Genomic DNA, 572,822 nt, shown 5'->3' on the forward strand with positions numbered 1-572,822 from the left:
ACTCCTACCACCCCTGGGTGCCATGGCCCAACTTACACGTGGGAAGTTGTGGCCCAGAGGGGCTCAGTGACACGCAGGGGTGACAACTGAGGTACATGCTCTGTCATGTCTGTGCTGGCACAAAGCATAAGAAACTGCTTTGCTGATCAGTTGGAGCAGGGACATCCTTTGGATGCTGGGAGTAATGGACAGAGATGAGAAGGCAAGATGTAAACAGATGTTGTGCTAGTGCCCAGAGAACTGGAGTTATTAGGCACTGCATTGCACTGAGGCCATTTTACAACTTCTAGCTCCTGAGCAAGCTGTCACAAGTCACTTGAGTGTATCTGCACTGAGCTTCATTGTGTGCTAAAACAGTCAGCTGCTCTCTCTCCCCAGCCCAAGCTAGTGACTTAATTTGTGGTTTGTCCTCGCTCTGAATCACCCTTACTTAAATCATCCTATACCACATACACTGAAGTCCTTGCAGATCAGTAGCATTTTGGATTAAGACTGTTATGAACCCCTGATGATGCTGATTTATCTCTGCTCCCACTCATGTTGTTTTTGTGTCTTCCCCACTGCAGATCTGCGCAGGATGACCGCTGGTTTCATGGGCATGGCCGTGGCCATCATCCTCTTTGGGTGGATTATCGGCGTCCTGGGGTGCTGTTGGGACCGAGGCCTTATGCAGTATGTGGCAGGGCTTCTCTTCCTCATGGGAGGTAAGGATGTTTGAAGAAATGCATTTTTCTTGTTGTTTTCATGTTGCCACTTTCCATATGTCCCTCCTTTTCTAAGTCACTGAAAATATGTTTTCGGAGTTGTTTTGCCTGATCTGGACTTGGTTTCATTCTGAGCTCCTTCTGGTGCATATCAAGGATCATGCAGTCATAGTTACATTTAACTTCCATCACAAAACTTGTCTGGAGTGTCTGTAACTCATGGTAGTACAAAGGGTAATCTGAGTGTTTTAGTGCAGTACTCCCCTGTTGGATGTAACACTGTCACTTAGCAAGCTCAGTAATAAAAATCCAAGGATTATGCAGATGTTATTCCCATTACTATCCAATTCCACAGTGGGACACTTTGATACCTAGAAACTGTGCTGAGAGTTATAATCTATATTTACTACTCATCAGTTGCTCATGAGTCAAATGTAACCTTTAGTTTATATTTCTCTTTCTTTGCTGTACCTATGAAGAGCATTCTCTGTGTTCCTTTTTCCACTCTACATACACTTTCTTGTAGACTTCTCTCTGTAAGAATAATTATCAATCTAGCAGCCTTTTCTCCCACTTGTTCCTGTTTGTACTTGCCTTTCTCAAATATGGATGAGAAGGACCATTCCCTAACGAGGTCTAATCAATGCCTTGTATAAGTGTTGTGATGGTTTCCTTCCCCTGCTGGTGATTCCTCACCTGAAGTATTTTGTGGTTGTATTTGCTTTTTTCATGCTGCATCACATTGGAGACCCATGGTCATCCTGCAGATGGGTGAGACATGCAGACCTTTCTCCACCTTTGTACTTTCCTACTGATGCTCTTCCAATTTACAGCAGAGGTTTGGTTTATTAACCCCCAGGTCCATACCCTGACACACTCTGCTTTTGAACTTCTTCCCATTCCTACTACAACAGCCCTGAAGGTCATCCAGCATTTCCCATGTAATGGACCAGCCTTCCTTACTACAGATGCCATCAACATTTCTGTTAGCAGCAAATTTCAAGGCACAGTTACTTGAAATGAAAGGTGTGAAAGTCAAGTCCCAAACACAGCTCTGGGTGAATGCCTCGAAGTGAACACCACTACTTCTGTTCTCTCTTCTTTTCTCTGCTGCTGATTTTTGTTTAGCTGGGTTTTTGCCCTCCAGGCAGATCATCACTTCTGTGCATTTTATCATCTGTTTATCTATACTGTGGTGTGACACAGATCAGTGTGTGACATAGAGGAGAGATTCTGTAGTCCCAGAAGAGGAGTTAAGTGCTGGAGTAACAAGTATTTATGTTCTAGTGGTGTTGTGCTGGTGACATTAGACATCAGTTCTCTCTGTGCCCGCAAACACATTTGAAATCTGCTAGGACCTTGTGCAAGCACACACTGGTCTTCATTGGGATGTCTGTAAATGGTTTGTTGTGGGTGTCAAAACATTATAGGCGATGGTTTGCCAGATAAGCTCGGTGTTTCTTATTTATTTAAAAGCCTAGTTTGCACAGGGGCCATTTTGCTCTAATCTGCTCAGATATCTGTGTGGTATTTAACTTACTACAGCCCAACATTCAGATTAAAACATTAAGAGTATACTAAATAAGTACAGAAAACTTACATTTATTAGAAACTAGTTATGTCTTGTTTGCTATTCGGAAATTATCATTATATATGGGTTGGTTTCCAGTGCAGCTGCAGAGATTACCTGTTAGCTCCAGGTTATTTGTGAGGGATTTGAAAGAGGACTGATAAAGTTTCCAGGTGAAAAGAGATTCAGTTTTAACTGTGTGTAAGGAAATGGGTCACTCACAGCTTACAAAGCCATCTTTTGGGGTGCTCAAACAACACACATTTCAGTGGAGATGGAGCCAAGGTCATGCTACTGGGAGCAGCCTCAGTCATCCCCATGGAACAAGCTGCTCCTTCTCAGAGAGCAGTGGCTCTGCAAAGCTCTCTGGAATCGTGGGTGCTGGGACCATCCAGCTGCACAGGAGCTTTCAGTGCAATGCAGCCGAATGTGTTATTTTTTTTATGGACTATGCAATGAGACCACGACGTGGGGTTATCTCTGGGCTAAGCAAAACTATTTCTGGACATCTAATCAGGTGTTAATGCTAAAGGAGAATGTGGAAAGAATGGGAGAGGTTTGCAGAAGAACTACAAAAATGTGGTTTGAAAAACAAGAAAAAGACAGCATGCCACAAAAAGCCAATTGCTTGAAACTGTTTACCAGAAGGTTTGTAATTGACTTGAACACAGAGTGGAAGTACCTATGCAGTGGGAAGCCATCTGATAGTAGCATGCTCTTTGCATAGACAAAATAATAACCAGATCCAGCAGTTGGAACACAACACTAATTTAAATGAGAGGCACCAGATTATTTTATCTGCCAAATTCTGTCAAGATGTGTAATATTATAAATAAAGATGTGCTGGGAGAAGATCAAACTTATTTTCTGCTTCAGTGCAGACACATGGATCAGTATTACCCAAAGGTTACCCTCTTTCTTGTTTTGCACAAGTCAATAGCAGCTGCTAAACTGATTTCTTCTAACAGCAAGTGGGCATAAAGTAACATCTACAAACTGAAGCAGTCAGTTAATAAAATACACAACTAGAGACATCTAATCTAAAAGTCAGTAGCTATCAATGTTTTCAGACTGTGTCATGTGTTACATGGTCATTCCTTTTACAGCCAATGAGTCTTTTAATTTAAACTCTTTTATTGCTGGACAGCATTTGAATACAAAACTGTTGCTTCTGTCATGCCATAAGTGCCGTCAACATATTACTGTGCTGTTTCTTAAAATGCATGGAGACAGAGTGCCTCTTAGTTTTGCCTTTTTCTCAGATCCAATAATGGGAAAACTGCTTTGGAAGGTTTCTGCCATCTGACCTCATTGCAGCTGAGAGGAGACTGTGTTCAACTGGTAGCCATAGAATCAGACTGAAATCTAACCTTCCCTTCCATTTTCAACACCACTTGTCTTGGCTACGCTTGTAGCATTTGTTCTGGTTTTATTTCTAGGCAAATAGCTCTTTTTCAATGCTTAAACATTGCCAGCTTAACATATCTATGGGGTTTGTCCCTTATTGCCCATAATTCTTTGAACAGGAAATCTCAACAGAGCACTGAGAAGCGTGCTATAATAATCTAATAAGACCAGACATGGTTTGCTTGGACCTCTGGTTCTTTATTATATTTACCAAACAGTCCTCTTGCTAACCCATGTGGCAGTGCCTCATAAGGACTTGCTTAACTTTGCTTGATCTAATTTCTCAAGCAAATTGCTGAAACAAGTCATTTACGAAATGCAGGCCATTATTTGGTTTTTAGCTCATCCAGAATCCAGGACAAGTAAACTATGATTTAGAGTCTGTTTTACACTGCTATTCTGCATGTTTTATAACAAGCTAAAATTATTAATAATTCATCTTTTCTGTTTAGTCCAAATGTATCTGTATCAACAGCAATCACAGATCCCTTATGGCTTCCACAGGTCTTTTGCATAATTTTTGGTATTTATTGTACAATTTATACTTGGATTCCTTCTCTTGAACAACAGTGTTTGCCTGACCACAGTAGGATTTTTTTTCAGTCCCTCATCTTCTACAGAGCCAGATGGATACTGTAAATTATGTTTAGCACTTTTTATCTCACTTTGCATGATGGTACTGTTGCACAGCCTCCTATACATAGAATTACACTATTGTTACTCTCCAGTATTGTCAGTATCATTTTAGCCTGCAAGGTGGGAGAGTTTCCCTTTTTGATAGTTTCTTCATATGGAATTGTGCTCTTAAATTTCACTGTGATCAGTTCATTTTATTCATCTTACTTGAGACTGCTTAATTCTATTACAGAAGTGGGTCACACTCAAATTATACATGACTCCAAGCACATCCTCTTGCAGGTTCTTGTGTTTTCTCTTCATGCAAATTAGCGAAAATCTGTGCACCAGTAAAAGCTCCAGTAATTTTGTAATTTTATAGTAATTTCTGGAACCTTAGGAGCATCTGTAACACTACTTCCAAACGTCAGAGTCCTGTGGCAAACGTGATGCTTTCATGCTCATAAAGTACCTAGTCTAACAGGGATTCAGTTAAACATCTACCTGAGGAAATGCATGTGCGATATTTTATGTACTGTGTTTTGACCAAAGCAAATTTATTTGCACCAAAACTATGCCTTTGCATTTTCAGGTCTAGACATGGCCACCTCATCAGTTCCCAGGAAGTGGTGATTGCATTTTCTGGCTTTGAGCAGTTCTTTTGAAAGTATTCAAGTCTTTGACTAGTTTGGGTTTATTTTCATGGCAAACCTGCAGTTCTTTTGGTTGGTGTCATCACTCCCTCGACATCTAATTTAGCCAACATTGTCAAGGTCAAATGTCAGCTTTAGTTCCAGCTCCAAAGAGCTGAGATGCTACAAATTGGCACACTGGTAACTCTATCAAGGCAAATTCCATGGTCTCCAGGAATCCCTTCTTTCAGCTCTCCATCAAGTTGTTTGTGAATATTTCCTGAATCATGATCACTAGACAAGCTGATCCATCTAACCCCAGGTTTTTCTACCTACTCTCCAGCAAATTCATCCACAGGATTTTCTTGTTTCAGCATCTCAGGTTTGCAGTCATGCAAAGCCAACCTCACCACATCTTCTGTTACTGTATTGCTTTATAAAATCATCTTTTAAAGACAATCTCTGATAGCCTGAGGTTTTCCCAGCTGATTTCAGTTGGCTGTTTTGAAATATCATATGGCTTGCATTATTTCTAATTTGAGGGCAGGGCAAACTTCTTACCTAAATACTTCAAAGCCTTTTCCTCCTCATCAGTGCCTGCTGTGGGGAAAGTGGGGTGGCTGCCTCCTGGTGGCACGATCCAGTGTTTTGGCAGTAATTTCATCCTCCCCCTCTCTAGCTTGTGCATCTCCCTGCTGAACTGCTGTCTGTTGTCCCAGCTGGAAATACAAAATGGCACTTCCAATATCATGTTCTGGTACTTGCCTCAGCACACAATTATCCCTGGCCAGTGCAACCTCACTTGCCTTTGCAAATGTATTAAAAGACTGACAAAGAATGACGTTTTATAATACTTACCAGAGCTCTGTCCGTCAGCTGCACATCCATGTATTTTCCTTTTCTAAGTCTGTAATTTGTACTGAGAACACATTTCAGTGAAATAGTTAGGGGTTTTACTGCATGCCTAACAAGGCAGCCCTTCAGGGAGAGACTTCTGCGTTGTCTTATTTCGTTCCAAATTTACTGCAAATGAATGTAATAAATCATCTCTGCACTTGTTTACTCTTTTACCTGTTTTCTTCACTCTTATCAGGTCTCTGCCAGTTTTGTCTTGTGACATACACTTTAGGATGACTTTATGGTTTTTTTCCCCATTTGCTACCAATTTCCTTAGAGAAGCATGTAATTTTACTAGCCTTGCAAATATTCATTATTCTTTGCAAAGTCAAGTGAATTTCTTGCTGTAACCTTGCTTTGAGCCAATTAGAGATTTTACCATTAATAATTCAGTCTCTAATTAGTCTATTTGGAAATTATTCCAGCTGTTAAATGCCCTCTATGTGATTTGCCTTCACCATCCAGTTCTGTAATAAAATGATCTGGAGTCTCATATAGCAGCTCATTTCTTGTCTTTGCCTAGTGATATTTTTGCCTGAGGTACCAGGCTTGGAGCTTTGCTTGGGAGTCTGAAACTTCCTTTTCTACTGTCACTGAAAGGCCTGGAAGTCATGCTGTACACATATAGTAGTAGTATGGAGTTCTTCTGGCTTGATTTTTTGTTCTAGCATTTGCTTTCAAAAAATCAGAATTTTTTTTCATCCTCTCCTCCCTTGTTGCCAGTGGTGATCTGCCAGTCTGAGGGCTTCCAGTGCCATTTGCCAGTTCCACTTTTGCCACTAATTTGGGCTTTTTCTGAGCCCCTCTAAGAGTGCTGCAGAGACATTACTCTCTGTAGCTTGTCCATACTCAGAGGACCTAGGTCAGGGTTAGAAAAGATTTAAATCTTTCCCACAGCAGAGGTGATCACCTGTTCATTCCAATGCTGGCTGCTGCAGTAAAGATAAGCAGGCAGGAAAGATATGTGAGAGGGAATAAAAAATTAAGTTATGCAGGTGTGTTGGCATAATGTAATGTTTTATTTCAGATATGCAAGAGAGAATTTTTTTAAAAGAAATAAAGAAAAACCCACTTATGTATGCTATGAGTGTGTTCTTTTTTTAAATTTTAAACTAGGGAGATGTGGGGTGCGGAGGTTCAGGGACATCACACCATAACCAATATGATCCAGTGAAGTGAAATGTATTATCCCTAAAAAGACTATGTTTATAATAAATCTCTACTGTCCACGTGTCTCTAGCTAATACATGATTGGTTAATCCTAGCTGTTCATGCGTCTCAATTAGAATGCTGATTGGATCATCTAATTTTTCACGTGTCTTCCTGTGGTCATCTGGCCCACCCATGACTCACTTTTTTCTTACTTTCCCAAGCTTGCTGACAAACTTGCTGAGTCCTGATGACTCTTCTTCTTGTATCCTATTCAAGGATATACCAACCCCATTTCTGAATATGTCCATTATTCATTGTTTGTGAATGTGTCCATTGTCCATTAGTACAAGCAGGCATCTGGCTTGTGCATCAGCTGAATATGGCCATTGTCTTGCAAAAACTCCTCAATCTGCAAAAAACTCTCAACAGGGAGAAATAGCTTTTAATAAGTAATTTCCAGCCTTCTCAGAAATACTTGCAAAATATTCCTTTCCTCAGTCCAGGGAAAAGGCAACAAAATGCTTTATTATCCTCACAGCCAGAGGATGGACAGATCATTTAGACTGGGTCACCTTCCTGTCCCCAGCTGTGCCACGCTTCACGTGGGGCTGTCGCCAGGTGCCAGCAGGGATGGGGACACACCCGGGGCTCTGTGCCAGTGCCATCAGCTGTCACAGCACGACTCGTTGGGCCCAGGAGCTGATGGCCAGGCTGGGATGCCAACCCCATCAGAAAGTGGGGCTTCAAACCAGGAGCTGCTGTCGGTGTAGCTGTTGCACACGTCCGTATCCTCTTCACTCCCACCTCCACAGAGAGCCTTGTCTTCCAAACCCCCCAGCTGGGCTTCCTCCACCCGTGGTGTGCATGTGTGAGGAGATGACAACAGAGGCATCTGTGGATTTGCAGCCATGGGTTGTTACCAGCTGTTGAGTCATTTGAGTCTCAAATTTAACTCACTGTACTTTGAAAATAGCACGGAACGGTAGAAAATAAGAGTGTTTATTCTATGCATCTGTGGTCCTGCCATCTCAAAATAATCCTTCCATTGCTGAATAATTTAACAAAAATGGAACAATTTAATGTAGCAGGTGTAAGGCAAAGCTCTGTGACTGACATCTCCTAGGCAGCTATGAAGTACCTTCATAGTAGCTGCCAAAGAGAAAGATAAACAAAGGGAGAAAGTAAGAGCCATTCCTTGGAGATCATTGGGAAATATGATATGTCCCACAGGGCACCTAGGATTTCTATTTTTCATTAATAATCAAGGTATCTACCCATTCTTCAGAATGTTTACTTGTGGTGACATGATCAACCACAACACTGAATATGGAAGGTATTTCCTGTGATCATATATATATATATATATATATATATATATATTTTATACAACATTATTCTTTGAAAGTTCAGTTTCTTGTGCTTCTTCACAAAAAAAAGGAATAGTTTTAGACAGTTTACATCAATTACTTTTTTCCCTATGTAAAGGCAAATATGAATGCACATGTGTGTGCACAAGTGTATGCAGACAGATCTTAAACAGCAGCCTGAGATCTTTAGAAAAACCAAGATCTGCAGTAATTTACTGGAATGTGAACTGTGAAGCTTGGGATAAACAGTTTTCACAAAGGCATAATACCTTTGGCCACTTTGAAGAGTATTTATAATTTAAAACAAGTTGGAAGACTAGAAAAAAATGAGATACCAATCATGTTTTATTCCTGTGGGAGGTTCTAAATTAATGATGACTGCAGAAGGGCTTAAAAATTTGGCAAAACTCCCTACAGACCACTGTGAGAACTTATTTATGTGGATTGACCTCCAGATGGAGACACAGGCTGGTTTGTATCAAGAGATGTCATAAATGGGTTGTGAAAATGTTGGAGACCAGGCTCAGCACAACAAAATGATTCCCCCCTCTGCCAAGCCTCCCCCACCACACACGTGAACCCTGTGGCTCCTACCTGTGCTTTTGGCTAAATTTTGCACTATGCTCTAAAGTGATTTAAGGCTTTGAGTTGGAACAAGCTTGAGTTAATGTACAGCATTAATAGCCTTTAAATGTTTAAACCTCTCCAAGGCTCTTGATTGTTTAAAACCCTCAAACATATGACAAGGGTGTTGTGGAAGGCAGAAAAGGAGCTGATGAGGGTCTTTTTGGACCTGTGAGGAGAAGCAGAGCTCAGAGCACTAAAGCAGGCTTTATGCCCATCAGGAAGTAATGTAACAAGGCCAAGAGCATTCATATTCAGGAAATAAGAGTCAACCTGTTTCTAAAAATATCCTTTTCTGTTTTTAAGGATGTGTCCCTCTTTATGGGGAGTAACTGAGGAAATTTGGGTTCTTAACTGTGGAGAAGACAGGTTCAGGGGAGACTATTCCTCTTTACAACTACCTGACAGGAAATTGTAGCTATGAAGGGGTTGATCTCTTCTCTAAGTAACAAATCATAGAACAAGAGGAAATGGCCTCAAATTGTGCCAGGGAAGCTTTAGATTGCAAAAACCTCTGCACCAAAAGTGCAAATAATAGCAAAAGTGCAAGTAATAGCAAAAATCCTCTGTGTTCAAACAGGCTGCCCAGAGAAGGGGTCACCATCCCTGGAGGCATTCAAGAGCTGTGTAGATGTGGCACTTAGGAACATGTTCTAGTGGTGGATTTGGCAGTGCTGGGTTAACAGTCAGACTTGATGATCTCAGAGATCTTTTCCAACCTAAGCACTCCTATGATTCCTTTAAAACATCTCTCCCTGCACAGTTTGTGGTGTCTCTCACAGACCTGGTTCGAGGTCATGTTCCTTGGTCCCATTTTAGGCCAGGTTTCTGGAGTCTGAAGTATGGATTTTCTTTTCTCATGTCTTTCAAAACCAGGATACTGACAGATTCACATCCAGACACGTATGTGTGGATATGGGTTCTCTGTACATACACGTGTCCTGATATGGGGTAGAACTAGAACTGCTTCTTCATCCAGACCAGTGAACCATCCAACAGTGTCAGCAACTGTTATCTCTTGCTTTTTGAATGCTATCTAATTTCCTATTTTCACTCAAAAAATAAATATTTAGGAAATCACTCAGGCAGACATACATTCCCTTTGCCATCTTTTGAGGTTAATATATTGCCAGGATGGCCTGTTGAGCATTTCCCAGCTAGAAAAAAGTTGCTCAGCAGATGGCAGGACAAGGCTTAAAAGAGCTGGGGGTCCATGTTACATCTTAACTGCTAGTACTTCTCTCTCCTCTCTGGTGCACCAACAACACATTTTGCATTTATTTACTTATGCTGGCACTCATTTTGAAAAGGAAATAGGAGACTCTGGAAATAGGAAAGATCACTCACTTTTGCAATACAGACATCTGTGTGTCACTGCCTACCAGCAACTGAAATACTCTTTTATAATTTCATGTTATAATACTCCTCAAGGGGAATCATAACTCTCATTTACAGCATAAGTTCAAATGCAGAGTTATCTCTTTTGTCTCATAGAATATTATTTTCACTAGATATTATTTTTTTTCTAGTACCTCAGGAATATATCTGATTCCTGGGTGAATACCTGGCATTGAAATGTTGAAACCTGAGGTAACATCTCCATAAGAAAACAGGGTTGGGATATAAATGTGTTTTTTGCAAGTCAATAACACAACTGTACTGCAGAGTGTAGTCATTTAGAAGTATTGTTCTGTGGGGCTTTTTTTCCCCTGGAAGGAAAGGCTCAACAAGAGAATTCATTGTCAATTCCATAGCATTTGATCTCCATGGAAACATTATCAGCTGACTTCAAAGTCAACCTTCAAATGTGTTGTGGGTTGTTTTTTTCCTGTGGCTCATTTCTGATGCTCCTAGATGTGCACTTGCAGGCTGTGGGGAAAGAAATACCAACACAATTTCATTAGCCTTGTACCTGATCATGAGAGGGCACTGGCACTTAGGAGAAGGAGAGAAAAAGCTTCTTTAATGAGGTGCAGAGATCTTATAGTCTGGAGCAAAAGACAGGGCAAGTAGTGTATGCGCACCTCTAAATTCATTGTTTTTCTGTCCTAGCTCAAATCTATCTCCCTGAACTTTGTGTGCAGTAAATTAAGGAGTCAGCTCTGTCTGGCTTTTCAGCAGGAAGAGCTGTTCATATTCCTCTGTGTGTTCATTTTAAGTCAGCTATACTGATTTGTAATTTCTCCCTCACCAGGATGGGAGGTACTGGCAGAAGCATCAGTACCTTCCAAAGTTACGAGAACAGACAACTTCACGCAGTCGGTGAAGGGCATGCAATCAAGTTCCTTCTCAGGGATGTCAGTAGGTCTTTGGGGGGCTGACAGAAGGTAAAATAAAGTAGGAATAAAGTAGAGGAGACAGATTCTGTAGAAATACAAAAGACTTCCCCACCCACAGCCCTGGAAAACAAGTTCTGTGTGTTTTAAAATTCAGTGGTTGTCCCATATCCTTTAGTAATGTCACGAGGCCTTTGATCTGTTGTTGGCTTCTGAATTCCAATGGCAAGATGCACCAAAGCCAAAGGAAGACAATGAAAACAAAACTGGCATTTATTAATGGGTTGGTCTTTTTAAAAGGAAATTTTGCTGAGCTGTTTGCATGCCTGACATAAAAGTGGAAAGACTGCACATGCAACAGAAGGAAGATTAATACTGGCATGATTTGCTAGACAGAAAGAAAACCTTACAGAGAGAATGGGGAGGAAATTTCTGTGTGTGGCAGATCTTTTTGTTAAATGCAGAGGCTGCAGCAAGATTTAGATTCACTTTCTTTGCTCCTCAGGTTGTCAGCTCAGAAAACAACATTCCCCTTGGGCAAATCACTGCCGCACTTGCTTGGTCTAATCTGTCTGGACAGAGTCCAACTGGACACTGGAAACTGCATTTAAAAAACAACTGGAAAAAACTATAAATGAGTAGGGCCTTCCTCATTTCTGCCCAACCTGGCTCTTCCAGGGCATACAGAGATGAGTCATGCCAATGTACTTGTATGGGCTACAGAAGATGAGCAGGTATTTCCTTTGCCACAGGAAAGGAGATTTCAGCATGGTCCTTTAGGACTGTACAGTGTCAGTCTAGTTTGTTGTTTGCAGGCATTTATGTGGATAATGTAAGCTTCATAGGGGTGCCCTGCACTAAGTGGTTCTTGCTGACCAGAGAAAACTGCATTTAATTTTGATTTCTGACTATTCTCTGTCAGTAACTGTATCAGCACATATAGAAAGGATTTTCTCTTCCTAACAGGTCAACTCAGGGAAACAGTAATAGAACCCACAGACTTTTGTAGTAAAGATCCTGAAAGCTGTACAAGCAAAGAGTCCTTTGGTCACTTGACAAAAATGAATTGATGGGCTTTTCTCCAGTACCTAAAGGGGAAAATATCCAAATCAGGTAGCCACCACCATCACCCCAAGTTCCCAATGACTTCTTTAGTACTGCCTTCAGCAAACAGAAGGATTAAAAAGGCATGTGACTAACTATCCTTTTAGACCTGAAAATATTCCCTCTAGAAGTATTTACAGTGGCACACAGTAGGCAATATGGAAGAAGGCTGCATTGAACTTACTTGTGTTGTACCTGTTCTCCAGTCTTGTCTTGAAGAACATCTATTAGTAGACTTTTCAGCAATTTAGGATTTCCTGCACAAGAAAGATTACACAAATCCTCTGAGGCTCCTTCTGAGAGATGTCCAGTTTTTTGACTGGAAGAAAATGGTCTTACATACTTAGAGGTGTAATGAACTCATTGCTAAAAGACCAGATGCAACATGGCGCACAGATTCCTCATACTACAGACCATGTCCTGTGACAAGGCAAACCCAACCTGACTCCACAAGTGTCCCTTTAGCTCTGACAAATGCCTAGGGTGGGAAACACCTGCCTAAGGAACAGCTTGATACTAAACGTATGTGTTGTCATCTGAGGCAAATCTGAGGTGTGGTGGAGTCACTTGAGTTTCTTCAGACCTCCAGCGCCTCTTTCTGTTTAATCTTTTGGCCTCTGCCTGGGTCATGCTGTGAGCTCCACATTGCAGAGGATGAAAGACCCTGCCAGAAGCCTCTGTATATGTTGCCAAGCATGGTGCTTGCCAGCACACGGATGGGATAATTTTTCTAACTTTGGATTAGAATTTTTCTTCATTTTGACACTGAGGTGCTTTTTTTGCTTTATGCTCCAGTAAAATTGCAATAATATCACAGTGCTACAACTGGCACAATTTTTGCTGTCTCCTGTGTTGTGGATGCAAGTTCATGACTTGTTGTGTTTGCTTAATGGCTGTAGTCAACCCACTTTATTAATGCTAGGTTATTTTGGTTGGGTCATAGGAATCACCATTGCTAAAGTACTCAGAAGTTTATTCACTCGGGCTTTGATCTGAAAGCTTTCTTCTCTGCCTAGTCCAGCAAACCTTTGTGCCTTTAGCTAAGTAGTGTTGCTTTTGCCTTACGTGCCAACTCACAGCTCCAGAGAGTGCTTGCTCATCGCTGTAGCTCACTGGCTGCGGCTGTGCACAGCATGGGCATCCACCCCCTGTGCAGTCCCATGGCCCCGAGGGACACAGTCACGGAAATGTCACCATGTGCAAATTTGCAGTGTGAAATATGGACTGACACTTGTATCAGCAGAGCAAACTGGAGTTCAGCCCTCAGCTGCTGTAGCATTGTTCCTATATATGAGATAATGATTTGCACAAGCCTAAGCATGGTCCCCATTAAGTGTTTGGGGCTGTAGCTGAGGACACATAATTCTCTGGTGCCATAAGAAATTACAGCTTGTGCAGCAGCAGTCCCTAGACAGGCACATAGAGGAGGTGGCACACCGCAGGAGCACAGCTCTGGCATTTTCTGGGCACCTCTGGCACCTTGTGAGGCAGGAGGCCAAAGGCCAAATGCAAACCACATTCTGAGAGTGGCTATAATGCAATATCATGACAGAGCCTGCAGTTTATCTGGTCCATGGTATAAGATAAAAATGCATTAAGTCCCAACCCAGGTGGGGATGTGATCTCACAAGGACACCGCACTAAATCTCCATCACCCAGTCAGATTTATCCTTCCATCTCCGCTTTTTTCAGAAGGGCAATTTTCCAGTAAACCCCTTGCTATTCTGCAGCCTATTGGTGATGCTGCAAGCTTCTTCTGCTGGAACAGTACATAATTAAGCAATAATTTATATTCTATGCGTGTATGCACAGAGCAATAAAGTGTTCTCAAGAGCTGCGTGCCGCTGAAGCGTTTAATCCGTGCACAGAAGGAGTTTACTGCAAAGCTGCGCCCTCCCTCCAAAAGGTTTTTGTCATCACTGTATTGGGAGGGAATTCGGTGTATTCTTCAATAATTTCATTTGATTTGGATACAATTTAAATAGTTAATGCTACACACTCCACTTTAGGATCAGACCTAATTTTATTTGTTTGTTTGATGTACCTTGAAAATAGTAAAAGCTAGTAGGGCAGAGAGAAAGTAAGATAATGTTTCACTTGTGAGATTTTTTTTCTCCCGTAGCCCTATAATAACAGAAAGTGATGATAATTAAGTAAACAGCACTCCTTTCAAAGACATTAGTGGCCACAAGAAGCTACTAGAAATACTTTAAAAGGCAGAGATTTACATTTATTTGAAAACTGCATGGTTTCAAAGGACATCTTAAAATCCATACCTTTGCAGTTCTCTTTTTATCTACCAATTTATAAGTAATACTTGACATTTCTATATGCTTTAAAAAATAACAGAAGGTGAGAAGAATCAGTTTTTGGGGTTGTTTACTTTGTACATCTGACAGCACAGTTTGTGAGTCATTTCTATCTGTTGTGGGGGGAAGGGAGGGAATGAACATCATTTTGTCAGATGCGAAGGAAATGATTTCCAAATCATGAGACAAATGATCTGTAGGAGGAGGGTCTCAGAAATGGGCTTGGTGCCCAGATCATTTTAATTACTGGCTTTTTGGATTTCCCATGCCTTCATATTGGTGATGTCTCCTTCAGGTTCCAGTCAGACACCTCCTCTCTAATAATAAGGATGAGGGTGTTTAGATGTAGCTCCTGCCAGCAGGGTCTGTTTATGCCTTAGCACCACGAAGGTTCCCCTTCATCTGCAGTGCATCTAAAAAAGGCACCAGTTCTTGTCTCAGGACATCACAGACCTTGGGAAATCCTCAAGCTCCATTGCTCTGGAAGCTGAGCCAGGTCTGTGGGTGAAGGACGTGGCTTCTGACATGGTTCAAGGGGATACTAGCATCAGGGAAAATTCAAACAGATTTGCTATGGATGATTTGAGCCTGTTTGTGTTTAAATCAGTTCACTCACAAGCAGTTTTGCTCTACCCTGGAGGTGAGGTTTAAAAATTGTGAGGGCATTGCAGACCCTCACACAGCTGGGCTGATTGGAAAGAAAGGGACATTTACAAAAAAGAAAACAATAATTCCTTGCAGCAGAGGCCCATGGCACTGCTTGATATAATCATGCTTGAAAACAGCTACAGCAAAGGGCTCTGACTCATAATCCACATGAAATTAGGCTTTGACCAACACTGACATTACCTTTCCCTGCCATCCCTCTTCAGACCATGTCTGCCTCTTCAGCAAGTATGGCAGGACCCCAGTCTTATATACATATAAAGGAAACAAGTTCATCTCTGTCCTAAAAAACCTTCCATTCTAAATTAAAGGGACATCCAGTGTAATTTTTAATATTACTCTTTAATATATAAGAAAGATGGGCAAAAGATAACCAAGAGGTATTTAATAGCTCAGGTTCTCAAACCACTGATGATCATCAAGCCATTAGCAGGACAGGGACTGCCAGAACGGGGCCAAGATGAGGGGAGGCTACCTGACAAGGAGTCAGGATGGAGGTTTGACTACATGTCAAACAGCAGTTTCTGTGGCACAGACACAGCTTTACATGAAATTTCATCTCTCACTTGATTGAAGCATTTTGCAGTGACACGTGAATTACCTGTCAAAAATCCCACTGTTGCCGTGTCTCATTCATTAGGTTTCACTTTGGAGGATGAAGCGTAAATCCCAGCACAAAGAACTTTGTGAGTTCTGCTCCCCCTGACTGCTGAAGGACATTTCCCTGCACAGCTCATGTACCAGTGAGCTCTTATTGATACCTGCCATTCACATTTTGTGTCAGGGCCATGGCTGGACCACCAACATTCAGGTCTGGTCATGTGCTTGGACTACAGCTATGGGGAGTGTTTTTCACAAAGAAATTAAAGTTCGTATTGATGCAGTTTCCAGGGGATCTGAGGCATTAATGCACATGTAGGAAGATACTTCACTGACAGCAAAAACTTGGGAGAAAACTGCAGAAGGGTTCAGTTTGACTTCTGGGGAGAAAAAGGATCCTAGGATTGGGAATGCTCATGACTTCCTGCAATGCTGCTGCCTCTGAAGCACTGTGTCTGTAGTGCAGAGTGTCATGGGCAGCAGCAACAGCCTCCCTCTTCTTGCCACCTCGGCTCCATGTCTTACCTGGACTAGCAGAGGCTTAATTTCCATGGGTAAGCTCATGTTCTGCATCCCTTTTACCCATGACTCCCTCACTACAATGGCCAACAATTGTGCAATTTGCAAGGATGATCTTTTGTGTTCTGACTGCCAGTTCATGAGGAAAAGCTACTGAACAGTCATGAGGTAGGAACCTTACTTGGTTTTCATCAGTAGCCTTCCTGGTGAGAGGCCAGATTAACTATAGGCAGGAACTTCCTTGCTTGGCTGAACACAAGCAACACATAGGACTCATAAAATGGCCATAAAGATTTTTCTAGATGGCATAAAATGGCATTTTTTGTGTCTGCAATGAACAGTGCTAGAGAGACAGATAAGTCTGTGTTGTACAAGACATCCTGCAGAAGCACTGGGGGATGACAGGCCGAGGACTGTGCTCTGCACTCTGTGACATTGTGCATGGCAGCCATTATTTGTCACCATGTGTTAGCACATTCTCCAGAAAGGGGCCAAGCTTTTCTTAGAGAAGTCTCATGCTTGTGATTTGCTTAGTTCTCTAGTGTTGTTACATGCTCCTCTTTGTTGTTCCTTTGTTAAGGGGCGGAATACCCTCAGCAAGGTGGAGTGCCAATGTACTGGGCACTGCTCAAATACAAGGAGTAAGCAACACTCATTGCACTGAAGAGCTTGTGAACAAAACAGCCAAGACAAAGCGTGAAAGCACGGGGAGTATTTGAAATCCAAAGTTATTTCCCTCCCTTTTGCACTTAGCAAATGCAGCTTTAGTCTGGCCACACAGATTTTCCCACCCACCTCTCTTAACAATCTTATATTTTGAGAGAGCAGAAATTACCATGTTCTGACTAGCAAAGAAAGGCCTTCCCCATCATTTTCCAACCACAACCATTTGAAATAAGCCACAGAGCTCAGTTCAGATCACAGTGCCTCCGAGGCATCATTTCTTCCCCGATCCCACAATGTTCTAGTCATTCTGACATAGAACACAGGGAACAACTGCATTCTTGTCAAACATCTTCATATTACTGAATAACTTAAGTAACATAGTAAAGCATGGAAAGGACACGTGGTTTTTAATCAAACAACCTGATTTTTTGACTAATGGACTGTGGGATGGTGATGTCCCCATTTACCCTACTCTGTGCTTTGAAGTAGTATAGTACAACTCCAGAGCTTGGGATCTCACAAGGCTTTTGCAAGAATCCAGATCACTGGTTGCAGACTGCTGGGGTGCTGGTGGGAGGCAAGAAGACTGTTTTGAATGAAATAGGCAGAGTACCTACTGCAGCATCTCACTGGTCCTCACTGGTGCCCAGTGGCACTCCCATAATATTTGTGAATATCCCAGACCATCTGGCAGCTGTACCCGGCATTAGCATCTGACCTTTACAGCAGAGACTATCTACAAGTGACATTCCAAAATACAGTGGAGAAAAGGCCATAGCAGGCATAGCAGTGATCAGAAGAGGGAACCATAACAGTGATCTCACTGCAGGTCCATGATAGAGATTTGCCTGTAGATTCAATGCCTGTGTGATGTTCCTGCTAAATAAAGGAAGTGGGTATAATGGAAAGTCCGCACATTTTGGTGATGTGGGTATGTTCCTGCAAATGCTCCCAGTTTCTGAATCGAATTCCATGGGAATTCACCAAATAATCTTACCTCTGTGTTCAGAGTGGGGAGGGTCAAATTCATTTATTCAATGCAACCGCAACTAAAAAGAGCAAAGCAGCAGAGAAACAACAGCAAAAGTGTTGCAGAAGGGAAGCAGAGCCAGGGGCAGGAAGGAGTAGAAGCAAGGACATCTGTTCAGCAGAAGACAGGAGCTTGTCATTGAGACTGGGCAGATTGCGACTGCTTTGGAAGATTATGCTGGTTTAGGGACAGGACCAGGAAGAAGAGGACATTCCTCACCAGCAGCTGTAAGTGAACAGATGCAGGATGAGCTGCAGAGGTAGCACACGTCACACGCTACTGATGCATGCATGAACAGAGGGACGACGCACAGGACTGACTCTGTGTGTCCTGGAGGCTGCCTTCTGTACCCAGGGCTCTCCAGGCAATTCAGAGAGGCCCACAAAGGGAGGAATTAGAGAAGAAAAATAAAGTACCAACTTCAGGCTGATGTGAGTCGTTATCTCTTGTGGCAGGTGTGTAGCATCTGTATCTATCCATTATTTGGTGTGTGGGTGGCAGTTGTGGCATTTCAGGAGCTCAGAGTTTAGCTCTGATGAAGCTGGAGGCCAAAGATCAAAATTAAACCCATCTGGGTGGGATAAAGTTCAGCCTCATCTGATATGTGTGTCTTTCCATAACACCACCTGACAGACTTAGGAAGTTTGTCCTCGCTGTGTTCTCAGGAAGAAATAAGAAATTAAATATTTCTGCAGAGATGGAAAACAAGAATAGGATATTTTGAAGATTTCAGCAATGTGGCAGAGGGCATCTGGATTGAAACTGGAGTCATGCAGAGGGCAGAATCTGAGTTTTGTGAAGGATTTAAAGATTTTTTTTTAGTGATATTTAAAAGGAGACTGTATAATGAAAAATTCTGTATTTTGATATAAGAAAAGCATGAAGAAAATCTCCCACGTAAGTTCAAATGTACATTTCAACGGAGCCAGAACATGACAAGTATATTGTAATATTCTATAAAGCCTATCACTGAGAAATTGGAATGAAACAAAAAACCCAAGGTTATTTTTCCTCCCAAAAATGTCAAAACAAGATTATTCATTCTGTATTTACTCTGTAAAGCAAAGTTTCAGAAAAATCAATGGTTCCATGGAGCATTCTGGTTCCCACAGGAGTGCTCATAATGAAAAAGTGTTCCTGTTGAAGTTTCTCCATACAGCTCTGTTCAGCAGCAGATCAATATTCAGGGCTCTGGTGGCACTCAATTCTTTCTCCACGGAGCCTCCAGACTAAGACACTCTCTATACAAACGTCTTCCCTTAGGCACTTTCTTACTGCTCACACCAGCTCTTCTCGTGCAGCTTGGAAAGGGGTATGTCTATCACTCTTCTAACCTCTCTTTGTTTTTCTCCTCCCTCCTTCTCCCCTTCCCGCTCTCCTCCAGGAACCTTCTGCATCATTTCACTGTGCACGTGCGTGGCTGGAATCAACTTTGAGCTGTCCCGCTACCCCCGCTACCTGTACGGACTGCCCGACGACATCAGCCACGGCTATGGCTGGTCCATGTTCTGTGCGTGGGGGGGCCTGGGCCTCACTCTCATCTCTGGCTTCTTCTGCACTCTGGCCCCTTCTGTCCAACCTGTCCCCAGGACCAACTGCCCCAAATCTAGACCTGAGAACGGGACAGTGTGCTAAAACAAATAGCAAACAAATACACACACACACAAAGACGTATATATATATATATATATATGCCTAGGTATGCGTATACATGCATATATATGTATATATAATTATATATATATAAAATCTCAAATTAATGCCAGTGCCAAGGTAGAGCTGAGTCCAACATGGCACTCACATCTCCACTGGACTCTGTGTTGCTTCATTCTTTCTCACAGTGATGGGAAAGCTTTTCTCTCACATGGCTCTTCCATCCAACTCTTAACTTCAGCATCATACCTTAGAGGTCAAATGAACCTACAGTTGCACCTACCTACTGCCATTTGGGAAGGGGAACAGGGGATCCATGTGGGGAATCTGGAACCAGAATCTGTACAGCACATGGTGGGGGCAGAGGCGTGGGGGGGATGACACAAAAATCGTGTCCATTGCAGCCAGAAGGGAAAATGTAAACAGCAAGCAAATGAAGCATTTGAGCCACTTCAACAACATACCTCCTCAAGGCCATTATCAGAAACCCACCCACGTTCTTTTTCTTTCTGAAAACAAAATGACACAAGTCGTGTCATTGGTTTTGGGGTTTTGTTGGGTTTTTTCTCCTTAAAACGCAGAAAACAAAATGGACAGAATGTGTGAGGAAAAGTAGAAAAGCATTTTCTCTTTGCCTGCCAAACTTTAGAGAGAAGCAAACCAGTGAAAATAATAATAATAATAATTAATAATAATAAACATCCAAGAAAATAAAACCAGAAAACAATAAAAATCTCCAAGAGGACATCTCAGCGGACTTTCCAACAATGTGGTTTTAATCTTCCAGCTGCCTTACATCCAGGCTTACAACTGAGGCTGAACTGCTAATGTAAATGCAGCAGAAGGCCTTTTGAAAATGCTGTGATACATGTGTGTATAACTTTTTCTTCCCTCTTACTTTATTTATTTTTTTTAACAAAAAGAAAAATTTAAAACATTGCAATGTGATTGTCCACCAAACCATCCATGCTGTGTTTGTGGCCCAAGACTGAGGCACCCCAGCGGCAGAAGAGTGAGGAAAGCCATCAGGTCTGAGACAGCGCGTCTTCTCTGATGGATTTCAGCAGGTTTTTTTTTTTTTCATGGAGCTTCTGAGAGTTCAGGATGGTGGATCCAGGGGAAGACTGACCAAGGAGAAGGGAGGTGGGGGAAGGCCTGGTAGCTGTTCTTCCCAGGGATTTGATGGAATGGGATTTCATCAAGTTTCCGGTTTGGATGTTGGAGACAACTGAGCAAAAGCCATTGTGGAGGAGGAAAAGGGAGCTAATTTCTGTAGAAGAGAAGTAAGAGATGCCTCTCATTGTGTTCATGTATGCCAAATGAGACCTTCCCACATCTTGTCTTTGGAAACTGCCCCAATTCAATGGACATCTCCTCTCTCCATCTGGGAGAACTGTGTACAGATGGATGTGAAAGGGTCAGATGCAGAGAACAGAGATCCATTTCCCATGAGCTTAAGCATTGTATGATATAACTGTGAATCTGCAAATGGAACTCTCTCTCTTTTTTTGGTCTTTCTCTTTTTCCTGCTACTCCTCTTCCTATTGTCTCCTTTTTCCTTCCCTCTGCTCTTCCCGTTGTTCAGGTCATAGGTCCCAGAAGAGCTAAACAAACAACTAAGTCTGAAGAGGTGGTTGAAGGCCATTAGAGGAAGAAAAGCATTTTGGCTGTGAGGACAGTGGGTCCTTGCAGGGTACCAGTGGCTGAGGGGAAGGTAGGGAAGAAGGGCCAAGGGTGTAGCCAAAGGGACTCTGAAGAACGATGACTGAATTGACATGTGCAAAAGTGAGGGCACCACTGACAAATATGCAGGCAAAGGGAGACAGGGCAAAAAAAAAAGTCTCCCCAAAACCAATTGAACCCAACATGCTCTTAATTCAGGGATAGTACCAGTAATCCTTTCTTACCTGATAGCTGCATGATATCAGTCCTCATTAGTCAATAAAAAGTAATCCTCTCCATCTAAAATATCTCACCAGGAGAAGGAGCCTGTGCCTGCTGCACAGAAATGCAGGCTTTAATTTCCAGGTCATGCCATTTACACAGCTGGCAAGAAACAGTATTGCTTCGTTCAAAAATATCCAGCTAACAAATAATTCTTACACATGTAGTTGTATTACAGTGCTCAAAGAAATGAAGTTTCTGGAGGGCATGTTGGAATAGAGTAGATTTGGGTTTCTTCCATTCTTGCTCAACTACCTAGCCTTTGTTTTCTGTTGTCTACGGTTTCCCCAAACATGCCAATGCCAGCTGCTAAGTCAGTGTGTTTCCACTGAAGTGCCATCCCTGTCAACTGAAGTTTCACAATTTCATTTTACATCAGATGTGACCAGAGAAATTACTTATTTATTCAAGTTGAAAATATAAGCCTTTTGAAAAAACTTCCTTTTTAAGCAGATTGGTTTATTTATTTTTTCCTGGGAAGGTTTTCAAATAGAGTGGTTTTGAAAAGTTTTGAAATCATTTGACTGTGCAAGTGCCTATTTGGTAAGGAGGTTGATGAATTACCATTGAACAGAAGAAGGGAATTTAAAACAGAAATAGCCTTGGAGAGCTAAATGAAGGCTGAATGCAGAAAACCATAGTTTCAAAAGAAAACTATAAAAAAAAATGTTCATTTCTTCACAGCATGAAAAATTTTGGAAAAACCCCCAACTTATTGGTAAGGAATTATACAGCTGCTTAATTAAAACAGCTTTGAATGCAAACTTTCTTCCTCCTCTGCAGTGCTGAATGTGATAGGAAAGCTTTTTCATGTAAATACAGATATCTGGAGTGACACAGGTAAGCCAGAGTCACAGAGGTACCTATCTGGAGTCTACCATCAGGCCCTGTGGCAGGCAGAGCAGTACAGAAGCTCCTGTGATGATGTATCCTTGTGTGCTCCTTGAGTGTTCACAGGGTGGATTCTACAGATACAGTTTTGAAAGAGGTATAGCAGTAAGATTTAAAGAAATGGAAGTAATTTTGCTGTTTGATGGATTTTCAAAGGTTTCCTTTTCTTCTGCAGCTGGCATAAAACCAGTTTTGCCTTGATGAAGTATTCTCTGATGGTGTTGGTTTACAAGCTGTATATAAGCCTCTGTGTCTGTCTGTGTGTGACAGTGGGTTATGGTTATTTTATTAACAACAGAAAAGTGTTGACCCTGAATCTTTGGGCCAGTTCTGTGATTTTCCACTTGCTTTAGCATAGTGTCTGTAAGGCCTGTGTGGCTATGAAGCATCTTAAAATCTATGGGAATGTCTGAAGCAGCAGGTGATCATGTCACCTTATTCTCCAGCTGGATCCCCAAAAGGATCATTTGTCCAAACACCAGTTCTCTTATCACTGCTTTAAGTAAGGGCAGAACCCTTTTGGGAGATTGTGAATTTCCCCTCTGTGCTTCTCGAAGACCTGGCAGGAGTCCTGTGTGCTTCCATACCCCTGGATGGGGGTCACAGCCCCACCACGCCTTCTGAGTGCTCAGACTTGTCTTTAGGGCAGGGTTGATCCAGAATACATCCAGATGTAAATTTGTGAAGGTTAATGTCTCCATCTCTCCTGAGCTGAAGCACACTCACAGCTTCTCTGAGTTTCTGCATTTTGGGGGAGGCTTTGAAGTATCTTTCTGAACAGAGATTGAAGCTTTTTGACTAGTGTGTTGTTTCTTAGTTGAAGGAGCAGCTAATTAGAAATCTGTTATCAGTGATCCCAGCATTAAGGGGCTTGACCCTGTCCCTCAGATCTGCTCTGGCCAAGTGCCTAAGCATGTGCTGTACTTGGAGCACGTGACTAATCCCCTTAAATTTGGTTGACTATTCATACGCCTAAAGTCCAGAATGTGCTTTCTTGGATGACATTCAGCTTTCTGCAGAGTCCGGCCCATGTTTTTCTTTTCCCATCCTTCCCCTGTAGCTAAGGCGACACTCTGTCCTAGCCTGAGCAACCAGTATGTTCTTGGTCTCCCTTTCTGTGAGGTGGAAATGCAGGATCCGTATTTGGCAGGCTCTTTGCCACGCAGAGCCTTTCATGGTGCACTTCTGGGACAACACATCTCTATTCTCCAGAGACCACAGAGCCACTGGAGTGCAGTGAGCACAGACACCCTAAAATGCCCATCCTAAGGATGCAGGATGAATTGGCTCAGCCCACAGTGATCTGCAGGCTGAGGTTTTGTGTGTAGTGGCTTGATTGTGTTGCCCTGTGACTGTGAGGAGTCAGCTGCAGGGACAGACCTGCTGTCTGTCCCTGCTGGGACATTGTACACCTGAAGGGGCTATGTGGCAGCAGCACAGGTGCCCTGTACCCTATGTCCTATAGGACACCTCCTTCTTCAAGCTAAAGCTGTCTGTGTGTTGAATTTCCTAACCCATATTAGCTGCCTGTGTATATTATCAATCCCTTCTTCCTCTCTGCAAACACACAACTAAACAGTACAGTCCCTCATCTAAACAGTACAGTCCCTCCAGTTCTTTTTCTAGTTGGGCTTTTTTATTTCTACCCCAGAGACAGTCACAAGTGATCACAAACCACCAGTGACCAGAGCAATTTCTTTGAAATACTGCTTTTGAAAAATTGTCATTACTTTTCAAAATGTTACTCCAGCTGCAATAACAAATGAAAAGGGGGAAAAAAGCATCCTCAGAGTCCTCTAAACAGAGGATCCTTATCCTCCCAGGAGTGAATTGTGAGAGTGCAGGTATTCTGCTTTCCTGTGGATGCAAGTCATTTGGGACCTTTTTTAGCTATGGCACGTTAGCTGTGTAGTTCAATGGATGGTGAAAAAAAGCAAAGTTGATGAAGGAGGGGATTGATGTGCAAGGGCTATTTCAGCTTCCCAAGCATTCCTGGAAGACTGTGTCTCCATGGCTGTCCATTTACCCACCATGCAATGCCTCTGAATCAGGCTCATCCCTGGAGCCCCACTGATAAGCAGAGCTCAGAAGAAAATCACTGTAATCTGTCCTTAATTCCTGAGCGCCACGCTAACTGCCAGCAGCGAAATGGAGGGAAAATAATATGTTACCAAGTATAGCTTAAATAAAGACATGCATTATTTGGCCTCTTTCTTCTCTGTGTCTCTACATAGGCCTAGAAGGGCTACAGGAGTGTCAGGCACATTCACATGAACCACCACTGCATTTTTTTTGCCCCCAAGTTTCCCATTCCTTCCTGGTCCAAACCACTGTGCTCATCCAGCCAGCAAGGGAAGACTCAAGGTGAAAAACTGAGACAGCTCTGAATGATTGCCAGGTACCAACAACAGACAAAGAGTAAAAAGTGGGCATGAAACACAAACAGCATGTAAAGATTAGTGACAGATGAATTTCCAAGGTCAGGAAATGAAGTTCAAAAAAGCCTAAAGTTTGATTGCTAACTCCAGGCCAGATCCATAAAATCTTGATTCTGCCAAGGTGAAAACTTGAAAGCTTTCTAAGGTGAAAACTCAAAAACCAGGGCTTAGCTCAAAAGTTATAGGCCACTGTTTCCAGTCATAGCCAGGAATATAATGCAACTATTCCATAGTCTGTTGAGGTTCACAGAAAGCTCAGATGCCTTAGAAAATATTTTAGTGTTGTCTTGGTTAACACCAAACATGAGATGTGTGCTTACACACCTACACACAATATCTTATCCTTGGCTTTAGAAAGAAAGTCATCAGATGCTACCTCCCCTCCCTCCCTGCCATTCCCCCAGTTCAACTTAGGGTTTCCATCCTGTATGCCCCACTAATACCCCAATCATACAGCCTTCTTCAGAGCCATAATTATTAATTGCAACATTTTGACAAGTGCTGCTGGTGCCAAGGGGCTCTGACAAGCTTCATGTTGACATCAGTTGGAGAACTGTAGCCCGATACAGTGCTGTCAATTTAATTACAGTAGGCTTTGCACAAGTTTAGGATTTAACTTGAGAAAGAGTCTGGACATCTGCCTCAATATGGGTCACAAGAGGGAAATTAAATTCTGGTCACCTCCAGTAAAACACTCCAGAATCACAGATCAATTGTCCTTCCCTTGTTCAGGGAAGACTTTCAATGAAAATATCAGTCTCAGATAGGTTATCTCCAGGGAAAAGTGGGAGACTGAAAAAAGGGAGACCCAACAGCAGTTGCTTCAAAATTGGTAGAATTCTGTGAGGGTAATCCAATGTCACCCTCAGCATCAGCAGCAGGAATTGTCATTCCCTTCTAGGACTGCACTTTTATATTCTTCCTTTGCTGATTAACAGTCCTGCACAGTGGCAAAAAGTGACTTCCAAAGTTTTCTTGCACAGGGTTTGTACACATGGGCACCCTCACTCCCTTGTTTCCTTAAACACACACATGTGCACATCCCACATGATGTGGATGCCAGGAACCTGTAAAGCTGTCTTATATAGAGAGAAAATACATAGCAAAATGCAGCATAATTGTTCTCTGTTCTTTTATACTTAACTCAGGAGTTGCAATGCAATTCAGATGCCATCTGTGTCCCTGTTAGGTTGTGCCTGCAGATCACATGCAAAATCTCTGCTGGAGACGCATGAGGAAGCACAAGACAACTGGGATAAATCTGGTATTTTCCATCAAAAAGTATTTGGATATTTAAGGAAGAGATGCCCATGTATCCCCTTCAAATCAGAAATGTTATGATCCCCTAGTGTAACAATTTCAGGACACTCCTGAGCCTGCAGAGGGCTTGAGCAGGCTGCTGGCAGCATCAAGGCTGTGGTTAAAGCTCTGGGCACAGCAGGGAGCTTCACATTCCGTGGCTCTGAGCCCTACCTGTGGCAGCAGGACACAGGAATAGCTTTGTAAAGGCAGTTCCTTCAAGTGGCCTTGTTACTTGCCAGCGGGTCAGAAATTCTCAAGCAGCAACAGCGATTCTGCAGTGGGTGAGATAAAGAGTAAAGCCTTCAGAAACCTGGGGGTTTTGCCCCAGTTTCAAAATGATGTAGACTCCAAGGAGTGTGAATCAGTCATGGCTCAGTTTCCTGGGGCCAGATACACAAAACAGCTTCAGCATCCAATTCCTCTTTAGACAGTGAATAAAGCACTAAATGCTTTTTGTGCCTAATATTTTTTTAAAAAACTTATACGGTCCTAATTTGCTTAAGCTCTCATGATGTTTTATCTCAAGAAGAGTTTTCTTCTGGCTGTAAAGCATAAGGCTGTATTTTTTTTGCAAAGAGTTATTCATTAACAATATAGATCATAAGAAAAAGGTTTCAGTAATCAGAACAACAAAAGTGCAGCCTTAGACTATTCAGTTAGAGTGTACTGAATTATTTATAACTCCAGGGCACCAACAGCAATCACAGATATCTAATTTAAACTGTTACTATTTTTACTTGGCAATTTCCATCACTTAGAGTGTTTATATCTATGTATTTGCAGTTTGATCTTTTGCAGGACAAAATTTCCCCTTCTTACACAGAAAAGCATATTTGGGAACTTTGAAGGGTTTTTTTTCTGCAGTAACTTTAATTATTTTAAAGAACTTTGAGGCTTAGTATGATAGACTTTACAACTTTCAAAACTCTAAACTGTATCTAAAATGGGCTTGAACTTTCAGTTCTTTCTCAAGTTAAATTCTCTTTGATTACAGGTCACTGGGATCAAGAAGAAATTTGTTTCATTAGTAGATGTAACCTGGGTCCTATTTATGTGTATATGTGATGAGGGGACTTAGGTAAGGGGGCTGCACTTCAATGTCAGCCTACTTAAGGATCTTCTGCATAGATGTAGGAAATGTCACTGCTAAGTCACTCCAACTTTCTACCAATCTCTTTTTGTAAAAAACAACCATTATGCTTGTGTGTGGCTGGAATAAAGAATTATTAAATCTAGCCCATAGGCTGACACACATATACTTGTAAATATGTGTATATTTGTATATATATTTGTAAATTTATGAAAAATGTCCATATCTTCATGATTGCCTGAAATAACCTGAGGTTGATGTACAGAATTTCAGGCAAAGGACTGTTTCTTTTTCACAATCCTCACGTATCTCAGATTTAAACCAAAACAAACTAAAAAGTACTATTTCCCAGTAAAATCCTCAGTTTGCCATTGCACCAGTTGAGGAGGGGTACCACACTTAAGTCAGCAGCACACACATCTACACATGTACATCCAGTCAAAGGACTGGGTCTCAAGGGCTCTTTTAAGGAAAAGGAATGGACTGAAAAAGCAATGGTAGAATTTTCATTCAGCATTAGCTCTCTCAATTGACTCTCTTGTCCTTTATTAGGAGGCCCTTTGTACAGATGCTCTTCTTCTCCTTAGGTGTACGTTTGGGAGGAGCACCTTTGTGTGTGATACTGAGCCACTGAAAGGCCAGGATTTTCTGACCCTGCCTTTGTCCCCATCAACCTTAGACACTTCACTGAGTTCATGATGTTAGTGGGCTCATCTCCCTTGGCTTCTTGTACAGGTAGTAAAGAGAGACAGTTGTTTACAGGTGGTGACTTAGCAAAACTGACATCTAAGCTTTAGGAGCTCCTTCTTGCTTCATGCAATGATCACTCACCTATCTTGAGTGATCCCAAGATCTTCAAAGATATTAAATCCTGGTGAGGTGAATCAGGTGAATCAGGTACCTAGTGCAGGGGAGCATCCATCTGGAGATCAGCTGTGTCTGTGTGCTTCTGGTGCATGGCCTGGGCTTGTTTGTAAAACACAGGTTTGAATTGTGAAAGCCTGTTGGAACAAAAGGAGATGTTCACAACAGCCTTCCTCTCCCAACTGCAACATGACTGCAAAGGATAGGGCTTGTCCAAACCCCTGGAAATAGCATTTGAGGTGAGTGCCTTGTGGTGGCACCCAGGCACAGATGACTGGGTGGTCCCAGTGCTGGAGGTCAGAGATCTTTGGTCTGAACTCTTCACCTTTCTCTACCAGTCCTGGGCATTGCTGAAGCAGTGCGAAGAGTGAATTTACATCTTGAACAGCTGAGCTGTTCAAAGGTTACTTTTCTTGCTTTATTCCCAAACTGCCCTGAAAAAGTCATCTAGCTGGTAGTGATAACCAAAAACTTCTCCTCCAAGATACAGTCTGGGTAGTTTCATATTCTTTTTTTTCAATGTTAATAACTGCTTTACAAACAGCTTACATGGAGATTAAAGAGATTGCAATTTCATCCCTTATTGTTGGGATTATAGTTGTCCTCAGAAAAACCAAACTGAGGACTCAACAAGAGGATGAACTGTGGCTGCATAATTCAGAAAGCTGCTCTGACAAGGCTGAACATACGTCTCCATCTCATGGTGAGAGTCTCTCAGAGCCAAAATTTGGAATTGCATATTGATAGCAAGTCTATCTAGAAGGACCAGCAATTTAATCTAGTATTAGAACTTTGGAACTCTTGTATAGTCCCATGTATTACCTGAATAAAACAAACACAGTCAGAGGAGTGGGAAAATTAAACTGATTTCTGAAAACTCTAAGGCTAAGTGAGCTTTGGATCTTGTGCCAATGTATGGTCACTACTTTTTGTTTCTACAGCTAAATTTAAAGTCAGTGACTCAACAATCTTCACCTATCTCTAAGAACAACTTTATTTTTAAAAATACTGTTAAGGTTTTGACAAGAGGGATTTCAGGGAACTGTAAAATGAAGTTTCAATACTGTGTACTAGTACTTAAGGAAAGACTTTAGTTAGAAAGTGGAATATAAAGCTGAGTTCCAGGGATGAAATGCTATTTTTCAGCATGGTACTACCTTGCCCAAGCTGTAGTGTATCATCCTAACATTCTTCTCCTGTTCTCCATTTCCCTTTTTTGAGGAGTAAGATATATATCGCTGTCTCCCTCTCTTCCTTTTCCTCTCTGTGTGTGAGAATACAGACATGCTTCCTGTAGAGACATTTTTCTCTAAATTTCATTCCATACCAGCTCTTGCATATGTGACTGTTTTGTTATTTAAGATGTCTGTGAAAAAGAAATAAAGGCTTTAAGAGTGAACTCTGGAAATGAGGTGGAGCTTGAGAATATATCAAATTTAACGATGCAGCAACATTTTCTGCAAGATTTTTCAGAATGTTCCTAAATTCTCATCATCACTCTCCTGCCCTCCCTCTCTGTGAGAAGGATGAGAAAGGTACTGGGATGTGGGACTCTCTAAGTTTGCTTTTTAAGCTGTTGACTCACTGTGTCCCACAAGGATTTTACAGGTTTTTCAGAGTTTTAGTGTCAAAAAAACCCCTCCTTTTAAAAGGTGATAAAGTCAATGCACAATACCACGTGGGAGGAGGTTCTAAGGGGTGACTCCATACCAGTTTATCTTTGTTTCCCATTCTTTACGACCGTCCTGCTTGCCCAGCCATGCACATTCTCCTCCCTGCTGGGTTCACTTTGCATAGGTGTGGCTTGCCAAGAGGGGCCTGCCTGACCTCTCAGGCCCATGATGCACTTGGATAACTTTGTCTCAGAAAAACCTGTCTCAGCTCCTAATGAAAGCCATAACCACTCCTGTGACCCTGCCACAGGGAGTGAATGCCCAGGCTCCATGGGACAGAGCAATGCCTGGCACTGGGGTGATCCTGGGGGTAAGGAAGGAGAATTGGTGGAGCTCTCAGGCCATCAGGGCTCAGTGTCACCTTCTCCTGCAAGCTCCCCTGCTGCTCATGAACCTCTGGGCCAGTTCAGCACGTGGGTCTCACTCTCACTCTCCCACTTGTGCCCAAGGGAATTGTGTGTGGATGTGCAAACACTCCTGTGTGAGGGCACGAGCGTTGGATACAAGGGGCAGTGAGAAACCAGACACAGTGGACTCCCCACCATCCACTGCAGGTGCATCTCATTAAGATATTTATTTTTCAGGGTTTCTTCTGCCTCAAGTAATATTCAGCCTAACCACATGCTACCACAAAGTTTTTGGAGGGTTTCCCTTTCTTGACTTTCTCATTGGTCCTTTTTTCCTTATGATTTTTTTTCTTGCTCAGAAGAAATGAAGTAATTCCCATAATCATCTTTTGATGATGATAAAAGTTGCAGTCAACACCGTTTCTAATTGACAGTTTGGGAGGCTTAGATAATAATTCACTTAAATGCCTGCAAATTGAAGCATGTCAGCACTTTCCTAGGACATTCCCAAGTAAAATAATATGACTGGTACAAGGCATTTGTCATGCGGGTACATCTTGGCCAGCTGTTTATGTTTCCTCTAAGTGCAGTACACACATCAAAGCTGGATTGAGAAAGACCTAGAATGCCACAATACTCAGGCATATTTAGAGAAATGCAGCAATACATCACATTTATGTGGCATATTTTCTCTATAGAAAATTTTACAAGTATGAGTCCCATCAGACCTGTCTGAGGCAGGTAGGTATTATAGCCATTTTGGAGATGGGAAGCCAAAAGCCTGGGAAAAGACCTTCTATTTAGTGGTTTGATGCCCCCTCACAAGTTCTACCAGCTGCAGGTGGAGCCTTCTCTTTTCAGCACTTTTGAAAATCCAGACTGTAGCTGGGTTTACTCAAGTCTGCAGTGGCTGTAAATGTGAAAGCCAGGATTAGGACACTCAGGATCCTGATTTCTTCAGAGCACTGCTACAGAGCTTTGATCCCACAAAGCACTTGCCTAATTTCAAGCATAAATTTCCCATTAAGAATGCTATTGCCATGCTTAAAGCTAGGCACATGCCTAAGTGCTTTGCTAGACTGGGAATTACATTGAAATATATAAAACTTCAACATGTTTTGAAAAGTCTAAAACCATGTCTATTTCTGATTATGGTTTGGCCATTGTAAAGGATATTTGGACTGTGTATGCAGCTGCTCAACCAAGTGGAGCACTTTTTAGCCAATACACACAGAGTTTTATGACTTTTGGGTAAGAACATCCAGTTTCAGAAGTAATAGAATGACATGTCCTGTGAGGCTGGGACTCTGTGCTGCTGTAAGGGATGAAGTGGCTCCTGTGGCCATCGGTGCTAACAACACATCAACAACCACTGACTATTTTGTTAGGTTGTTCTGGTGAGATGTGAGTGTGGTGGCTAATTTCACAAGTAATGTGACATCAAGTGTATTGTACTTTTCCATTTCTTCCTGTAATCTGTTGCAGCAGAGGTGAACAGAATTTGTTTAACCATGAAACACCCCCAAATTTCTTGTCCTGTTAATCCAAGGTGCTAATCTGCAGACACATGGGTGTTTGTGTATGTGCATCAGTGTTTGCAGGACTGTGGCCCTGAAGGAACATTTCAGTGGCAGGGTTGAGATCAGGGAACTAATAGGGAAAATGAACAAACCCCTATAACTTTGAAAGACAGGAGTTGCAGAAAGCGTCACAGGACTTTGCCGAAAAACTGGTTACATCTTACAATTTCCCTTTTGTTTTGATTTGTTTTGGTTTTGGTTTTATTCAGATTGGCACAGAATACTGTATTTCCATCAATTAAAATCTTGTCTGGTAACTAACTAAACAACTTGTTCATGGAAAATTAAAAAAATAAATAAGTAAACTGTCAGTTGTGGAATGTAAACTGATTAAACAAATAAAAAAAATCATGTTGTGTGTTTTAAGAGGTTGTGTTTGCTTGTGTCAGGAATGGGACTAGACACCTCTGACCATCCCCATCCTCACAGAAGGATGGAGGACAAAGAGCAAAACTAGGAGGTGGGTGGTGTCTGAATTATGGGGTACTGGAAATGCTCTTTGAAAACTAACAATAATAAAGATTAGATGGCTTCTGATCAGGATCACTGTACAAGATATTACAAACACAAGCAGGATCTCAATGGGACTGTTTATGAGGAGGTTTTCTGTCTGTCATAGAAGGGATTGATTCCTGCTGGAACCTTGATGTTAGAGTACTGCATGTACTCTAACACCATTAATCTCTTTTTAGAGCCACGTAATGTGTTGAAGTCTGTGATTTGATTGAAATGTATAGAGATATCAGAGTAGTTTAGCTCCCACCTTCCCCCAGCAAATAAACAACTAAAAATAAATATGGATTGGAGCCTGTTGGGTTTCCAGTGCTCAGCTGTAAGGGCTTCAGGAAACCTGGCAGACACAACTGCACTGATTTAGTGCTTCCTCACTGCACTTGTGTCCTCGGGCTGACAACAATGCAGCAATCATGCAGCAGACAGATAATCGTGCATCAGACACACATTTTCTGTAGGGCTTGGAGTGTGCAGCCACAGTCAGGCTGCAGGTGTCCCAGGGTGAACACCCAATGTTCACGGTATTCATAAAAGGTATCAAAACTACCTCAGATGTATAAAAAAGAAATTAAAAGAATTAGACAAAAGTGCTTGCAACTGTCCTAGCAGAAGAAGAGCAAAAGAGTGGATCAAACAGAAAAACCCAAATAGTATTTTTTTTAATTACTGAGTTTTAAATTAACTAATCTAGAACTAAAATATTTAAAAAATAATGGCAAGGTATTTTTAAACATGATTATTTTGTTGGTTATGGTGTTAAATATCAAAATTTTCTGTGTTGACTCTTTTTACCCGATTGAGGCATTGTACCTATAAAAACCTGACAGTCAAAAATAAGAAGGCACCGGATGGTTCTTCCAAAGCTGACTGTTTTTCTCATGACAGACTATGGTTTGTAGAAAAACAAAGAGTCTCCTGCAGTTTTCAGGATGGAGTCCCTCCTGCCCCCAAAGAGGTCCTGTCTAAAACACCAGCGGTAGCAAGGAACAAAATGAAGAATCAGAATGGAGAAGTGTAAAAGACAATTCTCTGCCAAAAACCCCATCAGTACTGGTGTAAATTCCTTGACCTCTTCCCTGGCACTAATGGCTGAGGAGGGGAGACATCTTGGTGATAACCTACACACAGAACTCCAAGAATGTGCCTATTTTTGTCACGTTTCAAGGGAACCCACTTGTATTGCCAGTGCTTATGACCTGTCTGCTGCTGCGAGTAAAACCTGTAGGGTGAAGCAGAGCAGGAGCAGGGAAGAGCTGGCTGGGGGTGCAGGAGCTGGCAACCCCCCCAGAGCAAATGAAGGGAACAGAGGTGTTAGAGCGGCATATCCAGCACCACGAGGTGTCAAAACCTTTAGGATGAAGCTTCTCCTCTCCTTGCGCACTGCTGCCCCCAGGCACAGCCGCCCCCCGGGCATCCTCATCCGCTCAGGGACAGCGCTCAGTTTAGCGGCGGTGCTCGGGGATGCTGGGCTCTGCTCTCTGCCATCGGCAGGGGAAACGTGATTCATCAGACCTAAAAAAAGAAGTCTGCGGAGCCTGCTTTGTGGCGAGGGAGAAAGCAGGTGCCCTCTCCTGTGGCAGGGACGGCATGGGGAAGCCTCGGGAGCGTGGCCGCAGGGGCAGAGGGCTCAGCTGCTCAGCGCTCCTACAGGGAAGGCGCAAGAAGAACATGAACTTTAAAAGCCAGCTGGCCCTTGAAGGCTCAGCTAGAGATGCTGTCATGGAAGGTCTTGCATTTTGGAAAAAAAGTGGCCTGACTTCAAAGATTTATGCATAAAAGTCCAGGTTTGCATTAGGCACATGAGGGCTGAATTTTAAGCTCACCTTGCGTTGCTGCTCTGTGCAGTGCCCAGGCTGCCCAGCCCTGCTGCTGCCAGCTCTGTGCTGCTTTCCAGCCTGCTGCTCGTGTCTTGGGCTCTGGCCCTCGGGCATGAGAGGACACATGAGAGCCACAGGGTCACACAGAAGCCTGCAATGCAGCTAGATAAAGCAGACAGCAAGAGAAGGGAAAACTCATTAACTGTGGTTCACCGCAGAGGAAATGAACAGAGGGATTTCAATAACCCAGTATCACACAAGCCACCCATAGAAGAGCAGGGGTTTGCTGTGCCCTTGTCTCAGTCAGGAAGGCAGGGACTGAGGCTCTCATACACAGACATTGTCCCCCCACAATTCTGGGCACCTGGACTTGGCAGCTCAGTTTGGGAAGTGTAGCAGGAGTGCTCATCTCTCAAGGCCCAACTCGTGTTTTGAATTAGCTCCATCTATTCAAGATTCCAGCCAGTCATGAAGGGAAAAAACTACCAAATTAGGAGGGAAAATAATGCAAAATTTGAGAATTAGGTTTAGGAGAAAGACATCTACTTTTCAGCTTCATCTGCAACACAGTGGGGCCTCAGCAGATTGAACAGAGGGACAGGCAGCAACAACTCCAGTTCTTCATAGCAGAGAAATCACCTGCTGTGTCCCTGAGGAGCACCCCAAAGTTCAGCTTCCCCTTTGCTATGAGTATCTGCTAATGTTTTGTGCCCACCCAGGGGTGAGGACCCCCTCACTGGAATGCAAGCTCTGTGTTTCAGAGGCAGGATAATCTCACGGTGACCTTTCCTGTCAGACACACATGATAACTGCAGCAGGCTGGGGCTGCATGGGGTGAGGATGCTGGTAATGAAATGCTTTCATAGCTCGACACTCATTATTCTGTTACATTATCGGGCTCTTCCCCAGGGGCCCTCTAAAGAGTCACGCCTGAGCTCCTTTCCTGCAGAGACCAAAACCAGACCACCTAACAAGCTACATTTACTAAAATTTTTGCTCCCTCCCTGCTCAGAGGGAGCACGGTCTTGTTCATTTGCATGAGACAGAAGTGGAAGAGCTCCACCGGCTCAGCTCTGATTTTATCAGCCTGCTAACCCACATCAAACAAAGCAGTGAGCCTGTGGCCAGGCAGGAGTGACAGAGGCTGCTGCCATCCCAGAGCTCACCATGCAGGCCCCTAATTGCCCCAGCATCCCCAGCATGCCTCAAACACAGTGTCCCTGCTACCCTGCATATGCTATTGACTTGCAAAGACTGACCACTGACCGCTTCTTCTTCAGAAACCGCACTTTTCCTTCGACTGTTTAATTCCCTGCTATTTCTTCCCATCCTGAGATAAACCCTTGGCCTTCTCAGCTCTGAAATTCAAAGCAGACCTCACCGGGAGCAGGCTGCTCAGAGTGAAGCTGGCACTGCCTGTGATAGCAAAGCCCTCTCACAGAGCCCAGCTCTGTAGCAGGAAATGAGCTGTGGCCCAAGGGCATGCCCAGCAGCAGGAGGGCTCTGCTGCCAGCAGATATGGCTGGAGAGAGGTCACAGAGCCCAAGCTTTGGGCCATCATCTCTGCCCTGCTCAGTTCCCCAGAGACACCCCTTCCAGTCAGAGGGAGTGGTGGCTATTTCAGGAGGTATTTTACAGGAGAACTGAAGGCATTAGGTATCCTGCTTTGGCTTTTGCTTACTGTTCACAGCAATACTTAAGATGCATGCCAGAAACATAAAGGGAGAAATAATAAACCCTGCCATAAGGAGCATGTGATTTGGAAAAGCAGAGGCAGGCGGAGGGGGAGAGAAGGGAATAAAACACAAAGGCAAAGTCTTCATAGCAGCAGTTGGCACTTGGAGCTGGCCATATATATTTGAAACCATTATGCACAGAAAGCCACTTGGTACTTCAGTGCCTTCTAATGACTAAATAAAGTGAGCACACACATGCAGGTAGACAAGGTCCTCAGCAGGTAAAATATGAAACATGAAACAACTCCAAATATCCACCTTCACAGTGATGCAGATTCCCTTCTTTTCTGTTATGTTTTCTTACAAGCTTCCTTCAAACCTGTCAGAGCAAAGGAGGCTGAGTGAAACGTGTTGCCCTGTGCATTGAACAAAGCTTCAAGTTCTCAGTTTCACATTTGGGGTGTTTCTGACAGGCTGCAGTTTCTGCTTCATTTAACCTAGCTCATTCCCTTGGGAATTCTCTACCCACCGTATTTGCAGCAAGAAATGCCATGTGCTGAGGTTTGTAAAGAGCTTTCAGACAGAATAGGTGACTGCTGAGTCCTCCCTTCCTTCCCCTCTGTCAGATAGAGATTCATGCATTACCTCGCACTCCTTATCTCTTCCCAGCTACTGATTTTCACAAATAGAAATCTAAATATTTTTGAAACTTCTAATGCTCCATCAAACTCGTTTGCAAATAACCAGTGGATCCAGAGTTTGATGGGGACAGATGGGCAGACATGAAGTGACAGAACCTTCATTTCCTTAGGAAACCAGTCTAAAAATATCCTGTTCAGAGCTCAGCTTTTTCCGTAAAGATGCGCAGCTTCCCGGGAGGCCCAGCCAAGTCAGGGGACGCAGGTGGCAGCAGCAGCTCTGTGTCCTGGGTGACACCTTTGCCCATCACAGCTGTCATTGCTGTTACTGCCATCAGGGCTTCCTTTCATCTGGGAGGCTCTGTTGGTGTTGAGATCTCTGCTCTGGGACCAAGTCCCAAAGAGGAGCCCACCGGGGAGGATGACAGGGGAACTCTCACGGCTGGAACGGAGATCCACCTTGTCTCTGAGTCAGGATCTGAATGCTCCCAAGGTACACCTGGCAAGTTGAAACACATCTGCAGAGATGGCAAGATGCCCTGAGGGAAGCTGTATCTCAGGACAGGGAGTCAGCCAGGCTTTCCTCCCTCCTCCAGCTGTAGCCCCATCCAGAACAGCCTTGCAGAAAACCTTACAACCCACCTGCCAGCCTTGCTTTGCCTACAAGTAAGAAGGGATTGAGGTTAACATCTGCAAGAGCTTATTGTGAAATCTACTGAGGTAGTGCTGCTCAAATGTTGCCAGGTGGCATAGTCACAATCTGCATAAAACAGTCCCTTTTTGCTGTTTTGCCAGCAACAAATTAATTTTCACCAGCCCCACAACTTCTCTGCAGAGCTAGATTCAAGCTGCACATTCATTAGGAGCACATTCATCTATTCCTGAACACAGAATGTGCTCCTGCAGCCCAGGGGCTCCCAGGACTTGCTAATGGGAATGCAGGAGGTTGTGCCCCAGGTTCACTGCCTGGTGGGGAGGGGACAGGGGAGGAGGAGGAGGGAAGCTCTCCCTTCAGGCAGTGCCGAGGTACCTACCAGCACCTGGCTCCTGGAAGTGTTCCCAGCTGGCACAGTGGATGGCTCTTGATTGTCCTGTCACACCTTTGCTGACAAGTACTTAAATTGAGCGAGTTCATCCCATAAAATTTAAGGAAGAAGTGAAAGGACAGAAAAATGAAAAGCAATGTATTTTTCTTTTAGCACCTCTCTTTTTCTCATTTTCTCCTGAGGTGTCAGCACCTTAAATAAAAGGCCTTTTACTGCCTCACTGTTGTCTGCATCCAGCCACAAATAGCAATGCTGGTGCAAATAGACCAAGGTCTCAGCTTGCCAGCTCTGCCCTCAAGGTTGTCACCTCTGTGCAGAGCCCTTCGTTCTCCTTCCTCTCTCATTTGTCCTTTGCTGTCACATTTGCTCCTGCCAGCTCAGAAAATGCCCTCTGCTTGCAGAGATCCAAGGAGGTTGAGGGCAAACTCAGTTCCCAAGGTCTGCAGCTCAGCTTCCATCTACCAAGAGAATGTCCAGGAGGAGCCATGTTACTGATTTCCAGTTCCTCATGAGTCATTTCCAAATTTGCAAACCACAGTGAGAGCTGACAGTGTTGCTGTGTCCTGGCTCCCTCTTGCAGCCCCAGGAGGGCTGGCTGGAAAGGGATCTCCTACAAATTCTGCATCCTGGGGAGCCCACATCAAGCTGTGTGAGGGCATTGGAGATCAGAAGCCAGCAGCTCCAGACAGAGGAGATGGGGAGGATGGAACGGGGTGCTGAGTGGAACCTCCAGCCAGGCAGAGCACTGGGCTGGCAGATGACTCCCAACATGTAGCAAACACTTTTTTCCTTAAAGGTGACTGCATTTTTGCATTTCCTGATTGAGCCCAGATGGGATTGCAGCAGAACTAACACTGGCAGTGTGTGATGCAGGATGTGAATTACAGGGCAGCTGGCCAGAGAGCTTATTCCCTTTGACCTCTTGTTCCTCTTTACACACCACAAAACTTGTGTCTCTTTGATCAGCGTGGTGGGAGCCCCTGGGACCTGCCTCATTCCTCCTAAAACTGGCTGCATTCATCATCTGGGATGCACTTCTCTACTGGAGCACAGTCATAGGCAAGTACAGCCCAGACAGGAGGGTCACACAGCAGGAATGGGAAAAGGACAAGATATTTACAGGCTGTCATACCATCAGGGGTGGGATATTGTGCTCCAACTTCCCATTTTATTCTTTCTTTATGGATCCAGGAAAGTTTTATGTTTTTAAAGACTCCTATTTATTATCTCTTTGCCCATTTTGCTAAAAAATGTACTTGGGTGTAGCTGTATTTCTATTATATTTGTAGTAGTGGTACTGAATTATTGAGGTAAATGCAAACTTGCTTATTAAAACAAAAGAGGATTTTAATTATTTGGAGGAATACAAACTAGGAAGGCACTGGGCCAGCACAAAAAGGCAGTGACCAGTAGCCTCTTCTGAGTCCAAACCAAGTCCAGGCACCTCTCTCTGCCTTGGCCCTGTCCCACACAGCAATTTGCACATGCACATAAGCATGTATCACACCATCCCCTCATTGATTTAATGGCACATAGTATACTTCAGAGGCTGGATTTCTTCTACTACCATTTGGCAGAGCATACCAAAGTGGCCAAAAATTCATCTGTGATGCTCAGAAAAAAAAATTCCAGGCCAGAATGAACATAAAATAAAAGAGTAGAGCTGATAAAAACAGTGAGGTTGGCTGAGGATATTTTTGATGTACCCAGAGAAGAAGCAGTCATGTTTCCATCAGGTGTGCAATGTACCCATAAAATGTTCCACCTATATTTTTGTGCATTTGCAGATGGAAAAAATCACTTCTATTCCTCAGCAGTTATTTTACCAGTGAGACAAATGATGATCTGTTGTTGGACTAGAGAGTACAGATCACAGCTAGGGACAGGAATTGTTTTGATACATGTTCAAGTGGCTTCATGCAGGTGTAACAGACCTAAATATAAACTGGCACAGCTTATAGGCAAGAACAGCTTGAAAATCAACCCACCTGCACTTCATGAATGCATTTCCATTTACTCCCCTGAGCTGAGGATCAAGCCCCATATCTCTTAAATACAGATGGCTCAGAACAAATCTGTGATTTTGCTTTGCTCAGTGCAACATCAGGAGCCACTCACTACATGTTGAGAAGAAAGTGATGGCTTCCCAGTCCTATGCAAGCCCACTCAGGATGTCACCTGGAAGCATCTGACATACCCAAGGTGTTGGATCACTGTCACAGAGTTCACCTGGCTTGTGCAGGGACTGGTGTTTGCCACAGGAGCCCAGCAATGTTGTCTTTTCTAAGAGGTCTCCCTGCCCACAAGGGGAAGCTTCTGCAACCAATTCTGGTCCTGACTGTGCCATTTTGTGGTAACCAGGTCCTATAAAATGGCCAGACACTAGAAGAGAACCTTGTAATTGAAATTTTTTGAGCTCTTTAAACCTTTTTAGAAAATAATGGGGAAAAGTCTATGAAAACAATCTGATCCAGAATTATCCATCACTCACTGTGAGATTCAAACCTAATTTGATTGCTGTTACTGTATGTATTTTTATTGTTCTCCATTTGCTTAATGAATGTTGCAGTTGTAGTAATAAGATTATTGGTAATATGAAACAGATTTGCAGAATGATGAGAAGATAATAAGATGATACCTTGAGGGTGATTTCTGTTTAAGACACAGTAACTATGTTATGGAGTAAATAAACTTGGCAAGAGAAGATACCAATGGCTATTAACCTAAGATACAATTATTCCCAAATTACCAGGATACACATTTCGTTACAGTGACATTACCTGTGACTGATTCTTGGTCCAGGCTCTCCCATCCACTCTTGAGGCTGTAGGACAAAGCCTTGCCCAGGGTGTGGATGGACAAGCAGCCATGGTTCCTCACAGCCAGGATGTGGTGGCTGAGGTGGGACCCAGCAGACCCTTCACGAACACCTTGGGTTGGGAATGGTGAGGTCCAAGTGATCAAACTGTGCCTGGCTTTTGAGAGCTGGGCCTTACATCCTGCCTAGCTCCCATTACTGCTGTGTGATGGCCACAAAAGCCTGACAGGGAGGCTTGGCCATCAAAGTTCTTACCTTAAAGCCACACATTCCTTTCTAATTAGATGTTTAGTGACATTTCAGGATCAGTATTAGTGCAAGGAATCTGCTGCCTGGATCTGCAAGGCTGACTGGGGACAAAGCATTCACATATCCATGAACCTGCAGATCCTGAGGCTGCCCAGCTGTTCTGGCTGAAACAACAGGCTCACCATCCCCTTCCTCCCTCCCTCCCTTCTTGGATCTAGGCATGTTCACACAACCAACTGTGCTCCAGGTGCCAAACTCCACTAAGTACACAGCTGCTTGTGTCCCACTCTTTTAGGAAGGTGATGGGAGCAACAGTGCACACACACAAGCAGATGCACAGCTCTGCAGCTTGTTCTCCACCATCAAGATGAACCAGCTAAATCTCTTGCTTGTTTTGGTACACTTAGTGAATTTTGCCAGCTTCCTTAGTGCCTTTAAAGGTTTGTGTAATATTTTCCTGGCTCTTCACTTAAATTTTTCAGTCTCTTAAGGACTATCATGGATCCATTTTGGTCCTAACTAATGAGAGTTTCTACAGAATTTTAATAGCAATTCTGCTAATAACATTCATTTTCTCTATAGTCTCTCTCTGTCATATTTCTGGCAATCTCAGTCTGTTTTCTGTTCAAGGTTGGGCAAACCTTTGGATATTCCTTTGGAGAGTAGGTTTGTTGTTTTTCAAAGTCATATCATTACACACAATGTAATTCTAAGCTGTACCTACTGCATTTTCACAGAGGTAGCTGGGAGTAGCTCTAGGCCCCCAAAATGCCTACCAGCTGTGTATTTAACTGCAAGCAGAAATTCCCAGGATGAAGTGGTTTGGCAACCTCAGTAGTGTGACATGCCCAATTTCAGCAGACACAGTTTTCTGTGAAAAAAACCCAAAATCTCTTTATTTACTAGAACACACCAATATCACGTTTCATTGGCATCTGTAGCACAGAAGTCATTGTTTTGCAGCTTTGAGCAAAGCTTTGCAGGACCATTAAAAGTGTCCTTGGAGAAATGAATGCATAGCTTAACTCTTGTGCTGTGAACCATTGGAACTGAGTGCCCTAATAAACTCCTTCAGTTTCTCAGAGTCTGTATTAATATTGACACTGCACATCCATTAAACATCAGCAAGCAGCAGTGCTCCAGGTGGTAGCTGCAAGCAGCCAGATTAGGGGCAAATGTTAGCAGCCTTCCCAATGAATCTTCACATATTTTCCTCATCTATGTGGACAGGCTCTCCCTCATCATCTCACCCATGACATACTCATTGCAGTTTTTATGTTATGTTATTTATTCCAGCATTATTTGCATTATCTAGAGTTTTCTGTTTTGTTTGCTTAGCTTTGTCCCAGAAGAAACTGTGATTTGTTCCTACAAAAATTAATGTGAAGGGTCTGACATCATCCATTCAGTGACGCCACCAACATCCCCTCTTTGCCTCTGGTTTAAGAGTACCTTTCCTAAAGATAAGAATTGCAGGGAGCTCATAGCACAATGCTAAGGGAGTTGAGATATTTTCTGGGTCAATATTACAAATTATGCCTTTTCCAGTATATTGCCCATTTATTTTCCAGTTTTTTCACATACTTCTTTGTGCTTAATAAGCTTATCACTGTCCATTCTGTTTCCATATTTACTTTCTGCTATGTGTGACTCTCCTACAAGTATCTTCCAAAAGTATTTCTGGCAACACATATGCTTCTGTATAACAGTTAAAAAATAAATGTCTTATTTATTTCCAGTTAGATAATTTCATCTTTGGCTGCTATGCTGTACATTTCCACTATGTATAATTTTCATCTAAGCATGTAGTGCTGTCCTTGTTTTCATTACCCATCCTATATATTCCTTCTGTTAGTATGCACATGTTTTTGTGAAGCAAAGTCAAGTCTGGTGTTCCTTGCCTCTTTCATCATGGAATGGACATTATCCCAATTTATGCTGCTTGCATAAGTCCATACACTGTTCTACATGTGTGACATCTTGAGTCTTCTGTTTCTTGTGACCTGGGTTCCTCCATGTATGTGTAATGGCAGAGCCCTGCCCATCCTCTGCAAGATTCACTCTGTGAAGTGATTGCTGTTTCTTGGCAAAGCTTATCATCTCTGTTAATTCTTAATTGTAAATCTCCTGTTAGAGGTTTAACACTTCATTCTCTCACTTATGGTGTTTCCTTAATTTACTTTACTCCAGGTACCTTATAGTATTCGGTATTTAAATTACTCTTCCCATCTGTTCTTAGCAGGGGAAAGCAAGAAAACCAAGCAAAGATGTCATATAAATGAGTCAGTAATGCCTGTGCATTTGGAGAGCGTGGATAACAAGTATTGGCTCGTTACTGTGGTTCAAACCACTTTCATTTAATGTAAAATACATGGCTGTTCTAACCGAGCCTAGTCAAGTCCCAGAGTCGCACACTGCCCTCAGCAACATCTTATCAGAGATCCTTAAAGCAGCATATGAAGTGAAAAGAATGTCTAAACAGCTTGAGAAGCAAAGCCAGTCTTTGAACTGATACCAGATCACAATGTGATAGGAATTCAAAGAATATGCACTGTATGCAGGGAAAGAAACAACATGGGATTTAAAAGCAGTGCCTGTGTCAGTCATAATTAGCATGTCAATTAACAACACAAAAACAACAAAACCAGTTCATAAAACCATATCACTTAGCAACTTTCTGGAAGATAAATGCAATGTGAAACTGTTCAAAACCAAGCTAGCCACAGAGATTGTTGAAGTACATTTGCTGAAAATGCAACAGAGTTTGTAAAGAAAATGTTTGGAAGAACTCTCTAATGTTTTCTCTAATGCTAAGGAACCAGTATATATGACAGGGTCTGTAACTCCAACAACTGTTTTCTCACAGGAAAAGTGATTACCTTCAAATAGTTGAAAGCTATGAGAAAGTAAAATATCAGATTTTATTCTGATTTAACTGATTTTACTGAGAGAAAAGAAAACAAAATACAATTACTTGAAGACATTAAGACTTTCTGCTTCACAGACTGATGAAGTGGCCAGTTACAATTTGTGAGCAAAGATCCTTGTCAGTTTAAGATGCAGAATGTATCTTTTGGCAGGGACTGAACTAGACCAATTTATAGTAACTCAGTGGGATTATATTTTTTCTAAGTGGTCCTATTTTGCACTCCAGCATCCAAGACAAATTAATATTCTACCTTCTACAGCAGCAAAGGTATTTGGTTGGTGAAAAGGAATGGGAGTGGTTCATCATTACAGTGATGGATTTTCTCAGCCTGCCTTTGCCTGCAACTGCTTCTGTTGATCCCCAAACTCCATCAAAGGACAAGGATAAAACAAGTCACTGTCACAGAGCATTGCCACTGACTTTGGAAGGAGTGAAACTTTGAGCAAACACAGTAATGTGCCGAGTATTTGATCTAAGATGTCAGCCAGATGTGTTCAGTGGGCCATGGTGATGCACACAATTGAGTCAAAGGAAAATGAAAATAGAAGCATTTAATAGAAAACCAACAGGGAATCTCTTTCCTTCAAACTATGGCTGTTGCTCTTTGATTACAATTGCTCAAGGCCCCACTCCATCTGGTCCATAGATTAGGATGTCACTGCCTCAGTGAAAAATGAACCATTGCTGCAGATATATTAGTAGTTTTCAGAAGCTCTTCTGAATACGAGATCATCTGGCCATGAGATATAACCAGGATGGTATATAGCAGCATCTGGAGTTTTGGGTAGGCAGTATCTCAGAGTGAATATAGAGAAGTACATGTAATATTTGTGGATGCACTGAAATCAAGAAACACTGGAAAAGCCGCAACTTCCTACTCTCTCTCATCCAGCTATACAGGGATAAAAGGAGAGAACGTGACTTATTTCTTTTGTTAAACAATGAGCATTAATCTCTGCCAAAAAGCAAAATGCCTGAGTGAGGAGTCTCGTGGGTTACATCCCTCACTCAGACTCAGTGCAGAAGTGACAATACCTGCCTGCAGATGTAAGGCAGGAGAGGTTTGGTGCTGCCAGCCTGCTGGGTGGAAGCTACATCCCTTCCAAGTAGGTGCTGCTTAGACAGGAATGCACATCCTGCAGGCAGGTCAGGCTCTCTCCTTCTCTCTCCTTCCTGCTATCCTACAATTTTCTATGCTGAGTCCTCTAATATGTAGCAGTACCAAAGTAACAGCATGAGCTTAGAGAGGAGTGACCTTAGCCTCAGTCAGCAGAACTTTCTTGAGGGTAGGAACCTGTACCAGCAACAAAATGGATGTCTTTGATGTAGCTCTCACTGAGACCTTCCCTGAGAAGCAGAGTGTAGAATCAGCACAAGAGCTGCTAGACATTTCTGTGCAGGGGCTTGTGCTGCTAGGGGGATGGAGAGATCCCAGTCCCAGGGCACTGGCCTTGCTCCTCCATTTGGAGCAGACCCAGAGGAGATCTAACTACACTCAAAGCTTAGGGTCCAGGCCTGCTCACGCTGATGCCTCAGTGGCACCTGCATTTACTGAATCCAAATGGTTTGGGAGTGAGTGTAGAGCCTTCTGAGACATGTCTCTGCTAAAGGAACAAGTTCCTGACAAGATTGCCACAGAGCAACTTAATGGGTTTCTGCTGCTGTTCAAAAGCTGTGAATATCTCTATTCATTCCCTTGGAAAAAAGGTTAATAAACTCAGAGAATTAGGTAATATTTCTGTGTAATAGCTTGGATGTGGGAAGAGGGGGCAGGGTGCAAAGGTCATGGGTTTTGCCATATAAGTACGCTAGGCACGCTCCTGAATTTCCTTCTAGGGAGGGTGAAGCTCAGGTCACATTCTGCTTACAGAAGAGCCAAGGAAGAGCAAGGAGGGGGAAGAAGGGAGGGATTATTCCTGTGTAGAGTTTCTCTGAGTTACCCAACCAAAAACCCTGCCAATGTGATTCAGTTCTTTCTCCAAACCAGTGGAGCAGGCACTGACTGCAGACATGACTGCCCCAGGGAATCACACCTCCAGGCAGAGCTGGAAACAAGGGCAAGAGAATCCATCATGAACTTTCTCTGCTCTCACAGGCAGGAACTTTCTCTGATTGGCTTCAGTGGCTGCAGTGCTCCTCTCTCTTACATAAATCATTGGCTGGGGTAGAATGGAGTGGGACCTGGGACACACTGTGGAGGAGGAGATTCAGGCCCTGGACACAAAACCAGAAGAACAGAAGCAGAGAGACACAGACTGGGAAGAGAATTCAGCTAGCCCAGGGACCCTCCTGGGCAGGAAGGGAAAGAGCTCTGTCTGCAGCCAAGCCTAAAGCCTATGCCTGTGGTTGTGGTTAAGAAAAGATGGAGGTGGATGTGCCTGAAAGGCAGGAGCTCCCATCCCACGGCCTGATCTGGAGAGGTATCCAGTTAGTGCATCTCACATCCACGAAGGAAAAGGGCTCTCCCTCAGCTTAAACCATGCTTGGTGTTCAGGTGTTGTAGAATGAAAACAAAGCAAACTGTAATCTCTCTTGCTGGGTCAGAGACATGGAAATATTTAGATTCCATTTCTCTCCTCATCAGCTGCACAAAAGCCTGAAGGTTGTGTGAGGATTCTCTTCCCTGTCACTCTGGCCACAGGGATATTAATCATGTGAAAAACAGGGACGTGGGCAGACTGGAACAGACAAGGCTGCCTCGGTCTGGCAGGAACACGGACCTGCAGCGCTGCAGTAAACACACAGCTCCTGCAGAGCACTCCATTTGGTCTCTTTGCAACACGAGCAGCTATTTGCATTTTACTTGTAAGAAAGCAGCTGAAGAGACAGAATTGCCATGATGGCACGGGATGTGCTGACAGCACTGCAGTTCCATACCCCCAGAGCATTGATAAATGAGTCTCAAATGCCAGAGTACCCAGCAAGCTGAGGGGTCCCAATTCTCCATTGCTGTAAGGATGACAGAAGGACTACAGTGGACTGGGGAGGTCCCTTTTTTATGCAAACATAGGCACAGATTGTGCTGGACAGAAATGGAGACTAAATGATTTTCTGTCCTTATCAATTGTAGGGCATTGCCAAGCAGTAGACAGAAAACCTCTCTACTGTCTCTTTTGCATTGTGAGGCTGAGCACTGAGATGACTGAGGATGTGACTTTTCCAAAGTAACAAATAAGCATGTGCCTGAAGCATGATCATGTATCTTCTCCTGCTAGCAGGCTTGGAACTGATGGTAGAGACAGAATGATAAAAAATTACTCCTCATACAAGGGTCAGACATGAGTAACTAGGATGAGGTGTTCACCTGTCTTCGTACACAACTTGTGAGATAATTTTAGGTCACACTTCTCCAGTCAAGTTTTAAGAGTTACAGAGCAGCTTTTTGAATTAGTCTGTTTTTTACAAAAAGCACCTAGCAATCATAAGAAAACAAAATCACACATTCCAGCCTCCTCTGAACAGTGTTATGAAAAAGAGAGCAGGAATTTTACATGGCCTAAAAAATAACTACAGCACATAATCTAGAGGATGCTCAAGATCAGTCCTTTATCCTCTCATTTTCCATTGCACACACTCTAATACCTGCTTCTATTGATCTGACATGCAGAAAACTAGGACAGCTAAAAGAGAATTACCTGGTACATGCTGCAGCATGGCAGGTGTGATCTACCTTGAGGGTGATCAGACAGCCACAGCCAAAAACTAGGACATATGTGTTTGCCAGGAGGGATTTCAGAATGGCCACTGCATTCTAAGTAATGCAAAGTAAAAAGAGAAGTGCACAATCTGTGATTGCTGTCTGCACTGTCTCTTTCTTCTAAGAGCAACTCTCTTGCCCCACATCAAAAATCAGCAACCCAAAATCTCACATAGTGTCACACAGTCCCAGCAGGGAGCTGGGATGGGACCTCTGGATCTCACCCTGTCCAACCACCCTGCCCAAAGCAGGGTCAAGTCCCTCTGCTAGGGATGCTGAAGACAACTAGCAAGTGAGGTAAAATTTCTCATTTATGCTAACTCTGATGTGTTTTCATGGTTATGAACACAGGAAAATTGCCATTCAGCCATCTTAGAGATGCTCAGGTCTTTCATACATTTAAGCATTTTTTCTGACTGCTCTGAACATGTATTTGAATACTAAAGAGGGTTTATTTTAAAAATTCAAGCTTGTTTTGGAAACATCATTAATGAACGTAACTGTACTCTGTAGACTTGGTTGCAAAATAGGAAGTTATAGATGTTTGTAAATTATTTGTGGCACCACATGAGAATTATGAATTTGAAAAGCATTTATCAGCACACAATCTTTTCATAAGTGAAGTAAAGGATGAGAGTACTAATATCTGAGGCTATCATTGCTGTTAGCAGTTGGCCATACCACCTGAATTCTCTAAAAATGTAGGACAAACACCAAAAGAAAGAAAAGTAGGACATTTAATCACTCTGCACCACCTGGAACATTCAGCCCTGCATCAAGTACACATACTCAGCACACTGGGATGCAGTGCACAGATGAACCTGGAATATTTAAGTGGGAAGCAATGGCTACTATATGAGGCTATGCCTGAAATATTCATCAGGAGAAGATAATTTAATGTTTTCTTATTTAAAGGAAAAAAAATCCCAGATCTTCTGCTCTGCAAAATAAAGGGAAAAGAAAACCCAAAACATAGTATGGATATTAATCCCTAGGGTTTAATCAGCTTTTCTTATCACTAACAGCAGAGTGTCTTCTGGACCATCTTCTGCATCAAGATGATTTTTGCAGAACAGACTTTTGCACACCCAGAATCCCAAATTTAGCCTTAAGCAGCCACCTTATGTTACAACTCATATCCCATCCTGACATTCTTAAGAGAAGGATTTGGAGAAGCTTAAAAAAAAAAAAGAAAAAAAAAGAAAAAGCCATTTTATTGACTTTGATGTTTTCGAATTGCTAAAATGGCATTTTGTAAGAGGGAATAACTCAGCACCTTTATGAAATCTCTGTGGCTGTTCACTGTCTCTCATGTGTCTTGAGAAACTTTGGGGAAAAGTGCAGGGAGCCCCAGGACAAGTGGGAAGGGGGCAGCCACCAGGACAGTGATTGGGAAGGAATCAATTTGTGCTATTTGTAAAAAGAACATTAGAAAGGGATTGTTTAGGGTGTCAGGATCAGGTATTGCACCAGGGGCTCATCACACTGCAGCCCTTGCTCAACCACAAAGTGTGTTTCCTAGGAGACTCAGGAACTCCTCTAATTTGCATTTTATGCCAAAGGGGGAACAATTGTCCAAATGTTCTTTTGGTAAGTGGAAAAGATGAGCAGGTGCATTTTATTGAACTGCAATTGGTGAACATGGGTGTGGGTATGTGAATTCCCGGTCTGTGTTATTTTCTTAGCTGCCTTTGCCCATTTCCTTCAAACACCTTGTACAGGGTTGAGAGAGGCCAGGAAGAATGAGACATGAGCAGAAATTTGGCTTGTTGTGGTATTTGCAGGGCTCTCCAGACAGAGGAGGAATTGAGAATCTGACTCCATGTTCTTAGAAGGCTAATTTATTATTTTATGATACTATATTATATTAAAGAATACTCTACTAAACTATACTAAAGAATAGAGAAAGGATACTTACAGAAGGCTTAACAAGATACTAATTAAAAACCCATGACTTTCTCCTCAGAGTCCGACACAGCCTGGCCATGATTGGTCATTAAGTCAAAACAATTCACCTGTTGGATAAACAATCTCCAGCCACATTCCAAAGCAGCAAAACACAGGAGAAGCAAATGAGATTACATTGTTTTCCTTTTTCTCTGAGGCTTCTCTGCTTCCCAGGAGAAGAAATCCTGGTGAGGGAATTTTCCAGAAAATATGACAGTGACAGCTTGTGTCCACTGAGGAGTTTTATACATTTTCTCTGTGTAATAATATTCATTGCTTTAACCCAGTTTAAGACTCTGTACTGACTGGGTGCAGCAAAATAGAAGGGCTACCAAGGACCAGGTGAGTTCTCTGGCTTGCTCAGGTCCTGCTGCTGAGGAGCCAGCTCCTCAAGAACACAATGAATGTGGCCAGGCTGGCAGAGAAGCTGTGGGAGAGTCTGCTTCATATCCTTGCCCCTGCCAGCCTGGTAATGATGGGCTGCTCTGGGGTGCTGCAGGCTGCTCCTCCCTGGGAGCTGGGGGGCAGAACCTCAGGGATTGCTTGAGCTCATTTGGGGTTACTCAAACAGGAAAGCACAGTCAGCACAGACACTGCCTTTGGACTTTGCTGTTCAGAACATCCAACCAGGACTGCAGGAATACCATCCAGGACAGCTGGACATGGGTGGACCCATCACACACAGGTCAAGGTCTCCTGGACAGCTGGACATTTAATGTTTTCTTATTTAAAGGAAAAAAATCCCAGATCTTCTGCTCTGCAAAATAAAGGGAAAAGAAAACCCAAAACATAGTATGGATATTAATCCCTGGACATGGTGGACCTATCACACACAGGTCAAGGTCTCCAAAGCCCCAGAGATTTGCACTTCTCAACTGGAGAAAAGGATTGGAGACCTTGGCTATCAATAGCCACAGACAAGGACCTCTAGGGATTAATTGGTGAATATGAACTGTCATTGTCTGCTTTATTCTCTGTATTTATTTGCCACACCTGGTGCAGGGCCCTGAGGTGGAAAAGTCAGGAAGGATGCTTCAACTGTTCTAGATGTTATAAGAGGTTATGTTAATAATAACTAGGGTTTGTGAAAGACAAATTGAGAAATAAGAAGAGGAGGGATTGAGAGGAAAGCTCATGTCTTGACCATCAATTCCATGGGTGAAGGTGTGGGTCTTAATGTCCCTCCTGACCTTTTTGCAGCAGGTTTGTTGCAGAGCCCAGACAGCTTGGCTCCTGAAACAGAGATGGGTTTGCACAAGATTGAGCTTCAGAACTTTGGGGTAAAATGAGAGGTTCAAGGGGGGATATGTTGCATGTGGTTTGGGAAGGCTGTACCTTCCTAGCACCCCGGCCAGTGGGGAAAGGAAGAGGGCAACGTGCAGGCCAGGAGTTCGGGGTAAAAGGAGGCTGCACCCTCCAAAGCCTCAAGAGAGAAAACCCCACAGGCATGCCCCAGTTGATTCTCCCCCTTTATTCCAATAAAGTTGCAGGACTCCTCTGTCTTCTTTTGGACAAAAATTTCTGGCATTTGTGGCTTTTCCTGACAAAAGTTTCACTGAAATCCAAAAGGAATACATGTACTGGCTTCCCTTGATCAGCTGGGTGGGTTATCTTGTGAAAAATAGTTAATACTAGTTAGAACCTCATGCTGGGAGAGGCTACCAGCACTAGTTTGTCCCAAAGCTTTTTTCCATGCTGAGGTCAGATCTTGCCCCTTGTTTATGTTTCCACCTTCCCCTGGCAGGATGTTCCTGCTGTTCATGGCTGCATGGCATCCTTGTGATGTTGGTGTTTTCCATGCATGACTGCAGACATTTCTCCAGGTTCTTATGGCCATTTTGATGGTTAGGTTTAAACAGCAAACCCCCTGTGATAAACACCAATCACTTGTTTTTAAAATTTTAGAAGTTTAATAGTAATGAAATGGTTATAAAAATAGTAATACATATAGAGTAATAATAATTTGGACAATTTGCATTAGGACAATATGAGACAATAAAGACAAAGAGTTACAGACAGTCTGGGTACCTTTTTCTGGGCAACAGAAGCCCGAAAAAGGACCCACGTTAACAAAGGATTAACCCTTAAAAACAATAGCCTGTTGCATATTCATACACTTCATACATGATGCATAAATTCCATTCAAACACAAGATTCTGTCTGGTCAACTTCTTCCTCTGAATCCTGACAGCACCTCGAGGCAGGAAGAAGTTCGTTTCTTCTGATAAGAGAGCAATAAATTCTTTTTCTCTGAAAGATTTAGGTGTCCTGTGGCTGCTATCTTGCTGCGAGTCCTTTCTTTAAAAAAGAGTATCTTACATAGCGTAGTTTCTATTTTAATAATTTTTATAACCTAAAAGATATTTAACACAGTACTTAAGAGAATTAATACAGCACTACTTTTTAACACAACACATATAATATTCATTTTAATATTTGCGAAAAGCCAATCATAAAATACATGCATTATTCACACCCCCCCTACCTCCTGGACAACATTTCTTCTAACTGCATTTTATGGAATATTTGGAATGGAATATTTTCGGTTTGTTGTTTGTTTGTCATTTTGTTTTACTTGTGAGTTTTGATTTTCTTTGGGTTTGTTGTTGTTGTGTTTTGGTTGGTTGGTTTGGGTTTGGTGGTTCTGGCAAGTTTGGGGTTTTCTTGGGTTTTGTTTTTTTTCTTGGGGCAACACCATGGATATTTTTATCGATGTGGAAAAAAGACCTATTCATTTCTGTCCTTCGCCACGCTCCATCTCCATCTGCCCGTGCTCCCGGCAGCGTCAGCGCCGGCAGCCAAGAGCCTATGGCTACAAGTTCTCTCGGGGGCTGGAGCGGGGCAGCGAGCGCCGGGACTCTGGGAAGAGTGAAAACTCTTTTCCTTGGGATTCGCGGGATTTTTAATTTGTTTTTTTTGTTTGTTTGTTTCCGTGACGCCGGGCCGGCTGCGTACGCGGAACGCCGGGGCCGCGGGAGCCGTTTCCAGCCGAGCCGGGCCGGGCACGGCAGCGGCCCCCGGCGCGGCGGGGCACCATGGCGAAAGTGCTGGCGGCCCTCAGGCACCACTGGAAGAAATCCACGTTCGGAGCCTGCCTGCTGGGCTGGGGCGGACACTGGCTCTATGGGAAGCACTGGTAATGCCGGCTGGGGCCGGGCCGGGCCGGGCTGGGTCAGGCGGGGAGGCGGGAGGGAGAGATGGAGGGAGGGGGAGCGCCTAAAATGGGGTCGGCTCTCGTAGGGCCCCGGTAGGCGGAGGGGATGGATCTCCCTCCCGGATGGGTGAGCAGGAGGGGATGGATCTCCCTCCCGGATGAATGAGCAGCAGGGGATGGATCTCCCTCCCGGATGGGTGAGCAGGAGGGGATGGATCTCCCTCCCGGATGAATGAGCAGCAGGGGATGGATCTCCCTCCCGCTCAGCAGCGGGGCCGTGGGAGGCTCAATGCCTTTTCTGCCTTCCCACGCCGGCCGCGTTGCAGGGCTGGGGCGGGTTCAGGCGGGAGGTTTAAACAGAGGGGATGTGGGGATGTCTGGCTGGCATGAGCGGTGTTGGGGCCTCTTGGGGAGGAGAGGTTTTCTGTCTTCTAACCTAGAACAGAATGTCGTGAGCCACACGTGTGCCTTCAGCTGGCTTTGAGCCTGTGCTACAGGGATTACTGGAGCCAGGCCTGCAGGGTGTGCTGAGCGTGGCCCATGCCAGCATGGTGTCCTGTGCCTGTGGGCTTTCCCTCCTCCTGTTTGCTGTAGTCCCTGGCTACAGGGTACAAAAAGAGTCCCTGGATCTTTCTGAGCCCTGGCACCGACAGCCTTGAGCTGTCCCCACCCCCGGTGCTGTCTTTGCTGCTTTCACCCACCCGGCTTGGAAGAAGCCTGGCAGCTGCTCCTCCCTAAGTTATACCTGGTGGTGTTATTGGCACTGCTTACCGGGGGAGTAAATGTCCCTTCCAGTAAGTAAAATCCTCATTTGTGTTTTTTAAAAAGCTGAGTTTATCTTTTAATCCTTGTCCTTGGGGATTATGGGTAATGCGTTTGACTGAAAAGCAGGTGTAGCCAAATTATTTTTAAAAGCTTTTACTTTTGGTTCTGCTGCTTATTGTCACTGTCTTAATGATTTTTAATTATTTACTCAGGTTTTTAACAGTGCTCTTTTCTGCTTACATTGCAATGCTGCCAAAGCCTCGATGGAAAAGTTAGGAAAATAAATCTGTTTATGTTGTTTTTATGCTCTCTTCACATCCTTTTACCTAGGGACTTTGGCATTAAATCAGCCTTTGTTTTACATAGTACATCTGCTTTAGTTGCCTGCTTCTTACCTGAAGCACTGAGGCTCAGTGTCCCCTTTGTATCTGTTGTGTCTGGGAGTTCCTGTGCCCATGTGCTGTTGGGTTCAAATGTACATTGATTTCTTGTGTGGTAGTGGTGAAATTGTGTTTGGATCACTGAGAATGTGGAGCGTGCCACAGGTGGTGTGGTAGGGAATAAGGAGAAAAATATGAAAGGCAAACAACCAAAAAGGGAATCTTTGGTATCTAAATTGTGGTGTGTGGGGGTTGTTTACCCCAAGTGTAGGCATGGTGTTTTAACCCAGATGATGTACTGAGGGCAGAAAAATTTTACATATCCCATCCTCCAATCTCCCTGTTGTCTGTAAAGGAAAATACACAGCATTTCCTTAGGAGGCACTGGAAGTGCAAGGAATGAAATCCTGTGATGACAGACAGCTCAGTGAGACTTTGATGCAGGCCACAGCTACTGCTTTCAGAGTGTTAAAAACACCAATCACTTGTTTTAAAATTTTTAAAAGTTTAATAGTAATGAAATGGTTATAAAAATAGTAATACAATTAGAGTAATAATAATTTAGACAAACTGAATTAGGACAATATGAGACAATAAAGACAAAGAGTTATGGATGTCTGGGTACCTTTTTCTGGGCAACAGGAGCCCGAAAAAGGACACCCATTAACAAAAGATTAACCCTTAAAAACAATAGCCTGTTGCATTTCCATACACTTCATACATGATGCATAAATGCCATTTAAATACAAGATTCTGTCTGGTCATCATCAACTTCTCCCTCCAAATCCTAACAGTGCCTTTGAGGAAGGAAGAAGTTCATTTCTTCTGATAAGAGAGCAATAAATTCTTCTTCTCTGAAAGATTTAGGTGTCCTGTAGCTGCTATCTTGCTGCGAGTGCTTTCTTTTAAAAAGAGTATCTTACATAGCGTAGTTTCTATTTTAATAATTTTTATAACCTAAAAGTATATTTAACACAGTACTTAAGAGAATTAATACAGCATTACTTTTTAACACAACACATATAATATTCATTTTAATATTTGCGAAAAGCCAATCATAAAATACATGCATTTTTCACAAGAGTTTTAAACACTGTTTGGAAACACTGACAGCTGTTTAGCAATTTCTGAGCCATTCCTTGCAGTTGTTTTATCCAGGTTAGAGAAAAACAAGGAATGACAAGAGCCTGATGGCAAGAGTGTAAAGAAAAGTTCAAAGGTGCTCTCAACAGCCCTTTGTGATACTCTGTGAACAGTGAGGACCTTACCTTGTGGCAGGTGGACAGCAGGGAGTAGGCCAGGATGCCTCTCTGCAGCTTGTGGGGATGGCTTTTGGTGTGAGTGTTTTTTGTACATTCCCTGTTCCCAGTTTCTGTGTCTGTGTCCCAGTTGTGCTGGGGAGCCTAGGAGGTGCCTTTTGCCCCACGCACAGATGGCCACAGACAGCACTGGGAGAGGAGGAGGTTCATGAAGGATCTGTAGGGGCTGGGTTGGCCCTGAGGTTTCTTGTTATCCACATCAGAGGCTCAGCTGCTGTGCATGAGCCATACCTGACTAGACTGATATTTGCCCTTTGAGAACGCATTTAAAGTGTAGTGAGGTCTTGTGCTTTGGTTTCTGGCATCACAAGTTCCTGATGAAGGGCCTTGCTTTAGCACAGCATTGGCTCAGATTGGCCTCTGACTTCCTGGAAGTAGCTGATGTTGGTCATTTATTTGCAGCCAAAGAAAATTTTTGTTTGCCATCCTGCATCCCTCTTTCTGTCCTTGTGGGTTTTCTAAAATACTGTTCTTGCAGGAGAAGGTGATTTGCTTTTTTGACTTTTCAAGGTTCCTTCTTCTTCTGGATGCAGCAGCCATGATGCCTGCATTAAGTGGAGCTATTGTAAATAACAATCTGTCCTGCAGATAGATAAATGGCAGCTCTTCTCTAGTCAGTCTCTCCCAGCTCTCAGGGACAGAAGAGCTATGCAGTACTTCCTTAAGACTTTGGGGGATGTATGGACAGGAAGAGTGTTACCTTTTCCTGGCTTGTTCCCAGTGCCTCTTCCCTGCCTGGAAGTGGATGTGGGAGTCCCCCTTGCATACCCTGAAGTCTGTGCTGTGGAGCCTGGTGTGGATGCCCTGTGCTCCCTGGGGTGTAAAGGGAAGACGGGGCACTGCAGTGTGATGGATCATCACTGAGTTGGTCTGAAGGTTGTGGATGGCAATAACTGTAAAGGTTGCTTAGTCTTACCAGGGCTGCTTAGTCCTGGTACTTTCTTCCTGCAGTGTTTAGTTTCTGGATCAGTGTATTAGCCTTTCAGTTTGGGGGTGTTGGTTCAAATACTGACTGATTTAAAGTAAGGAGTTTTGAATGAGCAGGAAGAATTAAAGTAGGAAACCTTTTGCTTTTTCCCCCTCTGCCATGAGTTATTCAGCCCTTCTGAGCATGGGATAGTGCAGAAGGTGCCTCTTCACAGGGCTGTCAGTCAGGAGGTGGCAAAGGTTTTTCATGTTTCTAATGATAGGAATTATGTCTGGTTGAACTACTGTTAACTAGAACCTCATTGCCATTCTTGCAAAACCATAAAGCATCTTAAAATCCCTTTTATTCTTAGAAAAGAATATGCTTTAAAGATCCATTATCTTGCATTTGGGATAGCAAACACTGGTGCTATCTGAGAAGTAGCATCAGTGTAGCTACATGTGAGGTTGTCTTGATTGCATGAATTTATATATTAGGCTCATTTTAGTCTATAGCATATCATGTTGCAGGTACAAGGGACACTTAATTTAATATCCTAGATCAGAGCTTGCAGGGTATGCAGATTGTCAGATGTCTGCTCATACACAGGAACATACTTCTGCTTAACATACACAGGTGAGGGTGATTACAAATAAAGATTGTTCTTTACCATTTGATTGTTCTAAAATTTTCACCAAGTTTGGAATCCCTTCTCAACTTTATGTCCTGGGTCACCTTTCCTGAACTGAACTGCAGCTGTTCTTTGTAGCCCCCGGGGTTGCAGTGAGTTACCAGCTCTGCCAAATCAGCACAAATGAAATCTCCAGCATGATGGACATCAGATGAACTGATTGTCAGATTTAACCAGACTGTTACAGTGATGTCACTGTATAAGTGAACATCACCATGTCAGGATGGAGACTGGATATTCTGCTGAGGCTGTGGACTCATCACATACTTAGTTTTACCCTGTATATATTAAAGTATTGACATTCTCAGTAGAAAATGCTGGCAAAGCACCTGAGCCCTTGACTGCCTGCCAGTAATCCTGAGTGGTGCTGTTATCTACAATTTGAATGTTAGTCTCTGTGTGTTTGCCAGCTGATAACTCACTTTGTCACCTTTCTGCATATACTTCCTGAGTAGCTGACTTTATTTCATCCAAACTTTGTCAAAAAAACAGAGTATAAATTCTGAGTCTTAGGTAAAGCTGATGAAACCTAAGATTTGTCTTTCATGTCCTTCCAAGGCCAAGATGGAAGTAAACTGCTAATACCCAGTAAAGAGGATTCTGTGCTCTTGCTGTATTAGAAGCAGCCAAAAAAGCTCTCTGCTAAGATAAAATCTTTTTCAGGAGTTCTGATATAGCTCCTGAGGACTGATCCTGTGTGCACAGCTTTGGTCAAGTTTCTCCTCACAAAACTGTTTGATGCAGTCACTAAACTTTAAAGTTTTTAGACTTTTTCATATTTGAGTATATTTAATAGTCTTAGATTTAATGCTGATAACCCATTTTGGAATGAGATCCTGAGCTTCTTTACATTTGTAGTGTGATCACTTTTAGGGGAATTGCTTTGTTTGGATCTAAGACAGATCCTTGCTGCAGCTGAGAGCCTCAAACAGCTTCAGCTCAGCTTCACTGTCCTCTCCTTGTTGCATTCATTGCTGCCCTGAGTGACTTTCATCATGGGAACTATCATTCCACCCTGGCTTCTGCTGGCTCTGAGGCACAGAACTCAGCCTCATCTTGAGCAGCATCCATACTAAATTGTGTGCATCTTGTGCTCATGTGTAAGAGTATCAATGCCCTATTCCAGCTGAAAATGTTCAGGACAGGAGCAGTGGCCAGCTGTCCTGCCCTAGGGGTGTTGCAGAGGAATCAGAGGAGGTCATACAGATGTTGTGTTCTCAGAGCCTTGTGTGCTGGCAGCCTGGCATGGCTGGGAGTGGGGAGCTCTGCACAGTCACTCTTGTGTCCCTTCTGTGTTGGTTCCATCCTTTGGTGTGGTGCTCTGTTCTCCACAGAGTCTGTGCTGCTGTGGCTGCTGGCCTTGAGGCTGTGCTGGGAATGTTCTGGCTGTGGGTTCAGCCTAGGACAGTCTCTTTCTTCCATACCCTGCTGCCACTGTTTGTTCCTCTCCGTTTCCCAATTTTTTACTGCTTAAGCAAGTTGGCCCAGCTGTAAGCTGTGTGATGCTTAATTCTCACAGCAGGAAGACAGCCTTGAGTTTTCCAGCAGATGCAACACTGTTTGTCTGTTTGGCTTTAAGGCCAAATGCTGTAGATAAGGCCTTAGGGGAAATGTGAAGTAAAAATTGATTTTTAGTTTGCTGTGGATATGGTGCAAGTCAGAAGAAATCTCTTTGTATTCTTTAAAGCATTGGAGCAATTTCCCTCTGCCTCCACCTGCTCATGTTTGAGGATTCTTGAAAAAGCTTTGTAACTACCTAATAGTAGACAATAAAGTACAAAAAAATCAACAAAATCTTACGTTTGTTATTAAAGTCTCATCTTTTCTGGGAGCTGGTGAGCAGTCATATTTTGAGAATGAATACATACTGAGCCAGAAGGCTTTAAGAAGTTACCTTTTAGCTGGTTTTCACATTTTTCTAGTCTATTTAGTGATTGTATGACCTGCAGAGGACTTGCAGGGCCAGTTGGGGTACTTTAGGTGAGCCAGTGAGGTGAGTAAATGCAGCAGCTGTCATGCAGGAGGGAGACTGCTGTTCTGAAAAATGCATCCCTGTTAGTGCACGTGTACTGTTTTTTCTGGAGTTTGAATCTAGTTAAGTGTTGACATCATATTTTAAGGAAATGAAAAAATTCCTATTACCTGGCATCTTTAAACCAAACCTGGGACATCCTTGACAAATTCAGAGGACTTTGAAATATCCCACTTGAATTATGGGATTCAACATTATGAGTATGGCTGGGATGGTGTGGGATTCTGGGTGCTGTGCTGCTGGAGAAGTGAGACAAATCACCTGGAAATTGCTGGGTGGTAAATGATTCTTCTAGTCTCAGAATCTAGACTTTTCCTTTGACACCAAAATGGTAAGTGTCAAAGTAGGCTTCTTCTGTCTTTTTAAGTGCTTCAGTGCAGGAGAAAATCAGCATAAATGTTGACATCTAAACTGTCAAGCTTAATTTTCATGGGTAAAACTCACTGGGGTGAATCCTTGACAGTTGTTTTGAGGATCTTTGAGGTTGAGAAAGAGAATACAGTATTTTCAGCTTGTATTTGGGAAGTGTTTCTGGACTTAATTTTCAAGACAATTAACACTTCAGCATAAAGCTGGGGGCACCAGGAAAACAGCCTGGCTGACAGTGTGACAGAGCTTGACTTCTGAACAAAATAGCTTCAATGTGAAGTAAACAGATAACGTGGGTTTGGATGGGATTTGTTCAGAAGGTTAGGACAGCAATTCTCAAAGACATCAACTGTGCAGCAATCATTTGATAATGGGGGCTCCTTGATATCCCATAATATTTCAATTTTATGTATTGAAATAACAATTATTTTCTATTTGCTTTGGCCACACGTAGTCACAGAGGAAGGTGAAAATGTCCCTGTGTGAGGGCTCATGCCCTCAGTGGCACAGTGTGGACTCAGCCTGTCACACTGTCTAGATTGTCTGGAATTAGCTGTGACACTGCTGTTGCACAGCCTGGAACACCAAACTTTGCAGAGTTATTTTAGCTGGTGCATTTCCATCATATTACTGCAGTCAAACCCAAGGCTGTTGCTCCTCTAAGTGATATTGCAGGTGCTTAATACAAATTATCTACTCCTTTGGTTTTAAGGAGCAAATATGACAGCATGCCTCTGAGGAATTCTTCATCAGACATTCCAGTTACTTGTTATCCTGATGAGTTATTATTCACATATTTTCTTTTTCCGTGCTTGAACTCTTCCTTTGTCTTTTCATTATTACCAGGAATAAATCTGTGGCTTTTATAGTGTAGTTATTTTCACAGAACCCAATTTTATATCTCACCTGGAAGTCACCCTACTTCTCTTTTCATGGCACTGCAGCATCTCTTGGTGATGCCAAAAAGAGCAGCTTATGTAGTTCCAGTGACAGATAAATTCTGTAAACCAGTGGAATCAAGTAGATGGCACTTGGGTTTGGCCTTGCCTTGCCTTCTCTTCTGCCATTTCCATGGCAGGGTTTGGCCTGATGAGCCACACTTTGGGGCAGAAGTGTGCTGTTCTCCCAGCCACCTGTTTTTGTCTGGTTGGCCTTTAATCCTTTTGGTTGGTACAGTGTTTGTTTTGGTATGCTGACTGTAAGTGGGGGTTTTTGTATGTGATATTTTGAGACAAAAATATATGGTCTGGCCAGGTGCTAGGCAAGGACAAGCTGGAGGATGGAGAGTTGGAATCTAGAGGACAGGCAAGACACTGGGCACAGCAGAACAGTGCTTGGCATTTTGTCTGCAAGGTGAAATAGGGCATTTTTGGGGCTGGGGAAGGAATAGACTTTCATTCCTCACTCAATAGCTGTGTCTCCAGTGCTTGCTGTCTATATACCCTGGCCAGTGACAAGTCAGGAACATATTTCTGAACAGACCATCTGTGACATACCTAACGCTGAGCATCTCTCTTTTGATTTTACCCTTCACTTAATGCAATGAATGTTTTTCACCTCTCTGAGTTACTGTTTTGGGCCGTGCTCAGACCTGGGTGAGTGGGAGGTGCTGCATTAATGTGTATTTGGCTTGCAGACTGATGGAAAGGGCAGTTCACAGTTGTAATGCACAAAGTCCTCTCTAGAACCCTTCTGCACTGCCAGAATGGTAAGTATCTTTAGTGCAAACACCAGGCAGCAAGAGCACTGGAAAAACCCACACCTGAGCTCTGGGGCACAGTTTTGTAGTAATTTAATAAATAAATCACAGTTACACAGTGTGCCAGAGCTTACATAATCTCAGCACACTTGGCCTCCTGGTCTTTGTTTTCTGCTTTTGTTTTTTGTAGAAAGAATGTTTGTGTGCACATGCAGAAAAAAAGAATATGCATATGTGCATCAATGGGGGTGTTTTATCCTTAAAATGTTTTAGGTTTTTTTCTGTTCCAGTGTTGTCAAACCGTGTGTAAAAAGGGTACATACCTACATTTAAAAAAAATGAGCAAATTGTTTTAAACTTACACAACGTAATGTCCCCTCTCTTTTCTGTCTTACCTGATAGTGATAACCTGCTACGAAGAGCTGCATGCCAAGAAGCCCAGGTAATACTGTTTAAAGTAATAAAATTTGATTAAAATCTGCCTCTTATCTTGGTTGTGCAGGGCTCCTGAGATTTTCCCAGTGGGCCTTTCCTACGTGACAAGCCTTCTAATGATGCCATCATCTGTGTTCTTTCCCTGGATGCCCAGGGGTGCTGCCCCTTGTGTGTACTGGCTGCTGCTGCAGGGGAGGGCAGCATTATCCCTGGGGTGATCTTAATTGCTGCTGGAGTACCCAGACCTCCATTGCAGCATGTGCAATTGCTCTGTGCCTGTAAACTTCAGTCAGGGAGGTGACTTGTTGATAAGAGTGAAATCCCAGCCCCACCAGGAGGGGTGGATGCTGGGCAGAAGCAGCACAAACCACTTTGTGTCAGTGCTCAGCTGCAGAGACCCTGCCCTTGTCTGTTTGACCCTGAGTGACTTTATCAGGGATGCCAGCTGTGATGACTGACTGACCCAGCTCTTTTGGGACCCATCTCCTGGGAACTGAATGGGGACAGCCTGGTTGCTGATCAGGGACAAGAAGGCCACTGTTCAGGGGGGAGAGTTACTCTCTCAGGATACTGACTGTTGTATTTCTTAGCTTGTGTCCTGCATGGGCAAACAGCAGTCAGCAAACTCCCATACTGCAATATTCCCACAAAGAAATCTCATCCTTAATAAGCAGTCTTGTGGAGGTGTAAGTGCTGCTGCCCATGGATGACATCACTTCTGTAGGATTTTAAGAGTTTTTACCTCCCACAAATAAAGTTTATTCTAAACCTGCTTCTTCATGACAGATCTTTGACATTTTGCAGGGTGTAACACTGCTCCCATCATTGCTATGTACGGGGGCCTGAGTAGAATGGTGAAAAGTATTTTTTTCAGTGAAGAAGTGTTGTGCACCTGAATTATCCCAAATTTAGCCTGTCTGCTGTTGAAAGACTTTCACAGCAACTTGTCTTGTGCAGTGGGTCTTCATGCCAGAATAGATGTAAGGGAATTCACTGCTCATGAAAAACCAAGGAAAATCTTTCCCTGAAAATACTGCTTTCATAAACCATACTTGTAATGGTTTATGTTTATGTTTTCACTATTCATTTTTACTACATAATAATAATGTGATAGAAGTTTTTTTTCTATCACAAAAAATAACCATTAATACCTCAGTATTTGAAGCATCCTGACCAAATTAAACCAAAGTTTTTAAAAGGAGCTGATGAAGTGGTTTGTGTGTATTGTCAAAAAGGTGTAAGTGCTAAGGAAAAGACTGGTACCAGCAGATAGTTCAGTTGTAGAAATCCTGAATTTCCCATTTCTTAAATCCAGTTATTTAGAGACAGGTTCTATTCCATTATGGCTTATTCTTACAAATGAAAATACAAAAGCACTGTCAGTAGAGCTTCCTGCAATTTTAGTTGTTAAAGCCTGAGAAAATGTCCTGCAGAAGACTCTTGCATTAGAAAGGAATGAACCAGAAAGCCTAGTAATCAATTCTTGCTGCAATTTCCATTCTCACTGATGTGTCATTGCCAAATAGTGCTTGAAAACACACAGCAGCACTGCATTAAGGCATTAAGTGTCTGGTATGTTCTTCAGAATAACAACAATCTAAAATTGTTTGTAAAATGCTACTTGCTTTTATAGTGCTGTATATAAGTATCAGAAAAAATAGAGAAAAACTCACCAAAGAAAAAGTTCAGCTTGAATGAAGTGTGTGTGAAGTTCTTACCATTTCTTACATTGGATTTTTAGGTTTTTAATCCTGTTACATTATCAAATTGGTGAGGGAGCTGCCTGCCTGAGAGGGAATCCGTGACAGCAGTATTTCATGCAAAGGTTCTGCCATGTGTGTCTGAATTTAAATACATCAGTTCATGATGACAGCCTTGGTGTGGCAAATGATTATGGAAAGATTCTATAATGAAGAACCCATTTATTATATTTTTAACATTTTACACCTCTGTCTCTGGGATAAGTCAGTGTCAGCTGTGACTCAGTCTTCCTTGGCAGATCAGTCTTGCTGGTTGACCTTGTTGTTGCTGAACTCTGGGCATGTGTAAAGAGGTGCTGTTTAGCTGGCAAACAATTCACTCAAGGATAGTTTCCTGTAAAAGAATGTAGTTTCTTTGCTGGTATTCATAAAGCACTATAAAAGCTTTGTATAAAGGAATTTTCAAAGTTGTAGAATAGTGGTTGTCATTTTAGAAGTCCAGAAATGTAACACCTGTAAGTATGCATGTGACCAGAAAGTGAAAAAGGCACTGACTTGCCTAAATTATACCTTCATATATATATATATTTAATAACCATTTTTATGGTATGACTGTAAGTTGTCTTTACTTATGTTCTGCTCTGAAAGACTTCTAGAATATTGCATTATTATTTTTTTATTTCCTATCTTACAAATCAGCATTTGCTTTAGAAATGCCCCTGTATGTAACATAATTGTCTAAGTATATTACATAACGAAGCAATTATGTCATTACTAATAAAATCTTTATGAGCCTTGTTGGGTTGTTTAGAGCCTTGCTAGATTGTTTGGAGCATGCAAATACATCATATTGTGCCCCCTAAGCAAATAATTAGTTGTTTCTAACAGCTGTAACATACTAGAGGGCCCCTATTCCCCAATTCCCACTCAACAACTGCAATATAATAAGTTGGTCTGTTTTCTAGCTGATCTTTGAGTAAAACTTAAGTGCTATTGATTTATTTCACTTTCTTCGAAGATTTCTTTACTCTCAGCAACGTCTCTCATGCTTTTTCTTTCCTGAAGAAGAAATTGGGATGTTTTAAGCAGCACAGCCAGCTGTACCCTTCTTTAAATTGAGGTTTCCTGTAGGGGATAGAATATAAGAAAATAAAGACAGTGTAGAAAGTAATCTTACCCCTAAGGAGTTGCAGCTGGGCCAATTATCAAAGATTAGGAGCAGGCCTGACTTTAACAGGCCACAGCTGTAACCAATGGGAAGAAGAGTGCTATAAAAGAGTGGAGTGGCTGGGTGAGAAGGGAACCGGAGTCAGTGGCTGCTTTGTGAAGAAGAAAGAGTCAGTGCTCTGAGGAGCTGCCCACGAGCAATACCAAGAAGGTATGGAACTCTTGTGATAGGGGACAACAGTATGGAACCCCTGCAATAAGATAACAGTTCCCTGAGCAAGGTTTGCACGTGGAATTAATAATGAGTTTAAGAAGCTAACAGCCACTAAAATGTACTGGGTTTTGTGTACAATATCACCTCCTTCAATATTAAAATTCCTGCTAGGGGGTTAACTTCCAAGGGAAAGGGGAAAAAAAAGCCAGGAACAGTTGGCTGGGCCATGTTCAGCATGGTAGTCTTTGGTTCCTTCTCTTTGTGGGGCTTCTGGATGGTATTGCTGGATACCTTGTATTCCTTGTGTTCAAATCCAGTTTGATTTGGTGTGTTAGTGAGGATGCCTTTAAGTGACCTTCTAGAAGCTTATAGAGCAGGATGTAACGTGTCTGGAAGCTTTGCATTTCCTTGCCTGTGCTGAAGAGCTTTGGAAATAGGTCCAAAGTGCAAGAGGCTTTGTGGAGAAACTCTCAAAGAATTTAAAATTGAGATACTACTTCAGAATTGGATTAAAAGTTGAGGAGGAATTTAATGATTTTTAGAGAGAGAGATTAGCTTTAAAAAAGTGTAAGAAACAGTGGACTTGCTTATAGGTCATGGTGGGTTCTCTTTGTAATTATCTTTCCTGTCTTCAAAAACTGAAGCATACAAAATACTAAAATGAGTAGAATAGATAGAGAAATTAAAGTTCAGAAGTTGGAAAGAATGCAGAAAGAAGGTGGCTGGCAGGTGTACGAGAATTACCTAAAGAAAGAAAATCCAGTAACCTTGGAGTCAAGGAGAGCTCCGTGGATTTCTGCCCATTGCAGAAAACCAGAGGTTGACAAAAATGAAATGGTGGTGGAATTGTAAAAATGAGCTAAAAAGTACTTATGACAGTGATGTGAGCTGCTGCTAAGAGTGTGGGTCTTTGAATAAGAGACCTGTCCAATGGCTGAAGATGGAAGTAATTTGAATGTCATGAGGCTTGAAAGCCCATTGACATTTGTAGAGATGCATTATTTGGAACTGTTTTAGCAGTCTGCTTAAAAGATAAACTGAGCCCTGCTCTTTTTCTCTTCCTTAGGCTTTTGGCAACCAGCTGATGCCTGCCACTATGCCATTGAAGAAAGCAACAGTCTTCCTCAACCCAGCAGCTTGCAAAGGGTAAAATTCCCCCTTCCCAGCACTCTCATTTGAGGCACTCTTTCTGCATTTTTTGCTCTGCTATCCACTATAAAAGCCAGCCAGATTTTTGAGCTCATTTTTGCCTCCCTCTGATGCCAAGCTGGTGCTATGTAACTATGCCAAACTTTATTTCACCAAAAATATTGGGATGAGAAATAGAATTAGTTGCTAGAGGTGGAAGAATTATTTCTAAACACACACAAGTATATATGTATATTTTGTTTTTTCTTTAATCCTGTGTTTCGGCCTTTGTCATTCCCTCGTATGTAGAATTCCTTTGTATTCCTTCCAAACTTTTGCATGTGATACGTTTCCATCCTCAAAAACTATAGAAGTAAGAGATGACCTTGATTGCCTCAAGACTTGAAGTTGGCAAGAAGGTATCTTACTTCTGTGGGAACCTGCCCTTGAAAGGGATGTGCCCACAAACTGAGAGGCTAAATATGGGCTTGGAGCAAGACCCCTGGAAGAGGTCAGCTGCTATTTTTACATGCTCGTTAGCAGAAAAACCGTAATCTTGGATGTGATGTATGTCTGTTTCTGCTGATCACATAAGCTTTGGAATAGTTGCATTTTGTGGAGGGGCAGAGTTATTACTACCAATATGAGGGGAATATTATAGCTGACATGAAAGTGCTCAGACTCACGTGCTCTTGTGAGTCTGGAAAATGCATAGTATTGACCAAGTCTGATGTTTCTACTTGTAAACAATTTATAGTTAGTGATATAATTCTTTGTTATGCAATGACAGGCATAAAATTATCAGTCTACAACAAAAAAAAGTCAACATTTCGCTTCTAACCTTATTAAATAATATGTAGTAATAAATAATCGGGTTTTTAAAAATTAGTTCTTAAAGCCCACATGGGCTTCTTTGTGGTCCTAAAGGCTAGTGCTTTGTAAGTCATTAATTTTCTAATAAATTTCTTTCTGGAGGTCTTAATTTGTTTTAATGGATTTTTAAAATTATATTTGGCGAAAGTTAGATAGCCTCTTGTGCACTTATTAAAACTGCAACAAAACCCTGACATCTGAGATATGAGACTGGAAATGTAATGCATTTGAACCACACGAAATCTCATCTTTCCTGTCTGTCAGGTTGAGTGACTGATTGTGGAGATTGAATGCTTGGTTTTAAGTAGGTTTCTTCTTGCTATTCATTTGTTTCTTTCCTTTTTAATTTTTTTTTTCAGCCTCAGGCATCATTAAACAGTTTTTACTCTGTTATTTCTAGCAAAGCTGGGAACCTTTTTGAAAAGAATGCTGCACCAATCTTGCACTTATCTGGCTTGGATGTAACTGTGGTTAAGGTAAGAACTGATACGTCCTGCTACAGTAGAAATATTGACTCTCTTCTTTCTCCTCTTGAAGAATTGAAATTCAAATCCATATGCATTTGAAATTCTCAGTTGTCCTGTAGACATCTTACAGGAAGAAAGAAATACTGTGATATTAGGCCGACACCTAATATTTTTAATTCACAGTTGGTTTTCAAACAGTGTAGCGAGGTTTTAATTTTCAACTAAAGCAGTACATATGCTTGTTTGTCTGTCTCAAGCAGCCCTTCTATAATTCATGTTTGAGAAAAAACTCTAAATATTTGAGTGCTGGCTAGTGGTGCGTGCCCATTGCTGTTGAATTTGTCATTTCTGCCTGAACTTGAAGAATTGAAAAGTGAGGAATTTTGACATCCAGTTGAACTGTTCAGATTAATTAAAAATAACCTTTTATCTTTACACTGAAATTATTTCTGTGTCTCTCCAAATAATTCAACGTTCTCACCACGAAAACAGAACACTGAGCTCTAAATGGTGTGAATAAACACACAGGTTTCCTTTGGAAAGAGAAGAACAAGGAAACATTGAAGGGATTCTGCTCTTTCTGCAGTTTTTTTGAGGCTGTGATATGTGGATTGCTTAATAGTCAGTGTGTCCTAACAGCAGAGTACTCTGATATGCGTCTTTCTGTCTTGGAATCTTTTCCACAAGGTTTAGTATTAAAATGCTCTTTTTATTACTCTCTCTCTCTGATCATTAAATGTACTTAGTCCCACCCTAAGAGAAGAAATCATTTTGTAAGACTTAAAACTGATGCTTGGTAGTGTTAGACCCAACAAGCTGGCAAAACAGGGCTGGGCTAGGAAGTGAGGCTGAGATGACTCTGTAAAAGACATGAATTTTTCAGAAAACAGTTTTAATGGTTTAAAAAGTCAGTACTCTTTACTGCTAAATCCATTGTCAGTGGCTTTCAGGCACTGGCCTTTTGTGTAGTTGATGCTGTGTTTCAGGAGATGCACTTGAGCACTTTGGCTCTAAAAAATAGTGGGAGTTTTTCTGCAAGTGATTGGCTCCTGGATTTGTTTCAATGTAATATTACCTGGAAATAAGATGGTTGCTGTGGTATTCTAGATCTACTGAGTAAGATTTGCTCTGATATTTCATTTAACCTCTGTGTGTGCGCATCTGTGTGTGTGTTTACTTGCACATATTATATTATGCATCAATCTGGTTTTGTAAGTTGGAAAAAAAAACTCTGAATGTAAGTAATATACAGTACTGTGTGCCTATATAAAAATAACTATTAACCAAATGGATAGGTGATTATTTCTAGGAAAGAGATATACTAAAAATAGTCATTTGAGTGCTCATGTTTGGATCTCTGTTTCTTCAGACTGATTACGAGGGACAAGCAAAACAGCTTCTGGAAATAATGGAAAATACAGATCTGATAATTGTTGCAGGAGGAGATGGCACAGTCCAAGAGGTACTGCAGGAGCCTGGTTTGTTGAGAATCATGGTTGGGCTGAGGGCAAGAAGATTGAATCTGTGCAATGCAGCAGCATCATAACAACTGTTCCTAGAGATCTGTGCAGTTAGAATCTGTGTTTTTAGTAAATGTTCTAATGTTCTGGGGACAGAACACTCTGCTGGTTGGTATTAGTCTTAAGAGATGATGGGAGGGGGGACAAAAAGAAGGGGTGACATAGCTGTCTTCCAGAACTTTATTCTGGAATGAGCAAACTCTTTGGAGTGACATGATTCTAACTTGTTCTTTCTGTGTTATGTAGTTGTAGTGGTTTGATTTTCAAAGTTCCTTCCTCTCTATAAACTCCCCAAGAGGAATGCATATTTTGCTAAGTGGGAATCAGATAATTTAAAAATTACGTGGGAATGATAACAAAGCTTGGAACTTATTTAATAAATGCCTATTGTCAAGATGATTAATGACTGGAGCAGAACTGGGGGATACTCTCTTTTTCAAGACTGTATTTTATTCAAGCAGTTCCTGATTTCTAACTACTGATTTCATAAGACAATGGCTTAATGAATACAGTGACCTTAAGGAAAAGAGATCAGAATGCATCTCTAGGTCATTCTGGCCTTGTGTTAATTGCACTGACCAGTGCTGGTTTTGCATTATGCAGAGCATTATTCAGTGTTAAAACATTTACACTGGCATTGGTTGTGGTACCAGCATGTACTCAGGCACACTCATAAACCTGCTGTTTCCAACATGTTTGCAGGCTGAACATTCCTCCTTTCCCATGTAAAAAACTGTAGCACCTTCCATAAAAGAGTAGCTGCTCCTTAAATCTCAGAGATTAAATGTGGTTAAGAACTTCATCTGTTCTTATTGTAACTGAAAAATAAAACTCTTAGAGCATTTCCCGTGTTTTTCAGGTCATAACTGGACTTCTCCGTAGAGCAGACGAGGTGAGAAGTTGTTGTTTTAAAAACTGTGTTTATTTCTTGGAGTGTCTTATGCATCCACTGTGATCTCTTGGCCTCAGCTGCCTCCAGCAAATACTTTGCTTACTACTCTGGAGCCAGCTTTCTGTGCAGCCATCCAGCTGGGCTACTGTCCTGCAATGCTGCCTGCTGTTCTTTGTTCCCTTTCTGAGGGAATGCAGTGACTCCCAAGCCATGGCTTTGGGAAGTTTCCAGCGTCAGAGCAGGGATTGTGGAGAAGCCAAATGCTCAATTTTCAAAGACCCATGGACCAGCTGTGCATGCCACTTTGTTTGGCAGAAGCATTGGGCAGAAGTACATGTTTTTCTTGTGTTTGTACAGGCTCGAAACTGAATTCAGTTATGGTCACACTCCTACTGCTTTGGGACTGCTTTGCTGTTTCTTCAAGCAGTGCATACCTACCTATGCAGATGGCTGTACTAAGCAAATTTTAACCTCTCAAGGTGGATCACTCTGAATGGAAATGAGAGAGATTTTTCTTCTTCAAGTGGGAGGACAGTGTTATTGAAGAAAGGAGGGAATCATTGTTCCCAAAACCTTCTGGCAGGAGCTGGCTAAAACTCAATTAAAACAATCCAGACAAGATTATGATGATACCCTTGGCAGCTAGAATTGTATCTGTTTAGACATTTGCTGCGTCTGAATGTGACAAGGGGGACTCTGAAACCAAGTCAATATTTTTAAAGGAAGGCTAGTTATATCAATTCTGGTGCATCATTGTTTTAAATCTAATATTATTATAGTTGGATCCTGAGACTTTTATAATCTGACAATAGTGAAAGCAAAGTTTAGAGGCTTTACTGGCTAGTTTGTCTTTATTTTTTGGCTTCTTATCTTGATGTAGCTTGGATCATTTTGTAGTGTAGGGAATTCTGCAATCCAGCACAATTATGGGTGGAATACTGCATTGTAGTATTGCCACTGTGTCACTTCATGTTTTTGGCCAAGGAATTCTTGTCCATCATGTCACTGTGTCCTAGGAGTAGAGATCTGTGCTCGAGCTCCCTCTCTCTGTGCCCTGCTTCCCTTTTCCCTTGGGGGTGTCACACCACTGTTGCCTGGATAAGAGCCTGTGCAGGGTATTCCAGAAGCCTTGTTCCTAGCAGCCAGGGGAGCAGAGCTTGACTGCAGGAGCTGCCAACAGCCTCTCATCTGCACACTGCAGGCAGTGCTGAGGAAAATGAGAGCAGGGTGTTTGAGACTGTTAGCACCTGCAGGTGACACAGACACAGCAGGGCAGAGGGCGTGGGTGTGCAGTGAGAGGGAAATTCCTAGGTGGCTGCAGATTGGCTGTGTCTTGGTGCTGCTGGCAGCATCCCCCAGGACAGGCATGGTGCACTGGGGTATGGGGTAGCTTACCTTGCTTTGCTGACACGCTTCAAAAAGCAAGATTTGAGATGAGGTACAGGGTAATAACCTGCTCCTTCAACAAGCCCTTTTGCTGTACAGCTGTAGAGAAAAATAATATAGTCAGTGACTTCCAAAAACTAGACCTCTGCTGCTTCATGATTTGGATGGCAGAGGAATCAATTAATTTCCTTTCCTTAAGTGACAAAATCTCTTTGCTGTGCAAGGTTACTCTGTCAGAGGGGGATTTCTGCTGTGGTAAATGGGATTCAGAGCCTGTGATGCCTCCATCAGTATTAAGAAAGATGGCAGATTGCTGACAGAATCCATGCATTAGTTGGGATGTGGCTGCCAAAATGCATGTAACAATGCCCTTAATGATCACAGAGAGCTCTTTCGTACCCAGTTGGCAGTGGTGGCTTCACAGATTTGGGTGCCATGTTCTGAGTCGTTGTGTGAGGAAGTGCCTGGTGCACAGTGCCAAAGGGGTGATGCCAGACACAGCTGTGATCTCCACGCAGGAAGCTTCATGCAAATGTTAATTTATTCTCCTTATGTGTCCAGGCTGCCTTCAGTAAGATTCCTATAGGATTCATACCCCTTGGAAAAACTTGCACTTTGAGCCACACACTGTACCCTGAGAGCACAAATCAAGTCCAGTAAGTATCACGTAGTTCTGAAACATGGTTGGTTGTTTTCAAGAAGCAGTGCTTCTTGGTAGCTTGATGCTTTTCTTTTTCTTCTGTGTTACATAGAAGTTGGCAGTCTCTGGGCAGAGCCTGATGATTCTCTGGACTTACCGGAGTTAATGACTTCCAAAAACTGACTAAAAATTAAAAGAAGGAAATGTATGTATTATTAGATATCATTTGCTGTGGCTAATTTCTCTGTGATCATGTGATGCTCAGAGTTTAAATAGGGATTAAAAGGATCAGCCTCTTAGGAATAGCAGAAAGTGTATGACAAGGATATAGCAAGGATTTGACAAAATAAGCCAAAAATAAGTCCTCTTTCTGACTCTTCTCCACTCTAAGAATTCTAGAAACTGGTCCACATATAGGCTGGTTAGGACCTGCAAAGTAAGGTATACAGCAATATGGGAAAGGTTGGATCCCATTACTGACTTTTGCAGGGCAGGGGTGACTTTTCCCTGTGGTGGGACTGATGCTGGCAGTAATCCAACAACCCAATTCTTCAGCATCCTCATTATGATCCAGTCTGGTGGTATCTGTTGTTTGCAGTTCAGTTTGCTGCAGGATTGTTTTGTCCACTTATAAAGAAAAAAGGGAGTCCATCTTTCTTTTCCCCACACTTCATTTCTTTTCAATTTTTCCCTTCCTCTCCTCTTATAATAATAAATATATTTCTTCTTGGTCCTGAAATATTTTCACTCTCACTCTCCCAGTAACTCATTAACATTGTTCTCTTTGTGGAGCCCTTGTTGGTATCCATCATACATTAAACCCCATGAGTCAGCTGGCATAACATCCTTCCTTAAAACTACCAGACTGCTTTGAAGCTCAGAAAGGTGGACAAGGCTGTCATCAGCAGATTAAAAATAATAATTTATGTTTGGGTTCTAAAGAAGCTGTTTGAAATGGATGATCTTCCTGTGCCAAGGTAATGAACTGTGCAGGTGGGACTGCAGCACACTGGAGAAGTTGAAGGTATTTTGGTCAATAGGCTGCTTAACAGCCCGCACCAGTGGCAGAGCCTGAGTTAAGAAGTGCAGAAGTGATATTTTTCAAAGAAATATTTGGGCTTTGGTTCCTTCAGCACTCTCTTAGGAGTGTAGGAACTCTAAAGGTCTTAGAGAAAGATAAGAGCTGGGAGAGAAGATGGGCTCTGAGAAGAACAGCTTCCTTATCTGTCTCAGTATTGTAATCCTGATGAAACCAAGGACAGTTTCTCCCACTGATTCACATGAATATTGGGTCTGGATCTGAAAACTGCATTATTTTCCTTGTCCAGCTGAGACACTAGAAATGTCTGCAGCATGGAAAGTAAATGTTACCCAACTTTGAAAACAAAGAAGGGGTTTCAATCAAGCATATGCTCCAAGGTTTGAACATAGACTGTCTAGTGGGCTTAGACACTTTGGTTACAAAATCTTTACAGCTTGAAGTGACCAAGTGCCCTGGCTACTGCCCACAACTTACTGGAGACCTAAACAGTATGGGCACTGCTGATAGGTAGATTTACATTGATTAAAAACTTCAGAATAAATTAACACATACTAATGCAGTTCAATCTCAGACACATGAGTTGAGACCAGTCATGCTGTCCCAGGCTGTAATACTTGCTACCACTAAAATAAAACCCGGATTTGGATCCTTAGTGTGTTAAGTATCTGAAACAGGAGGCAACACAGTTGGCCTCTGGCGTCTCAAGTACTCAAAAAGAAGGAATATCTCAAAAGCTTAGGCTGATAATTTCCTTTTGCTGTTTCTGTATTTTGCTGTTTGTTAGGTTTTGTCAGGTGTTGCAACCACCCATTTTGCTTTCTGATTTCAGTGAAGTGCAGCGCGTTTCCCTGGGGTTTTTACTTTTGCTAAAAAAAAGCCCTACTTGGACTCGTAGTGAAATTTGCTGGGAAAAAAAAAGTAATTTTAAAGTTTACTCATTTCTTTTATTCCTGTTTGTTTTCCTTTGCTTTTTTCCTGTTTGTTTTGCAGACATATTACTAATGCTACATTGGCCATTTTGAAAGGAGAGACAGTTCCACTTGATGTCTTGCAGATCAAGGTGAAAGCGTCTACTTATTTGGAAAGCAACATTTCTAAAGCTTTCCCATTCTGATGTTTTTATGTTTATGGTTTTCCTCTGTGTCTTGCTGTTAGGAATTTTAGTTTTGATATCAGCAGTTCTGCTAGCAGTCATTTCTCCACCATGTGCTATGGCATCAGACAGTCTAAACAGAAGAAAACACTAGAATGCCTCAACATTGCCTTTCTTTGAGACTCAGAGAGTATTGATGAATACAAAACTTATTACAGTGGTGTTTCTATAGCAATGGTGAGAGCAGTAGCTGTCTGCTGATTTGATGCATTCATGTGGATTGTGAAGTTAATAGCTTTCTTTGACAAATGGAAAAATACAAAATTGGAAAACCTTTGACTATGCCTCGTATGGTTTCTGAATGTTATTTTTCTGTTCAGTTGTAGAATGGACATTTCTGCAGCAAGAGTGTTGTGTTGCTGTGCAGAGCTCCTTGCTTTTGGCTAACAGTCAAATCCACGAAATGAAATGGCCATTGCTGGGTGTGCAGTCAAACTCAGGCTACCTGTTCAAAACTTCACCTCTTATATTCCTTCCTGGAGCAGATGGAGTGTACAGTGCTTAAATTCTGCTAAGCTTTATTGTTGTTAGCTTGTTGTCATACCTCTTCTGTTAAATTTCTGTGTAGGAATTTAACAGACGTTTTTATGTAGCTATGCTGTTTTTGTAACTTCAGAAAATAAAGTTGGAAAAAAAGGTAAGAGAAAGCAATTTTGCAATGTTTGTTTTTTTTTTCTTTATAGGGAGAAAAGGAGCAGCCGGTGTTTGCAGTCTCTGGTTTAAGATGGGGATCTTATAGAGATGCAGGAGTTAAAGCTAGCAAGTAAGAAAATACTATTTTTTGAAACAGTCCCCTTTTTAGTATCTGTTGCCTAAAAAGACACATTCCCCTCTCTCATTTAAGTCTTTTTCTGAATGCAGGCATCTGACAGGCAGAGGCACCCACTCTTGCTAGATCTTTCATTACACACATGGGAGTGTAAGATGTATCAGAATTCTTGTAAATTGAAATAAATATTTGGTGCTGACCTGTTCTTTTAAGTATTTACTTTCTTCTTGCCTTGTGGTATCTGCTTCTGGAACTTTATTCAGATTGTAACAGGGGGAAAATCTCTCCCTTGAGTAAAGTCTAAGTAAAGTAATTGGCCATTGTTTTTCATCATCTGCCAATGAAAAGCTGTGTGTGTACTCTGAAACTCAATTCCAGCAAGGGACATCAGATGCAGTAGAAATGCCTTCAGGTTCCTGCCAGAAGTGGCATGGACTGTGCTATCTGATGACTGTTCTCAGGATGCTAAACTCATAATTACTGGGCTTTTTCCAGATGGACACATAACATGTCAGTGTCTGTGTATCCAGTGACAGGTATTATTTGCTGAAGGAGCAGCAGAGCCAAAGCAGCTCACTCCCCAAGCTCTTATGGAGGAAATGCAGCTATAAGGAAACACCATGTGCTTTGTGAATGAGCTGTCTTTGTCAGGAAGGAAGGCGTAGCAGACCTCTGGAGTTTGTCTGGCAAATGTTTGAGTAGGTTTAAGAGGGGATGGGGGAGATGCAGTAAATAGTCAGGTTGTTTGTCCCTGGGAGGCCAGGGACATTCTTAGTGGGCTGTGTAGGTGCTGACTTGGCTGTGCTGCAGGCTCTCCTGCTAATTGCAGCCCCCAGTTCAAGGAAGTGCACTTCTCTCTGCTCTGCACTCCTGCTGGGCTTCCTGCCCATGCTCTGCTCTTCTCCTGGTGTCAGCCTTCACATCTTTCCCTGCAGCACTTCCCTTTTGTAAGAGTCCTTTGGGCTCAGTGCTGGAGGCATGACAGCACCTTTGGTACATGAGGCACATGAACATCCTCAAGCCCTGCTTCCTTCCATAAATGTTTTTGAATGCAGAGAAACGTGTCCAGCTTGGAAAGCACTTCAGCAACAAATGGGCAAGTGCTCAGAGTCTGCTTGGATCAAAATCCTCGTGTGCTACTCCTGGTTTTATACCTTCCCACTTCATCCACTTTTGCTCCCTGTGAGAGATGGGTTATTGGACTAAAAACATTTGGTGTGTTCCAGTGCAGCAGATCTTAAACTGAAAAGAACTCAAAGGGAGTTAAGCCATAAGTCAGAGTTCCAGAAGTGTGTCTGACAGTCCCTCTGCTAATGACTGTGCTGCTGGAGACCTGGTGCTGTCTTGTTACTATTTTACAGACAATTTCATGGCTTGAGGGGAGTGGTGGCACATTTGCATGCCTTAATGGTTAATGAGATCCTTAGATCTGCAGAACTCTTGAGCTGGTGGTGTTCAATGTGCTTTGTTGACCCTCTTTGGTGAATGACACTGATCAAAATGTGTGCCAAGCCTGCCTAAATACAGTCACATCTTTAGATTCTGTACAGTGCTGTGTGGCTGGCAGGGTTTTTATTTTGTAAAACTCTGATTTTGGTGTGAGAATCCTTTGGGACTAATGAATGTTTGCTGGTTCTTTTGTCACTGAAGCTTTTGGTTTTTGTTTGTTTCCTCTAACCTTTGGAAATTTGCTGTATTGCATATTGTTGAGATGCATACCACCAGCTGTTAGACCACAGACCCTTGAATCATCCCCAGTTGTCTTACATAGCAAAGTAAAATTCTGGTAGTGAGATGTCCTGCTGCCTGTAGTGAAGATTATACACTGCATTTTGGTGATGTGTAACTCAGGATAGGGATGTCACTGCTAGGCTGCTAATGTGTAGAAACTATCTTACAGAATCAAAAAGCTAAAGGTTGTCAGGGAGCACTAACTCAGTGGCAAACAAGTCTGTATGCTCTGACTTCATGCAGAGTTTCTCCCTTTCCCAATATTGACTCCTAGATATCTTAGAAGTTCTATTTCTGTTCTTTTTCCAGGTACTGGTACCTTGGGCCTCTGAAAACCAGAGCAGCTCATTTGTTCAGTATATTTAAGGTAAATATTAATTGTGAGGAGAGTGTTTGGGAAATGAACAGGCTGACTTTGCTTTTTATAATATGTCTGCAAGCTTTCCTGAAGGATTCTGGTAACAAAATAAAATGGGACTAAAACTCAACTTGTTAAAAAGCCTACCAACTGATAGATTTACTTCTGAAGAGAGAAAGGAGAAAAAAAATACTTGTAATTTTTTTTTTAATTTTTGCTCCAAGATCACCTGGGGAAGCCAGTAACCCCCTGTGAAACTGGTGAGCAGCAGTGATGAAGTGCTGAAGTGCTCCACATATTCTCAACAGTCTTTGTAATAACATTTCACTCTGATTTATTCCTCTGGCAGAAGGGGTCTATAATTAGACTGCTCATGCACATTGATAATCAGGCTTCCTTGTGTAGTAAAATGAACATGAAGATGAATAGCTTTTATCTCACCTTAAACTTTCCTGTTGCTTAAAATTGATCCTGGAAAGATTAAAATTTGACCTGTGTTAAAGGTAAGGCATTTTCATTCACATGGTTTTCCTTTTCTCTCAACATATAAGGAACCTCCTGAAAGGCAGGGAAAATGCCCAGGAGCTGGTACAGTAGATCAAATAGTGCAGTCTAGCCATGCTGTCTGTGACAATGCCAATGCTTCCTTTATAGGCAGCTCCTGTAAAGGGAGGCTTAATAGTAAAGTATCCAGAAAAGTTGGGATGGCTTTCCCCCCTCTCATCCACAGAAAATTTGAGGTTATACTTCTGTGTTCTGGCATTCTAGGTAAAAACCTATTCTTCTTTTCTGCCCACCTCCTTTCTCACTTTCTTTGAGTCCTTAGGTTCAGCTGGGGCTGGTGATAGTGGCTTTCTCTGGTGAGCTATTAATTGTACATTAAAAAGATCTGTTTAATTTGCTGAAGGTTAAAGAGAAGTGCCCACTTCTTCAGCCATTTAGATAGAAAACTTTCTACCTGATCTCACCTAGTTGTGATATTCACATTGCTTTATGTGCCTCTTATATTATGATTTTGTTAATTTCTACAAGAAGTGTCTCCAGCCTGTTGAGTTTAATCTCTTCCTGGCTTGTGTTTGCTGCTCCACACTTCTTATTTTCTGGTTTTACTGTGGGGGGTCTCTTGAAACAGGATGATGCATGGCTGAAAAAAAGTGTAATTGGAAATAGCACCTCTCATATTGGTAGGGGCATTGTTATGAGTGTTATCATCCCTTCTAAAATACACAGGCTTAAATTATCACAGCATTGCTGCTTTTCCATTTAATCATTAATATTTATTGTTTGTGTACTGCCCTACTGATACAACCTCTGTTTGTCCTGCTTATTATGGAAGTATTCCTTGCTCTCAGAGGTGGGAGGTGAATTAGTTTACCAACCTGTGCTATATGATCCAAAACTACTTCTGAAATTTTGTACCTGGAAAAATAATTGTACTGAGTTCATGTGGGCTCTTGGCTGTGTTGTTTTAGTGTATAAATTAAAAAACTATTATATGATTCCCTCCCTAAATCCTGTGTTTGCGGCATTTCGGAAATTATTTTCAAAACAATGACAGGAAGTGAATTTTGTCAGTGTCTGGAAATATTTCAAAAGCTAAGATTCTTCTGTAGCCCTGGTGCTGGAATCTGAAATATCACCAAGAATAATGTGTTAGTACTTTATTTTTTTTAAGATGCTTTAGGGAGCTCACATGACTTGCCTTAAGAGCTGTTGTGTTGCTGTTCAGAAGCACCTGACTGTCAGGTCAGGATTGTTTGAGTTGCTGGCAAACAAAGGCCTGTCAGGTTTTAGTGCCCCTTGGCTTCACACAGCACTGTAGGCTTTGTCTGTTTGCACTGGATCCTGCTGAGCAGTTGCTCTTGAGGTTGCCTTTTTTGCCATGCAGAAACCAACTGTGCTTTCAGACATTACTGGTGACCTGGCTGGTTTGGGTTGTTCCCTCCAGCCAGAAGCAGCTGTGTCACCCTGCCACACATCAGCAGCAAAGGAAACATCCCTTCACCCTCTGTTCATCAAGGGGAAAATGTCCTTACTTCTGTGCAGGGAAGGATTAGATTAGTGGATTTGGGAACTGTGGGTAATCTTTTTGAAACTGCAGAAATGTCGTTTCCCCAATGAACCTGGAGACTGGTGAGCCATAAAGTAGGCTGAGGCAGTGAGGGGGCCTGAGTAGCTCTGCAGGACTGTGTGTGAGTACACAATAAATAGGCTACAGGACTAAACAGAATAAACAGGACATGTCCTAAGCAAAATTTCCTTTATCTTCTGTCTTTTCTTTCCATGTAAATCCAAGGAGTGGCCTCAGAAACATCAAGCTGCTCTCATGTATGTGGGTCCAACTGAGAGACCTCCAGAAGAGCCAGAGGAGAAATCATCCAGACCTCCTTTGTATGTGAGGCTTTACAGACGGCTTCGATCGTACTGGTCATCCCCAAAAGGTGGGCTGGCTGTGCTCTGGCATCAACTCACATGCAGGCTCTACTCCTCTAACACATCCAGGGGTGTGTTGTGTGGAGGGCATGTCTGCTTCACTGCTCTCTTTTTTGTTACTGTTATTTATCTGTTTGTTTCCTTTTTTTATTTATTTAAACTATTGTTTTTGTCAAGACTGTTATAGAGGCATCTGTTAGAAATGGAACAGAGTAGTCTTGCCAGTGTTTGTGGTCTCATAAGCAAATACTCATTTGTAGAGAGCCCAGGGCATTCCCTGGACTCACAGTTGCTTTTGCAGTGGAGGCATCCATTGAGGATACTTGGCACTTCTGGGTGAGCTTCTTGAAATCTTCTTCTAGCAGAATGGCTTCTTAGTGAGCTGGGCAGAGAGGAGCAGCTTTTGTTTTTCCAGGGTGGGGAGAATTGCTGACACAGAGCAACAAATGTTGCTTTAAATGGAACGGTAAAATTTGGGCCAGGCCTAAATTTCTCGTAGTATGTGAAATTCTTTCTGTACCATAAATTTTGTGTTCTCTGAGCCTCTCTTGGGTTGGGCTGCTGTCTGGGCAGTGCACATGGCAGGCCACAGGAGGAAGGAGGGTGGGTATTCTGCTAAGACCTGGTTCCTCCTTGGCTAGCAGAGGTGATTCATGTAGGAGCATGAACCAAGTGACCTGGATATGAGAACTGAACTGTGGAGCTGCCTCCTGTAGAAAATGTATTACCACAGCCTCCTGAACATTGGATTCCTGGTGTTTTGGTAGGGTTTTCTAAATATTCCTGTCACCAACCCAGAAGATATGTTAATCTCTGGACATAAGGATTCACAGGGCTGTGATGTACTGGGCTTGACAGTCTTTTCTGATACTGTGCAAATGCTAATGGTATTTTTTCTTCAGTACTCCTAAGCTCCCTTTGAAATTTTTAAGATTTTGACATTTTAGAGAAACAAAACTACTAACCAGAATGGCTCAGACTGATTTTTGTGTCTGGCATCTGCTTCATAGTGATCTGTGTAATTAAATTGTGCTTAATGACTGATACCTTCTCTTCCTGCTATACAGAGTTCCCCCAGGAGGTATCCCCGGAGGACTGGGAGGAGCTGAAGCTGTCCACCATTGAGCTTTCCATTGCAACTCGGAACAGGCAGCTTGATCTAGCAGTAAGACCCTAACATAATGGGATTCCAGATGCTGCCTGCCCACAGAGTTTTCCTGTCTTGCTAAACTCCCATTCTTGGGTGTATATAAATAACATTTATGGCTTCATAGAAGAAGAGGTCCATGATCGAGGCATGGGCAAGTTTCAGATCCAGTGTGAAAGCACAGGAGACTAAAGTAAAACTGGGATGCAGTGGGATCAGAAAGAATTTGTACAAGGTTTCAGTAGCCAAACAGAAGTTTTAGGATTTCCTGTGAGTAAAAAAAGCACCAAGAAGCATTCCTTTCCCTCTTCACTTATGTGAGAGTGATTCTCTTTTATCAACTGCTGCTAGAAGGAAGCTGAGCCTGAGTGTCTGGCTGGAATTTTTTATTTTTCTCTCTTTTTTTAGACTTGCAGAGTGGAGTTAAAAATAATTGGTACTAGGGAAAGGACATGGGCTACACTGATTTGAAGGAAAGGAAGTGCATGTAGTTGAAAGTATAGAAGCATGGCATCAAAGGAACTGTTCCTGTCATAACCTTCTCAGCACGTTCATGCTGTTCATTCACTGTTTTAGAACTTCTCTTTGGCTTATGCCTGTGTTTTGGTGCAATTTTACTGCTGTGAAAGCTATTTGGATAGATGTCAGCCTTTAATTTTACAGGAAAATGCTTACACAGTGATCCCATACTTGTGAGCTGTCCCGCATTTCCTCCTCAAGGGTGCAGGAAACCCTGCTGCTATACCCAGGCTAACAGGAGGTGTTGAACTTTCTGCAACATATTTCTTCCTTAGAAGTCAGGGTCTTTAAGAACATGAAAATGTGAGTTATATTGGTATGTTATCTTGTAGGATCAGACCAAAAGAACCCAAAGAGGCAAATTTAGTTTTTTTAAAATTCTCCTGGTTTCTCCTTAGAATATGCCACCATGAACGTTAGTTTGTTCTTTGTTGTGGTTTATGATTTGGACTGTCAGTGTCCTAGTAATGGTAGAAGCTAGACAGAGACTTGTATTTGGGTATTTTTTTAGTGGTTTCTAGGTGACACTTGAACAGAAGAATTTTGGTTGTTGAACTGGATTGGAGCCAGTGATGTAAAGTAAAAACAGACCTACCAAGAACAGAAAAAGTATCTGATTGCCACAAACTCCCTTATGCTCTTTCTGTGGTTTTGTCTGTTTTGCCTCCCTTAGTCCTTCAAGAGGCATTTTAATATTGGTTTTGAAAAGAAGGAAATGATGTAGGATTCTCAGGTCTCTTGCAAAACCTAGAGAAATGGACAAGTTCATGTTAGGCTAGTTGTACTTTCCTGTTTCTTGAGTTGGGAAGTATCTTGATATTGCATCTTTTTTTTACAAGTGTGGATCCCTTATTACTACATTCAAGTCCCTCTCTTGAAACCATTGTCCCTGTAGTCCTCAAAGCTGCCCAGCAGCTCTCTGGAATCAATACCAGGCCATATCTGCTGCCAGCCAATCTGTGTCTCACCTCAGACTCATGCAGAGGCTGCCCCATTGAAGGGAAGCTGATAAAGCCATACAGGTGCAGCTCAGGCAGTGCCTCTGCAGAACAGCAAAGGAATAAACCAAGTTAAATAAATAGATGCATTTATTTTTACTCCTGTCATTTTGATTGCATCTGCACACTGCAACTTTTGCCAGAACAAAAATATTAAAATACATTAAAAAAAAAGCTGTATCTTTTAATCAAAATTGCTTTCCTGAAAAAAGCTGTACTGTGTACTCAGTTTGAGGGCAGGCTGTAAATAGGAAAGCTAAGTAAGGAGTTTAAAGGATTGTTACCAAGCACACTTTGATTTCCAATTTGTATTGTTTAAAATTCTCTTACTGTGGTGTTTGGTGGCCAAATGTTGTATCATTGTACTATTGCTTAAATTCATGAAAGACCCATTGAATAGAGATTAAATAAGAGCCTAAGAGATCTGCTATTGTCTTTAAATATAACAAGAAGCCAAGTGTGTGACTCATTATTTTGCTTCTTGTGATATTTATTGAATATTCATTAATGGGAAAATAAAATCTGTAATTTCTAATTCAAATCTCAAGTTGACATTTGAATAAAGCATGAAATGCAGAAATGCATCTTCTGCCTCCTTTTGGGGGACAAAGGACTGGCCATTGTGTGAACATATTGCAGTATCATGGGTGTGGCATTTTCAGATGTTAACTGCTTGGTTCCTGAATCCTTTTTTGCACAGCGCACTAAGGACTTCATGGACATTTGCATCGAGGCAGAGAGTGTCAGCAAAGGGGAGTTTGTTCACAGAGGGTGAGTATGGCAAGGCTGCAAAAAGGGGGACAGGGTCTCTGGAAAGTGTGCTGGTTTTCTCTCATACTGTGCTGCAAAATTCAGAAGCAGAGGACTGCAAAGCACACCAGTCAGTACTGTCTCAGGGACTAGGACTTTGATTCTTTGAAATTCTTACTCATCTTCTGTTTCTGTAAACAAGGCAGAACTCCAGAACCTGGAGTATTCAGAACCTGGAGTTCTTTCTAGCTTCTGAGTTTGCTATATCTTTCATCTTTTCCCCTGTTGCTGTAAGTCAGTACTGCTTGGATATTACTGTCCTTACTGAGTTTTATAGGCAGCTGTGCAGACTTAGCCCAGAATCTTTTAGCCCTAGCTGCTCAGTGGATTGAGAGGTGGGTCATAGAGCTGGTTGTTGTACTAGTGGTACAAACTGGGAATTCTTGAACTGTGATTAGACAGGCCCTCCTCTAAGAAAAGAGCTTCCTTATCTCAATAGCTCTTGGGAGAAATTAGGTCTAGGCTGGAAGAACTTTGGAAGATGTGACTTAAACAGGGACTTTAAGCAAATGTATTGGTCCTGCTTGTATGTGGAATAAGAAAGGCTGCAGGTATGTAGAAGCAGTGTGTGGAGAAAGTGAATGTTACTGCTTCCTTTGTGCTGTGATGTTGTCTTGCAGTGTGCTTGTTCCTCCTGCTCTTACAAGAAGCAAATCAGAGCTGCCTTTTTTGGCTCCTTCTTACAGTCCCACTCACAAATACATTGAATCTTCAGTGCAGGTTTTACCAGCAACAGATTTTCCTACTGAATCCACGGGAGCTCCTCTCCATATTACCTTTTAATTTGCTATTTTCTCAGTCTTCGAGCTCCCTCTAGTGAAATCAATGGGGGGATTTCAGTGCAGTTTTAACTGCTTGTCATCACTCTAATAATTCCTGCAAGATACTTGTTTATGATACTGATGTCAACTCAGGCCTCTTATTTGAGCCTCCCAGCAGCCCCAGTAGGAATAAAATCTTCAGACCTGTGCATACACTGTAAGGCAGGTTACCACTTGCAGCTGCTTTCAAATTGCATGAGCATGTGGACTGTGGTTGCCTGGGACTGATTTGTTTGCTTTGAAGGCTACAGAGGGAAAGGAGGATGCAGTTTTCCTGTTAGAAGCAAGAGGAATCTGGTCTCATAAAGGAGATGTTATTCTGGGTTCTCAAACACTTTATTGGCAGAAAAAAGTAGATGAGCTTGTGTGACTTGAGGCAGGCATATTCAAGTGTATTCCCAGTGTAAATAATACCTCCTGTGTTGACTGGACATGCTTCCTGCAGGAGTGTGGCTCATTTTCTGACTGCAGTTACAGTGTCGTGCAGAAAAAGCCTCTGAGGAGCATTACCATAGCCCTGCTGTTGAGAGCTAATTAGAGGCAGTACTGAAAGCTTTGAGCTGTTCAAGCAAAGTTCAGAGAAACAAGCTCTTTTGATTAAATAGTGCCAAAAAGCCTGTAGGTAACAAAGAAAGACAAAGAGAGGTGTGGGGGGGTGGGAGAGCAGTTGGAGGGGATGGTTAGTTCTACAGAGAGGAGTCAGAGCAGAGCAAAGGTGCCCTGTTTTTTCAAGGCAGAATCAGGGTGTTCTGAGGTCCCACTGTGCCTTTGCCAGCTGGATTTGAGTTAAGCCTATTATCAGAGGCCCCCTATTGCCTGGCACCAACAGGGTTTGTCTTTGGAAATGTGTGAAACAGCTCGCTCTTTTTTCTTCCTTTTTACTGCATAGTTTAAATACCAGAATTTGGGGGGTTGAAAAAGGTTTTTAAGGGAAATACCTTATCAGTGCAGGTAACAAGAGGTTTTTATATTGAGAGGGCACTGACATGAGCTGATGAGAAGTGATGGGTCACACAGAGAAAACCACACATCCAGCAGGAAACTGCCATGGCAGTGTGTGGGTGTGAGGATGCATCAGTGTGCTGCAGGGCAGCTGCTCTTGGATTTCCAAGAAAGGAGGAAGTCATCCCAGGTGTATAAAAGTGCCCTCTGGCTGTGGATCAGATCTGTGTGAACAAGAGCATCCACAGCAGCCATAGAGCTGATGTTTAGATAAGGGGGGGGAGAAGAAGAGTTGTTTACAATGGAGTGAGTTGTTTACAATTGAGTGCTTACTAAGGTGTGCTGCAGGGAAGGAGAGCAGGCATGGAAAGTGTGGCATCAGTAATCCACATCCTGGTAGCCAGTTTAGATTCTGTGTATGAAAGTGTGGAGAGCTGTCACTCCAGGGCATGGTTGCAGTTATCCTCCACAGTGCACAAAACTGGAGTTCTTTGTTAGAGATCTTACTCTGACTCATTTAACATTGGCAGCTTCTGGACATGAAAATGACATTCCAGTTGTGTGTTATGTGCAGTAGGTGTTGTGGTTCGCTCTCTGCCTGTATTTTTGTGGTCCAGCATAGAGTGGGATGCAACAAGCAATGGAAACTTGCTGTTAGACTTCTGATCTTGTTCCTATTTCACATTGCTTGTTCCTATTTCACATTGGTCTTGAGTGAGGAGCAGAGTCTAAGGGAAATTAGTTATGATTTCTTTTCTGCTGGACCACTAGAGAGGCAATCACTGCAGGTGGAGTTGTCTTATTTGCTTCTATGAGTGTTCTCCTTTGAATGATTTTGAATTCCATGTTTTGGCTCTTTTGAGTTTACCTTGACCCCACAATTACATCTCTATAGAGCTTCATGTGCCTTCATTGGCCAAAAAAAAAAATCTGTTCACTCACTAGAGTATGCCTTGTATGTATCTAGGACCTTGTATGATAAACTCCAAGCAGGTTAAACTTAAAGTGAGGAATCTTGCTGCTTGTTTGTACAGCACTGTATAAACTGACAGTATTGCATGCCATTAATGATTTATAATTTATATTGCTGGAGGATGTTTAATTCCCTCACAGTCACTCATCAATCTTTTAGTGTATACATATTTGATTAAAACCAAACTTTCCACATTAATATTGCTTCTGTCCTTCCCTGCCCTTTCCTTAGCTTTTTTTCCTTTGTCTTTGATTTTCATCTTCTGTTTCAACCTCTCTCATGTTCCTTCTCTGGGATTTTCTGTGACTTTAGAAGCACTGCCTTCTTTGGGGCATAGAAGACTTGGTGTACAGGGAGATTCTGACATGCTTTTGTGAGTTCTTTTCCTAGGCAATATTAAAATACACCCTTCTTTCATATCAGTCTAGAGATGGAAATTTGGAGACAACAGGCATTGCCTGTCAGAGAAGTATCTATGATAATTCCACCATGCTTGAGAGTTGTGGTGTATTAACACTGTAATTCTCTGCTGCTCTCTTTGCTATTTGTGTGTTGCTGTCTGTCTGGAGAGGGGCCCACACTGAGAGGTTGCTGCCTGGGGTGCAGTGTACCCTTTGCCAGTGGTCAGTCAAAGGTTTCTGTGTGGTCAGTCAGGAGGCCAGAGGAAGGTCAGCACAGCCCAGAGCTTGTGCTCACTCTGCAGCAGCACTTGTGGGGAAAAGGAATCACAACTGACTGTCTCTAACAGCTGAGACAGTGACAGGACAGCAGCCTTAGCCTTGAAATGGACCATGTGGCACTTGCAACACCTAGCTTTCCAAGACAGGAAACTGCATTCCATGTGGTCCCCTTTGACATTAGCAGATGTGGGAAAGGAAGCAGCACTTACCTAAGTACAATACATAAATAAAAATCTCACAGGTAGCAGAAGAGAGAAACTGTCAAAACTGGGTATGTTGTTTGGAATGGATAAAATGATGGGGGTTTCTTCATGAGTCATAACAGAAGCAGCTGATAAGAAATGTCATGCTGATTGGTTTTGATATGAAAAATGTGGGGGTTTTGTTTGTTTTTAGATAGAATTATAATGACATTGAACCATTAAGTTACTATGTTTTTTTGGCTTAGGTCTTTTAGGTTGCTGGTAAGTTTAGTTGCATGAGCTATGAGGAGATGGTAGGTCGCTGCAGGAAGTGCATAGTTCAGCATGGAAGTGAAGAGCACAAAACTGTGCTCAGTGTTCAAATATAATTAGTGAGCCTCAGAGCAGAAGCTAGTTGGAGGCTGTCGGTGCATTATGATATGCATTGACTGCAGCAGAAGAGGGAAGGACTCTTCTACTTTTTCAGAGTTAAACCCATAAATATTTGTGTATATAACCTCTAAGTTTACCAAATGCATAGTGATTTACCACAACAAAATGCCATCCCTGAAGAAGACTGTTTCTGAGAGAAGCATGTCCTTACCTTACCTCTCCTTTTGTTTGGACAGAAGTCAAAAGATGCGTGAGCCACACATGTGCCCTGAAGGGAGTCAGTGCATCCAAGCCAGCAGATGCATCTTGCAACTTCCAGAGGTGAGAAGCTGGGAGAGCTGAAAAACTCTTTCACTTTGTTTCTTGTACCTGTTGATGCTGCACTTAAGAAATCTCTGCTCTAAATCTGGGAGATGGATTACACTGCAAGTGAGACACTAAGTTCCACAGTGCAGCCATGAGTCCCTTGCTACTAGGACAGACATACTCAAGTTCCCCAAGTAGTCTGTACACCTGATGGGGGAGCTTTGTTCTGCCAGGAAATAGTGGCAGATCTTTTATGAAGACAGTCATGATGGTTAAAGGGTCTCTTACTTGAGTGTCTTGCATAGGAATGGGAAGTTCCACCTGAACATTAGGAAGAACTTCTTTACTGTGCAGATAACCAGGCACTGGAACAGACTCCACAGAGAGGTAGTGGAGTCTCCCTCACTGGAGATACTTAAGAATCACATGGACACAATCCTGAGCAATGTCCTCTGGGAATGACCCTGCTTGAACAGGGAGGTTGGACCAGATGATCCACTGTTGATTCAAACATTCTGTAATGCTGTGATATGCAGATCATCTTCTCCTTAGCACTGAAGATGGGTGCATTTTACCCTAGAAGGCATTGTGCTGTAGAGAAGAAGATAAATATTAGAGACAAAGGAGGGTGAGACAGGGCAGGGGAGCTGAGATCAGTATAAGGAAGTGCCTCTAAACTTTGAAATGATGAAGCTGAGAAAGAAGACAAGGCTGTGCCTGCCTGTTCTAGATTTAGATTTGTCTTTTCCTGCCTCTGAGCTGTTATTGCAGCCCTGGGAGGACAGTTTCTTGTTTTTACAAGGACATTAAATCAATCTCATAGACAATTTCTGTTTTCAAGTGATCTGTCATTTGGCAAAATAATTCCATATTAAGGGATAAAGAATTTGTTGAAAGGTAAAAAAATCTGTTGCTACCAAATAAAAATCATGAATTATGATGTCATGATTAACCAGGATCCTAATGCTTGCCCTGAATTCAGATCATGGCAGATTTGTGATTCTGAAGGAATACTCTGCAGTGCTGGGCTAAGTACAGCTGGGCCATAAGTAAGGGTTGTGGTATAAAATGAGGTCTTCATACTGCAGCCTGCTAAGATCTTCAGAACATGGGTGCATGGTACAGAGCAGTCCTGTTTGACTCCATGGCCCAGCTCCAGTGAAGGAACTGGAGGCAGCCCAGATGAGTCTCACCAGTTCATGTTGATGGAGGTGGACTGCTTTGCTGTACCTCTGACTGCCAGAACTTGTACTGGTTCCCCTCATCTGTGGTGCTCTGGTGTCCCAGTTCTCTTGGAGTTTGTTTGAGTACCCACAGCCCTTCTGTGAGTCAAGGGCACACAAAGCAGTCACTGAAGTTGTTTTTAGGTAGTCAGCCTGCCATTTTGATGAATGGTTTTAATCACATGGGGACTTTATCAGCATTAAACACTTGAGAAAATTCTACTGCTGAGTAATTCGTGGCCAGTAATTACTTTGCATCTCATGTTTCAGATCAATATAGTAAAACAATGCTGAAAGGGGTTTGTAACATGGATTTAATAGAAGTTACTTAACAGGCATTTCTGCAGATTAGTTTATGTCACCACTGGAGACCCAAGATCTAAGTGCATGTAATTGTAGTTCCAATAGAAAAGAATCCTTCAGTATAAACAATGTGGGTCATTAGAGCTTCCTAGTGTTTAATTATCACTAATTAGTAACTAAGTGAGGTAACATCTCATGCACCAGACTCTTAATACATTCTGTGTGGTGAAGGATAGGTCTCCCTGTGTTGTGGAGAGAAAATGGGCTGGAAGGCACAGGCAGGGGGTCATCTTGGTTGAGACTGAGCTAAGTATGCAGCTGTTTTATTAGTAAAATCAGCATTGCTGAGATAACATTTGATGTTTAACTCCCTGCACACAGGGCACTGAGGGATCCTTTGGCATTGATAATGAGGAGTATGAAGCGATGCCTGTGGAGGTGAAGCTCCTACCCCGCAAACTCCGCTTCTTCTGTGATCCCAAAATAAGAGAGCAGCTGCTGCAGGCAGTGGTACAGTGAAAGTTCATGGCAGAGGGGCCAGTGTTCACCAGGGTCTGACTCTTCAAGGCACATGAGACCTAACCAACCTGATTAACCCCAGTAGACTAAGAAGCCTTTTGGCTATTTTTATGTGCAAGGTACTTCCATTGGAAGTGTATGATTTGACTGGTCTCAAAGGGGTTAAAAATGCAAATGAAAATTCTGAAAAATGCATGTGAACTTGATGACATCATCTTTCCCCCTCCCCTAAGAAGTCGTCATTTACATCATTTACAGCACTACAGGCTGAGTGCTGTGTGCCAGATGCTACTGCTGTAATGCAATTGTATATTAAAGTAAAATTTAAGTATACTTGTCCTTGTGTTCTAAGAGTTTGGGTTTACTTTACCCATGTAAAAATCTTGCAAAACTTGGGATCCTGGGAAAAAAATATTTGGGGGGAATAATGCTAAGGAATTCTATGAAATATTGGAATTGCCACATTAAAATAGATGGTTGGTTATTGACTCTGTCACAAAATAAACTGGAGGTTGGTGATACAAAGCTTTGGAGCAAGTTTAAAAATTCCCCATATGTATCTTGATAATATATTTGTTAATTTTTTCATCTTGCCAGATTCAACAGCACAGAGTTCCAGTAATTATATAGTAGAAATGTATTCCTTTGACCAATTTAGGTATATTTCACAGAAGCAAATTGGAAAACATTGACCCAAAGCTGTATGAAGTACATTTGGAAAGACTCTTTAACAAGCTGAGTGAGTCAAAAAGACCTTTTTTTGTAAATATTCCTTTTATTCCTGCAGTAGTATAATACCAGTAAGGATATCCAAATAAAGTTTATTATTTATTGTGGCTGATTGCTCTTCTCTAATGTAAACAGTGCTCACCACTCCATATGCAACCTCCATCCACTTGAGCCTCAGTACCATAATTAGTTTTGCTGCCTTTATGAGCTTTTGTTTATAGCTTTGCTTTTATTGCTGAAAGCAAGTATTACTGACTTAGGCAAGCTTATCTGTTGCCCTTGTTCTAACTTAGAAGTTCATGTGATTCTGCCTTGCTTACTGGAAGAATGAAAAATGTCCTTATTTTTCTGATGCGATTGTCTGTAGTCAATGTGTTACGCTGTGGTCTGGTCTAAGTTCCCTTGTTGACTCTGCTGTTATCATAATACAGACCTAAGTGAGTTGGCTTCCAGCAGCTCTGTCAAGGACTGAATCCTGGCAGCCTGTGCTCCAACAGCGTCCTCTGCTGGAGACATCGTAAAGGAAAAACGCCTTGAAAGAGGAAGCAGGGTTGGGTTTCTGCAAGATGCTGAAACCAAGCTGAAGGTTCTTCCCTGGACTACTGCAGAGACACAAATTAGCTAAACTGGGTGACCTTTAAAGTCCCTTCCAGCTCTAGCTGTTCTGTAACTCTTGACTGAGACTGAAGGGAACAGAAGCCTGCTAGTTCCTTTTCATAGTTATGCTGGTGATAGGACCTGGTTTGTGCTGTCTGTGTTTCGGTTTGCAGTAATGAAGAGTGCTCAGTGGAGCCCTGGGTCACTCTCCAAGGAACATGGTGGTTGTGCTTTCCTCTTTTTGCTTGCCACAGAGACACCTGGGACATGGCTCTGCAGCCCCTGGCTCATTCAGAGTCAAGGGCAGTTCTCACCATTGGAGTTTTCCCTCAAGTTGATGTTTCTGTAATAAAATCAGCAATGTGTTTTTTCTCCAGTGGCAGGAAAGACAAGGCAACAGCCATTTCAAAAAGGTAAGCTTTTAATTGTATTAAAAAATATCCATGTTTTTAGTAAGCAGTTTCTCTACAGAGCCACAGGCCTATGGGAGCAACCACACATCTGCAAGATGCAAACAACATCAGAGCTGTTAGAATTACACCCAGCCTGCTGCAAGGGGTGAGATGGTGAGAACTGGCTCCTTGTTCATCTGTACCATTTTACAGGGAAAATCACTCGTTCTCTTCCATAGCTCCCATTGCAGTATGATTCCTTGCTTGAGGGTAACCAAGAGATCCCTTCAGAATTGGTGTTGCTGATGCTGTTCTGATGTTGATGTACCAAGGATCATCTGAGACACAGGCAGGTATTTAAATATTCATATCAGCATAAGTTGAGTAGCTTGTACAAATACCATTCAAGTAGTTTTTTTTCCTTCCTCTGCAGTTCAGAGTTCTTCCAGTATAGGGTAATTCTAGGCCTCTGAATTGCAACGTTCAGAAGGGAGGTGTGAGACAGACACTACATAAAATAGGCAGGGGCTGAACCCACTATCTAAAGTGTTGAGGAAAGGACTCAGTTCTCATCTTTCTGGCTGACAGCAACACAAAAATCTTTCTTTGTAAAACTCCAAGACAGGAAGGAGGAGTAGAATCCTAGGTCCCACTCAAGAAAACACTTATTCTGGCTTCAACTTACAATCCATTCTAGGAGGGCTTAAAATACTGTAACATAAATAAAAAGGAGGGATAACAATCTAATGATGGACCAACTCAAGGCACCTGTTTATTTTGACCACATTTAAACATTCCCATTTGAATGACATGTTCTGAACCAGGATTTAAGATCTGGTTAACAGGGATTTAGTTCCCTCAGTTTTAGACAGATCACACTGTTAAGTCAATACATTCCAGTCCCTTGTAAAAGACATTTATGTTGTCCTTTCTCAGAATCACTACACTCCACTGGTTTTAGGAAGGTGGGAAGAAGACAGCAACTAACTTAGAAGTAATGACTAGGATGAGAGTTTGGGTTAGTGTGCATGCTTTTTACCTAGAATTCTGCTTTAGGATAGAGTGCTCTTGCCCTGCTATTCCAGGAGCCACTGTCTTTCCACCTCCCTGAGCAAAGCATGCCTGTCCCTTGTACAGTCTGTGACCAGGAGGGCCACAGCTACTCCCAGCCTTTTGCTCATGAACTTTGATAAGTGTTAAAATGGGCTATCACCATAACCCTGCTTTACTGAATAACCTGTACAGGGAGCTACTTCCCCTTGAAAAGGTGATGGAACTTTCTTCTGCCCAAAAGGATGGTGAGCAGGCAAGCTCAGCTCCTGTGACAGTGGTGACCATTGGCTGTAAGATACACTGCAGTAAGTACTTCATGTGTGCTAGAAAAAAAGGAAGTGGCAAGTCTAAGACAAATTTGAATTCTGATTCCATAAAGTGCCTTTCTCCTAGTATCCATTATAGTTCTTTATTTGCTCTATGCAGCTTGGCCTAACCTTGCAGTGAGAAGACTTTTGGATGATTTAAATGTCTGGCATGGTGTTGCTTGTTCAGCTAGAAAACCAAGCTTTTATGTCTCTCATAAGCTTTACCCTCCAATGCAAAACAAGTAGTAATAATTCATTGCTTGATTATGCATTTCTAGTGCAGCTTGATTTAAGATGCAGTTAGGAAGCTCTTGTTCTCCTGGTTCAAGTCAAGCAAGTACAAGCTGAGAACCTGCACTGGTATCCAACAATTTGAGTTTTGGAGAACACACAGGGGCACAGCACAGACCTGGTTACTGTAACCACCATTCAAACCTGGGCTCTGATCACAGCAACTGACCAGAGGCATTACACCCAAGAAACTGAAGGCACCACTGTAAAGGCAAAGGGAGAAGACAAATCAGTAATATCCTGTCTTATGCCACATTTTCACTCCTCTTTTGATCCAAAACATACCCAGTAGATGTCTCCCAGCTGCTACTATGCAGCAAAGCACCAACTGAGTGCTCAGCAGGGGATTTTGAATATCTGTACGTAACAGTTTTACCTTGAATTATGGTATCTTCTGGAAAGATAAGACTCAGTTAAACTGGTTCCACAGAACAGTCCTTCATGTCCCAAGCTATAACAATTTGTTTCTATTATGTACCCATTACCCATTTCTTGAGAGCTTTCCACATGACGAAAATAAAAGCACTATCTTTTAGAAAAGGAGTGCAGGTGAAAGCACTTCTGCAGCTAATCAAATAAGAGGCTTAGGAGAGAAAGGTCTTCTTGTTCTGTCTTCTGTTGGACAACTTCCTGACTTTTGCAGCAGTTGCCTGCCAAGAGAGCCTTGACAGAGAAGCAAAATTACAAGGAAGAACAAAATTACAAGGAAGAACAAGATAGGCTGCAAGCATCCAATTGGATGTAGCACATGGATGCTGCTGCAGCAATCTGCTTGCTTTGATGCTTCTGCACCCATGCTACTGCTAACAAGTGAGGACCTGATTTCTGGAAAGCAGAGGTTTAATAAATGTCAAATAGGAATTTCAGGAGCTTCTGTGCAGTGGACTATGTCAGTGCAATCTACTAGATCTCATGTTCCAACACTGCTCTAATGCAGGGTGTTGGAAAGCCTTTGACTGCAGTGACTGTAAAATTTCAACATTAAATCAAAGGTTTCTGTTTAGTTTAGCAAAAGAACTACTGACAAAGAAAATAGAAAGTCATTAACAACTGATTACAGCTAAACTATGTAGCAAACCTTCCAGAAAGTGAGAGGAGGAATTGCTTGTGACTAGTTTCAGTTCTGGTTTTCTTCTGATGTCTGAAAAAGTGACAGCAGTACAAGGGCAGTTCAGCTGTACTTCCTCAGGGATCATCACTGCAGGCAGCATGTTAAAATGGAAGTGGAAGTTAGAGGAAAAAAGTGTGGAGGTTGTGGGCCACTTTTATACTTCAGGTGTAAATTTTACAACAAAGCCATTTCTTAAGGAAAAGAGACTGCTCTTTCCATTAAATGATACTCAGCTGTTTTTACCTCTCCATTTTTCCCCAGCCTTCTAAGGATGATGTTACAGTTGTTGTGAGCAATTGATAGTATGAACAACAGCATATGTTCTTCTGTACAAAAACATCCCAAAGCCTTGAAAAAGCAGCTAGGGAAGTGACTGCTCAGACAGGCAAATTGCAGGAACAACTGCCTCCTCCTTTCCAGAGGGAGACAAACCACAGAGGGTATGCTTGGAGAACATTTGCTTCACCTGTTTCAAAAAGGTGCTTGCCTGCTTTAGACTGGTTCAGGCTCTGTCTCATCCTATAAAATGTTAGGACAAACAGATACATCAGCTACAGTTTGCATTCCTACAGTGCACAGAGAGCCCTCCAAGGGTGCTGAAATCTGTAATGATAGAAGCAGCAACTTATCAGCTATAGCCACAGTTCAGGAAGAACAGTCAGCTTAAAGCTGATACTGCTACTGGCTGAAGGGTTTGGAGCAAAGCTGTATGTCACATGTGGAACCCACAGTAGCATTCTTGGATTTTGTATGGCCAAGGGGTTACTCTTTACTGGGATAGCCTCCTTGGAGGTAATGACCAGTCCTTCAGGAACTGAATCCTGTTCTTTCAACAGCATAAGAAAACATCTGTTTCATCTGGTTCTACAGCTCTGCCCAGAAAAGAAGATAGACTTGCTTTTAAACATTGCTCCTAGCAGCTGTGCCAGGTAAGAATACCAAACTCCAAGGGAACCTCCTGCAAACTTCAGTTGTTCCAGCTGAAAGGTCTGTTCTCTGTCTCACACAGCCAGGGATAGCAGCAGGCAGTGCTGAAGTCTCAACAAAAGGAGGATTAGCAGACAGTGTTAAAGCAAAGGAGCAACAAGTCCCATTAGCTACAAAGGAAGGGCTAGTAACAGTAGTTAAAGCATTCTTATTCTACCCCCTCCAGCCCAGCACCATCCAAGCTGAGGCTGGACAACAAAGTGACTGCAAAGTGGCTCAGTGGTGTTGGTCCCTGTTACATGGAGACCATCTTGCTGGTTTGAAGATTTTAAACCAAAGCAGCAGGTGGGATGCAACTAAAAGCCAAAGGTGGTGGTGGGATGGATTGAGGAGAGAGGCTGCTCTTCTCCAGCTAGGAGATAGGTCCATGCAGTCTCTACCAGTTTAGAGCACCTCAGATGCTGGAAGTGAAACTGTGCTGCTCCAGTAAGCAAAGTCAGAAGATCCTGTAGCATCCCCGATCCCAAACTTGCTTCTGCCATTTACAAAGAAGGGTGGCTTGACTCCAATTCACCTTAAAGTTGGGTGAGGAATGTTTAAAGGAGTTCTGGTTCTTATCATTGGTTTAACTGTCCCCACCAATAAATTTGGTAGGAGCTATTTATGAGATTGGGCCATTAACAGCTTGTGCTAAAGCCCTCTTCAGTCCCCAAGTGGAAGGGGGATTGATAGGAGGATTTTCCAGTCAAGTCTGAAAGCTCAGCTATAGCATTTCACATTGGTTGTCATCAAAGTGCTTCCTGAGGTCTTCAGCCCTCAGGTATCCAGGCTAGGCCAAAACCTAGCTATCACTGGCAACAGTGAGATTTGGTGCAAAGGTGCCACTGGTCCTAGCTAGACAAAACAAAAAAACACAAAGGAAAGGGAAAGGAAGACAAAACCAAAAGGAACCTCAGAGCAGGTACTCACTGGGAAGTTGAGTGTGAGAAAATAAAATCACATTTTGTTTTAAAATTATAAATACTCTCCATATAAAGTTATTAAATAACTGTGGCTGTGGTGAGTTCCAGTGATCCTCCTAAGCAATGTCCGGCAGTCTTTAAAGTGATCTTTGCTCCCCATCTCTCTTGCCCTTGGTTTAAGTGCAGCAGGGGTTGTCAATGACTAGCATGACATCAATGCCATACACTTCCAGGAGGTCCATGAGGAAGCTTCGATCCCCTTGGGGATCCAGGCCCATGCCTCGTGCATGCTCAGCTGTCAGGGTCTTGTCCTGGCTGGCTGACACCTCCATCAGCGTCTGGAATATGCGGTTGTTCTGCTCCATGAAAAACCTAAAGGGTAAAGTTAGCAAAAGGGATTGTACACACTCTCCAAAAAGACAATGTATTTACCAAACTGGCAGCAGAGCCCCAGAACTGCACTGAACCCACTTCAGCCAGAGATCCCACCTTGGTGGGTGGCGCTGTAGTACTTTTCCCTTCTCTCTACGATGACCCAGAATGAACAAAGATAAAGCAGGAACTGTTAATTGACAGTGATGCTCCTGTCTGTGGGTGCCATTTCCCTCAGAAGGAGCCACGTTATCAGCTAAAGTGTGATCTGTGGTCACCAAGCAGGTACATCACACCTACAGCTCCCATAATGTGAAGAAGGAAATAGCGTTGTCACCCATCTGATAAGCCAGTGGGTAAATAAATTCTCCATTACTGGTGCAGAACACCCCAGTGAGAGCTACTCCTTACCTGTTGCTTTCCTAGAAACATGCAAAGCTATTCAGAAAGAGCTCTGGCTACACCTGTGAAGCTCAACAATCAGAGCTCTGCCCCCACAGCCCTTCACAGAGTCTCATTCCATTACTTCTCACCTGCTGCAGAGTGTGAGTAGCAACAGGCACAGCAGGGCTTCAGAGGTGGTAGCATGTGGTTTTTATCTAATTCTCTACCTCCCACTCTATACCCAGTTCTGCTTCCTCTCTTTGCCAGGTATGAAGTCAGCCACATCAGTGGGCCAATCCTTCACATGCAGGCCTGATCTCCACACTGTACCAACCCCCAGTATGGTACAGTGCCTGCTTCCATGAACACTGTCCTTTCCAGAGCCAAATGTTCTGGCAGTAGTGCTTATGTTTGCAAGGGCATTCTTACATTTCTGATTGTGTTTTTTAAAATTTGCTTCTCCCTTCTGGCACATAAGCAACCCCAGTGGATACTACATTTTGGCTTCTCAAAATGAAAGGAAGGTGATCTGAAGAAGAAGAGCCAGAGTATGGTTTTGGAACCCTTGAGGAAGAAAGCTAACTATGGAATTATGTCAAGCATGCTGTTTCATAATATGCCAAACAGTGCAACACAAAATCAAGTGCAAAAGGCTCCCTAAAACTAGCAGTGTCCAGCTAAGTATTAGAGGTAGCCACTCACAAGATAAAAAGGTCCTCTTCACAGGAGCTGCAATCCTCACCCACTTCTTGAGAATACATTAACATCTGCCTGAGAGAAGGGAGACAAGTTAATTGCACGTTCCTACTGTGAACCTCAAAGCTTTATGAGACAACCAGAATCTTCAAGAGATGAGCTGAACCAGTGGGATATTTTGAAAATACTACAAGGAGGAAAGTACAAAGGAGCAGTGTCCTCTTGATTCCACATCTCCTGTCAGGAGCACCCAGACCTCTGTGATTACCTTTGGTCATTGAGCCGTCGGTACTTCTCCTTGTCAGCATTGTTAATTTTCAGGAGTGGTTGCAGATGTTCGTGATGCGTCTTCACATTCTGGTTGTCCACATAGACATCATAGAGATCCCGTTTCTGCTCAAAGATCTTTTCTGTTGTACCTGCCAAAACCAGAGAAGATTTTCAGAGCAGCATGTTGCTTTCCCAGCAGAGCAACTGTTCTCTCTTGCTTGCATAGTTAGTCATTCCATGCACAACCTATTTCTCATCAGTACTATTCCACAGTCTGGTGTCTCAAGAGTTTTTGCAGCCTGAAGCTAAAAACATCACGCCTAATCCATCATACTTACAGGCCACGTATGATACTTCTGTCTCCAGCATTTCTATGTCTGCCACATTCACATAGAAGAATGGTTTGGACTCTGGGACAGTTCCTCCAAGACCAGGCAGAGAAACATTTGCAAGGCAACAACAGCAATACACTGTGGACAAGAGAAGTACATCCTGAGATGCTTTTGCTTTCCCTCAAGGCACTCTGAACCCCAATTGCCCAGTTCTCCCACAGGCCTCTAGAAAAACCATGGTCAGAGCTCTGAAATGCCCTTGAACACCAGAACTTCTCAAGTGATGACATCTTGTTTTGCATAGGAAATAATCAGTTCTCCCATAGGAATCCCACATTTTAGAATCCACACATTCAGTCAGTGCTCTTATTATCCTGTGCTGACAGGAACTGAGTTTGACAGTGCCAGATGTGTCCTTACTCACGAGGCCTGAAGAAAAGCATTTGGTAGGAAACGTGTAAATGCAGCCTGAGCGGTGTCTTCACGAGGCATGGTCACAATGGATTCTGAACACCTGCATGATGTCTGTCCCCTCAGTACTTGCAGGCAATTTCTGCAATGCTTCAGCCTACTAGATCAGAGCTCTGCAGTGTCCCTGGAAACATACCTCTGTAGCAGACAACTCCAACTGGGGGTGGTGAAAATATCAGTATGCGCTTGCGCAGCAGGGCAAACTTCCAGAGGACGAGGATCTGCTCACCGAAGAATTTGATGAACTGAGACATACAGCCAGCAGGGTGTGTGATCTGCAGGTGGAGCGAAAGGGAAGAAAACAGCTTAGAGGTGAAGCAGGGACACATGCACAGATGCTAAGTCTAAATGTGGGAGCAAGACCAGCACACAGCTTGCAGCGGTCCAAGTAACAAAATCTTATCTAAGCAGCCTGCAAAGCGCGGGAGTGACTGCTTACATAAAGGAGTTTGAGGCACCAGCAAGGAGCAGCAGCCCTCTGCCCATTCCTGCAGGCCTCAGGCACCTGCCTCACCTTCATCTCTGGGTACATGTATCTGTGGATGGAAGGCAGCCAGTGGACAGGTTGCTGAGAGCTGGGGGTGCCCTTGCTATCAGGGAGAACTCCTTTCTTGTCATCATAGAATGCCTCTAGATGGGAGTAGTGCCCTGGCATTTCCAGCTGGTGTCTGGAAAAGAAAGGAAAAAAGGGGAGATCTGTAGTATCTCCATACTATTTGTTTAGTGCCTTGCCCCCAGCAAACATCTGCTCTCCCAGCTAAAAGGGATCCTGGGTGCCTCAGTTGCACAGATTCATCCAGGAGGGCTGAAGAAACATCAGGACTACCAGCTCTCAGTGCAGCCAGAGAACACACACACACACTGACACAGGCAGTGAGCTGGGGTGTGCATAGCACTGGTCCTGTTTTAAATACACTCAGGTAGGAACAGTTTTCTACCATCACCATTTCTGCTGCTAGATCCACTCAACACAACTGAAGCACACAGCTAGCCAGGAGCATCATTACACAACTAGAAGCCTTTTGTAAACCCGTAGTAAAATAGTTTTCAAAAGGAGAAAAGGGGAACTTCTTGTTTTCTCAACTCTCCCTGTGACACTTAGGTCTGCCTACAATAACCAGGGTTTGGGTATCATTTGACTAGCCTGTTAAGGAAGGAACAAACTGCTGCTAATCAGTTCCTTGTCTCCTTCACACTGTAAACCTGTAATACTTTCTGCAGAAATAGCCAGTCAAGGAAACCACAGCAGAGCATTGTCACTGAATTCTCACTTGCCTAAAACTGCTCTCCATAGAAGGAACATCATTACCTCTCCCAGGTGGGGAATGGCCAGGCTCATTCCCAAGGGAACTTACCTGACCTGGTTCTCCAGGAAGTGCATGTACCTATACAGCAGTGTGTAGGAAGGGGAGAGGATGCCCACGGACTTCATGCGGGCACCACGCTCTAACTCACTCTCCACAGGCATGTTGGCAAAGCAGGCCAGGCCAAAACAGAGCCCCTTCCTGAAATAACTGCAGACAAAGGTTTGACAGAAGGGTTAGTGTTACAAAGAGGGAAGAAGAAGAAAGGTAACTGAGGGCTGAAATTGCTGATTTGGGAATATATTTTCTTGTGTAAGGAGCTCCCTGAAATCCCACCCTGCTAACTGAAGGGCTGTGGACAGGCCTTGGGTGCCCCAGTCTTCTGAGTAGCAAGACAAAATATTTAAGGCAAGAGCTCCCAGGAGTTTCCACTAAAGCTCCTACCAGCCACGTCACAGGCCAGTAAATATAAAATAAACCAGTAACTTAGAAGGAAGACCAACAGAATGCATGATTCAGTCAGAGCAGAGCCGTTCCTCCAAGGAAGAAGCCTGCAGTGAATGCAGGTCTGAGTACACTACAGCTACTTGGTCATATTTTGGGTGCCAGCACATTGAAGCACACTCTGATTATCAGACTGCAAGAGTTCAGTTCACATGCCTTTAAGAAAGTAACTGTTATTCCTGACCAAAAGGAACTGTGACACTGCAGTTCATTGCAAAACATTGCTGCATTGCAACATTGGGTTAGCAGAATGCAGAAAATTCCTCTCTTATGTGTTTCCACTGAAGGAACTAGCAAAGAAGAAAGTGAGACCTGTTTATAACAACATTTAAAGGAACCAAAAGCCCTGTCAGAGTTAAGAACATTTTTCTAAGTCCTGGTCCTGCAAAATCCTTCCCATTTCAGTTCTGCCATTCCTTGCCCTTCACCCTAGGCCTCTGCTGACAGTCTCAGTAGTGGCAGTCCAGATCATCTGCCCAGTACACATTAAGATTTGCACAGCAGCGAGAAGTTGGCCTGCCCCAGTTGGTCTCCACAGGCAAAGCAGACATACAGCAGATCCCTGCAGCTGGCTGGTACTTAACATGATACTGCAAGTGTCTGAAAAGTATCTTTGGCACAGGTAGAACAGCTTAGCAAGTCGGTTTCTGCAGGACCCTAGCTTCCTAGAAGGTATTTTCCTTGCATGTTCTGAATTAAGAGCTGGTGGTTTAGGTGCACAGCCAAGAAAGGAAGAAGTAACATAGCTCAGATGTACTCACATGAAATCTGACTGGATTTTGTGGGACCCACTTGCCATGGATTTGAATTCCACACCTTCCAAATCTATATCTTGGGGTAAACACCATTCCACCATGTTGCCTGCAGAGAAGCAAATTAATTTGGGTAAGCTTGAATACAGTACCCCTTTCTAAAATGCACACATCATCAACAGCAAGTTGTTGCTTTTCTAACCCTGGGACACCTGTTAACAGTGTCCTAACACAACTCCTGAACTCCCAAATTGTCACAGGCAGTACATGACATACAATACTCCACACATCTCTTGCAAATGTTACTTATTGTAGCACAACACACAGACACTGCAGGACATTTGGGGCCACTTCTGAAGCTAGTGATATTTTGTGGATTTATCCATGATAAGCTCACTTACAGAGCAGCTATGATTTTACCTGATGGTGCATAAGCTTTGGTCTACACAAGCATCTATCCCATAAGAAAGAACCAAAGGACAGACTGTTGCTCTTTAGGATGAATTTCTGGGATAGCTCACACTACCACCAGTATTGTTCTTTGCCTGTGCTTGGCAGGCCTGGTCAAACAGAAACCCCTAAACTATCATCCAAGTCATCACTTCTTCCCTGAAACATCTCCTATTTTCTTTAGGATAGGAGGAGTTACCTGAAGCTTTATATGGGGACTGAGTTGATCCAAGTACTGCAATGTGTTTGTGCATGCTAGAATAACCAACAAAAAAGTACATAAATTACAGGCTAGATCAAGATCAGCAAACATCTGTCACCTGCCAACCCAGCCAGAAAGCATGCAGTTGTTCAGGGGAAAAGGCCAGGCCTGAGGAGCCTGATCCTGGAACAGATGATATCAGAAAGGTCACAAAATGTCCCTAAAGCAAATGAAGTCCAACAAGTTTACCACAGACCAAAAAAGGGGCGACTTCTCACACTTTCCCATGACAGCACTTCAGAGCCCAACCTGCTCACCTGGACATTCCCACTGTACTGAGATGTGCTCCAAATTTACCCACCAAGTTTCTGTTCTCTGTCAGTCTGCCCACAGCATTTGAAGTCATGTGGCTTAGTTTTAAAAACAAGGCAAACAAACCAACATTCTTCAGGATAATGCAATGGCAGGTGCAGCACAAAGGTGCTTCCTACTGGTTCACTCCTTTCCCTGCCCTTTGGGGTGAGCATTCCAGCAGTGCTTGCACAGACAGCATACATTTGGAGGGGCCTTACACTCAGCTAAGACTCTTGAAGATATTTAAATCTGCGGCCTCATTTCTGAAGTCTGTCTTTTGTCTCATTACTCATACTGCACAAGTATATGCCTGCACAGGAATAGGGCTTAGCTACTGACATTTAAATAGGCTATTTTTCTTCTCACATAGATGCTGTATTCACTAGACCTCCCCCAGCCCTGCCTGGCAAGGACTTCAAAAAACCCAAGAGCGTTAGGCATGGCAACAGGAGGAGCTGTGCATCCAGGAGCCCAGTGGCAGTGCACAAGCAGAGCTCTCCTGCAGAGCCGGGGAGCAGCAGCAGCCTCGTGACCCCGAGCGCAGCCCTGTGCAGTGACAGGCGGGAGCACAGAGCTCTGCTGTGCGGAGCCTCGGCCTCTGAGGCGTGTGAAAGGCTGGCAGAGAGAGCCACTGACATCATAGCAGCCTGCACGCTCCCCTGGAGGGCTGCAGATTATATATAGATGGTGGCTTTTGTTGTTTGGGGCTTGTGTGAGCCTGTTTGGTTCGCTTTTTAAAGGCGCAAGAACCTTCCTTGAAAGCGTGAGGAAGTCAACTCTTGAGACTGTTGCCTCATAACCATGAAATTGTGGTTAAGGCCAGATGTGCTTTTAAGCATCCCTTATTGGTCACTACCTGTAGATTCATAGATCAATAGGTGAGAGTGCCAGCAAGAGCAAAGGAAGATGGGCTTTGCTCAGTTCAGTCACAAACACTGTCAGGTGTCACATCCCTGGCAGAGGTGTTAAAGCGGACATTGCTCAAACAATGCCTGTTCTGTAGCAGCAATAAGGAAAGGATGCCTTGAAACAGATCGTTACCCTGCATGTGACCTCAAAACCAGCTCACTTATCACGTAGCTATTTCTTTTTCTGGGATCTGTCAGGAGCAACCTGCAGCTGTGCTCCTGGCTGTTCCTCACGCCACCTTGCCCCATGAGCACATGAGTGACGTGGCAGTCAGAGAACAAACGCCGAGATTAAAAAGCAGGAAAGTCAGTCTGGCGAAACAGGAGAGCAAACAAAGGAGAGACTTCACCCAGATGCAACAGGACTGCCAGTCTACCCGAGAAACCAGAGCAGGGAGGAGGGAACAATGTTGTAGAAAAACAGGAAGCACTGCCCTTCCCCATGGAGAAAGCAGCTCTCATGCACACAGGAAACTTTCCAAGTGAGAGTCACCCAGCATTAGGGAGCAGACTAGTGATTCTGCTGAGAGTCAGATCTGCAGATCTGATCTCCCGGAAGCTACCTCCCACCTTCAGGTCAGGTCTGAGCCAGCACTCATTTTCTAGTGTGCAAAGTTAAGGATGTTCTTCCTCTTTCCCTTGTATTTCCCCTTTCCACTGGATTTTCACATTCTCCCACAGAAGATATTGGCACCAGCATTTGGGGTCATCACCTGTCACTCCTCACTATTAGATGTTTGCTGAGGGCTTTAGGGTCCCCTGCTGTGCAGTGCTACCATGTTGTGCCAGGACAGGAGAAGCAAAAAGTGAAACCTAAACATCACACTCACTCCGTTTCCTGCACAGGAGAAACGAGGGACAGAAAAACAGAATATTTGCATGTTCACTGGTGAAAAACACATTACTTCTCTCTTTTCCCTCCTTGTCTCCATTACTCACAGACCCTTTAAGCTAACAGACTGTGTGGGACCTCTACAAAGGTGACTGTTATCAGCTGTCCCACAAGAGCAGTGAGGAGAGCTCCTTCTCAAGTGCCACAGGGTTCACCATGCTGCGGGTGAGACCAGCACCGATTCCGAAGCTGCCTCTGGCTCTTATGTCAGTCACTCACATGAGCGCTGACAGTGACAGGGACACCGGAACTGTAACAGTGACCTGGCAACCCCATAACCTACCTTTGGAAGCTCATCACATGCAACTGCTGTACACTAAGCTCCTCTGTTTCAAGCCCATCTAAATTTTGGAGGGAAGTTGTTACATTCTTTATTAGCATGGTCACCACTTCATGCTGCTCCAGTAAAACCTCTCTTGCCCACCTACTTGCCTGTGGTTGGGCAGACACTACCTGGCATAACAACCTGCACAGCCACCACCAGAAATTCAGCTGTTCCTGTGCCTCAGCAAGCTGCCAAAGGAGGTCCATGCTTTTACTAGGCAGGCTCAAGGAGGTTTCCAGCTCAGACACTAACTGGATGATTTCCTTTAAGTCATACACAAGGACCAGCTACCCTTACAAACATTACAGAAGTCCCTCACACTATCTGATGTGGTTTACCAGTAATTCCTGTATTCTCTTTTTGACCTTAGCAAGTTCACACCACTGCACTTTCATGATGTTTTTCCAAGTCCACACCCTCCACAGGGCACTTTGCTCCCCAGCTGTAAAGCTGACATTTGCTGGTGAATTGCTCACAGTCCTATCATCCCTGCTGGGTAGCAGCAGGAGGCTGAATCTTCCTGGACTTGACAGACTACTCCCAAGGCTGATGACACCCAGCATTAACTGCACATCAGATGTGAGAAGAGCTGTTGCCCAACTTTCCCTGGACTTCATTCAAAGCAACAGCTGGTTCAGAAAAACTCCTGAGAAAGCTCAGCTTTCTGCCAACTCTCAAGAAAATCTCACAATTTCATAGAAGGCATATGCTGTCGGATTGAAAGGCAACCTGCTGTTGCTGCAGTCACCCAGACTCTCTCATGTTTTGGATACTTAGGAAAAACACCTCCATTTTCCATCTCCTGGTGGAAAGATGACATCCAATCTTATTTCAGATTTTTATGAGTGAATGACCTCTAGACTGAAGACACTTCCCTCTGGTGCAGTATGAAAGGGTAACTTCTCAAAATCCTTGGGTGTTTTGGGACACAGCAACCATGCTGTCTGACAGTGGGCACTGCTGACACCACATCACTCCAGCAGCTACCTCCTGTTCTCTACTTCCTTAGGATTTTCAGTTCAGGACTGGCATTCAGTCTTCACTGCCAAGGCCCTCTTGTGAGCAGGATGTCAGGTACTTTCCCCTTCCACTGATGAACTAACCTCACTGTGCTTTACAGACTCCTGTCTCTTGTACTTTTGCTGTGGATCTACTAAGGCAGTGCCGGTCTAGAGAAGAAAGAGGAGCTCAGTCTCACTCCTGGGCTCCTGAATCTCTCTCTCTTGCCTCTGAACCCCAGGTTGGTGCCTGGCAGCCAAAAGACCCAACAATGTGTCTCAGGACATCAGACCCCTCTGCACAGTGGTACCTGTGTTCACAGGTACAAGGCAGGTGCTAAGTTCCTATCTGTGTCCTAAGATCCTGTTTGGTGGATACTGTGGGAGCACTGGGACTAGGAAAACAAAGTTAAGACATTTTCTGAAATGCTGACTTACAGGTTTGAAATTAATAACCTCTGTCAGTAGTGATACAACAGCACAGTCCAACAACACTGAGAGTGATGGATATGGCAGTGAGAAGTAGAAAATAAATTCCCTTGCCCCTCTCCTCTGCCCTTCTGGATCGCAGCACTCCTTCAAAGCACTAAGTCCCAGAGATCCACCAGAGGCCAGCCTCTAAACACACCGGTCACCAAGAAATAGGCAGCTGAGCTGCTGCTGCTGGTGATCATGCCCTGCGAGCCTGCCGGATTTACGCCTGCCACAAACGCCATCCATCACCGATAGCTGCGGGCAGGCCTGCGCCACTCCACGGAGACAGAAGGATGCTCTCAAGATGCTGCTAACAGGTTGGTGCCCTCCAGGCAGCGCTGGGCAGAGGCTCGGCCTAAATCTGTGCGGGGCACAGGGGATGCCCCAGCACCGTCCACAAACTCCCTGCGCCGTGGAGAGACACCCATCCCTCTCCTCCGAGCGGCACCAGACGCGGCGCCTTCCTCCCGCCAGAACTTCTTCTCGGCGGGATGGAGACCAAAAGCAATCCCCTTGTGCTCCGTTTTCGGCAATGCCCACGGCCCCCGCTCCCGACCCCGGCAGCCGTGCGGTGAAGCCGCGGTCCCGCTGGGGGCGGAGGGCAGCCCGGCTCCCGCGGCCGCTCAGCGCGGGGTCCGGCCACGCCGCCCGGCGCGGCGGGAGGAGCGGTCTCTGGGGGGCGGGATGCGGGCAGCGCTCCCCAAGGGAAGCCCGGTGCCGGCCGCATCCATCTTGCTCCAGCGGCACCAGGAGCCCCAGGCCCGGCCCCCGCGCCCCGGCCCGCCCGCTCCCGGCACCGCTCACCCGTGCGGGGGTCGAAGGTGACCACGAAGACGGCCACGATCTGGTCCTCCTCCGCCTCGGCCCGCTGCGGCCCCGCCGCCTCCGCCGGCCCCTCGCCGTCCCACGGAGCCGCGCTCCAGCCGCCGCCGAGCCGCCGCCCGCCGCTCCCGCCGCCGCCGCTGCTGCTGCTGCCCGGCTCGGCCGCGGGCGGCGGCGCCGACACGGCGGGGCCCTCGGCCCAGAACAGCAGCGGCGCCTCGTCCGAGCGCTCCACCATGGCCGGGCCGGGCCGAGCCGGGCCGAGCCGAGCCGAGATGAACCGAGCCGAGCAGAGATGAGCCGGGCCGGGCCGTGCCGAGACGAACCGAGCAGAGATGAGCCAAGCCGGGCCGAGCCGAGATGAGCCGAGCCGAGCGGGGCAGAGATAAACTAAGCTAAGCTAAGCTAAGATAAGCTAAGCTAAGCTAACTAAGCTAAGCTAAGCCGAGCCGAGCCGAGCCGAGCCGAGCTGAAGCGAGCGGAGCCGAAGCGAGCGGAGCCGCACCCCCCGCGCCGCACCGGCGGGGGGCGGGAAGCGAGGGGCGGGAGCACGGGGGTGTCACCGGCGGGGCGGGGCTGGAGCAGCCGGGGCAGCCGGCGGAGATCCCGGCTCGGAGCTCTCCGGTGCCGGCTCCTGGAGGAGCTCGGGGGCTGCGGACAGTCCGCCTGCCCGTGCTTCATCTCCTCGCTCCGGGCAGAGCCAGCTGCCCGCCTTCTGTCCTCCCCCGGCTGTGACAGCAACGCCGAGCCGCTGCCTCCCCCAGCCCCGTTAGCGCCGTCCTGCTGGGAAAGCCACGGGAACTGGGCAGAGCAACGGGGGCAGGCTCGCACCCCCTCAAATGGCTGTGGCGGAAGCTGCGAGCCGCAAATCTGAAAGAGTCAGGGATAAAGAGTCAGGGATAATGGTCCAGTATCAGTACACTGGTATGTGTACACACACACACACGTGTATGTATATATATATGTGTATATATATATATATATATGCACACACATATGTACCTATGTGCTACAGAAGGATGTGAAACAGTTCTGGGCGGAAGAAGCAGATTGAAAGATGGGGGCAGAAGCATGACCAGGGCATCTACAGTCAGCCAGCTTTTTGTAATTACCGTCCTCCTTATGCCACCACCAATGTCATTAAGTGTCACTAGGATTAACTTGGTTCCCTAGGTCTTTCTGATTAATTGAATTGCCCAATTAAGCAGGCCACAATTAAAAGGAAGATACTGTCATAAAAGCCTCAATTGTCTAACTTTTTTCCTGTTGAGCAGTTCTGAACGTTCAATACCCCATTAAGAAACCCGTCATCCAGTTTCCTCAGCAGCGGGGTTTGGTTTTTTTCTCTTTTTTTTTGGTAACATTAGCATCCATTTGCTGTGAGCTTCATTTCAGACAGCTCCAACACTGAGTGGGCATTTTGTTTCACAAAGCCCATGCACAAGTTTACTTTGCAGAGCTATAGACCAGAGTAGGTGGTTTTTAGCAGATGGAGTTTTTCAGAGAAGGTGACTGGTAAAGAAAAAAAGAAACAAACCCTGCACAATATTTTGTTACTGTGTAAAGAAAAGCCAGATTCTGCAAATACTTGGCCACATGCTTTGCTTTAACTGTATAGACAGTGCCAATCTTCATTTGGATGAATACATTTTTGCATGTTGGTGACGCTGAAGTGACAGCTCGCTTCTATCTTCATCTCCACAGTAGTGCTGCTACAAATGTCAAGTGTCTGTCCCCCAGCAATCCAAGCAGGAAATAAATCCCAAATAGGAATTTCTTCATGACCCACACGAGCTATTTGTGGTGCAGAGCTGTTCCTGGTCCCCTCAGCACTGCAGTCACACCAGTATTGCCCCAGCATGAGGGAAGGGATGCAGTGGGAAGAGCAAGCAGTGACAGGGAGCAGGGGCTGCCAGTGCTGGCTCTGAGATGTGTGAAACGTCATCATGCTCTGAGCTCTGAGTTTTGCTGAAAAAACCCGTGGGACAAGGGACCTGGGGGTACCAGAGCAATTGATATGGCTTTGGCCAGCAATCTGGGCCTGCTGAGGGGACACTCTTTGTTGGATACATGCAAAAAACAAAGACCACATTTTCTACTGTTTTATTATTTCACCAAAATTGAAATGATTTAGGCTGGAAGATAATATTACCCCTTTAGAAATAAAAACTGTACTTCAAAAGAAAATGAACACCTTTTCCCTCCAGCTGAGGGCTCAGGAAATTGTCATCAGGTCTTTGAACAGTCAGGAAAAATGTAAATGAAAGTGTGGTAGCTTTTATTTTTAAAATGCAAGATGAACAAGCTGGGCCCTCTTTACACAGCAGGTCCAAGTTTCCTCCTTTACATATCACATCCCTCTTTAGAACAATGGATAGTTCCTCTAAATTCTGAGGGGGAGAAAAAAGTTTTAAAATTGTTTAAGGTGGGATTGAAAACTGGTCTGAAGGAATTTCCTTTCTGGGTATTAAAAACATGTAGTCCTGGGGACTAAAGGCATTTTTTCTTCAGAATGAATACATTTCAATTTACTGTTTCAGGTACTGAACATCTGATGGATGCAGTCAGATCCCAGCAGTACTGAAGTGGCCCTGGATCTCAGCTGGCCAGATGCTGCAGACACAGCTTGTCACAGCAGCCAGCGCTGGCACTGCCAGGCTTTTGGACCTCACTCAGGATAAGGCACAGGGAGATGCAGCAGCTGCATTTCAGGCTAAGAGAGGCTGCATAGCAGCAACAGCTCTGTGCCTGCAAGAAATACTGCAACTCTGGGCCAGATGCAACCAGCACTGGGCTCCTGGCATGTCCTCCTGAGGCTGTTTTGGTGAATTGGATACAAATCATTTCTCTGTCAAATGAATTGTTCATCACAGTCTTAAGAAGCAGTTTCAGAGACTCATAAGGCCATAATTTTCATTTAAGGAATGGGTTAGGAGAGCACAGAGAGCTCATCCCTGTGTGGCCCTGTGTGTTCTGGTGGGAATTGCCTTGATGTGTGCAAAGGAAAGCAGGTGCTGCTTCTGCCAAGCACCCATCTCCTATGGGCAGCAGCACTCCAATCTCTGCACATCCTTCTGGCAGCTCTCCTCAAGGCTAAGAGAAAAGGCTGCTGTAACCTTGTCCCCAATTAGTTAAAACTTGCTCTAGTCCCACTTTGAAACACAGGTTGCCAAAGGCTCAGAAGATTCCTGGTTTTTACAAAGAGCTGCAGTGAGGAGAGACACTGACCTGAACAGAGCAACCCCACCTCTGGGGCTGCCTTCCCAGCACAGCTCCTCCCTCCTCTCCTTTGAAACCCCAAATGGGAAGCTGTACCCAGACCTGTGTATGGCTCCTGACTCTCTCCTGAAGTCTTATAAATGATACATTCATAAATCTGTACTTATAAATTAGGCTAATGTCCTCTCCATGCAGGCTGCAATGCTTGCCCACACTAACACATAACTAAATGCAGGAAGTGAAATTCAGATTAAAGGATGAAACACAGGGCCCCATCATCACAGGGGCATACAGGTAAAAGGTAAAGCCTACAAAGGCTGGATCTCTGATGGGATTATGGAGCAGACAGGCTGTCAGCAAACATCACCCCCCCTTCCAGACCCCAGGAAGCTGGAGAAGGGATAAGCATGCAGGAGCAGGGAGATGACAGACTGAGAGGGAGTCGAGCTCCTTTCAGAGCTGGTTGTTGGCACTGCAAATCCACATCCAGAGAGAATTCCTCATGCACCAGGCAACTGTGGACAGGTGCTGCCAAGCTCCAGATGTTTCCCATTAGCATTGGCTCAGGTGTGGGGTGGTTATAAATGGCCCAGGGCAGGCGAGAGGCTGTCTGTGGGGTGTCTGGTGACTCCCTGGGGCACCCTCTGCTTTTACATCTGTATGTAGCATGGATTTTTTTTTTTTTCCCTCCCTCTGGTTGAGAAATTTAATGTAGAAGAGAGTGAGTGGAGGCTGTGTGTGTTATTCTTTAATATCTGTTTCCTTGTGTGATGGGAACAGGGGAGAGTGGAGTTCTCTTGGAAACTTACTAGCAAAGGCAGTGGCTTCTGAGTTGTATCTGACTTATGCCAGTAAGGCAAAAAGCAAAAATCTGTTTTTACGTGAGCAGTAGTGGAATGGCTTTGTACCTGGTAATTCTGGGGTGCTCTTCATTAACCAATGCTGTCTGGTTACACTGATGAATGATCAAGGTTTCTGTGTGTGTGCGATTGCAGAGTGTGGTCAGCAGAACTGATGCCCTTAATGAAGCGAGGAAGAAGATGGTTTATCTGTAAATAATGCTGCCTTTCTGTCTCCTTAACAAAACAGGCCAGTATCAGCTCTACTGCTCTGTTTCATGTGCTAACATGGATGACTGGGACAACAACAATGAATTCATCCAGCGACTGGACTTTTCCAGTTGTGGTGAAGAGAGTGAAGAAAGAAGTGTAAATGAGGAGGACTCCCTGAACTTGAGCCCCCCCAGAAGCTCAGAGTTCCAGAAATGGCAAGAGAGCAGTCCTCTGCCAAAAACCCCTCAGAGAAAGCTTAGTGAGATTTTCCTGAGCAGAACAAAAGCCTGGATGAGTCCCACCCTGAAGTCTTCCCCATCTGTGAGCAAGAGCTGGAGTAAACCTGAGACACCACTGCACATCACCTGGAAAAAGCTGCAGCTCTGTGACACCCCACACACTCCTAAGGTAATGGCAGGTCTGGGGTGCCTCTGTAGGAGAGAAATGCATCTCCCTTCAAGAAGCTCGTGGTTTGGGGGGGAGCTTGGAGGTAGGGAGCTGCACTTGCTGCTCTGTTCAGCACATTTTTGGATGCTAACAGGTTTGGTGTTGAAAATTGGAAGTGGCATTATGGCTGGGATGTGTACTTCACCTGGCAGGAGTGGTCAGCTCCAGCCAGCTTGTTGTCTGGTGCCACAGTGTTCCTTTTTGTGGGAAAGAATTGCTTAGCAGATCTGAAGAAAGCAGGGCTTTGCTCTCAGGGCAGCAAATCTCCTGTGGAAGGGTAGCAAACCAATGTAAGCTTGTGGAGGGGAGTTAGCCTCTCTTCACCTGTGTCACTGTCCTAAAATGTAACTTAGCTATCGAGCCAGTTTCTTGGGAGAATGATCCCAGCCCCTGTTTTATGTGTAACTTCTTGGAGAGAGTAGAATACAACTGCTTTTTGTCTTGAGTAAGCACAGGTGGAGACTTGGCACCAGCTTCTCTCTTCCTAGATGATTTCTGGTGTGTGCATGGCTCCAAGCAGTCCAGACCTGCAGTGAAGCGTGGCTGTTGCTCTTCTCTCAATGTTCCTGCTCTACTGATAGATTGTTTGCTCCTTTCCTCAAGTGGTACACAGAGGATCAGTGCTTTAATGCTTCTGAGCTAGGCTGTGACTTCTGTCCTCCTCCAGAAACCTGACTGTGTGGAGAGAAGGATGATCCTCTGGCTTTATATGATTGACTGTGTGGCAATATTTCCTGAGGAATGGCCTGCCACTCTCTAAGGGAAAGCATCTAAAGGGCATGCCTCAAAAAATTTCCTGCAGTGACCCTTTATAAGAAATCTCCCTAAATCTCACCTTAACATAGGTGAGAAGTTGTCCTTGCTTTGGATGGAGTTAATTTTGTCCTAGTAACTGGTACTGCATTGTGATTTTGGGCTTCAGGACAGTGTTGCTAAAACATGGCTGTTGCTGAGTGGTGTTTACCCAAAGTCAAGGACTTTTCAGTTTCCCATGTTCTGCCAGTGAGCAGAAGCACCTGCAGCTGTGTGGCTCCAAAGCCAGGACAGCTGCCAGGAACAAACCAGAGGAAAGTTCATACCATAGAATGTCATGCTCAACATATAAACAGAAGGAAATTAGCCAGGAGGGGCTGATTAGGGCCCAGGGATGGGCTGGACATCAGTCAGCAGGTGGTGAGCAATTGTGAATCACTTGTCTGTCTTGGGTTTTATTTCTCTTTTCATAGCAATAATAATGATTATATTTTGTATTAATCATTAAATTGTTCTTTTCTCAACCCACAGGCTTTACCTGTTTTTCCCTATTTCTGCTCCCCATCCCACTGAGGAAGGCATTGTAGCTGTGAGCAAAGGGTTCAAAAGCAGAGGGCTGGGGTTAAACCACAATAGAGGTGTATAAAAATCTTCTCCAGAGCAGATGGGCTGCAGGTAGGGAATGCTGCTTTCAGGGTGTGCATTGTGTAGGTAACATGTTGGCTGAATGATTCAAAACTTGTAGTTTGTCATGTTGTAGCCCATAAGCAGCAATCACATGAAATCAACCATTTATTTTCCTTTCTCTCCTGGGATAAAGGTCTTGTATTCCAAGCATGCTGCAAAAGATGGGCTCTAAAGGGCCTAAATCTGCCTGTAGACAAATCTGGGAGTTTTGGCCTTAGACCATCTGAAAGTGATAGAAAGGATGAGAGAGCAGAGCCCTGTCTAAAACTTCAGGCAGAGCCACCAGAAGTGAGTGGAGATGGGGCTCCAGGATTGTAATAGTGAGACCACTGTGGGATTGAAAAGATATAGAGTGCCTTGATCTTCAACAGGGAGACTTTGTGTTCTTAAAGGGCTTTTAACTAAAAGAAAGCACAATGTTAAATGATCCTTTAGACTGTAAACCACTCTCTTGAAGCTGAAACAAGTCAAAACCAAATGTATTTTTTTAAAAGCTCATGGTTACTGAAGGAGTCAAACCAGAGAGAGCAGATTTTTGTCTTCAGCTCAAGACTGCTGAATATACTTTCTATGGTCCAAGGTTCTGGACCAGTGAGTGAAACACAATGGCCTGTGTTCTGTGGCAAGGTGAACTACAGAAGATCCAGATCTTCTTTCTGAATTTTAATTTCTGAAACTCTGGTTTTTACTTGTGAGGAGAAATGGGTTCATTTTTCTTTGCTAGTAGCCATATAAAAAAATATTTCTAGCAACTTCCTCTACCCTAATGCTGCTAAGTGCTGGGAAATCTGGCTGGTGTTCTAGCTCATCTCCTGACAAACCTGTCCTGACTGAACTGATGCAATGGTCCATGCCTGGCAGAACTAGGTCTTCCATTTTAATACAACATAGGATGCAATTTCTACCTCTCTGTAGGATGGAAAGGGGAGCAGCTGGCTCCTCTTGAGGACTGTGATTGCCAGAATGGCTCTGCAGGCCTTGCCCAAGTGAGCAGGGAATAGACTATGAAAGGGCTTAACAAAGAATGGAATGCTTTGTGGAAAATGAAAACTGTGGGGACTAAACTAGGGACACAGGGATTTAATGATTCAGCTCTGCCAAGGAAGGGAGCTGAGTTCTCCTTGAGTTACAGGAGAACAAGAATTTTATTCTGAAATAACAACAAAAAAAATGTCCTGGTTTATTTGCCACTTATTTTTTCCTCTCTCAACACAGAGCCTGTTATCGAAGACAGCTTTTCCTTCATCTGCAACAAAGGTCCCGCCCAAAGGCCTCCGACACCTGAGGCTCACTCCCCGTGCTGAGCCTGAGGACTCCTCCCACGCTTCTCTTGTCAACATTAACCCCTTCACACCTGAGTCCTATCGACAAACGCTCTTCCATCCTAATGGGAAGAGGAAGGCTGCAGGAGAGCTGTAAGTGAGCTTCTCTTAGGCAGCAGACTGAAATCAGACTGCTGGAAGGGGATAAGCAATGGAGATGTTCAGTATCTGGACTTATTTGCTAACAATGAATCATCTGGTTCTGTAGTATTCGTTGCTGTAGAGTAAATGTTAGCAGATGTATCAAGGTAACAGAAGTATAAATAAAAATCAATCATTGCCTCTGTTCACAAAGGTAAGTGGGGGATCAAGAGCTCTTTTCAGTGCTATGGCTGCAGCTTCAGCAGGAATAAGGAGGCCAGGGGGATGATGCCTCTGGAAATGCCACTGTGTCCTGTGGGCAGTGCTGAAATTGCTTTGTGGAGGCCTCCTAAGTGGGAACAAAGAATTCCCAACCTGGGACTCCAGTCTTTAAGAGCACAACTAAAAACTTGTCTATCAACTCTATAAAATACGTGATTAGGCTGTGAAGCAAGGTTTGGAGGCTCATTTGAAAGATGTTTTCATTTCAAACCCAGTTGGATTGCTGCACTGAAATGATACACCCGACTTTCCTAATCTTCTGTTATAGGAAGGATTCTCACCCAGGAAGCCAGATTAAAAAGGAGCTGCCTACAAAGGTGAGTGTCTGTACATTTTCCTCCCACAGAGTGGATAAGGTGTTTGCAAAAGCTTGGTGTTTGATAGAATTTATTCTGTTATTGGAGTAGAAACCATGGCACCGTGCCAGAGGATGAATACCTGTGACAGAAAAGGTTTAAGCTGAATGTTTTGTTAACGTTTGTTCGCGATGACAAACTTGGAAAAGGTGGAATTGCTGTTTCCAACTGCAATAGCCAGGCTTATGGAAGGACAACGGTACCCTCTAGCCGAGCAGACTGGGATTGCAGGCAAATGAGCTCCCTGGAAAAACTACACCTGCAGAGCAAATCTGCCCCCAGGCAACATCCAGGCTGCCACAATTATTGTTTTACCTAGAAGAAAGCCTCAAGTAACCTGTGAATTACTGGAATATTATTCTGCTTGATTGCACATGAGATTGAGTGTGTAATATAGGTATAAAATTGTGTAGCGGGAGGTATTTTTACTGCCAAGCTTCTTAAGATAGTGTAAAATACAGCTGCCTTATGAAATGCAACCTGTTGGGAAGGGCTGCTGTTTCATGTGAGCCACACTTTACTGGCTGTGAGGACCAACTCTTACCTTCTCCTCTGTATCATAAACTACAGCAATCACAGCAGTTGCTGTGGAAGCCACTGAGCAACATGAGCTGCTGTCCCTGTAAGGGATGGAGAAAAATCACCTAGATCACTCCTGTTGTTCACTTCATGCTCCAGTGCTTATCTTTTCTTTACTTATTTCCCCTGCCAGTAGGCATCACTCTCCCAGCAGCACCAGCAGTTCCTCAATCCCTAGTGGCCATTATTGTAGCAATAATTATGTTCCAGCAGTTCTGCCAGCTTTCAACTCTTTGTGGAAAAGTGCCTCTGGGTGAGATTTCAGTGAGAATACAAACAAATACCCTGAGACCAGCTAATCTGCCATGAGCCAACAGCTGGTGCTTCAAACCTGCAGAGCCTGAGCTGATACAGAATGGCCTTGGCTGCAGGCAACCTCAGCTGCCAGGGCAGAGCTGCTCTTGCATAGCTGGGGTCACACAGAGCCAACACACCAAGCTCCTCTCCTGAGCTCAAAATGGGCAATAGATCTAAGGGCTTCTCTAGTCCTGTCTTTAGACCAACACCTTGTTGTTGCCTGCTGTTCACCCCTGAGTGACTCCATCAGCTGTGGGAACTGGTCTGGGTTATCAGGAGAAGGGATTTCATGGCAGTAACCCAAGGAGCTTAGGCATATACAGCCAACTAGACTAAATTTCTCCTTAACTACAATTTCTACCTCTATGGCTAACAAATCCTGATTATATAAAACCAACCAGCCTTGCAGCTTGGCCAACCCAGGGAAGGTGGCCTTAAAGTGGTCAGAAAAAACACAAGTGAAAGGTGATTTCAAGAACTGAAATGGCTGTTTCAAGAACTGGCCACACACCTGCACCTATGCCTGGATGAGCACCCAGAATGGGAGAGGGAGCAATGGGGGTGCTCAGTGACAATAAGTGTTACACACTTCTAGGACAATGACAGCTATTGGGGCTTTCAGCTCCTGTTTGCCTTTGCTGTTTTTGTCTCTTTGCAGAGATACGCTCTGAAGGCGAGCAATATGGTTTCCCGCTACAAGAAGGAGTTCCTGGAACTAGAAAAAATTGGTGTGGGGGAATTTGGCTCTGTCTACAAGTGCATCAAACGCCTTGATGGATGTGTTTATGCCATCAAACGCTCCAAAAGGCCTCTGGCAGGATCCTCAGATGAGTGAGTGTGCTTGCTGGAATCTGCCAGTTGAAGTGATGGGCATGTTCTTGAGAGGTGTGATGGGAAGGAGGGAGTGTGGATCTAAAAGCATCTGATGGGTGGCATGAGCAAGAATTGGCTACTGCTGCACACAAGTAACAGCTGGGAACGTGGGGGAAGATACCACTATACAACTATGGGATGTAAATGTCTAGGGAAGGAAGAAGCCACATGCGCTGCAAAGTGGGAGGATGGAATACCTGAACACCTTGGGTCCATGCAGAGAGTTTCTTTACAATAACTGTCAAGAAGTTTATTTGACAGACATACTGCTGTCCCTGCCTTGCTGTATGGCCAGCACTACTCTTATCCATATTGACCAGCTTGTGGTGTCCTGTAGCTAAAGCAAAGTCTTTGAAGCTGCTGCTGCCTTTGCCTCTTTATTAAAAGACTTGTTCAGCAATTTTTTTCTTTAACAGCTGCTCAGGGCGTTTGAGCAAGGGCAGGTTTTGCCTCAGCAGCTGGGAGAGCCAGTCTGTCTGTCAAAACCTGAGAGAAAGGGGGAACAGAGGGGTTCAGGACTTTGGCAGGGCTCCTCTCCTGGTGCCTGGTACCCTCTGGCAGCCTGTCACCTCAGCTTTTTCCCTGTGTGCCCCCTAGGCAGCTGGCCCTGCGGGAGGTGTATGCCCACGCCGTGCTGGGGCACCACCCCCACGTCGTGCGCTACTACTCGGCCTGGGCGGAGGATGACCACATGATTATCCAGAATGAGCACTGCAATGGTAAGGGTGCACCCTGCTCAAGGCTGACATCCCAGCATGGGCAAAGATCCCTTCTTTTGTACCTTCATGTGGGTGTTGTGGCTTACAACAAAGCAAACTGCCCTGGGGCTGCATTTCTGTGGAGAATCCAGTAAGGGCACATAATATTTAGGTGAAGCTCTGAGTGTGCTAATGTTTAAGAAGCAGTGGAATTTTGTACTGCTGGGATTTGAAAGCTGTTTCTCTGTTTTGGCTGGCCTGGAAAAGCATTCCCCATTCTGATGCTCAGTGTTGTGCTGAGACTGTCCAGGTAACACCTGATATGAATGACTCAAGAGCTGCTGACTCAAGGTCCCTGTATCTTGGCAAAACCTCCTCTTAATGGGGGTGGACAGTGACTGGTTGGATGAAGGTACCTTGAATCCTGACTAGAAAAAAGGGGTTTACAGCTGCAGAGGAATGGAGCAAATGATGAGGCTAAGTATAAATGGGCTGCTGCAGGCAGGGTGGCAAACTCTTACTGAAGTTTGCCCTTGGCAACACCACTCCTTGAGAGAAATTGGAAAAGATGCCTTTAGCTGCCAGAGTTGCTGAACGCAAATATGTAGTGTTCATCTTTGGACTGCAGCTGTAGTCTTGGGGCTCAATGAAGAGTGGTGACAGCTGTTTGGAGTATTGCTCTAAAATCTGGTGGAGGCAAACACAAACTGTGGTGCTCATTGCTGCAGCATCAGTGTACTGCTTGTGTCTGGTGGCTGAACATCTGAGGCTAAAGGAGAGGTGGTCAAAAGTAAGCTGATGGAGACAAAGGCTATGATAGCTTCTAGCTCTGAAATATCCAAAGTGTCTTGATGGAGACTCACAAAACTGTGTCAAATGTTAATGCTTTTCAGTCGAAGATCTGCCAGTGGGAACTGAATTTCCTTGTTCCACCATTCCTACACCTGCTTTCTGCATCTAAGCACAGCAGAAGCAATTAATTTTTCTGTTGTTCACTTGCAGCAGCACCAGCATCATTAAGAGGTCAGCCCTCCTGGCAGGATGTAGAGCTGTAGGCTGGAGGTAGAACTGCAGTTGGCCATCCTTGTTGAGCAGCAGGCTGGGCGTTCCAGGGCAGTGGGAAGGCTGCAGCCAAGTGGTGATGGCCAGGTTTGCTCAGGAGAGCACACAGAGCTGCTGGGGTTGGGGGTTTGTCACTAGCCAGCCTCCAAGTGTTCTGGGCAGCTAAACTGTTTCAAACATGCTGTTCCATAAAACCTCTGTCAGGTCTCAGGCTGACTGTTTTCCTCTAGGTGGGAGTCTCCAAGATGCGCTGCTGGAAAATGCAAAGCTTGGGCAGTATTTCCCAGAAGGAGAGCTGAAGGAAATATTGCTGCAAGTCTCCATGGGTCTAAAATACATCCACAACTCTGGCCTTGTGCACCTGGATATCAAACCTAGTAAGTAGAGTGCCCTTCTCCTTTGTGGAGGGTTTCCTAGTGAACCCTCAGGGGTAGGACCTGTAATAAATCCTTCTGAGTGGACTGATTGTAGTACTCCAAAGAAAAGAGGACCTTGCCCTTGTCTTGTGTATGGTGCTTTGTTTTTTTTTTTTTTTAATTTTTATTTTGATTTGTGCCTTGTGCCACTACTGCTGCTCTAAATTTGAGATTTTTTTTTTCTGATCGTTGGCAGCATTTTACTCCTGTCTCCTGACCTTTGTAATCCTAGCTCATGGGAATCACCTGCATACTGATGGAGCAAGTAGGGCTGCCAGGGAAGATGGGCACTTCCTTATTTACTGTCCTGTTGCACAACACTTGTCTTTTGTGTGTTTAGCTACCTTGGGGGGGATTAAGTTCCTGCAAAAACAGAAACACAGTTTCCTCTCTGCAGGATGGTCACCTCCAGGGCAATGCTTCTCCTCTGTCACATAGTTAATATTCTTAGAGGGGAACTCCTTTTTCCTGCTGAAATTATGCTTCTCCCATAGAGGGCAGAGGGAGGGGGAAGCTGATTTCACTGGGATATTTTATGCACAAGATAGAACTGTCTTATGCCAGCTGTGTGGCTGAATGTGAGCTGGGCAGAAAGCTGACTACTAGGTGGGAAGCATGTGCATAATTTCTCTGGCTGCAAAGCTTAACTACTTTGACAGGTGGGATTTTGACAGAGTTGTCAGGCTGCTGCAGCCTGACTGCTGGTATATCATATCACCTTACTGCTAAACTTCTCTGTCTTGCAGGTAATATCTTCATCTGTCACAAGCTGGCAGTTTCAGGCCCTGCTGGGCAGGAGGAGAGTGACAGTGAAGATGAGTTCTCTCCTGGTGTGGTGTATAAGATTGGTAGGTTTTAGCCTACTTTACAGCTGGCCTAAGATTAGGGCTGCCCGTTACTGCCTGAGACTGCTGTGTCCTCTGGCTGAGGAATCTTGCACACAGAACTGATAGGATAGTCATGAATGCCCCAATTACTCACCAGGATTAATTCCTGTAAGAAGACAAGTCACAGAAAATTCATGTGCTTGTTTCCAAGTGCAGATTCCTGAGTTAGGAGCAGGCTTGCTCTCTTACTCAGTATTTCTCTGTTGGTGCCTATAAAGTGCAGGCTTTTATTGGAGAATGACTTCAGTTTGCTTCATTACATTTCAGCTGCTTGCTCTTTGTCTCAGGTGACCTTGGACATGTGACATCAATAACAAACCCTCAGGTGGAGGAAGGAGACAGACGGTTTTTGGCCAATGAAATTTTGCAAGAGGTAAAACTGTTAGAGCAGGGCAGTGGGGAGAGATCAGCTGTAGAGCAGTCATTAGTCTGACTTGTTCCTCACCTTATCTCCTCTTTCATCTCTCTGGTCTGGCTGTGAAATCTGTGAAATTAGCACTTTATCGTGAACAATAATGGTGTGAGTCTTATCATGTAAATACTTAGTTAATATGTAAATACTTCATAAGTAGCTATCATTGGATTATTGCAACTATTCCCCTTGAGGGATCAGTGAGACAAAACCTTTATCAGTTTAAAGACATTTGATTTGCATATCCAGCTGAGATGAAACTACTGGATGTGATTATTGAGGAATATATTTACCCAGACAGATGCGTTGTAAAACAAATGCTGAACAAATAGTGGTGGGAGGCACAACATATCTCTTAAACTGACTGCAGTTTTGACACTCCAGCCAACAAATGGAAAGGGAATCAGAATTGAACAACCAGCTTGGATGTGTTGTTCAGATATTTAAGGGACAGTATCTGTGCTGCAAGTGGATTTAGGAACTATTGGGCCAATGTATGAGATGAGCCTTCAGTTTGAGTTGGGCTTGGGTAGCTTATTGCCTTGTGGTGGAGGCTGGAGGTACACATGTGTTAGGCCATCCTCTGGAGTTACTGCAGTGATTCCAACGTGGCCTGCAAGGTCCTTATGGCTGGCTGAGATCCAACGTGCTGCTGGTTAGTCCTACTGCCTGCTGCCAGTGCTTTCATGCTGAAGAGCAGGAAACAGCTCACTGAAGGCAGTGCTACATACACACATTTGCTTGGCTGTTTGTTTTTGAGCTCATACCACACCTCACCTTTGCTTAGTGCAGCAAGATGTTCCTTTCTAACAGCTTTCCCTTCTCTCTGCAGCAATACTGCTACCTGCCCAAGGCAGACATCTTTGCCCTGGCACTCACGGTGGCTCTGGCAGCTGGGACAGCGCCACTGCCCCACAATGGGGCCCTGTGGCACCACATCCGCAAAGGCAACATCCCACCCATCCCCCAGAAGCTTCCCCACCGTTTTCTTGAGCTCCTCAAGGTGAGGATGACAGGATGGTGGCTTTTGCAGCTGGCATGTGATGGGAGTGTTAAACTCTGAACTCCTTTGCCTTCTAGCTCATGATCCACCCTGACCCAGCACAAAGACCTTCTGCCACGGCTCTCACCAAACACCCTGTTCTCCGTCCTTCCTGTGGAAAAGCTGTGCAGCTCCAGGAGCAGCTCAATATGGAGAAATGCAAGACTGCCATGCTGGAAAGGTAGGGCTGGCTTGGGCATGAAGGGGAGAAGGTGTGGGCACGACCATGCTGGCCACCAGCTTCGAATGGAGGGTGGTAGTGCTAGGAGAATGCGCGTGCAGAAATCCCCAGCCAGTTCCTGTGCCTGGAGCTGGGGGGATGATGGGGATGTAAAACAGGGACTTGCAGTGCCCAGGCAGCAGCTGTGCTTCAGCTCTGGCTTGGAGGAGCTGGCTGAGTTTTAACAGTGAACTCGTGCACTTCCTGCAACCACTGGTGGTGTAAAATGCTGATACAACCTGCAGCCAGTGGGCAGATGAGGAATTGATAATGCACTGAGATAGTGGGCTAAGCATAGAAGGAAGAGAAATATCAGGTGGTGGCAGATTTCCCTTGTTCCCTCTCACTGCTGTTGGCAGCAGTGTTTTGGAGTGCTGGGATCTAAGAACTGCCCCACAACCCCTCTAAGTTCAGTGCTCAGCTGGGGAGGAGGTTTTCTGTGCAGACAGAAGAGTGAATGATCTGGAAGAATAGCAAGTACCAGAAAGGGATGAAAGGCAATGGAAAAGAAGCATCTGCCTTTATTTAGGTATTATATATGTATGAGATGACGTTGATCTAAGTTTCAGCACTCACAACTATCTGAAACAATGGGAGAAAAACTGAGCCAGGTGCTCCCCATACTGGTGCCAGTGTGTTGCTGACCTGATACATGGTTTTCTTCTGGTAAATCTTCAGAGCTCCTATCTTTTCAAACAGGACCTCTAGGGACAGCTACAGTAATCTTCGTGTTACCCTCTGGGCTGAGAAACTGCCCCTTTCGAGCAGAGCTGGAGTAGTACAGTAACCCTCTAATGCAAGATTGTTCGTAGTTTGCTTCTGTAGCTGCTGGGGATTCATGCCCATGACATGACATGGCTTTCTTGCTTTCCTCTTCCCTCGTCTCCCCCCTGCAGGGAACTTAAAGCAGCTCGCCTTGCCCAGAGCCTCATGAAGGACCAAGCCTTAGGAAGTGCCAAGTTACAAGAGTCTGAAACCTCTTCTAAGCAGAAGAGCAAGCGTCTGGTGGGAGGGAAGAGCTGTCGCTCCTTTAGCTTTACTCTGGGTTTCTGAATTTGTGCTGTCCAAAGACTGCTGAATGATGGCCCTGTGAAAGCAGAGGGTCTGCACAGACCAATGCCCCATATTCTCCCTTCCTGTTTGTTTTTTTTTTTTTTGTTCCCCTGTTAGTTATGAGATGTTGGCTGAGAAAAGAATGACTGACTTACAAATGTTGGATAATGGGATTTAACGTTGTCCTTACTCTTTTACTTGCTTAATTTCTTGTGTAATTGGCCTTGCTACAGACTCAGTGTAACTCTGCTGTGACAAAAGAATGACATTTTCTCTACTCACTTCCCTCTTTCTTGAGTTGGGCCCTGTTATTGGTGACTTTGTGGTCTTAACACTTGGGCTGACTGTGTTTTTAGAGGGGTGATAATGGCTGTACAGGGAGACAGCATCTACAGCTGGCCCCTTCTAGGATCAAGCAGACAGAGACTATGGCAGCCAGTTTTAGCTACGCATCAGGAGCCAGGCTGGTTACACACAGCTGTCCTGGGGGGCTCAGGGTGCAGCTGGAGTGGTGTTTCACTGAGGGGGGACACAGAGTCATAGGAAATACTTTGAGTTAAGGAGTGGGAGTTGAAGAAAAACATTCTTTCAGATTTTTGTAACTGGGTGTGCTCTAACAGACTAGTTAGTCCCTGATGCCCGACTCGCTTTCTGTCAATCGGGGAGGATTCCTTGTTCACCTGGGGGAGGCAGCTGCAGGGTGTTGGTAGCTGGGTCTGTCTGTACCCAATTCCCCTCCAGTACCTCGCACACGGTGAAGCTACCTGCCTGTGAACTGCAGCCTTTCGGCAAAGAGGAGGGCAATTACAAAGGGCTCTTTCAGCTTTTTGGAGTTGCCCATGTTGATGGTTGTATGTATTTCGTATTTGAGATCTCATACACGCTTCCCCCTCTCCCCGCTAAATGTAACTTTGGGGGTCCTTGTCGCTTGTTTGTGTTGGTTGGACAGAGCGCTGCACTGCTATGCGAGAGCACTTGGTAACTCGCTCATTTCCAGCTTTTACTGGTTTGTTTTACGATGTTGCACATGCTGGCTTTTAACTGTTCGAGCCTATCGTTTAGTGCGAATAAAGGTTTTATCATTTTTTTAACGGATGATGGAGTGATGATATTTTGTTGGTTATTTTTGTTTTTTCCCCTCCTCGACTTCGGGGTCCCGCGGGGGCTCGGGGTGCAGGCGCTGCTCGGGTCTGGGGCGCGTTTCCGCCCGGAACCCGCGGCCCGGCCCTTTCCTGTTCCGGCCGGCCGCGGGCGCAGCGCGGCGGCGGCGGGAGCGGCGCGGAGGGCGCGGGGTCGGGGCTCCGTGGGGCGCTGCTTCAGCCCTGCTTTTCCCTCCAGGCGCAGGCTCGGCGGCAGCATGTGGCGGCGACCGGCGTGGCAGGTAGGGCCGTGCGGGCCCGGCGCCCTCGGGGCGGCGGGGGAGCCGCGGCTCCAGCCCCTGTGCCCCGCCGGGAGCCCGGAGCGGCTCTCCGGACACGGAACAGCGCTCCGGGAAGGGGAGGGGCGGACAGAGCCGAGCGCCCGGAGCCCTCGGCCGGCCGTGCCCGCTGGGCCGGGGCCCCGGCGCTGGGTCTGCCCTTGGGGAGAAAGAGCTCTGGAACCACCTGATCGGGGAAATGAGCCCTTTTTTCCAGTTTCTGCACGTGGATCTCTGGCAGAAGTCTTTCTGGGCTTTCCCCTCTCCCACCCCCCGCCTCTCTTCTAAGATGGAATATTTGCTGCGATATAGCTTTCCCCCTTGTACTACTAAGAATTTTGTGTCCTCGATTTGCCTTGGGAACAAGGGTGTCAGTGCATCCACTGCTCATTCCAGGGGATGGATGTACTTTTTGCAGCAGAACCATCAGACCTGTTTGTTTCTAAAGGCTGAAGCTCAAACAACTAAACCCCCACTCTCCTACAATCTCCTTCCCTCTTATTTACATATTACAGAAAAACAGTAGTTACTGCATGTCTCAAAAATAATTGCTGAAGGGGTACCTTTGGGCCACACTTTTTTCTAGGCACTCTTTGATTTAACCAGATGTTCTTTAAGCAATCTTACTAGCTTCATTTGGCTGAATAGATTTCTCTCCTCAGGTCCCCCATTAGTTACCTGGCAAAGTCCATACTTGCAGAGCCTCTGCAAGGGCTCAGAAAATAAGTTGTGAAGGCTTGTGAATGCTGTTCCTAGTTTGTGTCTTGGAAACTGACATTTCTCTGTTCCTTCAGGCGCTGCGCCAGTTTGTAAGACATGACTCTGACACGGTTAACTCACTGGTACTTGAAAGATGTAAGTACCCCTGAGATGCAATTTAGTTGTTACACTCATTGTGTTTATCTCAGTTGTAGGACATCTGAAATAGGGCAGGAGAGAAGCAGTAGGCATGGTGGCTCCTCAGTTTAGCACCTAAGATTGTGTTTCAAGCCCACAGTCTTGAGTGGCTTCCTGTCTGGTCTCTGTCAGGTGAAGCAGCACTTTAGGGGGAAAGAAGAAAGCCGTGATGAAGACTGCCATTCTATAGGGCAGATAGTTGTGCTTTATCTGTGGCAGTGGTTTGGCTCTGCTCTTGGCATGGTTTCTAAACCTGCCTTCAGGTCTCTTGTGTGCTTGTTTCTCACACTCCTGGGGCACTTGTGTGTGTGCTCCTGCCCCAGCAGGGTTTGCTGCAGGTGTACTTCAGCCTTCACTATTTACTTCACATGCTCATTGTGCACAAGGGATACTTCCTGACCTCTTCCAGTTGTCCTTGAACATGGAGAAGGAAGGGATAGACTGTGTCTGCCTAGGCCTGGTAATGGTATAAAAACTTGACTCACTCATTCAGAGGATGGAGTACAGTAATGCAACTTTGTTTCAAAGGTACTGCTGTGCATTGTGCTTTATCATTATGAAACAAATAAAAGCCACATCAATGCAGTTTAGTCTCAAGTGATACATGGATGTATCTGGGAAAGAGATGGAACAGAAAGGATAAGGAACCTTTGGCTTTTTAAATCAGTTAGTTCACAGTGATAATGACAGTACAGACACAGTCAATCATCTGCTGGGGCCTGAAAAAGCCAAATGTCAAAAGAACATGAAAGTGCTCAGGAGGTGCAGAAAGTTGTGATCTTGGCCCTTGAGAAAAGCTGCTGACTGAGGGCTTGCCATGCTTAGAAGGATCATAATTCACCTGTGTGTTTGGTCTCTCTTGTTTCAGCCATGAATCGTGTTCAGCTGCTTGGTCGGGTTGGACAGGACCCTATCATGAGGCAAGTGGAAGGAAAAAATCCTGTTACCATATTTTCCCTTGCAACCAATGAGATGTGGCGGACAGGAGATAGTGAAGTGGGCCAGGGAGGTGAGTCTGCACAGCAACGTGTCCCAGGTCACGGCTGCAGGGCCAGCAGCAGCACACTGGCAAATCTCTGGGGTGCAGGAAGGTTCCTTTGAGCTCAGCAGAGATGCTGGTGCATTTGTGTGTGTATGTCTCACTGATGCCCAGCAGCATATACTGATCTGCTGTTGCCCTTCCTCAGGAGGAGAGGAGAGTGTGCTGAGTGGGCAGTTTGTCACTGGTGGGGGTGTGTCAGAGGCATAGCAGGTTCTGTGTTCTTACTTGTATTTCAGGATGAGAAAAATAAAGAAAACATAATTTTCTTATTGATTCTGTCATCAGTTTGCATCTGCAGCTGTCTCATTCTCTAGATTCTATTCAGTGTGGAGTGTTTGAGGGTAAAAATGTGGGTGTTAGAATGGTGGGTACTACATGAGGGGAAAAAAATTAATACCATGAGCATTGTCTTACAGAAAAAGCAATGTCTTGGTTTGAACTGTGCTTCTGCACAAGAATTTGTTTGGACAAGGATGAGTGGAACATTTAATTCTGGAGTGAAGTGAGAGATGGAGTGCTACTATACTTCTGTTTTCAAATCACTTCTCATAATTTGAGAATATAAATGTGTTGAAACTAATTTCGGAGTCTTGTGTCACAAAGAGGATTTGGCATCCAGCTCTGTTACTTCTGTGTACCCTAGGTGATGTCAGTCAGAAGACGACATGGCACAGGATCTCTGTCTTCAGACCTGGCCTCAGGGATGTCACCTATCAGTATGTGAGGAAGGGGTAAGTGAAAAACAAATGTGGGTGAGGATTTAATGCCTTCATAATGGATTACTGTAATAATTACGGTGACCAGGAGCTGTAATAAGATACAGGTGGCATAAAACAAGTTAGCAGAGCAGCTACAAACAACTGATACAAAAGCCTGTGTACCTTGAATCAGATTCTGAATTCAGCCTTTTCATCAGGAAGTGTAGTGATAAGACAAAGAGTCATGGGCTCCAAGTGAAAGAAGGGAAATTCAGGTTGGATATATGGATGTAAACCTTACTGTCAAGGTAGTGAGGCCCTAGCACAGGTTGCCCAGAGATGCTGTGGATGCCCCATCCCTGGAAGTGTTCAAAGTCAGGCTGGATGAGGCTCTGAGCAGCCTGATCTAGTGGATGGTATTCCTGCCCATGGCCAGGGCTTTGGAACATGTGGTCTTTAGGACAACATTTTAAATTCAATCCCAAATTGATTACAGAGTGGAAAACAGCAGCACAGTTCTCTGACCAAAATCAAATTCTTGTTTTTTTTCAGCTCTCGAATCTTTGTTGAAGGGAAGATAGATTATGGTGAATATACAGATAAGAACAATGTGAGGCGACAGGCCACAACAATTATAGCAGGTAAGGAGCAAAGCACCAAGGTGCCCTTCGCCCTTTTAAAATGAAAAGAGGGTGGAGGACCTCTGAAATGAAGCTTGGTTTGTCTTCATCCTCAGTATCCACACTCAGGGATTTTGAGAGAATGGATAGTGTTTACCAGCAGATTTCCTCTGGCACTGCTTGTAAACACACAGAAAATGAGAATATCCAGTTGCAAACTGTTGGTGTCATTTGCTTATCCCACAGAATGGATAAGGAGTAGACTTGTGCCTTGAGATACAACAACGAAAACAAGGAAACTCAACTTCTTCCTTGAGCCTTTAAATACTGAGCATCCTGCAGCATCTTTATTGTGGATAGAGCTGCTCCTGTGTTGCTTTTGAATAAGGGATAAATTAATTGGGTAGTAAAGCAAACATTTCTGTTACAGAACTATGTCTAAAAAAACTAGAACAGAGGAAAAGGAGAGGGGGAAAAAAAGGAACAGTCATATTCCTGGATTTTTCTGCAGCCTCTTTAAATGCTAGTAGTGCTATCAATTACTGGAAGGGAGAAGCAATTCTCTTTTTTAATTAGTATTCTCCTAATGGATTCTTGTTCAAGAGGCCTAGTCTCAAGGCACTTCAGAAATTCCTTAGGTTTGATGAAGTAGGAACTTCCCATAGTCCTACAGGCTGTTTACATGGTATATAGTATACTATATAGTGCAGAGTGAACATGACAAAAGAAAAGGGAAATAAGCTGTAACTGATGGAGATTGTAGTCAAAGAATTAAACCATTATTTTAAAATGTTTTTAGTGTCTTTCACTGTTCAGCAGCTTTTCATCAGCTTTAGCACTTGTTTCATGGTACATATGGCCACCTTGAATTGTCTGCTTTCAGGGGAGGTAGAGAAGGAGCCTTGTATTGGACACTGTTTTGTTTTAGCAACTATTATTCTGTTCCAAAATCCACATCTTAGCAACTTATTTTAACACAAATACCTGGGCTTCATGGTGTGAAGGCTTACAACAAGGCAAAACAATGCTCAAGATTAATTTTTTAAATTTTTTTTCAGATAATGTGATTTTTCTGAGTGATGGCTCGGTGAGAGAAAAGGTGTGATGTCCTTAGTGCTTGGATCCAGGCCATTTCATTCCTTTGGTTTTTCAGTGCTTCGTAACTCTGTAGTCACATATATTGCTGTAGTTTCTTTATGAAGTAAATAAAATGTTTGTTACCTAGAGGGTATTTCTGTGTGTTTTGTTCTCCCATGTGCTTTCTCTCTGTTATGATCTTTTGGATTACTTTTTTTTTCTTCTTTAAAGAGAAGTACCCTAGGCAGCTGTATCAATTCTTGATGAATATGTAAATGGGGAGTCACTCTTTGCATCTTCAGCCAATTTCAAACCTTCTGTCCTTGTCTGCCTTAATCTCTCTCCTGTCTTGTCGGGCCTGCCAGCTTGATCCCCTCTCACTTTTAGCATCCCTCCTCTGTTCTATAGGTGTCATTCCCTGTTTTTCCTTCTCTAAGCCAGCTGGACAGTGAGTTTAAAGCAGAACCATTGGCTTTGACTAGTGCTCAGCTGGAGATTTCTGTCACAGACCCGGAGAAAGCTTCCTGTGCATTTGCATCTGCCCCTCTGCTGATCCTCGGTATTGTCTTTCACGAAGCCCTGCTTAGGTCTTGTTTGCTGTGGTGTTTGGTGTAGGATGACGCCAGCATTCCCATCCCGGCCCTCGATAGGGTGTTGTGCCCGTGCTTTGCCATCAGGAGGAGCTGGAGGAGCGGCTGCCTTGGCTGTGCCTTCGGGCACTCGCGTGGAAAGCGTGAAAAACATTCCGGGTCCGGGAGTCGCAGTGTGGGAGTGGCCCTTGTTCACCGCGTTTTGTTGTCACAGGAATTACTGTGTTATTGGCAAGAAGCTGCTCATCTAAAAGGTGTTTAATTCTACTACACAAAAAAGAGAAAGGGGAAATTCTCACTGTAATACAACGTGATGCAACAGGGAAAGAAAAGTATTAGAAGTGGCAATTTCCTGTCTTCAGAGCTGGTGGGATTTTGTATCTTATCTCTCTCTGATCCCATCTCTTTCGGGCGATTTTGATCTCATCTCTCTGATAATGTGCAGAACACATTAATGTCTGCAGCTCTTTCCCCTACAAAATGCTGAGCGTTTTTTAATGCCCTGTGCACATTTTCTAACAAAAACTTCAATTCTTTCAATTCAGCATCTATTTCTGGTTGATGTTAAAGCTCTGACAAGTATCTGAGCCCCTGTCACTGGCATAGTGGGGTGTCAGATGTATTGCAAAGGCTTAGCTACTTCAGTGGGTTGTGATCCATAGGAGAAGGTATTTTTAAATAGAAAATCCTGCCTTTAATTCCTTTAACTACTTGTTTAATCTGAGCCTGTTGTACTCCTGTGAGAATTGTGATGGTGCTCTTGCACAGTAGTGATCCAAGTAGTTTGTGCACAAATTTTTCCTGTTTGTCTTGAGCTTTCTGCTAGGAGGCCTTGAGCAGATGTGCTGAGCTGTTCATTCAGTGGTCCCTTAATTTGCACTCTGCTGTGGTGGTGGAGCTCATGGCAGTGCCTGTTTTGGTGTCTGGGAGCTGCCTTGCTCCTCCAGACTCAGAGCAGGAGTGGCAGCAAGGATTCCCTTCACCACCACAACGAAGAGGCCAGAACTGCCAGAGCTCTGCAGCTGCTGCATGGCTCCTGCTAATCTCTGCCCCTGGCTCAAGCTGGAGACAGGGGCAGAGCTAGCACAAGGTATTAGGATTAGGTGCCAGCAAGGAAAAATATTTACTCAAGAACTCTGAGTTTTCTTGCCCTTCCAGTTCTATTTAAAGTAGCTAGTACACTTCAAAGATTGCCCTGCTACAAAGAACACACACTGACTTTGAGCACACACTGGAAGCAGTGTGCTGAATGTTCAGCACAGCTTGGCAGTAGGGCAGGCCTTCCCAAATGATTCTGCATTGCCCTAGTTACAGCAAAAATAACCAGTGGCAAAGGCTTGCTGTTCATCTTGTGTCTGCTCTGCCACTCTGGGGCAAAGTTAATCTGTAACTAAGTCATTTCACTTGTGAGAAAATCCTGTGTGAAATCAGCATTCCTATAGCATCTGGTTGGTTTCAGAGTTTTTTTTTTTTATGGATAGGTATTTGTTCTGTGAGGAAATGGAATGGGAATGGTATCACCTGAGTGAAATACAGTGATTCCTTGTTTGTAACTAGGCAATGAGTGTTTTCCCACAGTGTGCCCTAGAAAATGGCATTCTGCTTTTTCTTGTCAGTGTTAGCATCTTGTGTAAACCTGATGAGGCAAACCCTGGCTGCTTGCATCAACCAGGATATTTAGAAGCGTTTGACCTTAACAAGGAATTTATTTTATGTATTTATGGAGATAATTACAAAAGATAAATATGGGTGACTTCTTTTTAAAATGTCAGCATGTTCACCAAGTATTTGGAGCGTTTCTGAGCAGCTCTGAGGCAGAGCTATTCTGGTCTGCAAGGCAGCTCCATGGCACTCAGTTATTTCTGTCAGCCTGCTGTAAGGTCTAGGAAACACTCTTCTCTGCTTGTTTTTGTGGCTGGTGTGAGGAAGACACCACAGCATTGTGCCTGTGTCACACAGCAAAGACAACCTTGCTTTCAACTTTATTTCTCATTACTCTGCAGTAATTGCTCTGCTCACAGAAATAAGGAGGCTTGAAGAAGTAGGAGAAGATGCTTCAGCCAAAGAAATCAAGTCCTGCTTCACCAAAATAGCCCTCTTGTTCTCCTCCTGTGTGTTCTGTGGGTTGGGGGCACTGTGTCTGTTCCCAAACACAGCTCACACTTCAGTTCAAGGCCAGCAGTGCCTGTGCGGGCCTGGTGAAAGCCCTTGCAGAGGGACAGGAAAGCCGAATTGGAGCTTAGAGAAACCCCTGGGTACAACAGCAAGAGATTCTGGTAAAGGGAGCCTGTATTTCTGTCAGTGTACCAATTATGTGGGTTTAGTAACAGGCTGTCTGTAGGGCTGGCTATCCCACTTTTTTCATGTGTCAGAAAAGGAATGAAATGCCAGGATTGTGGGAAGAAAACTTTACTATTCTCAAGCTCACCTTCTATTTTTAACTCTGAAATTTCTGTGGTGGAAGCCTTTTTGCCAAGTAGTTGAGCATGTCTAAATGTACAAACTAAGGCTTGGTGTCTGTTTATCTTAGCAGTGGTGAGCTTCTCAGCACAGCAGTGTGATTTAAATCTCATTTACACAAGAAATTTGCTTTGTTAGTGCAAGTAAAGTCTGCACAACACACAAAGAAATAGCTTTCACAGGGTTTCTCCTGAGACATCCTCTTGTGGGGAACGTGTGCCAGTGTGTGTGAGATTTTTCTTCTGCTTGTTGCTTAGTCCCACGTAAAAAATTCAGCTCATTACCATACCTGGCCATTTAATAAAAATCTCCAGTAACAACTGTGGTTGGGAATTGGCTGCTAGTTTATTCTTTGTATTCTTAGACCTGAAATTTGTGTCCTGCACTCATTAAGAGGAGCTGAATTTGTTGAAGAAATCTCTAGCTGTGGCTGTTTTCTGTTGCTTTCAAGGGCTAAGATTTTTAAGGGTAGCTGCTCACAAACCTGGCAGTTTTCATTCTGTGGGCTCTGTTGCTGTTTGCTCTTTTCTTGCTGGTTGGTTTCTCAAACTGATTTGAACAGAGTGGCTGTAGAAAAAGGATGGTTATCTTGATCCTGGTTGTCACAAGTCAGAAAAATGTCACCTGTAAATATTTAATGAACCTTTGTGCAGCTGACCTGATGGAGAACTGAGTAATGATGTGGTTGCAGGAATTGTGGCTTCTGTAACCCGGATCTGCAAGGAGAGCACCTTTCCTTTGCCAGGCTTTGTATTGTTCCTTGCTTTGTTCTTTGATGTTTTAAGTGGTGTTTGTTTGGAGCTCTGCCTTAGCAGCCTCCTCTTTCTTAGCTGGTTTGGTTTTCTGTGCGTGTTTTCTGTGTGGGCTTTTTGCTCCTTGTAGAAAGGGAGGAGAATTCTCAGTATAAACAAAAGCTGAGCTCTTCTCTTTCCTATATGTGCAGACAATAACTCCCCACCCTTTTAAGTTCTTGTAGAATTTTGGTCAATTTTTGCACTCTCCCCCCTTGTGCTGCAGGGTGAGTTCAAACCCAGTTAAGAAGAGTGGGGTGAGGAAAGGGTCTTACACAAAAAAGTAAAACAAAAATGCTCTCAGAGTTACATGAGTTGGAACTTAATAATACTGTTACAACTGTTCTAAGAGAAAAGTAATGAAGCATGGAGAAACAGCCTTGATTTTTGCAGGCTGGTAACTATTGAAGTCCACCATTCAAATCCTCCAGGGACTATGGGATAAAGTTAGGGTAGCTGTGTCTGTATCATGTTCTTGTAGGTTTTAAGGTGCTTTCGCCAGTGCCTGATTGCTGGTGTAGTGTCAGTCTGTGGGCAGCAACATGTGACACATTGTGTTGTATCAGCACACTGAATAATTAATATTCTCTGGAAAGGATTACTTTCCTCCACTTTTGTCTCTTCCTTCTTGGTGCCCTGTATGTGCTGCCAGCCTCCAGCAGAACCTTGCTATTTCAGATTTCCTTTCCCACGAAGAACTGGTGCTGCAGCACAAACACATCAGTGTGGTCTCTGTGCTGTTGGCTGCCACCATGCAAAGCAAACTGGTCACATTTCCTTACACAGTCTTGGGTCATTGTTTCAGAGACGTTGAAGCTCAAAACTTACATGTAGCCTTGAAGACTAATTTTAATAATGTGTCAGTGATTGGGCAGGATGCCTGTTTACCAATATTCTGTTTTATATTTTATATTATAGCCCCTGAAATGGATAGTTTTGTGTGTCAAAATATTTCAGTGGCCAAAGAAGTCTTCCAGCACACTTATGAATTCTCAGCAGCACTGTGTCTCACAGCAGCAGCTGTGCCTCAGTACCAGTGATAAAGAGAGAGCCCCTGGGGAAGAGCAGAGGGGAGAGGGACACAGCTTTACATGGTGCAGGAAGAGTGGAAACCACTGGGAAAAGCAGTGTGGTGTTTACCCAGGGTGCCTCAGTTTGTGTGAGTGATTTACCCAAGAGGGAAGGACAGAAGTGTGTGCCTGTGCAACTTCTTCCTTAAATAAATACTTCTGCCTGAGAAATGTGTTTGGGTGAGAAAATTCAGCCCAGTACTCAAACACCAGTCCTTGGGAGCCCCTTGTTCTCATCATGCTCAGCAAAGGAAGCTGCACTCACCCAGTCAGGACCACCTTCTTCTAAGGTGGCCTTTGTTCTGTTGGTTTACAAGGCAAACACAAGTCTAAAAGTCCCTTTAGACTTCTCATATGGGCAAAACAGTCATTGAGTGCCCCAGCCCCCAGAAATTATCTAGTCATAGAAGTGATTTTAGAAGGTGCTAATGTCAGCCAGCAGGGTGATGTAGAGCCTTTTGCTAAAGGGATTATCACAAGGCCTCAAAAGCTTTGAAAGGAAGAACACATCCAATGAAAACACGGAGGCTCCTGGATCAGGAACTGACCTTTACGAATTTCACAATCTGCATCTCTGGACTGGCACAATGGAATTGCTTTGATAACAGTGCCTGGCAGTACAAACAAGAGGTTTGTACCTCTGCTTGGGCTTGCCAAAGTGGAAGGTTGCAATTCAGGTACTGGTAATTTGGCTTTTCTTTGCTGCTGAAGGCCAATATCAGACTGACTTCTTTCACAATAATGAACTTAAAATAACTAATTTTTGCAGGAGATCTTACATAATGTAACTTCTGTTACACTTTTTTTTCCCTAATCAAACTCCAGCAGTTTAATAAACTATAAAGCAATGAAGGTGGTGGAGTCACCATAATTTTCCCTATTTTTGTTGCTGTTGTGCCTATTAAGTGCTGGGCAATCCTTCTGGCTTTGTTTTCCTCAGAGGGTTAGTCTGGGCTCTGCAGAGTGAGGCCTGGATGAGGTGCTGGCTCTGTGAGTGGGTGGAAGTGGCTGCCACAGAGGTGATGTCTCAGGGGAGCTCTAGGAGAGAGGGAACACGCCAGGAATTGCAGTACTGTTCCTGCATAAGGCAGCTTGGCAATGTCCATTGGCGCTGAGCTGAGCCCTCAGCACTCGGCCGTGCCTGAGCTCAGACAAGCCCTGAGCAATGCCCAGCTTTTTGAACCCGAAACATTTGGCAACTTGTCACTTTTTAAGAACAATGGACAGTCAGTCTTGCCCCGGCCTGGCAGCAACACAAGTCTCAAAACACCATCATTTCCCGTTGCCTGGGATTATTTTTGCCGCCAGTTGATGAACGCTCTGGGCCCGATCTGAGGCAGGCACCAGCGGCCTCGGTGCGGCTGCCCCGAGCGGTGAAGTTGTGGTTTTCAGAAGGTGCGTTCTGACCTGTCCTCACTGAACAGGCACCCCCGTCCCCGCTGCCCCCTCCCGTCCCGTCCCGTCCCGTTCCCTCAGTCCGGGCCCCTCTGTCCCGGGGCCACCGCGGGTCCCTCCCTGAGGGCGGCCCGGCGCGGGGCGGGGCGGGGCGGCGCGCGCCGGCCGCAGTCTTGTCGCTGCCCCATTGGTCGCTGCTCCCGCCGCTCCGCCGCGCCATTGGCCGCGCGCGCCACGCCTACGTTCGCGGCCGCGGCCTCTCGGGGTCTGCGCGCCCATTGGCCAGCGCCCCGCTCCTCTCGCTCCCGATTGGCCGGCGGGGCGGCGGGGGCGTGGCGGGGGTGACCCGCCCGGCCACGCCCGCGCGCGGCCGCCGGCGGAGGGGACGCGCCGGGGCGGGGGCGAGCGCGCGGCTCCGCGGCCCGGGGCAGCGGCGGGGGCAGCGTCCGGCGGCGGGGCGGCGGACGGACCGACCGACCGACAGACAGACAGACAGACCGACGGTCCGGCGCGGGTGCCTGCGGCCGCCATGGAGGTGTGCGAGAGCGGCGGGGAGCAGCCGCCGCTGCTGCACTGGGACCGCAAGCTGAGCGAGCTGTGCGAGCCCGCAGACCCCGAGACGCTGCTGAGCCGTACGGTGAGGAGCGGCGGGGGCGGGCGGCGGCCCCGGAGGCCGGGGGTGGGGTGGTTGGGCCGCGTTCCGGCGGCCGTGGCGGGATTCCTCGGGCTCCCCGTGTGTGCCCGGCGGGCCCCAGGGTCGGCACCGAGCGGGTCTGGCCAACAGGTGCTCCCCGCGCCCCTCGCCGTGACTGCACCCCCGAGGCCGGGCTGTCCTCGGGCAGGCCTTGGGGTCCCCTGTGCGTCGGGGGGGGAGGGTCTCAGCTCCCTCTCCTCCGAGCCTGGCTCCCGGTAACCGGGGTCCCGCGGCCCCCGCTCCGTCCGGCGCCGCTTCCCCCGCCCGGCCGGGGCTCCCTCGGCGTTGCCGCTTCTCCCGGGCGGCCGCTCAGGAGTCGCCGGCCGTGTCTTCTTCTTAAGGACCGGACTGTCCCGGCTCCATCCCGCTCCCCAAGCGCAGGAAGGAAGTGAAACAAGTTTCGATGTTTTTGTTGTTTGTTTTTTGGCTGGAATCCCCATATTTTGGCTTGCGTAAAACGCATAGCTAGGACAGTTCCGAGGAAATGGGTCTGTTGGCTCGCTGTTACTCAGGAGGGAGGCTTCTCGCAAGCACAGCGATTTAAAACCTCTGCAAAGCCCCGTCGGTGTAAATCCCGAGTGGAAGTGTGCCGGAGCACCTCGGGACAGCGGCGTGGAATTCTCCCCCACACGCTCGGTGTGGCTGTCGGGCACGTGCTGGGATGGAGATCCAGAGGGACGCGGAGGTGGCGACATCCACGCGGGATGTGGCAGTGCCCCGGGGCTGGCGCCCCAGGACGGGCTCCGCGTCTCTTCCTTGCACCCTGCAGGAGGGTGATGTGCAAATGCAGCCCCGAGCGAGGCGCCCGGCTCTCCGTGGGAGCAGCGGGGATCCCGCAGCACTGCCCCCGTGCTGATCTTGGCGTTGGTCTTGTAAGGCAAACAAGGAAAACCTTATTTGTGGTGCGTGGTAGTGTGATCCGGGATCGTGTCCGTCACAAGCTCCAAGCCTGGTCCCAGCAGGAAGCGAGCCTGCTGCACGCCTGACGGGTCTTTAAACAGTGTTTGGCTTCTTTGTCTTTGAAAGTCTTGGGCTTTCTTGCGCAATGTGTGTCTTCTGATAGATCCGGGGAAAGGCAATCCTGTCATGGTGGCTTGGGCTTTTAAAAGCCAGCAGGAGCACTTAGCAATGGAAAGCTCTTCCTTCAAACAGCTGTTTTCTTGTGGCTTTTTTTCTTTATCAACAAGAATGTTGTGAATGAAATGAGAGGCTCTTTGGAGAGGGTTCCCCTTCAGATTTTATGGTTGTGCTGGCATACTTCCTCTTGCTCTGTTTGGATCCTTGTGATGAGGATGGAGTTGCCACTCTTAACTTTTGTTTTCTTACTCATGTTCTCATGTCTTCTTTAATTAGTGCTTTGAAGGAGATCTTACACTTGGGCTAGAAACTGTAGCTGCAGTGACATGTATATGTCTTTTCTGCCCTATTTCAAGGAGCCTGAGAATTAAGTGTGTCTTGATAAAGAAAACATCCTGTTTGTCTGGTGGATGGAAATAGGATGCTTTTCCCTTTTCTGTTTTCAAGTTTTATTGGGGATTTTCAGCTTGGAATGCTATGATGGTGAGCATTTTTTAAGGGACAGTGTGTAGCTGGATCTGCAAAATATTGGGCTGTGATGACTTTTGTTGGGAGGAACACTGACATTGATTTGTTTGTGTTTGCTGTCTTGCTGATTGGGTCTTTTTAGAAGTTTAAGATTTCTTTAGAGACCCTCTTGAAGCCAAATAAAAAGCATTAAATCAATTTCTCTTTTTGGTTGTTCTTGGAATTCTTCTGAAAAAAGTTTCAGAAAAAAATGCCCAACTAAATGCTATAAAGTAGGTTTAGTGAGGTATTGCAATCTTTAAAGAAGAGAGGAATGTTTATGAAATTGACATTCTTTAGAGTGAAAAATTTCTTTTGTGAATGTGCTCTGCCATGTGGAGGAGAATACCATGCTTAATACCATAAAACACAAGGTTTCTATTTACCTCTGGCCAAAACTTCACAGAATCATTTGAAAAACCCAAAACAAACAAACAAGCTCTCTGGATGAAACATCTGTTCTTCTCCTGGGCTGTGCTTTCCTTCTGGGAGGACTGGTTTGACCCCGTTATTCTGCTGTTTGCAAACTTACTGCAGGGTTTTTCTGGAAAGATTGGGATGATGAGGAGACCCTTCCCGTGCCCCCTGTGCAGGAGTGCCCACGCCCTGTGCTGGCTGTCACCATCACAGCCAAGGAACAAGGGTCCTACAGCATCTTCTGCTCCTCACACACTCCTCAGGTGCCCCTTAGCTGGATGTGCAGGTCTGCATCCAAGAAAACTTGGGAAAAGCCTCTGGGACAGTCAGGGCAGCCCTGGGAGCACAAGCTGGACTGGCAGGGGCAGGAGGGAGAAGATGATGATTGAGGGGAGAGCTCACCAGCAGGAAGAAGGGTCAGTGTCATTCCACCTGCGTGTACGGACTGGTGAGGGTGAGAATTTTGTGCCAACTGCTTTTTGTGTGTTTTGAGTTGAAATTTAACCTTTCTATGACCAAAAAGGCTGCCCCTGGCTCTTGTTGATTTGACACTAGCAGACAAGTGTGAAAGTATGCATACACTTAAAAATTGACCTCTATTTTAAACTGTTCCAGCCTGCCTTAATTACCAGGGCTGAAATCCAACCTCCTGGGGATTTACATTTCTCTTTAAGAGCTGATGATTTCACCAGTGCCTGGAGCTGTGTGAGGAGCCCTTCCCTCACCCCACTGGTGCTGTCAGTGATACCATCAGCTGTACCTGGAGAAAGTGGGGCCTCGAGGAGCTCAGCTCTGCTATTGGCAGGCAGCAGTCCTGGAGGTTAAAGTCTCATTAAAGTCCTCACCTGCATGGCAGATAGCTTTATAGCAGTTATTTTTCCAGAGTGGTTTCCCATGGAAGCGAAGGCTGAAAGGTTTCCCAGAGGCGTGTTCATGGTATGTGTCACGTGTCTGCATTATATAATCAATCTTCAGCTGTGCTGTAGCTTGTTGTGACTCTGTTGGTAGTACCATGTGCTGGCACTGTGCAAGGCAGTGTTGTTATTATTATTAGTGTTATTATTGTTAGTTTGTGCTTTTTTGGTGGTTGAACAGAAGAGAAACACAACACCTGCCACAGTCCAAGGGGAGCAGAAGTGTGGCAAAACCTCCAGCTTCTTGCTGCTGCTGTTACTTTCCATAACACACAGGTGGGCCTGAAGTGTGAGAGCTCTGCTGGAGGCCCTGGGGCTCCACTGGAACTGGTCTGTGGTTGGACATGGCCCAGCTGGGACCCCGTCTTCTCTGACAAGTGCCACATCTGATGTAGGTGGATAAGTCTGACAAACACGCCATGAAATGCCAGCTACCTGTCCCATGGCTGGATGGGGGCTGAAAGGCAGGTGGTTCTTGGACATTTTTATTTCCCCCCCCCCCCCATTTTCATGGCTCTTTTAACCCATGGGATGCCGCTTCCAGATGGTAGCAAATGCAGCAGAATGCAAGCATGGATGTGATCATGGCATGGCACATGTAGAACTGCAGCTGCCCTGCAGGTATGGGGGACAGCAGCTGGCTCACGTATTTAGGACTAAATTCCTAGATGTCATGTCCTGGTTGTTTGGATGAGTGGTTAACTGGAAAGTAACTTCAAGTGCCAAGTAGCCCAAATGGGTTATTTGTTAAAGAGCCTGCCTATTGCACTTGGAACTCATGAAAGCATTGAAATTAGTGAGATGTCACACTGCATTGAAATTGGTGAGATGTCACATTGCTGCTGCTGTTGCCTGGGTGGTGTCTGAGCCCTGTGATCCTGTTTCCATGTCACTGGGGATGCTGTGGGCAGCTCAGCCCTGGCTCAGGGGTGCACTGTGGGTTGGAATGAGAGGAGGAGGCTTCCCAGGCTGCAGCTAGCAAGTTTCTGTCTCCCTGTGAAAGCAAAGCCAAAGGTGAAGGTTAATGGTCAGGGTTGTGATTGTCATCTAAGATGAGCTGGGGAAACTCTGAGCTGGCCTTTCCTCTCCATCACAAACCTCTGAACCTCAGCGGAGCCCGCCTGGTGACTCATTTCCTCTGCCACAGAAACGATGGTTGCTGCTGCTTTGTGTGTCTAATGACTTCTGCAGGAAAGCTGCTTCTGGATGAGCTGCCAGGGAGTGCCTCGAGCTTTTGGAGCAGGGCAGTCGTTATTTTAATGGATGGCAGGGCTTGATTTTTACAGTCTGTGTGTATTTAATTGAAAGCTGTGGTTGCTGCAGCGGGTGTGGATGTGGAGCTGGCTGTATCTTATTGTGTGGTGGCTGCATGTAGCTCTCTGGTGTCAGTATAGTTGGATCCAATTTCTCTTTCATTTGGGTAGGGGGAGAACTACTTCATTTATTTGCACGTGGGGTTTGGTCTGTTGCCCACAAACCATAAAGCTGAAATCCCTCATTCTTTCTTCTCTATACACCTGCAGCTGGCTTTATGTAAAATATTTGTACAGTCAGTACTTGGAAAGATTTTTCCAAAATTGCAGTGAGGAGGGGAAATGAGAAAGTGAGATTTTTAAATAGTTGTATACAGAGCTCATACAAAGCAGTAGTGTTAAATTTTGTCAATGACTTTCCATATCAATAAAAAAGTCAACATCACAACTGCTGAACAGCAAAATTAGTTGTACATGGTGCCTTGCACTGAAAACCATTTCTCCTCGTTTTCTTCCCTGATTTAAATAAGAAAACTATTCCAGTTTGCCAAGAGACATGTCACTTACTTGTAATGGGTCTAACTGATCTACAGTTCCTCTAAAAGCTGAGATAAACACAAGTAGGAGACCCTGAAACTTAACCCTGCTGTTTTCTGACAGTTAAAATTAGAAAAATGGGGGTATTGAGTTGCTGGCTGTAACCGTATAGTGAAGTGCTTGATCTGCAGTGAAGACAGGAGCTGGAAAAAATGTCAGTCTGTCCTGGGACCAACTTTGAAGCGTGGTAGATAGGAATGAGCCAGCATAATGTACAAACCCACTATTTATTCCTTTTCCTAATGGACGTGACTGCTGTGCACTGTGCTGTGTAAATGTTTCCTTTGGAAAGGCAGTCCTTACACATGGAGCAGGTTGTGCACGATAGCAGGGCTAAAGGAATTTCACTTATGGTGTTACCAGACAGGGCTTTCCTGTGTCTGGAGTTGTTCAGCTTATCTACAGGGCTGGTGGGAACTTGTGCTCTTTGCAGGTCTTTGTTTGCAATGTGAAGAGCCCCTTCTTAGCTAGGGCTAAGTGAGTTTCCCCTCTCATGGGATGGGGACTAGTTTTTTATTAAAGCAGTCTCGCTTTTTTAGGATTATCTGTGTCTGTAGAAGAGGCCAGTGTGTGTGCTGTGCCTTGCTGGCTACTCCTCCCTCCAAAGAGCTGGGACCTCTGTGTCATTGTGAGCTCATTTTCTCTTGGTCCCTCAGCTCACAAGGTCCCTCTGAGGTACTTGGTTGTTGCTTTGAAGACACTTTGAAAGTAGCCCCCTGTCTCTGACCAGGCAAGTTTTACTGCTGGCTTTGCACTTGCAGACAGGTGCTGCATTTTTGTGCTTTTTTGTATCCAAATGTTGGTTATCAGGCCTTGCTGTCCCTACTGCTGTCTGCAGACCTTCCTCCCTGCATTCCCAAAAGCTGTTTTCCAGTCTCTTCATAATACTTGGTTTAAACATCCATCATCTCTGTCTTTGGCTGCTTCTCTCACTTCTGGAGAGGGATCATTTTGTGAGTGAGATTAGCAATTACTGATAGGTGAAACTGCTGTCAGACACAGAGTGTCTGGCCTGGCTCTGTGGCATTTGTCACAGGCTGTCTTGGCTGCCAACCTGAGCCCCTTTAACTCCTCTGATTCCCTAGAGCATCTTGCCCTTTTTCCAAGAGAAATAGGTTCCTGGTGGGTCCCTGAGGGGTGCTCTAACAGCAGAGCTCTTAGTCTGTGTTTTCAGGAGGGCACATTCTTTTGTGCTGTTGCTTCCTATTCATCTCTCTCTGAATCATGGAGATGCCTTCTGGCTGTGTTTTTTTGTGGGTGACAAGAACTGACAGTGCAGTTCTGCACCTGGATGTAACCACAGGCTGTTGTGGCAGCTGCCTGCGAGCTCATCCAGTTTTGAAATGACTTTTTTTGCCAGAAATTAGCTTTCAGGTTGATCAGTTCCCTGACACAGCTTGCCCTGTAGCAGCCCAGGTACTGATGCTGATGTGAAAGGGCAGGTAGGAATATTTGGCTGGGGAAGGGGTAGTGGAACTGCATTTTGAGCTAAAGGAATGTGCAGTGGGAATAGTCAGAGTAGATTTATGAGTTCTTAGATGCTTAGATGCAAGCCTGATGTGCATGTGTGTATTTATTTGATACCAGCAGACTCTGATTTGGATGTCACTGGAAAGAACAGGGTTTGCCTGGAAGAAGTATTTGTTCAAGGGTCAGTAGGAAAAAGGCTTGTTTGAGAAGGATGTGGGTATGTAGCAGAAAAACAGACAGACCTGATTTTCAGGGAAGCACTGATGTTGGATTGGTCCATGGCCCCACCACCCCTCCATGATGTCAAGTCCTGGTGAAAAGTGGAGGCTGCCTTCGATGCTAAATTATTTTTCTTTCATAAAAGCAAAAGGAATGGCATGCAAAGAATAAGCTTGGCTTAGGGCCACAATTTTTCTGGCAAATATGTTGCCCTTTCACCTCTCTGAAGTGAGTAATAGGCAGTAGAGAAGACAGGTGAAAAAGGAAAATGGTGGGGTTTAACAAGGCATAGCTGAGGTGCACATCCAGTCTGAGATGCTGAGCTTTTCAGAGCAGGGACTTTCTCCTCATTTCTCTGCCTGTGAGCTGTCAGACACAGATCACAACTGCAGAAAAGAAAGTCACTGGATTGAGTGGAGTGCTAAATGTGTGCAGGAAGGATATACATACTCTACCAAGTAATGAGCATTCCCTCTCCTGAGGGTGAGTAGGGAAGCAGAGAAGGCAATGTGGGAAAATAAAGTATGGTTAAATGGGATAGACCTTAATTGCTAGAGCTGTCCCCACAGGTGCCATCCATCCAAATGTGGAGCTGAATACTGCCAGTGACCTCTCTGTGTCTTGGAAACTATGACCTTCTATTTTTTTTGCCATCTGCTGCTAACTGGCTTTCAATCTTCTGTATGTGATCTGGCTCTGCCGTGGCGACAGGCAAAAATCTAATGGAAAAACGTGACACCCACTTCATCTCTCTCCTCTCTGCCAAAGAAAAACATTTCTCTGCAGCTGTGCTGGGGCTGGCTTTGTCCTTTCATGCAATCTGTCAGTCATATGGGGTGAGAAATAGACACCAGGCTGCTCTAATAATGCCTTAGGGAGCTTTGGGTGTTTTAGGGAGCTCCAGGCCTCCTTCCTTGCCAGATTGGATGTGTCCTGAGCAGCAATGCAGGGCACAAATTGCTGGAAGCTCCTCTCTCTGTAGTGTAGGGGCAAGGAGCAATATTCCTGAGGAGCTTTAGTGGCTCACCTGGGGCTGGGCTCACTGCACTCCTGCAGCTCTGCTGTGGTGAGCCCAGGCTGTTTGGTGACCCTGCAGCACTCTTGCTGCAGCTGAAGTTGCCTGCAGAGCTAAGGAGTGTGCTTTTTTGGGTGAGATGGGCTGATCTCCAGGAGACACGAGGAAAGCCATTTGCCCTTGTTCTGCACTAAGGATGTTGAGCGCTGCCCCTGATTTTGGATGTGAGCAGAGTCCTCAGCTGTGGCAAAATTCTTTGCAGCACATGGTGACTTGTGAAGCAAGAGAAGCATCTTTCAGTTGCTGTGCTTAGGAGTACCTGGTTTAATTTCTCTTCTCCAAAGTTTGGATGCTGTGATGGGAAGGTCTGTAGAAAAGAGTGGAAAAAGAGTCAGGCTCTTTACACCACAGCATGGCAGGAGGGTGAGAGGAAATGGACACCAGCAGAAGTGAGAGAGGTTCAGACTGGTAAGGAAAAAGGGCTTCACAGTGAGGATAATTGAGCACTGGAGAGAGAGCTGCCCAGGGAGACTGCACCACCTCCTTCCTTGGAAGTTTTTAAGACCTGACTGACTGAGCCCTGAGTAAGCTGGTCTTAGCTTAGTGTTGTCCCTGTTTGGGTAGAAGGCTGGGCTAGAGATGACTTGAGCCCCGTTCCAGCTGGACCTGTGCTGTGGTTCCTTTTACAGCAGTCTGGTCTCAAGGCACTGACCTGTTCAGATGGAGACAAGGCACTGCTGGGCACCAGGCTGGTTTGTTTCAAGGCTGTTTGTCTATGCTACCTCATGCCTGTGTTATTTCCTTTCTGTGAATAACCCTGAAACTGTGGGTGTGGAAAAAGACCACCTCATGGATTAGCTCATGTGAGTAGCATGGAGGAGATTTTGTAGACCTAAAACCTGAAAAATACCCAACCAAAAAAAAACCCCAAACTCCAGTCCTTGAATACCAAGCAGATCTCTGTTCCTTCAGCCCTGCAGCAAATTCTGTCCACAAGAGAATGCTTATTCCAAGGCTGCTTTTTTTTTTTTTTTTTTTTTCTCCAGTCTTAGGAAAAAAATAGGTTCTTTTGTTGGTTTCTGTAATCCACCTGCAATGTTTTGGTTTTGTGGGGGTTATCTGAAGACATGTGTGTTCTCATTTATGGAGCCTCTGGTCCCCACAGGAGAGATTTGTGTACATGTAGAAGCAAAACTCAGGAGCGGCAGAGAACTGATCTTCTGTCCTGGATTTTCTCACCAGTGCTGGAGCAGTGATGGCAGGGTTTCCTTAGAAAGCCTGGGGTGTTACAGACACAGTGATGCCTTCAGGAGGGGCCGAGACTAAGAACTTAGAACTAAGGCTCTAGTATTTCCTGCAGCCAGACACCTGGCTTTCTGGGATCTGTCCTGGCTAGAAAAGGATGAAGACTGAAGGAAAATATGATGTCTGAACTCTCCACTTTCATAACTGCTCATATGAGGCAGCGGCTGACTTTCTGCAAAACATCTGTCTTTCTCATCATGGGTGTGACTGGCCTCGTCATCAGCACTGATGGTGTGTCTTGTTGGAGCTCCTTGGTGCTGCAGCTCCCTTCCCTCCTCCTCTGTGCCTCCCCCCTGCACTGCTGGCTGTGTGACTCAGGCCTGGCAGTGGTGTGGGCTTTCAGGCAGGCTGGTAAGATGTATTTGTTAGAAAAAGGGCATAAAGCAGAAGGGTTCTTTTTAGAAAAAGAAAAGCAAAGCAAACTGGCACTGCCTACATATGGCTCTAATGCCTTGCGTGCTCCCTGGTGAAATGCCACAGGGACTGAGGGCCCTCTGGGGATGTCCATTATGGCTGGCTGTGAGCCATCTGCCCTTCCTCTCACTGGGAAGCATTTCCCCTTGCCTCTCCAGATGGAGAGAGTGCCATCCACATGATTCAGTGCCTGCTTGCCTGGCTGACCCCTTCCCTTATGGTACTCCTGCAGGGAGGCTCACTGGGAGGGGGCAGGAGCTGGCAGCTGCCAGGGGGCTCCAGATGTGGGTGGGTGTGGCTGCAGGGGGCTCCAGATGTGCATGGGTGCAGCTGCAGGGGGCTCCAGATGTGGATGGGTGCTGCTCCCTGGGGATCTGCAGCTCTCTCTGCTGGAAGGCACCACTCAGGCACGACTGCCTGCAGGAACAGGCATGGCAGGAATGAGCTTTGGCACTCACTGCTTTTAAGGCATGAGCTTTCTGGATGCAAAATTTGTCTCCTCCTCGAGCCTTAGTGCTTTTGCAGCTCTTTTTCAATTCAGCTTGTTTGCTTCTCATGGCTTTCAGGGGATGCTGTCGCTTGCCAGGAGGATTAAAAGAGAAGAAGTAGTATTTTGTACTTGCCCAGGGTGACTTGTGACTTCTCACTTGGCTGTTCTAATTCAGAGCAAAATTTCAGCTAAATTTCCATCAGAAAAGTGCTCTGGGGAGTCTGCTCTGTGACTTGGGAATGTTTCCCTATTGCCATTGCTTGTTTGTTGGGTTGTTAGAAATATGTTAGAAAAACCACAGGGAAAAGATGAACTTAATTCATGTTGCTGTTTTTTTCTCAACTACAAACACTGCCAGATCAAAATGAACACAAAAAGTGTCACTGACTTTCAAAAATGTGCAGTTAAAATCTTGATTACTTTTCTAAAAAGTTTAAAGTTTTGTGTCCAGAACATCTTTTTTTAGATTTAATGAAAAAGAACCGTGCTTGGGAGAGCTTGCTGGCAAGATTAGTTGGGGATGGGAAAAAGCCCTACTAGGTTTTAAGATGTGGTTTTAGTGCTCAAGAGGGACATGGTGTGGTGGCAGGGATGGAGCCACTGGAGCTACAAGGAAATTGTTTCAAATTCACAGGCATTTGAGGGGGAAAAGGGAGCTTGGAATTGTAAGCAAGAAACAAGAGTCTGCAGAAACTTGAGTTGCTGAAGAGGCTTCTGAAGCAGTTATTGAGTGCAGAAAGCTGTGAAGTCTGGCTGTAAAGGAGACTGGGCTGTGGTTGGGGATGGCAAATTAACTGTGCTTCTGCTGTTGTGGGGATGAAAGTGTTGAAAAGTATGGTTTGGGGAGATTCTTAAAAACCTGGCTCTTGCAGGTGTCAGTATGTCACAGTTTGGCTGAGGAGTTTTCAGTTCTTGACACCTGGATATCTGAAAGAGGCTCATTTGGGAGAATTCCAAGAACAGCTGCAAAAGTAAGGGGTTGAAGTAGCAGGTTTGTGAGAAATTATTACAAACATTAAATATGTATTGCTTTAAAGGTGGACAGGTGTTTGGAGGAGTTTGAGGAAGTGATGTGATCAGAACAGTTTATATTAAGCTAACATTACTATTCTTGAGGCATCTTTCTCAGTTTCATGTCATGTATGCAATGTCATTTTCAGTAATTGTACCAGAATAGAGTGTCTGAAAACTTTGATTTCAGCTGTGGTTCTCATAACACACAGATAATGAATATTTCTGTACTTCCAGCAGGATCCTTTCAGAGCTTTGTGCTTAGATTAAAATTATCATAAAGGGGATTAAGAATCTTAAGCTATATTATGCTGTGCCTTTTTTAAACTGCTAGTGTCCTCTGGTAGTACCTTTTCTCTTTTTGTCTGATCTAATGCTTACTAGAGAGGGGTAAAAAAGAATTGGTGTGAAGTAAAGAGAAACTGAGGATGATCAGCAAAGAATATCCAAGGGGAAAACACAATGTTGGCAAGTGTAAGGGTAGAAAGGTGCCTACCTTTCTAAATGGTGTCATGTGAAAATTCGCCACTGTCAGTAATCAGGTTACAAAATGCCTTGGAACCAGTAAATCTAGAAAAAACTGGAAATCCAGATAGGCTGGAAGGTCCCAGAGGGGAAGTTTGGCTTGTTGACATTGATTTTTGTTGGCTCATGACATTATGGGGAAATAGCTGAAAATCTTCAATTAATAGAGCAAAGGGGAGGAAATTAAAACTATGCACTGGAGATCCTGGTACCAAAGATATGTAAAAATACTTGGAATCTTTTAGTATTCCACCGTTACAGAGTGCAATAATACAGATAGGATTTAACCCTAGTAGATAGAATTTAATGGAAAGCAGATATAGTCAGACAAACCTGGTTACATTCTTTGAGATGAAAAAAAATGATAGTAAATGGAAAAATTTTGCAAGCAATTGGCTATTTATTTCATTGTATTGGCTGAAAGATTGTACCACAAAGTGTATGGAATTAAAGGACTGACTCAAAGTATTGCTAACAGAGAATTGGTGTCAGAGAATAGACTTATTGGGTTCTGCAAAAAGAACCAGACAGGAGGCTTCTCAAGGTTTTCATCCATGATCTGGAAGCAAAGTTATGTGACTAGGAACACAAAGATGTGTCTACCTATGGGACAGGTGAATACAGGTGAATTGGAAATCAAGACTTGGAATGCATAACAAAAAATGTGCTAAAAAATGCTTGACTTAAGAAAAATGCTCATTCCTCAATCTTTGAGGCACACCCATGTTCTCTTCTGGCAGCTATATTTCAACAAATTATCAGATCCTATATAAGGGTACCTTATGGAAACAGTGGATTAGAACAGGGAAGATTAGGAAGGTTTCATAGTCCTTTCTAGCTTGAAAGGCTATAAAACTTTATTGCTGGGTCTGTTGATTCTGGATACTTCAAGGCAGAACATACATCACATGCATCACAGCATTTGGTCATTTTCCTGAACTGTTGATTTCAGTGAAGTTTAAGTAAGTGCTTTAATTGCTTCAAGCTGGTTTTGAACTGCTTGTGTTTATCACGACACCTCTTGGCACATATAAAGGAGGAAAATATGCAAGGCAGATGGAGAAGGATAAGATTTCAGCTAGAAAAAAGATGTTAGTCCCAAAATACAGGGCCAACTTTATGTATGTTCCCTCTTGAAGCTGCGTACCAAAGGTGGCCTTGTATAGAGTGGGTAAAACACACGTGATTGGTGTCAGTGTGCCAGGGGTCTTCAACCCTGACAAGGCAAGGGCAGAGGAGAAGCAGAAAGCAAGGCAGTTAGGGTGAGGTATGAGGAAGGAGGGAATGTGTGAGAAGATGGGATAAATATACAGGTAAAAAAGCAAAGTTTGTAGCTTTTATTTTAAAGGTATAAGTAATGGAAGGTGGTAGTTGATATGGTACCAACTTTTACCCCAGTGTTTAACAGTGGAAGATTGTTCTTGTCCCTCTGTCTCTGTGCATCACTCTACAAGCCTGTACCTTTCTACACCATCAGCTGGAGGAAGATTAAAATCCCTTGGCTATGGCAGCCTTATCTCATTAGGGTCTGTCCAGAACTTCTGCAGCATTTTAGCAAGCCTGGAGGTCTCTGTGTGATCCAGGGTCAGTCTCCTCATAGTTTATAGGGAAATAGTCTTTAATTTTGACATGCAGATTGAAACAGGAGGAGAAGGGGTCCTGGGACATTTGGGAAGGGTGAGTAATTTTTCTCCCTTGGCATCTCTGTATTTAGGCAGCTGGCAGACAGAAGATGGTGCCTTAAACTGCTTCCATGACATGGCATAACCTTTTGTAGTGGTAATGCTGTTTTGGTTTTTCTCTGGAATATGCTAGAAGCAAAAATATTTTGTTCCAGTATAGTGTGGACAGCAGATGTGGTTTGAAAGTGTCCAGAAGCTGTACTGGAAACACAGCAATGACCAGGAGAGTGCACATCATCTCTAAAGCAGTGTTGCTTCTCCTTGTGGCATGAAGTCCCAGTGTGCCTGTGGTGTGTGGGGAAATGCTGCTGCACTCGTGGAGTGGCCCCTTCCTGACCTGCTCAGCATGGAGTGCCTCCTGGAGAATGTCTGGCAAGGAATGAAGCTCCTCAGCCTGATGATCCTGTCAGGCTGGTCAGGCTCCACCAGGAGAGGCTGAAGCTACGTGCTGCTGGGAGTCACCTCCAGAGCCTGTCTGGGGATGGAGTAAATGAGCAATGCTGGTCGTTCAGCACCACTTAATTTGTGGGGCAAGTTCTCCTCCTGTGACCACCTTCATCATTCTGCTGTGCAAAGGTGACCTGTGGCAGTGGAGCCACAGGACAGGACATGCCTGGCTTTTCAGAGTCCTGCCAGAAGGCCTTTCAGGGGTCTCTCCTGACTTGCATATCCTCTCTTGGTTGAGCCCTCCTAAGGCACTTTCCAGCAGGTGTCCCAAAAATCCTCAGTTCTGCCGAGATCTCCAACAAGAGGTGTGGTGTTTGAGGCAGGCAGGCTGCATTCCATCAGTTCAGTCAAACAACAGGGAAAAATGGGAGTCAGAATTCTGTGGAGATGGGATGAAGTGAGTGAGCAAATGCCTGAGAAAACCTGGGCCAAGCAGGGGTGTGAAGAAGTGTGGAGGCAGATGGGGTGAGGAAATGTGATGAGTTGTGTGCAGCTCAGGCTGTGACATCAGAGGTCTGCACTGCGTGCCAAGGAGAGATGGCTGTGCTGGTGCTGGGAGACAGCTCTTTGACCAGCTCAGTCACTGGCAGATGCTGCACTCTGTGAGCATCTGAGGCAGTGCTGTGACAATCTGAAATGTGTCTGGGTGATGCTTTGCTTCAGAGCTCTTGCATTAAGCAGAGATATTTGACACGTCTCAGACTGGAGCTGTACTCACACAGGAGCTGATCTTCCCTCTGGACTTCGGAGGAGGGCCTGGTGTAGAAGCAGCCCTGAGGTTACACATAGCCTAGTGCTGTCTCATAGCAGCAGGGAGGAGGTTTTTTTTTTGGTCTCTAAACAGATTGTCAGGGATTTCTCTGAAGTACAAGAGCACAATTAATATAATCAGCACTTTCAGGTTCCTCACTGTGCTTATTTGCAACACAGAAACACTTAAACCCTCTTTTGTTAGCTTAGCCAGGGGCCAAGCAAGGACCAGGCTCCTTCAGCCTCCTGTATTTTCCCCTGATTTGGTGTGAGGAGTGGTGCCTGTGGTTGCATTGCTCCTTTGGGTTTGTTCTTGGAATCTCCCTGCAAGCCGGGCTGTTTCCAGTTAGTGACGCAGCGCTTCAGGGAGCGGAGCCAAGGCAAATGGGATGTTCCCCACTCAGGGAGGGAGCAGGGAGCCTTAGGACCTTATGGTCAGTGTAACTGCAGACACTACATTCAAATGCTTGAGGTCACTGGTAACTTCTCAGAGTCTCCTTTTTAGCAAATTGTCTTTGTGACCTGGTTCCTTTATATCCTCGTGTTCCTTTGAAAACCAAACAGGAAAATAAGGTTGGGAGGAAGGAGGGGGTTTTTCCATCCCTCTCTGGCAGGGAGGAAAAAAAGGGTTATAAAATGTCTTTTTTTAAATAGTTTCATGTGAGGAACATCTCTGCCTCATTTAGGTGTTCTTCACTGTAGCCCAGTGCACAGTTTCTCACACCTCCCTGAGGGGCAGGCTCATATGAAAGGGCACAAGTGTAACCACAACAGGGAGTAAAAAGGGTTTCCATTATCTTACTGGGAAAGGGTATAGCCAGAGAATCTGTTGAGGGGATCCAGGGAAGGGGCAGAGAGATGTAGAAGAGCTGAGAAATGTGTGCTCTTTCAGCCATCTCCTGCCCTAGAAACCATACAGTGTAGGAGTGTGTCACTTCTGCTCCTTACCTTGCTGGTAGGTGCTGGTGGTCTTGTGGAGCTCTCACTGTAAGGTTTTTGTGTGTCTAATTCAGACCTGCCAGCTTGTGCTGAATATGTTTCAATAGGAGAACCTCTTCCCTTTCCAGATTAAGCTTTGCAGAGCTCTTCAGGGGGTTCAGACTAAGGGACAGGGCATAGACTGAACAACAGCCAGTTTGACAGAATTTGGGAGGAAAAACTAGCAAGAAGCTCTCTTTGCTTAAAACTTTAATAAAGACTACTTGGACCAGGACGAAATTTAAGAAAACAGAAACTGTAATTTCACTTAAAACAAGAGTTATCACTAGAGCAGGCTGGGTTCCTCTTATTCCATATTTCTAGTATATGCATGATGAACCTGTGACTTAGCAGCAGAATGTTTATCTGCAGGCTGTGCTTTTTTATCTTTCCCTGGCAGACATGATGCGGTTGTGTGTACTGATGCCACTGTGAGAAGCTGGGCCTGCTGGTCAGGGGCACCTCTGGGAAGTCTGGGGTGCTTGCTTTGGTCAAAGGCTGACTGATAAAGTATAGTGCAAGCTGGCTCAGCCACTTTGGTTTGGATTCTGGCTGGGCTTGGAGGGGTTTAAAGACAGGGAAAAAAAAGAAGACAAAATGTGCCCTTACCAGGAAGTGATGCAAACCTCAGAAGATCCAAATTTGATTCCCTCTTCAACAGGGGAAGGAGTGTACTCAGCCTTAGCAAGAAATTGTCATCTGTCCACTGGTGTGTTGTTTTTCTTGGAGGTGTGCAGTATTTTGGAGACAGTTTCTTGTATTTTGGGAAAAGAGTGGGAGTGCACCATCCAAAGCAGAATATATCAGAATGTGGCACTGGCACATTAGCAAAATAATGTTTAGCTAATGTAGCTTAAGTAACTTAAAGAAATTTCAGTGGAAGGTGCATGTTTTGCTTAGTTAGGATTATGCATAACCACAAGGAAGGTAAAGATCTTGCTCGTTAATGCAGTGGGATTTTGCTAGATGGAAGCATATGTGAAGAAGAAAACATGGAAGTGTGAAACATTTTGAAATCTACTCCTGAAGGCAGTGCTTAAAATGTGCCTTGATAACTCTGTAAGAATGAAATAATTCCTGTTATGAGTTTCTGATAGTTACCTGCCAGCTCTGACCCCACAGTGTTCTTGGGCAGCACGGGAAGTGCTCTGCTCAGGAATCTGAGATGTGCAGGGCTGCTCCTGGTCCTTACACTTGGCACAGGTGCTGCCTTGCACCCCAGACACAAATTTGGGATCTTGTGGGAGGGCTGGAGCACCAACAGCACTGCGGCAAGTGGCATCCCAGGCTTGTCAGGCTGTGTAAATAGGGAGGGAGGGGTTTGTACCTCTGAGTACATCTGTGGTGTGGGTGGGTACAGACTCAGCTGCGGGAGGGCGGCTGAGAGAATGTTTTACTGCTGCTGTCACAACTATATATGGAAGACCAGAAAAAAAAAAAAACAAACCCACTGCAGTGGTCAGGCCAAAAGAACTTCAGCTGAATTTTATTTTCCAATTGCTAAAGCATGGCTGGATTGTTTCTCTAGTAAGAAACAAAGTCAGGTACTTTGTGTCTGGTGGGTGGCAGATAGCCCAGAGATGAGTGGATTGCTCAGTTTGAGGCTGATCTGTTGCCATCATGAAGTACGTGGCTACCTAGAGTAATCTTTTTTGGTGGGATTTGGGAACATTACATGCCAGAAGCAGATGTTCCCTTCAGTAAGAAGGGTTGAATAGTCCTGTGTGTGTACTGTGACAAAAGTGTGCACAGGTTTTGGAGGAAGCAGCGCTGCTAGTGCCCTCCCAGAGCTTGCAGTGGCAGTCCTGTCAGTACAGCTTGCAGGATTTTGTGATTTATGGGAACTCTGACACCTCCAGCCGTTTGGTGACTCGGAGCTGGGGAGAGTAGCCTGTGAAATCTACTCGGCACTTAAATTGTGTTGTTGCAACATCGTAAGAGACAGCATGTCCTGGTCAGGATGCACTGTAGCCCCAGGCATTTCAAGATAATCCATGAGATCATAAAGATAGAGAACCACACAAACCACACATTCTTCTCTAGGAAAGAGCTGTTCACCCTGGAGATAGTACAGCTACTCAGTGCAAACTTGGACAAGATGTCCAGATCAATCTGCTTTTTTTCCTCTCCTATGACCATGGCATGACAATTTAGTGAAATTGGACTTCAAAGTGCATCGTCACTCAAAGAAATTTTGTGAAGCTTTTGATAGAGCTCAAATTGCTCATTCCATGATTTTAAGAAGAATTCCTAAAGATATCTTTTGTCTGTACCAGTTTTGGTTCTTCTTGAGGCTGAAGACAGAGAATCTCTTTCCCAGACTTATACATATGAGGATAGGTAGGTTTGCAGATCCCTTATAGGAATACTCAAGTTTTTGTTGCATTTTCAATGCCAAATGCTGCTCTAGTTGGAGGAGGTCACTTCTTGCACTACCTTATCTGGAATATAGATGCTAATATCCCTCACTGTGTTTTATGGAATAATTATAGAAAATGAAGAGTTGCCCATATTGTTGGCAAAGATTCGCTGCAAGAATATGGGGTTTACTTATTTTTTTTTTTATGGAGGTGTATTTTTCACTTCAGTGAAGTTCTGTGCACCTGACCTCAGGCAGAATGGTCTAACTGTTGCAATTAAATCACCAAATCCTGTCATTTGTAATACCTGTAAAGGGAGCAGTGCTCTGTGCAAGGCAGTGTGATTTAGATGAAGCAGCCTAAACAACCTACATCATAATGTCTCATTTTATAAAGACTTACACACACCACATGATGCAGGAAGAATGTATGATTTTTTTTTTATCATGTCACTGTAACATTCTGCATGAAAACACTGAATTATTTACATACTTCTACATTCTCTTATGTTTCCAAGAAGAAACAGTCTGTGAGGTGAGCTGCTGCTATAAACAATGCAGTTCTGAGAGGTGGAGAGAAAAAAGAAATCCAAATTTTGCTTGAGTTGTGCAGGGCTGAGTGCTTGGGCTGCTGCTGCTCTGAAGTTGTGGAATCTCTCTGATTTCTTAAATGAGGTCAGTCCTGATTGACCAAACAGCTGGAAATAAAGTGGAAATCACCCACGGGAGGGAGAGCAATAAATGAACCACTGGTTAGGTGTTCTGGCTGTCCACTTCAGAGCTGCTGGCATAACTGAACCTGGAGTAGCTCCCTCATACTGCTCTGCCAAGGTGGTCTCTGTTAGCTTGAATAACCCACGAATCCATCCTGGTGGAACTGGGTTGGAGCAGCAGATGTGGAGTGAAGCTGAGAGAACAGTGACCTCTGGGAAGGATGGTGCCTTCTGTTGAATATGAGGAATAAACCAAAAAGTTTCTGGCAGAAGGGCACATATCTCTGCATGTTATGGCTGTTAAACATTTTTATCTCAGAATTCCAGTGACACAGCAATACTAGGATTGTTTTGGTGGTGGCCTTTTGCGTGGTCTACTGATGCTGTGGTATGCTGACAAGAGGCTGAAACAGATAGGATGGAAAGTCAGGCTATAAGAAATTGCATATTTATGAACTCCTTCTGCATTTGCAGTCTGGTGTGATGGCTTCAGATTGAGTCTTGCAGTTGAAATGTGCCTCTTTGTTGTGCTCAGCCTGAGTTTTAATGACAGAGCTGGCGTAGCTGAGTAGTTTGCATGTGACTTTGCCAGGACTTGCTCAGTTTTCAAGATGTGCTCTCATCCATTGGATATGAGCAGCATTTAGACTCTTGAGCTGTTAAAGATAGGTTGCCAAAGTATGTTTCATAGCTTGATATTGTTATAACACTCCTTTCTGCATGTGTGTTTTCAGGCACATCGAAGTTTTCTGAAATGTGTTCTTTCAGCTTTGTTCACACTGGTTTGTGTCGTCTGAGATCCCTGCTTTCTCCACCACTATCAACAGAGCAAAATGGTTTCTCAGAGTTTGAAAAAACACAAGTGTTACCCAAAAATGAGGGTAAGATAAGATTGTGGTCATTTAGGCTGGAGAGCATCCCTTCAAAGTCTAGGAATAGGCAGAGGAGCATTCCATCACTATAGCCTGCCTTATAATTGCTCCCCTTTCCCATCCACTTAAAAGCAGAACTCGGGAAAGAAATAAGAGGGACAAAAAAGAAGCCGACCCCAAAACGTACCCAGCCAGGGCAGTCTGAGACGGTGGAAGCAGAGGCATGCAATTAAAAAAAGCTGCGTGCGCCGGTCCTAGACATTCCTGCAGCTGCAGGCTCCTGGCGCGGTGTCCGGGTGGGCTGGATCGCTGCCAGCCCTGTCTCGGCAGGGACTCGGGGATGGGGGACAGGCGGGGGTTACTGCTCGTGCTCCGCAGGGCCATGGACTGCTCCTGCCTCTGCTCAGAAATGTCTCACTGGCCGTGTTTATGTGCCTTGCGCTGGAGGAAGAAAGAGCCTCAGAAATGCGTGTGCAAGGCAGATGGAGCACAGCTCCCCTCCAGCGCAGCCCACCTCTCCCCGCTCTGTGGGGGCGGGCTCCCAACAAATGGCTCTGTGTTCCCTTGGATCGGGAGGGACAGGGCAGGCCTTTGAGACCCTGCGACCACCGAGCTGTGCGTGTGTGCATAACTTTTAAGCGAACCCTGCGGAATCCACGTGGTTTCATTCTGCCAGAGGGATGATGTAAATCCAGGGAGGGGTTAGCACATCGGTTGCTGGTAGTTAAATATAACGGGTGAGAGCATGGCTGGGACGCTGGTGGGTGAATTGTGGGGATGCTCTCGCCTCTTTCCAAGGACAACAGCTCTGTGTTTGTGCTTTGGGCTGAGGCAGGCCTGGAGCCGCTCTGGGCACACACTTGGTGTCTTTGCACAGGGCTGCTTTTCCATGCTGCTGCCAAAGTTGTCCCTTTGGTGTCTCTGCTGGGGACTGTCGTGGGAAGAGGTGCCTGGGCCTCATGCACCAGTGTTTTAGCCTAACCCTGCCCAGGAAGGCGAGTTAAGCTCCTTGTCCCTTCCTGAGAACAGGAGGGCAGGGGTGAAGGCCTGCTCCTGCCATCAGGAGAGTACTAGTCCTGGCACGATGGTGTCTGGCACGATGTTATCTTAAACCAGGGCTGTTCTTCTGGACATTTTTCTAGAACTTGTTTATCTGAGTTTTTGGGCAGTGACTAAAGGCTTCGGGTATCTTGGGGCTTGATAGGTATTGATATAAAAAGCATCTGGGCTGTTCTGGTGGCTGTTGGTGAAATATTGTCCCTTTCCACAACATCCCCAGGCCTCTTCCCCATCAAGTGTGCTCTTGTGCCACCACTGGCAGAGGCTGAATGACCACAGGACCTTTTTGCTGCTAGAGGTTATCTTGCCAAGGATGAAGCTTGTGTGTGTCAGTAGTGGTGGCTTGCTGCTGGTGTTCCTGCACCAGTTTCACAAGTGTGCTCTTGTTTTGGAAAGAAAAGACTTATTGCCATGGGAATTTGAGTGTTGAAGGACAAGATGCAGAGCTGTGCCCATTCCTCTTCTGCTCTCCAGTTGTGTCTTTGGGTTTTGTGTATTCTTGTCTTACCACTGAAGTCTTCAGAAGGTCTGTGTTGTGGTTCTTCTAAGTCCTGGTAGGGACCCTCTCTGTAGTCCTCGTTAGGTGCTGGATTTTCTCCCTAAACAAAACACCGACTTCAGAGTGTCCCAGGAGAGCACCTGAACATGTGCGTGGACATCCCTTAGCAGTGAGAGATTTTACAGCCCTTGGCGGGGTCTGTAGCCCGTTTGCTTGTTGGCCCAGTTGCCCCTCTTGGAGGTGGAGAGTTGTGGTGTTGTCTGATAATACAGTGCATTGCCTGACAATACTGTGATATGGTGTGAAAAGCCCTGTCCAGCTTTTATTCCTCTAGGTACAGCACTGTGTGTAGAGCTTCTATCTTATCAACAGAAAAGCCAGGAATACAAATTTCTACACATCAAAAAAGGCTGATTCTCAGCATGTATCCTTGTTTACTGCTTGAAGTTTTAAGAATGGGTTTATATCAGGATCAGACAAATCATCTGCTTGAATAAGAATGGCTAGAGCACTAAACCTTTAAAAGCATATCAGATTGTCGCTGCTTTTATTTAATATTTTCATTTTAGTTAGGAAATATGCAGTTTGAGTTGTTATTAGCATGGGAATCTGGTTTAAATCTATTTCCGTGTTCTGTCCTGACCTTTTCTGGCTGGTTTAACAAATCCTGTGAATAGGGGAGTAGGTCTAACTGCAGCTACATGCACCAGAGATTGAAGCACTGTAGGCAGGATGGGGAGATTGATGATGTCTTCTACTCCTTCCCCCCATCCCACCCACCTGGTAGCTTGTAGAATGGCACATATGGGAATTATGCTAAAAGCTGGATGGTCCATTTAAACTTCTATTATCTCCATCTGTTTGCAGGCTTTTCTGGGTGTGCCTGGCTGTCCCCATAAAGCTCAAACTGGAGGCTTGTGTAACAGAACCCTTTGATGGAACAAAACTGTTAGGTCTTTCTGTAAAATGGCCTACTCTGTTCCTTTTACAAAATGATACCCTACTGGACCTTTTGAAATGTTACTAGATATTTTTATTGCACTACTGGAAAAATAAAGATAACTTAGTGGGGAAAAGAGGGGCAGCTGCTCTTTCCAAAAGAGCTATTTCCCTCTACTGTCCTATGCTTGGGTTCCCAGCGTGTGCATGCTTGCAACTGTACAACTCAGTAGCAATTCAGCTTTCAGAAACCCCAGAAATACTGAATTCTTCTCCTTTGGCATTAGTGCCAGCCATGCTCATTTTGCCTTGCCAAAGACCAGATTTTCCAAAGCCATCTGAAGCCACAACTTGTTGGTAGAACAGAGCAGTGCTTTTAAATCCCTTGCTGTTTGTGCACACCCAACACTTTTCTGGGGAAGTTTGTGGACTCTGCAAACTCAAATATATTTCACGTTCTTTAGTTTCCTTTGTTAGACTTTAAAACTCTTACAACTAGAAAAAAAATTAAAAATAGAGGTATAGAGAGGAGGATGCTCAGCAATTCTGAAAATCTGATGGTTTTAGTTTTGGCATGTCTTTGTATTGTATTGCATAAGATGTGATTATTGTGAGCCTTGATTTATAAAATCTTCTAGTTTGTAAAACTTTGCTTTAGTCTCTGGAGAGCAGAAGCTGCTGAAGGGTCTGGAGTACAGATCTTCTGAGGAGTGGAGGAGGTTGCTGGGTTGTTTAGCCTAGAGAATAAGGAGGCTCAGGAGAGACCTTAGTGATCTCTACAACTACCTGAAAGGAGGTTGGGTCAGTCTGTTCTTCCAGGTAACAAGCAATAGGAAGTGGCCTGAAGGTGTACCAGGGTAGGTTTAGATTGGATAATATGATAAAAAAATTGTGGAAGGGGCTGTCAAGTATTGCAACAGTCTGCCCAGGAAAGTGGTTGAGATTCTATCTACACATAAACATCATGAATGTGAAGCTGTCTTGGCTAGAAGGATGTTGGAATGCTTTACACAGGAACCATTTGTTCTTGTATGTTAGTTTGATGAATTGAAACTTGTGTGGCTTTGATGTGCTTTTTTTGATGGAAGCAGAAGAAGACACTCTCTGCTAACCTGAACGCCAGGTACCACTTTCAGTTCACTGGGGCAACATCAGTTCAGTGCTTGATCTCCTGGCACACTGATGCCTGTCCTGGCAACTTGGCTTAGTTTCATTTCATGATGCTGAATAGAAGTGGTGTGAAGTCAGTCCTGTCATCTGTAGCCAGCTCCAACCCCCACAGGAAGCAGCAGTTTTAGGATCACTTCTGTTTCTTCTTTTTTCCTTCTTTTAGTTAAAGAACCTTCCTGATACCACACATTTGTCAGTGTCCCTTATGCAACAGCTTTCTGTGTAAAATCCGCTGCAAGTTTCAAATTCCTCAAGAGTCCCATGGTGTTCTGGTCTCCCTCCCTCCCAGCCCAGATGGTCTGTGGCAGATGCTCATCTGAAATGTTAGAAAAATGATCTATATTTAATGCACACAGACACACAAGCCCACACACACATACACATGTATATAAATCTATGTATATATAGTCCTAACTGGCTCTGGAGTTACACAGTGCTGATAAGCAGTACAAGGTTCCCCTGATTATTTTTCTGGCTCTCTACCTGTGTTTCCCTAGAGCCAAAGAGACTCATTTAGCTCTGGGAGAGTTTTCCTCCCTCTGGGTCTCTCTGCTTGAGCTGTGTAATGCCAGGGGCTGTGCTGGGTTGGTCCCTGGCAGTGGGGTCTCGTGTGGCCATGTGCCACAGGTGCCTTACAGGCTGCATGGAAGAAATCACAACACCTGAAATTCCTGAATGCAGATTTTCATTTCTGAGCTCCTGAGCTTGCACTTTGCCTCTGGGTAGCCTCAGAGCCTGAAGTGTACTGTATGTGGCATTGGTGAGGTGACATCTTGGATCCAGCATTTGCCCTCACGAGAGGAAAGACACTGAGGTGCTGGAGCAAGTCTAGAGAAGGGCAACAGAGGTGGTGAAGGATCTGGAGCACAAATCTTATGAGGAGCAGCTGAGGAAGCTGGGGTTGTTTAGTCTAGAGAAAAGGAGGTGCAGGGTGACCTTCTTGCTCTCTTTACATCTATCTAAAAGGAAGTCATAGCAATGTGGGTTGGGTCTCTTCTCCCAAGGACAAGTGGAAATGGCCTCAAGTTGCCCCAGTGGAGGTTTTAGACTGGATAATAGAAAACTTTTATTTATTGACAGGGTTGTCAAGCACTGGAGCAGGCTGTCTAGGGATGGGATTGGATTACCATCCCTGGGGATTTTTAAAACATGTGCAGATGTGGCACTTACAGACCAGGTTCAATGTTGGACTTGTCAGTCTCAAAGGCGTTTACTAACCTAAGCAATTGCAAGTACTTTTGTGCGTGTGTCTCACTCCTGGCCCTTGTGCAGTGTCCAGTGCTGTGCCCTGCAACAAGGTGCTTTCTCTATCTCCAGCTGGCTTTGGTTTTCTTATGATCCTGATAATTTTGGCATTGAATGTGATGCAATCTTCCATGCCACTACCCTTGAGACCCCTCCCTTGTGACTGGAGGGTATCTCTTCCTTACTGCCCTTGGGTGTGTGGAATGAAGAGGCAAAGGGCGCCTTTGCCTCAGGGGACAAGAGGCCCAGGCTGGCCCAGGTGCTGTGTGATGGCAGCTCCTGCCCAGCCCTCTAACCACCAGGCCATACTTCTTTCCTTAGAAGAAGGAAAATATGTTGGTCAAGTCTGGAAAAACATTTTCCACCCTACTCCCCCCGCTTCTGAACTGTGGGGTAATGGTTGCACAAGCAGGGGCTGAGGGGCCCCTGGAGGCACTGGCTGGGTGCTGGGACAGGCCCCATGTCCGTCCCCTGTCCGTCCCCAGGCACACCCCCAGGCTGGGCCTCCCCTCCCTGCTCCCCCATTCGGGCACCCGGCCACCTCTGAATAGCTGGAATAGATCCTGGCCGTGGCTGGCAGGGGTCTGAGCTGGCGCAGGACAGCGGGAATGAGCCATGACGTGTGCCTGTGCTTATGCAATGTCTGATACTCCCCTGCGCCGTCTCTGTCCCCAGCACGCTGGCAGGCTCCTTCTGCAGCCTCAGGAGAGGCATCTTCCACGCTGCACAGCTCACTCACTCACTCACTCAATATATCCAATTAATTAAATTTCAGTGCCACAAGTGAAAGCGGCTTTGTTTGTGCATTAGGGTTTGAGGAAGATGCTGTGCAGAGCTCTGTGTGTGTGTGCTGGCTGCAGGTGTTGGCTGGAGCACCTTCTGCTGGCATTAATCTTGTAATTAATCTTTAAAACTGGATCACACTCCTCCTTTCCTTAAATGCTCCCTCTTCTTTCATTCTGTCAGCTGGCTGCTTTTAAAGCTTTTCTTTATCAAACTAAAAAAGCTTTAAAACCTTTTTTTAAAAAAGCTTATGTCTAATGTAAAATAAGAGCACAAGTAACCTTGTTGTCACTGTGTTTGAACAGGGTTGAACATTACACGCTTGTGTTTGTGCTCTTTGTCAGATTGAAAGCAAGAATAAAGTTACTTGCCTTTGATTTCTCTGCTGTGGGCAGGCTTCTGCTGCTGCAAACTTGGCACTTGGAAAGGATGATAGGCCCTGAAAGAGATGCCCAGACACATAGAGCTTTACTAACTAGAAGACTTAGAAAAGATTTTGAAGTGAGCAGCTGCTAAATGACTTCTTTTGAAGCAAATTCCTTCACGTGGAAGCTCCCTTTTAATTTCCCCATGCACTTCAGCATTCCTCTTGCTTGGGCTCATGGGGAATCTCCCATCAGCACTGAAACTGGCCATCTATTGGATATGGAAATCAAATGTGGACTCTGAAAATTATAACAGTGCTCTGTGCTTGTGAGTTCCTTGCAGTTTGTCACAACCACTTGCTTGTGGTGTGGTGTGGCTGCAGCTGCCACTGCTCTGTGTGTGTGTGTCCTGAGGAACAAATTAGTTTCAGAAGGATAGGGGAGAGTTTGCATGTGTGTGTTTGCATTTCAGTCTCTGATAGAGAAACCCTGAAGTCCAGTGCAGGCTTGCCAAATCTTTCCTCCTCTGAGACCCTCTCCCAGCTCGCTGTTGAGGTGGGGCTCTTGCAGTGATGACAGGTAGCAGGGGCTCCCTCTCCCAGCTAGCAGCCCTCTGGTGTGGGGAGGAAAGCTGACTCACTTGTGCAGCAGAGCTGGAGAACCTAGCCTTAAAAATAAACAAGGGCAAAGGCTTTCAGTGGGCTAGTGCTGTGGGATGTGCTGGCCACCTGGAGTTTGCTGAGCGCTGTGTTTGGAGCAGGCTTTGGGCGGGGCGTTGTGTGTGACATCAACAACCTTTGGTCTCAAACCTGCCTTCCTGAACTGTGTTCCCCAGCTGCCTTCCTGATAAGCATATCAGGTTATCTGGAATACAGGAATGCAAAGCTGCCATCAGCAGGTTTCCCAGCTCTGGCTTTGCATCAGTTTCTCCAGAACACATTCTAGTAAACAGCCTTGTTTGGCTGCCAGAGGGCCAAAGGAAACAATTATGATGAATTATTTTAACCTTATGTAAATCAAGGGCTATAAAAGCTCTCCAGATTGTTTGAATTCCTGCATATCTTTTTAGGGCAACCTCTGGTCTTCAATTAAGAATGGCTTGGCTCAAAGAATTCACACTGTTCCTTCATGATTGATTGTTCTCCCTTTTTTTAATATTGTGAACCACAATGGATGGATCTGGCTCCAGATGGTAAACTGAGCTGCAAGCTGGTAGAGCCATCCTCTGAAGTCTTATTCCCTGTTTTATTACTTAGGAACATTCATGTTCTGCATTTGTTTCCACTTTGATAAGCTGAATACGTTGGTTTCTTCTTTTCTATTTGCTTTTATTTTGAGGCAAGATTTCCCTTCCTGTAGTGATTCTTGTGATTCTCTGAACTTTCTCCAGTTGTTCAACTTCCTTTTTTTATGAAATTTGGTAGCATAGGAGTGGAGCCTGGCTGTGGCCAGTAGCAGCTGCATGCACCATGAGCACAGAGCAATTTGCGCTTCACACCTCTCTGTCTCCTGAAGTCCTCAAACTCTGGTTTTGCAGGGAGCACAGACTTGTGCAGCAGGTTGTGTGATTGGGGTGAGGCTGCAGTACAGAGCTGTAGCTGGGGGTTGAGCTTTTCGGGCACACTTCTTTTAAATATGAAAGAAGTTTCTCATTTAAGAAACAAGTTACAAACAAAAGAAGTCCTAAATAAATAAAAAGGGCAAAAATTTCTGCAGTACCTCCCTGCTGTTCTTTCAGTGCTGGCCCCACAGCATGGGATGACCATGCAAGATTTCCCAGTGCTTGGCTGCACTTGAAACTGAGTGAAACCCCAGTACTGGCTGAGAGGCTGAACCTGAAATACAGCAGGGATCTCTTGCATTTGGAGCATGAGCACACATCTGCAGGAATTCCTCCCCAGGACCCAGTGCTTGTGGGACCTGTCCCACAGATGTTCCTCAGCCATGTCCCCGAGTCCTGGGGTCTTGGCTTCTGATTGTCATTGCCCAAGTGTGACTTGGAGCCTTTGGTTTGCACCATAAGATACTTTGTTTTTTGTTTTTTTTTTGTTTTTAAATTTACCTTCATCTTTACTTAAGGCATGTTTCTTGTTTATGGCTGCTTACCAAGTTCTCTCTGTTTTGGTTTGGTGACCTGACCTTTTTGTTACTTGCTGCCCCTGCTGATACTGCATTATCTGCAGCCTTCAGTGGTGGTGGCTTTTCCTCTCAGGTCACAGTATTAGAGTCTGGGGCCAAGAACTGATCCCTGTGGGAACCCACTGAAAATGTGTGGCACAATCAGCTCATTTGTGTTTCACATCTGGAGATTTCTGATTTCCTTGTCACACTGAATGGGGCCTGTTGACTTCATTTCACTCTGGCTTTGTTTGTATAGCACCAAGTCAATTGCCTTACACGACAAGGGGTATTAAGCTTGTATGCTTGTAACATTATTTCAGAATGAGAGAAAATGTAAGAAGCTTGATTATCAGTTATTGTGGAATAGTAAGCATAAATTAGATTTCCTTTTGGAAGTTCTTGGGCTCTTCACTACTCTCTTCCCTTCTCCATCTCTTCCCTTCCTCAGAAATGAACTGTAGGTAGGTTAATTTGCTGTTACTTTGGTTGCCTTGTTTACATTTAAATATTTTTGTATTTTTTCTTACAGTCCATTAATATTGTCTCCTACTGAAAATAGTTTCAAGAACTCCTTAGAAGCTCTATTTAGACTTTTCAGATGGAAGTTTTCTAGGTCTACTAATTAAAATGGCCAACTTTGAGTAGCTGTTTTTATATTCTGTTCCATTATTGTTGGAATAAAAGTCGTTTCATTACCATCCTGTGGGATGGCTGTATCATCTGGTCTTATATAAAAAGCAGTAATTCAGAACCGCCCCCTCCCAGGAATATTCAATTAAACATTTTGATCTTCTTTTTTCTCCCCTCAATAACTGCAGCCAAGCAGTGGCCTGATCTATAATTAACATTCTTCTGGATCCTGAGAAAGTCAGAAGCAATCTTTCTCCCTCTGAATTGCATTTTCTATTAACTCTTTCTTGTTTTCTGGATTCTGATTTACGTTAATTCTCGTTAATTTTTCCTTTCTTTCAGTAGCTCAAGTATATAACACTTCTGTTCCCAGGGCAAGCAGGTTTGTTTTCCCTGTGTGGTTTTCTCTTCCCCTGCCATGGTGAGGTGGCAGTGGTTTTGCCTTTCAGGTGGGGAGGAACAAATGAGAGCAAGTCCAGAGCAGTCAGGAGAGAAAACACTGTAATATGCTGAGATTTAAATGGCAGTGCACAAAAGTCAATGACACTTGGCAAAAATACGCAGCTGGGGATGGAGGAAGTTCTTGCACAATCTTAATATGCTGCTTATCTGTCATTGGTTTATTTTATCCCTTCCCAGGAGCTGTGACTTTGACTTTTCCGGTTGTTTTCCTTCTGCTCCCTTGTTTTTCTGGCTCTGCTCCTCCAGAGTCTTTGCCTGCAGTTTGCAGCTTCCTTTCCAGTTCTGCTGCTCTTCTTTATGTCCTGCCAAGGGGATGGATGAGTAGCTTGGCCTCAGTTTCACCTGCTTGGGGGCAAAGGCCTGGAAATGGAAGGTACAGAGAGGAGCTAGAGATGAAGGAGAGGGGTGCTCTGAGTGGGAGAGGGCTAAAAAAAGAAGCTGAAGTGTCAGGTCACAGACAACTGATGGCAACACTGGTTTGAAAGTCTCCCCTGTATTCCCAAGATTTGTGAGGAGAGAGAGCCACCATACCTCTTGCTAGATAACCTTTCCACAAGTCCCTGCATCTCTGGAAGGAAGCAGAGAGGAAAAACAAGCACAGAAGTTTGTTTTTAAGACCTGGTCTTAGGATACAGATGTTTCCATCTATTGCTGTCTTGGGTCCTGAACCCTAGTCCAGTACCACTCATGGTTTATTTATTTATTTTTTATAAAACTGAGTGAAGTAATGTTTACTGGCACTGGGATAAAAGGCTTGTCATAGGAAATTGGAATACCAGCTTTCAAGTGTGGGGTATCTTAAAATGATTTTTCCAGACACATGCTTGTAAGTGTATATTTATCTGATCTTTTTCATATCATGTCTCCTTTTTTTACTTTCTGCAGATTTCAGCAGGGCTTCAAAACAAACTTTGTCTTCCTTTGACACAAGTAAAAACCAAGTGACCCACCCACACTCTTGTTTTGACATGGAATGAAATGTGTCTTCCCTCAGAGGAAGGGTCCCAAAGTACCAGTGCTGATGGAAGCGCTGGTCCATACAAAATGAGGTATCAAAACCATTTCTGTGGGTTCCTGTGTGGATTTCTGCAGAGTTAAGGCTGTACAAGTGCAATGTGGGTGTCCTGAGGTGTCCATCTCATGGTACAGAGGACCACTGGGGGTGGCTTTAAAAGGCAAGGCTTTTTGCTGTGGGATGGGTAGGGCTGGCTCATCTGAAGCAGCTCCAGTGTCATGGCTTCAAAAACCATGTTCTCTTTCAGGTGCAGGGTAGGGATGTTCTTGCTGTTGTCATCATCAAGTACTGTCACACTTCCTTAGCTTGCTAGGGCAGCAGCAGGTTTGACATTAAACTTGCTGCAAAGTTGCAAACTGGGAATGTTTTGTCAGTCAGGGACGTGATGATACCTGCTGCTGATGAAGTCCTAGCTCTGTGTGCATCCATGGTGCCTGGGCTTAGTGGCAGCTCAGGGCAAGGGTTGAGAGGTACATCACATCAAACCCCAGGATGTTTCTACTGAAAGCAAGGTAGAGAACTTGTTTGGAAAGGTGCTCTTCAGTGTGGTTGTTTGTTTGACTGTCTAGTGAGATCACTGGAAGAGTATTAGACACACAACCAACTTTTTTAGTGCGCTGTACTTAATGTGTAACCCTCAGTGACAGCAGCACTGAACACAAAGTCCTGCCAGTGTGTTCCTCCTTCTGCCCTGATAGCAGATATCTGTGTGATAGACACAGGTCCTGCTGGGCAGGGTCTGAACCCTCTGGCAGCTCAGCTCATTGCTAGCCAAAGGCTGCTGATCCTTGAGCTCTGCAAGGGTTGGGCAGTTCATCCCCCTGGGCAGGGCAATATGACCTGTTGATTTCTTTACATTTGTTTCACAGAAGCACTGCATTTTTTATTCTCCCTCCACTGTGCTCAGACACATGTTTCTTGAGTTCAAGAAAGGCTTATATGTGCATGGTGTGTTTTTTCTTTTTAAAACTATGCACACATCTGCAATTTCAACCATTATGTGTATGGATTTTTGGTAGTTTTTATAAAAGCTAATTCATATTTTCCATAATCAACTAAGGGTGTCTGCATCTAGGCACTTGATAGTCTGACTCTTCAAAGCTGAAGAGTGCCTAAATAAACATCAAGGAGCTTAAATTTGTGTCTTTTCAAGAATAGAAGTTGAGGCTTGAAAACAAACAAACAATGCAGCAGAACACCCCCCCAACCAGTACTATAAATCTGTAAAACAAAAACTAAACTCTTTTGTGAAATAACATGCCCAGTCTCTCCTTAAGCTGCCAATACTAATCATAAAGCTCGACTTATTTTATAATAACAGACAGCTTTAATTAAAGGGCAGGATTCTGATGGGTGGTGTGTAGGTTTGCAGCCAGCATTAGGAAAAAGAAGGAATGATGGCTCCTGCAAGCTGGAACCCTGCCATTTAAACTTTGCAACCATTAAAGAAACACTTTTGAAGGAAAGAATTAGGATTTTTATTTTAAATGTCAAGTGTCTTGTCAGTCAGGACTAGCAAGCACTGCTGATAGAGCAGAAGTTGTTTCCTACCTACACCAGTCAGGCTAGTGAAAGATCCTCCTTTGAAAGATACTAATTTGGTCCTCAGGGAGGAGGCTGCTGAGAACACTTTAAACATGAAACAGCTGAACTGGAAAGCATCTGTGTTCTGTAGGAGGTCCCCTGCACTAATGGGAACCTAAATGTGAAATTATGATTTTTCTGAGGTTTCCTGGCAGTATCAGTGGTTATCTTTTCCTCCTTCCTGTTACAATTTTAAAGTCAGCTGCGAGTTGGACTTGATGATCTTTATGGGTTCCTTCCAACTTGAGATACTCTGTGATCTCTAAGATGCATGCAGGACTAGTGGATTTTGTTTAAAATACAGGAACTGTGCTGGCTGTGCCCTTTACAAAGGGCTCATCTGTACCCATCAACAAGGGATGCTGTTGCAGGAGGCCTGAGATGTATTTTCTTTGCTTTCATCCCCTCCCATTTCCATGTTGAGGGAAGATGTTAAATGAAGTCAAGTGCAGTGTGCTCAAGTGGTGTAAACTCTCCTATATTGTTAAGATCTGTCTCCTGTCAAGAAGGAGCTGGAGCAACCATGTCCTTTTAAAAATGGCTGTAAGTTGAACCAGGTGTGCAAGAGCAAAATGTGTTATCCCTGCTGCCAAGCTCTTGGACAGCAAAGAGGGCCATAAATGCCCACCAATGAATTGTAAATTTTGTATGCAATCTGAAAACTTTCTTCACTGTTTATTTTTTGGCTTAACCCTGTGAGTTATATAGAAGACACTAGTTTGATGTGAAACTTAAAGTAAATCCAGGTTCCTTCCATAGAGCCTGGAGGTGCAGCTGGGGTGTAACCAAGCAAATTAATATTATCTCACAGCAAATATTTATGACTGGCACTGCATGGCTGGAGCATGGGAAAAAAAAAAACCCAAACAAACCAACCAAACATACTTTTCTTCTCCACACAGCTTTTAATACATAACTGGTCTCTTTAGGTATCTTGTGTGGGGGCTAAAAATCCTTGGAGACCCCAGTGAGTAAGTTTTGGAAGCTGAGCTCCCCTCCCTGTGTGGTGTGAGCCACGCTGGCTGGAGGTGCCAAGGAGAGGCTTGCCCCTACTCTTGGTGGCTTGTGAGATGCAGATGGGTCAGTCAGGCCTGTCCTGCAGCTCTGCAGTCACTGGGGTAAGGAGTTGTGACCCTGCTGCTCACTGGTGAGGGGAAGGGCATGGGGACAAGCAATGGAGATGTTCTGTGTTCTGTGCTTCTGCTGCTCAAGCTGGCAAAAAAAATAAGGCATTGGGGGGGTGGGGAAAGAGCTGAGAGGAAAAAACAGCTACATCTGACCTGAGAGCTTAATCCAAATGCTTACTTGCAATACAGAATTAGTAATGTACTTTGAGGTCTCAGTCAGGGACTCACATGGGGGAGCCTTCTTGAAGGGCTTCCAGCCCACTGACTCACTGCTCTTGCCCCAGTGACTCACTCCTCTGGCTTTGGCTTCTTGGGAAGGGGGTGGGAAACAGCAAAACATGCACCCAGCCTGGTGAAAAGTTAGGCTAGATCCAAGAGCTATGCACTGGGAGAAGGGCAGGGGAGTGTGAGAAGGATTTTCCTATTTTGCATGACTCCCAGGAGACTTGGGCTGGAAGGAGCAATAGCATCCTTTTCTCTTCTTGCAGACAGTGGACTTAAAGGACTGAGCTTGAGGGTTGTTTCTCACCCTTGCCTCTGCTGCACAAGGGCTTCTTTCTTTCTTTCTTTGATTTCTGTTTTTCTTTCTTTTAACCCATATTTAGTCCTCTCTGTTTAAGAGTTTAATTTAGGTTTTAGTTATCTTTTTAAATACAAAATACTTTTTGGTGGGGGTTGTTAAAGGAAAAAGTGAAAGAATATTTTGGAAGACAGGCAAAGGAGTAAGCATGGTTCTTGGAAAATCCCCCTGATAAATTAAAAAAATGCATGTCTGCTTTGCTGGTTGTGGGGTGGAAATATTTGAGTGTTTGCAATGGAAATGTGTGCATACATGTGTACATAATGGGGTGGATTATAAGATTTGCTCAGCATGAACTTCAGCATTTCCAACTGTGTAACCTGAGCAAGTTGGGAAGATGTGCAGATTTAATTACCATGTAAATCTATTAGCTCTGAATTTCCTGGCATTTGTTTTGCTGATGACACAACCTGTATGTTATTCACTTAGTGGATTTTTTTAAATCTGTCCACATTTTTTTTTAGTGCTTAAAGTGAGTAAATGCTGGTGTGAGAGTCCAAACAATTGTGTCTGCTCTTACAGCGGAATTCATTGCTGGTTTCAAATACCAGTTTTGTGTTACTCTTCATATTCTCCCACAAATGAGAGAATTTCAGTATAGTTACTGAGGAGACATTAAATGATTTTACAGTATAATAAACACATAAAACCCAGGCTTTTTCTCACAATTCACCTCCAGGTGAATGGTAAGATTTTTTTTTTTTATGAGTGCCTGTTGTGTACCTGACAGCTCCTCCTGTGGAGGGGTGACAGATCCCTTCAGGATGGGGGGATTTGGGGTGAGCCAGGAGGGAGCCACTAACTCCCAGGAGGGTGTTATCTTGAATTTGTGGGTGTTTGTAACCCTGGCATGTGGCATGGCTGCCTTGCCCTGGTCTGCTGGGAGAGCCAGGGTTGTTTTGCAGTGTGCAAAAGGTGCTGTCACTGCAGCTCCCCTCTGGCATGGCTCTGCTGGAAAAGGTGGGATTGTGCTGCTACAAGTGGTGTGTGGCACTTGCAGCTGATGCAGTGCATTTTCCAGGCTCAGCAAAGCCTGCTACTTGTTTAAAAATTTAAATATCATTGGGAAGTGTCATTTTGGGCTCTTGACTTCTCTGCATTCCTTTTTTAATGAGTTCTTAAAAGGTCAATTTTCTGAAAATGACTTCAATATTTAGGCATGGTAACATCATCTTCAAACAACCACCTGGGCTAATGCTGTTCTCATCTGGCTTCAGGTCAGCTGGTGGAGAAGCCAGCACTGCCATGCACCTAGCAAAACTTGAGTGTTTTGCTTCACAGACCCTCATTTGATCAGAAAAGAAATAAAAAAGCCCCTGGTCCCTGAGGCAGCTGGAGAAAAGGGCCTTTGTGTGGCAGCAAGGGGCAGATGCTGTGCAGAGCTGCAGCCCGCGGCACGGCTGGTGCGCAGCCAAATGCTACTTTCCAAGAGCTGCCCAAAAATCCCCTGTGCACCCGGATGTGAGAGCTTTCCTCTGTTTGCTCACTGCAGCAGCATGGCTGGAGGTGTTTGTGTTCCCCAAAAACACCCAGGATGCAGGCATGAGCCAGTGTCCAGGCAGATGAGTGCTGAAACTCCTCAGGGCTGCCATTTCCTTCCTGTGTGTAAACAGCAGTGCTGCTGTTTTGTTTTTCTTTTCAGGGTTCTGGGGGAAGGGGAGGTGGAAGATAAGGTTACATCTGTCCTAAATGCCTGACTTTTTACAGAGGTTAAAATCCTAGCTGAACACATCTCTTTGCTATGTGGTGAAAACAGTTTAATAATTCAAACAGACTCCTTGTACTAACACATGTCTGCAATTAGTGCTGGGGCTGCCAGTGGGGTGTGAGGATAGCAGGAATCTGGCAGCTGAGCTGTCTACAGAGGTATTAAGAACAAAAAGGGAAAAGAAGGACAAAAAAAAAGGCAGATTCTCAGTGCAAGTGCTCTCTCCTCTGTTTTTTCAATTTTTGTAAAGGTGAAGTCTCAGGGTGAAAGATGCCCAGCTGAAAGCTGTAGACAAATAATTTGTTTCTTTTGCAAGCAAATTTATATACAGGTTCTAAGGGTCAAAGTCTCAATTTCCTTCCCAAATTGCCCTTTCCTGTTCCTGAGCACAGGGGTGGTTGCTACTGTGTCAAAATTGAGGGTTATTCTGGGGCTTTCCACTATGGAAGTGGCTGATGACTGCTGAGGTGCATGTTGAAGCAGAGAGGGGAGGAGGAAGAGGAGGAGGAGGAGAGGGGCTGGCAGTGGGAGAATGTGCTTTGAAAAGAGAAGGAGCAGCTTAGGTGTAGGTGGAAGTTTTGGGGAGCTGGAGGTCTGGCTGCCCCCAGTTGGTTTCTGCTTTAGCTGCTGCTCAGATGCCTTTTCTTCTTTAGTTCTCTAAGCAAACATTCAATGAGACAATTGTTTTATTTGGGACAAAAAGTGATCTAGCTTTAAGCATTCACTGTAGTAGAGAAGTGTATAACATATGAAAAATTCCTGTAAGTCAAGGAGTGTATAACATCTGAAAAATTCCTGTAAATCAATGATTTTTTAAATCAGGGAAGTCCACATCCCTAAAATTGTCTGTTTGCTGAGTTCAGTAGCTGCACAGTCTGACCTGTGGCAGTCTGTATTGGCCAGTGTACAATATTACATCACAGATCATTAAAAATAAACTTGATACTTATAATGAAACTAGAAAATAATTTTAGAAACCAGCCATTTATTTGCTTTCAGATAATTCTATTTTAAATGCATATTCTTTTCTTGCTCACAGCTTGCTGCTTTGCAGCTGCATGTGAAAAGGAGAAAGCACAAATATTGACAAATGTGTTTAACATCCTTCCTACCCTGAGGTCCTTTTTCTCTCTGGTTTTCTGAAGTTGAATGTTTGTTTCCTCCTTTGCTTTTCCTGAAGTGGTTTTAGTAAAATTCCCCATTCAGAAAGGAAAAAAATAAATAAAATCTGATGGGCCTAACTTCAGTCAAATGGAAAAGTAAAATAACATTTGATAAGATTTTGTTCCATATCAAAGCAGTGATAGACAGAAGGCTAATAAAAAATCTTTATTTGTGAATTTGCCAAAAATAGCTGAGTAGCCTGTGACCGTGTTTCTGTAAGCTGAGTCTGTTAAGTTATAACATCTAAATAGTCAGACTAAGTCAGCACATGGGTATGATATTTTCAAGGATGACATCCTGAAATTGGATGATGCTGGTGGTGAAGCAGCTGCATGTGGAACTATGGTAGAAGTACTGCAGCAGCCATATTCCAGCATCTGTATTCATCAGTCAGAGTGATGCATGCAAGAATTACAAAGAAGGAAATGCTCCAGCTTTAGGAAAATATGTAAACAAATACAATTGACTCTTGCCATTGCTCCAAATGAAAAGAAATGTGTAGAGTGGGGGGAGAAGCATTGTCCCTAAGAAAGGCACTGCTTTTTTATAGGTTCATCCTTGACTTCTTTCCTGGATGGGAAGTACTTCTGTGCCTTCTTTACACATTAATGGCTGCCTGCCCTGTTTTATTCAGTGTCTTTATTGATGTACCAGGATGTTCAACTACTCTTGTGTATCCTTTTTCTTTGCATAGTGAGGTGGTGTAGTGGGGTGTTTATACTTTTATCCTTGTTGGGAAGCACCTGGTTGTGAAGTGCTAGTGAGTCCTTGGGTATCAAAATTAAAATAAAAGAGGCTTTCTAAGGTGGTCATGACCCTCTTGCAGAGTCCTCTAAGAGTTTATTAGTGTTATGACTTACAGTAAGTAAATATGAGGCTACAAATCTGTTTTGCCATTTGTAAAGGCTTTTCTTGAGCTAGTTTGTTATTCCAGTATAGCAGCTGTGGTCCTGTTTATTGCCTTGTATTCAGTCAATATTTTCTTTTCCTCGTTGTCAGTCAGAATTGACTCAAGACTTACTGATTTTCAAAAAAGGCACAGTTAGCATTTGGAGGAGGTGCTTGAACATCCAGGAGCTCTGTGAGAGCCAGCTGTGCTCAGGGTTTTCAGCATGAGGCTTCAAGGCCACAGGTGCTGCTGGAGCTGTGAAATGTGAGGGTGTGAGCACACTGCTTCCCTTGTGGGTTTGCACAATATTGACTTGTTTAATTCTCAATTTAGCCTACAGGAAGCTGAATCTTGAATTTCAGTGTTTGTTTCTGCAGGAGAGAGCACGATGAAGAGCCAAGATCAATACTGCTTGCAAAAACTAAACAGATCAAACAAACTTGGACTTTTATAGCATCATGCCTGAGCTGACAAAGATTCCTATATAAGATAGTAGATAATGGCTCATTGTTCAGAAAATCTCATTACAATTCACTGTGCAAGTATTTTTATCCAAAAATAGAATTCTTTGTGTCAATGAGATGAACAGGAATGACTTGTTGCAGTGCAGATTTTTCATCTGACAAAGATGTAGTTTTCTGACATTGGAAAGAAGATGAAGAGACAAGGTTTTTGGCTATTGATGGGAACTGCATTGGAGTTTGGAGGAAATAGATTGCAAGGTTTGGTTTGTGCTCATTTTGAATAATAAACAAGCATGGAATTACTCTGCTACATACAGATCTAACGTCCTGCTGGTGTAAGGAATTCAGTGCAACAGACAAAGTGGTAATTAGTACTGGCTGTCAGGAGCTTTAGCTCTGGGGCCTAGAAGCTGGGTATGGGCTCTAGGTGGAATGCTACTTCTAAAATAGATACATAAATCATCCAGGAAACCCATTTTACAGCAAATGTGTTAATTGCTTGGCTGTGGATGTGCATGGACCCGTTTTCCTGGAGCACACGGAATGTTCTGCACAGCTAAAACAGTCATATGTGGTGTCAGTCTGTGCTGGAATGTGTTTCATTTTTCTTCTGTGCTTCAGTGAACATTAACCCCTTATATTCTATTCCATACACAATATGTTCTGGTGATAGATCCTGCAGGATCTTTCATTCTGTCTGAAGGAGATGTGCTTTCCCATTTTTCCCACTACAGCGCACCACAGTGAGTACCTTTGGTGTGGCAGGAGGAGACTGCTTCAGGACATGAGTACCATGCTTCCATTTTTGTTGCAAGTTTAATGACAGGCTCTTCTGTTGTAATGCATGCCTCTTTTGTTCTAGCTGTAGCTCTTCAGCTTGAAGCAGTGATTGGAGGAGGTTGTTAGACAGGGCTGGTAGATCCTGCTGCTGACTGGCACGGATGACCCATGGCACATACAGAATTGTTCTCATCTATTCCCTCCTGTTGTTGGCACTACAGACAGCAAGGAGATAAACTTTCCCCTGCCTTTTTGTCTCCACAGCACTTCACAGAGTTCCTGGATGAATTTTCACCTGATGTCCTAGGCCAGCTGTTGAATGACCCCTTCTTGTCTGAGAAGAATGAGATCATGGAGGTGGAACTGTCTCCAGCATCCCCAGCACCCCTCATCCAGGCTGAGCACAGCTATTCCCTCTGTGGGGACTCCCGACCCCAGTCTCCCCTGACCCACATCTCCACTGATGACAACTTTAATGAAGGTACAGCACACTGAGCCCATGTTCATCTGTTGTGATGATGCAGTAATGAAATGCTCCTGGTGGAACTGTGGCTGTGGAAAATAGTGATGCACAGAAATTGATGAAAACCCATAGCATTTTTAACAGCTACCTGTAATTCAGCAGTTATAAACATCTGGAGGGGAAAAGGGGGAAGGGCAAGAATAGTGGGAGGAGGAGATCCAACCTTCTTGTTCTGGTGTGAAGTGGTTGGTGGAGGAGCATGACCATGAATATCTGGTAACTATAAGGAATAATTGCAATGCCAGACTCCTAAAAATTGGTTTATCTTCACAATTAGTTTTACAGTACAAAGCAGTGGAGTGTTAAGCTGCATTAGAATAAAAGGGAGAAAGATTAGTGTTTTTGGCTAAGCATTGACTAGCTAAACTGTTTGTGAAGATCCACCAGACAGGTCTTCAGAGGCTGACAGTTTTGTAGTCCAAAGTGCTCAGTTGGAACAAGATGAAATCTTACTGAGATTTGACAAGAGGGCAACTAATAAAACCTGTGAGAAAGATTTTTCAATGTGGGACAGGATTTTTGGAAATGATTGGGAAACATAATCTACAGAAATTTTTCTTTTTCCTAGCTAGTTTATAAGAATATTTTAAAATTAACACATATAGGAGATATTAATTGTGGAAGGGAAAACAAGCACAAGGAACATCAGAAACTAAACTTTTCTGGAAGTTAATAGGGGGAAGCTTCAAATTAGGCTAAAAGTGAGGGAGTTTCCTTGGGGGAACATTTCTGAAGAAATTCCTACTGCTGAGACCACTGTAATAGAGCTGTAGTCAAATGATGTTTGAAAATGCCGAGAAACATTAACAAGTGGGTTTAAAAATAGAAAATGAATGGAAAACATTTCATCTTATGTTCACTCTGCAGAGTGTTTCATAAGAGAGGAGGAGGAGGAGGAGGAGGAGGAGGAGTTGTTCTTGGTGTTTGGGAATTTATTTAATCCTAACCCCAGAATCGTGCTCACAACCTTTCTGCGCCTATTGACTTCAACAGAGTGAAGTTCAGAGAAGTACTTAAGGAAATTGCAACATTAGAGTGAACCTGGCTGTCTGATAGATATTCAAAGACATCACCCTGATGATTTTCCATTCCTTGAATCTGTGAGATCAGGAAAAGAGGATTTTGTGGATGGCAGTACTGCAGGGCTTGACACTGGGGATTGAAGGCATCTCTGTTATTAGAACAGTGAAGGTACACAGTGCTCCTGACAACTCCAGTGAAGGCCAGTCCCCTGGGTGGGGTAAGGGCACAGGTACTGGGAGCACCAGTGTCCTTTTGGGGAGCAGAAATACAGGGTGTGGAGGGGGAGGTCTGTATGCTCCAACCCTCTGCTGCTGGGGAGCTGGGAGGGGTTTTGTGGGGTGGCAGGAGCTGAGACATATCCCAAAAATATCCCAAAAATTTGCATTTTCCAGAAACCCATCCCAGTGGGCAAATTGGTGAGGTCTTGTAGTGTTTTTGTGATTTCTCCCTGGTGAGGGATGGTTTTTGAGCTTCAGCATGCAGGGAGGCTGAGAAAAAGGCCGGCCTTGCTCAGCACATGATCTTCAAGACAGGTTTAAGTCTTATGGTGTCTGTTTCCATCTTTTGTTTTCCCCCCCTGTTGCAATAGGACACGAAATGAACGACACTCACACTCTGAGATGTTCAAGGCAAAAATCGCGCGTTTATTTCTGGGCTTCAATATTTATAGAATTCCAAAAGTGACCATGGCTTGGAGGATGAAATTGCTACCTCTCCAACCACACTACTCAAACCAACAGTCCATCAATTCTCTCCTCCTCCAGAAAGGAATGCAAACCAATCATTATTTACATGAAAAGTGCATGAGAAACTCCATTACAAAAATGTAAACATCAAAAAGCTTAGCAAAACTTTAAAAGAACAGAGCAACATCCCCCCTGCCCCAAGTCTTCACAACCTCATTGAAAATATTATTTAATGTTTCCTCTCAGACAATGTTATTTAATGTTTCCTTTCAGCCATTATGGTGGAGTAATTGGTTGCTCTGATTCCATTTTCCTGCCCACTCCTGCAGGGGAATGAGTAATTTCTGCTGTGAGTTGTTTCTTGCTGGCCTCTGCTTGGCCATTACTGTAATTTCTGCAGCTGCTGAATTGACCTATTCCTGTAATTGTAAATTTTATATGAAGTTTTTCTAAAAAGAGCTAGAACTGTAAAATTTAGGAAACTCATAAGTCTGGGTTTAACTTTTCCGAGAAGTTCTGTTAAGTTAAAGGTGAGCACACATTTAAGTGTCCATAAAGTCAAGGTCCAAACACTGGCTTCCCCCACTTACTCTTCTGACTTCACTGTTTTGAGGCCATTTCCCCAACTTTGTGCAGAATAACTTTTCTGAATACTTGCAGCCTGTTGCTAGTGTGGGCTTTCTGAAGGTGTCAGTTTTAAACCACATGTGTACAAGACATCTGCTACTTAATGCATTATTTGGTTTCTTCCCATGATGAGAATCTATTCTTAGATTCAGTTTTGCATAAACTTTAAAGATATTGGAGAGAGAGATATACAGGCTTGACCAGCCTGCTTGCAGCTGGTTGATCACTTTTGTTTGCCTGAAGTGGTGAATAAGGAATATGGCCTGGGGAGGGCTTCAGACTGCAACATGAATAAGGAGGCTGTGTCCTGTGTACAAACTATCCACACCAGCTGCACTGCCACCTCTCCTCCACCAGGTTTCTGCTTTCTAGTTTTGAGCCCTGGGGTTTCTGAAACAACTGCAGAGTGGCTGTGGAGAAGGACAGTGGGTAGCTGTGGAGTGGAGAATGCTCTTGAAAGGACATGAAGAAGCTGGGAGGGCAGACTGGGAATAGGGCTGATGGGTAAGGGAGATCTCATTGCAGCCTTTTGGGGCACAGAGTCATTTCTGACAACTGTAAAGAAGTAGGGAAAGAAGCCTGGTTTTCTGTTGTAGTCAGTGCAGGTTTGTCTTCAGTTTTCCAGTCTCTGCAGCCTTTTAGAAAGGGAGGGCTGTGGGTCAGACAGCCAGGAGCAAGGCAAGACCCAGGTTTCAGCCGGCACTAGGGTTATTCTTGTGACTAACAGGCTCAAGAGTGTAGGCTCTTTCCCTGCCCTCCTGTGCTTGATCTTGTTAGCTATGGGCACAAACTTTGGGATTGTTCTGTCCCTTGTTTTGGCCATGTGAGATGCATGGATGACAGAGCCTGCAGCATCTGTGTGGGGCTGTTCATCCTCTGAGATCAGTTCAAGTGCTGGGGGTGTGTTGTGGTGGGTGTGTGTTTGATTTTCCTGCTGGTTTTCACTTTGTGAGCCTGGCAGGGCAGAGCAAATTGGCAGCTGGCCAGTCACTTGGATGCTCTGTCTCCTCAGATTGTGCCCAGGTTGCTGGGTGCATTCCTTCCCCAGTCCCCAGAGGGCTCTGCTTTTGAGGCTACTCTGGGTCCCCACTTGCCCCTCCTGTTGGTGCTTTCCTGCTCAGGAATGCTTTGAAGTTACTTTTGGATTTGAAGAGGCTTGTCTTGGCTGAAGGTTTGACAGACTGATTGCTGAAATGGTATGTTTGTGTTTTACTCCTAGCTGTGCCAAAACTGGGGCTGGCCCCAGAGTATAACCTGTATTGTTACTGAGTTTTTTACTGCTGAGGTTATGATTTTCTGTAATGTGCTTTTCAAACTCGAATTTTCTTTTTCAACTTTTAAACTTCAAGTCCATCTCCATACATGGTTTGAAAAAGAAAAACACAAACAAATAAGAAACCCAAATGAACCAAATGAAACCCCCAGCACCATGGCTCCCACTTTTCTCCCTTCAACAATAAATCCATCCCTCATCTCAGGCAGGGCTATGAAAAAGCTTTGTTTAAGTATGGAGTTCACAAGCAGTAATCAGTCATGTGCTGTCTCTGGGCTTGAGGCTCACGTTGGTCTTCATGTGTTTTATTTGTGTCCATGTGTATGCACACATTTAATATACATGTATATATGTGAGTCATAAGAGTTTTATTATTTGTATTAGGTTATATTACATATCCTAATTTATTTTCTATATATAGAGAGGTACAATGTCCTGCTACTGTCTGTTTTTGTCCAAATACTGAATCGATGTAATGTGAACAATGAAAATGGGAATCGCTGCTGCCCTGACTTTAAAGAAAACAGAAATGAAAGAACAAACTCACTTATGCTTTCAAAAGTTGCTGTCAAAGCCACACTGGTAATTTTTTAGAGCATTTTCCTACAACTTGTTTTTGTGTAATTTTTTTTTCTTTTGTGTGTTTATTTAGGAAATGAGGAGAAAGCCATTTAGTGGGAGTGGCCTGTGTTTGTATTGATTTTTATGTGGAAAGGTAGCAGTCAATCCTTGTCACCATCTGCAGTGTTAAATTCATAGAAACATAGAATACTCTGTGTTGGAAGGCACCCATCAGGACCATCAAGTCTAGTTCCTGGCCCTGCACAGGACACCCCAAGAATCACACCATGTGCCTGAAAGCATTGCTCTGTATGAGAATAACTAAATTCATACCAGAGTATAAGATTTTTGAACTTCTGTATATCCAAGGTGCACAGTCTCAACAGGTCACTCTACATCAACCCTGTAACTCCTCCTTGAGCAGCAGCATGTCTGAAAAATGCTAGTTTTGATTTAGAGGTGGGCGTTTACTTGTGGTTACTGTTAATTGTCAGGTTTATTTGCAGTCTGGCCTCCTTTAGCTTCCAGTTACACACAGATGAGATCTCATTATAGCCTTTGTTTCTTTTAAAGAACCATCTGCTCTCTGAAACCTCTTTCCCTAGGTGTTTGTAGGCTGTGATTAAGTTCTCTCTTGACTGCTGCTTGGATACAGTCTAAATGAACTGTACATCCTTGATGTTTCCCCCTAGGTGGAATCTTCTGGACCTTCATCTGTTGCTGTGCCTTTCTCGATACAGGGACCTTTGCAGTTTCTTTTTCAAACTCTTTGTCAAGTGACTACAGGAACCGATTTCCCAGGAATAGTTTCCCTGATGATGCATGTTATGGGAATACTCCTCCCACTTCCAGTCCTGCTGTTTGTCAAACCAGTGATCTCATTTTTTCTGTAGTGTTGCACTGACAGCTTGTGCTCACTTAGTTATGTACTGTGAACATCAAGTCCGTTTTCATGTGTGTTGAAGCCATAATACAGATCTGCCTTCACAGCATCTGTGTGGGGTGTGAGGAGAAAAACTGGTTTTGTTTGACCACAGGGCTTCTGTGGATAACTTTCTCATACCTGAAAAGAAAAAAATCATAATCCTATATAGGACATTTAATGTTATCCAACTTTTAGGCTGTAAATCCAGCTGCCACTTCAGTCTGTGCCTGACTCCCATGTATATAAAGGTGATATGTTTTTGTTTCTATCTTAGTAACTTTGATAGTGATGCAAATTATCTGTGGGTTTTACATGGACTCCATGCTGGTCAAAGAGGGGATGCTGGTATGAACGATGATCATTTGTTACGAAAAAAACTATTTCTGCTATGCATTGTAATTACTGTGTTTTACTGCTGCTTATCTTTGCCCCTTTATTTAATTTTCCCTTCCTGGCACTTTAGAAAGGGCCCCAATGTTTGGTAGTCAAACAGTCTCTCTTTTGTCACAGCCCTTCTGAGGGCATAGGTTTCGTTATTTGCGGTGGGAGCGTGTGCGCGCCGGGAGGGGAAAATGCCATCTGGAAAATCTGTAACAGGAGCTGTTTGTGGATGAATGTGGGCTCTCACCTCCCAAAGGAGAGAGGGGGAGAGGTAGAGGCGTTGGAGTTCAGTATTTCAGGCATAATGAACGGGGCTTGTGTCTGACAGGGAGTGCTATGTGAGCCCAGAGCTGGGCACTGCGAACCATCCAAACCCAGGGGAGTGAGAAGGAAACAGTTATTTCTCCAGAAAGGTCCAATTTGCCTTTGGGAGGCTGGAAAGGCTCAGACTGCAAAGCTGGGCGCACTGAACTTCCTTCCCTGCAGGTAGCATGTCCAGCAACATGCCCAAAATGTATGCATCAGGAGCCCTTTTGGGCTCATGGTGCAGAGGTGTTTCTCTGACCGATCAAGCAGACATTTTCCCTACAAACAACTTGTGAGCCTCTTCCAAGAGGTGCTTTCCCATTGCAGTTAGCTGGCTCCCAGCTGGCAGCTGTTCTGTGGTGGTGACACCCCTAGGTCCCACTGTATAGAGGCTCTCCCCTCAGAGGGAGGATGCAGGTGAGGACTGGACACTTGTCCAAAGGCCAGCTTTGCACACAGGGACCCTTGGTGCAATTTGAGCACCCTCTGCATCAAGGTGTGTCATTAACATGTGGTGAGCTGAGCCTGAGACTGCACATGGTTGTGCAGGAGCCAGGTGGGCTGTGCATGCAGCCCTGTGGTGCATGGTGACAGTGTAAGGTCTGCCAGAGGGAATTAGTTGAAACCCTATTGTTCAAATCTGTAACACAGCTGAAGAGGGAGGTTATTTAAGTGCACTTGGCTGGAGAACACTTTGACTCACTCATTAGGGAACTTCCTGCATTACCTCGTTCAGAGATGGCTTTTCTGATACCTGTGCAGAGCACTTTGATAGTCTGTGGTCACCTTAAATTTTCAGTTTTGTTTTTCTCCAAGTTACTTTATCCATCACTTGAACAGGGAACTTTACCAAAGAGGCAAAAGCTGCCTCTTCATTCTGGTGATACAGATAAGGATATATCCCTTGATGATTCTAGAGGTCTTATTTGCACCCTGCTTTGAAATGACATTCAGTGCATGCATCTGTTCTCTGTGATGGAGATCTGTAATGCTGGTATGGGCTTTTATCCACCTCAAAGATTTGGTTCAGTGGTACACCCTTCATGTGGGTTGTTTACATAGTGGTGCTATCATACTTTTTACTGCAGGGGAAAAAAAGGTGAAAGCCATGTTGTTTTTCTGGGTACTTGCATTCTCTGTACTTGAGAGGAGTGAGGATGAGATGCAGAGTACATCTGTCATTTATTTAAAAAGGCACAATAAATGCACATGCAACTTAAATATCCAGCAATAAGTGTCTCTGTAAACTCTAATGAAGAATGCTGAAAAGAATGTGGGGAGCAAGGGACACCATTTTAGTTATTTTTGTACATTTTCCTGTACATCTATCAGAAAGGGTGAAATTTAGTCAGTGTTGGAGAAGATCTACTTTTTCACAGGAAAGGAGGTGGTATGTTGGACAAGATTGAAGAATTAGTTGGATAGAAATAAAAAAGGAAAGCAAAACGTTCTGGGAACTCTGATATTAGAAAAACTGTACAGTTGAGGTAAGCATTTTTCACCTTGTTTTCCACTTTGCCTACCCTGCCTTTCCATACCATGTCCACAGAACAAGAAGAGAAACAAAGTGTTGCAGTTCTTCTGAGAGATATGAATATCCTAGAAAGCTGCACATGGTCTTATTAAGAGACTCTGTAGAATTTTTAAAATATGTGTATAAATACAGATATATTAAAAAATGGTTTTTTATAAACACAGAAATGGTATCTGTGAATTCTGACATGTAAAAACACAGCTGTTGTTGGTTGTGTGTTTTTCACGTGTGCCTAAATCACACACACTGATTACAGCTGCAGTGCTTAGAGGAGCACATTTCTGTTGACAATCATCATCACAGTGTGTGAGGTGTGCACTGGAAGATGTGTGCTAAACAAGTCTGCAGGACAAGAGGCACAAGCTTGATGACAGAATAAGCACACAAAAGCTTTCTGAAGAAATGTAATTTTAGTCTTGGGCACAGGAGATCTTACGTACATGTGTCACAAACCCTGGGTGGCTGTGATGAATGGGTTTTTTGGATAGCTGAGTTGAAACTCTGATGTTTAACTTGCAGCAGTGGTAGGTGCTCACAGCCCAACCTGAAAGCATGCTGGATTTTGATCAAGTGTGGTAACAGGACTAAATCATCTGAAAAACCCAATTCCAGTTGTCTCCAGTTGGCCACTTTAAATTACTATTTACTTTTTGGCCTTAGTCTCCCCGTGTCTCACTTGAATTTTCAGCTCCACTGTGAAAATGAATTCAGATTGTGCAGTGTTTCCCTAGGAGGGAATTAAATAGCCCTGTGGGAACAATTTGGATTGTATTCCATAAAGGAGAGGTGAGGCTGTGCATGAGCCAGTGCAAAGAACAAAACATGGAGTATCTTCTCAATTAGTGGAGCACCATGCATTCTGCTTGCTGGATAAAGCATGGGTTCTGTAGAGAAACTGTTTGGTCATTAAATCATTCCTATTTTTAGGTGTATTTGATGTGCAAAAGGACACCAAGTTAAACATTCACAGGTATTTCTTAATACTTGGGTGCTTTGCAGCCTGAATGTTCAGTTCACATGTGCAATTTACCAGCACTAGGGCATTGCAGGTAGAAGTGTTAGCTGGGATTTTGCCAAGTACTGTGTGGACTCCCTAAATTACATGTTCCATGTGCCAAAATGCCTAGCATTCATGGACTTGGGAAAGTGTAGGTAAAGGGGAATGCTACTCATCTAAACAGTCATTGCATGATAGAGTTCTGAGGTTTGTAGAAAATTTCAGCTGGGGAGGGAACTGACAGGCAGGATCACTTATTTAACAGTGAATTGTTTTGAAGCCTGAGAAGAGATTTTTCAAGAGAGCCAAAGTGACAATACTTAAGGATGTGTATTTTCTTGGCCATTTGGAGAGCCAGATCTCTTGTTTAGGCTTTCTTGTCTCAATATCAGAATGACTTGCAGCATATTTTGTTTCACCTTTGAGGATGCAATGTTGCTCTATTCCTATTTGTCTAGAATTCATATGATCATGAAGGTCATAGTCTCAGCTTCTTGTTTTGGACTGTGGCTCAAGAGTTCACATGTACCTCCTGGATCACGTCAAATATAAACATAAACACCTCTAAGTTCTTGACACCAGTCATTTACTCTTACCACAGCACATCTTGCTTGATTTGGTTTGGAGAAGACACCTTTTACTCCAGTGGGTCTCTTGAACCAGCTCCTGTTGTCCTTTTCATTCCAGTATTTCACATGCACCTTCTTTCTTGTTCTCATTATTCTGTGAAACCTCTCTCGTGGTTCTCTGTAACCCTCTATGAGAAATACTCTTGTCTTAGGTAAGAGTAGAGGGTGTACCATACCTCCCTGTATGACCACTGATTTATTAGCCTGCTCCATTTTTCCTCTTTGCCTAAGTTTTTCTCATTTTGTGTTAGGTTCAACATGTTTCTCACGTTGAACATAACACAAATTGAACATTCTCATGTTCAACATGTTTCTCATGTTGTGTTTGTCATTCTCAAGGGCTTTGGGAGAAGGGTTGCCACTTTGCTAGTGCAGTGCTTGGCAGAGTACACTAAGATGCTAAGGGACTATTGTAAGAGTAAACTAAGAATGATTTTCAGATAATTTCAGCCTGCTATGCTCAGGAAGAGGAGGAAAGAGAGTGAGAAATCCCTTGAAGCAGAGAGGGGTTGTTGGTGACTTCAGAAGCTAGAATGTGTCAAAACAAAGTAACTTGTAGCACAACACTCCGTGATCCAGGTAGGGAATGTGGAACTCCAACTTGGAAAAAGGTGTCAGGGGAAGGGGAGGAGAGTATCAAGGTGATATTTGACCAGTCCCCCATCCCTTCCTTTCAGGATTATTCATCTGGAAGGACAGCTGTCACCATGCATTGTGAGAGGCAGTGTCAGAGGAGTGCCAGATGCAGTTGTTCAGAATTATCTCAGTGCTAAGCGCAGCATGTTGCTGTCCTGGCAACCTCTGTAACCCTGCAGACTGGTTAGACTGGCTTAAAGCCTGGAATAACTCTGAGCATTTATGCAGATCTAAGTAGTGATGGCAGGGATGTCAGGTTAATCAGCAGAGTTGGCTTCCAGAGGAGTAAAATGATGGATTCAGAGGAGTGAAGTGACCAGCCAAAGCCAGCATATCTTGCTGTCTTAAAGCAGCTGAATATTCATGATGAGTCTGGGGATTAGATTTGATAAACATCATAAAGTGCAGCCTTAGAGGACATGCCCTGTTGTACTGGTCACCCATGACTGGATTTCCCTTCTACTTTCATGGTGATACAAGTTTAAGAAAATTAAGGGCTAATTACTGGCCTCATTAATAGCTCTAATTTATCCATAACCTTCAAAATGGTGCTGCCCCAGGGGTAGCTCGACCCAGAGGTGCAAGAGGCAGCAAAGAGAGGCTCTGCCCAAGGTGATGTGGGGCCAGTTTTGACCCGACTTATCCAAACAGGCATTTGAAAGTTGCATTTGCCAAGGGATTCTGGGTTTCCAAGCAGATACCACTTTAAAGATTTCACCTGAACAATGCATACACAGCAAGGTGGGAGGGAGCTGCTGCTTTTGTGTTGTGACTAGAGAAGCTCAGGGAGGGTTGAAAAAGAGCAATGTCCTCTCTCTGAGTTAATATTTAGGCAAGCCTACCTATTTTTTTCCCATAAATACTTCTATTTTTGCATTTTTGCATTTCCCAGGAAGCTTTGGGAGCAAGCTCTCCAGAAGTTTAAATATGGTGTTTAGCCCTTGCTCTGCAGTTAACCTGGCAGAGTGCTGGTCTTGCTGTTCTTGAGCTTCTGATTACAGGATACATATTTTTCATTTTTAATTCCTTGGTGTGTCTTTACTCAAATTACCTCCTTCCTTGCCAGTGGTGGAGGTTAGGTCCCACCACAGAGTAATTACCAGCACTGGAGATGCACATTCTCCTCCCTTCCTCCAGGCACCCAGCTTCTGCCCAGTGCCTGTATGCTCTGTGTGTGTGTGTGGTCTTAATAGCAAGGACACACAGCAGCACAGGCTGTAAGCCCACTCTTATTTTTGTTACCTGTTTGCAGCTGAGCTCTGTTGACATCTCACCAGCCTGATACACTCAGCTGTGAATGAAGGGTCTTGTGCAGCCTTGCAGAGTGCTGGTGGCACAGCCACAGCCCCATGGCTGCCTCCCAGGATGTTGGTGCAGCACACAGTTAATTCAGAGCTCTGTTGCTTTTACCAGCCCTACAGTGTATGGTTTTGCTCTCTCTCTTTTAATTTTGTATATGCAGTAAAGAATCTGTTTGAAGGCAGTAGAAAGCTTTGAAAGAAAGATCAGCACTCTTCTTCCTTTTGTGTATATTTGCTTTGAGATTCCAGCTGCTGTATTTAATGGATATGCCTCTGACAGCCACTGCTCAGTCGTGGCAGAGGACTGTGCCACATGCAGCTGGGATGCAGTGCCCCTGCTATAGGATATTCTCCTGCAAGAGGAAAGACTGGAGTCTTTCAGCTGGAACAGGAAGTTTTCTAAGGCAGAATTGCAATTGACAAAAATGCATTTGATTATTTTGTATTTTTAAAGGGTTGTTAATAGCCTTGTGGAATTGTTTCAAAGGTTGAGTCTTTCTAAGTTCCTAGTACTCTATTACACTTCAGACCTGGGAAAATAAGTCCTTTTTCAGCAAGTAAAACAGTGAATGCAAATGGAATGGAGATGGGGAGCTAAACTTGCCGTGCCAACCTTCTTCCAGTTCTTGACAATGCTGGGCAAACCCTTCAGCTTTGTCTATAAAAGAATTGCATGGCTTTCTCTTGACTAGGGAGCTTTCACTAAGTGGAGTTAGGGGATAATTCTTCTGACACGTGATGCACGTTTCATTGCTGCCAGATAAAATATGCATCCTGTGCTGTCACTTCCCAGAGGCTCTATGGAGGAAATCAGCATGATCACCATGGCACTGCTGCTCCTGTGAAATCATCAAAGCCTATATCCTCTTTTGCACATACTAAATGAATCCTTGGGGGGAAAAAATGAAGTTAAGTAAAATACTTTGTTTTAAAGAGTATAATCCCACCATTTGAGCTATTTGCTGCCTGCAAGCAGTAGAAGAAGCAGAAGTCTGGCTAAAGGCTATCTCTAGAAGGAGGAATAAAACTGAGTCAGCAGGCATTAGGCTGTTTAGGACAGGGCTCTCTGGCTGCTTTACCCAGAGCTTGTTTAGTCTTGTTCTGCCACGCATTAGCAGCTTTCAGCAATGCACAGTGATTAGTGCTGTGTCTTTCCTCGCTGCTCCTCTGTGTATCCTGGGGCTAGGATTAGGTTACAGCCCTGAAATGGCATGGTTGTCTGCATTGACTGAAAGCTGAATAGTAAGGGCAGAGTTTTGTTGATAGACTAAAATGTCTTCTGTGTTTGTTTCCCTTCTCTGGAAGAGGAATGACATTATTTTCATTTGTAGTCTTTCTGTTTCTGATCTAAACATGTGGTGTCCAATTTCCTTCCCTGGCAGGTGACCTGGAAAATGAGGAATGGTGTCTGGCTACAGAGTTTACTCCAGCTGCAATAAAGACTGAGCCAGGGCTTTGTGAGACATCAGGCCTTGCTCCCTCAGTCAGTCTCACCATCACGGCCACGTCGCTGGAGGGGGAACAGCCTGAGCTCCAGACAGATGCCCTGGTACTGCAGACTCTGCTCTCTCTGCACACTTAGCTGCAGCTTCTCCTAAGGCTGTTACCAGTGGAGCCTCCTTGGTGCCAGAGCTTGGCAGCTCAGGGTGCACACTGCAGTCTGTTCCAATGGTTTTTAATGTTTGCTGGTGCCCCACTAGTGCTGTAAGAACTTGTTGTCTGCATCTTTAGCTCTTAATGTTTGGATATATAAGTTTGTCTTCTATGCTAGCCCCAAAGCGTGGGGCTCTTGGGTTTCTAGAAATACTTGAATAGTTTCTAATGAACCAGTTGTGCCTGAACTGCCTAATCCACTTGCTCTATGGAGCCTGTGACAAGCTAAGTGTCTTTGCTAAGACCTTGCTTTAATGCTGCTGTGCCTTCCCCTTAGCAGAACAAGACTCCTTGTTTGGATTGATTGGAGAGTTTCCCTGTTTGCCTGCAAAGTAACTTTTGCCAGATTTGTGAAGCTCTGACATTTCAGGCTGCTGCTACTTCCAGACCCAGCAGCCTCACAAGGAGCTTTGTGATACTTTTCTGACCACAGCTGGAGCAGCCAGTGGACATTCTAAAAGAGCTTAGTTTGGCTGTGGTTGGGTTAAGGAGAATGAAGTGCAGCAGCTGGTGGCTCACCAGGGTCCCCAGCCAGCAGAGGAAGAAGCATGGCTGTTGTCAGCCCCTAGCATGCAATGTCAGTCCAGGCTGGAGGGAGTTGTTATATGCTGAAAATAAATGTTTCCACTTGGATGTGGATCAGAAATAGGTGCAACAGAAATTATTTTATGAGAAACTGAAAAAAGCTAAGCACAAGTTTCCCATAATTTTCTCCTGGCATGAATGTGCTGTTCCCAGGACACAGTCCTGCTGTAGCTTGGGATGCTGTGATTTGCAGAGTATTGGGACCTGCTGGTGGCTCACTGCTGTTGCATGGATTAGTTACACAGGTTACTGAGAGAGATTTTGGCTGCAGTTAGCCTGCTGGTGTGCCAGTCTGGCCTCCTCAGGCCTGGCCCTGCAGCACACAGACAGGCTCTGGGCAAAGCTTGGCAGCCTGGTGCCCCAGCCTGGTCAGTGGGGCAGGCCAGGTGTGTTCCAAACTTCAGACAGCAGTGACTGTCTCTTTTCCTGCTCCTCAGCACTGTGAAAGGAACCTGCATCCCAAAACCCAAGGTGCTCAGTGACTGGCACCTTGCTCTTGCTCACAGATGACAATGGCCTTTATTTAAGAGGCTGTCCCTGACTCCCAGGGGTGTTCCTGTCCCTGCTCAAATAGACCCTGCAGTCTAGCAAATCCTAGCAGCAGCTCTGTTGCTAAGAGAAGTAATTGGAGTGGGTTACATGTTAGCTTTCAGTCTGAAATGTCATCTCTGAGGCGTAATCTTTTATTTTAGCTAAATATAGTAGTAAGAAAAGCCATAGTGGGAGTAGTCAGGGCAATATTCTCTGTAGCCTGGTTTAGCAAACTGTGTGAAGCAGTTAAAGCTTTGCCTGTGGCAGAGCAGGAGGAGAGGAAACCTCTCCATTTATGGAGAAGTAATCCTTGTGGCCTTCTATTAAGACTTTAAGATGTGTACTCCAGGTTTTCATGCTGTTAATTTCTCTTTTCTAGATGAAACCACTGATCCAGAAAGTTCTTCCAGAGATTAAATTGGAGCCCCATGAAGTGGATCAGTTCCTGAACCTCTCTTCTAAGGAAGGTCTGTTAAATACCAAATGAAAATGTAGGGCTAGATGTCCAGCAAGTACAATAAATGTACTTTACCCTGATTAAATATTTGGATTTCTCGTTCACCATGTCAGATTTTAGGCTGAAGCTGTCATTTTATAGGGATTCAACTCAGGCTATTGAAGAGCCAGAGTCTCTCTGAGCCTTTATGGGAAGTTTTTTTTCTTTCTTTCACCCCCCCCTTTTTCATCACAAAGAAAATGATCCCTTTTTCTCTGTAGGATATTAATAATTCTACTGAAGGGAGCAAGAATTATTCAAGTACAAGATTATTTAGGATAGAAAATAATTCAATTTGAGGAGACTTAGTTAAGATATAAGAAACTTTACTGTTAACCTCTGATGCAAAAGCAGGATGTGAATTTATATGAAAACAAAAGTTAGGTGAATCTGTTTGTAGCAAATTAGTTTTAAGAACAATCATTATCTCTTTGTACTTGCACTCTAATGTGAAAGGAGGAGCAAAGATCCCTACCCTGAAAGCTAAACACAATTAAAGCCATGAAAATTTGGAAAAGCCAAATATTTGGTGTGAGATCTGAGCAGATAACTGCATTTCAGTTAGAAACACTTGATATTCTGTTAGTGAATTAATTTCTGTGGGTAAGGAGCACTGCTCCAGGGAGAGAAGCAAATGATGTAGCAGGTGGATAAAAGGATATCTCAACCCAGGTGTAGATTTGTTTGCTCACTTTGTGGGATTAAGGGCTTTTCTGTTTTTCAAATATGTTTCTTCTTCTGGCAACTGCAAGAGCTACTGTGTGAGATAAAAAGAGTATTATAGTGTTTTTTTTTACTATTTTTCTTCCATCCTCCCTTACCACCCATTTGATCTTTTCAACTCAAATTTGCAAAGCATAACAGAAGTGGAAGGTGGCAGATCAGCCCTGTGTCTTCCTACTTCAAAATTCAATTGCTTTAAATTTAGCTCAGAGAAAGAGTGACTCAGTTATGGCTATTTTGAGCATCTGCTAAATTGTCCATTTAGTAAGAGTGAGTGAGACATGCCCTGTTTCTCTTGGTCCAGACCCTTTTGATCATAAGCAGCACTTTGGCTGACAATTCTAGAGCAGGTTCTTTTGGCTGCAGCTGAGGTTATCTTATGGCCCTGGATAGACACTGTGAGAGAGGTTCCTGTGGTGGCTGCCTGTGCTGCTCCTGCTCCATCAGTGCCCTGAAGCCTTTGCTGTCACTAGGTTGTCAGTCACTTCCCAGCTGTGCCAAATCATGTCCTTAGGAGGCCTTTCTCTCCTTCCTGATCATGTAACTCCTTGGATGTGATCCCTTCCCTTGCAAATACTGGCAGATTGTTTAATCCATGGCAGAGTTAGAAAATACTATTGTTTTTGGAGGGAAAGTATGCTGGCTCACAGCCCCTCTGTTAATGTGGTTTCCCAGGAACAGGGAACTTGTACTTTACATTATACATGAACCTCAAAGCATTTGAAGAAGGAGCTGAAGTGTAGGTAGAAGTGACTGGAGCATATGCACAGAGCCCTGTTTTGTCTGTCAAACCTAAAGATAGCTGCTGCATTTCATTCCTTCTTTGGAGACCTGCATGCTCCAAACCTCTTCCAAGTTGCCACTTCTGCTTGATCCATTTTTCAGGAGACACTCCTAGTCCTGGGAACTGTGTGGTGGTGGCGGCTGTAGTGGCAGTGTGAATGGACACCTTAAACCCTTGTGTTACTTTGTGTCTCTGTTGCCATGTAGCAGTGGATCCCCTGCATTTGCCTCCCACCCCTCCGAGCAGCCACGGCAGTGACTCTGAGGGAGGGCAGAGCCCGGCTCGGTCGCTCCCTCCTTCCAGCCCAGTGCAGCTCCAGGCCACGGCCAAGGTCGCGTCGCGCGCAGCTTCGATGCTCTCCAATTCCCCTCTCCTGACTGCACCACATGTGAGTTGAACTGGCTTTCTCCATCTGTGTGTCTTTTTTTTTAATTTTTTTCACTTTTTAAATTACTGGTTTTGACAGAGATTTGCTAACTTTCTGTTGTTGTTTCGATGAATTCATCTCTGGTCAAAACTGCAGATCCGGTAATTCTTGCTCACTGGTCTGTTCTGTTCCCACAGGGAACAGCATGTGCCTCTCCTCCAGGTTGAGACAGGGTTCACCAGTGTTATTAGGTTTATCCCATCATGGACTGTGTTTTGCCTCAGGGCCCAGCCCTGCTGGGTTGACCTGTCTCTGGTAGATCTGCATCTGTCCTCTTGTCATGTCCTTAGCAGGTGGTGATCTTTAGGGAGGGATTTTCAGTGGTGTTTCTCATGTGTCTCTGTCCCTGTTTGAGCCAAAGGCAGTTATACTGTCGGCCTCAGTGTGGACAGAGCTGGGCCAAGAACAACTCTTTTGAGGGAATCCTGTCCCAAAGGTTTGAACTCAGAATGGAAGTTACCTGTAAGGTCTTCCACACATTCCCGATAGCAGGAGGCTGTTCTAGTAGGCTTAGTCCTGTCTGGAGTGGGAGACCTGCTGCCTCTCCTCCCTAACAACCTTTTCTTCTAGGACTGTGTGCACTTACTGTTTCATTTTATTTTATTTTATTTTATTTCTATGACCCTTGAAGAAATTACAGGGGACTGGCCCCCTCATCCTGACAGAGGAAGAGAAGAGGACACTGATAGCAGAGGGCTACCCAATCCCTACCAAACTACCCCTGACAAAAGCAGAGGAGAAAGTCCTAAAGAAAATCCGCAGGAAAATCAAAAACAAGGTAAATGTTAGTTAGCTTTGCTGGGTGGGTCGTGCTTGTCCTTCATTTTAGAAAATGCTGCAGAATTCTGCAGTAATGGTCCCTGGTACTGTTGAATGCTGTAAGTTGTCTTTTAACAAAGTGCTTTTCTTTGTTCCTAAACACATCCATCAAATTGTCTGTCAGTGTGAGTGTGCCTCAGTGTAGGTATTTACCTGAGCCCATTCACAATAGAGTATTTAGCAGGCAGGGTATCAAGTTGCTGTGGCTTGGCTCCATTTAAAAATCAGAACAATACTACCCTTATGGTGGGCAAAGAGCTCTGTGTTCTTTGCATGGTGAGGAAGGTGTTCTTTTCTGTTTCCTGTTTTAAAATATTACTCTGTATTTCAATGCACTAGTCTTTTGATCACTGAATTCAGTGACTTGTAAAGTTGATATCAAATATGCCAAATGCCCTGGGAGTTAGTTTGTTTTTTTTTTTTCCTTCTGACATGGGGAAGATCCTAGTGATAGGGAGGAATGCAATTTTTTTCAGACCTGGCCAGCTCACTTGTTCTAGAGGATTTTAGCACATATTTCGTGGTTACTATATTCTGCTACCGGTTTTAGCAGATAGAGGTGTAAATTTGGACACACTAAATTGGAATTTGGTCTTGTACTGTGTTTTTTCAAAATTTTCTGAAGTGATCTTGTGCATTTCATGTACCACTTACCTAGAATCAGTCATTTGTATTGAGGAGAAATCTGGAGGCCCTTTGGTCAAAGCCCTGGCTTGGAAAGCAGGGTCGGCTTAGAGAAGATTGCTCAGGATCTTGTCCAGTCACAATTTACTGCTGCAAAGGATGATGAGTCCCCTGTGTCTCTGGGCACCATGTTCCCATATTAGGACACTCTTGTGGTAAAAAAAATAAATAGAATCCCTAATGTGTGACTGGAATTTCCTTTGCTGCAACTTGTATTTGATGCCTCTTGTCATTTGCTGTGTGCCTCTGAGAGCTCTGACATCATCTTTGCTGCATGAGATAGTTGAAGACAGCAATAAATCAGATTCCCTCCTTGGCCTTCTCTTCTTCAATCTGAACAAGCCCATCTTTTTCTTCCTTTTCTAAAATGTCATGTGCTCTGGCATGCTTATTATAGCAGAGCCCTGCCTCTGGGCCTGCTTCTGTACATCCCAGAGGATTTGTTTCTGAGCCATGGGCTGCACTGCTGCACTCAGCTGTGGTTTTGCAGCCCCTGAGCAGAGGGGGAAGAACCACTCCTCTGGACCTGCTAACTGCAATTTCCTTGATGCAGACCCACGTTTGGCTGGCTGCTTTTCCAACAGGGGCACACTGCTGACAGTTGTTTGACTTGTTCATCAGGACCCCATGCCCTTGTCTGCAAAGCTGCTTTCTAATACATTCATGGGCTTTTTCTCTCCTGGATGCAGGACATCATCCTGAGATCATCTTTTGGTATTTGTACTGGGATATTCTCTCCGGATGAATCTGATTTCTTTTTTAAAGTTAGCAGGGGATGATCTTTTTTTGTGTGATTGAAAGGAGGAGCCTTGCTTCAGAATGTGGAAATAGATCAAGTCAGTGCTTTGCTTGCCAGGAATAGAAATGAGAACAAGACAGATGCTTGAATCCAATAACACTGGGGCTTTTTACCAGTTTATTAATTTGTCTCTGATGCTTTTGTTTTCTCTGCAAATATTTGGTGTTTTTCATCCTTTTTCCTTAGATCTCTGCCCAGGAAAGTAGAAGAAAAAAGAAAGAATACATGGACAGTCTGGAAAAAAAGTAAGCCAGCCTCCTTCCTGTTTCAAGCAGGCCAATAGCACTAGCTGTGGGACTGGGAAGGGATCCAGCTGTGGCTGCTGGGACAGTTCCATGCACAGAGTGCCAGCTGCCATCTCGTGGCAGTGACTGAGAAAAGGCCCTGCTGCTGGCAGCTGCTTCTCGGGGTCAGGACCGTGCCTGCCTGCAGCGGGTCGCTAACGTGCCAGCAAACACTTCACGCCTTAAATTAGGCAAGACCCAGCTGCATTGGCCTTCACCTCAGGCGACTGTGTTGGCCAGTGGACTGGCAGTGTTCAGGGAAAGATGGATCCAGAGCGAGTGAACTCTGTCTTCCAGTGCAGATGAAAACAGAAATAGGAAGTGGTTGAGTCAGGACTGCCTGGGAAAATAAGCAGGACTCGGGAAAATAGCATGTGACCCATGGACTTCCCTTAGCAAGCAGGACCCAACCCCCCAGTTAGTGATTTATATCCCAAATTAATCTTTCTTCCAGGAGATGAATATTCTAGTATTACTCTTACGCAATTCACCAGATGGTTCTGTTAAAACTCTTGTACCATCTTTGGTGATATCCTTGATGTAATTTCCATTTTTTTCTTGTCTCTTTATAGCTCTGCCTTGCTTCCTCAGAGTTACTCTTCTGAAATTCCACCTCATGCATACCAGATATCAAGGATATTTTCTTTTCCCTTTTTTCTTCTTGAAGCTATTCAGGATGGTTCTATTTGTTTTCTTAGGAGTCACATATTTTACTTGGACCTCTTACATGTTGTATGACAAAGTCCTTTAGTTTGGGGATTTCAGGGGTGGTTTGGAAATGGGTAGTATCTTGGGACAGTCTTGAGCACTGTACTTAATCTTGTGGCTTATTAGCCCTCATAAACTTGAAATTGGAGGCTCTGATTTCAGAAGCACGGCATTTGCCAGACAGCTAATGCAACTTTTGCTTTGTGTTTCACGCTATAAAGTGTGATTAAATATTACGACTAAGGTTCATTGGTGTAATTGTTTCTTAAAATGCAGGCAAGATCATGGAGCTCTCAGTGAAAGCAAGTTTGGCTTGTTTTACAATCACTTGAATAAATAACTGATGTTTTTATATTTCTCTTTCATTGTGCTGTCTCCAGAGTTGAGACCTGCTCAAATGAAAACAGTGAGCTGCGTAAGAAGGTTGAAGTCCTGGAGAACACTAACAGGTAAGGTATGGATGTCATCAAACAGAACTTGGTAGTGGGATATCTCCATGCAAAGTGAAAATCTGGAGGTTAAGAGATCAACTGAGGTGTGAATAATAGCTGTGTCTGATAGGGTTCATGTCAGAGAAAGATGTGGAATGCCAGTTACTGTGACTGCAGTGGGATGTAAAGCATGGAGGTTTTGATGTCATGTCTTAAACTGCCTCCCCAGCCTGTGGTGTGCTTGAGAAACCTTTTAGCACTCTTCTCTGAGTTCCTCCACTGCCCAAGGGAATGTAATTAGCAATACAAAAAAAACCAAAAAAGCCTATAGTCTAGCTCTCCCAATTGTCTTTATTTAGTGAATTTTGCCAGGAAGTCTTAATTTGAGACATGACACTTCCAGAATTAACAGTGCTGAAACTCAAGAGTCATTATTACTTCCTTATGTACTACTAGATGTCATTGCAATTATTGTGCACCCTTCTAACTATCTCACACCCCAGAATTTCCTTCATTTGGAGGGGAAAATCATCTTCTTGCTTCTTCATTTCTGAAAAAATGGGTGACTCAGTGGTGGCTTTTTCAAAGGACACATGGCAGAAGATGTTGAATAGCTAAGCTTTTAATTTGATGTTAGCTGAGAGAGCGCAGTGTCAATCCTGGCTTATGCTCAGTGGCAAATTCCAGTGAGGAGGAACCAGATGAGCCCACCCTCAACACTTCCCAGTTAGAGGCATTTGCAGTGGTGGCTGAATATTACCAAGGAGCATGATGGTGACACTGATGTGTGGGGGGAAGCTGGGTTTTGAAGATAAGAAAATGGAAAATGGCCCTAGAGCTGATCTGGCAGCCAGTGCATTGCTAATTGAGTGGCATGTGTTGTTTCTAATCTCTGGATCCTATCTCTGATTTCATGAAGCCAGACCCTGTAGCACTGTGACTTGCTGCAGAGTGTCTCCCACACACTGCTCATGCATAAAGACATCTGCTGCTTGCTTGAAGAGAGCCAAGCCATTTCTGTGCCTCTTATATCGTCCGCCAGGGTTTGACATAAAAAAAACCAGCAACTATTCTGTAGGTGTGGAGTAGAGATGTCCCACCCAGAATCTGTCCCAGAAGGTACTGAAGCCAATTTCTCTTAAGAAAAGCTGCAGCTGTAGATTATCCCCTTGGGGCAACATGTTATCAACCCTGGAGTTGTTCTCCCCAGTTAAAATAAATTTGGCCTGTTGTTTTCATCTCTATGCTGTTGAGGATTCACTCACGCTTTGTTGTCTATCCTTTCAAAAAGGACCTTTGGCATCTTACCTACTATTTGATTATCTTAATTCTTTCATGCTAAATGCTCCAGAAAGTTTTAGGTAAGTGATATGATCTCCAAATCCTTCATACTTTCCCCATGTGGGATGAGTTGCATTGTTTCCTTCCCTCTGCAATAGCATTGATATTGATCTGTAATCTCATGCAGAGAAGCAGATGTTCATCCTTCTGCACAGAAATTCTTGTAACTCATGGCAATGCTGTTTTGGCTATTTAGATATCAACTGTGTCTAAAATCTGCTAAGGCTTATGTGTGAAATACTGAGAAATTTGTTAAAGTGCCTGCTTTCATCAAACCTCAGTTTTGTAACATATCATATTATAGAGTTTTTCACCTTAATTCCAAAAAGCCACTTTTCCTCTTTACTGTATAATTGTGCAACTGTCTCATTCAGAGGATGGTTCCAGGCCCTGGTTTAATGTACATGATCCACATCCTACAGTGAATGCAAAATGTCTCATTCCCTCATTGGTATTTGCACAGAGCTTTGGCATGACATCCAAAAACTGTTCACATGTTTCAGAACTTGTCTTCACAGCATCCTATAGCTGGAACTTTCATCTCCTACATACAGTCAGGAATCTAAGTTTGGAGCAGTGGTGGTCAAAATTATTTAGTGTCAGTTTGGTGTGTCAGATACCTGATTTTATATGTTTAGGACTTTATTTCTCAAAGTACCTAGCACAGTTATGCACACATGTATCTTATTTAATATGCCCAAAGCAGAGCCCTAGTTGACTTTAGCTGTAACTTTGAGTATTCATTTCAGTAAAAAATGAAGACATTATTGAACATATTATCTAAAATTAGATCTACAAACATCAAAGCTCTTCTCCCATTGTGAAAGACTGTAAGAGTGGAAGAAAGATACCAGGAGAATAAGATTATGTGTTAAAACAATGCTTTCAACTGTAGATGTAGACAAAGTTGGATTTTTACCTTGTTGAAAACTTGGGCCTACCTAAAAGTTAATGAACATGTGTTACTGTCAGTCACTATCATGTTTGTGTAGTCTGGCTGGATTGAGAGGAACTGAAGAGCAATTTCCAAAACATACAACTATTGAACAGCAGCTTCCTTTCAGTATGTGCAATCAGATTTTAAGAGTATGTTAATCTATATATAGAAAACATTTGCATAGATACATACCTAAGACTTCAGGGAAACCCTGCTTGCATTTCAAAATCTGGCTCCAAACCATGGAAACACGAGAATTTTTTTTCTGATAAAAGTTTTCCTTCATTACTCTCAGTAACATGGAAAAAAATTAGAAAATTCTTCCTTGAAAGCCAGCCTTAGCCTGAAAATCTCGGTTTGAAAAGATGTAATGTCAAAGGTGTGGGTGTGGTCAAAAAAATTGCATCCAGGAGCATCTCCCTTGGCATTCACACATCTTAAAAGACAAGGCAGGAGGCTGGGGATCAAGATGCCAGAGTTTTTAATTCTCATTACTCTGAGTGGGTGAGTGCAGCATTTTTGTCAGCTTTAGTATTAGAACAGTAGCATATGTTACCTCTCCTCATTTGTGTGACTCAATCCCTTAAAAGAAACCCATCCAAGTTCCTTCCTAGGCAGTTTTCTCAAAACTAAGGAAGCCCATTATTCCATGCTTACCTGTTTTGTCTTATAGCCACGAGTGAGCCATTGGTTTGAGTAGCATCTTAGCATGTGGGACACTGCTCTCTCAGAAAGCAAAGGGTGGGAGAAGAAGCTGGTGCTGGGTATTGAAGTAAGTTGTCCCAGTCACCAAGAAGGCTTGTCCCACTCATATTTTGGCACTGAGACCAAAGGCAGAACCTGCCAGTGATCCAGAGGGTTGCAAACATTCTCTGACAGTGAATGCAAGTGGCTGCCAGAGTTACTCCCATGGAGTAACAGCAGCCAGCTGTGTAGATCTGCACTAACAAGCACCTTAAAGGCAATGCCTTGTAAATAAAAACAGGATATTCTTCCATTCCTTCAACTCCCAGTCACCTAAAGATCAAGTTGCACATCACTCTGACCCACCAAGGGTTTATCAGCACCAAAGCTGCCAGACTTCACTGATTTGATTGGGTGTTCATTCATTTGAGACTGATAAAGTCATTTTAGCAAATTGTTTTCAAGGAGTAAAGGATCTAGGTTTAAGTTGAAATGAGATATATTGCACCTAATTTCAGACCACCCTTGCAATAGTTGACAAAGCTTGGCAGCCCTGGAGTAACTCCTTACTTACTTACTTACTAGGCTTTTATGCGGAAACATCTTTTATGAAAAAAATAGTGGAGATTTTCTTTGTAATTCAAATGAGGGAAGATTGTGGATTTAAGTGGTCTTTTAGTTAAAACTTTGGGGTTTGTCCCCTTTGCTACAAATGGGACAGACAGAGAAGAATCTCTGTGTAGAATTAAAAGACAGAATATTTTTGTCTCTCTCCTTATCAGAATTGGGTTTTGTTCCTCACACAATAGGAATAATCCTCTAAAAGCTTTTGATTAGGATAAAGTGTTTGGTGTCCCCTAGAAGATGTCGTTTGGTTGTTTTTTTGTTTGTTTGCATCAATGTTGGATTTTAAACAGAAATACTGACTTGAGGAAGTCTCCCAGGTGCTTCTGTAGTGACAAGTTTTCTCTCCTTAATTAAAGTATCGCTGGAAGCAGAAGAGAAGGCTTGACTTGCTCCATACTTTGGTAGTGAAAAGGCCTCTTCTGAAAATGAATATTTGTGAATACGCACCAAAACCAAGCCATCACTGACAGACTGAGTTTGCTGGCAGCATGTAGAAGGAAGTGCAGGAGTCTTCAGGCACTTTACAGCTTTCCTTGAGGTGCTTCCATTGGCAGGGAAAAGCGTGAAAGCACACTCACACCTCCTACAGAATTGACCCTCTAATTGAATATCCCTGGGAAAAGTGTCAGACACAGTGAAAATAATCCCTGTGGATGCAAACCCCCTTAGCATGCTGTCTTGGCATTGCATTTTCTTCTGTTAGGACTTACCCATTCCACTAAAAGCATTGTGGCCTTTCTACTGGTATTTAGAGGGAGCATCAGAGATCTGCTCCTTTTGTTTGTCTCTCCTGGGCTAGATCACCCTTGCAGCTGTCCAGTCACAAGCTTTTGCATTGAAATCTTTTGACCTCAGAATCCAGATTCAAACAGAGAATAAATGCCCCAAGGTGTGTCTCATTTTGGCAGTGGCAGGATAAACTGATGTCATCTCTGATCAAACTTGTTTCTTGTTCTTGCCTCAGTTCTTGCTCACAGTTTGCAAATGCACCTGTATCCTGTCAGCTCCAAACACTGAGTCCTTGTCTGTTGAGAAGGAAACAGTAGCTCTGCTCAAACAGATAAATGACTGGGGGAAGAAAGACATTTTATGTGAAGGTATTTGGTAAATAAGGTGGAGGATGAATCTTCCTCTGTCTATAGAAGACCTCAGAATACCTGCCTAATTACACTTTCCAAAGAGACTGTTTTGTAATCAGCTCTCTGGGCCCACTCTGCCCAACAGGTTTTTTAAACTGAGCATGAAAAGGCAGAGATGAACAAACTGAGGAGAATTGCCTCTTCTCTGTTGATTTCCTCACCAGCCATTAGCTGTTTTCTCACTGACGCCTCCACAAAAAGTGGCAGGAATGATCAGCATTTCAAGGCTGCTGCTGCTGCTGCCAGCCCCCAAGCTGAGGAGGAGGAGGAGGAGAAGGAGAGCTCCTTCCTCTTGTGAGTCAGGCCTGAAATGGGGGAAAGATTTAGTCTTCCAAAATAGCACAGAAAGTTCAGGGTTGGAAGGGCATTGCTGTCTAACCCAGTTGGTGGCACGTGGTGGGAATACTGTGGGCAAGGTGTTCTGTGCCAGGAAATGATGTGCACAGGTCTGGTGAGCCCTGTGCCATGCAGTGGATGTCAGGAGGAACTGGGGAGAGATGCCAAAGGGAGCAGGGAGTTAGGATGGTCTCATTTAGGTGGTGGACACTGTTTGTATCTCTTAATTTGCCTGTGGTCTCTGTATTACTGAATAAAGGATTGTAGTGGGCATATTGCTCTCTTTTTAAAATACTGAGTTGCAGAGTAAGCCGTGCTCTCAAGAGCATTCAAGATATCCTTTCTTAACAAGTTGAGAAGGATCTGCTGGCCCAGATAAATCTGTGCTGTGAGAATGCCTTGTGCTCGTTTCAGAATGTATTCCTGAAGTCCTTGAATTCATTAAACCCTAATTAGCAGGGAGCATTGATGATTAAAAAAATCTATGAAAATAGGCAGACCAGTGTATATTGAGCTGTGAAGGCACCTCTGGGTCTGTCCCACAATTAGCTTTTAGCCAGTTTGGTCTTAAAATACTCTTTCTATTTTCTCTGACATCCTGACCTTGCCTCTTGCTTTAGCTTTTGACGTAACAGCCTCCAAAACTGCCTGGAGTTTCTGTGGGGTATCCTCCACAGTAGATTGTGAAACTTACAGGAGAAGTGAAAAGTAAACTTGGGAACAAATAGAAAATTTAGCATCTTGATACAAAATTATACTATATTTGTGTTGAGGACAGGCATTTGGGTTGCTGATAGATTGTTAAAAAGACTTATGTGAAAATCCTGTACCAATCATACTTTGAGATCATTCCCCATTTAAATTACATGTGTTCTGACTGTAGTAATTGATGCTACAGCAGAAAAAGCAAAAACAAACAAAACAAAAACCAGTCAGAAAGGTTCTTCTGGTCCGGGACTGTTGAATCCAGCCACAAGAGGATTGTCAAAGACACAGAGTACCCACTTGAAGCATCTGCAATTGTTGTCAACTCTGCAGGATTTAACAAATAGCATTAAAGTGTTTGATTTAATAAGTGAATGTGAGAAGTGAAGTCTGTGCCTATGTCTGGTTTTAAGTTCTTCTCTTTAAAAGTCAGCCAGCATGTGTTCTAAACAACTAAATAGCAAGATTTTGGGAAAAGGGGCTTTTGATAACCAACTAGATAACTGACTAGAGAAGTTGAAGGTTTTTAAAACTAACTAAGCAGTTATAAACTTGATTTTGCATCTTTAAAAATAATGGCAAAACTCCAGCTGAATTCATGACATAGAGTCAGGTTATATATGCAGCTGGTCACTTGCATGCAGAGCAGTTTCAGTTGTTAACGTGCCATTTTGTATAGAAACACTGAAAATACAATTTTTATTTATAAAAACTTACTGACAGTACTAAAGAAGTAATTGTTCAGGGACATAAGCTGAGGGAAAAGCAAAAAATCTTGAACATTTCAGTGCTATAACATATAAAAACTTTGTAAAATTAAAAACACTCCTTGCTAGTGATTTTAAGAAGACTTTAATTATCTCTACCTTATCCTAAATGCTGTATTATTGCCATGTGTGGAATTTGGAACAAAAATCCATTTAACCAACAAGCCAGGTCAGTGTGTGTGATGCTTGTTTGTTATCTTTGCTTTGCAGAACACTTCTGCAGCAGTTGCAGAGACTCCAAGCCATGGTTGCTGGCAAAGTGTCCCGCTCGTGTAAGGCAGCTAGCACACAAACAGGGACCTGTCTTATGGTGAGTATTCCTAAGCCTGGGAATTCTGAGGGAAGGAGAATCTCTCTCAAGGCACATCTCTTGTTCTGCAAAGCCTCTCAATGGCAAATTTGCAGCTTAGGGAACTCCTTTTCATGATTTAACTCTTTTTCATAATTTTGAGGGAGGTGAGACTTGTGACTGATGAAGATTAATGATTGTGGGAAGGTACTGAGTTCTGGAGGAGACTGGGCCTCTGCTTTTGGTTGGGTGCTGCAGCGATGAAAGAAGGAGCAATGCTCTTCCAAGGGACCCACTTTATTATTTCCTGCAGTATTATATGGTGGAAATGGTGTCTAGAGTTGTAAAATGAAAACGAGGGTGACCTTTGAGGCTCGTACTTTTGATACTAATAAAAATAAACTTGCTCAACCAAATCAAAATATGACTGAGGCTGTAAATCTACCTCTGTCCTATTTCAGTAGTAGTAGTAGTCAAGATAAGAAAATGAGTAGAATGAAACATTTGCTTTTCCCTCCTTACACTCAGCTATCAAGTTCCCTTTATACCCAAAGTGCTGTAAATTGATGGAAATAATTTACAAGGCATAAGCTGTTCTCCCAGTCTAGCTTCACTGTCACTTGGAAGCAAGACTGGGGCCAGCAGCAGAAATAACTTTGGAAATCCTCAGCAGTGCCTGTAAAACACACATGGCAGCTTTATCTGCATTTCAGCTTTGTGAGTAAAAAAGGCAGCTGGTCAGACTGGTGCAGACATTGAAAACAAACCCCAGTATTGAGATGTGCCCTTTGAAGCACTGAATTGTTATTGTGTAGGTGCCTTTGGTAGGTGTGCAGTGGTGAGGATGGCCCCAAATGGTTTGTTCTGATAAAGTATCAGTTCTCATGTGCGCATGTGGGTCAAGTGCACTCACCTCTCCTGCCTCCTCCCTTTGCCAGATGGTGGTGCTGTGCTTTGCAGTAGTTTTTGGCAGCTTCTCTCAGAGCTATGGGCCATATCCTTCTGCTACAAAGATGGTGTTGCCCAGGCAGCATTCCTCACCAGAGTCCTACACAGATTCCATTGGTAAGTGACAGCTATTCCAGTCTTGCTCTTTGCTTGGTTGTATTTAGGCACTTGTTTTCCACACCCATTCCCAGCCCCCTTCTCAAGCACCTCTTGCATTTCTGCTCCTTAAATGGCCATTTTTTAATATATACCTGTGTTTTTCTAAGAAGGATAGCTTGGCAAACTATGCTGATGGCAGCAGACTTCATAAAAATGAGCAAAATATTTTCCCCACTAGCCTGCTTGGTACTTCTGTTTAAAGAATTTTTTGCTTCTGTTTGAAGAACTAAAGTTAGTGGTCTGTGAAGGGTAGCAGGGTTTCTACTCGGTAGCAGATGTTCATACTGTTAAAATGCACAAATTATTTCTTTGCTGTTAGTATTACATAACCATAATGAACCAATATATTATCAAAGTTATTATTTAATTTTGTTCTTGTTTTCTGAATAATTTAGGGATTTTGATCCCTACCAAGACCATTCCTGTGGTTTTTTTCTTCAGCTCTCAAATTGCCAGTTAATCACTATGAAAAGAAAAGGCCTTTGCAGCTTTGGCTCTGCCTTAACAGTTTCCATTTCCTGAAATGACCAGGTTGTTCTCATTTTGCCTTCTGTCTTTGTATGCAGTGAGGTCAAGGAGCCTCCTAATTTATGAAGAGCCTCAACAGCTGGAGGAGCCATCCAGCCCAATCTCCTTTGCAGATCACAGTGACAGACAAACAGACACCTCCAAGTTCACAGCACTGTCCCTGGAAGCTGTGCCAGGGACACAGCAGGATGAAATCATGCAGTTCACAATAGCCAACGAGACAAGGCTAGAGAAATCAGTGCTGCTGGGCCTGCAGCAGCACAGGTGAGTGCAGGGTAGGCTGCTTGTCACACGGGTGTTCTGTGTCACTCTTGTTCATGCCTGAAGGACACAGGTTAGGCAAGCAGCTCAGCTATGCTGTAAGTAAGCTCAGCTAAGCTTACTTACATGAAGTAAGAGTTTGGCTTTTATCTGGAGAGCCTGTAGGCAAAGTCACTGTTGCTCTGGAGAACTGTTTGCATCCTAATTGTAGTAATACAGCTACCAAACTTGGTGCTTCTGCCAGAAACCTAACCCCTGTAAGCCTGTTAGATGGGCCTACCCCCTTTCTTTAAAGCACTTTCTTGTATGCTTCCCAAAGGAATAAGCTTTTGGCAGTTGTATGGAAGTGTGAGGTTGTGATTCACTGGAATTTCAATGAGGTTAGGGCATGAAGAGCTGGAGTTTCTCACAGCAGTGATTTTACTAAAGCATTACTGCTGAAAGTTTGCAGGACTCAGTCTCAAGAGACAGACATCTACAATTATCTGACTACTTAAGTTCCCACACTGAGTTCCCTCACTTTTAGCATATATGTAAGGGATTTTTTTTTGTTTGCTTTTTTTTTTTAGCATAAATGTAAGTTTTTCAGGCCTCTGAAAAGAGAGTCACTGGTTTAAATATATGTGCTTTCATCTGCTGCCCCTTTGCTTGCATAGAACCAAAGAGATGACTACTTCAGTATAATTCAGTATGTTACCAGACTCAGCTAACTGACAAATACCTTGCTGGTATATACTGAATTTGGCTCTTTAGCATTAGCCAAATCAAGCAGGATATGTACTTAAAAAACTTACTGTTAGCATTAACCTCTGGTTTTTTGTTCCCTACAGAGTCAACTCGGAACTAGAAGGAAATGAAACACTGAAGATAATTGAAATAGACAGAAGAGTCAATGCCACGTCTTAAAAATAAAAAAGAGTGACTTCTTGACTTCCCTCCTTCCCGCATATTTTCAACCAAAGTTCCCCTGACTTGTCATCCTCAGTGAACCAAAGTACAAAAGAGAGGGAGTTCAACTTCTGCATTGACTGATGAGGCTGTGACTACAGATGGGATCTCTTGTCTTTGTAACTCCCTTCCTCACGTCACACACAGTCCCTGTCTCTGCTTTTATCCCTTTCCTGTCTAACACTGCAAGGGCAGCACTGAATTATGATGGCAGATGATGCCAGCAGTGTGCCAGTGACTGGTGGGTGTGTGTGCCTGTAAGTGCACACAGCCTGATCTGAGCACAAAGACATTCTGGAGAAGGGTGAATTGTGCAAAACCAATGGGAGCATGTGGGTGATGGTTTTCTTGGGAGAAGGTAATGGAGATAGAGAGGAGATGCAGCATGATGGTGCTTAGAGTCTCACCACAGCTCTGTGCCTGCTGGTCTACAGCCCTAGAGCCTTTTGGGGGGATGGAGAAGCACATGTGCAGCCTGCTGCTGAGGCAGGGCCCTGACACTGCTGAGTTCACAGCACAGGCAGGAGAGGGCTGGTCCATGGGGCTGCTGAGTTGTCCTCCCCATGCTCTTTTCCTTCTCCCCTCCAGTCTCTTTATTACTTAGCAGGGTAGGTTTCTCTGTGCATTGAATGCAGTCCTAGTGAGCTTCCCTGCTTCCACCCTTGAGAAATTAAGCAAAGATAGTCACTGTCTTACCACACACTGTGTGGGAGAATTACACTAGTTTAACTAAATCTGTTTAGAAAGCAGGTTTTGTTACATTTATGCAATATTTTAGATGGATGCCCTTTAGTCTGCTTAAGGCTAATCTATTTAGCTTAAGTCAGTTCCTTCCCAACAAATTAAATCAATGTAAGGCTTAAACCAGAAGTGCCTCCTGAGAGGACTGTATGGATTTAATTTATTGGCTTCTAGCTGGTTGATGAAAATTCTTGTGTAGACCCGGTCTCAGATTGTCTTGTGTTTTCCTTTCCTTGCCATCTTCCTGTTACTGTTGTAAATAGTATTTATTAGCTTTGAAACATTCTGTTCAGGTAGTTGCAGTGAAGAGAACTGAGCTTTCCTAACCCTGCAAGTGATCTGGGCAGACCCTGAAATTGGACAGACAGACATCACTGAATGCCCATTTCCTCCCCTTAAGCTTGAGTTGTCCTAAAATAAAGCCAGGTGTCTTGTTTTCCTCTTACCTGCTTTTCCAGAGGTGTGATCTGAGACCAGCTGCTTTGGGTACAGATAGGCCAGCCCATGCCTAGAGGTGGTGGATCCTGTATCAAGTGTTTGCCAAGGCAGCCTCTGACCTGAGGAGCTGATTACATGGGCAGGGGACCTGTCAAAAGAGGAATGAGATGAGCACATGAGGGGGTGAAGTGACTGCCAGGCTCACTGAGAAAGCCAAGAGCAGCATTCAGGTCTGGTCCTGGTTCCAGTCTTCTTCTCCATGCTTTGTTTCCTTCTTTTCCCATGGTGTTGTCTTCATGTGCCCTCTCTCTCTCTCAGTACCCTGGTCATGCCTTTGCCTGAGCTGTGCTTCTTGCAGTTTGTCCTTGCAGGGGCATCGTTGAACTCAGTCCAGAATTTGAGCAGGGTTTTATCTGGTTCCTACAGAAGGACACTCCTGCTCCATTGAGGATGGATCTAATGTGAAAATCCTAATTCAGCAGGCTAGCAGAGCTACTTAACAGTTTACCAGAAGAAGTCAATTAAAAAAAAAAAAAGGATTTTGAAGCTCTTTTTTTCTTTTAATTTTTTTTCCTAATGTTAAATAAGGGAAAAACTAACCTAGCCTTACAAATAATTTTTTACTATGTACAGTAGATATTTCTTGCAGCTATTCTATTTTGTAAAATATTGAATTTATATTTTATTACAGCAGCTGTTGCACCAGCTCCTTCCTTGTTCTTCATTCTCCTTAGACTTTCTTCCTTCAGCATCCTATTTGTCACCCTCAGGCCTGACTCAAAATCCAGTGAAATGAATGGGAGGGATTTGGTGAATTGGAGAGGACTGTGGATCAGTCCTCCCTGTGCCATTTTAAGAGGGTGTTTCACGTCAGTGACAGTGAAACAAGTGCCTGACTCCATGGGCTCGTTCTGGTGTGCAGATTGGCTCTTCTAGGTAATGCCCTATTCTTCAACCCAAGTGCCTTATTATTTTGCCTGAGGTGACAGTGAGAGGAGAAATGCTGTTGTAGTCTTCTTTGCAAGTGTTCCCATCTTGGCATGGGTCATCTGTTTCCCTTCACAGTGATCCTGCTGGGTTCTCTGCATCATTCCAGTATCCATTAACAACGTCTGTATTTGTTTTTTTTTTAATGGTTTAAGACAGTGATCACTTGTGAGTGCCACAAGGGGTGGCTGCATTGCTCAGCCACTTGAGGTCAGCAAAGTGACAGGAGAAAGCTGGGATTGACCCCAACTGGTCAGTATAAGTGGGCAAGGTCATAGCTTAGAAAATTCCTTAAATGGTCCTTTTTTTTCCAGAGCACCCTTGGTTTGCTGCCTTTGAGGGCAACCAAGTGGTTGAATGTTTTTCAGAAGAGGCCCAGGGTGTGAAGCACAGCACCACTTAGCAGCCTTGCAGTTTGCAGTGTGCAGCCTGAGCTCCTGCCCATTGCCAGCTAAATGGATCACCTCCCATTCCAGATACAGCTGGCTGGCTTCACTGTGTGAAAACCAAAGTGGAATTATTTCTCAGCTCTTACAGGATACATGATTTTGCACAACCAAAATAGCTCCTCCTCTCTGAAGCCTACTGCACTGGCCACCATTAAAACTTAGCCCTTTTTTTGGTTTTATTTGGGCATACTGGTTCAGATCTGTTTGGAAGATAATCAATGATGTTTTCATCCTGAGCATTTGAAACTGGCCATGGTCTGGGTCAGGCCTCTGTACTAATCCATCCAAGCCAGTATGGCCATTCTGGTTTCTTGTAAGTATTTGATAATCTAGTACTATAATCTTAATTTGTATGCTCCTTTAAGTTATTTTTAGGTACTCTTCTTTAGGGAATCTCTTGACCTAGCACACACATTGCTTGGGGATTTATTGTATTACATGTTAGTTTATAGTAAGGAAAAGCTCTGCTTCACTTTGCTATGTTTGTGATCATTTTTCTTCAGGGGCCTTAAACAGAACAGGTTTCTCTGCCAGGGGCCCAGGAATCCCCTGCCATCACCTACTCACAGGCTGTGGTGTGGCAAGGACCCACGGCCTCCAGAGGGAGTTTGTGCCCCTGTTCTGTGCCTAGCAGGGGACAGGAGAGGCAGGACGAGGTGCCATTGCACTGCCAGCCTCAGCAGGCAGGGCTGGGAATGCTGATGCACTGCAGACCACATGGAGAGGCAGCTCCTGTGCTCTGGGTTAAGGGCATAGGAGTAGTGAGGCATATTCAGGGAGGATGCCAATGAGTGCTTTTAGTCAGTTCAGCTCTATTACTTGAGGCCTTAGCCTTCTGCCAGTGTGCTTTTTCTGCTCATCAGTGACTTGGTGCTGTGGAATCAAATGTGTGTGCACGGGCAGGGTATGCAAAGGCCTTGTGTGCTATGTAATTTCCATTTCCAGTAGAGGACTTAAGTGATAAAGTCCTCAGCTGTAAGGGTATGTTGCTCACCAGCACAATTTTATACACAGTAGTAAACTTACCTTTTGGCCTGTAGCTTTAGAGCATGTTTAGATCTGCTGGGTCTTTGCTTCTAGGGAGATAAGCTATGAAGGAATATAGGGCATTATTATATATATATATATATATGTATATTTTAAAAGTCTGAATCACAGGGCATGTGACGTTTCTAACCTTGTTAGTAGGGTGTAGATAGTGTTCAGTTCTTTTCCCCCCAGGCTATTTATAGTTCTTTGCTGCACTTCTTTCATTTCTTTTGTACCACTCAATATTTTTCAGCAGCACAGACTGATGGATTAGGCTGAGGTTCTTAGGCCAGATCCCAGCTGATACAACCAGCATGGTTCTCACACACTGCTCTTGGAGGCTGCAGGTCTGATTTATACTGACAGGGGACCTCTTCCTCTACATCTCTGTGTGTAACAGTGTATCTTAATGTGTTCTTGATTCTTCTGCATAGACCAAATATTCATCTAAAAACTTTTTTTTTCCCTGCTAAAGAAACCAACCCACCTCTCCACTCCCATCCCTCACAGCTATCAGTGGTGAATTCTGTCTAGACACTTTTAGAATGTAGGTCAAGTGAGTGAATGATGCTAATTGCTACGTTGGGAGGGATTTCCACTGAGTATTTGGGCTCTAGATTCTAGCTAATGCCAAGAGGCCATTGTTCAAAACCCACGCAGCTCAGAACAGAGGAATACAGAGTATTTTTATACTCCTGGTGACTAAAATATTTCTTTCTCCAGTCACTAATTAAAAAGGGAACATTTTGTATTCTGAAGGTGAAATGATAGGTCAGTACTTTGTAGCTACTAAAGTTGTCCCAGCCTATATAACAATGTAGTGCTATGATGTGTTGCTGCTTTGCACTTTCTGGCATTAAGGTTTGACAACTTTGGGGGTTGCAAAGGGGAATGAACTGATGTATGTGTTAAGTAAGGTCTTTACAAAGAAAATGTAAGGATTCAATCCATCTTGTAGCTTTCTCTTGGCCAATAAGGTGACATTGGGCATTCAGAGAATTTGGTGATTGGACATTCAGAGAATTTGTTGAAGGTTGGTCCTGATTAATACTGCATTGCTTAGGTGATCAGCATCCATTGGAGACTCCAGAATTGAGAGGGAAATTGCAATTTGGTTTTCTCATTTTTATGTCAGGTCTTTTTCTGTTTTACCAAGGTGTGAGATATATATATGAATCAAATTTCTGTGTAGAAAAAAGTGCATCATGCAGGAAACTCATTTCTGATGCTGCTTGGATCTGATGCTGAATGGAGTTTGGATATTCTTTATTAGCAGTAGTCTCTTGTCTGCCCTACAACCAATCTCCAGATTCTTCCTCCAAGAGCTGCAACTAAAGAGATGAGAACAGAACATAGGAATGCTGGATTTGTAGACCTGTCTTACGGAAGAGGCAGGTGAAGGGACTCCTTGCATCACAGGGAAGCCTTCCAGTTCTTGATTCCATAAAGAACTATCAGCAGTAATAGCCTAAATCAGCAGTGATAGTCTCTTTCATTAGTTACCTGCTAGGTTTAGGTTCACTCCTGTTCCCCTTGCTCTTTAATGCTATGCAGTCCTGTTTATGCATACCTGACCTTTATGTTATATCCCACTTTACCCTCTAAACAGCAGGTGAAAATCTTTCTGAGCCTTAGCAGTCCATAATGAAGGGAGTGGAAGAGAGAGAGGGAGAAGCAGAGGCAGGTACTGAATTTTGTTAAACAGAACTCTGCTCATATCTGACTTTACCATAACAGACTTTAATTCAGTGATATAATGGTATCTTGCTTTCTTCATTTGTACAGTTAGAGAATGAGCGTGTGTGTGTGTGTGCATCTGTGCACATGTGCATGGTGAATGATCAAAAGGTATCAAAACCCCACAGAGTTTTCTTCATGTAGTAAGTGTTGCTAAATAAAGGCATCTACCTGAACACACAGGGCACTTTGGGCTTGCTGCAGCAGAAAGCCCAGGCATTTCTCTCTGAAACCTGTTCACATTCCACATCACTGAGCACTTGTTAAACTGTTGTGTGCATTGCTCTGAAGACTGTCCTGTGATTAATTGTCGACTGAATGTTGTTGCACTGTGTCATTTTGTGTGTGTGCCTAGATTGTCTGGCCTTTCTAGAGACCAGTTCTGGCTTGGTACAAAAAACTAATTATTTTATATTCTGGTATAATTTTTGGTCTGCAGAATTATGGCTTTGAATGCTTTTTTTTATTATTATTTTCTTTTTTAAGTGGTGTAAATTGCCTTAAAAGGTGGCCCCTGGGAGCACTGTTGCCCTAACCACCCTCAGGCACAGTGAGATGCAGTCGAGGGGAAGCAGTTTCCTCTCCGAGGGTGCTGCAAGTACATCCCAGTCTCCCTGAGATTCATTGGCCTTCCAAGGGTAAATTACCTGCTGGTGCTCTCTTGAAGAGAAGTATCCATGGCCAATTCCATTGCCTTGGGCTGTGCAGAGCAGTCACCCTGCTGTGACCCCCCTAGGGCCCTTCAGCTGGTGTTTGCCTTTCCCTCTGTTCATGTGAGTGCAGTATAGGTTTGTGCAAACATTTAAAACTCTAAGAGGACAGGGACAGTGATACCAGTGCAAAAGCACACCACTCCCCCCTCAAAACTCCTCTGTAAACTTCACTGGGGCCTCTTCTGACTGCAGATATCTCTATTCTCTTGCCATGTCTATTTAACTCTGTGTCTGTGTTCAGTGACCTTTCTATTTTTGTACAAGTGCTGTCATCTGGATACAGTCCCACCTGATTGTTCACACTGCAAACATGTCCATTGGGTGGAAAGAAATTGCTGTTTTTCCTTTTTAAATCATCTGCCTGATTCTGTGAGAGAACAGACTACCTGCTTTTTTCGCCTAAATATGTATGTAGTGAAGTATGTTATGCTTTTCATTTCTTGCAAATAAATATTTTCTGTAGAAAAAAGCAATTGCTACTTGTTTGATTTCCTGATGACTGCAAAAAATCTGGGCCCTCAACTTTCCCAGGTGTGCCAGCAATGTGTCCATTTAGTAACTGGTAATTTAGTGATAGAAGAGGAAGGATGTGGGGTTTTACTGAAGTTTTACCCTTCCCTTTTTGAGGTTAGCAGAGAATTATATCTCAGTCAGGGTGCAAATCAGGGAAGGCCAACAGCATTTAACAGTGATAATGACACTCAGTGCAACACTGTGCTACAGTCCCATTATCAGTAAATTCTCTGTACAAGTGGGATGCAGGAGGGCTGATGCTAAGGGGGCATTGCTTCAGCCCAGGGACACTGAGGAGCTGTCACCTGGAGTGACAGGGCTGGCTGGGGCTGATCTGGGTGGGCAAACAGCCCTCTGGAAGGTGAGGCCTTTCCCTGCTCTGGGCTTGTTCAAACTGGAGTGAACTCTTGAAAGAGCACTTTCTGCTTTGGCTTTTTGGGATTGGTTCTTCTGGTCTCAGCTCCTTTCCTTAGGCTGCCTCACCCCTGAGATAATTTGGGAGATTTCTGCAGCAATTTGGAATTTGTTCTGCCTGTGTGAGCACCCAGCATGACACCCTGCAGCCCAAACCCAGCATCCAGCCAGGGCACAGAGCTGACCTCTGCTGCTTTGATAGACATGGAAAAGGAAATGCCTGATTCTTTCAGTCTGGGGACTCTGTGGCTTTGCTGGTTGTCACCATGATATTTTATGGAAAATCCCTTTGCCAGGATTTTTCTCCTGAGAAGCTGAGAAGCCTCAGAAAAGAAATGTAAACCATAATTATCTGATTGCTTGGAATGTGGTTTGGAGGTTGCTTACCAACAGGTGCATCTTTGATTGGTTCCATGTGAATTGTTTTAACTTAATGACCAATCCCAGTCCAGCTGTGTTGGGACTCTGGTCAGTCATGAGTTTTTATTATTCATTCTTGTCTAGCCTTCTGATGTATTCTTTTCTCTGTAGTTTAGTATCATTTTAGTATATAATTTCCTTTAATATAGTATGATAAAATAATGAATCAGCCTTCTGAGAACTTGGAGTCAGATTCTCATCTCTTACCTCATCCTGGGGACCCACAACACCACAACAGCTGATCATCCAGGGACCTGGACCATGGATGGCCTAGTGCCAATGTGAAAATTGCCCTGTGCAGAGCTGGTATCACAAATATACAGTAATTTGTTTTATGCCAGTTTTCTACTGGGAGGGAGGCCTCATAGATGAGTACCATGCATCCCTAGAACAGCAACCAAGAATTTATCTTCCACAGGAAATACTAGCCATGAAAGGAATAGTTCCAGCTTAGCTGAAAATGGGAGTGAGACAGGTGGCTTTGGTGCATCCTTTCCAAGGCCTCTTAGAGAAGGCTGCTCTAGAGTTTGGGGAAGGCAGCATACCATGGAAATTGGAACACTGTGGCCTGCACTAAATTTCTGGCTGATGTGGATTTTCAGAAATGCCTTGATTTGGGGCTAATGACATTAAAGTAGCAAAAGAAATTGGCAGTGGGGAAAGAAAAAAAGAAGCTCTTCTCCAAGGATCTACCCTGTGTGCCTCTTGCTTTCCAAAGAGGCAGTTTAACTTGCCAGGACTATTGATCCAGGGCACTTGTTTGCAGCATCAAGCCATATATAGCATTTTTAGAGGAAAATCGTTAGACTGTGACTGATTGGGAAAGTTACCCTCAGCTTAGCTTTAGCTGAGCTCAGTTCCTCCAAGCAAACAAAACACAGGCCTGTGATTAGCCATCAGTTAAGAATGTCCTCAGATCTCCATGTGACCCTTGAAGCATCACAGAGCAGGTGATGCTGCAGGGAGCCTGTGACTGAAAAAGAAACCCCCACACAATGGGGAAATGCTGTGTGATGAGCTGTCAGCCTCCCTACCTATCAGCCTCCAGGGCATGCTGTTCTTGGAGAAGCATCTTGCTGTTTGAATCCAAGGCTGGGTTTTGATACTCCTTTTTCAGGCTGATTCCTGTTGCAGCACAGGAGTGAGGATGTCCAAATGCAGCTCGTGATGCCTCTCATGGCATGTTTGGGTAGAAAGTATTTTTTAGAAAGTAGAAAGTTTTCCTTGTGCTGTTAGCTATTGTTTGTACCTGTGTTACAGCAGCACAGACTTAACCCCCCTTGAAGGTATTTCATGGAAGATTCATTCCTGATGCTCCCTTTCCTGATTTGTTTGCTTTAGGATTTTTTTTAGAAACATGGGCCTCATGCTTGTGGCATGCTGGTGAATTTGGCTTGCCCTATTTATTCCATGCTTCAGATTCCTGGTCTGCAAAGCCAGTGGTAGCTTCCTCCTCACTGTAAATCACACTGAGATTAAGCAAAGCAAGGTGATTCAAAGGAGATAGCAATTGGAAACAAAAGCATATCGCCTTTCTAATGAATAATAATGCTTGCATGTCTTGTCTCCCTCCAGTTTGTGCCTCAAAAAGACAAAGTGATTTATTTGATTTCTCATTCTCTTGGTGTTTCCTCCCTGTGGGCTTCAAATGGTTATGCTTTCATTATTGAATTAGTCTTACACTCTATTTGCACGAGTTCTATACATTAGTATAAAATTACTATTTTTTGTCACTCCAGTAAGAAGGAAATTAAAGTTCTAGCCCCCGTCTTTACTGTGGCACAGCTAAGGGAAGATAAGAATAAGTTCATGACTGTTGGGTTGTCTCATTTTCTCTGTCTAAAGCAATGCTTAGGGTCTGGTTAGCCCTCTTTTTAAAACCTTTTTGATAAAAATCTGTGTTTGATCTGCTCAGCTGAGGTGGGTCCCTCCTTGCTGAGCCTCAGCATCCCTCAGTTTCCCAATGGATGAGCAGCACTCTACTAAACCTTCAAACGTTGACCAAAAGGGAATGATGTTGTGGGTGGATCCAATTTATCAACATTGGATCTGGAAAGGGAAGCTGGCCATTTATGTCACATTTAAAAAAAATATTTACAATTGGAGGAGATGCAAATACATGCATACACATGTCTATGCGTATAAATTTATTTTTATATGTTTTGTATTTTTTTTTCGTGAAAGCTGAATGTTGGAGGCTAACCTGGGGATGAATTTTGTGTGAAATTAAGGAATATGGAGCATTTAAAGTAGACTGACTTCTCCCTGGCTAGCCTGGCACACTGAACAAGTAAGGTTGCCTCATCCTTTTCCTCCCCAATCCCCTTTTTCATATATCCATCTCTTTTCTATTAGAAAAAGAATTTTCAGTCCCTCCTGCTCACAATAAAACTTACCACAGTGCACACAGTCTATGCACACTGGAGTATTCAAAATGGGATTTTACAGGCATGTGAGTAATGCAATAAACCTTCCCTTGGCTTTACTCCAAAAGGCTGAAATCCCTCCTTTCGCTGCAGCTCCTCCATCATTCCCACCGTCCACCCTGCTATTCATGGCATGCAGTGTGGTGAGAAGTTCCCACCCAGGAAAAAGAGCTCCCCACCTGCTGAACCTTGTCAGCTCTCCCAGACAATCAGGGGAGGCGCCACAGAGTGGTGTGGGGTGCTCCATTTAACCTCCATTTAACAGCACTTTGGAGATGAGAACCCAGACCTGGGAGTTCGGATTTTTTTGTTTGCATGATAATTCCAGATACTGGCAAAACCTGCTAAAAATCTATTTTTGTGCTCATCCTTTCCCTCCTGGCCCAGTGGTATGTCTGCAGCCACACCTTGGAGCAAGCGTGATACTCCTACAAAGTTTCCACTGTTGCTGCCTTCCTGTACCCACAGGGATTGACAGCTCCACCACAGGTGTAATAGCATAAGCAGGGCTTTCCTTCACGAGCCTCAGACTCTCTCATAATTGCTCATATTCAGAAAAAAAAAAGGCAAAGGAAGTCAATTTAGCTCTTCATATTGCAAATGAGTCATGCAAATTGCAGCAGTCAGAGGAAAAATAGGTAATCCCGGAGCAGGGTGTAAATTTGGTCATGTGGATAAAAGGGTTATTGACAAGCAGGAGCTGCAGGAGAGCTTGTGCAGAATGAGGAGGTGGCTCAGTGGCATGGATGTTCACTGGAGAGGGGGTAGGAATTCCTGATGAGTTGTTAGGCTCTGCTCCAGATGCTCTGGGGGAGGTGGAGCCATTTGCTGGGGCACAGGCGACAGAGCTGCTCTCATGTGGACCAGAGGCTGAGAGAATAAAGCTGTGAGATGATGCACAGTGTTCTGCTCTCCGAGTGCAAAATTAATTTGCAGTTACAGGTTTTTTAGCAGATGCCATTGGCATCTTCTCATAGCAACAGGCCACACAATTTTCACCAGTGACAAAACCTCAAAATAGGACCGATAAGAGAGGAACTCATGGTGCCACTCCCTACTCTTGGAAGTGACTTTTGGGCTGGTTTTGAACTGCTCTTTGACAGGTCCACCCCAAGATGGTTTCCTTTGGTTCTGCAAAAAATATTTGTCACATGGTCTTAAATTGAATGTTTTCACAAGGAAAATTCACTGCTGATTTCCCTGGAAGTTCAACTGGAGACTTTCCAGCTGAGGTCCCAGCTCTCAATGGAAAAGGACCAATGGTTCCAGTGGAGCTCCATGCTGGTTTGGAGATCTCTCTGCACACAGCTCAGAGGAGGATCCAGACCTTTCTTTTACAGTCCTGCATAAGAATCTTAGTTTTGCTTCTAATAAGCAAGGGTTTTACATTGTTTGATTATGCTTTACGTGCTTCACTAGTAATTGAAAGTAATCTGGGAATGTATTGGAAAGGAGCGAGGAATAAGGAATCTGTTGACTCTCATGAACCTGATTGGCACAGGGCTCACACAGAAGAGGCACGGCTGCTTAGGGAAGCCATCTGTGGAGCACAGGAGTTACTGAAATCTCTTCCTGTAGGGTTTGCCTTCTCTCTAGAGTTTAACTGTTCATGCTGCTTTTTAAATTTTTTTTAATGTCTTTCTGTTTTGGATTGCATTACCTCAGGGAACTTTTGCATACAGAAAACAAAGCACTGTCTGTGCATAATTCCTGCAATAATTTCTGTATACCCTCAGACCTCAACCTTTTCTGTACTTTTCAATCTTATTGTCACCTCTTGTGCTGAAACATGCTGACACTTTCCTCTGAAGTTTTCCTTAGTGTCCCCTAATGAAGAAAAGGGAGAAGCAAAGAACAAGGTGGGAGTACAGTTAACTTTACCAAAGGGCACCGTGATGCTTGCCACATGTCTCTGCCGCTGGGCGCTTTGAGACTCAGTGCACCAAACTGAGATCACAGGGGGAGCAAATTGGAAGCGATTGGCAGACGAGGGCAGCGCAGGACAGCCCTTCACGGGGCTCCTGTGCTCGCTCGGAAGGGGCTCGCTCGGGAAGGTGCTCGCAGTGTGACGGGAAGGGGCTCGCTCGGAAGGTGTTCTCTCGGAAGATGTTCGCGGTGTGACGAGAAGGTGTTCGCTGGGAAGGGGCTCGCTGGGGAGGTGTTCATTGGGAAAATGCTCACTCGGAAGATGTTCGCGGTGTGACGGGAAGGGGCTCGCTGGGGAGGTGTTCGCTGGGAAGATGCTCGCTCGGACGGTGTTCGCGGTGTGACGGGAAGGTGTTCGTTGGGAAGATGCTTACTCGGAAGGTGTTCATTGGGAAGATGCTCTCTCGGACGGTGTTCGCGGTGTGTGTCGCGGGGCGCGGCCGCGGGGCGGGGCGCGGTCGGGCGCGGCCGCGGGGGCGCGGCGGGGGCGCGGCGCTGCCATTGGCCAGCGGCCGGCGGGGCGTGGCGGGGGCGTGGCCGGGCAGGAGTTTCCCACAATGCCCCGCTGCAGTGCGGCCGCCGATGGATGCTGCGCGGTCGCGCTGCCATTTGCAGCCGCCGCGGCTCGCAGCGCGCCCCGCGGCCCCGGGAGCTGCGGTCCCCCGGCCGCCGCTGCCGCCGCCCCCCAGCGCCTGCAGCCGCCGGCCGGGCCTCCCCTGCCCCCGCCTCCTCCTTGTCGGCCCCGCTGCCCCGCCGCAATGAACCCCCCCGCCGCGGCCGGCGGGGAGGAGACGGGGGCGGCGGGCGGCGGCGGCGGCTGCCGGGGGGCCGAGGGCGGCGGGGAGGCGGCGGGCGCCGCCGGGATCCCGGAGGAGCAGGGGCTGTCCGCGGCGGACGAGTCGCTGGAGGAGAAGCTGCGGAGCCTCACCTTCAGGAAGCAGGTGTCCTACAGGTGGGTGCCGGCCGGGCGGGCGCCTCTCGCTGCGTGGGGAGGCGCAGCCGGGTCCGGCTGTGCTGCCCTCACGCCGCTGCCTGGCTGCAGCACCGCCGGACCCGCCTGACACCCGAGGGGCTTCTTCTTCACCATCGCGAACTCTGAAAGAGCTCTCCCAGATCTCAAGCCAGCGAGCGAACTGCTCTCAGCCCTGCTGCTGCCGTCAGGTTCAGGGTAGCGGCAGCGCCAGGGGAGATGGGGAGCGTGACGGGGAATGTGGGTGAACTTCGGAGTTACTCCGTGCCAGAGTCGGGGGTCTTGCCCGGCTGGCTGGGGATTAGAGCTTGCCCTTTTCAGTGGAAACACAGCCGCCCGTGATCCCGGCGCCTCCAATCGCTCCTTAAGGGGATGGGAAAAACCTTTCTGGCGGCACCGCTGCTCCCGGCAGGGGTTTGGCTGTGGGGATTCTCCCGGAGTGCGGTGTCCCCTCCCTGCCCGCTCCCCACCCGCGCCGGCCGCCGTTGCGTAAGCCCCAGCGGCTGATAAGATAGGGGGGCTGATAAGATAGGGGGGCTGCTGTGCCCAGGCGTGGCTGCGGGCTGGGGACCACCAGCGACAGCCACCGGGTGGCCTGAGCAGGACGGTACTTTCATAACCAGGGTCCTCCGTTTTCATGGCTGTGCATTTGCTTCACGTGTCTGATGGCAAATAAATGTTTTTGTTGCTCCTGTAAATACACCTGCGCGGAGGAGCCGTCGGTGGGGCTGGTCTGTTCCTCTGTTACCAGCAAGGAGCTGCTAATTGCCAGCATCTGCCCAAACGGATTGCTGGCTGAGAAGGTCCGTGCCAAAAAGTTTTTGAGTCTTACCTAATTCTAGTTGCAGAGCCCCTGTGGAGGCAGCACGCCATCAGTAACTAATGTTGTAGTGTGCTTAGGGATGAGCTCTCTCAGCTGGGAGGACAGAAACCACAGAGCTGTTACTGGTCCCTGCAAGAGAAGGGTGTCTCTAGCCCCAGGTGAATTAGCTGAAGACTCTCCCTAGCCATGGGGATGCTTAATGTGCTGTCAATTTAGAGCTGGGATAACTTAGGAGCTGGTCTAAGCTCTGCATGTGGCAGGGCTTAAAGATGATGTAATTAAACACTCTTCATAGCTGAAGTTTTATATAATCCTTGATGTGCGCAGAGAGGCTTTCCCCACCAGGGCTGATGGTCCCAGCAGTGAGTGTGAAGTTTGGGATGATTCATCCTAGACTCAGTAAGGTGAGCAATGTGTGAATGAAAACTTACTGGATACCTCTGAAACAAGCATTGCATCAGTCAGCTCTGGGTACTTTTGCATCTCTACCCTGACAGTTTTCTTAGCTTGTGCCATTTAGGGGCAAATCCCTTGCAGGTAAAGGCAAAGTCTGAGGTGAGCTGCTGAAATAAAGTGGCTGCTAACAAGACAGGTTTGCTCTTGGGACAGAAAGCAAGGAGTTTGCAATAAGTCTTCTGCTTTTTTGGGGGGTGGCATGGATAGGGAAGAGGAGACAGTAAAATCTGTTTCTAATGTTCTGCTGTCTAGATTGTTGAGAAATGTGTTAAAGTTGTGGGTATTCTTTAAGTTTTCTGCATGGTCGATATTTGTAAGGGTTTCATGTTAGATGCTTTTAGGAGAAAACGCAGGGGTTTTCTTCTCCTTCTCATCTCCTTCATCTATGCAAGCGTACAACAAGTCCTGAACTTTCAGATATCAAAGCCTTTTCTTAAGCACCTCTTGATGCATATCACTCATTCTACTTGACTTAAGATACGTGCAAGAAAGTACATTTTCTTTGCATCCGTGGTTCTCCACACCTTTTCCTCATTTATGGCCGGTTTCCTACAGATAATATTCACTTTATCATTTATCCATAATGAGAACAATCTGGATAGATAGAAGAGTATAAAACTTCCACAGAGGACCTCCTCTGAGTTTTCCACACCCTGTAACCCCAGTCTCTTAAAATTGCCACCATTTCCCTCAGTAATTTATGGTGCTGAAATACATTTGTGAATGTAAATGGGTATATTCGGTCCAGGAAAACCTATTTACATTAGCACTTGGACTCCCTTACCCACTGACACAATAGAAATTATTCAAGGCTTCACAGAGCCTTTCAAACAGCTCATTTAGGGCTCTCTATGCAGGTGCATTACATTGCCATACACACCTGTAGAGCTGTTTTTATACATTCAGGGAAAAAAAAAACCAACAGCTGGAACTTGCTTAAAATAATAAAGGTGCATGAAAATACATGTAAAAGAATAAATCTATTGGCGGCAGTTGAAGGAGTGAAATGGGAGGTCAGGGTATTGTTACAGGGGAAAAAAAAAAGAAAAACTTCTGCTGTGCCAATGTTATTCAACTGTAGTTTGCCTGAGTCTAGGCTTAAAGTATTATCTTCTTTTTAAATTTGTTGTTGAACAGCAAATATCCTCAATGTAATACATCTCTAATTAGCTGACGTTGTTGTTGCATGCAAAGAACTTGTTAGTTTCCCTTGAATTGTACCAAAACTATGAGTAACATGTTCAGAAATCAATGTTTTGTACCGATGTGGCCTGTAGCTTGAAAGGCAGGAACCGCTGTATTAAATCCGTCATGATTTTGTGTAGCAAATACCAACGTAGGCGTGTTTGTCCCCCAGTCAAACCAGCAGGAGGAGAAACTCCCTGTAAATAACGCAGGTACGCTTGGTGGGGAGCCTGGCAATGCCCACCACCTTGCTCCCATGCTCGCAGCCATCCCCATCACCTTGCAGCTGGCACTCGGCAGGGCTGCGTTTGGAGCAGATCCGCGCTCGCTGCGCTCTGTCCCGGGTGCTGTGCTGGAACTGGGGACACACGCACGGGGGGGATGTGCCACTGTCCCTGCCTGGGCGGGACCTGATGGCTTTTTAGAGTGTGGCCGCTCCCGTGTCCGTGGCTGGAAGATCCCTTGAGCGTAAATTCCTTCTCACGGGAGCGCTGGGGCTGGGATCAGCCGGGGGAGCCGCTGGGGCAGAGGGATGGGATGGGATAGGATGGGACGGGGCTGCAAGCAGAACCTTCGGTCCCTTGCAGCTCCTGTTGCCTTGCAAAGAGAGTGACAGCCAGAGAAATCTCCCTTTTCAGCGAGCAATCTCCCTTTTCATCTCTTGAACCATCCACTCCATGGTTGGATGCTGACATCAGGATGCCAGCAGCTAAGCAGCAATTCTTAGCCCTAATTTATATTTTTCCCTGCACATAGCCCTAATTTATATTTTTCCCACACATAACACATAAGGAGTTAAATATCTTAATGATATTTTGGCTCTTCCGCTGAAAATCTGACACATTGGCTCACAAAAGGAAAAACTTCTTTTTTCTTTTTTTTTTTATAAACTGATAAAACCAAAAGTTCAGTTTCCCGCCCGCTGTGAAAAGATTGGCAAACGAAAACTGAAAAGTGAATTAAATATGTACATCTGCCAGAGAGAAATGCTTTTTACAGTTTGGTTCTCAGAATAGTATTTATCCCATACATTTCTATGCCCAGCAGAATATTTACAAGATATTGGAACAGAAAGCTGTGAGGTAATTTTTTTCCCCTTTAATTTATATTATTTTGTCATTACAAAGCTTGTGAGGAACCTTGTGGTGTCTTCTAGATTAAGTAGAAGTTAAAGTTGCTTTCCTGAAGTAATTCGTGATATAAAGAGAAATTCAGATTTTACCAAAGATAGATGCTTAGTAAGAATATACAATAAAAAGCTAAGATAGGAGGAAACCTGGAAAATAAAGCATTATCTGGTAGTCTCCTGCAGGTATTTGCACCTCCAAAATCTAATCTGAAATGCAGTCTTGTCATTTAATTAAGCTTAGAGAAACAGTAAAAGTAATAAATAAACAAATAAAAACCCCAACCAAACAAAAGATCATCCCTAAAAATCAAAACAAGACAACCTAAAGAGCAAGCTAACTGAAACAATCAATAGAGCAAATGGTTTTTAATTTCTTAATTAATTATTATTTAGAATTTCAGGGAATCTTGATTAGTGGCATTGTAGATAAAAATTAAGTTGTGATTTTTAATGTCCCTCTTGTGAGAGCTCAGGTGATGTTTGGCAAACACTTGTCACCAGAGAATAGTTTTCCTAGAGAAATGCAGTTTCATTTTGACCAGGTTGAGAAAGCCTGACTGAGGCAGTGGGTGGCAGGCTTTAGAAGTTTTGCTCCTCCCTGAGCCAGGAATTTCCAAATGTGGGGCTGTAATGAACACCTCAGAGTCCTGTGCAGCGTCTTGGCAGCTCTGTGCTCCTGCCTTGTCCTTGGCCAGACAGGGAATTCCAGCAGGGAGCCATGCACTGCCCTTTTGGTGATGGAGAGGTTGGAAGCACTCTTTCCTGAGCTGCCTGAGTCCCCTGGCCACCCAGCTCCACTCCTGGAGCAATGAGTCACTGTGAAAGCACCTCAAGGAGGTGGTTTGAGTTCCCTTGGCTGGAGTTTCCCCCCCTCCTGCCAAATGGATCTGTTTGGGATGTGCCTTGTGTGCTTTCCCGACCCTTCCTCTGCCAGCAGAAGCCAAGAATCGAGCTGGCCTCTCCCCCTGCACCATCAGCAGGAACTGCTTGCCTGCCCTGGCAGTCAGGAACAGGAGTTATAATTAGAGCAGGTTTTGTCACTGCGTTTGAAGGGGAAAAAGTTATGGCAAAGAAATTCTGGGAAATCCTTATTACAAAAACCCTGTCACTGTTGATGAGCGTTTAAGTACCTGAGACTACAGATGGGGACCAAAGTAGAAATGTAAACTTGAAAACATCCTCATTATTTTTGTTCTTTTGTTTTCAGACATGATAACAGTCATAAGACACGTATCACTTCTCAGTAAATATTAAATATAGACGAGATAATAGATGTGTCTCCTATTACTAAGGCTTAATTGTTTAATGAAATGTGACAGCATTCACTAGTGTACTGTGAAGTATTATAAATAACTTAAGCTGAATGACATTTGTAAAAATGAAAACACCCAACACAAGTCTTTGATCTTTTGATTGTGTTGTTTTATTTTACCTAAGTTTCTTTGAATATTAACACATTCTAATCCTATAAATGAATGCAGCTACTCTGCATGAAAATAATGGATGGGTTTTTACTTTCTACCAAATGTCAAGGAAATAATTCTCACTCTCTGGCCTAATCTCAGAGGATCTGCCTGCAACTGTCTTTGTTAGGAGTTGTGGGTCGGTACTGTGCAGTCTTCTTACCACCCACTCATGCAACAGTAACTCGATTTACTTTGTCACCCAAGACTTTCATCACCATTTTGTCGTTTCCACCCAAAGCAGATGACTGGATGTTTTTGGTACATGAGGAGGCCTTCATGAAGCTATTTGATTTATAAAGCTTTGAGGTGGAAGCTCTGTGCTGCAGCAGAATGCAGAAAAATGCTAGGATAGTCAGAAAGAAGAATCCTACCATGGGAAAATCAAGCTGACATTTAAGGCTCCCTCCTGACATTGAAATGTGGCTGCCAGTCTGGCCATCAATGTCTCTCTATGCAGCACAAAGTAAAGGGATTGTCTTTGAATTTAAAGCGTGTCTGACCTTCTTCCTTCTGTATCTGGGCTTAGCAGCACCTCACAAAAGAGGTGTTGTGAGTGGCGACTGACTAAAATGACACATGAGCTGCAATGGAATTATGTACATAGTCAAAATGAGATAAGTGCACCAGTGATCCGAAAGGGTGAGCCTCTGTGGGCACATAATGAAGCTGTTGTGTAGCACAGGCACGGACCTGTACACTCAGATTGCCCTGCAGGTGGAAAATTTCATGGTGTAAAAAGTGCTGAATCAGGTGCCACATAACTTTGATGAAGTGGAAAACCGATTTTGTTCTCTCTATTCCTTTGGAACAAACGAGCAGGTAGTCACTTCTTCTCTCCTGGGTCAGCCATGGGGCTGAAATGATCTTCTTGAAACCTCACCAGGCTTTTCATAGATCTGTTTGGTTATTTTTTTTTTTATTGTTTGGGTGTTTTTTTTTTTTTAATTTTTAAATTTTTTTTAATTGGCAACTTGGCTGAGGTTTTGGGAAGAAGATGTGTATAGGCAACAATCTCCTGTGCTCTTTCTGTTGCTTTGTGTTACATGCAGCATGACATGCACATGTGACAGTCAGACAAAAGATTTCACAGATGTTAAAGAAAGGAGGAATGGGGGAAAGAATAATAATAATAATAAAAAGTCAGGAGTGGCAGCCTCACATCTTTGTATCCACTTCTACTTACAGAACTGTCAGTGAGAAACTTTGCCTTGGAATAAATTGTATGTAGAAATTTGGAGCTCTTCTTTTGTCTCACTTTACAAAGTTGTTGTTTTGGTTCTTTAAAAGCTCTTTTTAAGTGCAAGTAATGCATGAACTCAAGTATATGAGTACATGTTCACCCACGTGTCCAGTGTTGGTCTGGGGGCATTTTTTTCTCCCGCTTCTTTTAGTTTTTGAATGATTCTATGATTTGTTGCCCTTAGCAAAGAAAAGTGGTGTGGGATGGGGTATATCTGAAAAAATAAAGTATTGAGAGTACCTCTAGAGAAGCCCATGTGTGTGTAGGGAGACTATAGGGGCCTCTGTGTGGGTTAGTGCTGGGTATTTGGTGGCTGTGTGTGGCTGGAGTGATGTCCCTTCAGGGTGAAGAGGGTTTATGGTGGGACATGGGCACAAAAGACTTTGCTGTGTGCTTTAAAAGTTGCAGTCATGTGGGAAAGCCATCTGTGCTTTCACCAAAAACCTGCTGGGCCCTCTGTGGGCTGAGAAATACACACCACAGTGTGCTGTGTGCTTGTGGGCCTTGGTGCATGCTCTGTATAAATATCCAGGGACAAAGATGAAGGATAAACGACAACGTAACAACAACAACATTATGTTGTCATTATGTTGCTAATTCCAATGTATGGTGTGTGAGTTTTCAGCCTTTTTCTGTCCCTTTCTCAGGGTAATGCATATTTATGTATGCAAAATGTTAATGTGCTTGCTCATGGCAAAGGCCATAGGTCTGATGGAAAGGGCAGTGCCAAGAGCTGTGTCCCAGGTTTTCAGGCCCATTTCTCTCTTTAAAAGCCTCCACATCTCTCTGGTTTCACTTCTCATTTCTGTCTACATTGTGCTTTTCCTTTCTGTTTCCCTGTGTCTCCTGGTGTGGATGTGCTGGGTGCAGCTTCCTCCCTGGTGCCATGGTGTGCCAGCCCCTTGATTCTCCTGTTACCCTTTCTCTGGGGATGCTGAGCTCCTGGTGAGGCTCTTGCTGATGCACATGCAGCCCACTTTGTGAGCAGTAAAGTTGATTTCCTCTCAGCCAGCTCCTAAAGGCTTTTTTTTTTCCTACCTGGAAACTTGTCTTTTGTGTTTTGCCTATAAAGGAATTCAGGGAGGATTTTGTCCATGAAGATTAAGGTGTGTGCAGTCCTCACACCAGCACCACCTTGTCTAATGTGTGCCACACACTAGCACAGACTACTCCAGTCAGTGCTTGAACTGGTCTCTGAGGAAAACACTGGGCTTGGGATGACTGTGGTTAGGAAAAAAAGAGGTTTTTCTACCTTAAATTTCACCAGAATTTTTTCTCTTACAAAAGATCACATTCCCCCATCTTAGTCTGCAGAAGAGATCCACAAACAGTGTCAAGGAAGAGGCTGTTTGGTTTTGACTCCAAAAAAATCTAGTGTGCTGGTCAGAGCCTCACCTCAAATTAAAAGTGTCATTCTCATCCATTGGATGCTGTCTCAGCTTTTTCCACCTGTTGGGCTGTAATCTGTGACAATCCATAACACAGGCAGCCTGAATTTTTGTAGGTGCACTTTGAGAAGCAAAGGGAAAGGAACTTGGAGAGACTTGTTTTAGAGTGCAGATGGAGTCTCTGGGACAAAGTGGGAACAGATCTTCAACCCTAGCACTTAGAGCAAGACCTCTCATCCAGGCCAAAAGGAAACTGGAAGAGAAAAGGATTGAAACTGCAACTTTTAGAGAAAACCTGAAGGCTGGGGGAGAGGCAGAGGACAGCTGTGCATTAATATTATAATTGGATCTTGCTTGGAGTATAATATACCCAAATATACCTAAAAGGGGCCTACAGAAAAGCTGGAGAGGAACTTTTTACAAAGGCATCTAGTGACAGGACAAGGAAAAATGGCTTTAAGCTGAAAAAGGATGGGTTTAGATTAGATATTAGGATGAAATTCTTTCCATGAGGGTAGTGGGGCCCTGGCACAGGTTGTCGAGAGAAGCTGCACATGCCCCATCTCTGGAAGTGTCCAAGGCCAGGTTGGAAGGAGCTCTGAGCAACCTAGGACAGTGGAAATTGTCTCAGCCTATGGATGAGGTGTTGGATCAAGATGATTTGTAAGATCTTTTTCAAACCAAAGCTTTCTTTGTTTCTGTGAAGTTTTGCTTCTGACTTATTTCATTGAGCAAGTGGGAGGGTTCCTTTTTAAAGATCTTCTGTAGCCTGAGGCTGCCACAGGGCACTAAGTGGTTCTTGTGAATGTCTCAACCAACACCTTCAGTTAATTTAGTGAAATGGCCGAGCATAAAGTTGGGGAAGAGGCTGAGGGGAAAGGAAGGGTTTGTTGGGTGTTTCTGAGGAATGAATGATCGCTAAATACTATGTCATGACAAAAAAAGCTGGTGCAGGCCTGACCTTATCTGTGCTCAGGAATTGAGCCTAATAGGTGTTTCCCAATACCCATCTATACTGCATTTTTGAGGAAGTTTGGTAGTTTGAAACACTTGGGCTAGGAAAACCTTGGTAATGAGGTCCTGAACCCTTCAGTTCTGGATTTCCATTCAAATGCAGCTCTGAATGGCACTGCCAGCATCCCTTTCCATTTAACAGCTATTTGAAAGCTTTGCTAGGTTCAAAACTTACAGTTCCTAATGGGAAAGTGCTATTTCATGATTTGGTTCATGCAAATTTTTTTTTTTTGGGGGGGGGGGGGGTGGGAGTTATAGCATTAAAGTCTACCTATAAAGATTTCCAGCTCACCAGTCCTACCACTACCTAACACTAATCCCCATTGCTGCAGACAAATGGCCATGCAATCAGAGAGAAGGGAGGTGTCTAATTGCACTCGAGATTGAGGTATAATGGAACACTTCATTGCTCCCCCTGTGTCTAAACAAGAGAGATGAGAAGATGCAGGATGCCCTTCCCTGGGGCTGCCAGTAAGGTGTGCAGCACCAGCAAGGAGGTCACTGATTGGCAGTGGTGCAGCTGGCAGCCCTGTAACCTCAGCTGGGCCACAGATGCACTGCAGAGATAAATGATTTCGGTGCTTTTCGTGGTCGGACTCCGTGCAAGAGCTCTTGGAGGAGAGATGTGGGCTCTTCTTCAATGTCCAGGGACTTGGGGGAAGGTGTTTAGCAGTCAGAGGTGTGGGTAGAGGAAATGTGGTGGGCAAATACTTTGTCTTGCTTTCTAATATCCTTTTCAGATTTATTCAAAATTATCCATTCCTCCCTCGCTGTTACTAAGGAGTTTGTGTTTAATATGTACATCTAAAATATGTGCATATTAAGGCTATATGATACAGAAGTGTTTGGGGGTATGAGCTGATGCTTTTTAGAGAAGGAGTAAAAAATTATAATGTTTAATAGAGACATAATTATTAGAAGCACTACGCTGATGTAGAACTCGCTTCAATATTTGTAATTTCACCAACTTCAAAGGATTTCAAAATTGTAAAATTTGTTTCAATATTTCTCATTTCTTTCAAATGTTCATGAGTTTTGCCTGTCATAAAACCAAACAGCAAAGTCCTTAGTAGTGAGGTTATATTTCTTCTAAATTGTATGACTCATCAGGAAGCTTGACCCACTGGGGAGCATTTTCCAAGTGGAGCAGGGATTAGGCTTCAATTGCATAGATTCATCAAAGATGGTGAGTCGAACACCCTAGAATCCCTCTGTGCTCTGAAACTGCTCCCTGATGTTGTGTAATATGCAGGAGAGGGGACTGCCTGTGATGCTTTGAGAGGTGCCATGGGGTTTCTGGGCACCATAGGAGGGGATGAGGAAGCGAAATAGCTTTAAAGGCCGTTAGCATTAAAAGATGATGAGAAAATACCTTCCTGTCATCACTTTATTTCATTAGGTTGCTAATGAGTTTCCTCTAGGGATGGCAATGGGGTAGTTCTGATGCTTTTATCCAATTAGTGAGCGATCCCAGGAGTATATCCTTTTGTTGTGAAAACACAGCGAGGTTCATTCCTCCTGGAGCATTGCATCCTGCAGGTGCTCTGAAGGCAGTGAAATGCCATGTGAAGGTGCATGCCAGGCCAGGTCCCTCATTTCTAATTGCTGATGTTAGCCTGATCTGTGGGTTTGAGATGGAGCCCCAGAGGGCAATGGACTCTGTTGTCAAAGTTAGTGAAATGCCAAAGATGTGAATAAAGTTTCATCATGACTTTTGAGGTTGCTTGTAAGTTGAGACACTGAGAGAATTCACATTTTAAAAACCCTCGTGCAGATAGGAAACAAAAGATAAGTGCCTTTGATGCTACTGCCTCAAGGGATATCCACCACCAGTGCCTTGCCAGCTGCTTGTGCTTGTAGGAACCTTTGCTTCTGGCACTGTAGTCACCCCCAGCTTTTAGCTTGATTTAAAATGACATTGAAGAAGGAATTAGCAACAGTACAGGTGCAGCTGACATGTTTGGTTGTGGGTGGCCTTCTGTTAGTGAAAAGAACTTAAGGTATTCCTCATTCTTCATTTCTGTCTCTGCAGGTAGCCAACAGCTGAAACTGTCACTTCTCTCGCAGGGCACTGCATTTGGCTTTGCAGCAGGTAGTTTGTCCCTGGCCAGTGTCTACCACGAGAGAATTTATGTCTTTCTATATTTTTTTTAGTTGCTCTCTGTCGTTTTAATTCTATAATTTCCCTTTGTTGCCCTGCCTTCACCCAGACCCCTGTGCTCTGTGTTATTTATATACCTGGGGCTGTGCAGTGCATGGTACAATGAACAAAGAACACAGAACTACATGAACACTGGGTTTCACATTCTACAAGGTTAGATTTAAGTTATTGAGGTTGCTCAAACAGTTTTTTCCTGCCTCCAAGGTTAGTGTGGGCTTTATAGCACAGTGCTTTATCTCTGATTCTTTACCATCAAGTTGCTCATAAGCTGCCTCCTTCTCCCCTTTAGAGCTGCAATATGGGGAATTTCCAAGCCCTGCAATGGTAGGCTGTGTTGCAGAGGAGTTGCATGCTCTTTTAAAGTGTAATTGGAATAGAAACTGGTTTTTGACTTCTTTCTGTCAGTACAACACCAGCCTATGGCAAAAAGGAAGAGGCACTAGTTACCCTCTCCAGCTTTTCAGCTTTTATTTTTTCCAGCTTTTTCAGGTATTGAAGGAATGCTGAGAGGTGTCTGACAAGCCCCAGTGATGCATAACAAACAGTGCTGGAGCAGGCTCCCAATGGGTTGGGTACAGGCTAGGGCTGTGATGCTTGCCTGGACTCTCTTTTGGCTTTGTGAATCTTGATTCATCCTGGACAGCAAACAGCAAAGCAGTGTTTTTCATTTCCTTGAGTGTGATATGGACCATATCATGGTTTGATAAATGTGCCGTGTTCCAGTGTGAACAGCAAAATTACCGAGTGTCGGGTTATTTGGCCTCTGTCTTGGCAGCAGTTTGTTCCTCCTTTTTCAGCAGAGGGAAGGATGAGTAATGCTGGCTGTGATGCTGGGGCAGCCAGGAGTTGGATTGAGACCAATGAAGCAGTTGAGATGCCCCCTCATAGATTTTACATCTGGTGTTTAGAAACTACTACCCCTTCAGTCTAGTGGCCTAGGAGTGGCAGCTCTTTCCCCAAAAATCCCCTTACCAATCAAATCTTAATCCATTTGAGAGGGACAAAACCCACAACCTTCAGCAGGGATGTCTGCAGGCAGTCTGGCCTGGCAGAGACTCTGGTACCCTCAAAGGGAGGGCTGGCAGAAGCACAGCTTTTCTGCTTTCCAGAGGAGATACTGCTTGTCTTTCCCTCTGGGAATAGCCTGGGCTTTCCAGACCCCAGACTCCCAGGGATGTGATGGACATCAACAACATAAGCCAAGCATTATGCATGTTTATCCAAGCCTCTGGGCAGTCTCAAGCCAGAAGCACTCTAAGAAATGCTGTCTGGGACAGGGCAAACCCAGAGAGAGTGTTGTGTGAGCTCCCCTCTTAAAGAATGTGTTTAGAAAAATCTCCCACATGATTAAAAAAAAAAAAAAAAAAGAGATTGAGTGGAGTAAATTCTTCTAATTTTTCCTATTTTTTTAAATGAAGAACACAAAGCTGAGCCATCTCTGTCTGCAGCTGGGTGAGATGTTTAATATGATGCACAAGTAATTTTATTTCCTCATATGTAATCTTCTAGTCACCTATTCAAGAGGAAGGAATACATTCTTTCCAATTTTCACCTCATGTTTGGTGAAAATGTGAGAGATCAGACAGCAGGGAATTTAAAAGGAAAACCTAATCTGATCCCTTGGTTGGGCAATATGGCATTTTTTTCCCTAATCCCTGGATTGCTCAGTTCCTCTTCTCCCCTTACCCCCACCTCCTCAGTGCAGAAAGGAAAGCACTGAAATGTAATTTTGCCATCAGCAGATGATGGGTTGAAGCTGTCATTTTCCTGCCCATACAATAGCTTCTTCCAATTCCAATTTCTCTTCTTTCTGAGGAAAGGCTTTGAGTTTGGTGTTTGTGTTAGTACCTGGTCCAGTAAGCCACAGCTGCTGAGCTGGGGGCTCCTCTCCTTTCTCAGCTCATGCTATTCTTCTGTGGGAAGAGAAGATCAGATGACTAATTTGGGGACAGAGATGGAAGGAAGAAGGGAGCTGACCTATGGCTTTGAAAGTGCTGGGTTCATTCCTCCTCATTTCCTAATTGGCAGGGAGTGCCTTCTGTTCAGGGAGAAGTGCAGTGCAGGCAGAGGCAGGGAGAGCTTCCAGCACACACTGATTATACCCCTCTTCTGACCTAGCAGAAAAAGAAGGTAATTCACTTTCTTTTCACTCTTTGGCCTTTGTCCTAAGAGTACTCAAGTCTTTTGCTTCATGAAAATTGAGATCATCCCATTTTACATGTCAAGTGCCAAGATACCAAATGGCCTTGCCTTTCTGCCACCAGTGATGTTATTTTACTATCCTTTGTGGCTGTGCATCTTACCAGTTATAAAGCTGAGCCTGACTGCCTGCTGAAGGATATGGATGTGGGCCTGCTCCATGTGTCTGCTTCTCCCATCTGCTTGTGCTGGGAGCTGCAGGTGATAAAAAAAGGATTTGATTATTTCAACCCACTCAGAGTTTTGGATCCTCCAGCTGACCAAAGATAGGCTTTTCCAGTGGGTCACCAGCAATTACAAAATGAGAGAAGGAGGGGAAGGAAGGGTGGAAAGTTGTGCTTAGAGCACACCGGGTAATTCTTTATAACAGAAATTTTTCCAAGCTTGAAAGAAGCCAATAAGGATGTGAAATACAGAGAGAAAGAAAAGAGGGAAGAAATAAGCTGGGGCACCAAAATCAACTCCACCCACTTTGATCCAATGGGTGAAAAAGAGAAAGATGTGGCTCCTCTGCTGTAGGAGACACAGCTTGCTGTCTCAGGAGGCAGTTCCCTGGCAGGTTAGCTCTCCTGCCCACTCCTGCCTGCATCATGCCCAGAAATCCCAGGGTTCTCCTGGGTTTTGCTGTGTCCCAGCTGTGCCTGGATAGCAGCCCCTGTTTCCTGCGTGGTAGCCCCTTTCCCAGCCCCTTTCCCAGCCACCCCTACCCAAACATGCAGTGGGAGCTTTTTGTTCCTGATTCAGTCACTTTGCAAACAGTGTCACAATTTGTCAGGTGCTGAGCATGATATTTGCTTGATGGAAATGTTGGCCCTATTGTGAATCAATCCTAACAGCTTCTCACAGCGAGGTTGTAAGACAATGAGACAAATTTACTACACAGGCAGACAAAGCAGCTTTTATTATGTGTGCAACCACAAATAATAGGAGGATAAATGAAAACCAGAGAAAATATCTCCATGATGGGTGGCTGCAGGCACAACAGTGTGTGTCAGCAGCTGAGTGAGTGAGGAAGGTGCTGGGGACAGCCAGGTGAGCCTGCAGGGCTCATGCCTGATGTGCCTGAGCTGGGGGTGTGTGCTGAAACACAAGGAAGGTTTCAAAGCCATTCTGTGAAGAGTCTGCTCAAACAGAGGGGGGGGGGGAAACATTTGTTTTTTAAAATGATGACCTTTTGCTCATTCTAAGGCAGTTGGGCATCAGGTAATACTTGTGAAGCTACCACAATATATGCATATGCTTGTAATTCCAGTCTTCTGTGGTGGAGAAGGATAGCTTTAAGGTTCCCAGGGGAATATTTCCATTGTAAAAACATTTCTGACATGATATTTTCCAACTGAAATCTTCTGGGAAAGATGCTGCTTTGTTTAAGCAACCTCACAACATGACCAATGTATCTATATATTCATCTTATAAGTAAAATATAGGATAATTCATCTTATAAGTAAAATATAGGATGGCTGATAATTCCCTTTCTTCATCCTGAGTTCTTCTTTTCACTCTGATTCAGAAGAGAAAAGTGATTTTGTTTTGATTTGCAGTATGAGAATTTTCCAATGAATGGGAGTGCAAGCCAAAGTTGTTATTTGGTAGCATTTGTGAAGCTGTCTTGTCCATGATTCATTTTTTATGCTAGGAATGTGTTGTAATGACCACATCTAGTACTGGTCAGCCCTATGACACTCAGCCTCTTCTGAGCTACCAGAGACTGAAGGAACATGGGAGATGAATTGTCCTCTGACAGCTAGCAGGAGCTTCTTGGTGTCATGATTAGAATATGTTATCAGGGTAATGTTGGGTGGCCATCCAAATTTTTCCAGCTAAAGAGGGAGGTGATTCTCCAGGGATGTCTGGAAGCTGAAGGTACATCAGGTGTTATGGTTAATGGTTGTTTTTTTCCTTCTCTTTCTGAGAATGTTCTGTATCTGGGAGTCTTCCTCTGCAGCTACTGGTGGAAGTAGCGGGTTGGTAGAAAGCTGAGTAGTCACTCACTGGCAACCACTCTTGTCTTACAGAGAGGATGAAAGTGATGTCTGATGTTAGAGCTGGAAAGGCTTCTGCCCTGAAGAGGTGTTGATCTGCTCTTCAGCCATTTCTGCTGCTCCTTCCTGAGCATGGAGCAGCTGGATCAACAATTACCCTCTCTCAGGGAGGGGGCTCCAGGATCTTGGCAGGATGAGGATCTCCCTCTCCCACCGTGCTCTGCTTGCTGAGCACCACAGCGTGCTCAGCTCAACAGAATTTTGTAGTCCTCAAATTTCTGTGAAATTTGGCTCTCTGGACTGAGCAGCTCCCATCCAACTGGTCTGGGCAGCAGAAAAGGAAGGGAGGTAGGACTGAAGGGTGTTGGTAACTGCAGCCTGGAAACAACTATAAGTGAGAGGTGAAATAGCAAGGCAGTGTTTGTTACAGTAAATTGTGTCTGGACAAGGGATTGCTGAACTGTCAGTCGCAGAACAGTGTCTGCTTGTACTGGTTTTGCTGTTCCAGACATATGTCTCCCACAGGATTTAAGAACTTTCTTGGGAAGAGACCATGTGAATGTGCAGTTCTTGCCATTAGGACTAATGCATTTCCTTCTAATGGCTCTGCTGTGATGAATCAGTCCCCACATGCACATCTTAGTGGTTGGTGTCACGCCCTGCTGGCTCTGGAAAAATTGTGAGTGCTGGTATGTGTGAAAAAGTCAGTATGAGGAGAGGAGGAATTATTTCTGCAGGATAATTTCAGGCTGGGGAGACTACCCTGACTCAATGGTTGTTAGCATGTGAGGGAGTCTTCAGAGAACCATTTTGCCAACATAATTCTGGCTCCAAACTGTTCTCTGGAAGAGTCCATCTCTATTGACTGCAGGCAGTCCATGGAAAGCAGTCTTAAAATTAGTTTTTATGTGGACCCTTCCTACAAATAGGATGAATATATGTATATTCTTGTTAGTGTTTGACAAATGCTTCCAAATTAAAAAAAAGGCAAAACATAATTTTGCTTGCAAAAAGTTGGTGGGTTTTTTTGGTTGGTTTTTTTTTTTTTTTTTTTTTGGTGGGGTTTTTTTTTTTTGGTTGATTTTTTTTTTTTTAGTTTTGTTGTTGCTGTTTTGGTTTCTGTTTTTTTTGGCAAGATATAAATCTGCTTTGAAGTGGAAGTGGTGGCTTCTTTTAGTGGATGCTGGCAAGTATGTCAGTTTTAAAAAGTGCTGCAATATCTCTACAGCCAAATAGAGACGTTGCCATTTTGCCTGCTGTGAAATGCATCTCGAAAATGAACTGCTTTGCCAGCTGCAAGGGCAGCTGGGAGCCACTTGTTCTGTGACTCTGTCCTGGTGCAGGACATGAGAGCAAATCTCTTGCCTCTCTAGGGTGTGTACATCTGGGGGGGCACATTTGTCATGTTTTCCATGAGCTACAATAGATTGTCTGGAAAGTAAAATGCACGGATTGCCCATGACTGCTGGTCTCAGGATTGTTCTTTAATGGTTCAAAGCCAGCCCTGGCTGCTGAAAGGAGCATGTGTTAGAGGAGGGTGCCTCTGTGCAAGTCCTGATGTTATTCCGTGGGACAGTCCCTTTTTTGGTGAGCTTTGCTCTTAGCTTAACACTTGCTGTTGCTCTAATTCATTTACCTCACCAGAATGGCACAAACAAAACCTCCAGGGGGGAAGGAATGGGGACAAATCATCTTTATTGTGAATATGTGACAACTCCAGCTGTTGATGGTGTGCTCCATGATACCTGGGTGGCTGACATCTGACCTCTTTATTAGTTTTGCTCTTTTCTTCCTTTGATTTGTTGGGAGCCTGAAAAGCTATAGATGAAATGAAAAAGGACTAAAGAAGGGTAAATCACTTCAGGCATTCAAGTGTGTTTGTGATTATTCTGCAGGAAGAAAGATGACAGACTGTGGTTATTTGGTTTATAAGTAGAAGAAAATATGATGAAATAAGTGAGCTCAGGGGCTTTTTCTTTACTTGCCATACATGATTGTTTTGTGTGTATTTAATAGGGACTTTGCTGCAGCAAATCATTGAAGGGGAATATTCAGTGGAATTCAAAGAAGGATTAGGCTTTAATAGGAAAATGAATTGCATTTGTAAGAAGCCTGACTACTGAGTACCCACAATGTCACTGGAGCTGCCAATGATTTCTTGCTTCAGAGCTGAGAATGTGACCTGGAGGGGCTGGGAAGGGAGTGTCTGTGCACTGCACCTTCCCATCCTTCACTGGGCACATCCCCCTGCCTGTGTTTCTGTCTGCCTTGCCCTGCATTGGTGGGATATTGAGCAGAGTTTTGAACTCATTGGGCAGTGATTTGATCAGGCATGACAGCCACTAAGGACCTAAACAAATAGCAGAGAAGCTAATTCTGTTCCCCTATCTAAAATTCTAATCTTGTTTGTGACATCATAATTGGTTGCCATAGTGACAATTATGGTGTCATAAAAAAAGGATTAATGATGAGTTTAAGTGAGGATTAAGCAGCTGGAACAGATGAACTTTTTAATAACTCCTGCCTCCTCTGAAAGCTACTGTTTTGTGCATAAAAATATAGCTCCAAATAAAGAATGATGGGCTGCATGAAAGTAAATATGCACTGAAGGAACTATTATGCATGCAAAAGGATATTGCTCTAAGTTTCTGAGGTCTATCAGGATGCTGCACTGTAAAGGAAATCTCATCCATGTAGAGAAGTGCTGGAATGAGCAACAGATCTCCTGTCTCCTGTGGTCTTTTCCAGGTGTGAATCTCCACAGTTTTTTATTTCTGTGCACCTTTCTTTTGTGTATTCAAACATGAAAAACTATGCATACTTGGGGTTATTGTTCCACTGTACTTAGTTTAGAAAATAAGTATGAGGGAAGTGATATGTAAAAGATAAATGAATATTGATGCAACTTAATATATTCACTTGTGAGGGTGCTTCAAAATTTTAGTGGTTTGTCTGTTTGGAATAGGTTTTGTCAAGAAAATCAGGATTCCTGGAGCTAGCATACTTCAGTATAGATGATCTTAGCTTTTGCCTGTGTTGTAGAAGCTGGGAGGGCTACTCAACAGAGAGCAAATCAAGCAGCCAGGATCCTTGTGCCCAAGCTGACAGGATCTGAACTACTGCATTAAATGGTCGGTTCACACACGTTTTCCAGGCTGCTGATTGTATGTGATTTGTATAGGAAAGTTTTGGAAAAATCTCAAGAGTTTCTGCAGCAGGAATATCTGTGCTGGCTGCTTTGTCTTGCAGGTTCCCTCAGAGCCCAGCAGGCTCTGTGTGGCTCTCCCTGCCCTGACCCCTCTGGCATCAGGTATTAGAAGGGCCATGGGCAACAATTATTAACATGTGACAGGGGATGGAAAAGTCGTGTGAATGGCACCTGGGGGTGGACTCAGTGGCAAGAAACTACCTGAGGGCCTGTGTGGGGGTGTCAGTGCTTTGTTGTCTCTCTTGCTCTTGTTACCTTTGCTTAACTCTTTCTGTCTCTCTCCTCCTGGCTCTTCTGGGTGCCTCTGTTATGAGCTGGAGAGGAACAACTGTTTCTGCCTGCATGGGAGGGGAAACACAGGGCTCCTGAGCTTTTCTGGGGATCCAGCTCTCTTGCTTATTGCCATGATGTTGGTCTTTATTGCGACTTTTGGAGTAGAGTAAGAACAGCACCAACTCTTTGGTTGCGGTTGCTGAGCGTTGGGAGCAGAGCTGCTCTTGCATCCATTATTGAAGTGCATGGGAATCCTTACCAGAATGTGCTGGCTTGCAGACAGGGGCTTGTATGCCAGGTGCTGCTGTGATTGCCTGGATTTGTATGCCAGGTGCTCCTGGTATTCCTGCTGGGATTCCCTCCTGCCTTGGGGTGCTGCTGGCAGATGAGGTTGGGTGTCCGTGCCCTGGCCCTACTCTTGGCTGCTGCATGCTGAGCACCAGCCTCTCTCTGAAGCATTTTTGGGGAATAATGACAAACTCTGGGGTCTTGTAAAGTGGTTTTCAAAGCCCTGTACAGATGTACATTATTCTCTGCAACATCACTGGGGTGGCAGAGGACAGGCTGTTCTCTTACCATAGGAGATGAAATTCAAGAGTAAAGGTTAAACTGTGAATTTTGCAGGTGTTAGTAGAGGTGAAACAGTCCTTTCAGAGTACCTGCTCAGGGACACACGAGCTTGGGGCGCCTAAGAGGCTTTCTCTGATTTTTAGCCAGGCTGAAGGTTTTACCACAATTATAAGGGATTTCTGTGGGTATAGTGCCAGTAGGTTTGGATGCTCAGATTGCTGCCTTCTCCTTTCATTTATCTCTTGTCTCCCAAAGTCTTTGACCTTCATTCCTCCTGGATGAATGCAGCAGCCCAGTGTACAGCATTTCACCTCAATCTGCCCTTGTACCCCCAGGCAAAGGATTTTCTGGCCAAGGATCCAACCCTGCTGTTTTGCAATACTTTGGGAAGAGCAGTTTATAACTGCCATGAGCTGTACTCTGGCTAGTCCTGCCCTCTAAGATACTGAAATCAGCTTGAGAACAAAAATTTTAACACAATTGGAAGTCTTAGAAAGCAGGCATTTCTTATTACAGTGCTGGACACATCTGGGGGATTTTGCCCCTAACTGGATGTGTGTTGTGAAATTTTACAACAGGGTGTTTATTCCACCATGATTGATCATATTCATTATAACATATTTCCTAGCTAATACATGAACATCACTTTTCCTAGAATTAATTTAGATGCCTCTGCCTCTTACTGGAAGTCCTCTTATGGTTCTGAAGGGTCATCTAAAGGGGTCTCTGGTGGTCATATTCACTGAGAGCCCCCAATATTCTGATGATTTTGCTTTGAACTTCTCTTAGGGCATGTGCTGTTATTTCTTGTTACATAATTTTGCCACAAAAGGCCCCTATGTTCCCCATTATCTGTTTATCCACTGGTTCTAGCTGTGTTTTTCATTCTGTGTGCCTACTTTTTGCATTCTTTTATCTAATTTGCTAGTTAGTCTTTAAGGTTGATTTTGCATCTTCGAGGCAACTGGAAATTGTTATTCTCCATGCTGTCTGTCAGTAGGAATATTACAGAGCAGGAGGGTGGTTGCTCTGAGCTGTGCAGGCAGGCTGGGGAGTTCTGTGCTCCCAAGTCCTGGAGCAGGAAATGCAGGACAGAGTGGCATGATGAGCCCAGAGCAGGGCAATGGCTTGTGCCAACACAGACCTCTATAATTTGGGCTTTCAGGGGGAGCTAAAACCCTCTGCTGTGTGGACCTTGGTGGTTCTCTTCTGGAATAGATTATCTAGTTGAGTCTCTCACTAGATCACAGCAGTAATTCCTTGAGGAATGGCTAAGAGGGCACAAACAATTTTATCATCTCCTCCAGACTGAGGAGGTGTACCCACCACCAGGTGTGGAGATTCAGGCAATTTGAGAGTGCAATGCCCAAGGAACTACTTGGTTATTTTTTCCATCTATGCTTATCCAGCAGTCTGCAAGTTCCTCCCTTCCCACACAGAGATGTGGGGCTGACTGCCCTGGGCACACCTCAGCTGAGTGCCAGGCTTCCTCAGGGTTTGTCCAGGGACCTTGTGCCACCAGGATAGTGATGGGGACCTGTTGGTAGATCAGAGGGGTGAATGTGGGAGAAAACACTGCGCTGGCTTGCTCTTAGATGTGGTTTTCCCCCTTAAATCCCAAGTGCTCCATTGTAAAATCAGAGGCATTCTGTTTGTTTTCAACAGGCTGTGCCAGGTTCCTTCCTTCTTGGTTACAGCAAAAGCAAGGTGTAGAGCTGGAAGGAAAAGTGTTCTGCTCTAACTCCTGTGCTCTAAAACACTGAAATAAGCTTATCTGAGTTGTGTCTTGGGCTGTCTGTGTATGGCACATGCTCAGTGAGAGGGCACAACTGTGTGCCTCTGAGCTGGGCAGGAGAACATTATTCATGAGTGATCACATGCATGTGATCACATGAATGACAAATGGTGCGGGCTAATGAGGAGTTGGACCTGTGGTACCTCACACTGCAGAACAAACAGCCTGGCTCTGCACTCAGTGCCTGCTGTGCTGCTGGGGCTGGTGGTGGAGGTGCCCCTTGTGACAGCAGAGCTTATGATCTGCCTCTCTGTGGGTGAGGAACAGGACAGGGCTGTCCCTCCTTTCAAACAGGGTGTGAAGTACATCTCTAGACTAGCACAACTCTTCTCAAAGTCACCTTGCCCTTGCAGAGTTCAGATGGACACCAGCAGCACTTTCTGCCCCCAGGCTGAGGGTTTTCTAGAGACTGGCCCTGCCTGCCTGGGCTGCAAAACTGTTCCCTGGAAGTGCAGTTTTTGTGATCTCAGGAAGCATTAAACACAGGTTAAACTGAAAAGCAAGTGTGACCAGTGGGTCTGGATGATAACATCTGCCAGAGCACAGAGGAAGTACATGAAGCAAGGGGAATTTCTCTGTCTTGTTGATACCTAAGCAAAAACTGTGAGCCAGAATACTTCAATAATGTGTTTATATAGATGTCTTGAGTTTCCTGCTGCTTTCCAAAACACAGCCATAAGCTAAGCCTGTTTCACCTTCTGACATTTAAAACTTGTTTCCATTTGCTACATTAAAATCTCTCCCCTCTTCTCACCCAGTATGTTATCTTTGTCCTGATTAATCAGAAGATTATTAAAAGTACTTACCCAAACCTCGTGAACAACTTAAATTCTAGACTGAGTTTATTTCACTTCAGCTGGGACTGAAGTCCTCCATTATTTGTAAGTTACTGAAAAGCCTTTGCATAGGTGATAATAGTTTTCTCCCACATGGGTGAAGACACTGTTTTGGTTTTATTAGTGATCTCCATATCAGAGAGAAGACCAGGCTCTGAGGCTAACCTGGAGGTCTTTGAAAGAAAGCTAGAGGCAAGCAACACCCCAGATCCCATTAATTTCCATCAGATCTGCTCTCCAGCTTTTTTGATTCCTCTGGAAAATTGCTGCAGGTGCTTTAATTGGATCCACCTCAGAGGAGCCTTCCGTGGATCAGTTTTGTGGCTCTAAAGAGGATGTTGATGCTGTCCTTGTTTGAAATGGGGACTTGCCATGGGTGAAGCAGTAACAGTTCATATCTCACCTAAATCTGGGCCTCTCTTTTTAGGGCTCCCCTTTTTAGATATTTTAGAAATATTAAGTAATAAATCTCACTGCAAGATAAGTGCAAATGGGAAATTATTTCTGGCTTGTTATTTCATTTCTGAAGCGCTGTTCAGTCTTATGAGGGTTTTGATGATGGTAAATGAAGAAAAGAAAACCCTCTAGCCAAATATCTCTTAAACAGAGCCCCCTTTTCATCTGAATCTGGGAACATGAAAGTACAAATCTGTCTCTTGCTGAAAAATTTCATTTCAGTTCTAATTTGTAATAGGTCTCTAGGTGCTGTAACAATTTCCTTTCTCTGCAGATTTATCCTGAGCATTTGTCAACAGTTTGGAACTGAATGGATGTTTAAAGTACATTTTTCTCTATTCTTTCCCCTTACATGTAGTACAAAGAAAAGTCTAAGCCAGTTGGTGACCAAAATGAGCCATGGAGACAAAAGTGTTAAATATGAGTCAGACGATCTTGTTTTAGTGGGTGAGTCAGCTTTGGTTTTAAGAAAAACATTTAAAAGATGATTGGAAAAAATGCTGAATGGAAATATTTCAGAAGAGTCTGTCTGTCCCTGAGTGAGAAGATGGGAGATTTACTTATCTCCATGCAGAAATGATCACAAAGTGTTAAAAGTAGTATGAGTGATGAGCTCATACAAATTGAAGGGTCTTCTTTGGGAGTATCGTGCCCAGTGTCCCCATTTATGACAGAGGAAGTGTTACTCGAAGTGAGGATCAGGGGCAAGCCCAGGTCGGTGAGTCCCTTGATTTACCAGGCACAGGTGCCAGGAACATGTGGGTGATGGGACTCCAGGGAAGGAGAGAGACTGAACTGCTCTGCCTGAGCTGCTTAGAGGCCTTTGGAGCTGGACTCAGAGGCAGAGGAGGCTGTTCCTGCCCTTGGCTGATGAACCAGGGAAGCTGCAAAATGTGGGATGCTGTGTGACCACTTTTTGGGGAGGAGACTTTGTGTGTGCATTGAAGCTCAGCCACCTTGGTAAGAGAGTAGCAGGTGTGAAGGGGAAGGGAGCATTTAGAGAATGGAAAGACTGAAGAGTTGGCAGAAATCTATGAAAGATTTTTCCTCTCTGCATTTGTTATACCTGCTTCCTGTATTTCACAGCATTACCTTTTTGAAAAAAGGATGATCAGCCCAAAGGGATAATCTTCAGCTGTAAAGCTGGAAAACACCAGCAGAGAAGAGCAGGTGATGTGTGACACAAAATAGCAAATGAACCAGCTAAAAAGCTATCCAAATTCCCTGTAAAAAGAACATATTGACAAAAAGCATAAGAGTTGCCATTAGCATGGAATGGACTATTGCTGTGCACTGTAAATGAAGTAAATTTATTCCTGAATCCACTCTGACTTTAAGAGCTTTGCTTGTAGCCAGACAAAATGTTTATTTGAAGAACACAGTAGCTTCTTCTTACTCATGGATAAAGATGAACCAGCAAGCAGTGGTAATGCATTATTATTATTATACTTCATCACAGGGTAAGGGTTATTTTGTGCTCTGCCTGGCTTTGTTACTTGTTATCAAAGGCTACAGCACTCAGAGCTTTTAGAAAGCCACAGTGGTTATCTGCTCGAAGCAAAAGCAAGGGATTCTTTATTTACTGCTCTAACTCTCAATGCTCATCCTTGGAGTTGAAGTAAAATTTCAGCAGGATCTGGAAATTGCATCGGTTTTGCTTACTCTGCTTTTACTTGCTGTCCTGATGTTCTAACATTGTCAGGTCCTCCATGGAAAAATATAAGCCAAGGAGGTGGGGCTTTCCCCCCAGTTTATAAGTAGCTACTCAAATTTTCACCTAAATATAAAAAATGGGAAGGGAACTGAAACCTACTCATATGACAGTTGTTCCAGTGACCTCTTAGGAACCACCTCTTCCCTCCTTCTCCCCCTCATCTGTTTTTCACTTGGCTACCCTGGGGCAGTCACAGGGTACTCTTCAAGCCTCTCTGGATCTACTGCTTTCTTGTCTTCATGCTGGGCACCTCCTGAAGTTGAGAAGAAAGTGAGACACTGGGCGCTGGGGGCAGGAGCCAGCAGAACTTCTCAGGAATGTGGGATCGGTGGAGAGACAAGCACCCTTGGAACACACGAAGGTTGGAAGCTTTCATGTGTGCTGGTGCACATATATCTGTGTGCTCTGGGTTGTCATGTGTGTATCTATATCTCTGTGGGCCACCTGTGTGATCCACATTAGCTGCAGTGTGTGTGTCAGCAAGTTTGTGTGTGTACAATAGCGAGCTCATCTAGTAAAGGAACAAAGGGGCTTTTTAAAGGGCTCACCCTGTTGGTTTCTGTCATGGCAATTGGAGTGGAGAGCTAAAGAGGAATTTTCTCCTTAAATGTCACCAAGTGGCTTTAAATGTATGGTGTGGAACACTTGAAGTACTGGGGTGTGACAGAAGACTTTGCAGACTCTAAATGATGTTGTGCTTTTAATAACTTCTTGTGAATTCATGCCTTGAAGTGCAAGAATTTTAGAGGGGTTTATGTGAAAGGTAAGAGGAATGAGATTTGACCTGCCCTCAGAGCAAAGTTTGCTTGGTGCTCCTGATCTGTGCAGTGCTTATTCCTCCTGCAGTCAGGGTGTGATGTTCTGGATGATGTTGGCTCTGCTGCAGCAGGCACAGAAAGCTGAGCCACCTTCAGGATGCCAGGCCACTCAGGAGACCTTTCCTCAGTTCCTGCCCTTTGGTTCCCCAAGTGGATAGACTGAGCACCCATCCCTGCTGGTTATCCCCCACCTTGGTTTCCACTCAGTGGAATTCTTATGGGATCCTCAAGAGTTGGCTTTCCTATTATCCACCTTCTTTTGTTGAAATTACCCTGGCTTTGAGAGCTGTAAAATTAGTGGTTTCAGAACCCTTCAATTGTATTTGTAGCTCTTCATGGTTGAGATGTTTCTCGGTGTGAATGCACACAAATCACAGTGATTTGGAAGACAGGATGATATGTTTGCAACAGCCTCTGTACAGACTGGATTAAATACTGAATAATTTGGGACAAGGGAACCCCAATTATTAGTCCCTAGCTTTCCCTAATGAATCATAATGTTGTGTGTAGAACCTCATAAATCTTGGTTTATAACTTCACTTGCTCCTTAAGAAGAGGCAGCCCTGCAGAAGGCACTGAACATTGCAAACCCCTCTGCACTGGTTTCTCAGCTGTGAGTCCTCATGCTGTGCAGAGGTTTTCTAACCCATCAGCTCTCTAGTTTCTACTCCTCTTATTCTAAATCTTAGACTTCATTCAACAGGTCTTTATCCAAGTATTTTCCTGTCTCTGTCTCAACAGCATCCCTCATTGAAAATAAAGATGGACTTAGTATGAAAGGCTGTAGGATTGATTTGTTCAGTTTTCTGCTCATCTCATGTATAATTTGGTATCTGTTGGAACAGACAGAGTGACTCCCTGTGATTTCCTCTCTGACTACCCTGGGCTCCACTGTCCAAATGTGATTTTGAGGCATATTTTATTGATTATTGAACAGGTGTAGATGACTGTGTGAGCTGCTGTAGCTGTGGTCCAGGACCCTGCACCTTAATTTTGTGTCTATTGTACTTATTTCTCAAGTTTCATTGTTTTTTTTTTGTCTTTTTTGTAATTTTTGACAAGTGTTTGCATTGCGGAACACAAAGTGTTGCTACATTTTTTTAAAATTTTGTTGAATGTAATACAATTTTCTTAGTCATAGTCATTTGCCCAGATAAGTATGTGAGCACTCAGTGTTTATATTCTGTGAGTTGGGGAGGGTCTAATGCTATCTAGCAGGAAATCAGATTTTATATAACTGAATATAGTACAGCAAAAGTAATTTGGCATGGGGGGATAGAATGTATGAAAATAAATATAGTGCAGAAGGTAATCTCACCCCTGAGGAGTTGCAGCTGTACTAATTACCAAAGATTAGGAACAGGCCTGTCCTTAACAGGCCACAGCTGTATCTAATAAAGATGAGTGCTGTAAAAGAGTGGGTTAGCTGGTTGAGAAGAGAGCTGGAGTTTGTTGGCTGTGCTGTGAAGAAGGAGTCAGTGCTATGAGGAGGAGCTGCCCATTAGAAATCACCAAGAAGATATGGAACTGTTGGAATAAGATGACAACAATTTGGTTTTTTTATATTAAAAAAAAACCAATAAATCTTATTTAGTGGTTATGAATTTTGAGCCCTAAACTTTAGCCTTCTGATGCTATTGGCTGTGAATATATTTTTAAAATTTAATAGCTAGCTAACAGTGAAATTTTTGGTAAGTCCTTCCTGTGTATGGCTGCTTTTCCTCTGTTGTTTATAGTGCCATAAAGTGAGTGCATCTACTGTTCAGATTTCTTGTTGTAGTACAGGATGAGGAAAATTTTGGTGGCTAGGTCTAAATGCTTTTCTTTAAGTGAGCTGGGAATAGAAAATCTGTTATCCTTCACCCCCTGAAAGGTTGTACATCAGGAGTGTTAATTTGCCCTTGCCCTGTGAGTTGGGTTGTGGCAGGGCTGCTGCTGGACATTCTGAGTGGTTCAGCTGCAGTGTGGGCTGGAGCAAGATCAGCAAGAGGTTTTGTTTTGTTTTCTCCTTTGGCATTTATTCACGTTACCCCAGCTCTCTGAGGAGCTGCAGTAGCTGGGGACTGATGGAATGACAGAGCCCCAGGAAGTGAAAACTGATGATTTCTGTTTGGAAGGAGGGGAAGAGGAAAGGTGTGTTCTGTTTTACCCTGTATTAATTGTTTCAGGAGAGAATGTTTGGGTCTTTAGGCTGGCTGTGTCTCAGATTCTCCTCTACAGCTGACCCTGAAGGCAGAGCTGAGGCAAGGAAATGGATGTGTCACCTATTCTGACTCTAAATAGTGGTGATGATGATAACAGCTTTCTTGGAAATTATGTATATGGGGATGAGAGGTTGAAAAGCTGCTGGAGACATCAACCAGCTGATTTTGAAACTGGTGTACTTAACCCTCCTGCCCCCAAACACAGAACTCCTCCCCCTTCCCTGAATCCCAGATCTCCAGCTCTATTTCAGGACTTGATTGATCACAAACTTCCTGAAATAAGGGAGAAGGCTCAAGGAGGATGTTAAATTTGGATATTCAAAGATGTTAATTGCAATAGAACCAATTTCCTGATGAGAGCTCTTCTCCACAGAGAAGTCATCTCATCGTTGTAGAAACGCCACCATAATTAACAGGAGCTGAAGCACTTATTGGCAGCTCATCACAGAGGCCTAGGTTAGTGTGTGTCCAGATATTTTATAACGTCCTTTTCTCACAGGAGTGATATCTTCATGCTCAAAGATGAGGTGTCGTGGATTATGCTTGCCTCTCTTTCCTGCTGATGTCTCAGTTATTCTCAGAACAGCAAATGTGTTGTTCTTCTGTCCAGTTATCCAGACATAGAATTAGAATGATTAAACATCTTTTTGGGTAAAGTAGTACTGCAACTTTTTAGAGTGTTTAAAATTCAACCCAATAACAATCCTGGAAAAGTGAAGAGAGCAACCTTTCTCTTATGTCTCTTCTCCCTAGCTCTGTTTCCCTTTGGTCTTTCATGTGTGAGGCTTATGCTGCAAATTTAGACCCTGAGATGATAAATGCTGTGTGCCTGGCCTCTGAGTGAGGAGCAAAATGAATTCAATTCCTGTTATCCAGAAAGCAGGGCAGCGCAGGGCAAGTCAGAAACCTGTTCTGTGGGAGAAGGTATCTGAAAGGGTTGCAGTGAAATTAGAGGAGAGTCTTTTACCTCAGATGAGATGAGCCACAGTTTAATTTTCCTTGCAGGTCTCCAGCAGGGTCACTTGGTTATGCACATCCCAAATAGGTTAGACTTGGAAGTGTTTGGTCAGAGAAGACTGTAATGTTGGAGTAGGAGTGATGTATGTGAACTACAGTTGCATGGGTCAGGGAAAAAGCAAAAGACTGTTGCACAGAAAGCAAAGCCATTTGCCTAGCTCCAGGTGTTTCCAGCATTTTGCCAGTGGCTATGAAATGAAGACACACAGAATTATGCTTCAGAAATGGACACTGTTTCTTAATCAGTACACAAGTGTGACAGAAGACTATTTTAAGAGCATCTACATTTGGTACAAAGGATGCAGATTCCCTCATTTAATCTGATCTGTGCACTCCTTCTGCTTCAACCTTCTCCTCAGCCATTTTCCCAACTCCCACCTGATGCTGCCAGAATTAGAAGCCTGTCCCTGCTCCTGCCTAAGGGACCCACAGCTCAGCAGCCCCTTGCCTTTCCCAGCCCCTCTCTGCTCCAGGCAGACAGCTTTCCCTGCACATATCCCTGAATGTCAGGAACATGTTCTCTGCTCCCACTGCATCCTCCTTCTGCATGTACAGCCCACTCCTCCCCACCTGTTGCTGGTTATGGAAAAGGAACAAAAGTGAGCACGAGCAAATGTGCAGAGCTCTGTACAGCAGCAGAGGTGTCAATCTGAGCAAATCCCCAGCTTTAGCTAAAGCCTTCTTTCCCCTGCTGAGCCAGTGCTGCTTTGGTGCTCATGGTCCTTCCTGTGCTGACACAGGCACTGGAAACCAGGGGCTGGAGGGTTTTTTGTGTGTCTTGTCTCAACCTCCTGCTTTATGCCCAGTGACCACCCAAGCACCATTGCCTACAGAGCATCCATAGCCTGCTGGGAAATTAGGGTACCTGCTGGTCCTAAAACCTGATGAGAAGGTTTTGTTGCCCTAAACATCTTAAAGCAGGGGTAAATAGTGATATACAAATCCCTCTCCTTGCATGGGACAGAATGTCACTATTCAAAGGAATCAATAGGTTCTTAAACCAGTCCATAGCTGTGGTCTGCACACAGCTTGTGGGTCAGAGCCAGACCCCTGTGCAGCTGCACTGCAGCACTAAGGCCTCTCCCCACCTGGGAGCTCAAAATAATCTTGAGAGAAGCCAGAAGTGTAAGTAAAGGTCTGGTCATGAATGATCTGTGCATGACAAACCTCACCTTCACCAAAGGCTGTGCTGGTGGGAGAGGAGAGCTGCCTTAGACCTTCTTGTCCTGGTGTCTTCAAGTACCAGCTCAAAATAATCTTGAGAGAAGCCAGAAGTGTAAGTAAAAGTTGAACTAACCAATTTGGGTGGGTTTTGACTGTCTCTGTCATCCCAGCATGGGGGAGTGCAAGAAGTGTAGGAGGAAAGTTGGATGAGAGAGGGTAGTTGGGTGAGGATTTCAAATATGTGCAGGAGTATGTGCCTTAATGCATTGAGTGTGTTGGAGGTGAGGAACTAGAAAAAGAGAAGTTAACTTAATAAGTCTGAGTCACTATGTGAGTGGGGGTGGTGGCAGAGAAGTCTCAGTAAGGCAGGGATTCATAAACTGAGGAGGACACTGGAAATTCTGCATGGGCTGAACTGTGGAGGGGAAAGGAATGAAAACTGCTGTGCCAAGCTCTCGTCGAAAAGCCTTGGAGCTCTTTGCAGTGCCCACCTAATTCTTTACAGTGTTTACCTTGTGGAGTTTGTGAAAATAGAGCATGTTCCTCCCTTATGAGGGACTGGAAGCATAATCTCAAGTAAATGGCAAATGGTTAACTTAATGAATAAACCTTGGACAATTTTCCCCTTGGCCCCTAGACCGCCTCTTCCTGGTTCAGGTACAAACCCAAAGGAAGCTTCAGTTGGAACAGTTTCAGCTGCATTTGTTTCTAAGGTTGTTCAGCTATGAATCTCTGAGCAAAACTGGAGGTAGGAGACTCATGGGGATTGAAGAAGAAGAAGAAATAGCCCCCACAATGCTTTACTGCTGATCTGTGCACTCTGACAGCCCAGAATATACTTTTCATAAGGGGGGGTAGCAAAGCCACTTGGGATTCCCATGTACACCTCTTCAAAAAAAGCAGCCCCCACAGGGAAATGAAAAAAGCAAAGAAAAGGGAGAGAGGAAACTTAGGTTGAATTTAAAAATGGCTTTCCTGACGAATAAGGACCATGTTTATCAAAGAAAAGAGACTTCTAACAAGGGGGCAGGTTCATTTAAAGTAGGAATTTGCAACATCTTCATCCAGAAAGAATGAACCTTAGCTCAACTTAGTGTTGTTTTACTCACTTGTCTCTTCTTTCTACTTGTGGGCCTGAGCACACAAACATAAATATTCCCAGAGATGGCTGCTTGAGTGATGTTTCCCACATTCTTGTAAGGAGTAAGAAGTAGTGGGCATGTCAGAAGGATCCAGATCATAAGAGGTTATAGTTTGGCAGAATACAGACTAGTGGGGGTAAAGTTAGCCAAGTTGCATATATGAAGCAACTGAATTATTGAATTATCTGAATTATGCCTGAACTTTGCACTTAAAATTTAGGGCTGCTAATTTAAGAAGGTACATTTCTGAAAGAGTTTGGGAGGAAGCCTAGCTGCATTCCTGATAAACAGAGGTATAAGAGCATCCATGTGTGCTGGGCAAGCAGGGGAAAGCACAGCAAAAGGACAACTCATTGTAAACCACACTGTAACAGAGACTGCTTCTCTGGCAATTATTTGCCATAGCTGCTGGGTCTTTCAGCTAAACTCAGACCAGCCCTAGCCTTGAATTAGCTAGAAATCAGTAGTCCAACTGTTTTCAGAATTGTGCTTTTATCCACTGGAGGCAGGCTGAGCAATGCAAAGTCTTCCATGGGGACCATGATTCATGTGCCAGTCAACAGCTGCTGCAGATCCCTGGGTATGCCCAAATGATCCTGAAACTGATGCTTCTGCTATGGTGTGAGGTTATTTTGTTGTGGTGTGGGTGAATGATTAACTAGTTATTAATTTCAGGTAAATGCAGGTAAATAGGGTCCTCATTAGCTTTGGTGTTGCATGCAGTGGGAACTCAGCCTCTTGAAAATTCCCTTCTGCCTGTTCTTTTCCATCTTGAAACCACTAATTTTCTAGGTATTTACTTCCATGCAAATGAGTGAGACAGCATTGCTCTTTCTCTGAATGATATTTGTTGTACTAAAAATTAGGAGGGGAAGAACAACTTAAGAATCTCTGCATTTAGTGCATATATATATGTATATATACACACACACATATATATTTATGTATGTATTCCTCCTGAGATGGAAAGCATGGTTAGACAATTAGACATGCACACAGCATCTCTTGCCCCTAGTTTTTTGTCTGTGTTACAAGAAAATTCGTGAAGAAAAATATGGTGTCTCTGAGTGGGAGTTGTCACCTTCTAAGTATTGGCTTAAGACCAGATGAAACAAGGCTTGCTTGTGACCTACATAATTCTGACCTAGATCTCTGGTCCATAGTATGGAAAAAAACTTCATTTAAAAATCTCTAGGCCACTGCAAATATTTTGTCTTTTTGGTGTTTCTCGTATGTTCAGCCTCCTTTGTTTTTTGTTTTCAGCTTTCATCTCTGAAACACCTTTTCAGGGCTGTCCCCTCACTAATGGCATTAAAATTGCATTGCTGATGTAGAGTGAGGTAGGATAAGGCTGATCGTGTGGACTTTAGGAGAAGGGAATTATCATGGGAAATGCTGGAAAATTTCATCTAAAATAGCTGGGATTAGGTGTCTCTTTTCACAGCATGGTTCTAAAGGTGCATTATCCTACCTGGTGCTCTCTGCCTTGCTTCTGATTTCTCTGTGGACAAATCCAGAGAGCAGTCAGGCCTAATGCATCCCTCTGCACCACAGTGGCTATTTCTGCCAAATTCTGGATATTGGACTTGGAAAGCTCATAGGACCTGTGGAGAAAGGAAGAGAGGAGGAAAGGATGATTATCAAACACCTTATCTTTTTGATCTCTTTTTCAAGGAAGGAAGGAGGGGTAAAGGGAGGAGAAGGACAGAGCAGCCAAAAAGGAGAGTTCTGATGCTAGTTTATTTAACAAGAAAAACCACATAAAGATTAGGGTTCCTATGGCAACTAGCTACCAGCAGAAGCACCTCAAGGATTTGGGGAGGAGTAGGGGGAATGATGGAATGGTTAAGCACAAGGTTCTAGCATTTTGGATTAAAAACACCTTTACCCAGCTGCAGCAGCATCCTCAGCTTATTTGCTGAAGAACAACGTTTATGTAGGAAAATGTCCTCAGCACCAGAGGACATGTTCTCCATGTTAGCTGAGTAAGGCCCTGAAGTCAACAGGAACAGTTTTATTGACAGTCCTGTCATGTTCCTTCTCTGAGGATTCTGAAGGAGAGGAGAGGGAGATGGCAGATGATGGAGGGACATTAGAAGCTGAGTAGCAAGTGCAGGAGTGACACAAGGTTTGTAGGTATGCTATCTTACTCTGTCCCCTATTCTGCAAGGCCACAGGAGCCCCATCCCTTCTCCTAGATGTAAGAAAAGTTGCAGAGCAGCCTTGTTCTCTGGTCTTCAGACAATGCCATTTCAACAAAATTAGAGAGGATAAATGTATGCAGAGGAAAAAAGCAGCAGAAATCTTTAAAATGTCAGTTTTGTTTGGCTTTTAAAAACATTATTATTTTCTCCAGTGCTGTAGTAGCTCCAAGAACCTGGGTGCTTGTATTTGTTCTCTGCTTGATGCCAGACCTCTTGCTGAGAACAACATCTCTCACCAGGTATTGTGATTTTTTCATTTGGATTTGAAATGCCAAATCATGCAGTCATTTGAATCTGGGAGTAAGGGGAGGATGCAGGAGGTTAAGGATAACTTCTGTTTACATCAGCACAGTACAGAGCAGAACCATCTGTATACAACCTCAGTTGTTGGTATTGAAGGTCCTACTGAACAGTCCCCTGAGCAAACCCAACCCTGGGAGCTGAGTGAGTGATTTTATTAATTGGGTTTTGTCTGTTGATCTCACTTGCTCTTTTTTTTTTTTTTTTTCTTTCTTTTAAATATCTTATTATAATCATCCACTCTGCCTACTAAAAATCCCCTACACCTCACATTGAGAAAGAATTGTATTTGTCCTTTGGCATCTGGAGGCTGGCATAGCTTTCATTAGAGCTCGTGTTACTGCTGAGCAGTGGACACAGGGAGGTGTTCCCTGCTCATCCTGGGCTGTGCACACAGACATGGACCAGCTTCTGCTGGCAAGGGTGACAGAGAGAGAGTTTGTCAGTCAGTCTGCAGGTGAAATCTGAAATCAGGCTAATTTCAGTGTTCATGGAGTAAATAGCAAGTTTGTCCCACCAGAAAGAGCTGCTGTGTGATTTGTGTGACACAGTTCCATGAACATGGGTTCTCCTAGGATAAAATCTTTCCATATTAGGAGAGCATTTGCGCTGTTTGTGACAGAAGACTGCATGTGGCAGGAATGAGACATGTGTAAGGCTTACAGACAGACAAATAGCACAGGAGGATGAAGGGGCTTTAGCTCTGATCAGAAAAATGATGTCCAAAATTTTAATGGGTGATAGCAGTTAATAAGAGCAACAATCCCACTACTGTTAAAATGGAGAGGGTGGATGGGGAAGGAAAAATTTAGGAGATGGGAAACATGCAGTAACATGATGAAGGGAGTTAGGCTGATATAAGAACCTGAATAGAATTCAAATATGATGAGGAGGTTTGGAACTGGGGCAGGAGGAGAAAGGCACAATGGATGCTGTGTGGGTAGGAATGAAGTGGGGGAGTAGGAACTGAGCCAGATAAAAGGGGAAGGGAGGAATGGTTAGTGGAGAAAATGATCAGGGCAAGGAAGGTTGAGATTTGTAAGGCAATGGGAGGGAGGAGATTAAATGGAGAAGGTGGAAGAAGGAAGGCAAGCAGAGAACATAAGTGTAACAGGGATATTGAATTAGAGAGGTGTGGGGGACGGATCTAAAAGGTGAGAGTAGGGAAAGGAGGAGAAAATGTTCTATTACCTAGGGAAAGCAAAGGGTTTGAGAGAGAGAAAGCATTAATTTTACAGGGGAGGAGTGCAGGGGATGGTGAGAGCAGTGAACAACAAAAACCTCAGAAAAAATAGAGCTATAAAACAAGCAACAACAACAAAAAGGTGAGAAAATAAATGGAGAAGGGTGAAAAAGAAAACCCCCAAGGGTGACAGTGTGTTACTTTGCAGACACAGCACCTTCACAAACTCCTCAGATACACATGTTCCTGTGAGCTCCCATGTAAGCTTATCTTTGTGCTTCCCCTGATCTCCCTGATGGAAGTGGGCAGCCTTTGCCAAAGGAAATGAAACCTCCACAGCTACAGGGTATGACTGTCTAGATGACCTAACAAAAATGCCCTCCACGCTGCCTCTGCCTGTACATTTGCTACATAAATTTAGGGTGAGGACACAGTTTAATTCCAGTTTCTAATACCTTCCTGCTGTTCAGAGAATACCCTTAGTGTATGCAGCACTGGGTAGTGTGCATATTTTTGAGTAACTTGTGTAATGAAGATTTTATTTTAGCGGTAGGAGCAAATGCTGTCCTCAAGAAGCAGACGTGGTCTGTGTATCGTGAGTGGCTGAGAGATGAAAGTGTACAGTGCAAATAATGCTCAAAACTGTGCTGTGATCAATGCCTGAACTATCTTTCAAGAGAGCTTGCTGTCATTCTCTTGCATATCTGCTCTGCCCTGGAACAGCCATGACAAGCTGTGACAGGCAGAGTTTTAGGGAAATTCCTGTTAGCTCGGGGTGCCCAGCCAGGAATGGCAAAAAAAACCCCCAGGAGGATGCATGGGATTCTCCAGCAAATCTGCAAGATTTGTTCTTGCAGCAAGAGATGTGCCTAGAAATGCTACTGCTGCTAAGCCAGGCTTCCAAGTATCTTGTGCTCTGAATGAATTGATGAGCATAGCCTGAGGCACGCTATTTCTCCCTGGTTCTGGTCTGCCTGCAAAACAGCGTTTTAAGGGAAGCTGGGATGCCTACCCCAGGCACTCATTTGTGGCTGAACTCTGTCAGAGAGAGACAAGTACCAAACACATGGTCTGATTTGTAAGCACCATGAAGGAATTGTTCTAGAGGGGGTTGAAGCCATTCAACCACTCTTCCTACCAGGCCTTTTATAAATTTTTCATTTACAGTCAAAGATTGAGTCAACAGACTAAGTGGTGGATGGGGGTGAGACCTCAGGGATCCTCAGTAAGACAGAATTTATCAGACTGAGCTCTCTGTGTGGAGTGAAATAATAGCATGATGATGTTTCTAAGCCAGGCTTCACTTTCCTAGGCTTAATTTCAGCTCACCTTGCCTCTTGATCTCCAATTAGATTTCCCTCTGCAATTGTCACCATCATGAGCATCACTCCTTTGACTTATGTTTTCATTGGGAAATGACTTTTACCTTTCATTTGGAAACTTTCCACTCCTGTTTCCTCTGTATGCTCCACACCAGACTTCTCCTTTAGTAGTAACTTCTGGGTGTTCAGCCCACTTGGAAGTAAAATAAGTTACTATATTAAAGTTGCACATGAAATGCAGAATTTCAGTGGTAGGCTGAACATAGGTGGAAATCAATCACATCTTTGGCTAAAGTACAGAAAAATGCTTTTCTGCCTGTGTGAGGGGTGGAAGGGTGGAGGCTTGTGTGCCTGTCAAAAAATCCCAACTCTTCTGTAATTTTTGAAAGCATCAGGGGAAAAACATTAGACATGTAAACCAAAAATAGGTGGGGACCAATAAAGAATTGGATGGGACTATGCTGATCATTGAGTACTGTTTCTGTAATTGCAGGTAACAAGAATTGAAGAGTCTGGATATATATATAGGGGGAAAAATGCGAAATTTTCTTGTACCTAAATTTTTAAGGAACTCTCATATCCCTGTAATAAAATCAAGCCCTCTAGCACAGTATTTGAAAAACTCTCCTGTGCTGCAAGGAGCCATCAAGTGAGATGTCAGACAGTGCCAGCTTCCCGGGTCCCTGCTGGAGTGGGAATTTGGTAGTGAAAATACCCAGGTGATCTTTGGGAAACACACAGGGGCCATCTGTTGTAAGGAAAGGTGGGAAAAATCTCCAAGGTTTCTGCTAATCTGAGCTTATGGGAAAGGCATTGCTGGTCTCAGGGTGGTGATTGTTTTAGTCACAAATGTGTGAGCAAGACACCAGTCAAGTAGCTGAAGGTTTGACCATGTAGTTGATAGTGCCAGTGCTCAAATAGTGGATATTTGTTGTAAGGAGGTCAATCAGTACAGAAATTAAAGGAATGCAAGATGTTATTTCTAGTCCAATATCCAGTACATCTATTAAAGTAAGCCAAGATTTATAAAGAAGGTTAATTTGTTCTCTTACACAATGTCAAAATAGCAGCATAATCCATTGAGACTCCAAGCACTGATCCCTGCTAAATTGTCTCCCACACTTTTGATGATATTAAGTGCTTTCTGCAAGTGTAGCAAAGGTGGGAAAGGTCAGTTGTTCTCCATCTGATCCCTGTCTTTCTGCTATTGTTTCACCTTTTCTTCTGTGAATGGGTTTTATCTGTCCCCAGCTGTTATTAGTGCAGCTAATGTAAAACCTCTATCAACTTTATTGTGAGTGCTGCTGGTTTGTGTTGAACCAGCAGTCTTCTTGTGGGTAAATTTGCTTGTTTAGGACATTAAGTATTTAAAGCTTCCATTTTAGTGGGTACTTATTTGGCTGGTGAGAGGACAAACTGTTTGAATGCTTTTATTCTTTGTTTCATCCATAGAGTGTTCGCCCTCCTGCACTGACAAGCAATTTTATAAAAGGGTTTTTTTTTTCTTTTGCTCCTGATGCAGTTTTCTTGGTAGCTTCAAGCTACAAGTTTAAGATGAAGCCTCCACCTTATGCAGATTTCTGGAGCTTTTTTAAGAAAAAGTCCTCCTCCCACTCCTCAAAGTTGTGTGGCTTTGTACCACTGTTCTTGCTGTGTGCAGGCTGCCTGTCACAGAGCTGCATGAGGCTTGGCTTAGGTTCTCTTCTTTTTTCCCTTCCCTGAGGTCTGAGATACTGCTCTTGTGTCGTGACTGGACACTGTCTGTGAGAACACACGGAGCCACATTTTCTCTCTTTTTGGTATTTGATTGAAGATTAGGACAAACAGTTGTTTATTTTCATGCTGCTGTACTCCTGCAGTCTAAAATGGCTTTCAGAAAGAAAATGAGAGAGTTCTGAGGGCATCTATGAGTTCATCAGCTCTGAAATGGGAGGTGGCTACTGCAAGGACAAAAGCAGTGCCAATACCTTGCCATGTGCTGGGGTAAACACTTTCCTGCAGCTGCTTTTCTCAGCAGGAAAAAATTTAAATTGTTCCTTGCCTTACTTGTACTGGTGAAGTTTAATGAGGGAGACCTGAGCCTGTATTAGCATTTGTTGATGGAAGGCACTTAGAATTTCCCAAAATAAAAATTTTATGTTGGGGAAAAAAAATCATCTTGATCTGCAAAGTCCACCTGGGTACAATGAATAAGATAGAAATAGATAAACATCTGTTCCAATTTGGGAGCAGGTGATTTTGGAGCCTACACCATGTTGGGGGTAGCTTTTTGTCATAGGAGGAGCAAATGCAATGAGAGGCAGGGTTGGGAAGTGGGGTAAGCTGGGCAGGGGGTGAATCTGCCAGAAGTCTGGAAGAATCCTGCAAAGGTAATTTCTGTACTGCAGCACTGGAAAGGCCTCTGGGGACGCTCAACAGCAAGCAAGTGGTTCACCAAGGGGAACTGCATGGAGTATCATGGCTCCTTTGGTGATGGGCCAAGCTAGACTCAGGTTTTTCCAGCTGGAAGCCTACCTCTGGCATGTCTGTGAAGGATAGGTCAGCAGATTGTCCCAGAAGTGTCCAGAACCAACCAGAGATGAGGCTTTGCTGCTGAGTCAGTGCCCGAGGCAGCCTGAGCTCCTGCCAGCCGTGCAGAGGCAGCCGAGATTCCCCTGCTCTCAGGACTGACAGCCTTCACCCTGAGCTGGGAGCATGAGCACTTGGGCTTTGCACAGCTGCTGGGGCTCAGTGCTGCTGAGAGTTTGTGTCATCTCTGTCTTGCTCCCACGTGCTGTACTCAGCAGAGATCTGCTCGTGACCCTTTTCAGCCCTATTGACCAAGACCTCATCACCAGATAAATATCTGGAGCTTCACAGTTGCTGCAAAAAGAAAAAAAAAAAAGACTTTTAAACTCTGCTTTGCAAACTGCACTGAAGGTTTAATAAAGTGAGTATTTTTAGCATGTCATAAAAATATAAGGCCCCACTCTTATTTTTATCCCTTCAATCTCTGAAAAATTAATTGAAGGCATTTTACCTTGCTTTCCTTTTCTTCCCTGACTTTGAGAGAAACCAGCTAACTTTAGTACCCAGGAGGGAAGGCATCATCAGATGTTGGCAAAGGCTGGCCATGTTGTGAGTCTATTTATAGCAAGTGTGTGTGGAACCACCTTGTCTTTCTTTTCTTAGCATCAGCTGGACGAGCACAGCTATCAATTATCCACGAGGCTAATGATAATACAGGGGAAGCTATGTAAAGCAGGTGCTCAGAGGCCAGAGAAAAAGGGGGAGGTAGGTGACAGGACACGGAGAATGAGGTTTTAGGAACTGAAAAAAATCCCTTTGCTCAGCCTGAAAACCCTTATTATCTGCAATAATTAGTAATAACAGGGGTGCCTACACAGAGCCATTGTGACTGCTTTCAGCTGGTTTGCCCCTCCCAAGCATGATTTCCCTCATTTATTTTCATTGTGTTGGCAATCAAGGGCAGTGGGTTTTTTCTTCCTTTCTTTTTCTTTTTTCTTTTTTTTTTTTTTTCCTTTTTCCTTTCTCCCCTGCTCACTTTGCTTTTAATAGATCTTAAGCTGAGTGTTCTGCTTCCCCCCACTCTGTCCTGGGTTCTGATATTTGGGTTGGTAATAGCAGGTTCTAGTTTCTCTGTGAAAAACTGAGCCTCTGGTGTTTCTCACGCTGGGAGATTGCACACATACGTTTGTTTCCTCTTTTGTCTCCATTTCAGAGAGGATTTTGCCTGTAAGGGCTCTGGAGGGAGAGGGGAGGAAGTGAAGGGATGTCGTTCCACTGGCTGCCAGGGACAAAGCTGATTGTCAGCTATTTATCAGCCTTTTTTAATGGCTTGTCTGTGCTGCTTTCATCTCTAAGCACAGGAGAGCAGGACAGTGTGAACTCTGCTCTTGACAGCAGCTCAGGTTCTGACACCATCTGCCACCTAATCCACTTCCAAGGAAGGGGCTGACGTTTGTGTGCATGTGTGTGCACACATGCCCTCCCCACCTCGCCATACATCATTTCAGCAGACTCACACTGATCAGCTCACCAGCAAGGTTTCTCTTCCAGGAATTAGCCTTTGGTTGTATTACCTCTTTTCTTCCTCCTGCTTTAGATTTCTCTGTTTCAGTTTGGCACACTGGTGGGAGGCATTTCTGTTTTCTACCTAGCCTGGCTGTCTGAGGTGTCGGACTTGGAGAAATTTTTTTTAATTTTCCTGGAAGTTATGAGTGTGAGCTACATGGATTTCTTTTGCAAAAGCAGCAGGAAACAGAACAGGTGTAAAATGTCTGTGTCAGGCTCCTTGGATAGCTGGTAAGTGGGTTCTTGCAGGAACTGTTGAATTTTAGGCTTGACAAGCTTCATGACATAATGCTTAGTGACATAATGGCCAATCTTGTCCACAAGCACTGAAGGTGTTTCAAGATTTCTGGACTCCTTTCTCTAATCCATGAGGAAAGGCAGCTCTCATCACACATGATGCTGTGGTGTATGTGCTGGTGGCTTTAGATGAACAGCATCCAGCACAGCTCACTGAGTGTACCTGATCATGTTGTTGCTCCTGGTGCTCAGTACTGTGCACATTCAGTGCTGTGGAAAGTGGCTTGAGAACTGAGATGGAAAGGCAAGAGGGGCTTTGGGAATGACAGTGAGGGAGGGAAAAGCCGGTTCTTTTACTTGCAGTGATCTATTGTGACATTTTTCTGGGCTAGGGTAATGAATGTCTGGCAAACTGTATCTCTCTACTGTTGGGTGGTTATTGCACCTGAGTGTTGGGACTTCTTCCTCCTGAGTGCTCATGCATAACCTTTTCTTCCCCCTTTGAAGGAGTCTCCATTATACAAAAATTGGTCTTTTCCTGGCTGAGGAGGAAGGACTAATGCTTCCTTCAAAAGTTAACACAGTCTTTGGAAAGAGGTCTCTACCTCTGCCAAGCAAGGGACCAGGAATTCAACTTGGCTGCAAAGCTGAGCAGAGCTCTGCTGTGTAATGCTGAGGGTTTGATCCAGGGCTGCCATCATCTGCAGGGGACTGTAGATCAGGCTCCAAGCTCTCACTGATTCCTGTGAAGATCTGCTTTACTTTGTGGTTGTATTTTTTTTTTTTTTTGCCCCTCCATTTGCCTTTGTAGACCTTCTCTCTCATTGTCCAGGCACATACTAATGGCAGGATTTTATTTGTCCTTGTGAGCATCACAGTGAGCTTGGAAGAGACGAATGCTGCCATTCATTTGTCCTTCATTTCATCAAACACACTTAAAGCAAATAAAAAAGAAAAAGGAAAACCCACTTGTATACTAAATAATGCTCACTAATTAAGAAAGCAAGAGAACTTTATTCAATTGATTGGAGGTAGATTTCTGTACAAAAACCTAGTTTATCAGCAACCTTTGCTAAGTACATTTTATTTTTCTTGTAACAGAAAGCATTACTTTTTTGTTTCTGTAAGACTACTTATGGAGGTGCTTGAAGAGAGGTTTATAGTGAGACTGTATTGATGTCTATTGATGAAGCCTGAAAAGTTTTCTCCCTTTCCCATTGACAAATTAAAGCAATTTTCTGCACTTCTAAAAGAGGTAATGGAATAATTCTCTACCTCCAACTAGCAATTCAATATTGAGCTGACTAAGACAGAATATTTCAAACAATTGATTAAAGAACTTATCTTCTAACCCAAGTTTCTGATATTTTTTGGGATAATTTCCTGTTCACAAGACAGTTGCAAGCTTCAGGTTAGTTTTGAAAGTGGGCTCTCCAGAACAAAGTAATAGTGGAACTGGTAGAGGTGTGTGATGCTCTGGTTTCATTTAGAGGATGTTATCCTCTAAATGAAACCAGAGCATCACACACCTCTACCATCCTTCACATTTTGCACTTGTTTGTGTAGTGAAAATAGCAGTGTGCCTGTGGAGGAACCTGGCTTCTGAAGTCACACTCTTTTGTTAGAAAATTGTAATTTTTCAGTGAAATATGTATCCCCAAGGCAATGGAAAACATTGTAATGAGAGCTGCGTGTGTGAGAATTGTGCTTCATTTTGAATTCAAAGTATTCTGAAGGTCCTCCTTTTCTCCTAGTTGGCTTATTTTTCATGGAAAATATCTTCTAATGACTACTAATTAATCCTGATGTGTATTGGCCATCTAAGATGAAAACAAAAGCTCCTTTCCCTGCTGAGACATCTCTAAGGAATTAGAAAACTCTCACTCCCTTCTGTACTAGAAAGTTTAGTGATTTGTTGTTTTTCAACTCTATCTCTCTGCTTCTGTGCCTCTAGCCTTCTGTCTCAGTATGGCAACTGTGTCTCATAAGCATAGACCTTTTCCAGCCTTCCCTTGAGGTTTGGACAGGCTGGGGAATTCCCTTAGGCATAGGCACTCCCCTTGTGCTTCCAGCCAAGCTGCAAGGAGCCCAGCTGCTCCTCATGGGAGGTGCAGACTGAACTTGCAGTTGAAAGCTTGGAAAATTCCAAATAAATCCCTGGAAAAGCATGTTTGAACTAAATCCAGGCATTTTGGAGTTCAGTTTCCAGAAAATTTTAATGCATGGAAGAGGAGCAAGGGTGTTCAGAAGACTCTTTAGTCAGCTCATTGCAGTCAAGCTTATCCAGCACTATTGATAAATTGAAACCCTAAGGAAAAAAAAGCCCAAACAAATAAAAAAAGAGCCAAGATTCTGTCTCCTCTTACAACGTTGGGAGTAAGTGTTGAATAAAAGGGACAAAGGGGGATGCTGAACGTGCTCCTGGATCTGGTAGTTGAGAATATTTTTGTCTGGGTTACCTGTATCACATGTTTGGAAGACTCCAGCTGGGAGTGTTATCCTTTAGGGAAAGAAAGGCTTTCCTACATTTATTAACTTTATTATTGGAAAAATAATGTAATTTCTGAATGTATATACAATTTAAAACATGGTGTATTCCCTTTATTTTTTAATTAGGAAAAAAGGGATTATGTTGGATCCGCATGCTGAGATCAATAATCTTATCTGCTAAGTGTGGGTGCATGGTCATTTTTGAAAATGTCCCTTTCAAATTTGTTTATTTTTTCAACTGTTTGCCTCAAATGAACTTTGAAAATGTCAGTAATATGTTCACATGAGTCACGTGTTCATTCCCCTTATTTTGGAAATGGCAAATAAAACATACACTTGCTTGTTTCCTCATCTGTAATATGAATATCTATGTTAAATCTGGCCAACATTTCATAAACTGTTTTTAGGCTGAATAGTTTTAACAAGTTTAGTCTCCTCTGATGAAAGCTAAAACCACAGGTCAAATAATTAACTGCAACAACTATATAGGCAATTCAAAGGCATTTTCTCCTATCTGGTCAATAACTGGCTGTCTAATGTGCCACAGCTTCTTGAATGCAAGAGCAGCAATTGCTCTACACTGGAGACTCCTGAGTCAGTATTTGGTCACCATAAAATGTAGATTTGTGCCATTGTTTGTAGTGATCAGAAATGAAGAGGCTGGAAGACTGATGTGAACCTTTAATCTATGAAAATTAGTTTGTTTCAGAATTTCCACACAGTAGTAGGTTATGGTCAGATTCAAAGTGGCAAACTCCCATTTGTGTGTTTGTGGTGATCTCGAGGCAAACATCTGTTTGGCGATGAGATTAAATTTAAAATCAAGTTAATTTCATATGGAAATATTTGTTGCAAGCAAATTTTTACATCAGGAACAAAACATTACTTCATACTGCTTACTCTGAGTACTCTGGATTTCTGATCTGCAAGTGCCTATTTTATATAAAGCAACAAAGGGATGTGAGGTTAGAACACCCAGACCGGATGATGCTCGTCTTGGGTTACTGCAGGGAATAAATTGTGAAATAACACTGGTACTGATGAGGACATGGGATATGTCCTGAAAAGTCAACAGCTGTTGGTGACAATTGACAAAGCACCAGTGTGGGATTTGCCTCCAAACTGGAGCAGCAAGGTGCCAGAAATCAGGGAACAGGAAAGCTGCCTGGTCACTGCAGGGGAACTGAATGAGAGTCTTGGCATAGCAAAGGGCAGCATGTAAGTCTGGGGTCAAATTACCATTTCACTCAAAAGGTGGTATCTTACATCTGTTAGACTTTGCAGCTGTGAGGTGGCACAGGTGGCTCTACCTATGAACACAGAATAAGAGCAGTCCAGCATAGCTGACCTGACTTACTTCGTTTTTCAGGAGATTTTCATTGAGTAAGTTATCTATCAGAATTTGGAGTATGTACCGTGAAATGCTGACAATAATAATTAAGATGTGAGTTTAACTTCTGCCAGTTCTCATCTCTGTCCTATCATTTTAGTCAGTAGGTTCTTAAATTCTTGTTTGTTTTGGTCTGAAGCAGTTCATACATTTTATATCTCACCCTGGAGGTGGATAAGCACAGCTCATCCGTGTATCTTTGTTCTTTCATTTCTGGGAAATCTGCATGCAGTAGACTGCTTCATCAAATATTCCTAATACCTGAATAGCCTCAAAAAACCCCCAATGCAACCAAATCCTCTAAGACAAACACAGCTAGGACATGTTCTCTTAAAACTGCAGATGAGTACTTGTGCCCATTCCAAATGCTGTAAACACTCATAAGGGTACGTGTGTGTGTCTGGAAGCCTCTGTGCAGTTCACAGCTGCAACCTCCTGCTCTCAGCACTGATGTTAAATGCCCATCCAAGGGGCATCTGAACAAGGGAGATGAACAACCCTGTGGACCTTAGACACTCAGCATCCACTACCCTTTACATGGTGGTATCAATACACTGAGATGAGCAGAATGTCTAAATTTCCATCTGTTTCTGATCCTGTATGCTCTTTGGAGAGGCAAACTATTTCACAGCCCTGTCAACGGGGTACTTTTTCATTTGCAGAGAATTCTTGTTTAGAAAAAAAGGACAGGAGAAAACATTTGGTAGAGTCTGTAAAGGAGGACAAAAATCTCCAAGTAGATTTTGGTGTGCCAGGAGCTTTGTACCATGGTGACACTTTAAATGTCAAGTAATGCGTGCTGGCAAAAATGGCCTAAATTCACACAGAGAGATGTGCTCTGGAGCTGTGGAGTTCTCTAAGGAATAAAAGTCACTGTAGATATTTCAGTGAGGATATCTAAACAGAACATTACTGCAGCTGGAAAAGAAAAGGGGAAAAAAGACAGAAGAGGGGTCTTCTGAGGAACACAGTGGAAACTAAGTAGAAATTTCAAGCGGGTAACTGGGTTCAACCATGTCTTCTGTACTTTCTGTATTTGATGTAATGATCTCAAGGATCAGCCTCTCCTGTAATAATCTTATTCTGCTTACAGTAGTGGATAAAAGAGTGCAATTTCACTGTAATTAATCAAAAGCAGTGCTGAGGTGAGAAATCTTTGCCTAACTCCTACTCTTTCCTTGCCTGCACAGATCTTGAATGAAAATCACCAGGTGTTTCCATATTTACTGAAATTCCCTTAACTGAAGGTTTTCCTTCAGCTTCAAGATAGAAAATATTGGTCTAATCATTGTGAATTGTGAAGGAATCACTGGAGTCCTTTGGCTGGAGGGGAGCTCCTGCAAGGAGCAAAGAGCTCTACTCCTGAAGGTCTTTATTTTTTATGTTGTTTTAAAGAAAGCATTTGAATTGCTGTACATTGTTACTTCTCTCTTTCCTGGTGAATATGTAGGCAATTGTGAGGAACAGAGAGCAGCTCACATAGCTCTGTGCTCATGTAGGAAAGTGCTATTTTAGATTAGGTTTGAAAAGATTATATTGAAACTGAAGATTGAGCCCTTAGAAAAAGCATCAGAGGTGTGGGGACTTGGAAAGAGTATAGAGATTGGTACATTTAACCCTTTAAGCAGTTTTAGGTTGGGAGTTATGCCCCTCCATGGGGAAGGAAATAGCCAGTCACCTGGATATTTTGGAATGACTGTGATACAGGGGTAGAGCTATTACTCTCCATCAAGGTCTGAGATTTTGCTTTCAGCAGATTTTGCATCTCACATCATGTATTCACCAAGTGGTGCTGGAATGAGCATGGCTACTACCAATTAGCACTAAAAAGCACTCAGCAGCTCCTGATGGCAAAAATCTCTGCCCAAAGGGAAAATGGTTAAGAAACTGTGATATCTCTCTTGCTTTCTCAAAAATGCAGCTGGGAACCAGCTCCCATGGGCTGAGCTGGAATGAGTTAAGGCAGGGAGGTGAGTGGCGTGAGAAGCTGTGGAAGCTCTTGTTATTTAAAAGGATGGGTTTGGTGTCTCACTGGCTATTTGGCAATTCAGTGCTCTGTTTCAGGAAGGCTGTTGGATTCAGGCATGTAACTGCAGCCCCTTGAGGTTTCCCTTCACTTGACAGACAAGGAGGCTGACTCAATCCAGTATTTAAAGGCTGCTTGACAGTTCACTTTACTGTACACACCTGTGTATGTTTCAGGTGAATCTTGTTTCTTCAAAGCAGAATAAGGAGATGACCTTTCTCCTTAGCTGCTTTAGCTAATAAGGACATCTCTGCAGGATGTTCTAGGTGAGAAAATTGCTTTGCAAAATGTTTAGCATAGTGGTATTATTCAAGAGTTCCTTTATCTTTCTCCTCAGGTCTTCATTTATATTACCCTGTACCCAATGGACTTTGTGCTGGGATGTGACTTCCATGAAAGATGTCTAATATTGGTTAGAAACAAATGGATCCTTTTCTAGTTCCTGTTTAAGTGGTCATTGATGTTAGAGATCATTTCCTTTCTTGGTGAACCTGTAAAAACCCGTCTCTATCCTGTATAGCATAGGAAGAGTTCCACACAAACAATGGAACTTTGAGCAGTTTAGGATTACATCCTATGGGAAAAGAAAAAACTGCTGTCACTATAAGGTCAATAAACCCATGAACTGATCTATACTGGCATTTTTTTCTGGGCTACATCCTTTTCTGCCATTCCTTACGTGGGAAGGAAATGGCTTTCTGAAAATGTTTCTGCTCATGTCAGCGTTGGTGTTCCTAAACACAAAACAAATTTAAATGGCCTGGACTGCAGTGACAGCTCAGCACTTCTTGGTCCTGGTCAATATGAGGCTTAGTTCTCTTATAATTTATTTGGCATGCATTTGGACCTCTTTCTGAATTTACTTGTTTCATGTCTGTGTTGCTTGCACTAGAAAAAGATGTGCTAGCAAAGAATTTTGCCTTTCATCCATAGAAGAGGCACCTCCTTCCTTGTTTCCTAGCTATTTGGCATTGCTGTTCAAGTATTTTTCTATGAAAAACAAATTTCAGTCTGCATTGTCCTTTCTATGAACAAAATTACTAACAAACAACCATAATTGTGCTCTTCCTCTTAGGTCAGAGCTGTTGATGCTTTTAAGGGGAAAGGGTAAGAAAGGCTTCAGAAGTGCACTTTAATTTAGAGATGCATGTGAATTTGAAGAGATTTACAGTGCTCCTCTTAATACAATGCAGAGCTGAAGTCTACAGGGCTTGAAATTGGAAGAAGTCTGAGAAAACAAATGGAGCTATTGGACTGTATTGAAAATGATTGTCTGCACAGCCCAGTGAACTGAAGGGAATTGCAGGAATAAAAAAATACATGCAGCTGAATTCCCAGATTTTTTTCTCCATTGTGAGTGCTTCTCATGGAAGATCACTAATAGGCTAAAATGATTTACATTTCTACAGTGTATCTATCCTCCTTAGCAACCCAGACTTATGCTGTAGAGGCTCTGAGCACTTTCACTTCTCATTTGTGATGCCATTCGCAGTTTGCTGCAGACACCTGGGACATGTTGGCCTTACTGGGGAAGTGGTGTGGAGTAGTTATTGTGCAGAGTTATCTGGCAGCTGAAAGACAGCCAAAGTGTTTTAGCAGTCTGGTGGAAGCAGCTATTGAGGCACACTTTGATTGCATTTAATCTAAAAATACTTCAATCTATTTAATCTAAAAATACACAGTAAAAGAATTGGGCAATGCCTCCTACCTCAATGTTTTATACAGTACTTGAGTTCTATCAGTAAGAAAGGAAGATATTTATTTTTATATGGTGAAGGCATGTCATTCCCACCCACCTCGACCTCCAGAAATGCTCAGGAATAATCAAACTACTGCCTTTTTACAGCTGCTTTCTTAGCACCATCAATAACTACCCCATGAGCAAGAGCTGTGGTATGTTTCAGCTTTAGGGATGAGTGGCTAGTGCTTTATTTCCCATACATGTGAGCTTTGAGATAACTGTGAATCCTCAGGGATTTGGATTTACTATTGATATGCAGACAAATCCCTAAGCCTGACTGGGATTTGCTTGCATTGAGTTTGGATTGCTCAAGGCTGGAGATGGGCTGGAGTGGCAGTATTTAGTCACACTGCTTCTGCTCCCTCTGCCAAAGCTGTTTGTTTGCTTGATGATGTAATTGACATAACATATCTGTATTTATTTTTGCTACTGTTTTATTTTTCTGAACTGCATTCTTCTTGGTCTAGAAGAAACAAAATTGAATTCTGTGGGGTGAAGATTCTTGGTCTAAAAACTGATTAAAAAAAAGACTAGACAGGACTGCTTTTTGGTCTTGAAGGGTGTTATCAGAGATTTATGTGGAACTAGAACTGTTGGTGCTAAATGCACTTTTGGAAATTGTTTGGAAAGAGGAAATAAACTATGGGGTGCTGAAACTTGTCTCTAAGCTATTTAAAATGAGAATTAACTGTGGAATGGAGGGAGGATCAATTGTAGTGACTGAATGGACTATAAAATGGGGGTTGCAATCCTGTGTTGATAAGGCTACTTTTCTCCATCTGCACTACATCTGCAGTTAACTCAGGCAAGGATGGACTGTGCATTAGTTATTACCCATTTGGTGAGAGATTTAGTAGTCACTGTAGATAAGTCCCTGAATATTTCTGCTTATTGCTCAAATAGAGCAATAGTAATTTGATCAGTGAAATGGAACAGTTTATGACTGGGAAAAGACTGAATAGAAAAAGTTTTACCAGCTTGAATGGCTTAGAGAGCAAACAGAAGGCGGGTAGGGGAGGCTAAGTTAGTGTGAGAGCCAAATAAATTTGTCAAGCAGCTTTAAAATAAGAGGAATAATGTTTGCTTACAATTCAGTATTATGTGGTGGTTTTCATTGCCACACAGTGTCATGGAGACAAATGTACCTGTGTTAAAATCCAGATAAATTAACACCAGGAGTCCACTGGTGAACAGGGAATGGGAGGATTGATGCTTTTAAGGGGAAGGAGACCAAAACTATGCTTTACCAAAGGCCAGATGGATATGTGGAAGGCAACATAACTCCAGACTTGCCATGTTCTCATGCTTTCTCTATTAATGCCCATCACTAATTTGCTGTGAGCAAGAGCTGCTGGCTTTGGTCTGTCTCAGTAAGATTGGTCTCTTAGTCTTAGAGTGTCTACACTAGACACTAGAGGTTTTTGTTTTGGGTTTGGGCTTTGTTTTGATTGGTTGTTTTTTACATGAGCAAAACAAAGCATTTTTCTTTTCTAACTTTCAAGACAGTGAGGTCTTTGACATCAAAGGTAGACTAAGCCACCTGAAAAATGCCCTTTGCATGGTACAGGCTGGGAGCTTGAGTCTGAAGAACAGCTCATCTTGCTGGCGTGATACTGAGACTGATGAAAACCCCCTGCTAGCAGGATTGCTGGATCCTGCTGCCTTCGAGTGCCTTCATGTGAGATCCACTCATGAGATGTGGTACAGACAAGGAGGCACTTGCTGCCACAGAGGTGTCAGGACTGCATGTGCATTTTAAGCAGATACAGAGACCACTCTTGCTGCACTCTCCTAGCACCTCCCTGCTAGCCAACTTAGTAGCTATGTTACTTGGAAGAACCTAATTCCTTTCCTCTCAATAAAATATTATGTAGGGAGCCTGTATTTCTTTGTGGGGCCAGTTATCTAAAAATGTATCTACAAGACTACACATCAAAATACATGAATCTGCTTCTGCCTCGAGCTGTTGTTCTGGAGTCTATTTTATTACAGATGGTTCCTGTTATGTTTCATTGTTTTTATTTGTGCTGAAAGCTGAAAATGTAGCTGTCCTCTTGCATGTTTTAATGGTCTAAAACCAGTTAGGAACTGCTGAGATAGTTCACCCTGCTTGAAATAATCCACGTTACCCACATGCTTCTAATTTTGCTGTTGAAGGCTTAGAAAATCCTTCAAACATCATATAACTCAGTCTGAAACAAGCAATTTTGCTGAGCTTCCAGACAGGGAAATTGTTGCATTTGTCAGATTTCTGATGTATATGCAAGGGCAAAAGAATAGGAATGGAAGCTGGGTTTGCTGTCTTTTTTTTTTTCCTCTTTCCTGTTGCTCTAGTCCCAGTTGCAGAGCTGCACAGAATGGTGCTGTCCTCTGCACACTGATGTGGCTCTGTTGTGCCATTGCAGTTTTATGCTAGCTAAAAGCTGATTTATGAGACATTGAGCACTTGCTTTTTATTTTGGCCAAAACTGTAGTGAAATTTTTTGCAAGGTAGTATCATTGATTTTAGCAAGCTCAGTATATATCCACTTGTCCTTCAGCATGTGGCATCCTAGAGATCCATGCCAAAAAATGAGTCTGTGCAGAAGCTGGTGCATAATTTCCAGGAAAAACAATTAAAAATACTTTCTAGTTCTTGTATGTGTGTACACAGTGCCCTCCATGAGTCCTCTGAGGTTTGCTTTTGACATTAAGGAAGAGTAATGTGTTTAAAGAGAAAAAAAAAACAACTTATTTTAAAACCTTGTCTTTGCTACGGTTTCCAGTTCAAAAGTTTTGTTTTTTTCCTTCCTTTAAAAAATATTTTTCTCTTTGAGCATCTTCTCTGGCTGGAGCTGGGGTTAAAGTAGAAGTCAATCTGGTGCCCTCAGTCCTAGCACAAGATGTATACAGCTTCCATGAAGAAAATAAAAATGCTGAGTCAAATGGGTTTTTTTCATGTAGCTTTTTTCATCATATCTCAAAAACCTCTCTGTCTTAAAAATTAGGAAAGAAAAATGCTTTGTTTTGCTCATGTAAAAAACAACCAATCAAAACAAAAACCCCGAACCCCTCCAAAAAACAATCCTCAAATCCAAAAACATGGGCAAAACAGACCTTACAAGAAGAAACAAGAAAACAAGATGCTGAAGAATGGAATTAATTCTTAGCTGTGTATAAAGCACCAAAATTAAGGTGCATGGGATCAGACTATATTGTCTCTGATTTTTTGCTGATTTCAATAAGGTCTTCTGCACCCTTGGGCTGATCTTTTGAGAATTATCTTTGGCCATGGAAAACATCATTTTCTGGCACTGATGTGTTGGGGGAAAACTGCTGTCTCCACTCCCTGTGAGGTCCAAGGCTGACCTTTCTACCCTGGAACAAGTGGTTTCCCACCATCTGTGCAGACCGGGCTTGTTGGGCTTGGAACATCCCCCTTCACTCGGTGTCTCCTGCCTCACACAGACCTCAAGGAGGATGAGTAACATGGGGTATGAAATCAGGAGCATTGGGTCAGTGGAGGCTGGTGTTACACGAGCTGTCTCCATCCTCTTCTGCGAGCAGCTGAGGAATGGTGTGGGTGGCACCCACTCAGGAGAACATGTTTGACACTTTTGTGGGTGCAAATATCAGCCAAAGGAGAATCCAGGGTCTTTGTCATCTCTCCTGTATCTTGTCCATCTGTTTGGCACCTCTCACCTTTCTGCTCCAGCAGCAAGGGCATGGAGAATGAAGGTCTTGTTGTTTTACTTGTCTGGAGAGATGTTTTCCTGTCAGCTACCTTAGCCTAGAAAAACAAAAAGCTGTAGATCTTGTTGCATATCACTCTCTTCTAAGATAGAGAAAAATAAAGTTTGGGGGATTTTACTGCTTTTCTTCACAGTGGGAGTGCCAGATGAGTGGGATTTGTTAGTCATTAGCACAAGTAACAAGGATATTCTGATTTGCCTGAAATGAACAACCTGGGGAAATCACATGACAGATTGATTACATGGGGTGCCCTGTTTTCTTTGTTTAAAGTCTGTAAGTTCACACAAGGACCTGCCCTTCTGGCTGCTCATTTTGAGAACACTTCTGAGGTGTACCCAGTGCATAGAGCTGCCTCCAAGCACATTATGTATCATAAGGTAATGCGTCAAACTGAGAGAAAATAGATGCTTTGACAGAGAGTTCTGCACTTAAAAAAGTAACATTCCTTCTAGCTTCCAATCTTTTTGGTTAGTTTTTTTAAAAAGTATTTTCCCACAAAAGCAATTTATTGCCAAGTCTATGCCAGCAAAAGTGGAAAGTGCAATCACTGTTTTGAATTTGAAAGGTCTGGGGGAGAATGATAGGTGGTGCAATCACTGTGGTTTGTTAGCAATGACTGCCAGCAACTGTATTATTTGATTTATTTTTGTTAAAGTGCTCAGTTCTGCTTCTTCAAACACTACTTCAGCTCCCTCTTTTCCCTGTTTTGACTCTTGTAAATTAGGGAAAGAGAACAAAAGCTATGCTTACATACCTCATTTTTTCATAAGCAATGGAGAAGAAGTAGGCCTTTGGAGGGGATTTGAAAGGGAAGAACATAATGGTTTCAACTGGTGCAAGAAGTAAACTTAAGAATCTAATCTGTTGTGGGCAACACAGAGTAAAGTAATAAAAGTAAGAAGAATATTCAAGTTGCTCCTGGTTTTGGAGGGAGTAATGGTCAATAGGTCTATGAGGAAACTAACTTATGAGGAAACATGTAGTTTTATAATGCCTTCTTGACATGGAAGAATGCATCTCATGCTAGAAAGGCTCTATTGTCAATAAAGCATTTAATTGTAGTTTGAAGGTACTTGCAAGATTGTATTTTCCATATGTGTCTCTATTAAAAATGCGAAACCTATTTTTGGGGAGGAAAAGACTCTTTGTACCTTTTATGTGATATCTGTATTTGGTTTTGTGTGTTTAAAAATCATTAGAGCCTCAAGTGGAAAATCAAGACTTGCTTTTAACCCCAGACCTCTCGAATGAGAATATCCTTCTCTGGCCAAACCTGTATGGAATTAACTTCTTTTGTCTGAAATGGACCAGGGAACCATTTAGGACCCCAACAGATCTTATATATTTTAAAGCCATTAGGCACTTTAAAAAACTGTAGTAGTGTACACCTCTTTTCCAATAGTGCCTTTTATTTTAAAATGTACCAAATGGTTCATAAGTGCTCTGCTTTGGTAGAACCAGACTTTCCTCACCAAAACCAACTGATAACAGATTCTGTACCGCTGGAAGGGATTTTGTAGCAGTGACTGCAGGGTCACTTGTCTGTTGAGTCCAACTTTTAGCATGAACTGTTAGTGCCAGGCAGTGGCTGGATAAATAAATACAGCTGAGGACACTGCCCAAAAGCACTTAAATACAGCAGGTTGAATAAATGCTGAGGGAATGGAAATCTCAGCAGTGAGGACATACATTAGTTAGTGAATGGAGCTTGGATGGGAATTTTCTAGTTGTGCTGGGATTTTTCCAGCTGTAACAGAGCTGTCCTAGAGAATCAGATCCACTATCACTGCTCATTTATGTTTGCTCTGAAGCAACTGGACCAGCAACAGAGGCCTGTTCCTAGGGAGACCCAGCCAAACTGCAGCATTGGAACTGAAGTCCCAACATGAATTGATAGCTTCTGTGGCAAAAGAGCTTTATGTTCCTTAAGGTGATCTCAGACAAAATTGTTTTTCAGCATGGAGACAGTCTTGCTGAAAGTATTTTATAATTTCTTAATCTGTTGCTCATTGTATTTACTGTTATTCTGTGGAGGCTTGATTAGCTTTTGCAACAAGAGAGGGGGTCAGACAATGGGGATCAGACATGTTACCTGAGGAAGACTGGTCAAAGAGATGAGAAGCTGGGAGTGGGAACAGAAATACAGCTATTCCTAAAGATGGTGTTCCATTCATTGCTATTTCTTTTCTATCCTCCCCTACTTCTCTTGCCTGAATTTGGTTCATAGGCAGAGGAAGTGAAAACAATGAAACTTGCTATGTAGTAAGATCACTGTTCACTTGCTATTAAATAAGGCTTGATATCAAATTACTGGAAGAATTGGAATTTTTTATACATGTAATCCAAATGTAAAATATGGCCTTTCTCCTCTTTCTTCTGCAAGTGAATAAAGTAGAGTCAGCCCCTGAAATTTGAGTTGTTGGCTTTGAGGTGGAATAATTTAACCCAAAAGCTTATCTCTGCAAGAGAAGGAAACAGCACATCTCAGCAGCTTCTTAACTACACATGTAATGCTTCAAATGGCAAAAACTAGATTATTGGAGTCCAATTATTCATTGTCACATGTTTCATTGGCAGGCAGGAGTTATGAGGAGAAGGCAGGGAACTTTCCTGCAACGGAGGGATTGTGTCTTGTTAACAGAGTTAGTCGATGCAGCTAGTTTAAGTTCTTTTAAAAGAGCTTGTTAAGGTCCTTTTAAAAGAGGTACTGTTCAAATTTTTCCTTTATTCTTCCTCTACCCTTGAATTGATGCTGCAACAATGCTTGGCAGCTTGCTGTTGAAATCTGTTCCCTTAGTGGTGGACTTCTCCTCTGGATTCCCTTCTGAGCTGCCACAAGTTGCTCATGAGTGCTGGTGTTAGTGTTAGCTGCATTTTTCTTTCGAAGGATATTTTTGGTCCATCTACAGCTCTGATGAGTTTATGTCCTGTCTTGTCAATCCTTCACTTGTAGAACTGGACCTGAATTCCATTTCAGGATATTTGTATAGAATGAGGATAACACTGGGTGGGTTTGGACACCCTCCCCAGCTGCAGATCTGCAAGGTGAGTCCCATCCTTGCTGTGATGTGGGGGCACCAGGTGGTGGCTGGGGCTTCAAGGAAATGGTTAAGTACAGTGCAGCCCTTCAGTTTGGGGAAAACAATGCTGAATTGCAGCCTGGAGTGTTTGTTTACGTGCTGGACATGTGTTCGTGACACACGGAAAAAGAGTGCTCGTGCGACTGCAAAATCAAGCATGCAGAAGTTAGGAAATACCAAGATGTGGATTTTCCCACCCTCTTGCACATTTGCCTTGTGACTCAGTCTTTAATTACACAGTTGCACGCTGCTTTTCCCACAGAATTCCTGCATCCCTCTGTGCTTGGATGCACACTGTTGTTTTAAGAGAAGCTAGTCAATATTTTATTTTCTTCTTGTTGCTCCTCATGACGTTATTCAGGCTGCGCCATGAGGGAGGAATTATGGATGCCATCATGGTTTTGTTTTGTTTTTTGCTCATCTTCATGACAGCATAAGTGTTTCATGAACAATCTTTGCAGTGGTTCTGTCTGATCCTGGATGCTGTCCTGACCCCGTTCACGAACGATGGTAATGCAAAAACACTGAGGATGTGTGCTCTTGACCAACAGCATTACCAAGCTTTTCTGATTGCATCATCTCCATTATTCTCCTCATTCCCATTTCCAATGCCAGTCCAAGTTTTTTCCTCCTCTTACCTGGCTTTAAAAAATAAATTGCCGTGGTAATTTTTTTTGTTACCTATATGTGATTTTACAATTCATTTTGGAGATATCCTGTACCAGAAAAAAGCACCAAGCCTCTTGTAAATATAATGTTTAGAGAACCACAGGGGAGAGAAAAACTAAAGAATAGGGAAGGTAAAGTTGTTTTTACACCCACATGCCATCTCTTTTCATATTATTCTTAGTCTTGTCTGTTTCAGTGAAATTTCTCTTTTTTCTTCCCTTTAAGTAGTGCTTTGAGAAGATGCAAATACCACCCATCAACTTTCTTTTAGTTGGTAGATTAGCACAGCATTCTGTTACCAATAAACAGCAATAGATGTAGAAATGAATGTGTGGGGCTGTTGGCTTCAGGTAAGAGTCTGAAAGCCCGGCTCAGATTTCCTTCAGTGCTCTCAAATTTTTGTAGGAAGCTGAACGAGATACCAGTGTCATCTTGTTTCCTTTTGAATTTCTAATAGCCAAACTATTGTTTCTCTACCTTGGTGGTACCATTAGAAAAATCAATGAATTTCAGAGAATGCAGGAATACTTGTTGTGGCAAAAGCCAAATAAGTTGATTGTTTTTATACTCAGCTGGTTACATTTGAATTGATTTACTAGTATATTAGCTTCAAAGGCAATCCCAGTATAAAGTATATTGACATGTAGCTGCATCACAATGATTCATACATTTGCTGTAGTCAATATCACAGATTGTGTTTAGTGTTTACATTTTGTACGTTCGCTGAGTTTACCCAAAACACGGAGTTATTTCTAGTCCTGGTCTTTTCGTAAAGCTGAGTTTTGGAGTCCGAGCTGGCAAAGCACTGCTGTATTTGAATAGTAAAACCTAAACTAAAACAAAGCAACTGACTGTTCTTTTCATCTGCATTAGGCACTCCAGTTCATCAGAGTTCCTTGAGGGTCTTAATTCAATGCCATATAATTAATTTACTGTCATTATTACTGGACTTAGGCTGACCCACTTGCATGGTGGTCAATCCACAATCAGAAGGGTGACTAGACCTCTTTGGAGGTTTTTGACTTGATCATATTTGAAATAAGAAGGGAAACACCAAAGCTGTAATATGAGTCATCCAAATTTCAGTGTTTCACTAGAACCTCTGTTTCAGGTAGTACTGTATACATATATAATGTATATAACTCTGAAAGTTGTTCTTTGAATTCCATCTCTTTATACGAGGGATTCATGTACTGTAAATATGTGTCTCTGAAAAATGATAATTGTTTCCAGAATAATGTGTAGCATCACTACGCCATTTGGGAAATTCTGATCTTTTTTGTGGTTTTTTTTTTCATATGTTTTCATATTTTTTCTCTGGTTTTGATTCACATTTAAATCTACCGAGAATTTAATGCTTAAACAAACCTAAAACATCTTGAATGTTTGCTAATCTTTTATTTTTATCTGCACAAAAGTGTCGCCTTTGTCATTCCTTCCACCTTCTGGTGCTCTGAGCTAGTGTAAGGTAGGGCATACACCTTGTACAGAATATATGGGGAAAAAATATTCCACACAGATCTGTTGCCCCAGACTTCAGCATCTGGTGTTGTGGTTGTCATGGTGCAAAGGATCACAGGCTGCTCTGCTTTCCAGACTATCTAAGAGCCCCTTTCTTTTATGGATCTAAATTTGGGATGAAGAAGAAAATAGATATTTTTTCCTGTATGCAGTCTCTCTAAGGCTTTGCATGCCTAGAAGAGTATATTAATAAATCAGGCCTGATTTTCATTTCCACAATGTGACTTCTGTTTGGCAAGCCTTCTTACAGATCCAAAGTTAATTTTTCTTTATTATTATTAATTCTGTCTTAAAAATCAAAGTTTAGCAGCAGCTCCCAATGGGTTGGTCCTGCTGACACTTCAGGAGATTCATGTTCTGAGTAGCATTGAACAGCAGAATCCAAAGTAGAGGCAGTTACATAGAAGTAGTCAGAAAATACTGGATTTTGGTATCCTTTTTTGATGTCCCAAAAATAATAATTTAGCTGATATTTCCTCTGCCAAATGTACTTTTCTGTATGTGATCTGTCCTTTATTTGCTCTATGTATGGATCTCAAGGTGGACTGGAGTGTCTCTGGTCAGAGTATGGGGATTTTCCTTGACACTTCAGCCCCTGTGTAGTGTGTGATGTCTCTTTGGCCTTTGGGTGGGTGCTGTGCAAACTGATCTGGCACGTTCTTCACTGAATCCTTTCAAGGCTCCAGCTCTGCTCACTAAAAAAAATGATGGTATTGCAGTGAGGACAAATGGAGAACCAGGACACTTTGGCACAAAAGAACGAAGAAACAGATATGGCTGAAGTCACCTGTGGTTCAGATCTGCCAGGCTGAAAGTCTCAGCACAGCACAGAGTCAGTGCTATCTACTGGTGAGGGATGCAATGAATATCTTGAGGAAACCATGGCCATGGAAAAGGTGGAACCTGGATGAGTCATGTCACACCTCTGCTTCCTTTCCACTGCCATTACACCAACAGCTCACACCAGCAGGGTCTGTTGTTCATGGCACACACTCCTTGCTCAGGAAAGCTTTGGTGTTTGCTGTCAGCTCATGCTGTGATGGTGATAGCCTTCACACAACAATCTAGAGTGATCCTTTCCAGTCTTCATCATACAGCCATGGGTGGCAGGGCGAGATAAAACAGCTACAGACACATTGCAAGGGGGCTGGAGCACAGCAACACATTCAGTGTTACTTTTATTAAAGCTGCCCTTTCTTTCTCCTACTCCTCCTCTTCCTCCCTCAGATGATGATGGCATTGATTTATTTGTTTTACTTCTATAGTTAGCAAACATGGTTACTGAGCCAAATTAAAAATAAAGCACCAAGCCTTCTCTGTTCTATCACTGTGAGAGCTGCTTCTGCAGTAGTTTTGCATTGCAGAAAGGATATCAAGTGCTGCCCCTAACTGGGGAGGTTGTGCCCCAGATCGACACACTCTGGGGAAGCTGGCAAGTTCTGTCCTCTTTCTCTCTTTTGTGTGACTTCAGGCATATGATCATTAATGTCATCTTGGTTAAAGAGTGAAGCCCCATTTCCATGGAAACATGGGGAAATGCCTTTGGAGTTTTAAAGGACCTTTATTTCTTGGGTAGCATTTTCACCTCCTGTTTAAGCATTTAAAACATAGAAGTCTGCAGTGCTGGAGTCTTCTAAGAGAGATTGAGTTAAATGAGGGGGGCAATTATAAAAATGACATTTAATTTTGCTCTGCTCTCTACTGCTGTAAAAATCAGCTGGTGAAAAATCAACCTAGTTAGCCTGAAGCCAATGGAGCTAGACTAATTTACTACAGCCAGGACTTTGTCCCAGAGGTCTGGTAGCCTGTGGATTAGATTCCTAAGGGAAGCTACGGGACTTTCATCACCTGAAAGCCATATCTAGAAAATATAAACTACTTAACAGGTATGGGGAGTTTTAGTTCTTCCTCAGCTGTAGATGAACAAAGGAATCTAAACTTTCTTTGGGATTTGTAATTATGTTCATGGCTTTCCTGATGCAAGGCTTATTTGTGTCTAAATGACATAATTTTTTTGCATTGTATAGTGTCAAAGGAAACTAGTAACTGTGCAGATATTTTGTGTTTTAATGTGGGTATGTATTGTTTCTTATTTAGTACAAGATGCATGATATTACAATGACTATATGTCATTGAGTAAATAGAGTTCAGATCCTGTGAATTCTCCACCTTGATCTTTGTTATATTATAAGTTATTTGCAGTATTTTACTGTAAAGACTAATAAAATACTTTAAAGGTACTTGGTGCCATGAACAGTCCATGGAAAGATGGAATGCACAAAAGGCAAAGTAAAGAATATGTTTAAAAAGGCTTAATCAGTGGCATGGGAAACTACAGTCCTTACCACAGTTACTGAAGCTCAGGGATAAAATACCAGTTGAGTCAATGTTGATGTTAGGGTAATGGTATTAGATGAAACCTGGTTCAACCAAAGATTTTTAACATTATACATCCCATTGCTTCACCTTACAAGCCACCAAATTTTTTCCACATATGAATCAAATCCCTGTTCTGATTTTAAAAAATGTTTTCTTGAATAGAAAACATTTCAGTTTATTCTGCATCTGAACTTTGTTCTGTTCTGATAACCTTCAGAAAACTCTGCAATTGCAAATGTTAAAACCTGCTTGGAATAATGACAACTACATATGTGTGTCTCTTGACAGAGTGCCAAAGGAGCAGTGCAAGATAATCAAACTTAAAATGTGACAAGATACCTGGATGATATATTTACCTATAAGCAGTAAAATGAGAAGAGAGAGGGGCTTTGGATTTAGCAATGGCCTTAATTTTTGTTGCCATCTGATTCCTCCTCTTTTATTGCAGCCTTGGAAGAGTTATGTTTTGCCTTTCTGAACCTTGCTGTGAAGGGAGGCAACATAATTTCGCTTCGAGCTCCCTGAATGTAGGACATCACATATGGAGCTGAACCAGAGGTGTCAAGTGTATTTGCATTTACTTCAGTGTCAGGCAGCTCTTAAAAATCATGAGAAGATATAGGGGTGTGTAGGTGTCTTGGGGGGAATATTCCATCTGGGGGGAGCAGCACCAGACTTGTCACTTGGTCTTCAGTGCAACAGAGGAAATTCCTAAAAGCGGGGATTGCAGGGAAAGGTTCAGGGCACCTGAAATTAAATTCTTACTTTTGGGCAACCTAGTTTTTCTGCAAGTTTCTAGTTAGTCTGGTTCCTTCTGTATAGGCTCTGGCCTCATACTCTTTAGAGTGTCTCCCTGTCAGATGAAATTAAGGGGAAGGATGAGCTTGGTGAGCTGTACAATTAGGTGTGATAAATTCAACAATAAGTTAATTTTCAGGAGGCTTTTTGAAGACTGGAATGTTTGTGAGACAGATGATGTGCACAAATGTTGAATAAGTCTCTTCCCTTCTCCAAAGCAATATTTCTCAGTAAACAATTGTTAGTGCTTTCCCTTCTCATCTGAATTTCAAGCCAGTGACGATGGACACACTAAAGTGAACATGATCTCAGAGCAAGGTCTTGTACAGATTAGAAGATTAAAATACTGCTCTAAATTTAAGATGAAGTCATTCGGGTGAGATATGATAGCAGATGCATTTTATTTGTTTTAAAAGAAGAAAATCCAATCCTCAGCATCTGTTGAAAATATTAGCTGCTCTGATCAAAGCTGAGATCCAGAGCTCTGTGGGAAAAAATTCTGAGGAATTGATGAAAAATGGATACATCTGAGGAAGATGTATCCTTTGGTTTCTATCTACAAAATGCTGGCTTTCTCCCTGTTTTATAATGCATTTCAAAATCTGCAATATGAACCACTCTATAGAAATGGAATGTCACAGTTTATAGTGCTGCAAAGAATTTTTTTTTCTTATGAGCTTAAAATGAAGTTATAAATAAACTGTTATTTTAGTTGATGGTATATTTTGGCATTACAAATTAACTCATAAGATAGAACAAATAGCTTCTCCTGAGTTCATATTGCTCTTTGTTTTTCTGCTGCTGCTTCTGTAACAGCTCCTGAAACATTTTATTGATGAGGTAATGCACTCTTGTCTGCATGTAGTACTTCTGTAACTCCAGCAAAGGTTTCTGGTGACATGCTAGACCACAAGAACAAAGCTCAAATTTATTGTGTTCCCCCAGATGGAATTACAGTCTTCATCAGTTAATGCAGCATTTCTCAAGTTTAGAAAGCTGAATCCTGACTTGTCAAGAAAATTAGGCTTGCAGTATTGCTGCTAGCAGCAATGTTGTTTTAAAAGCCTACCCCAAATGAGCAGTCACTCAAATCGACTGTGTAGGTATTCATCCTCATCTCTTGTACACTTTAGTTAGCAGTGCATTTTCAACAGTGTTGAAGTAATGCCATTGGCATTTGAATCATGACCTTTTTATAACCAAAATTACTGCATCAGTTTCTCTGCAAATTCAGACAGGCTTTTCTGCATTATGGATGGGCTGTGGTTTCATTATTGCCTTTTGCAATCAGATGTCTTAAAAAACAAAGAAATCACAATAACAAAATAAGGGGACATTCTGGAGGACCTGTAAGAACCTGAGTTGGTATTCACTGCAGTGTAGATTTTTCAATTTTTTTTATTGTACACTATTTACTGTTACTTAGTTTTTTCCTAGAGTGCTGCTAATTGGGAAATTTGCACTTGATTTACATATGAGTGTGAAGGAGAGGCTTCAGAGCACTGTGTCTCCTGTAGGCACTCCCTTAGCAATTTCTTCAGGTTGTTGTAGTCTGAGGGGCACAGACTTGGCCTCAATTGCAGTAAGATGTTATCAACTGAAAGTAATTTTCACTCTTGTTTGGAGTAGTAAGAATTAATAGTCTAAAAATTTAAGCTGAAGTATTTGGTGTGGGTTATAATGTTGTATTAGTCCCCATACACAGAGTTATCTGCTTCTGTGCCTCCCAACAGCAATGGGAATTGGAGTGGTTTTTTTGCTCTTTTACATTTTTCCTGACAATGCCTAATTTATTTTTTTTCACTCAGTTCTTGCTTGGTGTTACTTATAAATAATTGATTTAATAGAATACTGCTAGTCTATTAAGAACTAATTTGTGGATAATGTCTCAAGTGATCCAAAGTGGTATTATTTCACTGGAGTTGGAGTTACACCATATTTGCCAGTTGGGGATGAGGGCTCTTCATCTCACCAAGGAAGCTACTGGTCTCTCTACATGTTCAGAAGTGGCCATCCCTGCTCAGCTCCAGGAACAGACAATATATTGAAGAAAATACGGGGCAAAAGAATAGCAAGAGTACTTCACCTATTTATATATATATATACACATATATATATATACATATGTGTGTATATATATATATATATATACACATATATATATATGTCTGTTGTGCTTTTCCACAGAAGAGTTTTATTTTTCTTTCCTTTTATGTTGCCCAGAACTTTATCTGTGCAAGAGCTTTAGTGCAGTATTTGTTTTAAGGGAAGTTACCTGCCTGTATCTGGAAGGATCTTACTGAGTAGTTGCAATTGCCTCCCTGGTGGATTTTTCTCAGTAGGAACTTTTCATAACCCTTCAGTATCACTTCATGCCTCGAAAGCCCGAATGTGGCTGTAGGGAAGAAGCATCACCTGTGGAGTTGTCAAGATAATTTGCTGCGAGGGCAGCCAGCAAGGATGGGTTTTGTGTTCATTTTAACTTCACCAGTTAGGTACTTTTTTGCAAGACTTGGGAGCAGAGCATTGCTCCTCTCTTCTCTGTTGCTCATGTGGATGTGCCAGGATGTGGAATCATGTTCACTTTTAGAGCAGCAAAAATCAGTCCTAAAAAGTACATTTAAATCCTAGATTGAGCAGAAATTGGTCATACTCCCCTTAAAGTTTCAGGATTTCTCTGTCTTTTGCTATGTGCCTTTTATTCATGTTCTCCCTTCTTAACATCCTTCTTCTCTGGTAAAGGCAGCTGGAAGAATGAAGCTGGAGGTTGCTGCAGTAGCACACAGGGATGGGATATCCTCCTCCTCAGTGACTCATATGCTGTGGGCCAGGTCCCCAAGCAAGCTGGCTGGTTTGGCCAAGCTGTGCTCTCCCTCCTGCTAAGGAATCTCACTAGAAAGAAGGAAATGATATTATTTCAGTAGCACCCTACTCAAAATATTTATTCTCTCACTTCTCTTCACGGCCCATTAATATTTTCTTGAAGGCTTTATTAAAGGGATATACAGGATGGAGTTCAAGGGGAGAATTTATTCCTGCCTCTAAAGTGGATGTAGTACCAAAATCAGAATAACACCCAGTGACTGAGTCCTTTTTTAAGTGCTGGGAAAGTGGCCTAGTGAATAACTATAAGTAACCTGGTCTTGCACTTTGGAGTTTTTTACATCTATATTGTGATCCATTCAGATCAGATGATCTAAGGTAGTTTGGATTTCCATGCTAAGAAAAGGTCAGGTTTCATTTTGTATGTGATCTTCCAAAGGGTATCCTGGTCTGGCTGCTTCTGTATCTGCCCGGAGCAAAAGGCAGCTGGGATATTTTTGCTCCTGTTTGATGGAACAATGGTCATTTTGTGGTCAAGGTGTGATTTCATCCAACAGATGGTTGCTATCTAAAGAAATGTTTTCTCTGTGTGTCTTTTTGAATAGGTGATACAGCAGTATAATATGTGGGGAGAAAAATATATTACTGCATTTCTGTACCTTGCTGTGCTTGGTGGGGCTGATGTAATGAAACAAGCAAAGTGCTACTTGGTTTTAATTCACCTGAGTTGGATTTTCTTTCTTATAATAGTGCTGTATCTGGAGACAGTGCCAGTTCAAGGCATGATGAGCAGTTCCCTCTAGCTGATTTTTAATCCAGATTTAATTCTACCTGAAACCAGCATGATTTAATGACTATTTAGTTGTGTGCCAAAGTAAAATGACTCAGCATTCCCACACAAGTCATATCTTAGGGGACATGTGGTTAGAGCTGTGCAAGAGCATTAAGACACTTGGATTCATGGCTCCCTTCTTGAAAAATCCTAAGAAAATATGGGGTAGAAGTTGGATTGAATCTGGTGATTGACCTGCCTTCTCAGTGTTGCAAGTGTTATTTCAGCATAAAAATGGGTGGGATAGTTGTACAGTTGATACCTTTTGCTCTGGTAATTTTGTGGTAAAGGATTTTCATCTCCTGTGCTGTCAGTTATCTTCACCTTGTAATGCTCAATGATAAAAAAGAGCCTCAGACACTGGTCTTATTCTTTTATAATGAAACCAGTGCATAAACAGATAATATTTTCTTTCTATTCAAATCAGTATTTTGACCCCAGAAACTAAACAATACACCAACAGAAGAGTTAAGACTGTGGCATTACAAATCTCTGGTTTACACTCAAAATCTCTTTCAAATTAAAAAAATGTCCAAGTAATATGGCATGTCCTGTCATAAGCTTAATGTCCAGATCTCATCCAGGTCAAGGTCAGCTTTCAGGTCATTCTGTCTGAGGATTTAGCCAACCCTGAAGGAGGACCAGCAATTTACTCTGTCTTTTTCTGAAGCTCTATAGGCACAAGAGAAGCAGCACCCAGTATTACTGTAGCCAAAAAGAAATTAGAAGAAAAATAACTCTCTTTTCCTCCCTGCTGTTTGCTTCTTATATGCATTTGACAGTGCTTTGTATTGTGGAGGTTATTTTAGCTTGCTTGTATACAACTGATGAGTCAACAGGGAGGAAGCAGAACCACATATGTATAATTTAACAGAATTTAGATGAAAAAAAGAAAAGGGCACATTATGAGAAAAATGAACATTTAAACTTAAATTGGTTCCAAAAGAAAAGAAACACAACTCAAACTCCATTTGTTTAACTAGATCAGCAGAGCTAAAAACCTCCACTTCCATCTCAGCCATGGAGATCACTGCACTAGTTGATGTACTGCCTGCACTTTTCTGCCTCAATATCTCCCTGAAAGTTTCCCTATTCCAAGAGTGAGACCTAGGCTGACCCCTGTGACAGCTGTCCCTTGGGGTTGGGAGGGAATGCAGTAATCTCTCTCCTGACTGAGAGTGCCTTGGCCTCTCCCTGCAGCACAATTCAGTGTCTGCTGCATGGTGAAGGGAGAAGGGCCTCACTGTGATTCTGGTGAGATCTGTAACAATGCATGACACAGGCAATGTTGCTGTCTTGATCTCATGTGAAACCTGGTGTGATTTCTCCTCCAGGCAGAAATGTTAAAGTTTGTTACAGAAAATCTGATTTGAAAAAAAAAAAGAAAAGATGTGTTTAGCTGCAAAGTTGATTACCAAGAATTAGCTTCAATCATAATTTTTTTTGGGTAGATAATTCATGTTCTATTCAGAGCTAAACAGCTGGATAAACACACCCTGCAATGGGTGAGCACTGGCTCATGGGCTGGGCACCAAGGGTTACCTTGAAGGGGTGACATGAGGTGGAGACCTGTCACCAGTGGGGTTCCACAAGGCTCTGTCCTAGGCCCTGTGCTCTTCAGCACCTTCATAAACGACTTGGATGCAGGACTGGAAGGGACACTGAGCAAGTTTGCAGATGATACAAACTGAGAGGAGCTGTTGACTCCTTTTGAAGGCAGGAAGGCCCTGCAGCGAGACCTTGACAAATCAGGGGACTGGGCAATCACCCAGAGGGCAAAATTCACTTCTCCCAGTTCACTTCGTGTAAAGTTCAACAAGGGAATGTGCTGGATTCTGCACCTGGGACAGGGTAACCCTGGATGTATGGACAGACTGGGGGTCCTGGTTGATGGCAAGCTGAACACAAGCCAGCAGTGCCCTGGCAGCCAGGAGGGCCAGCCCTGTCCTGGGGGCACAGGCCCAACATGGCCAGCAGGGCAAGGGAGGGATTGTCCTGCTCTGCTCTGGGCTGTGGCAGCCTCACCTCGAGTGCTGGGGCAGTTCTGGGTGCCACAATATAAAAAAGACATGAAACTATTGGAGAGGGTCCAAAGGAGGGCACAGAGATGGTGAGGGGCCTTGAGGGGAGGCCGTGTGAGGAGCGGCTGAGGGCACTTGGGTCTGTTCAGCCTGGAGGAGACTGAGGGGAGGCCTCACTGCAGTCACAGCTCCCTCAGGAGGGACAGGCACTGATCTCTGCTCTGGGACAGGGACAGGACCCAAGGCAATGGCCTGAAGTTGCATCAGGGGAGATGTAGGTCGAATATTTGTAAAGAGTTCTTCACCCAGAGGCTGGGGCATTGGAAGAGGCTCCTCAGGGAAGTGGTCACAGCACCTGACAGACTCCAAGAAGTATTTGGACAATGCTCTTGGGCACATGGGGTCATTCTCAGGGTGTCCTGTGCAGGGCCAGGAGCTGGACTATGTCCTGGTGGGTACCTTCCAACTCAGCGTATTCTGTAAGTAGGACCCCAGCATCAGTCAGATTCTCTTCCAGTTTCAGAAGCTATTTTTAAACTGTTTCTTAAGTTTTTTGCTTTCTGTGGACTGAAGGGAGAGAGAGAATCTTGTCAGGAGTCAAGACTTTTTCCTCATTTCTGTATTGCTATACAGTTGTTTCTGATGAGGAGAGAGGAAGCTGCTAATTTATTGTATTTTCTACACACATCCTTCATTCCTGGTTTAAGGCTTTTTTTTTTTTTTTATGAAATTTTATCCCTAAGCCTCTGTTCTTTAATCCTAAAACTTGTTAAAATTAATCAAAACCTTTTGATTAGAATATGACCTTGGGATGGGGTCCTGCAGGGATGGGTTTCTACACAGGCTCACTGTGGGGAACTGATGCTTTGTTTTCATCTGCCATTCACTTACTGCAGTAAATTCTCTTTCTCCACCTTCTGCTGAGCTCTTTCAGTTTGCCTCAAATGGAAGGAATTGAAAGTAGTGGACACACCTCTGCTTCCTTGGGATGGGTGCATAAAAACCATGCCAGAGGGAAAGGCAGAAAGTTGGGAATGGTGGAGAAGATGAAGGTGCAGGTGCTTGGAACATGGTGGTGCTTGTCTCACCTGGCAGCTACCAGGCCCTGAGGCATTAAGGGCCTCTTGTCCCAGGTGCTCAAACAGTATTTTAGGCACAGCAGAAGATGCCATCAAACTGTGTAGTCTTTGTGGTGAGGAATGAAAAGAAAAAGATACTTGTTGAATTTTTTTTGCATCGTTTTCTAAATCTCGTAAGATCCTGGGGAGTGGAAGTAGGGGAGAAAACCTTTGTCTTATCTCAGTTGCTGGACTTCCTTCCTTAGGGAGAAAATAAAAAATTTATTTGGTTAGTGAATGCTAGTGTTATATTTTTATCTGTCTTTCTTGAGTGTCACACTTATGAAAAGTAAATGTAGGCTTTTTTCTTTCACTTCTCTTTTTTTGGCTTTTCTTTTCCCATGAACTGTGCAGGCAAAGCCTGAACTCTCTTCCCTGCTCTGCTCTCGAGACTCTGTGTTAGCAGTGTCAAAGTCTAACTCACTTTTCAGAAGAGAAGGTATTTCTCTGTCCTGTGTGCTTGCAAAATCTTTTGTTAAGAAAAAAAATGGTTGTTTTGGATTGTTTTAAAGCTTACTTTTATTCTGGGTCTTTCCTTGAGTCCTACGTATTTATATATTTGGAAAGAAGAAAATTTGATTCCTATATCATTACTTGGTAATAAATTTGTTCTGGCATCCCCTATAATATTCTTTTTTTGCTTAAATCCACTGTCTACAAACTGTGAAAATATTTTTGTCTAGTGAGTAAGAATGAGTCTCCTTTAACTTGTCAAGTTTTGTTTGCATACTCAGAAATGGAATACTTTTATTTTTAACCCCTATGAGACCCTTGCATGCTAAATGAAAGCTTATATTGGGAAAAATGTGGAAATGGACAATCACAATTTTTGGTGTTTCCATTTTCAAGGAAAAGATATTACACAAAGAAAGAAAAGAACACTCAATAATTCATTGGCATGGAAAAGTTCCAAAAAATCCATATTTGAAACAACTATCTGAAGCTTATATTGCAAAACTGCAAGGCCCACATTGGATTTGTAGAAAAAAAGAAAAACATAGTAGTTTATTATATAGTTTATGTGAGGCTATATAGTCCTTGACTCATAATGACATTTCAGCTTGTGTAAATAGCTTATGCCAACAAAGGATCCTGGTCTGATATAGAAATTACCTTAAATTAAGTTATTTTAGAAAGCATGTGCTACTATCTGAAAGGCAAGAAAACATTTCCAAGGCTAATGCTTAAATGCTGCTCTAAATTCCTCCCTTCCGCCCTGTCTTGTTTTGTTTTCCTTCTCTTTATCTTCCAGATCAAATGAATATTGACTGATGCCACCAAGAAGTACCCTGAAAAAAGAGCTTCATTTTTTTATCTGGTTGACAGAGTGATAACATAGAATATCTGCACTCTTTTTTTTTTATTTTGCAATATTATTTTAAAAATAATCACAATCATACCGTAGTCATGTCCATCCAATTTGCTGTCACCACTGTTTGTCTGTACTTGAACTACAGATTGCAGGTCCTGCATATCCCATGATTTTTGTCTGGATGAAATGTATGAAAATGATTCCCATTCAGACTTCTTTTGCTTTCTGAAAAAGTAAAAAACTGTATCAATCTTCTCTAATGCTGATGTCCAGTCTGTGATGCAGCTGGAAATCATTTATGCTCAGAGTTCCCTAGAGCATTTCTTGTTGTTTGCTTGGAAAGACAGTGATTAAATTTTATCATCTTGGTTACTCGATTGATTCCAGAATCTTTGAAATGTGAGCTTCTAACTCCCTCTGCACATCTCTGCCCTACATAAACTCACTCAGAGGATTTTGATCCAAAGGTTTAAAGATTTCTGGATCAAAACTTTCAGCTGCCTTTTATTCTGTAGAAGCATCATAAAAAATCATTGGTTGTCAGTTCAACTTTAACTCTTTGGATGAAATGTGAAAATCCTAATAATGTGAATTTAAGGAAGATTGTGCAGGGGCATGCATATTGGATGGAAATTACAAAGAAAAAAAAAAGGATTTTGATGATGAAGAGAGTGGAGATCTAGCATAGCTTCTCAGAAGGAATAAGAAAGAAGCTACAACCAGGCTAGATTTGAAATGGGTCTTTAACTTTGTGAATTCACGCATATGATAAGTTTGCCTGAAATAGAGTTGACTGGATATCATGACCTAAAAGGTCTTTTCCAGATCTGATGTATTCACAGCTTTAAAAGCTAAAGGCTAGAAAAAATTTAAACCCTCTTCTGAAACAAATTGATTTTGACTGAAGTAAAAATATATCAAAATAAATCAGTTCAAGAAAGCTCCTGTGTCTTTTTTTATCCCCAGCTTTCTTAGGCCCATTTTTTAGTCTCTTTATCAGTAAATTAGAGAGATAGAGAATACTTTTCATCTTGATTGCATCACCAAATGTATCACATTTTACCCTTTCCTCCTCATGAAACTTAATGCTGGCATTTCTGTTAGTACAAGGAGTCCTCCAATGCCTGTCATTTGTTGTGGCAAGGGAAAGCATCCTATTTGTACATATATTTTCAGAAATTTTAAACAAAATATTGGGAGAAGTCCTGTTGGTCCTAAAATTTCGTTGCCTTGTACCATAAGTCTCCTTCATGTTTTATCCTATTTGCTAAGAAATCTAGAGAATAAATTAGGAGAAAGGCAAAAAAAAACCCCTCAAGTGAGCAGGTGAGGAGGAAGAAATGGGTGCTAACCATTGATATATGGAAATCTGAGCTCTGATAGAGCTCAGGGAGAATTCCTCATGACTTTGACTTTTTCTTATAATTATCTTATTAATTATCCACATCTTGAATCTGAGCCATATTCAGTTTTCACATTGCAGATGAGGATTGTTACAGTTTCCAGGGGAATGAGCTGGATCCAGGGCCTGGCCAATGAAGGCATGCAGGAACAAAGTCACCCTGATTTTAGTGCAATAGAGACTCTGAAGTGACTTATAGATCTGGGACAAGATATATTGGTCACCTTGATAGGAGCTGACACAAAACTGTGTGTTTTCTCTGGCTTCTGAGAAGATGAACTCCTGATGGAAGATAAGATTTAAGGGGTTGAATAATTTAGCACAGTTCAGGATTAAATTGAAACCATAAATTGCTTTCCAAAAGGTAAAATTTGGTGCTTAATATATGCCTACTGGTCAAGTGAAGCAGAGAAGAGAAAAAATATATAGTAGAGATCTTTGGCATTTGGACTTGCACTGTTTTGACACTAAATCAAGCTCCAAGTATAACTGCAGGGCAGTGATGATTTGCATGTCTACACTGAAGAAACTGCAAACATATTCATGCCACAACTTGTGAATGCCTCTTGTAACACACAACCTGTTCCATGAATCCATTTTATTCTTTTGGGATAGGAAAAGTAACCTGCCATTCTTGTACCCAGAATCTGAGGGGAAAGAACATCAAAAGGCTTCCTTTTAAAGAATGTGCATGATACAGAAATGCCTGTGAACTGCAGTGTTGATGCAGAAAAGACATCATTGTGTCATAGAGGCATTTCCTCTGTTACCCTGATCCAACTTTCTGCAGTTCTTTTCTGCTCCCTTTGCTTTGCCTCATAATTCCTTTTATTGGAAGGCTTGTTGGCTCTGTTTGGTCTTGCACCTGCTCAATACAAGCTGAATAAAGTGTTCATTGATGTGGTAGATCCAAATGTTCCTAGCAGAACTTACCAGGGAATTGATGCACTGTGTTACAGCTCTGTGGTTGCTGTTGGAGGCACTTGGGAAGATTGTCCTAGTGGGAATCTGTTTCACTTTCTTCAGGTCAGTCTCTAGTGGACCATCAGCTGCTCCAGGTACAGGGAAGGCTGAGCTTGAGGCTGAGAGCAAAACTGCCTAGAGCTGCAGTGTTTCATGGATATGTACCCGTTTCCATGCACCTTTTTTCAGACAGCTCTGTGTGGTGAGGGGTGGAGAGAGAGACAGGTAAGGTTTGTTTGGGGTATTGATGATGTGGATGTTGACTGGCTGGGAAATTACCCAAATCTTGGCTTTTCCATACACTGGTTCCCTGGGCAGCAGGGAGTGGCAGATGCTTAGGAAAGCATTTCATGAGGACTTTTGAAAGGTCTGTTTCTTTCTGTGCTAATTGAATTTTTTGCATCAATGTTCATTGCTGAGGGTGCTTGAGAGTGTCCTAGGCTGAGCTGCTACTTGTGCAGACAAACCTAGGGAAAATGGGAAGGTTAATGTAGGAGACTTAGGATCACAAAAGGGGCAGTAACTAATCACTAAAGTTTGATTTTGCTAAGTATTCTGGTGGAATTCAAATAAGAAACTGCTGAGAAGGCTTTATAAATCCTCTGTTAAGTGAGCTCTACTCCTAAAGGAATGGGGTGGTCACATGGATGCACAGAGTGCTGAGGGGGCAACCCAGCAGCAAATTTTAAGCAGAGAAACTGGTAAAGCTGCTGCTAAGATGCAGAGTTAGTGAATGAACTGCTGAATGGGATGTCCTGGAGGAGAGCCAGCACAGCTCTCTCCATACCAGGACCTGTGAATCCTGCAGAGGTTGCTGTGACAGAGGCATGAGGCCTGGCCTCATGAGGCCAGACCTGGGATGGTCTGGCCAAGGGGAGCCCTTGTGGGCTTCCAGAAAGCTTTGATGGGGTAAAAGATACAGCTTCTGGTACAGAAACCAGGGGTGGAAGGCATGGTGTCCTCATGGCTAAACAACTGTTTAAGTGTATCAAGCAATAAGGTGGTGGTCAGGGTTTGCCTGGGTGTTTACTGGTGAGGACCACTAGGGACCAGTGATGGGAGCAGTGCTGCTCACTGGAAGCAAAATGAAAGGGGGTAAAGCTTATTTTGCACAATTAGAGTGGGCATGGGCTGATTGCAGAAATTTTCAGAAGGATCTCATGATGCTGAATGACTCTGAAGCAGATTGCAGTCAAAATGTGAGATTGGTGAAGGCAGAATAATGCATGTGCAGGATTAAAAAGCTATCAAGTTTGGACTTCATATTATCAATTAACACTCAGGAAAGGGATCTTTGGATAATTAAAGAGAGCAGTGCAGAAAGTGTGATGACACCACCATTTGGGTGCAGCCAGATGTTGAATTTTTTTTCTAGTTCTGACAATTGTACATCAAAAAAACCCATAATTGAGATAAAGATGGATAAAGATAGAACAGATTCAGGATTAGCAGAAATCTAAGTTGTCTAGGGTGCTTCCACTTTGAGTTGTGGTGATTTAAGAGGTATATCAGTAGATTCATAAAATCACAGAAGGTGTAGAGAGGCAAATGATTACTCGCTGTTACTTACAACATGATACAGCAATTGAATTATCAGACAGGATTTTAAAAACAGAAGGAAGTACTTTACATTGCCCATAATTAAATTGTGAACTTATTACATAGCCTGCTGTGGAGACCAAGACTATAAATGGATTCAGGGAAGGACCAACACATTCCTAGAGTAAAAAGCCATTACAGGCTATTAAGTGCAAAGGTCTGGAAGCAGCCTCCAGCTCAGGAAGTCCTTAAACTACTGATTACTGGAAACTGTGACTGGAGTATATCAGGGGAAGGATCAACCAATTTGTGCCAGTCCTTCTCTAAACACCTGCTACTGGCTACTGTCAGGAATGGGTTGGTGCACCAGACAGATTATTTAATTTGGCTGAAGTTGGCTCCTTTCACAGCAAATAAAAAAAAAATCTGGGAATTGATGTTTCAGTAAAATAATCACTGCCCAGTAGTTAGCTAAAAATGAGGAAAATACGTGCCCAGAAGGCAAGCTGGGAACAATGGGTTTCAGGGTCCTGGTACAGTCAGCAGAGATGCATGGGGAAAACTTAAATAATGCCAGAGATTAGCCAGTACATTTTGTTTACAACATTCATAAGCACCAAATTGCAGGAATGAAAGCCACCTCCAAATAAACACAGGAACGTATAATTTGTTCATAAAGCATACAGGTGCTGTCTGGCCTTGTACAGGACTTTTAGAGCTATAGTTGGCAAAGCTGAAGGCTGGCAGGTGTACAGTTTACCCACATTGAATATTCAAAGAAATTCAGGGCTATTGTAACTTAAACATCATTATACAAATGATTGTCCCTTTCTCTGTAAATTTCTAGGTAAAAACATCTTTCCTGGCAGACATCCTAGCCGTAGGATCTGTGGGAGCCAGTCTCTCTGCATTTTTATATTCTTTCAACTTTGCAGCCGAGAGACTACCCCAATGGTAATGCTCATATACAAAGGAGGATGATAACCCCAGCCTTGGAAAGGCAGTCATTCCAACACCAGTGACAACTAAATTGACAGTCAAAGCTGTTAACCACATGCAACAGTCACTTACTCTTTCCATTCCAAATAGCTTTTTTACTAGCACTTAAGTAAGTTGCATACTATTGACTAATTGTTGTGCTCTTTGAAGATTCAGGTAAAATTGTTCAGCCTAAGGAACTCATTGGAGGATATTATATGCCTTCACTGGAAAAAAATGCTCAATAAAGCCTAAGGCTGGGATATAAGCTCGAATCTCCCCTGATCAAATATGTATCCTTTGATCTAATAAGTAGGTTGAGTCTCGCCTGACTTTCCAGCAAAATGCAAATGTAATGCTTTTAAAAAATAAAAAAGTCAGTGTACTTGAATGTCTGATTCTTTTGGTTTTCAAGACAGTTAAAGAATTTCCTCAGTTGTATCAGCTGTGGAATTAGTATCAGATATTTTTGTTAGTTGTGTATTTAGTGACATAGGCATTTATGTGTACCCATGCCTGTTCTCAGCGATGGTGTGTTAGCTAAGTCTAACACTTAATAAGATCTACTACAAATAACTGATTACTGGATGTGAAAAAGCAGTTATCAAAATACAGCTTATTATTTATGATGAAATATTTCTTAGCTGTTGGCTACTACATCAGCAACTGGGCTGGTTGTGCCCATTTTAGCAAAGTTGTGCTCTTCAGAGTCTGAAGAATGGAATATGTGATGAGACCACAGATTCACGTTTTCTGTCTGTCTCTTATCAGGGAGCAGTGATTACTTCTATGGGAAAGGCTGACTGTCAAGCCTGTGTTTTCATTCATGCACTCAGTACAGTGGAGATGAAATTTCTGGGAAAGATAACTAAAAGCCAATCGTGTTACCTTGGCATTGGAAAAGTGCCAGGTGGTGTAATTTGTCAGAGTAATATGAGATATGTTCACCTGGATACTCAGCATCTGCTCTGCTATCAGATTCATGCTACCTTCCCTTTCCCCCCTTTTTCTGTCTCTTGTCTGTCTGTCTACATTTATTAGAAGGCCATGTGTTTGCTCTTTAGCTTGCCCTCCTTTTTTAATGGAAAGGCTTCCGCAGTGCATACAGTGTGCTTTGACACTTGGTCTCTCTTCACTCTGAGAGAAAATTCTGACAAGAAACTGCAAAAGTAGACATTTTTTAGCTTGTTCCTGGGCCTAAGGGTCACTTCTAGCTGGTTCATGCAAGTGTGCAATGCCTGAGATAATTTTAAGGCTTTTATGTTAAAATGCACCAGGAAAAAAAAAGGCATTATTGTCATGCCTGTGTTTTGTATATGTGTACTTTCTAGACAAACCATAAGTCCAACTTGGCATGCAGAGGAAGGGCAGGCTGTTGGCACAAGACTGTGCCAGGTCTCCCCCAAAAAGGCTCATCAGCCTCAGCTTCCTCTTAGAGAAATGTGGGCCAAGTCTGAGGTTCTCCTGTGGGAGGTTTGCACGTCTCCAATTCTGACTTGAAATAGTATCTGAGGCTTGGTGCTGAGATGTCTGCAAGCACTCGTTACACATATTTACCTTCCTCTGTTGTGAGGACAGGCCTAAGTAGGTTTGCTTTACCTCTGTCAGTGATGCAGAGTGGAAAAAGTGATACTGCCCTCTTTCCACCCAAATAAACGAAGATGTTATGAACCACAAATAGACACAAGAATGTACTCCTGTGTTTAGGAAGCCTGAATAACTAATTGAAATAGAAGACAGTGTGGAAAGAAACTGCCAAATATTGGGAAGTTTTCCTGAAAAATATATTTAAAAACCATTTCTTTAGTTTCTTGTAACTTATTTCTCTAAGGCTTTATTCCAGTTATTGAGATGTGTAGCTTATGTTGTGCTTATATATTTGGCATAAAATCTTTCTTGCTAAATTGTTCCCTCCTGATATATTGCCAGATGGTAAAAGTGTTTTTCTTGGGCTTCTTCCCCTTTTTTATCAAATACAAAATATTTTGGGAAGAAAAACCCCTTAACGTCCAAGTCTTGCCCACATTAAGTAGAAGGAGGGTATTGGATGATCAGAGACTGATGTTAATGCTTTGAGTTGTTCATGCTGCCCACAAGAAAGGGGGTTTAAGAGATGCTGCTTCAGTTCCATTGATTTTTCCAGACATGCACTGTGAGCAGTGAGGCTTCCAAGCTCCTTTACTGCAGATATATATGGCACTGTATATTTTCAGGACAATGAAAAGATTTATTTAGCATATGGCTGACCTGGATTGTCTCCACTGGCTCAATTGACCTTTATTGCCTTGGGACAGTGGTAAGATTAGGAGATGCTATAAATAGCTGCAGCACTGTGGGAGCGGTATCACAAAAATGCACTTTACACAAACAGCCTGTCATTTTACTTTGTGGAGGATGTGTGTGTTTGGCTTACAAAGGGAGATATCTCTGAGATGATATTTGTCCTCTTCTGAATCACTGCAGCTGAAGCTGTGAGATTATTTTGGCCACTACCATCGGGTTCTAATACATACAATGCAATAGTGTTGGAGAGCTGTAGGAAATAGACTGTTTAGGTGCAGCTGAGCTTTTTATTGGCAGCATTCTGTGCTTTCACCTGAGGGCTCACTTGTGAGGCAGCTCTGTCAGGGCTGGGTGTCTGAAGGGAGACAGGCAGGGAGGATGTCCCCTCAGCACTGTGGAGGCAGCTTCAGGAGTGTTTCTGACCACCACCTATGACTTCTGAGGTAGGTCACATCTGTGCCTCAAGAGCTGTAAAAATTACTTTGGGTCAGAAAGATAGAACTGAAATAGAAATTTAAGTGGAAAGAAGCTGTAATTCCATGAGGGATTCTGATATGATCAAAGAAGGTTTCAGTTTATGACTTCGCTTTGTGGTGGTTGTCCCCATGTCTTGTTTTCTGTAGTCGGATGCTGAATGGATGACTTTTTCCAGCATATAAGCCAAGTAAAAGCAAAAAGGGTTTGATTCTTTGTATAAACTCATATTTTGTCTCTCCTATGAATGGTATTTGGAATTATGCATAAATTGATTCGACAGATTGAGTTGGTGTGTAAGGAATAGGTGAAATGCATAAGGACTCCACTAACATTGGCAAACATAACCACAGACAGTCCACTGGATTTGATATTTCAGCTTAGTGCCAGCTGAGTAACTGATCTCCATTAAACAGTAATTTCCAGTGATCAGGTTTGCTTTATTCTTTTCCTGAACTGCTTTAGCAGGAGATGGTATTCAAGCACCATTTCACTGAAGCTGAAATGAAATGCGTGGCTGCCTCTTCTGATTTCTGGAGAAGGCTGGGGAGGATGTTGGGTAGTTATGTTGGAGAGATATATTTGTTATATATACACTCAATTTATTTGTCTTTTTCTTTTCAATTTGCAGGAAAGCAATCTCCAGGTCAGGCCTCCAGCACTTGGCTCCTGTGCATACCCTCAACATTCCAGTCACCAATGGACCTGTGAAGGAACCAAGAGCGGCCTTAGAGTGGACTGTAGGTGTTTGGTTTTTTGGCAGTTAATTTGAGCAGTATCTCTAGTTGTTGTTGCTCTCTCCATCCTTAAACCAACATAAGACATCCTGTTGCTATCAGAATTAGTGCTAGTTATTAGGAATATGCTTCTATAAAGAGCTGAAGCATGAGGCAGAGACAGGACAACTTGTGGGGACTTGAGCAAAAAAGGACAGATTTTCCAGCTTGGAAGCTGGTTACATTTTCCCACCTCCTTCTTGACAAATGTTGATCTAATTTCAGCACAGCAGGGTATTGTGCCTCTGTTTGATGGGCCAAAACTTAAGGCTGAAGACACACATCAAGTTGTCTGCATCTGCAGAGTAGGTAACTGAAATCTTTGGTCACAGCTCTTTGTAGCTACGATTAGATTTCTTCTGAGCCCAAGCTAGTGTGTAGACATGGAGACCATGTTTCCACCCCTTGTCTTGCTCTTTATGTTTCTGGGCTGAACCACTCTAGGGCTGGCCAAAAGTTAAACCAGATTGTTGAGGGCATTGTGCAAATCTCTTTTAAACACTGGCAAGCATGGGGCATCAACCACCTCTCTAGGAAGACTGTTCCAGGGTTTGGCCACCCTCTCTGTGTTTACTACTGCAAGTCTGTACCTCCCTGAACCATCCCCACATACCTTCCACGTGGTTATGCACTGGTAAGAGCTAAAAAGATGAGCATAAGCCAGCAGGTCTCACAAATGTCTCAAAGCAAAGCATACAGAAGATTTTACACTTGGCTATTGGTAAAGAGGTTGATACATTGCATTATCAAGGCACCAGCCACCCAAGCAGCTTTTAGTTGAAGATAACTTCTGTTTTGATGAATATGGCTTATGTTTATCTTTGTTCTCTATATCAAAACAGAATTGATTTTTAGATTGCCTGCTGTTCTTGAACTCCAGACATTGCACTCAGAGTTTAAAGGGAAATTTTGCAGGCTGTGTTGCAGGAAGCTGGATTAGATTCACTATGAGGGTCTGCAGTTTGAAAGCTTGCAGAGAATCCTCTTGGAAGTGTTTTGGAGAATACCTTGTTCCTTCATTCCAGCAAACCCAGGTGCTGATTCAGCTAGCCAGTAAAAATGCCTGTTGTGAATCATCACTGCTGTTCAGTAGAAATCTGAAGGATCAGTCACATAAGTGAAGGAGGGTTAAGCACATCGGCTAAATAAAATGCCTTTGAAAACTGTACTTAGAAAAAGCAACAGCAACAATCCCTGCCAAAAAAGGCCCCTGAACCCCAAGTCCAACAACCACAACTTGCCCTTCCTCAGCCAATTGTCTGCTACTCCTTTACCAGGGTGATCCATGATCCAATGATGACTTGGATCATGGATCACCCTGGTAAAGGAGTAGCAGACATTCACTCCTTTGACCTCATGTGATCCCTACACATAAATACTGCAGGAGTTGCTATAAATTGGTAAACATTGGTTAAATATTTAGGGTTTTAATTGTGTGTAGTTTTTTTGTGGTTTACTTCCATGGTTATGGTTTAGATTTTTGGTCAGTTTAATTTCTTAGCTGTTTGCAGCCTTTCAGACTGCTTTACTTCACACTTTGATTGGAGAAGGGAGGAAACTTTGTGTCATGTGGGGAGAAGGACATGATGGTGAGTGGAAGACATCTGTGATGGGGAGGAGACTGAACTGACCACCTGTAGTGACTGATAAAAGAGAAAAAGGTATTTCTCAAATCTGAGGTATGATGGAAGTAAGGTTTGGACATGTGGGGAGGTTGAAGTGGACCAAAGGTTTTTAATATGTAGTGAATTTCAACAAAGAAAACCCCCTCAAGTTTTAAATTAAGTCCAGAGGTATATTTGGTAGAGTGAAACGATATTTCAATTGATGTGTCAGAGCCAGACAAGAAATTTTTGTGTTTGATCACTGGAAGGCAGCATTGATCAGTGTGTGTTGCAGCCTCATATACATCATCCTCCTCTTCAGTATTTCTGAGGATCATTCTCTGAGGACACATGATGGGAGATCTTTCCAAAGTCTAAATGACATGAGCATAAATTGTCTCTTGATTTAAAAGGGAGGAAATATTTTCTACCACAGTCTTCACAGTAATAACTGGAAAGAATTCCCTGGCCATTGTCTCCATTTTTGAGAACTCCTTTCAGGTGATTTGCCATTATCAGATGGACCTGTGAACAGGGCACTGAGTCAAAGAGTGGGATTCCATTCTCTGCTCTGTCACTTACCTTGTGAGTGAGCTCAGAGGATTTGTTTTTCCTCTCAGTACATCAGCCTCTCTACAGTAAAACAGAAGTGATGATTCTCATGTCCCCTAAGACTTTTTGCACTAAACTCCCCAGTATTCTTTACTATTGTTGTTGCTACTGTCTCTCTTCCCTGAAGTTTCTTTTTCCTAAAATACTTACAAATGTCCAGTTTCATCACATTTCTTACACTTAATTCATGTTAACTTGTAGCTTTGCTGTATAATTTAAGGTTCTCTTTTCACACCAGGGCCATACAGAATACAGTGTGTGGAGTAGGTGTTATAATAACCAGAGGGGAGTGCTGGGGATGCCTTACTAAAAAGGAATTGACCTAAATGGCTGCCCCTGGGAGATGTTTATGCCTATCCCTTTCTCCCCCACACCTTCATTTCAGACATCACTCCCAAGTGTTAAATAATAAAGCAGGTAATTCTAGCCCAGATTCTCAAGTGAGTACACACTGAGCCACCCAATACAATGCCTGTGTACCTTTGAGAATCCAGGTCTTTGTGTATTTTTCTGTTGCCTTTTTCTACCAAGGATTATAACCATAAGCTTGTACACAAAGTCTTCCTGTAATTTTCTTTTAACTACTGCCTCCTAGCTCTTGCTTTCTATGGTGCCTACAAAACTGACAGCCACTAGAATAGTGGAGCGCTGAACATCCCCAAATCTCCTTCTTTTTTTTCTGTTAATGCTCATTTCGTTCCTTCTCCCAAGACAACAAGACTCAGAATCTTTCCCCCACTTCTTAAGAGGCACTTGAAAGTATTCAGTTTCCATTATTGGAGGTCAATGAAAAAACTTGACTGATCTATGCTTTGTGCTCTGTGAATGCACAATTGGAGTTCTCTGGGCACAAGTTGAATGTTTTTAGAGGAGAAGTATTACAATTTATACCATAAGTTATGTGTATAAAGTACAAAGCCAGAAATCTTTTGGGTCTTAACAAGAACAGAAAACTGTGTGTCATAGTAAAAGTTGAAAAATGGCATTTGGCAATATGTGGAAGAAGGCACAGGTCAGGAGGATTGTACAAGGCACTACCCGATGTCACACGGATGGAGTAAGGAAAGCCAGATCTCATCTAGTGTAGAATCTTAGAGGAACAGGAAAGGTAACAGGAATAGTTTCTGTAGGCAAATCAACAGTGATAGGAAGAGCGGGAAATAGGGCAGAGAACATGGTGACAAAGGACATGGAAAACCTGAATTACTCAGTCCCTTTTTTTTTTTTTTTTTAACCTCCATTTTTGCTGGTAAGACCTGCCTTCAGCAATCCCAGGTCACTGATAGCAGGGTCTGAAAGAAGGAAGATCTACTTTTGTGGAGGGTGATCAGGTTAGGGAATACTTAGACTGAACACACAGAGGTCTGTGGGACCTGATGGGTTGCACATAAAGGTGCTGAGGGAGCTGGCTGACATCACTGCTAGGACAGTCTGGTGTCTTTGAATGGTCATGATGGTCAGAGAATGTTCCTGAGGACAGCAGTGAAACAAATGTCCATTCTGCCTTCAAGAAGGATTAGGAGTATCCAGGGAATGCCAGGCTAATCAGTCTTACCCTGATTTCTGTGAAGGTTATGGAGCAAATCCTTCTGGAAGTAATTTCCAAAAATATTAAGAAGTGACTGAGAGTATTCAGCATTGATTTATGGAGGGGAGATTGTGCCTGACCAGCCTAACACATTAAATAAGTGGCTTGGTGGATGAGGGGAGACCATTGTGTTGACTTTTGCAAGCATTTTGACACCATCTTCCATAGCATCCTTGTAGATAAACTGATTGGGGTATGGGCTAGACAAATGGACATGAAGTGACCTATATCAGTGAGGCATTTAAAATTAGTAAATGTGACTTTTAAAGGAGTCTGTTGCATTATATTCTGTGCCTTTTTGACACTAGTCAGTAGTTCTGTCTGCTTACTTTCATGGACAGCAATTGTTGGGAAGTGCCTAATGATGTTAATGATTTACTAGAGCTTGGATTATTCTTGTATGTGTTAATACAGTAGCACATGTTTTACATATGATGAAACATTTCCCTCATTCTAGATAAATTTATTTCTTTTCCCCATTAATGGTTTGGCTTCTCTATCATAACTTCCTAAAAGCTATACTAACTTTTTCACTGAAGGATGGACTTCTCTTCCATTAGAGGGTCTTCAAGGCTAAGTTTTGTAATTGGGAATTAAGCATTCAGTTGAAGAGATGTTTATATTTATATGCTCTCATGACAAAAGGAGAATACCAGGGTGTATTCCATTAGTCACATAAAAAGATGAAGAGGTGATAGGAATTCTAGTTCAAATTATGCAGTGATGAATGGAAGCCCTATGCATATTTAAAAATTGCTGAATTTTTGTGTGCAGTTGACACTTGAAGTGCTGTGTTCTGGATCTGTAGTTCTGCTTTACTGCTTCTTTTTCGTGAAGGTTTGAGATTTGATATTCTTTCCAGAGAGCTCTAAAGAGAAAAGAAGTCTGTCATATTTCAGAATGGTGGCCATATATTTGTATTTTTCCAGTGGTGTAGAGGATGCAGTGATTTTGCAGAAGGTGCCCACCTAGAAAATGTGTATTTTTTTCTTGTTGCTGCAGTGCAACTGTTATCAGCCAAAGTAGTGGTTCATGAGGACATAGGGAATCATCATTTCTGTTGATAGCATCTGAACATTGCTGCTCCATAAAGACAAATGTTGTCATTCTGCTTCTGTATACAGGTGATCTCTCAGCTGAGGCTTAGGGGGATCTCAAAAGGCAATTGATGCAGAGATGTCGGAAAGCATGGTGGGGGAAAGGAGAAACCTATCCCTATGCTGTTTTATTTTGCTCTATGTCCACATATTACACTTGCAATAATTTAAGAATAGGTGACCTCTACATGAAAAATATTCCCAAATTAAAATGTGCTAATATGGAGTTACAACTGAGAATATATATCAGCAGAAAAATATTTGAGGCACTGTTCCTGTCTGCAACACACATATTGCAAACTCTGAAATTTCAGAGTTAAGGGTGAAACATAATCCAAACGTGACAGAAAGATATTTGGGAAAGAGACATCCAAACAATTTTTTTTTTCCTCCTCAATAGTTATTTCATAAAGAAAGGGCCAAAACTAATAATTTTTGCTTACAAATAGATTTAACTAAGTTTGGATTGATGACCACTGATTTTACACTAATCACAAGTATCACCCAAATGCATATTTGCAAGAATATTCTTCTCTCTTGCTAGAGTGTTAACAAAGGGAAAATTTTCTTACTGATTTATTGTAGAGATTTTTCTTAATTTTTTTTTTCAGAATGTCAGTCATAGCAAGGACTGGAGGAGAGTTTCATTCCTCCTGTTACAATTGAAGTTACAGCTCTTTTGAACTAGAAGATTGGGCTGAGTGGTTTATTTGTTTGGCTGAATAAGTATGGCTGCTTCACATGGCAAATTAAAACAGCCAGGTTTATCTTCGTTGCTTTTGAAACCATGCTGACTGCAGTCTGAAGAACAGTGAGGTATGGAGATAGTGGTGGGTGTTAGTAAAATGGTAACTCTTGCTCTGTCATTTACTATGCTGGAGAGCTTGAAGAAATCTAGTTCAGTCAGTGAAATGTGCACAGCAAGTCGTGAACACATGCATACAATTACATGGCTACCAAATCCTGGTTCTTGAATTCTTACTTCTCTTCCACTTCAGGGGGGATTGTGTGTGGTATTTGTTTTGTATGCAAGGAATGTTTGCTCTACTGGAATTATTTTTGTTTGCTATTAAGGTGGTAATGGATCAGGAGCAATCAAATGGGAGGTCTCCACCTGGGAGATGGAGAGATATTGAGATGGTGTGTCCCCTGTGAGCCAGGCTGCCAGAAAAGCTCTGCTGCCTCCGCTTCACTGAGCAGGGGCTCTTTTTCTTCCCAGGACACTTGTGAAGGCTGGGAAGCTGGAGAGGAGAGAGAGTTCACAGTTTTCCTTATTAGGCCACAGTCATTGCTGTTTTATCCACAATGATGGACAGCATCCATTTTCCACATAGCAAGTCAGAGCAAAACGTGTCAGCCCAAAAGTGTGTTTTGATGGGTCAGCTGAGGAGACACCAAAAGCAGCAGTCCCACTGAAGCCATCTTTAACCCACCACTCTCTGTGTCAGATCCAAAGTTATGTGGTCACAGGGTGAGTCATTTTGTCTAGCTGATTTGGTGGATAAGATATTGTATTTGCTGGGTCTCCCATGGCAGGAAGGAATGATGAATCTGACTCCGTCTTCTCAGAAGGCTAATTTATTATTTTATGATACTATATTATACTAAAGAATACTAAACTGAAGAATACAGAAAGGATACTTACTGAATGTTAACAAGAAAATAATGAAAACTTGTGACTCTCTCCAGAGTCCTGATGCAGCTTGGCCCCAGTTGGCCAATGAGTGAAAGCAACTCACACCAGAATCCAATGAAACAATGACCTGTTGGATAAACAGTCTCCAAACACATTCCAGAGGGTCAAAACACAGGAGAAGCAAATCAGATAATTACTGTTTTCCTTTTTTTCTGAGGCTTCTCAGTTTTCCAGGAGAAAAATTCTGGGTGAAGGGATTTTTCCAGAAAATGTGAATGTCACAATAAGACAGCTAGTTTTTTTTTCCATTAGCTGAACTGATTTTATGTGTAGTTTTACAGCCACAGATTCAACATGAGGAAAGTGGCAAGAGCATGAGACTGGTGTCTGTCTTCAGGGACAGAAAGAGAACAGCTGCTCTTTAAAAGCCATTAAACCTAAAGCCAACATAAAGACATCAAGTACAAAATAAAGCAAACTGGCAAAGTTTTAATGGAAAAAGAAAAGGCTATGTCAAAATATACAAGTGATGACAGAACCTTTACTGTGGTTTAGCTTTGTGTTAAACAGGATATCATCCTAGAGGTGATAGGAGCTTATTCCAGGGACCTCTGTCAGCGTCTGTGTTGGTCGGTGGTGATGAGTGCCCTTTTGTCCAGCATGTTGTGGAATATTGTCTGTAAATTTTGGAGTAGAAAATACTGCCTTATTTGAAGTTAAAATTCTTTATAGAAATGTATTGAATTTTTCAAAATTTTCTGTCAGAAGTGAATAAAAAATTGGCTTACAAAAGGTCACAGCACTTCCTTTGACTATATCATGATTTTCATAAGTGGCAAGAGAATATCTCATCATACAAATTACAGAGCCTTGTAAAATTTAAAACAGTAAAGTTAAAAAAATTCCCTTTGATCTTATTGAGAAAAATTAACTGAGAAGGAAAGATTTTTGAGGGAGGGCATTTCATCTTGGGCAGTTTGATCTTTTTGCTCTGATTCAGGATGAAAGATTTTCCAAAAGTCCACTTGCTGGAATTGAAATTGAGAGTTTTCACGTGCAGTGCTGTGAAATTTTCTGTGGCTGCAGGTGTCTGGAGGTGTGCCACTCATACCAGATCAGGTTATTTACATTTTTATTGCCTAGTTGTATTAGAACTCTATAATAACGTGAACTTGAAGGTCGTCCTTGTAGACTACTAACTAATTTTATTTACATGGTGATGTAAAGTAAAGACAAGTAAATCTCTGATATAATCTGGAACAATAGAGAACAAACAGTCCAAACCAGGTTATGGAAATAGGCCACTTTATCTTTAGAAATCCTGATGGCAAGTTATGTGGACCTGGTCCAAATGGAGGGGTAGTTAATCTATTTTTTAATATGATTTTTTTATTCCTTGTTAAAAATCTGTCCCTGAGCTGTGTGCTTTCTTTTTTAGCTTTCAGAGTTAGTCTTTGCTAAGAATTTTTTATATCCTATGAGATTTTCCTCTGGGTTATAATGTTGACACTGTTTTGTCAGCAGAGAATCTGCTTATGTCAAGCACTCTTTGGTGAGCTTGTATTCTGCTACTGAAGACAAAATAGCTGCAATATAAGGACACACATGAGGGACAGAGTTTACAATCTGAATAATGTACCCCTTAAGAAGGGCTTGAAAAATTTCTTAAGCTAGTGCAAGTTCTTAGAAATTATTTTGAATTATAAATTGTTGAAAATCCTTACTCAAACTATTCTGCTCTGGGAATTAGAACACTTCTGATGAAGTTAAAGACCTGCAGACAAGTAGACCTCTCACCAAAAAACAGCCAGTATTGGTCTTGTCCTCTAGTTTTACTGGAAGAGAACACCATGGTTGGGGTAGGCACCACGTGCACTCTTGCCTAGTCCTGGCTGTTGTGGATGCACTCCAGAAGGAAAAGGATTTCGCTACTTGTGCTTTTGTGCATTACCTAGGAAATCAGCATATCAAGAGAAGCTATCTCATTTTATCACTTTGAAACTGACAGTGGTATTTTAAATAAATTATTTTCTCCAAGATGGCTATTTCGGAGCATCCTGCTGTCGGACGCCATCTGTTTGGTGAGCATCATCATTTCTGACTTCTGCAGTGTGGGAAGCAAATGTCAGACTGTCAAAGCATTTTCTATCATGCTCTAATTCTGGCTGAACAGAATTCCTGTTTATTCACTTTGCTTAAGTAGTGTACAGTAGACTTTCAGGGATTTTTAGTCACATCAGGATTACAGGCAAGTGAAACCCACTGTCTACCTACAATCAAATCTCTCTAGAACAAGAATTTGCATAGAATCAAGGTACAAATTGGGTCAAATGAGGCTGTCAAGACAAAGTTAGGTGTTATCCTATGATGTTAGTTGTTGATCACTCCGAATTGTCAGTGTGCTAGGTAGATTCTTTTTTGGAGAGCATTCTCAGACCAATGTGTTGCTCTTTCATGTATAAAGTTCAAGTCTAGTCTCTCTTGGTGGTGTAATGCTTTATTGAGGTATTCACAAAGAGAGTGTTGACCCAGCTATTTAAAGGAAAGCATTTTCCCTAGTCTAGTTTGTCCTATCATCCTAAGGGTACAGTCAGCATGTAGTTTTTTACTCCTGTGCTTGATTCTTAAATTTTTTTGTTTCTCCCATTGAAAGTTCATTTGTTGTGTTTTTGTTTCATCTCTCTGGATTTTCTGTTTCTTTAAAATTCTGTGTACATCCCATACTTATGAAATCTGAATTCCCAGTTAAACTATGCAGCATGTGGGAAGAACATCAGCAAAGTTTTACTGAAGTGTGTTCAAATTGGTGACACATCATTGTATTGTCAGCATCTTTTAAGCTGGGATGGTCAGCCTGGGTAATGCTATTGTATGCTATGGCTTTGTGTTGTAGAAAACCAAAGCAATACTTGGTGGTGTGGTAGTTGGTTTTTATTTGGCCTTTTTAAATTTTTTTTAAATTTGTTGACTATCAGATTTTTTTCCTTGTATGCTCACATGGCTGAATTTCACAAAACAGATTAATAATGATTTCTTTTTCCCAGGAAAATGCTGTGAATGGAGAGCATCTGTGGCTAGAGACTAATGTTTCTGGGGACCTCTGCTACCTGGGGGAGGAGAGCTGCCAAGTCAAATTCTCAGTGAGTTATTTTTGGATTTCTTTTCCTTTTTCTGAGGTAACAAGCCTGGCTTCAGACTGATGCAGTGCTCAGTTGCTTGAGAGCTTGAATTGTTTGCCTGTGTTCCAAAAGGAGAGCAAAAAGGGCAAAAAGGCTTCTGGTAAAGACTTGATTGCTTCAGGAAAAAAGTCCAAACCAGTTTTGATTGACCCAGATTATTTACACAGTGAGAATGTATGCAATGAACAGCTTCACTAACGTGGTACGGGAAAAAAAGGGTAGAATACTGAGGTGTTTCAGGAATATTAAAAGACACTAGTCTATTTTACATGAAAATATATGCAAATATATCACTGTTACAGCCTCTGAGAGGAGGGTCTGATCAAATTTCTGCAATTTTAACCACTGCAAGGGTTTGAACTGAATTTTCCAAACTCTTGAATGCACTCACCAGTAATGAGTGCACTCTCTTATTTGAGTGTTTACCTTCTCCTGTTTGGGAATATTCAAGGTTAGCTTTTTCCTATTGAGGCTTTTCTGCTGTCTATGGAAGCATTTCATTGGAGTGATCTCAGATCCATGAGTATCTATTCTTTGACTGTTGCACTTTCAGGCTATTTCAGGAGCTCTTTCTGCCTAGTGTTTCAGTTAAATTGCTTCATCAAAAGAGAAGAAAATACCCAAACCCTTCTCACTTGGGTATTTAGGAAGCTTGGGAAGAGAGTGGGGATCCTGTACTCATGTCCTTGATCTGAAACAATGCTCCAAGGGAGTATCCTAGCCCTTGGACTGAAAAGATTAAAGGGAATTCCTCTTCTCTGGGATGTTTGTGGTTACCATCTGTGGCTCTTCATGATACTGCATTTCTGCTTTTATTACCACCCTCCCCACCTTCAGAGCATTTAATTCAAAGCAAAGCATTTTGATTCACTAATCACCCCTAGTGTTCAGGGCAATGTGATCCAAAATACTTTCCATAGCACGTTTTTGTGCTTTCCATAGCACAAATTAAATATCCATCTCCTAAAAATTCTCAAGCAAATTGGGTGCATTATGGTATATAGCGCTAAGGCCAAGCCTGAGGAGCCTATGCCTCCTTCAGAGTACTGAAGCAAAGTCCCAGCAACTGCTGGTTGTGTGGTAATACTCCAGGGAAGTGTCACTCTGTGTTTGCTGTGCACTTACACTGGTCCTGAGACACTGCTGGCAAAAGCTGGACACAGGATTTCTTTGGCTGAGTGGACCTTTGGTCTGATCCAGTGTGGTGGTTCTTGTGTGCTCAGTAGATTTTTGCCTTCCTAAAACTGAGCAAATTCTTCCTCGTGATTTGGCACATTGAAAGTAACATGGAAATTTAATAACATATTGCATATGGTTTTTACAGAGATAAAAACCAAACTTGGCAAACACAGAGATAAAAATCATGAACTTACCAAGTCATGAATCGTGTGAAAGCCTGGAGCCTGGTCTGCTATACAATGCCATGATTCTTCAGGTGAAACATTAGAACACCATATACATGGGAACATGCACAGTTAGGGTCTATCTAGATAATTACGACAATTAATAACGTTATTATAATTATTCCATAATGTGAGCTGCAGCGGTGTTCCCTGTTGTTTTTTTTTTTGTGAGCTTATTTAAAATATGCTGAAAATTATAAAGAAATAATTTATTAGAGATTTAAATGGACATGAATAAATTGAATGTAAGAGATCCAAAGCAAAGAAATCTCAACTTACTTTGTATTTATAAATCTTCTGTCCCTCAAGCACAAGTCTGTAAGTTAAATTTACATGAAAATTAATTCCAGCTGGTTAATTAAATTGAGTTTATGGAAGTAAAGTAAGTAAATACATTCTCTCTTTTGGATGTATTCTCTTGCCTTTGATATGCTTTGGCCCAGGGGATTCAATGGAAATTATTTCAAAAGCCTTATTGAAATTAATAAAACTAACCAGCATAATTGAAAATTTTGTTCCTGCTGTAACATTTCATAAGCATTTAACAGCATTCTATGAAAATTTTATCATTCTCTGCTGAAATAACCCAAGTACCTAAGTATTTTTCTGCAAGGCAATGGTCAGGCCCATCAAATGAAATATTTTATGATAAGCATGAAATGACCTCTTGCATACTGATGTGAGTTCTCTGGTTTGCATGTGCAATTTTTCTCTGTCTTTGCTCATCATCTTCGTAGGATGCTCACTTTTAGAGTGATGCTCTGCAGTGTTAACCTGATCCCCTACCTAAAGAGAGCATTCACTTCTAGTTCACAAGCTGGAGTGTTGTGGCTGGTTTTTTTTTTCAGAGAAGTTCAGTTTTTAACCAGAAGAGCTTCAGTTCTTATTTATTTATTTATTTATATGTTTATCTATCTATCTATCTATCTATCTATCTATCTATCTATCTATCTATCTATCTATCTATCTAATCTATCTATCTTCTTTTTTTTTCCCCACAACTGAGAGCACCAATGGAGGGAAAAAATAAAGTGTATTGCATAGAGAGTGAAACATCTCTTGTTTTTCAGCTGGCTTTGTTTTCCCCTGGGCATAGCTCAGCTCCACACACACACACACTGTCCCTTTGCTGTTGCAGAAGTCTGCCCTGCGGAGGAAGTGTGCTGCCTGCAAGATCGTGGTCCACAACGCCTGCATGGAGCAGCTAGAGAAGGTGAGACATTGCCACCTTCTGGAGCCTGACGTAGCCAACATGCTTTTAATTCTTTTAGTGAGGTCTCAGCCTGGAAAACGCTCTGTGCCAAAGTTTTCACAGCTGTTTTAACAATGTACTTGTGAACGAAACTTGGCTTAAAATTCCACTTTTTAAAAAAAATATATTTCTTTGAACCCCATGAACCATAAAAAACCCCAAAACTAAACAAAGAAAAAAACTAGAGAATGCTTTCACAATTTTAATGTTTTAAGAATAAATTGCCTCTGATTCAAAATTAAAAATTGAAGCTTGAAAATGGAATATCCTGTCATGTACAAAATTGGCCTTTTACAATTCCCCAACTAAAGCCAACATAGTTCATGGTATGACAGCTATACTTATTACAAGCACTGCAGCATAAGATGCTAGTGTGAACTTTCCCCCCTGTATTTACTAGACTATATTGTTTTCTCTTCAAAACTTCTGAATTCAAGTTTTTGTCTGTCAAATGGAAAACATCAAACCTTTCCTTCATACTACCATTATTTCTGTGAGCATCTGTTCTGCTTCTCATTTCCTTCAAGGATTCTTGATCACACCCAAGCACCTACAGAATATCTATCACTGATTTCAGTCTTCCCCTCAGAGATTTGTCTTCATTATGCCTAACTGGAAATGTGCTAGAGAAATCTCCTCCCCACCCTTTTCAGTCCTGGTGGGATACGTGCAAAAAATATGTGTGGGAATTTCCCCACTGCTTTCATTAGAGCTTCATTTTCACTCTTAAATGTTTAGCAATATTGTTCTTCATAAAACAAGCTGATGCATAACAAATTTATAGCAGCAACCCTATAAGGAAAGGGTTTTTTCCTTTCCAAGTATTTGGGCTCATATTGACAAATCCCACAGTGATTGCCATAATACCAAGTTGGAGAGGTACCATTTCCACCCCCGATGCTTTTATCCACAGTGAAATTAACATTAGCACGTGCTTGCAGCACAAAATGTTACCAGTGAATGTTTCATGATTTCCTTCATCACCAGCAGTGCTGACTTTCCATAGCCCAGTGAGTTGGCGGCATTGGCAGCCAGAGAAAATGAACACTTAGATAAAACCCAGCTTCTCTGTGCTGTTTTTGAGACCACAAAATCCCCCTCTTGGCAGAGGGCTGTTACAAAGTCTATAAAGTTTAAAACTAGTACCTAAGTCTTCTGCTTGACCCTGCCAAGCAGGGTCAAGGGGCTAATTTTAAGGAAAATAAATATAAGCTGGGTCTTTCCAGCCTGCCATGGCTGAGCAGTGAAACAACAAATTGCAATTCCAGGTGGAGAGCAATAGGAGATTAATATTACAATTCATTTCTTTATGTGTACTAGGTATATGTGCCCTTCATTTCTTTATATGTACTAGGTGTTTTGCTCACTTTTTTTTTGTGTGTGTCTTTTAAAAAATTATTATTTTTATTTTTCTCCCTAGAGAAAAAAAATATTTTTCTCTCTAGAACTATGATTTTGAAGGCAACTATTATTAAATGAGGGAAGAACGTATTTATTTGGGGAGGGTTGTATTTAAATTTGGAGAAGCTTGGTCATTCTATATTTGTAACAAAAGCATAGCTGTGCATTGTATTCAAATGTTTAATTCTTTGAAGGATGGTCAACTCAAACTTGAATTTGTTTAATTTAGTGCATTCTTTGTGCAGGCGTCTCTCTTCTTCAGGACCTTTTTTAGTGTCTACATCCCTCTATTCTTATTTCTATTGTTTTTCTTTTCTCAAAACTTTTTTCTCATAGGACTACCTTATTATTTATTAAGTACTTTTTTTCTCTTCACCTTCCTCAAAATTTTTTCCATTCATGAGAACTCCTGTTCTCTTTGGAGTGGCAACACCACTGCGTGAGGAAATACAATGGTCCCCAAATGATTTGTGGCTGGGGAAGTGGATGCAAACATCCTTCTCTAAGGAAAAGGTAGAAATCTATGAGAATTTGCATGGTTCTTTATGTAAGTTGCAACTTCTCTACAGATTTTGTTTATGAAGACATAAGTACAGGATGTGCAAAAAGGTCTTGAGTAGAGTGAAATTTCGAGCACCTTTTGAGATCTAAGCTGAAGTCTGCACTTGTTTGCAAATTATTTTCAGAAAAACAAAATGGATAAAGCAGTTTCCTTCTAGAAGGAGGAAGCAGTTGAAATATTTGAACTGAGTAGGCAGCAATAGCATTAGTGAAGGTGGGGGCTGTGTAGAGGTTCAGCAAGGAGAATTAATATGGCATATGATAAGAGATTTTTCTGATATCCAGGTAAGGATCTTTTTTCACCCAGTGAAGCTAATATTTTAATAGATAATAAATACTTTGGAAGTCTTACCTAGATCAAGATATTGGGATAACTTTCCTTTCAGCTCACTTTAAGTTCTAACAGTTTTATTTCAATGCCAGATTAACTTTCGCTGCAAACCAACTTTCCGAGAAGGAGGCTCCAGATCTCCAAGAGAGGTAAGTACTGGACAAATTTCTTTTCATTTGACATGTGTGCTGGTCCCCCTGGTGTGCAGATGCAAAAGTGCTTTGAGATTGAGAGGAGGCTCAGACAGAGAATTGGTTCCCAATGGAGTATGTTCCCCTCTCCAGAATAAATGTAAAACAAATTCTAGCTGAAACACTCTATTACTTATGCTGACAGAAACCATTTCACTGTTCTGCTGTCTTTTGCCCACTCATTCAGTTATTCTTTTTCCCTTTTTTTGGTAACATTTTTTCTTCTTGGCCTTTGAGCTAGTATTTTTGTTTTTTGAAAAACTATTTTCCTCTCCTTTCACTTCTTGTCTCTTAGTCTTTTTTTTTTTCCCTCTAGAACTATCTCAAACATAAAATCAAATATTTAAAAACCTGAATACTGAGGAAGTAGTTCTGGCCTTATTTCAATAAGATAAAAAAAACACCACCTTGTCCTTATTCCACCTACAGTTTTGGTGGTTTTTGAGGTTTCCTGCAGTGCCTGCTGTCCATTTTGCTCCAGGAATTACTCTGTTGGCTGAAGGGACTTTTTCCTTGGTGTCTGTGAACAAATTTTATGTAGATGCAAGGTGCCCATGCTCCTATAACACATCTTTTTTTGTCCTTCTTTGCAGAACTTTGTGCGGCACCACTGGGTGCACCGGCGGCGGCAAGAGGGCAAATGTAAGCAGTGTGGAAAGGTGAGGTTTCCTGCACAGCACAAGCACAGCACAGGGCATTCAGGAGTTCAGGGTAGCCAGTAGGTCATTCTAGTCATTGCAGTTTTTTTCTATCACAAACACTTGGCCTCTTTTAATAGCTAATGACAAGCCTGAGATGTTGAGCTTTCCAGCTCTGATTCCCATGTGGGAAGAGAAAGGCAGCTGCATCTGCAGGAATGAGAACATCATTTGTCCTGGGAGGTTGTGGTGTACCGGCTGCTGAAAGTGAGGAGGAGGAAAGCTGTGACTCCTTGAGCCTTTTGAATTGCTAGGCTAACCCTGTACTAATATGATGTTCTTGCAGTGATGTCCTCTGTGCCAAAATTGTGATGGCCTATTTTTTAGGCTCCTGGAAAAGAAAGGCTGTTGCTTTCTTTCTGCCCCAGCAGCCTCTAAGATCTATGAGATTGCTTAATGTTTCTTCTGCTTTGTAGATTGTAAAAGTTTATTTCTAAAAAACTATAAAAAAGGGGAAGAAGTACTTTAATTACTGAATGTCTTCTGAAATATTATGAACCCCTGAAATATATTGGGAGATATTTAAAAATTAACAAGGATTCAACTTCCTTTATTTAGCACTATGCTAAATACTTCTGCCTTCCTCTTTACAAATAGTAAGCAAGTCCATGTTTCATCTCCATGGCACAGCGCTTCAGGCAGAGGAAAATGAGATTTGTATCTGGATACTCATGCAGATTGTCAGCTACTAATAGGACATGCAATAAAAATGTGATGCCCTTTTATAGCAAGTACCTTGGGAATAGTGCAGCAAGGCAGTTTGCACACAGCATTCTTGGGGTATGACTTTGCCATCCTTCTCTGCCTTCTTGGTCTGGATCTCCCCTACAGATATTTGGAATTGATTTTGCAATGCGAGAACTCACCAGGTATCATATCCAAACTTGTGCTGGGTATGTACCCATGGGCAGCCTTGGTTGATATAAGACTTCAAATCCAACCATCAAACAGACAATACAGAAAACTTCAGAGAAAATCCCAGTTTTCCCCATAAATAAGAAATATTCAGTTGAGAATAACATAAGTATGTTGTAGTAGAGTTGTTTTTTGCCAGGAAACAAAAAATTAGAGAAAATTATAATGAAAATAATCAGATATTTTTATTGGCCAAGCAGTCTCCTATAACAGCAAAATGCATGTGCTCTACTATAACATTTCAAAAACCTCCAAGTAAGAGCCACCGTTATTATTCTCTTGTCTTGCAAGAAAAGGGAAACTATCATTGAAACAGAACGACAGTAAGTTTAAAGCAATAAAAAAATATTAATCATAGAATACTTAAGGATTCTGCTAGAACACATTGCTGTATAACAGTCCTATCTCATGCCTGGAATGGGATGGTTAAGTATTTTAGTGATCATTAATTACAGTTCAAATCAAGAAAGTTTTCAGGATGTACCCATCTCCTGCTTCAAGCCATAAACAAGTGGATAGGAATTAATACACTCCATATCCTTAGCACAGCCTTGTGGCTTTATATTCTGTGTGTCATTATGTGCCATGGCTGACACTTCCTGAAAAACTGAGTATACAGGGGTCTGTCACTGTTCAACCTTACATCAGAAGTGCAGTTTGAAAGAAATTTTCCATGTTGTCACTACTTGCAATGGTTCACATAGGGGACAGTCTTGTAACAAATGAACTGAATTCCTTTTAGATCAAACTTAATTGGAAGTTCACTCTGAAGTTACTGGTGGGAATTCAGTCCCACGGACCAGACTACAGCTAATTCAAAGTGAAATTATCTGAAAATGCTTGTGTGTAATCTCTTGAGTACTAACAGAGCCTGTGCTACCCTGTTACACATGATTTGCTAGTGCAAATGCAGCTTATAAAAACTCATTTAGGCTTTAGGTTTTTACTTTTCCCAAGAGTGATTTCACTGATTTATTGCTGAAGTACTATATAGAGAAATTGGTACCAGGGAAGTGGGCCTGGAATGTGCAGTGTAACCAAGAAAACTATTTCTGGTTTTGTCTCATGGATTTCCAGACATCATGCCTTTATAGTTAACAATCTATGATTGTTAACTATCTTTCCTGTGGTCTTGCCTTGTTGAACCTTGAGTTCATGTAAAGTCGTAGCATTTACAACATCCTTTAGCAAGAAATTCCTGAACTTAACTACATGCTTGTTTCAAACCTGTCACACATTAGGTCTTTTTCCTAATCTTTCATAGCTGTTGTGTTTGAAGGGATGGTAATTAAGATTTCCCAACCCATGGTATCCACACCATTCATGATGTTTAAGAATTCTTTTCTTTCTCTTGAAGACATGAAAAAAAAAAAAGACAGTTTCATAGTTGTTAGCTCTTTGTTAGCTGAGATCATCAGAGAAATCAGGATTATTTTTTCTTTCTATAATATGACATAAAAATGCTCTGACCATTTGGTCCAGCATCCATTTCATAACTATGTACAGTAATAGAAGCTTAAGGATGAATGAAACGGAATCTTTTTCGAATATGCTTCCCCTTATCAGTGGCTGAGGGGTTGTCTGAGACTGAGAGCACATTTTAGACCATAATGCTAAACAACCACTATTTCTTTAACCTTCTGTGGTGTCCAGAGTGGGGTGTCTTCCACACAGATGCAGTGTGTGTCTACAGTGTCTCTGTAACTGTCCTTAAAGGCCTGTGGATTGATGCAGGGCTGAATGTAAAGTTAAGACTGAAATTTCTAGTGCTTGGAAGGCCATTCTAGTTCTTTGTTATTTTAGCAGAGATCACCATCCAAGTGCTTCTGTTGCAGTCTGTATTTGAGTTGTAATAATACCTATCTCTCCTTCAGTTATGCTGCATTAGGGTATCTCTAAGAGTACTAAAAAGAGAAAATCTTTTGTAGGAAAACACTTGCAAAAAAATTACTAGTAGCCCTAACACTGGTGTGAAAATAGTCTTTAATAATCAATACTTCTGTGCGTATAAATTGAACATATCAGAACTAGTAATCCCTATGTTCTGTCTTTGGTGCACAGGTGTCTATGTTAGTTTGTACTTTAATCCAGACTATTCAGACAGGTTGGATTACCAACACAAGTTGGTTTTGTGGCCATTCAGGCACTCTTTTCCTACAAGTATATTTTTTCTGGTGTGCACAACTGTTTATTTCTACAGGAGCAGCTCACAAAGTGGGGTTTCATGTGTTGTGGAGGGACTGGTCACTGGAGAATCAGTGGTACACTGTTAGCCTGATGTTCTCAGAAAGGTGAAATTCATTTTCTATCTCAGAATTTCTAATTTGGTGCAGAAGACATCCTTGGATGATGGAAGACATCTGAAATTCAGTGCTTCTAATTCAGAGGAGGCAGAAAATATGATTTCTAGTGAAATATGGAGGGTTCCTATGTTTCAGTCCAATAGTCCCTGCCAAATCTCCCTGTGACTTACAGTGCATGGTTTTTTTTTATCCATTTTATCAGTTACTTTATTTGCAAAGCTAGCTTTCAAATAAATGCCATCTCACCTGAAACTTCTGTCTGTAGAAAGAATTAGCTCACATTTGTAAAGCAACTTGAGGAAGGAAAGTGGTGGTTTATTGCTACTTATCATTAATATGTTTTTATTGCTGTATAATTTTCTCTAATGACTTCCTAAAAGCCAAATGACTTACTAAATAAATGAAAAATGATCCATCCAGAACCAGACAAGCTGCTCAGTCCATATGTTTAAAATGCACAGCTGATGGGCTGTGGAATTAATGTACTGAATTTAGACTTTTATTTTTGGAGATTTTGGGAGAGAAGAGTTTCCCATTGATGTTACAAGGCAGAAAACACCAAAACGCTTTGTGCCCATGAGGGACTGAAATAATTATTTTTTATTTTAATGCACTTTGGAACAGGGAGGAGTGAGATTTGTTAGAAAGATTGTGGAGCACTAGAGTAAGTAAATGAGGAAAGAGTGTTTTGTCCGGTGTCAGACCTCTGCTCCAGCACTTGTATCACAGTTACTGCTCTTATGCTCACACTGAATGGCAGACAAGATGTGCCCAACCAGAAGTGTCTGGCCAGCTTGTCTTTGTTAAGCCACTTCACTACACTCCATTGCTAAACCTGAATATGCCAAATCATTATGAGAAATCTACTCTTTGAATTTCTCTAAATGTAAACCCTGAGGCATGAGGGGAAGGATTGAAGCAAAGCCCCAAAAGTCTAGTCAGAGGTGACACAAGCCTTTTCAGGAGTTGGCCTTGGTGATGAGGTCCATGTGGCAAACTGGTTTGAGTACTTGCTGGGGACACCTGTAGGTGAAGCTGCAAGATGCACTTCTGCATTCTGGGCAGGCAGGTAGAGCCTCCTCCTTGTCTGAGTATCAATTGAATTGTCCTCAGCCACCCTGTACAGACAGATTGTGGCTTAACCCCTCACTTCAGAAGACCAGGCAAGGCATCTCTGCATTTTTTTTTTTTTTTTGGTTGTTTATTTAACTCTCCTTCTTGGTGTGCTTGACCTTTTCATTTCACTGAGCACTAAAAGGCTCATTTGTCCTGCAGGGGAAGAAGGACTTCAATAACAGAAGCAGTGAGGCAATGACCTGTTACACGTTATTAAATCAGTTTATAATTTTTTTTTTTGCATTGGGTCTTGGGCATTTTCCAGCATGTAGAAGATTTAGGTATTACTCAGCTTGTTGAAAAGAAAATTGGCTCACAGATTCATCACTTGGTAGAGAGATGGAATTGGAAAGTTCTGGGTTGTGATGGGCTACTTACAGAGATAGAGAGAGGATTGATGGAAGGCCATGAATAAAGGATCCAACCAACTGCAAATCTGAACTCTAAGCAGTAAAGACAACTGACAAACTTTTCACTGAAATTGTGGACTTTCCATCTCTCCAGCCATCAGCCCAAATCAATTTTTTCCTTGACTAAAATAACCTTTAACTCAGCTCAAAATTACAGACTGTAACTTATTGTTTGTTGCATGTGTTGCATGCAGGAGGATATATATGACCCAATTGTCTTTTCCAGCCTTAAAATTTACAGAGAAATTCTATTGCATTCTATAGAAAGAAGCTCCTCTCTAGGAGAATAAAAATGCAGTTTCTGGGTGGGGTGGGCTTTTCTTGCTTCAAAAATGCAAAGAAATAATTTATTTTAATTGTGAGATCTGAATCAAGCCATAATGTTTTGGGGTTTTTTTTGGAACTTACTGGAAAGATTTTAATCTGAGTCAGTTCAATAAAATTATAAATTTAATTACTTCATTTCCCTGACAGAACATTCCCAGAGAGACATTGTAGTTAATTTTGTTCTGTCATAAAAAAAAGGTAATTCTATTCTGTAGTAAAAAAGGAAAATTCAAATTCTTGTTTATATTTAGAACTAACAAGACTGCAATGACAGAACACTTTGTTCAACAGAAAATCTGAAACTTTCAAGTCTGTAGAAATCCATGAAAAATTAAAATAGAGATTTCTTCTCTATTTCTTCCTCTACTTTTAACTACAAAGAAAAGTGAAAAATTTTGCAGAAATCCTTTTAAAAGAATTTTGTGAATATATCCCAGTGGAGGAACCTTCTCTGTTACCTCCTCTAATTGTTTTATCCCCCAAAAATCTGCTTGCCTAGCACACTCACCTGGCTAGAGTTAGAGATATATATTTTCTTATAGTCAAGAGGAATTTAATGCTTTTTTCCCCCTGGTTATTCTAGGGCTTTCAGCAGAAATTCTCCTTCCATAGTAAAGAGATTGTGGCCATCAGTTGTTCCTGGTGCAAGCTGGCGGTAAGTGGAAAATACTTCAGGAGACTGGGTTTGAGTGATTGTGGGGGTTTTTTTGTTTGTTGGTTTGGCGGTTTTGTTTGTCTTGGTTTGTTTTTGTTTGTGTCTTTTTATTTTAATTTTTTTCCTAAGAAGACATGGCTTAGGAAGATAATCTTTAGTTACATGTCCTAAATCTCCATACGTTGAAGGACTTGAAGATGATGGAGTTGGGAATATTGCTCCAGTTTTTGTACCATCACCCTCTTCTTCTCGAGGCTTCCCTTTGTCTGTCTTGACTCCACTTTTTCCCTCTCTTCCAGTTTCATAACAAAGTCACCTGTTTCATGCTACATCACATTGAGGAGCCGTGTTCCCTGGGGGCTCATGCTGCTGTCATTGTGCCTCCCACCTGGATCATTAAGGTGAAGAAACCTCAGGTAACTGCATGCTGATGTCTGTTTCTGAAGCTGTCTGGCTGTGCAGGGCCTGTCTGGCTGTGCAGGGCCAGCCTGGCTTCTCTGCTTGGTCCCCCTTCACCAAGGCATGCTTGTTCAACCCTGCCTCTCTCCCTGAAACCCAGCATACATCCATGGTGGTTATGAACCTGTATCCTCCTTCCTCTCCATCAAGTCCTTCAGTGAATTTTCCTCTTTGGGATGATTAGCAACAAACATGACTTGTTCTGAGCTGATTCAGCTCAGAGTTGTTCCTGTAACTGTGAGCTCAGCAAGCATACTGCAAGACATCCCCTGTGTGGTAGGCAGTCAAGCATGTTTCATTAAATAGAGCTGAGAAAATTCAGGAAAAAACTTCACAAACATCCACTTGAACTGCAGTAAGAATTGACTGTGTCTGGACTGGCATCCCTCTGAATTTGCCTTTAATGGACATGTAAAGAATCAGGTCTTGCTTGCACATTCAGCAGTAAACAAACCCACACACTCGTTGCTGCACATAACAGGCGTTGGACTTCAAAGCTTATGTGATGGATGTGGTAGGTCTTGGAGAGGGTAATTCACTGCTGAACACAACAGGGGAAAAAAGATATCCAAAAGACAGCTGGCCAGAAATTAAAAGGGGGCTCACATCATGCAAGAATAATTTTTTCTTTGAAAGTCTGTTTTTACTCCAAGTTGAGCTAAAAGAAACAAATGCTAAACATATCAGGGAGTCAGAAATGCTGGTTAAATTTTTTATTTCAGAATAATATTCTTTATTTCAGTCCATCCTTAGGAAGTGACCAGGGCTTTTTGACTCTGCCTTCTGGCTGTCAAGAAGAAGCTAAGAAGTTCAGGCTGTAGCCAAGGCATTAAGACAAAAGTGGTCCATGAAACCAGAAAAAGGCCTAAATTGTGACACTGCCTTTAGTTCCAGTTTAGGGATGTGACAGATTTGAGCATGAGTAGGAAGCTGGTTGTTAAGGACAAAGGGCAGAGGAAATACATGGATCCAGTTACCAAAAAATCAGCCGAAGGGGCCTCTTTCTCCTTTAGGTCAAGAGAGATCATTGCAATATTTCTAGCCACCTCCACTCTGAGAAAAAATGCTTTTTTGCCATTTGTAGATTTTCCCCACACTCTTCTTTCTCAGTCTCCTCTAGAGAAATACTTTTTTTTCTTTTGTTGAGGAATGTTTGAGTCCTTGGCAGAGACTTAATATCCTTGGCTAATTTTCAGCACCTGTGTGGTATTTGACAGATGTATCCATGCTTGACCTTACTAAAAGAAGCTTTTCTTCAATTCTTTTAATTTTTATTTTGCTTACTTTTTAGTAAAAAAGGAAAATAAAAAAAATCAAACAAAAAAACCCCAATAAATTCTGACATGTAATTTTCTTTTGATTTGGCTTTTGCCCAAAGCAGGGTATATCTTCCTTAAAATATTTTTTGAGAATTTGCTTTCTTGTCCATTTTTTTTAAACTTGAAATTAAAATAAAAAATTTAATCTAGGTAATTATAACTTATAGAAAAAAAAGTTTTAAATAAAGGCTTAAAACGTTAAGCCAAAAGAAAGTAGCTGTTAGGTTTGTGTGCCTGAGTCACGAGCACAAAGAAAGTACCTGATTATTAACTTGCATTCACATCTCTAATCCTTGAAATTCATGGTCAGTAGCATGCAAAACCTTATCTTGAGTAGCTGGAGCATCGAATAGATCAAAATTGTATTTAACACAGACAATGGGTGCATGTCTGGGAGGCTTCCTAATAGCACCCATTGGAGTTATGGGAAATGCATCCTTATTACTTTAGAAAATAGTGATGTATCTTTTGGATGTGTTTTCCGATTTTTTTGGCAGAAGTCTTGTTTTCTTATTAATTGTTTACTTAGTAAATATTTTTCCTCTCCTGCTGTTTCTGGCCAGCTCTATTTCTATGTATTATGACCCTCTTCACCCTATAGAAATGTTTGGTAAACATTTTGAAATATTCACATCACTTGATCCAGAGAGTACAGACACAATATTTACAAATTGTTGTAATTTCACATTAAAAAAAAAAAAAAGAATGTGTAACCAAGAATGTGTTTTTCACATATTTCACAGTCAGAATAAATATGGCTAGAAGCTTTTTGGGTATAAAATATTTCCTCAGCTCTAATTAACTACTTACATTGGTCACAGACAACTCCTGAACTGAATTCCCCGCTCATATAAAATTGATTTTAGTGGTGCCTGCATCCTGTTTGTTTGTGGTTTCCTTGAAGTAAATAAGATGGCATTTTGTATCAAAACCTTGCCCTGTTTTAAAATTTTGTATTTTTTGACTTCCACAAAAATGGTTTTCCGTGCTTAATTTGTACAACATGGGTCACCACCTTTCAAATATTAGTCTTGCACAAAGACCACACTCTGTGTCTTGCTACCAACAATGTTGGGCTAGTGAAGCATCATGGTGTAATTGGTTAAAAACAAATTTATGCTGACATCTATGGTCTAAATGGGGAGCTTTTGCTTCTTATAAGCAACTGATTTAAAGATGAAGAATATTCAGAATGGTTCAAACAGTTTTGGAATTGGTGGTAGCCCTGTGTGTAGTGACCGCCTTACATGAATGGAAAACTCCAATACCTCTTCCATGTTATCTGTAATGTAAGCCAATTCTGTAACTTTTCTACTGATTTACAGTATTTCTGTATTGTTAGCAGTGCTTTGATACCAGCTCTCTTTTTCTGGGGCTCAAAACAATTCCATCTCCTAGTCTGTGAAGCAGGTCACCCTTGTTGACTGGTGGTATTTTATTATAGGTGATGTTTGGTAGCCAAAGTGGTGTTAGCTCTGGCACTGGACTTTGCTATATGCTTGTGTTGTGGGAGAAAAGTAGATGATAAGGAGGATCTGACTGGTGGATTTACTGATTTAGTCTGTCTTCTGCTTGGGAAGACAAAGGCAGTAACTGTAAAATTCCAAGGTTTTTCTGTTCAAGGTGAGTAAATTGGTGGTTTCTTCTCCTCCTTTGAGGACTAGTGAACTAGTTCTAGTGAACACTTACATTTCTGTGTTTATTTCTATATTTCCTCAATTGCTGAGTGCAGCTGACTTGTCTGACAGTTGTTTGTGAACTACCAGAAGATGGTCAAGATTGACCTTCCCAGAGACTATTCATTATTAAAGTAATTTGAAAATCAGTGTGCTAAAAGCCTTTGAAAACTGAGGATGAAATGTTGTAAGGGAAAATGTTGAAAAGTTTCATTGGGTTTATCTGAGGTAGGCCATGGCCTTCACACCATCCAAAACCGTACAAGACTCCCAATTACTCTGTTCATCTACCTAAGCTTTCTGAGAGCTATACTGGCCATTCAATAATATGAAAAATCTCTTTTTGAAGATGGACAAACTGACATCCACAAAGGAGAGGTTTCCTCTCTAGAGGGAAGTTAGGATTTACTTATTGTGCCCATATAAAGGTATGCTTTGCTATCAGGTACCTTGCTAAATAACATTGTTTGTTTACAAAACACTCATTACCTTGTTCTGTGAACAAGATCTTATGTATCCATTTCTTCACTTCAGTGTGCAAAGACTGCTGATTCTCTTTGGCTGTTACTCTGCTGCATGTTTGCAAAAAACTCCTGTGTATGTCTAAGCAGCTTTTTGCAGTTCATCTGCTATGGACACGAGGTTGCAATTACTGCAGCAAAGCTTTAGGTTCTGTTGACACTATAGGTGTAGGCATGTTTGAAAAAATTAAAAAAAAAATAGGTGAAATAACATTGTAGAGATGCAGCATTTAGTGCCTTTTTAGTATGGAAATTAAAATGGTTATAACCATGAATGGAGGCTTAGCCTTAAACTGTTTCTTTAATATAGTTGAATGCCTTTTCCCACTCCACTGTGGGAATATAATCCCCATTATAGTGGGGTTTAATGACAACTACATTTAATCATTGTTTAAATAATTCTTTTATAATTATTCAGGGTTTTACTGAGCCATCTTGACCCTTGACATGCGTGTGAGCTTTCAGAACATTGGTAACAAGAGTGTGGATAGACTAGATCTCCTCTCTGACCTGTGTTTTGCCCAAAATGAGGGAGAATCCTTCAGAGAATTCCTGAGGAACTGGGCTAAGGCCCCCATGGGAGGGGAGGAGGGAGCTGTGAATGTAATGCCCCCATAACTTTCTGTTGACATCGAGACTTTTGCCTGCAGGCAGTGTGACTACTGAGGTAGGGCAGCACAAGACCATGCAGATGGGATTGCTGATGCACTTGGTATTCGGTGCAGTCTTTATGGTTTGTCATGCTTTCAAGATCACTTTGTATCAGCATGGGGAAGACTATGAACTTATGAACACTTCTTTAGGTGGTTTCTCAAAATATGGTCTAAAAGGGCAAATTCCTGTAATTTCTCTACAGAGCTCTCTTCAGTATTTTCAGTAAGCAATAAGGTATGACTATTTCCTTCTTCAGAAATGCTGAGAACTTTGGACCTTGTGCTCTGTGGCAGGCTTCTCTTGGTCCATGTGATACAAGGCAATGCCTTTAGGTATTTCAGTTAGATAGCTGTTAGTTTTTCTTCTCAGGGATGTGGAGACATTAACTTGTGCATCTGGTGTGTCATACCCAAGTCTTGAAGTTTTGGAAGTGGTTGATGAGTATTAAGCAAAACTTAGTAGCTATTCTTGTTGATGTTGGATAGCAAGCAGGATTAAGAATAAACATCACTTTTTACAGATTTGATGATCTCTGCTTTTTTAGTGGTACACATCTGATCAAGGTCAGGACAGAAAAGAACTTTCACATGAGCTGAGTGAATCTTGATTTCCTTCTTATAACTGGAAAAAAAAAATCAATGAACTTCTAATTCCTCATGCTACTTTGTTTCCTGGTGATGGTTAGAAGTTGAAATACTGCAAAAATATTTGGAGTATTTCCCATAAGACAAAATTTCAATTTTGGAAATGGTTAGAATTTCCTGCAGATATAACTTCAATTAGTGAATGAAAATAAATAAAAAAGCATTATAAAACTCCCCTTTTTACTGTTCTTATCACACCAGAACACCTTTTTGCTCTGTGTCACTGAGCAGACTGTCATCTGCCTGGAGAATAGCCTTAACATAAGTTCTATTTTAATAGGTTCTGCAGAAATACAAGCACTTGTACATTTTTTTTCCTATGTAGTTAAGTGGTATTAATTTTTAAAAACACAACAAAAAAATCAGCTGACAAACACCTTCTCTACTTAAATCCTTAAAAATCAGCAATTAAGTTTGTTCCTTAGCAGATGATCGCACAAGTTTCTTGATAGGCTGGAACTGACTCTACAGTGCCAGCATCATATGCCGTGGCCTTCGTTATGTTGAGTCATAATGGTTGCCAGAGCTAAAACTTGTTGTTTTCTTTCCTAAAAAAAAAAAAAAAAGCAAACAAAAAAACATGAAAAATACCTTATTTATCATGTTTTTTTATTACATCTTTATGCAGGTGGTCTCCATACCAGGAGACGAGCCTGATTGGGCAGGAGACTGGAGCCCCGAAGGGGAAACGGGCGTCTCCTACCCCTTTTGGGAGGGTTGGCAGGTACAACATGTGGTGTTATGTGAGTCTATGGGAGCATCTGATCTTTTTTCCCCCCTCACAGCGTGGGAAAGTTTCCAGTTCCAAAGCACCAGTCTGGTCTCCGTGTGTGGCTTTCTCCATAAACGGTGGTGTGGAAGTGTAAAGCATGCAGCGCATGTAATTTAAATCTCGAGCATGTGCCAGATACTCTTATCATTCTCCAAGTGGACATGCATGGAAGAGCTTCGTAAAGGGGCTCTGTCTGGGCCTGTCTTCTAAATTTTGTTTTGCTTTTCATGTATTCTTTTTTCTTTTGATGTAGAACTCCTTAAAGACTTCAACAAGGCGAAAGAAGAGAACGTCCTTTAAAAGAAAAGCCAGCAAAAGAGGAAATGATGTAGGTATTCAAGTGTTTTGGAAATCATGCTCCTTTTGTTTAAATGCCTAAACACGGACTTAAAAGATTTTGGGCTTTTTTTTCCCTTTTTTTTCCCAGAGGTGTTTAATATATTTTCCCCCTGGAAAATTCCATGATATTGAATTTGTTGTTAGAAGAGATAAAATTTGTATGAAAAGTTTTATTTTCTGAGTTGATTTTTTTTAAGAAACAATGTACCATACTGTGTCAGAAGGACCAGCACCCTAAAGAAAGTGTGCTCCCTTGAGATGTAAGAGACTCAGCTCACACCCTTTTTTTCCGCTAAGCAGAACAGGGGTGTGAAACTGGGGTTGTGAAACCCATGGTGAATGCACTGATGCAAGGCTGTGTCCCGGATGTGATTTGTTTTAGGATATCTTCTTCAGGGGATCTCGTATTAAAGTTGGACCACAGAGAGAGAAAGCAGTTTATAGATCTATTGGTTTATTTACCACCTGTCTCTAGAAGACCTTGCTTCCATATCCTCCCTAGTGGATTAATTATATAGACAAGCAGCCTCATGGGAGAGGTGGAGGGAGACTCACCCCTGCATAGCCAGGGCTCTCTGGCTCAAGTCCTTTCTTGCATGGTGGGAGAACTGCAGACCAGAAACTGCAATCTGTGTCTATAAAAGCCCAGGACAGTGCCCTCATTACTGGGCTCTGGGGTGTCCTGGAGGGGCTAGGGAGTAGGGAGGCAAATAGTTTTCTCATTGATGTATCATGTCTGATCTGTGGCATTTGTTCAAAGTAGGAAAGCACCAAGGCCAAGAATTTGAGAGCAGATTATCTGCAAATAAGTACTTATGCAGCTTGTATGTTTGATGGAATTCATGGAATAAGTAACTTCTCATTCTATTTTCCTTTGGAAAAACTGTTTGTATTAGAAATAACTAATAATAATAAAAACTGTCTCTGACACATACCTAGTGTTGTGTAATTAATTGTGGGGAAAAGGGTCAGAAATAATCTCTCAAGAAGTTTGAAATAGTTGTAAGCTACCCTGAAATTATGTTTTCCCCCTCTTATTTTATTCTGTTGTCTCAGCTGGATAAATTGCTCTTACCCCGATTGACATGGCTGTACTATTTCCAGTACCTGAGGTAGTTTTGTCAGAGCTCGGTTGTGTCTTCTGTGTGTGCTATGCCAAAGAATCTTGCATCCCTTGTACTGAATCTGTTTCTTGCTTCTTGCTTCAGGATAACAAAGGCCGGCCTTTTGTGATAAAACCTATCTCCTCTCCACTGATGAAGCCACTGCTGGTTTTTGTCAATCCAAAAAGTGGAGGGAATCAGGTAAGAGGATCAGCTGGGTCTGGATTTAAACAGCAGGGTTCCTGCAAATGCCTCTATTTCTTGGCCAGTCAGATAGAAAGGACTCGACTCTATGCCTGAAGAAGACTGAAGACCTTCCTCAGAAGAGGTCCTTGCTGTGGAATGGCCTTTCTACTTCAGTAGGGTTGGATGACTGGAATGGATATTTGAGTGGTTGTCCTCCTATCTTTGGATTCTTGAAAGGAATCTAAAATGACAGTTTGGAATTTTTCAGAAGATTTCATCTTTTCACAGGGAATTTAGGTTTCCAGTGAAGCTTTTAGACTTTATCCAAAAAGTGGTTTAGCTTTGCTAGGAAAGGCTTGTTGCAACTACTGAATGTGAAATGACATATTCCTACGATATCTAAGAAAAATCATTAATGGTACCACAGAGACCAATTTGCAGTGACCAAAATACAGCAGACTTCTTCCTTATGATTCTTGGAATGAGTACTTACCCAAGTGAATATTTCCCTCGTTCTGTCACTTTTTGAATATCAAAGAATTGGAGTGCCTTTCAATAAACAAGGCCTTTTAATAGCAAAGATTGGTGTAAGATAGAACAGAGGCCTATAGAGCATGGAGGGTAGTATAGGCACTACTCATTTTCTCCTCTGTTAGAGAGGGTATCAAATGAAACTGTTTAGACTGATTCAAAACAAAAGGAAAAAGCTGGTTCTCCTCGCAGTCTATAGTTCAGCGAAAAATTTCGCACAATCTATAGTTCAGTGGAAAACTCCTTACATTAGGACTTGTTGTGGATGCTAAACATTTACACAGGAGGAGATATTTGGAAGTGAAAAACTGTGAAGTCCTGTACCTCCCTCTGGTTCAAGAGTTCTATGAACTACACACAGCTGAGACTGGAAGAATACTTATGGCAAACATCACATTTATTTTCTCTCTTATACCTTTTCCTAGGTACTATGACTGCTATTCTTGGTTCTTCCCTTCAGGGAAGGTGTCAGGCAGAAGAGCCATTCCCAGGAAGGGAGAGCCATGGAAAATTCCTGATGTGTACCCTCAGACCATGTCTGAAAGGCATTCTTGAATTAGAGCACAAGTTCAGCCCATAGAGTTCTTAGCTTCCTGCTACTAGTAAGAAATCCTGTCACTTTGTGTCTGGGCAGAACGTGAAGGAAGGGATTTGAGTGGGAGTATGAACCTCAAACTTTGAGAAAATAGAAATTATACCTTTAGGTGGTGTGCTGGCCACGCTGCATAGAGTGAGGGACCATTGGGGCAGCTGCACCCCACAAAGTCCTTGACTCCTGCTTCATTAGATGGTAGAGGTTACAATGATGATTGATCATTGTGGTGATGGTGGAGGCTAGAGCACTGTCACTGCTTGGACACTGGGCAGCACACTGTCAATGTGATGGAGACTTTGGCTACAATCTTGTTCAACTTCTTTCTGTCATGGATAGCTGAGGGTGAGGTGGGATAACAGAGGTTTCTTGTTGTTGCAGGTGGTGAGAAGCAGGAGAACAGGTTGCTGTGGGAGGATGAACCTTTGGTCTGACCCCAACTGCCTGTTCTTTTGGACCATTAGTGATCTGTGCTGTTGAAATGGGTCTATATGCCTGCATGTGCACCTCGTCCTGGATTGCTATCCTACAGAGCAGTCATTTGCTATGCCACTTTCCAGTTTGTCTTGTTTTATGTTGGCTTTATTAAGCACAGAAAAAAAGAAAAGCAGTTGAAATACAGCGAATAATGCACAATATTATTTCCAATAATCATTAAACTGCTCATAACTTCCCTTCCTTTGATTTTTCTTTCTTGCCAGGGCACCAAGGTTCTCCAAATGTTTATGTGGTATTTGAATCCACGCCAGGTCTTTGATCTCTCTCAGGAAGGGCCGAGAGATGCGTAAGTACTGGAGCCTTCATTGCTGTGCACCCTATTTCTGATCTGGTCAGGAAAACAGGAAAAGATCCAGCTTGGCTGGATTGGTGACTGTGTGAGGTTTACATATCCAGGTTTTGGTAGCAAGGGGAATATTCTATTTGTGGGATGCCCTGATGAAGGAAGGAATGATGAATCTGACTCCATGTTCTCAGAAGGATAATAAATTAATTTTATGATACTATATTATATTAAAGAGTACTATACTAAACTATACTAAAGAATACAGAAAGGATACTTACAGAAGGCTAAAAAGATAATAATGAAAACTCGTGACTCTCTCCAGAGTCCCAACACAGCTTGGCACTGATTGGCCAATGAGTGAAAACAACCCTCAGCAGAAACCAATGAAACAATCTGCAAACACATTCCACATGTGAGCACAGCACAGGAGAAGCAAATGAGAAAATAATTTGTTTTCCTTTTTCTCTGAGGCTTCTCAGCTTCCCAGGAGAAAAATCCTGGGCAAAGGGATTTTTCCAGAAAATGTGAATGCCACAGGGGAAGGGCTGCAGTGGGGGCTTTTGTGAGAAGAGGACCTGCTTCCATGTCCAGACAGAGGCAGGTCCAGATGGCTCCAAGGCTCGCTGAGAATCCCAATGCCTGACCATTCCCTAATGAATGAGCATTCCAGTGGGGTGAGGCTGCCTCCAGACCACCACAGCACTGTGCAACTGTCCCTGCTCACTGAGTAACTAATTCAGCTTAGCCACACAATAATTGAAGTGCAAATCTCTTCCAAGGGAGAGAGTACCTCTCTTTAAAGGGCTGATTTTTGCTGCCAAGGGCTGAGAAACCATCCTTCTGTAGTACTTGACATGGGGATACTGGCTTTTCTTAACCATCTGTTCAGAACTACTTTCACATTTTGTAAATATGTTTCATATGTTTTGTAAATCTTATTACTATAAATATTTTACAGTAATAATGGAAATACTTGCCTGTAGAAGAGCAGTCCAAGTGTTTCCTATTCAAGGCACCCAAGCTTTTTATTCTCCTGCAGAAGCACCTGCACTGCTGTTCTCTCATGATGTTTAGAAGTTTTAAGTTAGACATAGATTTTTCAGAGCTGTATAATGGGGAAAAGGAGGGTTAGTTCCTCTGGGCACTCAGCTCTCTACATGTGAATTTCCCCACCTTCATTAGAAAATATTTCATTATGGCTTTCTGAAGGGTGCAACTGAAGGAACGGGACTTCAACGGGTGCTTTTTTTGGCCTCTCCTGTTGATATTTAGATCACATATCCAGAGAAAGAACTCTATTACGTATTCTTGCCTTCTGTGGTGTTAAAATACAGTCACTAGTTGAAGAAGCTGTCACATTATACAAGACTCAGAAACAGTAACTCAACAAGTCATGATGAAGAACATTAAATATTGTTTTAAAACCTCAGTGTTTAAATTTGTTTACTTTAGGGTAAGAGAAAAATCAAAGATTTTGACCTCCCCAGAGGGAGGAATATGAAAATCTGAGAAGATGCTAAACTGATCAAACACTTGTCAGGAGGTGCTGCCTGACATGGAGGAAGGCCTCATTTCACATCCTAGTGGTTTTGCATTTCCACCTCTACTCATATTCTTAGTAATGAATATTTGAAAATGCAGTAAGTGGTGGTTACACTGTCACTCAGCAAAATGCATTAAAAATGTCTGCATTGCTGTTCTCACATTTTTATCCTTTTCCCCCCCCGGTTTCCTCCCTGGGCAGGCTGGAGCTGTACAGAAAAGTGCCGAACCTGCGGATCCTGGCGTGCGGCGGGGATGGGACGGTAGGTGGCAGGGACCTGGCAGTGCCATGCTCTTTGGCCAAGCGATTAAACTCCTCACAGTGGTGGGTTTCCCACCTCACCCTGCCTGCAGAGGCACGGAGAGACAACATATCTTACACTTGTGAAATCGATATGTTTTTCAATTTTCTGTGTGGTCTGGCCTGTGAAGATATGAGGCTAGGTTCTCATGTCCAAAGCTCTCTTTCCTTTATGCATAAAGATTTTGTACAGCTTAAAAGGAATAAAAAATAACTCTGCTGGTCTCCTCTCATTATATACATTAGATCTGAGGGTTAACTTAGTGTCTGGGAGTCATTATATCTTAATTTCTGCTCCTTCCTGCTAGACCTTGGCAGATCCAGGTTCAATACTTTTCTTTACAAGACAATTTCTATGTTCCTGGATAAGTGAATGGGGTCAGGTCTTGAAAGGATTTGTGCACCTTCATTTGGAGAAAAACTCTGCAGCTCATGGTCTGAAGGTCATGAGTGGTAATGGAGTTATTACAACTGCATTCTCTTTCCAGTACTTCAAAATATTTTAAATCTCAGTCTGTGACACTGAATGCTAATACAGTTGAAAAACTGACCTTTAATCTCTAGGGGTTCAGTTCCTCAACATGCATTTGATGGCAATTTTAGCAGTAAGTATGATAAGAAAAATTCATTACTACTCACAGGATGCAGTGATTGGACAGAACATATCTATGTAGATGTTTAGGGCATGGAGAGGTGGTTGGTTTATTTTGTAGAGAGCTGAATCCTCTCTTAATTCACCTTGGCTTGAACTTCTGGGGGGATTTTTCCAGCTTTTTTGTGTTCTTTTAAAACTCCAGGGGGAGGGATATTAATATCAGTGTGTGCCTTGCAAGAATGAAGAAAAAAATCCGTGATAAGACCACTGCCTTGCTGGTACATGGGAAAGCAAGACATGACTGTTACTGAATGATGAACTTTTCCTTTAAACATGAAAGGCAGTCCTTTAGCTGGAGGCATCTGCTGAGAAAAACTATTTCCATCTGTTTTCTTTCCTATCTGAGGAAGGGGGAAAAAAGATTATCGTTAAGATATTAAAAGAGAAAAGAATACAGCTACATTAAATCAGACCATCCTGTTTCCCTTTGCTGAACTGTGCGAGAGGTGGCAGCACCTTCTCATTAGTATGAGCAGTGCTCCACTGTTACCTCTGCTGCTGCTCAGTTTGAAACAAATTAATATCTAATTATTCCCAAAGCCATAACATCTAGAAATGAAAAATCTGGCTCAAATGGACTTAATGAATATGCAATGAGACCAGATGTTACCTCTCATTATTGAGGTGAATCAGAACTTTATAGTAACTTTTCCATTGTCACTTCAGGGCAGAAGTGGAAAGCTTTGCTTTCAAAGCAGTCAGGAGCTTTCTGTTTACAGGGAAATGATAGCATGTGTCATCCTGGATTGTGCAACTAATGTACAAGGTTTAGAAGTGACCTCAAGTTAAATAGCAACATTGTGCTTACAAATGGAAATTTGTTCACCAGTTAAAAGCATTTACAAAAGTGGTGGGTATTTGGATGTTACCTGTAGCAGCGGGAGGCTGAAGCACAGATGTGTGGATTAAGTCCGTGGCAATGACCATGACCAACTTCTTTAAGAAGTCCTGGCCTACTGATGTTATCTTGACTTTTTATTCTGTCTCCTGTTATCAGTGCAGAAGTATAGATATTTTGAAAGAGAGAGGATTACTAACCTCTGAAAACCTCTTTAAAGACCTCAGTATTTTTGGTGACATCCAAGGTCATGAGAGCTGTAAGTACTTGAGATGGCTGTTGTCAGACAATGAACTCAAGTAGGGGATCACATCCCAGATGCATGCTTTAAAAATTGGACAATTGGTTATGATAAATAGCTGTCTGATAAATGCCATTTGTGCAAAATTAAATTTTTCTTGAAGAGACTTGGAGAAAGAAACACCCTAGAATACTAAATAGCATGGTGGTTACTGTATTTATCAGGCTACCTCCTCTGCAGTCTTTCAAACTCCAGCTATTTTTCCTGATGGCCATGTTATGCTGGGTGCCTTTTTTTGTGAAGCTATCCTGGTTTGGATTGAGAATATCTTTGAAATCACAGTAACATTAGTTGGGGCAAGAAAATTCAATCCAGCTGTAGTCAGGTTTTAGGTTTTCTGTCCTATTTAAAAGTTCACATTTGCAGTAGAAGCTGCATCTTAAAAACCAGCAACAGGAAAAAAAATCTTCTGTTAATTTTTATTTCTTTATCTAAAAATGCAGCACAGGTTCTTCACTTTTTTTTCAAAGTGACAAGTAGTTTAAAGAAGAGTCCTTTGTTTTTGCAGCAAGAATTTCAGTCACCCAAAGCTTGATAATATCTTTAGCAACAATTCTTTCTCCCTTCTGAAAATTACCATTTAACGAAAACAAAATAATTTACAGCAATTTGTCCCTTCTGGCAAGATTTCTATTTGAAAGCTTTATGTAGTCTAGAAGAAAGATAGAAGAAATAGCTCTCTGAAATAACTAATAGCTTAGGACACAAAAAAGACAGATTTCACTGTTCCAATTCAAAGGCTCCAACCCTGAGCTGTAGTCTGCCTTTTAGTTTAGTCTTTTATTCTTTTATTAGATAGGTGTGTGTGTATATCTGTATCTTTTGTGTATATATATATATATAGATATAATGTCTTGTACTGATTGAAATAATTCAGCACTAAGGTCTCTTCTATGGGAGAGGGAGACTTGTGAGCAAGTTTATGCTTGGCAGGACAAGTTCTGAGACACCATGCTGTCTTAATGTGTCTCTCATTTTCTTTCATAGCTGTTTGTCAAAGGTTGAGTTTCTTTTGACACGGTGGTAATTAAAAAAAATAATTACCCTGAATTGTCCATATTATTCTTCATTCATTTTTAGATTTCCTCTATTTGATCTTCTCTGTAAAAAAGAATATATGATCAAAATATGTCTTTTTGCCTATAATATTCCTAAAGGTTCTCCTAATTTTCCTTTTTATAGGTGGGCTGGATCCTGTCCATCCTCGATGAGCTGCAACTCAGCCCCCCACCTCCTGTGGCTGTCCTTCCGCTTGGCACTGGGAACGACCTTGCCCGCACCCTCAACTGGGGTGGGGTAAGGACTGGCTGGGGTGCCTTTATGTGGGGTTCTCAGCTTGCTGCTCAGATTTAGTTCTGTGGAGTGGAATTTCCTTTTGGCTAAAACAGCAGGCAGGGCTGCATCCAAGGTCTGTTTCGCTCTGGCAGAGTGGTTTGCTTCAATTTGCAGGTTGGGATTTTGAATTACCGATGCTGTTGTTGCAATAAAAGTGTATGTAGATGTAGCTGGTATTTCAGGCCAAGTAACAAGAACAGTCAACAGGCTTCTAATTTAAGCATAATTTAAACTTTCTCTTTGTTTATCATTTACTACAGCACTGGGCTTATTCCAGGAAAGGCAGATATTCTTTGAATTCCTCTCCTTATGGCCTTACTTTGCCTGCCCTAGACTTGTGCATCTCAATAATCACTTATTAAAATGCTTGATCAAAAATGTATTGAGGGTTTCAGGCACGTGTGAAAGGAGGGAAGTCTGTAGGTAATTGGTAACTTGATTTGTTTTCATCATCTGTGGCTGATACTCTGGTCTCTCTGCTGTCAGGGTTACACAGATGAGCCAGTGTCTAAGATCCTGTGCCATGTAGAAGATGGAACAATTGTCCAGCTGGACCGTTGGAATCTCCAGGTTGAGCGCAACCCTGATTTGCCCCAGGATGAGCTGGAGGATGGGGCACGTAAGGTCAGAGCCTGCTTTTTCCCATGGGAGACACAGAATGCTTATGAACCTCTTTGGGTTACACTTTAAGCAGCATGGGTGGGGAGTTCTGCAACTTTTAAATTTTCTATTTGCATCTCTCCCTTTGATTCTTTTCATGCGTCAGTGATTCTAGAGTTGCGTGAAAGGCACTTATTTGTTGTTTGAAATACCCTGGCATTGAATATTTATGTCAAAGATTAAATCCCGGAGAAAAATCCCTAGCATTTTATCAGAAAGGTCATTGCTGTTCCTCTCTAGTTGCAGGAAAACTGCCATCCATTCCCCAATTGACAAAACTAAAAAGAGAATGTAAAATTTAATTCCTTAGGATTTTGCTAGTGGATACCAGCTGTTTCCTACTTTACAGCAAGGTGTAGTGTATTTTCTATTTAGCTTCTTTCTATGTGGGTCTCCATGTAATCTCCACTAATATCTTGGTAGTTGATGAATGGGAAAATTTTTGCAAGGAAATCTCATAGTAATTTATCATTTGGACTGGAGATGTTGAAAACACCACAAAGCTAAAAAAACCTCCTGATTCTGTGAACTATTTTCTTCTTCTCAGTTAAAATTTCCAGCTTATCTATTGGATGCTACAGTTGCCTCTCTCCAGCCCTGCTGGGTGTGTAAAACAATGAAAAAGCCAAATGTGTGCCTGCCTGCCTCATGCATCCTCAAAAGGATTAGGGCTTCTTCTCTGGGACTTGGCTTGCTCCTGGTTATATACGGAGCAAGAAGAACACAGCTGGAGCTTCATTTGCCATGCTGAGCTTGAAGAGCCAGCAAAACCTTTGTGTTGGTGATATGTTAAGTGGTGCAGCCCTATGGGAAATCTAAATGACAACATAAGGAACCCTCTGATGTGTTAACAAAAACGCACACATGATCATAAAGCACTGTAGGTCTATTTGTGTTCTTCCAGCACTTGTATCTGATTATTTTCCACAAGCCATTCCCAACCTTCAGAGCAACCTTCTGCTGACATTTCCCTGATATGTTCCACTATGTTCTTAGTAGATTTCCATGATGAGCCAAGTTTAAATAGTTAAACCCTGGTGTGTTGAGAAATGTTCCATTCACGTTGTTTTAATGTCTCTTTATTATCTAATTACAGCTTCCCCTCAATGTCTTCAATAATTACTTCAGTCTTGGATTTGATGCACATGTTACGCTGGAGTTCCATGAATCCAGAGGTAATAGGAATTTTTTATTTCCTTAGCCTTGTGGATGGGCAGTTATTTTATTAATTAGAAATAGAAATATCCTGTTTTTATAATTCAGAAGTAAAGCTGGAACATAAAACATGAAGATACATACAACAAGAAAAAGTGATTGTGTTATGAGTTTCCAAGGGACTTCATGATTAAGAAAAGAAAAAAGTACAAAGAAGACTAATGTACTGGAGGAAAAAGGCTGAAAGGGAAGATTTACAAAGTGTTAGATCTTGTAAAGGAGATAATATATGTCAGGTGTGAGTGTGGAAGTGGAGGGAAGAGAAGAGCCACAAGACTGGAAGTGACAGGAATATAATTTTTTTCTCAAACTGAACAGCTGTTACCTGTGGATCAGTATACCACAATGTCCCTGGACTTGGTACAGACCCAGAGTTCTCTGTGCAAGTTAAAGGGTTCAATGTCCACAGAAGTGTCAAGAATTTGAGCAGCTGTAGCATCTTGTCTGTCCCCTTGCCAGCAGCAGCTCTGTCACACTGTACAGACTGACATGTGGCTTAAGGACTGATATGAACAGCTTTGCACTGATATGAACAGCTCTATTTATATGGTTTAGGCAGGTGTGCTTGTAGAAACAAACCTTGCTCAGGTGTCTGCCTTCAGCTTTTGGTTATTCCAGCTTCATATGAAGGTATTTTTTCTGAAACACAGCCTTCCTCTTAGTCACTGTCATACTATCAGAGTGTCATTTCAAGATGAAAAGATAGCACTCTAGTGCCAGGCTAAATAAAGAGCAGGATCCATGATGGAATGAGCTAATGCATATTTTATGATGTTTAAGACTGCTTCAAGCTTTAGGAATAATAATGAGGGGCCACAAAAGGGCACAGGAATGAAATTATGACAGCTGTATGCATTTTTTTTATGAGTGCATGTCACTCTGCATTGCTAATGTGACTGTGAATATACTGTATAGATTAAATGCATGGCTACTTTCTCATTTAATGGAGGCATTATTTAATAATGAAGTTATGGAGCCCTATAAAGGATGAATGTTATTCCAGACATGCCAGGGTTTTAAAAATTTACACGGGTGAAAAAGCACTTGGCAGAGCAAGCTGAGTGTCTGAGTTTGTATGGCCAGGAGACCTTCAGTAGCACAAGTCCTCACTGCTGGTGTCATTCTTGTCTTCTCAAATGCTAAAACATATGAATTCTATGCATTTTAGAAGAGGAAAGCTTATAGGAAAGCTTTGAAGGTGTTGCTGGTGTGTGGTTGTATTGTTTTTCATGTGGAGTTGGGGTTGTTCTGCCTGGAGAAGAAAAGGTTCCTGGGAGAACTTATTATAGCTTTTCAGTACTTGAAAGGGATTTATGAGAAAAACGGGTCCTGTTTCAATAGGACAAGGGACAATGACTCTAAGCAAAAATAGTGTAAATTTGGACTCAATATAAGGAATAAGTTTTTAACAATGAGGGTGGTAAAACACTGACACAGGTTGCTCAGAGAGGTAGTGGGTGCCCCATGCCTGAAAAAATTCTAAGTTGGATTGAATGAGGCTCTGAGCAGCCAGATCTAGGTGAAGATGTCCCTGCCCATTGCAGGGGGTTGGACTAGATGGACTTTAAGGCTCCTTCCAGTTCAAGGAATCCTGTGGCTTGGTGAATTAAGCAATGGAAAGCAGATTATGATCTTATTTACCACAGGATAATCCAGAGAAATTCTTACCAATATTAGCAAAATGTTAAGTACTTTCACAGCTATAACATTTGTGCTCTTGAGGTAATTGACTGCATGCATTTGCTTATGTGGAACTATTGTAATCACATATAGTATTAAAACAAATGAATATCATGCCTGAAAACCAAAATAAGAGAAATTGATATGAGCTCTCAGCCAACAGGACACCTTAAGCAGTAGATATTGGTCAGCTGTTACATTTAGAGTAAGCAGTGATTGCAGTGTCTCAGAGGAACCTATATATTAATGTGGTCTTTTCCGTGGCAACCTCTACATTTTTCTTGTGACTAATCAGTTTGAGACTTGAGGGTTGGATCCAAGTCTGATGGATTTAGCTCTGCTTTTTTGGGAAGTGTTCTGGGTACTGGCTCTTTCTAACTTCCTCCACTGGTATCCTTGTGCTTTGGTAGAGCATGTAAGATGCAGTTTACTTTATCCCTGCTGACATGCTGTTTGATCCCTCAGCTGTGCAGAACTGTTCATTTTCAGGAAACTTCCCCACTGCACACAGGCAGAGTCTAACACATTCCATTTTTCTATTTCTTTGATGGTTTAGGAGCAGTGAGGATGGAGTGAGCCTTGGATAGGCACTCAATAATTCACTTCTTCTAATCAACCTAAGGCTCTATTTTCCATCACAGAGTCCTTCCTCCCTACCCGTGCTCATCTGTGTTGGCAGAAGTAGGACCAGTAGGTTGAGGGAATGCTGAGTCTCTGATGTGAGAAAGGCTCCTTTACCTGTTCTAAACTGGGACTTTGGTTAGGGGGAGTATTTGTCATAAGATCCATGTAAGGTCCAGTGCTGTGGTGTCTGCTGTCTGGAACCATTGGGGTACTCACATGAGAGGATGTGCAGCACAGACACTAAGCCTTCAGAAGCCTTCTGCTGCTTAGCATGGGGTGTTGAGACTCTGCAAAGAGCTGTGAGCTCAATAAGTGAGATGAGATTGACTTACGCAATTAAATTCATTGTTTGAAGTAGAAGTGGCCCTGACTGAGTTTGAGTCACCTGTGACACAGCAACAGATGTAGTAACTGAGACAACAAGCAAATCAGAAACCTCAAGCAGCTCATTCTTACAAAATGGAGCTGTATTTTGTGAGATGTAGTGGCTTTCAAGAGAACTGGAAGTATTGTTTTAAGTGGTCATTTGAGAGGTAATTCGGATGTGTCCACACTAATGTGATGCTTTAGCCAGAAGGACTGTCTTGGTAGTTTGATGTTTTCACTAGAGAATCAAGGAGCCAGGGTGAGTAGCTAGCACTAACACTGAATACAGGGTCAGAAGGGCTATTTCTGGAATCTCTAGATGCCACAAACAAGGAAAGCAGTTTCCAAGGAGGTTCAAGAATGAACTATATTCTGGGAAATGTGCCTCATATTGGGAGATTAAGGGAACTCCATTTAGTTTATTGGAAAGAAGGTTAAGAGGCTATTTAATCACTGCCTATAAGTATTTTCTTGATGAGAAGATATCTGATAGTTGAAGGCTCTGTAATCTGACAGGAAAGTATAACAAGATTTAGCATTTGGCAGTTGAAGACGGAAAATTTCAAGATTGGAAACCACTACATTTACATTAACAGTGAGAATAATTAACCATTAGAGGTACATTACTAATAGACTTAAAATTCTCCATCTCTTGGGGTATAATCAAAATGAAACGGGTTTCTAAATAGGTTTTAGAGTAACCAATTCTCTTTTTCCTTTTTTTATTTTTCTGCAGAAATCTTTGGGTAGAAATGTCTATTCCTTAGTAACTCTTTAACACATCAGAATTTAGGGGCTGTTTCATCTCGTAATTTACTAATGCTTTACTCCTGGTTCAAAGCATGGGTTATTGTTCCAAAAATTTCTAATAATTCTTACAGATTTGTTCTCCACTGTTAGAAACAGAAGTCTAAAAATTCTATTCTATCATAAGATGAATAGTCTGAGAGGTGTTAAATTAACTGATTGAATTCTTGTTACCTCTTTGCTCTATTTCCACACTCTACAAGAAAAGGGAAGGATTCAATATCAGTGTTGGAAATCTGATAGCAGAGAAAGGCACAGATGGGGGACTGACACACAGAAAACATATTTATGGTAATATTTTCTATGAGTGATACTCTGAAAGCACTGTAGTGCTGGCAGGGACTGTGAAGGTATAATGAAGTCTCCTTGTTTTATTGGGGTATTCATACTTTTATTTTTCATCCTTTCACAGAAGCAAATCCAGAGAAATTTAACAGCCGATTTAGAAATAAGATGTTTTATGCCGGGGTAAGTACAGATTTGTCTTACAGAATGATGTTAACTTAGTTGCTTGAATGTCTTCTTAATTACCTTCCCCCTCACTTTGTCACATCAGGAGCTTTTGCCAGTTTATTCTGCCTGTCACAATTTCAAGTGCACTCATGCTGTTTCTGGCAGTGCCACGCACAGGTGTCTGTAGGAAAGAGCCTGTGGTACTGTTATTATACAGAGCTGGGCAGGTGAGAGAAGTGCCACTCCTTTGGACACAGTCCTGGTCATATCTTCGTCCCTCTGCTTCTGGCTCATAAGCTTCTCAAGTCATTGCTCTGCTTCTTTCAGGGCTTGGGAACTGCATTGATACTGACTTTGCTAGAAGAATTCCCAAAGTTTTGGCCTGTATCTTTGTAGCTTTGAGGAGCAGCCTTGGATGTAGTGTGGTGGGGAGTGTATGGCACAAATCAGATATTTGGAGTGATTAATGATGGGTGAATATGCACATGTCATTACCCACTTGTGCATTCGGGAGGCAAATGGACAACACTTTATTCTAAAGCCATTAAGAATAAACACTAGTTTGATAATGAACGACATATAATGTATTTATGGATGATAACACCCACGTGCCTTAAATATGGAAACAAGTATGTGAGCAAGAATTTGTGCTTAATGATTCAGGATACCATTGAACTTGGGTGTTCAAGGACTTTTTTCAATTAAGCTCTCAAAAGCAGAAGTATCACAATTTAAGACAATAAAATCAAATCATGTCTTCTGAGAGAGTAAGTTTGACCAAAGGGAGTGCATATTGGCAATTAGCTCTGTGGAGGGATAAGAACTGAGGGGAAAAAAAAGAAGAGAGGAAGTGTTGACAATTCCTGCACTGATTTCTGTTGCAGGCAGCCTTTACAGACTTTCTGCAAAGAAGCTCAAGAGATTTATCCAAGCATGTTAAAGTTGTGGTGAGTATAAGAAATTGTGTCATAGTATTGTGGGAACGGGGTGGAGGTGGAGGTTTGGAGAGAGAGTGAGGTGAGAGTTTAATGGCTCTGTTACTTTTCAGTTTTGAGCATGACATTTGCAACACATTCCAAGGAAAGTCTTGGGAAAGTTGTTACAAAGCAGCAACACTTCTCTTGTCTGTGGCTCCATTCAGCAATTTCTCTGTGCTCTGTCACTTTGGCTTTGTAGTGTGACGGTACAGACCTGACTCCAAAGATCCAGGAGCTGAAGTTCCAGTGTATAGTGTTTTTAAACATACCCAGGTAAGCTCAAGATAGATTCTTGAAGTTATGCAACAAAAATAACAATAGTTTTCAAAAGACACCTAACAGTTTTCCTAGGCTGGGTTTTCTCACCTCATTGAGAGCCGGCTCCTTAGAATGCTGTTAATGAGCTATGCAGAATGGCTTCAGAGTTCAGGGTGCAGCAAAACCATTCCTTAAAAAGTTGAGTATCCTGATACAGTAGAAATGCTTAACTAACACACTTTGAAAAGCTGTGCATCTAACCTGCAAACAAGTTATTAAAGGGACAGATACCTAGTCTTTTGCTTAATTAGAGTCCAAGTGTGGAAAAAAAAGGAAAGGGGGAGGAGGGAACAGAAATGGAGAGAGGGGAAGGATAAATATTTTAGCAGTTAAGGAATACCAAACTGCCAAAAGAAGTCAGTTTTAAACATGTTACAAGGTGTCTTTAATAAAAATAAAGCTGAATTATCAAAAGTTGTTGGTCTCCTGTACTCTAGAACAGTAGTCTCCAAACTTAATTTGATTGTGCATTTCTGTCAGTAAAAAGCTTTTAAGCATCACCTCTATATATGTATATTTATAAATTATATACATGTGCCCATATTCTAGTATTACAAAAAATATGTATGTTTTTAATGTTTGCTTTCTTATTGAAAGTAAAAGTAATAGTTTTCTTCATACACTCTAATTGTCTTGTCAGTTGTGGATTTTTCTTGCATGTACCCCACTTTGGAAACCATTGCTTTAAAAAACCTCCTAGTTTGCTCCACAGGCAGTCCCAAGCACTTATTCTTTTGAGTCCTGTACTGCAAGCTTCTGCTTGATGTCACCTCTCCAAAGTTCCCCCTTCTACCTCTTTCAGGTTACTTTTACATTTATTCTCTGATGGTAGAAAAGAGAGATGCCTCAGCTTTATCTGTTCCTGCTTCTTATTTCTCCCTGCCTCCTCAAACTATGCAACATTTTGCGTTCTTTGTGCTGAGCTAGCAGGGAGAGGGGAAAGAGGGGCAAAACAGCTTTATGACTAGGGGCAAAACAGCTTCATGGCTCAACAGCTTACCAGCAGGAATCAAAGCAAATAGGGAGTGCTGCTGCTCTATGGTCTATTTCCTGGTGTTTCCCCATTTTCCTCTCAGAGAGGAACCCGATAAAGTTTATGGTGGGTAGACCTGAGGGTGTTGTATCAGCTTGGAAACAGAAAGAACAGCCTAAAAAGCTAAAAGTCAGGACCTCTCAGGGCAAGCTGCTCTATCCAAACCTGTCTCTGTAGGTATTGTGCTGGCACAATGCCCTGGGGGAACCCTGGTGACCACAGAGACTTTGAGCCCCAGCGTCACGACGATGGCTACATCGAAGTCATCGGCTTCACCATGGCCTCGCTGGTGAGTGCAGGGGGTGCTGCCAGGCTGGGAGGGCTCCCTGGGCAACACTGCAGAGTGCAAAATACTCCTTGTTTCTGAAAATCAGGTGTGCTTCCCCATAGTCACATAAGGCAAAAGCATGCTCTGCTGTTAACTGGCAGAGCCAAATAGTTCTTTTTTAATAAGAGAAGTGTTATTTAATAATAAAAAGTATTAGTTGCAAAATATGGCTGATTTGCATGTGCAGTGCTCTGAAGTTAAATGGCAAGATTAATACAGTAAGAGCAGTATGATAAGAGCATGAAGTCATGATTTTACTGTGGGAATGTTCTATGATCAAATAAACACTCCTTTCTCTCTTTAGCTTTTGTCTATTTCATTCTGTGGCATTAAAGTATTTTTTTTAAGTATTGCTGGTATATAAATATGAAATATTATATAACCTTATATGGACATACAGTTTCTATATGTTCCCCAAAAGTCTTGTGAAACTTTAGTAATAGTTGTGGAAGACTTTATTAGTATTTCTTGCATGAATTTTATCTCTCCTTTTGATTCTGCTAGAAAAAGGAAATTCAGCCAACAATTTTAATTTGTCAGTGCACTTCCTTCCAATGCCATCTTTAAAGTGAACTAAAACTGAGATACCATAAAAGCCATCTTTCTCTAAATACCCTGGTGTCCTGCTATGGCAGTGGCCAAACACTGTGACAGTGCCTTCAGGGGATGGTTAAATGCAGCCAGAGTTGGCAATGTTCCCATGCTAGCACCAGCCTACCTAAGGCACTGCAGCTTGGGCTTAGTGTGGCCAGCAGAAGGCCCACAGCTGGACTTGCTGGAAAGTTTTTATAGCTCAGACTTAGCTCCATACCTGTAGGCCTTTGTTGCTACTATCTCATGTAAGCTAGTTTAAAACAAAGATGGATATGCCTGTTTTAGCTAAACTCCCCTGTTGTGACCTGCCCTCAGTCCATAGCACTTTCAGTAAATACCCACAATAATGGTGTTTGTTTCCTAAAAGAGAAAGCCAGGCAAATCTAATCTTCAAAGTAAGAAAAAAGCAGTCTTGGTCAATCTTTCCTTTAAGAGTTTGTCTGGGTTAAGGATACCTTCCTGATTTTTTTTTTTCTTCTTAATGGGCCTAGTGGATTAGGGAAATAACCCACAAGAAAATTTTTGTTTATTAGCTGGTAGATCTTGTGGAATAAAAGTGAAGAGGAGTTTAGGGCATGTTTTTGAAAATGCTGTCAAAACTTTAGCATGTACAAACTGAAGGTTTTCAGTCAGAAGAGTTTTTTTGTTTCTGACACTAACACAGTTCTAGTCAATGGAAGTGGCTAGACAGATTTCAAAAGCTACCAACAATTTTAGGGCTGAATTTAAGAAGTAGGGCCCTTTGAGCTCTGTTTCTCTTTAAAGGAAGCCTAGTTGAGAAGTGTGGGTCTTCAGACCCACATTTGGTTGTGATGCTGAAGAATGATTATAACCCTAGACTGCTTTGATATAATCCTAACTTGTCTTGTATGTCTCAGATGTGCTTGTTGTACCTAAGTGAGTCTGTGAAACCAAGGGAAAGAACTACTTTTTAAAAAGCATTTATAATTATTGATCATATTGTCAATTGATCCATAATATTAAGTGCACAGGCCTTGGCTTGTGTTTACACTGTTCTCTGTTAGTATTGCATTAATAAAGATTTTTTTCTGCATTTGAGAAATTAGAGTGAATTGTCACATAGTCATATTCATTAAAAAAATACATTTCTGCCCAAACATGTCTACCTAGAACTTGAAGGATCAGCTCATTGTCTTCCTTGCTTAATTTCTTTGAAGTGAATTCTTTAACATGATATTTGTTTTAACAAGGTCCTTCTGCTTGCTCTTTTCAGCCTGTCTAATGTTGAGGTTGACTTGATGTGTAAGCTTTCATAATAAAAATTTAAATTTACTAATTCCCATTAAGGACCATTCTGTTCAGGAAGGGGAAATAGTTTTTCTGTCTCGCAGATGTATCTAATTAGGGATGTTGTTTTAAAGAGCAAATAATTATTAGCATGACTGTTATTGTAAAAACAAACCAACCAAAACAAATTGAAAGCTTTAAGAACGAGCACAGTTATTAATTTGCATGTGCACAAGTGCGTATATACGGATGATGAGTCCTATAATGCATGTGGGTAGATATCTCCTTGTTGCTTTGCGGTTTTGGGGTGAAAATGCTTTCATTGGGCTCTTTCAGAATAGCTTAGGAATGGAGTACTGTGTAAAGGACGCTGCCAGCAAAGTGGCATTTTGGATTTTTTAGCTGCCTCAGCTTACTCTGTTCTGAGCTATCTTTTCCCTGCTTGTTGAACCCAGGACATCTCTCTAGCTGTCCTGAATGGCTTGAGCCCCTGCCAGGGGGCTCAGAGACCTTGGCACCAGTGACTTTGAATTTGACCCATGGAGCAAATGACCACCTTTATATGAAGCATTACAAGTCAAGAGACTTTAAGTAGAATAATAGTTAGCTTGTTATAGGGTGAAAAGTAGAATTTTAAGGTTTCTAGAATGGGGACTTAGGGTCCCAAGATGGAGGAATTTGGATGTGTTTTGTCCTTCTTTCTCTTTCTTCCTAGCCTCCATCTTATGGGTGATGGTGGCACTTTTGGATTGGTTTAAGGTAGGAACGCACTGTCTAACATAGGTAATAGGTATTGGGAAATTATTGTAAATGAAGTACACGTAGTTTTTAGTATAAAAGACAACACTGACCTGCTGAACAGACCTCAGCAGGCCAGAGAAAGAATATTATAGATAAGAAATAATAAACAACCTTGAAAACCACAGCTGAGGAATCCTGACTCCTTCTTTGACTGCCAGGCTGGGAAAAGACTTTTATGTATCTCGGGGTCACTCTGACCAGCAGAGATTCCAAGACCTGCTTGGTGTTTTGTTTGTTTGTGTGTTTTGTTTGTTTCTTGCAGGCTGCCCTCCAGGTGGGTGGCCACGGGGAGCGGCTGCACCAGTGCCGGGAGGTGACGCTTTTGACGTACAAGTCCATCCCCATGCAAGTGGACGGCGAGCCCTGCCGGCTGGCCCCCTCCCTCATCCGCATCTCCCTGAGGAACCAGGCCAACATGGTGCAGAAGAGCAAGAGGAGAACGTCCATGCCTTTGCTGAATGAGTGAGTTGCACATGTGCATGTCCTAGAGGCAGGAGGCCCGTGTGGGGCAGCGTATTCTGTCATGGATTTTGCATGTACTGGACTTGCAGCGCATTTGAAAAATAAATTAAAAAAAAAAATCACATCTTCTGAAGTCCCTTTTCACTCTATTGTAAATACTTCTCTGACTTTCTTTTACTCTTTATCTTCTGAGTTACCCCTCTCTTGCTTTTAGAATGGTGTTCTATCTTTCTGTTATGTATTTATTTATTTAGAGAGGTTTCTGCAGCCTTGGCAGTCTGCCCCTTGGCTTCTGATGGTTCTGCATATGTATGCCATTTGCCTTTGAAGTTTTTTTGATTTAGTTTCTCAGCTTTATTGATCTGCTTTTTAAGCTGCATTGAAGACCCCGTAAGAAATTGCCACACTCAAGAGCTAATCAGGACATATTTCAGTCTCTGCTGTGAGCACATGCTGCCTGGCAGAGTCTACAGAGAAAGATTTGAATGTCCTGAAAGAACTGTTTGTACTTTTTAGGAAATCCTTCTCCAGTATAGAAACCCAAATGAGAAATGAGTATTGTAAATGTGACTAAAGAAAAGCTAAGATTGGAAACTAGTAGCTTGTGAAGAGGAGTACACAGGACTAACTTTCTTTTTCATGATTAAACTTGCTTTACAAGCACTGCAGATATAATTTAACCAGAAGAAACCTAAATAGTAAAATTTTGACCTATGAAAGTAGCCACCCAATAAAATAATTTAGATTATTTTGTAGAAGTTATTATTGTAATCCTTGTATAGGTCTTTATTGCTGCTAAAATGAGTGTTGCAAGGGACTTTGCTGTTTTTCATCAAATATTCCAAATGTGAAGCAAAACAGTCTGTCCCTTATCCAAAGATACTGAAGTAATGCCCTAAAGTTATTAAGGATCCACATTTAATTCAAACACACGCACCGAGGCTTTAATATTTTTGGGGAAATGGGTGGGGGAATTTTGCTGTTGCGATTGTAATGGTGAGGCAAGTTCTGTGAAGAGATGTAATACCTTCCAAAAGACTAACTCATATAACTGAAAGAAAAGGACAAGGTCTTAGGCACACCTTTTCTCTTCAGCTATCTTAAAAGTTGTGTCACTTACAGCTGTATATCTAGAGAAAGATCCTGCTTTACTTCAAAGTTTGACTCCAGCCCTTAAGAATTTTTTGTCATTCCCTGGCTGTCAATCTATTAATATAATCAAAGCCACGCTGGTTACTTTCAACATGTTCCTGTTCAATTTAGCACTCTGTTCTCTTACTGAGACTAATTCTTTAAGTTGCAGTAGAAACCCTTTTCTCTAATGTGCAATTTCTTTTTGCCTGGAAAATAGGTAAGGTATATTCATCTTTCTTGAGCAGAGAATAGCAGACTCTTAACTATCGGCAGCAGTGCCCAATTTCACCCAACCACAACTCCTCAATCTTCAGTGAATGCCAAGGGCAGCCCTGGGACATCTTTTTCTGCACTGAAGGAGACTAATGCAAATGTAAAAAGAGAAATCATGGTATTTCAAACTGATAATTAGCATGGGTTAGGTTTGGATTTTTAAATCTGAATTTAAACTGTGGTAGGGAAATTGAGATTTGTAGTATATGCCAATTGTCAAGGGGATATTCTTTGTGGTTTAGCTTGATTTAAATGTGCCATGGTACACTAAATTACTGTCAGAGTCCTTTGATTTGGCTGACGTATTTTTCTGCAGATCTGTGTCTTGGGAAAATGCAAATGATCTGTCAGGAACTGTAGTCTCAGCTTCACATATCAGAAACTGTGTGTGTAGATATTTACATCTATTTCTATATATATCTGTGTATGTGCTTCACTCTGAGGTGTTAAAAAGGAAGGAGAGAGGACTTGAATCTTCTCTTACTGCGATAAAAAGTAAATGACTAGTTAAAGGTTAAAATCTAGGAAGAATATTAGTACTGTAAGAAGTTAATTCAATATGATGCTGATTGGTAGTATTGCACAAGTGAAGAAATTTGTAATTAAATATGTTTATTTGTTTTTCTTAGCTTGCTCTTTAGGATATAACTCCTTATTCTGTTGGAATCTCCCAGAAAGCCTAGTATTGGATGGAACATGATATATGAAGGGTTTTTTAATGACTATCATTTAAATGTTAGATATGTGAGATAAGTCACTGGGTCTGGAGCTATTCTTAATTACTAAACAGCTCTTCTTGAGCTCCTTGCCAGGAAAGTAATTAGAAAATTATCTTGGTCACAGAAATGTAGAGTTGTTATTATTGTCAGCTTTGATATTACTGCCAGATGAAAAGAGAGTGAGTAGAAAAAGACTTAACTTGAAGATATACACTGTTTCTGTATTTTTTGACCTGATCATCTTTTTTTTCTGTGGTTTTTTTTTTCCTCCTTGAAACACTTGTTGGCTAAGTTCTCATTCCTGTTCTCCACTACTGATCACAGTAGCATGTGAAAGAGACAACACAGCTTGGTTTTCTGTGACTGAGCCAAGAATGTGGTTGTTCAGAGCTATACCAAAAATTATGGGGAATAAGAAGAGAAACTGTGGTTCAGCTTTTCCAGGAATAATTTTCTGATTAGAAACTCCTGCATAGTATATTCCCCAGTAAGTTTCCTTACTGCATAGTATATTCCTCCTGCATAGTATATTCCCCAAGAAGTTCCCCATAGTAAGTTCCTCCTGCATAGTATATTCCCCAAGAAGTGAATGAACACTTCCTGAATTGAAAAGTGTATTTTGCTCTCACTGACTTTTAGTTTGGCTTGAGGGAGAGCACCTTGCATAATGGAAGAGAAAGAAGAGGGAAGAGCTTTTTAGATAAAATATATTTGATGCATTCAAGAAGAAGAAGGGGACCATTTGAATATAAATACTGAGGGTAAATATAAACACTAAAGCTGAATATTAATAAAATGCAAGTTTCCCTAAGGTATGAGCAAGAGGAGTGGAAACAGCAACTTGTCATTGTAGATACAAAATCTCCAGTAAGGGTATTTTTTCCTTAAACAGTAATTAGTTGGTCAACCCTTGGAGACAATTCCATCCATCTGGATCTCAGCTCTGATGTTTGTTTGTGTTTCTGGACCTGCTTCCAAAGTCTGTTGCTTTGAAATTTTTCAGTGCCCGTGGAAGAAATTCTGGGATCCCTTGTCTTGTATAGTTATGTGCTGAGCTTTTCACTGCTCCTCACTTGTGTCTTTAGAAAGCTCCTGTGTGCCACATAGCAGTGATTTTCTCCATTTGCATGTCTTCAGTTGCTCTTGGCTTCCAAGTGTGAGCTCAGAGTTCTGCATGGCCCTTCATTCAACTTTCACGTGACACATTCCTTTTGTTTCTGTTTAAATGTTGTGTGTCTTTCTCTTTCTTTCTTCTCTTGCACTCCTTCTCTCTCTCTCACCTTTTTTTCTTGTCTGTCCTCACTGTGTGCTGTTTTTCTCCTGGCCACTCATTTCCTGCTGCCTTATAGTATCCATAAAGTGCAGTCTGCTGACCTGAGGAGAGTCTCGGCTCCCCCTGATTCCTTCACTGTGTGAGTATCTGGCTTTTTTCTATTCTAAAAGTTCCACAGCCTTTTGTTATTAACCTGTGTCATTCAGCTGAGAGATGGGGCAGTAAAATCCAGTGACAAATGTGAAGAGGGAGCTCAGATGACAGCATGACTGATGGGCACAGTTCCACAGTAGCCAAGTAAGGTGAGCAGGACATGTCTGGTGATGGAGACCAGGTTCAGCCATGAGCCAGCTCCTCAAACATCCATGGCAACAGGCACATCTGAGGTTTAATGCCAGGCATCATTCCTGGAAAGAATTGAGATGAGATCTTTTCGATCCAACACAGGATTCCTCTGTTTCAAGTTTCCAGTGAACATGAGGAAAAAATGCTTTTTATCCTAAGGTTGACAGAGCACTGGCACAGATTGCCAAGAGAGCTTGTGGAATCTTCATCTTTAGTCATAATCAAATGCTGCCTGGACATGGTCCTGGATAGCCTGCTCTAGGTGCTCCTGCTTGACCAGGGATTTGCACCAGATGACCTCTAGAGGTCTCTTTCAGCTTCAACCATTCTGTGATTCTGTGAAATTTCAGAAAGCTCCAAGTGCTTCATTGTTATTTTGGAAAAAGGAAAGATTTTCAGTTTGGTGTGCCTTTTCCGTGGGTCCAGTTTGCTGTATTCTGTTAACAAGCATAAAGTAATGAAACCAACTTGCCTCACCAATTCAGCATCTGAATCAGCCTCTAGAAAAATTTGAGGTAACCCTTATTTCTTACACAGAACATTGAACTGTGTGTCTAAGAGAATGAGTACTATTTCCAAGCTCAGGGATATCCCTTGGAAAATTACCTCCAAGTTTTGATGCAGTTCATTTTAATGTCCCATTTGATATCAGCTGTCTGAATAAAGCAGGGAGAGAAAGACGTGCAAGCCCCAAACTAATTTAAAAGTCAAAGTTGTTCTCTATCTTAAAATCTGTAAAAATAGATTAAGCATGCTGCTGCACTGGGGCTGCCAATTAATGTGTCTGGCAAATTAAAATAGGAATCCATGAGGTAACACAGAAATATGATTTGGATTATGATGGCTTTGAGATTCAAATATTGCTTTGTGTTTTTTTGTTGAACAACATAGAAGAAGACTGAGTTCCAGTGTAGTACTGAACAGCAGGGCAGATCCTACTGAGACCTGGTGATGGATTATAGCCTGTCTTAGATAAATGTCAGGATTTCTGCAGCAGGAGATGCATGGGAGTTTAGGGCAGGCAATTTATTAGGCTCATGTGGTCTTTTTTTGCAGAGACACTAGAACTGTAGTGTGATCCATTGCAAATGCTTATACAAGGTGTGCAAGTAAACGCAAGCATTGTATTTTTGAAGGTCTTTTAAAAGGAAGGTGAAAATTTGCATTTTCCTGCTGGATGTTTAGAGATGAGAAGATGCATATGTGAGAGTACATTTGTCTTGTGTGGTTGATGCTGAAAATTACCATTGAAAAATAAGATATTTACTTGTGTAGCCCCTACAGCTCTTCTACAAGTGGAAGAAACACTGTGGGTAGGTTGTAATTATTTTTTTCAATTAAAATATCAGCATAAATGAAAATACAAATATCACTGTACTGGTAAATACTACTCCTTTATGGAGTTTGTGGTAATGATTGCAGCAGAGTATGTGTATAAAACCTGTGTGAATAACAAAAGAGTAATAGAAGATAGTATTTTTTGCTTTTAGACATTCAAATGCCAAACGAAATCAACCTTCTCAGGCTGAATATGGTTACTGTTTTTAAGAAGAGAGTCTAATAAGGAACAGTAGGAGGCAAGGTGTAAGGGAGAAAGTCATAGAAAGTGAACTGTTCTCCAAAGGCAGAGTTAAGGATGAAATGCTTGGAGATATCTTCTCCTTTTTTTCTGAAACGTGATTTATAGGGAATTGAGTCTTCTCATTTCTTATCAGTTTTTCCTGTTTAACGTGGATTTCTGAATGTGAAGCTGTCCTGTGCTCTCTGGCAGCCCAGAAAGCCAGCCATAAAGTGGGCTGCAGCTGAAGCAGCGTGGCCAGCAGGTCCAGGGAGATGATTCTGCCCCTCTGTTCTGCTCATGTAGACCTCACCTGTAGTGCTGCATCCAGCTTCAGGGTCCCCACCATGGCAAGGATGTTGACCTGCTGGAGTGAGCTCAGCAAAGGGCCCCCAAGGTGATTAGAAGGATTGAGCACCTCTCCTATGAGGAAAGGCTGAAAGAATTGGGATTATTCAACCTGGAGAATAGGAGCTTTGGGGTAACCTAACTGTGGCCTTCCAGTACCTGAAGGGAGCCTACAAGAAACATGGAGATGGACCATTTACAAGAGCATGTAATGACAAGTAATTTCAACCTGAAAGAGAGTAGGTTTGGATTAGATAATGGGAAAAAATTCTTTATGGTGAGGTGCTGGAACAGGTTGCCCAGAGAGGCTGTGGTGCCCCATCCCTGGAGGTGTTCAAGGCCAGGCTGGATGGGGCTTTGAACAATCTGGTCTGCTGAAAGGTGTCCCTGCCCATGGCAGGGGAGTTGGAACAAAGTGATCTTTAAAGTCCCTTCCAACCCAAAAAATTCTATAATTCTGTTTAGAGGGATTATTACTTATGGAGAACCCTCTGTGCTTGGAAGGGTAATGTGTGAGAGAAGCACAGTTAACATGCAGGAGAAGAAAAGCAAGTTCCAGGATTCTTCTGGGAAGTTCAGAATGTGTCTGTACTTTAGGTGTCTCTGTGGGTCTAGCTCAACAATGCCAAATGTGTTTGCTGAAGAAATTGTGAGATAAGAAAGTGTCAAAGAACTCACTAGGGTTAGCCAGGTTAACCTGGCTTATGTGGGATAACATTCATGTCCTGGTTTTGGCTGTGATATGGCTGATTTTCTCCCTAGTAGCTGTACAGAACTGTTTTTTGGATTTATGGCAAGAATAATGTTTTGGCTATTGCTAATTAGTGTTTATCCCAAGTAAACACTATTTTCAGTGTCTCACACTCTGCTGCTGAGGAGCTGCACTCAATGCTGGAGAGAGTGAGGCCAGGTAAGGTGACACAAACTGGCCAAGGTGATGTTTCACACCAGAGAAGGTCATGTCCAGTGTGTAAACTGGAGGAGTTACCTGGGAGGGGAGTGCTGTTTGGGGATTTGCTGAGTGGTGAGCAGTTGTATCATGCATCTCTTTTTTCTCTCGTGTTTGTAACTCTCTCTACCCCCCACTTATCATTACTACTATTACCACCATATTTATTATTATTATACTATTTTGTTCTGTCATGAAATTCTTATCCCGTTTGTGAGGTTTATCTTTTCTTTCCAATGCTTCTCCTAACCAAGGGGGTTGTCCTTTGGCCCAGCACACAATGACATGGATGCTCATCTAGCTCAGAAGAAAAAATATGTGGTAGAGCTTATAATTTCAAGGGTTTTTTTTTTTTGTTTTTTTTTTTTTAGGTAAAGAGTTTAGCAAGAGCTTCACCTTAAAATAGTAGGAACTTTTGTGAAGTGTTGAAATTCCTCCATAGAAGAGACTGAATGAGTCTGCTCTGTTGTGGCAGTTCTTATGTTTCAAGTAGAGAGATGCTGCCAGAAATTTATTTTTAATGTATCATATCCAAGCTCTATCAATGTGATCTTGAAAGTAAGGTGAATTCATTTTTCTCTTTTGGCTACAGCTTTCCTCTCTCCAATTGTTCTAAACACCAGAATACTTAATTAATTTTTCATGTTTATTTCCTCTCTAGGAGACAAGTAATCCATTAATCATTCATTGTCACTGCAAACATCTCCTAAAAGACTGAGTTTTTTTTACTCAAGTATTTTTTGTATGGGGGGAAGTAGATTTCCTTTTCTGTTTACTGAATCATGTTAAATTATGTGTAGGATGGTGTGGGCTGTATTCTTGAAGATCTATCAGAAATTTGTCACTGGATTCTGTAGACTTGTTGGACTGTTTATTCTTATCATTCCTTTCTCTGTGGAGACATGAAGTGTAAGAAATGGTTCACTGGGTTCATAAATAATTGAAATAGGGATTGGGGTATTTATAATTTACAAGTCTGTCTCCCCAGCTGAATAAAGCTGGTGGCTGGTGGCAGAAGTGTAGCTGTTTGCTGTGCAGGAGTGCCAGGCTTGGGCAGGACCCAAGCTTGCTCTGCCTGTGCTCTTCCCTTGGTGACTGGAGGCAGGAGCATGTGTCCTAGGAAAACCAGCTGTGCTCCAAGTGAGCTGTCTGGCATCCTCTCACTTGTTGCTGGATGATTAATAGGGGCGAGGAACTCATGGCTTCATCAAAAACCGAGTGTGTTTTCTAGATGAAAGATCTTGGAGAAGATTCATATTTAGGTCTGTGTTTAAATGAAATAATTATAAATAATAAACATGAAAAACCAGAATGTTTTATTTGACCTCAATCTTTATTTACATCCTCATGAGGCAAATGACATTTAGGATTTAGTTCTGTGGATTGATGTGTTTGTGGAATGAGTTCTTAATTAGATTCTTTAGGAGGTAATGGACTTCATTAATCTGTACTTTCAAGTACTTTTTGTTGGCTATGTAATACACCATGTAAAAAAATAATTGTTAAGAGGTAAGTAATTTAAGTAATTTAGGTTGAATTACAGTGCAGCAATCTCCCCAAATTTATTTATAAATTGCTGCTTTATGTGGAAAGCTTTTCTTCCTCTCCTTGCAGTTAAGCAAGCTGTTTTACACAGTATTTAGAGACATCTATTTCTATTAATACTGTACTCATGTTTCTGTTCAGTGACATCCATCACCCTGCTATTTGCTTTTACATGCACATGCTTATGTATTTTATCTTTCTGGTTTCTGGATATACTGATTGTCTGAACAAAGGCAAATTGATCTATTTGTATAATAATATGGATTATGATGCAGTGTCCATGAAGACTGCAATAGTGTTGATAATGGAAGTATTTTGCTCAGCTCCATTAGATAGAGTTCCGTGAATGAATGAGTTAATTAGTTTGACTGATGAGGACAATATACCCTGGTGTCAATTGCTGCTAGTCTGATAGCACAAGAAATGAATATACCAATAGTGATTTGTAGAATCAAATTTATTTTGAATAGGTAATAAAATTTAGTGACACAATGTGTCAGCCAATGACTGTTATAAGAGAACAAAGGGTGTTTGCAAAGAACTGATGAACAAAACCATCAAGCTTGAGTTACTGAATAAATGTCTCTTTTGTGCATGTGTCAATACACATACATTTTTAGGAATGTGTATATATGTTTACTTGTGTTATGAATATGCTACTTGTGACTGGACCTGGCTAAGTGTATAAATCTCTACCCTGTGGAAAGGAACTCCTGGCATTGTTATTTCTGGTAATATCTTATTTTCTATAGAAAGCTACTGTTTCCAAGGTTACATTTTTCTTGCTAAGATAACTAAACTTTTCAAACGGACAAGAGCCCAAGTTCTGTTTCTCTCCAGTTGTATGCTTTAGCACACAACCTGTTTATGTAGTGGTTTTAGTTCTGTCTTTATAAAAATGGAGTGAGAGGAGGGCAGAACAGAATACCAAACTCTGGTACTTGCCAGCTGATTGCCCTCCTACACTGGACCTGCTCCTATTTCTCCTCAGAAAATACATCACACTTTAGATGGTGTGCTTGTTGCTCCTGCAGAAAAAAAGTCAGATATACAGTGTGCCTATATATCAAAAATTATACTTCTTGCAAAAGCATGGGAATATTTTTCTTAAATATGTTCTAATTAAAAGAGAATTTTGGAGAGTGTATGTGTGGTTCTTGGAAGAAAAGAGATATTCTAGATTTTCTTAATTTCAGATACTTTTCTTCCTCCAGCTCCAAGCAAAGAAAAAGACCTTTCTCACTTCTTTTCAGGTGAAAGGACTAATTTGACTCAGAAGGTGATACTGCACATGCAGTAGGTTGCCGTCGGCTTCAAGCTAAGAAATAACATTTGTTTTTCTTCCTTACATGGTATTAGGTAGTGAGTCAGCATATCTACAGAAGTCAGTGTTATCTTGCACTCCCCTTGGTGTCCAAACACCATCCTGTGTTTGGATTCCAACAAGTAGGTTGGAAGGGAGACAATTAGCCAAGGTTTGGCAGATGTTGGCATGAGGTCATCCTGTTTGCCTCTCCTGCTTTCATGAGAGCCAGATTATTCATTGTGATAATGAGTTTGAAATGAGGCCCAATGTAATAGAACGTAAGTCTACCACTGATTAATTGATGACATTAGTGAAGAAAATTCACATTTGAACTGGTGTTTAGAAATGAGGTAATACAGGTAACATTTGTGAGATGTTCCTTGTCCTTCACTAGCTGTGCAAATGCTATAAATAAAATAGTTTAAAACTGAGACAAAGAAAGAAGCAAAACTGTATATTTATGAGAGTACACAGCATTATGACTTTGAAAAGGCAGAGTATATTAGTCAGTATTACTGGTAGTAACAAGATTAAAACAGAAAATAGCGACAATCATTTGGTAAAAGCACAGAATGAGTAATCTACTTTTAACTGACCTGGGGCTGAGTTCCTATAGGACAGACATTTGCTACGAGTGTAATAATACACAGATTGTCTCTCTTTCTTTAAAAGTGGAAGATGCAAGTGTGGCTAAATTGATTTCCATAGAATCTAGCTAAACTTAAAAAATCAAATAATAGGTTACATTAAGGTAGAAACTAGTGTGAAATGAAGAAGAAAGCTTTTCTGGACAAATTTCTACCCATATTTATATGGATATTTCATGTTAAGTACATGAACACCTAATTTCTAGATACTGACCTATTGAGTCTTTCAAAATTATCAATAGTTGAGGTATCTAAATCAGACTAAATTCTGTAAAAGTGAGTTTGCCATACTGCTACTTGCTTTTAAAAGTCCTCCTGGGTTCTGAGTATTAGACTCACAACTTTCGAGATCTGGTTCTTAGCCACATCTTTGTTGACTGTTTCTCAGACCTGAGATGCTGGAATCAGGATCCTTCAGTAATGTGGTGTAGATGCTCTCATGGGCAGAGGTTGCCCTGAGGTACTTCTCAAGAAGCATCTTTCTGTGTCTTGAAATTGAAGTTAGCAGATCTATCTACTGGCTGTGGTAGGGCTCTAAGAATCTACACAAAGTCAAACTGGAGAAGGGCAGGGTAGCTACATAGGGGTATAAGAATTCAGAAAAAACCTTTGCAGTTTTAGGTCACACAAACACCAAATGGGATCCTTGATCTTGTTTATTATTTAAGGTGTAATGTCGGTGCTGTTGTGCAGTAGAAAGTCATAATTTTAAATGCAGGAATGGGCCTATGGGGACGTGGCTCACTTTTGAAGAGGCTTGTGCATTTTCTTCTTTCAGAGAAGATTGAAATCCCTTCATATCCTGTTTTCCTTTGCTCTTCCAGGGTACACTTTGTTTAAGAAGCTTTCTTGTTTTCTTGCAGTCCTCATTCCATCCCAGATCGCCTGAGGATCAGAGTGAACAGGATTAATTTACAAGAATACGAGGGCCTACATTACGACAAGGAAAAGCTCCGGGAAGCTTGTAAGTTGGGAGAAGCCAGATTGTGGCTGCTTTTGGTAGAACATTCTGTACAAATCTTACTTTGACCAAAACAACCCCTACTCCAAAAATAACAACAAAACCCCCCAAACACAGGGTCAAGCACACACTTTTGGATGAGTAATATTGAGACTATGCTCATCTATATGTGCATACGTACAAATGTGCTCTCTCTATATGAATAGCATCTATAGAGATCATGTATAGATATTCCACTGCTTTCTTACTTAAATATGTTTCTTCTTATTATATTTACTGTAAAATAAATGTTTTGCACACAGAATATTTTTTATTCATGTCTTTCTGTTGGTTCTGCTGGGTTTCCAGTATATGAGACTGTACCAGATTTTATGATTAGCATCAGATTTCAAGCTGAGTGGGAGACCATGATATATTTGATATTGAGAATGTGCACTGACCTGGAACATGGTTCTTGCACAGGTACATTTATCTTGGGGAACAAATCTGGGTTCCCCACACCCTTATTCTTTACCAGCCTTCAGTTTTCCATTTCAGAGAATAATTGCTCGGTTTTTTTTCCTCATGTAATGGTTTAATTGCTATGTTTAGGGGTAAGTCAAAAGCAGACAGTGGTTGCTTTGGCAATGTTGATGATGACAATCTGAACTTAAAAATGGAATTCCTTTCCTTGGTGACACAGAGTCATTAATCAATGAGGGACAGGGCTGCTTGTGATAAGAGTTTAATAGTCTTGTTATGCATCTGGCTCATTATTCATATTAAATTACAAGCATGAGTGTTTGTTGTGCAACAGAGCTTCAGTTCCCTCTGCAATACAGAGTGCTTTGGTAATTACAGGATGACAATCCTTTTAATTGGTTTGCTTATCTTATTGTTGGAAGATAGTTAAACTGTTTCCATTTCACTCTTCCAGTCCCACCCCTTCTCAATTTACTGTCTCTCTTTGCACCAAAAGAATTGAAATATCTTAAATTTTAACATAGGTCTTGACAGCCTTAACTGAAGTTAGTGGATTTTGGTCATATTTAAAGCAATCAAAGCCTTCACTGGACAGAGAAGAATTTTAACAGGATCAGGATTATTCCTCACTGAAGCAGAACTTGCTTGAAGTTTAAATTGAGAGTTTGACATTGAGTAGATTTCAGGCAACACTGAATGCACAACTCCCAACACTGTCAGAAACAACTTGGCTTATTTGAGGGTTGCCCATCTGAGGAAAGCTATTCTCATCCATCCTTAGTATGGATGCAAATTTTCTGTGTCTGAATTTAGCATGTTTTTTGTCCTTAGGAGCCATTACATGTTCTGACACAAAACATACCACTTCTTACACTATTGTCACTGCAGGGATAGGTGTGTATTTATGTTATTTGTCACCTGCCAAAATTCACAATGAAAACCTTACAAGAAAATGCCAGCAACTGATCTAACATCCTGGATTTGATCACTTAGTAGGAGTGTGCTTAAGAGGTTATAATTCAAAAAACAGGTGTTTGTTCATCAAGACTTAAAATGATTGCTTTTGGACATTGGTGGGTCATTTGTAATGAAACCCTTTTGAATCTTTGAAGTCAATGCATGTCCACCATGATAATATAACACAGTTGGGCTGGACTATTCTCCCCAGATATTTTTCATAGAGTTGCTTTTCCTATCAGTCCTCTTAACTGTCCCAGTAATGCTTATTCATTACTGTTACTTACTGTAAGTATATGAGAAAGCAAATATCCCCATTACCCTAAAAGAGACCAGAAAAGATATTTTACCTTAACCTTTGTTGTAGTAATGTCCTGTGAGAGGGCATGTAACTTGCACTATACACTGGTGGTCATAAGACTACTTCTCTGGTTATATATCTTTAAATGCCTCTCTTACTGGAGTTGTTACTGAAGAGGTGCTGGTTTCCTTCAGCAGGACAGTAGCTTTTGTGTGTATAGATGACTCACTAGATGCTTGCAGGAGACCAAGTTTATGTACTTGTTCAGGCTTTGGCAGAATGCCTACAACTGAATCCAGAATGCTATACTTAATATCCATTCTCCATCCACAAGGATTAAAAACAGTTCGACCTCCCTAAGTAATTTGAGAACAAAGCAGAATCTCACAGCAATCTGAACAGGAAAAGGAAGCCAGTTAATAAGGAGTTATCCCTGAAGGAAAAATAGTAAAGGACCTATTACGGTTTTTGCCTGTTACATGTCTCCATAATACAGTTTTGAAAGCTCTGACCTCACTGTAATAATCTGGATCATTTTAACTCGCAGTGAATACATTAATCTCCCTTGCTTACTTGTAATACTGATTTGAATCTATCAACTATTTCACCTAAGATTGTCTTCTGACATAGAGGAGCTCATTATACAAAATGTTCCATGAAGATTAATCTTCACTCTGCTGGAGGTAGACACTTCATTTTGAAAGCCTCCAGAACAATTAAAGAATGTCATTTTGGCCTTTGAAGGGCATGACTGTCCTTAGCTCATTCTCCTTCTGTTGTTTTCTACTTTTCTTGTCAATGCAGCTGGCATTTAACCCAGATGTTGTTTCTGAATTGTCCCTTTCTTTCCTCCCCTTGCTCCTCCTTTTCTCCTGTCAGTATCTCAGTATTGTGTGGGGGATGATTAATGATTGTACAGAGGGTGCTTATTGATCCTTCAGTGAGGAGGGATGAATGCTTTGGTGCAGCATTTTAAGAAAGGGATATATGTTGGTGTTTTAGTTATGTTGTAATATTCTTCACTGCAAATGTAGTTGTCTTTTCTAACACCTCCTTATTCATGTCCTAAGCACTTGTCACCTTAGTCACAAGCTTCACCATCTCTGGCCAATATGAGAGTTGTACATTACAATGACCACAACTAAGATTATCTCACTCAAGAAGTGAGGTGGACTGATGTTTCTAGGTAGACAGAATTTATTTCTGCCTTAGCTGCCTGCTTGTCTTGTGTGCACTCTCTTTGGCTTCTTGTTATAGCAGTAAAGTGTGACCCAAAGCATCACTGTGGGTGAACAATTGAGTTATTTTTAAGACAGCAAAATCTTTCAGTGTGACACTGTATTTTCTCCTTTCCAATATAACTAAAAATTTCCTGACAATGGAGGCATATGTGGAAACTAATTTGGTTTTTAAAAAAGGCAACAAACCAACTAAACATAAGCTAGACAGTGACCTAGTGATCTTCAGTACTTCTTAGTTCTTCCTAGCAACACTATTTCAGATTTGCACCATAAAAAAAAAATCAGTGAAATAACTCCCCATAAGCAGTAACTGAACAGTTGTGGGGTTTTTAATAGGGTATGTCAGCCCTTTCTGCCCTTGTTGTGTGTGCCCTAGCCATGGAGAATCATCTTAGTTTCCTCAGTACCACTAAGATTAAGGAGGAATCATACCCAATTGCAGTGATGACAGTATCAGAAATAACTCTCAGCCCTGTGTCAGCTCTGGGTTTCCCATACTTTCTTTTACACAGACCCAGCTGCTCCTTATGTCCTCTAGAATAAAATGGCACACTAGACTCAAGAGAAATTTTGAAAGAAAATTGAGTTCCATGTGTTTAATCATTGGACTGTCTGTAACCTCACAAGCCTTTTCTGAGCAGCTTCCTTGCTCTGTGTGTGTGCATGATGCTGTAACATGATGGGAGCTTAACCTTGAATTCATGTCTCCCTGATTATCTGTAGCTAAATGTCTATAACGTGTGTGCCTCTAATATCTGTGGGTTACCTGAGGGTTTTGGGCTCATCCTAGGAGTTCTTATCAGATACATGGGGATACACAGAGTGACAAGCTTGTGTGTCACTGTGATATGTACATGTACAGAAATGGACTTAGAATCCTTGATCTGTCAAAGGCATTCTGACTCTTTAAAACAGGGATATCACAGGTTAAGGTATTTGGAGATGAGCTCATGTGATTTTGAACAGCTAGCTAAGTTAGAAAGGGCCAACACTTAGGACTTGGTATTTATATCCTGAATATGTAATATAAAAGTCAGCAGGGAGCAGAAGACTTCCTGATGAGCCACGTAGGAAATGTGCTTATATTGAGAAGCAATTTTGAGCTGGATGGATTTAGTTGAGGCAGGTTGTGCAGCTACAAACCTTCTCTTTCATCCTGTAAAGGATGCACCAATGGGCGGTTATTTTTCAGGAGATCTCTTTGAGCACATAGTAGAAGCTCCATAAACGAAAACTACTTTCATTTTGCTTAGAAGTCAGTGCCTTGCTCTAACAACTTTGTTTTGTCAATATGTGTTGCGCACACATTAGCTAATTTAGGTAATTCTTCATCACTGTGATTTCATAAGATCTGAAACTGGGAGGGGTTGAAAGGATTGCTTAATTTTTGCTCCCAGCAAAGCGAAAGCAGGAGGATTAGAAGTCAGTAAGTCAGTAGTGAGTTAAATATTGGAAATTGCTATTCTCTGAGGCTGGGGGAAGGAGTAAGCACAAGCCATTGGAATTTCATATCATGGGGTTATAGAATCATAGAATGATTTGAGTGGGAAGGGATTTTTAAAAATCATCTAGTTCCAACCCACTGTCATGGGCAGGGACCTCTTCCACTAGAGCATGCTGCTTAAAGTCTCTGACCTTGAACTCTCCCAGGAATGGGGACATCTTCCACTTATCTGGGCTACCCATTCCGGTGTCTTGCCACTCTCAATGTAGAGAATTTCTTCCAAATATCTAATCTAAATCTATCTTGTCTTGATACCTCACAGGGCATATTCAGTACAGTCTTCTGCCTTTTGAGCTAGTGGGAAATTGTCATGTGTTAAGTTTGTCATCTTTAAACCAGAAGAGATAGGCATTTATATTTATAAAACTTGTATCTATATAAAATTTATAAATGTATAAAAAAATTTATATTTACTTTAGAGAAGTGGAGAGAAGCAAGAATATTATGTTTCCAGGAAATCACTCTGTAGTTTGTCTTTCTCATGTAGGCTTTTCTATGAGGTTCTTCTGTTGATATTCTACTTGCATGTTTCCTTAGTGCTTTTCTGATTTGATTTCCTCTTACATTTTTAGTCCTGGTTGTCCCCTTTGGATAACTCATCCCACACACATCCTTCCTGCCTGTCTTAGTCTGTCTCTGCAGACCTCACAGCACAGGTTTCTGCTCTTTTCCTTTACCATAAATACTTAATTGTTGTTGACCCAGATCTCTGCTGTCAGCTCTCACTCCCAATATCCATTCCCAGCCAGCTTTAATTCCCAGCTCTTCAAATTTTTTTTCTATAATCCGTTCCATTTTGTGTGGTGTTTGGCACAGGTTCTCTCCTCCTTTGACTTGGGCAGCTTCTTCCCTTTTGGCAGGATATTGGAAAAATAACTGAGAGACTAGAGGGAATGACTGCCTTTTCAAACATGGCCTGGTTTAATCTGATAACCTCCACTGTGCTTTACCTCCTTATATGTGAGGATTTTGCAAGTGGGCTAAAAAAACTAGTAGCCAATGAACCTAAGGAGAATTGAGTTTTCTCAGTATAATAAGCAGAAGGGATCTGAAGAGACACATGGCTTAGATTTATGTGGTAAGAAAATCCTTTTGTACAAACTCAGTTTTATTAAAACCAAACTGTGAAAGCCAAACCTCTTAATATAAATGTCTGAATATTTTATAATTCTCTACCATGTATTTGCTTGGTCCTTCATATTCTTAATATCATATCCTTAATATCTTAATATCAGGATGCCCTTCAGGAAAATGGCTTTCTTATGACATATTCAAGTAGTGAGGATCCTTTATTTGTTACATTAAACATTTACAGTCCAATGTCTAATCTCCCCAGTCCCCTGAGGTATCAGAATCAGAATGAGTTTTCCTGGAATTCACATCTACTGCAATGTTCTGTCTCAAGGCTGTTTTGTTTGGGATTTGAGTGGGTTAATCATGGTATTAAGATCACAAATTGAATCCTTTCATAACAATAAACAGGTAAGTTAATTGAATTTTGTAATATATATAAGTATGTTTGGGCTTCCTTCATTTGTGTCCTCAATACTATTAAAGAGTTCACTAGCTCTTGGTATTCAGCATAATGGGGACTTAATAGGTGGAAGATTTGTTTGTTGCTTACAAATTCCACAGCTAATTTCATGAGGACTTAGGAAATCACTCCTAATCTTGCAGTTAATTAGAACACCAGGCTGGCCATACTGCTGCATCTGCCCAACCCTCCTCCTGCTGATCCTTGGTTTTGGTTAGTGCTGCTAGGAACAAAAACCTTTCTGCAGTACTGGTTCAGATTATGAAGCCACTGTCTGCCTGTCTCATTTCCTGGAGTTCTTGCACTGCTGCTCATCACAGCTGCCTGGACAAAATCCTTTTTCATCATTCAGGGGGCACAAGGGAACTAGGAGATGGATGCAAGTGGCCAGAAGAGCAGGCGTCTCAGGAGAAAAATATCTGGCACTTGAGTGCTGTGGCTTGGCTCATGATCTGAGACTATTCCTTATTTTTGGCATAGTCACGTGGGTGGGTTTATCCACATATTCACAGGAGTGGACAATGTGTGTGTGCATGGAAAGTGGTTTTGTAGTGCCTGTGCTTTTGATGTGTTTACACTCCCACCTCTCTCCTGGCATATCCAGTAATCCCTGTGCCCCACAGGGATTTGTACTGTCCACATCCTCATCCACCCAGTAAATGCAGAGGCTCCTTAGTCCTGGATGAAAGTGCCTACAATGTTACTGTCTGCTATGCATGTTGACTTGGCCCTTAATTGATTTATCATAAATTAACTCCTTTTGCCTCTATTCGTGTGCTATTGCACTATTTGTAGAATGAGCAGCAACCCCAGAGTTTCTATCCCATTATCAACCACTAAGCATTTGCTTTTGTTTTAGAACAACAACTATTGTGAGTTACTTTTTAAGTCTTGACTGTGTGGTGCATTTTGATTGCTTATTGTGGTTTATGATAAAAATCAGGGCTGTGAATATTTTCCTTGCTGAAAGCCAAATGGGTCTTGCAAAAGGAGCCAACCAAGCAACAAATGAACAATAACAACAACAAAAATTGGGAAGTAACATTTTAGCATATACTTTACTGTTATCCAGTAAAGATTTTAAAGGCTTTTCATAGGCCATGAACCATATGGAATGGAACAGAACCACTTGAGAGCCCACCTCACACATTACACCTTAGCTAGCTATTGACCCCAAATGCCATAGATCATGCTAATTCACGATTTCCAAACAGTTAAGCAGAACTTTGTTTTTTAAGGACAAAGTCACACAGCCCAGAGTTTCAGAACTGTTCTTTGTCCACTAAGAACCAGTATCACATAATTTAGTTAAAGCTGTGAATCACTACTTCAATCATTAGATGAGACTCACAAAGGATCACCACTAAGATATCTATTGCATTTTTAGATATTTTGATGGATTTCTTTAGAATTACAAATGTTTTAAGGTCCTCCTCTTTTGGTCTATCGGGAATGGTGATAGTTAAGGATTCCAATTCTGTTATCTGTGTTGTTTTGTCAGGTCAAAGCTTTAGTCCCCATTAAGTGTGGAGAAGAGAGAAAAAATCTGTCGTGACAGTCTGTGAGCCAGTGCTATAACTCCCTAGTGCTCTGTAGCTGTTGGAGGTGTAGCCATGTCTGCTACAATTCAGTTTTTAGTGCTATAAATGAATTTAACAAACACTTCTCTCAGTAAGGGCTGCAAAGGGATCTGTTCAATTGAATCTAGATAGCCATTAAGAAGTCTCTGCAAAGAGCTTAAGGGGTTCCTGCCAAAACAGGTTAAGCAATAATAAACACTAAGCAAAGAGAATCAGTCTGTAGCCCAGAGCACTGGAGTGTTTGAAGCAAGCCCTGTTTCTGACCCTTCTTCCACTTGCTTGTGTCTCAGTCTCTGTTCTGCAGTGACAGAATCTTGGAGGTCTCCATGACCACTGTTTCTACCTGGCCACTCTGAAAATGTGCAGGGGGACTGCACTATTGGATGTCAGTGTTTCAGGAGACGTGTAACCTCTTCCTTCCCACCTATTCCTTCTTTATGTTCTTGTTCTCACTCCAGCATTTTTTCCCCTGCCTCCCATTTTCCTGGGTCTACAGTTCTTCTGCTGTTCAATTTGCTTTCCAAACACAATTCTGGCAGCATTGCTGAGCCCTGTGCTGGCCTCTGAGGTCCACAGTGACCTTGACTGCAGCAGGAGCTCCCCAGCTCTTCTCCTTGGAAACCACTGAGCTCCTCTTTGTGCTTCAGGCTTTGGTGGACCAGAAAAATAGGAGCTCTCTTCCCCAATATCTTAGCACTGTCTTGTTCTCTTACCAGAATGAAGAACTTGTAAGTATTTAGATACGTCTCTCCCACTTAATCAACTTCTCTTCAACAGCAGGAAGGTTTGCAGCACAGTTCTGTTTTCTGTTTATCTCAGAAACCTTGGTGATTTTATGTTGCTGCTCATTATCCAGTTATCAAAATTGTTTCTGAGTTGATATTCTGTTCTGCTTCTGGAATATTTCATGTGAGAATTTAAATATCTTTCCCGCTGCTCCCATAAATTTTTTGGCCATTATTTGATTAAAGACCCTTCAGGGAGAGAAAAAGAACTTAATTCAGTGATTCACTTTTACAAAATCACGTATTCAAGAGTGTTCACTTGTTTTCTTTTTATTTAATGAGATCTTAGTAGGCAGCTCTCTTTATTGTGGACTCACCTTTTTCTCTTTTATTGTATTCTTTATAATTTATTTTTCCTTTTGTGATTTTGTTTTGGACTCTTTGGTGGCAAGAACAGAATAAATGTGAAAAACCTCAATCTCCTGTTATTAAAAATTTTGCCCTAACCTGAAAGTTTTGCTGCATTTTCACAAGTTATCTTTTTTTTTTCTTCTGTCTGACTAAATATGGAAATGTGTGGATTCTGTGTGTAGATGGAATAATATCTGTTTTGGTTTAAAAGCAGCCTTAGATAAAAATAAGCTGGTATTGGATAGTTTTCCCTGATATCAGCCTGTGATTTCCACTGCTTTAAACCTGTAGACTTTGAGTTCTGAGAATGAAATATCACTCTTATTTCAAGATACAAGGGTGCCCCCCATAACTCTTGTTATGGGATATGTTCCTTTGTTTGATAATATTTGATGTTCAGATCTGAAAATGAAGTACTCAATTTAACTGAATATGTTTTAGCTTCTTTCATGAAACCATGAAAGGTTGTTGAAAATGAAATATTTGATAATTATAAGTGGGTGAAAGTGATGATGATTAATATGCTCTTGCTTTTAAATAATTGTTAAGGTTTAGATAGCAGAAAACTTTCATGCAGATATGAAAAAAACCAACATTGGAAACCATTGGAAGTCTGTTACAGTTCAAGAGACTTCAGTTAAAGAGATTTTTCTTTGTTTTTGATTTTTTTCAGCCATTCCCCTAGGGATCATAGTTGTACGAGGAGATTGTGACTTGGAGACTTGTCGTATGTACATTGACCGTCTGCAAGAGGTGAGGCCTTTGTGAATTCAGGTATCACTCACAAACCTGTTTTATGCTCCTTCCCATTCTGAGTGCAGGGATCTAATAATTGCAGCAACCACGTATCAAGAGTATTGCAATTTGCCTACCATTGAGACCAAAATTCTAGAATTAAGATATGATAATAAAAGCACTGAAAAATATTCCCTAAACAGGAAATTAAAAATCATACTGATTCCTTTTAAATGATAACAGAATTGAAGTGGATGATATGTTTACTTCTCCTTGATTTATTATGGCATACTAGGACTTTCCATATACCTTGTTGAAATTACATAAATTATGGATTCGAAAGTGTGCTTGCAAGGATAAACACTGTGGCATTTGAGTGGGTCTAATTATGCAGATGTTGTTCTCTAATAATGGAGTAATATGAGACACCACTAAACACAGCAAATATCAACTAGATATTTTCAAAGACACAGAAATGGATGTTCATACAGCTAACAATAGTTTTGCCCTTATTCTTGAGCACCTTGCCTCATGAGAGTTCATTCTACAATATACCCTGGGAAATGCAGACTCCAAATGCCTCATTACCCAAATCATTTTAAGTGTGAACCCCTTTAGTGATAAAACTAATGGGTTTTCATTAATGTATTGTCTCTGATTTTTTTCACTCTCTTAGTGATAGCTTTCAAAAATATTTACGAGCCTGATGACATTACATTTATAAACAATTTATAGATGAACATTTATATAAGACTTTATAAATGGTTGGTCTAGTTTACGTAGGAGCTGTGAAGTTCATCCCTTCCATTGAACTCTTTGGGAGCCATTGACTTCCTATAGATTTTGGAACTCCACACTTGCAGTCTGAATGTGAAACTTAGTATCTCACTTCAGGCTTTCACTTTTTTGCACTTCAGCCAGGATTCCCTTTATCAAATGCATTTCTGGACATTCAGACCTGGAGTGTGACTATTATTATCAGACATAAATCCATATTGTAAGGTGGTGCATATTTGAAGTGTCCAGTACAGGAAATTACAGTGAAATACTTATGATGATGATCTCATCAGATTAGATTAGAAATGTGATCTCACACTGAGTTCAGGCACTCTTAGGTACAACCCCTGAAGGAAACACAGCCAGATATTTTGGTTGAATTACCCATAGTGGTTATGGAGGAATTGTGTTTCTCCAACATTTTCAGGGTTTGTACTAATTTTTGCATGCGTGCTTGATTTGGCTCAGTCCCATTTGCTGGGAGTAGAGATGCCAAGGTTTGCTGAGCTCTGCCAGTTTCCATGCTGCTGCAGGGCAATATTCTGCAGGCCAGGCTCTTTAGTAGACTATGTCATGTGCTATAACTATTTGACAAAATCTCTATTAAAATAAATTAGATGCCTGAACCCTGTTAAATGTCAGGACCATTCTGGTATGACCTTCTTGGAGTGAGGTTGTCTTAAAATAGAGAGAACTGTCAGTGATTTTCTTAAGTGCATTAATCACTCAGAAATATTTGCAAAAGTGTCTTAAAGATTTATGACATATTTTCATTAATTTTTTTGCTGATATTGTAAATTTAGATAGTTCTCTTGGAACAAATAGTTTTTTTAACATGATTAGGTACATTAGTGTCATCTCTTTTTGAAACTAGTTTTTTGGGCCAAATACATACAAATCTAAACTTTGAGTGAGCTTTCCTTGGCTTTTCTGTGGCATTTGTTTTATATACTTAAAACCAGAGAAAAATATTTGACAAATGATTCTGTGCTTGCCCACTTCAGATAGTAGAACTACAAACAGCTCTTGTCGTTGCTTTAATCTTTTTCATCACTGCCCTGTCTTTCATTCTCCTGCTAGGACCTACAGTCAGTAACCTCTACTACACAAAGAGTTCATTACCAGGTAAGATAAGCTTTCCTTTTAGTATCAGAACAGAAGAGGCTTAAAAATAGAAATGACACTCTTTGCATTTGAACCCATATGTTAGATGAATTTCTAATTATCTGATTATCTGATTTACCCTTAAATATTGGAAGCAAGTTCTGCTTTGTCCTGGACAAGTTTTATGGAATCACCCTTATAATTAGCAAAGTTTGCTGATGCTTTTGATATTGCAACAGCAGTATTTTCCACATTGAAGTGAATGAGAAAATGTTTCCTCTAGGACAAATGACAAAAGCAAAATTGTTTCTCTGTCTGAGAAACTGAACAATGACATGTTGTATTGCATAGCTGTTGTAATAAAGTCAATCAATGAGGGAAAAAAAAGGTGTTTTAGCAGGCCCAACTTCTTAATAATTCTGTACAGGACAGCCATCTACCTTCACTTTACATATCTTCAGGGTAATTTTTTAGTCCATCCTAAGCACATGTGTGTTTTCTGCATGAGATAAATAGGTTTTAGTTTAGGTGGATAGTTCTTAAAATTGGTCCCTTTGTGTTTTACAACTTTATTCTACAGTTTATGCAATACAGAACTTGTCTTTTCAGTTGGAAGTATCATTCAAGAATGTGTATTTCTCTCAGTAAAATAATTCATTGTTGAGTGCTTAGATTGGAAGTAAAATTAGTGAGACTATCTCTACTGACTCCTGAAATGATCTGATATTAGCATGGAGATTTGGCACAGACCATGGTCAGTTGACACCGTGCTTAGGATCACAGGACAAGTTTGCATGGTGCTGATAGCATCTTCCTAGAAATAACAGTGCAAGTCTTGTTGGATCAGCAGGAATGAGTTCACTGATGCATACAGAGAGCCAACCTACAGGAACCAATTGTGGTGAAATTGCAGATAATTTCTTTGGGGTTAATTATTACTTGGGGGATGCAGAAAAAATTCCAGTTTCACAAGAATGCCTGTAGGTGCTCTAACTGCAGACATTATAAGAAAATGCAATTTGGCATGTTTTCCTGGACCTGCCTTCTTTATATCAGTTGATGGTTTGTTTCTTTGTTTCCCTATCCAATGCTAACTTCATATTCTTGACATTTCCATCAATCATTGCTCTGGAACTGGGTTTTAGAACAGTGTTAGTGTCTAGCAAATTGGCTAATAAACCAGCATGTATGATTCTGTTCCACTCATTATGAATTAACCTAAGTGGCTGCTGACTGCTCATGTGTAGGAAATTGCCTGAGGTAAAATGAAGAACAAAATCTGTGTGTATGGGGAGATGTACAAGAGAGTATGAAATGTCAGGAATCAGCTCCATACTTGGCTCTAACCTCTGCTGTTACAGCAGTATATAAATTAGATGCCTACCCATCTTCTCTAGTGCACAGCAGTGTGAAATCCCTAACATAACATTCATTTTTCATGATGCTACATTTTAAATGCACCCTCTCTGTGTTTTGTCTTCAGTACTTGTTTGTCTAGTATTTTTTTTCCTAAGTGGTTCATTTCTGCAAATTGTCTCATTAGGTTAATTTGAGGTTTGTTCCATATTTGTTGGTATCCCTCTACATATTACAGAAATGGGAAAAAGAGGGGGATAAAGGGCATGAATAGGGTGCTTGAGCTGATTGAACAGTCTTCATACCTCACTAATAAAGTGCCATGGGTACTTCTAAATCTCATAACTGCAATTTTCTTGTGTGATTCCTCTACAGTTCAAAACATAAGCAGTCAGCAGAAATATTAGCAAACCAAGGTGCAAATGAGAAAAAAATATACTGGAGTGTTTTCTCATTCTGTTTTGTTTCTCTAATGAGTTTAATGCTCACAAAATATCATTCTAATGGGCCTTGAAACTTTGCAAGCTAGTTCTGTAGTTGAACTGTAATGAGGTCTTGGAGGAAGTATGTCACAATGTGCAATTTGTGACTCAAGTTGACATTTACCAGCAGTATTTCTATCTTAATTTTCTCAGCATTTTGTACTCTATGAATTTTACTCATTTCTCCTCTTTTTATAAACTGCATTTTAGTACACACCGTTGGATGTTTTCTTCCTTTTGTCCTTTGTGTTGCAGTCCCCTCCATTCCTCACAGGGAGGACTCAATATCAAGATACATAAAGCTTTGTGCATGTAGATAAAACCATATCAGCAAGCCTAGTGGGTTTCAGATATCCTTGATTTTTCTGACAAACACTCCAGTGGCAATACAATCAAACCTAAAATCCCACAACTCTGTTTGCCCATATTAGACAAAGCTGTATTTTAAATCTGATTCTATTGAACCCCTGAGAGATGTGTTATTTGCTCCTTATGTACTGTTAGAGTTCACTTAATGGGATATTTTGCTGTCATTTTCTCCATCTCTGTGGTGCACAGAGGCTGGATACCATAAGCTGTACATGAGAATAAGGTTTATGGGATCAAGTAAAATAATTTCTGTTGCTTCTGCTTTTTCTTTTCCTGACATGTGACTTGATGTTCTGCTCTGTTGTCTGAAAGAGGAGTAAAGTTTAATCTTGAGCCAACATGTACCTGAATTTACAACACTTTCAGCTGTGCTGATTGTACTGCTTAAGATGTGAATAAGGATAGAATCTTTGTCTATACAAATTGTCCGTGCCAAAGATCCATGCCACTCTGTTTTGCCCTGTGCAAATATGTTTGTGTTTAAATGTTATATGCAGCAGATTTAGGAAGCTGGCTGACCATTCACTGGCAGCGTGGAGCAGAGCCATGATCATCCTCTGCTCTCTTAGATCCCTTTTGATCCCTTTTGCCTCTCCAGTAAGAGCTAAAACCACATGGGGTAGCCTTGTTTGAGTCTTTGATAAGTACAGGTCAGGAAGAAGATCTTAATTCCTCCCCAGTAATTTCATTTTGTTCCTGGCTCATATAGATTTTGCACATTGTGCAATGTCAGAAAAAGAAAAATGAAAAAGTCAAAGTCTAGAAAATAGTCCTTTTCAGAGAAGAAACAGTTGCTGGGTTTTCGTTAATAACATAATTTTCATGCCCTATCCAGGACCAGGAAAGCTCTTTCCCCAGAGTACTTTCTGTTCAGAGGCTCTCTCCTAGATGGTGCTTCCTAGATGGTAAGTGCATCTCCCCTCTGCTGAGCCCAGCAAGCTGCCTGCTTCTGGTGTGCTTATGGAAGATAGATCTGAGTGTAATACTAGAGAGGGGCTCCTTCTTTTTACACTGAGCAGGTAAAAAAGGAGCTGAGTGCCACCCTTTCCCCTCTAAAAAAATTAAACAGGCCCTTCCTTCATCTAAGAATCAAAATATCTGCTGTAGCTTTTTCATGCCACAGAGAGGCAGGTTAGCCTTTTTCTTGAGGCAGGTTAGAAGCTTGGTTTATCAGTGCCTCTGCTGTGATGAGCAGACTTAATTGCATGCACTGCCTGAGCTCAGAGTGCAGCCAGTTGTGGCAATTCACTGCTTGCTGTAAGGCTGAGCTCTTCACCCTGGTTTCTCTGCAGGTGCTGTAGTCTTTAGGCACTGCAGTGTTTAGGTGACAGAAATGTACCTCCCTTTCCTTGTAACCCTGTGCTGGAGAGCTGCACTTGTATTTGACCCAGACTTTGTCAAAGCAGATGACTTATCAGGGCCTTACATCAGGCTCCAGAGCACAGGAATTAGCAGCTGAAATGGATGGCATCTGCTTTTACAAAAGCTTCAGCATGGGGAGGCTTAAATTTTTAATGCTCAAAACAAAACCAAATTCTCCTTGGCAATTTCTAATCACCATTCCTTGTCTCTCATGAGGGACATTGATAAAAGCCATAGTGAGGATCTCTTTGGTTTTTGGAGAAAGCTGGATGGGTAGATGTGTTCAGTTTTTTGTCTTTAGTATTTGATATTCCTATGAAGTGCCAAAACCTACAATGCTACATCACTGTGCTCTTGTGTCAAAACTCCAGAGTGAATGAACCTGATTTCACTCACTCAAATAAATGCAAAGCAGATACAAAAAAATTGCATCTGGTGAAGCACATTGTAGATGATAAATACTTTTGGGGTTAGTAATATAAATTATTTGGCAATGACAAGATTCATAATACGTGCTTTATTTAGTGAATCCCCCTATTTTCATGTGTTTTTCATGAGTAGCATAAATTTTCCTTGAACATATTGCTAATTCAGAGTCAATATCTGTGGCCAAGCATTTGATTTATAAAGAGCTCCTAAGCATATTATTGTTCTTTAGATTCAGAATTTAAATTAATCCCATTAGACCCATCAAATTGAATATATGCTTGCTATACTCTCATCAGAACAAAGCAGCTTTTTCTGTCACATATTTTAATGTAATCAATTCTTGTAATGTAATCAGACTGAAATCCATTTTATACATTTTAAATTATTAAGCTAATATTTTCAGTGACTACTGTTTCATTAAGCCTTATCTTTAAATTCAGCATTTAATAGGATAGGAATATTGCAGAATCATAGAGTGTTAAGGGTTGGAAGAGACCTTAAAGATCATCTAGGCCCAACCCATCCCTGCCATGGACAGGGACACTTCTCACTAGACCAGGCTGCTCAAGGCCTTACCCAGCCTGACCTTGAACACTGCCAGGGTTGGGGCATTCACAAGTTCCCTGAGCAACCTGTTCAACTATCACACCACTCTCACAGTAATTTCTTCCTAATATCCAGCCTGAATTTCCCCTTTTGTATCAGTTTGTACCCCTTACTCCTTGTCCTGTCACCAGATAAAGAGTTTGTCTTCAGCCTCCCTGTAGACCTCTTCAGATGCTGGAAGGTTGCTTTGAAGTCTCGATACAACCTTCTGTTCTCCAGGCTGAACAGCCCCAAATTTCTCAGCCTGTCTTTGTAAGGGAGGTGCTCCAGTCCCCATATCAACTTCACAGCCCTCCTCTGCACGTGCTCTGACAGTTTTAGGTCCTTGTGCTGGGGGCAGCAGAACTGTACACAGCGCTCCAGGTGGGGTCTCACAAGAGCAGAGGCAGACAATCCATTCCCTTGACCTGCTGGCCACTTTCCTTTTTAGTGACACCCAGGACATGCCTGGCTTTCTGGGCTAAAAGCTCACCCAGCTGGTTCATGCTGAGTTTTTCAGCAGCCATCACCCCCAAGTCCTTCTCTGTAGGGCTGCTCTCAATCACTTCTCCACCCAGCCTGTAGGTGTGCAGGGACTGCCATGGCTCCTGTGTAGGACCTTGCACTTTGCTGACCTCCACGAGGTTTGCACTGGCCCACCTCTCAATCGTGCCAAGGTGCCTCTGGCTGTGTCCCTTTCCTCCAGTGTGTTCACTGCTCCACTAAGGCTGCTGTGAGCAGGGACCTTGCTGGGGGCACACTTGATTCCACTCTCCATGCCACTGGCAAAGATGTTGGTCACAGTACTGACCCGAGGCATGCCACTCATATGGACATAAGGAATAAACTTGTGTTCTTGTGGAGCCACTGTGACTTCCCTGACACAGGGGGTGTTTTAGGAGCCGGTGATGTTAGTGCAGCCCAGCTTGTCCATGCAGCCCTGCTCAGACTATTTTCTGCTCTTGTTTCTCTGTCTTGCAGCAACTTCTGCTGATCGTTTTTACCGCATTGACAGATCTCAGGTAAATCCTTATTTGTTTTTTGTTTCTATAGATTTCTTTTTTTAAAAAGCTAAATCAAATGCAGCTTAAAATGAATTATCTGCCGTTCTTTCTGTCTATTGCAAAATGTTACTCATGATGTCTCATGAGAAGTAGAAAAAAACTTCTGGGGTGTTTTTTAGTTGATCTAATTCACGTTGTTTCACTGAAGTCTTGTATCTGCTGACCATCTGCCATTCTGTTTACTACCAATCTGATACAGATCAGAATTTTCTGCAATTGTTTTCCTTATCAAGTCTTATTTGGGGCATCTGTGTGGCACCAGTGTATTTGTATTTATCTTTTCAATGTTGCTTTTAGGCACCAGAAATCCTGATCCTCTAGTTGTGTGTGTGGGCCATGAAATAGCTATGGAAATTAAGATGTTGTTACAATTTGAGAATTATGAACAGATATGCACAAAATATTCACAAGGAACCTCAAAACAAGGTGTATCTCTGCTGGATTCAAACCTGTGGCATAGATCTGACAATCTGAATATATTTTTTAAAAGACACTGAAAATTTTGCAGAGCTTTTGGTGTTTCTGATTTGTAGCCAGAACGGGCCAATTAGTTGCCCAGCATTAAGTGCAAATTGTTGATTTTGCACTGTGGTTGTTTGTATCTGGTCCCCCTGAGAGCTGTGTAAGCTGTTTCTGAATCACATGAACATGTTACTGTTTCTTAGCAAAAGCAGCTGGTGCTTTAGCTCAAGCAGAAGGAGCTGTGACTTTAGTTCAGAGTTCCCTTGCTCAGTGTCTGCATGTAGATGCCATGGGACTTCTTTGCATGCAGTCAAATAAATGGTTTGATGTTGTAATCTAACATTGGGAAGGCAGGGGTGAAGAAGATGCTGCTACAGACTAAACTGGGTGATTTGACTCAGTTTGGCTTATTCTGCATTTCTCCAATCCTTGACACTGTACTGATGGTCATTTTTAATGCCTACTCTTTCATCCTGTGATTCTGTGAGGAAAAAATTAAATACTGTGCATTGGTCCCTGTAGGGAGATAGAATATAAGAAAATATAGTGTAGAAAGTAATCTTACCCCTAAGGAGTTGCAGCTGGGCCAATTATCAAAGATTAGGAACAGGCCTGACTTTAACAGGCCACAGCTGTAACCAATGGGAAGAAGAGTGCTATAAAAGAGTGGGGTGGCTGGGTGAGAAGGGAATTGGAGTCAGTTGGCTGCTTTGTGAAGAAGAAAGAGTCAGTGCTCTGAGGAGCTGCCCACGAGAAGTACCGAGAAGGTACGGAACTCTTGTGATAGGAGACAACAGTATGGAACCCCTGCAATAAGATGACAACAGGTCCCAGCGCACAAACAGTGGCAAATTTCCTGCCCATTTCCCTACACAGACAGGCATACTCACACTGTGTTTTTTATGAAAGACAATAAGCCTTCAGTGTCAATACCAAAAATAAAGGATTGAGAAAGAGATCTTTGGTAATGGAGATGTGAAAACAGAATGTACAACTGGTGGAGATCTGAAAGAGTACCCCCAAAAAATGAAAAGTTCTGTCAACCATCATCAAAGAAGAGACTTCAGGTGTTGGTCCTCATTTCAAAATGCAGATCTCAGCTTTATGGGTAGACCTCCAGGTTTCATCAGAATGGTATAGTCATCAAGGAACAGCCTTTAAAATATTGCTGTGAGTGTGCAGCTTGCTCATGGGGAATCTTGTTTGACTTGAAATCAATGACATGTAAATTGGTGACTTCTGTGGCATTGATGTTAATGTGTGTGTGTGTGTGTATGAGTACACACTTAAATACAGAGTCCCTTGAATATTCTTCAGGGAACCTGACATGCACTCAACTCATTCTAGGGCACCGGGTACTCTGAGGGATCAATGATGCTGCAGGTTCATTATTTGTTGCTTGTGTCACTCCGACAGGAACATTTGCACTTTGTGACGGAAATTTCGCAGGACGAGATTTTTATCCTGGACCCAGAGATGGTAATGTCTCAGCAGGTGGGGACGCCACCAGGAATGCCTGACCTGGTAGTGGAGCAGGCAACTGGGTGAGTGCTGCTGGAATCTCCTTTTCAGCAGGTGTATTAGAGATGGGCATCTCTTTCTGGCCCCCTTTTCTGGAGGATTAGATGTGGGAGGGCAGGTATTATGTAGGAACAAATCCAGTTGTTATAATGACAGGAGAATAGTCATGTAACATCTGCTCCATTAGGCTTCCTGGAACACACAGCAGGAGTAGTGGACTTCAGCACCTTTTAACCACCTCACACCACCTGACCCGCAATCCTGCCATAAATCTCTAACAAAGATTGAGTTACAAACTTCTCTACATGGTCAGAGTTCTGATCCCACTGTGTAAAGCCCTGAAGCCCTTTGTGTGTAAGAATGATCATGAAGAGTCTCTGTTTCTTATCATCCTCTTGACAGACCAGAAATGCTTCTATTTGTCTTTATGAACAGCACTCATAGTGAATTAATCTATTTTAACTTGCTATGGGCTGAAAAATGCTGGGAACCAATTAACATAGGACGGCTTCCAAGTGGAGCACACAAGGGGTGTGAATGCCTTTCTCTTCCTCCTTCTCTCCTTAGAATATCGGAGCGGTGGAACCCTGCGGTTCGGAAGAGGATGCTGAGCGACAGCGGCCTTGGAAAGATTTCTCCCCACTACGAGGTACCTGACAAACAAAAGGACGCCAGCCAGACACATATGCTGCAGTAAGAGCCCTCTGCATTTCTCTGCTTGATGATACACTGTCCCTCTCACCACAGACAACTCCTAATGTCTCCTTTAAGCTTAATTAATTGTGCTGACATGCTGAAATTGCAAATACTTTTTGCTATTTCTCTTTTGCTTCTCCCTTCTGTTCTTCCTCTTTGTCCATTATTTTATGTTCTTGCCTTTGTTTCATTCTCTGTGTCACTCTCCCCTTTTAATAAACCAAAATCCAAGTTTTTGAAAGAAAATACCTTCTTTTTGATGTTTGAAGTTCCAGCTAATCTTCTTGGTAACTGGTTTGGTAAAAGGTCAAAGCATTCACCCTCAAGGTAGTTCTGACGCAAATATGATAAAACAGAAACCTCTAGAACAGCTGCTTGCTGTCAAAGATGTAGGCAAAGGTTTTTATATAATCTTGAGCCATGTAGGGTGGCTGTACAGTGGTTTTGATCATTTCCCCATGAAAGAAATTTTTACCTTAGTACTATCTACTATGTCCAGATTGATTTAAAAATTCTGCTTACCTATGTTAGAAATTGTTCTCAACTTTTTTGGTTATTTCACTTTAGATTTTCAAAACCATTAGTGGATCACTACCAAAGATTAGATGGGAAATGTCTGTCAGAACCCTGTTGCTGGCTTTGAAGTTATTTGTGTTTTGGTGTTGTATTCCCCCCATCCCCCAATAATTATGTTATGTATAATTGTGTTTGTAGTTCTACTGTATCAGCAACCTATGGGCAGGTTTTAGGACAGTATAGAAAAACTAGGATTAGTGACAATGTGGCCTTTTTTCCAGATTTTTTTAATGTTAGGATGTGTGTGGGAGAGGGCTGCAAGGTACAGGGCAGGCTTAGCCTAGAGCCCTGGGACAGGTGCAGTGGGGATGGCAGGCTGGCTAGCCATAAGACTACCAACTGGAAACTTTCCAGCTAAATGGAAACTGCTGTCAGGAGGAGATGTCATGGCAAGAAAGGGTGATCAAGGTAGCACTGCCAGGAGAAAATCACCTGGTTTTCTCCCTGAGGTATTCTGGAGCAGTTCTTGATATTCTTTGCAAAGTGAAGAATGTTGAATTCAGGTTCATTTTTTCCATAGACTGGAATGGCAGGGTCCAAAATCTGAAGCTGGCAAAGCTGTGAGAAAAATGATGCTTAGACAGTTCAAGGCAGTGTGGAGAAATAGTGAGAACATGTGGACTAATTTCTTATTGATAAGAAGAGTGATTTTGTTTACATCAGCATGACTGGAAATGTTTGCTTAGCTGTAACAATTACATTTGGTGGATTTATTAAGTACAAACTAAGCTAGTAGCATTGCTCAGAGTAAAGTGTCCCTGTCACTGCCTACTATGAGGAATTGTTTACAATTTCTCTAAACTTTAATTGTTTTGGCTGAAATTTTTCATGCTAAGAATCAGTCTATGACTGATTCTTTTTCTTTTAGTAAACACGTTAACAAAAAAGCCAGTTCTTTAAGAAGACAAGATTTGTGTGAAATGTGCTCCTTTAAATGACCTTCCTTCAAATAAATAAATCCAGTGGTCCTTTCCTGAGTTGTGTTAGTGCTGGTAGTGGAATGAACCTCATTGGAATGAAAATTTGGAAGCTTGACATTTAGTAAAATGTCATCATAATACCAGGGAGATGCCTTTTGCTGTCTTGAAAATTACCCCTGAATTTGCCCTGCTGATGAGGTTGCTCATGCACTTTGGAGACACCTCAGGTTCAAGAGCTTTGCTTTCAAAAGTTTCTGTCTGTACATGCTCACAGAGGAGTTATGCTCCTCTGGGCTTAATTCAGGTTGCAGACATGAGTGAAGTGGGACTGTGCTGCTCATTAGCTGATCTCCAGCAGCAGGGAGAAGAGGGATGCATCAGTCATGGTCAGATGGAGATGGTCAGGAGAAGGTGTATGAAGAAACAAGGAAAGAGGTTGCAAGAGCCAAAGGATCAGAAGCACAAAGGAAGCATGTGCAGAGACTTGGGGAACAGGATTAAAGGATGGGAGCTGTTCAGAGCACAGAGGATGATAACCAGATGTCTGGGGAGTCAGAATGGAAATAATGAAAAGGAGGAGGGCATGGGGAACATATAGGTAAGAGATGAGTGAGACAGGCTAGGGGTATGGGGAAAGGGTCTGTGGCTGTTTCTCTCCAGAACAGAGAATTCTGAATTTAATCAGGTTATTACACAGGTGGGCAAGCTCTGAAATATATTTAAACACTGCCTCACTTGCTACCAAGGTGGAAGGTGTATGGTACATGAATCAGGGGACTGCAGTGGAGGCAGCAAGGTGTTATTAAATTTAAGACAGTTGAATGATGCTCTGTGGGACAGGCTTCTCTTTTCAGCATCTGTGACAGAATTTAAGAATGGTGAGGATTTACAACAAACTTTTCACAAGTGCCTGGTTAACCATGGCTCCTTATTCTGTGCATGTCCACTGTGAAGTAGGTTTGGTTACTGGGGGGGGGGCCACTACAAGGAGATTTTGAAAGAGTGTGGAGGGCTGGAAACTCAGAAATAGGATTTCTGTTGCCTCAGGTTGTATGACTAAAATGAATGGAAAGTTAGTGCCTGCTTTCCCAGCTGCAGAATACAGATAATATTGCAACCTCATCTTAAAGGAGCACAGTGAGGGCAAATTTCATGGTCTTGAGAAACCTGGATACTGTGGGGAGACTCTGTCAGAGATGCTTAGCAGGACATGAATCGTTTTGCATTCTGTGTACAGTCTTGGCAGTGTGAAAGAAATAAATCTTGAGGCTGTGCAGTGCATATACGGGAGGATATCAAGGAGGTTTTGACTTAAACTCTGAGGCAAGAGTCCAGCAGAAGAAAATAGAAAGTGGCAATGTGACTATAATTTCTCATAACATTTGAGTGAAACAGGGTTGAAGTATGATCCCAAATTTCCAAGTTTCTGTATGTTTGACTTAGCAATCTAAAAAAAAATCTAACGTGGCACTTTAAAGAAAAAAAAATTAGTACTCTAAAAAGCATTATTATATTTTGGCAGCTGAAGTTCCTCACAGGTCCTTTGCAGAGATTTGTCCCTTCAGAAATTATTTTTCAATTAAAACTTGAAAAAAGGATTTCAGCAAAATTCCTAAACAGGAATATGGCAGAGAACAGAGTACTCAATTCCTCTTGTACACAGAGCTCCCACGGATCTTCAAAGAGTCATCAGCATCCAATGTTTTTATCCAGTCAGAAATATTGTACACCTCAAAATGCATTATCCTATAGCCTAGGCAAATGACAGGGGACTTGGTGTGACAGAAGGGGTCATAGTTGACTCACTGGGAGTGCTTTCTCAGGGGTCATTTTTTCTCCTAAATAGGGTATGACCACAGCTGGTCATAATGTATCTTCAGGATGCTTAGAGCATATCTGTCATCACTATGTACACATATAGATCTGTGTATATATATGTGTATACATACATATAAAACTTCTTTAAGATAATGATTTTTGACAAGTGAGGAATGTAGCTAAAATTCAAAGTTGAATGATCCCTTATATTATTTCAATAAATGAAAGCAGAGAACAGAATACATGTTCTAAAACTAATTCTAATGTTAGGTGTTGCTTTTGATCACAAGCTTGTTTGGTTAAAGCATAGTGTGAATATAAAGGTTTTGAGGCAGGGGTCTTTCTGAGATAAAAAATATGCTTTTTTTTTCCAATTAACTGAATTCGTGTTATTTTCAGGTAGCTGTTGGTTAATAGTATTTCATATTTTGTTCCTTATTTGATAGCTCTTTGATCTGTGGTGGATTGTACAGGACATGAAACAGTGTCTTGATGCAGTAACCATGAGCTGGGGCAGATTGTAGTTTAATAGGGACATCAGTTAATGTGAACACTGTATTAAAAAAAAACACATTGGAAAGACAATTTACTAGGACTAGAGGTGCTTAATCTTGAAAAAAAAGATAAATATTCTGGTCTGACTGCACTGATACAGGAAATTGGACCCTTCTGTTGTACATGAGTGGCTTCATCCTATGATTAAATGATGCAGTGAGATGCAGAAGACCGTACAGCCTGCTGTGTGCTTGTTGTTGACTGTATATTTCTCTTCTTGATTGGTTGTCACCCTGTTATATGATGAGAGCTGGAAAATTCGATAAAATCAAGCCCCCAACAGCATACAGAGATGAAAAGGTGATAACTATATCTTGGTAGAAGTTTAATCTACACCTTTTAATTGAAGTCATTAATTTTCTCAACATTCAGGGCAGTAACCAGCTCTTTTCTAGCATCTGTCCAGCTGTGATGGTAATGTGTTTCCCAAGCTGCTGGCTGCATTTTCTGGATCAAGTGCATGGCTTGTGAAGGGTGGGCAAAGGTTGGCCAGGATGCCATCTGGTCCTGTTAGGGAGAGGAAGAAAAATCGCCTGTAGGTGCTGGAAGATGGCTGCAGCCCTTTCCACTAAATAGACATTAATTAGCTAGTAATACCATCCAGGCATTGCTTTATGAAGCTGTAATAACCTAGTTTCTCAGAGGGAAGAAGAAAAAGGCTAAATGCCAAGTGTTTCACTCAGCCACAAGAATCTGATCATTGCCCAGGAAATCAGTGTGACAACACAGATGTTACAAGGTAGTTTAGGGTATTTTTTAAAGAGAAATCTTCATGTATTACAAGATGAGAAGAGCATCAGGGATACAAATTTGCATGTTAAAGGAGAAAGAATGCTAATTTAGTGGAAGTTTAGAAAATATAAAAAGATGATTCAAAGCATGCTAAGCAGGGACTGCCTGGTGACAGTGAATCTTTAAAATTTCAGAGGTTGGTAAGGACTTGAAAAATCCAAAGGTTTGCCTGAAAAATATTGTATTGGAAAACTCAGTGTTAGCTCCTAAATAGGCAGAGTTGTCTACCCTGGTGTTTTTGATAGCAAAATCTGAATTAATTTTCAGGTTCAGATTTAGTTCAAGCTGCATTTATAAAATTACACTGCAAGAGTGAAGTGTGTATGTCTTAATCAGGTATTTGTGTACCTGTAAGAATTGCTTTCCATTTTGCAGATGAGGCTCCATGAGTGCTGATTGCTTTCAAACAAATCTTATTTTAGTGAAGGTGTAAATCACCATTGCCTTTACTGTACACTCCTGTGTAGTCCTTATAATGGAGCTCAAATGTAACAGAGTGCAGTGTCTGTTTTTTGCTTAGCTCTCCCTTTTCTTTCTCTTCTGTTGTCTTGGATACTTTTACAAATAGCATCTCTCTCACTACCTAAAAGTGGAGCATGAGAGATTTGCCTAAAGCAACTCTGCCTCTTGCTAGGAAAGTGATGTAAAAAAGATGGGGTTGGCACTGGAAAGGAAGATGTAGACCCAAAGAAGATGGTAAGTGTTGTAAAGAGGACTTAAAATTATTCAGAAGAAGCTAAACATGGATTAAATAGGGAAAGAACTTCGAAGAAAGCAAAGAAAAATAAATTATAAGAATACAGCAAATGAATAAGAAATTGTTTGGAAGGAAAACAAGTTCCCTAAGAGAGACTGACTGTGAAAAAAGTGATGCATTTTGGTGTGGGGTCTGGTTGTGTATTTTTAAAGCTTTTGCTATTTGTCAGCATGTTGCAGTCACAATAATTAACATTTTATACACATCCCAGATAGAAGCTACAATTTATCCACCATTAGGCAAACCTTTCTTCAGCTCCTCTATAAATCTTCCCTTACCCCCACTGATGAAGAATTCTTTGATGAGGATGGCACCTGTTAATTTTTTTAGTCTAGTGCACAGGTGTGGTAAACAATGTCATGTATTTTAAACTTCTCTTGTGAATACAAGTTCTTTATATACATCAAGTTCTCAGCCATATTAATTGTTTTGGGAGATTTTCAGTGGGAAAAAATGCAAGAATTATTCAGGGAGTCCTAGTCATGTCTAATCAGTAGACACACATTGACTCAGCTGTAGAAGAAAGGCAGAGTTGGGAGAGGAAAACAATGCTAAAAAGAGAGAATGGAGAGGAATGTTCATTCTGAAATACTTTTGCAAAGACTGGCCTGCATGAGATATGCTCTTGGTTTATTCTGAGTGGGTAAAACTTGAGAACAGATGCTCTCAACTCAGGATTCAAGAGGCTTTGTGCTACTTCAGCTGGAGTGGTACCATCTCAGGGATGATTCTGGGCATGGAAAGATCTTGGCATTTAGTTCTGGTGTCTGAAGGCACAAAAGCAGAACAAAGGGAAGTGGTGCCACACACAAGCCCTGCTAGGTCAGGGGATGAGCCATGGCTTTGTGGTGATGGCACGCACCGGGCCTGAGGGACCTTTGCAAACAGTGAGAATCAGATGGTTCTGGAAACTATTCAAAACAAACTTTCAGCAACTTCTGGTGTTACCTTTAAGTGATTGCATACAGGCAAAATCTTATTGCATTATCTATTCTTCTGTTTTGATTAGTAGAATTTTACTACTGTCAAGTCTGGCCTTATCTATAGAGAGCTGGGCTGTAGAAAATTCATGGGTATTACTTTAAAATTTTCTGCAACAGTCATTAGTAATTGGTACTTAATGTCATCCTGACAACCCCAGCCCAGTAATACTGAGCTTTAAGACACAACTTTAGCTTCTGCTCTTGTTAACCATAATTGGGAAAAGAAGAAATCAGAAATTGGTTTAGATTTGCACGTCTATAACCTTATTTACATATGTGAATGCAATGCAGAGAGTGTGTATTTTCTTCAAGAGTGAAGTCTGCAGCCTCTGCTGTTGAGGCAGAGGTGTTTTAGTAACAGTGGGCACATGTGAGGTGGGTTTGTGCATACACCCCTTCGATAGATGGCAGAAGCAGAACACATCCTGTACTGGATCCTGTACAGTGTTCTTTTTCTCCTCAGTACTTATTACCAATACATCTTATCACTCAGCATTTAGCTCCCCAGAGTTGACTGGGTGGGATTTTTGGCTTCCTCTTTTCTCACCAAGCTGCCACCTCTTAATGACTTTTGTGGTATCTCACACCTGATGCACACCTGAGGAAATTCACCCTGCTGGCAAATTATTTTGACGGACAGTGACATGCAAAACACTCCCACACATGATGAGACTACAAATTGGCTTCTTTAGAGAGATCTTGCTTCTTGAATGGCATCCCACTTTCCAAAAGGGAAATGCAAGCAGTCCAGCTCTCCTCCTCTCCTTGGGGCAGCTTCAAGCAACAGAATGCACACACACTTGACAGAGGAACCATCTTACCTGAATGTTAAAAAGTCAAATACCACCTAGCTTGAAAATGCCTTCTGAATATTTCCAGCAGACAAAGGGGCAAAGCTGAGTTTTCCACATGGAATGTAAGTTTTTATTTTGGAGTGCATTTAAAGGATAAAAAAATCATGTTGGCAAAGTAGGGATAGCTTGGTACCTTGGTTTTCTTGAAGTGGTTTACCATAACAGTTATTAATCTGCTTTCTACTCTCTGGCTGATAGACTCCTGCTTCAATCTTGGCTATTTTCTCTTTTTTTTTTTTTAGCAACTGTGTTTGCAGTTGCATCCTTGCTTGCCTACTTTAGTCCTTGATTTGCAAAGCAGAATCTTTGAGAAGTAAAACAGCTTTACAGCAAAGAAGGCAGCAATATATCAAGAGAAAGACTTCTCATAATCTTGTTTTCTTTTTGTCTGGGTAAAAGAAAATGACATTTGATAATTTAATTTTTGGGGCCTACTGCTTTCCCTGTATTGGACTTGTGGTAACTGTACCTGGCAGGAGCAGGGCAGCAATAGTGGATCTGACAATGCCACTGCAGAATGTGAATATCCCTCTCTCCAGCTTTATGGACTGGAAACAACAGACCTACAGTCCCCAGTGACATTAAAGGTGCTGGAAAAGGGGATGGATGGGTTTACTGAGGTGATAAAGGATGATTGACAGAAAGATATATTCTTCCGGGTATACTTTAAGCACTGTTACAAATATAGGTCAAATATTCTCCAGCATAGCAGACTTGAAAGCTAATCAAGGCTGGAACAGTTGTGCACCTTGTAGTTTTAGACATATATGTCTGTGTTTATGTGTACTTCTTACTCATTTGTAGGAGTTGAGGTCAGAAAAAAACAACCAAAACAACAAAACCCAAATCCCAAACCTCCCAGTCCTAGTTTTCTGGGCATTGCACAGGAATAGCAAGCCTGTGTCCATGTGCTCTGTGCCTGCCATAAGGAGCTGCCATCTGCTTGGAGAGGAGGCTGGTTCTTAATGTATTCTCACTCAGTACCAAGCTGTCTTATCAAAGCCAAAACCAGTGAGCTTCAGAGCCTGGGTAAGAAACAGCCCTGTACATGTGTTACACACACATTGGGCTACATACTCTGTTCAAGCTTTCACACCTGGACATCTCATTAGATGCATTTAGACTCTATTTCTATTCCTGTTCATATCCCTAAGTTCTGCTTTAACAGACTTTCAAAGAGAATAGAAATGTAGTTTGGTAAAATAGCTGCTCTAAGATATCACACAGAAGTACTACTTCACCTGAGTTGACTGTGTTAAATTTAAAAAAGCCAAACCTTTCAATAATTCTTCGTATTTCTTCATGTTTGTATTTCTGCTGTGGCTGAAAACTGGGAAATGTTAAAAATACCATGCAACAAAAAGGTGAAGACAAAGGAGAATTGTGTGAAAATGGGTCATCTTTTGAGGCTTGCAATGGAGTATTTTAGACCTGCAGAAATTAGTGTTTGGTGAGGCTGGGGACAATATTCTGACATGAGCCCTCACTTGACTCATGGCACAAAAAGTGAGATTTTTCACTGGAGCTGCTTGGGAAGTTCATTTTTCCCCAGGCTGTGTGTCTTGGCATGGCTGCTCTGCAGGGAGCTGCCCTTTCCCTTCCATGTCTGGTGTGAGTGGTTGAGTCCCCTGCCTCTGGGCTTGTATGTCAGGGTGTAGGAGGTACAGTGCCTCTTTAAAACACCTGCCAAAGGACTTGGGTGAGCAGAGAAACTTGTGAAAGCTTCAAAACATTGTTTGTCCCTGCTTGCCTGCTGCTCCTCTGCACTAGGAAAGGCCCAGTAAAACCCACAGCTTTGTCTTGGTAGCTGAGGCAGAGTGTTTAGCAGTGCTGGCACAGGGGTGTGTGCCAGGGAGGGAAATACAAGGGGAGCAGGGCCATAACAGAGAGCCTTGCTGAGGTTCTGGCAGTGCTGATGCCCATGGGCCAGCAGGGACAGATGGACCTGGCTAAATTATGCCAAGAGCTGAAATCAGAGAGCCAGAGGTGGCTTAGAGCCAGTGTAACCCTGACTCCTAGATTCCTATTTCTGTGCCAGACATCTAAAAGTGCAGCACAAAAGCCATATCTGAAATTCCCAACAGAATTTTTTTCTCCATCAATTAGTCTATAGCAGGAGTGGAAACAGCTCAGCAGTTCTGCTCTGCCTAGGATCTCTGTGTTATGCATATTAACTAAGGTGATTTTTTAATTTTTAGATTATTTTGTAAAAGGTGGCAGGAAAGTGAGGGTTTCTTAGTGCTTAGCACTTGTGAAAATCAGGTGACTTATTTTTGAACATAATTGCAAAAATCTGTTTCTGAGGGATTCATGTGTTTCTGGAACAAAATGCTGTTTCTCAAAAGTGACTGGTTTGCATTGTTCTACAAACAGCACCATTTGGGGTAGCTTCTGGATTGTTTAGAAGCCCAAAGTGGCATAAAATTATATGGGTAGTATCTCAAGACACCAAGCAGCTGATGTGCTTCACCTCCATCTAGCCTGAGGGCCAAGAGAAGCTGTGTCTTATGAACCAGGTTATTATACCTGAGGTGCTCAAAATGGGGTTGTCATAGCATTGTGCTTAGCAAAATAATTTCTTTCTCTGGATTAAATAAAGCTGAAATCTTAACAAAGTGACCTCTGCTTTCATCTTTTCCTGGAAGAAGTAAAAGTGCACTTATTTGTTGTTGAGGAAAAGGCAGGTGTTTTGTTACCTAATAGATATGCTTTTATTCTCATGTAGAATGCTGAGGAAATGCATAAATGTAGCCACTTAGCTCCTGTTCCAGGTCTTCTTAACAGTGGCCTGTGTCAAACGACATCCAGTCCCTTGGCACCCAGGTTGTTGTTTCACTAAAGCATAATGTCCTTAGATCTAACTTTCTATAGGTCAGTGAGGATTTTGAAGATTTAATTAAAGTCTGGAAATGGAAGAAGGGCATTTCAAAGAAGCTGGGATAAGACCCTCTTCAAAATAATTCTCTTGCATTCCACTGAGATATTTTACGGCCATGTGATCATAAGAGAAAGAAAGGCCAAGCATTTATAAGAAAACAAACCAAAAAGCCGAATCCAAACAAACTGTGATTATCCTACAATGATCTTGCTGCTCATTTGGAAAGATTTTCTTTTTCAAGTGAATACCAAGCCACCTTGCTCAGGTCATGTTTTGAGATAGAACTATCTTATCCAAGATGAATTTTATAGAACACTTCTCTATCCTTTTTCTCTTTTTAAAAATTAATGATAGGCATGTTTGGGTTTATAACTGATTTTGCAATAAAATCATTTATTCCCTTTTAAGCAGCAATTCCTAGTCTACTCCTCTGGGTGTCAGTACAGCTTCAGGTATAGCTGCATTGTGGTCTTACATGTCTTCATTAAAACATTCCACAGTGGACAGAGGAAAGGTAAGAGATAAAAAGTTAAGCAGTAGTGCAAAAAGACGCGACAATATAGGGGACATTGACATGCCTGAGACCCAGCCTGGAACACATCTGAGCTGCCCTGGTTTCCCAAGAAGCACCAATTTCTCTCCTGTATGTTGGACTGCACGTGAACAGCCTGAGGCTGTGATTGCTGTGATTGCAGGTGGAGATGGAGGCTGCTGAAGGAAGTGATGCCTTGTGAAGGCTGACCTAGAACAGAGACTACATGGAGCTAAAAAATAAAGTAGGTGTTTATTGGGAGGCCTCAATAGGTACATCTTGGGCAGCATAAGAGCTCAACCAGGGCTACACCAAATATGAACCTAAAATGGTCACAAAAATGAACAACCGGTCATGGGGTCTCACATTTTTTTAAACTCTGGTCCATTTGTATATTGGAGTTAATTGTCCAATTACATCTTTAGGTTATTAAGACCCATCCTTCTTGTTTTTCTCTCTTCAATCCACATTGTTTATGCTCTTGGGCCTGACACGTGGATCATTTGTCCTTGGTCCCAAGCTTGGAAAGGAATTGTTTTGTCTCCCTACTCCGTGAAGAGAGCTCACCAACTCTTAATATGAAGCTCAGAAGTACACTCTAAAGCAGTACAGAATCTGAGAAATGTAGAAGCTATAACTGAGGCATCAGAAGTTAGAGGGATGCTAGAAGGAATACTGATCTTGTCCTTTAGCAGAATTAAGAAAGGATAAGATCTCTAGTGTTTGTCTCTAGATGGTCGTTGCAGGTTACAGGACATGTCCAAACAGATTTCTGCAAACTGATAAATAACTTGAATGGAATTTCTCAGATTCAGGGGGCTTTGCTAGTCAGCATTTTCCCATGTGTGTGAGGCAGTATGGCCATTGTCTATGTGTGATATTTGAGAGGAAAGGATGACAGGAAAAATGGGGTAGTAAAACCAGAACGCTTTGTAGAGAGACTTAAAGAATTGCAGAAAAACTTAGGTTGGGAACAACTCTGAAGGACATCTAATACAAATCTTCAGGATAGATCCAGCTAGATGAAGTTCAGAGACTTTTCTAGATGAGTTTTGAATATCTGCAAAACTGGAGATTCAACAATCTCTTTACACAGCCTGTTCTTCTCTTTGATCATCCACATGGTAGAAATTTTTTTCCTTAACATCCAATCTGAATTTCCCATGTGCCAGCTTGTGACTGTTTCTTCTTTCTTCGTGCAGACTCTGTCGTCTCTTTCCTTTCCTGTTAAGTAGTTGAAGGCAGCAATTAGATTTTGCCCAAACCTTCTCTTCTTACTGAACAAACCCAGCTTCCATAGCCTGTCCTCCTGTGCCCACAGCATCTCTGCAGCCCTTTCTGGAACTCAGCCCAATTTGTCAATGTCTGTCTTGTTCTCAAGTCTCACAAGCATGGTGTAGAGCGTCAAAAATCACTTCCATCTACTTTATGGCTCAGCTCTAGCAAATACAGCTCAGTGTGTCTTTGGCCCTTTCCATCACAGGGAATTCTGCTGACAGATGTTCAACTTGTACTTCGCTAACATCAGGCATCCTTTCTGAACAGCTTCATCTCAGGTGTTAGACCCCAGCCTGTCTTGTTGCATGGGTTTACTCCTCCTGAAGTGCAGGACTTTGCATTTGCCTTTGCTGAACTTGCTAACTTGCTGTGCTTCTCCAGCCTCTGATGGTCACTCTGAGCTGGGAATGTATGGGGTCAAGTGAAAGTGTGGGGAAACTCTCAGAAATTCTTAGGCTTTTATTTTTTCATCAAGTGCTGTGCCCAGACTGAGCATTATCTGCTCCAGGAAAGAAAGCAGTTCTGCCTTTCTACCAGTAAAATGATGTACTGTTTGCAGCTGGGACTGCAGGGGACTCACAGTTACAGGGGTATTGATACAAATTGCTGAATGAGAGGGTTTCCTCACCTATATTTTAAAAACACTTGATGTGCTAAAAATTTTCTTCATTTGCAATCAGAGGATATATGAATAAATCCCAACAGGGATGCCACTTTTGATTCTGAAGAGATGCACTTGCAAAATGAGAAGGAATGGGTTTAATTTGACAGCTCTTGCTCTCCCCTCATCACAGGCAGCTGTTGTCAGACTGAATTAAAAAGTTTGCAGAGCTACATTCCTTAAGCAGGAAAGAAGTGGAATGGTCATAAACCCCAGTAGAATTGCTGCATAGAGATTGTTATTTGGCCTTTAAATATTAAATGGCTGGTTTCAAATAGGTCTAGTGCAGATGGTTTCTGCTACAGGTTTATTGATTAAAATAGCTGCTTTACATCAGCTCCAACTTTTGTTTCTCCAGAGGCTTTTGTCTTCATGAATAATGTACTCTTTTGCTGAAATTTGGTTAGAATTCATCTCCTGGAGCCTGGCTGTATATCTCTAGGTTCCTAGGTCTCAGTTGACTAGGCTCAAAATTGTGACATTCCCTGCACTTCCTTCCTTAAAAATGAATATTCCTTCTTCCACCCATCTAGTCTGAACAAACCTAGTGCTTGCACACTGGAATGTGCACTTGGAAACAGCTCTGACTGTGTGGCTCTTTGAGAGAGGCTTGTATGATACTGAAGGTTGCCTTGCCCATGCTGAGGATTAGATTTCTGCAGCAATTCATCCAAACCCTGCAAGAGTGAGTGGGAAAATTCCAGTGAGCTTTGGATCAGACAGTGAACTTGAAGGCCTGTTGTTGTTTCAGGTGGGCAGGTCTCATGCCTTCAATATTGTAAGTATTCCAATTTGCTGGATGCATCTAGTGTGTGTATGATCAGGCTTTTTTTACACCACTTTTATGGCTTTTTTATGCATTTGTAAAGATGTGTACCTTGATTTCTGGAAGATGCTTGAGGATTTTGTGTTAAGCCCAAAGGGTCTTGTTTTGCTTGCATAAGGGGTGGTGGAACAGACCTTGCACAGCCTCCCCTTGCAGGCTGAGGCTTGCAAGTTCTTTTATCCCTCTGGCTGAGTTTGCCACTCTGCAACAGGAGGAGATTGCTGGAGGACCTGTAAGAAAGGAGGGCTGTGAACAGCATGGAAAGCAAACAGAGATTAGACCTTTCTTGACAACATGCTTTTCCTCCTCCTCCCTTCTGATCCTCTTTCCTATCACCAAAATGTCTTCACTCAAACTATCTGCTACAACAGTAGCTGTTTGTAAAACCAGAGCATGGAGAAAGATTAAAGCCTTAGGTGAAAATATGTGAAATCAGGCTCTCCAGTTTCATTTATGCATGGGAAAATAAATATCACTGTTGGTAGAAGAGATAATTGAATCTCATGACTCTGTAGCCAGTCACAGATAATCTGGTCTGCCTTTACTCTCTTGGGGTGATGGTGACCCTTGCTTTCTGCACGTTAATTTTACACCAAGATAAAACCAAAAGAAAAACCCAGTTGATGTGTATATGTACACATATAAAGAAAGAAGTTATTCCATTCTGAAATGGCCAAGAACAGGATATTGCAGTGCCTGAACCTTTTCCTGAAGATTTTTTTCTGTTTTGTTTAACCAAATGAAAATCTCTTCAAGATGTCATTTGGCAAAGTGTTTTGACCCAGGTGAGACCACAGTTCTTGACAGTATATTAGTTTTCCTGAAATATCTCTGACCTGTCTCTAATTTTTTTTTTCTTAAGGCATGGAGGCTGTGAAGATGATAACTTGCTTCTTTATGACAGTGAAACACATAGCCAGGATCAAACTGGGAGGGGAGCTGACATGCACTGGACAGATGGTTCCTGTGTGGGTGTTAGCAGATGAGAATCCTCCCTTCTTGGAACACCTGTCTGGTGACCAGTGCTGCCACAGTCTGTCTCTCACACCTCTTACAGACCTGAGAGAAAGATGTGTGACCGGAAATATGAGCATCTACTGGATTATTTTGTCCTCTCAGGAAAGCCCCTGTGGCTGAGGAGTGGGTGGATGTGGTTTAGAGCAGGTCATTAGGCTGTCTCTCTTTCCTCCCTTAGAGCCTGCCATAAGCATGGGCTGGAGGAGTCAGTGCACAAAATGCCCAATTCCTTTTAGTGTGGAGGTTTGTGCAGCCTCACTTCCTCCCATCACAGCTACAAACAAGACTCCCCTTGGTGCAGTTAGAAGAGAACTTGAGCAGTTAGGGAAGCCTCCCTCCCCCTTGCTAAATTGTATGGCCTGGAATTGTAGGAGGATGCTGAAAGTCCTCTCTGCTCTTTGCCAAAATTCTTCATGTCAGTGGTGGAACAAAGGAAGCCCAGTTTATTGTGGTTGAGCCTTTGGTATCTCCAGTGGTAGAAGCTCTCATTGAGGCTTTTTCTGTGGCTGGGATATTCGAAACCTTCCTTTGTGGCTTTGCTGCTACATCAGAAAAGTTGAGCTTATGCTATTTTGTTTCCTGGTGTGTGAAAGCAGGAATTGACTCCCTGTCAATTAACAAGGGTTGAAATGAGCCAACAAGCCCAGAGTTTATCAGAGTGAGACAGAGAGGTGCATATGTACACATCAAGATACTGATATAAACCTGATGAAACTGATATAAATAAGGTTATATAAACCTTATTTTCTCAGGATGCCAGGCTGCACAGTTACTTGATGAATCCTTTCAAATAAAAACATTGCTAGTGGCATGAGTGCTAATGTTAAATTTCTTACAAACATTGTATTTGAGACATGCAAAAAAGCAAAAGGCAGTAAAATTTTGAAAAATATATAATAATTTTAGACACACAAAATATGAATAAACATATTTTTCATCCTCCCCTTCGATCAATGCTTTAATTGAGAAGGCATTGATATTGTAATAACATCTCTTCTGTTGTTGATGCTTTAAGGAGCTAATGACATCTGTTTAACCAAGCATAAGGAAGAGCCAAATTATAGGATAATCTGTATTGTTTATTTGTTTGCTTCAAATAACTGAAAGGTGATGAAACTGGGCAATTAAGAAACAAAACAAAGGAATCTATTTTGCTGATGCAGTGAAATACTGCATTAGCAATGGGTGGAGGGTCAAAATATGTGAGCCAAGGAACCTTGCATGACTCTTGCATGTAAAAATATCTTCAAGTATCTAAAAACTTTCACCTCTTGATATGACCCATTCTGATTTGTTTAACCTTGTAGAAAATGCGGTGGCTTTTGATCTTCAGAATGGGTTCTGCTAGGAGTTAAAGACAAAAGTCTGTAACTAACTGGTCAAAGCAGGACAGTTCTAGTGGAGCCTGCTAAATCCTTTGGGTTACCTGCATTTCTGCTGTATTTCACACACATGACTGAAGGGTGAGGGCAGAGCTGGCCTGGCTGGCAACAGAGCAGGATACATGCTTAGGATGTTCAGCAGCAATCAGAGCCTTTAATGGGAGTAGAGGATTAATTAATTCTGATCCATACAGACACATTGGCTTCTTGTGCAGCCAGAATCCTAATTAGGCAATCAAATTTTTTTCCTTTCACAGTGACCATTGCTCCAGCTGTGCTCTAACTCTTTCCTCTTGTTATTTGCAAATCTCTCTCTATTTTACAGCAAAAAAAATTTACATACTTTGGCAGGAAAGCTTCCTTCTTTCCATTTTTCCTGTTTGCATCTACATATTTGCATATCTGCTTCTGATGTTCTATAATCCCTCAGCCTTCATTTTCAAACCCTTGTTATGAAATGAGATCATGGCTTCTTCCTTAGCTCCTTTATTCCTCTAACCCAGGGTTGCTTCACTTCTTTTCCCCCCTCCAGCCCTCAGCCCCTGCTGACTCAGTTAAATATACATGTGCTCTTTTCCCCTTTGTTCCTTCCTTTCCCTTCACCCCTCTGTGGCTGCTTCTCTTATGCTGGCTTTGATCTCTTTGCTGGCAACACTAACATTTTAAAATCTTTTCTAATTTGTTATTTTTGTACATTGTTGTGAAATTAAATATCTTGGAAAGGAAACATGGGTTGCCCCACTCGCTGCAGGAACAAACTCATTGGGTGGGAAGGTTGTGTATGGAACTGAAATCTGTGCTGGGGAAGTGCTGAGGAGTGGTCCAGCCCTCTGGACTCTGGGCTGTCAGTCTGGTCTGAGCAATGAAAGTACATCCCAGATTCAGCCCCATGGTTAACCTCAGTTTTGGTAAGCCATGCCATTGCACAAAGGGAAAAATGGAGGGGCCACTACTTCCATGTCCTTTTGTTCTGGGTGGTGACCAAAACCATCAGGAGTGTGATCCTTAGTGATAGGAAATGAGACACAAATTCCCGGAATTCTTTGGGGTTCTTCTCTCTGTCAGCGGGGACACTGAGAGGTCACTTTTGTTTCATAACCCTTCCCTCTCTTGGGGTATTATCAGAGTCCTAATCCACTGGTTAGAGTATTCCATAACTCTTGTGTTGCAGCTGGTATGTTGCTTTTTTTCTGTACTTACATCTGTCCAGACATATTTTTTTTTAATCTGTTATGTTACTTTTGTGAAGATGGCATGAGTTGTTATTAATTATGACTCTTGTTTTATGCTAACCACTACGTAGCAAAACCTCCTGTTTTACGCTAACCACTACATTGATTTATAGCAAAAAATGGCCACTGTAATGACTGTGAGTTCCTACCAAGATGTAATTTCCTTGGCTAACCCTAGTTGTGAGGTTTTCTCCTGGCAGTGGCAGTAGCAGATGAGTTTCTGCCAAGTATCTACAGACAGTCTTTGCAGCAGCCCTCACAGAGATGGCTCCATATGGTCACTCTGGCCTGCAGAATCTGCTGCTAGATGACCTGTTCAGCTCTATTTCTTTTTTTTTTTCTTTTTTTTTTTTGGTCAGATGCCTTTCAGTCCTCTCTTCTAAGGAATAAACAATAAAAATTTCAAATTACTTCATATCCCATTCCCCAGACTGAACTTTATTTGTGAGCCTTCCTTTTATCCAAGATTGACTGGATTTTGTTGTTTTATTTCAGGTCACCAGTTTCTTCAGAAGATCAAGGTAAGATCTGTTTTTTAGACAGTAACAGCATATTAAAAATGAGACCAAAGACTAGTGAATAAGCTCTGTTTTAATACAGTTGTGGTAGAGGAAGATGGTTTTTTATAGAAATGAAACTTTGATGTTGATGAAACTTTGTTCACCCCTAGACATTAAGTGCTTGATCATTTGGTTAGTTTAATTGGGACTGACAGAAGTTGCTATTTGTAAAATGAATCTTGCTTAATCAAATGGAAATATTGCTAGAGTTTACAGTTTATTCATCCGTCTGTATAGAACTTCACCTGTGGAAAATGTGTGGCTTAAAGGACGATACAAGTTTTTGTAAAGATAAGCACATCTTTTATGACTCACATAGGACAGCATCTTTGTCATTGAGAGGACAATGCATTGTGTTTTAAAGGCTTAAACACACATTATCTTGGGTTACCAGTAAAGTCAGTTTAGTAGGACAGTATGGAATTTAGGGCAGCTAGGCTCTTCTACATGGAAAAATCTCACAGCCTGAGTAGCAGGCATTGCAGGTTATGCCAATATGCTTGCTGTGAGGGAGACTTAAAGGATCTGATCTTTCCCTATGGCCTAAAGAGAGAGTTTGTGATGATCAGCTGCTTAATAATGTGGCAAGCTTAAGTCCATCTGCAGTATATCAATATATGGCTACATTGGTACTGAAATCCAGAGACATGCTGTGAAGGGATGGTAATTGCATTGCCAGAGTTGCATAAAGAATGAAGAACAAAAAAAGACTGACTGAGAGGAGAAAGTTCATCGTGTGGCTCTGAACCGGGAGTACTCTTTTGGTCCAAAAAAGAAATATCTATTTTCTTCTGACATCCAATTTGTAAGCAGTCACACAATCAGAATATTTTCTGGCCAATACCATAAGCATTACTCAAGAAAGATCCAGATGGGAATAGTAAGGACTATTGCAAGTGGAAGTGTAAGGAGGTCTGAGCCTGGAAGGATGTCACTGAACTATGCTCACTTGGAGTGTGGAGTGACTAGTTAGGTATCAACCTACATTGTCCTTGGCTCCAGCCAAGGTTTTCAGTCCACTGTAATGGATGTCAAACATATAGTCATTAATAAACTCTCTTTCATCTCCTTGGCAAGTCCTTCCTCAGGAGGAAGGACCTAACAAAAGTTGTAAAGAATGCCATAAAAGTGAACAAACATGCAAGACCAAAGATATATCTGGCTTATCTAGTCCATTCCTAGTGTCTGGTAGCAGCAGATCCCGTGACAAATAAAAGTATGAGACTGGCAGAAGTATACAGGTTTAATTTCCTGGTGTGCCCTATTAGATTTTTATGATTTACAGCTCATTGATTTTGTGAACCAGATGGAGTTTTCCTGTTTAATAGTTCATCTGCTTTTTACCATGACCACAGTTTCTAATATTCAATACAGGACTGTGAGAAGTTAACAGTATACCTCATGTCTCCAACTCTCAGAAGAGATTTGAAATCATTATGGTCTAATATACTCTTTCAGGACCTGGATTCAAGCTGCATCTCAGTGCATAAACTTGTTAGTGATGGGCTGCTCTTGCTATTTCATTTCCCTTGCATTTACTCTATTGCTTCATCTTTATCTATTAATGGAGCAACAGACGGTGTATATGCATTTCCTTGTGTGTCTTTAAAGGTTAGTATTTCATGCTGTCAGAATGCTTTTCTTCTTTCCGCTATTTTTATACTATTTGAGTTTTTGACAAAACCTTCCTGTTTGCCATCTACCATCTGCTGCCATGGTTTGGCTTTTCAGGTTTGATCAACATGTCTGAATAGCCTCTTCTTCCTTGCCTTTCTTCCCTTTCTCTCACAAGCAACCTCTTCTGAAATGCAGAGTGAAAGGCCTTGACCAATTAGTGACGTTACAGTGCCAGTTATTAGAAGTTTTGTGACCATGGAGTTTCTAACTAGGTTTGTCATCCCTATAAATATGTAGGAGCTTCTCTCAAGCACAAAAGATTTCCCATTCTCCGGTGACTTTCAGAAAGCAGGGTCCAATACTTGATTTTCTCTATCCCACTATGCCAGCTACAGAACATGGTAAATGGGCACAGTACTAAAAGGAAATGTGATAAAAGTGCTGCAGGTCTTTTAGAGTCTAGAAGGTTCTCAGTCCACTGAGACTGCATGTGTGGAGGGATCTCAAATTACCCTTAGATCTCAAATCTCTTATCTAAATAAAAGGGGGTCCATGAGAGAGCTGAAAACTTATCTCTGAATTGCCTGTCTTTTATAGTGTTTATGCAGATGTCTCCTGGCATATTGTTCTTGGAGTATGTATCTTAAAATCAGTTTTGAGACTCATATATTCATTAATAATCAGTACTCAACTGTGTACCTATTCAGTATGTTATACATTTACTTTTCTTTATAAGGCAGTAATGCTTTGGGCTACATAGTGAAGGAAGATCCAACAGTGGAATAATGTACCTTCACTGTACCTACATTCTGCCCTGTACTACAGCTGCTCTTCCCTATTATGGACACCATTCTAGTGCTGGTTTTCTGATGATGTGATATTTTGATCATTACTGAGAAAAGGCTCTTTCTCTGTTGTGTTGGATCTTTTGTTTTAACCTTCCTCTTGGTTCCTGATCTTTGTTTTGTCTGCTTTAATATTCAGTTGTCACTTTTTCTTCTACTGTTTCTCTGTGGAGTTTTTTTTTATCATCCTCTTCTTGCTTTTTGAATGACTCTTTCCCATTGACCACAAGGTTGTATTCTGCATGGATTTTTGCGTTGTCCTCCTCACCTTGGTTTCTGAATGTCCTGCTTCTGCTCCAGTGTGGACAGACTGCTACAAGCACAGTGGGAAACAGTAGCTGTAGCATCTGTAGTGTTTGAACAGACTTGTACCAGAATTAGCATCTAATGTGAGTGGCACTTCCATTAATCCCTGACAGGACAATGCATTATGCTGTCTTGACAAGAGGGTGAAGATAAAGCACCATCTGTCTGGGACTGGGCATCTATTGAACAACTGTAACTGCAGACAATGCTCCTTGTTGTGGACACGTGTTAGAGGCACCTTTATCAGTTACAAAACAGGCCCATTTTAATTGGCACAGAAAGGGAAAGAGCACTGCTAGAAAATCCCAAACTTCAAAAGAAAAAGTACCCAAAGCCTCTTAAGGTTTGTGTCTTTGTTCTTGGTACAGGTATCTAGGAAATAGATAACTAAAGAAGTGAAATCCATCAGCTTTTTTTTTCTTTCTTTCTTTTCTTTTTTTAATAAACAAAAGGAGTAGACAAACCCCTAACCCACTAATGCTCTGATTGACAAAATGATAAAAGCCAAGTAAATCCTAAAGCATAACAGTTTAGACAGGGGATTGATGACTCTGAAGAAGGATCTGTTCAGCCAGGTACACCCCTGGTGCAGCTCCATGCCCTGCAGCCTTGGAAGTCAGTGGTTTTCTTGGGGTTTTGGGGTTAGATGAGACTCAAAAATGGGCACATGCCAGGCCCACAGAAGACCTGGTAGATGTCATGATGGAAGGCTAGGCAAGTAATCTTATAGTGAAGGGTGTTGCCTGCTACACTTTTGCTGTATAAAGAGTCTTGTTGATATGCCCAGGTGGTTTGACACTGTTGGAGGTTATTGCATCTATTGTTTCTGGAATAGGAATGGGAGTGTGATGGGAATGCAGCCTTCTAATACCCCCTGTTGCCCCTACACAGTCATTGTCTGGTTCTCCAGTGCACACTGGTTATCTGGTTATGGTTAGGTGAATGGCTGAGGTTTACCAAACCCTTCATTCACCCAGCACCTTTCAGAGCTGCACTGTATTTTGTGTCCACACTGGATCATGCCTTGCCCACTCCTATTTACAGCCACCCTGCAGAAATCTGCAGTAATATTCATATCTGTAGTTTCATCTGGCCAAAGTTAGGTTCTCTCTACTATTCTTTGTTTACCTTGTATGTTTGAGTTGATTCTTCATCATCACACAAGCAGTTGAAGGAAATGACCTTAAAAAGAGTACAATGAGTTCTATTTCCATTTCAAGTATTCTGAAAAAAACTCAGCAAACTCTTGAGTGTTGCTATTAATGGTGTAGGGACATTGGTATGTTATTCATGTCATGGCAACTTGGAGCTGATGCTGCTCAATATTTTGTGTCTGACTTCAAACAGAGGAACTTTGCCTTTGATGGAATTACTCAGTTTTAAATACCTATACTAATGCACCTCAAGTAGCAGGCAACCAGAGCTTAATCCTTACACCCTCAGTTGCATTCTGATCAGGAGACAGGAGGTTTCAAATATTTATCTCACTGCTCTCCTGTTTACTTCTCTATAAACCAACGAGATTGGGCTTTCTGCCTAGTTTGCTTCCAGCAGACATGTGGTTTTGCTGCATCAGCATAACTTCTGTGGTTTAGGGTTTGTGGTTTTGGCCATTTTGTGTGTAATAGAATCAAAGTTCATGAGGACAACTGAGAAATTAAGACAAGAGGGAAATACATTCAGTAGAGCAATTTTGAAGACAGTTTATTATTACAAAGCAATAATGTTATACAAGAGATTAAGATAAAGGAGGGGTTTTCTGCTTGAAAAGACAAATAGCAACACTCAAAGGTCTTTCAGATTCTGCCAGGTGCTGGTTCCATGCCATGGAGTCACTCCATGACTTGGAGTCATCAAGCCTGGATATCCTACACCTAGGAGGGATTTGAGTAGAGCCTGGAGTGCATTAGAAGTAAAGTGAGTTTGTAATGGTGACTTCTAAATTATTCTCTATTAGAAAAAAATTCCCCAGGGATTGCTTGGCATGGGTTCAAACTGGAAGTTTTAGGTGGGAGGTGTAATTCTGTCTCTGGAGATCCCTCTGAATAGAGAGAGCTGCTCTGAGTTATAAGGAAGGGACTGATCAAGTGTGTGCATGGAAAAGGCAGTGGTGGCTCCGTCCCACACAGGAAAATGCTTTGCTCTGCAGTGTCTGCTCCTGCCTTGGCACCAGAATGCCCTGTCTGTTCTGGCATTTGCTCCAGCTCCATTAAAGAGAGGAAATCTAAACACATGTAAGGAGGAACATAGCTGCAGGAGTCCCAGAAAATAGCACAAGAAAGAATAACACTTCCTGGAACCTCAGATAGATGGGATTTCCTCTTGCCCATGGTGGCCTGTGGGAATGCAGACTTCAGTCTCTTGGCCCCCTTTCTTCTTTCTGGAGCCACTCTCCACTAATCTTGAGAGTCACAGTCTGCAAAGGGATGTTCTCTAGAATTTTCAAGCAGTCTGCCATACTGATGAAAAGGATGAGCAGGGTGCTGCAGACGAATCCAAACATCTCAGTGCTGGTAGAATTAAAAAATAAAGATAAAAAAAAATGAATGGCTGTTTTATACACCAGAGGCTTTCAAAAGAGAGAGAGGAGATGCTGTATTCTTCATGGTGATGCTGCAGCTGTTTACCCAGCAACAAACTGAGATGTCTTGGAATGCTTTCTCTGTGCAAATTAAAGAGAGAATGGGAGGGGTTGGAGGGAGGCTCTGACTGCAGGTATTTATTTTTATTAATTAGCCACTTTGGGAAGAAAGCCTTCCTGGATAGTGTTTTGAAAGTGTCTGTGGCTGAGCCAATGATGCCTTGGGGATCTGCTCTGGGTTGGTTCATTTTCTTCTCAGTTCAGCAGAGGCTGGTATTGAGGCAGACCCAAGGGTACACCTGGCAAGAGAAATCATTCTGTCAAAGCACAGGTCTAGGGCTGAGAGAGGTCCTTTCTGGATAAAACCTTTAAAAGGTGCCTACATCCCCCCCCTCTCATCAAATCCAAGCAGTTTGAGGGGTCAGCAGGCATCTGAGAGGGAGATGTCTAGCAGATGTGGGCATCTGGATAAGCAATAGATGAAAACAGAAAAACATTTATTTCACCATTTCACTGCCATTATTTTCCCCTCTGGAGGAAGTGTGAGTGAAGAATAAGTTGTATGAATTGGAGTGCTTGTTTTCAAGCAGAAGCTCTGGGCAACCTTGCAAGCTACTTTGCTTCTGGCTTTTTTTCTGATGGAGATTGCTCGTGGTCAGAGAAGAGTGGCAATCACTTCACTCACTGAAGAAATTGGCTAGAAAAGGCTATGAAAAATATTCTTGAACTGAATTTTGGATGATGTAGTCCTCCTGTGAAGCCCTAGCTTTTTGAGGAAGAGTTACTTAGATATTGCAGGCAAAGGCACTGTAGCCAGTGTTGCAGTGGCAAAAACCTGAAGGGAGTGTACTAAGAATGCCTGTGACGGGAATGGTCCACTAAGACAGAGAAGAGGAATAGTGTGGCCCACAATGCTTTTTTGCTGTCCTATTTATTTTTAAATTAAAATTAAACCACTGCTTAATTACTTTGCCTAGAATTCTCTTTCTGCCAAAGTAGTGCCACTCTATTGATAAAATTACTGCATTAGTCAGCCAGTCTTCCCTGCCTTGTGCTCTCACTTCATCACAGACATTTTCTTCCACTGCATCACTCCTGAGAATGACATAAATTGTTGTCTTGGTTTAAAAATAAAAATGGTGGAAGGGAAAAGGAAGGCAAAAAAGTGATGATGTGAGCCAGATGGTGCTTAGTTTATCTGTGACTGTTCTTTAAGGTTATGAACTATTTACAAAGGAAGTCCTTTTTTTTTTTTTTTACCATCCTTTGCTTTTGTAAATCTGAGTTAAATGGTCTTGCAGCAAAAGTTCAACATTAGGGTATGAATACTTTCACTCCTAACTATCAACTGCACTCTCAGCTCTGCACTAGTGCCACATAAACAATTCAGGTTGGACTCTAATTGGCATCAAAGTAGCTTTAAACTAGTCTGAGTGAAAATGGGGCTTTAAAGGCAGCTTGAGTGTAATTTACATCTGCTTGAAAGCCTCTTTATCCTTCCAGAGTTGTATGAAGGGACTTCTGTGTAAGTGAGAACTTGGCCTTTCTTTCCCTTCAGCAAGCATGTGTGGCTATTTTTGCCTTCCCCTCCCCTCCTTCTCTCTTACCAGTGTTTTAGTGGAGTTGTTTGAATTTTTAAATTCTTAAAAGGTAAACGTTCATAATGCATATTTATAGCCACCTGAGTAATGACTGATTTTTTTTTTTACATGTTAAATTTTTTTCTTATTCACAAGTTAGGCAAACAGGTGCAATCAAAACTGTGTCAATTCTCTAAATCTGCATGGGATGCAGTGCTTTTGTAACTAGAGAGCAGCCCTCAAACATTTAGAAGGTTTTTCTACCTCTTTATCCAATCCTAGAGATGGATGTCATTGAGGCATGACTTATTCAGAGGGCCAGCAGACTTCAAAAGTGTCTCTCTCAGAGCCCAAGAGGATGTGTGCTAATGCAGGTTTTCCTGTCCAGGTGAAATAGCTGAAGATATTGTGTGAAGGCTCCCAGGTGTGTGTGCCTGGCTGCTGCTCAGCTGATGTGCTGCTGAGCTCTTGGTTGCTGCACTGTCAGTTTTCTTGGTCTCTTGGGAGTATTTTGAGCTCTCAGGCTCTTTATTTTGTTGTCTTTCATGGAAATAGTGCCTCACAGCAGAGCTCTTGTGACCTGCCTAGACTGGTGGCATTGCCTTCAGGTTCCATAGGAAGCCCAAGACTTTTCTGAATCTGAAAACCTGTGGAGAACCCTTGTATAACACCTGTTTCTTTAGGGCAGAGGTAGCAAACAGATATTTTTTGGAAAAAAATTAAAATTCAGTGAGTCTTTGCTTTATTCAGCACAAGGGATATTATGATTTAGGCAGGAAACCTCTAAATTGCATCTATTTTTTGCTGTCATATTTCCATCATGCTTCTTCTGCAGTCTTTGGGCTCCTCCAGCAAGTTCAGGAACCTTTTTCCATTCCCTGTGAATAGAATATAGTGAATATTTCTGTGGATATAGTGAATATATTCACTATATTCAGTGAATTCAGTGAATATAGAATAAGTGATATATGGTGAATATGTATCAGTGAATATGTCTAGGTGAATATAGAAGTGAATATAGTGAATATGTTTTCAGTGAATATAGAGGAAGTGTTTTTACCATTTATTTCTGGATTTATTTTTTTTTGCCAGCATCTAGAAGACCCCTTAACCTGCAAGGTTTAACTTCTGTTTCATTTTTTCATGGTTTCCAGTTGTCACTTCCACTACTTTCAGGTGCATAAAACACACAAAGAAAATTTTAATTGCTCTTTTCACTCAGCTTATCTTCAAAGGAAATACTTAATCATCATCAGCTTTGGTGAGAGTTGAGATTGTCTGTAGATCAAAGACCTGTGAGCTCACAGTCATTCCAACAAAGCACTATTAGTTTTGCAATTTAATTTCTCAGTTATGTAGACAGTTTGGCATGTGTATTTTATAGGTGGTTTGGGGTTTTTTTTGTAGCTTTAAAAGCAGATAAAATGTTGGAAAGAGGCGAAGTTTTTGTTAAAGCTCAAGTGCAGAGCTTTGTAACTTCTCTTCATGGATCCCTAAAATTGTTCAATGGGACTGTCAGGCCCTTCAGAAATACCAAGTGAATGCACTGCTCTGTCTTAGGTGCCTGTTTCTCACAGTGCTCTCAGAAGGGAATTAATCCATAAAGCAATTCTCTGTGTTGCTCCCCACCCCTTTCATCTGCAAGGCTGAAGATCATGGCTAGAGTAGAAAAAAAATCAGTTCTGTGCATTTCTGGGTAAGTTATATTACTGTCAGTTTGTCATAAACCTTTTATGAACAAATTACTTTTTACAGAGAAAATAGTGCATTTCTGAATGAACTCCAGTCTTTTGAGAGCATACCTTTTGGAGTGATTGAAATAGAAGTTATTGATTTCTGTAAAACTAGTGAAAAATAAGTCCCAAGGGCTTCTTTTGTTGTCTTTTCTCTAATGCTGATCTTTAACAGCTCAGAGGACTCCAACTGTGTAAAAGTACTCTTCTAATCAGGGTCAGCTTTTAATTTCTCCAGATGTAAAGCAGTAATTACCTTAAATTTCTGACTCTATGAATTGCACAAAGGCTAAAACAGCAATAAAGGGTTGGAAATGTTCTGGAAGCTAATGATAGTCCAAGTAAAGTTTAATAACTCTCAAAAATCTGATGATGTAACCTTCTCCTATAGTTTCTTCTCCGTTATCAGCTCTACAAGGTTTGAATGAAGTGGTATTTTATGAGGTATACCTTAAGAGTTCCCTTGAGCACTCTAGCAGGAGATGGTGATGGACACTGACACTCAAATTCTGGGCACTCCACACCAAAGCACTTATATTTTTTTATTAGCTGCCTCCAACCAGTAAGAAGCATTCAGCACTGAAATGCTGATGGCATACCAATTCCAAGTGCTGAAATCAGTGCTTCAGATGTGTCTTAGAAAGGGCTGGACAGATGCAGGCATTATCTGTGAAATGAGGTTTCTGCAAGGAGCTGATCACTTCAGATTATCAACTGCCTTACTGTGTCTTTTGAAAGAGCTAAAGGTTTTATGAGCCCTAATTCTGTTTGAGATCAGAGAATCATAGAATGTTTTGGATTGGAAGAAACCTTAAAGAACACCTAGTTCCAAGTCCCCTGCCATGGGCAGGGATGCCACCCACCAAACCACTTTGGTCAAAGCACCCTCCTCCAACCAGGTCTTGAGTTCTTGTAACTGAATTCTTCCATAAATTCCCTGATTAGATGCATTGATACCCTGGTGTTTTTTAACTCATGGTAGGATGCATTATTGCAAATAATATTCTGCTGTCATACTGCATTTCATTCATAGATATACAATTGCCTGCATTTTAATTATGAATATGACAACTCCTTGGTGTGGTACTTATACTTTATAACATAGTTTTAAATAATTCTGCTCCCTTCATTCACAATTTTTACATCTTCACTAAAGAATTGCTTGTAAGTGTTGAAAACTTCAAAGTTGCTGTACATTTTTATCAGCATTCCTTGTGGCTTACTTGGTATAGAAGTAGTAGTTTTAAATATGGGATTGAAAGAGTCCGATCAGGAGTGCAATCTGACTAATAAAATCTGGAGGATATTTCTGGTTTATGAATAACTTTTACTCGAGTGAAAAGACACATTACCCCTGTACTACTGACAGTGTCAGGCTGTAGAACCACCCTGTTCTTTGACGTACTTTTCAGTGCAGACCATCTCCTTTTACTGTCTCACTAATGATTATTCAACTAACTTAATATCTTCCATGTCAATCTACTTTTAGCAAAGAACCTTGTGATCCTGAGATGTTACTTACAAGGCTTTGTAAGAACTTTTGTCTTCATGTTCCTTCTGAAGGTGTTTCAGCCGCAAAGTTTCTGGTGTGATAGCAGCCCTGCGTCTGCCCTTGGTGTTAAACTGATCAGCAGCTTTGGGATTAGGAGGAAATTTTCTGCAGGGCACACAGGAAGGGGTGTTTGTTTGAGGTTTCTCCTTGCTTGTGATGCCTCTGAGAATTTTCATGGCTTTTGAAGTGAGCAATGTGATGATGATGACTTCTGCCCCTCTCCTGCTGTATTTTTCTGATGTGCTGCAGTTGTGGCTTTGGCCCTTACATTTATGAGACATTCTCATTCTGCACCTGATGGTGTATGAGGTATTGAAATTTCCAAGACCATGAGTATTGCCTGGTGCCAGGAGTATCACACCTTGGAAGACCCTAAAAGAAGACCTCTCATTTTGCCCTTGTTTGGTTGTCATTCCTGGAGGTGATCAGACATGTCCCCTGGAGTCATGCCATTCTGAAGGATCCCCTCTCTGTCTTAGACTGACTCTTATTTAGGTGCTGCAGGCTGGAAGTAATTTTCTCTAGAGCTTCTTTTAGTCTGTGGAGCACAACATGAACTGTTGCAGGGCAAACCAGGTTATTTTCTATGGAGAGTTATTCTCTCTTCTGACCATCCAAGCAACCCTGTAAGACCTCTCAGGCATCTTCAGCCTCTGAAGCTGTGGAGTATGAATACTTCCCTCCTCCTTTCTCTGATGCCCAGAAACTGACTTTTTTTAGTCAGTTTAATGACTGACTTTGCAACACTGTTTTAATGGTGCTGGCTTCACATGCAGAGCCAGAGAGAGCATTTGTTATTTCAGAAGTTAATTTTGTCAGGGAAACAAAAAATGTTTGTTGTAACTCAGTGACATTAACATAGATTTTTAGAATATGAAAGAAAAATAGCTATTTCCAATGGAAGCAGTGGACACTAACATAGAAATTAGATAAGGGATATATGCCTTAGGAAAAGTATTGTTTTCAGCATGGGAGTGTACTAGTACTTGTTTATCCTGTGTCTCAATCTCTATTAGCTTGCAGCATTACCACAATTCAATTAGCAGCCTTTCAACATGGCTTTTTTTCTGTTAGTGCATTATGCACCTGTATCTGCTCAATAATAATTTATAAGAGAGGTGGAGAGGTGCATAAGTGCGAGGGGGTTTGTTTTGGTGTGGGTGGCTTTCTGGTGTTTGTTTTGCTCGTCATTTTTTTGTGTTTACTGGTTGGCCTGGGTACAGTGGGGTTTTTTGTTTGTGTGGGTTTTTTGGGGTGGTTTTTGTTTGTTTACTTAGGTTGTTGGTTTTTTGTGGGTTTTTTTGTTTGTTTGGGTTTGTTGGGTTTTTTTTGGTTAGGGTTTTTTTAATGAAGATTATTTTCCAAGTTGGGTAGTTGGAGCTTTACTGAGGAGGCAGCCTGGGGACCCAGTGCTTCCTCAATACATGAACAGAGCACCCCACTTGCCAGTTTTGCCAAGCTGTCACATCAGCAATAAAGGTACTTGCTAAATAAATATAAAAGGTAATAAAACAGTTTTATTAGCAATGAGAAATACTTTTCTTGGGAGAAACTGAGAAAATATTAGATATTATTATTAAATTATTAATTAAATCAAGTATTTTTGACACATCTTTAAGACCTGAAGGTATATTATATATGATAAAACAGTGACATAGTTAATTTTATGTATTACACCAGTGATGCAGTGTTGCTTAGAAGAAATAAAACAATTCTCACTTTAATGCTTCTAATTTTAAGCTAGCCTGGCTTTGCATGTTAACAGCATTTTTCTCCAACTTCTCAGTCTGCTCTCCTTGTCAATGCCATCTGCTTGCTTGCTTCACCACCTCTTTAACAACCAGGTGATTTTTGCCATCTTCACCCTCCTCCTCAGTATGCCCAGCAGCCCCATTTGGGTTTATGGGGTTAGTGTGCTAAGCAATATTCATATATTTATGTAAACATGCTCCTGATTCTAAAGAACATTTCTCCATTTCTAGCTCAATAGCTTCTAAATCTTCTTCTGTCAGGGCATGCAGCTCTGAATTATTTTACTGGTGTGTAATCTCTTGTTATGCCAGCTGGTTTTGTTGATCTGTATTCATTTATCCAGTAGGTCCTACTGTAGCAAAGCACTTAATTTTAAGAGTGCAGGTAGACTTGGCGTGAAAAGAATGTAATTAGCTCAAAGCTAAGCGCTTGCCTAAATGCTTTGCTGGATTTGAGGCTTAAGAAAGAGATGAAAAGATTGGTCTAATTATGTTGAATTTGTTTTAGAGCTGCTTTATCCTAATAGCCTTATCAGCAGACCACTTCTGATTATGGATTTTCGGCGTAGAAGATTTTTCACATCTTGTCAGGCTTTTCATAGAATCTCTCTCTGGCTTTTTTAAACTGTAATCTTCAGCGTGGCTTGCATAAGAAAATGTATCACTGCCTCTTAGGAAAGTGACTTAGGGAAGCCATGTCTTAAAAAATTGGATGTTGAAGGCAATGAAAAACTCATGTCACCAGTTCATGTGATTTTCACATACGAGATGTGCAAAATATTTATTCTTTAGGCTACTGCAAGTTCAGACTGCTGAAATCTAAAGCATAAAGGTGTCAAGAAGACCAGATTGACCAAAAAAAGAGAGCGAAATAGATAAAACAAATTAAATTAGTTAAATTCTGCTCTGCTATTAATTTGGGCTGAGCAATTGTTAGAACTATTGGGAAAAAAAGAAGGATGTCAACCACTGAAAATAAAAAGTGAAGAATTTTCTAGCTCTTACCTGCTGGTTTTTGCTTTCCCATTCCTAAAATCTGTGTGTACTGGCTCTCATAGATGCTGGGGGTTTTTTTAGGATTTGGTTTAACTCATGGTCACTGAAAAACTGCCCTAAATCTCAAGCTGCAAGAATTGCTGCTACTGCTTCCTCCAGACAGAGCTTAGCTGGACTGGGGTTTTGCTTTTCCCAGTGCTGTGTGGCCAGGGCATAAGGCATTACTGAGACCAGAAAACAACGTAGTTGCCCCAGGTGTTTTCAAAGAAAAGGACATTTGTTGAGCTGCCTTTGAACATCCTTCCTCTTCTGCAGTGTTTAGTTTGGATGCCTTGTCATTTCTGGAGGTGTAGCAAGCTCGTCATGGAATTCCCACTGTGCAGTTTCCTGTGTGTTATTTTTCAGAGGGAAGGCTATGCTGTGGGTCTCTTTCCCCACTTGCTCCTGCTTACTCCTGTATGAATTTTTGGCATCTTTATCAAGGATGGCAGTTGCGCAAATGCTTAATTTGATTGCACTACCTAGACACAAAGATAGAAATGGGTTTAGATACTGTTGATAAACTGTGAGTTGAGGCAGATGTTTAGTGCTTTCGAAGATGCAAACCACATAAGTGCTTTCTCAGGAAGATGATTCATCATTGTTTTTTACAATATATATCATGATAGGGAGAAGGAGAAGAAAAGGACACAGCCACATAGTGATAGGTTTGTAACAGCTTTTCTGGGCAGCAGGGGGTCCCAGGCTTTTGCCTTTCTTCTGTTTTTTAACAGGCTCAGGACAGACACTAGTGGATCATGACAAGCTCCCAGCTTTTTGCAGCTCTGTCCTGCCTTGTTGTGAGCCCTTGTCCACTTTGTCTGTTTTTGCTTCCATGTGTGTTTAAAATACAAAGGCTGGTGAGCTGAGGACTGGCCCTTGCTCTGTCTTTGACCCTGCCTACCAAACCCAGGGGACTTGCTCCCCTCTGGCATCTCAAAATGTTTATATAATACAAGTAATTGTTAGGAAATTTCTCTCTTGTCAGTCAGTCATCTACAATTTGGGATTCTCCGTGTACTGGGGACTGACTCCATCATCAGTGTGACAAAGTCTGACAGGTCTGTAGACAGTTTCAGGTTCTCTGTGCAGATAACACTGGTATTTTCAGTGATGGTTCTGGTGCTGGAGACTTGACCTCGTCCACCTTGTGGATGCTGTTGAAAGGTCTCAGAAGTGTCTCAAGTGAAAAATTCAGACAGAAGCCTGCAGTTCCAGAAGAGCATTGGAAATGATGGCTTGATGTCCATACAGCTTTCATCACCATGGGTTGTCTTCTGCCTTTCCAATAAGTGTCAGCACAGGGTTTGCACTGGTTTTGGTAGTGCATGAGAATACAAGGGGACTGAGGGATGTCAGTCTTAATTTGCACGTGTTGTGAGCTGTGTCCTCAGCTGTATGCACAATGCTTTCTGCCTGACATCAGTTTTCTTTTTGTCTTTTGCAGCACTTTTACAGGCAGTCATATCTGGTGATCTACTGAAGGTAGGTACAGAGCACTGAGTGTCCACTCAGTTTTTTGCTGGTCAGATATACTGTACATTTTATTACACCTTTGCTCAAATCATAAATAGGCTGCTGTGGGGACTTCTGGCAAGTGCCATTTTACAGCCTTTCCAGGAAACCCTGAACTCTAGGGGAACACATCATTCATGTGAGGTGTGAAATTTGTGTGAATAGGATCTGGTGTTAGCCAGAGCCTTTTTGCCCAGGATTCAGAGCCCACTGCACAGAGCAATATGCCAGTCACTAACAGGGAAATTACTATATTGGTAGTATTGAACAGCGGGGTACTTCTGACACAGCCTTACACAGGAAAGCATATTTTCCACCAGTGAGGCTGGTGGCCAAGACCCCAAGTGCTGGCTTGCCCAAAGTCTACCTAGGCAACCACCAGACCAGGCAGAACAAACCTCAGAGGGTTGTTTTATCACCTGATGGACGTCTCAAAACATGTAGTGCCTTGGTATAGTAAGTTTGGGAGGCAAAACTACTCATGCAAAATTTTTTGTGCCAATGACTGCAGTCCCACATCGGACAGCTATTCAGGCTGCCTGTCTCAGTAGCCAAGTCAGGATGTGAAAACATGCTCTCAAATTTGGATGAGGACTGTGATTAATGATTGCAATTTCATCAGTGAGAAGCCAGCTTGGAGCCATTTGTAAAAATGACAGTGCTGTTAGGCCAACTTTTTGCCTGCAGGTATTTTGCCTCCCTTCTGTAGCACTGCCTCAGCTCTTGTGGCTGCAGCATCTAGGGAGCAGTCCTTCAAGCAGTTATAAAAATATTGTCTCCTTTACACTTCTTGAAAATGTTTTGCCTGAGCTGGTTTTGATGGGGAAACTCCTCGTCCTTGTTCAGTGTACTGCATCATAAATGAGTCCTCACTGTAGCAATTCTCCCCTTTTTCTGCAGTGATCTGCACTGCAAATCCTGCCCCCTTCCCCCAAAGTTTGCAGCATTTCTGAGACCTGCCTGGTTGCTGCTTCCCTCTTATTCTTACCCCATGCATTGCTCCCTCCTTGGCCAGCTCTGAACAGGAGACACTGTGACAAGGGAGGCCCATGACAGTCACCTCATCTCCTTGTGGAATTTTGAGTTGGAGTTTTCTCATTTAGTCAGAAAATATTTGACTCCTATGCTGAGGAAAAATTTGAGTCTTCAGCAAAGAAGCCAGAACTTTTTATCAAGTACATAGATTTTAATATATCCCAGCAGCATTGCCAGATGTGGTTTGCAAGCATTCCTAGCAAGCAATAAATTATCACCAGTAGAGTAGCAATGTCTCATTGTTTGGGAAATACAGACTGTTCTCCTTAACACATATAATTGTCATTACTTCTGGTTTCAGATGTTTTATATCAGGGCCTAAAAGCTGGCTTTAAATTAATGTTTTATTTTATTCTATTCTATTTTGTACTGACTTACAATGAGAAGCAGTAAAGAATTTACTGACATATTTGTTTTTCTGCTCCTCCCATCTTATCCTTCTGTATGTTTCTTTTTCTCTCTCTTTTTTTTGTGGTTTTTTTTTTTTTCCTTCCAGTTCATAGAATGTTGTAAAAAAGGAGCCAATTTGTTAATCCAAGGACCTGATCACTGCTCCTTATTGCACCACGCTGCCAAGACTGGGAATGGTGAGATTGTGAAATACATCCTGGAGCATGGTGAGTCCCAGGGGGCAGACCCACAGAGAGCTGTACCTCAGCCAAGTGTCACTCAGGCAAAACCACACTGGGCTGCTGCAGGTGGCCTCACTCATCTGTGGTGTCCCTCAATGCAATGTCCACCTGCAGCATGTGTGAGCAGGAGGCTGGGAATGGGGCAGCAATGAGAGTGATGGCTCCAGGCAAAGTGTGAAAAGAAGAATTAGAATGGCTTTTGAGGAGAGTGGTGTTTCCACGTTTGCATCAGCCGGGGGGCTGTGAAGAGGCAGTGTGAAGCTTTAGTTAAAACCTCTGGCACAGGGATCATCTGAACTGTTTTTCAATTAGAGCATATGTTGTAGAAAGCGTCTAATCTCTATGAAAACATTTACAGTGACAAAGAGCCCATACAACCATTGTTATTATTTCAGCATTTAGTAACACACTGGTCAGGAATCTGCTTCCTTATATCCAGACAAATTCATCTAGCTTCCATTCCAGTGTTAGAATATTATGTCTGTTAGATTCAAGACCACCCAACAGCAAAAACTTATGATCTCCATTTTGTATTTATGACTGTGATCATGCTATTGCCCCTTTTTCCTTTTCTCTCTTCTTATCTTTGTCAGTAGATTACAGGCTATTCTTTTTGTGTCTGAGGCAGTCACATTTAGGAGCTTCTGCCTGTTGAACCACTGTAACCTTGTTCCCTCCCTGCTGGAGAGTGGCACAGTAAAATAGTCACTGCTCTGCACATAGAGCTGAAGTCACAGTTATCACCCTCCTTGACTGCAGGAAAAATTTTCTAGTCTGAACTCTTCTCTGACCCCACTTCAAAATATCAGTGGCTATTTTGGCTTCTGGATGTCAAAATCAGCTACATTATTTCAGCAGCAGTGCTAGTGTGAACACAGAGACTGCCCCTGGTAATTAGGATAAGTGTTAGCTGTTGCTCCAAGGTATTGCACAAATTGTACAGAGAGAATAAAAAAGCACAACTCCTAAGAAGGGAAGAAGCAACAATGCATCTCTTCAATCTTGACCCCTAAGTTAGGTATTAACATATAGGTGTCAGATATTCTCTAGGTCCAAGTTCCTGTACTGTCAGCAGCAATCTGTGACTTAGTTCATTTGCTCTTGTATGACAAAGGCACTTTTGGTGGCAGATGGAAGTGAGGAGGGAATCCTTAATAGCAGCAGACTTCTAGCATGACTAACTCAAAGGACATCTTAGTTAAGGTGGTCATTGGAGCCCAGAAAGTGATTCTGTGCACTTTATTCATTTAGATAAACATAAATGTCTGATGCCATTTGCCCTTGGATATCCAGGACATTTGCTTGGGTCTACAAGATAACACACAGGGCCCAGAGGAGGCCTCACCTGCACTGACAGCCAAAGCCCAAGCAAGCATCTCTGTCATTCCAAGTGCAACCCAAGGCTTTACCATAGGTATATCAAACCGCACAAAATATCTGTGTGTGGACAACTGAACCATGCCCCAAAAATCTGACTAAGAGGGCCTGAATTGTTCTTTTACTCCCTTATATATAGATACCTACACATGGATAGGGCAGTGCAGCTGGCCTTATATCCAAATAATGACTGGTTATCTCACCAGTTCTAGCAAACCTTACCAGTGCTAACTCGACCTTCTATTTACTGCTCTGGATTGTTGCATTAGTCACAGTGCACACATGGGCCACTGAATTCTGTAGAAAGGCATAATTTTGGTTTATTTTCTTACTCCCCTGGTCTCCTCTCACACTGCACGTGACCTGTGCCAATTCATCAGTGCCTCTCTAGGATTTTTATTAGAGACATAAACTTAGTGACAGTCTGACCCAGTTACTTTGATGAATATTTAAAGTCAGATAATTTAAACTGATAAGAATGTAAGCAGGGAATCCATGGGAATTTTGGAAGTAAATAGAGAAATGTGAGGGATTACGGACTGTTAGACAAAGACAAATCAGAAGGTTGAGCAAATGTCAGCTCAGTTCCTCTCTCCCTTCTTTATCCCCAAGGATGGCAGGAGGCTTTTGCAGCTTTCCAGACATATGTCCTCTGGGCTTCTTCAAATGCATTGTTTGTTTAACATTCTCTGGGGATCAGGGAGTGCATGGGACGATGCACAATCTAATAGAGGCCTCCTCTCTTCTCCCACCAAGCAATTAATGAAACTCATTTCTACTCTGGGCACTTCTCAGCCACAAATGAGCTCTCTTGCTGAATCATCATCATCATAATGCCCTTGTTTTTCTTTGCAGTCTCTGGCATTTGGCATCTTCTCAGCATTAATTACTGTACATGACCTGATCCAATGCTACTAATATCTAAGGGTTTCCCTGTGTGGAGCTTCTCGTTTCTGCCAATATCCACCCATAAAAATTTCATAAAAATGAATCTTGGATTGTTCTGGCAATTACCTCTGCCCAGTCGCACTTCCTCTGGAGTTTGTCTGCTTCCCAATACACAGGGAATAGTGAATGATAATAGGAGTTCCACTGTAAAATATCCTCAAGCACACAGCAAATAAAATCTATTATTAACCACACAGGGAAAAAATCTTCTGAATATCTCTAAAAACCAACAGCAACAGAAGAAGACAAAACCCACTGCTCCAGGAACTTTACCTTTCTAGTTTGAAAAACAGTGGGATGAATCCAATGCAGAACAGGAGTTGCATGCACAGAACTAGAACTACAAAGGAAGGAAAATGGTGTAGTGGGGGCTAAAGCTCTCCTTTGTGGAGATGGCCTATTCTGCAGACATGCAGGGCACATTTATATGAAAGGTTATTCTGTGCTCATGATCAGAATAATTTCAAATGTTAAGGGGAGGAAAATAACCTATCTTAAATTAGAAATAGCAGGGATGAGTCACACAGGGGGACTGCTGTGTGGTGCTGCCAGATAACTCACAGTGGCCCAGCACAAGGCTGGAATAGCAGCTGAAGCACCAATGTAGTAGGAGTCAGGACAACAGCTGCTTGCTGCTGCAGGAAGAGTTGTGCTGGCTGCTGCTCCAGTAAAACAGTTTGTGTCTATCCCCTGTGCAGGAAGGGCAGATACATACACACACAGACCTATCGCTCATTCAAGATTGCCCACCTAAATCAGGAGTCTTTCACTTTTAGTAGAAGGGTCAACTTTAAAAACTTGTCTGTAGCTGAGGTAAGAAATGCTTAGCTGGAAACTGAGGTCCAAACTCACTAAGTATCACAACCACAGCTTTTTAATGCTGCAGTCAGCAACTGCATTATCTCCTAATGCATGTACATTAGAGAAGAGTTAACTGTCTACTTGCTTAACACAAGCAGAATTAAGGAAGGCTTGAGAACCTCTGTTAGAAAAGGGGCCTCCTAAACCATCTGTATTTGGTATCAAACTTGGAGTCTTTATCTGGCAGCTGTGAAAAATTTTTAATTTATAAACATTATACAAATAATTCCATTTGCCTTGTCTTTGTCTTCCCTAGACATTCAAAAGACAAGCAAGAATTGTAAAGTTCATCTATGGTATTTTGATTTTAAACAGAAGAGAGGCAAGATGTTTACAGTTGCCTTAGGAGGTTGTGGTGGGAACTTCTGCTGCAGCAGACAGTATGTAGGGCATCCCATCCTTAACATTTCTGTGTCCTCAAACCTCAATGTCCTTGCTTCACTAGAAAGCATCCCCTGATTAAAAAAAAAGATGATGCTTTCATTAATCTTAGCACTGCAAAGTCCAGAGCTAAGAACCATCAGTGAATCTGGATTTGCATCCTTACCAGATTCACAAGTTCCTTGGAAGGCTTTGGGAAAGCAAATTTTGCTGTGACAGAAATGTGTGTCAGGGACAAAGTCTGAATAATCATCAGAAAGCAACACTGAATGAGAGTGAGTTTGCATGACACTTGTTAGCATGTCTGGATTTGCAAAATGTTATAGGGTAGTGGTCATTTATAAGGGGCCTGAGCAGAAGACAGTTTAGTTTTTCTGGAAGGCACAAGGTACAACATAGCCTATTTTAATTTCAAGCATACCAAAATTTAGGGTAATTTGGCTGACAGACATGTAGGAAGGAATGCTCCCATAACCTGTCTAGCCTCTATATTACAGTGGAAATTCTGAGCCAAAAGACACAAGGAGAAAAGACCACTGTTAATTTTCCCATCAGGTAAAAAAAAAAAAAAAGAGCGTGGTGTTGGGGAAAGACTAGAAATAGTTCTGAGTTTCCAGTTTACTGTTATTTTAAAAATACTCCTACTTTGAAAGTAAGGATCCACATCCAGTTTTGTCCCCCAGATAATAACCTCAATCAGATTATTAAACAAAGAGGGTTTTGACAGATAAACAAAAATGTTGTTGGTGTCTGACATTATTGCTCAGAGTAAATACCTTTCTTCCTTGGTTCTCTGAAGGACTGGCAGGGGTTAATATCTGTGGGTCTCCTGTGGGTAGCTGTAACCACATCCATTGGAGAGGGCTAAGCTGTGGGCTCAGAGGCCTTTCAAGAATGCGTGGAGCTGTATATTTTGGAAATGCCTCTGAAATATGGTCACTTAAAGTGTTGGGGGTTTTTTTATTGTAGTGAGCTCAGTGAAGGAGCAGCTGCTTTTGAGTCTCCTTGCCTTCCCTCCTCCCATACCCAGCCCAGGCTGCTTTGCCTTCTGAGAAACTGGAGAAGGGCTTTGGTGGAGCAAAAGAGGGCAAAAGGAGAGAAGGAAAAAAGTTAATAATTCTACACAGACAGTCTATGGGCGATGTTGAGGAAAGAGAGTGATCTCAGCTGGGCTTCTCCTCGGTGCGTCATGCTTTTCAGCTCTTTTCAAGTGAATATCTCCCCCCACCCCGTCCCCCGTCCCCATCCTGCCATTCTTCAGCCCCCCAGTCTCTTTTTCCCCTTTCTCTCTCTTTTTTTTTCCTCCCTCCACCTCTCCACACATTTCTCTCTTTTGTTTTTATTTCCCCCCCTGCTGTTTTCCTTGATAGAAATCTCACTCATGCATTTCCCTTCCGGATTTCTATTGGGTTATTTTGTCCTCTTTTCTCTCCGTGCCTTGGTCCCCTTTTCTTTCTGTGCCTCTTGTCCCAGAGTGAAACAGCCGCCTCCCTGCTGGGTCAGGATGACAGTGCCTTAGCTTTCCCAGTGCCAGCCCTTCCCACATCTGTGCAGCTTTTGTCCCCGGGCAGAGGGGGATTTGGAATGGTCGGTTGGCAGCGCCAGGGAGACTGATATAAAAATGAGGTCCAAAAAAGAGGGGAAAGGGAATTAGGAGGAGGGCGTGAGATGGTTTAAGAGAAGCACAAGTGAAAATAAAATAAAGAAGTAAAGGGCACCGCTCAGGCTGTGAGTTGGGACATTCCAGCTTCAGAGACAGGCCGGAGAGAATGAAATTAAAGAATCCTGGTACCATGTTGTGCAGCTAATTATTAACCCCAGTATGACTCAGATGGAGTCAGGGCTCTCCCATGAAATGCTGAATTTGGGACAGTATCCAGGAGAACACCCTTTGCGCTTAGGGGAGCTGTACTTGTCATCTCCTCAGGTCTGTACTCACAGACTCAGCACTCAGCTCCTCTGTCCTAGCCCTGCTATTGTTTCCTGCTTCACACCAGTTTTCTTTACTCTTGGCTTCTCTCCAGAGTCACTCTGCCCCAGCTTTCTTCTGCCTCTCAGGTCATATTCTTCTGAATACTCTCTATTTTACTACCTTTACTTAGCTTTCAACAGCTTCTTCAGCTTACCCGGACAAGTACCTGTATGTCCCATAAAGCCAGACCTGTCACCCTGTTCCACCTTGGCCATACAACATTCCTTGCTCCAGCCATGAGCAGAAATAGTAGGTGGCAGTATCTTCTCTAACACATTGCAAGCCATTCCTGCTTACCTATCACTGAGATGTGGCATTGCAGGAAACTATGGGGAACTACCTTTATTTTTGAGAGAACACGATTTTCTCCTAGGAAATGTAAAGGACTCCTTTTCTTCATGTGTATTTCTTTAATTGTCTTTTTAGTTTCTGAGGCATTATCTTTTTTCATCTCAACAAGAGGCTCTGCTTGTCCCCCTTTATCCTTTGTGGTCCTGGGAGCTCAGGGGTATTGACTGATTTGTCTTTTTGATAGTCAGGAGTGAACACACAACTGCCAAGTGTGGAGATGAGGATGTGTGGTGGTACAGTCAGGCTGCATTAAATAATTGACAGTGGCTACTGAGTTTGGAGAACTGTAAAGGCAAGTGTGCAGTGGTACACAATGCCCTGTACACTGAGGACTAAGCACCACCCTTTCTCATGATGGCAGAAGATGAAATGAAGGAGCTGCCTGCAGCTCAGGAGCCTCAGTGGTGCTCCATGTCTACATTGTTAAAGCAGTAAGGTAAAGACAGGCTGCTCTGATCCACTTTGACACACACTCAGAGTAAAAGGAGTGTAGAGAGGTTGTGTGTAGGCCTTTGTAAGCAAGTGGTGTGAAATTCCTCTGTTTCAGGTGAGATTTGCTGTAAGCTCTTGAGGACTCTTGAATTTCAAAGTCACAGTGTGCTGGAGAGAAATACTCATGCACAGGAAGGAAAAGTCTTGTAAAGTTTCCCTGTTCCCCTTGCTAGCTGCCCTATACCATCTAACACTACACTCCAGAGCAGTGGAGAGAAGAATACTATGACAGACTGCAAAGGAAAAGTTGTTTTTTCCAAGTGATATCCAGACCCTAGCCTTTCCCTATCACTATAATTCAGCGATGGAATTTGCCTCTATAAATATCTGCCTGTAGTGAATATCAAGGACAAAAGGACATTAACCTTAAATGTATTATTTTTTTCCCCACTTAACAAAAATCTTTTCTGTTTTTCTTAATCTTACTTTCCTGATCATTGCTAACCAGTAGAGTACAGGATTTGCATATCAATATAAAGACTGCTGGGAATATTCCACCCTGATCTACATTTTGTATAACACTATTAAATGGAGCAGCACAGGGATGTCATTCAGGATGGAATTTGGCTAATTTCAACTTCCTAATGACATTTTCCCTCTAATACCAACAATAGATTTTAACTTGCAATATATCAGGGTTTCCAGTATATCAGCATTTTCAATGTACTGTACTTATGTGAACCACTTAATTGAGCAAGGTGAAGAGTGAGAAAATAAACTCCATGAATATTCATTCCCAGTATAATTTAGAGGCTGCTACTCCCTGTTGCTGACACTCCAGCAGTGACTGTGCATCCAGAATTTTATCAGTGCAAGGGCTTACGCAAGCAAATATTACATTGAAGTTTGATATATTTGTGCAGGTTGAGCTTTCACTTGGCTTCTTTTATATATTTTTACTGGTAATCTTCTCCTGGTAGACATATTTTTTTTAGTCATGCAGACGAATGCTTTATGACATACCTGACTATCTTTTGCAGGTCCATCTGAATTGCTGGACATGACAGACAGTGAAACGTAAGTACAACCTGACTCTGTCCTTCACATTATGTGTGTTAAACTAGCAGACTCTTGGTTTTCAATGCAAACTGTTAAAAAGGAAAAAGCTTGTAAAATTGCACAGCTCTTCTAAACCAACCAAACAAACAAGGCCCCTAAAAACCACACGTCAACCATGTCATATGTGGCTTTATTGCCTAAAACAAACATTCATTGGATTTGCAGGGGACTTTCTCCCTATTGCTTCCCATGCTTCCTTAATCTTTCTAGAGGAATAGAAGCCCTGCCTTGTGTTTTGATGTTTCTGGCCTCCAGCTACTAAGGGACCAACCTGAAGAGTAAATTCCAAAAGTCAGGAAATTACTTTTCTTGCTCTACACCTTTTTTTTCAGTCCCTTCTTGATTCATCCAGGGTGCTCTGCCTTAGCTCTCCTAAGTGGCCAGGACTTGTGCAGTTGAAGGTTTCCATCAAGCAGTTAAAACATCAATCAGCTCCCTTCTTATTAAAAAAACCAAAACAACAACCCAACCTAAAAAAGTTACTTTCCTTTCCAATTCCCAATTTTTTACACCTTGTATAATCAAAGTTTCATGAAAGTATGTAAGGGAAGCATGAATAATTCTGGAAAATATGTGTAATACATATGAAATAAAAACAGTCTTTTTCCTAGGGATCAAGCCTACCATTTCTCATCCCACAGTGCTCTCCTCTGCTAACAGAGAACACCTTTTGCACAAGGTCCATGAGTGAAGTCCAGAGGTGACAGGGACTGGATGGACTGGTTCTTTTCATCCAGGGGTGTAGCACAACCACATCAAGTGTCAGTGAGCGCAGCTGGGAGGGCTTCCCTTTACAGAGGTTCCTCTACATCTAACCCTTGGAAAGGGAAGGTTCAAGCTGTAACTGGCAGTATGAATTTGTCTTTTGGTCCTCAGGGGGAAATAGGATCGTATCCTATTCTGATACTAGTTCTGATGCAGCGAAGGCATATTGATTACAAAGTTGCCTCTTAATATTTCAACATCCCCTGCCATAGATGGGGGCTGAGATTCCTTTATGCACTCTGTGTAGGTAGGTGCAAGATTTGTCCTGCTACACGTGTTTCTTGTAATTTGTCATTTCACAGGTTATATAATGGCCCTACTTGTTGGATACTGGCATTAAGGACTCCTTTTCAACCCACTCAAAGCATACTTTCCTCTCTTCCTAGGCAAATCAAAATAGATTTCTTTACTCTCAGTAAAGAGTAAGTCAGTTTCTAAGCTGCCAGACTTAGCTCCAGTCTGAGTGAGAAGCTTTGCAACAAATGTGTTCCCACCACACAGTCTTCTCTTTTGAAAAACATGTTTAATCTTCCCCAGTAACTCAGCAGTCCAGTGGTGGAAAACACATGAGAGTTCTTGCTCTCATACATCCAAGAGAGCAGGGCATCAGAACTGAGGCAGCAAGTGCACCAGTCATAGCTTTGATAGATAGGATTTTTCTAGGATGGCTCCAAGAATGAGGTTGAAGAAAGAAATTGCAGGAAGAAACAAACACTGTTGCTGTTTCGCCGTCTGTGAAATAGGAAGGTAGCTAGCTTGCCTTTGCAGCAGTTAACAGAGCTGGTGGTTGGATGGGAATGTGACATTCAGTCCCCTGAATACATAAAATCAATGTTTCTTTCCCATCCCTCACAAGTTCTTCGTCTGCTATTTGTGCCTTGCGGGCTCTCCTACTGAGTCAAAGGATGTAGATGCTAAGGGAGAGAGTGCACAAGTCTACTTCTGCCAGCAAGAGGGAACCTCAAATACATGCAGCATCCTTCTGTGTCTGTGCTCTGCTCCTCTTGCTTCGTAAATGTGCATTGCTGTGCTGTGTCTCACGGCTGCTTTCTGTGCTTTGGTCTAGGGGTGAGACAGCACTACACAAGGCAGCCTGCCAGCGCCACCGCGCCGTCTGCCAGCTCCTGGTGGATGCAGGAGCCTCTCTGAGAAAGACAGACTCCAAGGTAAGGCAGCTCCATCAGCCCCCACCATCCCCTGTGCTGAGTGAGACCCTGCAGCACCCTCCCTGCTGCTTGCATGACTGAGGCTTCGTTGCATGTGCCGAGACTCACACAAGGAACCTCAGCCTTGTGTGTTGCTCCTTTGAAGCAAGCTATTTTATAGATGAAACTGTATTGATTTAAACAAACACAAGAGACTTCAGTTCAGTCCCCAACATGGGTGATTGTGACCACAGTGAGAGCCTGGCCTCAAACTATTTGGTGCATTCGGTGTTAATGGGACATCTCCATGGCACAGCACTGTGCTCCTCCTGTGTGGTCAAAAGAGAGGCCTGTGGGCAAGGACCACCTGCAGGAGTCTTGGTTTCTTGATTGCCATCTGGGAGGCTTGGTTATTGTGGCTGGCTTGCTTTGTGAGGATGGCTAACTATTTTCTTTTGCCTTCGCTTGCTCCTATGCTCACTGGTGTGACACTAACTACAGCACTCTCTTGGTGTAATCTTGACTGAGAAAGCAATCTCAGAAAAATGAAATCCAAGGAATATTCTGTCATTACAACAATCTGATTGCTTAGGAACATAGTCCAGAAGCTGCCTCTCTGGAGTTTCTGAGCACAAGCACCCTGTGGTCAGCAGCTGAGAGTGAATTGGTTCTCTGGACTCCAGAGTCAGAAGCACCTTTGCTGCAGCTGGACAATCAAAACCAATTTCTGCCTTCTTGGGCTCTATGAGGTTGCCTAGAATAGGAAGAGAATCTATGATTCTATCATCTCTTGTTCAGATGGCAGAATTGTACATTGCAAAAAGCTTTCTGAAACAGATGAAATCCAGTCAAGTGGCTTCTTGTGGAATTTGCAGGCAACCCTGACAAGGGAAGAGACGAGAATCTTGACTCCATGTTTCAGAAGGCTGATTTATTATTTTATGATATATATTATATTGAAAGAAAATGATATATTAAAACTATACTAAAAGGATAGAAGACAGGATTTCATCAGAAGGCTTGCAAGGAAAAAAAAATGGAATGATAACAAAACCTTGTAACTGACCGAGACAGTCTGGACAGCTGGACTGTGATTGGCCATTAATTAAAAACAACCACATGAGACCAATCAAAGATGCACCTGTTGCATTCCACAGCAGCAGATAGTCATTGTTTACATTTCATTTCTGAGGCCTTTCAGCTTCTCAGAAGAGAAGATCCTAACGAAAGGAAATTTCATAAAATATGTCTGTGACAGGCTTGAGACTTGTTAATTGTCTTCTGTCTACTAATCATCTGCTGTTCTCAATGTGTTAGCACAAGAACTTCTCTTCATGTTTCTCATTACAGGGTAAGACCCCTCGTGACAGGGCTCAGCAAGCTGGTGATCCAGATCTGGCCTCCTACCTGGAGAGTCGACAAAACTATCAAATGGTTTCTCACGAGGACCTGGAGACAGCAGTCTGACGTCTGAGAATGTCCCAGAAGATCCCTGGAAATCTCGAGACTGCACCCGAGGCACTCGGGCCTCGTGTGAGGAAGAAACTGATGGAACCCACGTGTCTCTCACTCTCGAGGAAAATACCTGAGGACATGCCATCAGTTTCTAAGGGCTACTGAGTCTTGCTGGGAACGGTTATGTTCCATAAGTTAGCCCATGATGGATGAGGTGGGACACTCAAAGGTCTGTGGAATCCATAGGCCATGAAAATTTACCTTTATTGCTTCCAGCAAGTAGCATGAACTTCTCCCATGTTCATCTGTATAATTTATTAAAAAAAAAAAAAAAGGGAAAAAAAAGGATAGAGTAAAGAGGATGTGGGGGAACAAAATCCAAATGAACTGGTACTTTAAGCCACCCAACCAGGCTGTCCTCCATCCTTACAGTTTCCTGCATTGCTTTTACTCTCCTGTTCCCCTCACTTCTCATCAGTTAAATATTACCTGTTATCTCTGTGTTGTCTTCACAAATGGTCAGGCAGTAGCAAAATGTTTGAGGAGCTCTGGATGCCCTTAAGAAATATCCAGTGTTTTTACCAGCTACATTCCCTCCCCTGCCATCCTCTCAGAAGCTGTGTTGTCAGTACTCAGCCCCCACGGAATTTCCTTGCTTTTGGAGAGGATGCTGCTTATTGCCTTGTTTCCCAGGGTTTGGGCACAGTCAGATTTATAGCAGTGAAAAACCCAACCTCGTCATTGCTGGGCATGTGGTTATGGTATCCTCACAAGACAGGCATTTGTATGGAAAGGAGCTCTATGGGATATTCCATGCTGAATGGCAGAGCAGAAAGTCACCAGGAAGGTTTCTCATATCACTTTTATGGCTGTAATTCCTGACCCAGCTCTTCTCAGGTTTCAGGCCTGCCTAGAAGTTGATAGCTTCTTTAGTTCTTTACTTCTGAAAAGATGGGTTTTATACTGGGGAGAGATTTGCGCAAGACTGAAGGAATTCTGATGGACTCAGTGACAGACCTAGTCCCCTTTGCAGCACAGCCATGGGGAGGATGGAAGGAGACCTGGAACAGCAGCAGCCAGCCTGGGCTCGCTGCTGCCAACAAACAAATGGGCACTGGCCTGGTCACACTGGGAATGGGAAAACCTTCTTTGGCTGAACCTGTAAACTGTCTGATTTTTCAAGGGAGCCAAGTTTTGGGGAGTCTGTCCCTGGAGAAAGACCAGCAGCAGCACTTTCCCTTGTTACCCACAATAGGTTTGAAATGTAAAGCTTAGTTGCTGTAAAGACCAGCTGTGTCTTCTGTACTCATCTGCTCTCTGTCTTATAACCATAAAAGAGAAAGCAAACAAATACACAGGCATAAATAAAATGTTTCATCTTTGGGTTTCCAATTGCTACAGATATCTCAGTTGATAAAATAGCAGAGCTTCCACTTCTACTTTGTCAGACCAGTGCCCATGAAGATGCTCATGGCTGACTTTTGGCATAACTCTTGCAATACATTTTTGAATTTTGCTTTGTTGTTTGATTCGAAAGATCCACCAGTGTTTGTTTTTACATCCCTTGCTTAGGGGTAGCTCTCTGATAGATGGTGATTATTGGGGTTACATACATTTGGAAACCATGAAAATAACTCAGGTCATTATCCAGATAAGTTTTTCTTCTTTGGTAGAAGTGGAGAAAATCAAATGAATGCAATTTTTTTTTTAAGCACGAGTGATTGTTGTGGTAGGGAGGGGGGAGCTGAACAATATATTTAATTTTTTTTCCTCTTTTCAGAAGTTCATTTGATATGGGCAAAATATTTCTTTAGTATTTCTTCCTCTGGAAGGAAACTATATATATTTGTAATCTATAGATCAATGGCGACATGAAATGTATTTTGTCTTATTTTCTGTCTTTACCTTTCTCATTTAAAAAATAAAGTATGAAAGCCAAATTACTTCCCTTGATAATTATCCAGGGGCTTATGAAAAAAATAAGTATGTGTATATATTAGAACAGAATTTGGCAACTGTTAAAATAAAAACTCAGAATATAGTTTTGGTGTATGTGATATTTCCACAAGGAAAAATCCTCACACTGTGGTTTCATGGTAGGCCTTGCACCATTTCTCAGCTGTGACAAAAGACATTACTGTAATATTTCTACACATTTGATGAAAACAAGAATTATGTCGTCATCACTTTAATCTTCTGGTTTGCTTTACTGATCTGAGAAATGGAGGAAGTTTTAACAGCACAGGAGCTTGGCTCTGTCCTGTGCTGAGGCCAAGCTGAGTATGGTCACTGAGCCTGGGAGAGCTCCCTGATCCTTTAGTCCCATGAAGCAGGTGGAGCAGTAAAGACTTGCTTTCATCACAGGTAGCCTCCAGAGGCCAGATGTGGGTTATGATAAGGGAGCTGCTTCTGGTCCCTCTGTCCCCAGTTGTCCTCCTCTTGTCAGCTCATCCCTGGTACCCAGGAGGTGCCTGCAGCTGTGGCTGGCTCTGGAGCAGCTGGTCAGGATGGGCAGATTTCCTGAGCAATTTTGTGCCATTTGGACTGCCCAGAGGAACTCGGAGCACATGAGAGAGCGTGGCTTGCCTTTTTCACTGAAAGCTGGAGTACGATGGTACGATCAGAGTGAGCCTGTCGTGTCTCTGGAGAGCTGCCTGTGCTGTGTGCTCAGCAGGAGACAGCTACTGTGTGAGAAAAATAGCCCCCAGCACTGGAGGTAGGGCAGGAATGGGCTGGATGTGGTGCCTTTGATGTTCAATGTGTCCCGAAGCACTGCACACGTGATGCACTAGGTACTGCTGATGTTTGGTGTCTGCAGGTAACAGCACATCTGTTGTTTTCCACAATGGCTCACGTGTGGCAGGAATATCAGAAGTTGGTTCAGTAAGGGCAGTTTGGGACCAGGACTATTCCTTACCCTTTTCAGGTGTGGTGGGATTACCAGAAGCTGCAGGCTCTGCAGTAAAGGTAACACATTTGTATTGAACCTCTGGAGCACTCGGGGTCTAGGTTAGTACAGTACAGCTGCGCCTGCACTGGGCAGGGCCCGAATTCCAGTGTGCAGCTGGGAGTCCACTTAAATTACATGTAAAGCATTTTGATTTACTAAAGCATCTGTTCAGTGGCTCTGTCTGTTAATGTGTGTATATTACTATATATATGTATATTTATAAACATCAGTATGCATGTATATAGGTGCACACATACACTTGCAAACACAGTTGAAATTTGAATGACGAAGCCCCTAGGGATGCTCAGCTACTGAGATTGCTGGACTGACAAAATGTCATTTTCCATTTTAATTTGTTATTAAAGGGAACCTTTTTCAGTAGGACTGAGGAGCTCCTGAATTGTTCCGTTTTACTGGTTTTACTATCTCATTTTGGAGCTAAATGGAGGGAAAGAAAGTATTTCTAATGTTGATAAAAGAAACTTAATTTTGTAATTTAATAGCATAAATTACTCTCATTATTTCATGTTTCAATGCTAGAGGTATCTTTTATGTGTTATTCAAGGCATGATGATGTCATAAATTTTTTACTTATTATAGCATAGAATGGCAATAGATAGGGGCACCTTGCACTAGACCAGGCTGCTCAGAGCTCCATCTAAGCGCTGGCCTTCAACACTTCTAGGGCTGGGCCATCCACCACTTCTCTGGGCATCCCTCAATACTGTGAGATGTGAGGCTGAGTTTTTGCTTATGTAAAACAGGGGTTCGAGGCAAATTTTGCCTGTTACAAAACTGATGTCAGACACCAGTGGATCTTTCACCATTTCATGTGGTGTCTTGCTTATCTGTGTTTTAGCACTTTAGGATGTCTGTAGGTGTTTTTCTTGAGACCTGTCACTCTTGCTTTTCCCCAGCTGCAGTAGAATTGCTCAGTCCCAACTCATGGTGCTGTAGCATGGATTCAGTCTACATGAGATGTCCCCTGCTGCATGAGGACTGTCATACAGAAGGACCAGAGACAAAGAAAATAGTACAAAATTAATGTTTTGTTGCCACTGATCTTCCCAGGTGTAATTGCTGAGCTGGTACTGTTGTGTAAGAATAGATGGGGCACATAGTTTTCCTGGTGGTGTGGCTGTGGGAGGTTTGTTTCAGTAGTATTTCATGGCTCTTTGGCTCATTTTTGTCTTTGTCTTTGCTGTGAAACGTATGGTAGTGAAATTTTCTAACACAAATTCATCTAGAAGGTGGCTGTTTCCCTTTCAGACATCCCAGATGCCTTCTGTGGGACATGCTTATGTGCTGACTCTTCCAGGATGACAAAAGTATGACATAATCTGTCTCTGGGGTATAAAATGGGCAAGATACATTGGTAGCCTCAAGTTTTGTGGGAGTTTAATAGTACTCAAGAAATGTATGGGCATGCTGGAAATTTGAATGCCTTGAAAAAACCCCAAGGAAATTCTGTCCTTGTACTTATGTATTACAAGAAAAGAGCAGTTCCTTGTGCTGATCCATTTGAGGTGTGTCATTTTCCTTCTCCCACTTTTTGCTTCTTTTGCACCAAACTAACAACTATAGAGAAGTATTTTATGAGACTTGTTTTTAAGCTTGCTAAAAGTAACATTTTGACCTCCATTTTACCCATTCTTTTCCATTCATAAGATAATGTTTCCTCTTTTTATTTTCCTCAGTGTATCTGAGCCAAAATTATGCTGGGTTATTAACCTCCTAATTAGTCTAAAACATCAAATGTGAGTATCTTTGGACATTTCAGCAGTCCTGGAAACATTTTATATTCCTGTGCCTTTCTGGATGCATGTGAAGCTACAGAAAACGGTATTAGAGTTCTCATTGTGGTACTCATAATCTCCTTTTCCTTTCTTAACAACTATTTTTTTTAGCAGCTTTAAATTCCATGATCTGCCTGCCAAAATCTGTTGATTGCAACACCAACTCAGTGATGTGCTGCAAGCTACTCCAGGTGGCCACAGCAAGTGACCACGGCTGCTTTTAGTCCAGGTTCTGCCATGGCACTGGACTTCCCTGGAGTCCTGCTTGAGGTCCCCTGCAGGTACCAGAGCTCAGGGCTTTCCCCTCCCTGGCTGTTCCCAGCACTGCTGCCCGTGGTGTTCTCTCACCCCCTGTACATGAGCACTGGAGCAACACCCCCTACCTTGGCCAAGGAATTTCCTGGCCCACGTATGGAGCCATTTGTGCAAAAGGGGAAAATTCCCTCCCTCGGGGCCCTGATCACACCAGTAAATTCATTACATTTGACTTCAGTGATTAGGCAGGCTTAGAGCTGAATAACCTTACTGTATTCAGCCATCAGAGTGCATCTTGTCTCCTGCCTTATTTATAAGGTGCCACATTCCAGTCTCAGCTGCAGTTTCTTGTTTCCCTGGCTGATTTAAAAAAAACAACAACAAAAAAAAACCAAACCAAGAGACAAAAACCAATCCATCCTATGCGGTACACGTGTATCTTGTTACCCAGAGAGTGGGGAAGGCAGGCAGATCATTTTAAAATCTTCTCATTCTGATGTAGCACATCATGACTTCTAAAGTCTGAGCAGGGAGAAGCCTTGCAACAAAAGCATTTGTTTCAATATTAACACATCTATATTTCAGGAAATAATTTGATGCTAAGCCCTGTTAAAACAGTCAGCTTATGCTCTTAGATCTCCTATGTGTCAGAGATTTGAGGAATCTAAGGAGGCAGTAATCCTCTTGACAGGCACATAAAGATAGGTGAATGCCCAAAAAAGCATAAAACCACCTTTCTTCAAAAATCTGTTTCTATTTTGCCACCCTCATCTACTAGAATCAGAACCCTGATTTGGGAATGCTATTCAGAGTTCAGCAATATTTTAACAGCCTCAGCATTCATCTGCAAAGTATATAGAAGCTGTAGCATTTTGAAGTGCAAGAAAAAAAAACACTATTTCTTTGAGCAATATAATACTACATATGTAATTGCCTCATCTCTTGCCAGCCTCCTTTTGCTAGTGAAGTGCCACACCTGGCTCTTCAATTAGTCCCTGTCTGGGAGGCTGCTTGATGTGTAGCCCAGCACTCAGTGAAGTGTGCACTGTGGCAATCCAGTGCCAAAGTGCTGCTGCAATTACCTAACTACTAGCACATGAACCACGTGAAATTCACTTCTTAGTGTTGCACTTCATTTTAATGAGAAAAATGCCCTTCTGATTCCAGCTACCTTGGTGACCTCTAATTTCCACTCTTTTCCTCAAGCTGTGGTCAAGAAGAGTTAGAAGGTAATCCCTGTTCCTACAGAATCCAAATCCTGCCTAGGAACTCTACAAATCACTTAGGTTTGTAGGTGTGGAGAAGAAGCTCAAGAAACTCTTGAGTCTGATGCAGCAGACATGAGTGATTTCTACTTGGCTAATTAGGCTTTAATAAGCAGCCCCACTTTTCTAGGGCTGCTTTTCCTGTGTGACATTCACATAAAAAAATGAAAGATGACAAAATTAGAAAAGCAAATTAAGCTGGCCCCTGGGAATGGGGAATTCTAAAGATTGGCTTCCACATGCATTGCTCTTTTCTAGATAGGGAGTTGCAATGCTGTAATGAGTAATTATGCATCGTAATTAGATATAGCTAATTGTAATAGTGAGGTGGGTGCTCCCTGTGTCCAAGATTTATGTCACCCAGATGCAGAGGTATTCCTGCCCCTGTAGAGATCACCTGACAGCCTGGAGGGGGGACATCCTTCTGTTTGCAAAGCTTGAGGCTTTGTGAAGTGAGACACGAGCCCTAAGGTGAGCAAGGCCACCCCTCCCTGCTCCTTAGCCATGCTGGAGGCTTTCCTTCCAAATGAATGGAGGCAATGCCACATCAAAATAAATGTTTGCTGTAGGTCACAAAGTGAATTAATAGCTGTCTTTTTTCTCATGTCCCCTGCTTCAGCCCTTTTCCAGGGACATTTTTTTCCCCTTTATCAGAATGGGAAGTCTGTTGATGAATGGAAAGTCTGTTGATGTACCTGTATTAACAGAAGTTGGGTTGTTGTGGTTGTTTTCTGTGGTCTTGCTACTGTTCTAATACCTTATCTTCATGGCATAGAGGAGAAGTACATTCATGTCAAAGCTAAGAAAAAAGTGACCTTGCTGGCAGCTAATGACAGGAAGGAAATAGAAAATAATATTATTTAAATTTAATTTTAAATATTCTTCAGTGCTCTTTGCTTTTTCTTCATTTCCCCTCCCTTTTTGAGTTTCTGTACTGAGGTCTCTAATCTTTCATCACCTCTTCTTTCCTTAGTTCATTCTACCTTCAGTTTTGACTGGAAAGGTCAAAATCCTGCTCACGTGCTTACCCTGGGGACACTTTTGCTTGACCAGTCACAGATGGTTGGATCTCCTCTGACCATGTACAGACATGGGCAGGGAATGTTGAAATTCTCTGTACCAGGAATGAGCTGGATGTGCAGCACTAAAGGCTCCTCTGAGGGCAGTTGTAATGCCCGAGTTGTAAGCTCAGGATTAAACAGATGGGAAGTATGATGGACTTGGGTTTTTCATGCCTGAGGGCTCAATTTCAGCCTTTCCAGACTTAGTTTTAATATCAATAGGAAAATTCTTAAGTCTATTTTTTTTTTTGTCTGCTCTCATGTTTCTTCCCATTGTGATTTTCCTGTTACAATTGCATTTGCCCAGGCAAAGATTATTTATTGCTCTGTGCTTATGCTTGCAAGAAGAGGCAGCTGCTTCCAACTGGCAGGTGAGTGTGCTGGTCTCTCCTGCAAAATGGCTGGCTTTGCTACTGTACAGCTTTCTGCTCAGCATGTAGCTCACAGAAATCACAGGGACATGGCAGGGGCTTATTAGGATTTTTCGTTCCGTTTACATGTCACTGCAGAGTGATTTTCTTCCATCTGCCTCCTTTGATCATGCAACAGCTTTGGGAGGAAAGAAAAGAAGTGGCTGAGCCTTCAAAGCACTGAGCAGCTCTTGGGGGCTTTGTCTCTCCCTTGCTTGCTGCTGCACCTCACAGAGCTGGGAAAGGGAAAGCAGAGGGTGCTTCATGTGCAGAAAGATCCATCTCTCACCTCACTGGCAAAAGTAACAACTCTTTGAAGGTACCTATTCTGACACCCCACCAGTGCCAGGTAGGGTGTAAAATACATATGGACATCAGCAAGACTCTAGGAGCTGACTTCCTTTCTTAAGGGCTCTTCCAAGCTCTTTTTGATTCTCTTCCTGGTGCCTCAGGACAGGAATTCCTGCCTGTGCCTTCCCAGAGCAGTCCTCCTGAGGATGCCCCTTGTAATGGGTGCCCTCACACCATGTGTTACATGTGCTCTGTGTCCTGTAACTCCATTGGAAAATTAAATAATCAAGAGTTAAAATCCCTTCCAAAATGGACTTAGGAGCTTGGCCACTGACCCACCAGGATGCAGTGCACCGGGGAGAGGAATATGGAATGGAATATGACTGCCAACATTTCTCTGTAGAAATCTCCTCAAGGTGAAATGTGCTTTCACAGTGGGAAATGAAGGTTATTTTTCTCCTGCCCATATTGTTTTGTGTTGCAAACCCTGTGCCAGTCATTTTGGATGCAGACAGCTTTCTGGAAGCAGGAGGCTTTTGAAAGATTTTTGAAAGTCTAGCCAATGATGAAGCTGAGGACTTGTGTTCTGCAGCTCCCACACAAACCTTCTGGCAGTCCATGGAGGTTTCAGTGGCCTCTGAGTCAGTGAGCAGAATATTTTGCTACAAGCTACAGACCTGCCTTTGTGCCACTGCTATTGCTGCTTTGCTTCTGCACAGCTTTTAGAACAGCTCTGGTTTCGCAGCCTTACATTGGGAAAAACCACAGTGGTATGGGGGAAAACATGCTTTTCCTATGGACACAAACATTCCTCTAGCTGCAGTTTTGTGCTAATGAAAATGCAATGTATGTAAAGACTGAGCTTGGTTGATGAGGCTGTCACAACTAGCTCGGTGAGGATTTATTTCAGGCAAGACCTGACTTCTTGTTTTGCTGCAAAACAAAGAAGGTCATGCAAAAAATCATCACTTGGCTTAATGGTATGCTTCTGTCTTAGGATGGTTAACAAGTTTAACTGTGTGCCACATAGTTGTGTCACAGAATAGGGAAATTATTTGCTTTCAGAATTTATCAGAATTCTCTCTGGGAGGTACTGGAGTTGAAGAGATAGGGCTAAAGGTATCAAATCAAGGCTTTGAGGTTGCATTTCTGCCACTTCCATTAAGTCCTTTTGGGTAAATCATTTAGCCTTAACTGTGCCTCAGTTTTCTTAGCTGTCAAATGGGGATAATATCATCTCCCCACACACAGACAGGTAAAGTGTTTTGTGTTACAAGCCTAAAATATGCTGTATGTTAACAATTTTTGAATTGTATGGGTTTTGGTTCTTTTGTTTGGTGGTTTGGATTTTTTTTTGTTTGTTTTGTGTGCTTTTGGTTTTTTTAAACATTTTTTTCATTGTGCCTTTTGATGTTTTCTATAGCATCCTGCTTCTTTTGGAGCCATTTTTTGCTCCAGTCAGTGAGAGTAGCCCTGTCCCATGCTTTTTAGTTTAACTGGTTTAAGTTGAGATAGTAAAGAGGGATGGAGAATGAGAATTTTCCAATTAGCTATTTTGCACTTTTCATGCTTGCTTTCCATGTTTGAGCTATCTTGTATTAAAAGTTGTAACTCAGGTAATATTTCAAGTCAATGAAAGCATTCAGGTGGTTTATCTCTCTTCAGAGAAGAGTATTTTGCTGAATTTTAGAGCAGCTTTATTCCATCGTATTGAGTTCATTGAGCACAGAATGTTTCCTTTGGGAGTGCCCACCTCAGAAATAACTCTTTCTGCCACCCCTCTGCATGCTGGTAGGACAGAATATTGCCTAAGAGTCCAGAAACCACCACTTTGGTTTGTTTATGTGAAAGGTTTCTGGGGAATGGAAAGAAACATTTGAGGGAACAGATTCTCTGGCCTTCATATTTACATCTCCTCTGGCAAATAGGAGATGAAAATTGGTAAACTACAAGGACAAAGGTTAGCAAAGATTTAGATGAGGAACTGGAAGTGCCTCATGCAAAAAGCAAAAAGGCTAGGAGGGAGTCATCAAGGCCAGGAAGGAGTGGGATGGTGATGAACAGACTCTTGATGGAAAGGCTGAGTTTCATCAGGCAATATATATATATTTATATATACATATATAGTGGTGCTTCCTGGAGATGGTGGAGAAAGGACAATGGGCAGATTTTGATCTCCTCTGCACCAGCCTCACTCCTGGTGAGCCAAGATGTGACTGAGGTCAGAACCTGGACCATTCCATGATGTGTTTGGAGCAGTACATTCAAATAACAAATGAGCGTTTTTAATCTACATTTCGTGGGCATCCAGAGTTCCAGTATTTGTATATATCCTATTATCTGAACCCACATCTGTTCCAGGAGTTGTAATAACATCTCAAAGGGCTCTTTTATGCTACCTGACCCTGTGCATAATGCACTGGAACATCTTGAGGCTGCCAGCTGGCAGAAGGAACCCCAGGCACGCAGCAGTACCATGAATGGAGCATATGTGTTTAACAGAGAACCAAGGCACAGGTAATTTAATCATCAGTGAGGGGGAACACAAGAAGGAGGAGGGGCTTTTTGTAACAAAGTAAGAAAGTATTTTCTTCCACGATTTTCTTGCATTTCCTATTTATACAAAGTATCTTGATCACTGTGTTGCTAACTAAGGAGATTTTAAACTGGGGGAAGGAAGAAATATGTATACAGTGAAAGAGCTGGTTGCTGTTCCTTTTGGACACTTTTTCTGTATTGTGACTTGTGTGGAAATGTACAGAATAAAAAGTGAAGAAGCGCATGCCTTGGCTGGGCTGAGTTTCTTTGTGTTGTTTGCCAGCAGAGCTGGGTTGCTGCTTCTGACAGGGTGGAAAGACTGGGGTAACTTGGAAGAGTCGGGAGCAGTGGAGGAAAGGGACCCAGGGGTCAAAATTCTGCATATGTGTGTACACTGGTGTAGAGGAGTGTTATGCCTCTGAATAAATCAACTCCAAGCTCATGGTTAATGATACCTGTGAATATTTCCAGGAACATCTTCTCAGTCCCTCAGTAAGCTCAGATTGCCAGCACAGCACTCAGTGTGTGCAGGAGAGGTCCAGCAGAGATCAGCAGGACTCTGATGTAGGTGTTTAGGTCACCTCAGGATCTTAGCTGTGAATCTCAAGAGAGTTTCTCCAGTGCATTCTCTGGTTCACCCCCATGTTATCTCAGGACTAACCCATCAGCATCTAATGAAACTTTGCTTGTTTCTGCCCAGTTGTGTCTGATGGAAGAATTTTTGAGAATTTCATGGTCATTGCTTGTTTTCTTGTCTTCAGCAGCTCCCCTCCCTGCCTCACTCAGGAGTTTCTGTGCCATTTCTGACACAAAAGTTTTGTAACCTCTCCTCTGTGCAAGTCAATATTTCCTAACAGCTCCCCTGCCTCTGCTGTTCCGCCCTGAAATTGTATTTCTGAATCATTCTGTGATGTTTCCTTTGTCCTGTCTCTCTGGGACAGCGCCTGCCCCCAAAACACCTCCCTCACACATGGCTCTGTCTCCCTCCTCCTCTCCAAGCCCTTTGATGCTCACTGCTGCTGCCAGCAGCCAGCTGTGTGCTTGTCTTTTAAAGGATGCCTTAAGCTCCCTTTTCCTGCTGTCTCAGACAGCTTAGGAATATTATCATTATTAATAAGAGCAGTGCTAAAAGCACTGACTGCTCTGCCTGTGCAGGACTGGCTGGGGCTGGACAAGGATGTAGCCCAGCCCTGAGTTCCCTGCACAGCGAGGAACAGCTACCAAGGGCTGCTTTGACGTCCAGGAGCCCTGTGGTACAAAGCCCTGACTCCTCTGGGGTCCTTCACAGCCACCAGCTGCACCAAATGGCTGCCAGCTGCTCTCTGGAAGTGTCTGTGGAGGAGAGGAGCTTTTGGATGTGCTCGGGGCTGCCCCCACAGCAGCCTCGGGAGGTGCTCCACCACCTGCAGGCTGAGCTGCTCAGTGCTGCAGCTAAAAAATGAGAAAACAGCTTCTGATCAGAGTGGGTTTGCGCCCCAAATTCTTGAATGTGTGTGGCCTTATCCATGTTGTGAAGAGAGTCCAACTGCTCTTTTCTCATCCATTGTAATTTGCCCTGTAATTTCAGCTCTGTTAACTCTTTCTAACACAGGGCTGTTTCTTGCTAACATTCCCTACAAAATTCTTTAATGGAGCTGGTGAAATTCCTTACTATATATGCACACACACACACACACACATATATATATTAAAATATCTATCTCATAGGCTAATAGACTCAAGAGAGGAATTCCCTTTCTCATACAACCTTTCTTTACATGTGAAATGTAATATTTCTTTAAAAAGCTAAAGCTTTCATAGTAGGAATGCAACTACAACGAAAACAATAAAACCCCATTCTTGGGAGGAAAATACCCAATCCTGACAGGAATAATTTACTTTGAAACCTCCTCCCCTCAAAACCCCTGCAGCTTTGCTGCAGCCAAATGATTTCAGCATTTCCCTGCAGTTAAAATGTGGTTCTCCCTAACAAGGGACCTTTTAAACTAAGTAGTGATGCTTGTAAGACAGGTTGCCAAAGTTGTTAAATCTAAAAATAGATAAATATTGGAAGCAGTCCCATAATTTCAAGGTGTTTGATCTCATGTTTTCACATTCAAGGCTTGGTATTGCTACATGAGTATTGTATTTGCAGCTGCACTGGTTCACAGCAGCACAAGAAAACCTTCAGAGGTGTTTCTGTCTGTTTTCTGCCCCACTTATCCACAACCTGCACTGGCACCAGGCATGTGTGAGCGTGTGTTTGTCAGTGTGAGTGTGGAGTTAAAAGTATCGGTGGGTCAAGTGCATGGATTCTGCTGCTCTCATTCAGTGAGACGTTTCTGCAGGATCAAAGGTGAGCTGGGATTTCCAAGACCCAGAAAAGAAAGGGTTTGTTTCCCATGGATAAGGAACAGGAATGGCTGCTGGGTGTCAATTCAGATGGACAATCTGTAGATGACGGGGAGTCAGGTGTGACCGTGTTAACAGGGGTCTCAGGTTGAGGGAAGAGACGAGGATCTGACTCTATGTTTCAGAAGGCTTGATTTATTATTTTATGATATATATTACATTAAAACTATACTAAAAGAATAGATGAAAGGATTTCTTCAGAAGGCTAGCTGCTAAGAATGGAATAGAAGGAATGATAACAAAGGCTTGTGTCTTGGACTCTCTGTCCGAGCCAGCTGGGCTGTGATTGGCCATTAATTAGAAATATCCAACATGGGCCAATCACAGATCCACCTGTTGCATTCCACAGCAGCAGATAATCAATGTTTGCATTTTGTTCCTGAGGCCTCAGCTTCTCAGGAGGACAAATCCTAAGGAAAGGATTTTTCATAAAAGATGTCTGCGACAGCCAGGAGAATGGACCACTGCCTGGCTAGCTCCTATGAACAGTTTGCTGCCAGGGAACTAACAAAAATCAGTAGGATTGACTGTCAGAAGAACTTCTGGCTGCAGCCTCCATTGTTCTCCATTTGCCTCCAAAGCATACAACACCTTCACAGTAAGCCACAGAGGTTTCAGCTTTTGGATGAAATCTTCTGCTAAATTTAGAGGGAGGAGGAGGCTTCTCACCAAAGGATGGGTGTAGACCTGCTCAGGAGGAAGTTCTGTTACTCTCCACAAAACATGGAGGGCACAGAGTGGTTGGAATCTGTTTTGTTGTTGTTGGTTGGTTGGCTTTTTTAAGGGTGATAAAGAATGACGAAGTGAGTTAAAAAGGGTAGAATAAGATTAAAAATGTAGTTCTGAATATTTAGGATCCTGGAGTCCATCAAACCTGAGTGGCCCTTGAGTGAAAAATGGTGTTGGGTGATTCAAACTAGTGTTTGGTGTCTAGATTTTGGGGTTTTCTTCTTGATATAATCAGCCAACAGGCTGAGGACTGTGTTTGCTTTAAACAGGGTATGATTGCTTTCTCTTTTTGTTAATGCATGCATGTACCTCATAAATTTCTTCACTGACAGAGCTGATGATGTTCTAACAAGCTCTGGTCTTTCTCAGTCCATTTATGAATACATTCTTTGCTCCAGGAGTATCTGTGTTTTGCTAATGGGTCTCACTATCATCCCTGAGGTACATCCTAATGGGATGCAAGGCTCCACATAAATATAAGGGGTTATTATTCTGGCTGCTCACTCTTTTTCCTTGTTCCTCTCTTCTGCCTTTTCTGAAATGTACAATGAAAGGGCGGATATGAACAGTGGTGTCCAGTTGGATGAGATGGTTGCACAGTAAGGGGTCACTGGATAACCAGCAGTTTCTCCATGTAACACTGCCATTAAAAGTTCTTGTTGGTCTTCCAGTCACTTAAAGGGTTTTTTTTGTAGTTTGAAATTTTCAAATACAAAACCAAGTGAGCAGTATGTCTGACTCCATAAGTCACCCTAAAATTCTTGTACTGGATTTGCAGTCAAGCTGATTTTTACTTGCAGTGTCCATTCCTAAGAAGTGACCTCCTCATGGGAGAGCTAAGTCAGTATTCCAGTGCTCTGGAGATTATCTATGGCTTTTTGTCACCTTTTAATAATGAAGGAGGTCCAGTCTGCAGCCAGAAATGAAGCACCTTTGTGCTTATGTGGGGGAAAGAGAATAAGGGCTAACTAGGATTATGAGGCACTGTTTGATTTAGAATGCCAATACTTTCTGACCTTCTCATTTAAGATTTTCTTTTTATTTAAGTTTCTGTAATTTCCTATATTCTAATTTTGAAAATGCAGCAATACAGGATCTGATTATCATCTTCTTTTTTTTTTTGTTATTATTAATAACAAACACCTGAGATTAATCTTTCCAGAATGTTGATTCACAGTTCCTTCTAAATGGTAGCCTTTTCCAATGTCCCAACTCAGCCATCCAATAAAAAAGATATCTGTAAAAGTGGCCATGTGTAAAGTGAAGGGTCTGGAGCAAGGGTCTTTAGAGGAGGAGCTGTGGGAGCTGAGGTTGTTCAGCTTGGAGAAAAGGAGGCCCATGGGAGACCTTATTGTTCTCTACCATTGCCTGAAAGCAAGTGATGGTACAAGAGGGAATGGCCTCGAGTTGTGCCTGGTGAGGATTAGATTGGGTATTAGGAAAAGCCTCTTCATCAGAAGGGTTGACAAGCACTGGAACAGGCTGTCCTGGGAAGTGGTTGTGTTGGAGCCACTGGAGGCATTAAAAACTGTAGATGTGACTTTTAGTGATGTGGTTTAGTGGTGGACTTGACCAGTGTTTGGTTAATGGTTGGACTGATCTTAAAGGTCTTTTCCAACCTAAATGATTCTGTGGTTCCATGAAGGTCTTCGATCCAAGGAACTGGGAATGGTGGATAATTCAGAAACTTCAATGTCATTGCCCAAAGTTGGTTTCTCTGCTTTAGATTCTTCCTTACTGCCTGTGTCTTGAGGAAACAAAACTTTCTGGTGTGAGAAATTAACATTCTGTTTCCAGACTGTGATGTCCAGCTCTAGTTGTCTCAGATCTGGACTTTGGTCCTACCCAGGCATATTGAACCTTCCTGTTGCTGCTGCCCTTTTTTCCTAACCAATATGAGATTTTTTGGAAGCTCTTTGTTACATTTCCTCACTAGATTGCAGAAATAATTTGTGTATATTATATAACCTATACATAAATATAAATTGTATAATTCAAATGCAGACTAATTTATGTTGGTGGGGATATCTGACCCAGTCTTGCACTCAAACCAGGGTGAACTTTGAGGTTAGGGCAGGCTTACATTAATGGATCCTTGCATTTAGGACCCTTATTTAGGTCATACCAAGGCTTTCCTTGGATTTTTATAAAAGCAGAAAGAAAGAAAAAGGTATTTTCTATATGGAACAGGGAATATGAATTGACAAATGGAAACACAAAATGTGTATGATTTTCAGAATCAGGTGCTGAACACATCACAGCTAAAGAGAGGCTCCTTTACTCCCAGGAAGTCACCCAGGAAATCACTGGTGGGTGTGAAGAATAGACCTGCAAGTCCTATGACTCCCACTGTGTTAACCTCACATCTGGCAAATCCCATTGTATTTTCTCGTTTCTGCAGTCTCTTGTGCCAAAGGTATTTTCATGAACTTATGCACTTTTCTTTCAGTTATTAGGGTTTGTTGTGGGTTGTTTTGGTTTTTGTTTTTTGTTCCCTGAAGCGAAAAGTTGCATCCCTATTGTGCAGAAAATAGGAAACAGATTTGTTCTTCTCAAATGTGTTGGGTCTTTAAATGGAAACTGGGAGGAGAAGGAGGGGACAGCCTGCAGCCCTGTCACATTCTTTCCATTGATACACATGGACACCAGAAAAAGTCTGATTCTGATCCCCTAAAACAATAGATATGGAAATGTTTTCTCTTTGTTTGGTTTTTCTTCTGTCCATCTTAATGTGAGCATAGCAGTAAAAAGCACTACAGGGCCTGGTCTAAGACTTGTGTTCTCTGTTAGATAGGTTCAATAGGAAAAAGAGAGAGCTGCTTACTCCACAGGTTCAAATACCATTGCACTGGCCAAAAACAACAACAACAACAGGGTTTTATCTCAGTGTGAGCTGAACCTAGCAGCTAAAGAATGATCTGTTCAGGGCACAGCTGTGTTCATGCTTACCCAAACACAGCCATGGAGGAGCACTGTGTTTGACTGGAGGCAGCACACAGAATTTCCAGGTAAGCAGGCAGGAAATTCCTCATCTTCCTGCCACGAGGGTGTGAGGGGGAGGCTCCCATGGAGGGGTCATTGTGTAGACACAGCTCAGCCAACTGACTCAGGCTTCAGTGTCTTCCAGTCCTCTTCTTGTCATCCTTTTCTTCAATAGCCATGAAGAAAGGGAATCTGATGAGATCTGGTGCAGCCAGATCCTGAATCATCCACCACTTCCAAGTCCTTGGATCCAAGGCCTTCATAGAACCACAGAATCATTTTGGTTGGAAAAGACCCTTAAGATCAGTCCGAGGCAAAGTGCAACCAGTGCCAGCATGGTTTGCCCTGGAATGGGAGAGGGCAAAATGCCTGGGCTGAAGCTCCAGCCAGGGGGGGCAGAGGGGCCAGTCCCTGTCTCACACACACATACAAAGGCCAGCCAGCATCCAGAGGCTTGAACTTAGCATTTATTTTCCTTACTAATTAAAACAAAACCAAAAACTTTAACTTATCTTAACCATTGGGATAAGCATCAGTATAGAGCATGCAGTAATATTGATGAAGCTTTCAGTTCTCAGATGAAATGTGCTACAGTTTTTAATAACTGTAAATGAAGAAAACTAATTATCCTTATGGTAGAACTACTGTTCCAAGCCCTCTTTTTTAATTTGCCTCAATCTTTCAAACTTACCTTCTGAAACAATAATGCCCATTCTTGGCTGTTGCTCTGAAATATTAATTAAGGAAAAAAAACAAGCAACAGAAAAAACTACACCAAAAAAAAAAACCCCAAACCTTGACCAAAAGTAGCTAATTTAATCCCCTTCATATGTTAATTACACAAAAGCTTTTAAGAGTTCATAGTGAAAAATTTGGCACAAGAATGAGGGTCAAAACCAGCAGTTCAGCCCTGCCCTGTGTCTCAAGTATTGATGAGATGCATGAAACAAGACCTCTCCAAGCTGGAGGACATTTAGTTAATGACTTTAACAGCTAAGAATGCCAGAATTTTAACAGTCAAGTTGGTCAAGTAATTTTGCACAAGGGTAACAGGAAATCACTTTCTATTTTCTTTAATTTATCTTCATTTTTTAGACAGCCTGAACTTAAAAATGGTCTGAATTTTGAAGAGGTTCCAAATCCAACACTCTTTCTCTTCTCAACCATCCTGCATAACAAAGCACCTGAATGTTAAAACAATATTGTTGGCCTCTCTCAAATTCTGTTCAATGATCTTAGTGGGTGGGATTTGAATTTTGAATGGTTGTAATCAGAGGAAAGTTTGAATCAATCTTGATGTCCTGGGAATTGCAGTCCTGAAGTTTTATAAACATATTATTATTGCAGTCTGAGAATGTGCAAATTTCAGTGAATTTACCTGCTCTGTTTTGTTTTGGGTTTTTTTTTTCTTACTTTAATAACAGTAAGCCCAGCACAATTTGCCTTGAATCCCCCTCCTAGAACAATTCTTGTAGCAAAGCACCAGGTAATATTTCAGACTCAGTCACACTTATTGTGTTGGTGGGGAAAGCACAGGTGAGAATCAGCCCCACAGTGAGGAGAGCCCAGATGCAGAGTGCCTGCACTGGGATCTGGGCATTCCTTCAGGATAAATCTGCCTCCTAGCCAGGCTGGGGCAGCAGGGGAATCCAGCTGGGGGGGTTCATCTAGGACTTAATGAAAAGGTTATCCCTGTTAATAAACCAGGATTCCGCGGAGGATGGAGATTTCCTGTCCAGATCAGGTAGTGTATCAGTTTGCATGGATTTTACCCATCTTCACTTTTCAATTTCATGAGTAAACAAACCCACAAAAGACACACTTGCTAAACAAGGTCATGGATTCCCAGCACTTCTTTCATCATCAGAACAACCAGGGGAAAAACACTATATAAAAAGCATTGAATTACATTTGTGACCTTGTCCTATGCCTATGCTTCAAAATTAGGTGTTTTTCATTTTTTTGACCAACACTGTAGGAATAATTTGAAACATAAAGGGAGTATCATTTTACAACATTCCAAAACAATATTTCATCTGGAAAATGAATGGTACCCGTAGATGCTGGAGTAAAGACAGGCAACACAGCTAGGAAAGTGCTCCTCATTTCCTATCCCAGACAGCTGAAACAAAACAGATGTCACACACACACACACACACACAAAAAAGGGGAAAAAATTAATCAAAATCTAAAACATGTCACCAAAGAAAGAATTCAGGCAACAGTGATACAGGGTCACACACTCATATGAACTCCTTGTTAAAGACTCGTGTTTTTCCTACCTCCTGCAAAGATATGATGAAGGAAATGGAGATAGGCAAATTGTACCAGAAGCATGGGAACTTTGTTAAATATTGGGAGAACTCCAATAAATACAGTATTGCCTTTAGGCAGTTAATTGTGGTTCCTAAGACAAATCTGGTGGTGTTGCTGCTTTCAACTCCTTGCAATTTCTAGATGTGCATTATTTATGCTGTCCTAATCAGATCTTATATTAGCATCATTTAGACAAAGAGAAGGATGCAGGTTATTTAAAGAGAGAGAGATGAATGCTGAAGAGACAGAACTCAACTGTTTGGAAAGGTCTACTTTGCAATATCTTAACATTTAGGCAAAATAATTAGAAAAAGAGTAGCCTGGGGAGGTAAAAACAATTCTGAACAATCTCATGTAGCATTGAAAAGGAAATTGAAAAAGCAATAATATTGCTACTCAACTGCAAGTACATATATTCTCTTAGGTTCTGAATATAATTTCATTGATAATGTCATATATTAATTAATACTAAAATTAGGACAAAGGGAACCTTAGCTAAGATTGTGTTCCTCTGTTTTAAACATGGCATAAATACTACTAAAAAAACATGGTATCTTCAAAAGGCCTAAAGTACCTGAGGGATCTTAGAAAACAGGATGAGACCCTGTTCCTATTCACTTCTTGGTAGAAATAATAAGACCAATGACCAGAAGAGCTGTGGATGGTATAGGGTTACCCTGATTGTTCCCTCTCCTCCAAGTAGAACCAAGTATCTTTGCTTATACCCAACTCCTTTGAAAACCTCCGTAATTTCACTGTAGAAATGAGCGGTAAAAGCAAAATTATTACAAGCAATAGCTGTAGTGGTTTTGTTGAAATAAGCCTAAAATTAGGATTTTTTCAAGTGAAGTCAGAAATTATTCTGCATGGGAAGATACCTCCCCTTGTGTTCTACCCCCTTCAAATTCCCAAGATGCAAAGTAAATTACTGAAGAGAAGGATGTACCAGAGGAAATAACCAAAAGAACAACTCATGTGGCCATTTTATCAAGTCTTTCTCACTGTGTTGACGGTTCCAAGAATTAAAAATGTGAAAAAACTCCCACCAACTCTTGTGAGAAAGGCTCTAAGTGTTAAACATTTATATGTATTATATATTATAATATAGAAGTTTATGATATACAGTTTGACACATATTCTGAGAATTTTTCTTGACTCTGGATTTTTTTTAGCAATGTTTTAACATTTATATTCTGAGATTTTCCCATAAAGCATAAGTGGAAGAATCAGGACTTTCTCCCCTATGTTTGCACTTTTTACTAGTGAAAACTGCATGTCTAAAGCAATCACATAATGCTGGGAACCAGGTCTTTGGGGAAAAAACTGACATCATTTAGCAAGAAGTGTTAGCGTTGCCCACAGTAATCCCCATAATTTGCTATCAGAATGAAATTTTTAATGTTTTTAAAAGGTTTTAATGTGCACATTTTTTTTAATACCAGCCAGTCCAGGTCTAGGCCTGTGAATGATGATGCCGCATTTTGTTAAACTCCTGAGCATGAAAGCCTAGATCAAGCTGACATTGAAGCCAACAGCATCCCACAGGAGTTTCCATCAAAGATGGATTGTGCTTTATGAGGGCCATGCAACTGGCTCAAATCTCCAGCAAGAAATTGCCAGTAAGTTAAGAACAGATGTACCTAATTTTGTTCTTATGGGCAAAAAAATCCTGGCCATTACTTAACTAACGAGGTATTGCACATGTGCAGGTTATAGCTGTTTGTCCTCCAGTTCTTATGTTTTTAACAACAGACTTTTATGTAGGTTTCTTGTTATCTCTGGATGTGATATCACCCAAATTTCCCATTTGCCACAGCTGTTTCTAAAAAAGTGGTAGCAGGGAAAGGGTACTACATAACCTTTACACAATATTACTTTTTATTTTATTCTCTTGTGAAAATATCTACCTATTTAGCTAGCTCTTAAAGTGCTTTGCAACCCTATCATCCTCAGAAGCTACCATTTTAGGGCTTGAATTTTATTATGTCCTGCTTAATGGATGAGTTGCTGTCACATCCACAACTGTCAGTCTCAGTGCAGGCTTGCCTTTACTACAGTGACTGCCACTAACTAAAGTGAAGAAAACCCCCTCTGTTAGCAAGTGCAAGCTTGTACTGTAACCACTGAAAGCTGAACTAAGCCACCAGGGTCTTGGGAAAAACACCTATAAAGAACTCTCAGTAATGGTATTTCTGAATATGTTTGATAATTATTTGTCAATATTATTTTCTTAGTGTTCCTTCTATTGCTGTGATTTCACTCAGACTCGTAATCAAGGATTTAGCTGTCTTTTCTAAAGGAGAACTCTTATCATTTGATTGTGCATAAGAAAAACTTGTTAAAACCACTTATATTTGTCTTCAAATGTGAAGTTTAGCATCATTATAATTATGCAGGTGAACTCTTTACAAACTGACAAATCAGAAGGCAAGAGAACATTCTGGTAAGTGGAATTTCTTTGTTCATACATTCAGGCTCAGAGTCGTGCTGGTTGCACCATATTGTGGATGCAAAGGGTGTTGTCATGGTTGCTCCCAAAACACTACCAATTCACTTTAAAGGGAATATAGTAAGAAATTTTTTTTTTGATTATATAGACACAATTGGATTGCAAGCTAGTGATTATGTATTTCAAAATGTGGTTGCTAGAGTTTTAACTGAAAAATGCTGTGTGTCATGATTTAGCTCATAGGGAAAGGATCAGAATACTTCTAATTTTCTAATCACTTTCCTGCTATAGAGTTAGAGCCTCTAATCTGTTATTGCTAGCTTGGCAGAGAGTAAAATTGACCATTTCAGTCCAGTGCCCAGGGCAAAGCTATTTAGTACTGTGTCTGATACTAGCTGATTGCCTTAATGAAGCATCAAGGACTGATTTGGTGGAATTATAAATGCTATCTTCTCTACTTCTAGAGCCAGTCCTTTCATAGAATATTTAGGCATGTGGCTATAGTGCCTTGTGAAGAAAAAAAAAGGTACTAGCAAATCAGGTTCTTCCTAGGAGAAATTGAAAGGGAAATTTGCATTCTAATTGTAGAGTAATTTTCTGCCATAAGTTTGAAATCAATTAAAAATGTCAATTTTATTGGTTCATTTTCAAAGGAAAAACATGTTGTTTCTGCATTTTGCTTTGGTTTTACAATGCATAGTGACAAACCCCCAGCAAACAGAATAGAAGTGGTAGCTGTTGTTCAGCCCTTCATAATAAAATGCCATTCTCTTTTGGTTTAAACTTCTCCCTAAACTGCAAAACTAGAATGAAATGAACATGTTTGTTTATGGAAAAAAAAAAAAAGGTGATCATGTACTTAAAACATTTTTTTTCATCATAGCTAAGGTATTTTATTTTTAATGCAGTAGACTTCAAATCCTGGATATGTAGGACTTCCATTCCCAGGATTGCCAGCACAAACAAAAGAAGAAAGTGGTGAGAGAAGCCAACATATGAAGAGCAGCCTTTTAAATGCTGGGGATCTGCAAAGGCCTGCTGTGTTGCATTATATTTGTGGATTTCAAACTGCAGCATGCAGATGTATGCACATGAATAATTTTGAGCAGAAGAGCTTTAATCCCCTTGTAGAAAATGGAGTCAGTCAAATGTGTAAAGTTACGACATGTATTCATGGTTTGGTGACTGAAGCTTAAGATCAAGTTCTGGGCCACTGACTTTGTTTTCAAATATCTTAAGTTTTTAGCATATGTGCATGAAAGAATAACTCTTCTGGGTTCATGCTCTTGCCGTCGTCTTCCACATTCCTCTGGGAAATCTGATTTTTTATACTCTGGATTACTTTAATGTTAGAGAGTAAGGTATGAATTATTATTTCTGAACTCATGGATTTTTCTACTCCAATTATAAGATTGATAGTCTCTGTGATGATAGTGTGCAGGCTTGAAATGAAAGATAGAGTGAGAGGGTACACAGCTCAGAAGTAGTTGATTTCAATCCTCAATGCATTCACTAAATAATTCAGTATCCCTAATGGAAATCTGATCTGAGCACAGCAGTCGGGATGCAGGGCACTCAGTTGCCAGGGCTTGGCAGCTCAATAGCTCGGGAACAACAATGGAGCAAAAGGTGAAAAAACCTTTAAACTGTTGTGTGGTTCTCCTCTCTGCTTTCCTGGAATCATGTTACATTTTCCTGGTGCTGCTGTTGCTGATGGCTGGGGAGAGCGGGGAAAGAAATTGATATTTACAGTGGAGCTGAAACAAACAAGGCAAGCTCAGCTCCAGCTGACCTTCTAACCTGCTCAGCAGAGGGACCAAAAGCAGGGAAGCTCTTCTTGAGAGAAAACTGCATAAAGCCTTGTCCTCTGACTTGCTCTCTGAACTTTAGAGTCAGAATTTTTAAGGCCATCTTTGGAAAAAAATGTGCAAACTGCTGTTAGAAGTTCCAACTGTCTCCCTCAGGTGGGTTGTGAAATGATTACCTAAGAGTAATAAAAAACCCTAGCTCCAAAGAGAAAATTTGGTGTTAATCCTTTTTTCAAAGGGAAAAACACACCTAATTAAAGGGAGCTTATTATGGGGTGCTATTTTTATTTTGGCAAAAACTGTATCTAAAGTTGGGAGCTTCTTTCCCCAAAATTGTCATAAACTTTTACTGATTGGATTGGGATTCTAATGAGGATCTAATAGTCTTGGATTGCTTATGAGACCATTTGCCTATGGCATCAATCAAAGGTCCTTTTACAGCTTGTTTTGGCCCTAACCTTCAGTTTTCCTTTTTAAGAGATATTTCAGCTCTGTCTCACTCATTAGGTTGTACATTTTTGCTTCAGGTAGCAAACAGGATATGTGAAAACAGAAACTGGACTTCTACAACTGCCAGTCCATTCCTCACCACTGTTTTTTGAGTGGAACCAGCAGCTGTAAACTAATGTTAAGGATTTTAAAGAGAAGTATCCCTGACAATCTTTGTGAGCAAAGTGTCTTTTCTCAGTTATCTTTGTGTTCCGAGTAGAAAAGTAATAGTTGAAAAGTATTTTTTCAGTAGGGATTTTCCTACATGTCACAAGAAATGTTGACTAGTCTGCAGTTCCAGAGATCATGCAGCAATTATATCATTGTCTAAGAAAAAAACTCAGGATAGACAAAACAGCAGAGATTTGGAGATAAGCTTCTCCAACCTTAATATCCTTTTATTAAAGCAAACATCTCTGTGAAAGTAAATGGTCATAGCTTATCTTCCATTCATCCCTTTTCTCCATGCTGTACTGCTGCTCTCCACTGGGAACCAGTGCCACAGGCACATTTGAGGTTGTGAATAACATAGTTGGTGACCTTTTTCTTGGCAAAAGAAGTTACATTTGTCCTCTCAAGACTGCTGTATTCACTGTCTCATTGTCTTCTCTGTCTTAACAGGTTCTATCTCAATAGCAAAAGTTCAGTCAAGAAATTCAAGGGTTATGCTCCATTAATATCAAATGTATCCAACAGAGTGAGCAATTTGGAGCAAAGAATATTTTTCCTGTATTTGTACAGTGCTTGTTGCAATGGAAACCTCAGTTAAGCCTCAAGGTTCCATTGAAACAAATAATATAAACATTAAAAAGCTTTTGATTTTTTGGCAATTAAAAAGTGAGATACTCCCTTTTTCAGTCATGGGTGCTTCGAACAATGATCTGTCCCCTGAGAAACTCTGCTAACCTTGCTAGCAGTTTCATTTTGGAGATTCTGAGTCAAATAACACACAAAACTAGTTTCCGTGCGTGTAAACTCAGTTTCAGGAAAATAACATTGGAGCCATGAAAAGCTAGGTATGGAGAAAATCTGGGAGCAAATTTGGTCGAAGATTAACTCTTGACATTGCTTCCAAATTTAGAGGCCAAATGAGGCTTCTAACATCATGCACATCTTTGTGGAAAGCAGTTGCTTTCTGCAAAGTTTCCACTGTTTTATGAAAATGCTAAGCTTGCAGAGCTTTGGCTAACAGATTTCTGTGAAGCCTCTTGGCCCATTCTGATGCAATCTGATGTTTTGGTTTCAATCAAGGTGAACTTAGAGCCATTGTTCTCTTGCCTACTTTGTTACTCAGAAAGGATTGATCATCTGAAACGTGTTACAGTGGTTGTACGGAGAATTTCTTGGGTCTGCAAAGTGTCAACCACTACCAGGTGTTTTTTGATGGAAAGTTTCTTTCTCGAGGTGCTTGCCGTGCTTCGCACCGTGCTGCCAGGATTTCACTGAGAAGACCTCAGGAAGGTGCAAGCTGGCTAGCAAGCATTCATTCAGCCTTGCCTGCTCTGAAACACAAATGCCATTGAGTGCTCCTTTCCACTCATCCAGCTGCTGGGAAGGATATTCTCTCCACCTCAAGCCATCACTTTACACTGCAAATCGAAGTTGTTGTTTTAAATTACATCACTGTCATTAAACGTGCTGGTGGCGCAAATCCCGAACAGCCATGCCAGGACTGAGCACATAACTGTGTGATGAAAAGAAGATGTCAAGGTGTGGATGGAAAGGGTTAGTTTACTTTACTAAGAAGGACTCCAGGTGAGTGCAATTGCCCGCTCTGGGACTGGCTGTACAGTGCTTTTCATTGTCACAGATGGTAGGTGTTAGATGATGCAATGTGCACGGTGCCAGACAAATTACTTTTTTAGCTCATTCCTCTGGAAACAGGAGGGGAATCTGAAGTGGATTTCTGTGCAAACCTGGAGCAGGAGCTGCAAGCTGCAAACCCAGCTGAGACCTAAGCAGTGAATGGGCCCAGTCTTTCAAGTGAAGGCAGAGACTTGCTCTGGGGAGAGGGCATTACACAGAAATTGCCTGGAGTTTGGAACAAGTCCATGTAGTTTTAAATTAAGCTGTGGATTGGGGAACACTCTTATTCAGTGGATGTAATGAACCTAAAAGTTGGAAAAGCCTGCTCCTAAATGAAAGCCCTGATACAACTCCAGCAACCGCTACGACCCAAAGTGTTGAAATAGCATGGCAAAAGTTGTTCTCATCATGCTTTTAGGCCAAGCTGAAATTAAAAGCTGGGGGTGGGGGGGGGGCTGGCAGAGAGAAGGGGTCGGCTGTGGGTTTTCAATTATTTATTTATTTATTTTCTTTCTTTTTAAATTTATTTATCTTCTATTCATTTATTTATTTCCCGAGCAGTATTTCCAGCCTATCACTCCCGTGGTCAAAATGGCAAGCTGGAAGCCAGCGAGGCCGAAGTCAGAGCTCTCCAAACTCTGACAGCCAAAGGCGATCGGGGCAAAAAGCTGCGGGGGACGTTTGTACCTGCCAGAGCAGCTGAAGCCCCGCACCGGCCGGGCTGTAGGGCGAGGTGCCTCTCCCTCTCCCTGGGTGATGAAGAGGAGGGCAAGCTTCCCGGGCTAACAAGGGACCCTCGGGCGAGCCCCGCTGCAGCAGCTCCCGGGGGAGCCGCGGAGGAGCGGAGAGGAACGGAAAGGAGCGGAGCTGAGCGGAGAGGAGCGGTTCGGTCCCGCCCCCGCTCCCGCCCAGCCCAGCCCGGCCCGGCCCGGCCCGGCCCAGCCCCGGGCGGGGGCGAGGCTGCCCCGCGGGTGACCCGCCCGGCGGGCGCGGCCCCTGCGCATCACACGAGGGGGCAGCGCGGCCGCTCGCTCTGCCCCGGCGCCCGCCTGCCTCCCCTCCTCTCGCCGCCTCGCCGCAGCCCGGGCTCCGCCGAGTCAAGGCGCGGATCAGGTTCCCTGCCTCCACTATAAAAATCTCGGCGAGAAAGCTCCGGCGGGAGAGCGAGCGGAGCCGGGCGTGAGGCGGCGGAGCTCCGTGAGGAGCGCAGGGACGCGCGGCGGCAGAAGCGGCCGCTGCTCACCGGGGACGGTCGCGGCTCGCCCCTTTCCGCTGCGGGAGAAGAGCTTTTTGCCGCCCCAAGTAAGTCCGAGGCAGCGGCGGGGACTCCCGAGGGATGGTGCCTCCAGCGCTTGTTCCCCCGGGGCGCGGTGGGAAGCGCTTCCCTCGTCCCCGCCCCGGCTCCGGAACACTCCGGGGTGCACCTGAGGGGACACCTGAGCTGAGGTGGTGGCTGAGGTCTGGGAGTGCCCAGGAGCAGGGACGGGGCCGCGCTGTGCCGGGCGGGGAGCGCTCCCGCCGCGCTTCGCTCCCTGGGAGCGTTTAAATGGCAGCGCAGGGTGCGAGGGACAGCGGTGGCCGTGGGTGACGGGAGCCGGCGGGGAAGGGCGGCAGGGGGGTTCGGGCAGGTCCCTTTCGGGAGGACAAAAGGGCAGCGGAGCGCAAGCCCCCTGCGGGTCCCAGTTACCCTGTGCCAGGAACGTCCCGGCTGCAACTCGGGAGTTTAAATTGTGCCGTCAGACCGAGCGCTTCGGCTGATATTTTTCTTGGAACTTTGCCTTCTTATCACTAATTTACTCCTGGTGAAGCAACTAAATCTAGCAAGTGGTCATAGATCTATCTAAAAGTGCCGTCGTTAGTTTGTGTCTTCTCCTTCCTCGGGAGGGATAGGCTGGGGGAAAATCTGAGTTAGCAATGGTGAAAACACAGTTTCCTCTTTGTTGAACGTTTATGTTATTCTGCAAGTGTTTCATGGTCTGCAGCCTCGGTGCTTCTAGCTCCTTACCCTCTTTTCTTCTCTCCTTTTTAAAAAGTACAACTTTTCCTAGGGAAGAGGTAGTTTTCATCCTGCGGGAGCTTATCTGCTCCTTTTACCTCTTCCACTTGGCTCTCGCACCTCTCCTCCACGCTGCCAGTGGCTTTGCCATGCTGGTCCATGGCCACTGCACTTTAACTTGGTGGCACCCTCGGGAGCTGGCTCCTCGGATGTACACCTGAGAGACTGGCTGGCTCTAGGGAGCCCTGGGGAAACGTCTCTGACAGGAGTTAAATCTTTCTCTGCCTCATAACCCTGCAGCTATGGGAGGTGGTGTTCTAACTAGATCCTGCTTGCTTGCAGTGACTTGTATTACAGCAGAGGAACATTTTACCTGCGGCTCATCAGCTCTTGAGTTGGTGTCCTTTCCTTGTTTTCCCTCTGGGCACTGATTTTCTTAAGCTTTTAGCAAAGCTCAACTTTTTGAACAAGAAATAAACGATGTGTGTAAGTGACTGTATTAGGGAGAGGAGGGAAGGGATGGAGAAAGAGAGAAGGAAAGTAGAAGTTGTTACAAAGAAATACCTGGGGCTTTATGTGTTCTGAGCAGTGTTCTTGAGCTGATTACAAAACAAAGTTAATGCTTCTGTCTGTTTGTTTTGCTTTGTTTGTTTCAGTTTCCTCCCTGAAAAAGAATAAGAATTAAGAAAAAAAAATCTAAACTTTTGATAATGAGACATAGTTTGAAGGGAAAAAAGAACCAGTGTATTTGTGACAAAATTTGTTAATTTGCTGTAGGAAAGAAAATTTGGAAGTGCATGGAGAGGGTACTTCATCAAACTAAAAAAAAAACCCCAAACCCCCATAACTGACCCAAAAAAGCAGCAAAGCCAATTCCTGCTGCATAATTTAGCAACTTTTGCTAAAGAGAAGGAAAGTGGAGATTTAATAAACTCCTGTCTCCAGGCTGAGCTAAACTCTTCAGTGATTTTTTATGTATGAAGCTTTGGGTGAAACTGAAGGACAGAAACTCACCGACTTTACTCGAGTCAGCTCTTGGGTGGGGAGAAAGAGAAGCCAGCAACAAACCTTTCTTTTACAAATGGTAAATATTCGCTTATAGTGTAGAAGTGGCCGAAGAGAAACAGGTTTTTTGCAGTTACCCAGATGTCTATCCCCAGTTCTTTGAGATGCAGTCTGGCTGATGCATCCTTGCCAGCAGAAGGTTTGTCTCACTATAGGATTACAAAACATAGTGCTGCTATCCCAGTACCATATGCCTGACACTGGGGACACTTTGGAGGCTTATCTTCTTCCTGACACAGCTGTACTGGTGGATGTTTTGTGTAGATTAATCTTTCTGCCACGAATGTGAATATTACTACTTAGTGAACTTCCAGCGGTCATGGCTTTGGCAAGGTACTTCCTTGACATGTCCTCTATTTCTTCTTGGTCATTCTGGGAATGCTTATTCCTGACTCCTTAGATAACAATTAGAAATAATTCTTTACAGGAGCTCTGCAAATGCACTCATTTAACTCATACTATTTTTTTTTTCTGTGTATGTGCTTGTGTGTGTTGGGTTTTTTTGTCAAGGAAAATACAATTTATCTAGTGTTATAGTATAACAAGTGTTTTAGTGTAAGACTAGGGCATTAGGGATGGAGCTGGCATGGCTGATTGCTTCTGCTCTGTTCAGGCCCCCTCATTACCTACATTCCCAACTGTGGCGTTTTCTGTGGGAATTGCTCTTTAACAATGTATGCTTTGCTTGGATATTTACAACCTCTTGCTGGTCAGTGTATCAAAAGCATTTTCATTTAGAGGATGCATTTCAGGACTTTAATTGAGGAAATCTCTTTGTTCCAGGGCTCCATAATAAACCATACAAAATGCTGTCTTTGAACGAAGTAGGTCACTGTAACGCGTGCACACACAGAGTGATTCTCATCTGCTTAGGGGAGCCACACTCGCTTGAGCCATATCCCTGGTGAGCTTGTCCCTGATTTATCCTTCTTGGACTGCCTTGTTCACAGGGAGCTTATGCTGAAAATTCACTGCTGGAGGTCATTCTCCATTCTTGGCATCTCTGGCAGCCTTAAGCTTAAATTGCAGCCTCGTTTTCTATCCAATCAATACCACTCTTATGTCACTGAGTTTCCATGGTGCCCTCAATCTTCTGTCTACATATTGATGTCTGACAGCAGGAATAGCATTCTGTGTCGCTATATATACTTACCAAACCTGTCAAAACTACTTAGGGTCTGTCGCACTAATTTATATCCATATCCTGATATTATTTGTATCTGTTGAGCTTTGACTGATGGAACTTGCTGCACTAAGGAATCGGCCCCAACAATGCACTCCAGGGATGGCTCAAGGGATGGATGTTTTGAGAAAGGGGAAAAAGACTCTCTTCTAGAGTAGCTAGGGTAGTCTAGAATCCTTTGAGCACAATAGAGTCGTTTTGAAAACATCCAAGTCTCAATGGCTCCAAGTTAATGCTTTGGAAATCATTCTTCATTGTGCTGCTCTGAATGCACAGAGGGTCCTCTCCAGTGGAGCCATGGGGAAGAAAATAGAAAAGTGGGCATTGTCAAGTGCTCAATGTGTGTTTGAGGGGAGTTCGGGGAAATTTGAGTTACTTGTCTGACATCAATTTCTTCAGCAGAAGCACTGTGGAAAAATGGAATTAGAGGAGCCAGCAATTTCTTCTGTAGTGTGGATGTTTTTGTTTTACTACAATAACCCACAGAGCAGAGTTGTTGCATAAGAAATGGTACAGCAGTGTCTCTGTGGACTGACAGAGCAGCAGGGAAACCAGATGAGAAAAGACACATCTTCTGTATATCACTAAATTTCAGAGCACTGACTACTTGTTACTTGTGTCAGCAGTATTTAGGCTCTAAATAAAGACCGTATCAATTTTTTAAAAATTCAAATATGCTTTGCAAACTGTTGATTTTGGGTTGAACAGAAGTGGTCATCAGCTGAAGATCTCTTTAATCCCACTGCCTTTAACATGAGCTTGATCCAACCCATTAAATAAGAGCTGGCAGTCAGTATGGAATCTGCTTCTTAATATTTTTCTTGTTCTGAGTTGCCAGAAAAACTGATCTTGTGATGCCAAGTTCATCAATACTTTTCAGACTCTCCTCAGGCTCCTACAGTTTTTGCAAGTGAAAAATAAGGACCTTGAAGATTTAAAAGGACCTGTTGCAGGTGGTGGTATTAAAGTAGTTCAGTTTGTTTTCAGCAATGGTTCACCTGACCATGGTAGAAAGGGTCAGCAGGACTTCACCTAACTCTTGGCAGATATGTCTCACCTTCTTTTATTCCAAGGAACAGAACCACTGTGCCATTTCAAAATATCTGGCTCTACCTTCTGCAGTGGCACTGTGATGATTTTCTTATTTTTTAACTTTATTTGCTTCCTTGTCCATATGTGTGGGAGTTACTTTTGCAAAACTGCAGTCGTCTTGCAGGCTGCTTTTTCATGTCTTTCAGGCTGAAGATTGAGAGAACACAGCTGTAGGCAGTTTGGTGGGAGATGAAAAGGGGGAGTGGGAATGTAATAAAAGAGAGCTGTATTACTGATAAAGCCAGGGGATTTTCACCCTCACCATCCCTCCACTCCAAAGAGCCCTTCCTGGCCTTCCCAGAATGGCACATTCTGGTTTCAATGGGGATGACCTCTGGAGGTGAGGAGATGAGCTAACTATATCTGAGGCAAAATCCAGTTCCATTACATTAAGAAAAATGTATTAATGTGTTATTTTGGGCCTTAGGAGCACATTGCTTGGCAAGTGCCACTGATTGCATGGCAGCTGCAACAGAGGGGCAAAGACCTTTAGAGCAGAAGAGGGTTACAGGAGTTGGGTATTTTCAGATAAAAATAGTCTTTGAAAATAAATAGTGCTTGGGGCTCCTGCACACTGCCATTTAGTGAACTGCAAAGTTTTAAACTGGGCCTTTCTCCTTTGAGGCCTGCCAGCACTGTTTCAGAGCTCATTAAATGTTTCACAAGAGCATTATAAAAATCTTCCTTCCTCATTAGTTTCTACACAGTTTCAGCATAGCTTGGACCTTGTAAACATCCCCTATTTAGTTGTGGATGAAACCATCATCAAATGGCTGTGGGGAGGGAAGAGAAAGAGGAGGAATTCTCTAATACCCCAGTCTAAATCTGTATTTTGACACTGGTCGACAGGCAGCTAACCACATAAATGAAACACACTTTTTGCCATCTTCAAGCAATATTTTTGGAGGAATTCCCTATCTGTACAAAAACTCTCCTCTCAAGAGTAAAACCAGACAGAACAATTGGGAAGGAAGACAAAATTGGATGGGCTCTGCTGTCCTTCCAAAAGCCTCATCTGCAGGCCTGGGCTGATGCTCAGATATTTTAGGGAGGCTGGTCCAGCTGAGTGGAGATGGGCACGGGACTATGAGGCGGAGCTAGGCTGTTTCTTGGGCTGGAGCGCAAAGTTGGTCTTCATCTTCTGAGCTCTTTAAGACACAGAGACAGCTCTGCTGTTGTCTTCATCATCTGACTTTGCTAATTGCATCTACCTGTTGCCTTTTCTGTCCCTAAGGATTAAAAAGGCAAAAAAAGCCAGATAATTTGACTCCATGGGTACGTTGGAATTGAATTCCTTGGGCATTGACACAACCAGTAAATATATATGGATCTGTGGAAGCCAGAGTGTCCCTGCACAGAAATAACTGAATTAACTTCTCAGATTCAGTTCCAGTGGATATCAGGCACAGAACTTGTTTTGTTCTCTTTTTTTTTTTTTTTGTGGTTTTTTTTTCCCCTCAGAGCCATGCAAACAGTGGCATTAGTTTCATAACCATTTAAAGATGATATGGCTCCTGCATTTAAGGCTTCCTTGTTTCTACTGGATCACTAGAACAACAGATTCATTTATGCATGTGTTTATTTTTTTAGCTCTACTCCTCACACATCATGTATCTCGAAGTGCAAAGGAGCCTTAGTAGTGCAATGCAAATGTATGCACCCATCTGTAGCCAACAACAGAAGGCTCACAGTCTGTAGCATCTTTTCTTCTGTGATAGGAGCATCCAAAATGTGCTTAATACATTGTGTAAAGGTATTTTTTGTATCAAAAACTTTAGTTTTAAAGATAACTATTTTAGATGTTCTTTTTTTAGCAGGTTTACAGCATGTGAGCAGCAGTGGGAAGAGTGACATTGTCTCAAAATGCTCATTTTAACATTTCTGTAATGCTTATTTAGGCACTTTGTCAGATGGTAAGGGATGAATCTTGTAAGGAAGGTTTGTTGTCTTTCAAAGCATGATAGGAATTGATTTAGAAATAGCCTTGGTAGAAAAACGGCAGTTCTGATATGGTGGTGTCTGTGCAATGGTGCTACAAAGTCACATCTTGCTTTCAGACAACCAAACTTCTTTCATTTCAATATTTAGTTGTTTTTCAGCTCACTAGAAATCATATTCTTCCTGTCTAGAAGAGATTAATATTTAACCAGGCACACATACACATCCTCCAAACATAATTCAGGCAAAGTTGATGCTTCAGCAAGAGCTTCAGTTCCATATATTCATCAGAATAAGGAATATATAATTCAGTCTAAGATTTAGAAAGAGTACCTCCTCCTTTGTTTTGGCAACAAATTCTTCAAAATAAGACACAAATGCGCTATTATGCTGCTAAATGGTTGTGACTCTTCTTGTGCTTCTTGAAGCAAAATCTCATTACCTTCATTGAAAGTACCTTTGGAGTGAAGCATCTTTTAGTAAATTAGAGATAATAGATTGTTCTGGTATTTTGCCTTAAATCTGGTATAAAGACACTCTGTTCCTTTAGTTTGCACAATAAAAATTCCATGTTTAAAAGTAGCCTCCCTCCACCCCCCCATCACATTGAACAGAATAATTTGAAGTTGTTTTCCTGCTTAGGATGGTTTCACCTGCAAAACTTGTAGGGTTTTTTTACTGTAAGGATTTAGCTTGCTTTTTGGTGCTGAAAAGCCCCTGAGATGCCATGGTTGCTTCCCAATAGCCTGTGCCACCTGAGTGCCTGGTTGTTTGCTTGGATTGCTGCCTTCCCAGAGGCCAGAAAGATATTTTCCTTTGTGCAAGAGTCACTTGCTTTTATTAGCAGCCTGTCTGGCTGCAGCTGATACGCAGTAGGGACGGCTGGATGGAAAAAAAATCTACTAGCCAACAGATAGGATTTTCAGCAGTCTTCCAAAAATGCTGCAAGCTTTGATTCAGGAACTTGATGTCATTTCACTTAGTAAATCCTCACTTTGCTAAGCTGTCCCTTCAGCCCGTGTTTCTTGTCCGATTTGCGCGTTGTCAGACGCTTTTGCTAATCTCTGTAGTTGATGTTTGCTGAAGTGATTATTTGGCAGGAGCGTGTGAGCAGGCGTGTGTGTGTGTGTGTGTGATTGCTGTTGGCATGGCAGTTGGCATTAGCATACTTGTTCTGTGCTCTGGGCCTCCTCCTCTTCTAGACTTATTTATGCAGCAGAAGGGACAAAAAAACCCCACAAACCAAATCAGAAACCCATGTGGGAGCTAGTTATGGTACGATGATCCACTGGCCAGTTTGACCAGAGATCTGCAGAGTTCAGGGGAGCCTGAAGGTTGCTCTCATTTTCCTTCTAGAACTAATCCCAAATAGACCGTCCACCAGCAGAGGATTTGTAAAGAGCTGACAGGGATTATGGGCTGCCTAAGTAGGGGTATCTGCATTGAATTTGGTCCTTGCTGTGCTTGCAAATACCATGGGAAACTGTATTTATGGAGTGGTAAAGAAGAAAAGACAAGCTCCTCTCCCTTTATATTTGTTTAGCTCAAGAGTCTGTCATTAAATGGGACGTGGGTTTTAGTTTGTATTTTGGGCTCATTAATATTGAGTGGTCATTGGGATTATAGGTGTATGTGTTTTAAGAGGTGCCATTGTCTTCTTTCCATCACTTCCAGTTTGAGCTGTAGTCTGTGTGTGTCTTGTGCATTGCTGGAGCATCTTTATGGCTCTGAGTTACCTCACTGAGAACAGTGGGATTTACTTAGACAAAGTAAGTGTAAAAGTGCATGTGAAATCTTTGTTTGATCGTGCAAACTTCATTTAAAAGTTTAACATAATTAGTGGAAATAAAACTCTTTGATGACACCGTATGTGTTCAGGTCCATGGCCTTTGTGAGTGGGTGGGATGAAAGCTCTTGTGAAAAGTTTTCTAGCAATGCATTTACCGTGGGCCTTTGGCAGCTTCACTTGGTATATTTCTGGAGACCTGTTTAAGCATGAGCTGCTCTTCTATTAATTTTTTTTTTTTTTTTTGGTAGAGCCAAGCTAATGGTGATCTGGGTTTCTCCTCCACTTCCCAAGATAAACTGCTTCTATCAGTCCATGCTAATAACCATACCCTTCCAAGGCAGGGTCTGGGCCATATGGGTGCATAACCCCTGGCCAGACCTGTCCCTGAAGGACAGCCTAGTGCTGTGAAGCTTCTGTGCTTGTCTTGATGAGAGGTGGAGGCTTCCATCTTCCCATTGTGATCAGCCCTTGGGTTTGTCTCTGAAGGGAGAAATCTTCTGGGCTTAACATCTGAAATGTTTTGTAAAGTTGGCTGAAATCAGAAATTCAGGAGAGAGGGGAACATTTTCTCTCTCTGTTTGTAACTACCTGGAACATTTGCCACGCTTTCATGATAGGAAAAAAAATCAGAAGTTCAAAAAGGGATAGGAAAGTGAACTTCCTGTTCTTACTCATAATATTGATCCAGAAAAGTTATTTTGAAGCTGCTTTCAAAACCATTTATAGGCACTTCCAGTATTTTGCAACAGAGTTAACATTTACAAGCACCTCTTCATTTGTGGTGGAACATGTGGTGTCCTACATGTTCCTGGCCTTTCTTTGGCTGCTTCTCTGTGCCCAAATTCAGCATCTCTGTACTGGCTTTCCCAACGGGCGAGAGCTTTAGAAAGCAGTGGTAGGTTGAATACTGCCACACAAGAAAAGGGCTTAAAAAATAAAGGTGGCATCTTACAGCATCTACTTTGTTCATTTAGTTGCTATGTACTATATTTTAGTTTGAATTATTTATGACTCTGTCTGCAAGTCCCTTAAATAAGAGCCCCTCTTTCCTGTGCTAACCACAACCGTAGGATGGGTGGGTATGGCAGGAGTGTGTTTTTATAGAGGAACACAGAGAGATGTGTAGAGACTTTGCCCTGACATCATGCTTTACACACACCCCAGAAGCAAGTCTCTGCTGGGAGAAACTTGAAAAAATGTAGGGATGCATAGCAAAAAATGTGTTAGATAACTTTAGAGTTACCAATTGTGCAACATGTACTGTAAATGACAAGTTCACATCTTTATGCATTGACACTTTCAGCATGTGCAGTAAGGCTCTGATTCCAGTTGGGATTTTACCAACTGAGATATCTCAAGTAATTGTGGGTGGGAATTTCTTGTCTTATTTAAACTGCAACAAACAAAAAACTCAGAGCAGGAGAAATCTGTGAAGTGTAAATTATCTGTCTTGAGTCAAGAAAAATTGAGGTTGAAATATTTAATCTAAGGCTCATCGAAATGGAAATTTTTGTGTTACTGAATCTGTGATTTCAGGTCAGTGGAATTCCAGTTTGTAACTGAACACTTCCAGCACTTAAAGGGCATTGAGAGAATGGAAACAAGAACTTAGCCTACATATGAGACAGGCACATTAGCTACAGTAAGCTCTTCATGATGCCCTGTGATGTCCATGCTCATCATTAGGGCATTTTTATGGTCACGGTGTCTCAGAAATAAGTGCTGTAGAATACAGCAGTGGGCAACAAGGAGCATTTTCTCAAGTTTATCCTTTCCTGATCCATTTAAAATTTTCTTCAAAGCATACCTTTGAGAATTAGAATCTAAGTGTAGTATTTGTAAACATTTTAAACAGTTGCAATAATTATAAGTTATTATAAAATTGTCTATTTATAAAATAATTGGAAGTAATTGAAATAATTTGTAATTGTTATTTGCAATTATTCCTACTATTATTGTAGAATTGAACAAAAATAGAAGTTTTATTTCATTTTCCCCCCCAAACTTGTCCATGTCCTTTTCAATTGCTTCACAGGACAGGGTGTTTTGATATTTTTTTCTTTTTTCTTTCTTCTTATTCTCTCTTTACAATCATAACTTCTGTTGCAAAAACATTTCAGCCTTTGATCAGTGCCCTTAGTGGAGAATAAGCTTGGTTTTCACTACCTGATGCAAAGTGTGATTGGTATGAAATGAAAGGGATATTTTTTTAATCTCATTTATATCTGTCTTCTATTCCTTCACGTTTAAAAGATATATTCTAGGTCTAAATACTTTTTGGAGTAGCAGAACTTCCAAGCTGCAGCTGCTGATCCCAAGTGAGCTCTGGTTTCCTTGCTGAGATTCCTGTGCAACACTCCCGGCTTTGCTGCCTTGCAGAGCTCAACACTGAAGGCAGAACGTGCTTCTGTGGCAGCAGCTGGGTCAGTCTGTGAGTTAGGCCTGGCTTTTCCCTGGGCATGGACCCCTCTCTTCAGTCCAATTGTAAAAGATGGGAAAGAGGAGGGGTTGAGTTCTGTAAAACCAGTCTTATGTGGATTTCTTAAAAGCCAGATTGTGAATTTCTTAGAACTCTTTGCAAGTAGTGTTCATCTTCCTTGGCTTTAAGTGTGGACAGATCTGGAAGGGGTTTTCCCCTAGGCAGATAAGCCACAAGCAATCTGTTTAGGTTTTGAAGATGAATTTTCATTACTCTGAATAGCTGAGGTTTCCTGAATCTTAATTTTGAATTCATGTGTCTATAATGTCCTTATTTTCATAACCTCAACTTGTCTCTTCTTTAATCTCTCTTCTATTTAAATAGTGCAGTAGGTCACCTTTCATAAATATTACACATTCTCTCATGTTTCTCATTTTCAGTAGCCTTTTACAGCCCCATGCCTAGTTCTAAATCAACAGAATATTTCAGTTTCTTTATTTCTAAGCTCACAATTCATGCCCTTATTTTAGCAATCACACTTAGTTGAAATTTAACCCTGCATTCTATAATTTTAATTTCCACAGTCAAACTTTTTTTTTTCATTTTACAGCTTACAATTTTAGAAGTGCAATTCCAAAGTTTTGTATACTCTGAAATGACTCTTTTGCTAAGCACAGGGATGTGACATCATCTGTCTTCAGAACTTTTTCTTTTTGATGTCTAGAAGGTAGTTCAGTAGTGTATAGTGGAAGCAGATAAATAAATAACTATATATATATATATATATATGTATATATAGTTTGTTTGTAGGGTTTTTTTCCCCATTAGACTTCAATATGTCTGTGGTGAATTTTATCTGGTGTTTTGTTGTCCAGTTGCCTGGATTGTGAGAACAAGGACCCCCATACCGTTGGTTAACACCACATTACACTGGCAGTGTGTTTTGTGGCCTTGTTTTCCATTCTTTCTATCAGATACTTCACAAATGCCTTCGACAACACTGATCCTTTAGGCAGGACTTTAGGTGCTAAAACATCTCCCTTTTGTATGAAAAATTTATTATTGTTATCCTGGGAGTCTCTGTTCCTTGGCTAATACTGAAAATGTGACAGTTACCTCTTGTCCCAAGATGACAAAGTTCTCCTAACGCTTTCAAAGTCTTTGAAAATCTGAACAATTTACATCTGGTAAAAAATAGCCAGTATATGTTTTTGAAAATCTTTTTTTGGTTAGTGGGTTGTCATTTGTAGGTTATGATTTATCATTGTGGAAAATGTGCTTTTTTAAACTTCTCCAGTTTGTGGGGTTCCCACTTCAGGCTAACTGGTTTACACTTGCCTTTTACTGACTTTTCTCAGCTCTGGAAATGCAGTTTAGTGGAATCAAATTTCTCAAGTAGTTTCTTTTTTCCATTTTCTTTCTTTTATTTCCCCTAACTCTGTCTGGCAGTTCTGCACTTGTATAACCCTGGGGCATGCATCTCCCTTCCCTGCTCTGTAGTGAAAACAGGGGAAGCCGTTTAACTGCTGTGCAATCTCTCTTTCTGCCCTCTCTGACTTTGCATCAGGAGAGTCTGCAGGACCCACTGGCTCTTCTGGAGTTCCAGTCTCCCGTGTGCTTAAGGAATTCCTTATTACTTGTCACTACGCATTTGCTTCCTTGTTCTTCAGCCTTGCTCTCGGACCCGTTAATCTCCATTTTATATCTCACCTGCCAAAGTTGTTCTCTCCTATTAGTTTCACTTGGGCTGCATTTCCATTTTCTTTCTCTTAAAGATATTCTGTGAGTGAATAAATTCTTAAACTACATTTGCGAAGTAACTTTGTTTGCTTTTTCTTTTTTTATCTGGCTGACCAGAAATATCACCAGTGACTGCACTTTGGCATCATTTCAGAATATCTATGTCATTCTTGGCATGCTTTTTAAAAGGATGGCTCTCAGGGAACAGAGAGAAGCGACTCCCAGATTCTGTGATTTTTAAAACCTGGTTCTCTTAGCACTGATAATGACCTCCCAGTCATACACCAGAATCAAGCAGTAACTGTGGTGTGAAGATTTCAAATGACTGTGAGAGAATTCTATGTTTACATCCTATGCAAATGTATCTGAACTGTTGCTGTCCTCACTTTAGAAATAAGTCTAGAAACAGCCCTAATTCCTTAATCAATTCTTTTTTATTGCTTGGGGCTTATTCATTGTAGATTTTCCTTCTGCAGTCTTCAAACTAACTGCCATCATGTGAGTTGGTTACACTGACAAGAAATCATTTATAAAAATTATGGCACTTTCACTTTTATGGAAAATGGTGATGCCATCATTTGATCACCAACTATTTCACATTGATCAGCCCTGGTCTCAATTGGAAGCTTGTATATTATCACCTTCAAATCTGTAGCTCAACATTTCCAGTTGGAAACTCTCCCCTCCTGTCCCACCCTGCCAGGAAAGCCTGAAAAGTCCTATTTGTCCTTCTGACTTCTTCCTCCTTAGCTGGTATGTGAGCAATATTGTATGTTTTTGCCTTTTCAGAAGAATTTCCTCTAAGCATTTTAACTAAAAGCCTGATCCGAAGTATCTGAAGGTCCACCAAAGTAACTAAATATATATGCAAAAGTAAATGTATATTTTTATATAGGCTCATTGTGATTTAGATTAGCTGTATAATCTAACAATTTTTGTGCTCCTGCCTTGTTGGGGGGGTGGAGGGGGGGTGTTTTTTGTTTTTTGAAATTAACAGCTAGGCAAACTGTGCTCCAGGAAGCCGTTTGTGATATTAGAAATGTGAGCTAATTACACCCATATACATCTAATTTGTTGCCCTGATGCTTTTCAGCTGTGGCAAATGGATAACTATTTGAAAACAAACATGTTGTCAGAAGTGAAATGTCCTGTGCAAACTACCCATTTTCCCTCGAGTCTGTGTTCAGTTTATCTGATGCTGACTTAGTCTCCATGCATCTCACAGAAAATTATTTTAATATTAACTTCTCATAGTAACACTTACTCTTCTGAAATGTCTTTCATTTAACTCCTAGAATTATTTATGTTATTTGCAAAATTGATGTTTATTCTCTTCTCTTTTCCCCTTTCTCATTCCTATTATGGAAAATCAAATCTTAGTAAGTTGAGGTTGTGGTCACTTTAATGTTATTACCTTTTAACTGTGGAATCCCAAAGCAACTCTTTTTTGAAAGAGAGGAAGCTTTTGTTTTAGCCTTCATTTTGGAGCTATCCTGCATGCTCAGCAGTGGTCAGGAGGGCAGGGCTTGGACATCTGCCACTGTGCTTGCTCCTCAGCAGAAGGTCATGTGCAACCCTTTCCCCAGGTTGCATTCCTGTGCACAGATGGAATGAGAGAGATGGGACAGTACTGTCTTATCACTAGCTGATGTCACAACAAGCAGTCTCAAAACATATCTGTGCATTTTTTTTTTCTATTTTGATGCATGCCAGCATCTTTTTAGCAGAAGAAAATCAACTTATGCAAGCATATGCCAAAAGCAGGAAGAAAAAGGCTATTTGATCAGGAAGTGGGCTTGTCTTTAGCAGTTGTTTTTCTTTCTTTGTGCTACTGGAACAAGATTTATAACAGTGATTAGTAATCACAAAGATCACCCAAGCAATTTTAAATTCACATATTTAGAGAAAAACATCTGCAAAGGAGTATATGAAGAGGAAAGAGGCAATTGTGAGCCTGAGCTGGGCAGCACCAACACGTTCTTCCTTTTTAGCCAACTGGGGTTTGCAAGTTGGGTGCACTGCCACTTGTCAGCCCTGTCTCTCAGCATTTCCATATAAGCCTGTTAACTGGATTGGGCTGGACTTAAGAAAGAGCTCCTTCCTAATCTTGATGGGCTCAAGTGGTTTTTATGGAGGGTGCTGTGCATGGGCACAAGGGCTTAGTGTTCCTTGTCATCATGTGAGTCACTAAATGCCTTACAGGTTTTGCTGTGACACACACAGCACCAGGAGTGACAGAAGCCAGCTGAGGTTGCAGATAACCTCCTGCTTCTAAAGGTGGAGCTTTTGTAACATTTGCCCGCTGTGCCTCTGAGTGTGGCAAATGAAGGAGTGACAACAAATAGCTTTTATTTAAAGTCAATCATTGTTTAGGTGGAACTTGAGGAAAAATGGTTTAAATGGTGCTCCACTGTGCAAAGGCTTTGGAAATGAAATAACTGGGCCTTTCTGAATAGCACACCTGTAAATAAAGCACACCTTTATTTGACATCCAGCTGCTGATACCACTGCACTGAACTGCATGGTTAGAGGATCTGTGGGGGAGGGAAGAATTTAGGTGTGCTGATCAGAGTTCAGTGGGAATGTTGTTGTCATATGACAGAGAAACAAGGACTGCCAGCCTCCTGGGACTGGAGTGAGCCTTCATCTTGGTCTGGTGGGATTGGTCTATGGGATTTGGTGGCCCTGTTAGCACAGCAGTGCTGACTCTGGTGTTCACCACAGCTCATGCAGCATCCATGATGTTGTCTTATGGTGTGCTTTCCCATCTGTGTGCTTTGCAGGTTTCCAGCAGCTCTGTGAGGTCCCAGAGAAACCTACCAGTGATCCCATTCTCCTCTCTCCCTCTCAGTGTGGTGAAGCACACAGCATGTGTGTATAACAGGCAAATCAGAGCAGCCGAGGTCAGGAGAAGTCAAAAGGGTCGGACAACTCAGTTTCTCTGCAATTGAGAGAGTTTTTCACTGTAAAATGGAACACACTGTCCTTTGGGGTAAATAAAATGTGCACATACAAAATTTGGAAATGTATGGTAGCAGGAGACTGTCTGAGAGCAGTTTCTATTTGCTGCCAAGAATACTGAGTGTTCATCTTTTAACCCAGTCACTCCAGGACAGCTGAGCTCTAGCTGTGGTTTGTGTGAGTTGTTTGGTGCACAGGGACTGACCTAGTTCCTGTGTGCTTTCAGTTATGGCACGTTTTGGTGTGAGAATTTCCAAGTGGGAGCTGGGTGTAGTGGCTAAAATGTGCTTGACCCCATTTGGTGCAACTTCAGCATCTGCCTCTTTGGAGGCTGGGTTGGTTTGGAGCTGGGGAGGCTCCTGAAGAGGCAGAGACGTCTCAAAACATTTGGCTTTGTGATTCCTGGGACATCTACCGTAGCTGGAAAGGCAGATGAAGATGGTGTCCAAGAAAGGACCAAAGAGGATTGATTGCAGGGTGCACTGAACCTGAGGAGAGCACTTTGATGTGCTATGACAAACCTAGACAGGACATCCTGGGAAGCTCCCAGCCGAACATTGATTGGAAAACAAGCTGCATTGTCATGCTCTTAGACCCTTTTTTCCAGGGCCATTCTTGGACGGCTATTGGGATGGTGGAACTGGGAAAAATGGCTCTCCCTGTGTGGGGAGCAGTGGATGCTGCAGGTAGTGATTAAAAAATGGTGTGAGTGCAGGGACACCAAGGACTGCAGTAACAATGCATTTTTTTTTTTTTTTAATCCTTGTGGCTAGAGCAGGACTGTGAATACAGAGGAAGTGCTGTAGGATTAGACATGTTTTGATGGAAGACCAGGGCAAGAGAAATGAAATGATGCCCTGTGAAAGGCTTTGGCAGAGTTGTGTGTAGGAAGATTACATTTTGCTTGTGTGCAGCAAACTTGATGTAGTTAATAGTATTTAATGCTATTATTTTCTTTTTTGAGGTTTTCCTTTCTTTTAAGCAATGTATTTACCACATAAAGGGAAACAAAATATTATTCATATGTGCAATACCTTCCAGGGAATTGGGAGGAGTCCAGTGCAGTTTGCAGTTGACATAGATTTATTTATCCCTGGCTGAAAAATCAGTTCCTGGGATGCTGTGGGTCAACCCCCAAGCAGGCGTGTGATTGGGCTTTAAAAAAATTCCAGCTTCTTGTGTCATACTGTCCATTCAAAACATTTCAGGACATTTTTAAAAGCTGGTCATGATTTGGGCCCATGTATGATTGTTCTCTCCCATTCTCTTTGCTATCCTAATTACTTTTATTGAGCCTTGAGGAGAAATCCCATCACAAATTGTGTGGAATCTCTGGATCTTTTACTGGATACAGAGTTCAGGCTTTCTCTTGCTCTTCATTGGGAAAAAGGAGAAAAAGAAATCTATTGCTGAAAACATATCGGGTTAAGAAGGCAAGAGATGAAATAATTACACCTTATGGCCCCTGGAATGTAAGGATAAGTGGGTGTAGTATCAGACTGCAGGGGAAATCAGAGGCAGAGCTTCTTCAGAGACTTCCCTGGGTGTGAGCTGGCTGGTGTGATGGCAGAGCGGGTTGATGTTCTGGTGCTCCTCAGAAGCCTGGGTGTTCAATAGCGCCCCTTCCCCATTTCCCAGTGGCAGGGCTGCATGAGATAAAAGCTCCGAGGAACTCCGGGACCTTGGATCGGTCTGGCGAAACGCAGCCAGCCATTGTGAGTGTGGTTAATTCACACCGTGGCCACAGAGGACAAAATGGATCTTTGAAACAAATGTGGTGGTGGGGGTAAACCCATCAATCATGTGAATGCTGCTTTACAGTAATTCACAACTGCAGCTTTTCTCTGCAGCGAGGGCTGGCCGAGGCCGATCAATCCCTTGGCTCCCAAATGGGTCTCAGCAGGCAGTAGCTTGCTCCTTGTGGGTTTGTATGTACATGAAAGCCCACTTTATATTAACTCTGTGGAATAGTATTTTTCCCTCTCTCTCTAAACCCCTTAGCACTAATTCAGTGTAATTATACTCACTGAATACAGTACTGACAGCCCCACTCCTCCCCCTTTCCTGTCGGGATATTTGCCTAAAAATCTCTAGATGAAGAAAATCCAAAACAACGATGGGATTCTTTGTCCTGGCCTTCTGCAGAGGTTTTTATTATTTTAATGTAACCTGATGGTCATGCTTTCAAGTATTTCCTTTAAAGCTGAAGACTGAAAACACGTTTTAATTTTTTTCTTTTAAAAATTAATGAAGAATTAGACTTTAGTCTGTAAGGAAAATGTTAAATATTGCAAAAGTCATTACTAACCGAGCATTGGAGTAATTATTAACAGTCTGAGGCTGCTGAGGACCTCTTTCTACCTTTCTGGAAACAGGGAAAGATGTCAGGAAAAGGCAGGGAGCCTCTTTCCACCTGTTCCTTTTTGTGTCTTAAGTCTGTGTCATAGGGTTGGGTGACATTTTCCCTGTCGTGTTTCAATGCTGAAAATAATGATGCAAGTGGCTTAGCACAGCATGTTCTAGTTCTTTCTATCTCTGTATGTATGAATGAAACCTATGTAGTGGAAATTTCTGGAAAGCAGTGATTAAAAAGGATTTTAGGGGGTCATGGGAAGCAGGAATTGGCAGATGAGCTCTGAATGTAGTTCTGTGGAGAAAAGTCTAAAACCAAATCCTAGGCATATGCCTGAGAGGATCAGACCATGGTAATGATGGGGATACCAGGATAAGGCATCCTGTGTTGGTGTCAACATTTTCAAAAGATGCAAAAGAAAAAAATGAAAGGAAAGAAAAAACTCTTCAGCAAACTGGTGCCTGGAGAAAGTTTGCTCTGCAGCTTAAAGAGCTTAGTCTGCCTGACAAACTCAAGAAGAACAGATAACCACATTATAAATATTTCCTAGGGAAGAAAAATTACAAGTACTGAAGGCCTCTCTTAACTTGCTGGGGAAAGCTATGATAAGAAAAATTCAATTACAAACTAATTTACTATATTACAGTGTTGATGGTGCAAGGCAGGATGATAATTTCACAAAAGCTTTCCTTAGAAGGCAGTGGATCTCTCATCTTAAAAAGTGTAAATGGCAAATGTGGAGTTGTGGATAGCAGAAGATTGGTACAAGGAACTAACTTGGGGCTTTTGCATAAGGACATCCATTTTGTCTTGACAGAAGAGTTTTTCTCAGCTTCTCAGGGGTGAAATGTGGGCAGGTCAAGAAAGCAGAAGTTGTGTTTTGAAAGATAGCAAATGTGTCCTGCTTTAGCAAGTAATTGAGTTCTCTTTTTAACTGTAATATGCAAATCCTGTAATTTAGGTGCCAATTTGCTTCCTACAAAGGCTGTGACATGTTGCAAGTCACACCTCTTGTGTTGACCTTTATCATATCCATTTGTAGCTTGGCTCCTGTAAAGCTAGAGAAATAGAGTCAAACCTCATGTGAAAAGCAGAGAAACATGCATCATAGAAATTAAAAGGGCCGTGATGGAAGGGCAGCAAAGGAGACAGTTGCTTACTCTTTCCTTTCTAGACATATTTTGGTTGTTGGTAGTTTTTTCTGTTTTCTTTCTGTTTTTTCTCCTGCTTACCTTGTCTTTTTGGAGTGCTAGCTAAGTGTATGCTTTCCTTTCCAATCAAGAGATATTTTCTTGACAGCAGACAGGCAGGCCACAGCCCTTACTCCTGAAACCCAGGTCCCTGGGCACAGCAGGTCTCCATCCAAGCATTATCTTCCTCTCTTCAAATGTCACCCACATGAAGCCTCTTAGAAAGGTGAATCTGAATGAGGAAAAGCATGCATTTTTGAGATAGGTGGATTGTGTTTTGTTGGGGTGGAGGAGGTGTCAGCTTCATAGGCTTCCTTTGCTCATGGGAGCACCACATGCTTTTCTGGTCATGTGGATAAGCCAGTTCTGTTTCCAGAATCAAGGGAAATGCTGATTTTCCTCTCATTGAGAAGAATGAAGAAGCTTAGCAGCTTTCAACTCTAGTTCAATCTGAGCACTGGCTATAGCTATAATAAATTGCTGGCTTCATTTAAGAAGATTCTGGAACATCAAATACCAAGCAGGATTTTCCCAAATGGGAAAATTTGTTTGTTCCTCTCTCTGAGAATATGGAACTGTGCCAGTCCTTAAATTTTGTAGTACAGCTTGGGTGGGGAGGACAGGGGGCAAGAGAGCAGAAGTTGTCAGCCTGTGATGTGGAAGGTGGCTATACATCAGTTCCACAGACCTCAGAGCAGCCTCTGTTCTCTTTGTTTTGCTTTGTTTTACACAAGGATCATTCCCCCCAGTGAGCATTAAGACCCATTAGGATCCTTTTGTTTTCTCTATGTGATTAATTTTGCCTGTTTTGATGGTTGTGTTGATCTAGTGGAACTATATGGTGATTCAGCTTCAAGAGGCTGAAACTTAAGGCTGAAAACTTTGGATAGAAGTGCCATTATTGGGCCAACCTGGGTTCTGTGGAGGAAAGTAATTTGGATTTCTAGAGGTGGTGAGATATTTATTCTCCAGCTTTATGCAGGTAGCTCCTCCTGTTGCTACAGAAATTGTTTTCAACAAGTTGTGTTGTTTAGGCCAAGGGATCTTAATTTTGAACTTTCTTCTGTGAGCAGTTGCCTCGGTAGGGAACTTCCTAGCACAGGAGATGACATTTGTTCAAACAACACACAGAATAGTGTTACCTGAGCCAGATAACTACAGATAAAACAGGCAGCTTGATGAGATTAGAAGGGCAGCAGTAGATACCCCAAACAGAGGCATAATACGCTATGAGCTATTCAGATTAGCTCCTAAAATCCTTAAACAGACTTTACTGAGCTGTGCCTGGTTGAATTGTTCCCTCGTGGGGCACTGTGTTTTAATTTGTGCTGCTGACACAGAAGAACCATCCATGTTACCTTTTGAGTAATTGTGAGCTGCCAAGGCTGAGAGTTCAAAGCCTGGAGCGCACTGAACTGGGGAGAGGCAGCCAGGAGCTGGTGCTCTTGATGAACAGATGGTGACCCAGAAAGCTGTCTGCTCAGCAGTAAGCACTTAATGACATGCAGGTGTCCTTCATGTTTGGTGCACTCAAGTTTTTAAATTTACTGTAGGAAGTTTCTTTGAAGACCAAATGAGGCTTCCCACCTCTGTGGAGCCATTTGTGGCACAATTTGCTGCTTCCAAAATATGTCTGTTTATGTTAAACAGATGTGCAGCACAGAGCTGACCTGAGCTGCCCTGCAGCAGGAATCAACCAGAGACATCTTCATTCAGGACAATTCAGAGCCTTAGCCCGAGGCCACCAGAGAGAAGAACCATTTAGAGGGTAACTCTAAAATATTACTGATATCTGTTCTTAACAGTAACACGAGTTTGTTATGCCAGAGCTGTGTGTTTGCTCTGTGTGGAATAGCATCATCCATCATCAACTTTTGCCATGCCCTGGATAAACAGTGATTTATGGTTTTTTTTAGAACTGGCAAAAACCTTTCCTAAGTGATCTCTTTCTGCTTGCAAGCCAGCTTTGAATAGGCAAAGCTACATGGAGGTGGGGAGAGCGGAAGAGGTCTGCAGGTCAGGGGCCTGGGGAAGACGAGGCAAGGATTTGAGGAACTTCACTGTTGGGTTTCTTGGTCTCTTTCCTTTCCCCCTCAGCTGTGTTGCAGGGCTCTCTCCCTTCTGTCCTCAGACTATGGGTCTGTAGCATTGCTTGCAGCTTTTCCACCTTAGCAGAGCTGTTTCTCAGGAAGGACAAGGCACAGAGGGGTAGCAGCAATTCTGCATTGTGCCTTCAGTGCTGGCATCCCTCTGTAGTGGGATGTGCCTCACCAGCTTTAATGGACAATACCTGGTGTCTTAGCAAACCTTTGTGTGTTTGGAGGGATTGAATGTCCAATGACAGGGCATGAAAGTAAAAACACCACCTCAACAGTAGGAATTCTGCAGGTGAAAAGGAGTGGTACCTGTGCCTACTTCTGTAGATGTATTTTGATAGCTATGGAAGAGAGATTTGGAAGCAATGGAGAATGCCAGCTTTAGTTTCAGTTAATTTGTATACAAGCTGCTAATTCTGTTTTTCTTTATTCAAAAAGCTTTGTGAAGATACTGGCTCCCTCTCACTGTGCTTCCCAGGCTGTATATTGTATATTCACTGAAGGGAGTGTTAATGCTTGTGTGCCTGAATTTCCCTGCCTGAGAAATCCTCGGGGTAGTTCAGGCTGGGGCAGGGTATGAGCCACCATGGAGGGTAATACAGATTAACCAAAAGCTGAAGCTTGAGTACGAGCTCTGGGTCTGAGCTCTGTGGCCAGCAGAGGTGCTAACATCATTCCCAGGAAGCTTGGCTTGGCATCCAGTTCCCTGAATTAACACTGAATCAAGTTTAATGATTCCTGCCTCTTGGGTGATACCTTTTCACTCGAATGTTAAAAAAAAGGAATTAAATAGTGGCAAAAGGATTGGAGGAATGAAAGAGAATCATGCCTGATTAGCTTTAGGAAGGAGGAAAAAGAATCTCACGGTTTAGAATGGTAATCACTCTGCAAGGGGCAGCTATCTCCTGGAGTTATCACTTAATCTCTAGGTAGGCTCTCTTCTGAGTTGTGCTTAATGGGTAAGCTTTGGACTGGACTTCACTGAAAGGGAGAACTGCATTATTATTTCTCTGATGGGATAAGGCTGGAAGGCAGTCTTAGGTAAGAATTTGCCTCTTTCTGAGACCTGCCCTTTACAGCTTTTCTCCCATAACCATCCCCAAGGACCGTCCTGGCTTCTGCCTAAGTTTTGGTATGCTTGAGATGAATTTTGACTTGTTATTCTGGGAAGTCATCAATTATATAAATATCCTAGTATAATCTATGACAATCTTATCTAATACCTTTGCAAAAGATTCTGGGTTTAGGGAGTCACTTGTCACAGCTTGTTGCCTTCCTTCTGTCCTGCTTATCTCTTTTTCAAGTGGTGCAGGCAAATTAAGCTCTTTGGAGCTGCTGCATTTCAGACTTTCCTTTGTGTCCCTCTCCCTTTCTCTCTGTCACTGGCATCAGCAAACTCCCTCAGCTCTGTAAGACAGCATGCAGCAGCACATTTTCCTTCATCTGACGTTGGGATATGTGGTGTCCTTTGGCTGTGTTTTTAATTATTATTGTTTCACTGTGCATCTGATTCAGGTGCTCTGAAAAGAAGGAGCTCTTTGCAGTTGTAGTGAGGTTGCAAGAAATGGGGAAGTTGGAGGAACGCACTGGAAAACCGGTGCTGTGTCTGATTGAATTAAGCTATTGCCTCTAGAGTGCTTTACTCCCTAGTGCTACAAATGGCTTTGGAATTTGATTGATAGCACACATGAAGACAAATCAATGTGATATGTGATGCAGAGGTGATGGGGATGAGAGGCAGGTGTATGCATCAGGAGAATGATGACTTCTCTCTAAAGTAGAAGATTTGCTGGACCGAATTTAAACACTAAAAACACAGCTTTGTTTGTAATTATACTTTTTCCTTTCCATGAGTGGTCCATCCTTCAGACTTTCAAAGAGATTTCTTTTCAGGAATTTCTCCCTTCTCCCCTCAAATTTCTATGTTTTCTTGGTAATTCTGTGTTAAGAAATTCTATCTTGGGAAGGGGCTGAGGAAACCACCCCTGCTCCCCAAACCAGCATCTTTCTTGATGGAATCTGTAGCTTTTGCAAGTGAACTATGTTCCCTCACACCTCCTGTGCTTTTCTTTTTCAAAGCACATAACTTCCTGCATGAGGTAACCTTTTCTATCTCAGGCTGTCTCTCTCTCTTGCCTGCTCTGCCTCTGGCTTGCTCTCTGGGTCCCTTGCTCAGTGATGAATGAGTTTCATTCATCTTTCTTTTGGGGGCTCTGTGAAAAGCTTTAGACTTTGCCTGCTCCCATTTTTTCGCTCAGCTATTCATTTCCATGGCAATGGAGAAAGGAGGGGGGTGGCAGAGTGGGTGGCAGTGGGGCCAGAGGTCAAGAGTGGCCACTTTCTGAATTAAAGCTTTGAATTCCATTAAAGGTGACACGTTGTAACCTGGAGTAACTCTCCAAGAACTTGGCTGTCAAAGTCATCAAAGCAAAGAGAGAGGGAGGCAGCAGAAAGAGAGAGATCAGAGGAGGAGGAGGAAACCAAGAGCTTGGAACTGCTGTCAGGATTACATCTGGTGACTTAATATAGGAGTAGTTCATTTGTGTTGCCATACACTGTGCTTCAGTGAGGCTGTGCTCCAAAATCTGCATGTGGATGGGGTGTGTGAGCTGGGGAGGATTCCCCTCATCCTTTGATCAACAAATGTAATCTGCTGATTAAGTAAACAGCCCTTCTCCTCTGAGAAATGGGAGGGGAAATTGAGTGGAGATAAGAATCCCAGCTACTTCGGCATTTCACTAGGTTATTTTTTAATCTCTTTCAAAGAGGTTCCAGGAGGACTTGGCCCACAAAGATGAGGGATGTTTTCTTGGCATTACACAAACAGTCCTTGAGTGAAAATCTGTGTCCCAGAAGACAGCATGTGAAACAGCAAAGTGTATCAAGCTGTTTCTGAACATCCAAAGTTCAGGTGTTTTAAACACATTGATTTAGGAAACTCCTAACTCCCTATATTAAATAAAAGCCAACATAAAACAACGAAAGAGCAAAACCAAAATCAAACCTGCTGAATTTTGACATTTGCAGATGTTTTTTCTGTGAAGGTTGGTTATGCAGGGGAGGAATTGGAAGGAGGCACCAGCACCTCATGCCGTGTGTGTTACATTCTGAATTCACATCCCCTCTTTGATTGGTCTCATCATGGTGGTAATCAGGTCTGTGCTGAGATTTCCCTTTTCACACCTCTGATGAGCCAGTGGTTCAAAGCAGAATTTCCTGTTAGTTGCCAAGTGTTGTGGCATCTTGCTTCTGATACTATTGAGTTTCAGAACCTGTTATCCCTCCATCTCCAAGCTTTCCATTTCTTCCTGTATGATGACCTGAGGCTATGATGAACTAGCAGGAAAGCCTGCTGATTGTAGAGTGAAAAAGAATTGACATGCTTGGTTTCTTGAGTTTTCTGTAATAAAAGAAAATGCAGATGTTTGGTGCTAAACTCCTTGAGGAACCTGCTTGGAAACCTTGCCCCCCCAGCATTGTGTTTCTCAGCTTGCTAAACCTGCCTAGATCCCAGACTGAGCAATGCTGTTCTTTCCAGCCCTGAGTATGCTGCTGTCGAAAACTGTGCTGAGTGATCAGCAACAAAAGTTTATAAAAGTCTCTCTGTGCCCTGAATCATGCATGATAAGAAGCCTTCAGCATCCAGGTCAAGTTGGAATGTCTGGAAAGACTCAGTTCCTTCTCATTCAGGGTATTTGACACTTTGTGGAAAGGTTTTCCTTGTAATTATGGTTTCTCTGCTTATTTTGCTGCTCACTTAGCATCCCTGAGCTTCCCTGTGGGCTGTAATGAACAGCTTAACCTGTTAAAGGTAGAGGAGGATGCTGAGGTTTTTATTTTGCTAGCAAGGAGGATTTATTTTGCTGGAGGCTGTTAGGGTTCTTGGCTAAAAGTCAACTGTGACAGACTCTTGCTGTTGTGTTTTTTTTTTTTTATTATTATGCATTCCTTCCTATATAAAAATGAATTCTGGAATCCTGTAAAATAATAATCTTAATGATTCTTTTTTATTTTCCAAGCCTGTATTTTCATGGAGTTTTTCTACTGATGTGTGATACATAAGACAGTAGTAGCCAGTAATTGGTCTAGTAATACAGCATATTATTTTTTAACCTTAGGCATTTCTTCACTTGTTTAAAAAGCAATAATGAAGGACTTGTAGAAAAAGAAGCACTGGATTTTTCAGACTAATTTGCACAAACCCTGCATCTTTGCAATGGAATAAAAGTAAGAATTGAGGCTTTATATATACTACAGGAGGTAAAAATGAGGTGCTAGGAAAGTTATTAGAAAAGTGTGACATTCATGTGCATTTTTTGCTTGTTTGTTTTGGGGGCTAGGGAAGATAGGGAAGGAATAGCTTGATTTGGCAGAAATACTCTAAACTGACAAGCAAAGGCAGAATGGAGGCCTACATTACTGAATGAGTGAGAGTCCTACCAGTCAAAGGTAACTCTAGAAATGTTAAAACTCCTTTGATGAGGAAGGAAATCAGCTGTAATATTCATTATTCCCTGCTAAAGGAAAGACTGCTGAGAGAAAGAGCTCTAACTTTGGAGAAATGCTGCAGCTAATAAAGGCAGCTAAACCAGGCAGGGAAAGAAAGGATCAAAACTTCAACAGCAGCCACTGGTTCAGAGGTATGCAAACTCAGGCCAGGGGGACCCCAGAAATAGGCCAGAGACAAAGTGAATGGAGAATAAAGGCATAGGAGGTCTTTTTACATGAGAGGTAGAATGAGGCAGTGCAGGGAGTGAGAGTGTAGAGTTTCTTTGTTAATAAGGAAGATATTGGCCTAGTTTAGCACACTCAGACTCTGTTTGGCAGCACACGAATAGGAGGAGAGCTGCTATTGTGTTTGTAATTGTGGCATTTGATGGGAGGTGTCCCTGCAGCTGCAGGATGGTGAGTTTGGTGCAGCATCACCTCAGAGAAAGGGTGCTGTGAGCTGCCTCAGGTGCTCCACTTGTACCAAGTGTACTGGCCAGTGAAGCAGGGCTATTCTCTTTTTCCTCTTAAGAGATTTGTGTCCTATTTTAATCTGCTTTTGTTGGTGAGATGTTTGTTTGGAACAAATCTGCTCCAGCAGGATTTTAGATTCTCTTATTCCTCTATTCCACTCACCTGAAACAAACAAAAAACCAAGACAATGGACAAAAAGCATAGAAATTTGTTTTGCTGCAGTGACTGGATTTATCTATTCTGCTATCTTTGATCTTCCTTTTCCAGGTACACTTTCCTTCATGTGACAGTCTCATAGTTTCACCCTCAAGGGTGTTGCCTTGCTCAATCTTATTAAATTTCTTTGTATTTTTGTATCTGCCTGGAATATATTCTTCCCCTCTCTGTAGCAAACCCACTTGTTAATGTTGGCTCTGCCTTGAGAAGCTAGTGCTAAGAGGATGCTGACTTAATTGTGTGCTATCTGAGGAGTGAGAGTACACTGCCTTGCAGAAGCTGTAGTAGGACTGATTGGGTAAAGCACAAGCAGTTTTCTTTCCTGTCAAGCCATTTTGAGGATCAAAATGCAGGAATTCAGCATTTGCAAGCTGTAGTAATCATGCCTTCCATTTAGAGGTGTGTCTTGCTGAAGAGCAGACATGGCAGAACATGAAATCATAGGACTTTTGCCTCCCTACCTGGCTGGATGCTGATTGTAAAACTTGTTAGCATGGATGAGATGAGGAGAAGGGCATGTACTGTGTGTTATCTTAAAAGAGAGAGGGACAAGTGGTACTGAAGCAGCTTTTTGTTTGTAGGAACTAAGAGTAGCGACGTCGCCACTTCAGCTGCTGTCTCAGTCATGTGCAGCCACTGACATCCTGATAAAGTCCTGTGTCTGAAGGAACAATGTTCTTGCTCCTTCAAAGAGACCTAATTGCTGTGGAAGACAGCCTGGAGCTGCAGAGAAATTGCTCCTCTGCTGGTGGTTTGTACCAAAGTAACACTTTAGACTGCAAAGATTTTTAGGCATCCTGTGTGTCTTCTTTGGTCATGGAGCCAGGAAGCCAAAGTAGGCTAAATTTGGTTGGAAGCCACCTAAATCAGAATTGTCTTTGCTTTGGAGGCAAGTCCAAACCTCCAGTAAATGCAGAGGAATGGTTCAATGATTTGTGCAGTCTGGATGGTGTGAAGAGGTCCTGATCACATGAACTGTTTAAATACAGCTTCCCTGATACCTGTGAGGATGAATTGCTCCCAGGAAAACTGGTAGGAGTGCCTTGGAATGGTCTGCTGTCAACTGGCCCCTGAAATGGCTTGAACTCCTGGGATGGTTTTGTTCCTTCCTGCCCTCAGTCTCCAGGCTTTTTCACTAAGAGTCCTGCTTTTTATTTCTAAGGTTATTTCTGGGTCAGTGAAGATGAAGATATAATCCTTGAGCCTTGTGAGGTAGTTACCTTAATCATCCAACCTTCTTCTGGCAGAAAGCTGCTTACAACAAGCCTGTGCTGTGGCAGGGAGAGAGGTGGAGTGAGAGGAAAGAGGGTGGCCTGGGTCACAGATCTGGAAATAGATGCTGGAAATCCCACTCTTCTGACGTAGAACTCCCATGGTTAAATCCCCTGACAGCTTCTGGCTTATGTAAATGTTTATATGAGGGGAAATCAAATTACTCCAATCTTCCAGCGGTTGAAAGTCTGACATCTACGGGTAATTGCTTTTCACTTAAATTCTATAAGGTTTAGTAGTAACAGTTATTAAATTCTGTGTTTCCATCCTTTGAAATCTTACAGGGTGATTTTTTTAAAAGCCTAAAACTTAGTAAGTTCCGGTATGATTAAGCTGTCATCATCTTGGCTTGAGAAGACAATCTTCGGGAGGATTTCTTTTTTCTCCATTTTCTTTGTTGAGTTTCAGGGCACACAAACTAATTGCCTGCTCTCAGGTGAGCTACTACCTCAGTTCCAGTGTCCTCATCCTGGCTGGCTGGGCTGAGCTTCATATTCAGAGACTTTCTGTATCAGCCTTCCTCCCCAATTCACAGCCTGCTTGTCCCTGTGTCTCCAGGCCCATCCCATTCCTGACTGTCATTTGCTTCCAAGTCCTGTCTTGCACCATCTGTTTTAGGCCTTTGCCATCTGTGTGACACAGTCCTCTACCCTGAAAGGGTTCGGAGTCTTTTCTTTGAGTGACAGAGTTGGGACTGATTCCTGTGCTCAGTGTATCTACCATACAGCTTTTGTGATAAGGTGAAATATGCAATATCTGTGTGCTAGGACTTGACTCTCTACCTTCAGGAATGAGTAAGACCTCAGGTCATGGGAAAATGCAGTTATGTGGTATATTTGCTTTTTAAATATATATTTAGAAAAATTAGTAGACAAGGGATACAGACAAATGTAAATCCAAGTCCTTGTCCACTTCTCACGGGGTTTCTTGTGACAGAATCGTGACTTTTCTCTTTTTCTGGAAAACTGCAAAACGGGCAAATGTTGACTCTGAAAAGATGAAGCAAATGATTACTGCTTTTCTTTGGTTTGTGCTGTTGTAGTGGGGGGGCAGATCAACGGGGTGAATCAGGAGCTGGCTCTCTGCCCTGACCCATCAGGAAACATGGTCCTAGGGGTAGAGCAGGGCTGGGGGGTAGAAGAGGCACTGGCTGTATTCCATCCTTTCCAAGGGCAGGCTGCAGTTACAGCCAGTCCTGTCCGTGTGGTAGTGAGGATGTATTGCAGGTTGCTGTGCATCAGAGCATCACAGTAACCAGCAGTGCTGCTCTGGGAATCTAGGAAGAGCATCAGACTAATTTTCTCATCACTTTTGGCTGATGTGATTAGCAGTCAAGGCTAATTACCTGCGGGAATGCTCCCTCTTGCCTCCCTGAATCCATACATGAGAAAGCTGGTGTTTTGATCCTTGGCAGTATAAACTGTTCTTCCTCCTTTCTGTCATAGATGAAGATATAAATATTAATGAATTTAAAACAGGGTAATGCTTCATCCTCTTTCCTCAACTTGTCTTCTTTCTGTGTTCTGTGTCATTTTGTTTCTCCTATTGCTAGAACAAGGAAAGACTGGGATGTTCTCAGAAGCAATTTCATATGCATACATCCATTATGCAAACAGATACAGGTTCTCTTTTTGTAGCAAAATATAAAAGCAGAAAAGAGCCGGCAGGTCTCAGTGTCACAAACTACCCAGAAGGGAAAACCTGAGGTGGCAGGGCTGGATTTTGGTGTTTGAACCCTTGCCTCCTGTGCTGGCACGCATCACTGAAGGTGCCTTCAGCCTTAGTGAGCTAATTGCTCAGGAGTGGGATTGAGAATCATTAAGATTGATGATGTCCAGGGAGAATGAAGGGTGTATGGCTGAGATCCCTAAAGGCCTGCTGACTGAGTGGTAGCTTGGCTGCTGACGATTGTGTGGCTACAGTAATGCAAAAAGTTAATGAGATAACTTAGCTCCGAATGAGCCCTGTGAAGCCAGAGATTTCCAATATTCCAGCTACTCAGGATGGAGCTGAGCTGCAGTGATGTTTAGCTGTATTTAAACTTCACTGCCATCTGAGAAGTTATTTTGTGAATCTAGGTGTCTCACACACCAGTCCCTTAGGACTGAATATGCAAGCACTTTCCTGATTAACCCTATCAGCAGAGTAAGTTGCCAGAAAAAAATAATGGAGTTTGTGAGATCCACACATTCATTAAAGGCAGCAAGTTCACTTCATGTGGATTTTTACTTTCTAAAGCATGCAGCCTTACAGAGTGATCTTGCAGTTTTAAATACGAGGAAAGAGCCAATGCAGGGTCCATTGAATGTTTTGGGCTTTGTTTTGGCATGATTTTTTAAAAGATTATTATTATTTTTATTTTTGTAGAAACTGAGGTGGGAAGGGATGATGAATGCATGAAATTTTCCAGTACTTTAAGCTTTGTCTGTAAATGAAACAGTTTTTGGCTCTGCTTTCTCTTGGCATGTGATGAACAATAACAAATAGCATAATTTTCAGAAGGTTTTGACAGTGGAAGGTTGTTCCTTGCCCTTCTGTCAGCATTACTCTTTCATTTTCCGAATTTCATAAGGATTTATGGTGCCACGAGGTCTGAGTTGAATGTAAGTCTTTCTGTTTCTGCTTGGACTGTGCTACCTTACTCATGCCTTATTGCAGTTGTAACTTGAACACAATCCTCATAGGTATTTTCTCTGATAGGGACTAAAAGTCAGTCTCAGGAAAGCTTAAATATGCTGCTTCTTTCAGGCAAGATATTTTGAAAACTACACTGGACTTTTTCTACCTTCTTGTTGGCAGTAATTTCCAAATGCAATCATTGGGTATAATTATAAAGAGAACAAACTATTTTTTCCCCCTTTTCCTATTGGCAACATTTAAGTCAAAAGGAGGCTGCATGTTGCCAGAGTCCTCCCACTCCAGTCCTGTCCTGCAGGGACTCTGCGTATTGCTTTGGAATTTGCCTAGACCTGTTGGGACACCCACACCCTGGGAGAGAAAGGAAGATCAGCCATTTGATAGTTTTCCTGCATTGATTTTCTGACATTGCTATGAAAGGTGTCAGGGATGTACTTTCACTATTATATTTGTAGCCATCTAAAACCTTGAAAATTCTTTTTTTTTCCTCCATGGTTGTTCAGGACAGGGCAGTGGTCACATGAAGTTTTTTTTTGCATTCTGATGTATCATCACCACCAAGCATTTTCCAATATAAAGCATGAATGGCTACTGTTGTGGAAAAAAAGGTCAATTTAATCAGTTAATCAAAAATACAATCAATCATGATCCCAAAGATCAACAATAGTCTTAAGTAAAGTTTGTCTCGTAACTTATGTTTTAAGCAGCAATGTGTTTGGGTTTGTTTTTCAGTTGTTTGGTTTTTTCATTTGAATGGTTGTGCTTTAGAATGTAAAGTAGGAAATGCACCTGAGTGTGACACAGAGAATTTTATATACGTTGCCTTGCACCTTGTATCACTTTGCTGAAATATTTGCCTTGGGGTTTACTCCCTCAGTCTTAAACTGGAGCAATCATCTGCATCACTGGCAGTAGTGACCACTGAGAGTTCCAAAACAATTGGTAATAACTAGTACTGTTTCGGAATTGTTGCATGTTTAGGTGTCTCCCATCATTACAAGAATGATTTTATGGTTTGGCATGTTGCCCAGTCATTGGTTCAAGGTGAGTATAAAACATTAATGGATCATTTTCTATTCATTTGAATGAGGATAGATAATTTAAAAAAAAAACACACAAAGCTGTGAAAAATTGGGCTGATGCTGTGAATTGTGTTCTTTAATGTCTTCCTGGTCCATAAAAGTCAGTTTTGGCATCTAGGTAGACTTTGTAGTTAAGAATTGATTTCTAGATAATGTGAACCTTATCACCTTTCTTTTTTACTGTGTATATAATTCTTATCTTCCATCTGTCACCCTTTCAGTACATTCTTAGCAACTTCACTTAATGCTTTGATGTGTACCAATGCAGACCTTTAATCAATGTTAAATTTTCTACTTTGCACAGTTTGTAAGCTGAAATCACTAGATAATCAAACCTTGACCTGTGTTGCTAACTTATTTCTAGAGATCAAACAATGTAGGCTTTGGTTTTTTTTATTTCATGTGGCTGGGGTTGAAAATTTTTAAATTAAACTCCAGCCATTGCTCTTGGCAAGGCAGTACAGGGAGAAAAAAAGAAGCAGGAAAGGCCAAAGTGCAGTTTGATACTTTGGAAATGCAGCACAATGAAAAGGTGAAATGTTATGGTGGCAAAATTTAATTAGCTGCAAGATAAGAGAAAACAAATCATGACATTTATTTTTGGGAAGAAGCCTCCCACAGAGAACTGTGAATACCTTGCAGGGAGAAACAGGCTGAAAGGGGCTGTTTAGAGTGCAGATATTCTCATTAAGCAATGAAGCAAGAAAGTATCTTTAGAAACTGAAGTTTTTATCGTTGTTGTTGTTATCACTATTAACTATACCACCCATGAAGAAAAGTGGGTTTCTACCGCAGCCTACTAGTGACATAACAGAGTTGGAATCCTAAGAAAACTGGGGATATAAGGGAATCCTAAAAAAACAGTCAGCTGCTTTTGCAGACTAGCTATTCCAGAGAGAATAAACTGACTGTATTTTTGGTGAAAGAGGAAAAATGAGTCAAATGGTAAATTGAGATTGAAATGAGAGAATAAGGTAGAGTGAAAAGGGGAAAGAATGGTGGGAAAAGCAAAGTAAGAAGAAACCAAATAAAGGACCACTTAAGAAGTGCAAGGGTAGACTCTGGAAATTAGTATAAATGGAAAAGAGCTTTCTTTTTGCACTTCCCTTTTATCTGAAACAGTATTTTGCTAATTCTTAGCTTCCTGTATATTAGTCTGAATTAGCAGATGTCCTGATTCTCTGGATGGGGTCCCATTCTGTACAGCATCAAGCTACAGGATGCTGAAGGCCCTGCTGTGTCTTTTAGATGATCAGCAAGAATAATAGCTGAGGAAATACAGAAATGGGATTTGTTGTCTTTATCTAGGTCATATGAGTACAATTAACCCATTGCAGGCAGCTGTGTTCAAATAAGTATTTTCATATATATGTGTGCCTATATACTTGTATATGTGTGTGCATTTGGTTGGTTATACCAACAAGTCAGTTAGACAGGGAATAGTCAGAAAACTATAGATGATGAAAAGCAGGAACTGACAAAAAAATTGCTTTCTATCATTGTGTTGCATCCAGTTTGCTCTTTGTCATGGTTTAACCCCAGCTGGCAATTAAGTACGATGCAGCCAGTAGCTCACCTTTTTCTCTAGTTGGAAGGGGAGGATAATTGGGAAGAGGGTAAGACCCATGGGTTGAGATAGAAACAGTTTAAGAACTGAAACAGAATATAATACTTATAACAATAATAATAATTGTAATGAAAAGGGAGACAGCACAAAAGAGAGAAATAAAAAAGGAAATAGAACCCCAAGTCATGCACAAAGCAATAGTTCACCACCCACTGACTGATGCCCAGACAGTCCCTGAGCAGGGATAGGCTCCTCCTGGCCAATTTCTCCCAATTCTATATACTGAGCATGATATTCTGTGGTATGGGATAGCTCTTCAGTCAGCTGGGGTCAGCTGTCCTGTTTGTGTCCCCTCACAACTTCTTCTGCAGCCTCCAGCCTGCTGGCTGGCAGGGAAGGAGAAGCTGAGAAGTCCTTGACTTAGTATAAACACTACTTTGCAACAAGTAAGCATCAGTGTGTTATCAACATTACTTGCATACTAAACCCAAAAAGCAGCACTGTACCAGCTACTAGGAAGAAAATTATCCCAGTCAAAAGCAGGAGATCCTTCCTCATTCTTGACACACTCATCCTCCATCAGTCCACGGACTCTGTATTCGTAGCTATGAAGAGACTGGAAATAGCCCTTGAGTTTTTATCAGGAGATGCCCAGAAAAGTTGGTAGAAGTTGCATATAGCAGGAATGCTGTGTGTTGGGTAACACCCCGTTGGATGTGACAGTCATGTGTGACTGACCACTCTTGTAGGTACCAGAATTCAGCCAGAGTTCACCTACAATTCAGTTTTGGCTTGTTTAGATGTTGTGTATCTGTGTGCAAGTCACTCTGCTGTACTTGGGCTCTGGGGGATGCATAATAGTCTGTGACTGTTGCTGTGCTGGGGAAGGGCTGAATAAGCCAACACAGCCCCTTGTCTGAAGCACTGCTAGCCCAGTGGGGAAAAAGATGCTTAGGATGAAGCATTCATTCACTATTTCGTTCCTTATTTGGTGGCAGGATATTCCCCTATGGTAATTAGTACAGTGTTGGTTTAAAAATCATCCTCTCTGGCTCAGCCAGAGGCACCTTTTGCATGAGTAGACAGCTTAAAATCCAGCAGAGGGCAATGCTGTATTGCACCTATACAGCAGCTGCAGATGAATCTACCTCGAGGACCCTTGAGTTATCTTCCCTAATGAGAAATCATGCATTTAATTTGTGGCAGATTATACCAGCCTTGTGGTTGGGATTTTGCAGTAAAGTCCTGAGGCATTTCTGGAAAAATCACTCCCATTAGAGGTAGGTGTGTTGGCAGTATAAGGATGGACTGATTACATTGCAGGTTTGAGCTGTGCAGAAATAAACTGGTAAAGACTTGTCATAACTTTTCACTAAAGCTGTCAAGAGTTAACATCCCTCACCTTTTCTTCTTTCCCTCCTCAGTACCCGCCCATTAACTTCAGCTATTGCAGTTTTATTAGGGCCTTTTGCCTCCATTGGTATTTCTTGCAAATTCACAAAAATGAAAAATGGCAAAACTCAGTAGTTAAAATAGACTGTGTTCTTGGGAGACTCATTGAAATGGAATTCCTTTTTTTACAGAAATTGTAAAAACCATGCATAGCACAACACTTTTCTGCTTATTAAACCTCTGGGAAGAAATTAGAAACAAAAGATCAATGGAAAGTACCATTTAGAGTTACAAATATATTCAGCTCTCTAATCCCTCATGAAGAGTATAAAGAGCAGTGGAAAGCTTACAAGGTCTGGTGCATTTCTAGACAGCTTCAATTTCAGAGGTTTATATGACACTGATTTCATTTGAGGTGGATGGCACTGCTGTTGTTTCAGGATTCTTGTGTGTGTAATTCTTCTCTAGCTGAAGAATCCAGAGCCTTTGGGAGCTCTTTGCTCTGACAAGGGTCCCTGGGCCCAGAGAGGAGCCCATGAAATTGGTCCTTCAGTCACACACTAACATGTCTTTATTGCCACTCTGGAGGCTCACAGTAGTAGCACAGTCCCTGGAAAGCTGCTTTTGCCATGCTAGTCTCCAAATTCCTCAGTCAGCAGTAGCAGTAAAGAGTTTCAGTTAAGTTTATGGGAACAGAAACAAAAAGCGTTCACAAGGGATTCTGTCTTGAGTAAAGCATCTCTTTGAGAAGCCTTGTGTACTTTTCCTATCCTCCCAGGTCAGACAATTCTCTGGAGTAACCTGCAGAGAGGCTTGAAGCACCAATGGAGAAGGATTTCACTTTAGATGTCCAAAATGTGTATGTGTTTTTATCACACTTTGTATTTTTATCCTGTTGCTAACTCCAAAACAAGTCATCGGTGAATTCCGTATCTTGCAAGCCAGTTTGTTCTAGGGCACTAGCCACGCTTATTAGGATGCAGGGCAGAGAATCCATTTTCTGTGGTTTGCATATTTGATTATAATTGCAGAGAGCAAAGGAGAGGAGAGGGTGGAGGGGATGAGGATTTGTTTTGGTGCTTACCCTCTAGGGTGGTAAGGATGGTGTGATATTGAGGGAGGATATATTGGAAGGGAAGGAACACAGTAATGCCTTACTAATTCGAACTGTGGGTGATACACCTTTTTGCATTTAAATATTGGGTCTTGAAGGATCCAACTTGTACAAAGAGAACTTGCTGGAGAGGAGCAGACAGATACTCCCCTTGCTTTGTCTGAGGGATTCATGCTGCTTCTCCTGTCCTGGGCAGGCACCACACAGAGACATCCAGCCTGGGAGCAGCAAAACACTGTGATTGATGGTTTTTACACCATTATTGTAAAGAACAGAAAATCAAGAATGAATTAAATTTTAAGGGATTTAGGATAGTGGATTACATGAGGGAGGTAGTTGTGAGTTTTTCAGTCACAAACCTTACAGTCTGGGAGTAATAACTAATCTCCAGACAAACTGTTTTTCTTAATTGATCTGTGCAGAAATGAAGATGACCTAAAATTCAAAGTCTGGAGCCAATCCCCTCACAAATTCAGTGTGTGTGTGGTTCCCTGAGTGAGACAGACTGCCTGCTGCTTTCCAGGAGAGCTGGAGTTCCTGGATCAGAGGTGTAAATCCCATGCTGTACAGATGAGTGTCTCGAGCTTCCTCCTCAGTAGGCACCAAACCCCTGGAGCAGCCAAGCTGTGTCCCAGGAGGAGGAGCTGTCTCAGGTGCTGTCCCCAGTCTGTTTCTACCCCAGTGAGAGCTTCAAGGTGGTTTTGGGTCCTGTCTGTCCCCACCAAATCAAGCCAGCCCCAGGAACAGGTGCTAAAAATTGATGAGAAAAAGATCTTTATTTGTGTAGTAAACAGCAGAGATACAAAGGCTGTAGATACAAAGGAGGATGAAGGTGAAAAGACTGCCATGGCATTTCTCTTCAGCGAGAACTAAAGCCTTCAAGTGTTGTTTATAAAACAAGCCTCAATATCCAGCTTTTCTCAAGTCTTTAGGAGTGCAAATATAGCTTGCAGCCAATGAAATTTCATTGTCTCTGCTCTGTGGCCAAGTAAGGGTTTTAATTATATATATTTTTTTAAGGACATTGGGACTGGGTCTCTGAATACCAAGTCCCGGCTGAGCATGAATTCAAATGACTGAGGCCTAAGCCCCTGATAATAAGGGTTTATTAAGGAAGCACTAACAGAGCTGAACTGGAGTGGACTGAATGGCTGAACTGAAATAATGGGATGCTTGTGGCAACCAGAAAATGATTGTTTATTGGCATAATCCCAGGACAAACTTCTGCCAAGAGCACAGGGTCTTTCCTTGCCAAGTTCTTCATATGGGGAAATACAGTACTGAATTTCTGCACGTATTAGCAGTGCAGAAGACTGGGAGGAGAAGTGGCAGTCTGCATGAGGGAGGGAAAAAATTGTACATCCCAAATGGTGTAAACACTGTGATCCCTAGAGCTCCACTCAGCAGCAGGCTCTAAAGAGACCACCTGGGTTTCAGCTTTAGGAACATGGTCTGAAAAACATGGGTTTGGCGATGGAGTTTTACCACTTCAATCTCTTAAGTATCCCCGCATGCATCATGCAGAGAGCAGAAAAATTTGGAACTTTTTCCTAAAAATCCTGCCTCTATGTTTGTTGAAGTGCTTACAAGCAGTTTCTTTCACTCATGACAAAGAGGACTGTTTTGCAACTCTGCTGGGAGATGCATTCTGAAGAAAATTCTGTTGAATAACACTTGGCAAATATTTTATTCACTGAGAAGCGCAGTTACACAGTGTAGCTACACATGACTGCAGGTTAAGTTTAAAAGTTTATGGAATATCTGCTGTTCATGCAAGAAAGAAGAGAGGCTGCTGTATATCATACTGCCTTGCCCTTTTCTAGCAGTCTTTTGAATATGATATTTAGTGAGAGAGTCCTGATTCACATTATCTCTCTGTTGGGCTGGGAAATATTTTTCTTTTCAGCCCAAAACTGGCATATATGAATGCCATAAATATTGTCCTATGAGGCACTTTATAGTTGTAGCTTCCCATATGTCCTGTGCAAGCTAAACATGTGGTATAAAATACTTTAATATTCCCTAGGGCATAATAATCTCACCTTCTAGGAAAAAGCCTTGGAGGCCATCAGAAATACCTGTAGTAAAACAAATTCTCTATATGAGTGATTGAGGTGCCTGCCTGAAAAATCTTTGAGCTGTAGCTAGGGCTATTTTGAGGAGAAGGAAACAGTAATCAGAACTACAGCTATTAATTACAGAAGACAGATATTCCAAGCTTTAAAATTTTATTTTTAAATTAAGCATAGCCATAAATGATTTTTCTCTTTCTTTCATTCTCTGCTTGCAAATTAGCACGAAGTTTGTGTGACTAACTCATTGTTCAAAGTGCCAAAGGGATGGTTCTCAAAGAGCTTCATCAACAGCCTGGTTGCTGAAAACCAGTCTGGTTTGGAAAGATGTGGAAAATTATATTGTCTGGGGAGAAAAAAATCAATCAGTAGATCATCGAGAAATCTGAGCTTTTCTCAGCCTATAATTTTTTTTCTCTTTTTTACTTTTAGTTATTACTGCATTTGGATATGTAGCATAGATGCAACTTTAAAAAATTACATTATTTATGTGTTAATAAGAATTTGAATGAAACCTGCCTTTCAGCAGTATTTCAGCATCCTCCAGGCTGTAGCCTCCCTTTGGAGGTTAAAAATGCCAACTTCTTCCTTCCTAAATGCAACCTTATCGTTCTGGCATCTCCTGGCTGATTCTGTAAAACTGTGATGATACACATTAGTAGGACTTGTATCACACAAGTCTGTGCAGAATCTGGACATAATTAAAAAAAAAAAAAAAAGGAAACAAAAATGAACTAAAATACCTCTTTGGCCATTGTGGTTTGGAAAGACAACTCTGTAGAAAGCTTTTCACGTGTGACCTGTTGCATTTTTATTTATGTGAATTTTGAGTAAACTGAAAAGTAGTTCTTGGGTCATTTTGTTATTCTCAGCTTGCTATTAACTCCACCAAAGATGGTGGTCTTAAATGTCACTGTTTAATACATTTTTCTTTCTTTTTTAAGTATCTAGTTCTCCAGTTTGGACTCTCAGTGTAACAATGGGTCTGGTTCTCCCCCTCTTAGCTGCTAAAGTCTCCAGTTGTCTCCCTAAGATTTTCTGTCTCCTACTTGCACATTGAATACTGAGATCTGTGGCAGATGCAAAATGGAGACAATGGGAACAGTGTGAAATGTGTATTTGCCTGCCACACTTTAAGAAGAGTTTCACCATTGCGCTGCAAATTTTGCATTAGCAAGAAATTTCACTTTTCTGATTATAGTAGTATGATCTTGCCATCAAAGATTTTGTTAAATACATAATAGCATAAATAACTCCTCCAATTTTTTCCCCTTGTGGTGTTCTATGTTCTCCCAATGCTAGAAATTATTCTTAGTATCAGAGACATAGGTGGAATAGAATATGTGTCTGGTTTTGGAAGAACATAACTTCCCTTAGGAGCTCTCAACTTCCAGTGGTTTGGTAAATGCTACCTTCCAGTTTAGAGAGAGGACTTTTTATTTTATTTCATTTGTTTAAAAAGGGTTGTTTTAGTAGTCTTTAGAGAACTTAGCAACCTAAATCAGCCATGAGGTGTAGACGAAGTGATAAGGATATTATCTTTAAAAATGTGTGTACAAGGGTAAAGGAACAGAGAGGAAGGGAGCATTTTCTGTGATTGGAGAAGATGAGACTTGGAAGGGTAATTTAAAGGATAGAGTGAAATGGTGTCCCTCAATTTAGAGCAGGGATGTCAGATGACAAGAATTTTTCATTTGAATGGAATTTCTTAATTTTTCCACAACTTTCTACCAGATAAGGATGATAACAGAGAAGACAAATCATCCATGAAGATGTGTCCCCACCCTGCTTGGGTAGATGACAATAGACTTTTAAAGAATTGAATGTATTTTGACCTGTTGCATTGCTGGAATGTAGCTGAGGCACAGTGTCCTTTCAATATTAATACAGACTGCAGCTTTACTCTGTAGCTACCAAAATTTTGCTGCAAGTATGCAGCTCTGTATTGACTTCCAAAATAGAAAGGTTTTTATAGAAAGTAACAAAAAACCTCAACTGTTCAAAAGCCAAAAAGGCTGCACTGAAGTCTCACCTCAGGTAAGTTGCATGCTGTACAACTTCATCCTCTATCATCTGAAATGATATAGCTACAGTTTCATTTGACATTTTTTACCTTGGATAAAAAAATGAAACTTATTCCAGTAAGGTAAGAGACTGGACAGGGACAACTCTGTCTTCCTGGGCATATTTAAAAGTGGGATTTTTTGTCTAGGATGTTTCCCTCATTAAGGGAAAGACTATTTTCTCTGAAAAAAGTTCTCTCTGTCACACTCATCTTTTGGATAATTACAAGTAAGTTGATTTATGCCTATAAACTTCAGTTTCTGTTCTGCCAAGTGATGTTGATTGTACTTTCCTTCCTTCCACTGGCTTTCTTGTTTCTAGGACACAAGAAATCTCCCATGGATGGAGGCACTACGTTGTGGTGCTGACACCATCAGTGAACATCCTGAAGCTGCTTCACTGCAGCTGTGAAAAGGTTGTTCCTTTCTAGCCCTGATAAGGTCACGGTGAGCTTTGGCCTGTCTCCAATAACTGAAAAGGAAATGGCAGTGCATCCCAACTCATTTTTGCTACTGTTAAATTATATGATGAATGCTCTTGCATGAATTTGAGGGAGGGTCCAACTTAGTTGCTAAAATTGCACTGGGATAAGTGAGGCAGTTCCTGAAGTTCTAGCTAAGTGGGAAGGGCTGTGAGGAACCTGACAGGAGGTTGTGGCAAGGTCAGGATCAGTCTCTTTTCCCAAGTAGCAGGTGATAGGATGAGCAGAAATGGCGTCAAGTTGCACCAGGGGAGGTTTAGATGGAATATTACAAAATATTTCTTCACTGAGGGGGCTGTCAAGCACTGGAACAGGCTGCCCAGGGTAGTGGTTGAGTCATCATCCCTGTCACGTGAAGATGTGGCACTGAGAGTCGCACCTGGATTAGTGGTGGTCTTGGCAGTCTAGGTTGATGGTTGAACTTGATGATTTGAAAGGTATTTCCAACCTAAAATATTCAATGTTTCTATGAGTCAATTGCAGAACATGAGGTCTGGGCTTTTGGCTTTATTTGCTGACTGGTGTCACACTGGAGGGCATTTATGCCTTGGAGATGCTGTTTGCTGACTGCAGAGATGAGATAACATGCCACACAGCTGCTGCCCTCTGCTCACTGTTTCTGGAAGAGAAGGATTTAAATACACATTCTAGCCCTGTGTCACAACAAGGCTGAGACATAGATTTCATTTCACATAGCCTTTGTTTCAGTTTATTTAATTTTCTCCTAATTCATTTTTGCATAGCTGTCCCAATGCCCTGGTGTTTGTCACTTGAAGCAAGAGACAATTTCTCTGAAAAAAAAAAAGTATAAATAGAGCCCTTTGGAAAGATTAATAGAGAGCATTGGTGAGAGGCTCTGTGCTTTCAGGTTAGATAGTTTTCTGTCTGTACTGCATATTTTGGAATGTCATCTGAAGGGACAAACAACAAAGAAGACAGAGTCATATTGAATAAATGAAATAAAATGGGTTATTTTCTTTATGGGTATGGCCTATTTCCCAGAGCCTGATTTGAAGATTAAAAGAAACCAACCAAACAACCTCTAGTAAAAATTCTCCAACCTGACAGTCATCTCAGGCAAATCAAAACTCAAATATTTGCCAAAATTTGTTTACTTTTGAGGAAAGGTAGTTATCAAAGATAAGGGGGTTCTGCTGAGTCTGGCAGCTTTCCTTTAGCAGCCTGCTGAGCCACTGGGAGTTTCACAGTGTTCCTGCTGCTCTTCTCTGCTTGAGGGAGTCTGGCTACCCTGCTCAAAACCTGGAACCATGGAGGCATGAGATGCAGGAAAGTAGAGCAAGCTGCAGCTGATGCTGGCTAATAAAATTATCCCCTCTTCACATAATCATTTTTATTATGGGTTTCTCAGTGTTCTTTTAAGGGAGGCAAGTGCTATTATCCCTGTTCCATAGATGCTGAAGTGAGGATAGTGACAGATGCTGTGATTTGCCTACTGCCATTGAGCTGAAAATGTCTTCATTGGGGCAGAGGGAGAAAATGAAAATAAAAATACAGTGGAGGCATCTGTTTGGCTTGTACAGTACAGCTGTTCATTATGCAAATCATGTCACAGCTTAAACAGCTCTCAAACCATGATTTATTCACAATGGTGGTGTGACCACTGGGACTGTGGTGATATCAAAGTACATTTGCACATGGTTTGTGTCCTCACAGTATCAGTAATAATCTTTGGCTCTGGACCCAGTTACAAATATTGCTCCTTGATTGCTCCTTTTTTTTTCCCTTCCTGACTGTGATACCCACAGAGCGTTGTTACAACTGCAATGGACAGGAAAATGGGGCTTCATAAGCATGCTCTGTTCCAATAAATGAATTTATATGAGTAAAGAAAACTTTCTTTTGGATAGACAGGGAGAGTGAGAGAATCTTTTCTACATTCTGTTCAGCAAGTTAATGGGAGTATGCCCCTCCTTTTTCTAACATTTTTCAGAAGGTACCCAAATTAATCTCTGGTAAATGATAACACATTAGGTAGTCAAGGAGGTGTCAGCAATATTCTCTATATCTTTATTACAGAAGGCTCTCTGTAATAGTATTTATTTGCCCTTTTCTGGTCTTGTAGTGTCATGGTAGTGGAGTAGTTGATATCTGGTCACTTATCAGAGTTTGAAAAACCATGAAAAAATTCTTTGCATTTTAAGTCTCAGCCAACCAGAACGTCATTAGGAGGAGCAAACCCAGTGGTAGTCTGAGGTGTGAAAAGAGGCAGAAAGAATAACTACTAAGAGCCTGTTTTCCTTCTGCTATCATGAAGTAATTGCATCTTTTGCACCTTGGGAGAGCAGAGGTGAAAGGGAATAGAGAGAGAGGATTTAGCGGTCACTGTGGTACTCCTGACCACAGCAAGAGGAGAGAAACGGTGATGCACAGCATGCACAGGAGAGTTCAGTCAGAAACTTGGCCTCTCTGTCACTGAAACAAAAACCTTTGGAGGGAATGGAAGTCCTGTGGTCTTCCTGGTGAGCAGATCCAGGAGTGTCTAATCTTTAGTCCTGGAGAAATGAAAGTCTAAGAAACCCACTGAGATTTTGTTGATACTGAGATGACAGCAGTGATTGTTGTGGAAAGAGCAGGGAGGGGAAAAAATTACAGTAACAAGTGGCTTAAAATGTCTTTTTCAGTTAAGATTTGGAAATATAGTAGAATGAAGTGAAAGATGAGTTGGTTTAGGGTTTTTGTTTTGTTTCTCCAGCCTCACAGCTGGAGCAGTAGGAGTGGGAGGTCAATAGAAGAGGAAGTTGCAGAACTGTATTAGTTATCAATTCAGACTTGCTCAGACCCACAAAGAGCAAAAGAGGAAGAAAATGTGTGGACTGTGGATGAGAACAAAATAAGAGCTCAGGGAATGAGAGGAAACTGATTTCAACAGCAATGTCCATTTCAAAAATCTATTTTCTAAGACAATTTTTGAAGTCCAGGGCTAAGAAAATGATCTCTGTACACTCACAGGGGACCAGCAGAAAAAATAGCAACCATCCCTTTTGCATTAAAGGAATGTAATGCTTTTTTTGAAAGCACAGCATGTTTTTTCATCCCTTTATAGACATGGCTGGTTTCTTAACATCAGTTTATGATACTGAATGGGTCTTTTTGTTGTTGTTGCTAGGTTGTTAGTTGGGTATTTTCTCTATTATTACTCTTTGGAAGTATTAGATGTGTTCCCTAGGCTTTCTGAAAAATAAAAGCACTTTTTAAAAATCTCATGTTGGAGGTCTGGAAAGAGAGAAGCATAACATTTTTTAATCCCCTTGAAAGTTTTGACCATTTCCACTCCAGATTTTTAATTCTCTTACCTTTTAATCAAGGTGCTGCCTGTTGTGTTTGTTTAGCACTATGTTTCCACTTACTACACTTTTCCTTAGAGGAAGGAACTATTTGCTACCATTATATCTTGTTCACAACTGTACTGCATGAATGCTAAATTTTGACCCCTGAAAATGCCACCTTTTATAAGTGATTCATTATTCTTTGATCAGATAAAAGAAGGGTCCTCTGTATAGCTTGTGTAAAATTATTTTTACATTTTTTATTTATTTATTTTTTTAAATGGAAGGGAATGCAGTTGTATAGTAGTGAGCTTATAAAAACACACATAAATTTGTTTTAATTAATAAGAATGCTTTCAAAGACTTACTGTCCTGTGGAAACTGATGCTCTCCCATGGAACATTTTGGAAAGATGAAAGAAATGTTTCATCTGTATTTGTTTGTACCGTCCATTTTCTTGAGTCTTGCACCAGTCTAAATTATGCTCAGCATTTAAAGGCAGAACTCATGTACCTAGGGGTGTCTGTTATCAAGTTGAACTATTCATTTGTGTCTGGGGAATTAGAAATATAAAATATCCCCAGTATGTGTATTTGCCTTAGCCTGATGTGAGAGACAAATATGCAATCAGCTAAGCAAATATCAAAGACTAGGGGAACTGTTATCCACAAATGAACTAATTAGTTTATTTACTTGAACAAAACTAGATGGGATGTGTTAATAGGTCCTTGTTTTTTGCCTTTTTTTTTTGTGCGTTTGCATGTTAGTAATTTTCTTCAGGCACGTAACTCTTGGTTCCCTACTTCTTTTTATGGCATTGCCATAATTCCCTGGCCTCATTGCTCATTTTTCTGGCCCTTAATAATGTCCATGTTGAAAAGAGAATATAGAATTGGTTGCATGTTGCAAAATGTCATCCCCCACACTGCAATTTTTGAAGTGAAGTGTTTGCCTTGGGCTTATCAGAAGGGTCATGCTATGATTTTTTTTTCCCTTTTTACCTAACTGTTTAATTCTTGCTTGTTCTTATGGCGCTCTGTGCTGTAGCTGAGCATAAATGCTAGTTTAAAAAATACAGAAGGTTTTTCAAATATAATTTCAGCCTTCTAGAGCTTTCTCACATCTCCCTGGCTGATCTGGAGCCACAAACAGATAGTTACACTCAATTTTATGTTTTTCAAATTTGCCACTGTACTGCAAAATAAATTGCTGCTTACCCAACTCTTTCCAGCACTGGCTCACCTTGAAGCAATTGCCTCTTCCCTGCCAGCTGCTGCTTGGCAGCTTTTCCTCTCCTGTGTGGAGGGAGAGCATTGCTGGAGCTGCTTCCGTGTGTGATGGCCCCTCTCTCTACCCCCAAGTGGAAGCAAGGTAGAGGAAGGAAAGAAGAAAAGCTGAAAAGTAGCTGCTAGTTGAATTTCTCTAATTAATTCTCTTATCATTTTCCCAGACAGGATGACCAGTCAGCTGCACTGGGTCGTGTGTTTTGAAATGGGGACCTTGAAGGCTGTTGGTGGGGTGCTGGCTCTGCTCCAGGGCTGAAGTGCAGGGAGCTTATTTTCAGTTTCCTGCATAGCTTTGAACTGTCTTGTTAGCACACAGGTTCAGAGTACTGGCGTCCGGTGTTTGGAGTAAGCGATGGAGCTGCCAAAATTTCATTGCTATGGGCCAAGGGGAAACCAAGCCCTCTCAGAAAAGTCACAGAAGTATGAGAAATGAGCACACAGGTTTTGCTTTGGGCAGAAATGCAGGGGCTGCAGGTCTCTGAATAAATATGGGGGAGTGTTTGATACACTGACCAACCCACTCACACCTACCTAGCCAAGTGTAAAATATAATTTCATTTATTACTTTGTCAAAAGAAGAAAACTCAGTGTTTCATCATTTTCATAGTAGGTTTTCTTTTAAAAAATCATTCTGAAAGATCACTGTTGTTATAAATGAGATTAAGACATGTTTTTTAGCCAGAGAGAGACCATTTGGCTAAACAGTCAGTTATTATAATTAAAGATCCTTTCTTTCTTTGAATCTTGGTTCAGTCTTGGACTTAGATCACTAAGGCTATGGTAATAGTTTTAAATGAACACAGGATTTCTTTGGTCTGTGAAGGTGTGATAAAATGATGGAGACTCAAGATTTTGAGCTCTGAGAAGAGTTTGGTGAGCTTTACCCTTAAAAATGTATACAGAGAAAGGTATGTGATATCTATGTCTGCTTTTCATACTCAGGAAAGGAAAAGTAAGGTAAATAAAGATATTGCATTGGATAAAGGAATGACACTACAATGGCAGGGTAGACGAGGCAAAGAACTAAATTAGATTATAAACCACAGTAGAAAGCAGTTAAGGAGAAGTTGCAAACTGAAATACATTTGGGTGAGAACAGAGAGAAATATCAGGTGTGGGTGGCCTGGGAAATTAGTTGGAGAAGCCGGGAAGAGGTGTAATAGTTGCCAGTGAAAATTATTGGGTTAGCCCCCACACACTCTGTAGTGGTAGTCATGACTGGTTAAGAGAAGTTGAAGGTCCAGAAAAGGTTCCAAAAAGAGAGAAACCACAGCAAAGGAAATATAGCTGGAAATTTAAGATATACACTAAGTAAATTAATAAAAGCAAGCTATTGGTGTACTTGTTTTGTTCAGCCTGGAGAAGAAACTGAGGGGAGACCTCAATGTGGTCTTCAATGAGGGGAAGTGGAGGGGCAGGCACCAAGACAAGATACTGCATGTATCTTCCCTCTCGTGATCAGGGACAGGACTCAACAAAACAGCCTGAAGTTGGTTGGAAGAGGTTTAGGTTGGATAACCAGGATGAAGTTTTTCCCTCGGAGGCTGGTTGGGCACTGAACAGGTTCCCCAGGGAAGTGGTGTCAGCACCAAGCCTGACAGAGCTCAGGAAGTGTTTGGATGATTTTCCTGGGCACAGGGTGTCATTCTTGGGGTGTCCTGTGCAGGGCCAGGTGGACTCGATGGTCCTGATGAGTCTTTCCCAAGTCAGCGCACTCTGTGATTCTGTGATACTTAAGGCAGTCAGGTGAATCTTATCTTGGAGGAGGATGGAAAAACATCTGCTAGCTTTGTGTCTCCCAAAGTTGGATGTAGATAACTTGTGTGATTATGCACAGGTAAAATAGAAGGAGATCTTTCATAACAGAAAGATTTATCGTTCACAACTTAAATTAGAAGGCAAAAAGTGCTAATAGTAATAGGTGCTAAAATGTATTGATGTGATTTCTTTACCACCTAATATAGAACTCTAAAGAGCTGAGCTATTTTAGAATTTGATTCAGTATGATCTTATATCTCATCCTAAAGTTTATCCCTAAAAATAACCATTTTCATCAAGTGTTAGCAAGCTGATTTGCTTTATGTTGCATAGGAGCATGAATATAGATCTGCTTAAAGTTTTAAATTTTAAAAGTTGGCTTTTGTGAAATTAAGTAAACTGGTGATGTGTGTTGGACTGATGGAAATTTTTTTAATAAAGGACTGATTAAGATTTATTTCTATCAAGCTAGAAATAAAATTGATATTTGTTTCCTCAAGAAAAAGAGTGGGGGAGAAAGCTGTAGAGCAGAATTCCATACCTAACTGGGTATCAGCCCACTGAAGTGCTATTGTGAGCTTGCAGAAATTTTAAAAAATGGCTGTGATCATCCTATAAAGTAGTGTCTTAAGAGTCCAAACACAGAAGATTGCTGAGACTCACCAAAAACTAAGCTGGCTTAAGTCTTGCAAGGGCAACGAAGAGCAAATCTAGATTTTTAATTTTATTTCCCTACTAGTGTAAATAAAGACAACAAAGGAAATGTGTACGTGTGTGAAGGAAGAGGGAACATGCTACAGCTGGAAGATTATGGCTCATAAAGGTCTGGCTCCAGAAGCATGCTAGCTTTTGCCTCAGTTCTCCATGTGGGAGATCAGGTGGGACATAGGGGCATGCAGCAGGTGGTGAATGAGATAAAGACCTGCAGAAGCAAAAGACTCTTCAAGTGCGATTCTTCAAGTGTTTCTGAGGTAAAACTCCCATGAGCTAACTGCTCTTAATGTCTCTTTTACAGAGAAAACTTGTGTTTCCATCTCTGACCACTGTAAAAAATGGCATGTGACATTTCAGATTCATTAAGACCATTAAACCATGGATCAAATTTTATTTCCTGCTGTTGTACAACTGCAGTTTAGCAAATAAAATATTTACATTTAAGAAGAGGGAAAGAAGTAGATCCAGGTAGCTGCAGACATCTGCCCTCAATGGACTGCAAAGTAGAGCACATTTTGAATAGGAGAATAATTTAAGAACTGGAATTAAATATTAAGTTTCATTAAACACAGCATGTGTTTACTGAAAGGAGATTGATGTCCCAAACTAGCTCATTTAAAAACTGATTTTGTAGATGTGACTAATCTGGCACTAATCAAACTGTAATTTATTAAAGTATTTGTTGTGGGACTTGATGAGAAATTATTCATTCAAGCAGGAAAAAAGAAGGATTAATGCAAAAGTTAGTTCTAAAGTGGACAGAGAGTTTAAAGAGGACTCAAATTGAACAGTGTTTTGAAGAAAAATAATGGGTTGCAGGAACTTCTTATCTGCACCTGGGATGCATTTTTATTCATGGTCATGGGATGAAAATAATAGTGTGTGAATCTGGGAGTCATAGCTCAAAATATTGTTTACTGCAGAAGAGGAGCCATACCTTTTTATATAGTTATATTAAGCCAAACATTTATTGTTAGTATAATTTAAATCTTAATGGTTTAATCCAAGGATTGTTATTAGTGCAGATGTAATTATTGCAGAAAAAGATTATATCTATGCAGGTGTTGTAATAATGTTAACAACAATGCCACCACCAGTTAAATTGTTAAAAATACACTTAGATTCAACTGCTTTTCCTGATGTTATGCTGACCCTTCCCCTGCTCTTCTTGGCCCTCAGGTTGGTGATTTCATGGTGTGGGTGGTAGAGATTGTTATGGTGACCTGCTATCCTCTGGAGTCCTTGTCCAGGAGGATGTTCATGTTGCTGTTTCCTTGCTCTAGGATCAGCCTGGGGTTGAGGTTTTTTTTAAGGTTGGCTAGCATGCTTTGATACCTTTCTCTCTCTTTATTGGTCTGCAGTCTTGTTATATCCAAACTTCCTAGAGATTACATCTTTTAGGTATATTGGAAACTATTTCTGCTTTCTCTTTCCTACCCCTGTATCCAGTTTTGTCCAGGTCCGTGTCTGAATTTCTTCATCTGACCTTGGGACAGATGTTTATAGCAAGTGTTAGTGTCTCTGTTGATAAGCTGGTGCCCCATCTCATATCTTCCACATCTCTATTCCTCTGCACTGTATCCTGTGTCTCCCCTTCTCAAGGCCTTTGCTAACATACCAGCCCTGCAATTCTTTATAAGATATTATCATAATAGAGTCAGAAAACCTGTGTGGCTCCATACAGTGACAAAGAAAAGTAAATCAAATCAGCCACAGCTGGTTGGTCAATTAGAAGAAATGCTGTTGCAGCTAAAGCAAACATGACAAAGCTGTGGACAGGCCAAGGAATGCTCAGAAAGGGCAAATCCCATCAAGCCTTGGTCCAGAGCCCTGGGAAACTCACTCCAGAGCCCATGGCCCATCATTAGCAATGGCAATACCTTCAGTCTTGCTATAGATGCAGCTTAACAGTATCATCAACGCAGCTGGTGTTTGGCACGTTATACTGGAAAAGCTGGAGGATATGGACAGGTTGTTATAATAATGTGAGAAGACCTGATTGTTCAGAGTGGTAGATTGCACTCATGTGGACTAATAATGAAATATTTGCTTATATAATCTGGGACCTTGCCAGTTGCTTTGTAAAGAACAGATGAAGGGAAGGGTTTGTGCATAAAAGTTATTAACAGCAAAAAAAGCCACCTATAAAAGGCATATATGATCCTGGGATGTGTTGCATATGCCAGCTTCAGTCAGGCTAAGAAAAATAAACTCTTTCTTACCAATAGAGCTTCATCCAAAGTTTTCTGCTTTGTTCTGAATGCTTGTGTTCAGCAAAGACTTGTTCAGATTCAGGAGTACCTGGGTGTGAGCTAATTGTCTTAAGTGCAGATTGAGTCACTCTGCCAAGCTTGACTGGTCTAGCAGAGATCCAGAGGTCTAAGAAGAACAGCATGGAAATGCCTGTGCTGCCTTGGGTTGCCCACTTCAGTGGAATTGTAAAATCAGGCTGGGGCTAGTGTGGCATTCAGATTGGGAGGCTCAAGCTCGGCTCAAAAAGTCCCTTAAACTGCAGCCATGGAGTGATTTCTGCCTGATTCTCTTTCTGAGGCTCAACATATAATTGAAACCTGGATGGATGGTTGATTAAGCCATTAATTCTCTGATTTCTTGCCATTTTAAAATTTTCCTTTCATTTTTTACTCCAAGCAGAGATTGACTGTGAAATGAACTGTGAGCCTGAAGTAATTCTTACGCCTTATTGTGCTGCCAGAAGCTGCTTGCTATGGTGTATGTCAACTGGTCTTCAATTCTCCCTTCATTTTACACTTCATGCTTTTTTAACACTCTCTGGTTTAGTGTTTAACTATCATTAACCACTTCTCTCTCCTCTCTTTCCTGTTTTGGTGCTCTTTATGTGATTGCTCACACTCTTTTTTTCATGTTGTTCCAACTTCCCATTTAAACTGTTCTAAATCTCTTTCTCTCTCTTTACCTTTTCTCTCTTCTGAAGTTTCCTGTAGCAGCCCACGTCTCAAAAATCTCTTTTCTTTCTTTCTTTCACTTTTATCTTTGTCTTTCTTAGGCTGTAAATACCTCTGCCATTTGTTTAAATGTTGCCACCTTGCTCTGTTTAGGGGCTGTCATACAGGATTTTAGAGATGCTTTCCTCTCATGGCACATGATTTACTTGTTACCCTTGGTGTAGCCAGAGGGCTCATTACAAAAATCAAAATATCCAGGAGGAGTCCATTTTGTATATAGTGTAACACTTTTTGTGTCATTGCTGTTACCAGTTCTGGCATTTCTTTAAATCAATGGTTGAACAGAAAATGTTATCAAAGAATCTAATACAAGGGAAGAACTGTCACCTTTGAATTTTGAAAAAGTAAACCAAACAAGACACAGTTATTGTCAGTAGAATATATTGTTTGCAGAAACAAGTCTGGGCTGGTGAGTTTTTATCTTAATCTATCTTTTACCTGCCAACTAAAATATTTGCAAGAAAAACTGAACATTGGACTCACATACTTGCTGGTAGATGGCATTTTCTAGCCTTTTGGAAAAAAACCCTACTATTTTGTGAGTACTACATATGGGCTGCTTGTAATTTTGTGAGAGCACCCACCTTTGCTGTTTACCATTGCAAAACAGTTAAATGGTTTTCTGTGGTTGTATTGGTTACATCATCTTCGAGGTGTTGGTGTGGTGTGAGGCAAAGTCTCCATTTGTACAACATGGCTTTTCACTTGTGGGTAGAGGAAAGGCACTTCAGGAAGCAGCCTGGGTCTCTGCAGAGAGACAAAATATCTATATCTCTGCAGGTTTAGTGTTTGCATTAGACATTTGGCAAGTGTTTTGGCTGTAGGGGAGTCTTGAGTCTTAGGAAAACATGCTATATTAAGGCTCTGTGGGGTTTTGTTTATAGGGCTTCTGGAATGTTTCAGACTCCAAAACCAAACTATTCTCCCCATCTGTTTTGCTGAAAAGAATGTCAGTCTGATTTAAATTTGAGTCCCTTTCAACTTAATATGAGGCAGCTTCCCTAGTAACAATTATCCATGACTCCCAGTGACTGAGGAGCCTCTGGGGTATGTGTGACCACATCCCAGGTCCCTGGGGTGGGCAGCAGGGATGTAGGAGGCAGGGCCAAAACTGTGACCATCTCTGGTATTTGGTGGCATCCTGCAGAGTGAAACCACGAGTGCTGCCTTTGCTTCAGCTTCTGACACCCAGCAGACAGTGACTTGAGATAGGAGAATGTTTGTATCTCCTGCTATACGTGCTTCCATGAAATTAACTCTCTCCTTCAACAAAGGATTCTGGGAAGCTGATCGGAAGAGATGAAGTGAGAAGACAAATTATAGTGAAAATGGGGTGTTAGGGGACGTGCAGTGCTACTGGTGGGGAAGCTCCCCCAAAGGAAAGCAACGGAGTGTGGAGTTTGATTTTTAAATAGTACAGCAACTGTGTTTGAATCATAGAATGGTTTGGATTGGAAGGGACCTTGAGGATCATTTAATTCCAACCCCCTTCCATGGGCTGGGACACCTTTTTGCTCAGCACTCCATCCAACTTAGCCTTGCACACTTCCAGGGATAAGGCTTTCACAACTTCCTTGGATAACCTGTTCAGTGCCTCACCACGGTCACAGTAAAGATTTTTTCCCTAATATCTAATCTAACCCTACTCTCAATTTGAATTAATTCCTCTTTGTTCTGTCACTACATGCTCCTCTCTTCACCTTTCTCAGGAGCTCCCTTTAGGTCCTGGAAGTCTGCAATTAGGTCACCCAAGCCTTCTCTTTCTTAGGCTGCACAAACACAATTCTCTCAGTCTTTCCTCGTGAAAGAGGTGCTCATTTGATTATGGAAAAGCAATTTTAAGTAAGCTGGGCTAAAAGGAAGGTTGCATATTTAGTTTTTAATTGCTTTTTTAATGTTTTTTTTATTTATCTATTTCATTTATTTTATTACTTTTCTGTGAAACATGAGAGGCTCTGAGTGGAAACATGCAGCAGAAGAAAAGGAAAAACAAACCCAAGCTCTCTGGCAACTCACGTGCTCTACTCTGGGCTCTGAGTTTGCTGGAAACAATGGTGGTGCTTTCTTCTTCTTCATGGGAAATGATACTTTCTTTTGAAGTAAATGAAACTGGTCCTAATGACAGCTCTTTCAGACATTTGAATGCCAGGCCTCTTGCAGTCTTCAAATGAACTTTATTTCAACACAGCTATTAAGTTGTCTCATCTGACTTCTAGAATGATATTAAAGCCAGATACTTTAAAGTCTCCATGTTTGGGATTCCTCTCCTGTTTTCCATGTCAGTTACAATTATGTTGCATTTGACCAAGAGGTTGCCAGCAGAGAATACTGAGGAGTGCCAAATTAAATTTCAAATACATTTTGTTCTTTGTTCATGTTGAGAAATATTTCTCCTCCACGGCTGCTGTGCTCAGCAGAATGAGATCAGGCTGCCATTAAACTCTCTGTAAATATCAGTCTAGTTAAAGACTGTCTTAGTGGCACTGTTACCCCTCCTCTGAAGGGTGGTGTAACATGAACATCATGGGTCCTGGTTTGAAGAAAAACAAAACAAAAAAATTGGAGAAACCTTCCTTTCATCCAAGCAATCTCTAGTCCACTATCTTGGTACCTGGCTGCCTACTGGAGAGATGTCTCTAGGAAAGGGGGAGCTTCCTTATTTTTAACATATGTATTGAAGGCCCTGTGTTCTGTTAAACAGTGCCAAAATGAGATAGTGCAAATTATAGAAACGGGACAGGGAAAGCTCAGAATGACTTTTGGTGACTGATGCTTCAATCCCAAGCAAATGTATTTAATACCTTTTTGTATTTGAATATTTACTTCCCAAATCCAGATTTGAGGTTTATTAGCATGCTGTGAATAGCCTCTAGCAGCATGTGCAAGTCCTATCTCTGTGCCTACTTTGCGTTTCAAACAATTAGCTTAATTTATATTATGAAGAGACACTAATTGGAGGGGAAGGAAGAAGTATGCAGCAACATGCCAATGACAATTAAGATAATGCATCACATATCACCTATATAAGTTTTTGTGAAAGAAGCTCTTTTCAGATGTCACCTAAGCCTAATAGGAACTTCAACCCTTGCAAGGTAGACAGTAGAGTGTTTCCTACCTCATATGAATTGATAAACTGAAAAATGAAGTGCATGTTTTGCTTATTATTACATAGCCAGAGGTCAGAAAAGAAGAGAGGGGTTCCAGACCTGTCAGGATCCTTGTTTCTCTAACAGGGTTTTAGAAGACAAGCAGTAGTTACAGAACCTCCTGTGGCAAAACTCCTCCAATAACATCAGTGATGGAGATCAGGGATTTGGTACACAGGCTGGAAAATAGTTAAAAATCTCTGTATTTTCTCTGGAGTGGAGATAATTGCCCATTCTGGCAATAGCTAATTATGTCTGACCTGCTTGTATCTTGCGGTCCTGAAGCAGAGCTTCCCAAAAATGCTTTAGTTGGAGTCCCAGTTTTTACAGTCTCACTGACCATTTTTCTTCCTCTCTGTCATTGATCTGCAGAATGAAACAGCAACAGCAGCAACGTCGAATGTTCACAGCTGCCCTCCTGGCACTCATTTTCCTTCTGGCAGCCGTGAGTACCACTGAGGCTGGCAAGAAAGAGAAACCAGGTAAGGTCCAGTCTGATTCAGAGTTAATCCCCAAGATAGATTGCATGTGTGTGAGAATGTCAAATGCTTCTGGTTTTGTTATGAAATCAGGTCATTTGTTAGCCTTTTGACATCAGGGTAGGATTTTTGGCTGTGACATGCTGTTCTGTGTTAAATAGGGAAGCAGAAAGGGGTTTCCATGTCAAGTGGCAGCTTGACAGCCCCAGAGACTGGAGTCTGTGGTTTATCACACAGTGGATAGTGCAAAGCAGCTTAAAATGTGCTCTGTGAATGGTTTCATGCTTGACTTAGGGGGAACCAAACAGGAGTGATGAAAGAGCAGTTATGTCACTTGCTCAGTGTTATATATGTCAGTGCTACACTAATGCCATGTGATGTGGAAATCCTCTGACAAGGAATTGTACAAACTCACTGTTGCACAAACAGGCAGACATCCAGCAGTAGTTGCTTTCTGTCAGTGATGAACTCAGACCTCATTATAAGAGAAACTGGCCCAGGGTGGAAAATTCATATCTGTCAAACTCAGTTTTGACATTTTTTAAAGAACGTGTTTTTCTTAAGGTCTTATTATTTTCAGGCGACTTATATTGACCAGATAGTATGAACTGTGAGTCCATCAGAATTAGTGTTCCCAGTAAAAAAAAGGAGCTTTTTAACCATTTTGGCTTTGTGGAAATATGAGAAAATGGTAACATAAACATGCAAGACCTAAAAGAAAAGAAATTTTATATATTTACAGTTACTTGTGATAATTTAGGGTCCTAAGTAATTATTTTTGTGAATCCTTGGGTTTGATAACATTGCTATCTTTCCTCATAAGACTTTGTTTAAGGATCTAAATAAAATCATGATCCTTACTTTTTTCCCTGAGCAACAAACCCACCTGAATTAAGAGCACTTCAAGTGTACTTCTCCATGTAGCTCCTTTGCCTATGAAGTATACTGTTATAAAATATGACATGGTATAGCAAATCAAAAGTTTGCATCCCACACCTGTTTCCTGGAGGTGTTCAAATCCTCTGATACACAATTTCAGCACATAGATTTCTCATTGTATAGTGTATAGTGCTTCAGCTGGAACTGAAGATATTTGCATGCCACCAGCTACTGGAGACAGAGCTTTCTGAGTGAGACCCATTCTAGTTTTGGTCAGTGATCCCTGTGGGTTTTTAGATTTCTGAAGATGAGAATCCACTTGAGAATATCTGAATGGACTAGTAAACATGGCAGTGGGACTGAGTTTGAATGATCATCCTGCTTTGGACTCAAAGGGGCTGATCTGTCTCTGCAGAATTGTGAAGAGGATGTCAGACCTTGTGCTTTTAAGGCCATTGTGTTACAAACGTCTTCCTTACTCACCCTTCCAGGTGCTGTGACTTTGTTTAAGTTTAGGCAACTTCTCTGTATGCTTTGGGTACTGAGAACTTCTCTTGCTTGGTTTCTTGTCTTCATCCAGAGAAAAAGGCGAAGAAGTCTGACTGTGGGGAATGGCAGTGGAGTGTCTGCGTGCCCACCAGCGGTGACTGCGGCCTGGGGACACGCGAGGGCACCCGCACTGGAGCTGAGTGCAAACAAACCACCAAGACTCAGAAGTGTAAGATTCCCTGCAACTGGAAGAAGCAATTTGGAGGTCAGTATCCCTCTCTTAAGGGATTTACTTTGGTTTTTATTTTGAGTATCAAGCAGCAAGTCTGTTTTTTCTGCTTAGTTCTGCAGATGTCTTGGAGAAGGCGTTAGTCCTGCATTTCTGGTTCATCGGAGCTAGAACGTGCAGGGCATCAGAAGGCAGCTAACTCAGAGTTCCTCTGCAGAGAGTCCCTATAACTTACTTATTACAAACTCTGCCTTCCTGCATGCTGGGATCTGCTCTCTGTGGTGTTCAGCCCTGTTTAGGGCAGCAGTGCAAGTTCACAGCTGTGAACCTCTGCGATGGTTATCACAGACTTTACAATGTGTGATGTGGAGCATGGGGGGCTGGCTACCTGTGTGTGCAGTGAAAGGAGGGAGTGAAGACCAGTGTATTTTTATCATTCCAAACCAGGGTATTTCATTTTTAACATTCAGTTCAGAGGGTTTTTATGTACCAGTTTGGGAAGATACGTCAAATCTGTCCTGGACAAGATGTCTGTCCAAAACTCAAATTCGATTATTCTTGCAAACTTGGCTTTTTTAACTAGTAAACAGCTTGCATGATTTTGAAATTATTGTGACCTTACCAACACAATCAGTGCTGCAGTTTTAGACTTGAGAAGTTTATGGGTGCACATACATTCTAGAAACTGTTCAAGCTTTATTTGGTAACCTCTGGTGTCACACAAATGGAGAAACAAACATATGGAATATAAACTACATTTCAAACTGTTGTTCTGCTGTTTCTTACTTTTTTGTTGTTGTTCTGTTCATATTCATAGCTGAAGCGATTTCTCTTTATATGCCAAAAAAGTGCAATATCCATGCAAAAGCAAGAGGATTAAATTTTAAAGCACTGGGGAGGGGGGGAAACTGCAATTACCACCGCAAATAATCTTTAAAGTTTTCTTGGGATTCTTTCTTCAGTTACACATCTTTTTGTCTGTAAGCACCAGCTGCCTGTGATGACCTATTAGACTCACAACATTTTTGTTTTCATGCTCAGTCATTGTGTTTTAAATTTTGCCGTTTTTTTCCCTTGCTGCAGCGGAGTGCAAGTACCAGTTCCAGGCCTGGGGAGAATGTGACTTGAACACGGCCCTGAAGACTCGGACTGGGAACCTAAAGAGAGCCCTTCATAACGCTGACTGCCAGAAGACTGTCACAATCTCAAAACCCTGTGGGAAGCTTACCAAACCCAAACCTCAAGGTAAACTCCATTTGCTGAAAGCTGCATGATAGTTCACTTAAATCACTGGGCTTGTGGTGTCCTGTATGCTTCAGTGGGAGCTCAGTTGTACAGGATATTGCACTCTCATGGCCTTTCCTCAGCTCTGCACTGCTCCTGTCTGTTGATGCTCAGGCAGGGAATATTCCTGAGCTGCACAGTCAAGGCTGTCTTACACTTGAAAAGTAAACTGAAGATTAGAGCTTCCATTTTAACTTTAGACCACCTGTACTGTTACCAGTTTGCTTACACAATTAGACTTCCAGAGTAAAGATTCTTTTTGTCACTCACTCATTGATGGGAGCAGAATAATAATTATAACATGAAAAAATATCCCTTGATAAAGACATCTTTTATATAGTTTTTCTTTGGTAGTGAATAATGACTAGTTGAAAAAAGGACTGCTTTCCTCTGGACAAGTAACATTGAAAGGATATTCTCAGTGCACACTGAAATATGAAAATATTGTGCACCCTTGGGGCTGTTTATTCTTTATTCAAACATAGCAGGAAGAACAGTACAGAATGTACATATCTTATTTAAATGTGACTGACAGTATAATTCCTGGTACACAGAAAGACATATGCCCTGCATTTGTGTTTCCAGGTGGCCCTTAGAAAAACTTATTTTCTTTCTAATCATTAAAGCCTTTTAATGTACTCTTTTGTTGGAAGAGCAGGTGTTAGGTGTATAGGATGATTTATAGGGGGAACTAAAACTGTGAGATCTTGTTTGAGATACAAAAGTAATATGTTTTAAGTAGATTATAAAAGCTATGCTACCCTGACATTTGTTTACTTAAAACCAGCAGGGTTTGACACATTCCAGGCTCTGAATACTTGGATAGCAATACAATAAATGTGATTAAGTGTGACAGGTGCACCTGGGACAAGCAATTTTCAAATTGTGGGCTGTGGTGCACCATGGATCAGAGGAGTACCTGCAGGTGGCCTGCTCTGCTTGAGAAACCAGAGAAGTTGCAGGCACTTTGTGTATGTGTGTGTGTGTGTGTGTGTGCATCCATCCATCCATGTTGCTGGTTTTCCTTGCACACCATCCATGGCGTTATCAGACAAGTCCAGAACCTGTGCAGACAGTGACTGGCTGTGGAGCAACAAAGTTACAACTAGATTTTCAGAGACCACCTGAGCTGGTTGAGCTGGTGACAAAAAACATCATTTAGGGATTGAAGTGATTGGATGGGAATGCAGGAAGGGCCTTGAGATGTGTGATTTTATTGTTTAGCAGTTTGGGGGGCAGGATTTTTTTTTCATGTTTTTGCTGTTCTCTTTTTTTCACTAAGTTTCCATGCCCAAGTTGCCCTTGGGAGTTTACTGAATGAGGCTTCCTACTGTGCTGCCAGAAGGTCTCTGCCCCTGGAGCCTCTGCCTTGTCCTGCTGCCACTGAGTCATATATCTATATCCTGTCAGTGGCTGTCAGAGCAGGGGGAGAGGGGGACAAAGCAGAGCACTGATGCAGCATTGTTTTGTGAGAGCAGTGCTCTTGGGTGGTACAGGCTCATTTTCAAGTTAGAGTTTTAAAGGCAGAGCTTGAGAAATTGCTGGATTGGAGTCAACTTTAACTGATTCTAGAGTCTAGGAGTGAGTTATAGCTGAGACTGAAAATTGGATTGGGGCTGACTGCAGCAACCAGTTATGGGGTTTGACTTAATTACGAAACCTGGCTTTATTTGATTTGAAGGAATGCAAAAAGAAAAATAGGTACAAATGTGGGTTTTTAATCATAATAACTGTGGGAAGTTCTGCTCTCCTGATCTGCATTAGAAATCTTCTGCATGCCACCTGCTCACTCATCTGCTGTTGGCATTAGTAGGAGCAGCAGGCATGGGAGTCACACACACACAGCCTGCCTGGGCTCAGAGCTAAGTCCATATTGCAGATCTGTGGGTATAACTACAAGGGAGCTACACTGGGCAGTGTGTTGGCACCAGGAGAAGGAACTAGAGGAAGAAATTAGGTCAAGCAGAGTAGTACTGTGTGAGGAGTTTTGCCCCACTGAACTTTATTTCTGAGTTAAAAATCAGAGTGCTGGCATGTTGGCTGAAATGAGAGCATTTGCTTTCTTCCTGAGGTCAAGGAAATGACAGGTTGGAGGTAAGTCCAAACCCACAACTAAGATAAAGGAAAATATTTAAACTGCATTCAATCTGTAGCTACAATCCTAATGAATTTCCTTATTTGGAAATGGAAAGAACTGGATTATGGCCTGAGCACTTCAAATGGTCTGAAGTTACATGTTAGGCTCCTTTTTCACCCCTAACTTTGCATCACTGCCTCAAGAGTATAACAAAGAAAGCCCATGATGCATTATTTGGAAGCAGGAGCTCATTTTCTGAGGTGTGAAAGGTCTGTACAGATATCCAGCTAGATCTGTGGGTGCTGATCAAGGGCTGGCCATTCCTGCTGGGATTGCCTGGCCAAGCAGGGCAGGGGCTGCCTGGCATTTGGGTGCTCTGGCAGCAGAGCAGTCAGCCAGGGGCTCAGCAGTTCAGGAATCTGGTTTACTGTGAATGGTCACCTCTCTGACTGGTCTTTGCTTCCAGAGGTACACCAGTGAATGCCTCTCTGACAGCAACAGGCTGAGAGCACCAAAAGCAGACAGAAAACATTGCACTGAAAAATACCGGTATATTCAGAAAAAAAGTGTTGTTTTCCTGATTTTCTTGAATAACTGCATTCCAGTGAGGAGAAATTTTTATTCTATGAGGTTGTATTTGTAACCTCTTCATTATATCCATTTTCCTTTTGGTTTCATACTGTAAATGAGGTCAGTAAAAGCCCCTGTTTAGCTTCTCCAATCAATGGTACTTTTATATATCTTCTTTTAATTTTTTGTCACTTGCCGTCTTTTAAAGCGTCTGACTTAAGTATTTCTTGGTGTAAGAATTTATCCACTATAAGAATACTCATTATTGGACTTAGCTAAATTCCTTCTATTATTGCAAAAGAGTTTTTGTTATGGAGAGACTGGAATGTAAACAGTATTCCAAGCATGTCCTCTACAGAGGACACCCACTTTATTGTTCATGTTGTTCATCCACTTATTGTTCATTGTTCTTATTGTGCATTACACACACTAAGTTAGCTAAATAGAATTTTAATTTTGATCATTGCTTGCATGGGGAGTATCTGAGACCTTCAAAATTCTCCCTAATTTAAAAACAAATTAATTAATGTGGTTATTTAAGAACTCCAGGAATTGTTTGGGTAAGACAGGTTATCTTGTCTAGGCCTGACAAGGAAGCATTGTGCATCAAATTTCACCTGACACATTTCCTTCCTTCATGGGATGTGGTGTCTGAAGTTTCTCCTCACCTTCTCTGCTCTTTGAGGAAAATGCCATTTGATGGATCTTAAGTGTAGATGCTGCTCTGCTGTTACTTATCCACCTTTCCAGCCCATCAACATATGGCAGCTGTGCTGATAGGATGAGCCTCCTTTCACTTAACAATTTCAAAAACTTCTGCTGTTCATAGGAGTTGGATCTATTCTTAACAGAAAGGAAAATCATACCTGCAAAAAAAACCCTCAGGGTTTATAGTTTTACAGATTTATTGATAAAATATAGTTTGGTTTTCTAGGACTTCTATGATCTCTGACAAAACTTGTGCTAAGTTGAAGCAGGAGATGCTTATAAACTTTGGGAATCAATTCCTTCTTCATAATGGCAACCTAAGTGTTTTTATGGATTTCTTTTATCTTTAGTAAGCATCCATAGAAAAGCTTAAACCTTTTTAAGCACTCTTCATTATTTTGGAAACTAAAAAAATAAATATTTTCTTCTTAGCAATTGCTCTATGTCAGTACTTTCTACTTCTTAGCAGCTGCTTTATGGATTACAACTATTTTTAAGGATGAGAGTAGATGATGAACCAGGAATTTTAATCTTACTTGGTTTCCTGCCAAGCTCTTTTCTCCATAGCTTTGCTCACATGTTCTCAGACTTCAAGACAGTGGCTTGGTCCTGGGCTGCTGGGTTAAAGTGTAGGTAAGACAAGATGAAAAACATCTTTCCTTCTTGAATACTGTGCATTTAGGCAGACAGATTGTCAGCAACGTGATAGTGATGTCCCAGGCACCACGGTTTGTGGTGCACTTAGTCCCCAAATGAGGTCATGAAAAAGCCTGTCACGAAGTCTAGAAAGGATGAAAGGATGATTTTCATCAAAAAATCCCAGTGGAGGCAGGCACCTCTTCTCTAGCACACACAAATATTCTAATCAGTGTCTGCAAGGCTGGTGATGTTGAAGGTCTCCCTAAACTGTCCTGACAGATGTGACAGACTCAGGCACTTCTGTCGAGTGGCTGCTCTAATGGCCAGCTTGTGCTGAGGAGCACAAAATGCTTCCGACATCCTCCATCTGGCCAGCTCCACACCCACCCAGACTTGACTGGCACTTGTTCAGGTTCCAACCAGCCAGAAAGCAGAAGAATGGAGGATTGTCAGGATTCAGGAAACGTTTGGCTTGGACTGCTAAGAGAGGAGGCATTTCTTTTCATTGAGCTGGGTTGCCTGATGGGTTTTATTTCTTCCTACTCTCTTTTGGTCACTCTCATTCTTTCTCTCTCTCTCCCCATAACTGTTGTACTTTCAGATATTTATTCTTCTGATTAAGATAAAATTAAATAGAATAAGTAGTTTGCCTGCCCTTTCTGCAATGTACCCTTCGTTTTTTTTTAATTATGCTCCTTTCTGGTAACTTTTTCATCTGGCTGTATGTAGCTCTTTTTAATAAATCTCCCTTCCCAACTCTTTATCAATTTACAGTATATCACAACTATGAGTTACTTTGTCATGGCTCAGCTCAGTCCTTGCCACACAGAAAAAATATGTGCTAAGGTTGGCAAATATTAACACTGCTCACACCACTGTTGTCTTTAGTAATTGGGGTGCCAACCAAAGATAATATCCTCCAACATGCAGTGTTTGGAAAGATTTCCCACATTAAGGCAAGACCTAACTGAGCTGTTACTGGCTGTAATCTCTTCTGTATAATTCAGATCAGGTTTAGCATTTGAGAGCATAGCAAGGTGTCAGTACAGATCCCTGTGTTTGTCACAGTGTGCATGCCACTGCATGGAGGAAATGACTGCACTCTGTATTTTTAATAATTTAATATAATTTGAAGAGTTTTACTTCAGAGTTGAGTGAAGTATAAATAATCTGCCCTACCTTGTTTCTTTTATCTGTATATCTTTACAGGCAGCAATTAGCTAATCCTGCTATCACTCCTTGGAGCTCAGGAAGTCTAATTAGAAGAAAAGTAGTAATTGAAAGTCAGAAAGGCTAAATGATTTCCCAGATTGACTAAGTATCAATGGCTAGTCCAGGCATGTAGCTAGTAGCTGTTGCTCCCTTTTATCATGCAACTAAAATTATCAGGAGCTGCTGATCATTTTTATCATGTAAATAAAATTATCAGAATGTGACAATTGACTTCAAGGTGAGTGTCTGAACTGCAGCCTTTAATCAGGGTCCTTGGTTTTATGTCAGTCATCTCAGTGGACTCCCATCAGTATTTAAACACCCTTTTACCCTGGGTCTTCTTACAAAGCTTCTTGTCAAACCATAGAGATGGACTTGTGTTAATGAGCAGGTGTCCCCCTGTCTTTACTTTGCTGGCAGGAGCAGAAAATAGCCTGTGGTTTTTGAGCACTCCAGAGGCAGATTCCTGCCTGTTGGGGGGAACATCTTACTTGCAGTGTGCTGCCAGAACAGACTGGCCAGCTTTGGCAGGATGGCTTGGCTGCTGGTTGTTGCAAGGAGCTGACAGTGGTGTATGAGGGACTTGCTCTCCTGAGCCATTTGTTCCTCAGACAAACTGGGGGGTGCACTGATGAAACTGCACCACTTCATTTTGCATGTTGGACAAGTTGCATTTTCTGGGGTGCCCTCCCTCAACTTTGCCTTTGTTCAACAGCACCAAGCAGCAGGAGGAGACACAGACTTGTTGGGAGGAAATTACTTGTTAGGGCTGTGATTTTGTATTGTTTGAAAGATGCTGGTGTCTCCTGTTTTGGCTTCACAGTCATGCTTTATCTCCCTCTGTAGGTTTTAGAATTCCCCAGCTTTAATGTAACTCATTAGTCGTGCAGGCATGCAGCTAGTGTAATAATTAGTATTACAGGAGGCAGAATAATAGAATCTTCTCAAACTAATTAGTTATAAAAATGAGGGATTTTCTCTTATTAGGAAACAGCTGTGATAGTTAAAAAAAAAAATCCTGAAAGGTAAAATTGGGAGGTTTTTCTCTTGTTCTAAAGAGTGAGACAGGTTTACTGAAAAATGGCCTCTGGCACTGACCAGGAGCCTGTAGAGGAATACAGTGATCTGAGCTCTGTGGGACAGGACATTGGAGTGTGTGCCCAGTGGGAAAAGCATAGCTGGCTGTTATTATTGTTGCTATCATCATGATTGTTTGTATTGCATGAGTGCCCAGAGGCCTCAGCCGAAAAAGGGTGCCATTGTACTAAGCACTGCATAAACATTGTGAGAAGCAGTTTTGCCATGAATAATTTATGCCTTATGGCGCTGGGAAATGTGAAAACCAAGAGAAGAAACAGTGGTCCAGAGGGGAGAGACTGGGCACTAAATGTTTGGTTGTGTTTCCCAGTGCTAGTCTGAGGACAAGGCTCATGCTCCAAGGTGAAGTAGAACTCACTGGAAACTTTAGGCTCTGAGAAGTGACTCTGTCATTTGGCTCCTTGCTGCTGTGACAGGAGGAAATATGATGTTTCTCAATTTCAGTGGGAATGAGAATAAGCTATATGAGAAAAACAAAAAACAATGGTGCTTACACTGTGGACCAGCCTCAAGCTGCTTATAAGCTGCCAGTGCAGCCCATGACTAATAAAGTTTGGATGTCTTTTAATGGTTGCTTTTCTGCTTCCATTTCCTTATGTTTCTTGGAGGCTTTGTGCTGTAGTTTCCCTTGAAATTGCTTTTCCACCTGTGAAAAATTTTACTGTTTGGATAAATAATTTGAATGCCTTGTCAGATCATAGCATAATATCAATCTGAATGACACAACCCTAATTCCAGGGAGAAGGAAATGCATGTAGGAGAGGGAGTGAAGAAATATTTTTTTTTAAACTAAATATTTTGAAAGTTTTAGTTGTTCTGCAGCTTTCATAGGTGTTTTTGGAAAGAAAAATTCTGGAGTGTTTCATGGAAACCCTAATCTCCATGTTTGTCTGACCCCCTGGTTTGCATTTCAGATAATTTTTTTCTTTTTCTATGCTGTCCCAAAAGATGAAGAACTGAATTTGACAAATTCTCATTTAACACTATTGTACCTGCAGCAGTTCCTTCTAGGTTTTAATGCAGACCTTTGTGGGTGAAAGTTTAAATAGCCTTGTGTGTGTCAATTCTGTTATGTGCTCATTGCCTCACTTTCTTGGCTTGTAAGAGCAGCCCAGCCTCCTTGGCATTAGTCGGTGCCCTTAAGCCATGAAAATGCCTTAAGCTATGGGATTTGCTGTGATAAAAGATATGCCATCAGCAAATGCTCACCCTCATTACTGTTCCCAGCAGTGACACAGAGAGGAAGTCCTGTTCCTTCCATTCTGTTCTTTTCCTTTTCTATTTCTTCACTTCCTTTCCTTTCAAGCTCTCTTCCCCCCCATCTTTTTATCCCTCCATCTCATTTTCCACATTGCCATCACTCTATATTTCCTTCTGTCTGTGCTTACTGCAAAACTTTTGCAGGTGACTCTGCAGAGTGGGGAGCACTGATCAAAGCCAACCTCGTGTCCTGTGCCCCAAGGGTAGAGCTCATCTGGGGCAGATGCAGAAAGCACAGCTGAGAAGGCCGTGTGCCTGGTTTTCAAGAGCTAAATGAATAAAATAGCTCTCTACTGAGATTATACCACAAATCACTGTCTGTATAGGTATATAGTAAAGTCCAAATGGATTATTAAAGCTTTCTGTCTCCAGCAGTCTCCTGCAGACATGTGAATGCAGCGAGTAAACCCTTTATGTGTCAGCCTGTGCCTGCACCTGTCTTGCTGGCATTAAGAGGGATCTCGTGTGCAGCATAGACAGGGAGGGGGCTGAAGAGCCAGCTGGGACTGTGTCCCTCTCGTGCTGAGTTCAGAACATGATGAAGAGCACTGACAAAGTCCCTGCCCTACAGAAGCAGCAGTGTGAATGTACCCGAGGCTGATGAGAAGCCAACTGGAAGAGCAAAGGGAGCTTCTGAAAGTGTTAGCCAGACCCCTGTAGCAGGCTCCAGTTGCAAAACAGCCTTGGTTTGAAAAGTTTATCCATTGCAATCTTCTGAATACTTGCTCTCAAGATCTAACATCTTAAGGGCTAACATAGATGTAAAGAAAATGAGATGGAACTTTCATGTTCTTTGCCTTCGGGCTATTAGGCCGTTGAACAAAGTCAGAAGTTGTGTGTGTCTTTGTGGTCTTTTGAGTGCCTCTGCATAGGCAGCTCTGAAACTTTTTCTCCCAAATCTTTGAAGAAAGAAAATCCTCAAAGCGAAACCTTTCTGATGAAAATCCTTGGTTTCAGCAAATTATCTCTTAAATAAAAGCCCCCTGTAATTCCTGACTAGTTTAAGATGGGATGTTAAAGGAAAGAGTTTAAAGGTCTTACATCAGTATGTCAGATTCAAGAAGTGGTTTCTGACTGTCTAAGATCATTTCAGGGTTTTGTGGCTCATTTTAGAACAAATTGGATTATTTTTCCTCTACATTTATTTCTTCTTGCAATTCTAATGAGAAAAGAAAATAATTGACACATTTTCTCTGAGTGGTGACTTGGTTCCATTCCTTTGTTGGATACGTTAGTTTTTGTTATTAGCATAAATCTGACTATTCCCCATTCCTAACACACTTTGCAGCATAACCTTCTGACTTAAATGGGGCAGCTGCAGCCTTTAGGTCTAAATTAAGTAATTCTTGTGTTCAACTGGGAACAAATGAAAGTCTATCCAAAACAAAACTTTAGCAAAGTGAGAAGCAGAACAAAACCTGATGGAGGCGAGTGAGCACAAGTGTGAAGAAATTGAGGAACACAGATAACTAGAGAAAGCTGGTAAGGAGCACAGGTTAAAATATACAGGATGCAATCAATTTTAATCTGTTAATGAAGTAAAAGTACATCAGGGTCATTGATTGGAGAGGTGCCTTCTGCTGCTGTTCAGCTGGTGGATTATTGCTTTTTTCCCTCATCCAGTAGAGCTTTGTTTCTTAAAGAGTCTTTTCAGAAGAATTCGTTAGGGAGCAAAGTTGCTATCATAACACAGTTTTTCTTTCTTAAACCATTTGGAATACATAAATGCAGTATATAGTACAGGAAAAAAGGAAGAAAAGGATTTAGATAGCCATGAAAAGTTCTCTTCTCTACAAGAAAAAGTAATACTATGTTTAAAGGGTTTTCAGAAATCCAGATACTTTTACAGTCCTGGAAATCACAAAATATTAGTTTATGTTCTTAGACAGGAGCGTGAATCTCTGTGAGTTTGGTTTTTTTTTTTTTCCAAGGTATTAAATCCTGGATTATACCAAAGCTAAGACTTCTCCATTCCACAGAAACAGGTATTTCATCCCCAAAATTCAGAAGCTCCCTGGCAACCCATGGCACCATTGCCCTTTACCACCACAGAAATCTGGTGTTTTGGAAAATTTCCTCCAACTGAGAGGCAGAGAGATCTTTCTACAACATGCCTTCCTCTGAGTATTGTAAAACTGAGTGAGTGCTAGGCCCTGGGAAAATTGTATCCTGAAAATCTGATGTGGAACTTTTTTACTCTAACCTTCTATCAGCACAGCTTTTGCTGTTTTGTATGATTTATATTACTTTTGGGGACACTGCTTGACTTTTATGCACAGAAGTTCAGCAGTGCCATGAGTGAATTGTTACCTTCTTTTCAACAACTGAAAATTAAGACCTGCAAATCTTGGCTTACAAAGCTTGACTTCCATTAAAATGCAATTACCTCCCTTTTGTGCCTTATACATTAAGAGTGGCTTCAAATGGTGTGTGGCTCCTGCTCAACTGAATTACTTTCATTTGGTGCTTGCATAGTAAGAATGAGATTCTGGAATAAAGATGACTGTTTAAAGAGGAGTGCTGCAATTCAAAATTGCACAGATAAAGTTCTGCTAATCAAATTAACTTGTTTACTTGCTAAGAACCTGTCTGGAATTTTTGTTACTGATCATCTTGGGCCCACAGAAAGTGGGTCCAGTGCTAATCCATGACCAGTTTTTAGTCCTGTGAATAATTCCATGTTTTGTGACTATTAGTAGGGTTATTCTGGTGATCAAGGATTAGATAATCCAGTCCTTGTGCATTGGCACAGTTTGATCCTGCAAGGCTGTTTGGTTTTTGATCTTGCTGGAAGTGCCCTGGTTCCAGGGGGAGCAGAGTGGCTGTGCAATGCTTGGATGTTGCACACTGCAGGGACTACCAGGCATTTGGAATTTGCTCTCTGCATGTGCCCTGCTCCAGGGTATTTAGCCTGAATGAGCAGGTCCCTGAACTGACCAAAGTCTGCTCTTCTGAAATCCAGGATTTTCATCCTTCTTTTTGCTTTGCTTCTGCCTCTCTGGACCCTGAATTCTACCATAGATAGCTCATAAAGATACCACCAACTGGTGTCTGGCACAAGTGGGCCACCTAACTTGAAAGCAAATAGGGCAGTGAGTAGATTTAGATTCAAATGCTGCGTGGGCTGGTGTGAACCTGAGTTTCATCTGGTTAAGTGTTTTTACCATAGTGTCTCTCTATATTTTTGGTAGTGCTTGTCTGCAGCAAACACATTCCCTGGAGGCAAAGGACAGCTGGTGCACAGCTCTGTGGCTCTGCCTGTGGAAATACTGCACTCAGTGGGGTGGGTGAGGAGAAGGAGGCTGCTGTAGGCCCAAAGCTCCTGAAAGTGGCAGGGTTCTACTAAGAATAGCCCCTGCTTACTGGGCAGCTTTTCCTGCTCCCCTCTGGCTCAGTGCTGAGTGTTGCTGGGGTCCCACTGCTTTGCAGTGCCAGTGAGATGTGGAAACATCTTTGTGCTCCTCCATCAGACAGGCTGTCTCAGTCGGCTCTGCTTAGACACTGTAATTTCTGATGGACCATGTTAAGATGCCTGGTAGGAAATGGCTGAACTGAAGGTCTTAACATCCAGTCTGTGCTAACCTGAATTGAATTTTGATCATTTTCATGTATGGAGCAGGCAACTGAAGGGGACTGACTGTTGGACTGTGTACCGAGGGGATCTTCCCCTAACTTAACTGGCAAATGCTGGAGTTTGGGACTGATGAGCTGGCAGATAACTCTCATTGTTTGAACTTGTCAGCCTTTTGAGCATGGTGATTTCAGTCATTCCTGGTTTCTCTGGGGAGGGTAGCACTGGCAGGGTGATCAGGGTGATGTGGTTCCCAGTGTGGCTGTGACCCAGCAGTTGTTATAAAAGTAGAAATCGTAGCATAGGGTGAACAGAGGTGAGGACAATAAAAGCCTGAATGACACAAATGCAAAGAGTATGAAGAGAAATGAAAAAACATGAGCAAAGTGCATCTTAAACAACTTTATACATTGTTAGCCATGGACATACCATAGCCTGATCATAATCAAAACAGGTACAGTGTGGCTGTGAACAGACTTGTGCATGAGCATATGAACATCAACATTTTAAGAGGTCAGCACATGGGTATTGGTGTCTGTGGTGGGAATCATAAAAGAGCCTAAGGGCTGGGAAATATTTGGGCAGTTTCCTTTTCTCCTCTTTTTTTTGTTTGTTTGTTTGTTTTGTTTTGTTTTGTTTTTGTTTTAATACGCCCACATTTGTGTGTAGATTTTACATTTCATGGAGCAAATATGCTGTGCATCAATCCAGATTACCTGTCTGAAAGATGAAGCTGTGGTGGTTGTGAGTACTTTTAATGAGGGAGGAATTCCATCTGGCTCATGACAGTTTTACTCTGCTGAGGCCCAAAGCAGAGTCACTTGTCTTTGGAGGTAGATGGGTTTGGAAGTCTGGAGGATGTGCAAATTACCACAAGGCAGACAAAGGGGAAGAATTGAGAAAGGAAGAGATGTGGACCCACAGGCATTAAGTGCAAATGGATAAACAGTGGGTTGTCTGGTACCTCAGGTCAAGTGAGGATGGTGCATTCATGTGACTCCAGACCAAAGTCTTCTCCTGGTGCTGACCTCATTTCTACCATGAGCTGTACAAACTCTTCTGCAGAGTCCTGTTAGCAGTCTGCCTGCATTTATGTGTCTCCTTTGCCCTTAGTAAATGTGGTTCAAGTCTGCATTGTGCCCTGCTGCTTCTGCTGGGTCTAAATAAACGTTGCAGATTCCAGTGCTGGTCTGATTGATAAAATGCCACTGTTCTTTCAGAGAAAGTGGTGTAGTGTGGGGAATAAAAAGTATGAAGAAGAGTGCAATCAATGCAGAATCCAGGAGGGGCAGTCTTATAGAGAGGCAAAATTAGAGGAACTGGAGGATGTGGGTAAAAGAGATTGAGGGAGGATATAGGAAGTTTGCAGGGTGGAGGCAAAGCTGTAGCTGAAAGCAAATTAGATACCAAGTCAATGAAAGATTACTTTTTCTAATGACAGGTTATGAAATAGTGTCAGATTCTGTGAATAGCTCCAGACTACAGACATTCAGATACATATGCAAGCACACACACACATGCAAAAGCAGTGGGGAAAAAATAGTTTTCAAATTTAAAAAAAATTTACTTCTTCTTTTAAATTATCTCTTTGAAATTATTATCCCTTTGAAATTTAAGCAAAGTTTTTAAGGGAAAGAGATTTTAGAGCAGGTTATATGACTAAACAAGTATTTTATTTTGCTTTGACTAAAGGATTATTGGAAGCAATTTTTCTTTTGTTATAACAGGTGAAGAAAAAAATGATGGTTTGAAACACTAGGGAAAGGGAAAAACAACCATCAGAGAAATGTGGTAGCCTAAATTTACCTTCTGCTGGAGGTACCTGGCCCTATCCATACCTGAAAGAAGTTGGTGTAGTTGCCTTGGCTTTAATGAAAACAAGCTGTTTTTACCACAACTGGTGATTCCTAGACTATGTTATGTAGAGGGGAAAGAATCATATTTAAAAATAACAATTCCAGCTTAAAGGGGCTGAGTGCTTTTCTTCTCATTCAAGGTGATAGCTGTTATTTAACCAGAGGTGGTGTTCATGGCAACAAGGTTGGCAGAGTTCAAGAAGTGCTCAGACAGCCCTCTCAGGCAACATGGTGTGATTTTTTTGTGTGGTCCTGTGCAGGGCCAGGAGTTTGACTCAGTGATCCTTCTGGATCCCTTCTAATTCAGGTTATTCTATGATTCTATAATAGTTTTGATTGGTTTGAGTAATGATGTCCAGGTTTAGGCAAACCTGGGTATGCTTGCTTGATGTTCTGGTTCCAGGAGAGATGCTTCACAGAAGCTTTGTTTCCATCCCTCTGTGCTACCTGTTGTGTTGTTTTGCTCTGGTATCAATAGGGATTCACTCATGTTCCCAGTGAGAGCTGTTACTTTCCCCATTACAAGGTGACATGTGACACAAGAGCACCTAATCCTCTTAATTTGTTTTAATTTCCAAGGTCCCTCTGTGAATTTCCTTTACCTGCCGAACACCACGCTACCCTGGAGTACAGTGAAAACTGCTGCAGGTGGTAGTACAACACACAAATTTTCACTTGTGCCTTCCCATCCTTCCCTTACATACCCTAAATTAATTAGAGAAGCAGATGCTCCTTGTTCCTTTGCTCATCCCATCAGTCTCAGCTGGCTGGACAGGCCATGCTCCCAGGGCCCCAGGCCTATGGTAAAAGGAGGGTAATCCTGATGATGGGGAGAAAATGACAAGGAGGACTCTGTAATATCAGAAGGTTAATTAATTACTTTATTATATTATTTTATACTATATTATACTACGTTTAAACTGAATCTGCACAAGCACTCAACTGCCCAGAACCTTGTGGCTGTCTGCTGACCGACAGTCTGCACACGCGCTTGGCCCTGACAGGCCAAGGAAACAAAACACCATCACTCTGGGTAAACAACCTCCATATTGCATTCTACTTTGGCACAACACAGGAGCAGCAAATGAGATAAGAATTGGTTTGATTATTCTTTTTTCTGCTTCTTTTACTGCTTCAGAGATTGTGAATCCCACGCAGGCCATGATCCCGTTGCCTCCCGAGCGCACATAGGTGTCTGTCCCAGGGGAACGGGGAAGGGTTGGCAGTGGAGGAGCTGGAGAAACAAGAGAGCTTTCTCCTCCTGCTCTGGAGCTGCTCACACATTCAGAGAAAGCCAAAGGCTCACAATGAGACAGAAAGGAAGCAGGGGAAGGGTATATGTGTGGGTAGTGTGTGCAGTGCTTTCTTCCCGCTCTCCACTGAGCCGTGACCTGGTTTCTCCAGGAGATGCCTGCTGTTTTCTTATTTTCCAAGCAAGTTCCTGAGACAATGCTTTGCATGCCAAACAGGGTCAGCCCTCAGATAGGGAGGGTTCTGAACTGAACATGCAACTCCCTCTCCATCTTCTCTACTGCCTTTCCTGTTATTTTTCTTCTTTTCCTTCTCTTCTCCCTTTCTTTGTTCAAAATGAGGAGACAATTCTTATGTGCATGTAGAGAAAAAAAAAAGAGGAACTTCCACGGGTGTTAAATGAAATTTATTGCAGTGCCTGCTAGATACTAGTTTTTTATTGTTTTTGTTATATCTTGACAGAATCCAAGAAGAAGAAAAAGGAAGGCAAGAAACAAGAGAAGATGCTGGATTAATGGAGTCAACTCGGGCAAAGTGAGAAAGGGACATCAGCAAACATGATCAGTTAACAGTTTCATTTATACCTAGGCATCTTATCCTAAAATTATTTATAGCTTAATGGTACCATAGAAGGAAAAAAGCAAACACAGAAAAAAATCCTTTTTTTTTATATTACTTTAGTATTTTTAATGTATAACCCTAACAACAATTTTTAGAGGCCTGTAATAAAGGACTCCAAACTCATTTAGAAAATTATGTCTATTGTATATTGAAAATGTAGAGCTTTTTAATTTTTTTTTCTCAAGTCTTGCATAGGTCTCAGTCTGGTAATTAGTGCATGCAAGCAGAACCTGAGCCTGTGTGGGGCTCTGCTGAAGCCAGTGGTACCCTGTGTGAACATAGCACTCTGGCTGGATGCATTTATATTTAAGATTGGGACCTTATATCTGAAAAATTGAGGCCTGTTTCTTAATATCTGGTTACATCTGCATAACTGTATGAAACTGTTTGTTTAAGGAAAGGATTGGGGGCATTTTGTTGAGTATTTACAAGTATGGGATTTTCTTGGATGTGTGCTTAATGTTCATTCCAATATGTCACCATCTACAGGTAAAAACCAGTAACATGCCTTTCCTTAACCATATTTTGAATGTTGGCAGTAAATCTAAAATCTTACAACAACTGGACATAAAAGAGTCCTAATTTTTAATGATTTTCTAGCAATGATTTTTCAAAGTGGAATGATGACAAAACTTTCCACTTTTCAGCATATCAGTGTTGGTGGATGGTGTCCTCCATTTCACCTATCAAAACTGAAAAATGCTGTATATTATTTGTTAATTTTGACAAAAGGGGGAAAATAATTTTCATAAAAGATCTAGGTGAAATTGTTGTGATTCTGCCTAACCCAGCTCTCTTTTGTATCAGTGGCAATATTCCTGTTAATCTTAATTATAGCTGGTTAAAAAATAGTATGTCTGGTGGGAAATAAAAGGAGAAATCTGTTTGAAAACCACCAGAGGTAGTTCATATATTTGACCAAAAAAGGGACAATTTTTGGGACCTGAAACCAATAGGAATGAAATAATTTTTGGTTTCTCTTTCAGTAAAACAGAAGGGAAATACAAAACCGGTATCTTTTGCTTTCTTACATTTTTATATAAGCAAAAAACCTTGGGAAAAGCTCAGTCAACCTAAAATTAGTTGTGATTTTTTTTTAATGTAGTCTGCAGGGAAAAAAAAAGAGAAAAATTACAACCAGCTGTTTTTCAGTTTGTTCAGTTTTACCTAATTTAAATTATTCTGAATCCTGAGGGAAGTCACAAAGTAGAAAAAAGATCTGACAAATGGCTGGTCTGTCTCAAAGTAAAGGGTTGTTTAATGAGCTGACCACAAGCCGATCAAAATTTTTAGAGGAAACATAAGGGATTTCAGTGCCCAGGTTAAGTTCAAAATCATTGCTTCGGAATTCTAAATCTTAAAATTCAGCAGAAAGAAATAATCTTTGCCATTTGTGTGGGCTGCAGGCTGGTCAAGAGGAACAGTCTCCCCCGTACTCCTGCATGGTACCCCCTGACTTCAGTGAAGCTGCAGCAGGCTGTGTTCACCTGAGTAAATCACATTTCTCTCTTGGGATTAGCTTGTAGACAAGCAGAGAGTCTTTTTCTTTCCATACTAACATCACTCCCCTTTATTATGAGAAAGAATTGTAACAGTTGTAGAGCCTGCCCTCTTTTTTCTCACATGGAGGGTACGGCTGATCTGGACTCACGGTGAGGCAACTCCTTCTGTTCCCAAACACTCCTGAAGCCTCCTAGCCAAGGCTGCACATAGCTTAAGGTAGACTAGCCTCACAATTCTTTCCCAGACTCCTTGGGTGTGTTTTGCAGTCTGTGTTAATGTCCTCGTTATTTTGACCATGCTGTTAGACATACCTGAGTCTGTGGTATAGTTAAAAATGTCCCCCACACATGGTGGTGGTGCAATGACCAAATCTAAAATCATAAAGGCTCATATTTAGGTGGTTTTGGGTGCTATTTGGTTTGTTCATGGTCTAATCAGGTCTACCTGTGCTTGTGCCTCAGACTTAAACTAATGGTTTGGTAGGTCTGGTTGAAAGCAAAGGGAGAAGGAAACTTTTTTTCACTCACCAAAGGTTTGTCTGTCTACATGCTGCATCAGTTCACTTGAAGTGGCTCAACTTTGAGTGCCAACACTGTTGCACCATTGTCTCACACTGGTTAATCTAGTCCATGTTTCATAGAGAGCTGGCAGGAATTGGGAATGATGTTGAGACCAACACTTTGATTGTCGTTTAACAAAACTTAGATGTGACTTCTTATATCCACCTCCATGAATATAAAGAAAATAAATTCCCCTGTGTTTCCTGTGATGCCTCATGGTCCTTTCGTTTAACTGCCCATCTGGCTTGTTAAAGGAACATTCCTAATAGATTTTGAAGCAAGCTAGTCAGGTTCCTGTGGTGGCATAGGGCCTTCATGGAGAGAGTTTACAGAAAACAAAGAAACAAAACAAAAAATATCATGTTAGGACCAGAAGAAAATTCAGCAAAGGGTGTGAAATAGGAGAACATTTCTTATGCACAGTCCACATATGTTCGGATCTATATTGGCATCTTATTGTTAACAGCAATTAGAGTAATAGTTCATAAATTTAGAATGAAGAAAATTTCCAATAAGCCAGAAGAAAACGTTAAGTGGAAAGTCTAGCTATGCAGGAGATGATAAAATAATTTATGGCAGAACAGAGAGGAAGATTGAATGGGTTAGTGAGGTCAGCTCTAAAAGGAGGCTCCCAGTACCTAGTAGGAGCCCTTGTTTCACTAGTGACATTATCAAGAAAGCAAAAGGCAAGATTCTGAACAAAACCTCTTCCCACTCATCCTGATCAGTTTCTACTTCAGTCATTCTGAAACTTCTCCATATTTGCTTTCTTATCTTCTACTCTCCCTGATTGGGAGGGCAAGCTGGTCTGACTGCTGTGGGAGCAGCTACTTCAGATGAAAAACGTGTTTACCCTCTTGGTGCTATCCTATTACAATGAAAAATGACTTAGCATAGATGTGTTGCTTACCTAGTTTAACAGACAGAAATTTGTTTCATGAATGTCCCTCTCAAGGAATGGTTTACATCTTCATTTGCTACAGCTGTAATGGAGTATGGGGAGGTGATCAAAAACCCCAAATGACAGCCTTTTTCTGAGTGCTCAGATCTATTATAAAAGAGATGGGTGAGTTGCTGAACATCAGCTATGGATGAATCTGCATCCAGATTCTGGATTCCAGTGAGTCTAAACCTGAATATATTTGGGTATATGTCCCTTCTCTTTCTCTAACTAAGCTGAGGCAATGCTGCTTTCAGTTAGGCCTGTCTATATCTTGATTTAAAACAGTCTTTGAGGACTGGGACATTTTCTGACTTAGACATGTCTTCTGAAAGAAATGCCCAGGTCAGCCTAGCCTATTTAACAGTCTGCTAAGTGCAGAAAAACTTCTGGGCAAGGCTCCAGGAAGGGAAATTTTTTTTTTACATGCAGGTAGATACTAACTTGTAATTTACTGATTTTCATCTTTTAATTCCATAATGACATTCTGGGCTGAACTGCTTTTCAAAGGAGAAAAGTTAGAAGAAATGAAAGAGTAACAATTAGAAAATGTATAAACAGGCAGCTTTGGAGAGTCAGTTAAGAAGAGAAAGATAGGAAATCAGGAGCATTTTATACAAATTTCTGTTGCCTGTTCCTTACATGCAAAAGGCAGAACAACTGTTTGGCACATTTGTTTTTATGCTTTCCCTGATTTGTGCCTTAATGAAAACGAATCAAATGTAAAGTGTTACAGAGAAGTAAAGTCCCACTTCAGCCTCAAAAGAAAGTGTTCAAGTGCAGACAAAGTCAAAAGGAGACAACAGTATACAGGCTACTGTCAATGCTGAGGATGGGACAACAACCTAATTTTCCCTCAAGTCTAGGAACTGCAGCAACATTAACAATGTAAACTCACCACTTTTTTAAAGCAATATATTGGTGAGGTGGACACTATTTTGATATCCCACAGCAGTGGGATTTCATGTCTCCACATGAAAAATGTCTCCCAAATCATCCTAAGGGAAACAGTATGTTAGTGGGGGTAGGTGTCTTGTATTCAGTCCATTTTAATTCTCTAGGGCAGCACTTCTCTGAAGTTGAGACTGAGTTCTCTCCTTTGCAGAGACAGATTATATCTGTTGCCTGCCTTCCCACACTTATCCATAGTTTTGATAGCATTTATTCTGTCAGTTCTGCTAAGGCACTTTACTTCTCAGTTCAACTTTTGTGGATGTTGATGATCTCTCCTCATCCTTGAGACTATATTCTCCATTTCTTCCCGGATTGTTGCAAAACAGCCCCAGGAAGCTCATACCACAGATTTCCTCCAACTGTGTCCTTCTGAAATTAAGACACAGTAGCAACTTTTTAATCTCTGTATGACAGTGAAGTATGATAATGAGCAGAGAGAGTCCCTGGATTTGCTGGGAGGATGGATTGCTGGTAAAACTTTCCTCATAACTTGATCTTGTCATGGCTTCCCAGGGGACAGAAATTATCAAATGATCATCTCAAAAGTTAGAGACATTGATGCAGGAGTGTCTGTCTTCAAACAAAAAAACACAGAAAACCAACTTAACTAGATAAATAGTGGCAAGCAGCTGTATCCTTTACCACTGTCCTCTTTTATCATCAAATTATTGTGGTGCATAGAGTTTCAGGGATAGTGAAAGACTTGCCTGAGCAGGTGTAGAGCATAGAGAGAGCCTCCTCCACCCAGGGGTGTTTGCATTTGGAGAAGATGTAGGTAGTCTCATTCATAGCAGCATCAAACTTTGCTTTTGGATCAAAACTAAACAATGCTGAAATCAAATCATTTTCCTAATGGCCTCTTTCTGCCACTCATCACAAATGGCTGTCTGTCTTGTGGCCTCATCGCTCTGAAGTGAGCAAGAATCTGGGAAAGCATGAGAATTCAGCTATATTCAACTATTATCATCTCATTGGTGGGGTTGTATTTTAGCCCTTTCTGCAGTTTACCATTTAAATTTGGATGTCATGGAGTCCCAAATGGCTAAAGAACTCTGTAAGTATCTCCTAGCCTTTAAATCACTTGGCTTTGAGTGGGTTGTATATGTAAAAACTGTACCTACAGATTTGACTCCTTTCTTAAAAAACCCATGATAACAAAAAAACCCCCAAAACAAAACTGAAAACGTGTCCAGAGACTGGATTTATTGATGAGCTAAAAAAGGAGGTGCACAAGTATTCCCATTGCATTGAAAGTTAAAGACTGTACAAAAGCTTTAACCCTGAATGCAGTGATGGAAAGCTAGGAAAATGGGCAGCCTCTGCAGGGCTGTTTTACCCACAGCCAATTTCATTCCTTAAATTTTGCTGTTTGAGCTCCCTCACTCTATTCTATCTGGCAACAAGACATTATTTAGCTTTTTTTATTAGATCATTGATTGCACTCCCCATATTACAATCATGTAGTCATCTAGACTTTTACAGCTGGAGGAAATGGCTGTGATAGTCCAGAGTGTGTTGTGGTTGCTGAGGTGGCCTAAAGCAGAGACAGGCTGCAGCTTGGAGCTAGAATCCACCTTAATGCAGGTGTCAGCATCAGACACAGCAGCTCTCTAAATACACACACATGCATACTGCATATATATATATATATGCACACACTATATATATATACATTCATACATGGGGAAAACTCTAGAAAGGTGCATGCATAACTCTAAATATGAATCACAACTGGTGCTGCCACATTTTCATGCTGTGGTTGAAATGAAAGAGCTTTTTGTCCTGTGCTGTTGTTCAAGTGAGGATACACAAGTAGGATGAAGAGCTAGATTTCTTCCCACTTGCCAGCACTTCAGTTTAAGGATAGCTGTGTCCAAGGGAAATGAAAAACACATGCCAATGTAATGGCCAAAAGGACTTAATGTCACAGTGATGTTCTCTTCTGTCACACCAAGTACACACAAGGGCTTTGTTCAAAGTGAACGAACTACTTCAGTTAAGTGTGAACATATAAACACAGACAGGAAAAGTCTTTTTCTCTGCCAATAAAAAGTGAGGAAAATGGGTAAAATAAGATGGAAAAATAAGAGAGAAATCACTATTAATTCTTGTAGTTTGCGTGGTAAACTGAAAGGAGAAAATGAAAGTCAAAATAACAAAGCCTGAATATCATGTTCAATGGATTTCTAATTCTGTATATATCTATTAAACCAGTGCTATATGATATCTTCTTATGGGTTACTTTCTTTTCCTGTTCCTTTTCCTTTTTTTTTTCCAGTTTGTATATTGATTTTGTAAGCTAGCAGTGTGTTACCTTTTCAATTTTTTAAAACTTGTATGAAAGCCATATATCCATATTGTAGAATGAAAGCATTAATCCTGTAACATCCCTTGATGTTTCCCTTAGCTCTGTGGGATTTTGGGGGGCTCTAGTGAATGTATATGTTTACCAATTGTATCAGCGTAATTTACTTGCTCTTAGTGGCGATAAAGAATTAAATAAACTAATACACAGACACATGGTGTTCTCATTTGGCTGTGGAAACTGTTTCTGGAGCTTCTTAAAATATTTCTAAATATTTAATGGTATCTCTTTATTAGTTTTTGTTGGCTGTAGGTGTGGCTTGTCACACAAACAGATCTGTAAATTCAGAAAAAGTTTTAGCCTGTAAAAGAGGTCTGCCAGAAAGCGAATCTAGCAGGAAACATTTCTTTGGTTTGTGCCCACTAAAGCCTGTCTGTCCCAATTTCCTGGCACTTTTCAGTTCTTTTAAGCAGCTTGTTTCAGTATACAGTTATTTCAACCTGTGTGATATTGACACAATGATGGATTACAGATGAAGAGTTTGATTTTTTAAAAAATTACGCTGTCAGGTAAGCAGTGGTAAACCCTCATGCCCAGATTTGTCATGCTCAGCTGTTTTACTTTAATAGTCACTTTAATATATGCATGTGTGTGTGTTTGGTGAGAGGTGATTAAGACTCAAGAGTAGAACAAAGAAGCCACATTCCAATTTCTCTGGGTGTTTTTTTCTGTGTCCAACTATTAGTTAAAATCTTAGAATAATTAATTAATTACTCCAGGAAACCCATTCCATCAGTCACTGCCAAAAGAAGAAGATGCTTCACGTTTTTTACAAGAAAAGGAGATTGATATAGACTTCTAAAATTGTTTGGAAGAAAATTAAGTATTGTAAGGTATAAAAACTGACAGTCCATTCTTCAAAGCACTAATGGACTCAGAAACCTAAATTCTATCCTTGGAAAGGAGGCTGAGTACTCACTATTGTTTAATTACAAAAGAAAAATGTTAATTCCTTTGTAATATGCTGCTTGGCAGTTAGTTACATTTTTAGCTTACAGGGTAGTGAGAGAGTTTTAAGATGCTCTTGTACTTCCATGTGAGGTATCTGATCCTGGCAGGAAATGTGAGCTGCTTGAGGAGTGTGTCAAGTCATGGTTTGTTTCCCTAAGCTCCATCATGCTGGAGACACAGTTCTGGATTTCTCATGTCCTTCCCACCTCTGTCCTCAGATGCTGACTGAGCTGTAAACATGGAACAGAGCTTTTACACCCATTCTTTTTGGTTGGGTTGCTTTCCTGGAGCAGGGTCTTAGCACCTTTTTGGTTTGTTATCTATGGAGTGGATGAATAGAGAGGACTTCATGCAGAAGAGACCCAAGTTCTGTTCCACTTTGTGCTCCAAGCTTTTGGGAATGGTGCTTCATTAGGTGGGTCTGGATGGAAGGAGGACCACCAGAGGTGAGTGGGGTGAGATGTCTGCAGGCAAATATCTGCTAGCAGCACAAAGCCTCTTTGAGACCTTTTAATCTGGTGCACTACCACAGCTGAAGTTCAAAGCCTTTTTGCACTTCATCATCCCTCTGTCCTTGCACGGGATAGACTTGTAATTAAAACTCAAATGCCTGATAGTCGCCCTCACACAGACACAGAGATGCACGCACTTCATCCCTTGCCTTGAAAATCAGATGAAGCAGCAGCACCTGACTTTCACTGAGAACAGGGAATTTGCAAAATGAACTCATGTTCCGGATGAAACCTTCTCACAAAGTAGTAATCCAGGTTTTTGTCCATTATTATCTTTTATGGTGATATGAGGATTTGCCTACATGAGATTCTCTCTGTTTTTCTTAGTTAGCTGGTGCTAATTGTCTCCAGTGAAACCCAAATGGAAGAAAAAAACCCCTGTAATCTTGTAGTAAAATACAATTCTGATATAAAATCTTCACTGGGAGCATTTCTGAAGAAAGATTATTACATTTGTGGTCAAAGGAGATTTGACATTAACTACAAATATACATACACACAGAGACTATCTTTTACAGAAAAATATATCCATCCTTACTGAGTACCCTGAGTTACTGTAACTCACAGTACTCAGTAAGGATGGAGATATTTTAGGCTTTGCTGCTACACAATTATCACCGAAGTTATTGTCTCCATTGGCAAAGAATGTTTTTTGTTTGTGTTTATTTAGTCTCTGCTTTCTTAGTTAACACTTTTCATTTGCTGCTTTACACCATTTCTACCACAGGAGCAAAAGATGAAATCTTGGCTCTGAAGAGGTCAGTAACAATTTTTTTTGTTCTGTTCAGTACATAAAGCCTTGCAATACTAAAACACTCCCAAAAAGTCTGTCTTAAAAATATTGTTTTCAGTTAATCAACAGCTATTTAAGAGTTTTTATTACTCGTGTTTACTACTGGAATTTCTGGAGGCAGAGTAAGAGAAAAGTGTTTTATGTTGGGAATGCAGGAAAAGTAAAGATCTTTCTGTAATGACAATTAACTTGCATCCCCTTGCATTTTGAGATACAGATTTTTTTTTCCCCCGATATACAATTTTAAAACCCTACTGTTCCTAATAAAAGCATTCTGCGCCTGTATAATTATGGGGTGTATGTATAATGTATAATGTATGTATAATTATATATATGGCGGCTTTCTAGCTGAAAGCTTTTTTTATTCCATTAATTTTTAAAATTTTTATGACTCATTACAATTCAGTAGAGATGCTCATGGGATCTAGATGTTCAACCTTGGTCAAGTGCAGTGGGTGCTGCTCCAGGGTGCACAATGGGGCTCAGTAGGATGAAGTGGCTGCCTGGGAATGTGCTTGATGCAGTAGGAATCTCCAGCTGGAAGGGTGAACCAGCTTCCAATTCCTCCTCAAAGCATTTATGGTGGAGGTAGTAGCCAAAGAGATGTTCCCCCTTCCTTTCTCTTAGTTTCTTTCATGCTTGTTTGCTTTCCTCCTTTCTTCCACTTTTTCCTTGGGCTTAGGACTCACGCCGCTGACCTGGAATTCAGGGTTGAAGTGATTACCTGAGAAGAAACATGTCCGTGATGTCTGCAATTACATGGAGTCACTGTTGTAAATAGTCTTAAAACTTCTGTGGGGCTAGAAGATATGGGAAGAAATTCTGGGGAGAAGTGGTTTTGAAAAGTGGGAATGGAATAAAGATCAACATAACAAAACTCTGGGTACATGTATTAGAAAAAGACACAAGAAAGGACACAGACTGGGGCACTGAAGAAACCTGTCCCAAATATAGATTTGCCTGGGTGCTTGCTGGAACTGGCTGCAAGGTAAGCCAAGTATATCTGACATATAAAAATATATAGGTCATATACAAATATATATATATATATACACACATATATTTAGTATATCTGACAAGATATACTAAAAAGGATTTATGTTGAATTCAGGACCTGATTTTGGATATATTCCAAATGTGAACTGGCCCATTTTCAGCATTGAAAAATGTGTTGAGACTCATGATATAATATGCAAAGATCCTAAAATATGTAATATCTCAGTCCTGTAACAATTTACATGAGTGCTGTGCACGTAGTCCTACTGACTCAACAGGACATTCCCCAGTGCCAAAAGGGGTGGCAAGAGCAGGTCTCCATTTATCCTTAGCTGGGAATGAAGTGCCATGTTTGTTCTCTTTGCTGCTGTCCTCCTTTGCTGACAGGGGTCCATCACACCCCCTGTATAACTGAGTGTCTCAGAGACAAAACATGCACTCCCTCTGATAAACACTGTTTTGTAAGTAGCTGAATTTGAACTGGGCCTGGGTTATCACAATTGCTGCTTGCTGTCTTATCAGGAGAGCTCCCTAAATAAGCTACTGCTCTATCTGCTCACATGCAAAGGAAAAAGACCAGTCAATTTTCTTTCAGTGCAGGGTGCCCTGCAACCTTTCACATAAGGGTCACAATAAACTGGTACAACAGAGTAAGAAGAAGGCAATGGAAAAGGCAGCCACCTTCCTACTTTGCAGCATTTGTGCTACAGGTCTCTAGAGACTTCATCAAGGGAGATGACAAACAGTCTAATCTTAAATCCAGAAATTTACTTTACTTGCTGTTGTTATTAGCAGCAATTACAACAACGATGTAACAACCACTATTGTGATTTATGCTGCAGTTCAGTGATACAGTCTCAGTTAACACCTTTGATTCAGAGGCTTTCATGCAGTGCTCAGCACCCACCACCCCTGTGTGTGGGGTCAGAGGTTAATCTCAGAGGCTGTCCCTAAGCTCCCTCTGTAGTCAATGGAGCATGATAAGTCCATTCAGAAGGTGATTCACACTAGAGGGCTAGTTTAGCAAATCTGAAAGATGTCACAAAGGGCCTCTTTCCTTGCTAGATGCTGAGGGAGCTTAGGGAAATGAAGTGTATGAGGCTGACTGGAGTTTTGCTTGGTAGTTTGCCCTTCCAATAAGGTTGCTAAACTGGAAGGCAACACTTCAAAAGTGTTTAGGAATTTAAAAACTAAAGTGTCTTTTCAGATCTGAATACAGGGACCCAAATACTTATAAGACAAGTGGACTACAGCTGTGCATTACAGCAGTGAGTGAACTTATCTGTGCAAAACTGCCCTGCCAGATGGAAGGACTGCCCACTCAGCACAGCTGAGAGGGACCAGACCGTGGGACAGAGGTGACAGTGGAGAGCTCACTGCCTCCTCCCTGGTGTTGGTATGGAGGAGAGGGGAGACAAAGTCCCTGCTTTTCTTCCCTTTGCCCCAGCTGAAGGAAGGAGGGAGGCTGAGCCGTGTCCCCAGCGAGCTCTGGGCACTCTGTGGCACACAGCAGGTGCCAGGGCAGCTCCTGTCCTGGTGAATGCATGGCTGGACATGGATACCCTGCTCCTTTCATGGGAACCAGGGCAAAGCCGCATTTCTCAACAGCAGGCCAGGAATTCCTGGAAACAAGGAGCACAGGAAGGGGCCATGGAGTGAGAATGGGTATGGTTTGGGAATAGCTCTGCAGGACCACTCCTTATCTGGCTTTTCCCGCTGACAGATTTAGGGCTCCGTCCCACCAGGCAATCAGCACCTTCTGAGGGGCCTCAAACAAGTACCTGAACTGCTTTTCTCTGTCAAAACCTCATCTGGACGCCTTTTAAATTCTTCATTTGCAAGGGGCTACATAAACTTAAGCACAATTATCCTGGCACCCCCAGGCCCCTCTTCTGCACAGCCCAGTTCCTCGCTTGCTCTGTTTGAGGCGGGTGAGCTGTCGCCAGCCCGATGCTCTTCCCCCTGCTCCCATATCAGCAGCTGCACTGACAGGAGCCCTCAGCCAAGTGCCTGGCGTGTGGGAGCCTCTGCCAGCACAAAATCACATATTTAGCTCTCTGTGCCAGTGCCAGCTGGGAGGTGTGAACGCCAGAGAGAGCAGGCCTGGGGCTGCAGCTGGCTGGCCGTGCTATTGATCCAGAGGGTCAGCCAGTGTCAGAGAGCCTTGGAAAAACAGAATTAAGCACAGAGAACCTAGAGAATCGTTGAGGCTAGAAAAGACCTTTTATATCATCAAATCCAAGTGTTTAATCTGGAAATGCCACATCCATGAGTTGGAGCAGAAGGCTTGGGGTGCTGAATTTTCCTTGTGCTTTTAATACTTAGAGTAGGTTTATAAAAAAGAGAGAGGGTGACTTTTTATGCAGGCAGATAGTGATAGGTCAAGTGGGAATGATTCTAAATTAAAAGAAGCTGCCTTTAGACATGCAAAGAGACTTTGTATATATATCCATGGAAAAAGAAACAACTGTATGTGTAAGAATTGGATTTTTTTTGTGTATTGCCAACCAGCATGTAATTTAGGAACTACTAAACTGACATTCCTACAAGCCACAACTTTCAATTCACAAGAAAGTCTTTGGCACTGAACCACAGCCATGCTGTGGGAACAGAGTTGGACAATTCATGGATGTGATTGGTCATTTTTCAGTCATTCCACCCCCGTGACAAAAAAGGATAGCCACTATCTACACCAGAAAGTCAGCTTGAACTATGTGAGGAAAGGACAAAATGAGAAATTATGAATAAATACAAGATAAGAAAGGTAGCAGGTTCACAGTGAAGTGTGCAAAGAATATGAGCCACACGTAAATGGAACTTTTAAGCTTTCTTTACAGTTTGGAGGAGGTTTTGCCTGGCAAGCTGGAGAGATGACAGGATAAGTTTTCTTCCTACGTGTATCTAGTGCTTGCAGTGCACACCCTGGCCTCTTGCCAGGAAAAGAGAAGGTTTTTTTTTCCCTAGTCTGCCAGGTAGGCTTGCAAAACAGCGCTCATGAAGTCAGGCAGACTGTGGCTCAAAGCAGCCAACAGCTCTGCATCGAGAGGTTCCAAAGGGCAGGAGAATGGATTGCAGGTACCTTTTGGCTTGGAATGAGAGGCTGAAATAAACTCTCTTGCTTAGCATCATTCATCACTGCAAACACCCAGCAAGATGTCAACATGCCATGCTCCTATCTTGCCAAGTGCTTAGGGACTTTAGCTCACCTCTGTGGTGAGAGACCTCTGCTTGGGCTCTCTGCTCTCTGTCAAAGCACATTATGCCTTTTCAAGCTACTTGCTTTCTAATCTTCACCTCATTAGAAGGGCTGGCTCCAAAACACATATTTAACAGTCAGGGGATGGAGCTAAAGGCTTTTCTCCATGCATTAGCTTTCTGTGTGTGAATTCTTTTAATTAGAACCTTCCATACTCCTTTTTAAATTGCCTGAATGTTGGAAATATTTAGAAAGAAATCTTGACTTCTTTTCAATGCAACTGAAAGCACACGTAGTGAAGGAAGAGTTAGCACTAGCTGCTTTTTAAAAAAGCTTGTCTGGAAGAGCCCTGAGCCCTGTTTCACATAGATATCTTTCCTCTTGGCCCTCTGGGAAATGCCTGGGTTTGACCTAATCCTGAATGTTCTTTACCCAGCTGCAGCATCCCAGGGGCAGGATGCTCTGCAAGAGGCATCATGTTTACAAGCAACATTTGGAACAACTTTTATCTTCATTTCCCCCCAAGAGTGGGCTGTAAAGAGATGAGGTGGGATGGTGAAGAGAAACACAGCTAATGTTCTCAGCCTTTATTTCTTTATCCACTCTTTGTGTTAATGATGCCCTGCAGAGTTCATTTTCTATCTGCCCCAGGTAGAGAATGCATTGGAGATGACTGTTTTACACTGTGTTTATGCCACTCATACTCTTTTTAATATACATACATAGGTTTCAACATTTAGCCTATATCTAAATATATTTTTACATGGCTTATATGTGAATTCTGTGGGTTCTCTGTTAAAAACCCAGTGTATGCTTAAGTTGCGGAACTGTTTCTATTCAGGTTACCATCGTAGTTAAAAATCTAAACAGGTTCAAATAATGATTGGACAAATTAATAGGAAAAGTACCCCAAAACTTTCTGAACTGATAAATACAGAGCTGTTGTCTGTAATTTAAGAAACCTCAAAGAGGTAGCTGTTAAGTTGGCAGTACAAATTAATTAGGAGTTAAGAGGTTGCCTTTCTTGCCCTTAATGTGTTCTTTCCCCTGATGCCACTGGTCCCTGTCTGTATTGACAACTCATAAGGCTGGGATGATCTTGACCTCTAAAACTGCCTCACAGTACCAGTCCCAACAGGCAAAACAAGGCAAAATAGCAGATAAACCTAAAGTGTTGTGGGACAATAACCAGAAAAAGAGAAAGGGATGAGACCACAAAACTTTCTGGCCATGTAGAGGCAGCACACAGAGCTTGCTGGACTTCACCACCTACCTGGTTGTTTGCCCTCGTGGTTTCTGTAATGTTTCCAATGTTTAACTGTGATAATACCCATACTGCAGTCTCATGCTGCAACTTCTATTAAGCAACATTTCCTTCTGTTTCCCTGCCGGCAATCTGGTGTCAGTGAGCACAGTGGAACAGAGCTCAAGGAGAGCAAAGAGAGCAGGGAGCCCCGAGGGACTCAGCACTCAGAGGCACTCCAGGGAGCCTGGCAGTGTGTCCTGCTGCTGCACACCATGAAGGTGAGTGTGGCATTCACATTCTCTGAAAAATCTCTTCGCCCAGGATTTTTCTCCTGGGAAGCTGAGAAGACTCAGAGAAAAAGGAAAACAAATTCTTTTCTCATTTGCTTCTCCTCTGTTTTGCTCATGTGGAATGTGTTTGGAGATTGTTTACCCACAGGTGATTGTTTCAGTGGATTCTGGTGTGAGTTGTTTTCACTCATTGGCCAACTGGGGCCAAGCTATGTCAGGACTCTGGAAAAAGAGTCACGAGTTTTTATTATTTTTTTTTTTTTAGCCCTCTGCAAGTATCCTTTCTGTATTCTTTAGTATAGCATAGTATAGTATTCTTTAATATAATATAGTATCATAAAATAATAAATTAGCCTTCTGAGAACACGGAGTCAGATTCATCATTCCTTCCTCCAGCCACAGGGGTCCCAGCAATACTGGGGGGTATTTGGAGGGCTGCTGCCATCCTTTCACATCTTCTGCCCTCCTCTACTCTGGAACCCTGTCACAGAATTGGGCAAAGCCTGGAATGTCATGTTCCCGTCCTATATTAGTGCTTTTAAGCTGTCATGTTTATTCTATACCATTAATATTTTTTAAATGAGCAAATAATTCTCACTTTTTTTTTCCTTTTGGTCCCACTCTTCTGTAAGTCTGTTGTTCCTGAACAGTTGATACATGCTGTTCTACATGGGTGCTTTCATTACTAGAAATTAATTGCAAGCATTTTCCTGTAGGGATTTGTTGTGTGACTTCTTGGTGGCTTTTCAGCTACGCACTTGCAGTATGGCATGAACTAAGCCTCTGTCCCTAAGTGAGTCTGTGAAACTATTAGAATTGCCTTGCTGGCAGAAATTATAACATTTTCAGATTCAAAATTTGACATAGATGAGCTATTTATTCTGACATTTTTTTGTCAGCAAACCACACTCCTGGATTCTTTCCAGAGAGCTAACAGAAAAAGGGCATGTGTGCATTCAGAGGGAACCCACTTAAATTCTGAATTACTATTAGTGGAAGACATTTTACACTTGATTTAATGAGAGTTTTTGGTTTTATCTGAGACTCCATGTCTTTTTGCTTTTGGCTAAATTTCCACTGAGCTACACAGAAGCCTGACAATCAGAGGAATTGAACTATCCTGCCCTCATCTTCAACAGTTACAAAATTCTTTATTTGAAGCTGGGAAATTTCAGTAACAGGTGAACACTCCTGCACAGATAATTATTTTTCATACTCTGAAACATAAATGGGAAGGTTGTCTTTCTGCCAAGGGAATGTGCTTATCTATTTTTATTTTCCTGTAGTGTAGTTGCAATTTGTATTTGCAAACCTTACTGTTTGTAAGGTGCTGGTGTGTACCCTGAATGCAAACCAGCCATTGCTGATGGCTTGGTATGGGCTGTGACCCCATGAGCAGACCATAAAATTGTATTACTGTGTCCATACATTGCTGAAGAGAACAAAAGCTTTCCAGGAAAATGAAAAAATCCAGGCAATCCAGGGGACTAGTAGTAACTTGAAGCTTTTCTCTTCAGTTATGGCTAAAAATGTATACAGTTGGCCAATGATGCAAGTGAACTCAACCAAATGACACATCACTAGCTTATAATGAAATGATTTGATCTTTACTTATTTCCATCTTGAATACATCATTACTGATTTTTTCATTATTCCCTTTCTTTACGTTGTCATGCAATTTTCAAGACAGAGTGAACTCCATGAATTTATCCCCTCTTACTGCTGTAGCTGTGAGAACACATTTCCAGCTTTTAGCTGTCTCTGCTGTTGGAGATGCTTCCTTTTGCAAACACAGTGACACCAGGACAGTCTTCTGTGACTTCCCAGGCATCCAGCAGGAATCCCAAGGGCTGACTGGCTCTCCCAGCACAGCCATCTTCTCCTCCACAGAAGAAAAAGGCTAGAAAAGATCATTTACTAGAGAAGATGTTTTGGTGCCAGACAGACTGTGCCTGCTGTGCAGGGACCTTTATTTTGATTTTCCAAAGGGTCCCTGCCACATGGTGCAGTGCTTTGCAAGGTAAACTTTTAGCTGGGACAACTTCATGGTTGCTTTTATCCTTTCTGGTCCTCCCTAATTTGGCAGCACCTGTGGCTGAGCTCTTCTGCTTGGCCACCCTCAGGAATTTCCTACTGTACTTGCCATCAGGTGATGTGGTGACTTACATCCCATTTTTGCATCTGTCACAGTAATAGTCCTTGCCATCTTTACTGAAAAGTCAAGTGAAGATTGAGAGAGTGTGTCGGGGTAAAACCAGGGCTGCAAGTCATTGTGTTGAGCTGATAAAACCTTAGGCAAGTGAGGACAAATCTACCTTACTATCATCCTAGGCATTTTGCTTTATTCAGTGTCCTTTTTCCATCCCAATGTCATTTGATTTGTCATTTATACCAGGGGAATAACATAAAAGCTTTCTCTGTATATATTTCTCCCCAAGCTCCATCATCTGTGAGCAGTTAGGTTGGAGACCAGACAGATTGCCCTGGGACACCAATTAATGCAGAGCATTTACTGACATTACATCACATTAAAACCAATTACACTTCCATTACACTCATCTATTTTACCCCTTCCTGTATATGTGCCTGTTGAATCCAGTCCATATTTAATTTGGGAATGGATTACCTAATGAGGTGGTAGAATCAGTTACCAGCAGCAAGGCAGTGAAAGCCATCCATAAAACACTTTCTGATTTGGACGTTTTCTCCAAAGAGCAGCAAAGAAAAAAGAAGCTGGAGCAGGGCCTTTTCATTAATCCAATTTCCCCTAGGAATAGTCTGACCACAGTTCCCTCATGTGGTCAGTTCTATTTTATTTTTTTTTTTTTTCTATTTCACGGTGGTGTGGGGTGACTGAAAGAACAGTTACTGAGAAAAAGCATTTGTGCAATAACTGTTCAAGGATATAGGAAAGGTTTACATCTGCACAAAACTGACTCCAGGAAAACTTGCTTTAGTTAAATAGCAAATGTTTTAGGATCTAAGTGATGCTCCAGAAATATTCTGTCAGTGGAATTATTCTGGAATAATTCTAATTCTGTATCTAATGCCCTGTTCTTGTAATTTTAACATGGGGGCAGAAACGCAGGCTGCAGCATCCATAGTCAAGCAAACATGCTGTGCATGAAGCAGGTCATAGCTGGGAAAGAGTGACAGTAACAACTAAAACTCACTGGTGACTTTTAGTACAAAATCTAGAGGCTCAGAGATCTCAATAGGGAGAGGAACTGGGCATCTCTAGGGAGGAAGGGATTCTCAGTGCTACCAGGGAGGGGACAGGAATGAGCCCAGCTGCAGGTGAAACAAAGAAAAGAGGGAAGAAAAAGGGTGGTGTGGGTTACATCAGCAGTATTTTATTTGCTGCTGTACTCTTGTACACTTCTTTGGCCAGGCTGTTGCTGGTGCCTGGCTTTCTGAACAGTGACAACTGTTAGGTACAGCTGTATCTAAAATGCACAGTCAAGAGCATTTCTAAAATTGACAGCTGATTTTAATGGCTTGTAGCTTTCAATCATGAAGGGAAGAGCAAACAACTCCTTTTTGCTCATAATGTTTACACAAGTCTCAAAGCGGGCTATTTTATCCTTTCCTACAGTCAAGATAAAAAAAATCAAACCAGACTGTCCAAAGAAGGGAAGAATGAAAGAGCTTTTTTATCCAGGCTCTTCCCTCCTGTTCCCCACCCCCTATTCTCTGCAACAAAAAAATGGATTGAATCATGAAAGATGGGGAATCCAGCATCACAGATTACAGGGACATGCAAGCACATCCACTTGCTTTATCAGACACCAGAACTGCCTTCTAGTCCCAGCTGCAGGCAGCCCTTTCAGAGCCCTGTCAGCAGCAACCTGGCTGAGCATGGCAGCTGCACAGGGCTGGGCTGGTCCCCACTGTGTCCCCACTGCTTTTCATTCCCCTGCCTCACTCTGCTGCTGTGGGTGGCAGCAGGCAAGGGCTGTGCTTTTGAGCAGAAGTGAAGTTGTGTGCAGCCTCCCAGATGAGGATTTAAAGAAGTGGTAGCCATAAAATGAGAGATTGAAATTATAATCCTCACACCAGCCATGAATCCAGAATGTACCAGGAGATGGTGCAAAGAGGAAAATGAACCATTAGTACAGAGTTCAGTCTCGTGCACTTTTCAGCTCATGAAACCTTTATTTTTCTTTATAGATGGACACAGGTTGCCAAGGGATGAGTATCTTCTGTTTGTAATATAGTATGTTTAGCTTCTCAGCTCTAACATACTGAATTTTTGTTTTATTTCCAAACAAAATGGGAAGGAGGGAATACGTGTGAGCTGTGCTCCCTGGTAAATTAGGATTATATTTGTTTTGTACTTTGAAAATATCATATGGATATCTGAGATAATTTTAATCATAGTATCTTATAGACTGGCCAAAGAATCATGCAGTTCTTCAGCTACACTATTGTATGGATTATTTTACTCTGTTTATAACAGCAAGGCTGCTGCTGGTACCTGAACTACGTGGCTTAGAGGTTACCTGAGAGATGTTATAGCCCATGCAGGTGTGAGCATGCTCTAAACAGTCACTGAATTACAGTGCAGTATCAGCCAAAAAAAGCAGTAATAAGAGGATTTGGCAGTAGGCATAGAAAGGAAAATGTGGGTTTTGGATGCTGCAAAGATTTCTAAGATGCTGAGGAAACAGCACCCACAGCCATTAGCAACAATCTAAATACAAGTCTGTGTGAGAGAAGAGAAGACAGCACAGAAGCTTCTGCTCTTATTAATCATTGTAGAGGTGGAGCAGGGAGAGCAGGGAATTCAGGGTCTGGTTTGTCAGATTTGAATGCATGGAGGAACTTGGAGCTGTACCAGTTTGGGAGGGCACCCTGCCACAGTGTGCCTCACATTTTGCCCTTCCAAGGTCATATTTAAAACTGTACAATGTGAATGCACTTGCTAGGAAGCCAATGAGATTTAAAAGCAGTCCAAAAACATTCAAGCTGCCTTCAGCCCTGTCTCAGAATGCCCAGTGTGCCCAGCCCATCACCAGGCAACTCGGGGGTACACAGAGCTTTTAAATGTGAGGCATTTTATTACAGTCCAAAGATGCTGTCATGACACATGCCAGCAGTGATTCACTGCCTCTCAGCTGCCATGTGATTATCTCCCCCCGTAGATTCTCTCTAATTATTGCTTCCTTTAAAAAAAAAAAATCATTTTGTTCTTATCTTTCCCATATAAAACCATCAACCTGTCGAAAAAGAGAGTACCTGGTAAAATTTTCCCTTTTTTTAACCTCGTCTGGCTTCTTTCAAACTGAGCTATGCAAAGCTCTAGTGCAGCCTGACAAGTCCTTACTGCTGAGATTTCACAGGCACTGGGGGAATGATGGTGGGAGGGAGCAGGGGAATTGTTCTGTAAGGGTTTTGCTGCATTCTGCAGGGGCTCTCACAGACACATTGCAACTAAGGCAGGGCAGGCAGCTAAAGTGGAGCAGAGGGAGTCACATGCAACAGGAAAGCAGTGTAGCCATAGAAAAATATGATGGTAAGTTGCATATTTCTGTGGAAAGGGCACAGGGAGTATTTCTCTGGCTGCTCTGGGGTGCCCTGACCCCCAGGGGAGCACTGACTTTGACCCTCATTCATGGAGAAAGTTTCCCAGACTGCAAGATAGACTGGAATCCACTAAAGTGGGAAATAGATTATAGAGAGTAGTGTAGGTGTATCACTTGGTGAGAAATTTAGGGTTTGGGATTTTTAGTATGCTGTGGATGGAAGCAAGATGGAGGGCACAGGGTGTCACCTGGGTTTCCTCGTCATGCTTCTTCCTTCTTCTTCATGGGTTTTGGTGGCGTTTTGTAATTAGGCAGAAAAGTCCCCATTGCAGCTCTTTGGGGTCAGTTATTGGGTTAAAAGGGAAAATAATCTAGGTGTGAGTTCTTAATTGGAGAGTTTAGTCCTAAAAGACCTTGTAGCAAGAGATTGTTGGCCATTTTGTGCCTTCTAATGAAAAGCTGCCAAACTCACAGTAGTGAGACTGTTTTACTGACTAGAAATATTCAACACCTGAGTCTGAACATGAACTACCATCTCAAGTGCCTTCAATCCAGACCCAGAGAAACTGATATACTTCAATATAAGAAAAGCTGCTGATTTAAACAGCCAGAAAAGTGAAAACTTATTTTTGTAATGAGACTTGCCCCTGGATAGGAAGCAGGAGCTCCTTGAGTCATTCTTTGGAGTGTTTTATTTTGAGGCAGAGGACTTACTTTACTGACTGAAACCGGATTGGAGGATTACTGTGCTACAAGCAGGCCATCTGTCCATAACTGTATTAGACATGATAATGTTCTTTTCTCCACCACTATTAATACCATGGCTCCAGTTGGCCTGCTCCTCTGCATCGTCTGCCTGATCTGCCTGGTAAACAGGAGCTACCAGAGACTGCTCTGTTCTGAGATAAAAATATTTTAACAAGTCTAAAAACTCCCATTGCAGGGTGAGTGAAGGAAAGGGAGCTTCTCTCCTTTGCCGTGCAAGATGCAAAGCCCTGATAGCTGGAAAGTTTTGTTGGTCAGCAACAGAACCACACCTCTCTACACCAGTGATGTCTTTGAGACATTCAGTGCATCAGGACGGCACTAAATCAGGACAGTGCCTTCTGACTTTTACCTTTTCAAGTAACTTAGGCAATTCCTAACTGAAGAGATTTGGAGAGGCATTCTGGATTTGTTACTTCCTTGTGCAGGTCTCCAGCTCCCTGCCAGGTGCAATTACAAATGTTGGCATATTTAGGATGGAAGACAGTGTTCTATGGGTTATGCAACCAAGGTGGGGAGCAGAGACATGATGAAAAGAGAGATCTGCAGAAAGCAATCTGCTTTTGTAACAGCAAAATTTCAGCTTATTTGCCTCTTTGGTTGTGACACCTTTTATTTTGTCAAAGGTAGCAAGTAATAAGTAGCATTTAATCATCAGAATACCTGGGGATACAAATGCACTGTGATTAAACTGGGACTTTCCTTCTGCCACTATCTGGATCAGCAACTGAGTTTACAGTTGGAAAAATGTCTCTTCTTTTATCTTTTTTCTCAGTTGGTATCTTTCTTGATGGCAGATAGGAGCCAAGCTTATTTTCAGTAGCTGTCAAGCTCTGTTTCTTAAACAGCTGCTGTAGGAACTTCTCTTTCTCCTAAGTTAGAGCAGATTCACTCAGGAGCAGGAAATCACTCAGGAGCCATCTTGCTACAGAGATTTTTTTGCAATTTTCTGGCAAACATTTACCCAGCCTTCATGTCACTGGATGAACAGCCACTAGGAGAATTTGTTATGGCTCCTCATCAGCTGCAGTTTCTTCTCCTGAATTAGTGTCCAGATGAGCACTGCCTTCCCTTTCTTCAACATTCTCTAAGCTTGTCCCCAGCTCCTGAGCTCTGGTTTTCTTTTGCCAGGAGCTCAGAGCTCCTGGAGCTGCTGGTGGCAGGGCAGACATTGTACAAGAACCAGTTCTTCCAGCAGCTTCTCAGTGCAAGGGACATTTCTCCCTTCTGCCTGGCCATTGTATTGAGACACTCGCATCGCTTTGGTTTTTAAACTGTGAGATGCCCTGCAGTGCAGGTTGTCTTAATCCAGAGGAAGTGAGGTTTCAAAATAACAGTGCATATAGTGCTATTATAGAAAAAAAATAAAAACAAGAACATTCCTTGGGCATAATGGTATCATTTTGTCAATATCCTCTAACTCAATAAACAAGCAACAGAGCATTGATTCATAGCTAGTTGAGAAAAGAACCACAATTCTCACTAATAACATTTCTGGTTTCTGATTTGACAGTAGCTGATGGCAGTTTTTATAGACCAATGTCTGCTGAGCACACACCTGCGAGGAAATGGACCTGTGAGTTCATGCATTATAGAGACTCAGCTCAGGAATCATTTGTACAAATTGATGGCAAAGGCCAAATCAAACACACAAAGCCTGCTCTGGCAGCAGCTGGTGAGGCACAGGCCTGGAGGAGGTGGGTGACTTCCCCCTGCCTTCAGCTGGAGTGCACGAGGTGCCCTGCTCTTCCAGCTTAGCCTGGAGTGAAAACAAGTGTAAACCAACCCTTTGGCACAGCTGCTTTTGGTAGTGAGTTCTTGCTTGCATGTGCAATTCCCACCTGAGTAAATGCTCTTCTCTTCAAGGGAGGATTGCTCAGCTTAGCAGCACACTGTGGGATGAGAGGAGGAAAAATGAGTGAAGACACCATATGTGGGGAGAGTAAATATCTGTGCATTCCTGGTGCCAGGGAGATGTTCTCAGGTTCTCCTTGACTCAGAATTGCAAGGAAAAACATCATCCTGAGGAGAGATACTTCCTGCTGGGTTTGCTCTTTGTGGTAAAATGCTTTTCTAGTTTTAGTTCTGATGGAAGATGTGTAGGGCTCAAGGGTAGTCAAAGCTTTCTATCGAAGGCCAAATTTTTAACAAAAGAGACTAAACTACTGTGATCACTTCATGCTTCTTCTCCCTTCAGGTGCTCACTGAGCCTTTTAACATAGCTTGAGTGGAGATGCTTTGCAAAAGGTATTTCAGGTTTAGAAAGGGAAAGGGAAAGGAGAGGAGAAGAAAGATCATTTTTTCCCCTGCAAATTGTCAGGTGATTTATAACACTAGCATGTGTGAGCCTAAATAAGCTTGATTAACAGCAGAGAGTGAACTGTTTTTCTGCATGATTCAGATTATTTGAATGGAGGAACAATCTCAAGGGCTGTAGCTATTCCACTTCTGTGGATTAATTGTTTATTAGTGCAAGGAGGGAAGATTATGCCACTGCTCTGAGCAGGCAAATGCAGAGTGGACGGTGATGGACCCAGGGAAACATCTGATACTGTGTCACCAGAGGAACAGACAGTCCTTCCTCAGTGGTCCTGCAGAGTCACAGGCTAACATATAACGTGAGGAAAAGTGATTTTCAAGTCCTAGGGGTTGTTAAAGAATGCATGGGAGCCTCTTGGTGGTAAAGCTATGTAAGTGTATCTCCGGATGGACTTTGGCACAGAAGAGGCTTGCTCTGTTAGGATCAACATGTTCCCTGACAATAAATCCTGGTCACTCACCAAGTTCTCATTCAGGCTTGAGGGACCTTTTTTTAAGTTTTAATACACTCTTTCAGAAGAAAAAAATGTATGAGTTTGTTTCTGGAGACATGTAAGTTTTTAGTTGTATTGAAAGGAACTGCCTTCTTGTGGATCTCAAATATTCCTTTCCCTTGCCATGGCCAAACTGCAACAAAGATGTGATGTGATACTGCACACTGAAGCTTTCTTGTCCTCAGAAAAAATATGTGAAAGGTAGGGTCAAGCAAAATGGAGATATCTTCTAATCTAAGGCAATGCAATCCCTTGTGCTAAGTGCAAATGGCCTGCTGGATACCTTTTCTAGAGGAGAAAAGAAGAATAAATGAGGAAAACTGCTCTAAGAAAACATTAGGCTGCACACAGCACAAGCAGTGGTTTGCTCTCTTTTTGATCTGAGTGCAGACTAAGCCTGGTCCCTAGAAATCTACACTTTCTCCAGCAGGAGATCATCAGCTATCATTCACCTGCATTGTCCTGGTAGTGAAAAACTGATCCCTTACATGTGTGTAGAAACCTGTGGCTAAAGAATAGATGCTGCGAACTTTTCTTTTCAGTCTCTGTTTCTGAGGTACCAAAAGATATGTTGTGCATTGGGGAGGATAGATAAAATTGATATAGACAAATGAAAATGGCAAATGCTGTCTACTCTGCTGGTTCTCATCCACATTTTATTAGCCAGTTTAGTGTTCTGCTGTCAGTAACTCTTTTTAAGCGTGTCTTTTTCTGTCTTCATTTTGCACTCATCCTGAGTACATGTGCTGCAACAAGCAAGAACTCTTCAGCAGATGTTTCTGCTTTGGGGACTCCGGCATTCCATACTTGGATGTTTCCTGAGAACTAGAAATCCTGACTGGGACATTTCAATTTTCTCACATGAGCTATGGGAGCTCAAATCAGTACTCTAATCAGTACTAATTCCTGTAGCTTGTATTAACATTAATGTCTCAACTTTGGGGACAGAACATACCCTTAGCAAATTTGCAGATGGTGCTAAACTGGGGGAATGTTTAACATGCTGAACAGCAAAGTTCCAATCCAAAGAAACTTGTCTGAGACAAACTCTTCTCAGCAGTGACAAGTGGTATAAAAAGGGACAGAAGTCACACGGTGCAGCTTGGCAGGCTCACGTTGAACATTAGGAAAAACTTCACTGTGCATGGGGGTCTTAGTTGTTGGTTTTTCTGGGTCTGGGTTGAAGGCACTTGAGACACTAATTCATGTTCAGATTCAGGTGTTTATTATTTCTTATCAGTAAACCAGTCTCACTACTGTGAGTTTGGCAGCTTTTCATTAGAAGGCACAAAATGGCCAACAATCTCTTGCTACAAGGTCTTTTCAGACTAAACTCTCCAATTAAGAACTCACACCTAGATTATTTTCCCTTTTAACCCAATAACTGACCCCAAAGAGCTGCAATGGGGACTTTTCTGCCCAATTACAAAATGCCACCCAAACCCATGGGAAGAAGGAAGAAGAAGCATGAAGAAGAAACCCAGGTGACACCCTGTGCCCTCCATCTTGCTTCTATCCAGAACATACCAAAAATCCCAAGACCTAAATTTCTCACTAAGTGATACACCTACACTGCTCTCTAGAATCTATTTCCCACTTTAGTGGATTCCAGTCTATCTTGCAGTCTGGGAAACTTTCTCCATGAATGAGGGTCAAAGTCAGTGCTCCCCTGGGGGTCAGGGCACCCCAGAGCAGACAGAGAAATATTCCCTGTGCCCTGGGTTTCCACAAATGTGAGGCTGGTGCTGTACTGGAACAGGTTACCCAGAGTGTCCAGGGACTCTCTGTGCCTGGAAGTTCCTGGGACTCAGCCAGGCAAAGCAACAGCTGATCTGATCTAGTGCTGGACACAGCCCTGCCTCCTATGTGGGACGGGACAGAGTCATCCAGAGATCCCGTCCAGCCAGCACCCCAATGCTTGTGTGAATTTGAGGGATGCAGTGAGCCAATCTAAAAGAATCCTGTTGCAGTCAAGCTTTAATTGAACAGCCTACAGTTATGAAGTGTTACTGAGAAGTGAGCCATGTCTTCATGCACAGTGGGAAATGTATTTTCCCAACTCATGCTACATGTGTTTATAAAAGTGGCACCAGAGCATGGGTCCCTGGTGAGGGCAACTTTTCTTACTGGCTTTGGGCCCAGTTCTGGAAGACTTGTGGGACATGCCAACATGTAAGTATAAATTTTGTTTTAAACCATTGCATCTATTTGTTGCTTGGTTAAACTCCAAAAGTATGTGCATAATTCTATAATGAATAATGAAGAGGATTTGCAAGTCCTTAGCTGGCTCCTGGTGTGGTGGTTGTTCTGTTCCTGAGGTACCTCAGCTGTGGCTGACACTGGAGAATTAGGTCAGACAAACTGAATGTACATTTTACACTGAGCACATCTGTGTCCCTTATTCAGGTTACTAGTTCACAACATAGCATCTGCATTCCAAGTGAAACTTCCATGAAAATACAAGCTGCTCCTACCTTATGAGTCCACTTCTGCCCAGAAGGAAAATCCCCCAACATCTGCAGAAGTGATAACTATTTCAGCTGGGAGTGTTTGTTTTATCTTGTGAAGTACACCCAAAACAGCTGAGGAGCATTTTAGAAAGTAAAGAGGGCTTGCAAGTAGTCCATGACATGTTTTAGCTCTTCACCAGATTCCTGTCTTGTTCCACTAAAGCCAAGAATGTTATCACTCTGGTTCATGCATTATTCATAGGACTCATTAGTTTGCTGTCACATGGCCAAAGTTATTTTTTTACAGTATCTTGTTTCAGTATAAGTGAAAAGTGTAGAACTTAAATTCAAAACATGTTCCAGGCCTGTGGAAACCTTTTCTGAGGATCTTTTTTGAGTAATCCTGTACAAAACTTGAGGGAATGGAATTATATACTGAGATATTCTCATTTGACTGCAGTATTTGGATAATAATTTGTAAGAATATGTGCTATGTGAGTTTAAACATCTTGAAACTCAGATGCCCACTATTCAGTTAAATGTACTTTTCCAGAATTGTTTCATGTTTCTCTACTTGTCTTCAAAATTTTTATGTTCATGTACTTTTATTATACTAATATTCACAAAGAGAATCATTGTACCCAGTGTAAAACAAGCCCTTATTATATTCAAACATCATTATGGGACCACTATTTTCTGATAAGTTTGAAAGGATTGCAGGATGTCATTTGCAGCTAAGAGGAGGTAAGTTAGTGAGTCTTCTACTTGGCAAAGGCTTCTTATCAGTAGAGAGATAAGAACTATAGTGAGCATTACATGCATGTAAACAAAAGGGAAGTTATGGGATGCCACTGAAAGCTTGTATATTTGCTCCTTTTCAAAAATATTGTACCTTAAGGCTTCCTGATTTGAACTTTGTCTTCTAAATATGGAAATATTTATATGTCTTATTAACTGAAAAATGTCCTGCAAATCCTTTAGCCAGCATCTTGTTGTCCAATATTGTGTCTTTAGTTTTCAACATTGGCATTTGTTTAGGGTAACTTAGTTGGCATAATTTAATACAAATTACTTCATCCAGGAAAGTAAAAATAACAGCGTTCAAGTACTGTGACTTTTTGTTTGATCTTCACTCATGCTTTAATTTCCATATCATTTATGTGTTATAGGAAGCCAGAGATAGAATTAGTGTCAAGAAAAGCCAGAAATAAAACATTGCTTGAACATGCAAGATTCTCCTAGAGTCAGCTCATTCAGCCATTATACAAATAAATTTGTACAAGGTTCTTTTTGTCCCGTCATTTTATCCTGAAGCTGTGAGTTAGTCAAACCAAAGAACGGAGAAGCACGACGTGCTCTAATGGACTCGTGTAACGAACACTTCCTTGTGCCTTTTTTGAAGCTGTTACATTGCCCTGTGTTCAGCCCACTGGGCAATGTATGGGGCTTTGTAGCTCTGCCAGCTGTCCTGTGTGTGGTGGTAACAGTCATTCCTGCCTCCTCTGCTCCCAAAGCACCAGTGGCCCATTGGCAGCAGGAGCAGTGTGTCTCAGCAGCCACCCCTCTGAAGGACTCCTGGCTGGGCTGGTCAGGAAGGCTGAGATCAACATTTAGAGTAGATGCCGTTCCCCACTTCTTTATGGTAACCCACTTCTTTAAGATTCACAGATTCTGGAAAGAAACTGTGCTTTAAACAGCAAGTAAGGGTTTTAAAAAAAGAATGTTTGGGCAGAGTCTTCCATTGAGCATGGGTGTTAATCTTTTTGCTCCTGGTCTTCTTACACAGGTATCATTGAATTAGTATAAAGCCATATGCATATAAAATTAGGAGACTACTGTGTGGAATGCATTTTTTCTTTAAACAATTACTTATTATTGATATGAACACTTGATGCTGGAGATACCATTTGGTGTGTGGCTAAGGATAAAGACCCATAAGGATTATGTATGGTTTAGAAAGAGAGACTGGAAGTATGTTGTGTTTGTGAGGTCCCCAGGATGAGGTGAGAGATGAGGAATCTGACTCTGTTTTCAGAAGGCTATTATATTATATTATATTATATTATATTATATTATATTATATTATATTATATTATATTATATTATATTATATTATATTATATTATATTATATTATAGAATGCTATACTAAAACTATACTAAACTATAGAGAAAGGATACAGACAGAAGGCTTAACAAGAATGAATAATGAAAAACTCGGGACTGACTCCTCAGAGTCTGACACAGCTGATGGTGATTGGTCATTAAGTTAAAACAATTCACATGAAACCAATCAATATGCACCTCTTGGTAAACAATGTCCAAACCACATTCCAAAGCAGCCAAACACAGGAGAAATGAATCAGATAATTAATATTTACATTTTTCTCTGAGGCTTCTCAACTTCCCAGGAGAAGAAATCCTGGCAAAGGGATTTTTCCAGAAAATATCACAGTGACAGAAGTGAGGATGATATTCAGCTCCAGATTGTAGACACCTGCACTAGGAATATGAAAGAGAGATCTTGTGTGAGTTGGGTGCATGAGTTTCCATCCTAATCAGAGGAGAATCAGTGTTTTATTTAGCTTTTTTATAAATATCTAACCAGCAGAAATTCTTTTAAGGTACTTGAATTGCACTGGCAGGTATCACACATGACACAAAGGGGCCCTGTGCTACTCAGCATATAAATGAAAGCTGGGAAAGACACCATAGGATGACTGAAACAGCAGTGTGTGGACAAATGGAAAAGCCCTCCAGTGACTGTGTTGGGACTTCATTCAACTGAACCACAGGTAAATCCATACAGGTAGTACTTCAGACCTCTAAATTTGTATGTAATGAATAATCAGTGACTGAAGAATAGTCTTCACTGTAGCTGAGGAGGGTACAAAGCCATTTTATGTATATGCCTAATGATCTATTAAAAAAAATGGTTCCAAATAGTTGGACTTGTTACAGGTGAGGCTTTAATTGATAGTTATAGTGATCCAAAATCTGATCTTTTTATGTAACAGCTGTGTAAGAGTAGCCCTTCTGGACAATGATAGAGCTCAGAGGGTCCATTCATAAAAGTCCTTAGCTTTTGTTCAGGGATGCCTTGATGGACACCTTGGTGACTTACTGGCTCCTGTAGGAATATGCCTAAGTATTTGTAAGATTTCTTTGGTCTCAGTAAGTTACAGAGTTGTCTTTGTTGCCCTTTGTAACTTCCCTGGATGCAGACTCCCTTCAGAGAAGCAAGCTCCAAGGATGTAATTCCATCCTCCAGGAGTGTGCACACACAAGAGCTGTTTCCCAGAGCACAATACCTGAAGGCAGTCTGTTGAAAAGTTGGTTTTCTCAGAAACTCTGAGTACTAGAAGAGTCTTTTGTACTGGCAAGATTTTCACTTCCAACTGTGCAAGAAACTCATGAATCTAGGCAAAACAGCAAAACATCTGAGTTTTTACCCTTGCACTGTGTTCTTTGGACTTAGTCCAGGTACTTTAAAATCTCTATAATTCCTCTTACATGTCCTCTATACAGCCCATTTTTCTCCTCCCTGAGTATTGCCCTGTATATAAAACTAAATTCCTTGTCAGCTGAAACTGGTGAATTGATTTCTGTGAGATTTTGTTCAGATACCACTAATCTTTTTTAAGAGGCATCTGAAAGGCTTCTTAACTTTTGGATCCCAAAGAATATTCCTACACAATTTTTCAGGGGTCTGAGCCTCCTTGTCATTATCTCCTGAACTGTTCATCACCTTTCTCTCTTGGTGTGACAGTGACTTTCTGGTATTTGCATTGCTTAGTCAAAAGTTGTGCTCAGAGAGTAGATGAAAGAGCAATCCAGCAGACTCACAATAAGAAAGCACAGAGGGGGCACCAGGTACAGTTCAGCCTTTTCCCTGGTCCTAAGCTATATCTGCCCATTGAAGAATACTCTGTTATATCTCCAGTTTAAGGAAGCTTTCAGTATTACACTCATTTCATCAAAGCAATAGTGATTTGCAGTAGCTGATGGCCTAGTTATGTTCAGATTTTTAGAAACAGCCCAGCAGACAAGTGCAATGAATGTAGAGGATTATCAAATAAGCCCTATCTTTGGTTTATTCTATTACATATCTCACTGGTGTCAGAAATGCTTGTGTGGCTATCTTTGAGGGAATAATTCTTCCATTTCAATTTTGGTTTCTTCATTCTACCTGCTGGGTTATTAATTTTTTTTCCCCCATACAATTACCTTGCAGCAGAAGACCATAGCCTCTTGGGTGAAACACTCAATGGGCAGAAACTGCAATCTGGCCATTTTCAAGGGGGGATCAAATTACACAGTTTGCTGTATAAAGCGCCAACAAATTTTAGTCTGGTTGGCGCTTATCTATTTTTGCAAGTACATCACTTTGGAAAGAGACTTGCTCAGCTAATCTATGGCTGTCATGGAAATGTGATTTTTCCTTCCTCTGAACCAATCCTGGGCACCTGGCAAGCTTGCTTGTGCACCCATGCATTCAAGTCTAGCAGTTTCCATGGAAACCCATCAAACTGTCGCACCAATTTTCTAACATGCTGCCACTTCACAAACACAGGACAGGTTGTTTTGCACAAAATTCCTCTATAATGCAGTTCTGTTTTCTCTCCAGAGACAATTCAGCAAGACTAAATGTTTATACATTTAGATGGCAAGAATTGCTTCTTATTGCAGGTAAACAAGCTCACCTATGTGGGAACATTTCAGAATGCTTTCAAAAACTCACTGAAAAATACATTTTAGGCTATGGAACACCCCATCTGTAGGTGAGAAAAAGGAAAACTTTCTTTTAAAATGTAAGTATGTTTGTACTTTGATTTCATTAATACACCATCTATGTCTCTTGATGCCTTCTGGGAAGATATTTGAATTCCTAACTCAAGAAGCCACAGTTGCTTTTTTGTGAGACTGCCATGCTAACTTTCAAGTTAGTTTGATAAAGTTGCTTAAAGAGTTTAAGAACATGAACTCTGTGACAACAGGAGATGGGAGTCAGAGTTCCAAGAGGTCTTGTTCACTCTATGACTTAAGGCCCATCCAGCGGCTAAAAAAAATCCACGGCTTTTTGGTTATGAATAATTCAAGCTGTATCCTAACATACCCAACAAACAAGTCTCCTCAGAAGAGCTTCAGAATCTCAGAGGTACAGGCTTGTCTGGTACTCTCTTATCTCTTTCCAAACATGTAGGTTTCAGATATGGTCCAACACATATATTCCTCCTAGGTTTTCTGTTTGAGTAAAACTCATGGCATCTACCCTCCCACCATGCAACTCAACATCTATTTATTATTCAGCTGGTAGAAAGTAAATACATGTCCTAACATGACCATTTTTTGATTCACACACTGCTCATTAAAAAAAAAAAAAATTCCTAAATCTTAGAAGCTACTAGCTCCTATAAATAAGGATTATGTTCTGAGAATTTTTAAATATCAAGGCTTTTTCTGCATTTGTTTCTTCCCTATGCAATACTGTTTCATTAACATCAGCAGTTGGCCTTCATCTAAATTGGAGAATCATCAAACATGATGATTTCATTGTTCCTCATTGTGGAACAGCAAAAAGTAGTTATTGGTACGTGTGAGATGAAGCTCAAAGAGGAAGTTCAAAATGAAGACAATTAGTTGGCAGGAGCCATAGAATTAATGGCCATCAAAATTTGCAAGAATGCTTTATCCACTGAATTTTTATAATAGAGATCAGATGAAGTTGGTAGCTGAAGGGGCATAAACTGGATAAATGCCTGTTTAGCCAGAAACATTTTTCAGCTGAGGAAACAGAATAGTGGATACCATAAAAGATTGAATGCACTTAATATTGGCTTGCTTAATGGAAAACTTTGCCCACGCTATTAGCTTTAATTTAATGCTAATTTGCCCATTTAATAACAATTGATATTAAACAGTTTCCTATTTAATGTTAATTGAAAATCACTGGTCTCCTTCTCCAGACAATATTTAACGTCACTTACTTCCACTAGTGACAAAAAATGCATTTTTATTGTGGTCTAAAAACTTTGCAGGAAATATAAAGTACAGAAGAAGCATAGATCAGTCAGTATAACTATACACTTTAATTTAATTGTACTAATATTTTAAAAATGACCATCAAAGCCCTAGACACGTAATTAAATGCCACAAACCATGAAGGATACACTGAGATGAGACTGCAGTGGCTGCAAACTGAGTCATATTGTGTTTGCTTCCTTTATTTTTTTCCCTCATTTTTTCTTTCTGTTTGAGCATGAGCATAAAATGGTTATGGTAAGGAAAGGAATTCTGGTTTGGCTGAAACCTTTTCCAGATTAAATCATGCACTCACCTTCTGACTTTCCAGGGCAGGTGCCACTGGCCTGCCAACAAAAACTGGTGGAGTAATGCCTCAATTTACATTCACTGTTCTGCTAGCTCTATGAATATACACTGATAAAATGGATTATGGATTCCAGACTGTCTGTGATATAGAATATTAATCCTGAACTCTAAAAAGATTCTCAGCACAGTACTGCCTCTCCCTATGGGTATCTATGAGCTTTTTTCTAGGTCCATAATGTAACTCTTTCTGGAAATTATATTCTATTTCTACTGCAGGGGTGCTTGTATCACATGGAGCACATGTGTAGACTGTTTATAAAATATCTGTGTCACTTCTCTCATGCATGTGCATGTCCAGAGTAAACAGAATATGTAACACCTGAGGATGGGATCAAGAGGTGAAATATTTTCACATGCTATGTATGGTAAGTACATTTGCATCATTATTTATAAGTGGTGTGTCAGTCTAGCTGTCTAATCTGCTACTGATGTCAGGGTCTTTGTACCTACCTAAGTCTTGATGTATTTCTTTGCTATCATTTTGTTTCCCAGGATTTGACTAATTTGACACAAGTTCTCACAGTTTTGTTTTCTGTGCATTATCTTACTGGTTTATTTCAAAAAGTACAATGAGTCAATTATACTATTGCCTGTTTCCTACATGCTGGGAAAAGGCTATAATTGCTTTCTGTCAGTTGACCCAGGCATGGCTATTTCCTAAGTAATTTCTCTTCTCCAGAATAATCTCCCACTGAGAATACTCCCTCCTTATGGTAGAAATATGTATTTTGGAGGGTTGTAATTAATATCAGTGATGTTAATCTCCACAGCATTTTCTAACCTTTCAAACTAAAAAAAAACCAAAAAAAGGAAAAGGAGAAAAACATAATTTCATTCCTTAACATTATAAATTATTATGTCCCACTTCTTCCCTGAGGGAAAATAAGTTTCCTGCACAATTCTCAATTCTTTCCCACAATGAATTGAGCCCGTAACAATCTTTTAAAAGCGAAGATTATTGTAGAGGAGTAGGAGGCAATACAGATGGCATTACTTTCCTGTGTGCCTCATTGCTCTAGCACATGGAAAATGAAGAATGAATTCAGGGGAATGCTAATGGTAATAGGTCCATTTTGGACAGGAGCTGTCATGTCTGTTGTGAGCACCACTGACAGATCACCCTCTTTTCTGATTCTGGTTTGTGCTGACATGCGAACATCCCTTTATCTGAATCAGTGTGAGGCATTGAACACACTGAGCTATTGCTCTCCCACTGCTGGCATTGATAATTCATCCTCTGCAGTAAAATTTGACAAGCATAAAATTTTGAAAAGGTCAAGTCTGGGGTCTCCTGAGGTTATTTTTGACCTTAGTTTTGACAGCAAATGAAGGAAATCAGTAGCTGTGTGCATTTTGCAAGTCCATTAAGCAAGTGAGGCCTGGCAAGTTGCGGTTATGGGTGGAATTAGGGATAGCCACCTTTCCATAGCTAATGGAAGCCAGAGCTGGCATTAGAGTCTGAAAAGTGCAGAAGGGCTGGCATCACTGCAGGGACAACACAAATCCACAAAGCAATTGATTGTGGACAAATAGGGGCTTCCCAAAGTGGAAATCCTACTGCTTTGAGACCATGAGACCATATCCTGCTAGGGTCTTTGATCTCTGAGGTGTCAGCTTTTCAGATGGAGGCACTAAGGCTTTAATGAGGTTTCTTGTATCTTCTTCTTCATGGTGACCTGAAATGTCTGAACTGCTGGTCTAACAACTGTGGTGTCTTATCCAGCTGGAACAGAAAAGTAATCCTCACTGCAAACATGGCTTTGCAGGGTCAGATTAGAAGGTTTAAGGAACTGTCCCATACCAACCTTTGCTATCTCTAAAGGCAACAGTATGGAAACAAATACTCCTCCAGAGAGTAAATCTGTGGGCTTACTCATTTGTACCAGCAATAAATTACAGCTGTGGTACTCCTACTAACACTAACAGGTGTGGTCCAAGAGGAGGCAGCCTCAGTGATGAAGTTACTTGTACAATAAATATCTCAGAATCCATTTTCCATGTGCACCAGAAGAAGAAAGTCCAGTTAATTGAAACTTAGGTAAAATGTAAGAACTCTGTGCTAGGGAAGGATCATGTCTGGGAGACTAAGCACTCCTAAATTAAATTTATAGATGTGGATCCTCTTTGCCAGTTTTACCTTGTTGATGTTAGCCTTTGCAGGATAGTTACAGAAAGAAAAGGAGGAATTAATCTAGCAGGAATACTGTGGACTTGGTATTAATGGGGGAACAAGAGGAAAGTTCAACAGAGAATTTATGAAGTGGCTTTTGACAATTAAGAAGCACTTTTGGCTTTGGACAAATCAATATAAATAATATTTATTCATGCAACTGTACAGATTTTTAGTAGTGGCTTGATTTGCTTTCACAACTTTTTTTGGTTTTACTAAATCTCGCCTTCAGGAAATAGAGGAGGGTTTGCTTTAAGATCATTCCTCTCTTTCAGGTTTTGATTTAGTCTATTTAGAAAGGAAGATAAATCCTTTGCAATGAAAAAAGAATAGGAAAAACCAGAACTGGATCAAGAGCTTGTACAGGCCCATAGGTGGGTCCACTTGGTTTTTTTGCCAGTCAGAGACTTTCTAGCCACATTCCCTTGCTGTCAGCAGTCTTGCCTGTGTGTCCCACCTCCATCTGCTCAGTCAGCAGCTCTGGTTCCCCTTGTCTGCAAGCCTGGCTCCAGCACAGCACTCCCAGGACAGGGAAATACCTCATCTGCCTCTTGGCACAGGCTCTTCAGCCCAGTTTTGTGATGGTAGCTAGTAGCAATGCTGTTGCAATAGTAGCAAATAGTAATGAGGAAAGACAAGAAACTTCAGCCAGAGAGAACTGATTTCATTTCCAAAAGGGAAAAAAAATGGTGTTTGTTTGAAAAAAGTAATCTCAAGTCAATTCAGAAAATGTTGGAATTGCAGGCAATATGGTGCTGTTGTGTTCCCTATTCAATTTCTGTTTTGGCTGTACAGTATGTCAGTTTATTTTTTATTTATAATTATTTTTAAACTCACAGCCAGCTAAGCTAAATGAGTTCATCTTAGAAACAGGCTATCATTTGTTATGAATTGTGCCATGTAAGCTGCCCCAGCCTCAGGCATTTGTGCCTTTTAATACCTTGTGGTCCACAGAGCACAGTGATAAACCCTCACAGTGATACTTTCAAAGTCATGTCCTGGTCTACATGACCATAAAATCCTCCAGACTGAATCAGTACTAAATGTGGCGAAGGGAAGGGAGGGAGGAGGGAGGGAGGGAGGGAGGGAGGGAGGGAGGGAGGGAGGGAGGGAGGGAGGGAGGGAGGAGGAGGGAGGGAGGGAGGGAGGGAGGGAGGGAGGAAGGAAGGAAGGAAGGAAGGAAGGAAGGAAGGAAGGAAGGAAGGAAGGAAGGAAGGAAGGAAGGAAGGAAGGAAGGAAGGAAGGAAGGAAGGAAGGAAGGAAGGAAGGAAGGAAGGAAGGAAGGAAGGAAGGAAGGAAGGAAGGAAGGAAGGAAGGAAGGAAGGAAGGAAGGAAGGAAGGAAGGAAGGAAGGAAGGAAGGAAGGAAGGAAGGAAGGAAGGAAGGAAGGAAGGAAGGAACTTTCATAGTAGCAAGAGATATGATGAAAAGAAAATAACTCATTTACGGAAGAAAAGTAGAAAAGAAAGCAATAAAAGAAACAGTCTTAGGAGGTGAAATAAAACTTGAGTCTTGAGTTCTACTGCAACTATTTTATCCTTTGGAGGCCTTCTTTCTCTAAGGGTGATCTTCTGGTGATATCTACCTATACAAGGAGCTTTGACAATAAACCTAAGGACTAGGTTTACTAGGAGTGTTTAAGAGGATCATTCAGAAAACAAGACATGATTTAAGCAGTGCTGGGTTTCAAGACAGATAGCACCTTGAGATGTTAATTAAGTCCATTTGGAAATATTGTGAAGAATATATAGTATTTTCTGTTAGAACCATGCCTTGAACATGATCCTTGGTGAACCCTTGTAGTGCACAAGTGGTTGTTTGCAGTCACCTGTAGCCACCACTCTTCCATTTGCTGACATTTTCACTCACTTTACAAGACAGTGGGTAAATAAACCTGTGGGATTTCTGTCGGACTTGTGGGCATGTGGATGTGCACTGTGCCATGAAGAGCTATGGAAATCATGCCAGTGATGTTAAAATGTTGTAAGTACATGGTGTAGCACTGTAGGTCTGAGGGTTTAAAGCAATACAACATCTGCTGGATGATTTCATTGTCACTAACAACTACCAGTGACAGTGGGAGATGGCAGAGGAAAACCATCAGTGATTTACACTGAATTCCTCTTGCAAATGTTCCTATCTGAAAGGTTTCCAAACAATTATTAGTTCTTTGCATTAGAGGTAACAATATTTTCTCTTCTGTGAAGAAGAGCACAGTGACTGCATCTTGTCTGCATCCCTTGTTCTGATAAAGGCCAAGTTTTGGAGAAGGCTTGGTTGTCGTTTTGCTTAAATTAATTGAATTGCTCTGGATCCTACATGGCATTGGCCTCCTGGGCTCCCTAGGCAAATATCTCAGCACTCAGTTTCTCTTGAGCTGGAGATACTTTCTCACAAGATCCTTTGCTGAACCAAAGCTCAGCACTCAGCAGTTAGTTCTCTTATCTGTTTGAAATAATGTGCTGTCAATACCCTTGGGTTGGAATCACTTTCGTGGGTCAATTTTTTAATATTAGAAGGCATTGGGAGAGGTAAGCCTGTTTAGTGTAATTGTTTTGAGAAAGCTATTTAGTGTTGCCACAGAGGAGGTATATTTTATTTAAAATTTTTGCAAAAACTCTATTTTTCACATTTTTTAACATTCCAAAACTTCCCTTTAAAGAGGCAAGCATTAAACTGGAAGAAAAATAACTTGCAATGGTAAAAAAGTGGGATTTTCCCCCCTTTGTATGGAAAATACAACATGACAAAAAACTGTCTATTTAAAAATCTGAAATAGATAAGTGCATGCAGTAGTTCTTCACTGTCATTTTTCAGTCTACAAAATTACTGATATTGACTGCATTTAGTATATTTGTACAGAGTATGTGGTGTAAGGTACCCAAATGTACTTATGAAATGGATGGAAAGGGCTGCTGCTGTGCTGTTTCATTGACTTAAGGGGTCAATATACATAAGGAGCCCACAAATGTGTGTCTGTGCCAGACAGCAGGATCAAGGGCCAAACTAGAAATTGAAATATTAGCTCTTTTTTAATCATAGTTCATAAACCAATTTATTTCACACTAATCTTACAGATATTTACAATTAAATTGAATCTTGCCTTGTCTGAAGCCATCTCCTCCTTTGACTGCACCTGAGCTTCTAGTGAAGAAAAATTACACTGAGCTTGTGTCATCCTTAGCAAGATGTTATCTTGGCATCAAATGCAGGGTCAAACAAGGGTTTATTGCAAGAAGAAGAAGAAGAAGAAGTAGCTTTTACTACTGTCTGGGAGGTAAAATATTCCCATCACTCCAGGTGCCTTCAGGGGAGTGCTAGCCAGCATACATATGTTGTTCTCAGTTTTAAGTGGTGCAAAGACTGAAGGAAAAGCAAAACTGCTATGGGCCTTTAAAATACACCTCAAACACACTGAAGCTCAGACAGATCTGCCAGTCTGAGAGTTGTATTATTGAATACTGAAAACCTCAAAATAATAAACAAAAAGAATTCTAAGAAAGCAATATGTTCTGTTCTGCAAAAAGAATATTTGTTGGTTTTTTTTTCTGAACTTGAAGCCATCTAGGAACCTGAACATTGCAAATGGTATTTCTGAAAGACAATTCTTAAAATGTGAAACATATTTTAAACCATGAATGAATTTCTACTGAATTGCGATGGATTCTTCATTCTTGAAAAATGTGGCACTAAAAATTATTGTTCTTCCACAGAGAACATGCTTGTCCAAAGAGAGATAATTCAGTCCTGAAAATCATGTGATCTGTGCTGTGCTTTTGGCCAGACTAGACTGTCACAGTGGCACACTGGGATTATTTATGGATGTGTCTGTGAGGAAATGCTCACAGAAGAATCTGTCGCTCATTTTTGTTGAAGAATTTTTATTGATGACTGGGCTTTATTTTAACTTTTTTTTCTTAGTGTGCCCCAAAACTGAATTCTAATTACCAGCTTGTGGGAGTAAAGTGTAGAAAAGTCTGTCTCAATTTCCTCATGCAGATGTTTAGATGCAAACTAGAGGGGTGGAAGAGAGAGGTGGACAGCCCAGGGAAGGGCTCTCCCAGTCTCTTAGGTGTGATATTTTGTCATCAGTGCCTCATGATGCTATGAAAAATGCTGCAAGCCTTGGCAGCTCCATCTGCAGTCACAGCCACAAACAGCAGCAGCACACTGTCTTGTTTAAAGGATGAGAGAATGCTTTTTGCTGCTGTTTCAGCTTTGGGTAAGTGTTTCTCTGTTCTCTGGATAAAGCAACTGCTGAAGGAAGTGAGAGAGAGGATGCAAGCAGAACAAGGAAGAGGAAAGGAATGCAGTGTTTAGCAGCTTCAAATTCTGTTCATGACACCAGCAACAAATTGAAATAGTGTAAAATCCTTAGTGTTGGTCCTGCTCTCTCATGTGCTACAATTTGATGAGAAGGGGCATTATCCAGCTTTTCTCTGCTCTGTGAGCAAAGAGGCACGAAGTCCTTTTCTGAGAAATAGTCTAAGTTGGAAAACACCCACAAAGATCATCGAGTCTTGCTCTTGGCTCTGCACAGGGCAACCCCAGCTCCACACTTTTGCTGATTTATGAATGTTTATGTAGACTGTAGAGAAGTTTCTGGCTTTTAAATTACTACAAATTGCACCCAGGATGGTCTAAAATTTTGCTTTTCATGTTGGAGATGAAATAGATCCATACAATTCCTTTGTTTTTTTTTCTATACCTCAAAATTTTGCCTGGGCTACTGCTCTTGAATGCTTGTAGTATTTTTGTTTGAGGAATGCTTGCAATGAAAGCATGACTTCTTTGTTAATGTTGATTTAAAGTCTTTTACGACCAGAGCAATTAAACTGTTTCTGTTTAAGGTGAATATATATGGCAGGAATTTATTTGTGCATATTCAGCAAGAGCTTGAGGATGAACCCAATGGAAAAATAAATAATGGCAGTGTTCTGAAATCTCAAGATGAAAAATGCTATGACTAAACTCATGATGATGCTGGTTCATATAATATCTCCTTTAGTGGAAAAAAAGCATGACATATTCACATTATATTATTTTTGCCTCCCCAGTTGGCCCTTCTTAGGGAAATGGAAAATTTGCTTTTTCAAGGAATGATTGCAGGATTTCTGTTTTGTTTGTTTTTCCAATTTTCTTTGTTGTGGATAAAAGCAAAAATTCATACTCAGTGTTTCCATCTTTGAAATGCTGCATGGATAAATTAGTGGCTACACATAAACTTGCTTCTTACTTCTCACTCACCTAGAACTCTTTCTCCCCCAACAAGGTAAATAATTTGAATTAACAAGAAATTCCAAATAATATCTTTAAGAGTCTGTTGAACAAATACCCCCTTCAATGATTTGAACTGGACTTTAACTAAGAGAGTGAAGAAATAAAACAAGAAACTGTGAGAGGGAAAAAAACCCCCTAGCTATCCATCATCTGTATCAGTCTAGCTTTTATTAGAACTCTTCTAATTTGAATTAATCTCTGCAATGACTTCAAATTTCTGATTTCATAAATTCTCTTAATGAGTCTTGGTACAATTACTGTATTCCCTGATTGTGATCTCTTACAAGGTGTCAGGGCATGTCATTACACTGAGAGTGCACGTGGTAGAGTTAGAGGGATGTGTCACAACATCCTAAGTGCTGTCTGTCCCTCTGTCCTTGGAAATCCACTCCTGAAACAATTACAGTGGTGAGGAAAGGCTGTAACAGGTCAGAGATGCTTTGAAACATCATCCTTGTTGTGTCCTGATGGAGTGGTACCCACTGATCCTTAGATTCTGCATTGAGAAAAAATTTTGTCTCAATTGATTGGGAATTGACTTAATTTAGATGTCATGCAAGGAGACCCTGAAGGTGAAGATGGATTTCAGCCACACTGTATGTTTTTACCTGATAATATTTAAATATTCCACCTTGTTATCTCCTATATATCTCAAGGAAGTTGAAGTCCTCTGCAGCTCAAGTGCAAGGCAAGAATGAATACAGTTAATTTGTCAAAGTGTCACTGACTTATTTTATAATAACCTGTATAGTAGCCACAAGTTTCAGATTTATTTCTCTGGTGTGACAGTGAAAGCAGTTTTATTGCAGCTGAATTGACACTGGAAACAAGCTCTGCCTTTCCCTTGCAGCATTCCTGTAGGCAGCAACCACATCAGGGCCATGGGAATCTTTGCAGGAAAATTTTAGTGCACGTTTAATAAACATTCATAAATTACCAGATGCCACCAGACAACCTGCTGGGAATGTAAGCCACAAAAAGGGACCCACACTGAAACCCAGGGCTCAGCCTGTGTCCACAAATAGGCACAGGTACATAATAAATATATAGGCACAGATACACAATTTATAGGCACAGATAATATATAGGCACACATGCACAATATATAGGTAGACATACACAAAATATAGGCACAGATACACAATATATACAAAATGCAGGTACACATACACAATATGTAGGCACAGATAAACAATATATAGGCACACATACACAATATATAGGCATGGATACACAGTATGTAGGCACACATACAAAATATATAGGCACAGATGCACAATTTATAGGCAGGCACACATACACAATATATAGGCACACATACACAATATATAGGCACAGATACACAATTTATAGGCACACACGCACAATATATAGGCACAGAAAATAAATAGGCACAGATAATATATAGGCACAGATACACAATATATGTAGGCACACATACAGCATATGTAGGCACAGATACACAATATATAGGGACACATACACAATATGTAGGCACAGATACACAATTTCTGGGCACACAAACACAATATGTAGGCCCGCACACACAATATATAGGCACAGATACACATTACATAGGCACAAACACAATATATAGACACACATATGCTATGTAAGAGCAAGCAAAGGTTTCCCTGTTTCACAGTAGCCATGAATATATAAAATCTTATCACTTACCTTCAGGATTTAATATCCACACAGGGAGGAGCAATTAGGCAAGTGCTAGACTTTATCATGTCAGTGTTATTAGGGGAAACTTTTTAACATTTAGAGAGGATTTGAAAGAGGGTTATAGCATTGTATGGATTTGGCAATATCCTAAGGAGAGGGAAAGTAAAGAAGAGTTTAGAGAGCCCTTCCCCAGTAGGCTCCTGTAATTTATGATCTCCAGGAATACAGAAGAAAGGTGTGAATGAGCTGGGACACCTCAATGTCTTTCATTTCCCCCATGGCATGTGCCACCCCCAAGACAAGTGTACCTGTAATTATCTCACTTGCTTTAGCACCAGGGTTGTTTATCAGCAAAGATGTGTTTCCCATTCTTCCTGCCTTTAGTGGAAATAAGAAACTCCTACTGGCTTTGTGACATTTAGCACACTCAATTTAAAAGAGATGTTTTATTTTCTTTTCAAGTGCCTTCTCTGTTAGCTTCATACTTTTGAGACTATCCACAGAGTAACAGCATGATGATTGTTTTCTAAAATCCTCTTGAAGTTTCATTAGATTTTGTTGGATCTTGTAATAAGCTAGGAGAAGTCTTTGGGACCCATGAGTATAAGTACATTTATTTTGCTAAACTTTATTTTCCTTTCCTCTGTCACCTAGGGCTAATATTTGTTTTGTGTGACACTTTTGTAAATGTATTAAAAGACTGTGGACATACATAGAGGGAGGTGACTGCATTTAATCAGTCACTGACTGCATGCAAAGAACAGTATTTGAGTTCTCCCTCAAATCATCAGTAAAAGAAAACGAAAGCTAAGGAAGAAGCTGGTGGTGGTTTCAATCCTTCTAATAAACCTGGAAAGGAATTATTGCTTCCAGCAGCCTCAGTGTTGACACAGTAGATGGGTTTGTAGCATAAGCAGCCCAGTCCCTGTCTTGTCCTGGGGCAGAAAATGGACAGGTCTGAGATGGAGGAATTGTGCAGGGCAGCCTGAGGAGCTCGCACCTATGTGGTGTTTGGCTTCAGAAAGCCATCTGCTCACAGTGCTTTCCCATGACATGACTGTGTTTCCAATGGAAAATAGCTCAGGTTTATAATCTCATTTTATCAGTTTCCCTCTCACAAGTGTGGAGAGAAAATGCAAGGCAGAATCAGGAACCATGCCTGGCATCCACAACATAACATTAAACCACTGAATCAAAGTTTGTATGCCTCTATATTCCATTTCAGCCAGTAACTTGAAAAAATATAGAAAAAAAAATTCTTTACAGTAGCTTCTACATTACTGTTTGGGTTTTGTGATCAAAAAAGAGCTGAGAATGCAGGGACAGGATCAAAGACGTTTTCTGCTTCTCACACTGCCTGTCAGTGAGGAGGTAGAAGAAGGTGGGAAGGATCACAGTGGGGACAGCTGACCATGGGAGAATATTCCATGCCATATGATGTTGTGTTCAGAAATTAAATCTGGGGGGAGAAATGAGGATGGGGTATTCAGGGTGATGGTGTTTACCTTTCCTGACTGCTTAGGTGCAAAGGAGCCCTGCTTTCCTTGCCATGGCTAAACACCTGCCTGCAGATGGGAAGTAGTGGATGAAGTCCTTAATTTGCTTTGCTCAGGTGCGCAGATTTTGCTTTACCAAGTGAAGTGTCTTTATCTCAGCCAACAAGGTTTCTCATTTTTACTCCTAGAATTTTTTCCCTATCCCACTTGGGATGTGAGGCAGCAGCTGCGTGGGGCTGAGCTCCCCACAAGGGTTAGCAGGAAGGAGTCCTTTGTGCTGTGTGCCCAGTGCAGGGCATGACCCCCGGTCCATGTAAAATGTGTCTTTTTGGGCTTAGCATTTCTGTCTTGAAGCAGAATTTATTTACAGCAGTTCAAAAAGGACACAAAAAGTCCTTTTTAGTATATGGTATAACATCTACCTAGTCTAGACTGAGGTGCATGTTCAGTGTATAACAGAGGTAAATAACTCCTGTTTTTCCAGGGTATGAGTTCTTGTTCAGTGTGCTGGAGGAAGCTGGAAGTTGAAGCATTCTCTGCCCTTACTCTGAATTACCTGGGGGTCTCAGCCCCACAATGTAAATGCATGTACCTTGCTGATTCACTGTCAGTTCATTAACTGATAAAGAGCTGACTTCTTACCCAAAACCGAGCTTCTGAAATCTTCATGATTGCTTAATGGAAAGGACCAAAGAAAAGCCAGCCAAGGCCTGTGAGCTATTTGGAATTTGAATATGACTAATTTTTCATTCACAATTGAATTCATGCAATGCACTCTGCACAAAGAGCAAAATCACATGTTTTTAGATGACTTGAGGGCAGACAGTTTTGTTCTTTGATTGTGTAAACGTAGGACAATAAAAGCCCCGAGGGATCCTAGAGGGGGCATGGCTTGGTTACTTTGGGCTCACTAATTCCAAGTGAAATGTCATAGCTGCTGATTAGAAGCATTCACTGAGTTAGCAAATTGTTTTAGAAAGTTTGTGCTATTTCTGTCTGTGTTTTTGTCTTACTTAAAAATTCAAAGCCTCACTAAAGCAGAATATAGAGCATTATTTTAATGATTTGTAAATACATAGGAATAAACATTATTTGAGATATATCTTCCAGAGCAGAGTAATTTTTGTTTATGTGTTGTTTTTTTTTTTTCTTGCAGGGTACTGAAGATTTGCCAAGATGGCACATCAGACTGAGCAGACTTTGGTCAAAGAGAATGCATTCATTAGTAAAGCCATCAATCAATGCTAAGACTTTTGGTAGGTCCTTCTAAAGTGTAAGACCTTCTAAAGGGCAGTGTAGGAAATAATGTATGGAAATCATTATGGATAGAAGATTAAAATGGTGATAGAAATTTTGCAAAAATGGGAAACAATAGTGGCCACTTAGGCCAGAATAATTTACTATATTAGGAAGTTAAATAACTGGGACACTTTCTGGACACAGGTCAGAAGAGTTTAGTCTGTTCAAAAAGCAGCTGATGTAAATTTTATAACTTGCCTCAAATAAGATAATTGCCTCTGATATTTTGCCACCTTAAATAAGATATTTATTGATAAAAGTTTATGCAAATAATAAAAATAAAAGAGAGACCACCATGGGGAAAATGCTGTCCTTCTATTAATCCCATGCTCATTCAGCAGAGGAACAGATTCTCATCTTTTAATATCTTAAAAATACCTCTGTGACTCTAGATCAAGAATTTAAGTTGCTTGGGTAAGGTTTCTGCCCTAGTAAATTAAATTCGTTGGAAAGAATCTTTACATTTACATTGTATAATCTTTCATATCACATGCACTTTTCAGTGTAATTGTTGGCTGCAAACCCTTTATATCTCTGTGAGACAGGATGTGGATGAGGTACTATTTACTTATTTAGTCACTGCATTACAGTTTCAAACAAAAATTCTTTTTATCTCCTATAGTTGCTTGGGGTGGGTTACTTGAACTCTCTTGGTTCTCAGCTAATGTCAACATGTGGGAGAAACAGAACCTGTCTGGGTCATGCTCTTTTTTGCTCAGAAGTGAATTCTGCTGCGTGTGCAAGGAACGTGCAGGGCTGCCAAATGGATAACCCTGTGGAGACTGACATTACAGCTTGCTGTGGGGTGCTTGTGCCTGGGATGAAGCAAATTCCAGAGCAGCAGGGACCTGAACATCTTGGAGCACAATCTCTCGGATGTCACCGAGTATCTCACAGAGTTCTGGCCTTTCATCCAATGCAGAATGAAAACAAGGTATTTTCTAAAAATGGAATTCCTGTTGATATTAATCTAGTCCCACTGATCAGGAGAGCATTGCTGGAGGAAATGAACTACCTCAAGGCTGGATTCCACCCCCTCCTTAGCTCAGGCTGCCCAATAATTTATGTAGTGCTTAGAAAGAGCAGCCAGGCATTACTTTAAATGGAGGGAGACCTGCACTTGTATTCCTACTTAAAATTCATCACATTTCTCCCTAAGCCATCACCTGTTTTCTGTGCAAGCTTGGAACAAGCTGTCTGAAGTAAACAGGGTTCATTGGTTGGGCCCAGCTGGAGTGCTGCTCTCCACAGACACCAGGAGCACTGCAAGCTGCTCAGCTGCATGGGAGTATTTCCACTGCTCTGCTGCCACCCCACCTTTCACAACGTTGCCAGGATTTTACCCACCTTTTGTATTCAGCCTGACTCACACACTGTTCATTTTCTGCAGCATTGTCAGTACCACTTTTGGGGGTTGTTTGTAAAGGAGTCCGAAAGGAGTACCTCAGTAAAAAAAAGAAAAAAAATAATCTCATTTTACATTTTTATCTGTTTTAGGAGCTGAAAATTGAGGGGAAAAAAGGGATGTTAGACTTGAGTTTAACACACTTTGCTTTTTCCCAGAACAGTCTTGATGCTAGCCTTTGAAGATTTCCTTCCTTTGGGGATTGTGTCTTCCCCCTTCCTCAGGAGCCTGGATCAGAGCTGTTTGCCCTTGAAGGCTGCTTCTGGTTAAGAGGAGTTGTCCTCCCACGCTCTCCATAACTGCTCCTGCTGAGGATGAGCGAATTAAAAACCCAAAAGCACTGGGAATGTCAGAAATATTATTTTCCTTGTGATAGTTTAATGAGGTTACAGCTTATGGTAATCAAGAAATTCCCCACTCTGTGAAAGAGAAGGGCTTTATGCTAATCTGCCATGATGCTGATTGTTCTGCAGAAATGATGTTGTGCCTGTGTAGCTGCAGCCTCAGCCTGTGGCCCCTCACTGCTGGGCATGGGGTTACAGGGCTGGGGTTGTGAAAGGGGGGAGAGAGAGCCACTGCTTTTTGGCCTAAGCTGTCCAGGTGTCTATTACAGGCATCTCATCCAAGTTCTTCCCTCTGACCACCACCTCAGGGAAGGTACAGCTCTCTGTGTGATCTCTTTGCATGTGCAGTGGGTTGTGAGACCAAGAACATATCACTCCCTTTAAAAGAAACAATTCTATTTGGTGAAAATCTTCCTGTTGAAATATAATTTTGTGGGTATGTTAGCTCTCTCCTTTAAATATTGCTTTCATAAAAGCCATCTGTTTTCCCTGGGAATTTTATTTGCATGTATTAAGAAACATGTAAAACCAAGAGCTAGAGCTTTCACTACAGTAAAAGGGTAAGAGTGTTGAGCAGGTTGAATAGAAATATTTTAATTGTGGGATTAAAAAAAAATCCCAAATATCAACACTTCAAAATTTGATCTCTAAAATTAAGCAGGAACATATTTAAGTGAAAAGTGTAACAGTTTAACCAGTAGAGATTGGGATAGCCTGGATTAACCTGTAATCACAACCCTTGTATATATTTGAAACACTGTCCTGTTTACTCACAGTATGCTTTTCCATGCAGGGATAAACCCTGCTCCTTCTGGCTGGGCTCTCTTGGCCCTGAAATTCTATTGGTTTAGGGGAGATGAACAAAAGGCAGAGGAGAAAACACAGCTTGTTAGTATTTGGCAAAAATGGACTTTGGAGAAGGCTGCATTTCCAGGAAAAACTTTTTGGGTGTCTATAAGCAAAAAAAACCCACCCAACACTGAAAGTTATTGTCTTCTGAAATGGAGGGATACTTCAGGAGTCAGCAGCACTGTAAATGGTTCAGGGATTGCTCTCTTAAGGGATGGAGTTTGCCTTTTGGGAAAAAATATGATGTGAATAAGCCTCCTGTGCATTCAGAGATAAACAGGGAAAAGAGACACTGATAAGAGTCCTTCAAGCTGACAAATTACAAGTGTTCTACTGTGTCGCAGAATCACAGAATATGCTGTGTTGAAAGGGACCCACAAGGTTCATCAAGCCCAGCTCTGCAGGGAATGGCCCATGCAGGCATCAAGGCCACAACCTTGGTGTTGTTAGCACCATGCTCTGACAAAGTGAGCCAGGGGGATTCTGTACTGAAAACAGAAACTCCACAGAGACCTGCATGCACAAGGTGCAGTCCTACAGGACTACTTGTGTACATCCTTGAAAAGCTGCACTGTGTAGAGAGGAAACTGTGACTAGAATTTCATAAAGTACATGTCAAACAGAAGAGATGCTTTTCTACACCCATGTTACCTGGGCTACAGTCACTTCACTGCTCCCTAACATTCTTCTGGGAAACTTGCTCTATATTAGCAACAAGTACTGCAGAAGTTGGATAGTCATAAAAAATCCACACCAAACTTTAAATGCTAATCTATGCTTGAGACAAATAAGAACCTGGCTCTCATGTGATTTGGGGCGTGCAACAGCTGAAAAATGCCTTTACCTAAAAGAATTGTTCAGGACTTGGTGTGCTATGTGCCTATAGGCACACATTCTTTCTCTGTCTCTCTTTCTCTTTGCCTGAGGCACAGTAATTATATCTGTATTTTGGGAAAACATAGGCAGACCCTCCTTTCAGATAAAAAAATCTCCTGTCTGGACTGCTTTTTTGTTTCTTGTCACAGAGAGAGGGAGAAGGCTGTGACTGCTTTCAAAACTGCCTGCCTGTGTGAGGAACTGAAGCAGCAGGATGAATGAATGGTGTTAATGCCAAGTTCCAGAGCAAAAGAGGACTTTAGAAGATGTGGGATGCTCCACATTTCTCAGAGGCCTGGTTTTCCTGAGTGGAAAAGATAGGTGGTAGGTGATTAAGAGCTAGAAATCTTCATGGCAATTTTTGGAGCTGCCTTTTGACATGCAAGTAAGGGCAAATCTCTCTGGGTCTCCCTGGGTTTCCTGTTCACATGCTCTTTGTCCTGATCCCTTTCCATTTGCACTGTTCCCTCAGCCACAGCAGCTGTGGAAGAAGCCTTGTCTCCAGCTGGAAGGATGAGGTGTGGGGGAACTTTCCAAAGCTGCCCATTGGTGATGGCACAGGGGGCCCAGCTGAACAGCCAACACATGTTATTGTAATACAGCTAAATGCAAGGTTGTTCATCTAGGAATGGAAATTCTAGGCCTTACCTATGCAAGATAAAGGCTGTGCTTAGGATCGAGATAAAGGGCTGAAGGATCAGGGTGAACAATCTTTGCAACCTGAGCTCTAAGGATGCTGTATTAGCAAGACAAGAGCCTGAGCAGTCCTTGATTGTGTAAATAAAGATCAACCACAAGCAGAGCCACTGTTACCACCATATGCACCGAGACTGGACACAGCTTTTATAAGTAAACCAGATCTGAAAAGCAGGAATTGGGTTTTGCTGGGTGTTTCAAGGCACAGTCATTGTTTTTAGCCCTGCAAACCAAAGTTGTCTGATATTTGTTGTGTGAAAGCTAAAGAACTCAAAGGCATTCAAAGCAGCCTGTGCTAAGTAGTGTTTTCACTCCCCTGGGACACTGTGGACTTAAATTCAGTGGCTGGGTTGAGTGTCCTGAATTCCAGGGGTGCCTTGGAGCCTGGGTACACCTTGGCACCTGGTGCATCTGAGCTCCATGATGGTCCCCAGCCACAGGCACCTCTTTTCCCAGCCATGGCAGAGATCCCATCCTTTGGGAGTGCTGCAGCAGGACCTGGACATGTGTGTCCCTTTGGACAGTCCCTCAGGACACCCAAGGTGGTGGTCATCCCACCTGGACATGGGTCAAGGTTTGAGGGCGTCTGCTTTGCTGGATTTGGGTCAGGAATTTGAGCCCAAGATTTTATGCCAGGAGCAGTGCCAGGAGAGCTCTTGTGCAATGCACAATGAACTGCAATCTTCTCAGTTTGGGTCACTGAGCTTCAGTGAGTTACAAAAAGTGCAATAACTCCAAGTGGGGACAATCAATGCAGAGCACTGCTGGTATTGGGTCAATCTCTTGTGCCACTGTGATATTTTATAAAAAAGCCCTTTGCCAGGATCTTTTCTCCTGACAAGCTGGGAAGCTTCAGCTTCTCCATGTTTTGCTACTTTGGAATGTGATTTGGAGAATTGTTTACCCAGCATGTGAATTGTTTTTAATTAATGGCCAATCACAGCCAGTTGTGTCGGACTCTCTGAGTCTGTCACGAGATTTTATTATCATTCTTTGCTAGCCTTCTGATGTCTCCTTTCTTTTTATTCAGTATAGTTTTAGTATATAATTGTAACATAATATAATATAATATAATATAATATAATATAATATAATATAATATAATATAATATAATATAATATAATATAATATAATATAATATCAGCCTTCTGAAATATGGAGTCAAGATTCTCATCTCTTCCCTTGTCCTGGGGACCCTCAAACACTGCCACATCCTTGGATTACCAGAATTAAAGATTTGAGACCCCTGCTTTGAACTTGGATGATTTGTACATGTATCAGCCACGTTCCTAGAAAATATTTGCATTGTTGGTCTAATCTCCTGTAAATCCACGTGTTTCCATGGAAAGCTTTGTTTTACATTGAGAAAGGTGTTTCAAATAAAACAGTGTTCCCAGTCAGTTCTGTTTCATATTTTTAAAAGCATATTGACAAACTGAGAAGTCTAGGAAAGAGCTACAAGGAATACTGGAGTCCTGGAAAATCTTTTTTACTGTAAAATGTCTTTTTTCGTTTACCTTTAAAGGTAAATGGTGCCTGTTCATTGTAGATAAGTGCCTATGAGAGGAGCAGATTTACTAGGAGACAACATTTTAACCTTCTGAAGTATAAAAATCTGCAAATGGCTCTCATGGCTGGGAGTTGAAGCTACTCGAATTCAGAACAGAAATCAATGGCAAATGTTTAAGCTAAGAATACTCAGTCACTGAAGCACCTTTAAGAGAAATTGATCATACCAGCCAGCAGAGCTGTCACTAAATCAGGATTATTTTTAAAATGTCTCAAGATTCAGCAGAAAGTTTTTCTATAAAACCAGTTGTAATTCAGGCGGAATTTCTGAACTTGCAGTAGGAATCTCTGGATGGTAACTCATGGTATCTCTTCTGCAGAAGGTCAGGGTAGATGACTATTGAAGTTAAGGTTTTGCAATTATTTTCTGCCTCATAAGGTAATCTAAAATTAATGATAATAAAAAATACTAGGTCAAACAAAATGCTTTCTCACTAGATATTCTGTTAAAATCTACTGAAATGAAACAAGGCTTGTTTTTCTATTCCTTTCCTTAATTTTTTCACTTACTAAACTATAATGTAGGTAATTTTTCAAATATATTACTTTCTTTTTTACATTTTCCTTAAAATGTTTCAATTATTCATTTAAATTTTTTACTTTCTTTTTCCCCATGTATAATGTCTGAGAAAAATTTGACAAATAGCTCTGCTTGACTCAAATATGTGTTTTCTTTATCCCACCACTAAAAGAATCTATGCCTTATCATCTGAGCTCAAATGTTTGTTAGGAATTTGAGAAAGGAATCTGAACTCACACTCTGGTACACTTCCCCACACTGAAGGGCATGCAAGCCCTGGGTTGACATGTCTCTTTTTTCCTTTGAGGATTTCTAAGTAGCAGTCTTAGTTCTAGAGAGATGACAGAAAAAAAAAAAAGTATATTCTTGTTTATATGGATGTTCAGTAGTTATGGTTAATAAAGAGTAGCAAATTGCCATGATAAAGGCAGATAAGTAGCTGATGAAAGCTAATTAGTATCAGACCACCTCATTGCTAAACAGGATTACAGCTGGCTAAAAGAGAACACAAATGCTGAATTTCACCAGTATTAGTGATGATTTCAGCACAGGAAATAGATTATCCTGCCCAGTTTCACTCTTTTTCTGGTGAGAGTTTTATAATTTTATTTTAAGGGACAGCTCCCTCTACTCATGAATGTTTCCACAGAGATTAAAGGCAAAGGTTATGAGAAGATTTTAACGATAAATATTTGATGATTTGCTTTCAAAATATTTTTTCTTTGTTTCCTACTAAGCATGCCATAGGTGAGGAAAGCTCCCAGGGATATGTAGAAGTTGTGCACCTAAAAACACAGAGATGGCATTATGGAGTGGCATCCCTCGTGCTTTCTTACCGTGTGGTGAATCCAACACACTGTTAAAAATGCAGTTCCTTGATCACTCCCTCCTTTAGTGTAAAATGAGAAGCTTGCAAATGGATTAAGTTTCAAAGAAGGTTCAGTATGTGCTTTTGATTGTCTGAGTGTCTGTCTGAATCACTTTATTTCTACAAGAAATAGTGACATCTAAAAAATGTCTCAGCTGGATGACTGCAGTAATCACCTCATCTTATTACTTACAAAAATTTGCATCTTGTGTCTTCAGAAGAGAAAAAGGGTTCAGAATCCACCTTCATTTGTGTTGGCATCTCATTACAGATAGTCCTAAAAGGAACAGGTTTCCAATAACCCCTGAAGCTTGGTTTCAGGAAGATTCCTGTCTAGAAGGGAATGAGCTCATGTTCAAATGCAGCCTCTTGCAACAAATCACCACTGGGATCTCCAGTATTTCAGAAGCCTGTGGCCCTGAGCACAAGGAGAAAGTCTTTCCTGAAGGTGAAAGCTCAGAGGTAGAAGGAGAGGAAAGAGGAAGGACAGGCCTGGGGAGGGTTGGGTGTGATTAAGAGCTCAATTTTTATTCAAGAAATACTGCTGAGTGATGAAACCTGAGCTGATTTATCATCTCAGCTCCCAGACCTATTTTTGTGTAATTCTGATTAGTCTACGTTGTGTTGGTGGTCAGCTGTTGGATCAGGTTACAGAACTGCATTTGTGTCCTGGTTTCAGCCAGGGCAGAGTTCACTTCTTCTCCTTACAGTGCTGTGTTTTGGATTCTGAATGACAGTGGTGCTGATAGCACACTGATGTTTTGGGGTTTTTGCTAGTCATGTTTGTCCTAAATCAACGACTTTTTTCCCCCATGTCTCATGCTCTGCCCATGAGGAGCTGCACAAGAGAAACTGGGAGGGAGCACAGCAGGGACAGGTGACCTGAAGTGACCAGAGGGATATTCCGTACCACAGGAATGCCATGCCCAGTGTAAAAACTGGGGAGAGTTACCCAGAAGGGTGGCTGCTCTGGGCTGGGGAAGGAGGGCAACAAGGCTGGTGAGGGGCTTGGAAAACAAACCCTGTGAGGAATGAGTGAGGGAGCTGGCGATGTTTAGCCTGGAGAAGAGGAGACTCAGAGGTGACCTAATCACTCCACAATTTCCTGAAAGGAGGTTTGTCCTAGATTGCAAGGCAATGTGAATTTTATTTGCCATCTGTTAGAGGTGGGGCAGTTATCTTCCAGTTTTCCTTATCTCTTCCATAAACCAATCCTCCCTCCAGGGAGAGATCTTCTGTTAATGGGCCATGGACTGTCACTGCGTGACTGATGAAATTACATCATCCCATTGGGAGATGCTCCGCCCAGGGGGAGGGGCCAAGCATTCCTAACTGGATATAATCTGAGATTCTGGAACACCAGTGCAGCTTCTCCACTGGATTTCCCAGAGGAACAGCTGCCTCTTCTGCTGGATCTTCAGAGGAAGACTAAACCCTTCTACAGGATCCCTGACCAACAGGGTGTCAGGTTGTGTTCTGACTCTGTCAGTGTTGTTTTAGTTTACTGCATTGTTTATTTTTTAAAATTTATTTTCTTCCCTAGTAAAGAACTGTTATTCCTGCTCCCATATTTTTGCCTGGGAGCCCCTTAATTTCAGATTTATAACAATTCAGAAGGAGGGGGTTTACATTTTCCATTTCAGGGGAGGCTTCTGCCTTCCTTAGCAGACACCTGTCTTTCCAAACCAAGACAAGGTTGTAGTCAGGTGGGGTTGGTCTCTCTCCAGGCAGCACTGACAGAACCAGAGAACACAGTCTCAAGCTGCACCAAGGGAAATATAGGTTGGATATTAGGGGAAAGTTTTTTACAGAAAGAGTGATAAAGTTCTGGAATGGTCTGCCCAGGGAGGTAGTGGAGTCACCATCCCTAGGTGTGTTTAAAAAAGGTTGGATGTGGCACTCAGTGCCATGATTTAGTTGAGGTGTTGGGGCATGGGTTGGACTCAATGATCTTGAAGGTCTCTTCCAGCCTGGTCATTCTGTGAATTCTGTCATCTTGCATCAGTCAACAAGTGGCGATCTACTGCATTGAGCAGTTCCAGAGCTGGAGAGAATGAACCAGTTTGGGTCCTGATTTGAAGAGCCTGGAGCATTTGGACAAATGACAGAGGATGGTGGGTGACAGCTGGGGTGCCAGCTGGAAGAGCTGCCTGTGAAGCTCCTCTATGGAATGATTCATCACTGCAATGCATTTCCCTCTGATAAAGCAGCAGGCAACCATCATCTTCAGCAAATGCATTTGTGAGCATGAATGTGCCGTGGGGAATACTCTGCTTTCTCCAACACTGAAGGAAAGGGCAACTTTCTTTTCTAGCCTATTGCTGTAATTATTCCATTGTGTTTGAGTTACCCCCACTATATGTCATGAATAGGAATGGACCTTATAGGATGTCTCCAGATGCAGAGCTTCCAAACATCCATCTGCTTCATGATCAAACTCAGAGTCACATAAGGAGCTGGGGACTCAATGCCAGACCTTTTGGTTGCTTCCCTTTTGTGACAGAGCACTGAAAGTCTCCCTTTGTAAGGAGCTGAGTGCCTTGGAGAGGAAGACCTGAGAGCTGCTTGCTGGGAAGGAGCTGGTTTTTTTGGTTAACTGGAGGCAGTGAGGAATAAAAGAGGGCTTGAGAAGGCTGAGCACTTTCCTCTAGTTTGTGTTTCTAGGTACAGTTTTTTCCCAACTTGCTGCCAGTTTCTTAGCCTTGAAGCAATACTTTAGTGGCCGAGGAATCCTGGTCAGCCACTAGAAAGCCTTGGTTCATATCTCTGTCTGTCAAGGCTTAAATATCCAACAAGGCTTAAATATCCCATTTCCATTTAAATCATAAGAGCAGCAGATTCAGAGAAAATATTTTTTTGGGGGGTTTGTTTTGTTTTGTTTTGTTTTTTTGGCTTTTTCTATGTTTTTTGTTTGTTTGTTTTGTTTCTGTATGTGTTTTTGTTTGTTTGGGGGGTTTTTTGTTTTGTTTTTTGGGTTTTTTTAAATGCTTAACAGAGTGGCCACTTTTCAGTTTAGAGCACTGGTAAAAAAAAAAAAAAAGGGGAACGTCAGTGCTCACAGTTGTCCCTAGCAATATCCGAAGCTCCCACAGGCATCATCTGCCACAGCTGAGTATCCTAGCAGCAGGTAACCAGCAGGTAAGGAGTCATTCTTTTGTTCCACACTTGCAGTTCTTAAGAAGTAGGAAAAGTTCAGCCAGGAGATATGAGGAGACATTGCTGACAGCCCCTGCTGACTGCAGGACTAGGACAAGAACTGGGAAAAAAGTGACAACTCATGGATAAGAACAGATGAATAATTGAAACTAAGCGAATATGATACAAATAATACCAATTATATCAATGTGGCATTCACATTCTATGGAAAAATCCCTTTGCCCAGGATTTTTCTGCTGGAAAGCTGTGAGGCCTCAAAGAAAAATGAAAACAATGATTATCTGATTTTCTTCTTTGGAATGTGTTTGGAGATTGCTTACCCACAGGTGATTGTTTCATTGGTTTCTGCTGTGAGTTGTTTTCACTCATTGGCCAATCAGGGCCAAGCTGTGTCAGGACTCTGGAGAGAGTCACGAGTTTTCATTAATTTTTTTTTAGCCTTCTGTAAGTATCCTTTCTGTATTCTTTAGTATAGTTTAGTTTAGTATTCTTTAATATAATATAGTATCATAAAATAATAAATTATCCCTCTGAGAACATGGAGTCAGATTCATCATTCCTTCCTGCCGTGGGAGACCCAGCAAATACAATATAACAATGCTAATAATTGTAGTGAAAAGGAGAGAGAGGGAAATAAAACCCAAGAAAGGCACAATTCAAGTGATCACCACCTGGCCTGTCCCTGGGCACTGATTGCCACCCCTGGCCAATTTCCCCCTAGTTCATGTACTGAGCAGGATGTTCTGTGCTGTGGAACATGCCTTTGGTTATTTTGGGTCAGCTCTCCTGGATATGATCCCCTCCAGCTTTTCTGCACCTGCTTTCTGAAAAGTCCTTGAGTTTGGGTAAACACTACTTAGCAACAACTTAAACATCAGTGTGTTAACAACCTTATTCTAAATCCAAAGCACAGCACTGTAACAGCTCCTGAGAAGAATATTAGCTCTGTCTTGGCTGAAACCGGGCTGGATAGGCACAATGACATTTGTTTATGGGTTTTTGAATCCCAGCAGATCTTGTGGATGAACAGAGACCCTCCATGGACAGCACTCTGCAGGCAGAGGCAGCTCTAGCAATGCAGCTGCAAGGCTTTAGCCACTGGGGATGTTTTACCAGTTCTCTACTTATTCCTCTACCTCTGCTCCTGTCACTGCACAGGGAGTCTTGCAAACTCAGAGTCCTTGCTCAGCTACCACGTGAGTTGTTCTTAGCTCATTTAAGTGTTTTTCTCTGACATTTTGTATGGCTGTTTCTGTGTCCTTATGGCTAAGATCTTGGGTATCTGAGGAATGTTTTGTTGTCTTCCTGTGTTATAACTTCTGCTGAAACTTTTGTTTCTTATGTCAGAAGAGTGGGCACAGGGGAAATGAGACCTGTTAGGTATTGCTGACTTCTGCTGAAGGTGTTAGCTTACTTTGTCTCCTTGCTGTGGTCTAGTGACCTGAAGTCAATCAACTTTCTCTTCTGCTTTGTTCGCTACAATCTCAGTATGAGGGATGTCATAAAGCCAGGATGGAAGTTGCTTTACACTACAGAACATAGCTAAAACTATAAAAAAAACCCCCAACTTGTATAATATAGGAAAAACAACCAGGAAAATAAGTCTTGTTTTCTTTTCTGTACATAAATGTTATATCAAACCCTACTTTTTTTTTTTTTTGGACTGGTCTTAAAATCAGGTTTATTTGCATTGTGTTTGCTACAATTGCCTTTTTCACATACACCAACAGCAAGCTGTTGAAGCACTGAAAATGGGATCGCTCACTCAAGTTTCCTCATATTTCCCTTGGAAAGCACCCAATATTTGGGACTTTTCGACCAGCAAACAGGATTTGCTCCTGGGAGCAAAGACACAGATAATGTTTTCTGTGCTTTGTTCTCCATGCTCCTTTCAAGCTGTTCCAATTTCCTCTCCTATTCCCAAGGGCCACAGAGCAGCCAATGCAGGTAGCTGGGCACAGAGGGAAGTTGGGGGCTCTGTACAGCAGCCACTCTGCAGCAGGCAGTGCCCACGAGGGGCCCCAACCCCACTGCCAGCTCCTGATTAACACACAGCCGCATCTGACACCTGATGGCTTTGTGTGAGAGTTCCCACTGAAACATCCTGAGTGTAATAACTTCTGCAATTGATGGCACCTCTTGGAGCCCTTCTGGTTGTTTAATTGATTGCAGGCTGGTGCTAAGAAAAATGCAGCTCGTGGGTGCTCGAGCTGTTTATTAGCCATTAATAACCACATGGGTGGACAGCTGCATTGTGCTGATCAATGCACAGAGCTCTGATCCTGAGACAGAGGTACAGAGAATTTGGCACCCAGGATGTGCAGGGAGAGAAGAGAGTTCCCTTCTTGTTGCCCTTGCTCAGCTGGCCTAAACTCTTACAGGAGTTGATCACTCCCAGGTGTTTGGAGAGCAATGTTTGTACCAGGCAGGAAAGACAGGCTGTGGGCTGATGCTGCACCACCTCCTCCCAGCTGAGGAACTGATCAGGACAGCAAAAGCCCCCACCCAGATTTTGAAAAAGTACTGCCTTTCACTGTTTCACTTTCAAATTTCTGAGGTTTAAAGTAGCAGATTTTTCTTTTGCTCTGCTCAAACCACACTCACTGCACAGTTATGTTGAATACAAATTTTAAATATTCAGAAATGTATTTGTACTGAGGAGGCAATAGTTGTTTATACTTCAGCTTCTGTGCCTGATTTTGGGATATCTAGAATGTCAACATCCTGGCCTTCAGGTTTCTCAGTTGTACGTCTGTGTATATGCTCATGAGGCAGACACACAAATAGTAGGGACATTGAAATAGTTTTCCAACTCGTGGAAAACTAGGATATCATTATTTTGTTTGTTTAAGCCTGGAACAAAAGCTTGTTTCTACAACTTTCCATGAAATGAGAAATCCTGAAAATGGCTTTCAGTATTTTATGTTATACAGAGCATGAATTTCATTATTTATTACAGCATCATTTAGAAATGCATATAATAATCAAGCAAAACCATGACATACACAAAGAATAAATGATTGTACTAAATGAAATTTTAATTTTGCTTAATTTTTCATTTCTAGTTTTGAATTGCTTTTCTGATGCTTTTGTCACTACAGGTATAATACTACACCCCTCCCTCCCTCCCTCCCTCCCTCCCTTCCTTTGCCACATTCACTCTAGAATCATTTATTGAAAAATTTATGGGTGAGATGTATTCACAAATGGTTACTGGGCTTGTATTTGCTCTGAGTTGAAGATTAATTTGAATTTATTTTCAGATAAGCTACTGGCCTGATGAAAAACAGAAGAAATTAAAGATAAAACTCATAATGCTCTTTCTATAAATTCAGTATTTCATCTCGATTCTTCCTTTAAGTGCTTTGCTTTGGGGCAGCAGTACCCACTGCCATTAACATATTTTATTATCAACAGGTTGGGATCATTCCTAGCCATGGAGAAACTGGAGGTGGTTTTGAGGCACTTCTCTAGAGATAAGGGGAACTTTATCTTATAAGAAGGTAATCAGCACTGTCTGGCCCCCTGAGGAATTACTGTTCCATGATTAGGTCCATAACCTGATAGAAATAAAGGCCCTTGGAGGAGGTTTCCTGGAACAATAGGCAAAAGGCAATAGAGCAGGAGATAGGGTGTGCAGTGGAAATTACTTTAAACCAGAAAGTAAAAACCATAGTCTCAAGGCTTCTCCTGGCAAGTTAGCAGCCAAGGGTGTGTTTTTTTATTCAGTATATTTATTGCTTATCCATCACAATCACAACCTGTGTCCAGCATAACAGAAAGAGCAGCTTGTGGGAAATTGAATCCAGATCAGTTATTATATTTTTCCCTTCTATACAAAATGCAGACATAGAGAGGGAGGGGTGGATGGAAATGGAAAGAGTGGATGTAAACTACTGCCTGTCCCTTCCTTGCCCTTTGGGTGATTGTCACTTTGGGCCTTTGCAATCAGGTTCTCAGTTCCCTTTGTAAGGCTCCTCTCACTTCAGGTTAGTATTCATGTGGGGTGATGTTATTGTGAAGTGGCTTTCCTGGCACCTTCAGTGGGTGCATCCTGATAGGGAGTGATGGAGAGGAGAAAACGTGATGGGGATGTCAGATCCTGTTAACAGAGCAGTCCTGCTCTGCCCTTTCCAGCTCCACTGCACCAGGCTGGAGCTCTCTGCCTTGTTGCTTTGTTCTCTTCTCATGAAGAGCCTTTGAGAGGGATGAGAGGGGCAGGTCCATGCCAGCCATGACTGTTGCACCCAGGGTAAGGAAAGAAGGCTGTTCTCCCATGCCCTCAGGATACTTAGCTCAAAGGTGGCTCTACTGTGCTCAAGGACATGCAAAACTTGCTGCTGTAAGGACCACATGCTCTCCCAGAACAAAAGACACTCCTGAATACAGAGCAAAGGCATAAGAACCAATCTGTTTTATTTTCTCCCCATATAGTTTGCACCTTTACATAATGGATTTCTCTTCTTTCCTCCCCTGCCTCATTTTTCCCAGCATAGCACTAGTTATTATAATTATTGTTACAGCTGCATCTACAAAACCTATGAAGCCCTAGGGCTGTGCACTTGTGGACTGAGAAGCATCTTGTCTGATGTAGCTGTTCAAAGGAGGGTTGTCTGAGCCCGTCACCCTGACTCTCCCCATCATCAGTATAGGCAGAAAAAGCTGTATCCAAAGAGGCCTTCAACCCATTTAAATAAGGTTCCTTAAATAAGGGAAAATTATGTTTCTACATTGCCCCTAGGAGGGTGTCCTACTTTTGGCAGATGAAGCGTGACATGTCTCATCCTCATTTCTTCTGTGGCTTCACTGTTCTTTGCAAACACCATTGACTTTCACTTTCCAGCCCTTTCCATTCTGAACTGTGTCTGCCAAGAGATTAACACATATTGTAGCTTGTCTCTTTTAGAGTACATATTCCTCTTTGCAGGCTCCCAGGCATTAGAGGAGCAGTGTTCTATAGGTGTTCATAAAAGCATAATCATGCTAATTGTGTGCTCTGGATTATGACCCAAGTTTGCCCAGAACAAAAATCGTGGTCATTCCTGTTCTCTGTGCAATGCTATGGAAACCTGCTTTTGCTTGTTCTAGCCTGGTGCATGCCTCTGGTTGGCCACTGCTCAAGGCTGTGCATAAGCCATAAAACTTATCCCTTTTTTTTTCCTAGAGCATTTCAAAACCAGGAATTCCTTTGAAATCACAGAATAAGCTGAGTTGGAAGGGACTCTCAAGGATCATCGGGTCCAACTCCTGACCTTGCATAGCACCATCCCCTAGAGCCACACCACGTGCCCAAGACTATTGTTCAAATGCTTCTTGAACTCTGTGAGGCTGGTGCTGTGACCACTGCCCTGGGGAGCCTGTTCCAGTGTGACCACTGCCCTGGGGAGCCTGTTCCGGTGCCCTATCACACTCTGGATGAAGAATATTTTCCTGATATCCAACCCAAACCTCCTCTGACACAACTTCAGGCCATTCCCTTGGGTCTTGTCACTGCTCACCACAGAGCAGAGATCAGTGTCTCCCCTCCTCTTCCTCTGATGAGGAAGTTGTAAGGTTGTAAGTTGTAAGACTTCACCTGCAGTGAGGTCTCCCCTCAGTCTCGTCTTGCTTTACCCACCCCACTTCCACACACCCCCACAAAAAAAAACTAAAATTAACAAATCAGAATTTTATAGCAGGAAAAAGTTTCACTAGAAAGTTCCCAACCAACTCCATCATTTTGTAGTTGTCTAGTTCATGTCTTCTCAGCATGAACAGAAGACTTCAACCCTCCCTTTTATAAAATTATGGTGACTTTTTTCCATACAAGGAAATTACATTCCCTGTAATGGAAAATATACCAATTAAAACACTTGGAAACTTTTGGTTTGTTTTTCATTTTAGAAAGACAGCATAACAGAATCTGGGATTTGATGTCCATATTTGATAAGTCTTGTTTATATTTTCTGTGGAACATCCTGAACATCCACTATTTTAATAACTAAGCCTGTATACACTGAATTCTGCTCTCATCCTTATCTCTTGACAGGAATGCTGAAGCCTAACCCTCCTGTTGAAAGATATTCAACCTTGGCAGAAGCTTAGCTCTTCTTACCCAAAATGACAACCCAGCTAGACAACCCCAGAATATCTTAATTTGTCCCAAATAGTGAAACTTTTACAGAATTCTTGCTCCTTTTTGCTCCTGGCACTGCTTAGTCTTCCCATCTGTAATGGGAGCTAAGGTAGGTCTGTGCTGGAGAGATTTAACTGCTTTGACCTTGCTCCCTATTCTTTCATTAGGCTGCATTTTAGTAGGAGGAATTTTGCAAAACCACAGATCCATTGTGTCTCTAGTTCCAGAAAATGATTTGGTGCAGCTGCCATTGGCAATGCTTCTGTTTAGGAATATTGCTCCTGTGCCATATGGATTTAATAATCTCTGCTCAGCCCTGTTTATAAGTGTTTTTCAACTGCAGGCAAAATGATAGTAGGGATTATGGGGGGAGTCAGGGAAAACCTTTGGTTCCTAAACTAAATGAATTAACTCCAGAGTTTTTTGAGGCATTCCTTCTTATCTATTTCTCTCTTACATTGCTTTGCGTTTTTAAGCCAAAGGCTTTGATTTTGTAGTGATTTATTTAGCATGTTTAGCAAGCTGTTAATGAGAGAGAGAAAGCTGGAGAGGTAGATGAGACTTGTCAGAGGCAGGTGAGGAAGAAAGGGAGAGGGAGGAAGGACCAAAACAAGGAAGGAGAGGGTGGCAAGACAGAATAAAGATTGAGAGCAGAAGGAAAGGGGTATTTTTGTCTCTCCAATTCTTGGATATCAGTCTTGCTGATTTTATTCTTTTCCCTCATTCTGTGTGTTGGCAGAAGTGAAGTTGGCAAGCTCCATGGAGAAGAAGGTGTCAATGTCCTGGTGCTGCCAAGTAGGTTCCCATGTCTAGATGGTGCATTCAATGCTTGGCAAAAGGCTAGAGACAGTGGTAATGGATTAACTGAATAGCAGCATTTCTCTGTTTTGATTTTCTCAGAGTGCTCCCAGAACTCAGGGTGAAGTAGGTAGCTACACTTTACCTAATTTTTTTCTGCTAATAAATGTCCTCAAAGAGAAACACTTAATAAAGAAACTTCTGGCCTGGTGGGCATTGTCTCAAAATGTCTCTCCAGAGGGGAGATGATGTGCATTATTAAATATTACATTAACTGCAAATATTACTGTCTGTACTTAAAGATTGGGGTGGTGATTTTTATTGTGCTAAGCATGATTCTACTCTTTTAAAGAAAAAGGTAACTTTGTTCACAGACTGGTGGTGAAGCTGTGAGTGTGAGTGAATGGCTCTGGCAGGTAATCTGGCATATCCATATATCTTTTCTACTGTGTACAATCAGCACTGGCAAAAAAAGTTTTCAAAATATGTGTGGGAAGACAAACAAAAGTTTAGCATCAGTGCTCTGAATTTACAGGTAGCCTGAGCTATGTGTTTCTGCAATGTGGATCTGAAATACATGTATAAATAAGAAATGTGCATGCTGAATATAGTTGTGCCTTGGGAAAACAGATTTCAGGTACCTGCTTGTGTCTCTGTTGTAATTTTTACAAATGTCTTTTGACCATCAGGATCTACCCCTTAAAATTTTCCCACCTTGCAGCCTATCAGTAGTGTCCCTGCTCTGCAGGGTGCAAAGGGGCTTAGATACAAGTAAATAAATATATTATAAAACACCAATTTATCTGATTTCTCTGAGACAAAAGTAGGGGAAGTACTGGCTTTTCTCACTTCCATTGTGGAGAGGTGAAGAGGAAGGGTGAAATGGCTGAAGGTGAGCTTGGGCTGAAGAAACAGTAGAGCAAATGGCAGAGGCAGAAAGTCTTTGGCAGAGAGGTTGAGACAGGTTTAAAGTCCTGGAAAGCTGGAAACAGTGAAGATACTCAAATTTTAGAAAGGAAAAATTAGGAAAAGGAAGCCATCATAGGCCACTTTATTAAAATGTCTTTTTTGGAGCAGGTGGACAAAAGTATCCTGACCCAGACAGAGCTGGTGCACCATGCCCAAGAGATCTACCCTTCAATCACTTGTCAAACTGATAGGCTGACTGTGCTCCAAAATCCAGATTTACCTGGGCAGCCATGG

The 572,822-nt window shown here is 42.1% G+C and overlaps 7 protein-coding genes across 13 annotated transcripts; 6 read left to right on the plus strand and 1 right to left on the minus strand.

Moving 5' to 3' along the window:
* Positions 1 to 571: 571 nt before the first annotated feature.
* TMEM178B (transmembrane protein 178B) lies at positions 572 to 32,286 on the plus strand. The gene is made up of 2 exons (XM_036400332.1): positions 572 to 704; positions 19,523 to 32,286. The coding sequence occupies exons 1-2, from the start codon at positions 578 to 580 to the stop codon at positions 19,771 to 19,773; spliced, it is 378 nt and encodes a 125-aa protein (XP_036256225.1). The 5' UTR covers positions 572 to 577; the 3' UTR covers positions 19,774 to 32,286.
* Positions 32,287 to 52,068: 19,782 nt separating this feature from the next.
* Positions 52,069 to 89,126, plus strand: AGK (acylglycerol kinase). Of its 2 annotated transcripts, none has more exons than XM_036401737.1 (15): positions 52,069 to 52,386; positions 60,969 to 61,008; positions 65,149 to 65,228; positions 66,484 to 66,559; positions 67,920 to 68,012; positions 68,930 to 68,962; positions 70,910 to 71,004; positions 73,021 to 73,090; positions 73,867 to 73,946; positions 75,993 to 76,050; positions 78,338 to 78,482; positions 79,542 to 79,639; positions 81,839 to 81,909; positions 86,176 to 86,260; positions 88,153 to 89,126. In XM_036401737.1, the coding sequence occupies exons 1-15, from the start codon at positions 52,286 to 52,288 to the stop codon at positions 88,288 to 88,290; spliced, it is 1,263 nt and encodes a 420-aa protein (XP_036257630.1). In that variant the 5' UTR covers positions 52,069 to 52,285; the 3' UTR covers positions 88,291 to 89,126. The 2 variants fall into 2 exon arrangements, with proteins under 2 accessions (XP_036257630.1, XP_054370995.1); XM_054515020.1 differs by lacking the exon at positions 52,069 to 52,386 and adding an exon at positions 52,523 to 52,601.
* A 5,548-nt stretch (positions 89,127 to 94,674) lies between these two features.
* DENND11 (DENN domain containing 11) lies at positions 94,675 to 105,614 on the minus strand. The gene is made up of 9 exons (XM_036401736.2): positions 105,153 to 105,614; positions 99,755 to 99,854; positions 98,541 to 98,699; positions 97,700 to 97,853; positions 97,322 to 97,460; positions 96,721 to 96,852; positions 96,381 to 96,531; positions 96,119 to 96,187; positions 94,675 to 95,032 (listed from the first exon to the last, which is right to left on the minus strand). Exons 1-9 carry the CDS (start codon positions 105,406 to 105,408, stop codon positions 94,837 to 94,839), a joined length of 1,356 nt encoding a protein of 451 aa, XP_036257629.1. The 5' UTR covers positions 105,409 to 105,614; the 3' UTR covers positions 94,675 to 94,836.
* A 3,752-nt stretch (positions 105,615 to 109,366) lies between these two features.
* WEE2 (WEE2 oocyte meiosis inhibiting kinase) lies at positions 109,367 to 126,806 on the plus strand. 2 transcript variants are annotated; one of them, XM_054514994.1, is made up of 16 exons: positions 109,502 to 109,849; positions 112,544 to 112,743; positions 113,282 to 113,330; positions 114,904 to 115,076; positions 115,716 to 115,837; positions 117,109 to 117,255; positions 118,041 to 118,142; positions 118,469 to 118,554; positions 119,426 to 119,596; positions 119,674 to 119,816; positions 122,253 to 122,289; positions 123,120 to 123,180; positions 124,091 to 124,231; positions 124,908 to 124,995; positions 125,515 to 125,603; positions 126,641 to 126,806. In XM_054514994.1, the coding sequence occupies exons 1-16, from the start codon at positions 109,517 to 109,519 to the stop codon at positions 126,685 to 126,687; spliced, it is 1,989 nt and encodes a 662-aa protein (XP_054370969.1). In that variant the 5' UTR covers positions 109,502 to 109,516; the 3' UTR covers positions 126,688 to 126,806. The 2 variants fall into 2 exon arrangements, with proteins under 2 accessions (XP_036256919.1, XP_054370969.1); XM_036401026.2 differs by lacking the exons at positions 122,253 to 122,289; positions 123,120 to 123,180; positions 124,091 to 124,231; ... (1 more) ...; positions 125,515 to 125,603; positions 126,641 to 126,806 and adding an exon at positions 120,752 to 121,937 and having other exon boundaries at positions 109,367 to 109,849.
* Positions 126,807 to 133,406: 6,600 nt separating this feature from the next.
* Positions 133,407 to 207,820, plus strand: CREB3L2 (cAMP responsive element binding protein 3 like 2). Of its 2 annotated transcripts, none has more exons than XM_036400703.2 (12): positions 133,407 to 133,602; positions 171,523 to 171,739; positions 184,043 to 184,209; positions 185,809 to 185,896; positions 187,642 to 187,820; positions 188,491 to 188,637; positions 190,348 to 190,406; positions 191,534 to 191,602; positions 198,331 to 198,430; positions 199,348 to 199,474; positions 200,083 to 200,308; positions 201,136 to 207,820. In XM_036400703.2, the coding sequence occupies exons 1-12, from the start codon at positions 133,495 to 133,497 to the stop codon at positions 201,209 to 201,211; spliced, it is 1,563 nt and encodes a 520-aa protein (XP_036256596.1). In that variant the 5' UTR covers positions 133,407 to 133,494; the 3' UTR covers positions 201,212 to 207,820. The 2 variants fall into 2 exon arrangements, with proteins under 2 accessions (XP_036256596.1, XP_036256594.1); XM_036400701.2 differs by having other exon boundaries at positions 133,409 to 133,602; positions 187,639 to 187,820.
* A 5,816-nt stretch (positions 207,821 to 213,636) lies between these two features.
* Positions 213,637 to 423,454, plus strand: DGKI (diacylglycerol kinase iota). 4 transcript variants are annotated; one of them, XM_036401342.2, is made up of 34 exons: positions 213,637 to 213,998; positions 289,779 to 289,887; positions 299,505 to 299,600; positions 302,181 to 302,255; positions 304,680 to 304,736; positions 305,372 to 305,437; positions 311,131 to 311,202; positions 311,502 to 311,618; positions 317,104 to 317,199; positions 317,501 to 317,575; positions 318,795 to 318,890; positions 320,700 to 320,782; positions 322,527 to 322,587; positions 325,602 to 325,715; positions 326,241 to 326,378; positions 327,511 to 327,589; positions 331,519 to 331,574; positions 332,444 to 332,506; positions 332,736 to 332,809; positions 334,065 to 334,176; positions 337,121 to 337,320; positions 348,281 to 348,381; positions 357,767 to 357,846; positions 359,686 to 359,730; positions 362,752 to 362,821; positions 365,274 to 365,314; positions 367,235 to 367,362; positions 367,907 to 368,032; positions 385,592 to 385,617; positions 400,104 to 400,141; positions 401,703 to 401,823; positions 409,201 to 409,237; positions 411,111 to 411,210; positions 412,540 to 423,454. In XM_036401342.2, exons 1-34 carry the CDS (start codon positions 213,805 to 213,807, stop codon positions 412,654 to 412,656), a joined length of 3,063 nt encoding a protein of 1,020 aa, XP_036257235.1. In that variant the 5' UTR covers positions 213,637 to 213,804; the 3' UTR covers positions 412,657 to 423,454. The 4 variants fall into 4 exon arrangements, with proteins under 4 accessions (XP_036257235.1, XP_036257236.1, XP_036257237.1 ...); XM_036401343.2 differs by having other exon boundaries at positions 213,660 to 213,998; positions 311,502 to 311,603; XM_036401344.2 differs by lacking the exon at positions 317,104 to 317,199 and having other exon boundaries at positions 213,662 to 213,998.
* Positions 423,455 to 439,195: 15,741 nt separating this feature from the next.
* PTN (pleiotrophin) lies at positions 439,196 to 516,734 on the plus strand. Its single transcript, XM_036400263.2, has 5 exons — positions 439,196 to 439,482; positions 492,409 to 492,518; positions 493,975 to 494,148; positions 495,196 to 495,357; positions 510,101 to 516,734. Exons 2-5 carry the CDS (start codon positions 492,410 to 492,412, stop codon positions 510,151 to 510,153), a joined length of 498 nt encoding a protein of 165 aa, XP_036256156.1. The 5' UTR covers positions 439,196 to 439,482; position 492,409; the 3' UTR covers positions 510,154 to 516,734.
* The last annotated feature ends 56,088 nt before the right edge of the window (positions 516,735 to 572,822 follow it).

Source organism: Molothrus ater, chromosome 5, assembly GCF_012460135.2.
Source record: "Molothrus ater isolate BHLD 08-10-18 breed brown headed cowbird chromosome 5, BPBGC_Mater_1.1, whole genome shotgun sequence".
Classification (NCBI taxonomy): Eukaryota; Metazoa; Chordata; class Aves; order Passeriformes; family Icteridae; genus Molothrus; species Molothrus ater.

Coding starts and splice junctions, on each gene's coding strand:
- WEE2 (XM_054514994.1), top strand. CDS start 109,517: ATGGATGACTGGGACAACAACAATGAATTCATCCAGCGACTGGACTTT. Junction 115,838..117,108: donor CCAGAATGAGCACTGCAATG/GTAAGGGTGCAC, acceptor GTTTTCCTCTAG/GTGGGAGTCTCCAAGATGCG. Junction 119,597..119,673: donor GTTTTCTTGAGCTCCTCAAG/GTGAGGATGACA, acceptor TTTGCCTTCTAG/CTCATGATCCACCCTGACCC.
- TMEM178B (XM_036400332.1), top strand. CDS start 578: ATGACCGCTGGTTTCATGGGCATGGCCGTGGCCATCATCCTCTTTGGG. Junction 705..19,522: donor GCTTCTCTTCCTCATGGGAG/GTAAGGATGTTT, acceptor GCTCTCCTCCAG/GAACCTTCTGCATCATTTCA.
- PTN (XM_036400263.2), top strand. CDS start 492,410: ATGAAACAGCAACAGCAGCAACGTCGAATGTTCACAGCTGCCCTCCTG. Junction 492,519..493,974: donor TGGCAAGAAAGAGAAACCAG/GTAAGGTCCAGT, acceptor GTCTTCATCCAG/AGAAAAAGGCGAAGAAGTCT. Junction 494,149..495,195: donor CTGGAAGAAGCAATTTGGAG/GTCAGTATCCCT, acceptor CCCTTGCTGCAG/CGGAGTGCAAGTACCAGTTC.
- DENND11 (XM_036401736.2), bottom strand. CDS start 105,408: ATGGTGGAGCGCTCGGACGAGGCGCCGCTGCTGTTCTGGGCCGAGGGC. Junction 97,461..97,699: donor ACATGTACCCAGAGATGAAG/GTGAGGCAGGTG, acceptor CTCCACCTGCAG/ATCACACACCCTGCTGGCTG. Junction 96,532..96,720: donor AGAAGTATCATACGTGGCCT/GTAAGTATGATG, acceptor TGGTTTTGGCAG/GTACAACAGAAAAGATCTTT.
- CREB3L2 (XM_036400701.2), top strand. CDS start 133,495: ATGGAGGTGTGCGAGAGCGGCGGGGAGCAGCCGCCGCTGCTGCACTGG. Junction 184,210..185,808: donor AGCTCCAGACAGATGCCCTG/GTACTGCAGACT, acceptor TCTCTTTTCTAG/ATGAAACCACTGATCCAGAA. Junction 188,638..190,347: donor GCAGGAAAATCAAAAACAAG/GTAAATGTTAGT, acceptor CTTTTTCCTTAG/ATCTCTGCCCAGGAAAGTAG.
- AGK (XM_036401737.1), top strand. CDS start 52,286: ATGGCGAAAGTGCTGGCGGCCCTCAGGCACCACTGGAAGAAATCCACG. Junction 73,091..73,866: donor TTGATGTCTTGCAGATCAAG/GTGAAAGCGTCT, acceptor TTTTCTTTATAG/GGAGAAAAGGAGCAGCCGGT. Junction 78,483..79,541: donor GTACTGGTCATCCCCAAAAG/GTGGGCTGGCTG, acceptor CCTGCTATACAG/AGTTCCCCCAGGAGGTATCC.
- DGKI (XM_036401342.2), top strand. CDS start 213,805: ATGAACCCCCCCGCCGCGGCCGGCGGGGAGGAGACGGGGGCGGCGGGC. Junction 289,888..299,504: donor GAGCGGCCTTAGAGTGGACT/GTAGGTGTTTGG, acceptor TCTTTTTCCCAG/GAAAATGCTGTGAATGGAGA. Junction 332,810..334,064: donor GTGTTTTTAAACATACCCAG/GTAAGCTCAAGA, acceptor CTGTCTCTGTAG/GTATTGTGCTGGCACAATGC.